We start from the raw sequence: 511,540 nt of genomic DNA on the forward strand, positions 1-511,540 counted from the left end.
GTTTAGTAGGAAAAGCTCTGCCTCTTCCCTCAATCTACAGTTGAAGTGTGTGTGTGTCCTGGTCGGACAATGGACAGAGGGCCAATTGTGATATTCTTTCATGGGACCCAAAATCTCTGCTGGTGCCCCTGCCTATAGGATGACTGACTGAATGTTTGACACAAAATAAACTGCCCTAAGTTAAGGGGTGCATTTCTTACGCAGTCATTCACACATCCAGCCTGCTCCTTCTGTAGTACAGTCAACTTCCACCCCTGTGCTACAGCTGGCTCCAGTGCCTATGATCCATCCCACTCCTGTACTTCTACTGTGGTTTCCCGCTGCTCCTACAGACCAGGCCAATATTCCCCATGTGGTCCAGCCTGCTCCTGTCACTGTTCCAGGTCTATCTTGCCCTTATGATCCTGCCCACATATTTCCATTTTAACTCCGCTATGGAGACCCAGCATGCTCCTGCCTCTGTGTTCTATGGCAATACTGCCCCTGTGATTCAGTCTTCTCCTGCACCCAGTGTTCATTTTCAAGTGGCTTCATATGCTACTGCCGTCAAGGCTGATTCTCCCTGTGATATAAGCCAAACCTCTCCCTGTGGTTCAGGCATATCTTGTCCTTGTGATCCTGTCCTCTCTGCTTTAGTGCTTCTCCTCTGGTTCACACTTCTTCTGCAGTCCAGGCTTATCCTGCCCCTGCAGTCTAACCTGCTACTCCCCTTATGGTCCAGACCTGTCCTACACTGGTGTTCCGGCTTGCGCCTCGCATTTTGCTCCAGGCTTATACTGCCCTTGTTATCAAACCTAAAACTATAAATTTTCCTGTGTTTCACTCTACAGCTACTGCAGTCCAACTGTGTTCCAGGTCAAAATTCCCTGTGATCAGAATAAATGCCACTTTTATCACTGTAATTCAGGTCTATAATGCTCATTTGATCCATCCCAGTCTTGTCCCCGTGATTCAGAATGGTCCTGTGCCTGTGGTCCAACACACTTTTCTCCAAGCATTTCTGCCAGTCCTGTCCTTGAGATCCCACTCATTCCTGTGATGCAGCTGCTCTTGTGGTTCACACTGCCTCTGCAGTCCAGGCCAAGCCTGTATGCCTGCTGCATTTGTATTTCATACCAATATTGTCTCTGTGATCCAGGCCAATCCTGCCCCTGTGATCTCGCCCACCCCTGTCCCTTGTCTTGTTGATTTCCCTGAATCTGCATTCCAGAGCTATCCTGAGCCTGTGATTCTTTCATTCATTGTTTGTAACCACTTATCCAGTTCAGGATCATGGTGGTTCTAGAGCCCACACAGAACCACGGGGGGCAAGGTAGCCTGTGGTTCAGCCCAGGGCTGGGCGATATATCGATATATTAAAATATATCGAGATGTAAAAGAGCGGAGATAAAAATGTGTGTCTGCAGACAAGCTATTTCCCAGAAGTCCACACTGGGAGCACAGCCTTTACGCTGTTTTTTCAATGTATAATTAGAGGGAAAAGTTAAGACACCTTTAAGACCTTTGCCTTTTCATTGGGCCCCATGGACATTTGATTTTCATTTGAATATTGAGAGATGAGCTTGCACTAACACAAAACTGAATGTTCTGTTTATAAAGTGTTCATAGGAGATTTTTTCACATTATTTTTCACAACATAATCATATCTTATATCGCCATTCGGCTACAATATATTGAGATATGATTTTTTTGTCCATATCGTCCAGCCCTAGTTCAGCCTGCCCTATTTCTTGGAATACAAACAACCTGTCTCCTGTTAGAAGTTTATTAGGATGAGTCAGGAGACTAAAGCCTTTATATATGTTGGAAAGTGAGGGAAGGGACTAGGAGGAGTCTGAGGAGGGTTAAGGGGGATGGTGAATATCTAGAAAGATGACAGGAGATGCAGGAGGCAGAGCTAAGGGGGTAATTATCATTTTATATAGTAAACGTGTCTGTTAAATAATGCAGATATGAAAGGAAATCAGCAAAGCAGATGGGAAACAAAATAAGAAAAAATCTTATCTTGTGGGTAAATTCCCTGCAAGCTGATCCTGCCTTGGATACTGTCCTGGGGCTGTTTTTTCAAAACTTTTAATCTTGATCCAAATTGTCTGGATCAGTGGTTCTCAATATGTTCTCATAAATATATAATTGTGCTTAAAGAAAATTAAATAGGTTTAAGCCTAATTAATTTTATACACTCTATAATTTTTTAGAATTTGTTTAGAACAACTTTGTGTAATACATGCAAATTACAATTGATTGGTGGTACTTGGAGGCTTTGATTTGATAATAGGTGGTACTTTGGTCTAAAAAGTTAGAATACCACTGGTCTGGGTAATCAAATCCCTATCCAGGATCAAAATTATCTCAGAGATTTTGTCCCAGTTTTTCAAAACCTTTTCAGATTGGATTAAGATGGTCCAGATATCTCAGGATAAGGATTTCTAGATCTGGATTTTCTGTGATTAAAAACGTCTCGATACTGCCATCTACTGGACAAATAATTTTTTTTTTACCATTTTTGTTAATGAAATATAAAATTGTTCCCAAACTGTTCTTTTTATTCTCAATCTCCACACTATACTTATGATTTCAATTGCTTATTTACATTTTATCCTATCTTCAATTTTATTTTAATTGTCTACATTTTATAGTCACAATTTTGTCAGAAAAACACTTTGAACTACATTTATGCATGAAACATCATCATCATCATAATTTCTTCCGCTTGTCCATTCAGGGTCGTGGCGGCAACAGGGCGAGCAAAGAAGCCCAGATGTCTATGTCCTCCACTACTTCCACCAGCTCCTCCTGGGGGATCCCCAGGCATTCTCAGGCAAGCCGGGAGATATAATCCCTCCATCGTGTCCTGGGTCTGCCTCGGGGCCTCCTTCCAGTTGGATGTGCCTGGTATACCTCCAGTGGGAGGTGTAAGGTGGTAAGGTGCAGGAGGCATCCTTACCAGATGCCCGAACCACCTCAGCTGACTCCTCTCCACATGAAGGAGCAGCGACTCTACGAGTCACAGAGAGTACGCTCAGTAACCCATCGGAGAAAGCTCATTTCGGCAGCTTGTATCCGTAATCTCGTTCTTTCAGTCATTACCCAGAGCTCATGACCATAGGTGAGAGTGGGGACGTAGACTGACTGGTGAATTGAGAGCTTGGCTTTATGGCTCAGGTCTCTCTTCACCACAACGGTCAGGCACAGTGACCGCATCACTGCAGACGCTGCATCTAACCTACAGTCAATCTCACTATCCCTCTTCCCATCACTTGTGAACAAGAACCTGAGATACTTGAACTCCTTCAATTGGGGTAGGTTCTCACTCCCTAGCTGAAGGGAGCATGCCGTCTGTTTCCGGGAGATAACCATGGCCTCAGTCTTGGAGGTGCTGATCAGCATAACGACCGCTTCACAATTGGCTGCAAACTGCTCAAGTGAATGCTGGAGGCCTCCGCATGAAGAAACCAGAAGAACAGCACCGTCCGGAAACAGCAGAGATGCCACCTCCCACTAAAATTTCAATGATCATGAGAGAAATAAAGGTTTGACACAGCATTCCACATTTATAATTGTTTCTTACTCTTGCCAACATATTTTAGTTTTTTTTTTCTGTTCCAGGTGTGTCTTCAACTTTGTTAATCCTGCTTGAATCCACCTCTCAAGGTGGGATAAAGATAATCCTGTTATTTGGTGGACCATCTTAGTGTGTGTGTACCTCCGGGTGCTCCAGTTTCCTCCCACAGTCCAAAACCACACTAGTCCATCACAGGACAATGCACACTCACATAAATGCCAGACCAAACACTGCAGAAGAGCTGAAGGCCACTATCAGAGCAACCTGGGCTCTCATAACACCTGAGCAGTGCCACAGACTAATCGAATCCATGCCACATGGCATTGCTGCAGTAATTCAGGCAAAAGGATACCCAACTAAGTATTGAGTGCTGTACATGCTCATACTTCAGTTAGCCAGCATTTCTAAAAATCATTTTTTTGTTTTGGTTTTAAGTAATAATCTAATTTTCTGAGATACTGATTTTGGGGCTTTCATCTGTTGTCAGTTCATTCATTCATTATCTGTAACCGCTTATCCAGTTCAGGGTCGCGGTGGGTCCAGAGCCTACTTGGAATCATTGGGCGCATACGGGAATACACCCTGGAGAAGGCGCCAGTCCTTCACAGGGCAACACACACACTCGCACGTTCACTCACACACTCACACCTAAGGACACTTTTGAGTCGCCAATCCATCTACCAACGTGTGTTTTTGGACTGTGGGAGGAAACCAGAGCACCCGGAGGAAACCCACGCGGACACGGTGAGAACACACCACACTCCTCACAGTCACCCGGAGGAAACCCACGCGGACACGGGGAGAACACACCACACTCCTCACAGACAGTCACCCGGAGCAAGAATCGAACCCACAGCTAAAGGGGCCGCTAGTTGTCAGTTATAATCATCAAATTCAAAGAAATAAACTCTTTAAATATATCAGTCTGTGTGTAATAAATGAGTATAACATACAAGTTTCACTTTTTGAATGGAATTACTGAAATAAATCAACTTTTTCATGATATTCTAATTTTTGACCAGCACTTGAAGGCACAAGAAGGAGCACAGCGAAGTGTGTCCCATTTCTGCTCTAAGGTCCGTCCCTTTGAGGAGTTGAGGAGTTTAGTTGAGGAGTTGTACATGGGCTTGGATGTTAAAGGGATAGTAACATTGCTGAATAAACGAAGAAAGGTCAGGGGTTTTCAGCGCTTTCCTTACAGATACTGATGTCCTGTAAAATTATCAGGGGTTAGTTTAAAAAAAGATTAAAACATTACAAACTTGAATTCATTTATCATTGTGTAAAACATGTCTTCTGCGTGTAACTCAATTGTAGCAGTGAACACATTAATGCACTAGTGGCGGTGAGCAGTGCTTAATTTGTAAATAATGAGGTAAGGGCACACGGAGACTGGGCTGATCCAGCAGGTGCACATGGAGGTAGTGTAAAGGATCCAGAATGTCGTGTAAAAAAACAAGCAAATTCAAATTATTTATTTATTTATTTATTTAATTATTTTAGGCAACATCAGACCTTACCCAGTAAACAAGGAACGTCCCTGGACGTTCAAAATAGGTCTAAAAGTAGTCTGTCCGTCAAGGACATATTTTAAACGTCAATGGACGTCCAAAATCCATCTTAATAAGTTAGTTAAGTGGTGACCAATCGATAACGTCGGTGGACGTCCAAAACGCGTTTTATACAAGTAATTTATTTCGGGACCAATTAATAACGTCAATGGACGTCCAAAATACGTCTAATAGTCGTATTTTCAATGTCTGTGTTTGGACGTCTTTTCAATTTTCATTTTCAACCTTAAGAGAACGTTGATTAAACGGCAGTCATTACGTTATTTCAACGGTGAATCAACGGCTAATTGTTTACTGGGTAGTGTGGTGGCAGTAAAGAAAAATAACACTGATTGATGTTTGGTAAAGTCCACACTGTGAAACACCTGTATTAGTACTTCTCAGTAAGAGCTTTTAGTGGATTAATGAGCTGCATCCGTTCTCACTGAATCTGAACTCACTGGGAGAAGATCTGATTGGTTCTGCTGAGGAGTTTGACTCTCCAGTTCACACGGTTTAGGGAGAGTGGATTTGTTTTAATCGGAGCCTGCTTTTAACAAGCGGCTGAACTCAATTACACAACTGACGTTGACAACGGTGCCGCATCCAGATAAATAGGTTCTGGAACACATGCACTAATATAAGAGGTGCTGGATCTTGTTCCGGCAGGACCCGCCTCAAATTAAGCACTGGCGGTATACACACACCTGGATTTATAACAATATACAGCATTTACAATCAACGTGAAATGATCATTGGGCAACATTAAATATAGAAACATTGCTAGTTTACAATGAATAATATCTGCATTTTGTAGTTAGTGAACTGTCTCTGCCAATGAGAAGCCTCTTTCTGACATATCTGACAATAAAAGGTGATTTGTCTCCACCAATGAGAAGCCTCTTTCCGACATATCTGCCAATGAAAGATAAGCGCGCGTTCCTGTTATGGGCGTTCTTGATTTTGCGAAGCTTAGGAGTAGGTCGCGACCCGATTGATGATGGGCCAGGGTTTGAGGAAAATAATCGAGTTCAGAATCAAGTCATCTTGATATGTGAAATACTAATATAGGGGGGGGGGGGCTGCTAAATGTTTTTAGTTTGGTGTTGCTGTGATTGTAGTGGGCTAGTTTAGAAAAAAGTCCAGGGCTGGATATCATGACACTAATTTGTTTAAAACGGATACATTTCCCCATATTCATTCTCCTAATTTCAGAGGAAAATATTATTTTAATTCTTGGCTTGTGGAAGCAATCTATGTTTACCTTGGACTATATTTTGTAGAAAAGTTTTGAGTTTTAATAGCAGGGAACTCTTTTTATAACAAACATTTGTCAATTCTTACATCAAAATGTGGTGGCATCACACTGGACATATTTTCAGGTCTTGTGAATCTCTTCACAAGGTTTAGGTTACACACTATGGATTAGGTTTAAATAAATAAATAAATAAAAGCAACATGTATTTCGTATTCTACTGTAACAGCGAGCTGAATGTATTAGGGTTTTCCTGAATGTATACAACATTTACTGAAAAGACTAGAGTATGTAAACATAAATTCCCTTCCATGATATGTCTGGTAAAAAAGAAAGAAAAAAAGACACAATATTCCCATGACTATTTCTATAGATGTTAGGTGTTAAAAATATTAGGCAAACACAAAATATTGTTTTTGTTTTGAATTTACTGTTACTGCACATTTTAGAGCACTGTTAAAGTGGATTGGAAGGCTGAAATATAAACTGCTACACAATTTATATTTGTTACATTTATATAGGACTTTTCTAGACACCCAAGGACGCTTTAACAATCAACAATGCAGAGAAGACCACACAACACACACACACTGGAGAGAAGCCAAACGTGCACAGCGTACTCTCATCCAAGGACAATTGTCAACATGGAGGACTGCATCGGGCACTAGGGGGTTCACCCAGGATACAGTGCCAATCCATATCTGGGCTCACATACCGATATTAATTCACTCACACTAGGACAGTCTGAGTAGCAAATTCACCTAACTTCCATGTTTTTGGACTAAGTTGATGAAACCCTACGCAGACACAGGAAAAACAAAGAAATTCCAGCAAGGTGAGACTTTAACCAAAGATCCTAACGACTAAGTCACCGTGCTGCCCTTTTTGCATTTCTGTATGAAACTTATTTCCATATGTTATTCTCCAAAGCGGCCATCAAGTTGTAAAAAGGCTTTAACCTACACCTTATTTCAGTACTCAAGTAACAGTAGAGTTTTAAGGGGAGATTTTGTTTTAGGACAGCTTTACTATTGTTTGCCCATATGTTAATTTAATGCTATGTTTAACTTATGAAAGTGGCTTGACAAACAATCAGCGGTGTAATTATATTTTCAGTACATATTCATTAATTAATTCATTCATTCATTATCTGTAACCGCTTATTCAATTCAGGATTGCGGTGGGTCCAGAACCTACCTGGAATCACTGGGCGCAAGGCGGGAATACACCCTGGAGGGGGCGCCAGCCCTTCACAGGGCAACACACACACACACACACACACGGACACACGGACACATTTGAGTCGCCAATCCACCTACCAATGTGTGTTTTTGGACTGTGGAAGGAAACCGGAGCACCCGGAGGAAACCCACGCCCTCCATTTCCCTGGAGCTGTGTGACTGCGACACTACCTTCTGCACCACCGTGCCGCCCTTCAGTAAAAATTTTTTATTTAATTTTATTATAAATCCCTTATTTACATTTTCGCCAGAATTGTTCTTTTCATTACTTAGGATTCCTAAATTCTTGAGATTATTCTTGTAAAGCCTAGTTTAAACCAATTTCCTTTCTACTGCCTGCAGTAATTCTCATTTCTTCAATTGTCTTTCTAAACACATTAGACTTGTTATGAGCGCATAAACCCACTTAGGAGCTAGCAAAAGGTGAGGAAATATACTCAGAAATGTATAAAAAGTGTTGTTGAATAAAATACATGATCTTTTTAAAGGGAAAAGTAATTTTTACCACTGACTGTCAAGCTCCTGCTACCTGCTTCAGACCAGCTGCCTAAGCTGTAGCTACTGCCACTTGCCTTGGACTAGCTGCTCCCCATACACTGAAGTTTTCATGGACTCCTAATTATTACTGCTGCTACTACTATTAATATTAACAATAGTATCGTCATCATCACTGCTTACATTACATATACTATGATTATATCAGTACAAATGAGCATAACAGCAGACCTATGTGATGTATAGGTTCCTTGTTTCTTTTTTTGTCAAAATTTTGTAGGTAGATTGACCAGAGGAATATAGGTACCTCCTTGAGTGCCTTGGCTCCTCCCAAAGTTTCATCCTCAGCTCAGAGGGAGCTTTTTCATGCCACGGTTTCCCCTGGCTTGCTCACCTGGGGTTACTGGAATTCTATGAAGCTGCTTTGTGATGACATTGGTTGTAAATATGCTATACAAATAAATTTGATTTGATTTGACCAACAAGACATTGCAAGCATTACTTTTGAAAGTAATTTTCTTATCATTTTTTCCCTTTAGTTATTTTAAAAAGTGCAATTCATGTGAGATATAAAATCAATTACTGTCTACTGTATGAACCATGGTACTGGTCTTCCACATAGGTGCAGCTATGTTTAAAATATTTTTAGTGTAGAAAATCTGATTTGATTTCCATTGATTTCGTCCTGGCGGTATGGGGGCAGGTAGTTTCCCAGTCACACAGCTCCAGGGGCCTGGAGGTTGTGGGTCCAAGACCCACTCCGGGTAACTGTGTGTAAGGAGTTTGGTGTGTTCTCCCCGTGTTCGTGTGGGTTTCTTCCGGGTGTTCCAGTTCCCTTCCACAATCCAAAAATACACATTGGTAGATGGATTGGCAACTCCATTGTGTCCATTGTTATGTGCATGTGAGTGAATGTGTGAGTGCGCCCCCTCCAGGGTGTGGCCCACTCCGGGTAACTGTGTGTAAGGAGTTTGGTGTGTTCTCCCCGTGTTCGTGTGGGTTTCTTCCGGGTGTTCCAGTTCCCTTCCACAATCCAAAAATACACATTGGTAGGTGGATTGGCGACTCCATTGTGTCCATTGTTATGTGCATGTGAGTGAATGTGTGAGTGCGCCCCCTCCAGGGTGTGTTCCTTTTTTGCGCCCAGTGATTGCGGGTAGGTTTCGGACCCTCCACGACCCTAAACCCGACAAGACAATGAATGAATAATTATACTCCCAGTCATTATTCATTGCCAATGGCTTCTCTTAGACACCATTCTTGGCTTGATGAGGCATCACTGGGACTTGACCCTAGTGCCAACGCTTTGACTGCAGCAGCACTTTGGAGATTTACACTGCCACCTTCACTGTGCCAAATCTCAATTAAGATCAACTGAGAGGAAGTGGAAGTGTTCTTTGGTATGACAAATCAAATTTTTTAATTACCACAGCATGTCTTCATTGTAAGAGTCTGCATACGAAACTCCTATCCACTGAAAACATTCTGTGCATGGGAAGAAAAATATGAAAAAAAAAAAAAAAACAGATCTCAAACTGTTCAGTAGTTGAAATCTTGATTAAACAACCATAGGAAATAATTTCACTTTCAAATTTAGAGTTGGTCTCCTCAGTTTCCAAACTTCTACAGAGTTTTGCTAAAAGAAGAAGAAATACAACAAAATAATAAAGCCCATCTAAGCTTTTTTGAAATATATAATATATAATATATTGTAAATTATTTTCACCCTTTTATTTATTTATTTATTTTTTTTTTTTTTTGCACATTTACACATCGGACACACTGGAAAATGTAATTACACATTGGACAGGGTCATATTATGCTACATTAAACTACAAAGCGTGATTTTTATTAATATGTGTGTGTTTTAGGAAACTATTTAAAGGTTGCATAGGAGTATCTTAGAAATGTACAGTACTTTATTGACTCGTTGATTTTCGGTTATGACCATGTGATATGAAAAGCCCTAAAGAAATACAGACAAGGTCACCTTCACTGTTCATGCAGTCTCAAAGGGGCAGCTTTTCTTATCTTCAGAACTTTTGCAAGGGTCTAAACGAGCGCATTCATTTTCCACAAACAGAACTGCAGGGATTTGCTTTCTTGAAGGGGTAAGGGCTACTGATGTAGCACCTGATTGTGGTCAGCTGAAAAAGACAAAGACCATGAGAGGGAAGGGGAAATAAGCACTATAAGAAGGATTTGAAACCACACAAGTAATGTTGAAAGCAATTTTGATTTGGAAGAAAACAAACATGGAGAAGAAGGCCTTTCTGCCTGTTCTGCACCTTGAGTCAAATAGTTTTTTAAAAGTGCAATTCATGTGAGATATATCAAATTACTGTCTAGTCCATGTATGAACCAATGTATGCTCCATGATACAGGTCTTCAACATGGGTGCAGTTATGTTTAAAATAATTTTAGTGTAGAATATCTGATACATTAATTTTCCTCCCAATCATTAGTCAATGATTAGATCACTGATTCAATCTGCAGTGACGCCTCAACAAGCTTCTTTTAAGAGAAAAGAAGATGCCATGTCTCCTAATGTGCTGCCAGAGATGTCCAGCCAAACTTTTCACACAGTGTTGCAGAGTATACAGTGATTGGTGTGGAAGAGGTCACCAGTAATGAATTGTAAAGCAGTGTGATATACAGTCTAAACATTTAAAAAGTAGTTTTGGAAGCAAATTAAACAAAACAGAAGAAAGAATACAGAACAAGGAAGTTGAAAGACAGAAATGAGGGTCCTTCTTGAAAAGAAAGATGTTCCTGTTTCTTTGAACAATCTCTCTATTTTTGGGGGAATTTGCTTGCTATAAGATTTTAAGGAGGACGTTTTAATGTTTACTGATAAATCTAATAAAGAGACAGAAATTTTATCTGAACTAAAAAAAAAAGGGAAGGCACACATTCCATTTCTCTAAGGAACACATCTAAAAAGGAGCATGCCAAATTACATTCTGTGGTTTTTAAGCACTTGTATTTTTCCTCATATAAAGCAGGTCATAGAAGGGGTGTAGCAATTTTGCTTTCAAATACATTATCATATGAACACATATCAGAAGTTAAAGATGAGGATGTGTGATTCATAATGGTTACAGAGAAAATAGAGTGTCAGTAGTCTTCATTCATTCATTCATTTTCTATCCAGTTCATGGTCGCGGTGAGTGTTGAGCATACCCGGAATCATTGGGCGCAAGGCAGGAACACACCCTGGAGTCCCAGTCCCTCACAGGGTAACACACACACAGGTGCGCACGCTCACACCTATGGACACTTGATCACCTACCAACGTGTGTTTTTGGACCGTGGGAGGAAACTGGAGCACCTGGAGGAAACCCACGCAGACACAGGGAGAACACACCAAACTTCTCACAGACAGTCTCCCGGAGCAGGACTTGAAACCAACAATCTCCAGGTCCCTGGAGCTGTGTGACTGCAACACTACCTGCTGCAACATCGTGCTGCCCTATGGGGTCAGTAGTAATACATTTAAATGCATATGCACCCCCAGGAAGTGAATGGAATTATTATAAAAATTATTTAATTTGATGGCCAGTTCCTCAGGGTATGCTGATCTGTTGGGGGAGGGGGGACTTTAATATTCACCTGAATCCAAATTTAGATTACTCTAGAGGGAGTGTCCAGCAAAATTCAGTGCATAAACATTTTTATGACAACAAAAGTTTTAAGGTTTAATAGATGTTTGGAGGGAGATTTTTCCATCTGGTAGGGATTATACACATTATTCTTCACCACATTTAACTTCCTCAAGGATAGACTTTTTTTTTCCTTTTAGTTGAGACAGATTTAAAGGAGTGTAATATTGGTACTATTGGTAATATTGGTAAAATCAACTATTTTGAATAATCCTCAGACTATACAGAAAAATTAAATGAAGGGACATCTTGAAAAAAATGACAATGGTGGTGTCTCGCCCTTATTTTTTGTGGGCTGCTCTGAAGGCTGTTATGAGGTGGAAAGCCATAAAGATAACCAGTTATAATATAAAAAATAAGGTCTCAAATTAGAACAAATGCAAACACAATTAAAAAGATTAGAGGCAATAAATTATAACACACCTCAGGCAAACCTGAAACAAGAAATTAACATTAAAAACTTCTTCACTGGAAACAAAGATATTATGAAATGGGAGGAAGGTCCACAAAATTTTTAGCTTATAGATTGCGGAAATAGCAAGTGATAACACCATTTATATATCCAGTAACTTAAGTGATTGAATCTAAAATGGAGAAAATACAAGAAATGTTTCAGGGCTACTATAAAGATTAATATACCCTAACAAACTAATCAAATGAACTTCAGATTGAAAATTCCTTGAAAACTCTAAAATTACCTAAGGTAACAGACTTTCAAAATGAAGAACAACAGATCACAATTGAAGAGTTAAATTCAGATATTGGCACGTAAAAACCAGAACAATCCCCAGGACCAGAAGGATATACAGCAGAGTGGTATAAATTACTCAAAGATCAATTGGCTCCAGTGTTGTTGTCAGCAAAGAACTGGGTAATAAAAACGGGTGAGATTCCACCTTCGTGGAGGGAAGAAATCATTTCAGTAATACCCAAAGAAGGGAAAGATATTTTAGACTGTGGGAGCTATAGACCAGTTGGTGTCCTTAATCTAGATTATAAACTGTTCACCTCAATTTTGGCACAAACAATAGAGCAGTATTTACCTATCTTATTCACTTAGATCATTAGGTACATAGGTACATTACACAAAATAAACTGGAGGCAATGCTAATGAGTTTAGATGCTCAGAAGGCATTTGATTTAGTGAGATGGCCTTTTCTTTATGAAATTATAGAGAATTTTGGTTTTCATCATCATCATCATCATTTATTAACATAATACTAGCAATATACAATAAGTCAAAAGCAAGAATTAAGATAAATGGGGATCTTTCTATCTCATTTGTGCTAGAATGAGGAGCAAGACATTCATTCATTCATTCATTATATGTAACCGCTTATCCAGTTCAGGGTCGCAGTGGGTCCAGAGCCTACCTGGAATCATTGGGCACAAGGCGGGAATACACCCTGGAGGGGCCAGTCCTTTACAGGGCAACACACACACATTCACTCTCACACTCACACCTATGGACATTTTTGAGTCGCCAGTCCACCTACCAACGTGTGTTTTTGGACTGTGGGAGGAAACCGGAGCATGCGGAGGAAACCCACACCAAACTCCTCTAGAACCAGACAGGGATGCCCAATTTCCCCCTTATTATTTTCTTTATTTATTGAAACTTTAAGTCTAGCAGTAAGATGGAACATAGACATAAAGGGAATTGAGGGATATGGTATTGAAACAAAAGCTGGCATTATTTGCTGATGACGTCATACTGTATCTAGGACGACCTAATCAATCAGTTCCAGTGTTGATGATCACGCTGGAAAAATATGGTTCACTTTTGGTATAAATTAAATATACAAAAAACTCAGGTTATTACATTAAATTATGACACTCCTACAAACCTAAGAAATATATATCATATATGTAGGAGTGGTTTTACGAAAAAAACTATCCGACTTGTTTCAGGCAAATTACAGTCCTTTAATGGTTAAAATAAAGGCAGATATGCAACAATGGGACCTCATTATTTTTCTTACACTAATTCAAAGGATAGAAATGATCAAAATAAATATATCACCCTGACTGCCACACTTTTTTAAGCCCTATCGGTGGAAATATCTGATCAGCAATTTAGAGAATTGAACAAATGGATCTCTCGCTTTATTTGGCAAGGGAGAAAACCTAGAATTTGACATACCACCTTACAGCTGGGAAAAGAAAAAGGAGGAATTGCACTCCCTTGCCTTTGGGATTACTTCTATGCCTCTCAGCTAAAGCCTTTAATATGTTGGTGTAATGAGCACTATATATCAAGATGGAAGGAGATTGAAAATGCTTTGACAGTAACCTTTCCATTGAAAGCAATGATAGCAGACAGATGTATCGAGACAACATTTAGATAAAGAGAATCCCTGGATCAGTTTAACTATGAAAATTTGGAAAAAGTTAATTACCTTAAATGAAATACATGATCCTGTAAGGGTATTGAAGTGGTGTTCATATGATAGTGAGTTCTCGCCAAATAAATTTACTACTTTCCTACACAATAGATTTTTTCAATCATTTGAGTCTTTAAAAGAAACATATGGTCTAAACAGAAAGAGTTTTTTTTTAGATATCTTCAAGTATAACACTATTTCAATCAGACATTTAGACTTGCAAACCCACAATTACTTGAGACAGTAATCCCTAATCTCATTTGCTCAACCATGAAAGAAGGCTCTATGGAGAGTGCATGGCTTCTGAAAAGAACAATACACTTTATATCGCAGAAAAGTAGTATAAAGAAGGGAAAATAACAGTTTCAGATGATTGGGGAAAAATATGCCAACTTCAATGGTCTACAACAAGCTCCACGTGGAGAGAATTTTGCTGTAAAAATATACTAAGATTATTTGTAACAATAGCACAGAAAAAAACATCAAGGTTCAGAATCTATTTGTTGAAGAAAGTGGGGCTCAGATAATGCTAATAATTCCCATATCTTTTGGGAGTGTATTGTGTTGTTTAATTATTGGAAGGATATCCAACAAACTGTCTGTATTGTAATGCAGATGGACATAACGTGTAACTTTTATTCTCCCTACTTGGGTAATCTCCCCTTGTACTTGGAACAAAATGATAGAAAATTACTAAAGGCCTTGCTAGATGTAAGTAAGAAGGCAATCTATAGAAAACTGTTATCTACTGGACCCCTTCAATTACAAGATTGGTATGACATTTTACATGACATTTATATAATGAAAAAGCTAAGATTCAGAGTGATAAATTCTACCAGATTTGGTCAAAATGGTTAACTTTTATAAACCCCTGTGACCTGATTTTGTGTAATAGGGTGTTTTAAATACATTTTTTTGTTTATTTTTCATCTTCTCTCCATATGTTAAGCTTCCCCAGTTTTGTATATAGTTACTGGTTAAAATAGAAAATTTAATAATAAGAGAAATGTCAAAATCTTTTTCATGTTACATATGGAAAATTCATTATAACAGAATGGTTAATGGATGTAATACTACAACAGACTTGAATGTAATATGAATTTTGTATTTAAAAAAAAAATCTCTCAATAAAAAGAAAATTGAAAAAAGGCAGTTAATTAATTAGTTGCATCACAATTACATTAAAATTAAATTTATTGTCATTACCGTGAACAACAACAAAAAAAGATAAAGATAATAGCATGTATTTTTGTTGCTCAATCATCTACAGGAAGGAGGGGGCTCAATATAGATACACTCTTAGACAGGCCCCCATCCCTGCTGAGCTTTGGAAAAAGAGAAACCTTCAACCCAGAGCCATATATGTCTTTAGGTAAAAACACTTGATGAAAGACATGCTGATGGGGGTAAAATACTGCCAGATAGGATGAGAAGAATAAGAGAGAGAAACCATCAAACAAATTTTAAAGACACTGGAAAATGTGTGTGGATTCTTGCCTGTTGTTTTATTTTAAATTTGTTAATAAAAGTAATGCCTGCTGTGAACCTGGTTCCTGTTTCCGGCATCCTCTCTTCACAGGTTCTCTACAGTATTATAATAATAAATGTTAATATTTCTAGAAACTATGATTGTATTACCATGGCTAAAGTAAAGTGGAAATTATGTCAATTTTTGTTTATATATAAAGTATATAAAATTTTAGCTGCTCACCAGTCTGTGGTCACTGTTCTCTGATTCTTCTTGTTTTATGGTGTGCCACTGGATACTGACCTGGTCTGCAGGAAGGCCAGTCAAGAACACACATTCTGTGTCTATGAAACCATCCAGTTTTAGCACATGTAGAATGTGGTCTGTCAATTTAGTGCTGAAATAACTATGGTCTTCCTTGGGAAAAGACCTTGCCTCTATGGCAGCAATTATCTGTCTAAAATCCCATTATACACTTAAACATCAGTTGTACATTACCACATATGTTGAGTAGTTGTAGTATCTTGGTTTGTTATTCAAAAAATAATCAATTACTGGATACTCACTACTTAACTAAGTTTGTAATAGGATTACTTTACTCATTACATCCTGGAAAATGTATTCTCAAATCTACTTTACTTTTAAATTACATTCTAAACCCATACAAACACACTTGAATAAAAACAAATCTGGAAAAAAAATAGAAAAACAATAGTTCTTTCCATAGTTTATTTAGGAACATATAGCAATAGCAGCAACATTAAACACGTATAAAATTACTTTCATTATATTTGATGTTAGTTTTTTCTCAGAAAAAGCCTGTTTCTTTTGTATTTAAGCAATATATAATGTTGAAAAACAAACAAACAAACATTTTAACCATGTATTACAACTGAATTAACAAAAGCAAAGTCTTTATAAATCAAAAGTTACAGAATCTTCAAGAGGTTCTTTTTAAACTTACATGGAGCTGCCTAAATCTATGCTCAGGAAAGATAAACCTCCTCAGAATCCACTTCTGAAAAGAAGCTATTTGCTCACTCACCTCTGTAATAGTGGTTATATTTGTATTTGGTTTTACACATGCACACATTTGTGGCAATATGCTTTCTCCTCCTCCACTGTATATTAAATGCCGCTCGTCACATTCACAGTCAGATGACACGCTGTGCACGTATCTGTGCTGAAATTGTAAAGAAAAGGAAGTGTCTTAAGAAATGTTAAAAATGTTATTAAAATAATATTTTAGAGAAAAGTGTGAGAAACGAAATAACAGTCTTTATTTTAATAGAAACTGTAATGTTATTACAAAATATTTAACAGTAATTTATTACATTACTTTGTTACAGAAAAATGTAACATTAGTGTTACACACTTCTTTGTAACGCGTTCATCCATTTAAAGCCCCTGGGAACCCATTTCAAAATTTTGTGTTTTTTTTTTGTATAATTCTAAACTTGGGTGTTATGTGAAATGGTCAGCAAAGTTTAAATAAAAAACAAAAGAGAAATATGATAAATTCATTCATTATCTGTAACCACTTATCCAGTTCAGGGTCGCGGTGGGTCCAGAGCCTACCTGGAATCATTGGGCACAAGGCAGGAATACACCCTGGAGGGGACACCAGTCCTTCACAGGTCAACACCTACACACACATTCACTCACACCTACGGACACTTTTGAGTCGCCAATCCACCTACCAACGTGCGTTTTTGGACTGTCGGAGGAAACCCACGCGGACACTGGGAGAACACACCAAACTCCTCACAGTCACCCAGAGCAGGAATCGAACCCACAACCTCCAGGCCCCTGGAGCTGTGTGACTGCTGCACCACCATGCCGCCCAATATGATAAATCTCTCATCCAAAATGACCAAAATATGCTCCTCAGAGCTCTGAGAATGGCGTGGGGGCGTGGCCCAATACTAATGAGAGTTTGTGACTGACAGAAAACAGAAAGCTTTTTACATTCCCAAGGCAACACACAGCCTTCTGTTTTGTGTTTTTTTTTTTGTTATATTTGCTGAACGTTTCACATAACACCCAAGTTTACAATTATACAAAAAAACACAAAATTTCAAAATGGGTTCCCAGATATAATAATGATATAAAGATATAATAATGAGTATAAGCCTGATATCAAATGATTATGATAAAAATGTTGACACTGTGGTGGATTAAAATTATTTACTAATCTTATTTATAAAAGATAACATAGAACCTAATGAAGGAAAAAAAATTGTAAATTGGACTGTGAAAAATGTGGCATTTTGTCTAAAATTCTGTTTAATCACCAGTGGTCTGCCCAGTAAACGCTGAGCAAAACACTAATGGATCTCCAACTTTGCCCTCAGTAGGCCAACAGTGGTCCTCCTTCTCCTTGCTATCATGGAACTGCTGTGTCCTAGCACTGCTTCACTGCACTGCCATAGGATGCAGCTTTCTATGTTTCACACGGCAAACTCCATGTTGTAGCAATGCAAGATAGCAGAGCCTTATGGTTTTTTTTCCACTCACTCCTGGTTGATAATTTTATGAACAGTATAATGGACTGCTTCTGTAATACTTTGAGGTCATCAGAGCTCTGCCCAAACATGTTCCACTCTGTTCCTGGAGAGCACCACTGATTTGTCAATAAAGTGTGCAAACTTACATTAAACCAGAGCACCCCGTTTCCAACATTGCTTTTACTTAGGCATCAGCAAAATGGCAGCACTGTTCGTATATCCATCTTTCCATTAAAGCTGTTGGTAAGAACATCAGTGCTGCATCTGATAAGAATGTATATTTGGGAGTCTGTCATTCACATGCATCCAAAATATTGGTGTCAATGGTGTGGGAAGGATAATAATATTAATTAATAATTAATAATATTTTACTTTTCTTGTTTTGTTCATGTTTTTATATGCAGTAACATGAACAGCCAGGTATTAGTGTTTGTATTTGCTTATATACAATTAATCAAAGAATTAATGTACGTTTTGATAAGTGGTGTACGGCAGTGGTGTACCTATTGGGTTCTGTGGATAGCAATGCGGTTCACTCTCTTAATTTTTTGTGAAACATGGCTGTACCAGTGGTACTCTAGATACAAAAAATGAGCCCATACAGTGGTATGGAAAAGTTTGGGCACCCCTGATATTTATCATGATTTTCCTATAAATCATTAGTCGTTCGGATCAGCAATTTTAGTGAAATATATCATATAGCAGACAAACACAGTGATATTTGAGCAGTGAAATGAAGTTTATAGGATTTACAGAAAGTGTGAAATCATTATTTAAACAAAATTAAGCAGGTGCATAAATTTGGGCACCATTGTGGTTTTATTTATTTGAATACCTTTAGCAATAATTATTGGAACACAAAATTTGTTTTGTAAGTTCATTGACCCTTGACCTACATACACAGGTGAATGCAATTATGAGAAAGGGTTAAGGTGGCCAATTGCAAGTTTTTCTCCTCTTTGCATCTTCTCTGAAGTTTGGCAACATGGGAGCCTCAAAACAAATCTCAAATGACCTGAAAACAAAGATTGTTCAACATCATGGTTTAGGAGAACTATACAAAAAGCTATATCAGAGATTTCAGCTGTCAGTTTCCACTGTGAAGGAAAATAGTGAGGAAATGGATCACCACAGGCACAGTGCTAGTTAAGGCCCGAAGTGGCAGGCCAAGAAATATCTCAGACAAACAGAGGCGAAGGATGGTGAGAACAGTCAAAGTCAACCTACAACATCATCTTGCTGCAGATGGTGTCACTGTGCATCGTTCAACTATTCAGCACACTTTGCACAAGGAGAGGCTGTTTGGGAGAATAATGCAGAAGAAGCTTTCTCTGCCCTGTAGACTGCTCAAAATCTACTAAGGCTTTCATGCAGAGGAACAAGTACAATGTTCTGGAATGGCCATCTAAGTCCCCAGTCCTGAATATTATTGAAAATCTGTGGTGTGATTTAAAGTATGCTGTCCATGCTCTGAAACCATCAAACCTGACTGAACTGGAGATGTTTTGTAAAGAAGAATGGTCCAAAATACCTTCAACCAGAATCCAGATTCTCATTGGATACTATAGAAAGCACTTAGAGGCTGTTATTTCTGCGAAAGAAGAATCTACTAAATATTGATATAATTTTCCTGCTGGGGTGCCCAAATTTATGCACCTGCCTAATTTTGTTTAAATAATTAAATTGCAAACTTTCTATAAATCCTATAAACTTCATTTCACTTCTCAAATATCACTGTGTTCGTCTGCTATATGATATATTTAACTGAAATTGCTGATCCGAAAAACCAATGATTTACAAAGGAAAATCCTGAAAATGATCAGGGGTGCTCAAACTTTTTCATACCACTGTATACTAAACTATATCCACACTTTTTAGTTGTTGTTTGTATTTTGACAGGCACACTAATTTTCTAACACAAGCAGTAAAGCAGTGATCACTAATATCACTGCAGAACACAACAGACTGGTACTTATGGAATTTGTAAGGATAATATCAATCAATGAGGCCTTTAGAAAGTTTTTGGAATCATACATAGTAGGAAGAAATACGATTTGACTGAGATTAAAGCATTAAACTGCAGCAGAATTTTGTAAGGCGGTTCATACATGTTCCAATTTAAACCACCTAAAAGAATAAACTCTGACCTAGTAAACAAAGCTAAGACATCGCTTGGGGCTATAAGGGCACAGTATGGAGCAGATGGAGGTCACTAACAACCAGCCATATTCAAAGAGAAGTAATTTGACAACTTAATATAACAATATAACAACTAAAAGATTAAAGTGTTTCTGAATAGATTTTGCTAAAACAACTGAACGCTGAAAATTTTCCTTGTCAAAAATAGCCACATCCCTAATTTTAGAAGATCCATCCATCCATCCATTATCTGTAACCGCTTATCCAATTCAGGGTCACGGTGGGTCCAGAGCCTACCTGGAATCATTGGGTGCAAGGCAGGAATACACCCTGGAGGGGGCGCCAGTCATTCACAGGGCAACACAGACACACACATTCACACTTTTGAATCGCCAATCCACCTACCAACGTGTGTTTTTGGACTGTGGGAGGAAACCGGAGGACAGCCTTCGATACAATAGACCACAATATTCTCATAGAAAGGTTAGAAAACATGGTTGGAATCACAGGGACAGCCCTATTATGGTTCAAATCTTACTTAACGGAACGTTATCAATTCGTAAAAGTAAACAATCTAAATTCAAATTATTCTAAAGTAAGATTTGGAATTCCACAAGGCTCTATTTTAGGACCATTATTATTTACATTATACATGTTACCGCTAGGCACAGTTATAAGAAACCATGACATTAACTTTCACTGTTACGCAGACGACACACAATTGTATATTTCAGCCAAGCCCGATGACAAACACAGATTAAAGAAAATAGAGGACTGTGTAAAAGACGTGAAAGGCTGGATGTTGCGTAACTTCCTCCTTCTAAACAGCAACAAAACAGAGGTCCTGCTTTTGGGTCCAAAAGTGACAAGAAATAAATTATCAGATTTAATTTTAGATCTAGCTAACTTTCCAGTTAAACCTGGTTCAGCAGCAAAAAATCTTGGTGTCATAATTGACCCGGATTTATCATTTGATCAACACATAGGTAGTATCACTAGGACAGCTTTTTTACATCTTCGCAATATTGCTAAGATTAGAAATGCCTTATCCCTCCAGGACGCAGAAACATTAGTACATGCCTTTATTACTTCAAGGCTTGACTACTGTAACGCACTACTGTCAGGATGCACCAGCAGCAATTTAAGAAAACTTCAACTAGTTCAAAATGCTGCAGCTAGGGTCCTCACTAAAACTAGAAAATTTGAACATATCAGCCCAGTTTTATCATCACTTCATTGGCTGCCTGTTAAATTCCGCATTGACTACAAAATTTTGTTATTAACATATAAAGCTCTACATGGGCTTGCTCCTGAATATCTTCAAGATACAATTTCCTATTATGAGCCTCCACGTTCACTCAGATCACAGAATACTGGATTTTTAAATGTTCCCAGAATTCAGAAGGCCTCAGCTGGGGGAAGAGCCTTTTCTTATAAAGCCCCCCAACTCTGGAATGATCTTCCAAAAAATGTTCGGGACTCAGACACAGTCGCAATCTTCAAATGTAGGCTAAAAACTCATTTGTTTAGTTTATTATTTGGTAGCTAATGCTCCCCCATAGATAAAGGCGGCAGATCCGGGGGGTCCATGGACACAGGGAATTATAGTATACTGAGACGCTGGTGCTGTCGTCCCGCCGCTTCTCGCGATCACTCAGGTTTGTTGACGGTGGAGCGGAGGGATGCCAGTGTTTCAGGATGCTCCCGTGTCTGTGTGTCCTTCTGGTTCTCTCCTTTTAGTTAATGCTGTCATAGTCAGATCTGCCGGAGTCATTAGCCACACTCTGGAAATTTTCATATTTTCTACTTTACAAACACAAAACAGTTCAAAACTAATTCCATCCCTTTACATCTTTCCGAGTAAACGACTGCCCACCTGTCTGTCTGGACACTGATGGATGACTGTCGAGATCCTCCTCCACGCTTCAGACCAGCTGCCCACGCTCCAGCAACCACCAAGTGCCTTGAAGCTGTCCCTACACTGAAGTTCTCATGGACCACTAACTATCATCACCAGTAGATTGACCAGAGGAGGATGGGTCACCCCTTGTGAGCCTTGGTTCCTCCCAAGGTTTCTTCCTCAGCTGGGGGAGTTTTTCCTTGCCACTGTCGCCCCTGGCTTGCTCACTTGAGGGTTTTACATTTGTCTTTACATTTCATGTCAAATCTTGTCTTACTGGAATTCTGTGAAGCTGCTTTGTGACAACATCAGTTGTGAAAAGCGCTATATAAATAAATTTGATTTGACACCCACGCGGACAACACACCAACTCCTCACCGACAGTCACCCGGAGCGGGAATCGAACCCACAACATTCAGGCCCCTGGAGCTGTGTGACTGCGACACTACCTGCTGCGCCACCGTGCCGCCCTATGTTTGACATGGTAATATATATTTTTCTCATTTTATTTAGATAAAATCAACTCTCTTTTATCAAAACAGAGATCTTGGCTCATTGATTGTGACTAGGATCCTTGGTTTAAACATGTATTGGTATGTTTATGACTCAATGCTGGTACCATGTTATTTTATGAGGTTGGTTTTTAATATGATTGTGTTGCCATTTAAAAACGTTAAAATTGGCAGGCAGGGAGCGCCCATGCAAATATTTCTCTACTCTGCCGGGCATTGAATGTTCTTTTGTTTCTTATTATTTTTGGGAATGTTCATGTCCACCCTGGCCCTGATTTTAATGCTGAGATCAAATGTGATCTCAGTTTTGATGATTTTTGTAATCAAGGAAATCTAGGTTTTCTACATATTAATGTAAGAAGTCTATTAGCAAAAGTGGGTCAGTTGGAAGTTTGGGTTCACAGTTCCAGCCCTGATGTTTTGGTCATAACGTAGACCTTGTTGAGGAAGTCTATTGATTATCCAGGTTATATTAAATTTTATATTAAATATTATTGCCAGGTTATAATCTTTTTAGAGAAGATCTTCTAAAATTGGAATGTGTGTGTCTGTGTTGCCCTGTGAAGGACTGGCGTCTCCTCCAGGGTGTATTCCCGCCTTGCGCCCGATGATTCCAGGTAGGCTCTGGACCCCCCGCGACCCTAAATTGGATAAGGGTTACAGATAATGAATGAATGTCAAACATAGATAAAAACCTGTAATCAGTGATATATTTAATAAGACAAACAACAGAAATAGATCCATTTTTAGGTGATTTGTGTCCAATTCTGACATGAATCCAGCATTTTATTCTATAAATGGAAATTGACACATTGTTTTTTTCTGGTAAGAGATAAGAGTGATATTAAATCAATATAATGAATATTTGTTTTTCATTATGGCACGTTTTCTGCACGTCAGTGTTTAAAAGTAAACTCATTTAGCATGTCATTTTTAATTAAGGTCAAGTGACATGAAAACAACGTAATAGTGGATTTGCTTTTAATTTTGGCACGTACTCTTCATGTTAATTTGGAAAATCAATGACGTATTTGGATTGCATTTCACATTGTTCTACTCCAAGTGATTGCTTTTCAATTTGGCAAGAATTCCTCTTCATACTCAACACTGTGATTTCCTAAGATAACGAGGGGGGGGGGGGGGGGGCAGCCTACTTCGTACACGAAAAGGCTATTGAAACTCCGCCCCTTTTGACAACTTTCTCTAATAAGCTTATTTATTTATTATTCACTGTGGTTAATTATATTATCCAGCTAGCTACCTGTTGTTTCACTGTTTCACAAATTAAGCACTGCTCACTGCCACTAGTGCATTAAAGTGTGTTCACTGTTTTGCTGAGTTACACGCAGACGAGATATTTTGCACAATAATAAAATAATTCAAGTTTGTAAGGTTTTAATGTTTTTTTAAACTAATCCCTGATAATCGTAGAGGCATCAATATATGTAAGGAAAGTGCTGAAACCCCCAGACCTTTCTTTGTTTATTCAGCAATGTTACTGTCCCTTTAACACCCAAGCCCATGCCCAACTGACATCACACAAGGGGCGTTCCTAGTGGGGCATGCTTGTGTCACAGAAATGCCCACCATTGGTGCTGCAATTAGACCCTCCTTGCTGAGAGAGAGTTGCATGTTTCAGTTTCAAACATAAAATGTGACCTAAAAAATACGTAATAAACACGTCCTGTATCGGTTGAAAATTATCTTATACTCTCTGCAGTTCTCTCTGTGCATACTTATCTCTGTGTATACATTCATGTGCAAATTGGGGGAGTGGGATGGCTGACAGAATGGGGTGGGACTATTTAAGTAGGATTTCTTTCCAATCCCACCCACAAAATCACCTACAAAATCACCTACTCTAGCTTTAAGTGGTGAATGTAACAGACTTCTCCTAGAGTGTCTGGCAATGCGAGACTATGTTTTTCCAAACATTTATTTACAATTTTTGCTGTGAATCAGGGTTCATTATCACGCTGAAAAAGGCCACAATGTTAGGACAGGTGGTACTTATCAAATTAACATCCACATGAATGACATGATACAAGGTTAATCAGTAGAATACTGCCCAGAGCATTGCCTTCTGTTGGCTTGCTTTTTCCCAGTTTTTTTTTTTTTTTTTGGTTTATCAGACCTGGACATCATCTTCTGTTGTTCCATGGTATTAGGTGGTAGACGGAGATCGGCATTTGCACACCAACAATCTGTGGCTATACAGTACAAAAAAGTAACAAGCAGGAATGCACGATGTGTTCTGATACCTCTATAATACCCAATACCCAATAATACCCAAAAGTCACTTTTTTTAATCAATTTATGCTATAGTATCTTGAGTACTTTTGCTGCACTTTTGCATGCTTTAGCTTTGGGAACCCTTGACCCTGTTGGAGGGTTATTGGAAACACACTACAAGACCAGCAGCGTTCTGTCCCAGTATTTTAGCCTTCATTTGACCTCAGTTTTATCAAAGATGCTTACAATTCAGCTGCCAACACATCGAGTTCAAGGACAAATTGTTTTTGGGTTGTGGGAGGAAACCTTAGCACCCAGAGGAAATCCATGCAGACATGGGAAAAAAATACCAAACTCCTCACAGACCCTTCCTCAAGGGCACTGGGTTTACACCCCCAAACCCCAGGACTCTGAAGCTGTGTGACAGAGACACTAGCTGTTGCTCCACTGTGCAAAGTACCTGGAGTTTGTGAGTTTAAGTCCTGCTCCAGGTTCTCCCCTTATCTGCGTGGGTTTCCTCCGGGTGCTCCGGTTTCCTCCCACGATCCGAAAACACACGTTGGTAGGTGGACTGATAACTCCAAAATGTGAATGTGTTAGTGTGTATCACCCTGTGAAGGACTGGCATCCCCTTCAGGGTGTGTTCCTGCCCTGCACCCTGTGATTCCATGTAGGATAAGCGGTTACAGACAATGAATGAATGAATGATTGAATATGCTGTACATGTATCATATGCCATATTTGCAAATGCCAATTTAGATTTTTTAACCTCTAAAAGTGCCGTCCTTATACACCCAAGTCTTACGTTTTTTACATTAGAGTGAACTTAGAGTGTACAAGAGCAGTTACATTTTCAAATTCAGCTTGACAGCCTGAAGCTCCACCCAGTAAAAGCCCATTGTCACGCCTTCGTCCTGTCAGTCTGTTGTCCCGGCCATGTGCTTTATTTGCACATGGCTCTGTTTTGTTTATGTTCAAGTCTCCGCCTTTGTTTCGCCTCCTCGTCCGTGTCATGTGTTACCCGTCCTCGTTATCTGTCCAGGTGTGTCTCATTTGTGTGAGTATTTAAGCCCTATTGTGTCACGTCCTGTTTGTCGTACATTTCCCCTTTATCCTGTGTTTAGTTGGTCACGGTATTTAGTCTGTCCGTCTGTCTCTAGAGTTTCCCCGTTTCTTCTCCTTTTTCGTCGTGTCGCTTTTCGTCCGTCTGTCCTGTTTTCCCTGTCCAGTTTCCTTTGTTTTATTTAGCTTGTTTGGCTCCTTGTTTGTTTATTTCCTGTTTAAGTATCGTTGTTTTGTTTATATTAAATTATCCCGTGTTTTAGCGAATGCGTCCGCCTCCCTCAATACGCCCCTCGCTCCTGACAGAATGTACGACCACCAGGACGCAGCTAGCACGGACTATTACCTTAAGGGGTGTGCCGTTCGCCGGACTCCATTCCGCACAGGCCCCAAAGATCCTGTGGGGGAGGCTTTGAAAGCGGCTTCGGAATGGAGTCGCCGGCTCCAGCTCCTGCCTGGCGCTGTTCCGGATCCTTTAGCGGAGGAGTCGACTCGGGAATCGAGTAGTTGCGCCAGCAGGAGTCGAAAGAGTCGGCGGAAGAACCGTGCTGGAGTTCCCCCCTCGCTGGAGGATTACCCCCTCAGGTCCGGGGAAATTTTTGGGGGGGCGTTAAGGGTAGGGGCTGTTAGCCTCACCTCCGGAGCTATGAGGTCTGAGGCTAACATGGGCGCACCTCGAGGTGATCTAATGGGTGCGCCTGTGAAACCCCCTAAACCCTTTACAGCTCCAGCGCGAGCCCGGCGAGCAGCACAGACTCCTGTCTTAGTTAACGCGGCGCCTTCAGCCGCGCCTGTCCTCGAGAGCGCGGCGCGCGCCTCTCCAGTCTTCGTGGACGACGTCGCAGATTCATCTGCCTCCGTGGACGACGTCGCACGTTCTCCTGTCTTCGTGAGCGCGACGCGCGCCTCTCCTGTCTTCGTGAGCGCGACGCGCGCCTCTCCTGTCTTCGTGAGCGCGACGCGCGCCTCTCCTGTCTTCGTGAGCGCGACGCGCGCCTCTCCTGTCTTCGTGAGCGCGACGCGCGCCTCTCCAGTCTCCGTGGACGTCGTCGCAGGCCCCCCTGCCTCCTTGGACGTCGTCGCAGGCCCCCCTGCCTCCTTGGACGTCGTCGCAGGCCCCCCTGCCTCCTTGGACGTCGTCGCAGGCCCCCCTACCTCCTTGGACGTCGTCGCAGGCCCCCCTGCCTCCTTGGACGTCGTCGCAGGCCCCCCTGCCTCCTTGGACGACGTCGCAGGTTCCCCTGCCTCCGTGGACGACGTCGCAGGGCTTCCTGTCCCGGTGATGGCGGCACCCGCCGCTCCTGTCCCGGTGATGGCGGCACCCGCCGCTCCTGTCCCGGTGATGGCGGCACCCGCCGCTCCTGTCCCGGTGATGGCGGCACCCGCCGCTCCTGTCCCGGTGATGGCGGCACCCGCCGCTCCAGTCCCCGTGATGGCGGCACCCGCCGCTCCAGTCCCCGTGATGGCGGCACCCGCCGCTCCAGTCCCCGTGATGGCGGCACCCGCCGCTCCTGTGTCCGAGACTACGGCGGCACCCGCCGCTCCTGTGTCCGAGACTACGGCGGCACCCGCCGCTCCTGTGTCCGAGACTACGGCGGCACCCGCCGCTCCTGTGTCCGAGACTACGGCTACGGCCTCCCCTGTCCATGTCCGTAGGTCGGCCCGAAGGACTTCAGGGCCGATCCCCAGAACTGTGCCCAGGCTGGTTCCTCAGACTACCCCACAGACATTAGCCAGTCCTGGGCACCCCCCTGTTATTTTGGTTCCCTTGTCTGTCCCTGTCCTGGTTCCCGTCTCTGTCCTTGTCCCTGTACCCGTGTCTGCCTTTGTGTCTGTCCCGGTCCCGGTCACTGTGTTGGTGTCAGTCCCTGTAAATGTTCTTGTACCTGTTCCCCTACCTAGTCCAGTCCAGTTTCCTGTTAGTCCTGTCCAGGCCCCATTTCAACCCTATGTCCCGTCTCCTGTTCAGTCCTCGTTTCAACCCTCAGTCTCGTCACATGTCCAGTCCCCTGTTAGTCCTGTTCAGTCCTCGTTTCAACCCTCAGTCTCGTCACATGTCCAGTCCCCTGTTAGTCCTGTCCAGCCTCCCTTTCAACCCTCTGTTCAGTCTCAAGTCCCGTCTCCTGTTCAGTCCCCGTTCCAACCCTCTGTCCTGTCTCATGTCCAGTCCCCAGTTGGTCATGTCCAGTCTCCGTATCAGTCTAGTGTCATGTCACCTGTCCTGTCTTCTGTCCAGTCTAATGTTCCTATCCTGTCCAGTGTCTTGTCACCAGTCTCTGCTCCCGTTCAGTCTCAGCACTCAGTCCTGTCATCAGTCCCGTCTCCATTCCAGTCCCCTGTCCTGTCACCTGTCCATGTCCAGTCTTCTGTCCCCAAACGTGTCCAGTCTCCGTATCCGTCCCACGTTCAGTCCCCTGTCTTGTCTCCAGTCCAGTCTCCCGTCAATTCCCATGTGTCCACTCCTGTCCTGTCCAGTCCGTTCTCGTCTCTTGTGGCTCCCCTTTGTCAGTCTCCTGTCATGTCCCATGTCCCGTCTCGTATATTCGGTCCTGTCGTGTCCCCAGCTCCTGTGTCGGTTCCCGTCCTGTCCTGAGTCCTGTCACCTGTTGGTTTGTTGTCCTGTCATGTTTTTCGTGCCCTCTCCTGCGCCAGCTCCTGGGGGGTTTAGGAGTACGCGCCCGGGAGTTGCGCGTTCTTGGGGGGGGCATCTGTCACGCCTTCGTCCTGTCAGTCTGTTGTCCCGGCCATGTGCTTTATTTGCACATGGCTCTGTTTTGTTTATGTTCAAGTCTCCGCCTTTGTTTCGCCTCCTCGTCCGTGTCATGTGTTACCCGTCCTCGTTATCTGTCCAGGTGTGTCTCATTTGTGTGAGTATTTAAGCCCTATTGTGTCACGTCCTGTTTGTCGTACATTTCCCCTTTATCCTGTGTTTAGTTGGTCACGGTATTTAGTCTGTCCGTCTGTCTCTAGAGTTTCCCCGTTTCTTCTCCTTTTTCGTCGTGTCGCTTTTCGTCCGTCTGTCCTGTTTTCCCTGTCCAGTTTCCTTTGTTTTATTTAGCTTGTTTGGCTCCTTGTTTGTTTATTTCCTGTTTAAGTATCGTTGTTTTGTTTATATTAAATTATCCCGTGTTTTAGCGAATGCGTCCGCCTCCCTCAATACGCCCCTTGCTCCTGACACCCATATTGGCTGATGACATTAATGAACTTCTGAAAATGAAATAGATTTTATGTATCATCTTGCATTGGTGTATGTTGTCTGTCAACACATTTTTAACTAAAATATATAGCTTGATATAAATTTCTTACAGACATGATAAACGTTGAAGTGAACTTGAGCGTTTAACACACATTGTGTCTATGACCATGATCCAGCACAATAAAGATGTTCTGAAGGGTTGTGCTGACCCAAAATCTTTCTAAGACATTTCATGTTGTTAATTTAAAACCTTTCTGTAGTTAACAACGCCATCTGGAACCATCAGGCTGGTAATGTTTAAGCAGACTCTTTGGTGAAACCTTCAGATAAAGGACCTGAGATAAAGTCACACTGCTGTGAATCCTTCAGGAGAAGACTGACAAGGCTGGCCATCTGTTTGTCAAAAGGAATTTTAAAAAGTTCAGTGCTTTAGCTTCTCCCCAAGCAACAGACGGTACACCTGCTCCAGCTCTGTGGGCTATTTTTGATCACAGTGTTGCTGTCTGTTTACAGACATGCATAAAGTACAAGCATACACAGTTGACTACTCCACATTACTGTGTCATAAGACAGGTTGGAGGCCCAGGAAATGTATCAACACAAATAGCAGCATGTACAATAATACACACAAAAATTTGCATGTAAATTTCTTTGTGCACCAAGGTGGTGCTCCAGGTAATGTTGCTGTCCTGGGATTGTGGATTTGAACCCACCAAATTGCTGTCAGTGAAGTGTTTGCTGAGTCCTCTCTATGTCTGCATGGGTTTCCTCCCACAACATATATTGGTTGGTAGATTGGCCATGAAAATATGTGGTGCCCTGTGATGGACTGGCACCCTGTTCAATGATTCCAAGTGACCCTGAACAGGATAAATTAATTAATTCATTGTCTGTAACCACTTATCCGCTTGTAGTGGGTCTGGAGCCTACCCAGGATCACTGGGCACAAGGCAGGAACACCCTGAAGGGGACGCCAGTCCTTCACAGGATTAACTGGTTACAGAAAATCAATGTGAATAATATTTTTGTCACCAATTATGCCATGGAGCAACATGCATAAAACCTCTACAATACAACAGCAGGTGAGAATTTGCCAAGACTTTGTAGATGCACCTAACTCATTCATTCATTCATTCATTCATGGTGTGTAACCACTTATCCAGTTCTGACTTAAGAAAAATGTTAACTGTTAATCCAGACTTATGTGAAGACATGACAAAATGTGACTGGGCTTAACAGTTGCTCTCTACTTTTCCCTACAACCATTCTCAACCCAGGATGTCGCTGGTGTCAGCTCATGACTTTTCATGTAGAGATGAGAGGAAAATTATCTGAAGTGCTCAGACGCCCGCTTTTTCAAAGCCACACTGACACAGACACTGATAAGTTATATAAAAAAGGAAAAATTGCAGAAGAGTAATTATAGCACTTAGATGGCATTCAAGGAACACTGATCCTTGCATCTACTTGAAAAAAGGTCAGAGGATTTTTCATTCTTAAAATATTTTCCTGTTAAAATTTCCCTGTTTAAAATACTGTTTACTAGGTGTGTAAGTAAATGAATAGAGAGCGAGATGCAATATATATATATAGGTTTTCATACATTAAATACAGTATTTTGCAGTGTTTCTTGGTTATTGTCCATGTTATGATTTGCACAAGCAAAATGTAGGGTTAGATGTGTAAGAACTGGAAAATAAGCTGAGGCTTTTGACAATAAGGAGGAATAAGCCTTAAGAAAGTTGTAAATTACCACCTTAGGCTTATTATGTATATCCAGCTAATTCCAGGTTTAATGGGTCTGTTTACATGTTTGAACATTCAATCTGGCATATTAAAACAAAGTGCAAGTTTTGTGCATGCCTAAACGAGACCACGGTTGATTAAATTGAAACGCTGATCCATGTGCAGTCTGAGGTACACCCTGAGATATTTTAATATTGTTTTTTTCCAGTAATCTGTAAGGGGATGCTGTGATGAGGTCAGTGAATCTGCCTCATAACCAAGACTGGGGCAAACATTAATGAATGTATGCATGCATAATTATTTATCTTGTGTTTCTCTTGTCCTGCTCCTGGGGAAATGGTGGTGAAATTTTTTGTCTCTCTTTGTACAAGCTGAAGGGCCCACAGAGAAGTATAAATGGAAGGGAGTGCCAAATCCAGGAACCGATAAAATAGAAAACGTAAACAAATTACAAAACAATAGTTGGATCCAAAATGGCCGACTTCAAAATGGTCACCACCCATCTTGAAAAGTTTTCCGCCTCCCATATACTAATGTGCCACAAACAGGAAGTTAATATCACCAAACATTCCCATTTTATTAAGGTGTATCCATATAAATGGCCCACCCTGTACAGTATGCCATTTATCGGTTTATGATGTTCTATCACTAAAGTTCAAATAATAGCTTTCAATTTCAATTTCATCTTTGCCATTATATTTTTACACTAAATAATGCAAAATAATATATGCAAAAGGCCTCTTATTATGGAATATATGTATGAACAACAAACAGTTTTTGCACCATTGTTTCATATTCTGCCCATTTCTTTTAAAACACAAAACTATCCAATTCAACAGATTAAACAGTTTGTTAGAAAAGACCATTAATTAAGGTTGCAAATAATGTGTTTTTGGATTAGAAACTACTTTAAGATTACTTTAAGACTGTCATGCAAAAGAGAATACTTGATATGCCATATTATTTATTAGTCATTATTAACAGCAAGTATAGTATTTCTTTTAAAGTCACGGGTCCGGAGCCTACCTGGAATCATTGGGTGTGAGGCGGGATCACAACCTGGAGGGGGTGCCAGTCCTTCACAGGGTGATGCATACACTCAAACCTACAGACACTTTTGATCCACCTACCAACGTGTGTTTTTGGAATGTGGGAGGAAACTGGAGCACCCAGAGGAAACCCAAACAGACACGGGGAGAATACACCAAACTTCTCACAGACAGTCACCCAGAGCAGGACTTGAACCCACAACCTCCAGGTCCCTGGATTTGTGTGACTGTGACACTACCTGCTGCACCACCGTGCCACCCTTTCTTTTCAAATTGATTTAAATAATAAAAATATATTAAATAATATGCAGAGATAGTTGGGCATGGACACACTGCCATACTGCCTTTTCAGTGTTCTTTATTTATGCCCTTACCAGGGTGGTATTAACAACAAAAAGTGAGTAAAACAATGTTTGGGCCTATATATATATATATATATATATATATATATATATATATATATATATATATATATATATATATATATATATATATATGTAAAAAAAAATAATAAAACTAAAAACTACAGAAAGATATTGTGTGTATCTCTTGTACAAAGTGCAGACTGGTAGAACATCATCGCCATCTTGCTGCACACGTGGGATCTGAGCTTCCTTAGAAAATAAAGTCTGCTCATCCCCTTACTGTACACAGCCTCTGTGTTGGCCTTCCAGTCCAGTACAAAGGGAAAACAAGAATGACTTCATGGAATTTGTTTGTTTCCACCCGCTCAACATCCTGACCATTGATGGTAACAGGACTGATAGTTGTTCTCTTCCTCCTGAAGTCCACCACCACGTCCTTGGTTTTGTTCACATTGAGCAGCAGATGGTTCCTATCACCACTCAACAAAGCTGTTCACCATATTCCTGTGCTCACCCTCCTGACCATCCCTGATACATCCAACCACCGCAGAGTCACCAGAAAACTACTGAAGACCTGTACAAACCTGTAATGGTGTTCCGATGTTACTGACTAAGAATTTGGATCAGCATGCTCCCAGCTGCACATACTGGGGTCTGTTTGACAAATGTAATCATAGACTCGTCCACCTGCATTCTCTCCATCTTCTCTTCCAGTCTGAGAGGTTGGATGGTGTTGAATGTGTTAGAGAAATTGAAAAATATGATTCTTAAAGTGGGGGCGGCACGGTGGTGCAGCAGGTAGTGTCGCAGTCACACAGCTCCAGGGGCCTGGAGGTTGTGGGTTCGATTCCCGCTCTGGGTGACTGTCTGTGAGGAGTTGGTGTGTTCTCCCCGTGTCCGCGTGGGTTTCCTCCGGGTGCTCTGGTTTCCTCCCACAGTCCAAAAACACACGTTGCAGGTGGATTGGCGACTCGAAAGTGTCCGTAGGTGTGAGTGAATGTGTCTGTGTTGCCCTGTGAAGGACTGGCGTCCCCTCCAGGGTGTATTCCTGCCTTGCGCCCAATGATTCCAGGTAGGCTCTGGACCCCCCGCGACCCTAAATTGGATAAGCGGTTACAGATAATGGATGGATGGATGGATGGATGGATTCTTAAAGTGGAGTTGTTCTTATCCAGATGTGTGTGTTTGCCTTCTGAAATAAGTGGATAACAGCATCATGCCTACCTGCTGTTGATAAGCAAACTGAAGTGGATCCAGGACTATAGGTCTAAAATGTGACAGCACTAGTCTTTCTAGGACATTCATGACATGGGATGTGAGTGCCACCAGTCTGTGTTCATTGAAGGAGGAGGTAGTAGACTTCTTTGGAACAGGAACCAGACAGGAAGTTTTCCACCGCACCGGCACCTTCTCTTGTTTACGACTTAGGTTAAAGAGCTGCTGAAGGGTCCCACACAGCTGAGTGGCACAAACCTTCAGTACCCTTGGGCTGATACCATCTAGTCCTGCATATTTGTCAACTTTAAACTTTTCCAGTTGTCTTTTCACCTGGCTGGTTGTTACTTCTGGGTTGGGGAGTTGTGAGGTTTGTGAATCAACAGATAATGACTGTAGGACTAAGGGGGTGGGTGCTGATGTGTAAGAGGTGTTGATGTTGTGGTAGTGAGGGAGATGCCTCTGCAGGTTTGGGGGGATGGTGTTGTGCTGAACCTGTTAAAAATCATAATTAACTGTTTGGCATTGTCTTGACCGCCCCCAACAGTCTTTTGATTTGAATTAATTAATTAAAAAAATATATATTAATAATAATATCAATTAATATACAATTGGATTATTTGCTGGGGGGTGGGGAGGTGCAGAAAGGCAAATGAGCTACGCACGTTTGAGCACTGCTAGCAAAAGATGGACAAGTTTGTGCCTAACTGTGCAGAAGATGATGAGTTTTCTCAAGCCACAACTTACAAAGGGTGTTGTTCCCTCCCCGAAGCACGGTCAGACACAAGTGGTTTTCTTTAACGGGTTTACTGAAGTCTTCTTCTTCATATCAAACCGTGAAAACTAATAATACACAGTATTAAACATAAAAAACCACCATGTTAGCATACGTGATGACAAATGATATAAAACAAAAATACAAACTGTACAAATACCTCGTTGGCTGCATGCTAGGAAAAGAAATCTTCTTAAACATTACTTTTCTTAATTCCAAAATATCCTATGACTTATATATTATAACCTTCACGAGAACATCTCTCCCCTGCGCCTAATGGAGCCAGCTGCACCCTTTTTCTTTTTTTTTCCACGCCCAACCAAATCCCAGCGGAAGTGACAAAACAAGGCATTTTTGTTAACCTTAAAGTGGCAACAGTAACACTCCCACCAAATCTCACAATCTTATTGTGGGATTTCTAACACTTGCTGACTGTTGCAGGTAAACTTGAAACCTTTAAACTTCAAACATTGCTTCAATGACTATTACACAGAAACCTTGTATACATAAAAATTAAACCTTGCATAAAATGCAAAAAAAAACATTATGAAACATTCAGGATAGAATGCCAAGAAAATATTAAGCATCTTGATCTGCTTCAAGTAAAGTGACTAACTTGTGTACAGGTCTCTCTAGGAGCACTGTTTTCGTAGTGGATTTACCCTTGGCATCAAATGTGGTGTCATTAACCATCAACCTGACCTTTCTCACCCTGCCATCTGACCCCGGGTATACTTCTGTTATTCGGGCCAGCTTCCAGTCATTGCGTGGGGCTTGGTCATCTTGTAACAGCACAATATCATTCACCTTCAAATTTCTTCTGGTTTTCTGCCATTTTTGTCTTGATTGCAAACTCAATAGATATTCCTTTTTCCATCGAATCCAAAACTCGTTGGCTAAATACTGTACTCGCCGCCACCTCTTATTAAGATAAAGATCCTCTCTGATAAACTGTCCGGGTGGAGGTAAGATTATAGTGGACTTCATTGTAAGGATATGATTCGGAGTCAATGGTTCAGGTGAGGATGGGTCATTCAGAAGTTCTGCGGTAAGTGGTCTGCTATTGATGACCGTCATCACTTCATAAAAGAAAGTTCTTAGGGATGAGCTATCAAGTCTTTGCGCTGACTGGTCGAGAATGGCAGTGAGAACACTCCTAATGGTTCTAATTTGTCTCTCCCAGACGCCACCCATATGACTTGCCGCTGGAGGATTCATTAGAAATTCACATCCTAAAGCCTTCACCTTTTCTTCATCCATTCCTTGCACGAGTTCTGCAAATTCACATCTTGCACCAATGAAATTGGTTCCTTGGTCACTTCTAAGCTGACGAACATTACCTCTTATGGCAATGAATGCTCTTAGGGCATTGATGAATGCATCTGTTGTCATATCATCAAGCATCTCAATGTGTATAGCTCGTGAACACAGACAGGTAAGTAAAAGTCCGTATCTTTTAACATCTTTTCTTCCTTCTTTTACATGTATAGGACCAAAGCAGTCTATACCGATGTATGTGAACGGAGGAGTTGTTTCCATTCTGTCTTTAGGTAAGTTGCCCATTTTCTGGTCTTCAGTACGTCTTCTGTACTTTCTGCACTTGACACATTTGAATATGTGCGATGATACTACACTGCTGCATCCTAGTATCCACCATCCATTAGCTCGCAGTTCACTGACTGTCATTCCACGTCCTTGATGATATACTTGCTCGTGGAAGTGCTTGACAAGTAAGCTGGATATGTGATTACCCTTTGGAATTATTGCTGGATGCTTCACATGTGGATGTAAAGAAGCTTGACGTCCCCCTACTCTCAGGATCCCTTCTTCGTCTAAAAATGGACTTAACTTGTACAGCTTAGTGTTCTTGGATTTGGAAATAACCTTGTTTGCCTTCAAGCTCTTTATCTCATTTGGAAATTCTTCTTCCTGAAATAACTTGACAATAGCAATTATTGCTTCATTCCTTTCTTATAAGCTCGTACTTTCATTGGTTTTTTGTTTTTCACCTTTGTGTTCTTTAACTAGTCGTTTTAATCTGGCCACTGCTTTAACTACTCTAGACCAGTCAGAAAACTTCTTAAGGCGGTCCAATAATGATCTGTTCTCCTTTGATTTGGTGCTGAAGACATGAATTTTGCGGAGTTCAGGGTCATCATCTTTAACTTCTCCCACCTTCCGTTCTCTGTCAGGCAATTCCCCTTGCCAGAGAAACTTTGGTCCAGTAAACCAACTGGAGGTCGTAAGTTGTTCTGCTGTTAATCCACGAGAGGTGTAATCTGCTGGATTTTCCTCAGATGCAACATAAGCCCATTGTTCAGGCTTCGTGCTTGCCTTGATTCTTTGGATTCGATTTGCCACGAACACTTGAAACCTTCTAATGTCATTATTTATGTAGCTGAGAACAACCGTGGAATCCGTCCAACAGTATTCTTGCAAATCTTGAATTTCTAATTCGTTGCGGAGCATGTCACTGGTTCGAACTGCCACTACTGCTGCAGTAAGCTCCAGTCTTTGTTGTCACTTTGGTTGGTGTAACTCTTGATTTCCCCATCACAAGAGAGCAATGGACTTCGTTGGACTCACTAATAACTCGCATGTAACTACATTCACCGTATCCTGAGACGCTTGCATCAGAAAAATGATGAAGCTCATATCGCTTGGCGTCGTGGAAAGTTGAGGGTAAGTAACATCTTTTAATCTCCATTTCAGACAGCTTGGGAAGGTCTCTAATCCAGGACTCCCACTGAGGTCTTAGTCTTTCTGGAAGTTCATTGTCCCAGCCAATTTTTTCTCTACACATTTGTTGGAGAACTTGCTTTCCAAGAAGTACGAAAGGTGCCATGAATCCTAATGGATCATACACAGAGGCAATTGTAGAGAGTACGCCTCTTCTCGTGAGTGGATTGATCTTCACTTGCACTCTGAACTTGAACGAATCGGAGGTGATGCACCACTCTACGCCAAGAGCTCTCTCCCAATGAGGTAGGCTCAAGGTCATATCTTGATCCTTGACAGTGGCACATTCTTCTTCTGGGATGGATGCCATCACATTCTTGCTATTGGAGACGAACTTGTGGAGCCTTAACTTTCCGGTGGAACAAAGTTCCCTTGATTCCCTGACAAGCTGAATGGCTTCCCTCTCAGTGTGAACACTTGCCAGACCATCGTCTACATAGAAATTTCTCTGAATGAAGTGTATGGTGTCTTCGCTGTATTGACCTTGTCCTTTTGCTGCCAAATGTCTCAGGCCAAAGTTGGCGCAGCCAGGTGACAAAGCTGCTCCAAACAGGTGGACTTTCATTCTGTAGGTTGAGTGTGAGGTTTCCAGATTGCCGTATTCCCACCATAGGAATCGTAAGTAATCCTGGTCTTCCCTTTTAACGTGAAACTGGTGAAACATCCTTTCAATGTCACAAGTCACAGCGATAAATCCTTTTCGGAATCTGCACAGGACTCCCACCAATGTGTTTGTCAGATCGGGCCCGGTAAGCAGATGGTCATTGAGAGAAGTTTCTTGAAACTTGGCAGAACAGTCGAATACTACCCGAATTTTCCCTGGTTTCTGCGGATGGTAAACTCCATGGTGTGGAATATACCATACAGGACCGTTATTTATTTCTTGCTTGGGGACTTTCTCTGCATCACCACGTGAGATTATGTCATCCATAAAATTCACATAATCTTTGAAGTATGTTTCGTTCTTCCTTAGTCTCCTTTCAAGACAATTTAGACGGTGTATTGCACACAAGTAATTGTTTGGTAGTTTTGGTCTTTCCTCTTTGAACGGTAATGGCATTTCATAATGACCATCGTCCTTCTGCTTGATGTTTTCTCTTATCTTTGACAGAAACTTGAGATCATCTTGGGACACAGAATCTTTTTCTCCAACTCTTTCTGTGAAGTCTGATTCGAAAACCTTTAAGATGTCTGAAGGAGTAATTTCTATGATTTTGTATCTGTTCACATAGTGCACTTCTGTTTTTAGATTGATACAGGGCGCAGTATGTGGAGCCACTTGCCTTACTACTATACGATGACTGATCCCAATGGCATCTCCATAGTTTACAAAGGGGTTTCTATAGCCAACTATACTCCACCCCAAATCTGTGCGCTGTGCGTAGGGCTCATTTTCTTTGCCAAAGACAACTTCTCGTGGGAGTAAGGCTTGAGAGCAATTGTACCCTATGAGCAGACCCACTTCGCAGTCTTGTAAAGGCGCCACATCTTCTTGGAGGTGTTCTAGATGGGGCCAGGCTTTGGCAGTTTCACCAGTTGGGATGTGAGTTCGGTTGACTGGAATAAAGTCACGTGTGTAGGCTGGTGGTAAAGAGATCTTCTTATTGGAGTAAAAGCCGCGGACTTGTAAGTCTTTCATTCGTTGAGAGCTTATTACTGTAGTTCTTGAGGTCATAGTAGAGAGCTTCAACTTGACTTGTTCTTTATCAGTTTCTAGAGCATTAGCTACTTCTCTCAAAACAAAGGTTGTATCACTTTGAGTGTCCAACAGAGCATATACCAGTACCTCTTGTGCTGGCTGCTTGACTGATGACAGCCAGACAGGAAGTATTGCAGATGTCTGTGTATTGGCTTCTTCGAGGATTACTCTGTTTGAAGTAGCAACTATGGTCGTGTCCTTGAGTTGCATTTCTTGAAGCCTTTCTTTATTCTTTTCTTGACTTGAACTTGATTTTTCTTGACTTGGATTTCGTTTAACTTGTGGTTGTCTTTGTTTTTCCTTGTCTTTGTCTTCATGCAAACAAGTAGGGTGCCGCTTGTTGCAGGTATCACAAACACTCCTACTGCTGCAGCTCTTAGAGATGTGACCTGGCTTGAGGCATCCAAAGCAGAGCCTTTCAGTTTGGACAAACCTTATTCTGTCAGACACTGTCTTTTCTAGGAACCTTCTGCATTTGTGCAAAGTGTGCCCATTCATCTTGCAGAAAGTGCATGTCTTCCCAGTCTCTTCATTAGAACTTGTTGTCAGTGTCTTTGCTTTGATGTTTTGATGTCTATATGTCTTTAGCTTATCAGGTTCACCTTGCTTTAATGACTGCAACGATGTCACTGGGTTACAGGCAATTTTTGCTTCTCTTGTGAGGAATTCAACAAACTGACTAAAGGAGGGGAATTCATTGTTTTTTTCTTCAATTTCAAGGACTTTCCTACTCCATCTTGCAAGAAGCCAATCTGGTAACTTTGACAGAATTTTTCTGTTTTCATTACAGTCATTTAAAATCTCCATTGCCTTAATGTAGACCATGGCAGCCTCACAACTGCGGAGAAAGTCGACAAACTCTCTGAGCTCAAAGCTGTCTTTTGGACCAATCTTCAAGTGCATTCTTAGCTTGACCACATACATATCTACGAAGGTAGTATATCTTCTCTTTGTCTTCAATATTTTTTTGATCAATAAGTGTTTTAAAGGAGAGCTTCCAATCACTGTACTTCAGCGGATCCCCATTAAATACGGATGGTTCAGGAACTGGGATTCTGTTAGCGCTTAAGGCATCTGTCAAGACCTTGACCAGCTCAGGTGTGCTTTGATTTGTGGAGGTTATTACAGCTTGAGGGGCAGGAAACATAGGCAGGGGTAAATGCTTTGTGGGGCCCAACTCATGAGTTAGGATGTCCCTTGGGTTAGGATGTCCTTCATTTCCATCCAATTCTTGATAATACGCTTGCATTCTTGCCCGTGCAGCATTTAGTTCCTTCACTATCTCCAAATGCTGTATCCTTCTCTGTTTTTCCTCCAAAATCCTTTGTAGAGCGTTGTGCTCTTCTTCAAATTTAGCTTTCAGCCCAGCTTCCTCTTCTTCTCTCTTTATTCTCCTCTTCATCTCTTCGGCTTCTTGTTCTAGCCGACACTTCATGGCAGCTGCCTCCTGAGCAGCAAGCCTCCTTTTTGCTTCTGCCTCTAGATGCTGTATTTCCAGTTGTTCTCTTTCTTGTTCTTGTAACACTTTTAGAACAGCTTGGCTTGCAGCAGCATCAGCGGCAGCTTCTTGGCGTTTCACAGAAGACTTGCTTGAATGCTCTGAGGCTTTTGGGATAGAAGTGACGGAAGTGAATTCACTCTTGCTTGAGCTCCAAAGAGAGCTTGAATCTGGCCAGTCTTCTTGTCCTCCTTCTGAAACGTTTCCACTCAGGTGGAAAAATGCTCTGGATACAATGAAGCTTGAAAACTCTACACACCGGTCTACCTTGCGGCGTGTGTCTTGGTCTGGAGCTATGATGCCACGTAGTGCTTCATAAATGCACTGGAGGTCAGCACATAGGCCTTTGACATCACCCATGATATTGATTTTGTTATCTTGCATTTCTTTGCCCTTCTCTGTTAGTTTGCGAATTCGTTCACCACGTTTTGGATGTGGCACTTCATCTTGCAGCTCCTTCTCTTGTGGCACATCAGCATCTTCTTCCATTTGATCTTCTGAAGGGTCTTTATTTTCACTATACCTAACATTGTCCTTTACCTTGGGTGTGGACATGCTTGACTCTGCCATTATCAACAAATTACCTTTAGTGGAATGCCTGAACGTGAAATGAAAATAAATCTGAAGTGTGAATAAATCCCTGTATGATTTACTAGCTCTCAATGTGCAAGTATCTCTTACAACTGTGAATGTCTTATAAGTGAATTTGTTGCTCAGAAAATAATGTCATAAGCTCTAATAACTAATTCTAGCAAAAATAAATATTTCTTCATATATTTGTGTTTCTTAAATGTGTATATCAGTTTAACAGAAATTATCATTAGCAAAAATGATCAATATCTTAAAACTCAGATTTCACCAGAAATGTAAATAAGCATCTGTCCCCTTCATACACATATTCTTAACCAAAATAGCAGATAGCCTTCACTTGTTATCAAAACACACTTTACATTGGAACCTTAAACACAGTGGGAAATTTCACCCTTTGACTTAAATCTTTTAAACTAAGCTTATAGCAACCTTCATGGCAAGATTTAGTTCACCTTAACTTAGCAAATAAGTTGCATTCATCACCCACAGTTTTCAAGCATTCACATAAATCCTTCAAGCAACTCTTATAGAGCCCTCTTCTTAGCCTACTCTCATCAGTGTACAAGTAATTAATGGCCCTTTTTCATGTTGCTTATACAGTTCGTGTGTTTACGCCTTCAACCACGTATATGTGCACGACTTTCACTCATCTTCCTGTCCGGATAAATGCTCGCTGCTCCGTCGCGACCGCGTTGAGGTTAGCTTGCTAGCTATCGTCTTACTGTATCGGCCACTCGAGTCGATGGACAGTCCGAGTTTTCACTGTTGTTCCCTCCCCGAAGCACGGTCAGACACAAGTGGTTTTCTTTAACGGGTTTACTGAAGTCTTCTTCTTCATATCAAACCGTGAAAACTAATAATACACAGTATTAAACATAAAAAACCACCATGTTAGCATACGTGATGACAAATGATATAAAACAAAAATACAAACTGTACAAATACCTCGTTGGCTGCATGCTGGGAAAAGAAATCTTCTTAAACATTACTTTTCTTAATTCCAAAATATCCTATGACTTATATATTTTAACCTTCACGAGAACATCTCTCCCCTGCGCCTAATGGAGCCAGCTGCACCCTTTTTCTTTTTTTTTCCACGCCCAACCAAATCCCAGCGGAAGTGACAAAACAAGGCATTTTTGTTAACCTTAAAGTGGCAACAGTAACAAAGGGTAAACAAGAAAATATGAGCTTTGTGGAACATAAATGTGGTTAATGTTTTCCAGTTGACAGGGAAAATGGTGCTTTGTGAGAAGCTCTGAGACTGGTTGAGAGACAGAGGAAGCAGGGGCATCACTAACAGCTGCTAGAGCTCAAGTTCTTCTCCTCAAGGAACGATTAGAGCAACTCATTGTTTTTTTAACAACAATCTGACAAATGGAGTGTGGCTCCTACAGAAACCAAGAAATCTAGGCATGATCAGTAAATTATTCTGAATTGTATGAAGTGTTATATTTCTATGGTGAGTTTTTTGTCTTTTGCCCTTCCTTTAGTTGAACGGTAATTTTTTAGAAGGAAATTTGTTATCAGTAATAATATCACAGACAGTTAGTGCTTTAGATGCTAGAGATCATATATTTAAAAGCCCAAATTTAATGTTGGAAGTGCTGAAATATTTCGTTCGCTGCGGTGCGTTGGTGTTAATTCTAATTAGGCTGTTGAAAATTATTTTTGGGCGTCTGTGATAACAAGCTTTGCGGGGAACAGACACAGTCTCAATGCTGAAAAATGTATTAGTGTTAATCAGAGTGGGTGATATGGACTTGCTACTCATCATACTAACAGCAGAGAGATGGTCAGGTGGAACATAAGGAACCTTAATATTACTTAATATTGCTCACTATCCAGTCCACCTATATGACTGATGTGACTGGGAAAGACCAGTCTGTTCCGACGCAGAGAGAACTATGGATCCTAGATGGCTAGGATAAAGCCCATCCCAACGATACAGGGCAGGACGCTCACGAAAGCACTCCCAGTTGTTGGCGTAGTCCACGCCGACAGTGCCGCACCAATTCTGGAGCCAGGAGTGGAGCCCGAAGAGCCTGCTAAATGCCTTGCATCCTCGATGGTAGGTGGGCAGGGGGCCAGAGACGATAATCCTAGCGTCCATCTTCTTCCGAGAGGTATCCAGAAGCAAACGGTAGTGCTCCTTCAGGACCTCGTTGCCACGGGTGCAGGTGAAGGCCAGGAGATGAGCACCTCAAACCAGTTGGCAGAAGACTGGCTGTGGTGAAGAGGGGGGCGACCTCGGCTTCCTACGCCCACGTTGGCGCTCCCATCCTGGTACAGACGTGTAGATATGTGTTCTTAATTTTCCATCATTGCCTACTTATTCATTTATTATTAATTTATGTCCAACAATTTCAGCATAAAAGCAGAGGTGATATGTACAAGGATGCACTGCTAAAACCGGTAACATTACTGTCTCCATCAGCCCATCAATTGGTTGAGCACTCAATCAAAATATGTCTACTGCATGGATAAAGAAATGTATTTTTCCTAGTCTCTTCTAAGAATATTAGCTCTGCTAACTGAAATGTTTGAGGAGTACCTCTGCCCCAAGTCCAGGGCTGAATATTCATTCTTGAGTTCAGGCTGTAGATCACAGATGGTGGAAGCAGATGCTCATTATGGCATGTGTCAGTTTTCAGGCATTTGCATCCATGACAAAACCAATTAAAGTGATATTGGGGATTGGAAGATTTGTCTCTACTGGCAGTACTGTCAGCTCATCAGACAGTAGTGTCGAAAAGGTCCACCAGTAGGAACGCAAATTCCAAAACAGTTTGTAAAATGACCAAATCATTTCAGTTTCTTTTTAAAGGAAATTTTAGTTTACATTTAAGTTTACATTAACGAACACTATATAACATTTTGACCTTAAAATTACAGCTTCAAATTTGCGATGCCCCTCTTACCTATAATAGGGAGAACAGAGCCTCTGGTATTGCTACTCTGGGTTCAGCACTGCACAAACTGCGCTATATAACTTTTGGAAGAGGGTAGAAAGACACTGCAGCATAACATACCCATATGTGCTTGAACATCACATTCCAAAACCCAGGATTGAATCCACATTCTAGTATGGCTGTTCACTACATTTTCAGAAACTGCAGACAGGACAAGTCTACAAAACTGCTGCCACAAAGCTGAAGGCACTGTCTGTTCTAGCACTAAGATTTACTTTTGCTAGAACATAGAAGCCCAATCCAAATTATGACTAGATTCCTAATATAACACTAGCATACTGATACTCCACTGATACCCTTTACTGTTTGATACCCTGCTGGATTTCTTGCTGACTCACTCATAGTGCCACTGCTTGTATCTGTATCGAAAACACAAAAGTAGTGCCTTGATGGGTTAGATTACATATATGTATATATATGTATGTGTGTGTGTGTGTGTGTGTATAAACCAGATGCTGAACACCAAGCAGTGTCTTGAATGCAGAAATAGAAGTGGTTAAATGACTGTGGGGGGCCATGATGTAGTGACTGCCAATTATCCAAATGGAGCAGAATAATATACAGTGCCTTAGTTAATTAGAATGGGGTAAGTGGACTTGTCTGAAACACTAGGTCACTGAGAAAGTCTACTCAAAACTCTGACTGAAATGAATTACTGAGGCAGTATTGCAGTTTATACAGTATTTTTCAAATCCTGTCTACTACATCGTTGCAGATTTTTTTGTTAAGATGGCTGTGGCATAGAAATGTGTGTTGTATTAATGCAAATGTTTTAGTTACATCTGATTTGTGAAACACTTATTGTGTTGAACTGGATGCTTTCAATTAACCGGTTGAATCAAAAATAAAAAAATATATATATCTTTTATGAGGGGTGGCACAGTAGCTCAGTAAGTAGTGTCACAGTCACACAGCTCTAGGGAGGCCAAGATCTCATGAGACAGGAAACAAATACAGGAACCAGGCACAAATTACAGTATCCCTCTGAAAGCAGGGCCCAAAACAAAACAAGAAACAAGGGCAAGAAAATTGACAAAACACATTAACAGCAAAATTTACCCAAAATGCAAAACAAAATCAAATAAACGAAAACACATGAAACACATTACATAACAAAGACAAAGGAAACACTGACAAAGACAAGTAACACATGAAAAGGTCCAACTTTTAGGTCTGCCATAAACCAAACAGGTCCAGGGTCCTCACTGGAGACCAGCTGGGGGCCACGCTGGAGACTGGGACTGAGAGTGCACAACAGGGAAACCAACAGAGTTGAACAGAGAAACTAAAACAGAACTACACAGAGGACTACACAGAAAACCCCAGGCGTAAACACAGAATTAGAGAACAAAACACATGACAAAAAATAAACACGGCTAATGGATTAAACACTGAAAATGAGAGCTAAGCACTAAATGAGAGCTAAACAGAAACAACACAGAGAACATGTATAATGTAAATAGTAATGGTCCTGAAATAGAATCTTGTGGAATTCCAAATCTTAATTTATAATAATTGGAATACAAATCATTTACATTTACAAACTGATACCTTTCTGTTAAGTAAGATTTGAACCATGATAGGGCTCTTCCTGTGATAACAACCATGTTTTCTAACTTTTGAAGGAGAAAATTGTTGTCTATTGTATCAAAAGCTGCGCTGAGGTCAAGTAGCACCAACAGGGATATGTAGCCCTGATCAGATGCAAGAAGATCATTTGTTATCTTGACTAGAGCTGTCTCAGTACTATGTTGTGGCATGAATACAGATTGGAATTTTCATATATATATTCTTATGTAGAGATGAAAGTTGTTGGGCCACAGCTTTTTCTAAAACTTCAGACATAAATGGTAGGTTATACGCTAGCATCAAGATTTGGTTTCATAACTGCTAGTTCAAAGGCTTTGGGTACATGGGATAAATTTACAGTAGTTAAAAGAGGATTGATAATAACCAGTAGTACTTTGAGTAATTTTGAGAGAATTGTGCACAATTTGCAGAGGTGATAGTACTTTCTAGTTCTAGCTGGGAGAGTGGGTAAAAAGTTTCCAGACTTTCTTGTGCAACTCCATTATGTTTTATATCAGCCACATCAGATGACTAGGATTATATTTATTATTGTAGATCAGCAAGGCCAGCTATGTTGAGCGAGCTTTAGTGAGGGCTATACTCTATAAGGCTGTCCTTTCATACAGAGTAGAACACTTCCAGCTTTTGGCTGATTGCCATTTTCACTCTAGTTCCCATACTCTCTGTTTTAAAGTACAGGTTTTATCATTGTACCATGGGGTGAGCTTTATCTGTCTTATTCTTTTTTGTGGTGCTACATTTTCTAAAGTAGATCGAAATGTATTTTCTAAATAGTTGGCTAGAACATCTAGCTCCATTGGGTCTGATGGAGTGGAAACTGTGGTTGATAGTTTTGGGAGTTTTTCTATAAAATTTAAATCTCCATAGTAACATCGTCATCTCTGAATGGTGGAACTCATTTTAAGCACTATTGGTAACATATTTATTTACAAGTAATACAGGAATAAAACACAGCTTTAACTAGAGAATATATAACCTTACTATCTTCTACCTGATTCAACGCATGGTGCACATTCACAAATCCCATTGTCCATTTGATTTATTTAATGATCTAATATCTAAAATGCATCTACTGGTCTAAATCAAGGTTTTATATTATAATAAGTAATGTATTTCCTTTGTTTAAGGTTTCATGTTAACTATCTACATTTGTATTTGACCAATAAGAACACATTTCATAGTAGACAAACCCTCTTGAAGTGTTAAGGCTGGCATGTTTGGAGTTTAGTCCCTCCTATTTGGGCCTGGGTATCTAGGTAGACTTCAGGAGCTGAACAGAAATGGAAAAGAGATGGGAGCTCTGTTCATTATTTACTGAAGACTTTGAATTATGTAACTGTGGACTGAGCTGAAGGCCTAGCTCTAACAATCATGATTTGCTAAAAGTTTGGATATATGTTGTACTGACACTTTCTTGCCTGTGATCCTAGAGAAAAATTTTATTGCTTGTTGCATGTTAATGGCTCAAGATTTTTAATGAGAATTCTCCTAAAATTCCTTAAGAGAAATAAACAAGACCAAATGGAGAAACTACTATAAAGCAAATCATACAGAAACTAAATTAAATAATGCTTTTACATATATTTTTCAAAGAGCATAAGGCCAAATAATAATGGAATATGTCTACTTTAAGAATTGTCCTTTTTAAAAATTTTTTTACATTTTTCTCAAACATTAACTTCCAGCACCATAAAACATGTAATATTGATGTGCATTTTATTTTTTTAAAACAGCAGCAGATTTTATTCAATTTGATACTGTATAACAGATAGCCAGACCAAACAAATAAATTCATTCATTCATTATCTGTAACCACTTATCCAGTTCAGGGTCACAGTGGGTCCAGAGCCTACCTGGAATCATTGGGCGCAAGGCGGGAATACACCCTGGAGGTGGCGCCAGTCCTTCACAGGGCAACATACACACTCGCACATTCACACACACACTCACACCTACTAGTGATGGGAATTTCGGCTCTTTTTGTGGAGCCGGCTCTTTTGACTCGGCTCTTCATAAAGAGCCAGTTCTTTCGGCTCCTAAATGACTCTTTGTTTTACCACTTATTTCCACGGGTACAGATCCATATTATCTACATTTTACATGACTGTATGGACAAAACATTATTGTTCAATATTAAAAATAATAAATAGTGTTGCAATGGTTAATTGTTTTTATGGCTTATAACTCACTGATTGCACTCACACATTCAATTGTATAAATAACTGGATTTTTATTTAAACACCTTAATAAAAATCACTTGTAAACTCTGAAGTATAGCCAATGGAACCCAAAATGTAGGTATTACAAAATAACTTATTAAATTAAATAATCATCCATTTCTGGGTAATAAAATAAAAAAATACTCTGCAAAGTGCAAAACAGCAGCATTCAGCGGTAGTGATTAAAACAACCACAACTATCAACAAACATTTAACTGATTTAACATTTTCTTCAACTATTTTTTACAATAATAAGAAACTGTCCCAAACTTGACATTAGTAATTCAGAAAATTAGCTATCGCTACATTACTATTTACTTTATCTTAAAGTATCTTTATCTATTAAAACTAATTTATACATTTTTTAAATATCTGTTTCTGCTGACACTTACACAGATATTCAAAATTACACAATGTAATTTAAATACCCTATTGTTTTCTATTCAGTGTGAATATATTAGGCTGACCAGACGTCCTCTTTTACCCGAACATGTCCTCCTTTTTAGACTTAAAAAAATGTCCGGGCGGAATTTCACAAACGTCCGGGATTTTGTTTTTCTAGAGCTTACATAGAACTTCGAGAAGTTTCGTTCACAAAGTAGTCCCGCCCTCCCCTACTCCATTTGGTTCGCTTGAGTGAGAAGGGGGCATGGTGAAGTAGCCTAAAATCGTCTAATTGGACGGTCTGAGTGTAGAGCTACCGTTATTGGTCGATAACCTTATCTGTAAACATTTAATTGCTCAGTCTGCACGTCAGTAGTCCTTGTTTACGTCAGACAAAGCTCATGTACCTACCCTCATCTTGAGCAGCTATGCCGAAACATAAATGTAAGTTCTCGGGTGAATTAAAAAAGAAATTCCCATGTTTGGTGTAGTAAATAAAGGTGTAAAGGACCTAAAAGCACACATAGGTTCAGCTAAGCACACAACGGCAGCGAGGGGCGTGACCTCATCATTAATAGGCTAACATTAATAGCACTAGCATTAGCATTCGGCTCATTGAACCCTAGGCTACTTATTTAGTATAAATGTCTTCATTTTGTTCAATTAAAATTTGAATTTAGCCATAAGTGCCAGGTTGTTTTTCAGGAGACCTGCTGAATTATGCAGTCATTAGAAATGTTTAATATATTCATAAATGTATCCATGTTTTAGTTAAACTTTGAAACAAGGCCTGTAATTATTAAATACTTTTTTGAAGAATAATAATCTAATTGTTTTCCCATTTGCCATTTTTTTTCCAGAAATTGTTAAGACTAGAAGGTGTTTGGGTAAGCAGTGAGTTGGGTCTTAAAGCAAAAATCGGTGACCTCATATCTGTTTTACAGGTAGTAAACAGAGTGTTTTGCAGCAGGTAGTGTCGCAGTCACAGAGTTCCAGGGACCTGGAGGTTGTGGGTTCGTTTCCCGCTCCGGGTGACTGTCTGTGAGGAATGTGGTGTGTTCTCTCTGTGTCTGTGTGGGCTTCTTCCAGGTGACTGTCTGTGAGGAGTGTGGTGTGTTCTCCCTGTGTCTGTGTGGGTTTCCTCCGGGTGACTGTCTGTGAGGAGTGTTGTGTGTTCTCCCTGTGTTTGTGTGGGCTTCCTCCGGGTGACTGTGAGGAGTGTGGTGTGTTCTCTCTGTGTCTGCGTGGGTTTCCTCCAGGTGCTCCAGTTTCCTCCCACAATCCAAAAACACATGTTGGTAGGTGAATTGGCAACGCAAGTGTCTGTAGGTGTGAATGTGTGAGTGTGTGTTGCCCGGTAGGCTCTGGACCCACCGTGACCCTGAACTGGATAAGGGTTACAGATAATGAATTAATGAAGATGCTCCATGTCCAACAGCTATTATTTACATAGTGTGTTCTCTGTAGTTCCACCAGTTCAGGTACAGCTGTGTGCAAACGGTTTGGACCGTTACTTATTTTGCTGATTGTCAAACTGAGAATAAATCAACATTCTCTGCAAATTTCATATTTTTCAGCAGGTTTCAGTGTGTTTTCTGAGCCCAATTGATGAATGTTTCAAATGTATTTACTTATTACCTACAGGCCTGTTGACAGCGGTGCTCTGTATTTGGTGTGTCTTATATAAATATATACTTTACTCAAGTTAGTATTAAATGCAGATTATCTGAGACAGGCTTTTTACAAACAATGAGTGTGTTGTAAGTTACACAGTTATGTAGACATCCTCATGTATAAACATGAACATGTGCATACACAGTGGAAGGTGTAGGGGTATTTAATATGCAGAGTGTAGCAGCCAGGTAATCAGGGTACCATCAATTGAAATAAAGTTTCATGTAAATCATGTACCCAGATATTCACACACTCCTCCAGTCACTTATACACCTGAGGACGATTTCAGACTCCTATCAACGTGTCTTTGTGGACTGGGGAGGAAACCCACACAGACACATGGAGAACACACCAAACTCCTCACAGGGATTGAACCCACAACCCCAGGACCCTGCAGCTGTGAGACAGCGACTCCACCTGTTGTGCAACACTTATTTTATTTTACTTATTGCATTTGCACTGTATCTGATGCGCTGAATCATGCTGAGGAATATAGCGTTACTCTGTGAGAAGTGGACTCTGCAGGTGCAACAGTGTTATTGCAGGGGTTCTAGGACTGGGGGGTACTGTGTTGGTTAGTGGTCATTTATACCGTAGGACCTTCATTTCAGAGGAAGTGTGAGATAAGGATCAACATCTTCACACAGTAATAACAATAATAAAAAACTGATTTATTAATAATAATTATAATAATAAGTCATACAATTGTCTTAAATGTAAAACAGTAGATACAAGTGGTTAAAATAAAGAAAAAAAATGTGGACATGAGATAAAATAGCAACAGAAATCTGACAAAATAATAGTTTGAGAATTAAACAAGATGTCAATGACTTTTAAAAAAGAAAAATGTAAGTATTAAAAATCATATTAATAATAATAACAACATTAAATTAATGAATATATAACAGTAAATTCCATTGATGACGTGTGTGTCTTAAATCCACAGCAGAACACACCAATGTCCAAATTAATATAAAAAGAAAGAAATGAATATGACACAAAATACTAACAAAACAATATAATAAAACTAATGAAGGTGAAACAAAATAAGACAAAAAAAAACATTGCATCATTAAAAAAAATTAATAAAAACAGAAAACTAAAGAAAATTAATTAAACTACTGCGGCTAATTCTAATAATCTTTATAATAAAACAATTAAAACCAAATGAATTCAATGCAAAATATTTAAAACTAATAAGAAGAGAAAAACAAGATAAAAAAAATAATAAAGTGGCGGCATGGTGTCATAGAAGTTATCGCTGTCACACAGCTCCAAGGTCCTGGGTTCGGTCCGCGCCTCAGGTCACTCTCCATGACGGGTGTGGGGTCTTCCCCCTGTGTCTGCGTGGGTTTCCTTTGGGTGCTCTGGGTTCCTCCTGCAATAAAAACACTTATTCTTAGTGAACTGGTGGTGAGAAATGATCCATAGGTGTAAGTGTGTGTGAGTGACAGGGTGAGTGTGCGAAACTGTCCACAGGTGTGTGTGTGTGAGAGACAGGGTGAGTGTGAGTGACAGGGTGAGTGTGTGTGGGTGACAAGGTGAGTGTGTGAAACTGTCCACTGGTGTGTGTGTGAGTGACAGGGTGAGTGTGTGAAACTGTCCACACGTGTGTGTGTGTGTGAGTGACAGGGTGAATGTGTGAAACTGTGCACAGGTGTGTGTGTGTGTGTGTGTGTGTGTGTGTGAGTGACGGAGTGTGTGTGTGTGTGTGTCGCCCTGTGATGAATGGTGTCCTGTCCAAAGTGTGTTTGCGTCTTGTGTCCAATGATTCCAGGTAAGCTCTGGCCCCACCGTGACCTGAAAAGAGAATAAACTCATTATTATTAATAATAATAATAATAATAATAATAATAATAATGAGGAAAGTTAAACTAGTAACAGTTAAGTATACTATAAAACTATTATGAATAATATAGAAAGAGAAGGGGCCAGTTTAAAGCTCCTTAGTGAAAGGCATTAGAGCTCTGGCCAGATCCAGAACCACAGCGATGCCATTCAGTGCCTGACGGAGAGAATCGGGCACATCTATAACCCCGTCCGCGCGTGGCGTCGGCTCTCCAAACCGCCTCTCCTCATCGGACTCGGTCCGGATCCTTCTTCGAGGAGGTTCCTCCACGTTCTCTTCTTCCTCCACAAACTCGTCCCTCCTCCATCGTCTCCTCATGCTCTGGTGCTGTTGAGCGATGGACTCTACTCCCTCTCTGGGTACGAACAGCAACATCCGCCAGGGGGACAGACTCCTCACTAACAAACTGTCAGTCTCCTCGTCCTCGGACTGTCCGTCGCTGTCTTCATCTTCGTCAACGCTGTCCTCATCTTCATCTTCTCCGTCATAGTGATCATCGCCGTCTTCTTGAACGCTAGACTCCTGGTCTTCATCTTTGTGATCTTCACCCTCATCCTGGTGATGTCCTTCATAGATCAGATAACAGATCAGATCAGAAACAGAGACTACCTTATGTAATGCATAACATGAGATGTGTTGCTACTTGTCTTGGACAATGTTCTAGATCCACAATGGCCCTTTACAGACAAACAGTCTCTGTTTCTGGGAATGTCTGCTCCAGCTTTCTTTAAATGAATCCTGTGGAAACACCAACATTTTGCATACACCTACTGTATGTACACCTCTGGCAAAAGTTATGTCTCTCATGAGTCAGACAACTTAATTTTTACATTGAAAGTAATTTTTTTGGATTATAACTATTGCTGTTGTTTTGTGTGTATATACTTACATTCTGCAAAATATTGACAGTTGGTCAATAAAAATATTTTAAAACCTGTTAAAAAAGCTGCTCAAATTATTGCCTACCCCACCATTACTTCATTCAAACAGCTACATGTTCTTTCTGAGCAACTTCAATAAACATTCAAAAGCTATTGAAATGTATTCTCAAAAATGCATCATCATGGGCCATTAATTGTTAAATTGACCAAAATAAGAGGTGTAGTATGTCATGTGGGTGGCACTTGTTGAAATAAAACTTGTTTAGAAACAATATCATAAAAGGTTAAAAAGCTATTGAAATTTATTTTCAAAAACCCATCACCACTGCCCAGCAATGGTTAAATTGACCAAAAAAAAAGGTGTAGTATGTCATGTGGGTTGCACTTTATCAAATACAACTTGTTTTGAAAAGATACCATCAAAGGTTCAAAATCTATTGAAATATAATGAAAAATGTATCACCACGGGCCAGTAAGGGTTAAATTGACCAAAATAACAGGTGTAGTACGTCATGTGGGTGGCATTTTATCAAATACAACTTGTTTTGAAACAATATCATAAAAGTTTCAAAAGCTATTGAAATGTACAATGAAAAATATATCACCACGGGCCAGTAAGGGTTAAATTTACCAAAATAACAGGTGTAGTACGTCATGTAGGTGGCATTTTATCAAATACAACTTGTTTTGAAACAATATCATCAAAGGTTCAAAAGCTATTGAAATTTATAATGAAAAATGTATCACCACGGGCCAGTAAGGGTTAAATTTACCAAAATAACAGGTGTAGTACGTCATGTAGGTGGCATTTTATCAAATACAACTTGTTTTGAAACAATATCATCAAAGGTTCAAAAGCTATTGAAATTTATAATGAAAAATGTATCACCACGGGCCAGCAAGGGTTAAATTTGCCAAAATAAGAGGTGTAGTATGTCATGTGGGTGGCACTTGATCAAATACAACTTGTTTTGAAAAGATACCATCAAAGGTTCAAAATCTATTGAAATATAATGAAAAATGTATCACCATGAGCCAGTAAGGGTTAAATTGACCAAAATAACAGGTGTAGTATGTCATGTGGGTTGCACTTGATCAAATACAATTTGTTTTGAAACAATATCATCAAAGTTTCAAAAGCTATTGAAATTTATTTTCAAAAACCCATCACCACGGGCCAGAAATAGTTAAATTTGGCAAAATAAGAGGTGTAGTATGTCATGTGGGTGGCACTTGATCAAATAAAATTTGTTTTGAAACCATATCATCAAAGGTTCAAAAGCTATTGAAATTTGTAATGAAAAATGTATCACCACGGGCCAGTAAGGGTTAAATTGACCAAAATAACAGGTGTAGTACGTCATGTGGGTGGCATTTTATCAAATACAACTTGTTTTGAAACAATATCATAAAAGTTTCAAAAGCTATTGAAATGTACAATGAAAAATATATCACCACGGGCCAGTAAGGGTTAAATTTACCAAAATAACAGGTGTAGTATGTCATGTGGGTGGCATTTTATCAAATACAACTTGTTTTGAAACAATATTATAAAAGGTTCAAAAGCAATTGAAATTTGTAATGAAAAATGTATCACCACGGGCCAGTAAGGGTTAAATTTACCAAAATAACAGGTGTAGTACGTCATGTAGGTGGCATTTTATCAAATACAACTTGTTTTGAAACAATATCATCAAAGGTTCAAAAGCTATTGAAATTTATAATGAAAAATGTATCACCACGGGCCAGCAATGGTTAAATTTACCAAAAATAAGAGGTGTAGTACGTCATGTGGGTGGCACTTGATCAAATACAGTTTGTTTTGAAACAATATCATCAAAGGTTCAAAAGCTATTGAAATTTATAATGAAAAATGTATCACCACGGGCCAGTAAGGGTTAAATTTACCAAAATAACAGGTGTAGTACGTCATGTGGGTGGCACTTGATCAAATACAACTTGTTTTGAAAAGATACCATCAAAGGTTCAAAATCTATTGAAATATAATGAAAAATGTATCACCACGGGCCAGTAAGGGTTAAATTGACCAAAATAACAGGTGTAGTACGTCATGTGGGTGGCATTTTATCAAATACAACTTGTTTTGAAACAATATCATAAAAGTTTCAAAAGCTATTGAAATGTACAATGAAAAATATATCACCACGGGCCAGTAAGGGTTAAATTTACCAAAATAACAGGTGTAGTACGTCATGTAGGTTGCACTTTATCAAATACAACTTGTTTTGAAACAATATCATCAAAGGTTCAAAAGCTATTGAAATTTATAATGAAAAATGTATCACCACGGGCCAGCAAGGGTTAAATTTGCCAAAATAAGAGGTGTAGTACGTCATGTAGGTGGCACTTGATCAAATACAACTTGTTTTGAAAAGATACCATCAAAGGTTCAAAATCTATTGAAATATAATGAAAAATGTATCACCACGGGCCAGTAAGGGTTAAATTTACCAAAATAACAGGTGTAGTACGTCATGTGGATGGCACTTGATCACATACAATTTGTTTAAAAACAATATCATCAAAGGTTCAAAATCTATTGAAATTTGTAATGAAAAATGTATCACCACGGGCCAGTAATGGTTACATTTATCAAGGTAGGAGATGTAGCATACATCATGTGTGAGGTTCGTCACCTTCGTTTTTACTGTGTAGTGTAGTTTGTAAACGGTCCCTTAGCTCTCGCGGAGATGGCGGCAGCCCATAGAAAACAATATATTTCGTGTTTTTTAAATGGCAAACATTTCTGACATAAACTGGGTTGTAGTTGCTTGTCTTGCATCCCAAAAACAATACTTTGCAAGTATTAAGTCATTTGCATGCACCGTTTGAGAGCTATTGAAGAAAGAAATCTGAATATGCGAATATGAAACCAACTTTACCGGAGTGTTTTGGACCCTGGTCTGCTGGCTAAACAGAAAGAGTGTCCTCGGTGACCAGCGCATCAAAACAACACCAGCTAAAGCCAGTTCAAAACTTTCATAGGATTCATGCAGAATCAAAAGTATTAGCACATTTTTGTTTAAAAATTGAGATACAGACATAAATATAAATATAACTCACCAAATCCGCGGCTGCTGCCCAGTCCACTCGGGCCGGACAGCTGCTCCCGATCCAACGAGGAATCTTCGTCGCTCCAAACGTAGTTGCTCATGATGAAATTCTCCAAAGTTTATCACTGAGTGAAAAAAGCGCTTTGTTTCGAACTGGTCGAGAAAAAACACCCTCCTCAGCGTTTAAATAACAACAATCTAACTGTCATCAGGCTGATCTGTGATGTCATCATACCTTGCTTATGGACGTCCCTCTGCACTGTACATCACTCTGTAGTCCACTGGCCCCAAGCTCATAGTACTATGATATTAAAAAAACGTTAATATATCTTTTAAAATACTGAAATAAATCTTTCCTAGCTGAGAAATTTGTCATGACTTTTTAAAACATTATTTATTTATTTATTTGTGGTACAGTGAACATTGCTATACACAAATATGTGCTATTTAATAAAAAAAAAACATTTTTTTTAAAGGATATGTTTTACACTTACAATAATAAGAAACTGTCCCAAACTTGACATTAGTTCATTCGTCACCTTCTTACTGGACTTTTTATTCAGTTAAATATGTATGCTAGCCCCAAGAGTAATTTAGAAAATTAGCTATCGCTACGTTACTACTTACTTTATCTTATTAGCTAATTTATACATTTTTTTAAATAAACTCTGTTTACTCTGTCATCGTTTACTTACAAGAGCCAGCTCTTTGAACTGGTTCATTCGCGACCGACACATCACTAACACCTACGTTCACCAATCCGCCTACCAACGTGTGTTTTTGGACTGTGGGAGGAAACCTGAGCACATGGAGGAAACCCACGCAAGAATCGAACCCACAACCTCCACGTCCCTGGAGCTGTGTGACTGTGACACTACCTGCTGCGCCACCGTGCCACCCACACAAATATATTATGTATGAAAATTATCGAAAACTATATATATATATATATATATATACACGTAAATGTGACATTCTTATGATTCCTGTAGATTAAAGCTAAAAAGCTTACAAACCACATAAAAACTCAAATAGTAAATGCAGGTCCCCTCTGTCTGCCTTTTAAATTTAAATTAGACTGAGCAGAAGAGAACAGAGAGCAATATAATGTAATATACAGAAAGATATTGCTCTTCATTTATTGCTAAACCTTGGAAGCAGAGAAAAAAGCCACCTCATTAAGCTTCTACTTTAATAGGCCCATCTATCTAAATCAGATAGGGACAGTAATGGTAGCTTGCTATTTTTTTTTATGTTTGGCAAGCATAGTTTAAAGCAGTTGTTCTCAAATGGTGGGTACTTCTGAATGGGTCACAGGTTTAGATTGTGTGTGTGTGTGTGTGTGTTGTTGTTGTTGTTGTTGCTGTTTTAAACTTCAGTGGGGTATTCCACTCAAGTCAAGTCAAGTCAAGTCTGTCCACAGTGCTGAGGGAGGTTCCTTTTGAACAGTCCTCATTCTGGGTTTAAGTTGCCTTGCTAACTGAGAAATCCTGCTTTGTGGAGTAGCCCCCTGATTATTTTGATAGTTGAGCATAAATGCTGTGCAGTAGACTAACCATTGCCAGGGTATTGCAAACATTTGCTTGAAAGTTGACAGATTGAGATTTAAAAAAAACTAAACAGTTCTATTAGAGTGGGTTGTGACTTAATGACCAATGGAAAACGTGGGTCCCAAGTTAAGGCCAGTTGAGAACCACTGCTTTAAAGTATTCAGTTGTCTTCAGCCCTTCATGCTAGCATTAGGGACATTCAAGCACCATCATGGTGGACATAAGGTTTAATAGACAAATTGGCAAAACTGTAATGCATAACACCAGAAGAAATTGTTATCACAGGTGATAACACAGACATGTAATAATTCAGTATGACATTTGTCACTTACAGAACATGGAAACAAGCAAAAAATACTGCTGGAGAAGCACATCTTCAACATATTTATTAGTAAATTGAAGAAGAGATATTCTTGTGTATAACCCTGTCTAGTGTTTTCCTGCTGTCTGCCTCATTGTTACCTTTGTTTGTCATGAATGTATTAGCACATGGCTCTTTGCTTTGTTCCTGTTTCTTCCTTGTCTCCGCCTTTGCTCCATCCTCTCGTTGTGTCTCCTTTGTGGTCCCCCCTCCCCTTATGAGTTCCCAGGTGTTTCTTGTTTGAGTGGTTGTCTTATAGTCCATGTCAGTTGTTCCTGCTTTTGAGTCATTGTAGATGTATTTGTGTATGTGCTTTTCCAGATTGCTGATTCTTGCTGTGTTCTATTTTGCAGTATTTAGGTTCTATGTTCAGTGTCTAGCTTCTTTGTTTAGTTTCTCTGTTTAGTGTTTAGTTTCTCTGGTCATTGTTTAGCTTCTCTGTTTAGTGTTTTGCTTCTGTTCAGTGTTTAGTTTCTATGTTTAGTGTTTTGCCTTCTTGTTTAGTGTTAGACCTTTTGTTATGTTTAGTATCTTAGCCCTAGTATTTAGCCCCTCTGTCTAGTTCCCTAGCCCCTCTGTCTATTTCCCTTGTTGTAGTCATCAAAGTCTCCTGCAATTACCTCTGTTCCTGTTTCTGTCTCCTTGACCACCACTACACCCACCTTATGACAGATTTGTGATAATTTTTTTTTATAAGTAATTAGAATTAAGGGGATTTATCATGCGATTAGCTTAATACAAGCTTTAAAATATTATTATTATTTTAAAATAATATTATTTGTGTAATTTAATTTAAAAAAGCACAGGGGTAGACTCAAACTTGCAGAATGTACAGTACTTTAAATATAAATGTAATAAATAGGATGACGTAAATTACTACATGCATAAATAACTATTTTAAAGGACATCTGGGGAGCATAGCAAAATAATTGTAATATAATGCCCTGGTGAATATAATGCCAGTGAGAACACTGAATATAGTCCTCCATTAAACATAGGAGGTGAGTAAATGTAAACCCTGCTAGTGGTTGGCCTCAGGCTTCAGCTAAACTCTTGCATGGCCTTACATCACAGGCACGTAAGCAATCCAGGGAATGCATTATTCACACTTTAATATGATTAGCCTTTTTAGGGAGGCAGATTGGCTCACTGAATACCTGAAATGTATATTTTGAATGTGTGCTTTTAAATTGGACACTCTAGAAATATAATCTGTGTCTTTTTCTCTTCTTCATTGTGTTTACAATGTAATACTATATCTTAAACCCACACCACTCCCATATGCTTGTCCTGCTTTAGCATATTATGGTGTCAGCACTCGACCATCATCATCATCATCATCATCATCTTTTCCACTTTTCCATTTCAGGGTCACGGTGGCAACAGAGTGAACAAAGAACCCCAGAATCCCTTGCAACCTCCACCAATTCCTCCTGGGGGATCCCCAGGCATTCCCAGGCCAGCCAGGAGATATAATCCCTCCAACGTGTCCTGGGTCTACCCTGGGGCCTCCTTCCAGTTGGACGTGCATGGTATACCTCCAGTGGGAGGCGTCCAGGAGGCATCCTCATCAGATGCCCGAACCACCTCAACTGACTCCTCTCAATGCGAAGGAGTAGCGACTCTACTCCAGGCTCCTCACTAGTCACTGAGCTCCTCACCCGATCACAGAGAGCACTCCCAGCATCCCACCAGAGAAAGCTCATTTTGGCCGCTTGTATCTGCAATCTCGTTCTTTTGGTCATTAGCCAGAGCTCATGACCTTAGGTAAGAGTGGGTACATAGACTGACAGGTAAATTGAGAGTTTTGCTTTATGGCTCAGCTCTCTCTTCACCACAACAGTCCGGTACAGTAACCACATTACTGTTGACACTGCACCTAATCTACAGTCAATCTCACTATACCTCTTCCCATCACTCATAAACAAGAATCTGAGATACTTGAACTCCTTCACTTGGGGTAGGTTCTCACCCCCGACCTGAAGGGAACATGCTGTCTGTTTCCGGGAGATAACTATGGCCTCAGACTTGGAGGTGCTGATCAGCATACTGACCGCTTCACACTTGGCTGCATATTGCTCAAGTGAACGCCGGAGGCCTCCATGCAAAGAAGCCAGAAGAACAACATCGTCCGCAAAAAGCAGAGATGCCACCTCCCGAGCCCCTCTATGAAAGCCTTCCTGTCCTAGGCTATGCCTCGCCACCCTGTCCATGAATATCAGGAACAGGAGTGGAGATAAGGTACAGCCCTGACGGAGTCCATAGCCTACACTGAACAAGCTTGACTTACTGCCAAGAATGCGAACACAACTCAAACTCTGAAAATACAAGGACCGTATGGCTTGCCAGAGCGACCCTGGCACCCCATACTCCTGGAGCACCTCTTAAAGAATCTCTCAGGGAACACGGTCATATGCCTTCTCCAAATCCTCAAAGCATGTGGAGAGTGGTGTAGCAAATTCCCACTCAGTCATCTGTGAAAAAGTAAAGAGTTTGTCCATAGTTCCAATTGTTCCTCCAAAATCCTATGTTCGACTATCGGATGGATTCACCTTTCCAGCACCTTGGCATAGACTTTCCCAGGGAGGCTGAGAAGTGTAATGCCACAATAATTGGCACACATTCTCCAGTCCCCTTTTTTAAAAATAGGGCCGACCACCCCTGCTTGCCAATCCAAATGCACCATTCCTGATGTCCATGCAATACTGTATAGGCGTGTCATGCAAGACAGCCCCACAGTATCGAATGCCTTCAGTAAATCTGGGCAAATCTCATCCACTCCTGGAGCTTTGCCACTGTGAAGATTTTTCACCACTTCAGTAACTTCAGCCAAGGACATGGAATCCGACATCCCAGAAACTTCTGGCCCTACCTCCTGCACAGGAGGCATGTCTCTCGGGTTAAGGAGTTCCTCAAAGTGCTCCATTTAGACTCCATTCCCACTACCTCATCCGGAACATGTGAGAAGTTCTCTCTGAGAGTTGAAATCCATCCAGACAGAGTCATCTGCCAGCTTTTCTCAGCACACCCTCACTATACGTTTGGGTTTGCCAAGTCTGTCCGGCAGCTTTCCCCACCATCGAATCCAACTCACCACCATCGGTTGACAGCTCAGCCCCTCTCTTTACCCGAGTGTCCAAAACATATGACCTCAGGTCAGAACACACGACCACAACGTCGATTGACCTCTGGCCAAGGTTGCTCTGGTACCAAGTACACATGGTGTTCGTTATGGACAGACCATGACTAGCACAGAAGTCCAACAACATCACACCACTCGGGTTCCTCCCAATCACTCTTCTGCAGGTTTCCCAGACATTGCCAATGTGAACATTGAAATCCCCAAGCAAACAATAGTCGATGCATGGAATTCTCTCTGGCACTCCACTCACTACCTCCAAGAAGGCTGAATACTCTGAGCTGCTGTTCGGTGCATATGTACAAACATTCAAAGTTTTCCTCTATTTGAGCCGGAATTGCATTCTGGTGACCCTCTCGTTTACTGGGACAAACTCCAGTTGTACAGCTGCCAGCCAGGAACTTGTGTTTATTCCCATACCTGCTCTGCCCCGCTCACGCTTTGCCACTCTTCAGTAGAAGAGAGACCAACCCGTATTGAGGAGTTTGGTTCCAGAGCCAACACTGGGTGCACCAACCAGCAGTGAGCCCAACTATATCTCTCCCCCTCCCAGTGAGGTTACATTCCACGTACCAAGAACCAGTTTCCGTTGACAAGTTCCACGACCCCAGCTGCCCCTTCGCCCTAGCTCTGTGCCCAATGGGCATTGCACCGCACCCCTACTCTGGATCTTGTAGGTGGTGAGCCAACATGATTTTTATTTTGCTTCTGGGTAGAATATTCACCAATTGAGATTCAGAAATTCAAATACTCTTGCCACTGTATGATCACTTTCTATCTGAGTGGCCTGTCAGTGTTCGTTACAGAGTGCACAGTGTAGTTATTTGCTCACTTAGATGAGGCTCTCATAGTCCATGTCACTATATTTCTGTCTGAAGCATACAAAAATAGCACATTAGGTCAAATTGTACTGAATCTTCCTTGAATATTAAACAAAAGGTGTGACCTCTGTGGTGTAAATCATTGTGCTACATGTCAAGTGTCATCTTAAGTAACCTGTTTTTACTGCTTTGTTATTCATTATATCAAACATAACTGAAGGAGGGCTCTGGGATGCTGCCATGCTGTATATTTAGTGCCCTCTGCCAAATCGATACCTTGAGTACAATATCGACTTCTTTCTGTGGCCCTAATGGTAGGTGCATTCAATCAATAGCCTCAATCTCTGAAAATCACTGAAGGAAACCCACAGTGCTGTAAAACTAATTTCTGTCTACAGCATAGGAATGGGGCAAGGGAGAATGGTTTCATTTCAGATTCCAGGCTGGTCTATTATATGACAAATGGCCAAATTGGATGCACATCACAAACTCTTTTATGTTTTGACCAATTGAGTCAATTATTTGAGTGCATATTTGTTTTTTTTCTACCAGTAACCAGTACCAGTAATCTGTGGGACATTCCATTAACACATGGCTTCAGTATCGCCATTTGCCACCAAGATGTCATTGATATAATTGAATGTATTATGGGATTATACTGATTGCTGTGTGAGTCATTCTGTCAATTTCGCTTTTTACTGGCCATTCAAATATATCATTTTGATCATGGTACAGGTTACTTGATTATGATAATTGTGCATTAGCACAAACCAACTCTACCTACAACTGCATGAAAAATGTTTAGCTTTTGATGCTTTTGTCCATACCAAGGTATCTGTTATGAACATGCCTGTACTATATTCAAAGACTCAATGTTCAATATTGAATATTCAAATATTCAATGTTTTTTCACTCACCTGTTGTTTTACTGTTGTTTTATAATATACCAATTAATTTCTGTACTGCTAAACAAAACCTTTGGCAACATTTTACATTAACGTTCACTAATTAGTCATTAATTATAGAATGAATAATGGTTACTTTCCCATTATTACTCAGTAGTTAACTATTCATAAGTTGTTACTTAGCATTAACTGTTACTTAGTAGCAGATAAATTTATTTAGTAATCCTTAATAAATTAGTAATCCTGCTATTTATCTGTTAATTAACCTTCTTACTGTAGTTGGAAGTCTCCAGTCTCTCTTTTTAAAAATGGGAACCACCACCCCCATATGCCAGTCCAGAGGCACCACCCCCTATGTCCATGTCAATATCAAGAGCCTTGAGGAATGCAAGGCAAATCTTATACACCCCAAATACCTTGCCACTAAGGAATTTTTTGGCTACCTCTTCCAGAGTGATAGATAAGCCCTCCCCAAAGTCCCCAATCTCTGCTTCCTCTCTAGACAACGTTCTGGTGGGATTGAGAAGACACTCAAAGTATTCCTTCTACCACCTAATGACATCCCCAATCAAGGTCAACAATTTCCCACCCCCACATACAGTGTTGGTAGAAAACTGCTTTCCCCTTCTGAGTGGCCTGACGGTTTGCCAGAGTCTTCTTGGAGCCGACCGAAATGTCCTCACCTAACTCCTCCAACACCCAAGTTTTTGCCTCAGCGACAGCTGAAGCTGCAGTCCTCTTGGCCCTTCAGTACCTATCAGCTGCCTCTGGAGTCCCAAAAAGCCTGACAGACTTGATAGACTCTTTCTTCAGCTTGCTAGCCTCCTTCACCTGGGGTGTCCACCACCGGTTTCTGGGATTGCCACCATGACAAGTAGCGACTACCTTGTGGCCAGAGTTCCATTCAGCCACCTCAACAATGGAGGCGTGGAACATTTGGACAACATGTCACCAGCCTCCCCTGTGATGCAGTTAAAATTCTGCCAGACATGGGAGTTAAAGATCATTCTGACAGGTTCCTCTGCCAAACATTCCCAGCAAACACTCAACAAACTGTCCAGCAACCTCCCCCACCATCTGATCCAACTTACCACTCGTTGGTGATCAGTGGACAGTCCAGCACCTCTCTTCACCTGGGTGTCCAGAACATATGGCCGCAGATCCGACGATGCAACTATGAAATCGATCATTGAAATGCGGCCTAGGGTAACCTGACGCCAGGTGTACTTATGGATACCCTTATGCACGAACATTGTGTTCATTATGGACAAACTGTGACTAGCACAGGAATCCAATAACAACACCATTCAGATTCAGATCAGGGAGGCCATTCCTCCCAATCACGCCTCCCTTGGCCTTACTGTCATTGCCCACGTGAGCGTTGAAGTCCCCCAGTGGAACAATAGAGTCTCCAGAATGAGAACTTTCCAGCACCCCCTCTACAATCTCCAAGAAGGCCGGGTATACTGTGCTCCTGTTTCTTGCATAAGCACAAACAATAGTGAGAGCCCATTCCCCAACACAAAGGCGCAGGGAAACTACCCTCTCGTCCACTGGGGTAAATCCCAATGTACAGGCGCTGAGCAAGGGGGTTATGAAAGAGCCCACTCCTGCCCATTTGACCATTGATTACTTATTAAATTCCTCTTATTTAACCATTAATTACTGCAATATGTGTCCCTCCAAGTGAAATGACAAAACTTTTCATTAATTTATATAAACAAACATTTAAGTAATGACTAATTACTAAAATCTTTATTGATATTTATGTGTTTTGAGCACAATAAACATATATTTATTTAAATAAATTTTACTTAATAAACCATATAGATATTGTAATGGAAATATGCAGATTAACACTAATGAGTAATGATTAATAATAACTATTGACATATTATATGGGGTTTGATTAATCTTGGTTGATTCTTACTAAATTATGTAGGCCTTAGTGCTTGAAGGTGAAGGGACTTATTGCATTGTGTGGTTACGGTGACCTGTGGGAGAAAGGCGCTGAGCAGGAAGGCAGTCAACAACTGAAGGACATTCTCACCATTTCTCCCTGGCAACTATAAAGTTGGAGATAGTGAGGAACCAATAAGGGAAAGTTTGGGTTAAAGGAATGAGACATGTTTATGGTGTATGTGACTGAGGTCCTATATATATGACTTGATTTTGTTCAATAAACTTGAGAGATAAGAGAGAATCTTTGACTGTGTGTCTTATTCCTCTGTGCTCCCCAAAGAATTCTTTGAGCATTGACCTTTCGATCTTCCTTCCTGGTTATACGTAGATTAATTTTAAATTTGCCATAACAGATATCAAGATCAACAGATTTTTTTATTATATAAAAATATTTAAATATTTTCAGAGTAATTTCATGTAAATTTTCCATTATGATAGGGTGACCAGACGTCCTCTTTTTTAGACTTAAAAAAATGTCCCGGCAGAATTTCACAAACGTCCAGGATTTTGTTTTTCTAGAGTTTACATAGAATTTCGAGAAGTGTTTTGTCCACAAACTAGTCCCGCCCTCCCCAACTCCGTTTGGTTTGCTTGAGTGAGAAGGGGAAGTGGTGAAGTAGCCTAAAACCTTCAGATTGCACGGTCTGACTGTAGAGCTACTGTATAGATGTATAGGACCCCGAGACCCTATAGGACCCAGAGACGTGTCCTCTTTTTCACCATCTCAGATCTGGTCACCCAACATTATGAACATGAGGAAATGCACAGCCTACAATAGGAATGTCACAGCTGTAGGGAGGCTGTACAAGAAAGGAATAATTTTATAATAATAATATCATCATCTTCTTTGCTTATATATATATATATATATATATATATATATATATATATATATATATATATATATATATATATATAATGATAGTATCAGTATACATCCCTCAGCTCGGAGGGAGTTTTTCCTTGTCACTGTCACCCCTGGCTCACTCACCTTGGGTTTTACATTTCACTTCGGTCATTACTGGAATTCTGTGAAGCTGCTATGTGACATACAAGGAAACACTGATGAAAAGATGGGACTAAAGCAGAACTAGGGCAGAGACAAAGGTGGAGCCTGGAACAACACAAAAACAGAGCCATGTGCTCCTTAGCACATAGTAGACAAGGGAAACATGAAACATGACAGGAAAACAGGGCAAAAGTGTGACACGGAGCTAGCCATAGCACACTACAACTTTTCACTTCTTTACTTGGGTCTAACTTCAGAAATACACCAAATACTGGTCTAAAATACACCTAGCAATATTACACATCATAATTAGTAACATAAAATGCAGTTTACACAACACTAACCACTTTAAACACTTTGTAAACTGGAGCTCCTTTACTGCAATCCCTTCCACTCAAAACAAACTTAAGATTGGGTTCATATATAGCAAAATACCTTTAAGGTTTGCCAGAACTTGCAAAAAAAAAACAAAAAAACCCCAAAACATATGGACTTTTTGATAATATAATATTAATAAATTAATTAGCGATACAATTGTTAAACAATTGTTAAAAAGGATAAATGATTAAATGTTTTATTTAATAGATTAATTTTGAAACAAAAGCCTTAACAACTTAATATTTTAATAGTTATTTTATTTAATCATGCATTAAATAGAAGGTTTTTGTGACAATACTATATGAATAATTAATTAATTAATTGATTTAATGTTATTTTTAATAAATTAATATGACATAAAAGCTTAAATACATTTTCATAAAAATATTAACAATTAAATTTATATAAAATAATATAATCTGTAATATATCGACTGTACTTAGTCATAAAATGTCCAGGGTGTGTAATCATAGATTAAGGAAACAGTCAACGCTAAAACACTCCTGCCTCTCATAGCTTTGCTAAAGCAGTATATTCTCTTTAAGAAGTTCCCAGTCTGGAGTAGAGCTCCTGTGATCCCACCCTCTGTCCAAACATTTTAGAGTCCAAACCCACTGCTGCCAAGTCTACATATATAGTGTCTTGCAGCCATGAAATTACCAAGTGAACAGATTTAATGTTATATTTTACTGGACCCAAAATGCCCCATTGGCCTTGTGTTTGAAATGTGAAAGCAGTTTAGAATAGAGGTGGGCGATACCGGGACTTTTGGTATCGATCCGATACCAAGTAAATACAGGGCCAGTATTGCCGATATTGATACCGATATCGGAAGTCTTCGCCATATGCAGCTGTAGAAGCAAAAGACGGGAGCTGCTCTGCACTGCCTCGCACATAGATTTAGCGGCAGAGCGGTGGGAGAGAAAAAAGGCTTGAGTATTGATCTTTTTCCACGAGTACTGATCAATACCAATACCAGCGTTGGTGTTGATTATCGAAATTTGGATCGATCTGCCCACCTCTAGTTTAGAAGACTAACACTAGCTACAGAACAGGCTAATTTTCTCCTGAACAGGTAACAGCAAATCTATTCTGAAAAAAAAAAAATATAGAAGTACAGACGCCTATGTATGGATTAAAAGGAGTAAATGTAGCTAGATTTTCTGTTTCATATTAAGAAAGTGAAGCATAGTGACATTTGAAAGGTTTTAGGACTGTGTTTTATGTGTTTTATCCAAAGGAGATGAATAACAACATGATTGAACAGTGTAAATATTATTGTTAGTTTATTTTAAAGAAATTGATGTTTTAGTGACATGATGTACACTTGGTCGTGTGTTTTAAATGGATAAAATGGGAAATAAGATGTGTTACAAAATGAGATTTGTTTATAAAACCTAGTGCTAGTTTAGCTTCTCATAGCTGATTTTAGCTGTCGCAGATAAATGTGTCAAAATAATTCAGAACACCGTTGCAGAGAAATCTATTTACTTTAATAGGTGGTGTTGAGTGATTATATTGTAATAATGTTTTGCAGTTTTGATATTGAATTTTTTATTGTTTTGAATGATAATGCCCTCTGTTGTTTCAACCAGTAACTTAATATCAAAAAGAAAATTTACTGTGGTCATGTGATTAATCTGGTTGGTGGAAGAGAAAATTGGGTATTATGGCTACCGGCAGGAGCTACGCATGGACTGAAGTGTTTGTTCTTGAAGAGCTACAATTCAGTGTTAAATGACTGTAACAACTCCTACATTTCTAGTCAGAATCTAATATATGGATCAACCTTATCAAGTGCTGGACAGAGTAGTCAGCAAGGATGTCATGCATGAGTTTAAAAGGTAGATGCAGCAGTGCGTTTAGCATCCAAACATGCTGAAATTAACAGGGAAAAGGAAATCTTTGTTCAAAAGAAGGAGGTGTTGTTTCAGCAAGAGAGGTTAAAATTATTGGAAGCTCAAAGGGATCTTGAAGCTATTGAAGCAGAGTACAGAGTATATGCTGAGGCAGAGTTAAAATTGAATGCTGAAATAGGACATACTGAAATGATGATCACTTTGCCTTCAGTTTCCTGAGCAGCATAACATCACTCTACATGCCCAAGAACAAAATGTGTCACTCCTACATTTCTTTGAGTGTGGCTGTCCTGTGAAGCCAACCACAGACAAGAAATATTGGTTTACGCTTTACTGGACACTCAAAGCAGCAATACCCTTATTGACCTAGATGTTTGTGAAATAATTCAAACAGGCACCAAACCTGTTAAATTGAAGTTATCGACAATGACTGATAGGAGTACAATAGTGAATTGTTAAAGAGCAGTTGGACTAAGAATGAGGGGTTACAGTTTGCAAGAGTACATTGACCTACCACCAGCAATAACTAACAGAGATGAAAATGTGGATGAAAAAGAACACAAACGGAGACAAACACAAGTGGACTTCAGGATGGCCTTATTCTGACAAAAATAAGAAACAAGCACCCCACTTAACTGACACACAAGACAGCTCTAACTTACCTAAGTGAAAACAAAAAGGAAACAAAAGACAATGTCTTACCTCACTCCCTATGTATATACAAAAACACACACTCCCAAAACTCCCAACTCCCAAAAACAAATGGCAGCCTACCCTACTCTGGTGAAATATTTAGTGTTTAGAATACTTTACAAATAACAGATCTAACACCAGTAACCAAAAGGGGCAAAAACAAACTCGTAGTTTAAGTAGGAATGTCACAAAGTCAAAACCAAGAAACACACAGAATTCAATATACACCACAAAATCACAAAAGCACAGAGCACAAACACGGCTGACTAGCAGCTTACACACAGATGTATTTATGACTTCCGCCGAGGTGACATAGAGGAAATGGTGACAGACAGAACACATGTAATGTTCAGCATCCTGAGTCCGTTACATGAACTGGAATCTGGAACGAACTCTAAACAGATGAACAAGCACAAGGACTGGAACAGATTGCAGAACCTAGAATTTTACAGAGACAGGGAGGGAGAGGGAAAACATTCACATACACAGCGCAGCGTAACAGGCTGTTGTGTTGGACTCCTAATTGGCTGTGAATGTGCAAGAGCTTGAAACCAAAACAAGTGATATAAGGAGGGGATTGTGATCCATATGCAATAAAGACAGATTTAGGCTTGAGTATAGTGGGATCTGTAATACCTCGCACAAGCTCAAGGGATGTGACAGGGTACTACCATCGCACTTCTGTAAGTGAATTTCCATCTTTCACACCTGCCACTGTAATAAAGACCTTGGAAACAAATTTCCTAGACACAAACATCAAAGAGAAGAACATTTCTCAAGAAGATATTCAATTTTTTACAACTCTTGAGTGGGAGGATTCAAACCAACATGGAAAAACATCTGGAAATGCCTTTGCCCTTCAGAGAGCGTCCTCAGCTTCCTAACAATAAGTAACTCGCTACAGTTAGATTAAGGCATTTAAAAGGAAAACTGTCAAAAAATCCCAAGCACAAAGAGTATTACGTGAGCTTCATGAATAGTGTCTTTGAGGTTGGTTATGCAGATTAAGCAGATGTCACAACAAAAAGGCAGTTAAATTCCACACCATGGGTTGTACCATGCCAGAAAGCCAGATTAGAGTTGTATTTGATTGAAATTTGAAGGCACCTCTTTAAATGATCACCTACTCACAGGACCCGATTTAACTAATGCTCTAATTGGAGTGTTATGTAGTGAACACTAAATTACTATTATTTGTGATGTGGAGAAAATGTTCCTACATCTGCTTTCATGTCATTCCAGAAGATCAGGATTTTTTGTGGTTCTTGTGGGTGGAAAACAGCAACACAGAAAGGGAGCCCAAGGAATATCGCATGTGAGTTCATATTTTCTGAGCAGTATCATCTCCAGGATGTGCTAATTATTGCATGCAATATCTCTCCAGTGATCATGAAAAGGACTACTCCTTGGCAGCAAGTTTCATCTGGAGAAATTTCTACATGGATGAAAGGCTCATCAGTGTTGATTCAGTTGAAAAGACCAAGCAACTTGTAAATAAAGCACAAGAACTCTTTGCTAACAGAAAACTGTATTTACACAAGTTTAGGTCTAATAATAGAGATGTATTTTATAGGAAATTTTATTTTGCTTTTTAAACATAATGCACATCTAATACAATACTGAATAATAGAAAAATAGAAAACATAAAAAAATTAATTAAACAATTAAACAGAGGGGAATAATAGAGATAGGGCAGCACGATGGCACAGCAGGCAGTATCGCAGTCACACAGCTCCAGGGATCTGGAGATTGTGGGTTCGAGTCCCGCTCCGGGTGACTGCCTGTGAGGAGTTGGGGTGTTCTCCCCGTGGGTTTCCTCCGGGTGCTCCGATTTCCTCCCACAGTCCAAAAACACATGTTGGAAGGTGGATTGGCGACTCAAAAGTGTCCGTAGGTGTGAGTGTGTGATTGAATATGTGTGTGTTGCCCTGTGAAGGACTGGTGCTCCTTCCAGGGTGTATTCCCGCCTTGCGCCCAGTGATTCCAGGTAGGCTCTGGACCCACCGTGACCCTGAACTAGATAAGTGGTTATAGATAATGGATGGATGGATGGAGTAATAGAGATGTCTTGAATAACATTCCAGAGAGTGAATATGCCAGCATAATGAAGGATGTATACTTGAACTACAGTGAGCTTACATTACAGTGTCCTGGGAGTAAAGTGGAATGTGGAGAGGGATATGTTCTCATTCAGTGTCATCCATAACAAAAGGGTTGCCACACGATGGGGTATCCTATCCATAGTTGTGAGTGTTTACGACCCATTAGGATTTCGTTTGCTCTACATCTTGACTGGAAAACGAAGGCTTCAAGAGGTGTGCAAACGGGGTATTGGATGGGAGGATCCTTTCCCCCCTGATCTAAAGCCAAAGTGGGAAAGATTAAAGGTGGTGCTTTGGCATATCAAGAATGAGGACAGACATTTTCACGTATTTTTTTGCTAATCATGTCCAGAGAATAAGAGTAGGTGAAGCTAAATGCTGGAATATGAAAATTCTGAATAAGAAGCAAGGATTTGCCTCCTAAAATGACATTTATGGTTGAAGGGAAAATAACACCAGCCTTGTCTAGTCTAAATCCTTAATGTGATTTAGACATTAAATTATTTAATTTTAATTTAATCTCTTTTCATTTTTACCTTTCGCTTAGGTAAATGCTTAGTGACATTACATACAATTGATTTGTGTGATTTAAGCTGATAAACTCGAATAACAGTTGCTTCAAAATGTTACAAAAGCTATAGCTCTAGCTTCGGTTCTTAAGGTGGAACAGAGAATTAAATAAGTGTATAATGCCTATAAGACTCGTAAACGGACACATATAAGGTGGAACAAAATGTTTGCCTTCGAAAATTATGAATAAGAAGCAAAAGTTCTGCCTGCTAACTGAAATTGATAAATAATACCACCATTGTCTATTCAAAATATTTAAGGTGGATTTGGACAGTAAATGCTTGTAAATGCAGGGAAATGGTGGCCGCTTATTCACTTTTTTTTTTTTTTTTTGGTAGATGTTTCAGTGAAATTATGAACACTTTTCAATGTAATGTTGATTATGGCACATTCTTCTTAACCATTACAGCCCATAGTTCTTAAACTCGTCTCTTTCAGTTTGTTTAAACTGGCAGCCTGGTCGAGCTCCATGTCTGGGGAAGAGGGGGAGGAGGCAGAGTGCTCTCTCCACTGTCTTGAAGCTTTATATTTCTGAAGTATTATATTTCTGATTTTAAATGCTTGGTGTCGATATTACAAATTGCTCCTTTAAGGGTATTGTGCTCTATCTGACAACCCAGTCTACAGTTTGTTTTGAATGGAAGAGATGGCAGTAAATGGTCTCCAGTTTACAAAGAGTTTAAAGAGGTTAATGTTGTGTAAACTGTGTTAAATGTTAGTAATAGTGATGTTTAATATTGCTAGGTGTATATATCCAGATGTTATACCAGTATTTGGTGTATTTCTGAAGTTAATACCAAATAAAGGAGTGAGAAGTTGTAGTGTGCTATGGCTGTCTCCTGTTGTAGGCTGAACATTTCCTCATGTTCATAATGAAGAATTTACATGTAATTACCCTGAAAATATTTATATATTTTTATTTAATAAAGAATTTTTTAATTTGTTTATCCTGATTTCTGTTTGGTTTATCAACTAAAATTAATTAAAATAAATATATGTTTATTATCCTCCACAAAACATGTAAATAACAATTAAGTAGTTAGTCATTATTTAAATGTTAATTCATATATAATTAATGAGAAATGTTGTCACTTTACTTGGAGGGATATTACATATTGGAGTAATTAATGGTTAACTATGTGAACTTTAATAGGTAATTAATGTGTCACGCCTTCGTCCTGTCATGTCTGTTGTCTGAGCTCTGAGGTCGGAGGCTAACAGGGGCGCACCTCGAGGGGATCTAATGGGTGCGCCTGTGGAACCCCCTAAACCCTTTACAGCTCCAGCGCGAGCCCGGCGAGCAGCACAAACCCCTGTCCTCGAGAGCGCGGCGCACGCCTCTCCTGTCTCCGTGGACGTCGTCGAACGTTCTCCAGTCTCCGTGGACGACGTCGCAGATTCATCTGCCTCCGTGGACGTCGTCGCACATTCTCCTGTCTCCGTGGACGTCGTCGCAGGTCCCCCTGCCTCCTTGGACGTCGTCGCAGGTCCCCCTGCCTCCTTGGACGTCGTTGCAGGTCCCCCTGCCTCCTTGGACGTCGTCGCAGGTCCCCCAGGGCCGATCCCCAGAACTGTGCCCAGGCTGGTTCCTCAGACTGCCCCACAGACATTAGCCAGTCCCTGTTATATTGGTTCCCCTGTCTGTCCCTGTCTTGGTTCCTGTCTCTGTCCTTGTCCCAGTACCCGTGTCAGCTTTTGTCTCTGTCCCAGTCCCTGTTACTGTATTCATGTCTGTCCCCGTAAACGTCTTGGTCCCTGTTCCCCTGTCAAGTCCAGTCCAGTCCCCTGTCAGTCCTGTCCAGTCCCCGTTTCAACCCTCTGTCTTGTCTCATGTCCAGTCCCCTGTTAGTCCTGTCCAGTCCCCGTTTCAACCCTCTGTCTTGTCTCATGTCCAGTCCCCTGTTAGTCCTGTCCAGTCCCCGTTTCAACCCTCTGTCTTGTCCCCGTTCCAACCCTCGGTCCTGTCTCAAGTCCCATCTCCTGTCCAGTCCCCTGTCAGTCCTGTCCAGTCCCTGTTTCAACCCTCTGTCTTGTCTCACATCCAGTTCCCGTATCCGTCCAATGTCCAGTCACCTGTCTTGTCTCCGGTCCAGTTTCCCTTTCAATCCCCTGTCCAGTCTCCAGTCCCGTCTCCGTTTCAGTCTAGTGTCATGTCACCTGTCCTGTCTTCTGTCCAGTCACGTACCCCTGTCCAGTCACATACCCCTGTCCAGTCTAATGTTCCTATCCTGTCCAGTGTCTTGTCACCAGTCTCTGCTCCCGTTCAGTCCCAGCACTTAGTCCCGTCATCTGTCCTGTCTCCGGTCCAGTCCTTGTTCCCTTCCAGTGTCTTGTCTAATGTAAAGCACCCCATCCAGTCTCATGTGTCCAGTCCATTCCAGTCTTTTGTTACCTCCCTTTGTCAGTCACCTGTCATGTCCCATGTCCCGTCTAGTATATTCGGTCCTGTTGTGTCCCCAGCTCCAGTGTCTGTTCCTGTATTGTCCTGAGTCCTGTCACCCGTTGGTTTGTTGTCCTGTCTTGTTTTCCGTGCCCTCTCCTGTGCCAGCTCCTGGGGGGTTTAGGAGTACGCGCCCGGGAGTTGCACGTTCTTGGGGGGGGGGGGGGGGGGCATCTGTCACGCCTTCGTCCTGTCATGTCTGTTGTCCCCGGCCATGTGCTTTTAGCACATGGCTATGTTTTGTTTATGTCCTTGTCTCCGCCCTCGTACCGCCTCTGTTCCGCCGCCTCGTCTGTCATTTGTTAACCCGTCCCCTCGTTATCTGTCCAGGTGTGTCTCGTTTGTGTTAGTATTTAAGCCCTCTTGTCTCGTGTCCTGTTTGTCGTTCATTTCACATTCACATTTCTCCTTTGTCATGTCGGTCATGTTATCTGTCTGTCTCCGTAGTTTTCCTCGTCGTCGTTTCGTTTCCCAGTCTAGTCTGTCTCTGTGATAGTTTCGTTTCATTTCGTGTTTTGTTGTTTCCTTTGTATCTTGTCTTTGTTTTGCTTTATTAAACTGTCCGCGTTTTAGCAAATGCGTCCGCCTCAGTCAGTTCACTCCGTGATTCCTGACATAATGGTTATGTTCCAGTAAGTAAAGAAACAAGTGTTAAGTAAGAGAAATGTATTATTTTGAAGTAATTCATGGTGAAAAATGTAAATAAATGTGGGTCATTATTTATCATAATAAAAAATGGGGATTTTACCAACTTTTTGATATAAAGGTAGGAACTACTCTGCATCTAATTCATAATACTTTTGTACAAGTTGAGTATTATTATTATTATTATTATTATTATTATTGTTGTTGTTGTCTTTGTTGTTAACTGTTAAACAGCATTTCAAATAAACATATTCCTAATGAAATACAGGTGAGGGAGAGATAGAGAGAGAAAGGAATAAAAATTGTTTTTTGTAGTATACAGTACCTGTGATTTATGATAATACAGGGATTACAGTAGCTTTGTTGTTATCGCTGCAGAATGACTTTTTGCTATTAATCTAAACCACTGTAATTATCATGGGAATTCTTAACTACTCATTTGCTTGCAATTCCACTTAATGAGCAGATGCAGCACTTTTTGTACAACACTAATAACGCAAGGTTGCCCTAAACTGATAAATATTCTTTTATGTAACTCAGTTATGTCCCTAAAATGTGACCACTGAATCACTTGACTTGCTTTGTCCTCTAGGGTAGAACAGTGACTTTGTGATTGAAATGTGAATATTTAATACATATAAATAATGCAGTTGATTGTAAATAGTTTTTTTTTGTCCTTTCCCATAGATATTCCGTTTCCTGTGGAGCTCTCAACAAGATATTAACCTTGTTTACACTGCTCCTGCACTTAGATAATGAATGCAGTGTGAACACTGCAGATAGTTTACAATTTTCTCTGCAAATATATCCCAAAATATATCTTGGTATAAATATCTTGGTACAAGTATTCCTGAGGAAAGTTAACATCAACAAGGTCAGAATCACATTTGTTCTGCAAATATGCAAAGCAAATGTTTTGCAGTGTGCAAACACAGTTTCACAAAATGTGTTCATGGCACATGACCATCTGCATTCTGAACAATGTTAGTAGAATCTGCTACAGCAACAGCTAAGTAGAGCTTGAAAGTACTGTTTGAACTCAGGGGATTTGTCAGATTCTGAGAGTAAGAATAAATTATTCAGGAATAAATAGTAAAATCTGAGTACACCAAATAATTATTGGATAAAAATGATAAAAAAAACAGTTTACATGTGCTCAAAAATCTGTAAGTATTAATGTTGGAGATGTCTGTCTACTACCTGCCTAGATAGAAATTTAGAACAAAAGATGCTGCTAACATATTAATACTACTGATCACATGGAGAAACTTCATCACTCAGTTTTATACCTGTATATCTGGGTACATTTTTTTGTTAATTTGCAAGTTTGTTTCCAGAATGTATTGAAAAAAATCTGCACATAAAATTAATTTAGTTATTAAGTGAATTTTTGAGATATTAGATATATAAATTTATTATTTTAAGACATTTGGAGATACTATTATTGTTTTGACATGCTTAGTCAAGATTTTTTTAAATATTATCTCATTATTAATGGATGCTTTTCAAATGTTTGACTTAATTATTCAGAACATACCGTACCATACAATGTACTGTATATTGCTATTTGGGTAAATGAATTCTCACCACACAAAATAAATAAAAAACATTTTAGAGCATTTTGGTGCATTTAAATGAGTCAGTTCTCATTAAGAATATAATGACTGATATAGATACAATACGTGGCAATTGGACAGAAATAACACCTAGCAAAGTAGAATGTACCAGCCTCCTCATGCAATTGTGGACATTAGTGGCAGCATGTCTCTCTAAAATCTTAATATTTTTTTCAAAAAAGATGGAAGTTTTGCACATATTCAAGTCACCCCTGCATGGTAACTGATGAACTCCCACAGATATTAGATTTTGCACCTGATAACAGTTTGGATGGTGTCTTTCATCTTTGGTACAAAGAAACATTAAATGTGGGGAGGCACAGGAGTGCAGCAGGTAAGGACCTGTAGGTTGTGGGTTCAATTCTTGCTCCGGATATCCCGGTTTCCTCCCACAGTCCAGTCTTTTGGAAGTAAAAATGTGTCAATATGGGGGTGGGGGTGGGTGCGAAAATATTTTCATCTACAAAAGGGGGGCACAGCAGAAACCGTTTGGGAACCACTGAATTAACCCATGGTTTCAGGACAGGAAACACTGTTCTAATGTCCTAGTGTGACAATACATTACTTAACACCAGGTGGTGCTGTTGCCACAGTCTTTATTGGTGCTCTCGAGGACGACAGGCAGGCAGCACTCGACATTGAAGGGAGGCATCTTCTGAATTATTGTTGTATAATAAAGAGGAAATGTAAAAAAGGAGATCAAAGTTACATACATTGATAATAGTACTAAATCCACTTATATACCATATATACTTACATATCTGCCATAACATAAACAATGTTTTATTATACCACTTTTCCACAAGTTCTTAATGTAATATGTGTGACATGCTTTGGTCAAAGTACCACAAGGATAAAAAAAAAAAAAACAGCACCTAAACAGCCTTTTTTCAGAATGACCTTTGTTTCAGCACCTGTATCAGCATATTCTGTAATATGAGAATGAGTCAGGGCTATTTTAACATGAGGGCCCTAACCCATGCCAGTAATTTCAATATTAACTTGAAATGAAAAGCTAGCTACTGTTTTCCAAAATGGGGACTATGGAGCAAAGAGAGCCAAAGGAGAGATGTGCTTTAGAAGCTACATTCTAATTTAAAAGGTTGGAGGAACCGCAAGGAGAGAGCAACACTTTATAAACCTTGAGACATTGAATGTTGAATAGTAATCCTAATCCAACTGTAGCTGCTGGTTTGTATTTGTTCAGAAAGTTCCCAATATTGAAAATGGACTGTTTTTAAATGTCACCAAGTACAGATTACCAACTGGGCTTATTGGGCAGATGCTAAGCCCTTAACCAGCAATGATTTGGCAGGACCCCTCACTCCCCACAAAGGGATGCATTTCACAAATACTATGCTCTGTTTCCATTTCCAAATTTATGAGTGAAACATTTAATATTTAGGACATGAAATACAACAGACTGTCACCAGTCCTTCACAGGGTAACACACACACACACACACACTAACATATACGGACACTTGTGAGTTGCCAATTCACCTACTAATGTGTTTTTGGACTGTGTGAAAGAAACTGGAGCACCTGGAGGAAACCCACATGGACACGGGGAGAACACACCAAACTCCTCACAGACACTCACCCAGAGTGGGACTTGAACTGGGTCCCTGGAACTGTGTGACTGTGACACTGCCTGCTGCGCCCCACTTTAATACAGAGCTTCAGTTTTAAAGTTTGGTATGAACAGAAAATAACAGGTTTCAATAATAATAAACTGTCGAGAAATTACAAAAATATTATTTTATTATTTTTCCTTAGGGCCAAATGTCGAATGGAAACGAATCTGTTGTTATTTATCTTGTTAAAGAGTATCTGTTTATGTATTAAATTTCAGCAGCATAGCTGCATGGTTATGGAAGCATTTTTCCTCCCCATGTGTCCTCTTTTTGAAAACTCAAATATGGTCACCCTAGGTGTGCCAAGACTCTCTGGTATTGTAGAGCTGGCCTTATTCATTGAGCCTTATAAGGAAGTTACAGTGCAAAGTAGCTGTTTCAAACCTAGTTTTTATGGTTTTTGTGAGCAGAGGTTTTCTGCACAAATGCTGAGGTCCACCGTAGTGAGAGAGCACAATTACAGTGTATGAGGTATTAAGTCAAGGCAGCCAAAGGCCTAACACCTCTATGAGTTTTTTGATCAATTTGCAAGAAAGCATAAAATCATGCAGTTGATGTAACAGAAATTAAATTAGAAACTTAAAAACACTGAATACATAACAATGTTCAGCAGTGCAAAAGCTTTGAATGGTGATCATTTGTTGATCTGTTTATATGAAACCTGAAATGAGAATGCAGAATACAGAATAGTGAAAATATAACTGAAAACTGCATAAGTTAAATGATGGATTATATCAAACATCAGTTTTTTCCTCTTAAATGCAAAGTCTATCATTGTGGGGAACTGCAGTTCATTTTAGTTTGTTTATATTCAGAAGCTCCACATCTTTTATGATGGAATGCTACATTTGAGGGGGAAAATCAATTCTTAACTTGTCTTTAAATTTTATTCACTTTGAATTACCACAGGGTGGCACGGTAGCGCAGCAGGTAGTGTCGCAGTCACAAAGCTCCAGGGACCTGTAGGTTGTGGGTTCGATTCCCGCTCGGGTGACTGTCTGTGAGGAGTTGGTGTGTTCTACCCGTGTCTGTGTGGGTTTCCTCCGGGTGCTCAGGTTTCCTCCCACAGTCCAAAAACACACGTTGGTAGGTGGATTGGCGACTCAAAAGTGTCCGTGTGTGTGTGTTGCCCTGTGAAGGACTGGCGCCCCCTCCAGGGTGTATTCCCGCCTTGCGCCCAATGGTTCCAGGTAGGCTCTGGACCCACCCCGACCCTGAATTGGATAAGTGGTTACAGATAATGAATGAATGAATTACCACAGAAACTCATTTGTAACTCCAGCTGTTTAATAGCATGTTTACTTTCATGCAATTAGCAGTATTCTTAAGATTGTTACTACATTAATAATTTGAAACAGCAAAAATAATCGATATTACTCACATATGGAGCAGGAATAAAGCAATATCCTCATCTCTTTTCATGATTTTCAACATTTGGAGGTCTATTTGCCATTTTTCTTTGATGTTCTTTGATGAGCAGAGCCACTTATTTTTTTCACTTGTTTACTGGCATTAGAGTGGTTTCCAGCACACAAACAGACTGGAGAGTTAGTCAATGGTGAAACATATTCAGAGTGTTATAAAAAGTTATTTATTAGTGAACATCGCCTTTTAATTCTTGCAAGACACATTTATGTAGAAAGCATTTTGCCCTCAAACATAGCCACTGGCCCCATCCTGGCCCTCCCACTGATGGTGTAGAATAAACACTGCTAGTGTAGCACAGTATACAGATACTAGAAAAGCATCTCAATACTTGCTCATTGAAAATAGTAAGATAACCCATATAATTAGTACTGGTACTTTTAAAATAAGAGCGGTATTTTCAACGAGCGCCACAGGGGGGCGGTGTGCACCCAAAGCACCTTGCCCCCTCTCCCTCCCTTAGTGATTTTGCCACTAGTTTTAGAGAGAGTTCTAAAGAGTTATTTAAAAAAAACAAAAAATCCCAACCAGCACCTGCAACTTTCTGTACAAACCTTAACTATATTACATAGAAGACAATTGCCAGTAGCACAACTTGTTAGAACACCTGGACTGACCGTGAGCGGGAGAGATATCTCTCTTTCACTGCGGTTTCTCTGCTCCCAGAGTCAGAGCTCTGGGAGACACACCTCCCTAGACATGACTCGTCTGCCCACACAGACCAGAATGAGCTGCAAATGTATAAAAAATGCTGCCAAAGACAGGTTTGCTTCCTTTAATGTTCAGATTATTCATTTTTCTAAACTCCTGAACTAAGGTCACATATTTGACATTGAGGCATTCAAGTTTATTCAAACAGTAAACAGGTCTTATGAATGTATGACATGGAACTAAAGGCGCGATTAGCAGATACCTTAGATTTTACCAACCACCCTCAGCTTGTAGAGAAAGTACGTTACTTTTCCTGATGTTTTAGGTTTTTGCCATGGTATCATTTCAGTATCAGCATTGAGATATTTAAGCAGGTATCATATTGAAAGTCATAATTTTGGTATTGCGACAACACTAGCCACTGCAAATAGCTCTGTGTTTTTCTGACACTTCCTGTCACAAAAATGAAGAGAGATTTTTTTCTCCCTCTAATGATTTGAAACTAAAAGCAAACTCAACCAAAACGTGTCTAAGAAATCTCAACCTGCTGTCACTGCTGGACATTGAGTCAGAGTTTGTTTGATTTTGATGATTTTATGGATGAGTTTTGCAATGAGGAATTAAGAAAGAAGCCCCTTGCTTAAGGATAGGCTATGTTCTGTATATTTACTGAGTTCATTCAAATAGATATGTAATGTATTATGTACTTTTTTGCGTAATATATATGCGTGTATGTGTTTATATTTGTTGGCGGGTTGTGTGTGTGTGTGGGGGGGGGTGTTCAGGACTTCTTACATTTGGTAAGGAAATGCAAACAAGATATTGAAATTTAAACATAATTTGGTTGGTTTTATGTTGTAAATGTTTTATATTTTTTGTAAATGGGAAATGGGTTATTTTTTTTCAACAGGTCTATGATTTTTTTTTTATTTCACATGGGTTTGATTCAAATTGTTAGATAGTGTGTTTGCCTCCAAATGGTGCAACTTACCCACTTATTCAGATCAGCGTACCCTTAACCTGGGCTAAATTTAGCCACAGGTATACTTTCCCATAAGAAGCAGAGATGGGTGTTGAGAGACAGCCATACTGCCACCTGAATCATTTCAGTAAGTGCTCTAATAAAGGCACAAGTGAACAGGCAGTGTGTAGTGAGAACAGCAGAGACCCAACAACAGCAATCACTGATGGTGAACTGCACCAACAGAGACAGTACCTCATGTTGTCGCAGCACAATTTGTGTTTGTCGGCCTCCAGTCCTTCATCAGTGACACAGGATGCTGTTGGTTGGATGTTTTTGGCTGGTGGTCTAATCTTAGGCTAGCCGTGACACTGAGAGGTTTAAAAACTCCAGCAGCAGTGTGTGTTATGTGAGTGCATGTGTGTTGTGTCTGTGAGACTCAGTGGCAGTTAGAGATTGACTGTGACATCATTGATGGCAGTTAAGATTTGAATCTGAACATTCAGTTCATTTATTTAAAAGGGGAATTTCTTATATTTAATCACAATGTTTTTAAAAATGACATATCCAATTGACTCCAAAAGTACATAGCACATCTCTCATAGCTGAGGGCTCTGAAACGCAGTTTGAACGGAGTCTGTATGTTAAGGAGTTCTGGCTGTTTTAATCACAGAAAACTGGATAATAATAATAATAATAATAATAATAATAATAATAATAATAATACAAAGAAAAAGAAGATTTGCATTTCCTGAAGGAAATACATAGTGCTTGAAAAGTGTGTTTGTGTGTTATTGTGTATGAGAGAGTTTTTAAACCTTGTGTCCACTCACTGTCCATTCTGTGAGAGACACTTACCTCATTGGTCCACCTTGTAGATGTAAAGTCAGAGAAAGTAGCTTATCTGTTACTGCACAGTATGTGCCGGTCATTCTCTAGTCCTTCATCAGTGGACACAGGATGCTGTTGGCTGGATGCTTTTGGTTGGTGGACTATTCTCAGTCCATCAGTGACACTGAGAGGTTTAAAAACTCCAACACCACTACTGTGTCTGATCCACTTGTCCCAGCCCAACACACACTAACCCACCATCACCACTTCAGTGTTACTGCAGCGCTGAGAATGATGTCTGTGTGTTTGTGGGGGTGTAAAGTGGATGAGGTGAGTATGTGTCAGTGAGAAAGAAAAGGGGCTGTGCATGTGTGCTGTGTCTGTGAGACTCGGAGGCAGTTAGAGATTGACTGTTACATCATCGATGGCAGTTAAGATTTGAATCTGAACATTCCACATTTAAATGGGGGATTTCTTATTTTTAATCGAAAATATTTAATCGCTTCAAAACGCAGTTTGAAAGGAGTCTGTACATTAAACGGTTCAGGCTGTATTAATCGCAGAATACTGGAGAACTTTAATAATAATCATAAGAAGAAGAAGAAAATATAAGAAGAAGAGGAATAACAATATAGAGCTTGAAATGCCCTATAACAAATTGTAAGAAGATGAGGAATAAAAATACAGTGATTTTCAAGCACTCTAAATATAGTATAAAATATCTGTGTGTATTAAAATAAAATATTGTATGAACTGTCATCTTGAAAAACAGGGACAGAAATATAATCTTCTTTAGGAAGATGATAAGTCAGTGTATAACCAGGTTGTCCAGCAGTTAAATTGCATTGCAATTTACTTACACTTCAACCAAAGAACCCATTTCTGAAAATTTGCCAAAACATCACAGAGCCTCCTCCAGGCTGGACCATGAGGTTTTACAATGATCACGATACCTAGCATCATTCAAATAGAGGCAAAACTATATTAATCTTACAAGATCATATAGATATATATGATACAAACTATATCAAGCAACTAATAGAGCTCAAATCACAAGCAAAAATGCAGGCCTTGCAAAACAGGCCCTGTCCTAAACGGTTGCCTGTTACACCGCTGATCTATACTGAGTGGCAAGAACATTAACTTACTGAGTGGCAGACTGACAATATGAAATAATATAATAGTTTCAGTATATATATATATATATATATATATATATATATATATATATATATACTAAATTCTCATGCTCAGTACTCCCTGACCAGAAGCTACGTAATTTAGAGCCCACACAGACTAATACAATATACAGAGTACTAAGCAGTACTTAAACCTTACTTAGCAGTTAGTTACTGGAAAGTAAATGGTACCAAACTATTTAAACCATAATTATCAGGGGGAAAAATACAATACAAGAAAGTAGAGGGTACAAAGATACACTTCAAATTACTGCTTGTACTGCCTATATTACAGGGAACAGAAATACAGGAACTTGTACAGACAAGTACTAACAATGAATGAATGACTCAAATTAATTCAGTGTAATGAGTATGCTAAAACAGATAGGTGCTTCTTCTTAACTCACTCTTTCATTACTTGTTCTTGTATTTACATACCATAATGTAGTGGAGTCAGTGAAAATTAATTATTATTTAATTAATAATTAATTATTTAATTCATTTTGTTAAGTCCTGTCCAGTTTCAGCTTGGACAAGTAGGTCATCATGTTGGATGACTTTACATCTAATAAAGCGGAATTAGCTAGAAATAATAATTATTAATTAATTATCATGCTCATTGACCTGCTGTATGTTCTTGGTTCCAAAATTGAATATGACCCAAAAGTAATAATTCCGTACAAGAAATGTGCACACACAAACTAATAACCAAGGACTGGTTTTATCACACAACTGGTTTATTAAATGTAATATCAAATAATGAATATTGATTATACATTTATATTTATACAAGTATACATTTATATAATGCAATGGACAACAGCGATACATGAGGGAGGAGGGAAAATAATATATGAGCAAATTTCTCTAAGATAATTACCATAAATCCTAAAAAGGCTATGGTTTATCCCAGCAAAGTATTCTCTCCTGAGCTATGAAAAAAATTTAACTATTGACCTTACGTGTTCCTGAAGAGGAGTTGAGATAGCTTGAATGACTTCGCAGACGTGCCAAGGTTTCCGGAACTTCTCGCAGACACAGGCCTTGTAGCATTGCGCTTCTTGTTCCATTTGGCTTTTGGTCAAAGACACAGCCTTGGACACGGTGACCACGATTCTAAAGCTCTCGTCACACCTCTTTGAGGGTTCAGAGGACTGAGGTCTCTTTCAAGCTCTAGGTGTGGCACTGAGCTTTGCTGTATTTAAACTATAGCTTTCTAGTATTACTAGAAACAAAGATAGCACTTCTTTTAGAAATTCTGGGCTCTCTTAGCAGAGCTTCCTGACTGGAAGCAGATTCACCCTTGGTGAAATCTAAATTTCTCCTTCTTTCCACCCCTCCTTCTCTCTCTATATTTTCTTTCTCTGTTCTGGATTTGTTTTGCCTGGGCTGAAATGTTGAAGAGCTGGAGAGCGAGCGAGGGTAAGCCCAAGAAAGAGCCATGAGGGTCTATAAGAGAGATGAGTCTGATCTTGTAAGAGCTCTAGAGATTTTTGTGCCACTGGGTTTTAAACCAGGTTTCAGGAATCCCACCTTGAAGGCCTGATTGGTCCTCAGGGATTGAGGATTGGAGCATCTCGTGCCTCAAGTTGGATGTTCTTTTAGACTAGAACCTCCATTAGTTGTGACATCAAATACAATTTATGACACTTGACAAGACAAAGACTTCAGGAAGATTCCTGTTAAATGGGTATCCAAGAATTCTGAACCACGTTCATGTAATATAAAAGATTATGTTTTACATACTCCTCCTTGGATCACCACCTTAACGTGGTGGAGGGGTTTGCGTGCCTGCGTGAGCCTAGGAGCTATGTTGTCGGGGGCAATAGCCCCTGGTAGGGTCTCCCAAGGCAAATTGGTCCTAGGTGATGGGCCAGACAAAGAGTGATCCATAAAGACACAGATGAAAAAGACAACGAGGACACAGCCTCCCTTGCCCGGAGCAGGGTTACCGGGGCCTCACCCTGGAGCCAGGCCTGGGGGAGGGGCTCCTTGGCGAGCGCCTGGTGGCCGGACTTTCACCTATGGAGTCCGGCCGGGCTTAGCCCGAAGGGGATACATGGGTCCACTCTCCCATGGGCCCACCACCTGTGGGAGAGGTAGTAATCCGGGTCTGGTGCATTGTGGATCGGGTGGTGGTCGGGGTCGGGGGCCCTGGCATTCTGATCCTCGGTTACTGAAACTGGCTTTTGGAACATGGAACGTAACCTCTCTGGTGGGAAAAGAGCCTGAGCTGGTGCGCGAGGTTGAGAGGTACCGACTAGATATAGTTGGGCTCACCTCGACACACAGTATGGGCTCTGGAACCAATCTCCTCGAGAGGGGCTGGATGCTCTTTCACTCTGGAGTTGCCCAGGGTGAGAGGCGTAAGGCAGGTGTGGGCTTACTCATAGCCCCCCGGCTTAGCGCCTGTACGTTGGGGTTTACCCCAGTGGACGAGAGGGTAATTTCCCTGCGCCTTCGGGTTGGGGAAAGGGCTCTGACTGTTGTTTGTGCTTATGCACCGAACAGCAGTTCAGAGTACCATGCCTTCTTGGGGACCCTAGAGGGAGTGCTGGAGAACACTCATTCTGGGGACTCCATTGTTCTGCTGGGGGACTTCAATGCTCACGTGGGTAATGACAGTGAGACCTGGAGGGGCGTGATTGGGAGGAACGGCCCCGCTGATCTGAACCCGAGTGGTGTTCAGTTATTGGATTTCTGTGCTCGTCACAGTTTGTCCATTACGAACACCATGTTCGAACATAAGGGTGTCCACAAGTACACCTGGCATCAGGACACCCTAGGCCGCATTTCGATGATCGATTTTATAGTCGTATCATCTGACCTGCGGCCATATGTTCTGGACACTCGGGTGAAGAGAGGCGCTGAGCTGTCAACTGATCACTACCTTGTGGTGTGTTGGATCAGATGGCGGGGGAGGATGCCGGACAGACCTGGCAGGCCCAAACGTGTGTTGAGGGTTTGCTGGGAACGTTTGGCAGAGGAACCTGTCAGAAAGATCTTCAACTCCCACATCCGGCAGAGCTTCGACTGCATCCCGGGGGAGGCTGGTAACATTGAGTCTGAGTGGGCCATGTTCCGGACCTCCATTGTTGAGGCGGCTGAACGGAGCTGTGGCTGCAAGGTTGTCGGTGCCTGTCGGGGTGGCAATCCCCGCACTCGGTGGTGGACACCCCGGGTGAGGGGGGCTGTCAAGCTGAAGAAAGAGTCCTATCGAGCCTGGTTGGCTCAGGGGACTCCGGAGGCAGCCGACAGATATCGAGGAGCCAAGCGGCTTGCAGCCTCGGCGGTCGCTGAGGCAAAAACTCGGGTGTGGGAGGAGTTCGGTGAGAACATGGAAAAAGACTTTCGGTCGGCTCCGAGAAGTTTCTGGCAAACCGTCAGGCGACTCAGGAGGGGAAAGCAGTTTTCCACCAACACTGTATATGGTGGGGGTGGGGAGCTGTTGACCTCGACTGGGGACGTCACCAGACGGTGGAAGGAATACTTCGAGGATCTTCTCAATCCCACCGGCACGTCTTCCGCAGAGGAAGCAGAGCTTGGGGACCCCGGGGGGGGCTCGTCTATCACTGGGGCTGAAGTGGCCAAGGTGGTAGGGAAACTCCTTGGCGGTAGGGCCCCGGGGGTGGATGAGGTTCACCCCGGGTTCCTCAAGGCTCTGGATGTTGTGGGGCTGTCCTGGTTGACACGTCTTTGCAACATCGCGTGGACATCGGGGGCAGTGCCTCTGGACTGGCAGACTGGGGTGGTGGTTCCCCTTTTTAAAAAGGGGGATCGGAGGGTGTGTTCCAACTATAGGGGGATCACACTCCTCAGCCTCCCCGGTAAGGTCTATGCGGGGGTACTGGAGAAGAGAGTCCGACCGATAGTTGAACCTCGGATCCAGGAGGAACAATGCGGATTCCGCCCCGGTCGTGGAACACAGGACCAGCTCTTTACCCTCGCTAGGATCCTGGAGGGTGCATGGGAGTTTGCTCAACCAGTCTACATGTGTTTTGTGGATCTGGAGAAGGCATTCGACCGTGTCCCTCGGGGTATTCTGTGGGGGGTGCTCAGGGAGTATGGGGTACTGGGCTCTTTGTTACAAGCTATCCAGTCCCTGTACAAACAGAGCAGGAGTCTGGTTCGTATGGCTGGCAGTAAGTCCGACTGGTTTCCAGTCGGAGTTGGACTCCGTCAGGGCTGCCCGTTGTCACCGGTTCTGTTCACAATTTTTATGGACAGAATTTCTCGGCGTAGCCAAGTGGCGGAGGGTGTCCGGTTTGGTGGTCTCAGGATCCCATGTCTGCTTTTTGCAGATGATGTGGTCTTGTTGGCTTCATCGAGCCGGGAACTCCAGCTCTTGCTGGACCAGTTTGCAGCCGAGTGTGAAGCGGTAGGGATGAGGATCAGTACCTCCAAGTCCGAGTCCATGGTACTCAGTCGGAAAAGGGTGGAGTGCTCTCTCCAGGTTGGAAGTGAGATCTTGCCTCAAGTGGAGGAGTTTAAATACCTCGGGGTCTTGTTCACGAGTGAGGGAAAGATGGAGCGTGAGATTGACAGGCGGATCGGTGCAGCGTCAGCAGTAATGCGGGCTTTGTACCGGTCCGTTGTGGTGAAGAAAGAGCTGAGCAGAAAAGCAAAGCTCTCGATTTACCGGTCAATCTACGTCCCAACCCTCACCTATGGTCACGAGCTTTGGGTAGTGACCGAAAGAACGAGATCGCGGGTACAAGCGGCTGAAATGAGTTTTCTCCGCAGGATGTCTGGACTCTTCCTTAGAGACAGGGTTAGGAGCTCGGACATCCGGGAGAGACTCGGAGTGGAGCCGCTGCTCCTCCACGTCGAGAGGAGCCAGTTGAGATGGTTCGGGCATCTGGTTCGGATGCCTCCTGGACGCCTTCCTGGAGAGGTGTTCCGGGCATGTCCAACGGGGAGGAGGCCCCGGGGCAGACCAAGAACACGCTGGAGAGACTATATGTCTCGACTGGCCTGGGAACGCCTCGGTATACCCCCGGAGGAGCTGGCGTCGGTGGCTGGGGAGAGGGAGGTCTGGGTTTCTTTGCTCCGACTGCTTCCCCCGCGACCCGGACCCGGATAAGCGGTGGATAATGGATGGATGGATGGATGTTTTACATAATTCTTAATCAAGTAACACACATATATGTGATGACCTTGGAATTAATTTTACACAGTCATATCCCATATGCAACTTCAAACTTTTTTAAACCAATGGGAATTAAGATTTAATTTGATGGTTTGAAAAGTGCTTGATTAAGCAGTTTTACAGAGAGCATAAATTGATCTTTGGAGTGTCTCTGCCATCACCAAAGACTCCTGTCTTGACCCTCTTAGAAACCTTGGGTCATAAACAGGGCCTGGAGTGGCCTGTAGTTTTGGTTTACGACCCTCTCTGGGTGCTATCTCAGATTCCAATCTGAGTTGGGGGAATTGGAGATGTCTCTCACAGTTACCTGTCTAGATTCTACGTATTAAAGTTAAAATTCATTTATAAGATAAATTAAAACATATTAATCTGCCACTACAATAAGCAAGTCTTGTACCAGCTCCAAGATAAATAACCTTTGTCATGCCAATAGTTCCACTCACCAGCTCCTCTTGATGCATTTCATGAAGGTTGGGGTAGGTTGACAAGGATAGTCTGTAGGAAAGGTTAATTGGTTTTGTTAACCATCTGTGTTATTAAACAGTGGCCTAGACTGCATATCAGCATCATGAAGACTTTCTTGCATAATGAATCACAGTGGTCAGGATTAAGAAAATCAATAGGCAGAGTGAGTGGTAACCTGCCAATTGTATTAATGAGGCAGAAGCTTTTTTCATACAGTCTAGCATAACACAAACACACACAACATATAAACACAGGTACACATACAAAAACATTCTACACTGTGACCCCTGACAGATCTGACACACACCTTTGGCGAACAGAGAAGCAAAACTCACACTCAGAAGCCAAATCAATAAAGCTGAAAAAATGTGTTGGCCAGCAGGAGGGTTGGCTCGCAGTCTACAAACCAAAGCATGTTCTATAGGCAGAAGCCTATAGAACATGATAACCTTTGTTGCACTGCTTAAAGGCTGAAATTGAGATAGCAAACATTTTGCTAGCTAAAGACAAAAGTGTTTACTTCTTGGCATCTGCTATTCAGAGACATGTATATATATATAGATTTATTTTAAACACCAAGCGTTTTGAAAAGGTCTGGGTACATGGACAATTTTAGAAAATGTCTTTGAAGGTTGGGGGTTTTTGTGTCTACAAAACAAACATATGGTTTGTTGTTTTGATTAGCAAAGGTCAGTGTTTTTAAAGCACAGGCTATATGCTACTGTCCATACATAATAATGAGTATGCTAAAACAGACATTCACAACCATCATGAATACTACTGAAGGGTCAATCCATCTACCAGTCCATATGTTTGGACCATGGGAGGAAACCCATGCCAACAAGGGGAGAACACACCAAACACGTCACAGTTTCCCAAAGTTGTCTTGAACCAACAACCCCAGGACCCTCAAATTGTTTGACAGTGACACTACATGTTGCCCCACCATAGTACAACTCAATGATTTGTATAGTTCAAAAGAATAGCAAAAGAGCAAAAGTGTCATTTGCTCACTTTCTGTCACTACAAATTATGTGTATAATGTCACAACAAGTAAAACTACATAATATAATGACTTTTGGAATATTTAGAGCCTCACTATTTTTCAAAGGGTATACAGTAACTACATTACTGGCCTATTATTGGACCAACAGAGTTAAAAAAAATGAGGTCTGGTTTAGTTGTCTTCCAGCAATGTGCTACTCTGGCAAGAATAGAGATTGTGATATATCTTTATGTGAGAATGATTTTGTGCAAAGAACTGTGTGCATGAACATGTTTTGTATAGCCCATAGACTTATTTTAACTTGTTTTAAAAGAGTTATAATATGTCCCCTTTAAAGTTTGAAAATATTAAAATAAAAATAAACCATATATTTGTTATCAACACTAACCCTCACTGACTTGCACAAAGACATCACTGGTACAAATGGTAAAGGAATTTTGAATAATGTTTGGCTGCTTTGACCAGTTGGGTGACTTTGGAAAATGGGGGTCTGTTCATAAATGTCTTGGCACCTTTATATTATTTGATAACATTTTTGTGTACTTTGAGAATGAACCTGGTATTCAGTGTAGCCACGGAAGATACATGCTACAACCAGGCTAGCTTTCTTATGTTCATAGTTTATGAATCTTTGTAAAATCTCATGTTTAGGAAATATGTTGGACAATATATGTATTTAATATACAGGGTCGGCCATTTATACGGATACACCTTAATAAAATTGGAATGGTTGGTATTACTAACTTCCTGTTTGTGGCACATTAGTATATGGGAGGGGGGAAACTTTTCATTGTGGATGGTCAAGGAGTATTCTGTCCAAGATGGCGCCGGTGTGTGTGGCTGGCCGTCTGCTGCTCTCACTTTGCCTTGTGTTGTTGGTGTTGCTAAGCTTTGGCACTTCACATGTGAAGTCTCTACTGGTGTATGATCGCCAGTTTCTCCTTGATCTTAGATATAATACCTGTGATGTAGGTGTTTTTTATCACAGTGGACAGAATCCTGTGCCCCCGCACCTATCGGGTATTCCAAATCACCTGTGCCGGGCCTCGGCCCAAACAATTCAGCGAAAGTGTCGCCGCCGCCGCGGTAAACGTGGCGGTCGGCTAGTGAAACTAAAGGTCTGCCTCTCACAATCGTCATACAGTTCCCGGCCACGACGTGGATTATCCCCCCAATTCGTTGTGTCCTGGCATTTCCTGGAGCCCATCAGCATCTCCCTGGTACCTGTCATCGGCCTGGATGAGGGATCCCGTCCCCGCCGCCCCTGCTTTTCCCGGCTCCGTGAGCGTGGGGTGAATCCCCGCAACCTGAGGACGCCGCTTCGTGCTCCTAATCTGTCTAAAGCACAGGCCTCTGCTCCTGCCAGGATCGGCCTTGTGAACGCCAGATCACTGGCAAATAAAACTTTTATTCTGAGGGACTTCTTCTCTTCTCAAAGCCTGGATTTTCTTTTTGTGACAGAGACTTGGATTGGTGCTGGTGAGTACAGTGCTCTTGTTGAACTTCTGCCGGCTGGCTGTGGTTATTTTAATACCCAGCGGACGTCAGGCCGGGGAGGAGGAACAGCGACTGTTTTTAAAATGTAAACAGCGTGCTGTATCACCCTCATTTTCCAGTTTTGAAGTCACTTTATTTGAGGTGGGCCGCTCTGACCCGGTGCTGTGTGCTGTCATCTATCGACCCCCTAAATACAATAAGGATTTCATAAATGACTTTTCTGATTTTCTGGCGGGACATATGCCGAAATATGATCGCATCCTTATCGTCGGGGACTTTAACATTCACGTCTGCTGTCCAGATAAACCGCTGGTGAAGGACTTTGTTAACATCATTGACTCTTTTAATTTAGTGCAGTATGTGTCCGGGCCCACACATGAACATGGACACACCTTAGACCTTGTTCTTTCTTATGGGTTGTCTGTGTTCAATTTAGAGATCCATGATAGTGGGTTTTCTGATCACATGCCTGTTTTATTTGATGTTGTTTTATCCTGTGCTGCTTTTAAACCTTGCGCTCCTGCTCGGCTTGGTCGGAGTTTTAACTCTTTCACTGCCGGTCAGTTCACCTGCGCTTTCGACCAGCTTTGTTCTCCTCCTGACTCAGCCTCTAATACTAATACGGAGGAGCTCAGCTCCTGGTTTCACTCCTCCTGCCAAACCATACTGGACTCAGTGGCTCCATTAAGAACTGAACAGCCCAAAGTTAAACCTGAGCCCTGGTTCAATGACCGAGCGCGTGCAGCAAAGCAGAAGTGTCGCAGAGCTGAACGCCGATGGAAAAAGGATAAGCTGCAGGTTTCATTTCAAATGTTAAAAGACTGCTGGCGTTCTTACCAGAGCACCATCAAAGAGGTTAAGAGAGAACACTTGTCAAATATTATTATGGCAAATTGTCATAAGCCACGTGTGTTATTTAAAACCATTGACTCTGTTCTTAAGGCCCCTCAGCCTGTCTGTTTGGAAGCATCTCCTGACATGTGTAATGACTTTCTGCACTTTTTTATTGATAAGATTGTTACTGCAAGAGCTCTTATCACAGCTCCTGCTGTTGACCCCTCTGACTCTGCCCCTTGCTTGGCTGTGTTTGATAGGTTTGAGCCGGTGACTCTGTCGCACTTGGAGGATGTGGTGGGCCATTTAAAGCCCTCAGGTTCTCCTTGTGATGTTTTGCCTCCTCACTTTCTAAAAGAGATTTTTCATACTATAGGGCAGCAGGTTCTGGCCATTATTAACAGCAGCCTGTCTTCTGGTGTTGTTCCTGTGAGTTTTAAACATGCTGTAGTACAACCCCTGCTCAAGAAACCTGGCCTCGACCATAATGTATTGGCTAATTATAGGCCTATTTCCAAGCTGCCTTTTATTTCAAAGATCTTGGAGAAAGTTGTTTATGCTCAACTGAAATTATTTTTGGATGAGCATAATATTCTGGAGGTTTTTCAGTCTGGTTTTCAAACCTTGCATAGTACAGAGTCAGCGTTGCTCAGGGTTTTTAATGACATTCTCCTGGCCAATGATTCTGGGGACCATGCAATTCTTGTCCTGCTGGATCTAACTGCTGCTTTTGACACAGTGGATCACAACATTTTAGTTTCCCACTTGCAGCATCTAGTCGGCATTTGTGGTAGTGCTTTGGACTGGTTTAGGTCCTATCTGACGGACTAACTAACTTTGTGTGTTAGTTTTGCTGGCTCAGAATCCTCCTCAGCTCCCCTATCATATGGAGTTCCACAGGGCTCAATCTTAGGACCCCTCCTTTTCTCACTTTATCTGCTCCCATTGGGCTCTATCTTGAGAAAACATGGCATTGCATTTCACTGTTACGCTGACGACAGCCATATATATGTCCCTTTAAAGAAGAAAGATGCTTTCTCGATTAAACAACTGTTGTTATGTCTCAATGACATTAAAGACTGGATGGTTTTAAATTTTTTACATTTTAACGAAAACAAAACAGAAGTGATGGTGTTTGGTCCCAGTGGTCCCTGTGAAGCCCCTACAGTTGATTTGGGCCCCTTGACTTTGTATGTGAAGCCAACTATCTTAAATTTGGGTTTTAAGATGGACAGTGATTTTAAATTGGACCGCCAAATAGGCACAGTAGTTAGGTCCAGCTTTTTCCACCTGAGGCAGCTGGCAAAGGTGAAGCCAATTCTCTCATACGAGCACTTTCAAACAGTAATCCATGCCTTCATCACATCCCGGTTGGATTACTTCAATGCACTGTATTTTGGAGTCAGCCAGTCCTCCCTCAGACGTCTCCAATTGGTGCAAAATGCTGCTGCCCGACTCTTAACGGGAACACGTAAGAGGGAACATATAACTCCCATTCTGGCCTCTCTCCACTGGTTGCCTGTGCATTTTAGAGTACATTTTAAGATTCTCTTATTTGTTTTTAAATCTTTAAATGGACTCGCCCCACCTTACCTCACTGAGCTGCTACACCCCCACGTCTCTGCTCGGTGCCTCAGGTCAGCTGATCAGCTGCTCCTGGAGGTGCCGAGGTCAAAACGTAAGCGGCAGGCTTCTTCACTTTCGGTTTTTAAAACTTATCTTAAAACCCATTTTTATTCCTTGGCTTTCAACTCAGCATGAGACGTTTGTTTTGTTTTATTTATTTTATTAGTGTTTTTATTTAAGTTATTTATTTTTCCTTATTGTTTATTTTATTTTGTTTTATAAACATCTTTTGTACAGCACTTTGTTTTAACTGTTGGTGTTTTTTAAAGTGCTCTATAAATAAAGTTGAGTTGAGTGACTATGTTTTTTCATGTTTTTTTTTTTTTTTTCCAATGGGAAGAGGGTCATGTGACACATCGAACACACTTCACACACTGATAGCAACAACGCAGGAGAAATGCTAGCACAGACTTCCAGTATCCGTAGTTTCAGGTGCTGCACATCTCGTATATTCACAGCATAGACAATTGCTTTCAGATGACCCCAAAGATAAAGGTCTAAGGGGGTCAGATCGCGAGATCTTGGGGGCCATTCAACTGGCCCACATTGACCAATCCACTTTCCAGGAAACTGTTCATCTAGGAATGCTCGGACCTGACACCCATAATGTGGTGGTGTACCATCTTGCTGGAGAAACTCAGGGAACATGCCAGCTTCAGTGCATAAAGAGGAAAACACATCATCATGTAGCAATTTTGTATATCCAGTGGCCTTGAGGTTTCCAATGATGAAGAATGGCCCCACTATCTTTTTACCCCATATACCACACCATACCATCAAGATATGCAGCACCTGAAACTTCGGATACTGGAAGCCTGTGCTAGCATTTCTTCTGCAGTATTGCTATCAGTGTGTGAAGAGTGGGAGAAGAGGGTTGCATTGACAATCCAACACAATGGGCAGCACTTTGAACACATTTTATAAGTGGTCAGAAACTTAAATAAATCATGAAAGAGTAAAGTTACGTTAAAACCATTGTTTCTCTTGTGAAATTCCCAATAATTTGATGTGTCACATGACACTCTTGCCATTGAAAAACAAAAGTTGGATCCAAAATGGCCGTCATGGTCACCACCCATCTTGAAAAGTTTCCCCCCTCCCATATACTAATGTGCCACAAACAGGAAGTTAATATCACCAACCATTCCCATTTTATTAAGGTGTATTCATATAAATGGCCACCCTGTAGTGTTCATGTATGTATGACCTATATGGACAATCTATATTAAATTAATAGATTGTTCATATATGTTGTCCATGTATGCATGAAATATATGTATGAGCTATATTAAATTCATATAGATTGTCCATGTATGACCACGACCCTGAATTGGATAAGTGGTTACAAATAATGAATGAATAATGAATGTCCATGTATTTTGTTCATGTATGCATGACATATGTCTGGAACTACATGAATTTAATATGGATTGTATAGGTATTTTTAGTGTAATACATTAAAATTATATTATTGAGGTACACATACATGAGAATCATATATGTTTTTATATAAATTTTCCATATGGGCATACATGCTGACATGCAGATTCCTGGCTGACCATTCACTATTTAATTAAATATATAAAGATCCACAGAAAAAAATAGAAGAGCCTTTTGTTCACTTCAGTGGGCTAAACTTGGACTGTTCATAACTGGAAACAGGTTATAGTTTTGCCACAATTCTAAAATGTATGCCTGTACTATTTCTCACAATATAGTCTTATAAAATGTGATCAGGGCATGTTTTCTTCTGATAAGCCAATTTCCACGCTTCCTATTCTTATAATATCTGTGAGCCTTGGGTATCTATAATGTCAACAATTACATTTTTTTAAGGGTATGCGCCATCTAACCCATCCCACAGAATGAAGCAGGAAAAGAATATATTTTTTAAGTTTGTATATATGTTTGTATAATATTTTTTGTATAATATGATTTTTGTCTTTTTCTGGTGAGCTAATTAAAGAAAAGAAGCAGATAAAACTTTGGTTGGAGTTATATAGATTGTGTTTATGTGTTCTGGTGGGCTGGATGCAGAGATTTTGTTTACAAATAATCCTGTTGAAAGTATTTTAAAAATCACAAGCAATGTTTGATTTCGCTGGTTGAAAATACCCCAATATTTAGGGGTTACATACAAGAGAGTACAGGGTTCAAAGCTACGCTTAAGATTACAGCCCACACTTCCAATATTACAGGGTATTTAAAAGTAAATTACAGGAAAATACCAGGTATCAAGCTACACTTTAAATTACAGCCCACACTGCCTGTATTACAGACTACTTAAGGGTAAAATACAGGTAAGTGCCAGGAATTAAGCTACACTTTAACTTACAGCCCACACTACCTGTATTACAGGGTACTTAAGGATAAGTTACAGGAAAGTACCGGGTACTGAGCTACGTTTTAATTTACAGCCTGCACTTCCTATTTTACAGGGTAAGTTACAGGTTAGGGCCGGGTACTAAGCTGTACTAACAGAACACGTAACCTTAAGTCTGGAGAGTGCACATTTACCTTATTTGAATTTTTTTTTTTATTTGATAAATGACTTCCTTAATTCTTTGACATGCCAGCTTCAGTGCATATTTGACATGCATCTGTTTTTTGTATTTCTTCTTGTCACGCCTTCGTCCTGTCAAGTCTGTTGTCCCCGCCATGTGCTTTATTTGCACATGGCTATGTTTGTTTATGTTCGAGTCTCCGCCTTTGTTCCGCCTCCTCGTCCGTGTCATGTGTTAACCCGTCCTCCTCGTTATCTGTCCAGGTGTGTCTCGTTTGTGTCAGCATTTAAGCCCTCTTGTCTCACGTCCTGTTGGTCGTACATTTCACATTTCACTTCATTATGTATTGTTCCTTAGTCATGTCTTGTCGTGTGGTTTATCTCCCGTTTTCTAGTCAGGTCATATTTGTTTCATAGTTTTGTTGTTCTGTGTTTTTCGTGTCTTTAGTTTATAGTCATCGTCTTGTTGTTTTCTTTATAGTTTGTCTGTGTTTTGTTCTATCTTTTGTTATTAAAAACCCTCCGTGTTTTAGCAAGTGCGTCCGCCTCCGTCAGTCCGCCCCGTGACCGTGACACTTCTCAACCTTGCTCTTTTAAACTTCCTTGTTCCCCTCAGTTCATACTGACTCTCTCTACAGTCAGGTAGTAACTTTTGTGCATTGTACATTATCTGTGCAATTTTAAGTTAAACTAGATCATGGAATTTTAAAGCCTGTTTATTAATAAACATATTATTGGTTGGTTCGTACTAAACTGGTTGAATTATAATTCCTTTTTAGCTTTCTTTTGTAGCATGAACACTAATATTTAATTAGTGTTGGTTTCATATTTGTTCCCCCTCAACTCTACACAGTAAGTCATGTATGGAATTATGAATGTACAATATACTATATAAGCTCTTGTTCAATATATCTTTAGTTTTATACAGTATTCCAATGTCTTTAGACATTTTTGTTTTTACACTATTAATAGGTTGTTGGGCAGCATGGTGGTGCAGCAGGTAGTGTCGCAGGACCTGGAGGTTATGGGTTCAAGTACCAAGAGTTTGGTGTGTTCTGCCCATGTCTGCATGAGTTTCCTCCGGGTGCTCCGGTTTCCTCCCATGGTCCAAAAATACACGTTGTTCTTAAACATGGTTAAAACCCATTAATATACAGTTGGGCAATCACCTTAAGATGGGTTTATCTGAACACAACCCCATAATCAAGTGAGGAGCATCTATACTCCCCAAGCCACATGGCTGTGTGTATTACAGTTGCATAATAATTTCTTATATGTAGTCTGAGAGTTTGAAAGTCAAACATATTCAACATGTTTTTCCCCCTGGATTCCCTGAATCTTTTCACAGTGTAATAGATGGTAACAGACCTAAATTTACAGTTTACAATTATGTTCATTTTTACAAAAATGAACAAAAAATGTTCTTTTTGAAATTTATTGACAGTTCTTTCACAAGTGGTAAGCCATAACTCATCTTTGCATGCTAATCTTTGGTGGAGTCTCCTTTTATATGCAATCATGATACACTCCCCTGTTACCAGTTCATCTGCGTATTGTGTAATGTTTATTTATTCTGAATTTTTTTTTAATGTACGCAGGCATTAAACTCTATATTTGGTTACATTTTCAAAAAGCTATGGTCAGTAAAAGTGTTAAAAGTAATTTACTTTGTCAGTTAAAAGAGAATTAACAATCACCGATTTCTTTATGTGAAATTGTATGAACCTCTAGAAATGGGATTTGTACATGACAAATGTTCTTTAAGCGGTAAAAAACACCTTGTTTCATTAATGATCTGTCAGGGTGAAGGCTCTTAAATTTTAAAGAGCATTTATATAGCGTAAAGATCCTATACAAATTTATGAATTGCCACATGCTGAGGTTCTTCACACTAATATTTATGAAATAAAAATCTATTAAACAAGGGCAGCACGGTGGCACAGCAGGTAGTGTCACAGTCACACAGTTCCAGGGAGCTGGAGGTTGTGGGTTCAAGTCCCACTCCAGTGACTGTTGGTGTGTTCTCCCTGTGGGTTTCCTCTGGGTGCTCCAGTTTCCTCCCAGAGTCTAAAAATACACACTGGTAGTTGGATTGGTAGATCAAAAAAAGTGTCCATAGGCGTGTATGTGTTGCCCTGTGAAGGACTGGTGCCTGCCCCTCCCACCTCAGGGTGTATTCTGCTTTGCGCCCAATGATTCCTGGTAGGCTCCGGACCCACCGCAACCCTGAACTCTTATATACAGACAATGAATGAATGTAAAGCATTTTTTAAAGGGAAACATAAGGTTTTTGTCTGTGGTGCAATTCAATCATCATTTAAAGACTCCTGTTTCCTGGTGAAGAGAAATTTGAGTAGACCAACACTTAAGCTATACTTCATAATGCATTCTAGGGGCATAGATATTATGTGCTTAGGAATATTATGTAAAGTAATTCTAATACATATACAACCCTTTTTTAATTTTCCAAACTGGATTTTATTTCAAACATACTGCTAAGTATGTGATGCTTATTAATAAAAAAAAAAAAAATCCCATAACCTTTACAAAATAGAAACTTGGATGCATCTTGGTCAATTATAAAATGTAAACCTGCCAGAATGATCGATGTTGGTCAAAAGGTCTTTGTTATTTTTCTGGGATTTTCTCAGTAGGCGGCCTGCACTTTCAGCTTAACACATTCACCTTAGTTTAAGCTCTTTTCCACTGCCTGAGAAATTTTCCCATGCATTGTTTTTATTTTTGATAGCTGTAATAGTCTCATTTGGTAACCCTTCAATGTTTGTTTAAAAATGTAACATTAATGCCTCCAGAAGGCAAAAAAATTGTGTTTAAATACAAATTAGATTATGAAAGAAAGCTCAGAAACATCATTTTAAGGTTACAAAAATATAAGCTATGATCACCTGCCACAAAGGTATAGTTTAAAGGCAGAGCCCTGGGTCCCAATGACAGGGGGTATTGAACAGTGTATTTTTAAAATTTGTTTTATATAAATAATACGAGGTAGACTTAGTATGCTCATATTAAGTCATATTAAGTCATAAAAAAAGACACTACGTTATCTCTCCCCTTCTTGCGCACACACCCAATACATTTCAGCAAATCCTGCATATCTTGATGGTATGGTGTGGTATATGGGGTACAAAGATAGTGGCAATTCTTCATCAATGGAAACCTCAAGGCCACTGTATATGCGAAATTGCTACATGATGATGTGTTTTCCTCTTTATGCACTGAAGCTGGCACGTTCCCTGAGTTTTTCCAGCAAGATGGTGCACCACCACGTTATGGGTTTCAGCTGAATGGCCCCCAAGGTCTCAAGATCTGACCCCCTTAGACTTTTATCTTTGGGGTCATCTGAAGGCAGTTGTCTTTACTGTGAAGATACGAGATGTGCAGCACCTGTAACTACGGATACTGGAAGCCTGTGCTAGCATTTCTCCTGTGGTGTTGCTATCAGTGTGTGAAGAGTGAGAGAAGAGGGTTGCATTGACAATCCAACACAATGGGCAGCACTTTGGACACATTTTATAAGTGGTCAGAAACTTGTAAATAATTCATGAAAGAATAAAGTTACATTAAAACCAAGCACACCATTGTTTTTTTTCTTTTTTATGAAATTCCCAATAAGTTTGATATGTCACATGACCCTTTTCCCATTGGAAAAACAAAAGTTGGATCCAAAATGGCCGACTTCAAAATGGCCACCATGGTCACCATCCATCTTGAAAAGTTTCCCCCCTCCAATATACTAATGTGCCACAAACAGGAAGTTAATATCACTAACCATTCCCATTTATTAAGGTGTATCTTTATAAATGGCCCACCCTGTATATTTAAGTTTCTTTGTGTCACTTCCTGTTTGTTGGACATTCCACATTCATTTGCTCCAGTCTGTCTGTCTCGTCTGTTACTCATTCCTTGAAGTCAGTCTTTGTATCTCTCTTTTCTCATGTCTGTTTGTATCTTTACTCTGTTTAGCCCTCCATGTCCACTCTGTTTAGTTCTGTGTTCTAGTTTAATCTGTTTAGCTTCCTGTGTTCAGGTTAGTCTGCTTAGCTTTCTCTGTCTGTTTAGTTCCCTTTGTCTAGGTTTGTCTCTCTAGCTCTATGTCTAGGTTTAGTCTGTTTCTCTCTGTGTCTGTTTAGCTCCCTCTATCTAGGTTTCTCTGTCCAGTTCCCTGTCTGTCTAGTTCCCTCTCTATCTGTCTAAGCCTCTCTGTCCAGGTCATCCTGTCCAAGTCTCTCTGTCTAGGTATCTCTTTGTTTAAGTATTCTGTCTAGCTATCTTAATCTGTCTCTGTACTGTTATCTTGTGTTGTAAATAAAAAGTCACTGTGTTTTAGCAAGTGGGTCCGCCTGGTCCTGACACTAACAGATAAAGGGAAAATTAACCAATGCAGCAGTTCTGTATGCAGAAACACTCCTTATAATGAGAGATATCAGAAGTGAATGGCAATATTTGTTAAAACTGAAATAGAAAACTTAAATAGCTATTATTAACAACAATCTCTGAATGAATATCTTCCATGAATGAATGTCTTCCAGGCTGAAGAGACAAAAAGGCAAAACAAAACACAGTTCCAAAAACAGAAGCCTAAGGCTACAGTTGGACACAAGCTCACTGAATTTGGACAATTGCCTAGTCTTATGAATCTCAATGTCTGCAAATTTACCTTTGAGTAAACACTTTGAAGCACTGAAGCAAAACTGTAGGCATGTTTAAGCATAAACTATTCTCATAAATTATTCAGATCTGTTATTTAAATTTTGCAAAATTCTTACCTTTCCTGTTTTTGATGCTTGATGCTTTTAATTTTTTTTTTCAAGCTTATTAAGAAGGATGTTTAAATGACTTTGGAAGAAAATGAGAACATGATAATTTTCCCCAACTCAACTCACACCATTACTCACCAGTTACACATAGTAACACACAGAGGAAATAATCCTTTGCTTTCCATGAAAGCCTGCCTGTAATTCAAGCACAAAAAACTAATTTGTTGTCACTGTACAACACTGCAAGAACCGTTTGTGAAGAAAGCACTCTTTCTTCACAAAAGAAAGTGGTCACAAAGGAGTGAAGACACAATGTGGTTTTAATAGGAAGGCAGGGGTCAGTGGTGATGGAGGGAGGATTGACCAGAGATTGGGCCTGTGCTACGAGTATAAAGTCTTTTCCATTACAGTGAGTGTTGGGCGGAACAAAAGCTGAGGTGAAACCAGATCTCTAGAAGGTCTTCTCAAGACCCAGGGGTGATTTAAACCCAGCCCAAATCAGGCCAGCTAGATCAATGGCCACACAAGGGAGAGGCAGACAGGGATTTTCTCCTGCATTCTTTCTCTGAAACAATCGTCCCTCCTCTTTCCACTCTTGGCTCCTCTCTGCCCTCACTTTGTCCCATGACAACTCCCAGGACAGTTACTGTCGCAAGCTTTGTAAGAGTCACTGGGTCTACAGCAGAGGGACACTGAGCCTTCCTCCCATGAAATTAAGCTGCCTGGCAATTTGTGAGAAGGGGCTCTGAAATGGAACCTGAGTTCTGAACTGTAAACTGCCTGTAAACCTTGCTCCGAAGCTTCAAAGAGGAACTTATTTGGTTATGTATACATAGAAAAGTGGAATAATGAAGTAATCAACTGACACACCTTTTTAACCATAGAATATACACAGATAAACAATAACATTATGACCACCTCCTTTTTTTAATACAATCACTGTCCGAGTTCTACTGATCAAACAGGAGCACTTTGTAGTTTTATAATTACAGACTATAGTTCATCTGTTGCCCTTTATACTTTATATTCCCCCTTTCACCCTGTTCTTCAAATGGTCAGGACCACCACAAACAGGTATGGTTTGGGTGGTGGATCATTCTCAACACTGCAGTGACACTGACGTAGTGGTGATGTGTTGTGTTGTGCTTGTATGAGATCAGACACAGCAGCACTACTGCATTTTTGGAATAATGTGTCCACTTACTGTCCACTCCATTAGACACACCTTTATCATTGGTTCACTTTGCACATGAAAAGTCAGTGTGAGTAGCTCATCTGTTGCTGCATATTTTGTGTTGGTTATCCTCTAGTCATTCATCAGTGGACACAAGGTGCTGCCCCCAGGAAGCTGTTGGCTGGATATTTATGGTTGGTGGACTACTCTCAGTCCAGCAGTGGCACCGAGGGCTTTAACAACTCCAGCAGCACTGCTGTGTCTGATCCAGTCTTAGTAGCACAACACACAGTAACAGAACACCACCTGTCACTGCACTGAGAACGATCCACCACCCGCATCATACCTGCTCTGGTGGTCCTGACCATTGAAGAACACTGTGAATGGGGCGAACAATATATATAGAGGGACTCCACTGTGTAATGTCTGACACACTGCAGTGTCAAGGCAAGATTTATTTGTGGTAAATACCTTTAGTTGAGAACAAAATTGGGAACTCACACTTAATTTAAAAGTCAAGTCAATGGTGATTATACTAAAATAACTAATTATATTTAATAATTTAAAGAATGGGGCTGCACAGTGGCACAGCAGGTGTGACTGTGTGAGTGACTGTGTGTGTGTGTGTGTGTTGCCCTGTGAAGGACTGGCACCCCCTCCAGGGCGTATTCCTGCCTTGTGCTCAATGATTCCAGGTAGGCTCTGGACCCACCATGACACTGAACTAGATAAGTGGTTACAGATAATGAATGAATGAATTTAAAGAATGTCTCAGACATTTTTGGCACATGCACATTGTAGCTGTTACTACAACTTGAACCTCTAGATGATGAATGCAGGCTACCTACCATTTAAACAAGACCACTCCAGCTTAAATTTGCTGGACTAGCTTTGGCTGCAAAGCATTCAGTAATGAGGTTGCAGTAATACATGTGGGCCCAAATTATACATCCAACTCCACCTGAGAGAGTAATTCAAACCCATAGGTAATATTCTGTGTTTCAAACAATTGTAGTGACATGCCATGCATTATTACGTCATGCAACATTTCATGTGACCTTGCCTAATAAGGTACTCAAGGTTGTCCTCAAGGCCTAAATGTGTAGAACATAGAAAATACACAACAATTTGAGGAGATTAGTCATGAGAAGTGTGTCATTTTATGGATGAATTAACATACAACAGACATACACTGCTGAAATTGATTCAAGCAGTGTTTTGTTTTTATCAAATCAATTAATTCAATGCATAGAATCATTTATAGGTTGTTATTCTGGACACCTTCTTCCAAAAATTTCCATGCTGCTGTTTCATGACCTTTCAAATATTCTTAAAATTAATTACATACAACATATTTTTATTGATCCTACTTTTTTAAAAAATTATTAAGAACTATATACAGTGAATTTCCACATATCAGTAGAAAAGTATACTGCAAATTGAGTGTGGCATAGTGCTGTTCTGCAGTATGCCTGCTCCCCAAGCTACCATGGGGTGATTAAAACTTGTTAGGCTTGCTTTTTGAGCTACTGCTGGGTTACTAAACCCACGATTACGATTAATGAACGATTATTGTTTTTTGTTTTTGGCTCTCATAGTACAGTGATGAGGCTTGTATTGTAAATATGCTCCAGTATAAAACCTGATATATTTTTTTCTAATGCTGCTAGGAGCTTGTTCCTATTATTCCTATTATATTTAAGCACTGTTTATATTTGGTGTGTGATTATGCTTTGGTCGCTTACTGTTTTTTCACAGTGTTTACATTTGACTCCTTTTTGTTCAGTGTTGTCTTCATAATAGTCAAAACAGAGCACGTCCAAACCACAGACGCTGTGTTTTTCTATGGTACCAACTGCTCGATTCGCTTGGTTGGCCTCGGCTTTTAGGTTGCTTCCATGTGGCAGATTGTCATATGATCCTGCCCCTACAGATTGGTAGCATGGTTTTAAAAGGGACAGTACATGAACACACAGTGGGGACATTCATTCATTATCTGTAACTGCTTATCCAATTCAGGGTCGTGGTGGGTCCAGAGCCTACCTGGAATCATTGGGTGCAAGGCGGGATTACACCCTGGAGGGGGCACCAGTCCTTCACAGGGCAACACAGACACACACACACACTTTTGAGTCACCAATCCACCTACCAACGTGTGTTTTTGGACCGTGGGAGGAAACCGGAGCACCCGGAGGAAACCCACACGGACATGGGGAGAACACACCAAACTCCTCACAGACAGTCACCCAGAGCAGGAATCGAACCCACAACCTCCAGGTCCCTGGAGCTGTGTGACTGCGACACTACCTGCTGCGCCACCGTGCCACCCACAGTGGGGACATAACAGAATAAAAATAATCAATATAGGCAAGATTATGTCAATTAGAAGTTCTGAATGTCGATTTCGATTCATTGTCGATTAATAGCCCAGCCCTACCTGATTCTATTAAACCTCACTTGTTATGCAAACCCATAACTCCTTGACACCCCCACACATCCCACTGTCCACATGCATTCAGCACAGTCAGTCAAGTCAGTCCTTATGGCAAAAGTCCCTTTTTGCTGGCCTGATAGGCTGTCTTCAAAAACCTATAATTAAATTGAACTTTCCCCTGTCTTTGAAATGATGAGGCTAATCAATGGCTCTGGCTTGGTGTGTTTCAATGGTTTATAGATTAGGGAGTAGTTTAAACATTGGTTTTAATTAACACTGGCCAGCAAAGCCCAGGGGCTGGGGTACAGCTGCATGTTGACCAGCCATATGATTGCAGCTAGAGCACAGTGATGAGACCCACAGACAAAGTCACCTTGAGGAACACTTGTCTGGATAAATTGGCTACCTATTTCCAGTTCCAGAAATTGCAAGTCCTTTGTCATATAGAGTTAAAAATAAATAAATAAATAAATAAATAAATAAAATGGCACTCTACAGTTCAGTGCAAATGTTAGATACCACCCTTCATTCATTTCAGATGATACATTATGCACAATATATTTCTGAAATTATTTCATATCTAATCTACTTGATTAAGGACAGGGAAAGTCTGAGGCAAACAAACAAACAGGAGTTTCCCAAACTGGAGTTCATATTTAAAAGATATAAAAAAAGTAATCCTAACAGCTGTGTAAAGCTTGACAGAATTCCAAAACTGTCATCATCAGTGTCAGTAATTTTGGTGGAAATACATGCCCACTATTTAAAAAGAAAGAGCCAACTACAAATAAAAACCATAATGCTGCTACACATTTTATCTGGTAAAGTAAATGTCAGTAGTTGTGATATTGAATACCGATTCTGTAGATCTACAATGTCTAATAGGACAGGTAGGAGTTGACCAAGATTTAATTGGAAGGGAAATCTGACCAAAAGAGCAATAAAATTTCTAATTGTGATTATACTTACAGATGATTAATAATTCTTAACATTACAACATTTTTTCATTGTCAATATTTGAAGAATTTTACTTCTTTGGATTTTAGTTTTTTTTTAGATTTTTTTTCACAAAGATAAACACAGTAAAAATAGATTTAACACACCAGTCATTTATAATGATAAAAACATAAAAAGGTACTGACAAGTAAAAATACTCACTACAGACAGATAAGTGGTATAGTGAAGATCATAATCTTGCCTTCATTGCGTAAAAAGATGCAGCATCCTCACAGCCATTTTGTCAATTAAATAAACTGAGCACATCCTGGAGGGGGTGCCAGTCCTTAACAGGGTGACACACTCATACATTCACTCACACCTATTCTCTTCTAAGTCGCCAGTCCACCTACCAATGTGTGTTTTGGATGTGGGAGGAAACCAGAGCGTCCGGAGGAATTGGGTGAGATTACATAAAAAAAATAAATAATAATAATAATAATAATATATATATATATATATATATATATATATATATATATATATATATATATATATATATATATATTATTATTTTTTTTATCTTGGGGTTTCCGCCCTACCTCAGAAGTTACATAGTGTAGTTTCTACTTTGCTAAGCCCAGAGCAGCAAAAACAGAGGCTTTATTCTCCCTATTACAACTTAGTGAAGCATTACAGTGATTTTGAAGCTGTAATTTGAAGCTACAAATATTGTGTTCCTTTCCAGTAAGTCTTTTTCATTTGCAGAGTGGTCCATGGTCTTTGTATTCTGCACTTAGATTGCAAGGGATTTTGTGTGTGTGTCATTGGTTGACATCAGCCACCTTGCAATACATATTCAAACAGGAACACTGGTTAAAGCTAGCCAGATCATCAGTGTGAAGACCTGACATTGTAAACTTCATATGTATAAAACAGTGGCGATTGCACTAAGACTGCAAGGGAAGCTCAGCTTCCCCTAAAATGTCAAAAAATAAGTGATCAAATATATACTGTTGTGTGTACTTGTCATTGAATAAATATGCACTACAACGCACTCAACTTTTGTTCAGAATCAGCTTCTTATCACTGGTAAAGACGCGGCTTTCCTCTCAATCTGTAAGGGACGATAAGGGATGAGGGGTGCGGACTGAAGGAGGACGGACGCAAACGCTAAGAACACAGACTTTATTTAACAAAACTCAATGAAACAAACACAACAGGACTGGGGCATGAAACGAGCGTGAAACAAGCAAGAGAAACGAGCAAGAGACACGAGGAACACTACAAAGAACACTACGAACAACACGGCTTAAGGAACAAGGAACAACTCGAACGAAACACGTAACAAGGTACAATGAACGACAACAGGAAGTGAGGGAAGGGGACTTAAATAACACAATAAACAAGAAACACCTGAAACGGATAACAAGGGAAAAGATGAGGAGGCGGAACAAAGGCGGGGCATGAAAGTAAACAAAACAAAGCCATGTGCTAAGAAAATGGACCAGACGGGACGTGAGTGTGACACAATCATTCCCGCAGTTTAACAGTGTTTTAAACAGTGAGGACGTTGAGCGTCCACAGAGTTCAATAGCGAAGCAATTGCAATATGCTGGTGCAGTGGGCCCTGGGTTCCTTCTGATGCATGACAATGCTAGGCCTCATGTGGCTGAAGTGTGTCAGCTGTTCCTGCATGATGAAGGCATTGATGCTATGGACTGGCCTGCCTGTTCCCCAGACCTGAATCCAATCGAGCACATCTGGGACATCATGTCTTGTTCCATCCACCAACGCCACTTTGCACCACAGACTGTCCAGGACATCCCTCAGGATCCACAAACCAAATTTTGTAGTTCAGGGGGATTCCTCAGGAGAACATCTGCTGCCTCATCAGGAACATGTCCAGGCATAGTAGGGAGGTCATACAGGTCACACACACTACTGAGCCTCATTTTAACTTGTCTTGAGGAATGTCCACTGAATTATGTTCAGCCTGTAATTTGATTTTCCATTTTTGTTTTGAGTATGATTCCAAATCCAGACCTCCATGGGATAATAATTTGGATTTACATAGATAATTTTTGTTATTTGGTTCTCAACACATTCCACTATGTAATGATTAAAGAATTTCAAAAGGAATATTTCATTCATTGAGATCTAAGATCCATCCATATAATAAAATCCATCTGTTGGTCTGTCTACCCCCACAGGACCACAACATAGCATGTAAGATTTAGGTGGGGGATCATTCCCAGAGCTGCAGTGACACTGATGTAGTGGTGGTATGTCAGTGTGTGTTGTGTTTGTATGATTGGATTGCCAACAGCAAAGCTGCTGGAGTATTAACCCCCTCAGTGTTACTGCTGGACTGAGAATAGTCCACCAACAAAAAATATCCAAAATTGTCCTTTGTCCACTGATGAATGATTACAGAATGACCAACACAACTTTGAGCTACTTCCTTGTGACTTTACATCTGCAAGGTGGACCAACAAGGTAGGTATGTCTAATAGCAAGAGTATACAGTTTAAAAACTTCAGCGGCACTGCTGTGTCTGACGTTGTGGTGGATTAGATGCATCAGTGCTGCTGGAGTTTATCTTTAGGTTGCACTTGCCACCCACTCCCTCCTACTTTCAATATTTTGCTGTGGAGTGCAATAACATGAGGAACGTGCTCATTAATGAACAAAATGGTGTGCTTTTTCAAATCCAAAATTTTTTATGATTATATCTATTGGTTTTGGGCAATGATGCCAACTGGCATGATGTTAAATCAGTATCTACTTTGTAAAAATACAGAATATTCATGATAAATATCTGTGATCCATAACACCTCCAGGAAAACCTGTGTACATTACAGCAATCTGGATACATGCTCATGTCTCCAGTTATTTACTACATGTCCTCCAGTTCCACAAAAAAGAAAGAAAGGAAGAAACAAACAAACAACAAAAAAAACCCCTGCTGTCATAACATACCTTTTCAGACTAATCCAGCTTTCATAAATATACACACTACAGTCCTGAATCTAATAAATAATTTACCATCACCAAATCATTCATAAAGCAATTCCCAGCTGCTAGTCTAAAAAAGACCAAAAACAAACAAACAAAAAAAAGATGAAGAAGCAGAAGACATGACTAATTTTAGGACTAGTTGATTCTATTTCATTGTTACTTCAGAGAAACTCTGTCCTGTAGCTGAGCTAAACCTCTTAACCCGAACCTGAACCTGCAGTTCAGAAAGAAGTGGTGTGTGAGTGTCCTGTGGGAGCACATTTTCAGACCGTGCTTCATCACATGGTGAGGGGCCGCTGGTGTTGACGCTAATCTGAGCAGGCAGATGTCTCAGGCAGCTGCCACTAATGGCTGCTCCATACTGGGAAGGCAACTGACCTGGACTTCACCACTCCCTTCTCCATCTATACCCAGAACCCTTCACAATGACCTCTAAAAAGTAAAGGGCTAGCGATGGGCAACAGAGATTATGGAATTTAGCATTTAGCTGCAGATGTCAATGTTAGTTTAACCATCTGAGATGTATGTGTGTGTGTGTGTGTGTGTGTGTGTATATATATATATATATATATATATATATATATATATATATATATATATATATATATATATAATAATGGCTGATTTTTTAAAAGGTGGAATTATTTAAGGTGGCCTGCAAAATATAATGGGAGTAAATGACTTATTAAAATAAGTATTATGTAGTTTGAAAATGGCATACTTTATAATTTGTCAAGGATAAAACATTGCAAAAGTATGTTCATAGATTTTTTTTCTGTATCCAAAAGTAGGTAACACTTTAAATAACAGCCACTAATTACTGGTTATGTACAGTGTAAGCACCTAGATAAAGTAAGTACTGAGAAGGTAAAGGGTATGATACAAGAAATATGTGGGTATTACTGGGTATCTTGCAAACATTTTACAAATAAGGCACTTAACTATGTTCTGAATCCATTGTACTTCTCAGCATAATTATAGATTATAAAACTGAATTAAATGTATGACAGTTTATGCAAGGTAACATTTCTTTAATTTTTTTATAAATAAGTAATGCAGCAACTATTTTGAATCCAGTGTAGTTCTGAATGTAATTATAGATTATTTAAAAATATTTACAGTGCACATAAAAATAAGGACATGGTCAGCTACTTTCATTACAGGCATGATTTACCACACCAATCAAAATCACATTGTATGTACATAGCTGACTTATGATGAAATGGGTGTTTCTCTTCTGTTCACATGGGTACGGCAGGGACTATTAATCGATGTTGTCTTCCACATTAAATCACAGCCTGCAAATTACAGGGTAAGTATCGAGTAAGTATATGTTAAGTAGGGTGTAACAAAAAATAAGTACAGAGTAAGTAAAGAATATGTATGCAGTTATTACTGGATATATTACTAACATTTTGCAAATGACTTAACAGGGACTTACTTTTTAATTAAGGCATAAGATAAAATAAGTAAAGAGTAATAAAGGGTTTGACAATAGATGTAAGCGGTTCTTACAAACATTTTACATAGACAAATAATAAGTATCTCTTAGGGTTAAGGGTATGACAGTAGATGTATACTTTTATTACCAGTTATATTAAAATATTTTACCAATAAAGCATGTAACAACAACAATTCTGAATCTATTGAAATTCAGAATATAAGTATAGTTTATAAGTGTACTTTCCTGTATTTCTTTTCCTTGTAATATAGGCAGTACAAGCGATCAAATCAAATCAAATCAAATCAAATCAAATTTATTTGTATAGCGCTTTTTACAACTGATGTAGTCACAAAGCAGCTTCACAGAATTCCAGTAAGACAAAGATTTGACATGAAATGTAAAAATCCCCAGGTGAGCAAGCCAGGAGCGACAGTGGCAAGGAAAAACTCCCTCAGCTGAGGAAGAAACCTTGGGACGAACCAAGGCTCACAAGGGGTGACCTATCCTCCTCTGGTCAATCTACTGGTAATAATAGTTAGGAGTCCATGTAGGGGAACTACAGTGTAGGGGCAGCTTCAAGGCACGAAGCATGGATGAGGATCTCGACAGTCATCCATCAGTGTCCAGATGGACAGGTGGGTGGTCGTTTACTCGGAAAAGGTAAAGGGATGGAATTAGTTTTGAACTGTTTTGTGTTTGTAAAGCAGAAAGTGTGAACATTTCCAGAGTGTGACTCTGAGCTCAATATTCTCAGTCTGGGTATTTTCTGCCACTAGTGAGATATTATTATGGTAAACTTATTATTATAGTTTGTTATTATCTCTAAACAATTTGTAACCTTATTTACATCCAGTGACTAACGCTAGACTAAAGAAGTGTTTTAATGATTACACATTGTCAAGCCCTCTTCTCGTCATGTCTGTTTTCCCCGGTCATGTGCTCTTTTAGCACATGGCTATGTTTGTTATTATTCTAGTCCCGCCTTTGTCCCGTCTCCTCGTCTGTCATTTGTTAACCTGTCCCCTCGTTATCTGTCCAGGTGTGTCTCGTTTGTGTCAAGCATTTAAGCCCTCTTTTCTCACGTCCTGTTTGTCGAACATTTCACCTTTGTTATATGTCAAGTCAATCGTGTTATCTGTCTGTCTCCAAATTTTCCCCCGTCGTCGTTTCATTTCCTTGGTCGTTGTTTCGCTTTGTTGTCTGTCTGTCCCGCTTGCTCTGTGTATTTCGTAGTGTCCAGTTTAGCCTGTTTTCCTAATGTTAAAAGTCTCTGTTTTGTTATTTTCCTTTAATAAACCTTTATTATGTTTTAGCGAATGCGTCCGCCCTCAGTCAGTCCGCTCCGTGATCCTGACACACATGCTGGTTAACATACCACATATGTGATATATTTAACAATTTTCATGTTTTAACTTTGTTTTTGACTTAAGGTTTATAGCTGGGTAAATTCAAAGTAAATGGGCCTACGATGGAAATGCTCAAAGTAAATTAAATGAGCTGGGCACTACGGCCAACCATTTAGGACAGGTTGCATGTAAGGCTAGGCCTATTTTGCCTGAATTTTTGGATTTGAGCTCTTTTAGTGGTTTGCTATAGTTTGTATCATGTATATCTAACACCACTAACGTGAAATGGATTATACTTTTCTATAGTCTAAAGTGTAAGCCTTTTACTATTTCTCACAATGTGTTCTTAGAAAATGTGAACAGGGCATATTTTTTCCTTATAAGCCAATGTCCACTCTACCGTTCTAATAATATCTATGGGACTTGGGTATCTATAATGTCAGCAATCTTAGTGTTAAGGTGTAGGATTCAACAGTAAATGTGGTGGCTGCAGGTAGGAAGAGAGTAGTGGTTTGCCCTATGTAAAGCTCTAGTGGATTGGCATAATATATTTTACATCTTATGATTATATTTACTTATCTAGACTACCCAGTAACCGCTGTGAACAGAGCAGCTGACAACGGGAAAGGCCTTGTGGCAGCTTGGAGAGACAGCTGACATAGGGGAATAGACACTTGTGGGGATGCCATGGGCAGCAGCACCCATGGTGTGATTAACCATGTGGACGCAACCAATAAATGCTACGATGAGACATATAGATTTAATACCCCTTGAGTCTGCAAGAGCAGTGGTGGAAGATGACAGGATGATTACTTGGCTACAGACAATAGTGCAGCTTTGAGTAAAAAAAAAAGGTGGCATCAGTAAGAGGACTGAGGATTCATCAAGGAAAGAAAAGGTGCTTGGATAAGGGAGTACAGGGGTCCTGCATTGAACAATATTTGTTACGGGGTTGTTCAAATCAGACGACTGAAGTCCAGCAACAGGTTACTCACCACAGTTCACAGGATATCAACACCTCTGCTACAACTGAGCAGAAGACCAGCACAAATGTAGAGGAGGGTGATTCTAATATTAACCAGAGGGATGGTGGAGAGCAGGAGAGGGTGAAACAGGTGGCAAAAGAGAAAGACATTGGGCTGAAAATAAAGGTAAAATGGCCAGTTGCAATAGATAAAGTAGGATGGAAGAGTATAAATGATGATATGAAAGGTAATTTGGCTGGTGTGAAGGGATCAGCAGAGAAGAAATTGAGTAGTTTATGTAAAGTTATTTACGAATATGGAATGTCAAGATTTGGTATGTTGCAGAAAAAGGGGATTAGACAGAATAAGGCCAAGATGGCAAGTAGAAATAAATAAACTAATTCAGGAGTTAAGGGCTCTTAGAAAGCATTGGAGGCGAATAGGGGGACAGGAAAGAGAGGGCATTAAGGTACTACAGAAAGATCTTAAGGGTAAGCTTTCAGTGTTAAGAAGAGCAGAGAACTTAAGGAAAAGGAAGAAAAAGAAGGAACATGCAAGGACAGCATTCTTCAGGAATCTTCAGTTTTGGCCCATAAGTCTTCTTACTGTGGAGGGAAATATTTTCTGTAGTGTATAGCACAAGACTTGCTGCTTATTTGAAATAAAACAAATGAATTGATAAATCAATACAAATGGCAGGGTTTTCTGTTTTTGCAGGATGTTTGGAACATAGTAGCATGATCTGGCATCAGATTCAGACAGCTAAGAAAGAGGGTAGGAATTTACATGTTGTTTTATAAGATTTAGCTAATGCATTTGGCTCAGTGCCTAATAAACATATGTGGAAAGCTTTTGAATTCTTCCAGGTGTCAGACAAGGCTACTAGGCTGGTTAAAGTGCCCTTTGAAGATATTCAGTTTTGCTTTAGTACAGGGGAATTTAGTTGTAAGTAAACCAATGGAATTAGTGTTGTAAGTATTTGATAAATGTTTATTGCTAAATCCACTACACAACCCATCCCACCGTACTAAGCTACACTTTAACTTAACTAAGTTTAACTAAGCCCACACTGCCTGCATTACAGGGTACTAAAGGGTAAGATACCGTAAAGTACTGAAGACTAAGCTGAATTTCATTTTACAGCCACATTTCCAATATTACAGTAATTAAGAGTAAGTTAAAGGAAAGTACAATTGCTACATGTTTATGCCCAAATCGCACATTTAAAAATTATGGTTCTACAATGGGTTCTTTAGTAAGGAAAATGGTTCTATATAGAACCCTGAACACTTGAAGAACCTTTGCACGATTAAATATTCCTTTGCATCATGAAAGTGTTGTTCAGATTGATGGAGAATTAGCTATAGATGGTTGTATAGAGAAAATGGTTATAGAGAAGATGGTTCCTTGTAGAAAACGCTTTTGTATGGCACCATAACTGATTCCTTTATTGTAACAAGCTAGAAATCATAGTAATAGAAGAACAGTTTTTGTGCCATATAGAACCCTTTTCTAAATGATGCTACACAGCAAATTCACCAGTGTTAAATCAACACTTTTAGCGTTAAATTAACACTGTTAGTGTAATAATTGAACACTCTCAGTGTTAACACTAATAGTGTTGATTTAACACTGGAGAAATTGCTGTGTATATAGAGCCATCTATAGCATATTCTCCATTAATCTGAAGAACACTTTTATGATATAAAGAAACCTTTAAACTTACAATGGTTCTTTAAGTGTTTAGGGTTCTATATTGAACCATTTCTCACCTGGGGCTGTCCTCTGGACCCCCAGAACCCCTCAGTCTGCGAACTCATCTGCCCATCCTGCTGCCTCAACACAGAGGCCCTCACACCAGGACCCACTGGCTTTTAAGAACCTGCTGCCAGTGCAGTGAATAGCTCCTCAGATTCTCAATGTCCCACACCCATCAGAGAGTAATTAATATTGCTCTTTATTTGTATTAATGTACTGGTTGTATAATGAGTAACATTTTCACTTTCACAGACCCTGATTGATCCTTACTGCATCCAATCCCTTCTACCCATTCCCTACTTCAAAAAAAAGGCCTGTAAATCAGGCCTACATGTGGCCCCCCAACTCCTCATCCTAGAGGTGGGGAGTAGGAAGTATTTTGTCCAACAGGGCTCTGCAGAAAAACTGATGTGTGGTAGAGGTGGGTGGATTGATCCAAATATCGATATTATCGATACCAACGCTGGTGTTGGCATTCATCAATACTCGTGTAAAAAGATAAATACTCCGACACCCCCACCCCCCCCCCCTCGTGGGTGCAGTGTAAATATATATTGGAACAGGTTTAATTGCCTTTATAAAAGTATAAACTGACTCGGGTGATGACTCAGATTTGAGAATGCTGATTGGCTAAATTTATATAGTGATTATTGTATTTTCTCCCAGACACGGTTTTTGATTGACTGTACCCTCATACTCAGACCTGCGCCCAGAATCTTGCCCTCTAGCAGACAGCCAAAGGAAACACTGCAATGTAGGAACAGAAAATAAAATAAGCTCCCTTTTCTCAATGTATTTTATTTATTACATATTACCTTACATTTGTAACATAGTAATGTATCAAAAAAAATATTACAAATAAAAGAAAAAAAATGTTTTAGTTTTTTTCTAATGAAGGAGAAAATTAGCATTCGCCTTAGCATTCTCTATTGACCAGCCACCCCTGCACACGCACACACACACACACACACACCCACACACACACACACAAGTACACTAGTGAACACAAGGGCAGTGAACACACCAAGAACAGTGGGAAGCCATTCCAAGACATCTGAGGAGCATATGGGGGTTAAGTGCCTTACTCAAGTGTAGTTCAACCATGGATTGAGGGAGGAAGACAGTTCTGTTCCTTTACACCCACCACCCTAAATATTCCTGCATGTCATAAGAATTGACCCAGTACTCCTTTTTAACCACTAAGCCATGTATTCCTTGATCATTGTATCTAACTCAGTTTTGAGGAGCTCTGTTATTCAAAAATAAGGTGCTGAAAATCTAGTTCACATGTTTTTTACTTCTAGGTTGGACTACTGCAGTTTTTGGTTGGTGGACTATTTTCAGTCAAGCTGTGACTGAGGGCTTTAAAATCTCTAGCAACCCTGCTGTGTTTGGTGCACTCATACCAGCACAACACACCTTAACACATCACCACTGTGAGGTCTTTTGTAAAGACGGGAAGAATTCTGATTTGTGGAAAAATTAAGAGCATAGGAGGACCTGAAAACACTGTGGGTAGGGTCTGTCATGCACTGTGCACATGATCAACTAATGACCAGCTATAGCTGTTGACTGGAATGCAGCAGTGAAAGAAGGAAACTGATCATGTGACACGCTCCTTAACTAGTTTAGAAGAGAGCCAGTAGCTCCTTTCCAAAGCCTAGGCTGCAGCTGAGCTTGGCTGCATTTCTCTGCCACTACGTCACAGCAGGCTGTTCCAATGTGAAGGATCCTTCTTATACAGCCAAGAAATGCAGCCTACGTTTGGAACGATTTGAAGGATGCAACAGATGTGTCCTTTGTGGCCCTCAATTACCCATAATTTTCTGTGTATGTACGGTGCTTTGGAGAAAATAAAAAAGACACAACAAAAACAACTGACCTTCAGAGTTTGTTTACCTTTTAAAGTGTAAAACAACTAATTAAGTAAACTATTTGTCTCTATACCACATTTAATCAAAATTCTTACTGGAATATTTCAGTACCACAGAAAGCATACATTTAGTAGTATGTTATTTTTAGTCCCAGTTGAAATGGTTTAAAGATGAAGTTTGAGTGTTGTAAAATGTGTGATTCTATGCTGTGTTCTGTTTTGGTTCTTGGTTGTTTCCTTGTAATGTGATCTTTCTGCCCTCATGTTTCCTCAGTCATGTGTCTACTCTTCCCTTTCTAGTGTCACGTTTCTTGATTCGTTCCAAGGTGTTTCGTTTATGTGGTGTCTTTTTATGGTCTGTGTCTGCTTCTTAATTATGGGTCATTGTCTGTTGTGAGTTTTTTGTCCAGTCTCAAAGTTTCTATGTTTAGTGTCAGTATTTATCTTTTGTTTTTAGTCTCTTTGGTCTGTGTTTAATTCCCTAGTTGTCCCTGCTCCTCATTCCTTGACCAAACCCCCATCTTGACAAGTGTTTATGTTGAAGTATGAGTTTTAATAATTTTTTTTTTCAGTAGTATTTGCAGGATAATTTTAATAAGCAAATACTAAATATTTTAACTTAGTCATGTTAGTGTTTCAACACAGATAGGACCTATCCCGTGACGTTATGATGCAGCCTCCTTAGACCATTCCATTTTTGTGATTGAGTTACATAAAAGGAATCTTTATAGGACAGTCCTACCGAAGACATGTCCTATCTCGGTCGCAGCCTAGGCTTTGGAATGCAGCTAGTGAGTGCAGGAGACAGAAGCAGAGAGTATACACAGTGAAGATGTGTTTCAACTTGATTGTTTGACTGCAATGTGCCACTGGTAGGATTGTTGAAATGTTCTAAATGTTTGTCTTACAATTTATTGGTACATTGTGTGTAAATGTAAAACTGTTAGTTGAATATATTTTGTTATTCCCTGTAAGTTATCAATCTGTGATATACCCTGAGCTTAACACTGGAATTGCCCCTAAAATCACATACATAGGCTTGTTTCAAGTTAAAGCAGGAGTTGAGAGAAAAGCTTCAGATAACTTGACAACCACCATGTCAATTTTACTCAAGCACTACTGAATTATCGACCACCCAAGATATATCTGCTCTGTGATGGCCCTGTGGAGGTCCTGAACATTGAAGAGCAGGGTAAAATGGAGATAAGAACGTATGCAGAGAAACAAGTGAAAAACAGTCTGTAATTGTAACTACAACATGATCCTATATGGTCAGTGGAGCTCATAAAATGGATGGTGAATGTAAATAAAAGGTAGCTGTTCCTAATCCAGTGATTGTTCAGTGTATTTAAACAATGTATTATGGCAGTGTATTTGGTGTAATTGCTATCAATTTGTAAATATCAAATTTACAAGAACTCGTTTCAGACATGAATTTGATTATAGAGATTTGGCAAATTTAAAATTATTGTACACCTATTTCATTATGTAATTTGACCATATGCTCTTTTGATCAAAAAATGCAGGATTTACAGTATAAAACAAGTCACACAAACACGATTGATCTTGTTTAATAAAGACCCCCTAATCTTGACAAAGCTTTTCATTTTTTATATTTTAACATGAGGATTGAGGGGTCAGAATGACTAACTAATTGCAGACTTTTATTTCCTATCAAAAATCAGTGTTGTTGATATAAAAAAAAATAATGAGGAACATTTTCTAAAACCTGGATGTTCAAAACGGATAAAAATAGTGCTATTAAGTTATCAAGACATCCGGAAGAAAGATAAATATTATCAAAGTACAAATTACTCATGGGTATTTGTGCTTAGATGCATATATATGTTCAGGTAAATGTTTTTATGAAATGTATTGATTTGTCTAAGGAATCCTAATAGCCTAGAACTTGTAATGTAAATGACACAGTTTATATCATAAAGCTAGTTTATGTAACTGATTCAGTGTTATGCTCTTGCCCTGTCTACTGCTGTACTACTGTTTTATTTCTGTTTCTCTACCATGTGCTCTTTAGCACATGGCTATATTTGTTATGGTCCCTTGTTTCTGCCTTAGCTCCACTCTCTCAAGTATTTCCATCAGTGCCTCTTTTGTTACCCTGCCCTCTCTTTATCTTTTCCAGGTGTGCTCCTTTTATATATAGTCCCTTGTTTTCAGTGCTCCCTTGTCTGATCTCGTGTGTGTAGATGTGTTTCTGTTTCTGTGTCTTACCCATCACCACCAGTTCATGCTTGTTTTCTATTTGAATGTGTTTAGTTCTAGTTAATGTTTCAGTCTCGTGTTTATTTTCTGTTTGTGCTTTTGTTTTGTTAATAATGTCTTCCTTGCATGTACGTCCACCTTCTTTTCTCCCTGCAACCGTGACAGAAGATCAGACTGTAAAATGGACGTAGCAGGGTATCCATGGACTAGGTTCGCAATTTGCTGGACTCCTTTGTGTCACCCCAGAGACAAAGGAGCCGGCAAAGGCTACGAGCTCGAGTCCCCCCTCAATGGAGGATTTGCCCCTTCAAGGATGGGGAAAATTTTGGGGGGAGTTAAGGCTTGGTTCCATTGGCATTAAACCTGAAACCTGGGCAGAAGAAGAAAGGCTAACAGGGGCACATTTCATGAGGGTCCTTATTTAAGGACTTCCTCTTGAATGAGCCCATTGGACCTTCAGTTCCCCTAGCAACACCTGGCCCTCAAGCAGTCCCAGCACGTGCCCTTCAGGCCCAGGATGGTTTTTCAGACCATGCCACAGACTCATACTGGACACTCACCTGTGTTGGGTTTTGTTCCTCTGTTTAGTTCTGTTTTGGTTCCCGTCTCTGTTCCTCTGCATTTTTGTCTGTCCCAGTCCCTGTTCGTATCTGTTCCTGTTAATGACTTGGTCTCTGTTCCCCTGCCTAATTCTGTCCAGATTCCTGTCTCTGTTCCTGCCTTGTCTCAGTACTCAGCTCCAGTCCCATCACATGTTCCTGCTCCTGCCCCTGTCTTGTCCCCAGCTCAGTCTCCTTTTTCCGGTCCTGTCCTGTCTCAAGTTCAGTCTCCTTTCCAGTCCAGTGTTTTGTTTCCCTCCCAGTCTCCTGTTTCTACCCATGTCTTGTCCTGAGTCTCGTCTCCTGTTTCTGCCTATGTCTTTTCATGAGTCTGTCTCTGGTTTCTGCCTCTGTCCTGTCTTCTCTTCTGTCCAGTGTTTTATCTTCTGTTTAATCTCTTGTTTTTTTAATTTCCAGGCTCCTCTCCTTGGCCAATATAAATTCTGTATTTTGTAGATATATATTGCTTTATTAATAGTACATTTGCTAGCATAGACCATGCCCAGAGAAGCTTCGGAGAGGGGGGCAAACGCAGAAGGTTTGGACTGGAGTTCAAGGTGGCTTGGAGGCATGCACTTTGAAGTTAAGTTATTTCTTTTTCTAAAACGTTTCTTTTTATTTTTATTTTTTTCTGTAGCATATAAGTAATAAAATAATTGCTAAATGAAAATACCAGTTTTTAGCCATAGACTCATGACACTTTTTCTGCTTCTGCAAATTTATCATTTTCAACCAATGCAGGCCTGCTTTCCAGATGGCCAACTCCAAGTGGTATTTAATACAATTGAAGTCATGGTCAGTGGTTATCACACAATTCATAATAGCTATTAAACTCAGCTTAAAATGAATGGTGGAACAATCCAATTGAGAGCTTCTTAAATGGCTTATTTCCATGGGGGCCTCACATTGATAGTGGGCAATTTCATATTCCATTCAGCTGTGCATGGTTTATTGAATATAAGAGGAAAAATATGGTTGAATTCCTTTACATTTATTCATCACATTCATTCTAATATCTCTGCATGTCTTTCCCCACCCGTCAGACATATTCTACAAAAGTGTTTTTTTGTAAAAGAAAATGTTTCAGAGGCTTCCCTTTATGACAGGCCGACAGCAGAATATTTGGGGGAAATGTCCTTCAGGCTTAATGCCCTAAGAATGTTATATATTTAGAATATTAACAAGTACACAGTAGTTGCATAAAACCCAATCAAGCAAGGAAGAGTTGAATGATGTCTAAGAATATTTTGAGGCTACAAAGCAAAAATAATTTAAATGAGCACATTTAGTAAAATTAGACTTTTTTTCAAGGCTAAAATTAAAATGGTTAAAAATGTATGAAAACAAAAAAAAATATTGATTAAATACATCAATATTAATAAAGGGGAATAAAGAAATAAATTTATGCATTTGCATATTATAACCACATCAACCTGCAAACTCAAGACAATACAGTCAGTTTTTAGTGGTCTCCATAACTCAGAAAACAAAATAAAATATAACAAGCAATGTTGTGCTGCTTCTTATGTAAAGTTTAGAGGCTTTACAATTATCCCACCCTCATATCTGAGTCTCTTCAGTCACAGCGCTGGATTTATGTGAGAGCACAAACATGAGTTAAAATGAACAAAACAAACACAACAAGAACTTGATTCCCTAAAGGATTTAGATGTTCACGTTCTTGTTCCCAGCATTTTTCAAAGCACTGTGTGTGTATATATATACAGGGTGGGCCATTTATATGGATACAATTGGAATGGTTGGTGATATTAACTTCCTGTTTGTGGCACATTAGTATATGGGAGGGGGAAACTTTTCAAGATGGGTGGTGACCATGGTGGCCATTTTAAAGTCGGCCATTTTGGATTCAACTTTTGTTTTTTCAATGGGAAGAGGGTCATGTGCCACATCAGACTTATTGGGAATTTCACAAGAAAAAAAGTTCTTTACAAGTTTCTTTTTGCTTACAGCAATTGACATGTCACAGAGGTTAACACGTGAGGAGTGGATAGAAATTGTTTTGATGTCTGGTGAACGCAGTAACCGGGTCATTTCAGCAGATTTCAATGCAAGACATTCTACGAGACCACCCATCTCCCATGCTACAGTTAGCAAACTGCTTGCCAAGTATCGTGAAACTGGTTCAGTGTTGGATTTGCCAAAATGTGGACGCATGAAAACTGTCACTAATGAAGAAACACCAGTGGCTGTCCTAGCCTCTTGCTTCATTCAGCAAGATCCCACAGCGTAGCACTCACCACATGTCACTGGAGAGTGGCATCAGTCGAACATCCCTTCGGCGGATATTAGCTACTCACAAATGGCACCCTTACAAACTCCAGCTGCTGCAGCATCTCAACGAGGATGACCCAGATTGGTGCACTGAATTAGCAGAATGGGCAAAACAAAAATTGGAACAGGACCCTCAGTTTACACAGAAGATTTTGTTCAGTGATGAGGCAAACATTTATGTGAATGGTGAAGTTAACAAACAAAACCACTGCTATTGGTCTGACACTAACCCACATTGGATAGATCCCTCCAAGACAAAAAAAAAATTATGGTATGGCGTGGTATATGGGATACAAAGCAAGTAGGGCCATTCTTCACCAATGGAAACCTCAAGGCCACTGGATATGCGAAATTGCTACATGATGATGTGTTCCCCCCTTTATGCACTGAAGCTGGCACGTTCCCTGAGTTTTTCCAGCAAGATGGTGCACCACCACTTTATGGGTGTCATGTCCGTGCATTCCTAGATGAACAGTTTCCTGGAAAGTGGATTGGTCGTCGTGGGCCAGTTGAGTGGCCCCCAAGATCTCGCGATCTGACCCCCTTAGACTTTTATCTTTAGGGTCATCTGAAGGCAATTGTCTATGCTGTGAAGATATGAGATGTGCAGCACCTGAAACTACGGATACTGGAAGCCTGTGCTAGCATTTCTCCTGCGGTGTTGCTATCAGTGTGTGAAGAGTGGGAGAAGAGGGTTGCATTGACAATCCAACACAATGGGCAGCAATTGGAACGAACTGCGATCCGCACACCGATCTGGCATAGTTTTTACGCCGGGTGCCCTTCCTGACACAAAACTCCCTATTTTATCTGGACTTTGGGACAGGCACTACAACGCAACACATTACAGTGGCTACGTACACACACTCACACCTATGGACAATTTTCCGAGTCGCCAATCCACGTTTTTTGGCCGTGGGAGGAAACCAGAGCACCTGGAGGAAACCCACGCGGACACGGGGCAAACACATTAATACATTTATTATTTTAAATGTATTAATTTATATTAATCACATTCTACATCATACAGATATTTTGATTTTAAGTCAATAATTAGCCTAACATTGCTATTTTTTGTGAATGAATATCTGAGTGAAGTGTGAAGTTGAATATTATATATATATATATATATATATATATATATATATATATATATATATATATATATATATATATATATATATATATATATATATAAACATAACTATGCCAGACCATTCTCTCTGGCTTCTAACTATCTGTGAATACTAGAGCCTTCATGTTTCATGATGTTGGTTATTTAGTCACCTAGGTACAGGGTATCATTTAAACCCTCTGCCCCTTCATTATTATATTTAGTTCTCTGCTTCTGCAATACATAGAAAGTAAGGAGGTGGGCCAGGTAATAGAGCCATGGAAAAACAAAAAAAATATTGGGTAAGCCTTTGGCAAGGAATTTATGTGGGGGGGGGGGGGGGGGTCATTGTTGTTAGACATTCACACCGTGGGCAAAAGCAAAGTGATGCCAAAACACAAGAAAAAAAAAGCAGTGAAACACAATAAGTTTCAAGAGACACCATAGGCAAGGTGTGACCAAAATAAAAAACAACATTGCCAGAGAAAGAGCATCATTCATTTTCATGAACAGGTTGAAAACAAGGACATCTCTGAAATGGATACTTCTGGCAACTTATTTTGCTGAGGATAGCATGGATAATCTAGGTTTTTGCACACAGGAGAGCCAGTGGGATTGAGTGTAGCATTAATTTTATTGAATGCAAAAAGAATAAACAAATTTGAGCAAACATTGTGTTGCTATCAGAACTCAGCTCTTTAATGTAAGATTTCTAATTTGCTTACTAAAAACTGCATAGAAGTAAACTTCTGAATAACTTTTAAAGAGAGGATTTCCTGTGTAGCGTGACCATCTAAGCACTGGTTTAATCATCCAGATATTACAAGATTGATCTGTGCAATGCCATAGACAGTTGTGGCTGGAAGTTGAAGAAAACACATTTGGATATTATGGCAATTTATGATGAAAGATGGGTTGGCTTTGTGCTTCTTGGTGGAAGAACATTATAACCTTAAAAATAAGAGATGTCATAAACATTAGCATGTCTTATCCTGAGATCAGTCTACACTCTATGTTTGTGTTTCACGTTAGTCTCTGTGTGAGATTAGGAAATAATGCTGCTTACAAATGCAAGTTGGGTGATAGCTACCTCAGAGGTCCAACTCAGTCACGTTCATGTGGTTTGTGTGGCAACTTGTTTGGCCATTCCTGTACCTGAGTTTGTTTGCTTTCCTTGCCCTGGTTTTTCTGTTATTTCTGTTTCTTCTGTTATTTCTGTTCTTACCACTTACTAACCATCCATAGATTTATTCTATAGAAATAATACACAGGATTATTTACCACAGAGGCACTACAACTGCCACCTGCTCCTGCAGCAATGTTTCTAGTGTAAGTTCCTAAATCAACCAAAAGTGGTATGTACCTGCAATACCATGGCTACTGCTGTTTGTATTGCCTGCTCAGAGTGTGGCATGTTTAGTTAAACCCTCTTTTCCACCTTTAGTAATAGTGGCTGTGTTTGTGCTAACGGCCAGCTAGTTAGATCTTTGATGGAAAAAGTGGATGAGCTAGAAGTGCGCATCAGGGTCTTATTATTATTAAGGGATAAACAGCTAGACTCGTTGCTAGCAACTCTGGGTGCCTTAGGGAGAGTCAGCACTCACAGTGAGGTGAATGGGTGAAGTCTCTGCAACATAGCTGATGCAAATGCTGAGGCCAAAGCTAGCCCACCGGAACACAATGCTCCTCTGATTTGTGTGTCAAACAGGTTTTCCCTGCTCAGTGAAGCACCCGCTGAGGAGCCTGTTAAAAGTGCTCTGGTTATAGGAGACTCTATCATTCGACATGTGAAATTAGCTACTCCTTTAGGGGCAACAGCGGTAACAGTTAGCTGCTTACCAGGAGCCAGAGCACCGGACATTATTGGCAAGCTTAGACTGTTAGCTAATAAGAGATATTCGAGGATAGTCATTCATGTAGGGGCCAATGATATTCATCTGTAGCAGTCTGAGGTAACTAAAGATACTATTAGAGTGGTGATTAAACTGGCCCAGACAATGTCCGATGCTGTAATTTGCTCTGGTCCCATCCCAAAGTCTGCCTACAGCAGACTTTCTGCTTTAAACTATAAATAAGCATTTGGAAAATCAAGTTGGCTTTATTGACAATTGGTTACATTTTGAGGGCAAGCCTGGTCTTATAGGTAGGGATGGTATGCTCCCACGTGGGAGGGCTTACTTGCAGCACAGCACATATACTTTTAGTTAGTCAGCAGAGTAGTGTAAACAGCTGCTGACAATCCAGAGTCAGGACCAGGCTGCAGAAAGACAGGCTAAACCGACCGTCTGCGAAATACCCTGAGGTGTCATCAGGTTCAACTGTATCGAGACTGTGTCTTTGCCCCAAATTAAATGTAAACGTAGAAAAACTCAATTAGCCCATTTCAACAACCTAAGCAATATTACATTTTATTCAGATGACAGCAGCAACACCTCTAAAATTTGGATTACTCAATACATGGCTATGTTTGTTTTTGTTCTTGTCTCCGCCTTAGTCCCACCTCTGTCTCATTAGTGTTTCCAGGTGTTCCTCATTTATCTTGTCCATTTATACCCCTTTGTTTGTAGTGCTCTCTTGTCTGTTCTTGTGTGTAGATGTGTGATTCCATATCTCTGTGTTCTGATCTGAATGATCTGAAGCACACAAATGCACCTCTGAATGGCTCAAAATATATAATTAACATTTTACAGTGGCAGATTCAAAGTCCTGAAAGGAATCCTGTTCAGATGCTGTGGCATGAACTTAAAGTGAATGTCTATGAAACGCAGTTCTAAGCTCCACATCTTTTAAGGTGGAACGATAGGAACGTTGTTTGTATGCAGCTGAAGTTTAACTTGTCTGTAAGTTTTTATTCCCTGTTTGAATTACCACAGAATCTCATCTGTAATTCAAGCTGCTTAGTTTTGTAGCAGTTCCCATAATGCAGTTTGTTTGTAGGCATTTTCACATTAAGTGATCCAATTAAAAAAAAAAAAAAAAAAGTAAATAAATAAAATAAAAGTCAATATTACACACATGTGGAGCAGGAATAGAGAAATCATTTCAGATTGTGCTTTTGAACCTTTGGTGCTCTTTGGAGCCATGAGCAGAGAGAGAGAAGCTAGCATACCAGGCCAAGCCAGTTTGTTTTTTCATTCATTTATAGATATTGGGGTTTTGAAAACACATTAGGGCAGTTTCAAGCACACAAACAAATTTTAGAGCTAGCAAATGGTGAGGAAACATTTTCAGAATTTTATAAAAAGTGTTTTTTGTTTACAATCATGAATTATGCCTTTTAATGGACAATTTCATGCTCAAAATCTCTCCTGTTTAGCTGTAATTAAAATAATTATACAAAGTGAGAAGAGTGAGCCAAAATTCTGCAGTAATGTGAAACTCCTCACAAGTTATTTTCGCAATGATGTGTTACTGACATGTTATTCAGAGAGGGCAATTTTCACAGCACTGTATATGCAAATGTTTAAATTTTTTTTTTAATGTTTTCTTTCCAAGTGTGGCACGGTGGAACAGCAAGTAGTGTTGCATTTACACAGGTCCAGAGACCTGGAAGTTGTGGGTTCAATTCCCATTCCGGGATACTGTCTGTGAGGAGTTGGTTTGTTCTTTGGTGCTCGGGTTTCCTCCCATGGTCCAAAAACATACGTTGGTAGGTGGCTACTCAAGTGTCCATAGGTGTGAGTGTGTGAGTGAATGTGTGTAACCCTGCAAAGGACAGGTGCCCCCTCTAGGGTGTGTTCCCGCCTTACGCCCAGTGACTCCGGATAGGCTCCCGACCAACCGCAACTCTGAACTGGATAAGTGGTTTCAAACAATGAATGAATGAATAAGGATATTTCTTTCCATTCAATCAACACATTCTACTGGCATTGTTTTTCTATTGAGTACAAACTGGGCGTGCACCAATGACCCCTTATAACTGCAATATGTACAACTTAAATCATTGGTATTACTCATTAAATGTGATATCTACAATGTAGTTACATACACACACAATACAATTATGCAGTGGGTTTCCAAATTATGTAAATGTCTTACAATAAAAAATAATATTTTCATGATTTAAAAAAAATAATATTTCCAGGGCTCATCAAAGACATTTTAAGACACATGTACTCTTAGACAACCCACCTTTTGCTGTTTAATTGACATCCCAGTGCGGCTTCAAAATGAAAGGGACAGCATAGCATGTTGATCGTGGTTTCTGAGGACACACCTGATAACCGGCTGTTGTTCAGTGTTGCGTTGTTCTTCCATGACCTGTCAGAAGAGTGTATGTGTGTGTGTTCAGAGACCTCTTCAATACCACCTTAATCTGAAACACACAGTCCTTATATTCAACACTCCCTCCATTTACCCAAGACCATTATCAACTAATCAATAGCTTGCCTCTCATTCAATTTGACAAACATCTACAAGAAAGAATGGTAATCGCTTAGCACCAGTGGGTATATGATATTGACTGTTAGAGATAAGGCTTGCCCTGCTCAATCAAACTGAGGTGATTGGGTTTGTACGATTAAGAGCCCAGATCAAATCCAAAATGTCTGTGTGACATATGACGATAATGAAGTGAGGCAAAGAAGAACAACCAATTGTTTGCCTATCCTCTTAGAGTGAGTGAAAGAGAAGAGACAAAGAAAAAAGTAACATCTGCGTTATTTTACCTCAGAAACTACCAAGGTGAAAAAATCAAACAGAGGCTTAACACTGTCAAACACAAAGGTCATTTCATTTGTAACATATATGTGTGATGTTGAACATGCTGAACAGGCCCAGTGTTTCTGGGGGTATATACACAGCCACATATAAACTGGGACTCTGTAATGAAGGGCAAGAGGACATAAAACACATTTACACTCAAGTATAAGAACATTTAAACACACTTCAACTGTAAAAAGTTTTTTATAAAAATATCCAGAGGAGTTATGATCCTATTGGGGTTTGCCAGATTGAGATTAGTATGCCATAAAAATATATCAGGTTAATGGTAGAAACTGTGGGGTAAACAATTTGCTTCACTCAGTTACTGTAAATCTTTTAAGTTTACATCTAGTACTTAAAAACAAATATAGTAACAGGTGCTGGACACGGGTGTGAGGGAGCTCTCAATATTTCCTCCCCACTCTCAGTGAAACATTTCTGTTTCATTTATTTCCTCCTTTTTTTAATCAAATCAGAATTGAACTTGTTGATGTTGTTCCTTTGATCATTGCCTTGCTGCATTTCTTGCTGAAATCACAGATAAAGACCATTGCTACATGATTTTCAGATAGAAATAATGATTCTGCTTTTATGGAAAATCATTCAGCAGCAAAGGGTTGTCACAATAAACACATCAGACAACCACAACAGTGCTTCACAATGCTGTGATAGCTAAATTCCAGCTTTGTCTTCTGAGAATTTTTTTTGGAAGATTTACCACTACAATCCTTCATTCAAAATTTCTTTACTGTGTTTATCAGGAATCCCAATGTCTTAGAAATTTTTCCCTAACCTGCTTGTCTGCTTATTCACCTTGTTGAGACCTTTATTTTACTTTGCATTGCTGAAATATGCTTCATTATAACCCTTATTTAAAAACAAATATTGAGATCATTTTTTTTAATACATTAAATCTGTGCTTGGTTAATACCCTTCTTGCCCATTCTTACATGAAACTAGCCTTAAACTGTTTAGCAGTTTGTGGTCATCATTGTCTGCTTCTACAATTCATTATTCATCTTAGGAGGCATGTGGACTGCAGTCAGCCCAGTGAAGAATACTTTGTCAGCAAAGCTCATTTCTTATGCATTTCCATCAGAGGGCTTGAAGTCCACATTCATTCAACATTGGATCTTTTCACAATTTTATGCACAGTAGAGAGTGAAAGACCTTAATTCTTTGCAATCTTGCAATTCTTGAAGTTGCTGAGCTATGTCCTGTCTTTGCTTACAAATGCTGAGCCTGTGGTTTATGCTCCATTTATACATTTTATATTCACCTGCATTTTGTCGAACATTTCAAAACAGTGTAACTTGTATTTTTCTAAAACAGTTACCATTTTATTTGCTCATTTTTCTGTCTTTCTGAATGTATTGCAGACATCAAACTCAAAACTTATTTACATTAATGAAAAACAATGTAGTTGACTCAGGATGAAATCTCAGATCAACATCTCTTTCATCTTAAAGCAGACTCCTTTTGTTAAACTGCCCATCTGGTTTGTCTAAAGATCAAGGAAGACAGGGGAACGGACACCAACCTTGCAGTAAGCACCTTTTGTAATTAAAATTCATTAAACCAAGGGAACACATGGCCCTCCTTACAGCTGGAGATAATCTAATCAACGAGAGTTGAAACAATCATTCTTTTTGTGTAATCTCTGGGAGCAAACCAAGTCCTATAGGTTTTTCAACATTAAACATCTTTTTTACCCATGTTTAATATGGAATGGATATTACAACCAAACACTGAGACTTCACGTGACCAGGAAATTGACACCAAATATGATTCATAAAGCCAAGAAGTATAAGTTCATGATTAAAGGTTCAGGAGCAACTGCACCCACACCTGGAACAACTGAAATACAATGCCATGTGATTTTAAAGAGTGCCTCATTCCTGTGCCTGCTGAAACTTCTTGTATATTTCTCTTTTGTATAATGCTTAATTCTCTCTTTATCAAGGTTGTATCATCTTACAAACTTGTTTTGTATTAATGAGTCCCTTATGTAATCCAACCTAGATTTGTAAGAATGAATGTGTTGATTTTGTTTTGTGTTTACTGGTGACCTTGGTAATAAAATTCCCCACAGAAAAAAATAATCAAACTACTAATTACTACTATTTAACTTACAATTGTTAATTTTTTTTATAAGATTAATAACTCAGTCAGTAATCTAAAGTATTAGACTGTCATCCTGAAGCCCTGTGAATTGTTAAAGACCTAGATGCTTGGTTTAACACAACCTCAAAGAAACCAGTTTGTTTCTATGCCATATTTTACAAACTGTGGGATAATCCACCAGGAAACAATATATCAAGCAAACATATTTTATTCCAGTATCAGTTTTATAAGTTAATTAATTGATCAGGATGCTATCTGACTGAATCTTTGTCCTGATTCCTGACGGATTCCTGGGCGGGTTCTTAGGACTAAGCTCCACCATGGACCCCCCAGAGCCAATCACCAGCAGCTCTGGCGAACCCTCAGAGTACAATCAGAGCATGGGCTACTCCCCTGGGAGGAAGCCAAAGGGACCATTTGAAAAATCAAAAGTGGAGAATGAATCTACAGTTTAGTTCAACTTCAGGAAGAGTTTGGAGTTCAGGTCAGCTCCAGCACGGAGAATCATATACAAATCAACTTCAGGATTCATCTTCAATGAACAAATGTTCCTCTCAGAAACGTTTGATGCCACAGAACAAAATGTCAGGAAGAATTGACTCTCTTCTGCAGAAATAAATTGTACTTTGGAATTAATTGTTATTCATTTTATTTTCTTTTACTTCATTCATTTGTTTCTTTATTGCTCAACAAAACCATCCATGCTAGAACTGATCAATGGCTTGTGAACTTGATTTGGTCAAGCATGTAGCACATTTTTGTTTAAATAAAACTTCCTTGCATATACGTCTGCCTCGTCATCCTCCCTCAACTGTGACAGAAGGACGACCTTTATAATGGACGTAGCGAGGAATCTGTTTGCTAGATGTGCGATTAGGCACACTCCGTTCAGTTCGGGTCCTGGCACTCCAGCGGGGTATGTTGTGGAGGCTAAGGTGTCTCCACCCCGCAAACAACGGAGTTGGCAGCGTGCTGGAGTCTCCCCCTCACCAGAGAACTGCTCCTTCAAGCCCGGGGAAGATTTTGGTGGGGGTGTGTTGAGGGTTGGTGCTGTTAGCCGTGAGGCTAACAGGGGCGTATTTTATGAGGCCCGCTCCTATTCCTGTGACTGTGGCTTTGGCCGGTCCTGTTCCTCTGACTGTGGCTTCGGCCGCTCCTATTCCTGTGACTGTGACTTCGGCCGCTCCTGTTCCTGTGACTGTGGCTTCAGCTGCTCCTGTTCCTGTGACTGTGGCTTCGGCCGCTTCTGCTCCTGTGACTGTGGCCCTCTGTTCGTGTTCCTTGACCGGCCCCAGGGACTTTGGGGTCGATTCTTGGAGCTGTTGGCTTCTTGGACGTCCCCACAGGCTTTTGCCAGTCCTGGGCCCTCCCCAATTGTTGTTTTTGTCCCTGCTTTAGTCCCTGCTTTTGGCTCTGTCCCAGTCCCTGTCACCATGTTTGTTTCAGTCCAATCTTGTCTCCTGTTTCTAGTTCAGTTCAGTCTCCTGTTTCTGTTCCTGTTTTGTCCCCAGTTCAGTCTTATGTTCACACTCAGGTTTTGTCTCCAGTACACTCCTTGTTTTAGTACAGTGTCTTGTCCCCTGTCTCGTCACCTGTCTCTGATCCTGTTCAGTCCCCAGTCTTGTCTCAGTTCCCGTCCAGTATTCCAAGTCCCGTCTCCTTTCAAGTCTCGTCTTTCCACTCCTATCCTGTTTAGTCCTCTCCAACCCCTGTTCCAGTCCAGAGTCTCGTTTCCTGTTGCTCTCCTTTGTCAGTCTCCTGTTTCCGGTCCTGTCAAGTCCCCAGTTCCATTTCCTGTGTCTGTTTCTGTCTTGTCCTATCTCCTTTTTGTTTCTTGTCTTGTTTTCCTTGTTCCTCTCCTGTGTAGGTTTACGCGCCCTGGGAGTTGTGCATTTAGGAGGGGGCACCTGTCATGCCCTGTCCTGTGTCTGTTGTCCCCACCATGTGCTCATGTAGCACATGGCACTTTGTTGTTGTTGTTCCTGTCTCCACCCTAGTCCTGCCTCAGCTCCGCCCTCTCGTCAGTGTCTCCTTTGTAGTCCCGCTCTCTTGTTATCAGTCCCAGGTGTTCTTTGTCAGTGCTTTGTATACATACCCCTCTGTTTTTGCTGTGTTTCCTGGTTGTTTTTTGTGTGTGTGTGTGTGTGTGTGTATAGATGTGTTTCTTTGTCTGTTGTCTTACACATTACCACCAGTTTACAGTTGTGTTATGTTCCTGTCCTAGTTATGTTCCATTTAAGTTTTTAGTTTTTGATTTAGTTTAAATCAACTAAATCTTTAACCTAGTTTTAGGTTAAAGATTTAGTTTTGTTTTCTTGACTCCCTGCTCGTGTTTTTTCTGTTTGTTGTGTTTGCCTTGGTTTTGTTTAAATAAAGATTCCTTGCGTGTACATCTGCCTCCTCATCCTCCCTAAACTGTGACAGTAGACACATCTGAGATTAGATTATAGATCAGAAGTTATAAGACCTTGGAGGTTGGCATTCATGCAGGAATAAGTTAATCTGCGAAATCTGCCGCCCAGAGCATCGAAAACCCTGCTAGCTCAGATTGAGAACTCATCCTTCATCACCAGGACTCAGAGCGCTACCTGAGTACAGTGTACAAACCCGAAGAGATGCAGTATTTTAGATTTCATGACCATGGATCTGACCGACTGCGTCAACACACCCCATATATTAATCCCTTATTATCACACATTATTAAAGGTCATATGAGGGTTTTGGTTTGCCAATTAACCCAGCCTATGAAGATTTAATAATTAACCCCATGTTATGAATGTTATTGTATATGCAAATAAATAACCTTTCTATATTACACGAGTGTGCTGTAGGTGATGCTGCAGGTAGTGTCACTGTCACAATGCTCCAGGGCCAAGAATCAGTACTGGACTGATTTTTCTAGTATAGAGTTCTGCTGAATGGCTCCAACAGGACTCTGAACTCATGGTTATTCTCCTAGAAATGCTCTCACTGGTCATTGACTCCACTCCACGCTGGTGTGGGGTGATGGAGCATAGGAAAATACTCTAACTCCCTTCATCAGGATAATTCCACATTAAATCCTCCTGTAATTTACACTTCTAAAGTTACTGTCACACTCCATTTCCATTTAGGGCATTTACGTATTTATATTCAGGGTGATTTATTTACTTTTCTCAATGTTAAAACATAGTGTTCATCTGCACCATTTAAGGTTGTGTTGAAAATTCGAACGAGACACTGACTACTGCAAAGAGGGAGAGCTTGATTTCACTGCCACTCGGCTTGCCCCTTGTAACTTAGCCAATTTTTTTCCGTGCTCCGGACCTGTAGGAGCCTGGTTTTTCAACCGACCTGATAAAAGGAGAAAGTCTGTTTTTATCGCCTACATACGGTTGAGGAGCGCTCAGTTGCAATGGTAAGGAGAGCTCCCTCGTGCGGGTGAACTGTGCTCTCTTGTGCCATTGCTGCATTGCATTCACACCAACAGATATTCTAATTTCGACACTTTCAATATATTTTATATATATTTGAGTATGTTGTGAGTGAGTCAGTATGACATTTTCAGCTTTTGCTTTCAGCAATGAGAAGTTAAGAATGGAAGTGGGGTTGTGGCCAGAAAGAGGGTGACATTACATTAGGACCATGCCAACAGGTAATGAGTCAGACTGAGTGAGAGCAGTTATTTGGCCTCAGCAATGCCTCTGTCCTTGCTTGGCTCTGAACCCTACCTCCTGTGTTGAAGATTTTTAGTACAATATATACAATACAGGTGGTTAAGAGTAATATGCTACTGATTTGTTATAATAATATTTCTAATATTTAGAATAAGAAAAAAATGGACGCTTTAGACATGTGCTGACCATTCTAATGATGATAAGTCTACTTAGAATTAATTAATTCATTATCTGTAACTGCTTATCCAGTTCAGGGTCGCGGTGGGTCCGGAGCCTACCCGAAATCACAGGGCACAAGGCAGGAACACACCCTGGAGGGGGTGCCAGTCCTTCAGAGGGCAACAAACACTCACACCTATGGACACTTTTGAGTTGCCAATCCACTTACCAATGTGTGGTTTGGGACCATGGGAGAAAACCAGATCACCCGGGAGAACACACAATACTCCTCACAGACAGTCACCTGGAGCAGGACTTGAACTCACAGCTCACAGGTCCCTGGAGATGTGTGACTGCGACACTACCTGCCACCTGCTTAGAACACATATTAATATTAATAAACTGAACAATATTTTATGTACAATAGGCTAAGTTTACTAATAATTCATTAAAATGGACTGACTCTCTAACAATGGTTCAGCAGAAAGGAAAATAAGTCAATTACTCTGGAAGGGCCATCCGTTTAAATAAGGATAACAATCTGTGCTGGAATTTATAATGTACATTTAAATAATGAATGGTATTTCAACCAGGCTTATCCTGGTGTGAAACTGATTTGATGTGCTCAAGCATAGCACTAGTGAAATGTGTAGATGTCTGTGTGAATTCTGGATGCTCTTAACTAGCAAAGTATTTTACAAACTTCACTCCCAAATTGTATTTTTTATTATAAAGTCTTATATTGTTGTTAATAAATGCAAATCAATGCTGCAGGTAGTTTTGCTTCTCCACAAAATCTCAGGTGGCTTGGTTCTATCCCTTCCTACTCTCAGAAATAAAATTTAATTATTGTTCCTAAAGGTACAAACAGTGTAAATGTACATTTAAAGGTTCAGTGGTATTGAAGTCCTGTTGTGTTCCTTAAAGGTATATTACATTCTCTTCTCCATAAGAAGAGGTGAATATTTGTAATATTTTATTAAAGAAATGTGTAAAATAAAAGAACATAAAAGTCCTGTAGATTAAATGGGGCATATTATGGGGCATATGCTCTTTCTCAGCACATGGCTATGTTTGGTTTATGTTCTTGTCTCCGCCCTTGTCCTGCCTTTGTTCCGCCTCCTCGTCTGTGTCATCTGTTAACCCGTCCTCCTCGTTATCTGTCCAGGTGTGTCTCATTTATGTCTTGTATTTAAGCCCTCTTGTCTCACGTCCTGTTTGTCGAACACTTCTCATTTCTCCGTTGTCTTCAGTCCTGTCGGGCATGTTATCTGTCTATCTCCGTAGTTTTCCCCGTCGTCGTTTCGCTTTGTTTTCCGTCTGTCCCGTTTACCCTGTTTATTTCGTAGTGTCTAGTTTAACCTTTTTTCCTTATGTCAAAAGTCTCTGTTTTGTTATTGTTCCGTGAATAAACGTTTACTGTGTTTTAGCGAATGTGTCCGCCCTCAGTCAGTCCGCTCCGTGATCCTGACAGTCTAAAGACACATATTGGTATGTAGACTGGCCGTATAAACTAATGCCTTCTCAGTAAGCATGGTGCTTGTATAAAGTTATATATAATTAATACAATCAATACAATTATCATATAAAACAAATAAGATATATAAGATTTTTTTTCGGTGATGTAGTAGGTGTTTGAAGAACAATGCTTTGTTCAGATTCTCCTTGACTGCATGCATTTGTTAACTCAACAGCAAACATTATTTAAAATTATTATTTATAAAATAATAATAAACATTTTTTATTAACCAGTAAAACTAGATATTGGAAGATAACCTTAAATAATATAGACTGCCATGAGGAGAGAGATTTGAAAAAAAATAAACCAACACATTCACAGACAGAATAGCACACTTACTGGAATAATGTTATTCAGTGTTATTCTAATGATGGGTGTTATTTGTTGTTTGTTTTTTGGCAAATAAACACTGCTCAGATATATAGCTTTATGTATTATTTGTATATGTTATCTCATAATCTCTGGTATCTAAAACTGTGAGTGTGTGTTACCCTGTGAATGACTGGTGCCCCCTCTAAAGTGTTTTCCCGCCTTTTGCCCAGTGATTCCGGGTGATTCCCACCGCAACCCTGAATTGGATAAGCGGATTCAGATAATGAATGAATGAAATGAGCATACACACCTCAAAATTTAAGAAACTAAGTAGAATCCAAGACAAAACAAGTGGGCTTACTCCCTCAAAACAAATTGTACTGCCCCCTCAATTTCAGGAAAAAAAAAAGATTTTAAGTATGTTAAATATCAAGACTGTCGGTTATAACTTCTAGAGTAACACCAAAGTTACATCTTAGGTTGTAATAACACGGTCCAGTGTGTGTTATGAGCAATATATGGGTTTTATCATGTAATCAACATAATTTTATTTGATTACACACATTCCCCCTCTCATCATCAGCTGAAGCCCCAAGAGCCATTCATAATTGATGTAAATATCATGTTTATGTGTTTTTTTTGTTTTTTTTTTCAAGAAGGGTGGTGACCATGACGGCCATTTTGAAGTCTGCAACTTTGGATCCAACTTTTGTTTTTTCAATGGGAAGAGGGTCATGTGACACATCAAACTTATTGAGAATTTCATAAGAAAAACAATGGTGTGCTTGGTTTTAACATAACTTCATTGCATAAAGAGGGAAACACATCATCATGTAGCAATTTGCATATCCAGTGGCCTTGTGGTTTCCATTGATGAAGAATGGCCCCACTATCTTTGTACCCCATATACCACAACATACCATCAATTTTTTGTTCCAACAGTCTTGGAGGGATCTATCCAATGTGGGTTAGTGTCAAACTAATAGCAGTGGTTTTGTTTGTTAACTTCACCATTCACATAAATGTTTGCCTCATCACTGAACAAAATCTTCTGTGTAAACTGAGGGTCCTGTTCAAGTTTTGTTTTGCCCAATCTGCAAATTTTTTGCACCGATCTGGGTCATCCTCGTTGAGGATGCAGCAGCAGCTGGAGTTTGTAAGGGTGCCATTTGGATGCTTGACTGATGCCACTCTCCAGTGACATGCAGCGAGTGCTACGTTGTGGGCTCTTGCTGAACGAAGCTAGGACAGCCATGGATGTTTCTTCATTAGTGACAGTTTTCATGCGCCCACATGTTGGCAAATCAAACACTGAAATAGTTTCACGATACCTGGCAAGCAGTTTCCTAACTGTAGCATGGGAGATGGGTGGTCTCGTAGGTTGTCCTGCATTGAAATCTGCTGCAATGACCCGGTTATTGTGTTCAACAGACATCAACACAATTTCTATCCGCTCCTCACGTGTTAACCTCTGCGACACGTCAATGGCTGTAAACAAAGAGAAACTTGTAAATAACACTTGAAATAATAAAGTTACGTTAAAACCAAGCACACCATTTTTTCTTGTGAAATTCTCAATAAATTTGATGTGTCACATGACCCTCTTCCCATTGAAAAATCAAAAGTTGGATCCAAAATGGCTGACTTCAAAATGGCCACCATGGTCACCATTTTGAAAAGTTTTCCCCCTCCCGTATACTAATGTGCCACAAACAGGAAGTTAATATCACCAACCATTCCCAATTTATTAAGGTGTATCCATAACTGTTAACTATACTGCCATCACAGGGCAGTCTTAGCTCAGATAAAAAATTCTCTGCTATATGTGCTATATTCGTGACTTTGAATAAGACGCAATTTGATCTGAAGAACAGTTGGATATCACACATAAAAAAAAGCATTAGAAGAAAGTGTACATAAATAAAATAAAAAAATAATTTAAAAAATGCTAAATATTTTGCATAAATCAATATCAATCCCATAAAGGCTTTATTTAAATTTGCCATGTGTTCAATTACTGGACATGCAAAGGTCATAGCTTGCTGTCTTGCATCAGACGTTTGCTAAAGAACAGCCCTATGACTCAGTTAACTCAACGAGTTATCAGGAGACAGTTCGTGTTTCCATTGAGGGCACAAAGGTTGCAACATTGCCCAGGCAGACCCCCAGGTGACCGGAAAAGCTTTGTGGGGTCCCCTGGCCCCCTTTGCTCTTCGCATCTCAAGTCAAGTACTGCCAGAAAGGAGCTTTCTGTGAGTACACAGACCTTTGAATCCAGCTATCAGGCCTGCAACACAGGTGTTTATTTTATTTTTCAGTCGGCTTTTGTATATATATATTACTAAATGCTAAAGGTTATTGTTTACATGAAATCTGCCTCAGACCCGAACTATATTGTCTTTGTGTACAGTGGAAGCTCAGTATTGATAGGTGTTCTAGTGCAGTATGTATATAAATAGTACCAAGTCTGTACCAAGTCGTACTCTCTCTATGGGAGACGAGCTTTATTCTTACACACACATATATATATATATATATATATATATATATATATATATATATATATATATATATATATATATATATATATATATATATATATATATATATATATATATATATATATATATATATATTTTTTGTTTGTTTGTTTTTCCAAATTGTTTATCTTGTATTTTCACATATTTCACAGTCTATTTTGTTTACAGAAAATACTTTCTAAGGCAAAATTATTCAGTTATTTTTCTACATTTCACCACTTAAAGTACAGGGTACATAATTAAAACAGACGCTAAATACATTTACTGGGAAAATGTAGTATAAAGAACTTGGGGCCCTGTCCTAATGTATTAGACATAGAAGGGGTTACAATGATTTAGACACATCATGACATATTATAAAAGTGGAACCCTGATATAAATGATTTTGCAGGAAATAAATCCTGGACAGTAATTGTACTCTGAATTACATCTGTACAGGGTTATTTGCATCCACTCATCCAAGTCTCTGGTCTTTTGCTAACCTCTGTTAAATGTTTTACACAATAAACCTCTGGCAGTTTCAGCAGAGAAACTCTGGCCTCAACTAGCCTCTGTTATTGGTTTACAGGGACAAACCACATATATGCTTTATGCTGTTAAAAGACAATATGCTGTTAAAAAATTTAGATGAATCAGCTGTATTCTATAACAGATTATTTTTCACATTTTATTTTCACAGATTATTATAACACATCAAATATTATAGTTTCATAAATCTTTATGGGCACAGTGGCACAGCAGGTAGTGTCCCAGTCGCAGCTCCAAGGACCTGGAGTTTGTGGGTTCAAGTCCTGCTCAGGGTGACTATGAGGAATTTGGTGTGTTCTCCCCGTGTCCACGTGGGTTTCCTCTGGGTGGTTTCTTCCCACGGTTCAAACACACACTATGGTATGTGGATTAGCTCTTAAGTGTCTGTAGATGTGAGTGTGTGAGTGAATGTGTGTGGTCCTGTGAAGAACTGGTGCCCCCTCTAGGGTGTATTCCTGCCTTGCACCCAATGACCCTGAACTAGATGAGCGGTTTTACAGATAATGTAATCTTAGTTTAGAAGTAAATGTTTAATTAAATATGCTTTATTACAGTATTTATTTCTTAGTACTATTATTTAAGTTCTATTGTGTTCTTTTGCCTCAACCACCACCTGATAATCAGCCATGTTTGTATTAGGACAAAAGAACAGAATTTAATTCCAAAGATGTATGGACAAATCCTACATCTGCCCAAATAGACTTTTAGGTTCACTTCATGCCTTCATGGCCCATCCAAGAGCTTATCTAGTGCACATCACTTGGGCAAATGGCAAGTCATTTTAAAATTCCTTCATAATAAATATAAATATATATTTAGGACCGAATGACCTTTTTAGTGTTGAAGCTACACTGCCTAAGTAAATGTAGTCTTGGTATGTATTGGTTTGATCACTTCACAATTCTCTCAGGAAAGAAAATTATAGTGAACTTAAGATTGAGAGGTGGGAGAAATGAAAAAAAAAAAAAATCACAAAATACTGCAGTAGATGGAATATCAATATTCTTTAATAATTATATTAGTACATGGTGTCTCTCAAGTATTTAGAGACCATTTGTCAAGCCCTCGTCTCGTTTAGTCTGTTTTCCTTTCTCAGCACATGGCTTTTGTTTATGTTCATGCCCCGCCTTTGTTCCGCCTCCTCGTCTTTTCCCTCGTTATCCGTTTCAGGTGTTTCTTGTTTGTTGTGTTATTTAAGTCCCCTTCCCTCACTTCCTGTTGTCGTTCATTGTTCCTTGTTTCGTTCGCGTTGTTCTTTGGATTGTTCCTTGTGTCGTTAGCTCTGTTCTTCTTGTTCTTCGTAGTGTTCTTTGTAGTCGCCTTCGTCTCTCTTGCTCGTCTCTCGTGCTCGTGTCATGCCCACTTCATGCCCCCTAGTCTGTTAATGTTTGTCTCGTTTATCTCTTGTAAATAAAGTCTGTGTTACTAGCGTTCGCGTCCGCCCTCAATCAGTCCGCACCCCGCATCCCTAACAGAATGAACGACCCAAAAAAGGACGCAGCTAGAGCAAAGACTTTGTTTGAAAGGGCGGTGGAGTGGAGTAGCCGGCTCCAGCTCATGCCTGGCGCAGTTCCGTATCCTCTACCAGAGGAGTCGACTCGTGAATTGAGTAACTGCGCCAGTGCGAGTCGAAGGAGTCGGCGAAGAAAGCGTACTGGAGTCTCCCCCTCGCCGGTGGATTACCCCCTCAGATCTGGGGAAATTTTTGGGGGGGCGTTAAGGGTAGGGGCTGTTAGCCTCCGACCCCAGGACAACGGAGGTGAGGCTAACAGGGGCGCACCTCTAGGGGATCTCAAGAGTGCGCCCGTCAAGCCCCCTAAACCCTCTAAAGCTCCAGCACAAGCCCGGCGAGCAGCACAAGCCCCTGCCTCCGTGGACATTGTCGCTGCAGGTTCCCCTGCCTCCGTGGACGGCGTCGCTGCAGGGCCTCCTGCCTCCATGGACGGTGTCGCTGCAGGGCCTCCTGTTACCAGAGACGGCGTCGCTTCAGGGCCTCCTGTTTCTGTGGACGGCATCGCAAGGGTTCCAGCTCCAAAGCACCTCTCTGCACTCCCTCCTGACCTCCAAGAGAAGTTTACAAGCTTCATGGCGCGTCTGGAGGTCTCCGTGAACGCGGCTCCCACGGCCGCTCCTGTCCTCGTGAACGCGGCTCCCACGGCCGCTCCTGTCCTCGTGAACGCGGCTCCCACGGCCGCTCCTGTCCTCGTGAACGTGGCTCCCACGGCCGCTCCAGCCCCAGAGAAGGCGGCTTCCCCGGCCACTCCAGCCCCAGAGAGGGCGGCTTCTACGGCCGTTTCTGCCCCCGAGACTGTGGTTACGGCCGCTCCCGGTCGTACCCGTAGGACAGCCCCAAGGACTTCGGGGCCGATCCCCAGAACTGTGCCCAGGCTGGATCCTCGGACTGCCCCACAGACATTTGCCAGTCCTGGGCACCCCCCTGTCATTTTGATTCCGCTGTCTGTCCCTGTCCTAGTTCCTGTCTCTCTCCTTGTCCTTGTACCTGTGTCTGCTTTCGTTTCGATTCCTGTCCCTGTCACGGTGTTCGTCTCTGTCCCTGTAAATGTTCTGATCCCGGTTCCCCTGCCAAGTCCTGTCCAAGCACATACACCTGTCCAGTCTATGTTCCAGTCCAGTATCTCTCCCCCTGTTTCCAGTATAGTCCAGTCCCTGTTTCAGTCCCCTGTCTCTGCTCCCGTCTTGTCCCAAGTCCAGTCTCATGTCTCTGCTCCTGTTCCGTCTCTGTCCCCGTTTCAACCCTCTGTCCTGCCTCATGTCCAGTCCCAGTTACCTGTCCCGTCTCCTGTCCAGTCGCCTTTGCAACCCTCTGCCCTGTCTCATGTCCAGTCCTTGTTCCCTTCCAATGTTAAGCACCCCATCCTGTCTCATGTGATCACTCCCCTTCGGTCTAAGGCCCAGCACCCTGTCTTGTCACAAGTTCCGTCTCCTGTTTCTAGTCCGGTCCAGTGTATGTTTAGAGTCTAATCTCGTGTCTCCAGCTCCATTTCCTGTGTCGGTTCCCGTCCTGTCCTGAGTCCTGTCTCTTGTTGGTTTCCTCCTGCGCCAGCTTCTGGGGGGGTCTAGGTTACGCGCCCCGGGAGTTGCGCGTTCAGGAGGGGGCATCTGTCACGCCCTCGTCTCGTTTAGTCTGTTTTCCTTTCTCAACACATGGCTTTGTTTTGTTTATGTTCATGCCCCGCCTTTGTTCCGCCTCCTCGTCTTTTCCCTCGTTATCCGTTTCAGGTGTTTCTTGTTTGTTGTGTTAAGTCCCCTTCCCTCACTTCCTGTTGTCGTTCATTGTTCCTTTTTTCGTTCGCGTTGTTCTTTGGATTGTTCCTTGTGTCGTTAGCTCTGTTCTTCGTAGTGTTCTTTGTAGTCGCCTTCGTCTCTCTTGCTCGTCTCTCTTGCTCCTTTCATGCCCCATTCTTGTAGTGTTGTTTCGTATTGTTTAGCTTGCCCTGTTTCCTGTCGTGTTAATTCGTGTTTACCCTCTAGTTCATTTGTGTTTGTTTTGTTAAATAAAGTCTGTGTTATTAGCGTTTGCGTCCGCCCTCCGTCAGTCCGCACCCCTCAACCCTTACACCATTATTGTGCCTCTAGAGAATCCCACCACTAACAAATACATACTTTATATATTTCTGCTTAAGTGCAATCACTTGAAAAATTTTTCTTTTATTTGTAACACTTTTAAGCACTGCTCAATTTTATTGGGTATGAAGATATCGATTTAGGCTAGATAAGGACCTGCATGAATATGAAGTGCATGATCAATAATAATCCTTTATGGAGATAAAGGAATTTTGATCAATATTTGGGTGAACGCTGTAGGGCAGATTGTGTGTGTGTGTGTTAAAGCCCAGGTGTAAAAGGTGAGTGAGTTGAGTGGTGTGTGTAGATATTCCACAAACTTTCAATAACCTTTTAACAGAGCATCTGTTGACTAGCTGTAAGACAGTATCTCTAGAGATTTAATTTATCATTAATAAATACAGAAGACTGTCAGTTTAATTTATTTAATCACTCATTTTGTCTCTTTATTATAAACTACCAAAACACATATATAGGCATTCAGTTTACACTCAGGAAAATGTAAAAGACAAAGTTCAGTCATCTAGTTTTCATCACTAAACTATTGTCACACTATTTGTGTTATTTCTGTAGCTGTGCTACAAATTATCAACAAACTGTCAGTAGGATACCCGATTATATTTCAGTAGAATGCATGTAGAAATTCCCAAGCTGTCAGTGTTATTTCTGTAGGTGTTACAAACTATCTACAGACTGTCTATAGCATACAGGTATACATGGCAAAAGAATTCAAGAGGAAATGTTAGTGGTACGTGTAGAAATTCTCAAGACATCATCGTTATTCCTGTACAAACTACAGATAGACTGTCAGTAACGTATATGTTGGTATTTCAATAGGATACCTATTAATTCTTCAGTAGAATGCATATAGATATTTCAATAGAATTAATGTAGAAATAATGATGCTTACTAATGGAAAGTCACTAGAGGTACACTGCGTCTCAAGTGTCTGTAGATGTGAATTTGGACCATCCAAATAAAGTGAAACACTGTCTGATTAAGTAGATTATATACAACATTTGTGCCATCCTTTGTTCTACAGACAAACTAAAACATTATGGATTTACAGATACGTAGATGACCTTCAGTGTGGTTTCAACTGATGTTTAGAAAATATTTATTTATTGTTGTCAGTTCGCTAAAATCTACTATATCGAACTCTTAATGTAATGACTAATGCAGAAGTCTTTTTAGCCAAGACCTATTTAAATAAATTCGGAACCATTATTTAAGACAACAAAAGGCATAAATTACAGCAAAAAACAACATTTAACTCACATTAAATGATGTTTATGTAAATAAATAAAATTAATTGAGCTGTCAGTAAAATAATTAATCCCTAGATATGTGACTTTGACATTGATAGCAAGAAACAAATGTAGCAGAAAGTACAATGTAGTTTTTTTTTAAATACAGGAACACTGTGTAATATATATATATTTTGTTTTGGTCCTCAGGTTCCCACCCTATCCCAAAAGTACATAGTGCAGTTTTGGCAGTGTTGAGCTCAGAGCAGCAAAAACAGGCTCTATTCTCCCTATTACAGCTAAGTGGAACATCACAATGATTTTGAAATTGTAATTTGAAGCTACAAATATTACATATTGTCCATTTTTCATTTACAAAATGGTCCATGGTTTTTGTACAAACTGGATTCCAAAAAAGTTGGGACACTAAACAAATTGTGAATAAAAACTGAATGCTGTGGAGGTGCCAACATCTAATATTTTATTCAGAATAGAACACAAATCACCGATCAAAAGTTTAAACTGAGAGAATGTATCATTTTAAGGGAAAAATATGTTGTTTCAAAATTTCATGGCATCAACAAATCCCCAAAAAGTTGGGACAAGGCCATTTTTTACCACTGTGTGGCATCCCCCCTTCTTACAACACTCAACAGATACGTCTGGGGACAGAGGAGACCAGTTTCTCAAGTTTAGAAATAGGAATGCTCTCCCATTCATGTCTAATACAGGCCTCTAACTTAAATCGTCTTGGGCCTTCTTTGCCGCACCTTCCTCTTTATGATGTGTTAAATGTTCTCTATAGGTGAAAGATCTGGACTGCAGGCTGGCCATTTCAGTACCCGGATCCTTCTCCTACATAGCCATGATGATGTGATTGCTGCAGAATATGGTCTGGCATTATCTTGTTGAAAAATGCAGGGTCTTACCTGAAAGAGATGACGTCTAGATGGGAGCATATGTTGTTCTAGAACCTGAACATAGTTCTCTGCATTAATGCTGCCTTTCCAGACATGCAAGCTGCCCATGCCACAAGCACTCATGCAAACCCATACCATCAGTGATGCAGGCTTTTGAATGGAGCGTTGATAACAACTTGGGTTATCCTTGTCCTCTCTGGTCCGGATGACATGGCGTCCCAGTATTTCATAAAGAACTTCAAATCATTACTCATCTGACCACAGAACAGTCTTCCATTTTGCCACACTCCATTTTAAAAGACCCCTAGCCCAGTGCAAACGTCTGAGCTTGTGGAGCTTGCTTAGAAATGGCTTCCTCTTTGCACTGTAGAGTTTCAGCTGGCAACGGCAGATGGCACGGTGGATTGTGTTCACTGACAATACTTTCTGGAAGTATTCCTGAGCCCATTCTGTTATTTCCTTGACAGTGGCATTCCTGTTTGAGGTGCAGTGACGTTTAAGGGCCCGGAGATCACGAGCATCCAGTAGAGTTTTACGTCCTTGACCCTTACGCACAGCAATTGTTCCAGCTTCTCTGAATCTTTTGATGATGTTATGCATGGTTGATAATGATAACTTAAAGGTATTTGCTATTTTATGCTGGGTAACACCATTCTGGTAATTCTCCACTATCTTTCTGCACAACAATGGTGGAATTGGTGATCCTCTTACCATCTTGGCTTCAGAGAGACACTGATACTCTGAGAAGCTCTTTTTATACCTAATCATGTTGTCAATTGACCTAATTAGTGTTAATTGGTCTTCCAGCTGTTCGTTATATGCTCAATTTCCTTTTTCCAGCCACTTATTGCTACTTGTCCCAACTTTTTTGGGATTTGTTGACACTGTGAAATTTTGAATCAACATATTTTTCCTTTAAAATGTTACATTTACTCAGATGAAACTTTTGATCTGTCATCTTTGTTCTATTACGAATAAAATATTGACATTTGCCATCTCCACATCATTGCATTCAGTTTTTATTCACAATTTGTTTAGTGTCCCAACTTTTTTGGAATCCGGTTTGTATTCTGCACTCAGATTACAAGGTCTTTTGAATGTAATTGGTTTACATCAGCCACCTTGCAACATATATTCAAACAAGAACTCTGGTTAAAGCAAGCCGAATCAGCAGTCTAAAGTTTTGACATTGTAAACTTTTTTATACTGTAATTTGTGCCTGGTTCCTGCTTTTGTTTCCTGTCTCATGAGATCTTGGCCTCATGTTCCCCTGTCATGTGATCACCCTTTTCACGTATTCCTGTCACGTCTTGATTACATTCCAGGTGTTCATTCATTCATTCATTATTGGTAACCGCTTATCCAGTTCAGGGTCGCAGTGGCTCCAGAGCCTACCTGGAATCATTGGGCGCAAGGCGGGAATACACCCTGGAGGGGGCGCCAGTCCTTCACAGGGCCATTGTAAACTTCATATGTTTAAAACAAGTTACCTGTCTAATTTTAGTTAACTTAACTCCATTAAGTTGTCCATTAAGAATCCATTAATCTGCCACAACAATGTGTTTTATTTTGTTAATGTTTTAAACCCAACCATTCTGTAAACAAAACTAAAGTTTTATATCCACAATGAATCACACCGTGTACTCTACATGGTGCACTACTTAAAAAAATAGTTAATAAATAAATAGCTGTTGAATGGATTTTTTATATGAAGACAAATTATTTACATCAGACAAATCATTTACTATTTAAGTGGATGTCCTGCAATTCACAACCCACAGAGTGCACTACATAGGGAAGAGCCCAGCTAACAAAATAACATCCTTATTACGTCCTTATAATGTCCTTTAAAGTTTAAACGACATCAGAAAATAACATTAGATGTACGTTATTTTCTAAGGTCCCAGAAACCGTCCAAAGGACGTCTTTTCTGACTTCCCAACGTTTCAACAACGTCTCCAGCACTCATAAAACCACGTTTTAAGGACGTCCTCAGAATGGCTTGAAAGTTATAAATGGGTATAAAAATAACATGGATGCAGGGGGGAATCATGTGTGGAAATTGTATTGCCTTGATGAAAAAAAAATATTTTTTTTTTGGGTCTAATTTGGAAAATTTACTATTAGAAAAGATTTTATATGGCAAGATGAATACACTTTTTGTAGGAGAAATAAATTGCATTACTTTTTTAAATACATTATTAAAATGACAGTAATGATTCAATCAATAATGAAAATAATATTACACATGGCTATGTAAATGATGTTGTGTTATGAATGTTATTGGATATCTATAACAGTTTTGACTAGCAATAATTATATTTTTGCTAGTCAGAATGACAATTTAAGATATCTTCATTTACAACCAGAACAATAATTTAAGATGTCTAGAAGTATAATTATAACTTTTTGTCAGCAAATTCATCATCTGATTAGTCATACATCCTGAATGAGTATTAAACATATCTCAAAAATATGAATTTGACAAGTCAAAATGACATTTTCAGATATCTGAATTCTAGTCATTACAACTATTAGTTGCCCCATGTGCCACCATGGTTACCAGGTGTGCCCATATTAAGTTATTTTGGGCTTATATTTCCTTAAAGTCGCTTACGTCGTAATAACACCAGCCAATACTCCATCAATGAGATATGTTCATAAGTTTATTTACATGTTAGGGAGTGGGGAAAAATTCTACAATGCTGAAGTTGGCTACTTATCTGCCAATATTACACATTTGGCTTATTTTCTTGGACATTATCTCAATAGATAAAACAAGCCCAAAAAGGCAACTACACTTTTGAAACAAGCTCAAAAAAGCAACCCATGACTACCAATATTTGTTAGTGACTTTACTGAAAATTTAAATGTAACATGCTTAGTTTTGTATTCTGTTTTGTATTGTTTTTTTTTGTGCTCCCCTTTTCATGTGACTGTTTCCCCCTGTCTTGTGTCTGCTTCCTGCTTGTTCCCTGGTCATGTGATACCCTTCCCTTGTGTTTCTAGTGTCACATGTCTTGATTAGTGTCCAGGTGTTTCTTGTTGGTGTTGTCTTTATATAGTCCTTGTCAGTGGTTCCTGTTTGTGGGTCATTGTAGGTACATTTGCTTTCTCTGAGTGATGGTGCTGTCCTTAGCATTGCTCTGTGTTTAGCACCTTAGTTTTGTATAGTCCTTGTTTAATGTTTAGCCCTTGTGTTTAGTGTCCCTCTGTCTAGTTTCCTTTAAGTTTATTGTAATAAAGCCTCCTGCATATACCTCCATCCCTTACTCCTACTCCCCCATCATTATAACAGTAAAAGCAAAATCCCCTAAAATATGCAGACCTGGCAAATGTTATATGGTGCAAAAATGTGCTATGTAAGTCAGCTATGTTTTGACTAGGCAGAATAATTTATGATATCTACAATTACTTTCTGACTAGTCAGAATTCTTTTAACTTATCAGAACTACAAAAGGTGAAAAAGTTTAAGATATCTGTAATTTATTTGATATCTTTAAAGGAATTCTGACCAGTCAAAAATAAATTGTATCATCTCCACAGGATTATTTACCACAGGCACTACAATTGTCACCTGCAGCAATGTTTGTGGTGTATGTTCCTGTATCAACCAAAAGTGGTAAGTACCTGCAATACAATGGCTACTGATGGATGTTTTTTTTTGTGGCACATCTACAGAAATAACACTCACAGCTCTGGGATGTCTACATTTGAATTGTCTACATGCATTCTACTTAAACATCCATCTAACCTGGAGGGGATGCCAGTCACAGGGTGACACACACACATTCACATTTACTTTTGAGTTGATAATCCACCTACTAATGTGTGTTTTTGGACTGTGGGGGGAAACCCACGCGGACATGGGGAGAACACACAAGTCCTCACAGACATGTCCCATGTCCCTGGAGCTGTGTGACTGTGACACTACCTGCTGTGCCACCCTACTGAAACATTAATAAGTATTCTACTGAAACATAACCAGGTATGCTATGGACAGTTTATTGAAAGTTTCTAGCACATGTACAGAAAACACTTGTGATGATGCCTAGATGACTAAACTGTTTTTACATTTTACCAAGTGTCAGTTGAATGCCTACAAGTATAATAGAGACAAAATGAGTGCTAAATTAAACGGACAGTCTGCTGATGTATTTATTAATGATAAATTAACTGTCTACAGATATTGTACTGTAGAGATACTGTACGGATGCGCTTTTAACAGGTTACTGAAATTATGGTGAATATCTACAAGTGGACCATCAAAATAAAGTGTTAACAAGGCATTAAATGAAATGAGTTGCTTTGAATGAGTTTCAAACACTACACTTAATGCCAAGCCAGAGCTAGGACACAGGTAGTGCAATGTAATTTTGTTCTCTTAGTGATGGAATAACAACAAACTTAGGTGATTTGGTGTGGTGTTTGAGACATAGAACTGACCTTACTACTGTTCTTGAGGCTAAATGCATAAAAATCTTTCAGAATCTAGTGATGTGCAGATTGATACTGATATATTGATACCTCAATACCAGACCTTTATGCTCTACAGTCAATTCTCAAATCAAAATATATATATACTTTTGATACTTCAGTCATTTGAGGTAATGTATTTCACAGGAACACATTGGAAACTAACTAAACTATTGATCTTGTCTAAAGGCTGTTGGTGGGAACTACTTTTCCTTCCGCCTGGGTAAGTGTGTAACACATAAGCGTATTGGCAGTCAGTCAATCAGTCTAAAGACAGACACAATGGCAGAGCATAAACAGAGTCATGTGTAGAGCTATTTCAGCTCTGTCTCTTCAGTCTCTGGCCTTCATTGCTGCAGACAGGCACTATCCAGGCACATAGGGAGAAAATGTGGAGCTTTAAGAGGTGCTAAGCACTGGAGTTGTTCAAATTTATAAATATGGTTATGAAATAACTAAATAAATACATGCTTCCACTAATAGCTGCTTGAGTTCAGCTTCGGGTAATGTTAATCGCTGTGATAATCTCACACAGGCAAAAAGGTTTGATCATTTAAAGTGAAGTATATAGAATAACTTGGCTATATTATAAATGAGCCCACTACTTCAATATACTCCAGAGTTTAAAAAAAGTAAATTACTGTTTTGTATTCTTTATGAAGATATGATTGGAAATGCAGTACGTTTTCCTTTTTGTTTGTTTTATCAGACACCCCTAATAGCAAGGAGGCGGTGGGCCACTGAGGGCAAAGTTCGAGGTGATTTCTGGGCGGACTACCATTGATTAAACAGAATTTCAGACAAAATGACACATTTTAGTACTTTTCCATTCACACTCCAATTTACAAATTTTTCCTTCATTAGGTTCTTTTGTTATTGTTTATGAATTAGATTAGTAAATAATTTTAATCCAGCACAGTGTCAACAATTTCAGCATAATCGTTTTATATCAATCATACTCATTTTTATATCTCTCATAATTGTTGGTAATTGTATTCATTTGTTTTCCAGAATAAAAGTCTATAGAAGTCTGTGAATATGGTCTACAGTCAGTGGTGTGCCAACCTTTTTATGCCAGTGGACCAATATATACTTGCTGTCTGGGACATTAGGTGTATTTGCGCAAAGTATCGGTATTAGATCAGTATCGCAGATACCAGCCTGAATTTTACTCAGTATCAGCTCGAAAAGGAAAGTGGTGGTATTGAACTAACACACTAACATAAACTACTACTGCTTCTGCTGCTATTGCATTACTACAAAATATATTAATAAAATCTCTGACTTCATTAACTGCTTCTCACAGAGAGGCTGATCCTGGTGAGGAGTATTTATGGCAGAAGTCAATCAAAATCCAGAGCAAGCTGCTTTTAGCCCAGGGTCAGAGTATAGCCCAGACAAAGCATTGATGCATGCAGGCCAGCCTGTGCTCTTCTTGCTCTCTTGTACCTCACACAGCCAGTTTGCCTGTCATTAACACACTGCCATCCTGATGACTGATGACAGGCATCTATTTTCCACCACTTGATATGGATCCATCTGACTACTCAGGAGGGAGGGTGGGGGTCCCCCTAATTTGGATGTGTTTCCAGGTCAGTAAGTCAAGGTGAGCACCACACAGATTGCAACACACTCCTCCCTGAGTCCATGGAAATGTCAGAGTGTCCCCTGAGAAGCGAGCTAATGTCGGGACATGTGGCTGGCATGGACCTGGCTACACAGTGCTCCAGTCCAGCTGTGCCTGGCCTAAACCCCTTTCGGAGGGAGACTAATTGTGATTGTTATTGATTGCCAGCTCCTAGCCCTGCTTATCCCAGGGTTAGGATGACTGATGGACTTGTCACCTTGTCATCAGGCTGTAGAGCTTTCTCCTCCTCCATTTTGTTTTTGATAGTGGTCCTTTGCTGCACAATAACATGTGCAACCCTGAATTTTGCTCACTCGAATATACTGAATATACTGCTCCATGGTTGTCTCTTCTGGGGCGTGAAGCAAGGAAAAGAAGATTCGGGTTACAATGGTTAGCTTATCACTCCTTTATTAACCAAGTCGCTTGGACAGAATGCATGCACACACCCTTCTGCCTCTCTCTCTCTCCCTCTATCTCTGTCTATCGCCCCCTAACTTAAAAGTTTTCCTAAGGAACAGAGCCATAAGGACAAAAATATAGGACAGTAGAAACTGTATCGCAATTATAATACTGAACACACTACACATCCTCCCACATTATAAAAACACAAAACAACATAATTACTGAAACAAAATAACAAATATAAAATCTTATCGTATATATTAATTATATCTTACACATGTATAAAGTTCACATGAGTTGGCCTGAAGTCGAGGCAATGGCAAATTCTCAAATCTCAGATTTTTTGAGGAAAATGGCTGGCGGCAAAAACATGCTTTAAATAACATTAAAGGAAATATCATTAGTGTTTTACTTTAAAATTACAGCTTCGAAATCATTGTGATGCTTCGCTGACCTGGACTAGAGAGAACGGAGACTCTGTTTTTGCTATTCTGGGCTTAGTACTGCCAAAACTACACTATGAAACTTTTGGAGGAGGGTAGAACATAACAACCCGCTCCCTCTCCCTTCCCCCTTGATTTCAGGACAGTGCTGTAAAAGTAAATTATACTATACACCTGTAGTGGGAGATCAGGAGCAAAATGTCACTGTCCAAAACACATACATATATATATATATTTGTTACTTTTTAAGAGAAGGAAAAAACCTTTGATTGAAGTCATTGTAAAATGATTTTTTTCCAGACAATTTTGGATTTATCTGAGAATTAACTATATATACCCTGCAAATGTAATATATTTTTTGCATCGGACACCATTGTTCCCATCTACACCCCCCATCTTCACCCTTTTTTTGTACTCATCTATCCAACAAGGGGATAGCAAATCAATCTATCCTTTATATCCCCCATTTACAATATGTGATCCTAAGTCTAAAATGGAGGCACTTTTGAGACATATGTAAAAGTGTGTATGGTGTTATATCATGCTGTTCACTTGTAATTAGGTGTTCACTTCAGACAGATGTTAATATATGACTAGAACTATATATGGATGTAGGCTATGGTGCTTAGGGTTAGGTTTTGTTTGGCATATTTTTCTACAATACTAGAATAAAAATAGATTAAAAACTATATATATATATATATATATATATATATATAAGTATGTGTGTGTGTATACAACAAAGTGCAAAATGTAATTAAGATATTAAGGCTGATTAATGCATTATTTCTATACAGGGCATTTGTATATCTGTCTTTTGTGACTAAATATACATTTAATTTCATTCATAAAATAACAAAGTTGATTTTATTTTGTGCTTGAAGATTTATTATAGCTGCTGCACACACATTGAGTCAGCACAGATAAACCTTTCACTATCTGTTGCATTAAAAGTAATTTGAAAAATTTTCCTTGCATTGGAAGCAAGTTAATTTTGTCTCTGATTATTCGACATCCAAATTTGTAAGACCAGATTTCTGAAAGCAGATATCTGTCTGCTTCATGAATTTTGAATATGTTGTTGACTTATGGTATTCTTGAGTATAATACCTCTGGCAAATTCTCTTCAGCCAATTGAGATAACTTTTTGAGAGCAACATACAATAATATGGGCTGGCTCCAACTGCAATCTTTAACATTAGCTGCTCAAGCTTTTGAAAAGATGTTGGGACAATATGTAAATGTGTGTTGTATAGTGAATTTGCATGTCGTGTCCTGTAGTTCTGCCCAGAACTAGAGGATAAAATTGACTTTTTATTTGCTCCAGTAAATTGGGTGTAATGTTGAACCTGCTATCAGCTAAACTGCAACTCAGTTACAGAATTTCTCATATACATCTTTATAGCAGATGCCACAGTAGACAGAAACATTTCTAAACACCTGAATATGTCAAGAAACCAGTCTTCAGTCCTTCCACTGTAAACAAACCAGTGGCAGTTTCATTTTGTAGCAAGCAGTGCTGTATTTATACAACAAAGAAATGTTGAAAGCTAATAGATTATATTTACCTCCAGAAAACAGCTTATCAAAGCATCATTAGGCCAGCCACAGCTCTGTCTCCTATATCAGAGGGTAATGATCTGTGTAATATCTATCCTTTTCCTTATGGATGTGATCTCACTTCTGCGGAAGGCTGTTTGGCGTCAAGTGCCCAGCCAAACATGGATGACCTCTCTGTAAAGACCTTCCATTAGCCATACACTGCCATGAGAACTTCTTCAAAAAAGCATGTTACAGTAGTGTTTGATTTATTTATTTATTTGCTTACCTACTTTACATATATTTTCTTTTTGTCTTATGGTATCTGGCTTGTTTAGTTTCCTTGACATAAAACACCATTGTGCTTGCTGCATGTTTTTGTTATAGATGGCATAGATGATTATTAAAAAGTTGGATTACACAAAAGGGGGGTACATATGGTAGGGAGACAAAGCAATTAACCTTTTAGAATGAGTGCTCTTCCATTGGGGTGCTGTAATTAGATAAGTTTGTAAGTGTGAGGATAAAGTATTGGGATAACAGCTTTGCAGACTGAACAAGGGAAATGCCAGTGTCCTTTTGCCCACTGTGCATTGCTAACATGACTGTTGTTTACCCTTAATTTAAGCTCCCTCATTCCTCCAAATGCTTTTCCTCATTTTCACTTACAGCTAGGTTGAATGAAGGACAAAAGGTATATTTAAGTTTATTGAAAGTGAAATGGGAAATTCTGTGGATGTTTCAAAATTGAGAGTGTTAACAAAGTCATTTAGAATGTTTTGACGTGAAATTATAAAGTTGTAGTGAAACCTAGTTAATCAAATTTCCATACAAGAACCAGGGATCAAGATTCTGCAAAATAAATATAGCCATTTGATTTACCATGCAAACCTGACCAGTCTTGGGATGTTCCTATGGCATTTTGAATATGATATATTTCTATTGGGATTACAATGCCCTGTGTGTACCTGTTCATGGTTAAAAAAATAATTCAGGCCAAAAACAATTTAGAAATACTTTTTCTCAATTGTTATTATGTGATTTGATGAAGAAAAAGGAAAATCTATCTTTACATGTTTATTATGTTTTGTCAAATCTTGAAAAGTCAGAAGTACAGATTTGAATGTATAATTATATTCACAGGGCGACACACTGACACATTCACTCACACACACACACACATTTTGAGTAGCCAGTACATACCAACATTTGTTTTTGGATCTTCTCACAGGGCTCAAATATCAGAACAACAATATTAAATATATAAATCAAAGGGTACATAATGAAAAAATAGTCCACATTACAAATCAGTTGTAAAAAAAATATATATTTATTTATAGTAATGGCGCAGCAGGTAGTGTCACTGTCACACAGCTCCAGGGACCTGGGGTTATGGGTTTGAGTCCCGTTCTGGGTGACTGTCTGTATTTATTCTGTTGTCCTTGTGTCCGCGTGGGTTTCCTCCGGGTGCTCTGGTTTCCTTCCACAGTCCAAAACTACACATTGGTAGGTGGATTGGTGACTCAAAAAGTGTCCAAAGGTGTAAGTGAATGTGTGAGTGTGTGTCGCCCTGTGAAGGACTAGCGCCCCCTCCAGGGTGTGTTCCCGCCTTGTGCCCAGTGATTCCGGGTAGGCTCTGGACCCACTGCGAACCTGAACTGGATAAGCGGTTACAGACAATGAATAAATAATGCAAATTTAAATTTTTATCCAATTTTCACACTTAAAACAAATCCACCTCAATCTAAGCTTCCGCCAGTCACATGATGCTACCAACTTAGGGGTGAAATTGTGCACGTCTCCTCCATTAAAACACGAAGCCAGTTGCTGCCAATGAACATTTTTAGACTAAATTCCCAGATGTGCATTATCTAACAGATGCCTACACTGGCTAGCATTATGGACTGCTGGCCTTGGAGTCCAAGAGAATATGACTCTTTTTTTTAATATACTCATTTTAAAAATAAAAAAACGATTATGTTTATTATGGGGATTATTTTACTAACAGATAAAAGCGTGCGGCTTGCACTGCTTGTAACTAGAACCGTATTCCTGTTAAGCAGTTATAATGTGTTTATTTAGGCCTGAGACAGGTGTGGAATGCATTAGGGTCAGAGTCGGCAGGGCAGCAGTGGAGAGAGCTTGTCAGGACTTGGGAAATGAAGCGGTACCTCTGTCATTCCAAGGTTATTCCATGCTACGCTGCCTTCCAGAAACACATTTCCATGCTGTGCCTCCCACTGCTAGCAGATATCTCAATTTCTTGCTACAAATTCTGCACAGAGTAATTGCTGATGCAAAGATGAATCCGGTATTTTTGTTTTTGTTTATTTCTTCTTTTTTTTTACACAGTTATTAGTCATAGTCAGTTCCACCCAACAGTGATTATCCTCTGAGTGCCAACAGCCCTGGGGACAGTACAACTGAGCACCTGCCTCCTCTGAGACATGTGAGGCTAATCTACAGGTTTTTTTTAAACTGCATCTAATGTAATGCCATTTGAAAACTTAACATGATGGAGGAGAGCCTAAATTGCCCAGATCTGTCATATTAGCTAACAGATACTCATGCAAGCTAGCACCAGGAGCAGAGAGATGCGGGAAGATAGGAACCAAACCCAGTTGAGCTTTATTTGACTACAAGCTATCACTGGGGATTGAAATTGTATTCTCCTGGTTATAACTTTTGAACAAGATTGCTACACCACTCAGGAGCCCAAATCTATTATTTGATTGTATACATTCACCCCAGATATATGCTTATTTCTTAAGCATTTTCATTGAATGTTGGAAATAATAAGTATGAATATTCTATTGTTAAAAAATTCTCTTAACAAAGTATTATGTATCATGAAGCAAAACAGTTCCAAATAAATATCTAATTTTCAGCTTGACCAGTATTTTATATAAGAAATGCTCAACTGTAAACTGGTAAGTTTCTCTTCAGTAAAATATCTGAAACTAATTTGATTAACTAAATCAAATATCCAGATTTCAAAGAGTTTTGTTAATTTCTGCAATAGAGTTTCGTCACATATTTGGACATAACTGTGCCACATAACATCTGTAATATCCTTGAAAATTGAAAAATCCTATCTTTTGCCCACACACTGATTCACAATTTACAAGTTTCTGAAATAGACAGTTGACCCCACTTTTCAGTGGTTGCACACTAGTATAGCTATAACAAAGAGTAAGGACCAGAGATTTATTTTATCTGGTCTAATCCTACCTAAGTATATTGGTGTCAGAAAAAGTCCTATATGTCCATCCTCATAAAGTCACTATTGATTAATTTCACAACTTATATTTTGTAACTGGGGAAAAAATATTTCAACTCAACCAATGACAAAACATGTACAAATAGCTGCTCAAATGCTTTACTGGAAAATATATATATTAAAATATATATATATATATATATATATATATATATATATTATGGCAAGTATGGCAAGCCAAACAGGAAATATTTAATGAACTTTGATATATATAGAATGAACGCTGATATATATAGAATGAACTTTGATATATATAGAATGAACTTTGATATATATATAGAATGAACGCTGATATATATAGAATGAACGCTGATATATATATATAGAATGAACGCTGATATATATAGAATGAACGCTGATATATATAGAATGAACGCTGATATATATAGAATGAACGCTGATATATATATATAGAATGAACGCTGATATATATATATAGAATGAACGCTGATATATATAGAATGAACTTTGATATATATAGAATGAAAGTTGATATATATAGAATGAACTTTGATATATATAGAATGAACGCTGATATATATATATAGAATGAACGCTGATATATATAGAATGAACTTTGATATATATAGAATGAACTTTGATATATATAGAATGAAAGTTGATATATATAGAATGAACTTTGATATATATAGAATGAACGCTGATATATATATATAGAATGAACGCTGATATATATAGAATGAACTTTGATATATATAGAATGAACGCTGATATATATAGAATGAACGCTGATATATATAGAATGAACGCTGATATATATAGAATGAACTTTGATATATATAGAATGAACTTTGATATATATAGAATGAACGCTGATATATATAGAATGAAAGTTGATATATATAGAATGAAAGTTGATATATATAGAATGAACTTTGATATATATAGAATGAAAGTTGATATATATGATATTGATATATTGATATTCATTCTATATATATCAAAGTTCATTCTATATATATCAACTTTCATTCTATATATATCAGCGTTCATTCTATATATATCAGCGTTCATTCTATATATATCAACGTTCATTCTATATATATCAAAGTTCATTCTATATATATCAACTTTCATTCTATATATATCAACTTTCATTCTATATATATGAAAGTTCATTCTATATATATCAGCGTTCATTCTATATATATGAAAGTTCATTAAATATTTCCTGCTTGGCTTGCCATAATATGTATGTATATATATATATATATATATATATATATATATATATATATATATATAATAAGACAATGTGACAATCATTTAATTGGCTCTATTTCTTACTGCAAAAGGAAAGCAGGACAACTTCAAATATGCATCATGCTACAGCCTATTAACTACTGACTGAGAGTTATTTATTTATTTAATTATTTATAGCCCATTAATTGGATTTATGATGTTGTTATGTTTCTTTTTATAACTGGGTTATTGTGGAGTGATCATATTTATTTCTGCACACAGAGTTCATAGAAAGTTAATAAAAAGCATTTGCAGTAAATATATTGATTATTAGATGTATTGTAATTTATTTAGTCGGTCATAAAAATATATTCTGGGAATATTTTATTTTCACACACTTTTCAGGTTACACTTCTGCACTGCTTATTTACTATGCACTAAGCTTTATTCTTTATATGCTATGTGAAAATAATAATAATTACACTTCATTAAGATATTAGTAGGCAAAAATTTGGTTATCTAGATAATTAATTATTAGATTAGATAAAATTATTAATTAATTCATTCATTCATTATCTGTAACCACTTATCCAGTTCAGTGTCGCAGTAGATCCGATCATTGGGTGCAAGGCATGAGTACACCCCTCCGGGTGTGCCAGTCCTTTTATGCCAGGCATTTTTATGCCAGGCATTTTATGAAATTCATCATCTTCATCATCATCATCTTTGCTGCTTAATCCATTTCAGGGTCGCAGTGGCAACAGGGTAAGTAAAGAAGCTCAGGCGTCTCTGTCCTTTGCCACAGCCACCAGCTCCTTCTGGGGGATCCCCACGCTTTCCCAGGCCAGCTGGGAGATATAATCCCTCCAGCATGTCCTGGGTCTACCCCAGGGCCTCCTTCCAGTTGGACGTGCCTGGTATGCCTCCAGTGGGAGGCGTCCAAGAGGCATACTTATTAGTTGCCGGAAACCACCTCAGCTGACTCCTCTCAACGCAAAGGAACAGCAACTGTACTCTGAGCTCCTCCCTAATCACTGAGCTCCTCACACGATCATGGAGAGTTCGCCCAACAACCCGTCGAAGAAAACTAATTTCAGCCACTTGTATCCGAAATCTCATTCTTTCTGTCATTACCCAGAGCTCATGACCATAGGTGAGAGTAGGGACGTAGACTGACCGGTAAATTGAGAGCTTTGCTTTATGGCTCAGCTCTCTCTTCACCATGACAGTCCGTTAAAGTGACTGCACTGCTGTAGTTGCTGAACCTAACCTACAGTCAACCTCGCGATCCCTCTTCCCATCACTCGTAAACAAGATCCCAAGATACGTGAACTCCTTCACTTGGGGTAGGTTCTCACTCCCTACCTGAAGGGAGCATGCCACCTGTTTGCAGGAGATAACAATGACCTCAGTCTTAGAGGTGCTGATCCGCATACTGACTGCTTCACACTCAGCTGCAAACTGCTCAAGTGAATGCTGGAGACCTCCATGCGAAGAAGCCAGAAGAACAACATTGTCCGCAAATAGCACAGATGCCACCTACTGAGCCCCTCGACAAAAGTCCTCCTGTCCCATGCTACGCCTAGCCACCCTGTCCATGAATATCAGGAACAGGAGTGGAGTCAAGGCACAGCCCTGGCTGAGTCTGATGCCCACACTGGACAACCTTGACTTGTCAGCCAAGACAGCTCCACAGTATCGAGGGCCATCAGTAACTCCGGGCAAATCTCATCCACTCCAGGGGCTTTGGCACTGCGTAGCTTTTTAACCACCTCAGTGACTTCAGCCAAGGAAATGGAATCTGATACTCCTGACACTTCTGGCTCTACCTCCTGTCCAGGAGGCATGTCTCTCGGGTTTAGGAGTTCCTCAAAGTGCTCCTTCCAACGCCCAAAAATACACTCATTGTTTCACCATCATTACTGAGCACAGCTTGGACAGTGCCCCCCTCTCCCTCTCCTCAGCTGTCGCAGTGTTTTCCAGAACCTCTTTCAGGCCACCCAGAATTCAAGACAGCTTCCCTCATCCCCGGTGTCCACCAACGGGTTCTTGGGTTATCACCATAACAGGCACTAACAAGCTATTGACCACAGCTATATGCAGCTGCTTGAACAATGAAAGTCTGGAACAGGGTCCATTCAGACGCCATGCCTCCTTCCTCCTTCGGAACATGTGAGAAGTTCTCTTGGAGGTGAGAGTTGAAATTTTCTCGACAGAGTCTTTTGCCAACCTTTCCCAGCACACCCTCACTATACGTTTGGGCTTACCAGACCTGTCCAGCAGCTTTCCCCACCATCGGATCCAACTCAGTTGGTGATTGGTTGACAGCTCAGCCCCTCTCTTTACCCAAACATGTGTCCCAAACATGTGACCTCAGATTATAGGACATGACCACAAAGTCGATCATTGACGTTTGGCCCAAGGTGCTCTGGTTCCAAGTACACCTATGAACCATCTTGTGTTCGAACATGGTGGTAGTTATGGATAAACCATGACTAAAAACATCACACCACACGGGTTCAGATCAGGCAGGCCGTTCCTCCCAATCACTCCTCTCCAGGTTTCCCAGTCATTGCCAATGTGAGCACGGAAGTCCCCCAGCAAAACAATAGAGTCAGTGCATGGAATCCTCTCAAAGTCCACTCACTACCTTCAAGAAAGCTGAATACTCTGAGCTGCTGTTTGGTGCATATATAAACACAACAATCAATATTTTTCTCTCTGCGATCCGAAGCAGCATTGAGGTGACCCTCTCGTTTACTGGGGCAAACTCCAACTGTACAGCTGCCAGCCTGGGACTTGTGAGTATCCCCACACCCGCCCTGCGCCTCTCACCCTATACAACTCCTGAGTAGGAGAGAGACCAACCCCTATTGAGGAGTTTGGTTCCAGAGCCTTCACTATATAGAGGTGTGCCCAACTATATCTAGCTGGTATCTCTCAACCTCATGCACCAGTGAATGCCCTGTGAAGGACTGGTGCCCCCTCCAGGGTGTGTTCCTGCCTTGGGTCCAGTGATTCTGAGTAGGCTTCGGACCCACTGCCACCCTGAACTGGATAAGCGGTTACAGATATGAATGAATGAATTAATTACAGCTTCAGAAACTTTGTGATGTTCGACTGAGTTATAATAGGGAGAATGGGCCTTTGTTTTTTCTACTTTGGGCTCAGCACTGCAGAAAGTGCACTATGGAATTTTAGGAGGAGGGTAGTACATCACCCCATGCCCCTAACCACTGTTTTCAGTGCAGTACTGTTTAATAATATTTATTACACTAAAAAAAAAAGAAAAGAAAATCTTACCTAGTGTACCTTTAAAATTTGGTATTACCAAAAAATATTCCTGAACATGATGACATTTTTTAGCCTGATTTTTGTTAATAAATATGGCATGTTCATTTTTAAACTTCATTCACTGATTTAAATTTGGATTAATTTGAATGTTGTCCCACTTATGCACAAAGGACAGTGTTCTCTAAGCTGGACCTGCACATCTGCCAAGGGATGCCCTCAGCAGGTCAGTGATACTATATTTTGTCTATAAAAAATAAATGCAAATTAGCTTGAGACTGTTATCAGCCCTTTTTCTGAGGCCAGGGTCCATCCTCCCATCAAAGTGAATCGCACTCCTCTGACTTTATGCTATACACTCCTCTTTAGAAGGGAAATGTTTTTAAATCGTTTGTATTTTATATTTAAATATGTCTGGCAGAATGTGGCTGTCATGGGGCACAGTTGTTAATAAGCAAGAAGCCTAGTGTAAAAATTTTATTCTCAGCATACAGTGGATAGTGAATGGATTTTTTCCTCCATTTCTTTTATTGACATTTATACTGCCAGATTATGAAGGGATGTTTATGCCTCTGCTGAGAGCCTGGCTTAGCATGTACCCACACAATACTAATTCGACCTATAGTGCCACAGGTTTGGTTTCAATTTTGTTTGTATTTTCTGTTATAAACCAGAGGATTGCCTTCCACATAGCACTAGCTCAGAATGGACATCACACTAAAGACTCTTTGTTTTGGCATTAGGGGAGAAAAAAAAAAAAAGCAGATTACTTTCCATGGAGCTTGTAGGCTTTCTGGGTTAATAGTCGCTATGGGGGATCTACAGGAACTGCAGTGGCTGACAGATGTTGCATGGTGACACAAAGCTCAAAGATATAAGCAAAACTTGGCCACAGATATTAAATGGCAGTGTTCTTCTGAGGTGTTTATATGTGCAGGTCAGGCTCAGGGAGAAGGACAGCTTCCACATAAGAGTGACGTATGGTACATGGGAGTGAGCCGCAGGAGCTAGATTGTGTTTGCCCAGTCCACACGTTCATCTGTCTTCACTGACTCATTGTCATCTGGAATGGAAGTGCTGGCGAGTCAGAAAAAAAAAAAAAACAGGAAGGACAGGGAAAAAAAATGCAGCCGTGAAACAAATCAGAGGTATGTGTTAGGGCCTGGAGATTGGTGCCCTGGAGGAAGAGGGGGACAGCAATATTGTATAACTACACTTCCTGTGAGAAAGTGGCTGGGGCTGGGGTGGGGGGGGGGGTATACTGCCATGCTGCAAATTATACGTTCTATGTGGCTCCCATTGCAATGTACACAGACTTGATATTATACTGGTTTAAAAACAACCCCCCCCCCCCACACACACACACACACACAGATGAAAAGACATAAATGTATAGGGTCTTGAGGATTTCTTCTGAAATAAAGGATTTTAATAGAATTTGTCCCACTTTACTGCATCTTATAATGTGTAAAGTCACATTTGACTTTCCAACTCATCTCAGAGGTATTGGTTGGAGTTCTGTCACTCCAGAGACAGCTGTACAATACTGGGAGGGGATTTATTCCCATCAAGGCAATGCTTGGCACTAAGCTCAAGCTGATGTACAGCTGCTCTAGAGCATCATATTTATTATCATGGCTTTCTGGAGATTGTTTAAGCTTGGTGCATGCAAATAAATATCTATGTACATGAGAGTTGAATACTTGATCAAATAAATGAATTCTATAATTAAATTATAAGGGGGGTCATCACCTGTGTTCTGTGTATCAAGTTTGTGTATATATATATATATATATATATATATATATATATATATATATATATATATATATATATATATATATATATATATATGACATGTGATGACAATAGGTGACAATATAAATAGGTTAAACAACAGAGGGGAGTATGTGTATATCTTTGCCCAGGTATTTATCTGCCCTCTTTAAAAGTATTTCAACATTTAAAATGATATTAGGGGCTTGTGGTTTAATGCCAGTTCATATTTGATATACTGATACACCTATATTATCGAATTATGCAGAATTCATCTTCAGTGAGCATGTGTATGTGTTTTTGTGGAAGAATGCTGAACAATGGGAGTTATACCACCAAGCCCAAGGAATCAATGGATATACTTGGCCCTTTTATGTGATTGATGGGCTCTTGTAAGCCTGTTTGAGTGTAGGTGTTTGTCAGCAGATTTGGAGGGAAGGATTGTGTTGAACAGAGCAAGGTATAAAACCAACAGATGTTGATGTGAACAGCATTCATTCATTCATTCATTCATTTACTTGGGAGGACTGCCTGAGAGCTGTGCATGTTGTTTTCAACAATATTTCATTTAAAAAAATACACACACACAAGTGGCATAGCAGGAAACCTGGTTTAAAGAAACAGAAGGAAGTATTTTTACCATAAATGTACAGCTACAAAATCATTGTGATCATTCACTGACCTGTAATAAACAGAACAGAGCCTCTGTCAATACTACTCTGGCACTAACTTCTTGATGAGGGTAGGAAACAAATACAAGGCAAGTGAACATTTTACAGTACCTTTGTTCTACAGTGCGGTCCATTGGAGTGAAATCACAGTGCTGGAGAGCACAAAAATCCTTATAGATCTAATTGCACGGTGATAACTAGAGCATTTTGATATGAATCATTATATAAATATGTATATGTAATGGCAATATCATGGTGGTGCTGCAGATAGGGTCTCTTCCACACACCTAAGATTTTGGGGTCCTGGTTTCAATCCCAGCTTCGGGTCACTGTCTATGAGATGTTTGGTGTGTTTGTATGGGTTACTTCCAGGTGCTTTGGTTTCCTCCAACAGTCCAAGCATGGACTCCACATGACATTAATGAAAGTGTGAGTCACCAGACTGAGGCCACCTTCTTCCAATGTGCCAAGGTCCAGTTTTAATGTTTAAGTGCCCAACAGGATTAAGCATGGGCACTCTTGGGCAGTCTTTGACTACATATCAAGCCACAGTGCGTTTTGACACCTCCTTAACATACCCAATGTTGCTTTATTTCATCAGTTTCTACTATTTCTACTACAGTGGCATATCCCTGGATCCATTCTTTTTTTTTTCTTACTTTGTATGGTATGGTCTCATAGCAGAGTTTCTATTGTATGACTATTTTTAATTGAATTAATCTAATAATAAATTCTCTAAGTAGCTCTTATTTAAATTCTCTTGTAGCCTTATTTAATATCATTAAGATACTTAGGAAATGCATTTAGAGAACTTCATAATTACACTTAAGGCACAGATATTCCTTAATGACTATCCGGCATGGTGGCACAACAGGTAGTGTCACTGTCACACAGCTCCAGGGTTCTGGGGTTGTGGGTTTGGTTCCGGGTGACTGTCTGTGAGGAGTTTGGTGTGTTCTCCCTGTGTGTGCATGGGTTTCCTCCGGATGATCCAGAGACTCACACATTGGTATGTGGATTGGCAACTTAGAAGTGTCCATAGGGGTGATTGAGTACTGGCGGGATTCCTGATAAGTTTCCGGACCCTCCACCATCCTGAACTGGATAAGCACTTACAGATAATGAATGAGTGAATGAATAATATGACTACGTATTTCAATCACACCACTGCTGCTCATGGAGTCGTAATAGATTTTCATTATTGTTGTATCTGGGTGAAAATGTTTTATATATTGCTTCATTTATACAATGATAATTAAAGTTTTAACAAATGCTTGTTTTAGACAATAAAACAAAATGATTTATGGTCCTAATGACAGAATCCCTCCGGTTTCCTCCCACAGTCCAAAAACACACGTTGCAGGTGGATTGGCGACTCGAAAGTGTCCGTAGGTGTGAATGTGTGTGTGTCTGTGTTGCCCTGTGAAGGACTGGCGTCCCCTCCAGGGTGTGTTCCCGCCTTGCGCCCGATGATTCCAAGTAGGCTCTGGACCCCCCGCGACCCTAAAATTGGATAAGCGGTAACAGATAATGGATGGATGGATGACAGAATCCAAAAATATTCCTGCTTATGCCACATGATTCTAAGATAATAAATGCAGAAAAACACTATGCTTAATCAAATGGTACAGAAATCTAGGGAGCCTCTGAATGGATGTAATGTAAATATATATATATTTTTCAAATATCTTGTGTTCACAATTTAGTACTTGCTTTAGACAATTTAGACATGCTGTGCTTTAACTCATGGATGAAGACCTGTTTAACATTTTAGAGCCATAAATATTTGCACAAACTGATATTCAATCATTTGATTAGGACAAGTAGGGATATTTCTGCAAACAGTTCTAAAAAACAATGATATTTAAAAAATGAATATACTGTCTCTCAGTTAAAAAAGTAAGATGTATTTAACGTGTACTCTGTGTTGTTCCCTGTCTTGTTTTGGATAATGGTTGTTCCCTTTGTCATGTGATTTCCCTGCCCTTGTTTTCCCCTGGTCATGTGATCATCTGTTCCTTGTCTTCCATGTATCACTTGTCTTGATTAGGTTCTAGGTGTTTCTTGTTATTTGATTCTTTTATAGCTTGTGCCCAGGTTTTCTGTTCATTTGTTGTTTAATCTTATCTTTTTCCAGTCTGGTTCGCCTCTCAAAAACATTTTTTTAGTCTTTCTTTTAGGTATTTTCTGTTTCTCTTGAGTTTTAGTGATTGTACATATCTTTGTTTAGCTTAGTCCTGTGTTTCTTTGTTTATAGAGTTCTAGTAGTGTAAATAGAGTTTTTTAGTGTTTATAGAGTTCTAGTAGTAGTAAATGCTTCTGCATTTTAGTTCTTAATTCTTGTCTTGTATAGGCCTTTCTGTATGTAGAGCCCTTCGTTTTTTAGTAAAGTCCCCTCAAGTGTATGATACCTCTAGTCCTATGTCACATTAATGTCCCATTAATGCTTGTCAGTGTATCTCTTTATCATTTTACTTTTGTCTCTTATTTAGGATTTATGTATATTTACTCGATTTGTTTCCTGTTGTGTACGTTTTTTAAGTTTCTTTAGCTTTGTGAGGTTTAGTACTTTAATTTATCCCGTGTCTGTTCTAGGTTAGTCTTGTCTGCTCTTGTTGTTGGTTTGTCTATGCATTTAGCAATTGTTTGGAAATTGTTTTGGTGTTTGACATCAGTCTTTGGTTTATATTGTTTGTATTTCGTGGTCTGTGTATTTCTGTAATATTAATCCCTGCATCTCTGCAATTACTTTATCCTTTGTTCCTTGCACCACACCCCTATTGTGACAGTCTGTGCTAATGATATACTGTTTCCCCATACAAGATTTATTGCAGTGATTATAGTAGCTGCAACATAAAACTAGTAGGAATTCTGAAAACCAGAAAATAAGTGGTGCTTTCAACATACTAAGTGATGCTCATGACATGCTAAGTGGTGCTCAATATACTTGGTGTTACTCATAACATAATAATTGATACTCACAACTCACTAAATTCATATTTCTACCTGCCCTTGCCCACTTTAAAAGACTACTCAGAAGTGTGTGACACCTATATCACAAATGTGGTCTCACACATTGCAAAGTGGAAAGTGGGTAAGGAGGAGCACATAGTACATATTCCCCCTTGAAAAAAAGACACATGCATGCATCATGATAAATACATTATTTTTTACACACACCCAGACTTTTATTTATATATATAATATTTTAGTCCCAGCACTGGCTTCTCTACAGTGAAAGAGCTTGTCTAAGTGTTTCTTAAAGGGAACAAGAATTTGATGGTCATTTGAATTGAAGGCAGCATGTGGTCTGCATTCTTGTCCCCAGGTAATTTCAAAGCGAATTTACAACCATGCCATGAAAATCTGTATACTTATCTGTATACTATAGATAAAAAGCTGATATCTGCAACAAGATCTCATTCTCTTATCAGAAGTGTAACCCTACCCACACCGCCTCAGACCTGAAAATATCAGATTCATAACAAATCCCTGATTGAAAAGCGCTCCTAAACACTTTGGAAACTTGTTGCAGAAAGTTTTGAAGTAGACAGCGCAGAAGGTTGAAGGTAAAGGGGTTTTAGGAGGGGGGAAAGCACCTTGTCAAGGGATTTACAGCACAGGTTGCCAGCACAGGCAGGTGTTGCAAAAGAGAAAGCCTTCCTCTTGCGTTCAGAGGAATTGTTTGACTTGAATGGCATTTCAAAGCACATTCTGTATAGTGCAGATGGCAAATAAAGACAACATGTACTTGATCCTGGAAGGACTCGCTGTTGGGGATATGATAAAGATTTCCCAGCCTTTGAGAAATCCCACCCCAACAGGATTTTCCGTCTGGCTATCATTCATTCTTTCATTTAGCATATTCAAAATTGATCTTGCAAGAACGTATTGATTTCATTTCAGGTATATATATGAAAAAAACCCTAAATCAGTTGGCAGTGCTTGCTAACCCAATACACTTCTGGGACTGGCATGAACTTGATTTGCATGAAATTGATTTGGAAAAACTTTCGGTCATTCAACAGCTGATTAAAAAAAAGAGTCTGATCCAGAAAATAGCATTTTCCTTATGGTCTCCAGGACTCTGTAAAAGACATTTACTACTATTTATAAATTTCAGATTGTATGACAATGTTGGAATACAATCAACTTAAAGCAACACCTGGTTGTATTGCTACATTAAAATTACAGCTTCAAAAATAATTGTGTTGCTTCACTGACCTGTAATAGCTGGAATAGAAAAGAGGCTCTGTCATCAATAATTTGGGTTCAGAACTAGAGGAACCTGCAACTTTTGGAGGAAAGTAGGAATTATTTAAACATATGCACGTAAAATTTTAATTAAGCATGGTTTAGGGCAATCAGTGTTACAAATGTTTTTGTTTGAGTTTGAGTTTAATGTTTTACTTGTTCACCAGAATATACTTTGTCAGGCTGGTCATGTTTCCTACCTTCTGCCAACATTTACATACTGAAGTTTTCTTTATTGCTGAATCCAGTATATCAATGACAGTATCTGTAATCTTCACATTACAGGTTAATGAAGCTGTAATTTTAAGGCAAATACTACTTAGCGCTCATTTAACCAGCTTAAATTACATGAAGTTTTCACTCAATGTCCATATTGTGCGTTGAGTTGAGTCAGCACGCAATTCAATTTTACTGAAAATGGAGTCGTCATCTCTATTGGAAGGCACCCATATTTAAAACATTGATTCATTTTAGATTATCTACAGTCCTTAACAGTCTTGAATATACAGTTAACCCTTTATACAACCTTGAATATACAGTTAACCAAAAATACCTTTTTGTCCCTAAGATCTTCTTTTTTTTAAATAAATAGATATATTTAAATAATTCCAATTTCACATGACATGTCAGTGACCAATACTATGGTGTGCTGAAGTGCACGTCATTGTCTGTCTGAGAGTGGAGCAATTCTTTCAGTAAGCAGTGCTGCATGGGACACAGTGCCAGCAAATGTTAAGAAAAAGCATTAGTTTTTCATGGTTTTAAATGGACATAAATTCACAAGAAAAATATCTATATGTACATAAATCTTTATTGAACTACATATTATTGTTTGCATACATAATTTGTTTATATTTATATACTAAAACGGCATGTTTTTATTTGTTGCCTCAAGGCAACATTGTGCAAATAGACTACTTTCTAGGGCCATATGCAAAAAGGTTGTGCTAGGGTGCAAAACAATGATCATATTCAAAGTTTTTGCTGTTCTATCTACCAGTTCTAACAGAAAATGGACACAAAGACATTTTATGGTCGACAGGAACATGATCAAGCAGTTAGGGTCATTCCTAAGGATGAATGGACCCCAGAATCAGGTTTGGGGAGAAGTTAGTAAGTCAGTTAGTAGAGTGTAACATGTGTAAAATGTTTTAATGTAAAATAATATATATCCATGAGCTTTTTGTGAGGCATTATGCTTCCATTATGGGAATTTTATATTATTTTTTATATTATTTATAATATTATACAAATGAGACATGTATAAAATACGTAAGATCTAATTTATCCTTGCCTGCTTTTTCTGAAGCTGATTGTTTGCCTGCTGATAATGATCCTGAGCCTGTTGTTGAAGATGAAGAAACAACACAGTGCAAACTTTACTGATTACTCAGAATGGCAGGGCAACCTTCTAATATCAGATGAGATCTGGTACACCACCCCACCCCACACACCCCCGGAGTACTTCACGCAACGTTTTTCTGAAGACATTTTGCAAGTCATTGTAAAACAGTAAAATCTATATTCCATGCAATGCAATGTCAGCAAGCACCTAAATCTCACTGTCAAAGACCTGGAACAGTTTCTGGGTTTTGTGATGTATATGTCATCATTTGGTTGCCAGGCACTCGCAAGTGCCGGAAATGTGATGCACACCTGTGTTTCACAACCACCAAAAACTTCCTGAAGTTCCACACAGAATAGGAATTCACAGTTAGCTATAACAGAAACATTTCATCAAACAATACCCAGCATAAAACACACATTCCAACACACACACAAGCGCACAATGCACATGCACACACACAATACCTACAGTAAAGAGAAAGTTCCAGTGATTATCAAGTTCTGGTTGAAGCTTGTTGTAATACAATATTTTAATGCATATAGTGCATGTTTTTATTTTATTTCACATATCATTTGTGTTTTAGTACAACTGTTGCACACTGTTGCCCTGGGGCAACAAAGTAACACTGGGTTGTGGTGGTGGTGTGGGGGTGGTGTGGGGGACAAATTCTATGACTGATTATCAAGGACCACCAATCTTCCAAAAAATAGGCTGCAATTTTTTTTCCTAAAAAAATAAAATTCATGCCTTAGAGGGTTAATTTGGCAGAAGCAACCTTCTTCATTATGTATTTGAGAAGCGTTTTGCTTTTCTTTTTCTTATTGCATAATTTATTACATACAAATTACACAAGTGCATGCCCTTCTTTTGTTCCATTTCTTATTTTGTTCCATCAAGCTTTACTCATGCCTTTGGTAAAAGACTCAAACACAACAGAGAAATACTTTGCCAGAAGGCAGATTATAGAAGAAAGACTTACTGGAAAAATGCTTTAAAGGACCAAACTAGTGTGTTGAAAACATGCTTTTAAGGGACAAGTGCCTGGGACAGTATTCATCACAACAACAATTTGAGGTTTTTGTGTCAAAACTGCCACGGTGTGCAAGTCTGTCAAAACACCAGGTTATCTCTCCAGTAAAATCAAGTGACTACACCCTTAAATTTCTTTTCTTTTACATGCTAAATTTTATCTTCCTGATGATTATTTCATTTGTGCATTCAACTTTGATTATGAGCCAAGATTACTATCTCTTTTAAGAGTCAGTAACTTTGTCAAGCCTCCTTCGTTTGTGTGCATGTGTATGCATGTGAAACTGAGCTGGATCCACCAGCTTTTGCTGTTAGTTCACAAGAAGGCTAATACTAAAATTTACTGTTGAAAATGACTTTAACATTTAGCATGAAGTGCACTGTAAAAAAATAAAAATCCATAAAATGTACAGAAAAAAAAACAGCAGCTGTGGTTGCCAAAATTTCATCAGAAAATATATGGTCAAAATGTATGACATTACATTATAATATTTTTGACAATGGTAAATTATACATAATAACTCAATAACTCTTTTGTTACATTACATAAAAAACATATACATTGTAAAAACCCCACAGTACTCAAGCTAAGCTCGTATTTACACTAAATTCTACTGTTTCAGCACTCATCAGAAGCTAAAAGTGATTATGTGTTAGATCATATTTTATACAAAATTTTCTTTTATTTATTTATTGATTTTATTTTTGGCTGATTGCTTGTTCAGGTTTTTTATACACAGTAAATTCACCAGTGTTAAATCAACATTACTAGTGTTAACATATCGCTGAGAGTGTTAAATTTTATATATATAATTATTTTCTGTATCAATTTTATCCTATTCAGTGTCACAGTGAGTCCCTGAACACACACAGCTTTTGGGCAGGGTGCCCTGTGCCCCTGTGCTGCCAGACTCTGAAGCTTTGACTGTCCCACTATTGAGACTATGGTCAGAAAGGTGGTCCTAATGATAGCTCTGGGTCCTGTCGAGTGAAGGGTGTGAAGCTCGCGGCTTTGCGCTTTGAGCGCGTGCAGCACGGGTTTATAAGGAGCGCGTGACGTCAGCAGGGGGCTGTTGAAATAGGCTGGAGCTGGCGGGGCTGAACTCACTGCGCTCCCTCGCCGCGGAAAGATGGAGCGCTCGAGCTAAATAGCGGCCAGCGCAGCCTCAGCTGCTCCTCGAAGCCTGACTCGCTGCATGTGGACAGGAACGCGCATAAAGTCTGTGGTGTTCTGGAGCATCTCCCACTGCGAGATTCGCTTGGGCGAGATTGGGCTTTTCTTTTCCCTTTCTTTTTTTTCGCTCTTCTTTTTTCACTCACCGTTTCTATCTGAGGGAGCATTAGGACAGGTAAGCGTGCGGCTGTACGCTCCAGCTTCTTCAGCTTGCATGTGCATATTAGGCTACTTCTCTGTCTTCTTTGCCTCTGAATGCGGCAATAGAGGAGAATGCCCGACGTGCTCTGGACAGGATTGAGACCAGTATATTATGGAAATGAGTACTTGTGGTCTGACGCATCAATTATGCAGCTAGTATTATGACCCATGGCATTGTTGTCTTCGCATTAACTTCTCCACCCTGACCGTGAAAACGCGCTTCTTTACTTAAAACTAAAGCTCCAGCAGTTTTAGTTGAGGTACTTGACAGCTGCCGTGAAGCTCCTTGAACAGTAAACGCTGCGTGTGCTGTTCATGTATAACACCACTCCATCTGTGCGTTCTGTGCTATACACTATACGCATTGTACAGGATGGGGGTGGATGGTTGATTAATCAACAAAAGCATTTAACTCAGATTATCATACTACAAGGCAAAGATGGATCATAATGTGGTCAAACAGTTTAATACTTCATATCTGCCTTTTGGAACCTACCAGAACTTTATGATATGAATGCAATTGCAGGAGCGTGGGCTTCCATTACTCAAACCCGTCTACGTAATTGGCTTAGCCGACTGGATCCAAACTAATGGAGCTGTCCGTGGTGCTGAAAGTGTCCAATGACTCGCAAAGGTACTACTTGTAGATGCAAAGCCAAATGATTTTGCAGGGACTTTTCAGTCTTTTGCACTCTTTTTTGTCATTCTTGTCGATATTCACAGCTAATGACTTCACTAATCAACACTGAATGGATACCTAAATCAAGTCACGCTAACTGCATTCAACTGCATTTGTTTGCATTGCACCTGCAAAGGCCACATGCCATCTTGAATGACTCACCTCTTTCCACTTATCTCAGATAGAGGCGCGTGTCTACTGCTTCTTTTATAGTTTAGTACTCATTTCTGACAAGTAGCAGACAACCTAACTGATATAGAATAACACATTGAAAATATATTGCAAATGCTCCAACAGCTGACTGGGTAAGTTGAGTAGGTGTTTAAATTAGTTTTTTTGTACTTTGAAAGTCACATGTGATGTTTCCCAGATATTTCTGAGGAAGTGACCTTTGTAGCAAAGCCTATCATTGTCACACTATGCGTTATGCGTAACCTTACTGTAAATGAGCTTGTAAATGTGCTGTTTATATATATATAATTACACATAATTGTTTCATCATATTCAAATTTGTCAAAGCATGCCACTATAAATGTGTAAATTATGTCAATGAATTCAACAGAAACAGACAATAATTATATCCTTTAGAAAATGGATTGTTTTGAGACGGTATATAATCAAATCCGCAGACAGCATGATTGGAGCTGCACTCGGCTAATTCATGTTTTGATCACTGAGATGTATTCTGCAAATTATACAAGCACTGAAACAGAGAATGGAAACCACTAATGTGGATAAATTACATTCAGAGATTCAGTTGGTAGCTGGCATATGAACTGATTGCAGTTTTGTCACTCTATTTAGCATTCTTGTAAAAACTGATTCATGTATTTGCAGCTGTTTGTTTTGGTAATATGCTTTTCATCTATTGCCTCTCTTTTAATTTGATTACATGTAATTGATTGGGGCATTTGTTTAAATGATGATATCTCTTGCTGGCTGTAGTCACTTTCAAAAAGTCTTGGTAATTGAAAATTACGTCTGATGCTCTCTACTCAATTACTATAGACATTCAAAAGGAGAGAAAAGGAATGAATAATGTCCTGTGCTGATGGGTTTCTATTGTTTATGTATGCTCTGAAATGTGCATGAGGTGCGGAAAAAGTGGTGCTTGCACGTATGTTGTAAAACAGAGGAGGAAACCTGCTCCATTCTTTATTTTCTCTGAGGCTGACTGAGATGCATGGAATTAACAGTGGACTAGCCTGTAAGTTATTGAAAATGTCAGATATTAAAATGACTCTAGTTTGATAGGGAGCTACTATAACAATGAGCCTAATTCTAGAATCAGGAGCTGGATAGACTGACTTTTATTTATTTATTTATATAATCAATCCTGCCTTCATTAAAACCTTTTTGGCTAATGAAATCTTGCAATTTTTAAGAAATAGTAATGACCTTAGGACTTAATTGTGACTTCTAGGAGCAGATTTTTTTCCTCCACATACGTAATCCATTATCTTGATTTGGGTTGCTAAGTTTTGCAATTAAATGTAAATAACGTGAGTCAGATAAGTGCACTCATACTGTATTTGAATGCTGCTGCAGCACCAACAATAAAATACAATAGCATATTTATGCATGACTCATGCTAAATAGCCTCTTTTTACTTTCAGTGTGGCACTTTATTTGATTCATGTTATCACAGGTTTTCAATTTAGAATTTAAATGGTCTGTTTGGGTCATTAAAGAGTAAATAATGTTATTTGTATGGCATCTTTGATCAACAGGGATTACTGGGAACGTGCTTGTGTTGTTCAAGTAAACATTTAGCCTGGACAATCTGATCTTTAGTGTTAATAAATGAAAAAAGTGCTTAGGATATGAGCAGAAAAAAACAATAACATTTGTGCACGTATAGTTAAAAACATACGCACTCAAAAAATTACCTTTAAAAGTACAAACACAGTCATTGGTGCGGTATCTTCAAGAGAATTTCTTCAGAAGATTTATGTGGCAATCTTAATTTTATCATGTTCCATTTTTCTACAGTTATCATTGTAACGTTAAGCTGAAAAGGTATATATATATATGGCCCTTTAATTTAGGAATGTGAATGTTGTTTCACTTATAAATGAACATAATGTGCTCAAATGAACCTTAAGCCCCTGCTGAGAGTAAATTTACATTGTTTTTGTCTTAGGGGAATAAAACATTTACATCAGTAACAGCAAATAATTTGCTGTAAATACCATTAATCCTCGTCTGTAATCTGCATTAATCAGGAATATAATAAGAAGCATATTAATAAAACCCACTCACTCACCTTACACAAATTCAAAGATGATTTTATGTTAATTTCCAAAAGTGCTTGAACATAAGCTGTGATTCTGTCTTAGTATGTCTCATGCAGTGTAACGAGAATCCTGACATTTGATGCCTCTTGAAGAATTGCCATGAAACACATGCAGAAACTCACCGTGGCATAAGCTGGGTCATGACAACTCTTCAATGCCTGCTTAGTTAGAAATATTTCCATTTATTAAAATAAGTCAATCTGACCTGTACAGTATATGTAGCATGTGTCTGCAGCAAGCTTTTAAAAATTCTCCATTAATGAAATGCAGCTTTAAATACATTACTGATGTAATTTTAATATTTATAAGATTGAGTTACTTTATACAATGCAGAAACATGTTTTTGCTAATTTGAGTGCTATCCTCTGGCGCTGTGGATGGTAATTTACACATTCAGTGTCTATTGTTTTTTCTCTTAAAGTAGTATGAACTACTTGTTTTTATTTGTAAACCTGGAATATATGCTTAAATTATTTACCGCAAAGCTTTAACAAGCCCCTGATGTGATACCAGTGCATCCTTATTTTTGCAGTCAGCTGGTAATGTGAATGTAACCTTTATTATTCAAAGACTGAAACTGAGCGCATTGTGGATGCTCTCATTTAGGCTAGTAAACAATCCACTATGACACTCTATTCAGCTTCAGCTCCTGATTCAGGTTTAAACAGTGGAGGCTGCTCTCAGTAATGCTGATATTAGTAAGCACATCCTAAATGTACAGATTTAGAGATGTCTAGTTTTCTGTTACAGCATTTATCATCATCATCATTATTGTCATCTGTGTTTATCAGTGAGGGTCTAATGTCTGAGAAAAGATTTACATTTTAATCAACAGCATATTACTATGTATCAGTCAAAGGGCGGCATGGTGGCACAGCAGGTAGCGTCACAGTCACACAGCTCCAGGGACCTGGAGGTTCTGGGATCAAGACCTGCTCCAGGTGGAGGTCTGTGAGGAGTTTGGTGTGTTCTCCCTGTGTCCGCGTGGGTTTCCTCTGGGTGCTCCAGTTTCCTCCCACGGTCCAAAAATACACCTTGGTAGGTGGATTGGTGACTTAAAAGTGTCCATAGGTGTGAGTGTTTGTCACTCTGTGTAGGACTGGGTGTGTTCCCGCCTTGCGCCCAATGATTCCAGGTAAGCACCGGACCTGCCACAACCCTGGATTGAATAAGCAATGAAAGAATAATTTAATGTAATTTAAACACCTCATATAATTGGTTCCATCTATTTATACACCCATATAACTTCCGGCAATGCTTCTTAACTTGTGTAAACTTCAGTGTTAAGAATAGAACTGCAGTTCAATATATTACCTCTCAGATATGCTTAAGTACGGCAAAGTTAGCCTGCCATTGTATCATATAAAAAGAACTGCTTGGCAAGCCTATTAACAGAGAAGGGGGTGGGGTATATCACACTTTATCTGTTATAACCATGTAGGCAATAAATGCGAATGACACAGCCAGCCATAAAACAAAACAAACAATGCCAAACAACTAGTCATAACAATGAATGTGTTATGTACATATGGAGAGACAATATAGAGAACTTCAAAATACGTTCCTATGAAATGTTTATCGAATCTTAAGGAAAGGTGTACCCTTTTTATCAACACCCTGTTTCTTTTAAATATTGTTGCTGGACAGCGATGATATGCAAGAACTTCAGCTACAAATTTTCCAGTCAAGCCCACTGTCTAAAGACGAGTTGAAATTGTAATGCATACACTGTGTAGTATGCAGTATATAATATTTATAAGATTGAGTTACTTTATACAATGCAGAAACATGTTTTTGCTAATTTGAGTGCTATCCTCTGGCGCTGTGGATGGTAATTTACACATTCAGTGTCTATTGTTTTTTCTCTTAAAGTAGTATGAACTACTTGTTTTTATTTGTAAACCTGGAATATATGCTTAAATTATTTACCGCAAAGCTTTAACAAGCCCCTGATGTGATACCAGTGCATCCTTATTTTTGCAGTCAGCTGGTAATGTGAATGTAACCTTTATTATTCAAAGACTGAAACTGAGCGCATTGTGGATGCTCTCATTTAGGCTAGTAAACAATCCACTATGACACTCTATTCAGCTTCAGCTCCTGATTCAGGTTTAAACAGTGGAGGCTGCTCTCAGTAATGCTGATATTAGTAAGCACATCCTAAATGTACAGATTTAGAGATGTCTAGTTTTCTGTTACAGCATTTATCATCATCATCATTATTGTCATCTGTGTTTATCAGTGAGGGTCTAATGTCTGAGAAAAGATTTACATTTTAATCAACAGCATATTACTATGTATCAGTCAAGTTTATACAATCATGGGAATAACTTTGATTAAAAAAAATGCAGACCTAGTGTTGGATTCAAAGCCCTGGGCACACATATTCACTGAAAACTTGTCAAAATTGCTCAGCTCGAACAGTATTCCTGCTCTCACTAAACGCCAATGTGAGGGGCAGTCACTGAACTTGCCCCAGGGAAGACAGTAATAGTAACCCTGAGACTGAAAGGAGTTTCACAAAAGATTTTATGGAGGTATTTGTCATGTCTATCAGCACTGGAGGCATATAGGAATTATCAGCCCTATGGTTTAGAACATATTTGTGAAACAACTGCTTTCTATTTATTTTAATTTGTTTAGTGTGAAACAACAAAGTTAATTACAAGGAAAGAAATTAGTAAGCAAAATTCATTGAGACCAATTTCATAGCTGGTCTCTTGCTGAGGATTTTCTATCATGCGTCAACATTGCATGACTGAAAATACAGATTATCTCATTCAGATGTTTGATTAGAATGGAAAAGTCTGCCAAAATATAGCTGCTCTGTGATGGATTTAGTTGAAGCTGTTCATTTGCTGGTTAGTTCTCGCAGCATCCAGGCCAGAACTAACTAAATAATGAACAGCTTCTATCCACATGCCATCAGACTTCTGAACAAGCTAACTCCCTCCCTCCCCAACACTATTTCATGTTGCTACTTTATATATTTGATATATAATTTCAGTGCAATGGACAATATCACTAAGTCACACTTCTACAAATCACCTATCTAATCTTAATTTTATTCTTTTTTTTCTAGTATATTAGTACATAGTAAATGAGCCTACACCCCACCGTGTCTCTATATTTTGTGTATATTCTGTGCATTACTAGTGTATATTTTGTGTATATTTAATATGTTTCTTGTTATTTAGCATATTTAGTATGTATATTTGTGCTACCCTACCGTAAAGTGATTACCTGTGCCTCACCACAAGCATTTCAGTGCATAAATGTCCTGACATCTTGTGCAAAAGACAAACTTGAAACTTGGTTGGCAATAAGGGGGGTACGGTGGTGCAGCAGGTAGTGTTGCAGTCACACAGCTCTAGGGACTTGAGCAAGAAGCAGAAAATGGGATTTTATCACACCATGTTAATCAAACCTGCAACAAAGTCCACGAACAAGAAGGTTTTAGATGGCTTCTCTGTAGATATACCTAATAATTTACAGTGCTGAAGCTGATTGCTGGAAATGAAGATACTGATTAGAGCTGCTATCATTGCCATTAACTTTTAGACTGAGGAGTCTTAGTCAAGATTTGGTTGAGATTTCATCCATTTTGTACATTTCATATTTAGTTTTTACTCGTGTGTGCGTGTGTGTATATATATATATATATATATATATATATATATATATATATATACATACATATATATATACTGTGCCCATATGTTGACCATTTATTAGTTAACACACAATTAATGTTCAGACCCCGGCAAGCCAAACTGGTCAGCAGGCACCTAAAGATAACAATATGCAAATCCACCAAAGCTAAGTAGGTTTGAGCCAGGCACGAACCTGGAAAATAAACCAAAGAAATCTTGGGTGGCTGCCAGAAGTGGTGTTAGTGGGGCCAACAGGGGGCATTCTCTCTGTGGTCTGTTTGGATCCCAATGCCTAAGTGCATTTACAGGGACACTGTACTGAACAACCAGCGCCATCCTTTGTATGAGTAATAAAAAAGATGTCCTGACTTAAAAGGTCATAAAAGATTCTGGGGCGCCAAAATGAGTAAAGAATAGGGGTGTCACACTGACGTCTGGCAAAATGTGAGGCCATTGTGGCCACTTCTGGCCTCCTAACCATGCTTATATTTAAAATAACCTGGCTTAATCAATCCCTAGGCTCCTGTCTACTTAATAGCATCATATCATCCACATACTGGAGATGGTTAAGGGGAATCCCTTAAAGCTTTTAGGGTGTCTATAAAAGTGCTATATACATCATTATAATTCATTCATTCAGGAAAAAAAGAGAAATAAGAAATTTGCTGATTTTCAACTCACATTTCAACACTGAAAGCAATTTGGTAACTTCTAACTGGGATATTAGGGGGCTTTTGCTTGTTGGCCACTATGTCCCCCCATGATCATATGGTCAATAAGCAAGCTAAGGGTTGCTGGCATATTGTACACAATCTCACAAGCCTAGCTTGTGAGTATAAAAACATGCTGTTAGCCCTGGCCAAGACCATTGTGGGCCTGCTCTGGGCTGCTGGCTGGTCTGCTGCTTCTCTTGGCTGGTGGCCCTGGCCTCCACAGCACATAAGACAACCAATCCCAGGCTTAAACACAGGAAAGTGGTGATGACAGGCACATTTTGAAGGAAAAGGCTTCATGGGTTGTCTGCAAATATAAAACATACAGGCACACTGAGCCATTGCTAGCTGGTCAGGTTGTTCTATTATTGCTGTCATTTATGAAGGGAAGCAGCGAAATCAATGATTACGTGTCTGCGCTCTCACTAATAACATAAACAGCAATGAAAGTCCAGTAGGTTTCCGTTCTAATCAAATCACATTGATTTTGTGTCAGTAGCAGAAGCTGATGGAGACAGGTTGTGCTTCTGCAAGTAAGCATTTCTGTTTCTTCTTTGTGCAAGCAGATATGTAATTACAATGTGTGCAAAGTGCAAATTGTGAGTAAATCATTTATGAAAATGGGACCATCTGAAGAAATTCCAGTGTTATTTTGCATTAGAAACCCTGTATGCCCCTCCTATAAATTGACTTTTTCCCCAAACAACCATAAAAAGGTAAAACATGGTCTCAGACATCAGACTGTATATTTTTTACCACTTCATGCAATAACATTCTGTGATTGTTGCTTTTAGAGACATTAAACTTCTTACATCTTCTCACATCACCAGCAGCACATACAGTTCTCTTTCTGTAGATCGGAACATTTCCCTTTTTATTGAATGGCTTTGTTGATATCTCAGTGATATGTTTCCGCAGAAATCTGACAATGTTTACACCATTACAAACATTCCAAATGCAAAATTAAGCCACAAAGGTTATACAGGATTTCTGACATACTTTTGCCATCATAAAAATGGGGTTGCATTATAACAATTGAATGTTAAATGTACCACTGGTCTGTGGTAAATAAAAATCCATCATGCACAAAAGAGTTTTTAGAATTGCTTGTCTAAATAGAAGTGGATAATAATTGTAAAGCAACCTCTGGGTAAATTTCTGTAATTAAGCAAGAGGCTTTGGTACCAAGCTTTGGGAAGATGCCATTGCTTGCTTAAATTCCTAATGACAGCATTTCAACTTGTTGTCATTTCTCCAGTCTGTGTTCTCCAAGGTTTGCAGAACCTGTTCATTTTAGTTTCCTAAGCATCAGATGTGAGGTTAAATTTTTGGGTTCAAGGTAAGAGTTCTATTAGTTGATCAGCCTTCAGTTTGAACAACATCAGTAGGCTCTTTGATATTTTGGCCTAGCTTTCAACTTTAACTAAAACATGAAAAAAAATTAAACACATTTAAACCTTTTCAAAGTTCTTGACAACTGTGACTTGTTTCACAGAGGACTGCTGCAAATAGCAATAATTGCCAAATAAGAGCCATCTCGATAATGTTATTGAAGTGCCTGGTGCCCAGATTAATTAGTTGAGTGGTGATAAGTGTTGACAGCACTTGTCTGCCGTGTTTGCCTGTGGCTCTGAGTGGCAGGGGCCTGCCTGTACAGCTATGTGACGGTTTGTTCCGTGTGTTTTCTCTCTTTGTGACAGGCTGACACTGATGGGCGGGCTGGGCATTTGGGCACTCCCCATCCTGTTCGGAGCCTCTTTCTGGCAGGCTTACGAAGGGCGAGGCAGCATTGAAACAGCAAACAGCGTGAAGGGGACCCAAGAGGGACTCCAGGACATGGTAAATATTCCCTTCCTGTCTTAATTTCAATGTCTTATTTGGTCATTTCTCTTATTTTGTAATTCAGCCTTCATCAACATTCTCCCCAGTGATGTGTAGCTTCCCATTTCTGAAATAATATAATTCTTGGTAGGGATGGGTGGTATCCAAATTTTTCATACTGTCATACAATCTCAAATAATGTAACACGGTATATGGTATTACTGTGGGGTGGGGGGTGCACTGTCAGGCTGCATGAGCCTCATATCTGTCAGTGTGGTTCAAATGAACCTGTGGTTTTGGGCACTGGGCAGTTCAGTAATGGGCACAGGTGGTGAGGCTCAAAAGACACAAATTTAGAGGATAAAGCCTCATACCTGTGAGCATAAAGTCGGGTGAAGGGTCCTCTGGGTGTATTGTCATTTTTCACACCACACATACATGATAAATACCGCCCTCATTTTGAAATACCATGTTATTATCATTATACTGCCCAACCCTTATTGTCGGTTTCTCTGCTTAGAAGTTATTGTACTGTATCTCCACTTATGCCAACTGCATATGATTACAAGGACACATCAAAGATTCAATTGTATTTTATTTATTTATTTAGTTCAAAGCCACCAGTTAAACCATGTGTGTCTTCTTAGGGTGTTTTATGTAATCCTCAGCTGTTAATATGGCACATCTCATATCACAGTATAAATGGCTGCTTACACTTTAATGATATATTTTGCTGAATTTAGGGCAAAAGCAGTGGAATAAATTATTTAACATATTGGTTCCTAATTTGAAAGAACATGGGAATATCAAATTTGGCACAGTGGCACAGCAGGTAGACACTTAAAAATGTCCATAGGTATGAGTGTGTGAGTAAATGTGTGAGTGTGTGTGGTGCCCCGTGCAGGATGTGTTCCCACCATGCGCCGAGTGATTCTGGGTAGGCTCCAGACCCACCACGACCCTGAACAGGATAAGTCTTTCTGGACAAAGAATGAATGAATATTTTGACATTATAGTAGGCTAGAATTATGAACATTTTTAAAATTGAATCTTCAATTGCCAATTTGAGTTTTTTTGGATACCTGAACAATATGAAGTCCCAAAAATGAAGTAATAGAATAAAAAAATAAATAAAATTAAAATTGAGATTTTCCTTATATTCTCACAAGAATTTGTGTTCCCTCACAGCTGTTTTGCATTTATCTGCTATTTTTTTGTTTTCCCTTTTTAAAAATTCAGAGTGATATATAACCAAATAAAAATTTCACAAGTATGCCATCATGCAGGTAATAATAACTGATAATTGGAGTTAACCCTTAAATGTCTTTTAAAAACTGGTATATTTTGTGATTTTACCTTGCTATTTCTCCAACTTTCCACAGTAAAAATACTGTTACCCCACTTATCTGATAATGTGTTCAAGACTAGTGTGGAAAAATAATTTTCACCTAAGAAGAAATTTTCAAAATTGAGAATTGAGTATTCCCTTCATACTATGGATTCTCATCATTTTTAAACCACTATGTGGACACGCAAATGTAAACCTTTATGTAGACTTTTAAATACATCAAACAATGAACAAGTGAGAGAGAGCAAATCTTATGCCAGAGAACTGTATATATATAAACTTCAATATAAACTTCTTCATTATTTTCACTCATGTCATCTTGAGGGCTCGATATAATAAGCACTTTAGCAGTGCTTGTGGTGAAAGCTGCAGTCATGTGTCAAGTTTAAGTACAAGTTTCCAGAAAAATGTGTAGTAGATCACATCTGGAATCATAAAGAAAATTGATGTATATTTTTGTATGTGTGGCATGACTGCTGTGGGGATTTAACATATAATAATAATAATAATAATAATAATAATAATAATAATAATAATAAAACCTACAGTCTTTGTTTTTTTATTGGTCAAAATGTGAAATGGATCCTATGACTGCAAGACAGAGGCACTTCTGATGTGCTGATATTGTGGCATGTGTCTTAAATAAAACCCTTCCTGAACACATTTTTCAGAGATTATGTGGAGATAAGGCATTATGTTTATTAACAGACACAAAAGAACAAGATTAAATACCAGATATAATGTTTATTACTTAGTGGTGCTGCTCTTCAAATTGTGAAAGACCTTTACATTGAGATTCATTATGCCATAAGGTGGTTTTAACAACCTGTAATGAAAGGTTATTAAATCAAATGGCTATGGTTCCTTTTGGTACTTATAATTTTAATACTGTATGACAGGTCCTGATGTTTTTGATTAAATGGTATGTATTTAATTATGTTATTCTATTAGTTTATTCTTTATTGTCATTTGAGAGTACATTAAGGGAAATTTTTAGTGGAGGCTGTGTCTGAGATTGAGCTCTGTGAAGGTATCAATATGCAAAATATTTAAATGTTTTATGAACATTTGCGGTACATAAACATAAACATTGGAAGTAGAGCTTGGGAGGAAGATTGTATAAAAATGACTATGACCCCCTTCATACACTTCTTCAATAAAGTGCAGAAAGGTTCTGCAAGGCCACGGCCAACAAATTAAATCTATCAAGAAGACACATTGTCACTATGCCATTTTTCTTTGCTCTGAAATGAGTCCCTTTAAAATTCCATTTGCTCCCATTTGCATGAAAACACCCTCAGGATCCTTTGCAGGCTCAAGATGTCCTGCCATATAAGTCATCACTTTCTCTCCAGTGAGGTTTTCTTTTTATACTTTTCTCTGATTCAGGCAGTCCAGTACATAGAAGGAAGCTTTAGCATTAGTGAACCTTGCAGCGAGGAAAGAATTTGATTTTATGCTGCATCCAAGCAATCCTCACAAGCCTCCGTCACTCTAAATCAATTGTCCTACAGACCTGTGAAGAAAACGGAGGATTGCATCCCTTGCCAGAGCCCCTAGCCTCACAGTTGTTTTACCTCTCAATTCTTTGTGCAATTAAGCATGAACCCCTCTGGACTGTTTTTGGTCTGTCTTGCCCACGGGATGCCAAGTTTTCAGTGAGTGAGGGAATGTCAGTGCCTTCCAGACTCGCTTCTGCAACCTTAATCCCACAGCGCAAACAGATTCCTGGGCATCCCCGCCAGTGAGGCCCATTCTGGAGAAGGCAGGGTGGTAAAGCTGTCGACTGGCTTGAGGGTCTCAAACCCCATGGTGAATTGGAACAAATGAAGGTGGATGCCTTCACAGACACAAATTGACTGTGCCAGCACTAAAAAAAAGGTGGAACAGACAGCATAATCAAACAATATTTACTTGAGTCGGTTTGTAGTGAGGATCAAAGAGACATTTTCTGAAAATAATAAGTTCTGTAATAAGTTCTTCCTCACATGCACAGCTTTTAAATGGATCTTTAATTGAAAAAAAGCTTTGGGAGCCACAGTTCACCAATAAACCAACAATGTACCTATGTGATTGAAAGATATTACCCCGGTTTTAATATGCAATTGTATTATGTAAACCAAAATGAAATGAAATTCTGTGCTGTTCAACTAAGGCTTAGAACATTGTCAGTCATCAATATAAAAGATGCTATCTTTGCTTTTCCCATAAAAAATAGGCATATACTTTTAGAACACAGGGTTTAGGGTTCAGGTCAAAACTATACCCTCTTTATTGTTGTTCACAACTGGGAAATGTATGACATTATGAATAGGTTTGTATATGGGTGTGAAAGGGGAAAAGTGTAAAAATATATTTAAATTTATATACAATTTTACATAAGAATAAAGCAGACTTTAAGAATTTTATGAGGCAAATTCAGTGCCCCTGCAAAATTAAGGGAACGAATTACTAAATTGAGAGAATGAATTACTAAATTGAGGGAACAAATTACTAGATTGAGGGAACGGATTACTAAATTGAGCGAATTAATTACTAATTTGAGGGAACGGATTACTAAATTGAGGGAACGGATTACTAAATTGAGATAATTAATTACTAATTTGAGGGAATGGATTACTAAATTGAGCAAATTAATTACTAAATTGAGGGAACGGATTACTAAATTGAGGGAATGGATTACTAAATTGAGCAATTGAATTACTAAACTGAGGGAACGGATTACTAAATTAAGGGAATGGATTACTAAATTGAGCGAATGAATTACTAAATTGAGGGAACTGATTACTAAATTGAGCGAATTAATTACTAAATTGAGCGAATTAATTACTAAATTGAGGGAAAGGATTACTAAATTGAGGGAACGGATTACTAAATTGGGCAATTGAATTACTAAATTGAGGGAACGGATTACTAAATTGAGCGAATTAATTACTAAATTGAGGGAATGGATTACTAAATTGAGGGAACGGATTACTAAATTGAGCAATTGAATTACTAAATTGAGGGAACGGATTACTAAATTGAGCAATTGAATTACTAAATTGAGGGAACGGATTACTAAATTGAGCAAATTAAATACTAAATTGAGGGAACAGATTACTAAATTGAGCGAATGAAATTCTAAATTGAGGGAACAGATTACTAAATTGAGCGAATTAATTACTAAATTGAAGGAACCAATTAAGCCTCTAAATAATATTTTTCCACCTTTGTGACTTTAGGGGCTCCGTAGAAATGAGTTGATGTTTTTGAGGTAATATTTATCATAGATTCTTCTTTATGTTTGGAGAATGTTTCTGTGACCCAGCCTTTTGTTTTCTACTATAATCTTGTCTGTCCCTATAATGACACTGACTTCTGATGAGTAAATTACATCTGCACATCTTTTTGTTTAACTTTATACAAAAATGGACAAATTCTCAGGATTATTAAAGTCAGAACACCAGAGCGAGGTGTTACTCAAAAGGCTGTGAATTTTTTACAGCATCGTTTTATCAGTCAGACCATTATAGAAATGTAAGTCAGTAATAAATAACTAGTACCAGAGATGGTCTGTTCGTTTATCAATTATAGATTACTTGACAAAGTTGACAAAATGTTAAGGCGCTTGGTTTTAGAAACGTTCAAGAAACAAATGATAAATTAATTTTATAGTTTTATAGTTATTATTGTAAACAAAAACACAGACCTTCCAGTGACAGTGTTTATTTTGGGCTTTCCTGTTTTTGAAATGCTAGAAAAACCTCTGTGACAATGGCTATATGGCTAATGGCGGTCCGGCTAAACTAGGCTTGCCTAGTTTCTCTTTGATCTTGTTTAATAATCCTTCTGCTCATTATTCTTGTTTGCTTGCTTTTCCTTGTTTCCTCCTTTTTCCCCTGCTTTGTCTTTGTCTGCTTTTTCCTCTTTTTCATCTTCTGTTTTTATCTTTTTCTTCTTCTACTACTTTGCCTTATTTCCAAGTGCTATTAATCTGATAGTGACAGCTTTAATTGGCTACCATGGTTTTTCATGTTTAAAAGTGGGGTATTGTGTCATTGTCATAAGTTATACAATTCTAATGTACATACATAAAAGAGTAACAACTTAGCCTGTTGATTTTGTTTGCTGGCTCTTTTTTGTATTGTACGCACAATTTGTTTTGTTTACAGAATTACTTTAATGAGCTGTTGTGTTAATGGTGTAATGGATAATTAGTGTATCATTGCAAGTTCAAGGAGAATATGAAATTAAGCCTTGTTATATTCCTGGATTAGATGTTATACATGTAGTAAATTTAATGAGTTCACACTGCACCAGCTTAAGGATAGCAATTAAATTAGACTTACAGTTGCCATTGCATTCACAATGGAGTTTAATGTAAAAATTATTATAATAAACAATGGGCTGGCCTAGAAGAGGCATTTGGGCTTACTGACAGACTGACTGACACCTAATGTTGAAAAGTGCATGCGTAGGAACTGTTTTTTCAGCCATATTTCACAGAGAGAACTTAAGGTGGCGCCCCTACACCATCTGTTGTTAGTTCAGCCATATTTCACATTTCAGCTCGTTAACTCAATTTGAAACCGTTCAGTGGTGACCAGAGGTTCTCTTTTCCCTGGACAACTACTCTTTTTGTGACATAAAAAATGCATATTCAAGGAGTCAGAGATTATTTGGGACACACTCGCGCTGCATCAGCGCTGTAGGTCCACCATCCACTGTGGAGAGCAGCAGTGTTTTACTGGATCCTTGAACAGAAATGTGTTGAACGTTGTTGAGGTACAAACCGGATTCCAAAGAATTTGGGACACTGAACAAATTGTGAATTAAAACTGAATACAATGATGTGGAGATGGCAAATGTCAATATTTTATTCGTAATAGAACATAGATGACAGATCAAATGTTTAATCTGAGTAAATGTAACATTTTAAAGGAAAAATACGTTGATTCAAAATTTCATGGCGTCAACAAATACCCAAAAAGTTGGGGCAAGGCCATTTTTTACCACTGTGTGGCATCCCCCCTTCTTACAACACTCTGGGGACAGAGGAGACCAGTTTCTCAAGTTTAGAAATAGGAATGCTCTCCCATTCATGTCTAAAACAGGCCCCTATCTGTTCAATCATCTTGGGCCTTCTTTGTCGCACCTTCCTCTTTATGACGTGCCAAAAGTTCTCTATGGGTGAAAGATCTGGACTGCAGGCTGGCCAATTCAGTACCTGGATCCTTCACCTACGTAGCCATGATGTTGTGATTGCTGCAGAATGTGGTCTGGCATCTTGTTGAAAAATGCAGGGTCTTCCCTGAAAGAGATGACGTCTAGATGGGAGCATATGTTGTTCTAGAACCTGAACATAGTTCTCTGCATTAATGGTGCCTTTCCAGACATGCAAGCTGCCCATGCCACAAGCACTCGTGCAACCCCATACCATCAGTGATGCAGGCTTCTGAATGGAGCGTTGATAACAACTTGGGTTATCCTTGTCCTCTCTGGTCCGGATGACATGGCGTCCCAGTGTTCCATATAGAATTTCAAATTGTGACTCATCTGACCACAGAACAGTCTTCCATTTTGCCACACTCCATTTTAAAAGACCCCTGGCCCAGTGCAAACATCTGAGCTTGTGGAGCTTGCTTAGAAATGGCTTCCTCTTTGCACTGTAGAGTTTCAGCTGGCGACGGCAGATGGCACGGTGGATTGTGTTCACTGACAATGCTTTCTGGAAGTATTCCTGAGACCATTCTGTTATTTCCTTGACAGTGGCATTCCTGTTTGAGGTGCAGTGACATTTAAGGGCCCGGAGATCACAAGCATCCAGTAGAGTTTTACAGGCTTGACCCTTACGCACAGCAATTGATGATTGATCAGCTTTTGATGATGTTATGCACGGTTGATGATGATAACTTACAAGTCTTTGCTAGTTTACGCTGGGTAACACTATTCTGGTATTGGTGCACTATCTTTCTGCGCAACAATGGTGGAATTGGTGATCCTCTTACCATCTTGGCTTCAGAGAGACACTGACACTCTGAGAAGCTCTTTTTATACCCAATCATGTTGTCAGTTGACCTAATTAGTGCTAATTGGTCTTACAGCTGTTTACCAAATTACTTGGTTGATAAATTGTTAAGGTGCTTGGTTTTAGAAATGTTCAAAAACTTAAATGTTATCTTGTTGCTTTCTGGTTAACACGTTGTTTTAATTTCGTCTCAACATGGTAGCTTTGTATGACCAGAAAATAATCATTTGTTATTATATGTTATTATTGTAAACAAAGACATTTATAGGAAGCACCAAAGCATCTCCAGACCTTCCAATGACAAGGGTATGCATTTTGGGCTTTCCTGTTTCTGAAATGTCAGAAAAACCTCTTCTGTCAATGGCTATATGGCTAATGGCAGTCCGGCTCTTTGCTCTTGTTTTAAAATATATGCTATATACGCAGAATGTGTCTATATAAGACAGAGTCAATTAACCTCATTTACAGAATGTGAAAAATTTAGTAAAAAGTCATGTAACAACAGAGCAACATTTTAAATCTATCCATATTTAATACCTTATTAGCTTAAAAGGATTAAGAGTGTGTATGTCCCAGCCTAGTGTACTATGAAGTCAACGAGATGGAGAGTTGAAGGGTTTTTTTTTTTTGAGAATACACTCCACTGAGCAGATGCTATTAAACTGAACAGCAGGCAGTCACAGATGACTGGGTCTAGATAGATATGCTATAAGTCTCCAATTGAAAAAGGAACATTAGAAAGAAACATATTGTCATCTCAACATCATTGGATGTAGCTGTAGCAATGAGTCAGGCAAAAAGGGTTTGAGTTTATTGGACCACCATCAAGCAATCTACCTTGTTTTTCAAGCCTCAAGTACAGGGTAGGGGAGACTATTTCCCAAGTAAACTTAAAATATAAAGGTTCTTGATGGTCCCTGGCTTGGACATACACCTAGCAAAATCATTGAAATGACAGGGAACCTTAACATTATTCAGTGTGTTTGAAAACCCAGAAAATACAGTGTAAAATGCACCATATGTCTAAAAATATGGTGAGAAGAGTTCACTAATGGTTTATTCTACTCAACTTTGTACACTTACTGGTATTTAAGCAGGTCTTACTGATATTTGAAAATTGCTTTGGGGATGCATGCTGGAACTGCCACACAGCTCCAGGATCTCTGTGTCCCAGTTTAATTTCCCACCTTGGGGGACTGTCCATCAGGAGTTTGTAGTGTTCTCCCAGTGTCTGCCTGGGTTTCTTCCCATAGGTCAAAAGCACATGTTGGCAGGTGGATTGTCTGTGTGAAGTTGCCCATGGGTCTGAGCGTGTGTGAGCGAATGGGTACATATTTGATGCTCTGTGATGTACTGGCTTGTATTTCTGCGATTACAGAAAATGAATCGCAAAGCGGAGAGCAGCTCAGTTTTTTCTGGAGCCTTGAACAGAAATATTGTGAAAGTTTTTGAGGTAAAATTTATCATAATGCATTCAGAAAATGATTCAAAGATTTGATTGCACATAATTCAAGCCAGGTCTTTGTCTTGGATGATTAGTTCTTGTTCACAAACACCACTTCATTCATTCATTCATTATCTGTAACCCTTATCCAGTTCAGGGTCGCAGTGGGTCCAGAGCCTACCTGGAATTATTGGGCGCAAGGCAGGAAAACACCCTGAAGGAGGCACAAGTCCTTTACAGGGCAACACACACACTCACTCACACAGTCACACTTATGGACACTTTTGAGTCGCCAATCCACCTACCATTGTGTGTTTTTGGACTGTGGGAAGAAACACGGGGAGAACACACCAAACCCTTCACAGACAGTCACCCAGAGCGGGACTCAAACTGACAACCTCCAGGTCCCTTGAGCTGTGTGACAGCAACACTACCTGCTGTGCCACCGTGCCACCCAACACCACTTCAGTTAATCCCAAATATAATGAATGGTGACCCATCACTCCATAAAACTTCTAACTGCTTGATGGCACAATGCTGGAAGTTTGATATACTGATCATATATGACCACCTAGTTATTTCTACACACCGCGACCCTGAAATGGAGAAGCGTAAAAGAAAATGATGATGATAAGTTGTTTCTACACTCACTGGGCCTCATTCATGGAACGCAAGCAGAACGCTTTTGTAAACCGTTTGTAAATCACTTTTTTCCCCATAAATATCCAGATTCATGAAAATGTTCCTAGTCTCAAAATGTTCGTAGGTATGAACTAAATTTACACATGCTCCTGAAACTGTGTAAAGTGTGCGTAATGTCCGAAGATGCTGAAAGCATCATCCTACATGACTGAACTTTAAATAAATGTTATTAAAAAATAATGAAAATGCACAAACTAAATAAATAAACCATAAATTTATTCATAATCAAACAAAACCAAAATAGTCCTCTTCCTAATACAGCCATAGTCAGAGCAACTTCCATTAGCTAAAAAGCAATTGTTTGCTAAATAATTTTGTTACTCGTGTAGAGACTGAAACCTAACTGAATACAAGCATAGTACTATAATAAGATGTCACCTTTGAAATAAGTAGTTTATGAAATATCTCCCTTCCTAGATATTCCACGACTCCACTCATACAATTGAGTAATACTATTGAAATTTGGAAGTGTGTAGGTGTCTCAGTACTTTGGTCCATACTCTGCAGTTTAGGAACACATAAATTAAAAGGTTTAATAGAGGTTTTTTAGAGCATTCCTCCAAAAATCTTTTTTTTTTCTAGCCTTTTTAAAGAGTGCAACATTAACTAAGAGAAATCAGCAGTAAATCAACATAGTAGAGAAATGAAGTGCTGAGATTTTAGCCATTCAGCGTAATATGCTCAGTGTTGGGCAAGAATATATGAAAATGAGTGAAAAATATATAGCATAAAGAAGCAAGAAATGTGGGTATTAGCAGGAAACATCTTCAGCTCCTGACCTCTTGTGCCCTTCCACTGCGGGGGCGATTAGCACTTTAATTAGACAAATATCTGTGCACCGAAAAGGGTCTTCAACTCTGCAGAAATTCTTTGCCTCACTTCATCTCCAGAGCAGACATGTCCAAAATTACAGTTAATCAAAAATTACGTATGGGATGAATCATAACCATAAATAGCCCTGTAGCAAGTAGAGACCAGTTTGGCTAATGACATGCATTAATTCCTTAGATGTAATATATCATGTGCATTTCTGTGCCATTAATCATCACTCAAGTCTCTTAGTTTGAGTCGCAGTATTTTGGAACTGTTAAATCTCTTTGCCAGTTGTTCAAAATGAAAGGATACCAATTGAGCTTATTCACTGTTGTGGTTCTCTATTTGCTTAGTGAATAAATGCTTGACTCTGGATGTTTGATTTGATTTAAGTCAGTATTATAAGATATGGATACCTGATTAAATCTAAAACACGTATTTACTATCATACATTAATAATAGTTTTTCTTTAAATAACGTTATAAATAAGTAAATAAGTAAATAAGTGGTACTTTGAAACATCGCCCACATTTTAGAAATTCAGTGGCTGTAGATTTTGTTCCATGTACATTTTTCCATTTGAATATCACTGTGTCAATGTGTTAAACATTTAAAGTAGTCAGAATGTTGCATAAATTCTGTATAAAAGTAATAAATTATCTACAAAATTAAATCTGAAATGGGTGAGTTTGTAGAAGATTTTACAAAAATCCAGCTGAAAAATCCCACATTTCAGCCCTTCTCCCAAAGCTACTGGACGGCACAACTTGATAATTGACACAGAGGGGTACACATCTTGACATAAAACACTATCCACCTACCTTATGTCTCATTCACATGTAAGAATGTTCACTCTGGCTTTTTGTTGGAAGCCTTCTCTACCTCCATTCTTCTTGTCTTTGTTTAGCAGTGCCCCACACGTGTCCATCCACTCCTGTATTGAGTGATATGATTTGACAGGGTTTTTACAGTCCTGTAGTCTATATTGAAAATGACTGTTCTTAACTCTCATCAGATCATTTGATTTACTGATTGTTATCAGTATTTAAAGAGCATTTCAAAAACAGTTGTTCTTCAGAACACTTTGCTTGTGTTAGGTATTCACTTCCTGCAAGCCTCTTTGTAGCTATTTGCTATGAAAAATGAACCAGATTTTACTATACCAGATAAAATAGACACTTTAGACACTTTGTAAAATGTTGTGGCTTTTTGTTGAGCTGCTAGCGAGGAATGGGAGTGAAAGGTGTAAACATAGCAGAGGAAATCATACTACATTAGAACAATTTTAGGGAGGCACTGTGGTGCAGCAGGTAGTGTCGCAGTCACACAGCTACAGGGATCTGAAAGTTGTGGTTTCAAGTCCTGGTCAAGGTGACTGTCTGTGAGGAGTTTAGTGTGTTCTCCCTATATCCAGGTGGGTTTCCTCCAGATGCTCCAGTTTCCTCCCACAGTCCAAAAACACACATTGGTAGGTGGATTGGCAACTGAAAAGTGTCCTTGTGTGTGAGTGAATGTGTGAGTGTGTGTGTGTTACCCTGTGAAGTATTGGCGCCCCCTCCAGGGTGTATTCCCACCTTGCTTCCAATGATTCCAGGTAGGCTCTGGACCCACTGCGACCCTGAACTGGATAAGCGGTTACAGATAATGAATGAATGAATGAATGAATGAACGAATGAATAGAACAGCTTTCTTGGAACCTAAAAATGTGGCCAACCGCTCTAACAAACATACATATATTTGCTGTGTCCCATATTATATAATAGTCTCCTAATATTTAATGATGAGTGACAATGACTGGCTGTCAGCAGCGCACAATAAAATGGTCTTTTCGATAGATCCCATAGGCAAAGTGCACAAGTAATTATGTCTGCAGTATACTAGCTGTCTTTGTTCAGTAAGCTGCAATAAGCACATAATGTTTTTTTCAGTTAAGGACTATTTTCTCTTACTCATTTCATTTAGTTGCCCAGTGACTTGGATAACTGATAGCTTTGTAGCAGTTGGTCAGGAGTGTAGCATTACAAAGGGAGAGGTACTGCTGCTCCTGGCTGTGGCAGTATTTTAGGCCCTGTCATTATTCCCCTGGTCAAGACAAAGTACAAGTTAAGGCATGCCTAAGAATATCAGCTTAAAAGCTCTAAACTACATAAAGCTGGAAATTAGTTTCTATGCAGTTGGAGGCACGTATATTGGGCTCACTATTCTATATTTAGTATATTGTACGTTTTAGTCTAGCAGTATATACTAAATATTGGCTGTATGTATATATGTGTGTATATACCCACACACGTTCACCCATATACAGTAATATCTTGACTTCCAATTTGAATTTGTTCTGTGACCGAACTCATAACTCAGTTTGCTTTTATATCAAGTTAAATTTCTCCGATAAAATGAATTGAAATGCCATTAATGTGTTCCAGACCCCCAGAAAACACACCAGTTTTTTATGATTTTAAATAAGAAAAATGTACTTTATAAAAAACATATAATGTGTAAATAAATAATAGATAATAGAACCAGTTTATTACTTAACATTCTCTTTTATTAAGTGTATTTACCTTGAAGATCAGACAAAGGACACCTGCTGGCAGAGGTGGAGGAGGTTGGGGGACTTTTTTCGTGTTCTATCACTTAACTTACCCACTACTCCCTTAATGCTACAATGCTACAAAAAAAAAAAAAAAAAAAAATGGTTGCATTGCAAAATAACCAAATAAACTGGTTATTTTGGCTTGCATCATAAAGAAAAAAAACAAGCGAGCAATGGCTCGTATCAGAAAATTCATAGGTTGATTCACTCGTAAGTCAAGGTTTCACTATATATATATATATATATATATATATATATATATATATATATATATATATGTGTGTGTGTGTGTGTGTGGGTGGGTACAAACTGATAATTGATATCACCACTGCAACCATGCCATGTGGCATAAGTTGCTATGGCGACATAAGCAAAACATTTGAGTTAGATCAAATTAAACTATCTGGCTAAACAGGGTTTGAACAGATGTCCAACCTCATGGTTAATGTAGCCCACAAAGACTAACTGGCAATGTTTGAAGAGTAACAAATTAAATGTTGCAGAGAACATACCAATGCTATTCTCGATACAAGACTCTTACTATAATGCCACGTCTATTATACCTATTTTAATGAGATCCATTTTGTGAATCCACCATTTTATCTGTTCTGTCCTACTTTGGCGCTCATGTAGACATAATATCGGACAAATAACCATGCACCCTGCTCTCATTCGTTTGTTAACGGTTGAGTGCAACAGACCTCTCCTTTATCTCAGCCAAAAATCATGCACGTCTATCCTTTCAACATTGCTCCTTGGTGGTGATGGGACACACATCTGCTATTAAGATAGCCAGATGGCAGGAGAATGGAAGATTTGACTTGGCCCATGGCTCTGTAATCACAGAAATCCTTAACTGTGCTCTTAAGATGCTCTTTGTTCCTCACAATTCCTCCTGAGTATTAAAAAGCTTTCTCTACTGACTGCTGGAAAGAACAAAGCCTAAACTGTCTGACATATGCTTTCACTTTATGGCCTTTCACAAGTGGGTCTCACAAGATGGGTACATTTCCTCGGGCTGGGCAATTATATATACTGCTTAGTAACAAGTAGTTCATACAACATTTTTGCCATTTTTGCTATGTATTGTGAACAATTATTTTTTTTGTCTGTTCTTTGTGTACATTGTTCACAAATGTCATCAGGGTTGTATACTTTTCCACATCTATCCATTACATGCTGTTGGGTTACTAGAATCTACAGTATATTTGGTACAACTTTAGCCTTTCTGTTTGAAGTAAACCACCACCGAACCAATTCCCTGTATAGCAAATTTTGAAAAGACTGGTACTTAAACTATTAAAAGAAATTGATGCAAAATCTTATCTAGCTGCCTCCAGTTTGATACAGTTTCATTCAGTTTAATGACCAAAGGGTAACCAGGGTGCAACCAATTAACCATTTACAGCAATTTTACATACTACACCTCAAACTAATTTGAATAAATCTTAGTTTTATTTTTAAATTCACATGAGTATTCATCACTAATTTTGACTTTTGATGGAGCTGTAAGCTTGGTTTATAATCGTGTTAGTTACAGCTATTTAACGCAACTGCTTTATTATACATCACCTTGACAACTTTTGCTTCTGTCTTTTGCAGCAATATGCAGCATCTGAGAAGAAAGCCAACCAACGTAAGTGGAGTTACAATAAATGAGTGATTTGATTTTCAATGTCATTTCCTTGCTAAAGGTTGCTAAACACCTTTCAAAGCAGGTTTATTACTATTTTCATCCTATATGTTATTTTTCCACTTGTGATTTGACTATGATGACTTTGACTTATAATTAAAAATATACCAGTTCCTCCAATGCTCTACATTTCTAAAGCTTTACACTTTTAGAATCTGCTAGTTTGTTTCTTTACTGTTAAATTGTAGTGTAACAATGGAACAGATTTTGAAAATGTCTCATGGTGCACGTGTAAGATTTTAAGCACATGGTTGTTCATGTCAAGCTTCTATTTGTACTCTGAGCATTATGAATTCCTTGCGACTGACAACAGCTACATATTGCAGTTGCTAACGCAGCTTGTTTTGACACAGTGCAGCCTAAAAATACTGCAGCATATGGCTGAGGCGTTTGTGTAGGCTTAGCTTGTGTCGAAAGATGCTCAGTGTTGGTTTGCTAATTTAGCAAGTGTCTACAGTGTGTAAGAAATGATTGTCAAAAAGCTGACAAAAAGACTTCATATCATAGGCCTATCATGGGCTAGCAGGTGTTAGTGTGTCATAATCATTATGGTGCTGAGTGGAGGTTTGCTCTAGAAAGCTCTGTTCTCCTATATGCGTTTAGAGTTAGGAATGCATTAGCTTTTGCAGAGACTGTGCAACACAGTGCATATATTGTGTCAGCAGGTCTATTGGTTTCAGAGGCACTAGCCCTGCCATCTACACTGCAGATAATGCTGTGGATAGAGTAATAATATATAATAATCTATAGAGGAGAAAGAATGTAATCTATTTTGTTTTTGATTAGACTGTGCTGGTAAGTTTGTGATTATGCAACTTAGTTCATATTCATTTTTCTAAGTAACATTGCCATTTTTGAATTGCTAGATTTCTCTTTCATCTCTCAAAAAGTGTATCCAGAAGTTGGATATGTAAGCTTAGGAATATGTAAGCATCTATATGTAAGCTTAGGAAACTCAGCAAATAAGGCACAGCTGCAAACTGTCTGAAAGAGGCCATATAGCCAAGATCAGCAGTTGGAAGTGGAGCTTGGGTTCAAGTTTGTCACCTGTCCTATTATTTGTTTCATTGCATAAGTGCAAAATTGGTCCCAAAAGCATCAACAAGCCAGTCAATTTGAAAAAGCAAGTTCTGAGCCACTGCGAGTTTGACTCAGTTCACAAGAAGTAGTGGCAGCATCTTGTGTACCTTGCACATCAGCTCCAAATCAGAACAGCCAAAAAGTAGTGTCTGTGCACGTGAATTCACACATGGCAAATAGCTATGACTGAGTGGAAGGGCCAAGTGGCCAACTGGCTATTCCCACACTCTCAGCAAACAATGATTGAAGAAATGAAAACTGAGGAGTTCTGAAAAGCTCCACCTATATGAAGGGAAAAGCTCTACAGGAAGACAAATATAATTCTTGCAGCAGTACTTTTTTTGTTAGATGTTATATTAAAATGTGTGTTGGCACATATATTTACATATATTTAATAATTAGTTTAGCTCAAAGTAAACATTGTTATATTTCTTAAGAATTTTTGTATTGTGCTGTGTCAAATTAAAATAACTATTTCTTAATTACTTGTTTGAATGACCTTTTTGCTATGTTTATACATTTTATTTGTTGTCTTTTAAGTTGTCTGTCCTCACTGCAGGTTTGTTCTGGAGAGGTTTGTCAAAGCTTTTTCTTTGCTTGATGCACATATTAGAATAACTCTGTCTGGGAAAGAGTTGTGTTCTTATGATATTCTTCTATGTGTACAGTCCCATCATTTAGATATTACACTGCTTAAATTTAACCAAGATGATTTTTTTGGCTGTGTAACTTTGGTGATGTTATGTGACTTGTTTAAATTCTCAGCGGTCTGCAGATACTCTCTGTAGTGTTGATTTCATTTCCTTCAGTCCCTGAGCTTTTCATTGTGTAAAAACAAAGCGCTCAGTTTCGACCGCCAGTCAAATATAGTGGAGCTAAAGGCTAAACTGCCCTAGGAAAGGGAAATTACTTTCCCGAAGCTGGAAAAGGGAGCGTTTTCTTTCTTCAGGGGTATAGAAGAGAGGGTGTTTTCCTGAATATGCCCTGAAATATTTAAATGGTCTTCTAATTCCTCTCATGGGGCTAATTATTCACTGTCTGTGCATAGCTTTACAACCATCACAAAGCAAGCAGCTGTAATCCCCCTCCTCCTTTTCATTTTCAGATGAGAATCGTAGCATTTCTCTCTCTCTCTGTGTGTGTGTGTGTGTGTGTGTGTTTGCATGCCTGTGCATGTCACCCCGTAGCGAAATGCTAGCTCTGTCTCTCTCTTGCACAGAGGGGCCTTTTTGCTGTCATGTCTATGCCTCACGCATCTAGATGCTGGCATTAATCAGTGTCCCACCTCCACTCCATCCCTCTACCACCTCCTTTTTTTCACAAATTGTTGCTTCCCCACAGGAAGATGCTCATCATGCCAACCTAAATGGCACCACGGCAAAACATGGCAAAGCCAGCACATCATAAATAAAAGCCTTGTGCAAGCGGCACACAACATGTCGCCTTAAAGGTCAGCCGAAAGAACTAAAACAGAGAAAAGCCAGATCATGGAAGCTTTCCTTTGTAGTCCAACACAAAGCACAATTAAATCTTTGCCATTCATCTGTCGAAATGTTGTGATTAATTTGGCCCTTGGTTCATATAAGTTTAATAAGGGGCTTCGTTACCATCGCAAATGAAACAATAGCATGAGGCAAACCCAGTTAAGCAGTCCCGCGGTTCATTTAGGCAGTAATTGGGAGGGAGTTAGATAGGCCACAGCTGCCAGTAGAGTTTCGTAACAAGCTCTAAGTGACTGAGCCAGGGGGCAGAGGAGAAAGTAAGAAGACTACAGAAGACAAGATTACCTTGAGAGATAAAGAAGTATATATGAAATCACTGCTGTGTCTGATCCACTTGTACCTGCACAACATGTATATATTAAAGCTTAATAATAAGAGCTTGGTGAAATTTCACAAAATTTTTTGGTGCATTTCTGCTAGAAAAAAGTTTGAAGTCACTTCTCCTATTGATAATTGCTTTCAACAGTAAGGTTTACAGTGTAGATTGAAATGTAATAATGAAATAGCTGTGCAGTATCAACATAATAAGTGAAAACAGACCACAATTTTCCACAGGCTGTTTAAAATCTATAGAATATTTAATTTATAATGAATTCATTTTTTATACAGTGATCAACAATATGTAACCAATATGATGACCTCCTTTTTCTGCACTCACTGTCCATGTCACGCCTTCATCCTGTCAGTCTGTTGTCCCGGCCATGTGCTTTATTTGCACATGGCTCTGTTTTGTTTATGTTCAAGTCTCCGCCTTTGTTCCGCCTCCTCGTCCGTGTCATGTGTTAACCCGTCCTCCTTGTTATCTGTCCAGGTGTGTCTCGTTTGTGTCTGTATTTAAGCCCTCTTGTTTCACGTCATGGTTGTCGTACATTTCTCCTTTCTCATTTCTCATGTCTCATGTCTAGTCGGTCGTGTTTTCGAGTCTGTCCGTTTGTCTCCAGTTTCTCCGTGTTTGTTTTCTTAGTCGTTGTTTCGTGTCGTAGTTTCTTTTCCTCTCTCGTTCCTTCGTTTACTCTTTAGTCTGTCAGTCCGGTTTACCCTGTTTAGTTTCCCTTGTTTAATTTAGCCTGCCTTGTTTCCCTGTATGTTTTCGTGCTTTGTTTGGTTACCTCCCTTTATTAAAGAACTGTGTTTTAGCGAGTGCGTCCGCCCTCCTTCTATCCGCCCCTCGTTCCTGACAGAATGTACGACCACCAGGACGCAGCTAGCACAGGCAGTTACTCTCGGAGACTAGGAGAAGTCCAAGCGTCCATAATTCGTGCAATGGTAGCCTCTAGGACTTCAGAGGAGCCGAATTATGGACAGAAGGACTGCTACAGCGGGAGTTGCCGGCTCCAGCTCCTGCCTGGTGCTATTCCGATTCCTAAACCTGAGGAGTCGACTCGTGAATCGAGTAGTTGCGCCAGCGGGAGTCGAAGGAGCCGGCGGAAGAAGCGTGCTGGAGTTCCCCCCTCGCTGGAGGATTACCCCCTCAGGTCCGGGGAAATTTTTGGGGGGGCGTTAAGGGTAGGGGCTGTTAGCCTCACCTCCGTACCTCTGAGGTCTGAGGCTAACAGGGGCGCACCTCGAGGTGATCTAATGGGTGCGCCTGTGAAACCCCCTAAACCCTTTACAGCTCCAGCGCGAGCCCGGCGAGCAGCACAAACCCCTGTCCTCGAGAGCGCGGCGCGCGCCTCTCCTGTCTTCGTGAGCGCGACGCGCGCCTCTCCTGTCTTCAAGGACGACGTCGCTGCAGGTTCCCCTGCCTCCGTGGACGACGTCGCTGCAGGTTCCCCTGCCTCCGTGGACGACGTCGCTGCAGGTTCCCCTGCCTCCGTGGACGTCGTCGCAGGGGCTCCAGTGTCCGTGATGGCTGCACCCGCCGCTCCAGTGTCCGTGATGGCGGCACCCGCCGCTCCAGTGTCCGTGATGGCGGCACCCGCCGCTCCAGTGTCCGTGATGGCGGCACCCGCCGCTCCAGTGTCCGTGATGGCGGCACCCGCCGCTCCAGTGTCCGTGATGGCGGCACCCGCCGCTCCAGTGTCCGTGATGGCGGCACCCGCCGCTCCAGTCTCCGTGATGGCGGCACCCGCCGCTCCAGTCTCCGTGATGGCGGCACCGCCCGCCGCTCCTGTGTCCGCGGCGGCGCCCGCCGCTCCTGTGTCCGTGATGGCGGCGGCGCCCGCCGCTCCTGTGTCCGAGACGGCGGCGGCGCCCGCCGCTCCTGTGTCCGAGACGGCGGCGGCGCCCGCCGCTCCTGTGTCCGAGACGGAGGCGGCGCCCGCCGCTCCTGTGTCCGAGACGGCGGCGGCGCCCGCCGCTCCTGTGTCCGAGACGGCGGCGGCGCCCGCCGCTCCTGTGTCCGAGACGGCGGCGGCGCCCGCCGCTCCTGTGTCCGAGACGGCGGCGGCGCCCGCCGCTCCTGTGTCCGAGACGGCGGCGGCGCCCGCCGCTCCTGTGTCCGAGACGGCGGCGGCGCCCGCCGCTCCTGTGTCCGAGACGGCGGCGGCGCCCGCCGCTCCTGTGTCCGAGACGGCGGCGGCGCCCGCCGCTCCTGTGTCCGAGACGGCGGCGGCGCCCGCCGCTCCTGTGTCCGAGACGGCGGCGGCGCCCGCCGCTCCTGTGTCCGAGACGGCGGCGGCGCCCGCCGCTCCTGTGTCCGAGACTGCGGCGGCGCCCGCCGCTCCTGTGTCCGTGACGGCGGCGGCGCCCGCCGCTCCTGTGTCCGAGACTGCGGCGGCGCCCGCCGCTCCTGTGTCCGTGACTGCGGCGGCGCCCGCCGCTACTGTGTCCGTGGCTACGGCCTCTCCTGTCCCCGTGACTGTGGCTACGGCCTCTCCTGTCCCCGTGACTGTGGCTACGGCCTCTCCTGTCCATGTCCGTAGGTCGGCCCGAAGGACTTCAGGGCCGATCCCCAGAACTGTGCCCAGGCTGGTTCCTCAGACTGCCACACAGACATTAGCCAGTCCTGGGCACCGCCCTGTTATATTGGTTCCCTTGTCTGTCCCTGTCTTGGTTCCTGTCTCTGTCCTTATCCCTGTACCCGTGTCTGCCTTTGTGTCTGTCCCGGTCCCGGTCACTGTGTTGGTGTCAGTCCCTGTAAATGTTCTTGTACCTGTTCCCCTACCTAGTCCAGTCCAGTTTCCTGTTAGTCCTGTCCAGGCCCCATTTCAACCCTATGTCCCGTCTCCTGTCCAGTCCTTGTTTCAACCCCCTGTCCAGTCTCAAGTCTCGTCTCCTCTCCAGTCACCGTTTCAACCATCGGTCCTGTCTCAAGTCCCGTCTCCTGTCAAGTCCCCTGTTAGTCCTGTTCAGTCCTCGTTTCAACCCTCAGTCTCGTCACATGTCCAGTCCCCTGTTAGTCCTGTCCAGCCTCCCTTTCAACTCTCTGTTCAGTCTCAAGTCCCGTCTCCTGTTCAGTCCCCGTTCCAACCCTCTGTCCTGTCTCATGTCCAGTCCCCAGTTGATCATGTCCAGTCTCCGTATCAGTCTAGTGTCATGTCACCTGTCCTGTCTTCTGTCCAGTCTAATGTTCCTATCCTGTCCAGTGTCTTGTCACCAGTCTCTGCTCCCGTTCAGTCTCAGCACTCAGTCCTGTCTCCAGTCCAGTCTCCCGTCAATTCCCATGTGTCCACTCCTGTCCTGTCCAGTCCGTTCTCGTCTCTTGTGGCTCCCCTTTGTCAGTCTCCTGTCATGTCCCATGTCCCGTCTCGTATATTCGGTCCTGTCGTGTCCCCAGCTCCTGTGTCGGTTCCCGTCCTGTCCTGAGTCCTGTCACCTGTTGGTTTGTTGTCCTGTCATGTTTTTCGTGCCCTCTCCTGCGCCAGCTCCTGGGGGGTTTAGGAGTACGCGCCCGGGAGTTGCGCGTTCTTGGGGGGGGCATCTGTCACGCCTTCGTCCTGTCAGTCTGTTGTCCCGGCCATGTGCTTTATTTGCACATGGCTCTGTTTTGTTTATGTTCAAGTCTCCGCCTTTGTTCCGCCTCCTCGTCCGTGTCATGTGTTAACCCGTCCTCCTTGTTATCTGTCCAGGTGTGTCTCGTTTGTGTCTGTATTTAAGCCCTCTTGTTTCACGTCATGGTTGTCGTACATTTCTCATTTCTCATTTCTCATGTCTAGTCGGTCGTGTTTTCGAGTCTGTCCGTTTGTCTCCAGTTTCTCCGTGTTTGTTTTCTTAGTCGTTGTTTCGTGTCGTAGTTTCTTTTCCTCTCTCGTTCCTTCGTTTACTCTTTAGTCTGTCAGTCCGGTTTACCCTGTTTAGTTTCCCTTGTTTAATTTAGCCTGCCTTGTTTCCCTGTATGTTTTCGTGCTTTGTTTGGTTACCTCCCTTTATTAAAGAACTGTGTTTTAGCGAGTGCGTCCGCCCTCCTTCTATCCGCCCCTCGTTCCTGACAGTCCATTTTCTCTTCTCCACTGATCATATAAGCGCACTTAGTAGTTAAACAATTATCATAGATTGTAGTCCATTTTTTGATCTGTATTATTTGTTGGCCCATTTCACCCTGTTCTTCAATGGTCTTCAAAGGAGTTTTTTAAAACCCTGTGTCCACCCACTATCCACTCTATTAGACATACCTACCTCATTGGTCCACTTTCTAGATGTAAAGTCAGGCACAGTAGCTCGTCTGTTGATGCACGGTTTGTGTTAGTCATCCTCAATGTCAGAAGACGCTGCCCAAAAGATGCGGCCCACATGATGTTAGCTGGATATTTTTGGTTGTTGGACAATTCTCAGTCCAGCAATGACACTGAGGTGTTTAAAAACTCCAATACCATTGCTGTGTCTGACCCAGTTGTACCTGCACAACACACACTAACACACTACCACCATGTTAGGATAACAGCAGAACTGTGAATGATCTACAACTCAAATCATATCTCTTCTGTAGGGGTCCTTACAATTTGAAGAATAGGTTGAGGGCAAAAACATGTGGAGAGGCAGATGAACTACAGTCTGTAATTGTAGATGTATAACATGCTCTGGTGTTGTCAGTGGAGTAGAGAGAATGGATAGTGATTGTAGAAAGAAAGAGGAGGTCATAAACCTCTGGATGTTTGGTGTATGTAGCTGCGCAAAACAGACTTACATCTGTAAATAATGCAGAGTGCAAGTAAGAAATTACAGATTCTTGTCTTAAAGACATAGCAGTCAAAGTAGGCTTAGTCTTGCTTAAGGCTAAGAGATTTTAGAGAGCAGTGCTGTTACTTCATCTCCAAGAACAACAAGAGGAATGATGAAATAGCTGTGCAGTATCAAAGTAATAAGTGAAAATTTTAGAATGAGCTTAACAGCTAGAAAGTCATCAGATTTTCACAAAGGACAAATTATTACAATTCTTGTTATATTGCTTTATTAACATATGGGCAAATGACAAATTTTTCCATCTGTGTCACACTTCTTAAACACAAACAAGAAAACCTGTATCCCTGGGGGTATATCTTCTTAGAATTTTTTTGCACTTTTTTTCAGTATCAAAGGCAAAGTGGCAAAGTGTTGGAAAACTTACCAAAACTTGGCAAAAGTTGATGATAAGCCTGTGTAAAGAATGCCATACAAGTAAAAGCGTTGAGTTCATATCTTTGAGTGTTCAAATATTTCAGCCAACTGCTACATAGGTCAGACTCTAAGCCTGATTACACAAAACATTTGTAGCAACTCTAATTTGAATTCTTTTTAATCAGAATGCTCAAAAACAAAAGGTTAAAAACCACTGTGATTAGATAAAACTTGCACATTTGCAGATTTGCAGATTTTTACAGGATCAGTTTTGCAAACCCCAGTGGCAATAATGATTAACTGATTATCAGATTAACAGTCCTGAAAGTTAAGTTCAGGTAATTCATATTGCTGATAAATACTACAAACTGCATAGGTGATTCTAAAGAGAACCCTTAAGAAGTGGAGTTTTCCTTCAAGGAGGAAGCCCTTGCCTGAACTGAAGGCTATCATCAGACATTGTCAGCAATGTCACTTATAAGTCACTATCATCCCACTCAACCATAAATCCCCAGAGATGTATAATTTCATTATGCCAAGGCCCAATAAAGTGTGCACCATGTACAGTCCATAAAATATACCACCTGAAATCAGTGAGCCATCAGAAAGTTAATCAAAATGTTAAATTACGACTGCCGAGAGGGACCTCCACCTGCCTCAAGGGGGTTGTTAGAACAATTGTAACACTCACAAGTCTCCTTCGCAAAGCAGCAATTTACATTCATAGCATTAAATGTTCATCAAGGAAAAATGACTTTTGGAAAGTGGTACTGTGAGAGAGTTCACATTATCCCAGCACCTTTAACATTTCTTAAAGGTATAATATTTTTTAAATGTGCTTGCCTTTGTGTGTCCTGGGAGGATACTTTTGAAATGGGGTCATTTATATATGCTGTCCAAGTTGTCCACATTGCTCGATGTGCAGTAAGGTGCAAAAGACAGAGGCCAGTCTATTAATTAAAGGTGTTGATGGTATTATGTCAAGGAAAGAAGTCATAAACCAAATATCTGGAGCAGAGGGTACGTTTTGTCCCACAGTGTGATAATATGTTAATTTTTTTATCCTTGGGTTGCAGTCACATGGTGTTTTTGGGCATGGTACTGATTCTCTGGTTTCATAGGACAGCACTAATGTAAACAGATGGGAAAAGTGGATGTATGTATCTCATACCCAACTCCTTTCAATATGCTGGAGAGAGCTTCAAAACACTTAGAAGCACAACAACCTACTGCCTCTAAAGGTTAGGGTGGTAAAAGGGCCTACCGTCTTGCATGATGAGGAGAAAAAGACCTTTATTCTTATATCTGTTATGTGGTGCTATTTGAGATGTAGACCAAATTCTTTACTGACTAATACAGAAGAACAGAGCTCTGTTTACAAACATGACGCAGATAAATCTTAATGTCCTAAAGAGGAAATGTGTGTTATAAGAAACAATAAACCATCACATTTTATGTGAGCTGTGTGTTTGATTAGAGTAGGAACCCAATATGTCAGCTAATATACACAGTGATGTCACCTGCAACCCATGGATTTTCCTCTTCCTTTGTCTGGCAATCACTGTAGTCCTTACATTACAACAGACTCAAAAATTTGGGACTGAATCATTTTTACCACTGTGTTAGATCATCTTTCCTTTTAAATACACTGCTTCATCCTTTGGGAATTATGGATGACAAAATTTTTATATGTTGCAAGTGGAATTTTTATTTTTGATCATTCTTTCCTGACACATGACAGAGTGCTCAACAGTTTGTGGTCACTGTTATCTGGTTCTCCTTTTCACAATGCACTATAGGAAACAGATCAGGTCCACAGGCCAGGCAGGCCAACAACAGGCTCTGTATCTATGAATAGATATTGTCTTCCTGAAATAATTAGTTGCTTGATAATAAAAGACTTTTACATCTGTTTTTTTTCCTCAAAGCAAGCTGGATGTGGACGTATCTGACCACAGCACTGTTTTCTGTAAAACAGCGTCAGGCCTAGATTACTTTGCATCTCTGCTCAAAACTGAAGTATGGCTTTTTCCTTGTATAATAGCATTTCACACTGCATTTCTTGATGCAGCAGCAGGCTGTGTTAAGTGACTACAATTCTCCATGTTTCTACATTAATCAGTTTTTCTATGTATGTGTGCAGTGATCTCTGAGGGCTTCAAGGTCATGCTCGTTCGCCAGTGGTGTGTGGCCTTGCCCTACATGGACTGGATTTGTTGGATATCCTTATTCTTTTTTTATATTATATAGTGCAAAATGTTACTATATAACAATTAGACTATATAAACTAGCAGAAATAAAAAAATATATATTTATTGTTGCTGAAATGTAAATATGTTCAAGGTCCTCAAGACAAAAAAAAAACAATTTTCAAAATCTCCTCACGTCATGCTTATTTAGAATTTTTTTTTTGAGATTGGGAGCTAAGTGAACACACACTGTACAGACAGAGAGAGAAAAGATGAAGCAGTTACCTGTGATTAGATATGCACTGAACACTGCTCCCTTTAAACATTAGCTCTTAATACATATATCACTAAACCACAACCCTGACTGGGAGACAAGAAGCCAAGAAGTTCTGTTTTATATATGTATATATATGTATAAACATGCATAAAACACTTAAACAATCACATCACATTTATATGATATTTCCCATCATTTCTTTCTAGCTCTCTGTCTCATTTTCTATCTTCTGGACAGGGTCTGAGAATACGTCTTGGGGAACCTCATCAGGAAGCACTTTGTCACAGAGTAGAGGACAAAGTGTATTTGCATATCTCAGGGGAAGTGGAAATATTAATCAGCTGCTGTCGCAACAGAATCCATGACTCAGTAAACAGCCTGAGTATGACTGCCAACAACATGCCTGATGGGTCAATGATGGCCGGCGGTAATAAGACACTCAGATGGGGTTAAGGATGGTAGCAGCAATGAGGTTGAGTTATCAGTAAAGGTCTTATTTTGGCATAAAATGCAGCTTAGTGGAATAAGCTGTCCTAAAATATTAATATTACCAAGCAATTCAAATTGGAAACCAATATTTAACATTTATTCTGAGTATTACGTTTTGTAGATAACTTTGCAGTATGTTAGCATTCATACATTATAAGCAGTATTTTGATAAAGCCCCCTTTAAAGGTAACGTTTATGATTGTAATCAAAAAACGCTTTTTGTAAAATTTAGATGTTTCCTCACCATTTGCTAGCTCTCCAGTCTGTTTGTGTGCTAGAAATGATTCTGATGTGTTTACCAAGCCCCAGTGTCTGTAAATGAGTGAAAAGACAAACTAGCTCCATCCGGTAGCCTCTGTCCCACTCTCCGCTCATGGATGATGCATCTAGAGTATTTTTAGACAATGGAGAGAAAACCAAATGTTGAAAAGCATGAACATAAATGAGGATATTGATTTTGACTGCTCCACATGTGGGAAATATAGACTTTTTTTTTTCCGATAATTTAAGGTGATTTCCACTTAAGGTAGAAATGTCTCAAAACTCAGGAGCTTGCTAACTGCAGAAAAGGCTACAAAACTAAACAACTCGAGTTACAAATGAGTTTCTGTGGTAATTCAAACAGTGAATAAAAATTTACAGACATCATCCTTGTACAAACAACAATGTTTTTTCCCCTCAACCACACCATTCCCCCTTAAAAGACGCTTAGCTTCTGAATGTAAACAACCAGAGATAACTGTGATTACCCACGATCCCTTTAACCCTGACTAGTTGGCATATGAATGCCAGTGACATCCTGGTGAGTTAATGAGTCTTATTAAGATTGATGAAGACATTGATGATGATGATGATGTGTTAATTCAGAAAGCATTCTGACAATGATATAGTAACATTTTCAGATGAATGCAAGCATGTTAGGTTTCAGTAAACGGTGCATACTACATTAACTGTATCTTGAACTTGCCATTTAATTCCAGCATGATAATGTTAAGTTTAGATTCTTTTAGCGTACATTAGCATCATGCAATATAAGCAAGATTTTGGCATTGATTTAAAAACAGTCTGAGGATGAATGCTGATAAAATTGTCAAAAAAATCTATGGAGAGGTAAGGTTGAGGGTTGAGGGTTGACTGCAGTTGACATTTCTGCCTTATTAGCAGTGCTAGCATTTAATCATGGTGCTCATTTAGAAGTTCTAAAATGAAGCACAAATTTGGCTAACAATGAGGAATTATCAGTGAAATTGGTCTCATATATGCATCAAGAGCGGCTTAAAGGATTAGGTTGTCCCAAAAGGTTTCTAAAATGTATGAAGACTAGGAGAGTAATTATTGCCAGAGTGACAATGCTACTTACATATAGTAGATAGCTTAGGTGGATACTAGCTTTGGCTAGGACAAGTGTGAATTGAGTTGTAGTCCTTATCTGCACTGATGAAGTGATACAGCACAAGGAATAGTTTCTCCATCTGCCTGGCTTCTAGAACTGGCAATAAGCCCAGAAGCGAGGAGGCAGAACTCCACACACAGTGGGCTGGAGTATCGCTAATAATTAGCACTACTATGCATGCACCAATTGTTCAAATGAGGCAGTGGGTGAGAGGCACGGTAATTTGGAATGCCAGCTGCTTAGGCGGACAGTACCATGATCAGTACAAACTGTGGTAAGCCTTGTGGATCAGCACCTCTTAGGTACTTTAAAAATATTGACTAAGGCTTCTATTCTAATTACTTAGATATAGCCAGGGATGATCCATAATTATGAAAAATGGCACACTTTTCTAAAATTCTAATTAAAGTTTTTTTTTCCTTGTATTCTCTCCCAGAAACCAAAATAATGAAGTACACGTATGTTCACTTCAATATTCCCTGAGGATTCTACAGTAATGTATTACATTTAGCCTCAAGGTTAAAACACATACTTACTTGCATTTTTCCTCTTTAACCATGGTCTGAGACAAATTATTCAGTGTGCAGTGCTCATAAAGTTTCATCTTCCAGTGCTTATGCGGCTAACCCACATTTTTGGAAGTGTGAACAACACTGTCACTCACTAGATCTGTTGATTAGCCGTAAGCATTTAATAAAGCCATCAACACATTGACAAGTGTAAGAATAAAACGTTTTCTCAACGTTTCCTAAAATAAGGTATGAAACAATTATATATATATATATATATATATATATATATATATATATATATATATATATATTTGTTGTAATATTATCTTTGTTGTGTATTGCTATTCTACAACAATTTCACTGCTTAGTAGGATAGTTGAAAGCTCCACATTTAATATTCTTTTTTAAAGTCTGTCTCAGCTCATGTTTCTCATTAAGCTAACAAGCACAAGTTGTCAGTTTGGTCACTTTTACCTGTCTAATGGTTTCAGTCTGATATTTTGATTAATGAGCTGTTTCAAAAAGAGCTGTAAAGAGCTCTTGTCTTGTCCTCTTTGGGGAGAACAGAATACATAATCATGGTTCCACACAAGAAAAACAAAACATTTACAGAAATATTCAAAGTCATGTTGAGGTTGATGTTCAGCCTAATTTTTTCTCTCTGTGTTTGAAAGAAATTTGACAGGCTTGGGCCTTATTAGACACAGTGGAAATACCCAGTGTATCATCCCTATATCTATGCTTGAGGGAAGAGTTTTTGTGGATTTGCTGGATTGTGTGGTTCTGACTCCCTCCAGTACTGACCTCCGGCTATGAACATAGCCCTTGAGCTTCTTAGAAGTAGAAAGTACTTACAAATATAGATGAAATAGACCACATTTTATATCACTTTAAAATAGTTTTCTTTCCTTTTTCTGACAGCTAATTACAAGCATCTTCACTTTAACATCTCAGAAGTGAACAATCTTGCTAACACTGACACTCTGCCTGTGGCCTTTTTAAAATTCATTGTGCATATATTTAATGAGACACACTACAGTTTCCAAGGTCTGTTTACTTCCTTTCCATAGTTATAGAAGTATTACTTTCAAGAGCTTACCCACATAATCCCCATGAACATTATCACAACATGTAGACAGGATTCACTGTTCTCCAGTAATATTGCTTTTAGTAAAATATCAAACCAAAGCCTAAATTTGTCAGACCTTGTTGCCTGTTGTAATCACGAGTTTGGGATTTTGACTTAAGTATGAAATTCATTCATTCATTCATTATCTGTAAGCGCTTATCCAGTTCAGGGTCGTGGTGGGTCCAGAGCCACTCATTGGGCACAAGGCAGGAATACACCCTGGAGGGGGTGCCAGTCCTTCACAGGGCAACACACACACTCGCATATTCACACCTACGGACACTTTAGACTCGCCAATACACCTACCAACCAACGTGTGTTTTTGGACCATGGGAGTAAACCGGAGGACCCCGAGGGACATTTTTAGATTAGGTAATAGACAGGTCCCAAACAAGCCAAGTTCACTAAAAGAAAAAAATAAAATGCCAGTGTAGTGTTTAAGTGTTGGGTTAAAAAACTAAAATGTTTGTAAGAAAATTTACCATGTTGTATGGCAGAACAAACCTATACTCTTACCCTAACATGAAACTGTAGGAGAATTCATGGCTTTATATCTCTGTTAATTAAATCCATAAGTCATTAGACATAATGGAACTGCAAGCTGTAAATTTACAAGTACAGTAGGCATAGCATGTGTCATAAAAAAAGTGTCAAAAAAAAAAAAATATATATATATATATATATATATATATATATATTTTTTTTTTTTTTTCTTTTATTCTGTGACCGCTTCACGTCAGTGTGGCACTGGGTCTGGAGCCTACCTGAAACCACTGAGCACAAGGAAGGACCTAATCCTGGACCTTTTAGTTTTTCACTATTCCAAATAGCCCTTTTCTAGCAAATAAATGCTGTGTGGTTATAAAATAAATAAATAAACAAATAATAATAATAATAATAATAATAATAATAATAATAATAATAATAATAATAATAGGCGGCACGGTGGCGCAGCAGGTAGTGTCGCAGTCACACAGCTCCAGGGGCCTGGAGGTTGTGGGTTCGTTTCCCGCTCCGGGTGACTGTTTGTGAGGAGTTGGTGTGTTCTCCCCGTGTCCGCGTGGGTTTCCTCCGGGTGCTCCGGTTTCCTCCCACAGTCCAAAAACACACGTTGCAGGTGGATTGGCGACTCGAAAGTGTCCGTAGGTGTGAATGTGTGTGTGTCTGTGTTGCCCTGTGAAGGACTGGCGTCCCCTCCAGGGTGTATTCCCGCCTTGCGCCCACTGATTCCAGGTAGGCTCTGGACCCCCCGCGACCCTAATTTGGATAAGCGGTTACAGATAATGGATGGATGAATGGAATAATAATAATAATAATAATAATGTGCATGTACTGTAATTCTGTGGCTCCAATAACTGTCTCTGGAATTATTTATGAGGCACAACAACCTCTCTCTCGCTCTCTATCTCTCTCTCTCTCTCTCTTTCTTCTTTCTCTTGGGTAACACAGACTAAAAGCAGGTGTAATTTGTATGCTGCATATAATGGAAAGTGATAGCAAGAAAGAAACAATAAATATTAAATATTCTATAGATGCTGTATTTCATTTTTTTTATCATTATTTAGCTATTTTTTTATTTAGCAGACCAGTGGCATAATACAGGGGGTTTCCAAGTTCAACCGATTGTAACTGGGCTAAATGAAAATAAGATTTATGTTTGATTGAGGAAAGGATGTCATCAGATGTAGTGAAATTTTATAAGCCGGTTCCTGAATACTTGGCTGGGACATAACTTGCCAAATGTATTATCTTGGTTAACAACTAATAAAGCTGAACTTGAACTCCATTACTGAAATTTTCTTCGGCTGGGTTCGGTATTACCCTAGCTAGCTTGTATATTTGCTATAACCTATAATGCTTTAATAAAAATACAACAAGAATCATACACCACATTCACACATTCTTGCTGGTTTCAGTGTCTGTTGCTTTAAAATATATTGAGCAACGCACAGCTCATTACTGTTGCATGTGAGCAGCAGTAACAAGCGAGCCATAAAGAAGTTCTTGTCCTCTTCAAGCTCTGCTCTCATTTTTGCTGATTTTGCTCAGTTCTCTTGTTTCCTATTTGTGTTTTTGCTTGTTTCTGTCATTTCCCTTTCCTTGTGTCTATTTCACATGATATAACCTAATGTTTGCATGCTATATTACTCACTATATAGCACACTGTTATAGGCGACTGATTTCAGGGTGAATGATTTCCGACTCTAGCCCATGCAGGTTTGCTCATTTCTGTGTAACAGAAACATCATGCCCCCATACCACTAAAATCACTGAGTCTAATTGCACACAAGAGAAGAGACTGAACATGTTGTTTCACAAAGTACCAAGTAAATATACTGCATTAAAAATACCCTTCTACAGACAGCTGTGGGTAAATGTGTGTTCTGAATGTTACCAACCTGCAAATTCCCTTTATTAGATCCATTATATCATAGGTATGCACTAATGCACATTAGTTGTACACTACTAAGTGTGGTGCTTTGTGAGATTGTTTGAGGTCACTGAAATTTGAGCAATATGTATTCAAACATTGCTACAAAATGGCAGAAAAAAGCACTGTTCATCCTGTATATCAGGTAAATTTCTCGTCCTAATTTTTTGTCCACAGTGTGCTTGAAGTAAACTGTCTAACTTGTTGCTATAATATATAATGTATGTTAAAGGATAATGTAAAATGTCCTAGGCTGAAATTTAAACCAAGCAAGTCTAGGAGTCCATAGAGTACTAGAGAGACCAGTGAAGAGTTTATGTATATGGTATAGTGCAGCATAAAACAATGACTAACACGTTGTGGGACTAAATGCTGAACTGGTGAAGGCTGTTAATAGCACTGTTAGAACTGTTTGCCAAGGAAGTTGAAATTGCCACGTATCAGGTGGCCATTGACAGTTCATGATGTTTCAATCACAGAAGTAGAGAGGATGGAAAGGGTTATGAGTAAGGCCATAAGGAAGTGACTAGGCGTGTCGCAGTGTCTAAGTAGTGTGGCATGGTATGGGAGAGGGAGTTACCACTCACAAGTTTACTTGAGGGATTTAAATGTACAAAGGTGAGCTGTGAGATGATTTTGTCAGGATCAAAAGATGCAGTGGTAAGGATCTCCTGGCAAGAGTTGTGGGCAATGGAGGCAAGTTATATTGGGTTTTTGCTGGGAGCAACTTATGACGTTCTTCCAACAGCTTAAAATCTTGGACAGTGGGTAGGTGAAGACCCTAGTTGTGGATTATGTACATGGATTGGCATGCTGAAGCATATTCTTTCAGCTTGCAAGGATAGTTTGTCACAGGGTCAGTATACAGGGAGACATAATTTACATTTTGCATTTACAAGTGGCTGTTGTAATAAAATAGGTTTGTACATGAGGGGGAATGTTTTAGAGAACCTGAGCAGGTTACAAGTATTGGTAGATGGGGTGAAGTACAAGATTGGAAATTGCTGGTGAACGTAGGAAAAAAGCTGCAGGTCCCAGAGTGCATTGTGAGGCCAGACATGGTACTCTGCTCTAAAAGTATAGTTTATTTCATAGAGTTTCATTTGAGGATACAATAGATGAAGCATTCAAAAGGAAGAAGCTGAAGTACATGGACTTAGCGGCTGAGGTGAGGCCTCAAATTACTTGGGGAAATGCACTGTTGAGATGCTATTGTGATTGTTGGTGATATAGCACGTAAAGTTCATGTGGAATTGATGGTACTGAGCATGCAAATAACAGTGCCAGTGGGGCTAGATACAACCTTAGTCACCAGGGAGGCCAATGTGGATTTATGGTTGTTGATGGTAAAGGGTAAGGTAGGACTGCAAAGCTGGCTTGGAGGGGATTGTGTCTGGGACGCCAGAATTCACTGTTGAGCCTTCTGGAGGTGTTGTGGGCTTAATTCAGTGAAACACCAACGAGAGAAGGTGCCTACTTAACTCCTGTGAAGATCTAGTGAAACAGTGGGTGTTTTGGGTACTCATGGGCTGGGCTCAATGAGTAACAATAGTTGTTAAGGATAGCTGTTTGCTGATTGGATAATAAACAGCCGTGGGGGCTGCCGTGGCCTTGAGGTTAGAGAAGCAAGCTTGAGGCTGGAGGGTCGCTGGTGCAATTCCGTGACCAGCAAGGAAAATTCATTTATGGCTTGAGCAAGGCACCTAACCCCCAAACTGCTCCCTGGGAGCCAAGGTGGTTGGCAGCCCTCTGCTCCGGTTGTGTGTGTGTTCACTGCCCATAGTGTTTGTGAAGAATTGCTCACTAGTGTGCGTTTGTGTGTTCACTACGATGGATGGGTCAAATGCAGAGAAGTAATTTCCCTAAGGGGATCAATAAAATAGTGTTTCGTTCATTTCTAAACGGCCACAGCAACCCTAGTGGGTAAATGTTGCTAGATGTGTGTAGTTTCTGATCGGATCATAAATGGCCACAGCAACCTTAGTGTTGAGGTAAAGGATTTAACAGGAATTTTGTGGATGCAAGTAGGAAGAGAGTATTGTGGGCCCTATGAGAAGCTCTAATAGATTGGTATAGGATATTTTACATCTTATGTTGTGTATGATTATAATAATTATAATAGTTTATTTGTTTCATCAGGCACAGCCAATAAAATCCTGCCATAGATTCTGATCTGCCATTTGATGACATTATTAGTAATGTTACTAAAACAGCAATTCTTCATTTTTTTTATTATTATTAATTTAAGAAATGCATTATCAATACAAGAAGCTGAAATATTAACTTGTGCATGTATCACTTCAAGGTTGATTACTGCAGTGTCCAGACTTCTGGATGTTTTAGTAACATCTACAAGCTTCAGCTGATCCAGAATATTGCAGCTAGAAAAAAAGACCCCAAAACAACAACAACAACAACAAAAAAACACCTGTCACTTACTTAGATCACAAGGTGCTGAGAGGCTGTTTGTGCCTAGAATGATTAAATCTACCTCAGTGGGTAGAGCCTTTTCATATAAAGCCCCCAAGCTTTGGAATAATCTTTAAGTCAATGGTTGAGTCTCAGACAGAGCCAGATTTTAAGTTTAGGCTGCAAAACTATTTGGTTATTAGATTCATGTTAGTTAAAAAGCACAGATCTAGGGAGTCATGTACATAAATAATTTTGGTAATCAGCAATGTTTGTGCTGTTGTCCTGCTGCTTCCGTTTTCTCAGGTTTGGTGGTGGTAACGTGGAGGGGTCCCCACTTATCGTGCAAAATATTCAGTGTTGAATTAACATCCACAGTATTGCATTAACTTTTGCACTGTCCATACTAAATCCAATCAAATCAAATTTATTTGTGATATATATAACAATATATAACTGATGTTGTCACAAAGCAGCTTCACAGAATTCCAGTAAGACAAAGATTTGACATGAAATGTAAAAAAAATGTAAAAAAAAAACAAAAAAAAAACAACCCAAGTGAGCAAGCCAGGGGCGACAGTGTCAAGGAAAAACTCCCTCAGAGCTGAGGAAGAAACCTTGGGAGGAACCAAGGCTCACAAGGGGTGACCTATCTTCCTCTGGTCAATCTACTGGTAATAATAGCTAGGAGTTCATGAGAACAGGGCGGCACGGTGGCACAGCAGGTAGTGTCGCAGTCACACAGCTCCAGGGACCTGGTGGTTGTGGGTTCGATTCCCGCTCCGGGTGACTGTCTGTGAGGAGTTGGTGTGGTCTCCCTGTGTCCGCGTGGGTTTCCTCCGGGTGCTCTGGTTTCGTCCCACAGTCCAAAAACACACATTGGTCACCTACGGCCGCTTGGCGACTCAAAAGTGTTTGTAGGTGTGAATGTGTGTGTGTGTCTGTGTTGCCCTGTGAAGGACTGGCGCCCCCTCCAGGGTTCCCGCCTTGCGCTCAATGACTCCAGGTGGGCTCTGGACCCACCGCGACCCTGAATTAGATAAGCGGTTACAGATAATGAATGAATGAATGAATGAATGAGTTCATGAGAACTTCAGTGTAGGGGCAGCTTTAAGGCACTTGGTGGAGGCTGGAGCATGAGGGGCAGCTGGTCTGAAGTGTGGAGGAGGATCTCGACAGCCATCCATCAGTGTCCAGACGGACAGGTGGGCAGTCGTTTACTTGGAAAAAGGTAAAGGGATGGAATTAGTTTTGAACTGTTTGGTGTTTGTAACTAGACTAGTGTCCAGACTAGGTGGGCGATATGGCCTTAAAATAATATCACAATATTTCAGGGTATTATGGAGGTAACATTATTCTTGGCAATTTAAAAAAACACTGAAAAATACTTTTATTAATTAAGAACACACTATTTAAACAAAATCAATGTTATACTTATATAGATTGTAGTCAATTAAAAATATATCTATAAAAGTAAGGAAAAAATCCTAGCATCAGCCAGCTATCAATTGGACAATTATTTACGTTTTAATTTCAATTTTTAATTATTAAATTAAACAGTTAATTAATTAATTATTTTAATTAATTATTTCTTTATTAATTTAACTATATAATATTGTCACAAAAAATCCTCCATATATTTCCTATTGATCTTTGCAAGTAAGTTGAAGCCATATAATTCAATATCTTGCTGTAGTGAGCAATAAAGAAATCATTTAATTTTGACATGGCATACTGCTCTCAAATGCTTCCCTCATGTCTGCACCTGTCTTCATCCATCCCTCGACTTCATCTTCTCCCATACGAAGCGGAAAATGCAGCGAGTTAGTTTCACCTATGAGCAGTTTTTGCTAGACTGCTTCATGACATTGGGTATCAACGTATTTTAATGAGCAATGCTAGTTATCATTTAAAGGACAGGTGTACTGTTTTTCAATCTTTATTGTCCTGGCTGCCTCTTATAATTTTAAGCATTGGTAATCTCGAGTTTCAAAGCACACCTGCAATGCATATTAAAACAAGAGAGCTAGAGCTCATGAGCTCACTGGGTTCAAACTCAGACAGCTTTGAAAGAAGTATATATATTTTCCTTTTATGTTATATGTAGAGATGTGTAGTGCAATCAAAATGGAGAATTCAAAATGTTAAAATGTTAAAATTCTACACTTAAGTATACATTGTAATTGTAAAAAAAGACATCTAGTAAAAATCCTAAGTCAGTAGACCAAAACAACTTTGTGTGTGTTTGTTGGGTTGTTTGTTTGTCATTAATGTTGTAGCATTTTTCCTATATTTTTGTCTTTAGTTTGCTTGCTTTTGTGTTTTGGTCCTCTGGGATCGACAATCAGAGATTTGCTTACATTTTAAGAGATTTTCTTAAATTGTAGTACGGGAAACTTGAAACAAATGTGGAATTTGAAGCCAACATAATACTCATGTGCAATGCAGGTGACCAGTTATCCCACAGTCTACTACAGCATTATGAGTAAATGTTCATCCATCCATCCATCCATTATCTGTAACCGCTTATCCAGTTCAAGGTCACGGTGGGTCCAAAGCCTACCTTGAATCATTGGGCACAAGGCGAGAATACACCCTGGAGGGGGCGACAGTCCTTCACAGGGTAACACGCACACTCCCACATTCAGACACTCTTTGAGTCGCCAATCCACCTAACAATGTGTGTTTTTGGACCGTGGGAGTCACCCGGAGGAAACCCACGCAGACACAGTGAGAACACACCACACTCCTCACAGACAGTCACCCGGAGGAAACCCACGCAGACACAAAGAGAACACACCACACTTCTCACAGACAGTCACCCGGAGGAAACCCACGCAGACACAGAGAGAACACACCACACTCCTCACAGACAGTCACCCGGAGGAAACCCGCCCAGACACAGGTTCCTGGAGCTGTGTGACTGCGACACTACCTGCTGCGCCATCGTGCCCCCCATGAGTAAATATAGTTTAGAGCAAATAGTCTGTAGTATTCTTTTTTATTTATTCATTTATGTGTAATATTTTTTTAAACATATTTCATCTTCATCTACTGCTACTCATGATTTCTGAAACAAAATCTGTAAACAGCGGCAGTAGCCATTAAGATACTCATTAAATCAATCATTAGCCATTCCTGCATAATCTAATGGTGTCATGTATCATGCCCGTTTTGCTTCTGTTGGTTTTTGTCACAGGTCTGGTTTAGTTTGGCTAAACATGTGCTTATTGTCTTGTCCAGTTCCCTAGACAAGCCCTGTACTCTTGTGCTTTGAGTGTACCCTTTATAAGTTCTCTCTCTTCCCTCTGAGCTTTGTTTCTGTAGTTGATGTTTCATGTGCTGTAGTGCCTCCCATTCCTAAGTTTTCTACATGCTTTGTGTTGTACAAATTTGAACAATTTTGAACTTTTGTGGATACTTCTGGAATGAAGGGTATTAATAAGCTATTTGCCTCCCATTCTTGCAATGACAGCTTCTGCTCTAATAGGAAGGATCTGTTGTTGATGTCAAAACATTTCTTCAAGGATTTGATGCCATTCAGTCACAACAATGTTGTGAAATCACGCACTGGTGTTGGTTTCTAAGTTCTGGATCCATTCCATTCCATTCACAAATCCATATAGAGTGCATCACTCCAGAGAATTCAGTTTTAGTGTTCCACACTCACTTGGAATTTGACAGAGTGACCCTAGGCTGCAACTGCTCCTGTGTGTCCTAGGTCATATTGGAAATTACATATTATAATTCATATTATAGTGTATACAACCAAACGACTGTTTCCACAGTGGATGCAACTTTAGGTCTTAATACAAAGAAACATGTATGAAACGAATGCTACAAAATTTGAACATCCTTCGATGATGCACCAAAGTATTCAGTGTATTCACTTCATGGCCATATAATAAAATGTATATATTGTAAAGAGTCTTTCCATTTATACAACAATACAAAATTAGGCTCAGTCTTATGAGAAATGTAAAACTGACAAGTCTTTATAATATTTTTTGTGCAAGCCATAATGAGGTGTTTACATTTTTGGAAAGGGCTAAATCTTACATACAACAAGTTGCTCCAAATTACATTGGTTTAACAAATCACACACTTGCACCTGCAATAAGGGAAAAGATTATATAGAAATCATTGTCAAGTCTGATCTGTGATTTATTTGAAAGGAGAACTATAGAAATAAAATAGTCATCTGTCATTCAGGACCCAAGGGGGTACCTTTATGGTGGGGTGTGATGTACTGCACATTCAAACACAAATGGGGCAATTTGTGCAAATAGCATGCGTAACTCAGGTGTGGATGTGCATGTGGACTCCTGAGAGTGGTTCCTCACCTCCACCACATCAGTTAATGCTGCAGAAGTGGGTCAGAGAAATGAATTAGGAGTGTCATTGGATAAGGACACTGATGATAGGGGAAAATGCATTAGTCAAAATGAAATAAAGCATGCCGGCCCCACTTCAGTTTAGGCATTTAGGTCTCTACTGCTCTTTAATTAGATTGGTTTGAATAGTAATAGATTTTAAATTAACTTTTAAAGTAACTTTTTTCCCTAAAAGACTATAATAACCATTTTTTGTCCTTCTAAATAAGTAAGAAAAAAAGAATTTATTTATAACGCACTCTAAAAACAACCTTTTAGGGGTTTAGGGGTGTGTGATATGACAATATCACATCGGGAATGATAAGAATTTGTCCCTGATACACCATCTCAGGGAGATCTTTGGATCATGCTAATGCACATACAGTCCGCTTGTCATGGACTTGCGGAGGGCGGACTGACGGATGCGGACTCACTCGCTAAAACACAGTACTTTACTAACGATAAATAACAAAACAAAGAGACTTGTACAGAAGGAAAACAAACAGGGAACCAAGCAGGCTAAACTGGACATGGGGAGCTAAACAGGGCAAACGGGAAAGACAGGCTAACGAACAAAACAACGACAGAGGAAATGAAACGACAACATGGAAAACAATAACGGAGAAACTTGCAGAGACAGACAGACTTGATAACATATACCGAAACAGTACAAAGGAGAAATGTCCGACCAACAGGAGAGACACAAGGGAACTTAAATACAAGACACAGACAAGATACACCTGGAACAGATAATGAGAGGGCAGGGTAACAAATGAGACACAGACGAGGAGGTGGAACAAAGGCGATACTAGGGCAACAACAAAAAGAGCCATGTCCTTAAAGAGCACATGGCCGGGAAAACAGACATGACAGGATGAGGGCGTGGCACCGCTGCAGTTCTTTTGAGTTGTTTACATACTGTGTACATATTACACATCAGTCAAATGGGCAGACTCTCAAAGAGGACTTGCAAAAATAAAAATAAAAACAATTCAAAATAAAGTACAACAAATAAAAAAATATGTGGATCTCCGCTATGGCCGTATAGCTAGGACTCTCAACTTTAACAACACATCCATCAAGTCTGTAGACCAATCAGGGGCGATGCTCAAACAAAGGTGCAGGGAAGCAACCATACTTCGGTGCCTAACAGATGCGTCTGGCTTTAAAGGGGAAGAGGTGTTAGAAACAAGACTAAATATCAGAATAAATCTAGGTGAGTCAGAAAATTTATAGTGAGGGTAAAAAGCCATTTGAAGAGGTGCATGAGATTAGTCAAGGAAAGTAAAATTTAAAATGTTGCCATTAAGCTTTTTTTTCTGCAGTAAAATTACTCATTTTCCTTATGGAGAGGTTGGGGTCTTTGAAGATTCCAAAGGAAGATTTCAAGGAAGATTCCAAAAAAATTTAGAAAAGTGCCTAAAATGTTTTGTTGTTTTGATCATATTTTGACCACTAAAGATTCATTTCAATATCTTTAAAAATTCTGAAAGCTTTTCATAAAATTGCCTCTAGTTTATTCACTGCCTCAGAATTTGAGTATGTAATTTTCCAGAAAATGGAAAAAATACCTGGAGTGTTAAGAGGTTAAAAACCAGCATGAAAAAAAAATAAAATCAAGATTGTGATCCTGACAAAAAAAAGGTCAACAGAGACTGATTAATCCCTATATATATAACAAATTACATTGATCAAGTCTGGAAGAAATAAAAGCATGAATGATTTTCTCCAGGTCAGAAAAACACAGAAAAGTCTTAAACTTTGCAATTTTTCTGAGCTGGAAGAAACTATTTCTTACCACGGAGTTGAGTTGAATTGAATTGTGAAACTGACAGACACCCACTTTGAAGTTGTCAATGTCATCTTGAGGAATTTAAGGAAGACAATAATAATTAGCACATTCTGACATGTGACTGGGGTTTTCCCCTGACTTTGACAGACACTCAACTGTATTTAGTCATTAGTTATATAACTTTTATGGTTGAAATGACTCCCTGTGCTCCAGTAACTAATTTGTTCTGGTAAAGCACCTGTTGCTAATTTGGATCAGATTTACTGAAGATTTTGTCAAATTACAAAACACATTTTCAGAAATGTGAATACTGTCAGTCGACAGTCATGAACCAGTTTATCAACTGATTATCAACAACGTGTGAATAGATCTTTATTGGTCTTTCAATAAAGATGTCATAAACCAAATCAACAGACTACTTAAGAATGCTGGAAACATTAATAAGACTGCCAACAAAGTATCTACATGGACTGTACAGACTACAGGGTATGTATCAAAAACTGTTTAATTAATTTTTATTCATTCAGGTTAGGGCTGTGTTATATCTTTTAGTTCACAATAAAATAATAATAATAATATATATATATATATATATATATATATATATATATATATATATATATATATATATATATATATATATATAGTCATGATTTTTAAAATGATTGAAAAAAATCAATATTGTGATATTCAGACTTGTTTACGCAATGACATCATGCAGTTATCCATAATACAACATATGTTCTTTACACAAGTGAAGTACGGTGGAAAGTGGCTCTGAGGCGGAGGAATTTGCTAAAAAAAAAAGTGGCTTGTGGAGGTTACAATAAATCAGATGTACAATAAATCATGGTATTACATTAGAAATCAAAGAAGCCTGTAATATTGTTAATACATGTTATATACATATTTAGACACATTATAATTCATATTAAACTAACATTGATTTTGTTGCAATAGTCTATTTTTGAAATTAATACAAGTATTTTTCTGTGTTTTGTTCATATCGCCAAGAATATCTTTATATATATTTCGCTGACAGTTGTATTAAACATTATTATATTCTTAATTCATGGACAACATTAATTGCCTTTGGGTTTCTGAAAAGCACTATATAAGTACAAATTCTTATTATTTTTTATTATGTAGTCCATTGACTCAAGTCATAAGTCACAAGTTTGTTGAAAGACAGATAAGATGCAGTTACATGTTTTTAAAAACCTGTTGTTGAAAAGCTGAAGCTGGTTCATGACTGTAGACTGACTGGTAGATTGTTTGTCTAAATGCAGATGGTCCAAATAAAGTGTTACCAAAAAGCATAGAGTGTTTTTGCTGACAAACTTGATTGACCCGGAAGGTGGATTGGTGACCTGAATGGTCACACAGAGCGAGAGCAAACCAAATTCTTCAGAGACAGTCACTGTGAAGCAGGGCTTAAAACCATAACTCCAGGACCCTGAAGTTGTGTAAATGCAACAATACCTATTGTGCCAATGTGCCGCATTGACAGTATTTTGTAAATATATAAAAATATATATATATTTTGCCTGTAATACACTCAAATACATTGGAATACTAGCAAAATAAGAGGGGAATATTTATGGAATATTGTTTACACCTTTTGAAACAGTCTTCAGTAAGCAGGTAAAATGGTAACAGGTAACATATGTTTAGGGTATAAAACGAGTCTGAAACAAAGGCTTAGTCTTTGCAAAATGTGCAACTATGTAACCTTAAATAAGAATTGCCAAACATTTCAAGCTGAATTTTAATAATGCAAGATTATAAAGAATTGGGCTGCTCTGTCCAGTGTGTATTCCTCATGCTCAAGACTCAATGAAGTCTCCAAGCCCTGACAAGGTGAAGCAATTAGAGAAAATGGATTAATGGTGGCATTTTCCTTTCACCCTGAATGTTTTTTTCTTGTATAGGTCAAACTGTTAGAGCTTTTAAAATTCAGTAAAATTTTTCAAAGCTTATTCAAGGTCATTTTCCAATTTATACTTTTTTTTCAAGTAAGCAAGACACAACTGTCACTGTTATATAACCTAATAGATTTTAAATAACTTTTATTTACCACACTTATTCACAACAGCCATCTAATTTCTGTTGTGGCTCCCCATTAACACATACATATTTAGCTTTGTGAAACTGTCAGGCACCCAGTTTGAAGCTTGTCAGTGTCATCCTGAGAAATTTAAAGAAGACACTAATAATTTGCATCATCTGACATTCACTGCATGTGACTGGCTTTTTTCTGACTTTGACAGACACTCAACTGTATTTCTCAGCATGACATAGCACTTAAAAAATGAGTATGGGAATAGGAAGTGTTTATATGAATCCATTTACAATGTTCTTGAAATGATTTCACAGTGGAAGGTAATGTTCGTTCTTTATAATTTCCCTTGAATGAAATGTAGAATAAAGTTAGGACATTCTTAACTACCTTTATTGAGCCATTTAATTACACAGACTATTAATTAACACACTTTGCATAATCTAGCGCTGACTACTTTTTGAGTGCTACGATACATACAGCATAATATCCCTTGGCTCTCAGCTGAACATTTAATTTAAAGAACCTTTTAAACTCTAAAGTTTGGGAGTTATTACTCCTGGTTCGCTATTCCATTTACAAGTATTTCTAGCTTCTGAACTAACAGTTAACATTCAGTTTACATTCCATATCAACATAATATGATCTGCTTTTCTAAACTTTCCATTTTCTCTGAGGTCACAGGATAAGAAAGATGTGGGAAAAGTGTTCACATTAAACAACATTGCATAATAAAACAGCACACGAACTTTTTCATTTCATTTTGTTAAATGTCAAGATATATGTGTAAAAAAAAAGACAGCTACAATTATAAAGCAGTTCAAATGTGTATATGCTTGTGGAGATGGCATGGTTTTTCAAAAGATTCCATATTTTTTAGTTATAGATTTAGCTTGTCCTTTTGACCTTAATGTTATTTAAAATTCTGTGTCTGCTGCTAGAGTCAGAGAACATTTCTGTTTCTACTTTGTTGTATTCTGTGTAATAAGCAGAATTACATGCATTAAGGAAGTCTCAGACATATTCTGTAAACATTCTAGTGTTCCTAATAGAAATTTAATTTAAGCAGTTGTGGTGTCCTTGCCAGTGAATGGAATAAAGTGGTTAGAGAAAATGAACTAATGATTGAAAGTTTTGAATAGCAGACATATTTTAGGTTCAAATTGTTAATAGTTAAAACAGAACTGTGCTGACCTGTAAAGTAAACATAGCTTTTTTAGTTAGTCAGTTTTTTTTTCCATTTAACACATTTTCAGGTCTCCAAACCATGCCCTATTATTGAATTATACCAGTTACCATTTATGCAATGTCACAATTATGATAAATTATTAAATCATTAAATCACAATTATTAAATCTTGTTCAGTAACTTTTATTTTATAATTATTTTGTATAGTTTTTATAGATAAAAGATTTTGTTCTGAAAACAATACAACTTAAATAATAAAATGGTCAAAACACCTTAAAATGGTGTATACAATTTTATGGAGGGAAAAACATTCATTCATTCATTCATTATCTGTAAGCGCTTATCCAGTTCAGAGTCACGGTGGGTCCAGAGCCTACCTGGTATCATTGGGCGTAAGGCGGGAATACACCCTGGAGGGGGCGCCAGTCCTTGAGGGAAAAACAAACAAATTAAAAAAGAAAAAAAAAAAAACTGTTTCTGTTTAATTTTGTAGCTCAACAGACATATATCGACTGAAGGGCCATAATGGTCTAGTAAGTGCCTTTGGATATATAATACTCATTTAAGTTCTGCAATTACAACCACATGTCTGCTGAACAGCAACAGAATGAAAACATTATGATTCTGTGAGGGTGTGTGAAAGAGCCTCTCACTAACAGCAATTTATGAACATGACACTGATGATGGCCTCAGCATTCACCACCACGCGCTTGCGTGGAGCCTGTCCCTGTCATAGCTGACTTGCAGCTTAAGAACAATAAAGCAGATTTAGTGTGGTATCAAATATTAATCATTGTGCCTGTGAATATTTTAATGGTAGATGAAGTGCACTAGCACATACTCCCTCACACATGCATACTGGAAAAAGGAGTGCCAACATGCACACACACACACACAGTCTCTTGTGATGTGATATGCTGTGGGTGGGCTTGAATTGATGAAAAATGCACAAGCTTAACCATATTTCACATCCTCCCATAGTGTACATGCTTAACTAAAGGAGAGTAATTAGATGATGTGAGCGAGCAGGCAGATGCTGATTGGCTGGAGAAGTAGGTCTCTGTCACAAAGGATCTACCTATTCAAACTAAGTCGTCTTCTTGCACTTTTGACCTCAACACTCATTTGGAATACTGCAATATATATCTCATTGTTATAGTTTATAAATAAATGAAAATAAATCAAATAATGATATAAGCGGTCTGGTCTGTTTAGGAGTTGGCTCCTCACTGATTGGACATAGGAGTGTGATATATCATGTTATTCATGATAATATAATTCATTCATTCACTCATTCATTATCTGTAACTGCTTATTCAGTTCAGGGTCGCGGTGGGCCTGGATAAAATCAGTATAATTAAAATAAAATAATACATTTACATTTACATTTACATTTATGCATTTGGCAGATGCTTTTATCCAAAGCAACTTACAAAAGAGGATCTAACATTCGAACTACAGCACAAATTATACAAAATACCTTACATTAAGTGCAATATGCCAGGAAGTAATAAGTGCATTAAAGAAAGACATTCAGTGCAAAAGATACTCTCGGAAGAGCTGGGTTTTCAATGATTTCTTGAATGAAGAGAGGGTTTCTGTTGCTCTGATAGTGCTTGGAAGCTCGTTCCACCAGCGTGGTACCAGAGATGAGAATAGCCTCAACTGACCTGTACGGGGGGTTGGTCGTGTTAGTAGGCGCTCCTTTGAGGAACGGAGAGGGCGGGCGCTAACGTATGGTTTTAAGAGTCTATTGAGGTAGATGGGAGCAGAACCAGTGAATACTCTGAAGGCCATCATTAGTGATTTGAATTTGATGCGAGCAGCTAAGGGTAGCCAATGCACCTCAACTAATAGGGGCGTGACATGTGCTCTTTTTGGTTGGTTGAAGACCAGGCGTGCTGCCGCATTCTGGATCATCTGTAGTGGTCTCACAGCACAGGCCGGAAGACCTGTCAGGAGGGCGTTGCAATAGTCTAGACGGGAGATTACTAACGTCTGAACGAGGAGCTGTGTTGTATGTTGAGTTAGGTATGGCCTAATCTTCCTTATGTTGAATAGGGAGAAGCGGCACGATCGAGCTACAGCGGTAACGTGATCTGCGAAGGTCAGCTGGTCATCAACCATGACACCTAGGTTTCTTACAACCTTGGTGGAAATTTTCTGCATTTTGGTATTGTGGTAGATTTATTGTTACATTATTTGTAAATCAAATAAATAAAAATCTTGGTAAGTTATTTTTGTTTACAAAATATCCTGATGTTTACAGATTTTTTGTTTCTACTGTGTTGGAAACTTACATTTTTACTACACTAAGTTATTTATTCATGTTGTTGCAATAGTAAGTTGAAATGAACAAAATGTTTTAAGCTTTTGTCATATCACCAAGAATCTGGCTATTGTGAAAATATCCAGAAAAATTGTGATATCATTTTAGGGCCTCTGTCTTTCCCCTGTGTAGTAGTATGTTGCTCCTCCCTCTTCAGAATAGCTATTATTTCTTTAGTCTTGTTACCATTAATGAAATATTGACATATGAATATCTCTTTACCTCTATTGATCAGTCCCAAGACTGTAGTATCATCAGCAAATTATACTAGTGTTGGTCTTTGAGGCAAACAGTCATATGTTAATAGAATGTAGAATATGGGTCTCAACACATAGCCCTGGGGGTGATTTGTGTGCTAGATGTGCTGTTGATGATTTTGACTGAAGTCTTTCTGTTTGAAATGAATAAAACCTGGTTACAGAAGAGAGTTGACAGTCCAAGAGTTTGGAACTTGGTGGTTTGTTTTGATAGGATGACAATGTTCAATGCCAGGCTGTAGTCGTTGTCTCCTAATGACAGTTATCTGGAAATGCTTTTCATCAAATACAGACCATAAATTATACCATAACACTGTCATACCATATTGATTGTTAGGTAGAGGGATATAGAGAGAGACACTAAAAGAGACAGAGATAACACATAGTGTGAAAAAAAGAAATGAGACCATATGAGCAGGATAAACATCTGCCAAATGTTAGCATTTCAGATAGAGACTTGTCTCTATATAAATGATGCAGCCTTTTTAAGCAGACATCAGAAACAAAGAACTGAATACTTCTTTGAACTTTACTCCCAGAAATATGCATGCTATGCCACAGTGTGACTTTTTTCCAATAGAAGCCACACACTTGTCAAAGATTGTCATCTACTTCTTTATAGCAGCACAAAGCAGTGCCATGAGATTCAGGCTAACACAGAATAATGGAGTGTGACAAAGTTAAATGTGTTAATAAAAAAAAAGTCTGTCTCTCTCTCTCCCTTTTCTCAGAACACTGACTCTTGGCAGAGGGACTAGCCTCTGTTAGAAACAAACGACACTTAATCCATTGAGTTATCTGTAACGCCACTGTGATAGGGCAGCTCACATAATGCGCTCAGTTGAATAAGATGGACACACTGTGTAGTCCATTAAAGTAGATTCCATTCAACCTATTACAAAAGCCAGTGTGCAGTGTATCATATCTCAATATTATTTAGTCAGCGACAGAGTGATGTGGAGATTTCTAGCCACATGAACTTCTTGTATAATTTTTTCATGGTGGCATAAATATTTAAAATTCTTGGGATCAAGTCCAGATTGAGTGAAATAATAGTATGACATTTCTTATATTGGCTCTTTTGCATGAAAGTGTCTGTAAGATTCTCCAGCCATATCATATTACTGGTGGTGGGAGGTGTTGTTAAAAATGTCTTTTGGAACTGTTTAAATGTAGTCAATTGAAAAAAGTCACAGGCTGATATATAGGAGACTAATAGAAATGGGGCAGCACATTGGTGCAACGGGAAGGGTCACTGTCACACAATTCCAGGGTCCTGAGGTTAATTTAAAAGTGGCCAGAGGTGTGAGTGTTTTAATGTGTGATGTTTTGTGATTGACTGGCACACCGTCCGGGCGGTGTTCCAGCCTTGTGCCCAGTGATTCTGTGTAGGCTCTGGACACACCTCAACAATGAATAAGATAAAGCAGTTACAGACAGTGAATGAATGAATAAAAGAGATGGCACTGATCTGATACTAGATATAAGTATTGGACAGATACCAGCACATAATGCTGGTTTAATAACAGTGTAGTAGTGCTGGGCGATGTGAGCGCAAATCAATATCATGATTAATTATACATTTTACCACAATTACAATTAATGAACGATTATTTTGTTTTTATATGTTTGATTCTTATAGCTCAGCGATGAGGCTTGCACTGTAAATATACTCCAGTATTAAATATGGGATATTTTTTGTAATGTTTCTAATGTTTGTTTTTTTCAGCATTTACATTTGTTCAGTGCTGTATTAATTATAGTCAAAACACAGCATGTCCAAAACACAGCGGCTGTTTTTTTCTTTGGAACTAGCTGCTTGAGTTGCTTGGTCTGCTTCGGCATTTAGGTTGCTTCCATGTGGCAGATAGGGGCAGAATCATGTGACTACAGCTTGGTAGTGTGGTTTTAAAGGTTCAGTACATGAACACACAGAGGGGACATTACAGAATAATAATAATTTAAAAAAAACACAATTCAAAAGAATTGATATAATCAATATAGACAAGACTATGTCGATTAGACGTTCTGAATGTTGATTTAGATTATTTTTGATTAATTGCCCAGCCCTACAATGTAGGTACAGAAAGATCGAAACATGCAATAAATGTAGCCTAAAATAACATGCACTCTTACTTACCCTGTTGTTAGCTTTGCATTTTTTCATTAAGTAGAAGTGTCTGAGTTAATCTGAGCATGGCAGCCTCCTTTAAGATGATAATTTTCAATTTAACATAGACCATTTTTTAAGATTTGTACATTTTAAAGAAGAAAAATGTGATTTGTATCAGGAGAATTGGATGCACTGTTATGGAAAACAAAAAAGGGTGACTGTACCTCTTCTATACATTACACCTTATATAATTCTGGGGCCAAGTGTGCTCATTTGATCAATGACTAAGCTGTCTGATCAATAGAAAGTGGTTGAAATTTAGCTGATGTAAGTAAGTGCAAGCCCTGGCCTTGAGGTTAGAGAAGCTAGCTGGAGGGTCACCGGTTCAGTTCCCAGGACCAGCAAGAGAAAAAATCATTCACGTCTGATGTGCCCTTAAGCAAGTCAACTAACCACCAAACTGCTCCCTGGGTGCTGAGGGGGTTGGCATCCCTCTGCTCCGGTTGTGTGTGTGTTCACTGCCCCTATTGTTTGTGAAGGACTGCTCACTAGTGTGCATTTGTGTGTTCACTGCCACAGATGGGTCAAATGCAGAGAAGCAATTTACTTAAGGAGATCAATAAAGGTGTTTCTTCTTCTTCTTTTCCTCCTCCCTTTAAACATTTGGCCTTATAGCTCAGAAGGGACAAAGGAGCACTCTGTTTGACAACTGTTGCATATTTTAACACTGCTGTTGCATTAAGTTCATTGCCTCTAAGTTTTTACCTACAGAAGAGGCTCCTAACAATTTGTCATTACACTGCAATAGGATTCCAAATACACATTGTGCTTTTTCACTCTCAGACAAAGCACCATGCTGTGACCGACATGTCTCTGGGATGCAGGCCCAGGGCTCGCATTAACTGTGAATTAACATGTCACTTGTGTTGTTGCACACTGTGGCTGTAGTGTGCCATAATTTATTGCGATAACAGCAAAATAGAACAACCCCCACAAAACATATGCTACATTAAACCCCCCAAACTCCAGCACCCATATTGCCTGTCTAGTCCACAGTCATAAAATATTTGGGCAAAACCCTGACATACATCATGAAGTTCAGATATTTTGTGGTTCCCTCAGACAAATGCTTAAAAGTACACAAAGCCGTTTGCAGTGTCCACTCACCTATTGACTCTTTGGCTATGCTGGTATTGATTTTATTGCGTGGAGTGCATGCACTGTGCACTCACTTAAAGGTTAAGCCATCAACTCATGAAGCTCATGAACTCTATAGACTCCCATCACCTCAGAGCCAGACTACAAAATGCTGAATGAATGTTGATTATTTGTACTTCAATAACAGCCGAGGTCAAATATTATACATGGATTATGGTGTAGGAAAATGTAGTACTGCAATATATATTTTTTAAATTGGAAAAAAAACAGGCAACAAGATTCTATGTAGAATATAAATTTTTGAGACCAATGTATTTTTTTAATATTCCACAAAAAAGAGACATAATCATATATTAAACTCAATACAAGTATTCTGTTCTGAGTTTTGGAATTGTGTGAACCAAATCTTTCCAGATTGAAGTTTTTTTTAGCAGCTGTCTCTTTTCCATCTCTAAACAGACACTTTTCATTGCAAAATGATAAGTAGCATCATACGGGAATTGTTTGTCTAGTTACTGTTGTAAAATGTAATGTAATAAAATAAAATTAGGACCCTGGAGCTGTGTGACTACAACACTACCTGCTGCGCCACTGTGCTTCCCAATATCCATATAAAAGCATGAAATTAAATATGACGCTTTGCAGCACTGGAGCTCCTGCACATGAGCTTAAGGTGACAATATCAGCTAGAGACGGATTGGACATTAGGCTGTTTGATAATTGAACTACGTACAGTACCTTGGGATGAGAAAGAAAATAGTACTTAATAATGTTCTAATGGCTGAATGCTATCAAATCACATGTTCCCATGTTGAGTGGCTATTGGCTGTTTAAAGCCTTAGATTTGTAAGTTGTAACTCAAACAAAAACTAGCCTTTAAGGTTATTATCACTTAATTTCAAAACAAATGTAGAATAAATAGAGTGTTTCACAAACCTTTGGCCAAAATGTGTTACTTCCAATAAATTCAAACCTTATTAGTGACCTTTTGAAGCTGTTCAAGAATTATGTAGGTGTTTACATTACTATTCACATACAGGCATTAGATTAGATATGAATTTTAAGTGCAGTATGACAAAGTGATTGGCGAGAAACGTCTTTGGTAGGTGCAGTGTGGCTAAGTTGAGGTTTTGTTCCAGTAAGTAAGTAAATTAAAATGCATGGTGCAAAGTGAGTTTACATGGTGAGGTGAGATTGTGACGGACGGTGGAATGGTGCACTGTGCTATTGGCTGTTTAGCATCCTGATGTCCTGGGGGAAGAAGCTGTCTTGGAGCCAACTGGTTCTGGATTTTATGCTTCTGTATCTCCTGCTGCCGGACAGCTGTAAGAACAGACACTTGCGCATGTGGGTGTCCTTTATGCATTTTACTCACTAATTTAATGACCAAGCGTGTAATCCACCTGGTATGTCAAGAAAGATCAAAAGTCAGATGCTATTAGCTAGTACATTTTCCCATTTGTAGATTCATTTCTGCTAACAATGAGACCCACAACTGAAGAGGTATTACTTGTTAAAGAACACTATTCAGAAAACTTCAGAACTTTCAACTTGGCAAGTCTGCACTTTCTGTAATGACCTTTTACTCTCACACTCTTCATGAGGTTATGAAATAAATTCTGTGCTCGAAATGCTATGCCATATATGGCCTAAACTTTCCCCCATATTAATTCTTTTTACTCTCCCTCTCTCTCTTATATAGATTGGTAAAATAGCAGGGTGCCTTAAACCTCAAAGGAGAGTGTAGCATGCTGTAGGTGTGCGCATGGGGTGCAGGGAGGTTCAAAGATGACTACAGTTCAGCTGGAGATGTTTTCACTCGCCACCTCCTGCAGTAGAGTAAGCCAAGGGCAGATTTACTAGAGGGTTTACACAGCCTCGTGCTGCGGCGCACCTTACTTCCAGCTCTGGCGGATGCAGCTTTTTTTTTCCTTTGGTTCTGCAACTATGTGAATCTGTGCAGCATAACATATTCTCAGTTTTGAGTAGGAATGTCCTGATCCATATTTTTTTCCCATGATCTAATCCAAGCCATTTACAGTTATATTAAATACCAGCAGATGCCAAAGCAATCAGATATCAGAATCTGAACTTGATAAAACTGTTACTTTAATAAAACAGTAAAATATTTGTCATTTAGTTAACAGACACTTGCATAGGCTACCATCATGCCCAGTGATGGGGCGGATGCCTCTTATCTGCTTAGAGAGATAAGGCCAGTTTCACTCTGTAATAGTTACGTCAAAGAAATTTGCTGCTATGAGGCAATTACCCCTAGGCCCCCACCCCAGTTGAAGCGTAGCCCCCCTAATCATTCATCTCTAGTGACGACTCTGTTTCCATAGACAATATTTCATTTAATGACGACTTTAATGACGGTGTTCAGTATTTCAATCCAGTGCAATTTACTTATTTGATGATCTGGCTACCCTTTAAAATGCTGAGGTAAATGGCCATTAAATATGTATTAATAAACATTTAATCACGAGTAAGCTACAATTTCAAAATGCATTTACCTTTTTCTGTGGGAAAAACTTCAAAAATTTTCTGTATCTGCTTACCAATACAGAGCTAGAGCCCTACAAGTTAAATAAAATGTTTGTCAGATGCTTTATAATTCTAAAGATTGATCACCAACTTATTTTCAGTTTATAAATGACTTGTTTAAGGCAAACAGGAGATATACAATTGCATATTTATGCATTTATTGTTCACCTGATGGTGACAATATTGGTGATCTGCTACATCTTGCATCGTTGTTAGGAGTAACATTTTTAACAGTTCATAAGATCCTTTTAGGCGGCACGGTGGCGCAGCAGGTAGTGTCACAGTCACACAGCTCCAGGGACCTGGAGGTTGTGGGTTCGATTCCTGCTCCGGGTGACTGTCTGTGAGGAGTTGGTGTGTTCTCCCCGTGTCCGCATGGGTTTCCTCTGGGTGCTCCGGTTTCCTCCCACAGTCCAAATACACACGTTGGTAGGTGGATTGGCGACGCAAAAGTGTGTGTCTGTATCGGTTACAGATAATGAATGAATGAATGAAAGATCCTTTTATACTTACATGTCTTTGACTTTCCCCATTCTTATTAAGCAGAACATAAATGTATAAACAAAGTAAGGGAATTTGTGTTTGGTAGATTATTTCTTTGTTGTAACAATGCTTTTTGGCAATGCGTCTTATACTGTTTGAAAAGCCTGTTAATTTCCCTTTTAAATGGTGCCACATTTGTAAGGAAGATGCATTTGTGGGATGAGCAGTAGAGCGTGAGCATGTGGGTTGCACCTCCATCAAACTCACTCATATACCTTTGCATCTACCTTATAAAACATTAAGCACTATTTTTCTTAAAGACTATTTTTATTGGGAATTCAAACGATGAACTGCTGTCTTTTGCAGAGTACTGTTCTGACAGGGTCTGTTGAGGCTAAATTGCCCAATCCTTTCTTGAAGCTTTTGAATTTACTAACACAGCGAAAGATGATAAACCTCTTATAGTATGACACAGCTTTGCTTTACTTCTTATGGAGAGCTTACAATCCTTGTGAAATGTTTGTTCAGTCATTGTAAATAACAGTTGAAAAGTGTCTTCGGTGCTTTGCCATGCAGGCAGATGTGCGGGGAGCGTAAAGCAGAGTAAAGCTGATGCAAGCCATTTGTCGGGGGAAAAACCATGGTACCTGAGCACAAGACTGCGTTGCGTTTTTTTCTGAGAAAGTTAATTAGTGTGATAAGTGTTATTTATAGCAATGATGCTGTGGTGATTCAGCATGTGCGGAGAGTGGTTCTGCCCTAATGCTAGCAGGGGACAAAATGAAAGGTCTAGTGTGCTTTGTTTTTCAGCGTTAGCAGTAATTGCTAATGGCTGTGGCTCTAACAAAGCGCTGGCCAGTCCATGTAAGTACGTATATAAGAACAGGAGAGAGAGAAAAGGAGAAACAGATTTGGAGTTACAGAAAAAGATGTCTTATTTGAGTTGTTTTTCACTGCTAATCTATTCAAATGCTTTATAGCTGAGAACTAGTCAATCCAAATACATCACTCTATGTATTATATACATTGTATAAGGTCGTTAATGTTGCCAAGTACATTAATATTGCACAATAAAATAACTTTCTGATTTATATATTTTAAAAAATTAATTTATAATATAAAATTGGAGATCACATAAATGCTTACATTTGTATTAGTTACTGACAGTAGTAACTAACAGCTATGTTTCATAATAAATGCAAAATGTGAAGTGAGCTCATAAGTGTGAGACTAAAAATATATGTGACTTAAAAAGAGAACCTTTTGTTTGTGTTAGGGCCTAATCCAAAAAAAAAAAAAAAAAGCTAACACAAAAAAAAAAACTAAGACTTTGGTTTGCTGTGGAGAATAAACACAGGATTCTGGAGCTCATGAAGTCTAGTGAATCCAAATTTACCCTATTCCAGAGTGATTGGTGTGTCAAGGTACAAAGAGAAGTGCATAAAGCGATGCTCCCTTCATGTACAGTGCCCAAGCCTCTAAACACCGTGTTATAATCTGGGGTTGCTCCAGTTGGTCACATTTATATATATATATATCAGCGGCGATTGCTTATAGACTGCAAGGGAAGCCCAGCTTCCCCTAAAATGTCAAAAATAAGTGATCAAATATATACTGTTGTGTGTACATGTCATTGAATAAATATGCACTACAACGCGCTCAACCTTTGTTCAGAATCAGCTTCTTATCACTGGTAAAGACGTAGCTTTCCTCTCAATCATTCCCGCAGCTTCACAGTGATTTAAAAAGTGTGGACGCGCCACAGAGTTCAATAGCGAAGCAGTGAAGTGCAGCGACACGAGACGAGTCATTGGATAAATGCTGGGCTTTGTCCCGCCCATTGGACACTCAGCGTCTCTGGGGGTCTATGGGGCAATGGGCTGGCCTCGGTTGGCCCGGACGCTCAGCTTCTGCATGATGATTGGCTGATCTGTCTGAGGCTGAATCCCTTTTTGATTGACAGCGAAATGAGCGAATCAGCGATCCTTTGGTGTAAAGATCTGTGGGAGCACAGGCGGACACACTTCACATGGACCAAGGCGGTTTAAGCAGCCTAGCTCTGCTGGCCATTGAGAGGACACTAGTCAAGTCCCTGGAAAACACGCCTTGTTGGTACGACAGGGTCACAGATCATTTTCTTGAAAAGGAACGGGGGGTAGAATTTACGTACAAATAAACCGACACATTTTATGATGTAGGCCGAAATTGAGCTTCCGCTCCTTGAAAGCATCCGCCACTGATATATATATATATATATATATATATATTGTATTGCTGTTCCGAATACCATTTTTTGGGCTTCTGAGCTTCGGCCGGGATTTTTGGCATATATTCAAATAATCGGAGGGTGGTTGTGTATATTGTTGTCATTAACAAATTCCGCTTGCGACCTCCCTCTCTCAAGGCTGCACCGTGGCTCAAAGAGCTAGCTACCTATGCTTGCTAACCTGCTAACTAGCTTGCTAACTAAGGACACAGAGTGTACAGTTTGAGCGAAGGTGCTCTAATTTCATGCACAAATCTGACTAAATGAACTGCGGCGTCACCTTGCTTCATTGTAAGTGTGTTGTTTTAGCACGTTAGACTGTTTTATATGACTGTGTTTCAGGCTTCACTTGCACAAAGACTTATGTTGATGAGCCTGAATACGAGTGGAGTAGGGAGAGCACTGTTTTTACTGCTGGAGCCTGAATGTAGTTAGCATTAACTAGCCAGCCCTAATAATAATCTTAAATGGTTTTGCACAGTGCTGTAAACAAACAAAACAAACATTATTCCTTGGTAAAAAGAGCTTAGATGAAAGAGTCCTTGAAAGTGAAAAATCCTTAAATATAATACATAAGTATAGTGCAAAAATAAGTAAGATTTGTAGTGGAGCTCCAAACTTTTTTGTAAATTTTTCATGGTTAGTGTGTAAAGGTCTGGGGACAGGGAAAACTCCGTTACTGATTACACATGGTTTGCAGCCATCAGAAACAATCTTAAACCCAATGACAATCATTATATGCAGGCATATGTAAACAAAACATTCAAGACAAATATTCACTCTTAGATTTTTGTCAGGATGTGTGCATTTAATATAAGAAAATCTTTAGAGCATTTTCTGTAAAAGGAAAAAAAAACACTCATAAAAATCTAATGCTGTTTGCAGTGTAACATTTGGCAGATGCCAGCAGAAAATGACACTGAACACACTGCTTTTTGTTTTCATAATAAAACTGCCTTTGTATGTTTTTATGAGAGTATTGCTAGCAATAGCTGGCTTCCCTGCTTGAGTGCTTTCTCCTCCTTCATAATCAATTTGAGCTTTAATCATATTTACTCTTCCTTCTCGCTGCTTACCCAGCTCTTTTATTTGAGGCTTTAATATTGAGTATAAGAGTGAGAGAAGGGGGGGGGGGAGAAAGGAGACATAGGGATGCTTGAACCTTACTCAAACCCCTTCAGTGCTGTACATCAGAAGACACAATAGTGCATTGTTTTTTTTTTTTCCATGAAAAAGTACATAAATAAATAAAACAATGGAGCATCCATTGCTCATTTTCAGTTTAACTGACCTCTTCTTCTGTGAAGCAAAGTTATTTACTAGAACTGAATAATATTGCGAAAAGGTCACATTGCAACAATTTTTGTTTTTTGCAGTGAGTATTAAAAATATATATGTGATATGTATGCAAATGAAGCAAAATTAACTTTAGAAATTGAAAGATATGTTGTAATAACAGGACTCCAGCTATAAGCAATAATATTGTCATAATTTTTAAAACAATTATGATATAATCAATTTCATGATATTGTGATATTTTAACATATTTACCTAACAACATCATGAAATTAGCCATAATATGTAATTTACATGAGTCGTTTAGGCACAGTGACTTATGATGGAAAGTGGCTCTGAATGATTGAAATTACATTTGTAGTAAAATAAACCTTTTTAATAAATAATAATAATAAAAAATGTAATACTTTTAATATTCATTAATTCATTCATTATCTGTAACCGCCCATCCTTTCCAGGGCCATGGTGTGTCCGGAGCCCACCCGGAATCACTGGGCGCAAGGCGGGAACACACCCTGGAGCGGGCTCCAGTCCCCACAGGGCAACACACCCTGTGTGTTTTTGGACTGTGGGAGGAAACCGGAGCACCCGGAGGAAACCCACAGGGAGAACACACTAAACTCCTCACAGGACACTACCTGCGACACTTGCGACACTACCTGCTGCGCCACTGCGCCACCCCTACCTTTAATATATATTACATATATTTAATATAATTAATATGAATATAATTTGTTTTCTGTTTTTGCAATAGTGTGTTCGTGAAATTAATAAAAGTATTTTTCATTGTTTTATCATAACGCTAAGAATATTGTTAACATGAAAATACCTTAAAATATTGTGATATTATTTTAGGGCCATATTGCCCACCTCTATCAGCCATTGCCTAATGGTTAGAGAAGTGGGCCCGGGACAAGAAAGTCACCTAGTCACCTTTTTAATCCCTGCAAGAAACAAAAGGGGAGCGGGGTGGTGTGGGGTTGAGGAAAAAGCTCTGTTTCCTCGCTCAGCATCCGTGATGGAAGTGTCATTGAGCATGGTACCTAAACCCCACATGCTCCACTGGCGCTGGGGATGGCCACCCACCAATCTGTGTGCTGTTTGTGTGTGTGTGTGTGTGTGTGTGTGAACACTGATGGGTTTAACATGGAAGACAAATTTTGTTATAGAAATAAATAGAAAAAAGTATGAACAATGAAATATAATATCGACATTTTCAGGATTCAGGGTGTCCACACTTTTCTTCATCACAGCTTCCTTCTTTTTATATACAGTACATCATCTTGTATTTAGTTTTTCATTTAAATTTTTCCATACTTACAGACTTCTGTCTTAGAAGTTATTTTAGAGGCTGCAATTTCTAATTCTCTTTAGCTATGTAATTCAGCATAGAGAATAGATTCATTAGTCCATAAAACTGTATTCTAATTTTCAGCTCTCGAGTTTGGGTACACATTTACTTCTTTGTCAATTTTCTTTTCTCAGTAATGGCTTTTGGATGGCTACTCTTCATTTTAGATGCATAGTGTTTTCTTCAAATTAAAGGACGGACAAAATAACAGTGGATTCTTTTTTCACTTCTGAATCAAGAATGGAGCTTGATTTTCTCCTTTTTCAGTGTGATAGCTGTTTCTCTTCCTTCTGCAAAGTGATCTCCTGAGAAATGTATTATATGTATTCGGAAATTAAACAAAACAAAGGTGGTCTATGACTATTGCACATTATGACACGATTTGTGTATATGTATACCCAACTAATCATGATGATGTCTTCTTAGCAGACATTCACACAAAATGGAAGAATGCAAAATGGAGTGGATGATATAATAGAAATAGTGATGAAATAAATGCACTCTAATTTCACCTCTGTGGATGATACCTTGATCTGGATTAGCAAATTCTTGGCAGCACATGTTCCACAGTCACAACAGCTGCCCTCTGTCTGATGCACAGATGTGGATGGAGGTGACTCGGACTCAGGGTCAGAGCCTGCTAGTGCTACTGCAAAGCCCAAAATGACAGTGTGCCACAGCAGAGTCTGCTGAGATTAGAGAACAAGACACTGATGTTGTTTTAAAGGACAGCTCTGCTATTTCCACCAAAAAAGAAAAAATAATACATAAATTATTCATTCATTCATTATCTGTAACCGCTTATCCAGTTCAGGGTCGCGGTGGGTCCAGAGCCTACCTGGAATCATTGGGCGCAAGGCGGGAATACACCCTGGAGGGGGCACCAGTCTCTCACAGGGCAACACAGACACACACACACAATTTTGAGTCGCCAATCCACCTATCAACGTGTGTTTTTGGACTGTGGGAGGAAACCGGAGCACCCGGAGGAAACCCACGTGGACATGGGGAGAACACACCAACTCCTCACAGACAGTCACCCGGAGCGGGAATCGAACCCACAACCTCCAGGCCCCTGGAGCTGTGTGACTGCGACACTATCTGCTGCGCCACAGTGTCGCCCATACATAAATTAATTAACAAATAAATATATACAATTTAAATAAATACATACATCTAATGTGTTCTTGACTGCTTCTGCTTTGGCTTGGAGGCAGCTGAACCTCTTGGGACTGGCTCATGAATGTGTTCAGTGGGTATTCCAATAACAATACTAAAAGGAACATTCCAGCAGTTGTTATATTCATGTAATACCGTTATGGTGCTTTTCCACTGCATGTTAAATGAACTAGTCACATGTATTTTCTTTTTGCTAGCTGGTACCTGGTTCTTTTTCCACTACAGCTGCTCCCCCATGAAAAGTAGTTGGTGACACCATAAAGCACTGTCATTAATGAGAAAATATGGCTTTGGAAACCACAAAAACAGAAGAGGTCTGCATTGTTTACTCGTCGTGTATTTGCATGTGGTTGATGTTTATTGAGACAGAATACAGATCCATGCTTCAGTTTAGACAGACTACACTTAAATGTATGTTTATAAATGGTTTACAGTTTGTTTATTATCTAATGTCTATTGATTAGGTTGTAAATGTTATTAATAAGCATTTACAACACATGGAAAAACTGACAGTGCAGCAGTGACCTGTTGTCACTATAGTGTATAATAGTGTCAAATAGTCTACCCACATTCATCTACAGTAAAATCTGATCTCTGGATAGTGACCTTACTTTGTCTTCTCCTTCAATTGACATTAGCTCTCTCAACTTCAGAATATATATGTTAAATAAGTTTAACCATTAACCAGTTTTAGAGACTGGTAATAATTTTTTCCACCTTCAAATGTGAAATGATTAAATTCACATTCTCCGGTCTTAGTTTTTTCTTTACCTCAACATTTCCAGTAAATTCGGACACTTTTACTATTAGACGAAAAAGATGTCTCTCCCTTTTCCCTTTTTATCGCCATGTTACAAATGATTATTAATGACTTTTAATGGGTTTCCAACCTAATTAACCATGTATTTAACAGGTTCATTAACTATTTATAAGTGTAGTGTACCACTTATTTTAAAATGGTACATTTTGTTTTGTTCCTTGTTGCACTGTCCAGCTCTTGCTGGATTCTTTCATCAGCCATCAATCAAAGGAATAGTTGTACCTATTCAAAAGACTACAATATAATTTTATGATCTTCCATTGAGGGTTGAATAAAAACAAACATGATCACTATTCTATCTTGGAGATTTTACAAATGTCTAGTTTGTGCTGGACGTCTGCATTTCATTACATAGAGTGCCGATTCTCTCTGGCCGGCCATGTCATGTTTGAGTCTCTACTTAGCTTGCTTGGAACCACCAAACATTTTTTTGGTATGATGCAGTGGAAAGCACCATTAGACCTTTCACTTGACATTTTTCTTTAAAGACATTTAAAGAAAAGAAAGAATTTACACCAACATAATTAGGCTACATCTGGCTGCTGTCTCTTTTTATTTTCTCTTTCCATCATGGTATGGATAAAAACAAGAAGAGCTTGTGACACTGGATCCAAGATGTTAAGCATGTTTTTTCACTCAGAATAGTCACTCATCAGCAGTTTATCTTTGTATTTGTGTTTTCACAGCACAAACAGTTCTAGGAACCATTTAAACTTCTATATATTTCTCCTTGATCTGGATCCCCAAGTCTAAACTTTGACAGAATTACAAAGCCAGTGGTGAATCATTCATTCATTCATTCATTCATTATCTGTAACCACTTTTCCAGTTCAGGGTCGCAGTGGGTCCACAGCCTACCTTGAATCATTGGCACAAGGCAAGAATACACCCCGGAGTCCTTCACAGGGCAACACACACACACAAAAAAACACACACACACACACAGTCACACCTACGGACACTTTTGAGTTACCAATCCACCTACCAACGTGTGTTTTTGGACGGTGAGAGGAAACCTCACCTGGAGTAAACCCACGCGGACACAGGGAGAACACAGACACCCGGAGCAGGACCCGAACCCATAACCTCCAGGTCCCTGGAGCTGTGTGACTGCAACGCTACCTGCTGCGCCACCATGCCGCCCCAGTGGTGAATCATCATTAGAAATTCTTTTTAGCCAATATACAGTTGTGTTTAAAATAATAGCAGTGTGTTTAAAAACATTAGTTAAGCACAAAATCTTAATAGTAGTTTTTATTTCCATGCATTGGGAACATTGCATACTGTTTTCCAAATCAAAACATGAAGAGAAATGTATATAATTTTAACTACTTTACAGAAAATACCAAAAAATTAACACTGGGCTGTTCAAAAAAATACCACTATCTGCATTTGTCTTTACTAACTCAAAATTTGTACTCTTTTTTTAGGATTTAGCATTCCTGTGAATCACTAACCTAATATTTAGTTGAATAACCACAGTTTTTTAGAACTGCTTCACATCTGTGTTACATAGAGTCAACCAACTTCTGGCACCTGTCAACTGGTATTCCAGCCCAGGATGCTTTGACTACATCCCACAATTAATAGGCATTTCTTGGTTTTGCCTCAGAAACTGCATCTTTGATGTCACCCCACAAGTTTTCTATCGAATTAAGGTCCGGGGATTGGGCTGACCACTCCATAATCTCAATTTTGTTGGACTGGAACCAAGATTTTGCTTGTTTACTAGTGTGTTTAGGGTCGTTGTCTTGTTAAAACACCCATTTCAAGGGCATTTCCTCTTCAGCGTAAGGCAATATGACCTGTTCAAGTATTCTGATATATGCAAAATGGTCCATGATCCCTGGTATGCGGTAAATAGGCCCCGCACAATAGTAAGAGGGAACATGCCCATATCATGATGCTTGCACCACCATGCTTCACTTCTTCAGAGTGTATTGTGGCTTGAATTCAGAGTTTGGGGGTCGTCTGACGAACTGTCTGTGGCCCTTGGACCCAAAAAGAACAATTTTACTTTTATCAGTCCACAATATGTTTCTCCATTTCTCTTTAGGCCAGTTGATGTGTTCTTTGGCAAATTGTATCCGCTTCAGTACATGTCTTTTTTTTAACAGTGGGACTTTGCAGGGACTTCTTGCTAATAGATTAGCTTCACACAGGTGTCTTCTAACTGTCACAGTACTCACAGGTAACTTGAGACTGTCTTTGATCAACCTGTAGCTGTTCATTGGTTGAGCCTTTGCCATTTTGGCTATTCTTCGATCCATTCAAATGGTAGTCTTCCGTTTTCTTCCTCGTCTCTCTAGTTTTCCTCTCCATTTTAAAGCATTGGAGATCATTTTGGCTGAACAGCCTATTATTGTCTGCACTTCTTTATAAGTTTTACCCTCTCCAATCAACTTTTTAATCAAAGCTCGCTGTTCTTCTGAACAATGTCTCGATCAGCCCATTTTTCTCAGGCTTTCAAGGACAAATGCATGTAGAGCATGTGCTGGCTTCACCCTTAAATAAGGGACACCTGTTTCCTCACAGTATGATTGACCTCACTAATTGAACTCCACGCTGCTATTATTTTGAACACACCCCTTTCAATTAATTATGCACATACACAGACTCAAGAGCATGCATATCATGTATGCTGAGTCTGTTTGGCTTTCTAAGAATCTACTGCACCAACTGTTACATTGTTTGTCATGTGGTAATATAATTTATACCAAAAACAGTGATTATCTGGTTAGTCATATTGGACTTCTATTATTTTGAACACAACTGTACAGTTTTAATCTGAATTTGGATTAGATTGAAAGACTGTAAACACCTGTTTTGCATAATGATAATTATATCTAATATATAAAAAATTTGACAATGCTTATATTAGAATTTAATATGATGTGCATAATCACAATTTAGACAGCCATTAACTTGTCTGGATTTTGGCACAAGCATGCTTATTGGCTTAATTGGTCCTGGTACCCTTGCAGCTAAGTTTTGCACATACTGGAGCCTGTTCAACAACCGAGCCGGAAGTCCAATACGGTATTGCAGTAGTCAATTCTAGAAGTTACAAAGGCATGAACAATGATCTCAGCAGTAGTAAAGGAGAGAAAGGGCCGGATCTTAGCAAGGTTCTTTAATGGAAGAAAGCTGTCTTACAGATGTTCTTCGTGTGTGGTTCAAAAGAAAGAGTGGAGTTAAAAGTGACTCCCAAATTTCTGATTCGGGTTGAAGATAAGGGAGATATGGGATCTTCTTAACTGTAACTGTAGAGGCAATTAGTATAGCTTCTGACTCGAATATAATAAACTGTTATTATATTCCATGCACTGTGTGCTACATAGTGCCGTGGGAGACATTTGGGATTCAGCCAATCTCTTTTTGTCTCAGCTTTTTGAACCATCAAAAACAGCCAAATCTAAATTTAACAAAACAATCGGATTTGATGAATGAGATTTGTATTTTGAACATAGCCTATCACCCCTTTTCAATGTGGATGGATAATTTGAGGCAAAACTAGCTATTGTGTGGTAGAAAGAAACATCTCACTGTGGTATTTTTCTTGTTATAGTAGAATAATATATAGTAGAATAGTAGTGTGTGTGTGGATGCGTGTGGTTGTGGGTGTGTGTGTGTGTAAAACAAAACTTGGGAGAGTTCATAGAAGTGCACAGTTTCCTAGCCCATTTAGTGCTTTTACACTGACAGCACTAAACACTGGTACAATGCAACCTTTCCTCCAGTGTGCATGAAGGCCTGGCTCTTTCTATGTGAAGGTCAGGTCTAGCTGCAGCAGTATTTCTGTAAAGAGGCTTGAGATTGAGAAATGGAAAAGAGAGAGAGAGAGAGAGAGAGAGAGAGAGAGAGAGAGAGAGAGAGAAAGAGAGAGAGAGAGTGTGTGTGGAGGGGGAGCTTGGTGAAGGGCTTTCCTAAGAAAGCTGGCTGGCTGTTGATAACATTTACTTTTATCACTTGTTACATGGTCCACTACAACTCATTTTTCAAAGCCAGGAATGCCTATCAGTCTTCATTGGCTTCCAAAACAAGAGATATAGATCATCTGCAAAGGAATCCATGCTAAAAATGTCCACTTGAAGCATTGTCTGTAAGATAAATTACATTATACATGTACATTTCTCCCTTATCAACTGTTTAGGGTCAAAATCGTAGTTAATATACTAAAGTATATAACTGGGAAGAAAAATGTATTTTTGTGGGATCTGTGATAATTTTGTGCTTTTTTCTATGCAGCATGTTGCCTAATTACCAAAGAAAAATAATTAAATGCTTAGATGAATTTGAATTATCTGTAATTTCAATTAACTATAACCATCCCTAAATATTGTTTCAAGTAAACAGTCTAGTAAAGATGCAAGATAAGCTTTCAAATGAAATGTCTTTTTTTTCCTTCTCCCAAATGCCTTAACCTTGAGTTTTAACATGCCAGTAACAGGTAGCCAACACAGAAAAACAATTTAATCTACCGCTGAGATCATTCGGTTGCAGAAATCTCTGCATTTATTAATGCAGATACCTTGACAGGAGAACAGTGGCACCTTTCTATAAATCACAGTACAAACATAAGAACATAGCGAACAACACAAGTCAAGCATTCACTGTTACTAATGAGTTTTAAATTGGCTGTTATGAGGAGGCACAGAAGCAAGGAGGCACTTCATTCCTATTCCCCACACTGAGCACTGTAAAAGTCATCATGGGAAAAAAGAGGGAGAAAAATTCGTATTGGCGCAATATGTTATGAGCCAGATCTGTCATAGTGTTAAATATGTCTGTCTGCATGGCCCTTTGATAAATCTCACATTACCACAGGGAGAGAACTTGGAATAGATTCAAGGTTATTCTAAGACCCATCCATTTTGCCTGTCTTAACTTTTAATCAGCATTTTTAGTTGAAAAAAGAAATCATATGTTATCACATGGCTTGGTGAATATTAATAGGACTGAGACTTTATCTGTCATTTCAATGTATGGAGTCATCTCTCTTTTTAGGGAATGCAACTTTTGCTTTTTAACAGTGTTTTCAACTGATGTGTACAGTGGTGTGATGATTCCATTCTCACAGTTCATATGTTCAGACAAAATATATGTGTTGCTTTGTTTCACATTTATCCCTTAGTACTACAAATAGCAATACAGTAATTTTATGAAAGGGAAAATAAGCCAGGTGATTTGTAATGTAGTAGGTTAGAAGATCAAACTTGTGTGATGTCTTAAATTTCATAGCTTATGTTTTATAGTTAACGTCCATAATGTCAAACACGGTATAGACTTAAAGGCGCCCGAAATGTTTCAAAACACCTAACCAAAATTATTCCACAGTTAGTTCAGACCCTGTATTATGATTGACTGAGAGATGTTCCAGGAGTGCCAAAATGGCACTCTGGCCAAATTTCTTCAGGTATTACTCTGTAATATACATGTAACCTTGTAACAACTCCAGCATTTACAAGGGGAGTGCCCGACAGCCTTTTTCTACCAAAGTGGAATTGGTTCGGTTTTCGTTCACACACCCAGTGTTAAAAGTTTTGTGTATTTATAATAATATAAATAGTTTCCGGCAACTGAAAAGAATAATAGATACTCCTGCACACACTACGATGATGTCTGAGGATGTGTCAAGCTAAAGAAGTGCAAGTAAGAGTAAAGAAATGCTGTGGAGCTGTTCTCCACTGATATGAAAACAAGTACAAAGAGAAAATAGGCAAGCCTAGTTTTGCTGGACCACCATTAACCATATAAGCATTGTCACAGAGGTGTTTGGAGAAAGGTCTGGAGAAGCTTTGGTGCTTCGTATCATATCTTTGTTTACATGTGGTTTTTATTATGTGAGTGTGTTGTACAGAAAATATAGAGGGCAGGACTAATGAATGCAGAAATGAAAAAAGAAACACAAAGTTTTGTTCATAATATATATCACCTGCAGCAGTGCTTTTCTTCTTCATTTTATTTAAAAATAAATACTAGATGATCTACCACCAAAGAACAAAGAAGACTAAGAACATTTTGTTGATTTTAAGAATTACAATTAGTTATTTATTCAATGTAACTGGTTAGAGTACTACATGTGAAGTTTAATGTGGCTGTGCGCAGCTATATGGAGTTTTATAAATGCACTAACACCACATAATGTCTTCCCACCACAAAGACATACACTCACGTGAAATAAGACAAATTCAGCAGTCCTCCTCTCTCTGGGAGGTTTAATATGTGTGTGAATGTTGCCAAGTTCTGAGCCGTCCTGTTGAGCTTGTGAACTAACCAACACTGAGCCGAGGCTCTGGCCAACTCACATAGTGTCGCGCCAAACACAGCCCCAGAAACACACACAAACTGAGCATGTACCTGTTTTATTTCCTATTATTCAGCCATGGTTCATGCTGAAAACCTACTGTTCTTTGGTTCCAGCTGGGAACAAATTTGTCTGGTTCACAAACCAGTATATGTCAGTGAAAATGGTTCCAAATTTAGTTCACAAACTGGAATGTGAAATATGGCTGAGCTAACAACAAACGGTGTAGTAGCACCTCCTTAAGTTCTCTTTGAGAAATGTGGCTGAACTAACAGTTCTTACACACACAGCCAGTCAGTCAATAAATGAAAATGCCTCTTCTAGGAAAAACTGCAAGGAAATAAAACATACACCAAAATACTCACTTGCACTTTGTATATTATTATGATCAGAACCCACTGTAAACATAAGCAATTCAGCAGCAGACTTTGTTAAAAAGCTAGAAAGAATGTGTGAAGGAATGGAACTATTTTACTTTACAGAATGCTGATAAACAAATCACAAGGGGTGTAATGGTACACAAAAACATGGCTTGGTACAGACCATGGTAGAGACACCAAGATTCAGTAAAATTCCGGTACAGTAAAGGAAAAGAAACAAAACAACAGAAAAAAATATATAGTCCTTATTTCCTCAGTTTACTCTTGGTTAAACAACAATAAACTATTTGTTGATGTTTCTTTATATATTCAACTCTCAACATGGAGTTCAGTAATAGTTATACGTGTTTAAATTGGTTCTGTGTTGTTCAGCTATATGATTGGGCCTCCCTCTCAGCTCCTATTAAATACTGTTGTATGTTACTAACAGGAGCGCATCGGAAAGGCAGTGATGTGGTTTTTGGTTGGGAATATTTAGACTCCTTTATATATATATATATATATATATATATATAAAAGAATACATGTACTGTTACACTCCTACAAATCACATACACATACACATACATATTTTTGTCTTGTTTGTATTACAATGTAATAAATTATAAAAATTGTAAACTCAATAATAGGGCTGTGCCATATCGTATTGTTCATAATTATATCGTCATAATTTTTAAAACGTTAATATTGTGATATCATGATATTCTAACATGTTTACCTAACGATGTCATGCAATTAGCCATTAGCCACGTTCTTTACATGAGTCATTTAGGCACAGTGAAGTATGGTGGAAAGTGGCTCTCAATGATTGAAATTACATTTGTAGTATAATAAATGTTTTTAATAAATAAAAACATTTAATGCGGCACGGTGGCTCAGCAGGTAGTGTCGCAGTCACACAGCTCCAGGGGCCTGGAGGTTGTGGGTTCGATTCCCGCTCCGGGTGACTGTCTGTGAGGACTGTCCGCGTGGGTTTCCTCCGGGTGCTCCGGTTTCCTCCCACAGTCCAAAAACACATGTTGGTAGGTGGATTGGCGACTTAAAAGTGTCCGTAGGTGTGAGTGAATGTGTGTGTGTGTCTGTGTTGCCCTGTGAAGGACTGGTGTCCCCTCCAGGGTGTATTCCTGCCTTGTGCCTAATTATTCCAGGTAGGCTCTGGACCCACCGTGACCCTGAACTGGATAAGTGGTTACAGATAATGAATGAATATATATATATATATATATATATATATATATATATATATATATATATATATATATATATATATATATATATCTCACTTATGGAATGTGTATTATTTATCTTTTAAAAATCTTTGAAAGATAATGACATTTGTTCTTTGCTCTTAATATTTAATCAGACTTGCTGTTTGCACCCATCCACCTATCAAAGTTTAGGACATTGTGAACAAGAATTGCCAACATTGTTGGGTCTGGTGTCTCTCATCTTCCTCTTGACAGGGGAAACCTTTGGGGTTTAGGTGAGGCACGTTTGCTGGCCAATCAAGCACAGTGATACTGTGCTCATTAAACCAGGTTTTGGTACTTTTGGCAGTGTGGATAGGTGTTAAGTCCTGCTGGAAAATGAAATCCGCATCTCCATAAAGCTTGTCAGCAGAGGGAAGCGTGAAGTGACGTTGCACTGACTTTGGACTTGACATAACACAGTGGACCAACACCGGCATATGACATGGCTCCCCAAACCATCACTGATTGTGGAAACTTCACACTAGACTCAAGCAGCTTGTATTGTGTGCCTCTCCAGTCTTCCTCCAGACTCTGGGACCTTGATTTCCAAATGAAATGCAAAATTTACTTTCATCTGAAAACAAGTCTTTGGACACTGAAAATCAGTCCGGTTATTTTTCTCCTTGGCCCAGGTAAGATGCTTCTGGTGTTGTCTCTGGGTCATGAACGGCTTGAAGCACTGGCTCCAGCAGCAGTCCAGTCCTTGTGAATCTCCCCCAAATTTTTGAATGGCCTTTTTTTCAATACTTACTTTTTCTTTGACAATACTTTCCTTCCACTCAACTTTCCATTAATATGCTTGAAAACAGCAGGAGTGTGTCAGTGACTGCCTTCTGGACATCTGTGAAGTCAGCAGACATCCCCATGATTGTGTAGCCTGCTGAACCAGACTAAGGGACCATTTTAAACAAAAGGCTTAGGAAACCTTTGCAGGTGTTTTGTGTTGATTTTTCTAATTTTCTGAGATAATGAGTTTTGGATACCGCGACCCTGAAATGGAGAAGCGGAGAAGAAAATGATGATGATGATGATGAGTTTTGGGTTTTCATTGGTTGTAAGCCACGATCATCAACATTAAAATAAATAAATGCTTAGAAATAAATGCTCACTCTGTTTTGTAATGCATCTATATAATATATGAGTTTCACTTTTTGAATTGATTTAATAAAATACTGATTTACTGAACATTTTTGATGATATTCTAATTTACTGAGATGCACTTTTATATGCTCTGCTGTTATGCACAAAGCTGACAGAGGTTTCACTCCTCTAAGTCATCTTTTGTATTTGAGTGTGGTGTGTTATTCAGCACAGAGTGTAGCCTTGTTCTTGAACCATATATTATATCACTAAATATATTGTCCAGCTCCTCCATTCTTAATAAACACTGCAAAAAACACAGGATATGGCAGACTATTTTAACATGTCTATTCGTATGGGTTTAGAATAATCTGGGGTTATTTTACTGCTCATTTTACTGTAGGTATATCTCTGAAATCTTTCCAGAAATGGCAGTATGCAGGTTGGGCGGTATAATGATAATACCATATACCACGGTATTTAAAAATGTCGATGATATTTTAAAATGAGTATGGTATTTTGTCAAATTTCATTTCTGTGTCTTTAAAACTTGGCTAAAATGTTCATGTGCATTTAAGAGAGCCACAGGGAAGGGACGCTGTGGGAGCTCAATGACTGCTGATGTCACGATCTGAAAACAGGTCGAGAAAAGCACAAGCCCAGTAGCCCACCGCAGTTGTAAATTTAGCGCTGAGTTTGGGTTAAAAGAGAAAGGAATTACAGATATAATTCTCAGAAAATCCTTCACTCAACTTTGTGCTCACAGGTATATGGCTTTATATTCTAAATATGTGTGTTTTGAGCCTCAATTCGATGAAAAATCTGCTGTGATGTGCTAAACTACAAATGCCCATTAGCGCCAGCTGTGCTTCTAAACAGCATACACTGTCCTATTACGCTTATTTTCGAACTTTTCCGCTTCCTCAGCACCAGTTGTTGGAATTTGCTATCCCAGAAATGGGATTTTACCATCAACATGTGTGCTAAATTCGCTTGACTTTGTGCTCACAGATATAAGGCTCAGCGCAGCCTGACAGAGCTCTCCCTCCCCATGGTAATACCATACACCGAGATAATATTTGAGACTGTATTACGGTCTAAAAAATGTGGATACCGCCCATCCCTAGTGTGCATCGAGAAATGGTCTATTCAGAAATAATTAAAACTAATGAGATACTTTGGTTATAATTACATTAACCCATGTCCAAACTTATCCCATCCAATTAGGGCTTTAGTGAATATTCTCACATCCTGTGCAAATACTCTTTCTTTCAATGAATCACTTATTTCATTGGCCTAGTCTTTATGTATTGTTTTATCTCAAGAGAATTTCACTTGGCATTCATTCATTCATTTCCTGGTTCAGTGTCTGGAGCCTGTTTGGATTCACTAGGCGTAAAGCATGAACACGCCTTGGACAGAGCAGCAATCCGCCTCACAGGGCATCACTCACTCATCCAGTCACTCATACATTCACATATATGGACAGTTTCACATAATCATCAAGTCACTTATACATTCACACCTACAGTGTGTGTGTTGCTCTGTGTGAGTGTGAGTGTGTGTTGCTCTGATTGTCCTCACAATGATTCTGTGTAGGCTCCGGACCCACCATGACCCTGAACTGGATAAGCAGTTACAGATAGTGAATAAACGAATGAGTGAATAAATTGTTTCTTTTGGTCAATTGTCCATTTTCTTACCAACCTAGTGATACATTGCATGTCATTTGGAATACTAGGTACGTAAAGTAGTATGAAGTAAGATAAAGTTTTTTGATTAAATAAAATAACTACGACAGACCTACTTTGAACAAAACTGTATCCAACTTTTCTATTTAAATTTTACTAACTATTATTATATAACTATTATTATTATTATTATTATTATTATTATTATTATTATACTTTCCCAGTATACTATTAAAATAGCTGGATTTACTTTTTTTCTCATGGCATGTGAGGTTAAGCTGCTAACATCCATCAGAATTTGAATACAACACTGTATTCTGTTATTTACTGAGGAAATAACAGCATAGTGACCTATTTCGGAGTCTTTTTCTTTTCTTGCACCTAATACGGACTGCTTCAAAGATAACTAATGCACACACTAAGCAGTTGTTTACTCCTGAACCTAATAGAACTATTTGGGTGCAAGGAAAAAATGTCATTTTATTCTCATATGAGAAATGACATATTCGCTAGCACTATTGCACATTCTTCAAAGCCTTCATTGATTTATTCACATCTGTATTAAGCACTATGTAAAATCCCTATCCTCTTTCCAAGCAGGCTGTGTAGAGTATGTCACTGATCAATTCTCAGCTATTTTTTGTGCACTACAGGGGCTATAAAAACATATTAAAGGGATTTTTGAGAAATACAAGCTACGTAAAATTTGATAGCACTTACTAAATGCAAATGAGCCATAGACACATAAAACACTCCTCTGAGTCATGTGCATGAAGTCTTTAGATGGTGTCACCTGAAAATCTAATGGAAAAAAGACTAGAAAAATCAGACAATGGAAGAGAGAGAAAAGAAAAGAAAGAGAGAAAGGTTCTTTTCTTACATAGTCAAAGCACTGTTAACATCAAATATATGGTAATGAATATTAATGTGGGCCATTTATTAAATCTGTCAGCACTGTAGCAATTTAAGTGACTCAGAATTTCCCTTAGAGATAGACCAGTTTATTCTGTTGATGTTGGCTGTAAATGTGCTATTACGTTAATCAGATTATTTGTTAATTGTATGTGTTTCTCAGGTTTTGTTTTCTCTAGCTGTGTTGTACATTAGGTAAGTGTCAACATCTGGAGACAGTAAACACATACATCCACTGCCTCCAGACTGTATGAACGCACTATCCATTGAACATTTAAATCATCTAACATTAACATTTAAAATGATTAGCAAGAGCAATTTTATTTTTGTTCAAATTTTTTATACAGATTTAGAAATGTTGAGAAATGTTTAGAATTTTTTAAATCATATTTCATATTTAAACAGCTTCTTTCTCTCTCTCTCTCTCTCTCTCTCTCTCTCTCTCTCTCTCTCTCTCTCTCTCTCTCTCTCTTACACCCGCACACGCACACACACACACACACACACACACACATAAATTTATACACACCAATCAACTGTTACATTATGATCACTTTCTTGTTTCTACACTCACTGTCCATTCTCTGAGCTCCACTGACCATACAGGAGTATTGTGTAGACAATCTGCTGCTCTGCATTGTTTGCCTCCTTTCTTGCTGGCCATGAAATGGATGTGGTGATGTTTTGTGTTGCGTTGGTACAATTGGATCAGGCACAGTATTGCTGCTGGGGTTTTTAAATTGTTAAAGGCTTGTTTGCACATCAACCAGGACAAATACCTAGATATATAAAAGATTTTAATTTAAAGAACTCAATTCCAACTGCTAGGGAGGTGGATGGCCAGAAAAATAATAGCATCATGAAGGAGTATAGTTTAAAAATACTGAAGCAACTTCTCAAGGCATCAGCCCGAAAGCTGAAACTGGCATAATAAAAAAATATATATATAATAAACTGTATTGCAGTGGCCCTTGGTTGTTTTATTAAGGAGCCCTACACATTTGGTTGTGGGCTACAGGGTGGGCCAGTGCAGTTTTCAGCTGGTTATTTAAACAAGAGCAAAGAGAAACTAGGCAATCCTAGTTTTGCCAGACCACCATCAGCCATATAGCCATTATCATTGCTTCTGGAAATTCAAAAACAGGAAAGCCCAAAATACATACCCTTGTCATTGGAAGGACTGGAGAATCTTTGGTGCTTCATATCAATGTCTTTGTTTACAAGTGGTTTTTATTATGTGAGTGTGTTGTACAGAAAATATGGAGGGCAGGACTAATGAATGCAGAAATGAAAAAAGGAGCACAAATATTTGTTCATTAAAATATTTCAGGCAAAGACACACACTCATGTGAAATACGACAAATGCAGCAGTCCTCCTCTCTTGTGAACCAACACTGAGCCAAGCCTCTGGCTAATGCATATGGTGTCATGCCAAACACAGCCCTAGAAACACCCACAAACAGAGCATGTCTTATTTCCTATTATTCAGCCATGGTTCATGCTGAAGTACCTACTGTTGTTTGGTTCCTGCTGGGAACAAATTTGTCTGGTTCGCGAACCAGTTCCTACTGGAGTCAGTCAGTCAATCCGTCAATAAGTGAAAATGCCTCTTTTAGGCTGGCCTGATAGGCGGTCTGGCAAATATTGCCTTTATGAAAATGTCAAACTGTGGATGGTCTGTATTTTCTTGGACAGATGCAAACACAAGAAAGGACTAACAAAATGTACACTATTTTTGCAGTATTATAGTGAGATAAACTATAGTGGACCCAACCTCAGAAACTGCAGCATGTACAAAACACTGGCGGTCAGAGGAGTTTTTACACCCTTCTACCTTATGTTGGCATTAAGCATGTAGACTTTTGCTTATGTGCAGCTGCTCCAGGGCATCAAGTTCTATTGGTAATTTATGACTGAGCATCTGTACCCACAATTGGGTGCATTTTAAAGTATCTGAAGTCAATTATAATAAGAGATGTCTAAGTAGTGCATTAAGGTACTTTTTCTTCCTTTGGTCTGTATCAGGCTGGTAATTAATTTGAGAATATGCAAAGGCTACAAATTATTTTGGCAAACTAATGTTATGATTTGACCTCAAGTTATGAGAACTCAGGAAAATTATTTTGTGTATGCTCTCTCTCTCTCGCTCTGTCTCTACCAGCTGCACCATTCCCCCCTCCCAGGTGGTATGGCTGTAATGGAGTTAATGGTGTTAACACGGGCGGACAGCTAACACGGCGTCTCTCCGCGCCTTATTCAAACTTTATGGCGACGGCAAGCTTCTCTATGAATTATGCGTTTGCTCGACAGTGCACTTCTTTTAACCCTGATTTATGCTGAATTATTGATGATCAACAGGGTCAGAATTTGCTTTTAGTGCTCCCCAGTGGCAGGCTCCCCCCCGGCTAAAGCGCCGCATCTGCACTCATAATATCATGGCTGGGAGAAAATATGCTTCATGTGTTGCACATGCCAAAGTTTTCCCACCCAAAGTAATGCATTTGTATCGTGTGCATGACCGCACATATGGCTGTTATAGAGGTAGAGAGCATTTGCCATTAGATCTTTGTCTGGTGGTTTCCTCTTGAGACCTTTAGAGCAATGACAATGGTGTCAGGGTGCTATCATATAGAGTCATGTAGAGCCTATAGAGGTGTCATGATTTATTTGTTTGTTGCATAGAGAACGTAATTAGTCCATGTAATCTAGTTTAAGAGCAGCACAGTATGTGAAATATCGGGGAAATATATGGTAGTTTTTAAATATGGCATTACTATCAATAGTACATATATGGCAATATTGTGATAAATATTGTAGTGCATGGTGTAATGGTCTTTAAATATCATGAGTAGGTGATTTTGTAGATAACAGCAAGTGTAAGCCAATTAAAATATATATATTTTATTGCACAACATCTGGCCTTCAAACCACCTATCTCATGTCTCATTTACATGTAAGAAACCCCCAACAGCTACATTGATGTTCACTCTTATTTGCCCTCTAGCTTCATCCAGCCTCTTTTTGTTGGAAGCCTTCTCTACCTCTGTCCTTCTTTTCTTTGTATAGCAGTGCTGCACCCCTCTCCTCCATTGCTCCATATTTCAGAGGCGCAAGTCTCCAAGTATGCCCAGAGGAAAGAACAAAACAAAAAGGAGATTTCTTTATGTCTCTGTAGTTTCTCATAGACAACAATGACATCTGATGGAAATACAATTCAGCATAAACCTCCTGCTGCTCAAATGTGTCTCCTGAGATGAAGACCTCTGTAATCGCACGTGTCTCCTCTTGCATTTTAGTGGAGCTCAGTAAAGTCACAAAGTGTGCTCAGATTTGCCAGAAAAACTAAACCCTACTCCTTGATCTATTCTTTACCTTCTCTGTTGTCTTGTGTCTCCATCTTTTTCTCCTAAGGAATTTTTGGCAGTGGGTTCAGATTGATGCAGTACACATGCAAATAAGACATCCACTCATTTTGTTCAGTCCAAGTGAAATGATTGGATGGGTTTTTTACAGTCCTGTGTCCTATAAAAAAAGGAATCTCTTTCTTTTTGTTGTCAAGGTTTGCATACCTTTCGTTATTTGGTTTTCTGTTTCTAATCCTGTAGTAGAAAAAGGGAAATGATTAATTTCCCAATTTTGTACCTTTCTCTATCTGGTTGTCTGTTTCTAATCCTGCAATCAAAAAATGAAGAATGACCCATTTTACCATTTTGAATGATATAACAAAATGTACACAGACCTCTGGGTGACTGAAGCGATGTTCGGTTTTCTTTCACTGCGACCTAGAGGTCTATGTACCTTTCATTATATCATTGAAAAGTTAAAGGGGTCATTCCACATTTCTTATTTTTAATTCAATTTATATTTAGAAACATACAACCAAATAAAAAATCGTTCAATTTTCAGGAAACATAACAAATCTGTTTTAATCACCAAAGCACCTATTCTAGAACAGCACACAGTATGGGGTTTCCCTATAATAGAGAAGGCAAAACACTCCACTCCAACTTGTGTTCCATATATTGTTGTTAATGTAGAGATAATGGTGAACTATTGAGGCCAGAGATACCATGAAGAGCCAAATCTTTTTATTTTGATAATGCACAGCACAGAGGCTGTACAATGACCAACAAAAACTCCCTACACCATATTATCCATATTCAAAGAAGCAGAGGAGATATATATATATATAGTCCTCAGATTTTTTACTTCGGGATTAGCATTTTTCCACACCATGAATTTCAGCTAGTCAACTTAATTTTAATCAAATTAGCTTTAGCTTTGATGCAAACAGGACCAAGACTGCGTAGCCCCTTGGCACTGAACGCAAACACATATATGCGCCAAAGCAGTTCATAACAGTTCTTGGCTGAAAGGCAGACGCTTGATTAAGACAGCTGTGTTTTAATTGGCAGTAGGGAGCATTCTTTGAGTAATGGCCAGACAAAATTATTATGCTTTTTTCATAAGCCCTTTTTTCCTGCTCAATGAAATAATTATGCAGGCCAAGGAGAGCTAAATCATCAGGCTGTTCCTTATTAGTCATGTTAGTGACTGACAAGGAGAGAGAAAATCCTGAGCCTTCAGGAGGTTCTTTCAGCATTGTTGGAAAACAGTGTCTGTGATAACTGCTTATGAGCAAACAGACTGGCCACAGCAGCTAAAAGCAAATCTGTGCGTTTTATGCATGCACACAAAATGCCCAGGTATTAATTATTCATTCTGAGTCATTAAAAACAACAGGGAATGTCTGGCCAATGTGTGTTCATTTCCATGATATTGATATTATTATGCTGCGGAGAATGTGGGAAGGATGAGAGTGAAAAAGTTATTAATGTTGTTAAACTAGCCTCGTCGCACTTCACAGGTTTAAAAAGTGGCATGTGTACAGTACAGTACAGTCTCAAAATAAGAGTATGGTTACCCTGCTTCACATTCCAGCAGTTCTACTTAAAATGATAGAAATATTTTTTTTTTTACTTTTGTGTGCTTTATAATTAGGTTGACCATGCGTCCTCCTTTTCCTGAATGTCTCTTTTGGGACCTAAAAATGTGCCTAGGAGTTCTAAATTGCCAAAAATATCCAGGATTTAGTTTTTGCTGGCTGTGATTTTTTTTTACCCATTCCCAATACTTGCCCTAAGCTTCATGGTATGACGTTTGAAGATATTGTTAAAGGATGAGCAAAAGGAGTGCAAAAGTCCAGGTGTTCAAAGTTGTGTCCATCTCTGCTGATTAAACACCATTTACCATGATTTGCAGCCAAAACAGACTTCACTTTACAGTGTTTTACTAAATGCTTGCACAGAAATGCATTGAAAAATGTTCAGATCATTTATTATAATCTATGGATACGTTCACATGGCAGGTAAAAGTGGCCCAAATCTGATCTGTTTCATCATATGTGACACGGATGTTTCGTTTTCGTAGCAGTGTGAACAGCACAAATCGTATTGAATGTGACTAATTAAAATCAGATGTGGGCCACTTTCATATGTGGTATTGAGATCCAATCCAAATCGGATATGTGGCAAAGCGACTCTGTCTGAACGGTCAGATCAGATTTCATGTGACATGTACGTCACTCTGGCCATTGAGAATGATCTCCTGACTACAGTCCAAAGCACTTTTGTCTTAATATGATGTGTTTAGGATGTGGAAATGGACTGGTCAAAGCATTTTTTTTTAAAGTATTGTTTTGTAAAAAATAAGCGTTTTGTAAAAAATACTGGGAAATATACGCTGAGATGACGTGTTCGTGAGAGACACAGGAAATTGAAAATCATCTCATCTGTCCACATAAAGATGCAAATGCACTGGACACATCCAAGCTTTGCTTAATTTCTGACAAATTTTTCTGTGCAGCTTTTCATTTAAGATTACATGAAAACAATACTCACAGACGGTCACCCAAATCGGGGATCAAACCCACAACTGAGGACATTGGAGCTGTGTGACAGCAACACTACCTTTTGCACCACAGTGCAAAAATGCAATTTTCTCAGTTCCTGTCATCATCATCACAAGTTTTCTGGTGTAAACAAGTTGCTTCAACATAGTGATTCATTTTTGTCTTTTGGTATAAACAAAAAGTAACAGGCTTTCCTTGATAATAAATGGTCTAATGGTCTAACTATTTTTTATAGATTATTTGTTTTTATTTGCTGTAGTTGTTAATCTGCCGCAGGTGTGATCTTTTTAAAAAACAAAACATGATCATCTTATTACAAAACTTTGCACTTAATATTAAGATTTTGCAGAATTAAGAATAGCTGTGGTTGTTGTAGTTGTAATACATTTTTATAAAACTATAATGCCATGCAATGCCACCCTACAGTAAATTGTAGAAATAAAAGAATGAAATGTGGCTAAAATTATTGTTTTTTGTTATGTGTTTTTTCAAAATGCTAGTCTTAAGAAAAAACTGTAGACTAAGTACGAAAATCTCCATTTCATGTAATATGACCAGGATGTTTCAAAATTTTGAACTGAAAAACTGTTTGTTGATTAAGGGATTTGTAGCATTTCTTTATCTCCATTTATATCTTGACTTCTAGCCCTTCTAAGTGCGAAGGGTGCATTCATTCCTGCAGTGTGTTGCAGTCTTTTTAACGGTAGAGAACCAACACCAAAAGATATGCTCCATTGTTTAAGTCCTTTAAACAAGCTAAGCAGCTAAGCTTATAGGGTGTGGAAAACAGTGAGGGAGAATGGCAGTGGCTTCTTTTAGTGTTCCATCACAGCCATAATGTTCTCATGGTGATCTCTCATCACTAATTCACCAGCTTATCTATTATGCATAGTGAGTCGATTGAGGGAGGCAGAGTATGCACTGTTCTAGCCTTGCTGTGAACCCACATTTGTGCACTTTCCGGAAAAGCAGAGAGCACTGTGTCTCCTTGGAGAACAAATCCTAGGTGCAGTGTGGGTTTTTGAGAATATGATCTCATAGATGGGCGGTTTCCACAACTCCCTGGCTTCTTCCTTGCACAGAAACTCATTTTTCTTGACTCATATTCCACTCATATTTTACCTCACCAAAATAAATGAAGTCACACGGATACATACAGACACACACACACACACACACACACACACACACACACACACACACACACACACACAAACATTCTATACCCATTTACAATTTTATCATCTCCACTTTCAGTAACAGGTGCATTTTCTAAGTTTTACAAAGGCAGAATGTAGTCCACTTGTTGGTCTGCATACTTTCACCCTGTTCATCAGTGGCCAGGACCCCCAGAGGACCAATGCAAAGCAAGAATTATTTGAGTGATGAATCATTCTCAGGGTTGCAGTGACACTGACATGCTGGTGGCATGGCGGTTTATGTTCTTACATGAAACGTTAAAAATTTGGTGGACTTTTATATAAATAAACTTTATACATTTTTAGCATAGTCTTTTTTTGCCCTGTTGCTTTTTATGAAGTTTAAAAATCATTCAGTATGATTTGATGTGAAATATTCGTTGTAGACCAGTGTTATGGATGTGTTTACAGTTGTGTTGATAGGAACCAGTGGTCAGGATGTCTACAAGCCAAAGATGGTGTTGTAAAAATGCTTTTTACATGCCTTTTGTTTTTACGTATCATAAAATTTGGAATTTGATACTGTTCTGCCTTGTTGCTTCATATATTTTAAATCAGTTTATGCCAAAACTTTTCTCATAAACAACGGATCAGACATCAGGCAACATATTGTAAATTTGAGACATATGTTTATTGCACCACTGCTGTGAGCATTTGTATATTTATCGGTAATATGATTTCTTTTGGAATGTGCCATTGCTTTTTAATTCACTGGCATGGAACCTTGCCACTGGATTTTCTGCCAGTGCATGCGCTAGCAGCCTAATCCAAGCAGCATAGGTAGGCATTCTGGCTGGAACAAAGCTCCAAAACCAATAGCCCACCTCCACCTCCAGCTTCCAGAAAAGGCTGATGAACTCGGTCTGATAGTCCCTCTGATGCTCCACTTCTGCTGCTAGCTCTGTCTCACTCGCCCCAGGCCTCAACCCCCCAACCCACTCCACCCCCCTCCACCGTCACAGTCTCGGCAGTGACAAAATGCTCTCCACAGTGCCCTGGGTCAGTAAGCAACAAAGCAGACCTAAGTGGACCCGACTGATGGTCAGTCTCCATGCACTTTGAGCTCCACCCTGCATTGTAACAAGTCAGTATTAATTAATAAGGCCACAGCTGTATACAAAAATTGGAAACACCTTGCCAAATGACATGAAATGAAAATAAAATTGCTTTAACACATTTGTTTTGAAATGGTGGCTATTTTTAGTGAGTTTTTTCCTTACTATGCTGCAGCTGTGTCCTATAGTCTTGTAGGAGTTCTCTATATTAGGTTACTGTGATTGTGTTCATCCAGAAACACCATTACAATTCAGACCAGTATTGCTGGATGCTGCATCATGCCATCGAATACTCTTGAACTGCTCTACAGCCCAAAGTTGGAGGGAATTATGCCTATCTAGTGATGGTTCCTATTAGGCTTGGTGACCTTAGGCTGATGTCTTTATCTGTATTGAATGGATCTTAAATTGCAGATATCATTTATTTTAAATGGTGTCAAAGACTTTGGGCATGTAATGTGGTTAACAGTTGAAAACTAGTGAGCAGTTTGACCTATTTAACCGTGTAATGCTTTGCCTTGATAGTATTTTTGTTTATAACTCACAGTACAGCTGTTGGATATTACAGAGTCGTTACTACAGAGAGCTACTAATATTTCAGGTAGTTTTGGTGAAAATTATATTATTGGAGATAGTAACAAAAAAACTTTTACTAATTTCAAGAACACACTAATGTAACAAATGTTATTTTAATATTAATCATATTAAATATATTTTAATAGCGTTAAATGCTTTCTTTTATTACAAAGTTTTAATTTACTACACAGTAAATTCACCAGTGTTAAATCAACACTATTAGTTGATTTAATTATTACATTAACCATGTTAATCTAACACTAATTGATTTAACACTGGTGAATTTACTGTGTACAAATGTTTCAAATGTAAAGAAGAGACTAAATAAATCAGTAAATATTTGCTTACTTTGTAAACAACAGTGATTAACCAAGATATTTTGTATAAAATTTATAATGTAGCATAAAAATGTACCACAAAAACAGTGCAGAAAATGTAGTGTGCGTATAAACAGCAAAAGGAAACAATTATACAAAAAGCAACCTTATGTCACAAAGTGGGTGTAGTGGTGGTCAAGGAGATAGAAACAGGAATGGAGGTAGTTACAGGAGACTTTAATGACAAAAACAACAGAACTAGACAGAGAGGCTAGGGAACTAGACAGAGGGGTTAGGGAACTAGACGCTAAACAAGAACTAAACAGAACAAAGGGGCTAACACTAAACAAGAAGGCTGAAGGCTAAACAAGAAAGCTAGACACTAAACAGAGAAACTAAACACTGAAAAGAAGCAAAACACTAAACAGAGAGCAACACAGAACACAGCAAGAATCAGAAATCAGGACAAGGACATATACATCTACAATGACCCACAAACAGGAACCACAGACATGGGCTATAAGACAACCCCTCAAACAAGAAACACCTGGGAACTTATAACGAGGGGCAAGGGGACCACAAAGGAGACACAACAAGAGGGTGGAGCAAAGACGGAGACAAGGAAGAAACAGGAACAAAACAAAACAAAGGAGCCATGTGCTAATACATACATGATAAACAAAGGAAACAATGGGACACAGACAGCAGGAAAACACTAGACAGGGCTATACATGACACCTTAAAGCTTCACAGTAAAGCCAGAATATCACATTCATCACGATATTGATTTTTTAAAATTGTTTTAAAAAACATGACGATAATATCGTGAATGATACATTATGGCACAACCCTAGTTGATATATTCTGCTTTGTGCGAGACTTGTTTCAAAGTTCTCCATTCCCACTAGACCAGAACTTCCATTTATTTGTATATGGTGCAAAGTGCTTCCAAGTTAGCAAAATGTTCACTGCATTATGAGAGATTTCATGGCTCGTTTGATTTTGTTGGTGTTATTTTTTTAATCCACAGCAAACACCTGCCCAAGAATATTGGAGAGAGGATGAGAAAATAGGCAGAATATCTGAATAAATGAAGGGTTTGAAAGATATTGAAAGCTCAGGGTAATATTTCAGATTTATTGGAAGTGGTTTGGGTAAACAGTAACTTCATGCTCTGCATCTTTGCTCTTTGCCAGCTCTCGGAGGCAAAGCTTAAGCTTGCATTCCTTTCCACAACTTGTGTTTTATTCAGTATTTCTAATGTTTGTGTCACGCCTTCGTCCTGTCAGTCTGTTGTCCCGGCCATGTGCTTTATTTGCACATGGCTCTGTTTTGTTTATGTTCAAGTCTCCGCCTTTGTTCCGCCTCCTCGTCCGTGTCATGTGTTAACCCGTCCTCCTTGTTATCTGTCCAGGTGTGTCTCGTTTGTGTCTGTATTTAAGCCCTCTTGTTTCACGTCATGTTTGTCGTACATTTCTCATTTCTCATGTCTAGTCGGTCGTGTTTTCGAGTCTGTCCGTTTGTCTCCAGTTTCTCCGTGTTTGTTTTCTTAGTCGTTGTTTCGTGTCGTAGTTTCTTTTCCTCTCTCGTTCCTTCGTTTACTCTTTAGTCTGTCAGTCCGGTTTACCCTGTTTAGTTTCCCTTGTTTAATTTAGCCTGCCTTGTTTCCCTGTATGTTTTCGTGCTTTGTTTGGTTACCTCCCTTTATTAAAGAACTGTGTTTTAGCGAGTGCGTCCGCCCTCCTTCTATCCGCCCCTCGTTCCTGACAGAATGTACGACCACCAGGACGCAGCTAGCACAGAAAATACGTTTAATAGGGCTGTGGAATGGAGTAGCCGGCTCCGACAGATACATGCCACAGTGGCTCAGCGCCTTCGGGAGGAGTCGATTCATGAGTCGATTCATGAGTCGAGTGATTGCTCCAGCGCGAGTCGTAGGAGTCGGCGAAAGAACCGTGCTGGAGTTCCCCCCTCGCTGGAGGATTACCCCCTCAGGTCCGGGGAAATTTTTGGGGGGGCGTTAAGGGTAGGGGCTGTTAGCCTCACCTCCGTACCTCTGAGGTCTGAGGCTAACAGGGGCGCACCTCGAGGTGATCTAATGGGTGCGCCTGTGAAACCCCCTAAACCCTTTACAGCTCCAGCGCGAGCCAGGCGAGCAGCACAAACCCCTGTCTTCGTGAGCGCGAAGCGCGCCTCTCCTGTCTTCAGGGACGACGTCGCAGATTCCTCTGCCTCCGTGGACGTCGTCGCACTGTCTCTAGTCCCCGTGATGGCGGCACCCGCCGCTCCAGTCCCCGTGATGGCGGCACCCGCCGCTCCAGTCCCCGTGATGGCGGCACCCGCCGCTCCAGTCCCCGTGATGGCGGCACCCGCCGCTCCAGTCCCCGTGATGGCGGCACCCGCCGCTCCAGTCCCCGTGATGGCGGCACCCGCCGCTCCAGTCCCCGTGATGGCGGCACCCGCCGCTCCAGTCCCCGTGATGGCGGCACCCGCCGCTCCAGTCCCCGTGATGGCGGCACCCGCCGCTCCAGTGTCCGAGACTACGGCGGCACCCGCCGCTCCTGTGTCCGAGACTACGGCGGCACCCGCCGCTCCTGTGTCCGAGACTACGGCGGCACCCGCCGCTCCTGTGTCCGAGACTACGGCGGCACCCGCCGCTCCTGTGTCCGAGACTACGGCGGCACCCGCCGCTCCTGTGTCCGAGACTACGGCGGCACCCGCCGCTCCTGTGTCCGAGACTGTGGCTACGGCCTCCCCTGTCCATGTCCGTAGGTCGGCCCGAAGGACTTCAGGACCGATTCCCAGAACTGTGCCCAGGCTGGTTCCTCAGACTACCCCACAGACATTAGCCAGTCCTGGGCACCCCCCTGTTATTTTGGTTCCCTTGTCTGTCCCTGTCCTGGTTCCCGTCTCTGTCCTTGTCCCTGTACCCGTGTCTGCCTTTGTGTCTGTCCCGGTCCCGGTCACTGTGTTGGTGTCAGTCCCTGTAAATGTTCTTGTACCTGTTCCCCTACCTAGTCCAGTCCAGTTTCCTGTTAGTCCTGTTCAGTCCTCGTTTCAACCCTCAGTCTCGTCACATGTCCAGTCCCCTGTTAGTCCTGTTCAGTCCTCGTTTCAACCCTTAGTCTCATCACATGTCCAGTCCCCTGTTAGTCCTGTCCAGCCTCCCTTTCAACCCTCTGTTCAGTCTCAAGTCCCGTCTCCTGTTCAGTCCCCGTTCCAACCCTCTGTCCTGTCTCATGTCCAGTCCCCAGTTGGTCATGTCCAGTCTCCGTATCAGTCTAGTGTCATGTCACCTGTCCTGTCTTCTGTCCAGTCTAATGTTCCTATCCTGTCCAGTGTCTTGTCACCAGTCTCTGCTCCTGTTCAGTCTCAGCACTCAGTCCTGTCATCAGTCCCGTCTCCATTCCAGTCCCCTGTCCTGTCACCTGTCCATGTCCAGTCTTCTGTCCCCAAACGTGTCCAGTCTTCTGTCCCCAAACGTGTCCAGTCTCCGTATCCGTCCCACGTTCAGTCCCCTGTCTTGTCTCCAGTCCAGTCTCCCGTCAATTCCCATGTGTCCACTCCTGTCCTGTCCAGTCCGTTCTCGTCTCTTGTGGCTCCCCTTTGTCAGTCTCCTGTCATGTCCCATGTCCCGTCTTGTATATTCGGTCCTGTCGTGTCCCCAGCTCCTGTGTCGGTTCCCGTCCTGTCCTGAGTCCTGTCACCTGTTGGTTTGTTGTCCTGTCATGTTTTTCGTGCCCTCTCCTGCGCCAGCTCCTGGGGGGTTTAGGAGTACGCGCCCGGGAGTTGCGCGTTCTTGGGGGGGGCATCTGTCACGCCTTCGTCCTGTCAGTCTGTTGTCCCGGCCATGTGCTTTATTTGCACATGGCTCTGTTTTGTTTATGTTCAAGTCTCCGCCTTTGTTCCGCCTCCTCGTCCGTGTCATGTGTTAACCCGTCCTCCTTGTTATCTGTCCAGGTGTGTCTCGTTTGTGTCTGTATTTAAGCCCTCTTGTTTCACGTCATGTTTGTCGTACATTTCTCATTTCTCATGTCTAGTCGGTCGTGTTTTCGAGTCTGTCCGTTTGTCTCCAGTTTCTCCGTGTTTGTTTTCTTAGTCGTTGTTTCGTGTCGTAGTTTCTTTTCCTCTCTCGTTCCTTCGTTTACTCTTTAGTCTGTCAGTCCGGTTTACCCTGTTTAGTTTCCCTTGTTTAATTTAGCCTGCCTTGTTTCCCTGTATGTTTTCGTGCTTTGTTTGGTTACCTCCCTTTATTAAAGAACTGTGTTTTAGCGAGTGCGTCCGCCCTCCTTCTATCCGCCCCTCGTTCCTGACAGTTTGTCTTTTGCAGAGCTTCTTACCGGTATATTGTATGTGCCAAAATATAGTTAAATTACAGCTAGCAAACCTACAAACACGAGAAAGAAATAATCTGTAATAGGTGCACAAAAAAATTCCAAATCACTTTTGAGTAAGTTATAATTGAAAATTCAAACATTCTCCCACTCTTTTGTTGTTCATGAAATGTAGATAGGTGCTTCATATGATATGATTTTCAAAATGATAAATACAAATATTTCATGGAGGACTAATATATATTCTTAATGAAATTCATACATTTCTTATGAAATTTATCATAATTTTATGTCTATGTGATCATCTTAAAGTTTATACATTTGTTAGATCATTTTCAGATAGCTGGGAGAAAATAAATTACTTGAAAAGGACAATTTGTTGTTATTTTAGAAACCCAATTTCCACAGGCACATTTCTTCAAATTTGGAAACAGGATCAAAGAGGAAGAGTTTTGACATATACTATCAAGTTTCATCTCCATTGGTGCCATACCCCTCCACAAAGTCAGCTAACTCAGAGGGCCTCCCCAAATTTACAATAGGTAAAATGTAACACATTCTTAATATGTAAGATAATGTCATTTTCAGGTGCTGACTGTAATAGTTATTAATGCATATATTTCTTTTTTGTGTTGAATAGAATGGATAAAATGAAAAGGACCAAATCGGAACTATATAAATCTTTTGTATTATGCAAATCTCATCAGAGACTAAAATGTGCTTTTTGCATAAATGTAATTTGCTGATGTGTGGGGAAAAAGAATTTGCAAAGTGCAGTGCTGGTAACTTTGGTCCGAAGCAATGTGTTTCAGGAATACAGCTGCTACTGCTGCTGCTGCTACTGCTGTGGCCGGTGGGGGTGGACACTGGGAAATTGCATTGGACTGGGCCAAGCAGGTCTAAAAAAATAACCCCTTTCTGGCAATCCACATTTAGAGAGCAATCTGACTGGACTTTTGTGCTTTTAAAATCCTCTTTAGGTTCCCTGAGGAGCTGCTTCAGTTAGTCCTGCTACTCTCTCTCTTTCTTTCTCTCTCTCTCTCTCTCTCTCTCTCTCTCTCACAAACACACCCACACACATTTGTGAAATATTCTGGAATGTATGTATGTCTCTACTGATGTGATTTCATTATATAATTAACATCCTGGGAATTCAGCCAACCCAATGTGTATTTTTTTGCCACTAATTGTCCTCCAAAGTTGCAAACTTGAGAAGCAAAATGCGTAGAAATATTCTGCTTATTCAGGAAGCGTCTTCTAATTGTATCTAACACCATAAAATGAGGTGGAAAAAATGTCAGTGACTAATGTGCTCATATGTAATAATACATGAAATAATAAAATCAATTCAAATTCAATCCAGTAACCACAATATATTGCAGTCATATTAAATTCCTATTTCTGTTTTTTATATGCAATTATATACACTATTTGAAAACACCAGCTGGTATGACAAAATAAAGACCAATAGGAATAATCTGAAATCAATTATTCTGGCAGATAATTTCTTTGCTGGTGGACAGATATTTAGATTTGACAAGTATTTCAAACCAAGCTTTCATTATTCCAAAAAGCTTAACGTTAGGGTGACACTGAATACTGAGTTTATTTAATGTTATATGTCTCCGTAATGCTAATTCAGGCATTAGCACTACCATTTAGATGTTTGGATTCACTTTTCAAACATTTCAAGTGCTTTCACTAATATAAATGGTGATGACAAAATTTCAAGGCTGATAACTTGACTAAGGAAATCATGAATATGTATAATAACAGTATCATAATGTAACTGTATACTGTTATCATTTTTTATTGTATTAAATATTCAAAAACTCTTGCCATGCTTAAATGCTTCCAAACTTTATATGAACATTATTAGATATCAGCACAGAATTAACTTTTACTACTAGGTTTTTCCTAGAGTTACCAATTGAACCAATGATACAAAAGACAATCAGTTTCTCTGAGTAAAGCCAATGTAACAATCAAGTTGTCTCAGATCCAAATAAATAAATAAATGTAACAATAAAATGAACAGGAAGAACAAAATGTGCAGAGAACTGCAGTAAATATGGCCCTTTGTGTTGAAAAGACTATTCATTATGTGAAGCTTTCTCTTTAACAATGCATGAAAGGTCACAAGGACTGCACAATGAACCACAGGTACTGGCTGGATATGGCAATGGACATAGATTGTTCAGTGTATAATGAACATAAAAGATGGAGATGGTGGTCATTAACAGGCATTGGACACACTCTCTATAATTGAAGTTATGTAATAACATAATTTTGGGAGTAGGACCACGCCCAAACACCTCCTCTCAGCCCTATATATACCTTGCAAATTCACGTCATTTCCGTGTCAGACAAACTCGCTTCATTTAGTTCAGGAGACGGATCTTGACTCGACTGCTTCACTACGTCAGCTCCCTCTTCCGCGCTGGGTCATTCCTGCTCATCGGGCGGCACGGTGGCTTGGTGGTTAGCACGTTCGCCTCCCAGCGCTGGGATCTTGGGTTCAAGTCCCATCTGGGTGGAGTTTCCATGTTCTCCCCGTGTCTGCGTGGGTTTCCTCCGGGGGCTCCGGTTTCCTCCCACAGTCCAAAAACATGGAGGGTAGGTGAATTGGCCTGGTGTGTGAATGAATGTCTGTATGTGTGAGCCCAGATATGGATTGGCGCTCTGTCCTGGGTTAAACCCTAGTGCCCGATGCAGTCCTCCAGGTGGACGGTCGTTTCTGGTTGAGAGTACGCTGTGCGCGTTTGGCTGCCGCTTCTCGCCAGTGTGTGTGAATTGAGCGTTCTGAGCAGTGTAGATTGTAAAGCGTCCTTGGGTGTCTAGAAAGGCGCTATATAAGTGTAACGATAATAATAATAATCCCCATATTCGGAGCCGTGTTCGGCCATTATCAAACCCACCAAGCATCCTGCTCACATCTCCATCATTTTCTCATATTAATTTATCCAATGGGGGTCCGGCTTCATGTGCATTCATAAGCCACCCTGAACTTCTCCCCAAAGACTTTTGAGTTTACCTCCCCGTTTCAGCCTCTACGGGCGTGGTCCGTACTAGCAAACTGATCATTCACGTGTCCTTGATGTGTAAAATATAACATCTTTAACCTAAAGAAGCATGCAAAAATCTGAACACCTCTCATCAAATTACAGGTATTCTCAGTACAATATAGATAAAAGTATGTCTAGACAACTTTAATTTGAATTAAATTTATGTATCAAGATTTACTGAAATGTAATTATGAATCATACCTATTGGTCTATTAATGACAAAATGTTCAGTAAGACACTGACATATATGTTTGGTTTTCCTGTGTGTTTTTAACTATTACACCATGGCTTCTCTTTCTGAGCTTAGACTGGCTTTTTTTTTCAAAGTTACTGAATGGAAGTTTGCATTTTTTTAAAGCAAGATTAATCCTATTAGTTCTCCTGAGTGGTAAAGCTGTCTTATATGCAGCCAGTTTTTTTTTTTTTTTTAATGTTTAAGCACCAACATGACGTTCAAATCATTTTTCAGTCTCAGAAGGCTGTACGGTTGTCTATGGCTTTCATGTTATAAAGTGATGTCTGGCAACTTTTAGAGTCATATTATGTAAGATTAATCTCTGGCCAATTGGGATTAACTGTAGAGTGGTACTTTTTATGGAAGCATAATCCAGGGTGCTTTTGGTTGACTGCTAGTGATTTGTTGTAAGAAATATTGCTGCCTTTTAAAGTTGTCTGTCATGAGCTAGCTTCATTTCTCTCAGAAGGTCTTGTGCAGTAGCCATCAAGAGTCATGAAATCTTAAAAATGGCTTAAGACTCTTAGGTGTGGTTTGGCAATATGGCAAAAATAATTAAAATGTATACTTTTATGACAATATTTAGATTCCCAGATGTTCACACAACAAACTAGAATGGACAAGATGCACCAGCGGTGTCACATTTAAAAAAAAAAGCCTGTGAGTTAGATTGACATGGACTGTCAGACAATCAGTAACTTGTTAATGCTTTTTATGCATTTAGGATGCTCTTTTTGTTTGCAGGCTTTTTATAATTGATCTAGTGCATATACTGATGATATGCATGATGCACTCAGAAAAAACACATTGCGATTATACAAATCCAAGAGATTTAAGAACTCACACATTCATCTTTATAAAATAACTTAATTTCCTGGAAATACAGTTTGCAATTTAACACAATAGAAGAATAGTCTAACAATTAAATTTTATTTTGACTTGATAGACCTACTCATTGTACAGCACTCCCTGTTTGTTCTGAGGTAGGGTAGGGCAGTATAACCATAATACCACATACTGTAGTATTTAAAAATATGGAGATTATCTCAAAATGAGGGTTGTAATTCAGAATTATGATGTGTGGTGAGTCAAATGATGATTCTGCTCTGTGTCTGTTTGGGAAGTACAAGCTAAAATGAGGTCATTCATGTACACCGTGATTAGTTGGTACAAGCCAAATGAAGTTGTTCATGTCATTGACGTACAGAAAGCCGCAGGGAGGAGGTGCTAGGGGAGCTCAGTGACTGTTGACGTCACAGAAAAAAACACCGTCAAGCCAGTGGCTCACTGCAGCTGTGAGTTTAGAGATTAGTTTTACTTAAAAGACAGGGGAAGGAAGCTAAAAATAGACAAAACACTCTGAAGACACTTCACTCAACTTTGTGCTGACAGACATTAGTGGTTTTTCTCTAAATGTGTGTGATTTGAGCCTCAGTTAGCTGGAACACGGTCTGTGCTAAACCACAAGTGCCAGTTAGTTCAAACCTATGCTTTTAAATGGTGCAAAAACATGTCGTATTTTGCTTATTTTGAAATTTCCTGTTCCTCCAGCACCTGTTGCTGAAATTTCTACTCTCAGACATAAAAACTCCAAAAACATTTAACATTGTGCTGACAGATATGAGGCCCCACAGTGCAACCCCCACTCTCCCTTAATATTTTGAGACAGTACCTATGTATGAACAAAGTGGATACCGCCCATCCTATGGGCCGATACTAAGGTGTTTGTCAGAAAATTAAACCTTTCCCAAAATCAGATATAGATATGTTATCCTACAGTACTTATTTGTGTTAAATTTAAACTAAAAATAGTACAAATAATCTAATGCAAACAATATAAATGTAAATCATTTTAAACAGGATTCTAAACAAGGGGTGGCACGGTGGTGCAGCAGGTAGTGTCGCAGTCACACAGCTCCAGGGGCCTGGAGGTTGTGGGTTCGATTCCCGCTCCGGGTGACTGTCTGTGAGGAGTTGGTGTGTTCTCCCCGTGTCCGCGTGGGTTTCCTCCGGGTGCTCCGGTTTCCTCCCACAGTCCAAAAACACACGTTGCAGGTGGATTGGCGACTCAAAAGTGTCCGTAGGTGTGAGTGAATGTGTGTGTGTCTGTGTTGCCCTGTGAAGGACTGGCGTCCCCTCCAGGGTGTATTCCCGCCTTGCGCCCGATGATTCCAGGTAGGCTCCGGACCCTAAATTGGATAAGCGGTTACAGATAATGGATGGATTCTAAACAGAGTCTTTGGTTTTTGTGGCTTGGTTGGATTCTTTCGTTTTTCTGCAGTATCTAGAACAGAACACAAAATCAGAATCGAATAATCATAGTTTATTTAAAAAGACAAACCAAAAAATATGCAGACCTGTTTACACAAATTCTGACACAGATGAAACAAAAAACCCCTAAAAAGATATAGAGATTAATAATGGCCACTGCATGTTAGTCGGCTTCTTGACGTCCATGTCCAGGACACTGGCAGTTAGGGATATACTTTAAAAATATGAGCTGAGTACTATATTGTGAAATAATAATCATGAAGACTATTTGTTGCATAGAAAGAAAAAAATAAAAATAGGGCATTATATTTTTCTAACTGTTTCGGCACAAAACGTGGGCCAGAACTTATTGTAGGCGATGAGATGGTGGTTTAGGTCAATTGTAATGTTTCTACTTACCAGAATTGCATTGGTTGTTGTGTGTATAATAATACATGTTGAATTTCTCTAGACATTATCTGCCACTGCTTCTTCAGCTATTGCTTTTGCCATTAATGCTCTGATGATTTAAGTATTGACCTGATCCATTAAATCCAATAATATCCAAATGGCTTATACAATAATATCTGAATTACTTCTCTGTCCAATTACACCACATTGATTGTCTCCTTGTCTAGCCACAGCTTAATGAAGGGGCCCTTAATGCCGTGAGGACTCAGATTTGGAGTGCATTATCTAATGCCTGGGTCAAAGGACGAAAGACTGGGCATTGTAAAGTTCTGAATCTGACCTGTGTTTCATCTTGTAGTCTTGAATATGGTATAATGTCATTGAGGGAGGTGGTGGGCTTGATAAAGTCATGGGCTGAAGGGAGCTGCTGTGTCAGCATGGCTGCAGTTAGCTCCTGAGCACAGTAGGCCTGCAGACTGATCGATACGGTCAAGACGAGCAGCATACTCACACAGGCACGTAAACACCCATGCTCAGAATATTCCAAGAGAAACACAAAAACACTTTCAAACACTTTTTTTTTCTTTATTAAATCAATAATTGCAACAGCAAAATATGAACAGCAGCGAGTGTCTAATTTTTTGCTAGATAGTGTAATCATGATTCACATCCAAGTAATTTTAATCAAATTTTGTATTAAAATATCTCCTTCTCTACTTAGAACATAAATATGGTACTGATTGAATGTATGCACTCTATATATTTCACAGAATTGCTGTGTTTATTTCAATGAATTACTAATCACAAATAATTGATATCAGATTACACCATTCTTGCTCAAGATACTAACATTTAAATAAGTATGGGTGCATATTCATATGCTGAAAAATGTTTAGGACACAGTCTAATGATTCCTTTGACCTTTGTTTTAAATTCCGAAATCCTTGAAGCTGCTTTGTGATTTGATTTGCTTATGTAATATCTATTAATTTCTATACATTTGTTATATCTAGCAATTAGCTTTTCAGTTTATTAATAAATAAAGTACATTTTGTCTTTACTTGAATAATTGTCATTTATTACTATTGTCAGAAAATCACTTTCCACAGAGATATTTCTTCAATTTTGGGGACAGGTAAAAATTAAAAACTAAAAACTAAAATAGTACTTAAACTCCTTCGTAAATATAAGAGTAGCCTGACCCACTCTTAACTCAATAAGTTCTTCTTAATTTGAAGTTCTCGTGCAGTTCTCTCTTTGAAAGGAAAGTGGCCTCTTATCATTCTTTTAAACAAGCTTTAAACTGATGCAGTTTTGTGCACAGCAGCAGCCCACACGCATATATACAAACATGAATTCATGAAGATTTCAAATTTACATTTGAAAACATTAATGCATCACAGGAATTGCATCCAACATCACCAAAATTCAAATCCAACAGCTTGAATTATGTAGTCAGTATACTTCTAGTATAAACAGTTATAGGCTTGTATCCTGGTGTAGTGGAAAGAGTTACCACCTACCACTCTGAAGGCTCTCAACAAGAGGCACAAGGAGAAATTATGCACAAATTTTGAAATTTTGCACGGTCCCACCATTCAGCTACTGACCTATCTTGGTTTTTATACCACTGGTGAATTGCAGATTCTTGGTGGCGCCTATGGCCTAAGCAAAGCTGCTTTAGGTAAATGTGTGCATGTTGTCACTAAAGCTCTCCTGCACCATGCACCAACATAAATGATATTTCCACATACAAGGGATGCATTGCAAGAAACCAAAATATGTTTTCATGCAATTGGAAACATTCCTAGAACTGTTGGTGTGGTGGATGGTACACTTATCCCCATACACACTCCCAGCCTCTAGATCCTACACTGTCGTAAAAGGCTTCTCTGCACTGAATGTTCAAGCATTGTGGCCAAGTGGCCTGGATGTACCCATGACTCCTTCATTTGGGCCAATTCTGGAGTTTGTCAGATGGCAAGGGAGGGTGCATTTGCTGGTGGACATGTCCTGGGTGAGGGCAGTTATCCACTATGAAGCTATTTACATAGTCCTGTCCCAAATCCCCAGACAGAGGCTGACAAGAGATATAACAGGGCACACTCATAGAACACGGAGCTGTGGAGAGAGCTTTGGGTATTTTGAAAATGAATTTTCTGTGCCTTCACAAGTCAGCAGGTGGGCTGTGGTGTTCACCAGAATGCAGCTGTGCCATAATCGGTGTATGTGCTATGCTTCAGAATATTGCAGTGTAGGTTGGCATACACCTTCCTGATGAGGAGAGTGAGGAAGATGAGGAGGATGAAGAGGAGAGAGTGGAAGGACACATTCCTGCAATATTACCAGGAATGATGAGAGAAGGACTATACCAGGCTGGCTTTTTGCCTCTGCTAAACACTGTGAGAAGAAATCGGGTCTGGAAGAAAAATCTTGAAGTTAATGAAACTGTTACAAACATATAAAAAATTTAATTGTGTGCCTAATTATTGTGTTGACATGCATTCATTCATTATCTGTAACTGCTTATCCAGTTCAGGGTCATGGTGGGTCCAGATCCTACCCGGAATCACTGGGGGCAAAGCAGGAACACATATTGGATGGGGCACCTGTCCTTCACAGGGCGACACACACACTCACATTTGTCTTGACATTAAATAGACAGCAATTGCAAGTGAATTTTTTTTCTTTTTTACTTAAATAATTCAAATATTCATTTATTTGTTTTTATTTATTATTATTTACATAATGATACTTTTGTGGTATAATAGTGAAGAAATGTATGTAAATCAGTGGTTCAGTTTTCAACTGGCTGTGCATATTCATCACAGACGCGAGGGCGGAGTCAACAAAAAGCTACTTAATAGTCCTTTGTAAGTTTGGACACTAAGAAGGCTTTTGGGAAACAGTCTCAAAAACGGCGTTCTTAAGGTTAGGTCATTAAGTTGTTCTTAAATCACTAAGCTCAGTCGTTATCGGGAAACACACCCCAGTTTAATTGTGAGTGATTATAAATGATAGCAACACTTACACAGCGCTTTTATAGACACTCAATGCTCTTTGCATTTTTTTGGAACATTAAAGGGTCACCTCAACCAGCACCAATATGCACCATCCACTGTGATGACGTGACAACAGCCAGTCCACGCAAGTATGAGCAACTACCATCAGCAGTTTGCACAAAAATTGCACTTAAGATTCTATGTAAACACACTCTTTAACCGGAACATAGACTCTGCAGTCATGTAAAACAGTATGTGCAGCAAGTCCTCTGAGAATCTTTCTGGAGGAAAAGCTTTTCTGTGAAAGCTCTCAATAGCTCTGGCATGCAGTAAGAATACACAAATAATAGTTATTAGAATGGCTACATTTCAGCAAGACACAGTAAATGAGTCATTTCCATTTATTGTGGCTACTGCTGTGTGAGGTACTGAGAATGCACCATGTCATTACTTTCCTCAGATTCATTACATTGTTGCACCTATCCATGAGGCAGTTTGGTGTAAAATGTGGCAGGTGTAAGAGAGTTTTTCCCCGCCCTAAAGTACCGGTCTCTGCCCCCCAGAGCTGACAAATGAAGGTGGGATGCAAAGATCAATAAAGCTTTATCAGGCAGACCAGTGAGACGAACAGAATGGTGTTTGCTCGGCAGCCCCAGCTTAGTCTTGTGCTGTTTACCTGCCTGCAACAGCAGTAAGGCTTCTCTCTCTCTCTCTCTCTCTCTCTCTCTCTCTCTCTCTCTCTCTCACTCAATATAATTCATTCACTATCTGTCCCTCCTTAACATCTCTGTTTGTCTCACTATCATCTGAACTCCTGCCTTTTCTGTGAGCGTTAGTTTGTCCCGCACACTGAACAGAACTAAATGAGTGTGAGATATCTGTTGGAACTGAACACCTTCCTTTTTTTCAAATATACCCAATAAATACATCATATTAGAGCCATATTTTTTCTAGTACTGACCTATCCATCCTCTGCCCACAAATTTACTCCTTATAACTCAGGCAGGGTTAGACAAGCTGTTGAGGATATTGCCAGTAACCTTTATATATCATATCCTAATGAATATTTCGTTTAGTTGAGTACTGCATAATAATACACTATATTGCCAAAAGTATTTCCTTGTCTGCCATTATTCTTCCCAGAGCACATTTGTGAGGTCAGACACTAATGTTGGATGAGGCCTGGCTTGCAGTCTCCACTCTAATTCATCCCAAATGTGTTGTATCAGGTTGAGGTCAGGACTGTTAAGTTCTTCCACACCGATCTTGCTCATCTATGTCTTTATGGACCTTGCTTTGTGCACTGGTGCACAGTCATGTTGGAACAGGAAGGAGCTATCCCCAAAGAGTTCCCAAAAAGTTGGGAGCATGAAATTGTTGATTCCCTTCCTAATCGCTTCCACTTTGTTATAATACCACTGACAGTGGAGTGTAGAATATTTAGTAATGAGGAAATTTCATGACTGGAGCTCCTGACAGAGACCTATTATTACAAATATTTGTAGAAGCAGTCTGCATGCTTGTTTTTATACATCCGTGGCCATAGAAATGACACCTGACACCTGAATTCAATTATTTGGATGGGTGAGCAAATTTATTTGGCAGTATAATGTATCAGTTCTATACTGGTATAGGGATATGTCTGTTTCATAATATAGATGTATAGATCTAACTGTTCTTCGTGTGTCTACCTGGGTTTCGTCCAGGTGCTCTGATTGCTACCCACAGTCCAGTAACACATGTTGGTTGGTGGATTAGCTGTGTGAAATTGTCTACAGGTGTGAGTGTGTAAGTGACTGGGTAGGTGTGTGATGCCCGGTCCAGGGTGTGTTCCTGCTTTGTGCTCAGATGCAGAATTTATTGTCTTGCAGAGGAGATTTTAATGCATTTTACTTTGCTTCTCACAGTTGTTGCCACCGTCCAAAAATACCTAGAAGCATCATTGTGCAGCAAAAAAGCTACAATCCTAAATTCGTTTAACTATATCAGTCTATTACCAGCTGTTATAAATGACACATAAACAACACATGTAATTTTCAACATATTTGGTATTGATGTATTAATTTTAAAAGAGCAATGAATAATTCTACCCGCAGATGTTTATTTTAATAAAATGCAGCTTACATGAGATGAAAAACAAAATTGCTCTGTAAGCCTGAATGATTCCTATATGTGTTCAACGACTGATCCTTTAAATTTAATACAATATAGAGTTTAGTCACTGTCTGTCCCCCATTTGGTTTCCCCATCACATAATGCTACACATTTTAAGGAGTGAAAGTTGGCATGTACTTTCTCTTAGACAGCTGAAGCTACATATTTTCTATAGTTTCTAATACAGTTTCAATACATTTCGACTAACTATCAACTCGTCAGACCACCAGCCACAGATGACTGTCGCATTGTCTGGGGCTAATCTTGCAGTCTCCTGGCATCAGACAACACTTAGATAGCTTGGGGACTACCATTTGGAAGCCCCCAAGTTTCAGACAGAATTGTTTAAGAAACTTTAACTATGCTGTCATATGCTGATCACGATATATATTTCTTACTGCTTGGCAGAGAGGCACTAATGTAAACAGTGATAGTGAGCACAGGTCTAACAAGGCACAAGATGGAGTGGACTCATTCAACCCTCAATAAAAATGAAAAATTCACATCTCACATGCCTTGGAAGACAAGAAATACAGGATTGCAGGAATATATGTATGGTTGCATGTCACAAATTATAGATGTGGTATAGCTGAGATAGTAAATGCAAACACCATTGTTTATTTGATGTTAACTATAAATGCTAGAAGAAATTAACATTATTAGCACTAAAAACAAAACAACATTTTTTTCAGCTGAGTTCTATCTATATATAAATGCCCATGTCTTAAGTCTGTCATATATAAATATAAAATAAAATATAAATCAGTTGACAGCTGACAGCATTATAGAGTTAGAAATAACTCAACATCTGTTAATGCCAGGTTTTCTGTGCTGACTGTGGCAGCATACAAAAAGGCATCCAGGCAGTTTGTTCCCTTTTCTTTTAAATGTTTGTTCACATAGTTAAAACAAAATGATGTTCCCTTGAGTTTTCCTCTCAACTGTGTGCTTGTTTTTACCTACTGTGTACATTTTGACACTTACAATCATCCACCATTGTCAGCTGCTTTGCTAATTCACTGCGTATTACCCTCTTAAAAATAAGGTTCTTAAAGGTTTCTATGGTAATGCGAATGATTAAACTGAACCAGTGCAGTGGAGATACTTTTAATAACGTAAATGTCTGGTAATACTGTGTGTGAATAACATGCAAATAAGTAGCTATGAGCACATTCATGACAGCCATTATATATGAATGTATGATATGTATTTGGCTTCATAAAGATCACTTAATAATAACAGCAAATTTGCTTTTTATTTTTATTTATTTTTTGTTTTTGTTACCATTATATAGTATAACATTGTATATAATATAACAGTGGTGGTTGGTATGAGCTTTCTCCGTTTTATAATCTTTTGTTGTATTTTTAAAGGGTGTGGGTGGATGTACCAGTTTCCTTAAAAGCTATTTCTTTCATTGCGATTTCTTGCAGGATAGCTGAGCAGTCACCAGCATGAATATAAAGCATATTCTTTTTCACTTTATAATCAGAAGGATTAACTCTGAATGGCAGATTCAACTGTGGTCTCTCACACACAGTAGTGGCTGCTGGTCTTTCAAAGAGGGGAAGCGCATTGTCGGCTTACATCATAAAATTTGTCAATTTATTTATACATAAATTCCACCCTGTGATCCTTTCGTACCAAGTACGCATTTTTTCCAGGGACTTGACCAGTGTCCTCACAATGGCCAGCAGAGCTAGTCTGCTTAGATGGCCAAACACCAAGAAATGGGTTGCAGTTCGTCTTTCGACTTCTCTCCCAAAATCCGCAGTGGGACTGAAGCTCCCAGTGATTAAGTGATGGTTTAGAGCTCAAAATAATTGTCAAAATGTGATTCAGACTTTCGACTTATCCTCCAATCATCTTGCAGAAGCTCCATGCTCAGACCCACCCACAGCTCCATTTGACCCCAGAGACGCTTAGCATCCGGGGCGGGACAAAATCGTGGCATTTATCCAATGACCAGCATGTTTTGAAGCAATCAATTAAAAACAATCTGTGCAGTCCCATTGAAGTGAATACATGCTCAGCTTCTACGGGCAAATGCATTTATGTTACGAGAATGCATGAGAAGTTAACAAAATCGAGTCAGTCGATTTGTGATAAGTAGCTGATTCTGAACGAGCTTGTCTTTGAGATGAACATGTTCTAACACATTTGTAGTCAATGATATGTTAGCACATCTATACATATTTGGCCATTTAATTTTTGACATTTTAGGGGAAGCTGAGCTTCCCTTGCAGTCTTAGAACAATCGCCAAGGCTCACACAGTATATTAATATCAAGTGCATTGATATTCACATAGAGACCCTCTGCCAAAGGCCATTTGCAAGCCACTGGACATGGAGAGAATGAATCAGCCAAGGCAATGTCATCTTTGAATGTAATTGCATCCATCTGGTTTAGAATGAATAAAATAATGGAGGAAGATTAGCTGACATGAGAAAGCAGCTCTCCTTATTTATTTGTCAAAGACACCTTCTGAGGCAGAGATTATGAGTGCCTCCAAAGTCTGTGTCATGTCTGAAATGTCAGATACTGTCTCCCTCTGAGCCTGGCTTTAGTACTATATATATATATATATATATATATATATATATATATATATATATATATATATATTAGCTAGAGACTCTCTAGTTTAGTTTTGGGATGACAGGCTGCGTAATGCCATTATTATAAATGCATATTTTTATTAGTGAATATTTTTGGTAGACTGCATTGTACTAACTTTTTCAGGTGGACAGAAAAAAATGTTACTGCAAGGTGGGTGGTGTGGTGCAACTCAGGGGTGTGACATTTAAAATCTACTAGCACAGTCTTATTGAAAATGAAAGTGGAACATAGCATTTTTCTCACTTTAGGTAGCAGCATAAAGACATGGCCTGTTTCTCCCAAGGGAGTTGTGATCAAACAATACCCCACTTAAAATATGATTTGTTTTAATATTTATTTCATAAAAAGATCACATTTCACATTAAGATTTTTAATCATAATAATTATACAAAGAATAATACCTAATAACACCACTACTTCTGCTACAACTATATAAGTAGTAGTAGTAGAATTAGTTGTAGGAGTATTAGTACCACTAGTAGTGGTAGTAGTAAGGCATAAACTGATGTAAACTTTTATAAACTGATTTACATTCCTTTATGACTAGACATCAAATAATGTAGTGTATCTCAGATCACATTTTGACTAGTAAGGATGATGCCACTAATCAGTTCATTGTATGGATGTTAATTAAAATATCTGTAATTAATTATTGACTAGGTGAGATTTAATTTTAGATATTCTGACTTCAATTACAGCTAAATATAAAGGTCAATTTAAGATATCTTAAATGTCTCCACAAATAATATATTTTCAGTACACCTTTATAAATGTGAAACTAAAATATCAGTGTTGAATATTGAATTATTTATATCTTTAATGTGAATATTGAGTATAGGTTGTGTTCCTGCTTTGCACCAAATGATTCAGCAGTTACACATGAATTATTTAATTATTAATTAATTAATTAGATCCCTTTATCCTTTATAGCTTTCCCCTCTTTTATCCACTCTTTTCTTCAAGTAGCCTTTGCTGCTTGCCAGGTTCTATTGTAAATACGAATATTCTTTCAATGACTTGCCTAGATAAAAAAAAATTAAATTAAATTAAATATTATTCTACCTGAAATCGTTAGGTGAAAGTCCAGTACTCTCTCAGATCCTGGACAAGACTCTTTTGTATAATTAGGCCTTACACTCACACCTATGGACAGCTTTGAATAGCGAATCCACCTATCAATGTTTGCTTGGGTCCTGTGGGAGGAAACCAGAACACCTGGAAGGAACTCCCACAGACACATAGAAAACAGACCAATCTCTTTACAGATAGTGACATGAGGCACAGTTTGAGCACTCAACTCCAGAACCCTGCAGCTGTGTGACAGAGACCCTTGTTGCACCACTGTACCTTCCCATCTGTATTTAGCACCCAGTGCTGGAAATTGCATATAAACCATAAAGCAAGCATTATAATCCAGACTGTATAGACATCCTGGTTTGGATCAACGTACAAACCATGGCAATAATGAAACCAGTGCTAAACCAAATTATGTCAGGCTCTGTGTTTCCATGCATATATCTCACTGGTTTAAGGTAAGAGCCATGGAAATCTGAATGACAGGGTATGTATCGCTTTACTCTGCATTTAATTTACTTCCCTTCTGTACTTTATTTAACAATTTAGCAAGAGCTTCTGTCAGCAAAATGTCCATAGTGCCTTGCCCAGTTTTGTGTCACAAACTACATACAATTTAGAGCTATCTCTAATTCTCATGTGGGATACGCAACACTTTATATGACTGTTCTGATGATGCGATTTCAGATATCTTAAAGCAGTGACTCTCAGTCCTAGTCCTGGTGGGCCTCTGCCATAATTACCTTAACCACTGCCTTCCAGTTCTATCTCTGTAGGCTCATATTTCTTAGAAACCCTTTATTGGTACTCAATGTTGAGAGTTGTATTGTCTTAAATGGATTTTTTTTTAAGTCCACTTACATGCTCTGTATATTCTGCCAGTAATCAAAATTACTGCTGCATGAATAGTTAAGAGGCAATGCTCTGACTGGATGTTTGCCTTGCTGAATAATTGAGAAGGCAAATGACATTTCATCTGACATTTTGGAAACTTTGTCCAACTAATGTAACTTGTGGCTCATATTCATAAATCTCCCAAAGGAAACATCTGTTCTTAAAATCAAAGTGGGAGATGTTCGTATTATAAAAGCTTTTCGGGATTACAATCCCATTTCCCCTTTCTAAGGCATTTTACAAAGAAAGGAATTGTTTAATCATATTTACGTGCAAACAACCAGATGATGTCAAGAACAATCCACTACTTAGAAAAACTATCCCAGAATGTCTCTCTGACTAATTATTTTAAAGGACTTGGGATTATCCGATGGCCAGGCTTTGGATGTAATGGATGAGTAACAGAGCTGGGCAACCAGTGGATTAATCAGGAAAACAAATACACTCCATGAATAAAAGACATTAGACCCTCTATTGGCTTTCTTGGCAGGGCTAGAAGGTGCTTGGCCATGTAGTACCATTGTTGGTGAGTTTAGGCTGCATGGATTACCAGAGGGCTTTAAAAGACCCTAAGAAAGCAGCAATTGTTCTTAGCAACGTGGACAAGAATTTAGAGTCAAGACTTTGTTTTACATGTGTCTTCACAGCATTTAGCAATATAATGGCCAGAACAGGGAATATGGGTATATACAAGATTATTCAGCATGAGAGAGAGAGCCTTGGGAAAAGTAAGAGACAGCAATTGGAGGGTGAAATAAATAAACAAACAAACACAGAGAACGTCTCGCATATAAGCCGACGCAGGCTAAGAGCTTAATCTTCAATGCTCAGAAAACGAACGATCCACTAATCGTCTTTGACCTTGACATGGAGCAACAAGGTCACTGGGGAGCTTGGAAGCTCACAAACTACTGGTGGATATATTGTGAATAATTAGAAAACTGGAAGGTGCTGGGCGTATTCTTGCTCCTTGCCCTTCCCCTGAGGGGCTATACCTGCTTTTTCAACTTTCTGTTGAGCGATATTTATGGTGATGAGCTGGGTTCAGCCGTCTGGGCATGCTTTGGACGTGTGTGTGTGTCGCAGCGGGCTCCATGCCGTAATTAAAACACGTTTATCTCTGGACACTGCAGAAGCCTGGCTATTATTCAGCCCGCCTTGAGGCTGAATACAGTCAAGAGCTCGGGAGACCCATTCAGTTTATGTTTTGTGAGGTTTCAGGAAAATAAAATGAAACCTCCTCCTGAGGGTACTTATGTGTATATTATCAGAAGGACTTTTTGCAGTGTGGCTTATATTTGATCTATCCAGTCTGAAACATTTCAGGTGACCTCACCAAAAACAACAAAATAAAAAAAATCGCCATTTTCACAACATGCTTGGGATTTTAGATCATAAGATTGTTGGGTGATTTACCACAGCAAGACTAGGAATTAAAATTTAAAAATGTATGAGACCACTCTGTATGAGCCTTAATGAATGCATGTAAAAATCCCCAGAAGGAGCAAAGGATGACAAGGAGTGAAAGTTTAATTTATAAGAGTGTAAATAGAGTAAAATTACTTTACAAATGTTTTATCATTGTCCTCTTTTCATTTTGTTCATACCTTGTATGAGTTCTGGGTCTTGTCTAGGATTTGTTACATGCTTTGTTTGTTTACTATAGCCTGCATCTGTGAGAGGTAGTTGGTCATGTGATCAAGCTCACAAGTGTCTTCTATTGCCTTTGTTTTTATTTGTCGTTCGTTTAGTTATGTATGGATAGATTGATTGTAGTTGTAGTTCTTCAATATTTATCCTGTTTCCCATTTCAAAAACTGTTCCCAGGCACGTGTGCAAAATCACTACTCAAAGTGGTTCTAGAGGCAGGTCAGCTTTGGAGGCAGAAGGAATGTAATTGGTAATCAGCCAACAGGTGAGGATGAATTTTCAAATCCTGTGCCATAAACTGGTAAAGCTCCGACTGCTAGAAATGACTTTGGAAAAATAAATACTGTAGACTTTGTTTTGTTTCATAATTTGTTGGAAGGGGTGGCACGGTGGCGCAGCAGGTAGTGTCGCAGTCACACAGCTCCAGGGGCCTGGAGCTTGTGGGTTCGATTCCGGGTGACTGTCTGTGAGGAGTTGGTGTGTTGTCCACGTGGGTTTCCTCCGGGTACTCCGGTTTCCTCCCACAGTCCAAAAACACACGTTGGTAGGTGGATTGGAGACTCAAAAAGTGTCCGTAGGTATGTGTGTGTGAGTCTGTATCCACTGGGTTCTTCTGTTTCCTCCAGTGTTTCAAAACACATGCTGATAGGTTCATTGGTGATGTATAGTTGCTATATTTGTTTGAGTGTGATGAGTGTTGTCCATGGTGTGTTCCTGCCTTGGGCCCAGCCAACCCTGATCAGAATGAAGTTGTTACAGATAACAATCTCAGCACCTCCCCATTCCCCACACTAAATATGTGAAAACCTCCAAATTCTGTTCTAATAGACAAATAGTTGTCTTAGTTTGGTCATTGTTTTCAAATAAAAAGGTGCACCCTTGGGAACCTCTCAGAAACACCAGTTACATAGAGAATTATTACATGGTTACTTTGTGCCTTAAGATCAATTTTCATTGTCTATTTTGGTGCTGAAACTTCTCACTCTACCCACTCTGTACAGTAAAGTTTCAGTGCTTGTTTACGTGTAATTATGAATGTTTTCTCACATGGGTGAACTTCTGCTAAACCTCAGCTTTCTCACACATTTTTGGAGTCTGTCTAGTGGGGCGTAAAATGGAAACCAAGTATTTCACACTGCGATATGAGTCTAGATTTCCATCTACTGACAGTTGGTATTAGTTGGGAAGTGTACATATATATTTGTGGTGATACATATATACAGAGTATGGTTTCTCCAGGGTTCAGCCAGTTATATACACGGCAATAGATCACCTGCTGTCTATCCAATGATCGTAAACTATTTTTTTTCTCAGTGGGACCATCTCTTAGACTCGAATGAATTATTGTCTTTAAGCAGAGTATTTACATTAAAATGGTAATCCTCTGTGTTCAGCACTATTGTGCCCCTCCCTTTTCTTGCTGGCAGGAATTTGATGTATCTATTAATTCTAAATCACACTGAAGCTATTCTCTTCTTTTCACTAATGTTAGGGGCTCTTGGCTTATATGTTCTGCACATCTGTCCAAGAGGCCTCCTAACTTAGCAGTGCTTCCTGATAACAGCTTTCATTAGAACATCTTAGTGTCCTGAACAACAATCACTAATCTTCAGAACAATCTACAAAGACTGATCAACAGACAAAGACAAATTAACAGAGAAAAACAGAGTACACTATTTTACCTCTATGATGATTAAGATGATTAAGATTAAAGAATAATTAAAGAATATTTCTTTTTTGGGGATCACTCAAGATATTTGTAGGTGATGGTGGTGGTGGTGGACGGAGGTCACAGAGTGGAAGGAAATAAGTCCATTACAGAGTACAGAGAATGATTTTTCTTAAATCTTCCTAGCTAAACATGGCAATCAACTGACACCACCTGCTGCTCTGTAAATGAAGAGAAAAAATGCTGGACAAAACCCAAGCTGTGTTTCATTTTCATTTATTTATTTTGTTCCTGTTGTTGGTACAACATCCGGCATATGTATCAAGATATAGCTTAAAAGTTTCTAATCAATACACTTTAGATGCAGTACTTAGCGGCTAACTTCACTGTTCATGTGCATCTGCATTATGTGATTATTATCTAATAACTATACACTGCATCCACATATTGGTTTGTCAAAGTCTGATAAAATGGATTCAGCTGTTGTTTGTGCATGTGCAGTGGTTGGCAAATCATTCTATTTTATTTCATCTTTTGGCTTTTGAATACTGCCTGAACACCACTTGTGCTGTGATGCATGGAAACACATGAAAAATTACTCTTCACATAGACTGCTAGGAATAATGAAAGATATGTAAACATATCCACAGTATAATGATTTTCTTTTAGATTTGAATACAATTTCTGACACAATACAAATAGTTAAGAATTACATAAATGCTTAAGGATTTTATATGTGTGCAGAATATGACCAAAACATAATTTTCAAGTCCTACAATTAGATAAAGAGAACACAGTTTCAAAAAATGAACGAAAAATATTACACTTGGGCATTAGATTTGGGCATATTCAACTCTTGAATATTGTTGGTGGGATTTTCTATATTAAACACTCACATTTGTTCCTTTCACAATATTGATGCTAGATATTCCAAAATATCAGATTTGTTATTCTTTAACCATTCCATTGTGTGCTTAGGGTCATTTCTTTACTGCATATTCTGTTGAGATACAATTAATTCACACATATCCTGATAATTCCCTTTAGAAATTATCATTATAATTCATAATGCACTCTTCCATCTATAATAGCATGCTGTTTCAAATATTGGATATATATTTTTTGTGAGGAAATACACTATTCTATTTTCTCTACACATAACTCTACCAATTTCAACCAAAATATTTTGGTCACAGCAGAAGGTAGTGTCGCTGTCACATAGCTCCAGGTTCCTGGGGTTGTGGGTTTGAGCCCTGCTCCGGGTGACTGTCTGTTCCAAAACCACAGTTTAAAACAATCCATAGGTGTGAGTGAGTGTATTGCCCTGTGAAGGACTGGCGCCCCCTCCAGGGTGTTTTTCCAACTTGCGCCCAGTGATTCCAGGTAGGACCCACCACGACCTATAACTGGACAAGTGGTTACAGACAATGAATGAATGTTTTGGTCACTAAATATTTTTTTCTAATAGCCTTCTGCCTCTTTTTGGAGAACAGTAGCTTCATCCTTGCAACAATGCCATGAAAACAATTATTCAGTGTTGATGAATGTATGGATATTAACATTAGCCAAAAAAAGAGAAGCCGTGTACATGCTCAGAAATTAGCCACAGACTTCTGGATTCGCTTTTCTAAAAATGCACTAAATTACACCCATCGCCCTAATCATAACTCTTGTGCTCAAGTTTGTATGGGAAAATTTAACAACTGCAATTGTGAACTTCCATTGGTTTTGAAGAGGTCTGGCAAATAATGGCCTCAGGAGAGATGCAATCTCTTTGCCTAGAAAAGGCTGGCGTGTTATTTTCTGCTTTCTTTGGACTTGCTGCAGCTGAGTAGCTGCACCTGCAGCCTCGGAAGGCGGTCAGGGCTTGAGAGCCTTTTGCTCTCCTGATGCCGGCTGGAGATTCTAAAGCCAGTGTTTTGGTTAGACCTCGTCCCATAAATCCAGGCTGGGATCCCAGCAGGCACTGCCCCTCACAGGCCCCTGAGGCACAACAAGATCAATCCAAGGTGAAGTGACTGCAAGTCTCAGCATCTTTTGTGTGCAAATGGAGGAAATCAGCATGGAACATAAGGGTCTCCATGGTGAGTGTTGGTGGATAGGTTACTGTCAGATATTGCCAGACTGTCCATGAACAGGGGCTCAGTTTGTTAATGTCTATGAAATACAAAGTTAACTATGCCATATCTAAACTGCTCAAAACGGGATTCGAATTATCCGTCTGATAAACAGAACTACACTGTGTGCATCTGGGGTATTTACAATTCACCTGAAGAAATTGTTTTCTTTTACTCATACAATTAGACTAGGGCTGCAAAATATGATGCTCATTTACTGGTATTGTGATATCATTATACAAACATGTGCCAGCAAATTCATGTTATAATTAAGCCAAATAAAATTCCCTTTGCTCTAAGCACACCACAAAACAAGCCCCTGTAGGAGGGACCGTCACTCAATTGGCTGCAACACTAAATGATGGACAGCTAACTCTGACTTCTGATTGGTTAATTAAAAGTGATGACCAATGAGAAGCGTGCTCACTGTTTAGGAGCTGTCAAAGCCATGTAAGAGAGTCTGGGAGTATCTGCCTCTCCCACCGATGCAGTCTAACCTCAAAAATACGGAATAAAACGTGTTCCGTATACGCCTTTAGTGTCCAAATACGGGACAGTTGGCAACATTCTGAATCCGACCTGCGGGAATGTGCATTCTGTGTCAGAAAGGAGAATGTGTGACTATGCCCCTGGACAGTACAGTATATGTTTAAAATTATAAAAATTAGTAATGCATTGTGTTCAAGACTTTACTTGGACCTTCCCTTTAAAGATTTGAGACTTCACTTGGATTCATGCTCACAGACTTGGGAATTAATGAAGCAATCTGTAATACTGACACCAGTCATTTGAAAATGAGAACTACAATGCATATTCAAAACAGTGGAGAGATCTGCCTCCTCCCTCTCCTCCTCATACACACAGCTAAACCATGTTGCCAGTTTGAGGAAAAACAAGCAAGAGATGAGATTAAAAACTCTAAAAAGAATGTGCCATAATCAACTTATTTATACATAAAAGTGTTCATAATTTCTGTATAACATTTACCTATGCTAGAGAACATCGAGCAGCCACCATTTCCCTAGCATTTACAAAACCTTTACTGTTCAAATTCACCTTAAATTTGACTAGATGAGCTCACATACATATTTTCCTTTCCAGCATAAATGGAATTTTAGGTGATCTTGGCTGATTCACAATTTTCAAAATCAAACATTTTGTTCCACCTTATATGTATCCATTTACAAGCATTATAACCCAGCTTTTTGAATTCTTGGTTCCACCTTAAGAGCTGAAGCAACTGTTATTCCTCTTTATCTGTTTAAAACACACAAGCAGTTGTACACCAAGTCATTAAATATTGACCTAATTAAGTAAAAGGCTAAATTAAACCCGTGGAGTCTTTCAGCCACATCTGAGGTGATCTGACATGCCTTGATATTTTGACTAATTAAACCTACCTAAAAAGTTTGTTCCCAAAAAAAGCTATGTATGTATGTCATTCATCTGTTTTTGTTTAAACTAACTCTAAACAAAAATCTATTTTCAAAGGTACTGATATATAATGAAATAACACGTTGTGAACATTTATGAAGTTTTCTTTTGAGCTGTGTAGACATGGGCGTTGGCTGCACACTGGTGTTTACAGCTTTCTGTTATTTTTTAAATTAGTTTTTCTTCTATTTTGATATAAATCTAATGTGACTCTGTTTTTCTCAATACCTGTGGCTCACACAATGACTATTCATGAGATAGGTGTGAAACACAGGTGAGAAATCCCCTCCCCACTGTCAAAGATAATGGGACATTAGATCCCACAACACCCCATCAGTGAGACCAACTGAATAATTTGTTTGTAAACTGTGCTATTTATTTATTTAGCAAAGACACAGACTACATAAACATGTATGAATACATATGAGCTTCAGACGACTGCTTGAAAACAACGGATAGCACCCAAACTTTACTACGAGCCATTCTTTGCATCTTCTACGATGCAATTCCCTCAAAATTACTTAAGTACAACCAGTTATTATCAATCCACATTTAACTATAGTAAAATCATCCATTAGGCTGGGCCATGTACTCAAAGCCTTTAAACTAGCATATATTAAACCTCTGATCAAGAAACCAACTATTAATTCTAGTGTATTGTCTAACGATTTATATCTAAGATCCTAGATAAAGCTGTGGCCCAACAATTTAGTTCATATCTACACAAGAACCAAATATATAAACAAATCCAATATGGATTCAGGCCATATCATACCACTGAGACAGCTCTAGTCAAGATAACAAATGAGCATCTTCTTGTCTCTGATCAAGGCTATGTATCCCTATTGGTCCTACTTGACCTCAGTGCAGCTTTCGATACGATAGACCACCTTTCTCATAGAAAGGTTAAAAACCTGGTTGGAATCACAGGGACAGCTTTATCGTGGTTCAAATCTTATTAATTGGAACGTTATGAGTTTGTAAATGTAAATGATTTATCTTCATATTATTCTAAAGTAAGACGTGGAATTCCGTAAAGCTCTATTTTAGGACTATAATTATTTACATTATACTTGTTACCATTATAAGTAACCATGACATTAACATTCACTGTTACGCAGATGATACAAAATTGTACATATCAGCCAAGCCTGATGACAAGCACAGATTAAAGGAAATATAGGACTGTGTAAAAGACGTGAAAGGCTGGATGTTGCATAAATTCTTCCTTCTAAACAGTAACAAAACAGGCTCAGCTCCAGACTCAAAAAGTGGCAAGAAATAAATTATTAGATTTAATTTTAAATCTCACTGGATTGCCAGTTGTACCTGTTTCACCAGCAAAAAATCTTGGCATCATAATTGATTCAGATTTATCATTCAATCAAAACATATTTTGTATCATTAGGACAGCTTTTTACATCTTTAAAACATTGAAATTCCTTATCCATGCATGACACAGAAACACTATATGCATTTATTACTTCAAGGATAGACTATTGTAACACATTACAATACACATTCTTTGTTTTACATACACCCAAACAAAACAAAACTAATTTAATCTCCCTACCTTTTTCCAAGTAAACGACTGCCCACCTGTCCGGCTGGACACTGATGGATGACTGACTGTTAAGCTCTCTTTCTACTTTGTCTTCACTCTAATTCAGTGAAGCTGCTTTGTGACAGCATCAGTTATAAAAAGTGCTATACGAATGCATTTTATTTTATTTGAATTGACAGAGGAGGGATCTCAGGCTGAAATTTGAGTGGAGGTTCGCTCCAGACTCTGCAATTCTCAAAGACAGTCAGGGATGTCAGTGCTTCGACTTAGCTTGTTTCGTTAATCTATAATCACACAACCTGGACATTTTATAACTATAACGTTATTGATTGCTGCTTTAATTTGGTGCAGTGGTTTGTGGTGCAGTAGCATTACTTTATTACTTTTATAATCTGTGAAGTGCACTATTTAGGGAGAAGGGAATTATACTGAACAGGGCATAGTTTATATATGGTGCTAGGTTTTTTTGTGTTTTAGTTTTTTCTGGAGGTGTCAATATTTTTTTCTCCTTATTCCACAATTCTATTTGTACTGTGATGTCAAACCAATGTGTGAGTAAATCTATTGCCTTGACTTGCTGCTGTCTTCAGTCTCAGTAGTGTGGAGAAAAGGAGTTCATTTTCTGGATTTTTTGTCAGATTGAACAGTGTTCATTCCTCTTCTGTGGAGGTGCATGTCAGGCTACATTGTAGGGTACGGCATAGGTTTCACGTCTACATGGGACCTACACATTGCTTACAGCGTAGGTTCGAGGCTAAAGCATAAATTGGCCTTAATGATATTAGCTTCTATCAGGGCTTTTCCTTTCTGCTTTTCTTGTTTTGCTGTATTATACATATTGAGAATGTCAGGTTAAAATAGTATCAAAACTGTCAAGTTCCTGGGTGTTGTTTCTTGTATCTGTGCTGTTCAGTATGATTTCTATTTAAAAAAAAATGTTATGGGCCTATTTAATCAGAGTATTGTTCAAATGTTCTCTTTCGAGTAAAAAATAAAAGTGCCATGTTGGACCATTTAAATTAAGTCTTTAAAATTAGCTACTCATTTTGTTCATTTATAATTGGCCCAAAAAATTACACACATTAATGTTCCTCATTTGTTTAGCTATTTGGCACTGAATGTGAATATAGCGCTGCACTGGTTTGTGATTTGATTAACTTAACCCCACGTTCCCTGTTCCAGATGGGGGCCCATGTCGGACAACCTACTGTGGTAGGGGCCGACAGTGTGTGGTCAGGCAGCTGACAGGTCAGGCAGAATGTGTGTGCCAGGAGAAGTGCCACAGCTCATTTGTACCCGTCTGCGGCTCTGACGGCCATTTCTATGAGAACCACTGTGAGGTGTACCGCGCAGCATGCATGCAGAAGAGGAGGATATATGTTGTACACAGCAAAGATTGTTTCTTCAAAGGTAAGGAAATAACGTTAGCTCTATTATTGCATCACTGACGTCATTTCATAATAACAAAGCAATGTTCTTCTTTCATCTTTTCCCCATGTTTTTGTTTGTTGGCTGTGTTCATATTAGCACATGCTTGTAACTTAAGAAGGGTAATATTGACTGCTTTCTTGCTAGTGCTCGTTTGTGAGGTTAAACAGCTACTTTGTTGGTCCATCTTGTAGATGTAAAGTCAAAGAAAGTAACCCACAATTGCCAATGGTTGCTGTATAGTTTGTGTTGGCCATTCTCTAGTCCATTAGTGGTAACTGGGCACTGCATACCAGATGCTGTTGGCTGGATATTTTTGGTTGGTGGACTATTCTCAGTCCAGCAGTGACACTGAAGGGTTAAAAAGTTTAGCAGCCCTGCTATGTCTGATTCCCTTGTACCAGCACAACACACACTAACACACCGCCACCACATCAATCACTGTAGTGCTGAGACTTAGACACTATGAATATCATACCTGCTCTGTGGTGGTCCTCTGGGGTTCCTGAGCATTAAAGAACAGGCTACAGTTTGTAATTGTAGAACTACAAAGTGCTCCTGTGTGGTCAATGGAGCTAAGAGGATGGGCAGCGAGTGCAGAAACAAGGAGATGATCATAAAGTTATAGCTGATCAATATGCAATTATATTTAAAGAATATTCTGCAAATATTAGGGCACAGTGTATTTATTTGTTGAATACAATGAATAATACATTGGAGACAAAACCCAGCATCTGAACAGGGAAGCCCAATACTTCACATATGTCTATATATTATGTGCCCAAAATATCTTAGTGTATTGCATAAGTGTATTTAGACATGATATGCTTGTATTACACAATACAAGAAATAACAATATTATAAATTAGTACACATTTATTGGTTTATTAATCAGTCTGTTTTCCTTACTGTAAGACAGCAAGCTGAATTTGCGAATGTAACGTATGCCTTGCCATCATGAAATTATGGCTGATGTATGTGAAAGTATGGTTTAATAGGTTTTATCAATTGAGAAATCAAGCATAGTCAGGTAGGTTAATAGTGACAGTCTAATATCATTGCACATCAAGACTCCATCACCCACTATATCCATGATTTCCCACCGTAAATCATACCCTATCACTGCCCTCTAGGTGTTGACTCAAAGTCAGATTTGACAAGTATCTATAAGCTGTTGTTTTTGTGGCCTGCCATTGGCCCCAGCAGGAATAATGCCTGTGCTCATTTAGGGGGCTGGGGGGAGGAGCCTTCGTCTAACTAGCCCAAGGTCATTCTCAGCTGTGCTGATAGAAGCTCAGTACAGTGCTCTTCCCCATAAATAACAATGAACCGCCTGCATTTGCAGTGCCACCAAGCAGAACTGTGTCACAAGGTCTTGGGAGGTTCATATGCATGAGCACTGTGCAAAAATGAGCTTTCAAATTAAAGAGCGGTGTAGAAAAGGGGAAAGAGAAAAAATCCCTGCCGATTTCTAGTGCAATTCGTGCATGCTTAATCCAAATTAGGCAGGTGTTCAATCGCTGTATTACGCATCACTGCTTTCCCAGAGGGCCCTGAAAGAGAGAGGCACTCAGAAAAAGAGCCATCGTTTTAAATGTCATGAGGGAATATTTTATTTATTTATTGCCAGAATTTATCAGCTGGAATGGAAAGAGAAGCAGCAGATGGAACTCAGAGTGTAAAGGATTTATTGGTTAAACATTGATTTTAATACTGTCTATACTTCTCTAATGTTAGATATTACTGTTGTTATTATTTACTTTGGAAAACAAATTTCTTTTAAAATGTAAGTTTATTGATACCTTCAAGTGATGTAAGTAAATATCCCAATTTTTACTATAAGTTTGCATATTTTCTGCAACACTTGGCTTTATTTCCATTACATTCTATTTCTTGGTTATGACTTATTATACAGCAGTTAGTTCCGACCCTGCAATGTAATTGGCAGAAGCATGTCTGTGACAATGGCTATATGGCTAATGGCGATCCGGCAAAACTAGGCTTGCCTATTAAACCAAAGATGGATTCATTTATATGTTAGTCACAACATATAGTACTTTAAGGCAGCGCATTTTTAGCTAGTGATATTCCAAGACTGTTTAGAAATATTTTCTTGTATATCTTTGAGCACAAGGACTCTTTAAATGGATGCCAGGAATCGATGTTCAGCTAAAAATATTAACAGGGTTTTGGGGGAAACCACTCAGGAAAAGTCTGCAAAAGCACTTAAGTCCACAAACAACAACAGCCACATTTCACATTCATGCATTCTTTTTCTGTAACTGCTTCATCCTGTTCAGGGTTGCAGTAGGTCCAGAGCCAGAAATGGGTGCTGGTGAATTGCAGGGCAACACACTCACACTTTCACTCACACACGTATGGACAATTTACTCTACTCTACCAACCAACTTGTGCATTTGGACTGTGGGATGAAACAGGAGCAACCCCACACAGACACAGAGAGAAGACTCTAAAATTCTCACAGATGTTTTTTTTTTCCCAGGACCCTGGATCTGTATATATATACCAGTCCTAATAGTTGTTAGGTGGATTGACTACTCAAAAAGCTGTCACAAGATGTGAGTGTGTAAGTGAATGTGTGTTGCCCTGTGAAGGACTAGCACCCTCTCCAGAGTGGATTCCAGCCTTGCGCGCAGTGATGCTGGCTAGATTCCGAACCCACAACGACCCTGAACTGGATTAGCGTTCACAGACAGTGAATGAATTAATGTTTTTATTGTATACTATTAGCATGTCTAAAAAGAAGAAGATGCTCCATGCAATAGCAGTGCTTTTTGCCTTTTGCTTTTCAATTAAAATTAAGTACTTTCCTGTAAATTCTGGTGGTCAATGGCCACAATGATTTTCAGAATTGCAGATGACACTCAGTTACTTATTATCTTAAGACTACAAAATTGGTACATAATAGTCTTTCAATTTTTACAGTTCTAATAATTGATGTGGTTGATTGTAAACTAGTGTCGCAGTGCCAGGCTCTCTAGGGAGTGTCTAGCTTTTCATAGCTTTTTGGCCGTAACATGTTAAAGAACCCCTTACTACTGTAGGAAAATAATTTTGACCGACAACAAAAAGGACCAATCACAAGTCTGTTGTTTTGGCATGACATGTACAAGGAGGCAGATAACCAATTAGAAAGCAACTGGCAGAATCCTGTCAATAAGGGTCAGATTAATGTACTGAAAGTATCAGACTTCCTGTCTAATTGTGGGCGAAGCATCTGTGGAAGATACTAATAAAAACCTTAAAACAACAAACATATATAATGTAAAATTATTCATTCATTCATTCATTATCTGTAACCGCTTATCCAGTTCAGGGTCGCGGTGGGTCCAGAGCCTACCTGGAATCATTGGGCGCAAGGCGGGAATACACCCTGGAGGGGGCACCAGTCACTCACATTCACTCACACACTCACACACTCACACCTACGGACACTTTTGAGTCGCCAATCCACCTACCAACGTGTGTTTTTGGACTGTGGGAGGAAACCGGAGCACCCGGAGGAAACCCACGCGGACACGGGGAGACACACCAAACTCCTCACAGACAGTAAACATGGCACATTTGAACTATTGCATGGACAATGTTCTGTTTGTTTTGTTTTGAAGAAGATCTGTTGCAACTCATTCTGAGCCTGACTGAGTGAGTGTGTGAGGTTCAGTTCAGATTTTAAACTCCAGGGTGTAGAGTCGACTCATTGAGTGAATCAGTTCATGAATTGAGTGCAAATTTAAATCAATGATTCAAAACATTGTTTACAAGTATGGGATACACATGCTCTGACCTCATGTACACACAGCCGTGGGGAAACACAGAGACAACACACAGCTTGCCTTAAATACTGAATCATACTTCAGAAGGCGTGTTTGTGACTGAAAACTGAGGAATAATGCATCAAACAAGTCACAGAATGTACTTTGGAACTTTGAAGGATCTCTTATTGTTGAGTGTTTTCTACAATGGATTGATTAATCACGGATCACTGGACATGGCAGAAAGCCACGTGCAAACACATCAGAAGCCATGATAAGAAAATGAACGAAATTGCACAAAACTAATTGTGGGGGGTGGACGACATTTATTAACTGTAAAGCACTGCAGGAAACCCTGAAATCTAAATGTGAAAAATTAGTTTATTAAAGTTCTAAATGCTTTGAACATTAGATGCCAACAGTTAAACATAAATTTATTTTCTATAAACCGAGTATGTTTTAAGTTTCATGTAATCGCAATTATAATTTAGTCTCATAAATCTATATTTCTGTTTTTAAATTTTAGCTTCCTGACAACTACACTTCATTTCAGGTTCATAGAATTTAATTGTCTTCTCTGATTCAAACAGTGGAACACCCACAGATTAGAATTTTTGATATGGATTATTCTCTGAAGTGATAAAATGTATAAGTGCTGTTAATGTGATGGTAACACCCACTCTCATAAAGTTTCTTCCAAGTTCAGTGATACCAACTGTTTCCCTTTTTTCTGCAGTAACAACCTCTAAAAATTGGAACCACTTATATTGGAATAAGATTCCACTGCTATTGGTCACAAGAGTACACACAGAAGTATACTACATGATTAGTTTAAATTATGAAGCCCTATCTAGCTCATCCCACTGTGGATTGATTGGGGATTGATTTTTTGAAATGTTAAATTCAATTAAGCACTAAAAAAAGAAAATAATTGTTTATATTTGCAAGATACAATCAAGTTGGCCAGTGGGCATAATATGAATTGTTTCTTAATACTTTTTGCAGTTTATTAAAGTTTCAGATGGATGAACAAATCACATATTAATGTTTTAACTACATTTTACATAGAGTCCCAACTTTTCCAGAAATGGGTTTTGGGAATGCATTCTCTGTAGAGGACATGCATATAATTTCAGTCAAACGATCAACAAAGCATGTAATTTCACACTGAAATTTTTGCACACAACATACATGCCAACATATCAGAGTGAAAGGAATGAAAAGCACTGAGGCAAATCTCCCACAAGATTAAAATTTGTTAAGACCTTGTATGTTTAGCAGGCCTTAAACTGTAGGAACTGTTAAAAACACATGTAGGTTCTTCTCCTATTTATGTAGCAATTAAACGTCTGTGTCTCTAAATGCTGCTGTGCTAATTTTTCTTTCTGTTTTCCTTGGAAATGGAAGAAGATTGTTCTCTATGTATCAACTCTTAATTAAAAAATAGACCTGGATCAGGCCTTCCTCTTGACTCAACATTGATTAAATCTTGCTTGCTCAGAAGCATCATATAGTCATGGTAACATGCACACATTCAGGCTTTTATCTCTGAAATGGAGCAGTGAATGGAACTGTTTCGCTGAGGAGTCTAGTTCTCAGCTGGAGGCCTGTGAAGTCATTAGCAGCTTGACCGCTCCGTGCAATTCCGCCTGCATCGAATCTGCCCTTGAGAACTGCACAAATTAATCATCGCTGGTGTGAACGAAGTTTTGGAGGGGTTACGATAGGGGCCACCTCGCTGTGACACATCTTCTAATGATCAGACTCAGGGTCTTGGTGGGTTTATTTGTCAGAGAGCAGCGAATTGCTCACCCTCAACAGGGGCTAGAGGGGAGGACACAGTTTGATTTGTTCTTATCCAGACTTTTGGTTTGATGTTTGGAGTATGGGCCATCAAAGCTTGCCTGCTTCTTTTTTTTCCCTAAAGCTATATATGTCAGTTCACCACAAATTCCTCTCAAAGCCATTAGTGAAGAAATTCTCTTTTACCCTCAAGGGTCAAACTGCTGATAATTCCTATAAAGATTAGGCCCAAACCATGTTGGATTTATGCCTGAAAAGCATTTTTGCAATTAACCCTATGCAGTGATTAGTCTGCAGTCCATCGTGGTCAGTACAGCACTTCATAACAGTCATACTTGATTGAAGCCAAATATTCTTTGCAAATTTTAGCAAAAGTTTTAAAATAAAATGGTATTAAAATCTAGCTGTAGTTCAGAACATGCTGAAGGTTATCAAGGTCCACACACACACACACACACACACACACACACACACACATGCCTACAAAGCTATTGTATGAAACAGTGAACAAAGCAAAGCAAAATTGCATTAATTGAGTAAGCGAATACTGTTTTGCACTGGTTACTGTGGATAAATCAGTTAAAATCCATATTTCCATTAAGTACAAGTGATATATTTTTTATTAAATAATTGCATATAAGATATAAAGTAAGGATTATAGTTTATCTATTATCTATTTATATTTTATTTTACTTATTTGAAATAAATAAATCATAAAACTAGATTTTACAAACCAGATGTTCCAACTGTTATTAAAAGATATATAGAGAAGGAAACTATTTATAATACTGCTAGTTCTACATTCTCAAAAAAATGTACGGTAGAGGTATATTATATAGAGGTATACCTTTAAAGGTACAACAATGGTTTTAAAGTCCAATTATGTTCTCTAATGGTACATTACATTCTCTTCTCCAGAAAGAGAGGTGAATACTTGTTCATATTAGAAGTTTTCATATTAGAACTGTGTACAATAAAAGAACAAAAATGTTCTGGAGATGAAATGGGGGATTATGAAATCAACACAAATTTAAAATCTAAAATTATAATAGGTATAATATAATAAGGTACTATTATGTTCCCTAATTAAAGGTACTGAATATGAACCCTATGAAACCACAGTGGTACCTAGCTCAGAAGCACCATCTTCAGAGATCATTAAGCTCCACTAGTATTTTTCCACTAAGAAGACACTATAGGTCTGAAAGGATGTGCAGCTGTCACGACCAATGGATATGCAGGATAAGAATATGCTGAATTTGACTGCTGACCAAAAAAGAACAAAGTAGAAATGCAAAACCAAGCAAAACTGGCTACAAAACAAGATGTTCTGCTCACTCATTTCAAAAGGCTGTGCATAATTCATAGTACCTCAAGTGAAATCTAAGTTTCTCTTGGGAAGATTTTTTACCTGAAAAGTAAAGTTTAATTACATCAAAATCAAAATCATAGCAAAAATCTAAATTGAATTATAGAGTGGATGGTGCAACGTACCAAAGTCTCTCACAACTTTTTCAGGGCCATCGTCTGAAGACAGGTGTGGCTGTGCCTTTTGTAACCTCCCTTAGTTTTTTTTTCTTTTTTCTTTACTTTTCAGTTATTAACGAGCGTCCCAATGCATCTCATCTTTCTTTCAGCATTCCAAATACAAAGGGTCCCCAAGTCCCCTTGGTCACATGGTCACCTCATTAACTTGATTGGTCCCCGGAGCTTCATTATATTAACGAATTTGCTGTTTGAAATGGAAGCAGCGTCACAGTTATAAATGTCCCTTGTTCCTTCATTAGTCCCTCACCTCATAAACATCGGTCTGGGTCACTAGAGAGAGTGCATAAAGTTCTTCTGGACACTGTGCAGTGAATACTCAAGGATATTGCACTGCAGCTGACCCGCTAGAGCAATATTTTTCCCACTATTGTGTTTCGTAACATGCTGAGATTTGTGCCACGTTTGGCTACGAAATGGCAGAACAACATTGCATTGTGTGACTCAACAGGGGGCAAATTGGAGCCGTTTCCTCTGAAGACTTATTAAGGCTATTAGAGACAGCTTTAGGCATTGTGTAGGCTTGTTGTGCCACACAAAGTTGCTTTTGTCAAGTGGCTTAAGCAAGTTGTGGGCTTTAGGACTCTCTGGAGCGTCTTTAAAAACAGAGTGTTATCATACACTTTCACGGCATGGAGCCTGCAGCCCTCAAACAAGGGGATGAGTGCAACACAAACTGTCACTTTCAACACATGCCCAATCAGCTCAAAAACAAAATAATCTCTTTTGAAAGCGCATCCTTACATCCGCCTAAAAGTCTCTGACATTCCTTTTATAATGCCGTTATCACTCTCCATGCCTTTTCACTTGAAATGACAGCCTGTCTGGGTCTTGGTTTCAATGCATGGCTTTTGCCCAGCTAAGCTCTATGCTGCCTTCAAGCAATTAGATTTGAATGAGTCAATTGGAGAGCCCAGTTTGAAAGGTTTCTTTGTCTGAAAACTGTATTTTTAAAATTAAGTTCAGTCAGTAATGCACATTTCATAACTTGGAGTGCAAAGGGTCTAATTCAATAATGTTGATATAATAAATTAATTTGTTTTTAACATGTTAATTTTCATATTAGCAAGAAGGTCAACATCTAAGCAGTTTGCTTATTTCGTTTTGCTGTCAGGTTTCAAATGATATCCAAATTATTCAAATTCATCTATTTATTTAATTTAACAATTTTATCATATGTCTTTAGAAAACTGATTTTTGTGTATCTTGGAAACAATCTGCTATTTGAGCACAATGGATGAATCATGTTCAAATGAGTGAAATATAGAACAGTCTACCAGGCACCATTTAAATATAATTTACCTGTGGCATTCTTGAATTCAGGCAGTTGTTGTGGAGTTTGAAGTCAAACACGGAGTGCATTTAATGTCTTGTAGTTATTATGAGAAAATATGTTGTAATGGAAATAAGATAATTTTTACATGAGACCATGTTGTAAAATACACAGGGCATCACGTCACTATAGCTAATATCTCATTAGAAGTGTATGCTAAAAAGGCGTGATAATATTTGGAGTAGGGATATTAAACAATTATTTTATGAGAAAGATATTTAGCATAATGCAAAAAAAAAAAAAAACCCACACACATTTTTTAGCTTAGCTTATCGGTGTCTTTATCCACTCCCTGAAAAACGTTTTTGCTTTGCTTAATGTGATTTATTGTATTTAAAGCACTATTATGTAGTATTTTTACCTTAAAATGGCAACATCAAAATCATTGTCAGTGACCTGTAATAGGGAGAATAGAGACTCTTTTGTTGCTAAACCAGGCTCTGCACTGCAGAAACTACACTATGTAACATTTGGAGGAGTGTACGAAACCATTCTCTCCCTTGATTTCTGTACAGTGCTGTAAAAGTGACTTACACTCTGAAACTGTATGGGGAGCCCAGGAGCAAAAAATACCTGTTTCTTTAAGCTGCAAACCCTCTTAACACTTAATTGTTGATCATGATAAATACTGTAACTATTAATATATACAACATAGACTTTAAAACAAATAGTAATGGTGGGAAATATGTAATGATGATGAATGACGGCCAATCTGCCTTGATTTCCAGGTGAAACTGCAATGAATTTAGTGTGAATGAGTCAAGGCAAATTATAGCTCTTTTATGCCTGGTGTCACAAAGGAGCTTTTTAAATTAAAACACAAACAAAATAAATAACCCCATGCGAGCGAGCCAAAAGTGACTGGCAAGAAAAACTCTTCGAAGATAGAGCAACCTTTACAAGGGGGACCAAGATTCACAATGGGGACCAATCTCCTCTGGTCAAACTAATTATAAACAATAGGGATTAATTTGAGGTAGGGCTGCAAAGATTTTATTTGAAAAAAAGTAAAAAAAACTACATTATCAAATACAAAATACATTATCTCACTGTTAAATGCACAAACCATTATGAGTGGTAAAAGTGTCCAATGACTGGGAGGAGCTGAGACCCATTAGGAAGCTCCCAGCATGTCTCGCTGCTCCATATTTTCTGGGATTTTGTTTTTCTCTGTCTTTGAGATTTTGGGATGCATTGGGGCGCTTATTTTGTTTATTTGTGTGTGTTTTTGTGTTTCTGGGCATGTTGTTACGAGATGTGTGTTGGTCAGGAAAGTTCACCATCAGCCTGTGTTCCGAGTGCTTGAATGTAAAATTTACGATTGCCAAAAACAATACTGTAATGTCATATACATTTTGACTATATATTTTATAGTAAAACTTTGGCAACCACAGCTGCCGTTTTTTGTTTTTACCATACATTTAACAGATTTTGTTTTACAGTGTCAAGAGTAAACTGCAGAAGGCAGAATGGTTCAGTTAGCTGCAATTAATGTTCACCTTGTCACAAGACAAAAATAGAAATAGTAGTTCAAGCCCTACTATGAGCAGAAGGGAATCTTTGGATCAGAGTAGTAATTCCAGGCTTGTTTTGCCTATGACATGTTTTTAATGATGCTTTAAAATGATTGACGTGCTAAATACATGCTCTCCCTGCCAAACATGACAGGGCCTATTTCAGCTAAGCAGAGAGTCCTGAATTTAAGACAAGACTAGTCAGACATTCAGTACAGTTCCCATTTGGGGACTCACTGGGGAGGCTTTCTTTGTAAACAGAATCCCCTTACTGATGTTCTTACACAAATTGGCTAAGGGAATAATAATGTTGCTTCCCATTTTGAATGACAATTTACAGGACTTTTTACCAGATTTCTCTGTTTTGGTCTGTGTTAGACTGGCAGATTTAACAACTATTCATAAAAGATGGTCCTGACAGCTGAATACAAGTAATAAGTAACCAACCTTCACTTTATCACTTCATTCATCAAGTTATATAGGTTTGTGTGTGTGTGTGTGTGTGTGTGTGTGTGTGTGTGTGTGTGTGTGTGTGTGTGTGTGTGTGCGCGCGCGTGTATGTGTGTGTGTGTGTGTGTGTGTGTGTGTGTGTGTGTGTGTGTGTGTAAGGAAGAGATGAATTGGTTACAGCAAGCTAGAATTTTTGAGCTAATTAAGCATTGAATATTTTCATATTCTTTATTCTTCTCAGGCTTCCAATTGAATTTCACATGGAGGTGGAATTAATTAACATCCCAGAACCTGGTTGTGTTTTTAAGCTACAATCTTTTCATGCAGACTACACATCAAACCTTTCTACTTATATAGTACCTATTCTTTCTCTCTCATATATATATAATTTCTCTCTCTCCCTTCCCTCACCCTGTCTTTTTAGTCCTCTTCTTTTTACATTCACTTCGTTTTGTTAGTTCATTTTTATCTCAGTCCTTTCATTCTGTTCACTCCTTCTTCCCTCTCGATCTCTCTCTCTTTCTGCCTGTCTGTCTCTATCTATGTTTTTTTGCTCTGTGTCTCTCGTCATGAACTCACAGGGATTTCAGCATTGCTGTCAAGCTTCGTTCTTATTTTCTGGCCTGCTTAAATAGGTTCGGTGGGTGGGGTTTGGGGGTGGTGGCATTGCATTACCTACCTAGGCAAATGGACCAGAGGTAAAATTGTGCATGTTGGCAATGAGCGAGATATGGTGAGAAGGAACAGAGAGAGAGACAGGGAGGGAGGGTGAATTTATGCAGTCCCTGAAATGAGTTCTTTAGAAAGACCCTAAGGCTGTAACCCAACTCCGAGCTGAGTGTGTCATAAGAAAGCCTGAGCTAAAGGAAGCTAAATGCTATCACCTTCTTTTATTTTAACAACATGACTTTAGTTATAGTAGCTAGGCTGATATTAAAATCCACGACATGATAACACTCCACCTTCTGTAAAGCTTAACACTCAGAGATATAAAGACACACAGAGTGCACTGCATACGTAACTGGATTGTGACAATCCCCCACTCAGGTTTTTGTTTTCATGATATAGGTCTAATCCAGGACAAAGTTCAGACTAGGTAACTAAAATGGATATTTAATTTATTATGCACAGTTTATATACATAATCATTGTGTATTTGGTGTGGTGTCTGGAGGAGCAAAACATAATATCATATTGCTATTTAAACCACATTACATAAAATCTATCAGGTGTCTTACGAGTATCAAGATGCAAATGCAGAATACTGCATTGACAAACTAATATTATAAATAAATTACACGTTAACATGAAATGACACAAACCCTATCTATACTGAATTAGCCAGTTTAGTTTCAAGCATTCAAGGCAGACTTGCACTTGTGGGAAATGTGGAGAAGAACACCATTTATCCATCAAAACAATGTCAACGTTTGTTAGACCTTCTGTTAGCATTTAACAGAGGTAAGTAAGTTTTCACTTCAGTTTTGTTTGGGTTTTGTACTTTTCTATTTTCCTTATGTTCAGGTGATTTATGTTGAATCCCATTTCACCCCTTGCCCCTACAACTTAGCCCTACCCCTCTGTTTTCTCCAAGAGTAGGGTGTCTAAATTTTTTTTGGGATAGATGGATAGGGTGAAGGGTTAGGGCTACATGGACCTTCAAATAGAGATTTGTGAGTTGCACCCAATGATAATCATTGTATTATATTTGTTTAATTTTAATGTTTTATGATCATTTACTTCACAAAAAGTACAAAACATGAAGTCAAAGAAATAGCTGGATTCAGCTTAATATCGCAGTCGACGTAGATATGGGTGATAAGTTAGATGAATGCTTTGGTTAATGCTTTTGCCACCCCACCTTGTAACTCAGATCAAAGGGGCAAGGTGACACTTAAAAATGAGGGGTAGAGGTGAAAAATAAGAAACGGTCTGAGACTTACGTTTGCTTTGTCTGTTTTCCTCATGGTTCCCTTAGCCACACCCCACACTTGTGAACTGGGGTTGGTCATGTGACCAATCTCAGAGGAGCTTCTAGCTGTATTTCCCGTTATAAGCTCTGTCCTTGTAGTCTAGTGTCATGGTTTAGGACTAGTATTTTGTACTACATGACAGTAACATAACGTCTTGTTTACTTTGATGTTTTCACAGGGTTCTGCGCTTTTTCTTTAATAAAACTTAGATTATTCTCCTCAGCACATGCTTCTGTTTTCTCAATCTTTACGCACCCCTCATGACACAGTAGTAAAGAAGCCTAATTTCAAGGTAATTACTCCAATGTATCATCCTTATTCATTTCCTGAGATGTAAGTATTTTGATTCAGAAAACTGACCACAAAACTGGCTAATGCTGCCTCTAATCCCAATCCAGGTCAACTCCACTAGACAGAAATCTGAAACCCAAGGTTTTCACAGTTACTGGTGCTCGTTGAACTGAAGTGGCCTTAACGCCTTCCAGATTCTTCAGTTGAACACTATGCACTATGTTGTGCATACTTATCCGTGGACGATAAGCACCGCTACAGCTAGTGAACATTCTGACGCACTCACACAGCCCTATACTACTTCATTGTTGCTGTACGCACAGCTCAACTGAACCCCTTACACAAACCTTTGGTTGTGCTATATTTCAGCAAACTACACTTCGTATATGGCTAGCAAGCCTGTAAGTGCATAATGATTCTAATGTTCCCACTTATGCTTCAGACTCTGGGAGCCTCAGGGGCTCTTTCCAACTTTGTGGATTAGATAGTATTATGGTTAGATCAGGGGAGGAGCCTGGTCCTGGCTGTTAGTGGCAAATGTATGGTTGAGGTCTCCCTAGTGGGCAGCTGTTAGGGGCTGAGAAGGATAGCAAGGTTTTGCAGGTCCAAGTTTTCTCAATCTTTGCGGAAAATCTTGCAAACATACTGAAAAAGCCCACATGCTGGCCTTGACTAGAGACAGTATCCATGTGCTGGCATCCATACCACCTGTCGACATATGGGTCATATCTGAAGTGGTTTCAATAGACAAAGCACTTCACCCAGAACCTCACAGCCAAGCAGCACAAGCATTCACTCCAATTTTGCTGACAGTGAGGCAAATGTGAGGATGAGGTCTCCCTGGTGGGGCAGCTGGTGTTTGGCTCAATTTTGGAACTCATGTCTAAAGAAGTCTTGGGGTGCTGTTTCTCCTGTACAGATATGTGAAAATTACAACAGCCATTTCAATGACCAGGGCATTGTGATCGACCACGGTGCCACTTTGCTTTACCCGCCCCAAGTTTCCTGGCAGATTCGCAACACTTATCACAGGTTCCTCAGCAGGGAGGTTGACCCTCTGCAGGAGGAGATGTAGATGATGTAAACCCATGTATGTTGCTAACAGACTTTTATTCAGTCTACACAAGAGTACCAAAATATCTTCAAAATGTTGCGGTTCTGAAAGCTTCCCATCACACAGGTACCCTCCTCATTCCACAAGGGAGATTGCTTCACCATGATGGAGCCAAAGAACACTTTTTTTCTCACTGTTTTGGAACACCAGGGGTTTCCTTTATTTCTCCTATTGGACATTTGTGTTGCGTCTTGGGCCTCAACCACTGGAGACTAGACTAGAGGTCCTTTCAGTATAGATGTTGGACATCCATGTTGCCTACAGATTTGCTCTCCCAATCTATTGGGCAGCTGTGGCACTTGCTGAAACTACACCTTTGACTGTAACACTTAGACCCCCAGCTAATAGGCCTATAGAACTGTCCCCATCCATGTAGACCACCTGAAATAGCCAATCGAAGTGTTTTTGAAGACTTGTGTGCGGTCGATTGTGAAGACCTGTTCTCCTGTATTTTGTAGGCATATTGTTCTTCTGCCATTCACTGCTTAACTGTAGAAAGTCCTCACCTGCACTCAAAGTATACAAGGCAGCACTGGCGTGTCTCTACTGGCTGATGAGATGTCAGTTAGCTCCCATAGGGTAGTTCTGTCAGCTCTTCTAAAATCAGTGGGACTTGGATGGCTTGTGTCATAGTGAGACCAAACACAACTTTACTGCATAAAATTCTGGGCCCTAAAAGATCTTCCCATTTATATGCATAATTCTGACCCAGATGGCTCCATTGTGCCCTATTTCTGCCCTGAGTTTCTTTATATCTGCCACACCTGCTGTCTGTACGACTGACCAGCTGTTTCTCTCTGTCTGTGCTGCTAAGTTGGGCTTGCTGCTGTCAAAGCAGTGCCTGACACCCTGGCTGCTTGAGGTTATCCAGCTTACGAAGCTGCTGGTCACTCTCTGCCCATTCCTATGACTGGGAAGTCCATCTGAATTTGGCAAACATTTCGTACAGCAGTAAGGGTTATTCTTCTGGGGAATGTGTCTGTTCCATTTTCCTGAAACTCCACCATGGCCCAAAACTTTTTTGTAGCAAAATGTAAATGAAAATATAACATGGCAAAGTAATCCTAAGTTTGCATTTAAATTTCCTCACTCATACAGTGAAAAGTTTGTGCTCAAAATGAAAATTACATTCAGTAATTCCATGTACATTTGCAGTTTTATAGACATCTAGTTATATTTCATTTACACTGAGATTTTAATTCTTTGTGTATCTATATTTAAATGAAAACGTATTGCCCAAATGAAATGAACATGTTTCATGTGACACTGCAACAACTGTGTCAAATTTATAATTAACATGTTTACCTAAAATGCATTTGCATTCAGTGACTGTGCATTTGACATGTAATTTTCAAGCCCTCCACCACACTAGAAAGTTTGCAAAATTCAAATGTAAAAGCAGCCTTTCTGTTTTGCAATAACAATATCAGTCCTTGTGTGCTCAGGCTGTGTCAAAATGATTGTGCAAATTCTAACTTAGCAGACTGAATTTTTATTTCCATAGACTTCCACACCTGTCAGTCAATTCCGTCAGGGCTGCATCCTTAATTTTTTTTAAATATTTAAAAATCCCATCATAGAATTATTGTAAAACAGTGTCTCACACACTGCAAAATAGTCAGCAAATCAATAACAGTTTAAATCACCCTTTGATGTATAGCAATTAAAAACTTCTGGTCAAATGTTTTTTTTTTTTTTTTTTCACAATTCATACGCAGTACTATTACTTTGAAGGAAATTTCACATCAAACCATTTTGAAAAGTTTTGTTTATATCTTAACCAGTTGTATACACATATAGCAAATTGAAATATTGCAGGTAGCACCAATTCATTATCAGAAACCAGTATCATTAGTAAGGAATGGATTTCTTTGGGAAGGAAACAAAATATTGGATGGTTTGGATTGTTTTTATTATGAAAGCCTACTTTTAGACACTTGTTGACAATTGAGAGCCTCGTTTAAGATTCGAACCATTTAAAGCTTAGACATTTTTACAGAAGAAATATAAGATCATTGTTGGTGGTTAGTGAATATTTCAGTATTGGTATCGGTATGGTATCTGTATTTTAAAATATCCAGCTACTGTATTAGTAAGTGAAATGATTAGTAAGTGTTTTCCTAACGGTCACCTTTATAATGCATAGATAATGCTGAAAATGAACTGCATCATGAGAAAATTAATATACCCAATCCTGATCAAATACATTAGGTCACCAAATATATATATAAAAAAAGTAAATTGATACTGGATAGAGTGGCAGACCTGTTTGACCTTGTGTTTGTGTGTGTGCGTGTGAAAGAGAGAGAGAGAGAGAGTATGTGTGTGTGTGTGTGTGTTGTGCAGTGTATGTATGTGTGTGTCCTGACCTTGTGCTGGAGTGACTGTCATCTCGGACGTTTAAATTGTGAGCTGTCAGGTTATATACAACTGCTCTACCACTCTATATCTGTTGTCCACGGAGCAGGGGGTCAGCCGGGGTGCAAGTAGCTGTTTTAAGTTACAGATCCATAGTACAAGCTCATTTTTAAAATAACCTGCTCACTCTCTTAAAGGTCAGCTTTGCAGCTACTGTAGATATGCACAGATAAAATGTTTAAGTTTTTTAAATCATTTATTAGTATATCTTACATTTTTGTGCAAAACCATCATTTATTTCTACTCAAACTTGGCCATTATTTCTTAAAAGATTTAATGTGAAATAATCTACTTGCGTAAGGAAGCAGAATGGCAAAAGCAAATAATTAACCAAAACTGGAGTTCAAAAATGATTAGAGTATACTGTAAGAGAGGAAATGGTTCTCCTAACAGCCATGCAAGACTCGTTAGACCACCCAAACAACCACTAATAAAAAGTATTAAAATGAACTGACAGCATAGCTCCACTCATGCTTCAAATCAGAAATCAATCTTATACCAATTCTGTTATTATCATGCATCCTCAATATTAGGTGTCCAAAGTTTGCTTATTATTGTAGCTACAAAGTCAATGCACTTGGAGAGTAATGCAGACTCCTGTTAGAATTGTGCAAACATGTTTAAAATTATTGCACTTTCTATAAAACCAATTGAGAAAGCAATCTGAAATAGTAACTTCAAGCTCTTGGATGGCACTGCATGAGAAAACTGTTCTAATGTTATAAATATAGCCAGATGAGCTCAAGAGTATTACAAAAATACACAGTAAGAACACAGCCAAGTTTTCTGGTCCTAAGGTCATGTCAGATGGTTTGAAATGCCACAGAAACTTGTGCTGTAGTCAGATGAGTCCATATTTCATCTTAGAAACAATGGACATCGAGGGACAATCCACACTGTTATCAACGAAAGGTGCAAAAGCCTACATCTGTCATAGTAGGGGGTGCATCACTGCCAAATGCAAGGCTGACTTGCATATGTATGAAAGTATCGTTTATGTTAAGGCATATACTGAGATTTTTGGAAACATATGCTGCCATCAAGGCAATGTGTTTTTCTTAAAAATGTCAATGGGGATTTCAGAAAAACAAATCCAGGCTCTATTCTGCACAGGCTACAAGCAGGACTTCATAGACACAGAGAGTGTGTGTTTGACTGGCCTGCCTACAGTCCAGAGTCTCTTATTCAAAATATATCAGACTATCAAAATGTAATCAGCCAACTGGGACCACAGACTGCTAAACATATTGTATCAAGCCAAAAATTCTTCTTGAAAATTGCAGTTAAATAAGTACCCAATGTAATGTTAAATAAAGGTCTAAGATCATTTAAATTAATCTCAAATAATTGTTTTCATGTCCCAAAATTTCAAGAAATTAGTTTGAAATAATCAGAAGTAATTCTGAAAGTGTAAATAGATCAGAAGTGTCTCAACTGTGAATGATTTAATAGCGATTCGGTTCTGAATGTCTGTGTTTAAAGTGAAGCATCTGAATTATACATACATTTAGGAAAATTACCTCTGACAACTGAACACAGTTTGTGATTAGTATGTGACGATTTTGACATTCAGTTATCCTTGCACAACATTAAGTGCTCCTGGGCAAAATTTAAAATTGCAAATTTTAGACATATGTTCAGATATTTTTGGCGAAAGTTGCAAATTGTGTAAACTGCATGTTTTATTTTTTTTGCCAAGCCACATTTGTATTGGCAGCTCTGGCAGAGAGAGTTAGTGAATGCATTTCAATGGACTTCTTGGGGAAGATACAGACTGTTTTGGGTCTCCTTAGGGCCTCAGCAGGAAAAACTGGCACTAATACGTGGTGACGCTGTGCCCTTTGCTCTCATTAGGAGAGGGTTAGCATCTCAATCATGCAGGAGGCTACATGCTGCATAGCAGTGTGTGTTGTAGAATACCAAGAAGCGCTGTCCTGCATTCTCACTTTCTCCCGAGGTAAGCAGCGCTGCCTTGGGGAGTTAATGGTGCATGTTATTGTTTTTTTGTGGGGCTTTCGTGATTTCCTCAGAGACGGACATGGGACGAGGAACGTCAACGACCTTTTTATGTGGCACATGTTCTGTTTGACAGTCCCCTGGTACTGTAGGCCTACTTCTCGTAAAAGAACTTGTGTGTGTGTGTGTTTGTACATGTGTGCACGTGTGTGTGTTTTCCCGTGTTCGTTTGGGGTCTGTAGGAATGCTTGTATTATTGAGTATTATGTATGTTTAAATAACTAATTATGCTCAACAAATAGGACTGAGTGATATGACCAAAAAAATCAGATCTCTGTATGCCTAAAACAATGGCGATATACGATACGATACAAAATATAATGTCAAAGTATTAGTGTTTATTTTTAACACCAAAAAGAACATGCTGCATTATCCAACTCTAATTATCAAACTTTATGTCTAAGAAATAGTGATGTCCTGATCAAGTTCTTTTTGCCCATCCCGAGACTTTGAATATTGAGTATTACCCGATACTGTCCTGATCTGATATTTAGATTTTCCTAGATAGTACTGTTAAACAGTGCACACTTCAAGTAAACTTGCATTAAGAAACAAATTGCTTGCATCCAAGCTACTGCTTAATTTATTTTTTGAAACAAAGTAAACAAATGGTGTCTTCACAGTCCATATAAATAATTTAATATTATTTTTAATTTTATTATCTAATGTGATTTTTATGTATAATGAAATATTTTGATTCTAAAAAACAAGTCAGTTTTATTAACAACACAGATGTGTTGAGGGAAAAGTTACATGGAGTTTCTTTGAGACACGGTGCTAAAATAAGATTTATTTATTTTTTATCATTTATTTAAGGACTGACCTGTTTGTCTCAGTGTCACTACAAACCAACAAACCAATGTAGGCAGGACTGGTACTCCATTGGCTGCAGCACTAAATGATGGACAGCTAAGTAAGCTGCTGATTGGCTAAATAAAAGTGACGACCAATGAGAAGCGCATTCTCCGTTCCGGAGCCATGGAGTATCTGCCTCGCCCTCCGGCCGAGGGAGAACAGCGTGTCTCAAACAAGTCATGGTTTTAACAGCGCTCTTTTTTGGAATTAAAGCTTACCCACTGGTTTCATTTTTGTATTTTGTTCACTTACTCACAGTTATCACAGAGGTTGACCTGAGTGCGTGCGATTAATGTGCTGAAAACTGCTCCAGTGGCATAAACGAACAATGGCAGGACATGGTGGTGTTTGTGTCTGTTTGTGTGTGTGCACACGCATGCGTTTGAATGGATCGATACATCCCCCAGCTTTTATCATGAGCTGAAGTCACATTCACGCGCCTACGTCAGAAGCTCGCGCTTGCATTACAATATCGCAATATGGCAAAATCTTAGCAAATTAAAAACATATTATTATAGTATTATAGTGAACGATATTATATTGCCAAACCTCTATCAACAACTCACATTTAATGTTGCTCCAACACAGTCTGGTGAGATAGTATATATAATGCTGCTGTATATTAAAATGTGGAAGCTGTTTATGATTGTATTTTCTCACAGATGTAAGTCCCAGAAATTTCCCAGATGAAGTGGCAAAAAAAACCCAAAACCTCACATTAACACACATGTACATTTTAAAATTGTGTGTTGCTAGGTATATGATTTTCTTGTATATGATCTTTGGTTTTTAAACAAGGCTTTTTTTCTCTCCCTACTCCCTTAGTCTTCTATTATTGTATAATGTTTTTTTTTTTTTTTTGCAAATCATATTGACATCACTGAATATTACTATCCAAACCTTGCATTTTGCATAAATATATTTTACACAATTTATATGTACAGGAGTACTTGAAAATTACAGCTAGTACCAGGATTACTGTTGCATATTAGACTTTAACTACTGTAATTTGCCACTTTCATATAAGTGGTATGAATGTAGAGCACAAATATTATCAAGCCACATATCCCAAATATTTGGCACAACCGTGGCACATTTACAGTTCTATTATGGCCCACATTTGGTCTTGAATGAGAACATTGACTCAGGATAAGTATGGTTTCATCAAATCAACTCAGTCACAGGTCCACTTTAGTCGTGCTATGGAACAAATTATCCACATCTGGACCACACAAAACATGGCATCACCCAAGTCAAGCCTGGTTCATGAAAGATGACACACACAACACTTGCCAGTGCCCCAACTGAGCTGTAATATCTATCTGTGATAATACCTAATCGTGCCTGCTGTCTGGGTAATAAATAAACATTTACAATAATAGTTTGTTATCAGTGTGATCAATATGGATACTTACTTGTTGCAGCCTGAGTTCATGTTAAAATGCTAAGCAGTTTTCATGATCAAAGACAAGAGGAAGAACCACTTTTGATTGCATATAAATCATAGGAATTATATTTTTTTGTTTTCTAGAATCATATATCCAAGCAAAGGTCCTTTCAGAAACATTATTAAGAATGAAGTCTATGAAAGAATGAAAGAATGATCTTTTTACAAAACAAAATAGTATACATGGATCAGAAATTTGCCTGTTTCTGCTACAGAATGAAATCAATTATAGGGGTGGAAAATAGTTAGGATATTAAAAAAAAATCTATAATTAAATGCGCAGTTCATGAGTGTAATCTACGCACGTGTAAAATGTTATTTATAAAATTCAGAAGACGTTTCCTCACCATTTGCTAGCTCTCCAGTCTCCAGTGTTTGCATGCTTGAAACCAGTCTAATGTGTTTACAAAGCCCCAGGGTGTGTAAATGAGTAGAAAAATAAAGCTTGGTCCAGTATGCTAGTCTTTCTTTCTCTCTCTGTCTGTTCATGACAGCAGCATCTGGAGTGCTAGAAAAAGTTTGACAAAACAACTCTAGTTGAAAATGCATTTTTGTGGATGAGTTCAGCTTCATCCACATATAAACAACTTTCATTTTTTCCCTTCAAACACACTGTTCCACATTAAAAAACACAGAGCTTAGAACTGCATTTCCCCACAGCCGTAGACTTTCCCTTTAACAGATTAAACTTTTATTGCTAAAAAAATAATATTGTAAAAAATATATTTTTTGCTTTCTCAAAATTTGCCTGTAAATTTGATTCACATGATGTAAAGTTTATCAAGGAAGAAATCACTGTGCAATAGATGAAAATGTCATTTTCTAATTTAAATCTAATTCTCACTGAAATGTCAATTCAGCAGTGAGGAAATTCTGGTCAGCAAACATTAGGGTGAGACTGTAAAGGCCAGTAATAACTTTAGTTGCTACCTAAGATATTTTATTGATCATAATGAACCTTTAAATTTACTTAATATTTAAGACATGTAACATGACAAAGCCCCCAGGCAGTATATATTCCTGCTGTGTACACATTAATACCATAACGACCGGCAAAGTGTAGAATTGAACACAGCCATACTAGTTTTTATGCTCTTTATTAAATATGCCCTAACAAGTGTGTTGGGTACAGAACATTTGCATTTGATGCACACAAGTCACCCAGACAGTTGATACTGCTCTGCCCATATCAGTCATCACACACCAGGCACAGACACATACACACACACCCCTTAACAAAAACAAAAGCCTACCCTGACTTTAACATCCCCAAGAAACAACACAAAATAATCCCAAAATCATTCATGGAGAGTGTTGCAGCAGTGGTGGACAATAATTAAATAAATGTAATTCATTACTCCACTTAAGTAGTTTATTTACCGTACAGGTGCTGGTCATAAAATTAGAATATCATGAAAAACTTGATTTATTTCAGTAATTCTATTAAAAAAGTGAAACATATATTATACTCATTCATTACACACAGACTGATATAAGTCAAGTGTTTCTTTTTTTCTTTTTTTTTCTCAAGTGTCCTTTTTGTCTTTAGCCCAGGCAAGACACTAGTGATGCTGTCTCTTGTTCAAGAGTGGCTTGACACAAGGAATGCGACAGCTAAAATCCATGTCTTGCATACATCTGTGTGTGGTGGTTCTTGAAGCACTGACTCCAGCTGCAGTCCACCACATTTTTTAATGGGTTATGTTTCACAATCCTCTCCAGGGTGCGGTTATTACTATTGCTTGTCAACCCAGTCTCACACTTCCTCGTGATATAGTTACATTTATAGAAGACTGCAATTAATTGCATAGTCACATGATTTTCACATTTTATGCAACAATGTCACGATCATAAGTGAATGGGTAATTACCATACAAACTGTCGTATCAGTGCCCGTGTTATGCAACAGTTTCACGCCCTCGTCTTGTCATGTCTGTTTTTCCGGCCGTGTGCTCGCTCTCAGCACATGGCTATGTTTGTTGTTTCCCTAGTCCCCGCCTTTGTTCCGCCTCCTTGTCCGTCCTCCTCGTTATCTGTCCAGGTGTGTCTTGTTTGTGTCATGTATTTAAGTTCCCTTGTCTAGTTCCTGTTTGTCGGTCATTCGTTTCACTCCCAGGTCATGTTGTTTCCTTTGTTCATTTCCTTAGTCATGTTTGTCTCTGAGTTTCCACTTTAGTTTGTACTCTCCAGTCTGTCTGTCTGTCTTGTCTGTCGCTCGTTCCCTTGCTTTGTTCCTATCGCTTCCCTTGTCTCAGGTCTGTTTGTATTTTAATTCAGTCTAGCTTTCTTTGTATCTGTTTATTTCTGTTTAGTTCTCCTTGCTCAGTTCTCTGTTCAAGTCTCTGTCTAGGTATCCTTCTGTCTTGATATTCTGTCTAATCATTCGAGTCTGTCTATCTCTGTGTTTCAATAAAGTCCCTGTGTTTTAGCAAGTGCGTCCGCCTCAGTCAGTCCGCCCCCTCGTGCCTGACAGACAGTAACATGAAAACTCTTCCTCATTAAGGCGTCATTACCATCCGTTAATACCATGGTCTTGTTTTTATTTACAGAAAATATAACATTGCTAATTCATTATTTGCTAGAATATCAAAGCAAATAATGGCTAGAGAAATTTCCTTTTCAGTATTAACCTTTTGAAAATTTGTCAAAATAATGTTAAGTGAAAGAAATGTTCTTCTTAGAATTAAATCTAAAGTAGGACACAAATAATAAGCATTGCTTAGGAGAAATATTATAATAAAATACTTTATGCTTTTGTTGGAATAACAACCTATGTTATGTAATTTGTATTATGCCTTTTTCTATGTTAAATGAGTAATGACGCCTGTAATGAGGAAGAGTTTTCGTGTTACTATCGCGTAGTGTTTGTTTGGTAATTACCCATACATTTTGATCGTGATATTGTCGCGTAAAATGTCAATTTTTCAAATTTCAGTCTCCTATATATGTGATTATATCACGAGTAAGTGTGAGACTGGGTTGTGCTTGTACACTTTTTTCTACCACCTCTTTTCCTTCCCTTCACCTCTCTTATTAATGTGCTTGGACACAGAGCTCTATAAACAGCCAGCCTCTTTAGCAATGACCTTTTGTCAAATATTAATTTCAAAGTCAAATATCTTACTTTTTACTCCACTACATTAGGAAAATCTGCCGTTGCTTTTGGCTTACGTGTGGGTAAAATCATAACATGTCTGAACAAATCAGCTGTCTGTGCGGCACCATTGCCAGGAAACAAACAGATACAATTGGAGAGATAAAACAAGCGAACCTCAAGTTTCTCAATTTTTTTTTTTCCTGATACGACCATATATATTTTTTAATCTTTTTTTCATTCCGAGATGTCCAAACAAATGTCTGATGAAATTTCCTGCAGTGAATTTGTTGCTGTCTGCAGTCTCTGTAGTGTGGAGTTCAACTTGATTCAGGTTCATCTGACTTTGGCCCAATCACAGTCATTGCGGTTTGTGTTGATGCACGGCATAGTTAGTTATATTTCTGGAGAGGTGTGAGTCAAGCTATGGTGTAGGGTTCGGTTCGATATGTGCCCTACATAGCAGGTCTTATGCAGAATCATAAATTGGGCTTAATACTCCGGAGACCTCTGTTGGTTTGGAGGGGAAACACCTTGGGTGTATGTGAAATAGCATTTGTTGTAGTCAGTGAACCAAGAGTGACATTAGAGTCTTTTCACAGACAATGCATTGATTAAAAATTAGTCATGTTACAAAAATGATAATAGGACATTAGAACCATGAAAAAAAATTGTTTTACTTTTACTTTCCGTATTTAAGTACATTTGAAGGTAAATATTTTTACTCAACTGGAGATCTACAATGAGAACTTCTACTTTTAAAGGAGTATTTGTACATTATCTCAAGTAGATGGTACTTTGTCCACCACTGAGCTGCAGTACATGCTGAAATATTTCCCTGTGAAATCCCAACCCCATCCAAGACTACCATTACTTTAATGAACTGCAGCATATGGGGAATAGAATAACTTATTGGAATTAATTTTATTCTCTTTCTCTAAATGAATGCAATGCAGGTTGTAGTATTTTTCCTGCTTACCACGCGTCATATAGGAAGGGCTCAAAGGAACACCAAGCAAGGTTTGGTATTTCTGATATTAAATGGGAGGAGGAGGTTTCCTACCCTCCTCCAAAAGCTACATAGTGGAGTTTCTACAATACCGAAACTGAATTAAAAACAACAGAGGCTCAGTTTTTATTATTACAGGTCAATGAAGCATCACAATAATTTTAAAGCTGTAATTTTAAAGTAAAAATACTACCATGTGTTCCTTTAATAACATTAAAATGTGCTAATTAGAGATAACACAAGGACCAAATTTGAAACCTATGATGTATTATTATATTATATTTGTGTTGACATGAAAAACACTCCTTAGCTATGGATAGCTTCTCCTGGATTATTGTTTCAGTATCATTATAAGTAGTAACACCAAATGTGCCACAATGATGAACACGGAAGAAGGTCTTATCGGTGATAAGCCTAACTAGCCAAGCAAGGATGCCAAAATGTTCAGACTGTGGATTTAAAGCCTTTTCCTTGACGAGAGTGAAAAGGAGAAGCTCATCTGCAGCAGCCAGAACATTTGTTACAGTCCACTGCACTGGCAATTCAAAAACCACAGCCAATGATAGAAGCTGCACCCTTTCCCTATTAGACCCCTAAAGAGGATGGCACCGACTCCATTTTTATAGCACACTGCAAGAAATGGACCGGAGATCCCCCAAGCTACATTCTGAGCCACTTCTCTCACTCTCCCCTGAGCTTGTATTTGCTCTACTCTTCTGTAACCTCCAGGTCTCCTCCCACTCAACACACACACACACACACACACAAATCTAGCCCATACAACACCTCCAACCACTGCATTACTGTCCCATCAGATCCCCCTGAGCCAAGCCTCCAATGGACCTGCAATAATCACTGTAAAACAGAGACTTCTTCCACTGACATTGGAGATTTGAGTCACTGAGCTGATGTGTGTGAGGAGTGTTTGTTTTCATACAATTTCAGGACAAATATATCCTGTGCTGAGAAAAACATCCCTTTAGCACAATAGCCTACTTCAACTCTCTCTCACTAGACAACCTTCATTTAGTAAATTATTGAATAACATAAAATGGCCATTAAAGACAATTCTGAGATATTTCTGAAATTTCTATGTACGATTCCTAAACTAAATGTATATATATAAAAAGAAATTAATTAATTTAAAAAAGTAAAATATAACTAATAATAGCCATGGGGTGGCACAGTGTGTCACAGTCACACAGCTCCAGGAACCTGAATGTTGTGGGTTTCAAGTCCTGCTACGGGTGACTGTCTGTGAGGAGTGGGTGTGTTCTCCCCGCATCTGTGTGGGTTTCCTCCGGGTGCTCCTGTTTCCTCTCACGGTCCAAAAACACACATTGGTAGGTGGATTGGCTATGAAAAAGTGTCTCTAAGTATGAGTGCGTGAGTGAATGTGTGTGTGTGGCCCTGCGAAGAACTGGCACCCTCTCCAGGGTGTGTTCTGGCCTTGCGCCCAGTAATTCTGGTTAGGATCTGGACCCACTGTGAGTGGTTACAGACAATGAATGAATGAATGAATATTAGTAGCCATGCAACAACCATGAAACCCCAAATATGATACCATTAAATAAACAATACCTATAGTTTTCCATTTTTCCACAGTGAGAAAACATGGATACAAACAAAGATAATTGAAAATCAAACAAAGAAGATGCATGTTTATCCTGAACACTAGATTGGCCCAGACCTCCACATCTTTGCATCTGTATGGGAATACACAGAAAAGAAGATTTTGCACTCAAATACTAAGAGTTACCCCTGCATTTAGCCTATGAGTAATGTTTCACAGGTCTTGTTGGGATGCAGTGTTAAGGTAACATGTCCCTTTAAACAGAGATTATTGCAGAAGCACACTTCAAACATAGTGTTATAGATGCCACGTGGATCATAGGCAGGAAGAAACCCATAAATATCTGTATTATTTGTTCTTAAATGTATGATAAACAGTGTATAATTTTAGTTTATTGTAATTTCAGTATTAATAACAAACAAAGTGTTGCAAATATTATACTGATGTAGTATACTTTCTAGCACCTGAGGCTACTGCAGCATTTAAGGAGAAACTCTAAGCTTCATATCACAGACAAGTTAGTAGTGGGTGATAATATAGGATTGCCATACGCTTCTGAAGGCATATGATACCCTAAATTTAATTCAAAACCTTCAGCAAGGTTGCAGCACTATTCCACACTGATATCTGATATCACTGCAGACTGGCCGAGCTTATGAAGGAACAGGAACATTGTACCCACTACACTTTGTATCCCAGGTCCAAGGGGCAAGCTGACTGTTACAAGGTGTAGGGATAAAAAGCTAATCAGGTTCAGGACATGGGAAACAATTTTAATCAAGGAAAAACCAATAACAAGTTCACAGACAGGCCGAGGGTCATACATGAGAGGAAAAATCTGGGCAAAAGTACACAAGGGGAAAGAGTAATCTGAACAACAAAGGTAAAAAAAAAAACATTAGGATAATAATGCTTAGAGTTGAGACTGACCACGAAACAATACTACGCAAAAAGTCACAGAAAGCACACTAATTAAATTGGTCGTGGCAATGTAGGCAACTCCGTACTCATGTGACAGAGAGCGATCCTGAGTTGCTGCTCCTACCGACGTGTGCTTGTTGTAAGCATGAGGAGGACGATGTGACAGTGACATTCAGAAATGAGCAGCAATGGTAAACATATGAAATGGGATTGAGCCTAAAACTGAAATTTTGACGTTTTGGAAAATATTAATATTTGCACTTTTTTTTCTTTGAAAACAGAAATGAGGTTTCCCAAAAAGAATAGACGTATTTATTTAAATTAATTTAATTTAAATTAAATTAATATAGAATTATTTATTGTCAATGAAAATAATGATGAATAATCACTGGAGTTACATCAAAGGCTGTAGAAATAACATGGCCTTTTGAATCACTGTGTTTATTCTGATTCACTTTAGCAGTGACACACCAGCTATTGTAGCTCAGAGGCTGATCACTCCCATGTTAAACAGAAATAACAGAGAGATTCTCCTGAATTAAAACACACAAAGCTTGTTAAACCTTGATCCCTATGATCAGACAATAAAGCTTCTACTTCCACAGTTCTTGAATACTTAATCACTGTAGCAGGTGCCTTGCACTAAGGCAAGATTGATGTTGCCAGAGTGCACAATTTATTGAGAGCTATTATCAATAACAGCACAAAGTCATCCAGCAGATCTTTGGGTGATTTAATTAAGGAACGCACAAAGATCAACAATGTTAATTACAGATTTACAAGCAGGTAGAAACATCAGAAATAAATGTCAACAGCTGGCAAACTTAATGCATTACTCATTCTGAGTCAGCTGCAACCACATTATGTCATTAGTGCTGTAAGTATAAATGATTACCTTTGAGAAATCCCCACAGTTGTGTCTCCTAAAAGATTACAGGGTCAAACTGAAGAAACTTCAGAATAAATATCTAAAGCTTATACACCTCTGAGGCGTATAAGCCTCAGAGGTGTTATTAGCCTCATTAGCCATTAGAATTGTTTGTTCAAATGTTGGTCATTTGCGTTTGGGGGAAAAAAGTCACCTGCAGGATTTTCCACCAACATTTTATGAAGATAATTCAACATGTCTTTGCACAGCTGCAAGTGTGGCTGGAGTTTTGTTGTCATTTTGCACCTCCATGTAGGAACTTGATGAGATGTCACAAATGTTTACATCCACATTTAATCAAACAGCAGGAGTGACATACCATAACCACCTTATAGTAGCCTTCCTGTCTAATTAAACCCCCTATCTGGGCAAACTCATTTTCAAAGGCCAATTACTTTCATAGGGGATAAGGCAGTAACCTATTCCCCTGTTCAGACTGCATTATAATCTGCCATATAATTCTATATAAATCTTGTGTAAGATCCTTGCTCAGATTGGCTTACGTTTAAGAGCTGTCTATGTAGGAAAGAATTAAAGGTCTGCCCATTGAGCTTTTTAGTGGCAAATATATGTAGATATATGTACATATACTTTTTTTTGCCTGTGATATATCATTACTACCTTACATTATACTACTGTATGGCACAGCAGAAAATATATCCTTAGACTCTACCAACCCACAAACTGTTGTGTTTTTTTTTCTGGGATATTTGTAAATAAATAAATAGATATTGATGCCTTTACATAGACAGTATTGGGACACCTACATGAGATTTTACGACATCACATTCTAAAGCTATAGGTTCTAAAGCCATAGGTTTTTATATACATTCCTCCAGAAGAGCATTTGTGAGGTCAGAGACAGATGCTGATTGAGAGGACAGGTTTGAAATCTCTGCTCTATCATCAAAAAGATTTTCAATGGGGTTGATGTCAGGTCTTTGTGTGGGCCAATTAATTTCGTCCATACCAAACTTGCCCAATCTTGCCTTCATGAATCTTGCTTTCTGCACTGGGGCACAGTTATTGTCAATGACAACAGGGCCTTCCTCAAACTAATCTTAAAATTTGGAAGCATTCAATTGTCCAATATGACTTGGTATGCTGAAACATTAACATTTCCCTTCATTAGAACTAAGGGGTCTAAGCAAACTACTGAAGCATTATCCCTCTCAACCAAACTTTACAGTTGGCACAATGTCGTTAGGTAGGTAATGTTTTCCTGGAGCTCTCCAAACCGATTCTCCTCCATCAGACTGCTAGATAGAAAAATGTTATTCATTGCGTATTTTCACTGTTCCAGAATCCAGTTGACATGCTTTACCCCATGCCATCTGATGCTTGCCTTTGTGCTTGGTGATGTGAAGGCTTGGAAGCAGCTACCTAGCGAGGAAAGCACATGCCCTGGAGCACAGTTTTTGAGCTGATGCTAAAGCCAGAGGTGGTTTGTAACTGCAGTTATTAAGACATGAGAGCATTGGCAGCTTTTGCAAACTGTGCACCTCAGCACTGTGTAACTTTTACATGGTATGCCACTTCATGGCTGAGTTGCTGTGGTTCCTAAATGCTTCCATGTTTTAAAAATGCAATTCACAGTTATCTAGGAAGAAATTTAAAAATCTGATTGTGAAATCTCTTGTTGCAAATGTGATATTCTATTACAGTACCCCACTCGAGTTCAGTGGGCTCAGAACATCAAATTCATTCACAAAAGTTTATTGATTTTTTAAACCTGTGGCTTTGAGACTGAATGTAATTCAATATAGTTTATATTATAATCAAGCCTGAAGCGTGCCGTGAGATGCACTTTTTAAAGTGAGTTATTTTTTTACATTTAGTGCAGTAGATGAAGTGGGGTAGTCTCTCCTCTAGCCTGCTATGTTCCTCTGGGTAATTAGCAGGTCAGGGTATAAAAGATACACGGGATCCCTGTAGCTCCTCCTGCACAGGTTGAGTCGCTGGTTTTGACTCCTGCTGGTGAGAGCCTCGGATTCCGTGATGAGAAAGGGGTTCTTTTCAGCAGCTTGAGCCATGTGTTTTATGTGTTCTTTTCCGGAACATGATCAGCATTTCAAGGGCATCTTCCCATACATTTTCGTGCCTTCTCTGTCAGTAGATAAGCATGATGTTGAGTCGTGATGCATTAGAATGAATTGTTTATTTTGGTACCACTACCCTTATATATGTTGACAATAATGGCAACAATATTTAAAGGCATGCCTGAAGGCATTTTCACAATGGATATTATTGCTGAAATGAATGGAAAGAGAACATGAGTAATATACTCTTGTTGTATCCACCTATGGAAATGGTTATTTTGAGGTAAATTTTGTTAAACTTCATATTATGAACTGGCCTAAAGTAGCCTCTAATGTTCGTGATTTTTTTTCCTGTATTTGATGTTTACACCTACCCCCATTAGCAAAAAAAATTAGGATTTTGTTTTGCAAAATAAATAAACAAAACTAGAAACAGGTGAATATAAATTCCTTAAAAGGAGAATGGTGACACTTCAGCTTTTGCTAAATTTCATTAGAGAATTTAAAAACAGTTCAAACATGACATTTCTTAATGTAGCAATTTGTAAGATATTTACTGTATTTAGTCATAAAATGTCCAGGGTGTGTGATCACAGCTAAGTTGAAGCATTGGCATCCCTTATAAATTCTCATTGAGATGTTCTTAGTCCAGAGCAGAGTTCTACTGAAGCTTGTTTTCAGGAAACCAGACGTCTAGTTCTGCATGCCAAAGACGAAAGGGACCATTCACACTGTTTTCAGCCTGAGATCTTGCCCTCTGTCTAATCACATTACAGTCCCAATCCACCGGGTTGCCAGGTCCACAAACATGAGCAAAAAAAAAACATGTTAGTCTTTTAATGGACCCAAAAAGCCTCAGTACCCTCCTAGCACTCGCCATGACCAGAAATGGAGTAAAGTGTGAGGAAATATTGGCCATGAGTTTGAAAGATAGAGGCAGCTTAGAAGCAGCAAAACTACAAAGACAGATCCAGATTTGGCTATAATTTTCCCCTGAACTGGTAACAACAAGTGAAATATATATATATATATATATATTCACCTATCACCACAAATTTCATTTGACTACTAGGACAATCTTCAGAGTCGCCAATCCAACTACTGTGTGTTATTGGACTGAAGTTTAATGTGGCTGTGTGCAGCTACATGTAGTTTTCTAAATATACTAGCACAACAAAATGTCTCCCCAACACAAAGACGCACACTCACGCAAAATAAGACAAATTCAGCAGCCATCCTCTTTCTGTGAGATAAGTTGCCGAGTCCCACACCGTCCTGCTGAGCTTGTGAACAGTGGAGAAACATAACTAATGCAGAGCCAAACACAGCCACAGAAACAAACGACGTGTGTTCCTCTCTTATTCCATATAATTCAGCCACAGTTCACGCTGAAGAACATACTGCTCTTTTGTTCCAGCTGGGAATAATTTTTTTCTGGTTCACAATCCAGTTTATGCCAGTGGAAATGCGCTGAACGGTTCCAAATTTAGTTCACAAAGTGGAATATGAAATATAGCTGGACAGACATTGTAGTAGCGCCACCTTTAGTTCTCCCTGTGAAATATGGCTGAACTAACAGTTCCTACTCGCACATGCATGTTTCAACATTAGAAGTCAGTCAGTCAGTCAGTAAGTAAGCGAAAAGGCCTCTTCTAGGGCGGCCCAGCAATAAACAGGGAAAATGTGTGCCGTGTTCAGATATGTCCAAGTTTCAGCTTGTTTTCAGGAAACCAGACATCTAGTTCTGCATGCCAAAGACGAAAGAGACCATTCACACCGTTATCGTTGAAAGGTGCAAAACATCTGTCTTGGTATGGCCGTGCATCACTGCCAACGGCATGATGGATTTGAGTGTGTTTGAAGTACCATTGATATGGAGGCGTTCACTGGGATTTTAGAGAGACATACACTTCCATCAAGGCGATGTCTTTTCCTGTAAAATCCATGTTTAGACAAATCCAGACCTCATTCAGCACTTGCTACAACAGTCTGGCTTCATAGACACTCATCATGTGTATCACTGAGTGGCCTATGTGCATCCATGCCTTTCTCCCATGACACTTAATGAATTGAAGAATCAAACATCAAATACAGTCTGTTGAGCAGATGTCTTGTTTCAAGCAACAATGGGCACTTGAAAAAAACAGCTACATTTATTATAGTCAATTCCCAAATGTTTGAAATACACACCTAAAAATGATAGAAATATAATTTTTAAGTGTTTATTTTAAACATTTAGGAACAGAGGTTACTAATTGTGGGTTATTTGGTAAACAAAAAAAACATATTATATAGAACCCTGAACTCTTAAAATATATTTTGCATAATGAAAGGGTTCTTTAAGAGTTCTTCTCATTGATGGAGAATCTGCTATCAATGGTTCTTTATAGCACCTTTTAGAAAAAGGTTCTATATGGCACCAAAAATGGTTCTTCTATTGTTATGATGTCAAGCTTGTTACAATACAAGATTCATTTTTGGTGCCATATAGAACCCTTTTCTAAATGCACACTTAAACAGTGCTATAAAACACTTAATCATTATGATGACAACAATATGATTAGAATTGAGTTGAAACCAGCTAGAGCCCCTGAACACAAGAACACACCAATCCACTGAAGCGAAGCCAGCCAGCACTGTGCAGAAGTCTTAGGCAGCTAAGATAATTATATATATTTAAACTAATGACTTTTCAGTAAGTGTGGTGCTTGTATAAAATTATATGTAATCACAGTAAATACAAATAAGAAATATAAGATACATTTTTTCTATAAAGTATTAGGTGTGAGTGAGTTTGAAGTACAATGTTTTGTTCAGATTCTCCTTGATTGCATGAATTTGTTAAATCAACAGCACACATTATTTAAAATAATTATTTATTAACCGCTAAAACTATGTATTAGATGATAACCTCAAATAATACTTGTTACAATACAAGGTCCATTTTTGGTGCCATATAGAACCCTTTTCTAAACACACGCTTATACAGTGCTATAAAACACTTAAAAGGTGCTATAAAGAACCATCTATAGCACATTCTCCATCAATCTGAAGAAGCCTTTCATGAAGCAAAGAACTCTTTTTATTTGTATTTATTTATTATGTAGTGTTTCAAGAGAATGAATTAAATAACAGATTGTTTTTTTTTTATTCCATTTTACAAAAACTTTTCCAACTTTTTTTTTTTTGTTTGTTTGTTAAAGGTAAACTTGTTTTTAACTTCTGCAGTTGTGACAGCAGTGGTATCCTTCAAGATCTCAGAGGATCCCAGGGACAAATACCAAAAAGGTTCAGAGATGCCGCATTCATACAAACATGACAGCATTGCACCATCTCCACAGAACTACCTGATACAGCAAGTGAGATATCAGTAAACAGACCTGAATCTTTTACATTCTTAGCTCTGGGCCCTGGGTGGTCCCTACTGTTAAGTTCTGGAGATGTGGGTGACAAAATTACAAGATCAGTTACCAGCATAAACTTCAAACAAATGTTAACCAGCCTCAAAGTGCTGACTGTTGATGCATAAAATTAAGGCTCATAGCTGCACTCATCTTCTTAGCTCTTAGTCCAATTATAAACTCATCTGATGCTCTGTAGGATGTGGAGGGTAATGGATTGAGTATCCATGTTGTGATTACAGCACAAAGTCTTAATGGGGTGATTAGCCTGCAGTCTAAGGGCATGTTAGTGTTGTTCCTCAGGTCTCTAATGGCCACATGAGTTGCTGGGATAAAGCCAACAGATGTAGTGGTGCAATTTTTCACAACCTAATATCACTGCCCTGCAGTAATGTCACTAATCGCTATAATAAAAAACAATTATGACAGGTGGTAGTTAAACCTTACAAAGGAGGTCGGACAAGCACTATCCACCTACTGAAAAAAATATTAGGCTTTTATAGTAGATATGGCAGAAAAGACTCAATCATCTAACAGTATGAAATGAAAATATGTGGACTCTCCTATGCAAAAGTTTTCCTATTCACAAATATATATATATATATATATATATATATATATATATATATATATATATATATATTCTGCACTGACTATTCCAACTTTGTGCTAACACTCAGAAGCTATGGGATCCTCTAAACAACTGTCTGGACATCTAAAAAAGCAATCAATCAGTGACCACAAGCAGATAAATACTATAAAAAGATAGGCGAGTGTTTTAAACTTGCAGTTTCTACAGTGCAGATTATGTTTCAGTTATAGAAATAGCAATTCCGGGGAACTGTGGAGGTCAAGATGAAATCCGAAAGACCAAGAAAACATCTGGAGAGAACATCTTGTATGCTGATAATAAAGGCATATTTAAAATCCTCATAAGAAAGAAACCTGCAATCTCATCACAACACTCATTTGGGCTTGATGAAAGCTATAGAACCTTTAGACAGATATGGAAATTAACATTTTGGTCTGAAAAAATAAAACTCAGCAAAGGCGGCTGGATTTCATGAAACAAAAATGATGCATGGAGTGGATCTATCCTGTTTTGGGTCTGTGTTGCCAGTAGTATTGGCACCATTGTGTGGATGGAGCCAAGAATGGATTTCACAAAATACCAGCAAATCCTCAAAACAAATGTCATACCACCTGTTAAAGGACTGAAGCTTGCATGAGGATCCAATACATACCTCAATGGATTGAATTCAACATGGACTGATCAAAAGAGATGCAATCTGAAACATTTGGAAAGACACTCACAGTTTCCCTGACCCAATCCTCACAGTCCCCTACCCAAAGATGTGCCAACAAGCTAAGCATGCAAGATAACCCAAAAATATCCCGGAACAAGATACCTGCAGAAAGAGACATTTATCTGGCTAAAAATAGTATATATGTAAGTATTCAAAATTATGCACAAGCAATAGTGATTATTTATTTTATGTTAATTTATGTATTAATTTATGTATTTATATTTTATATTTGATAAATACAAAGGCTGTTCTCAAAATTTTCAAATAATAATAATAAAAATATATATGTAAATAATATAAATAAATGAAAAATTTGCCCCAATTTTCTTATACGATAATATACTTTTCAATCAACAAACAATTCAATCACAATCAACGACAGAGCTGGACACATATATGAATAACAAAAACAGAAGTGAACTTATTGTTTTTAGATATCCCATTGTTCTAAAAATGTTGCTAGCATTAGCCATTCTTAACTACCATTTAAATCTCCACCTTCTGGAGTTAGGAAAATATTTCCGGCTGAAAAGAGCATTAGTGACTTCTGGAAATTCTGCCGGGAATCTTAATACCAATATTACACTCCCTGGAGTCTCAATTATTGTGAAAGGCCAACACTGTCATTATATTAATTTCCCCTTTGAAACCACAAACTATTGTATGAAATGTTGCATTTAAAATTGCTGATTTATCAAGTTTACCAGCGGGACCATAAGCAAACACATGAAAGAGATGCAGGCCCATGTACTTAATCATTGCAAATCAGCACACCACATTAAATCTTAAAAATGGATTTGAAATTAAATGTGGCAAAAACATGGATGATGTAGTAAATAAACAAATTAACATTATCACAGTCTGTACAGAATATTTTAATCGTAGGCAAAGTTGGAGTACATTCGTAGGTTTAGCTTCCACAGGGGATGAAGATCCACTTCCTAATTCCCACTTCTTATTTCACTTAGGTCCACACTTCCATTGGTTCTAGGAAGACCACTAAATAGGACAGATCTACACTTGCTGTCCAACTCTAATCTATCTGTTAGTATTATGGGCTGCGTAAAGTACAGCACAAATAAATTTTGGACTGGGACACACTATCATTTTTATAGTTAGGCTACTAATAATGAGATCAAAGTAAACTCTGATATAGCACTACTGGACAAGTACTGTATTTAATTTGCATTATGATGACAACAATATGATTAGAATTAGTTGAAACCAGCTAGAGCCCCTGAATACAAAAAACACAACAATCCACTTAAGCGAAGCCAGCCAGCACTGTGCAGAAGTCTTAGGCAGCTAAGATAATTATATATATTTAAACTAATGACTTCTCAGTGAGTGTGGGGCTTGTATAAAGTTATATATAATCACAGTAAATACTCAAAAAAATAATAATATAAATACAAGTAAGAAATATAGCATACATTTTTTCTATAAAGTATTAGGTGTGAGTTTTTTTTTTTTAAATGTTTTGTTCAGATTCTGATTGCATGAATTTGTTAAATCAACAGCACACATTATTTAAAATAATTATTTATTAACCGCTAAAACTAGGTATTGGATGATAACCTCAAATAATATGGACTGCCACAAGGAGAGATTTGGAAAAGGTTAAACCAACATGTTCACACACAGAGTATCACACTGGAATAATGTTATTTGGTTTTATTCTAATGCTGGCCGTTATTTGTTTGTTTTTTATTTTTAGCAAATAAAAAATTAATTATAAATAGCTTTTTAAATCTCATAATCTCTGGTGCCTAAGACTTTTGGACAGTACTGTATATATATATATATATATATATATATATATATATATATATATATATATATATATATATATATATACAGTATATATATTCACATATTAGAGGTTTGCAAATAAAGCAAAATCTTATACGCTTCCATACCATAAAAGTATTTAATAACACTATTACTTTTAGTACTTAATAATATAAAAATAATAACACATCGTAATTTATATAGCATTTTTAATCAAAAGTCCACAGAACATGAGACATAATTAATCAAACAAGAAAGAACACTAATAACATGTACCAGCATAGATATTGAACATGTCCAGGGAGAACAGTGCATCCAAGAAAAAGAAGGAGCACCAAAACACAATGCACTCCCCACAGGTATGAAGGACATAGAAATCGCTCTATATTCTCCACTGGCATTCAAGGGAGAGAAGCAGTTGTGACAGCACACAGAATACAGGGCTAAACAGCTGCAGCAGAAGCAGGCTCTTTTAGTCAGAATGCTTGAAAAATAGTCGTGAGATCAGGTAGATAGCCAGCTAACAGGGCCAAGTAATGGTGGTGAAAGCAAGCTCTCCCAGTTGGCATGCAAAGCAGATAGCAGCGGCAAGATCAGCCAATTAGTTGGCAAGCAGGGCCAAGCAGAAGCAGTAGATGCAGGCACTATAAGTCAGTGTGCACGGCAGATACCAGTAAAAGCAGGCGGTTAGCTGGCAGGCAGAGCCAAGAAGTGGAGCTGAAAGCAGGCACCTTCAGTCAGTGTGAATGCTGAGTAGACATGGTAGATGCGAACAAGCAACTCTTGAGAATTTTGGTAGAACATTTCAAACGGAACATAATAATAAAATAACGGTATACAAACAGTTATACAAACAAAAATAATAAGAATTCTGAGATTTGTGAAAACATGTTTTCACTGACAAACATGATTGCATTTTGTAAATATAAACAAATTTAGTATTTGATGCCTGCAAGAAAATAAAGAACTTTTCTATATGCATAATTTCTATCATTTTTATATAACAAGCACCACTGATGTGGAGATATGTACTGAGAATTTAGCATGATATATGCTGACATCATGACATTTTTTCTTGAACGTCCATGGTAATTTCAGCAAGGCCTCTTCTCCTCATACTGTATTAGTGTGGCTTTTGAGACACATAGTGCAGGTGCTTAATTGGTCTGTTTTCAGTCCAGATCACTCCCCTGTGGTGCAGCATGAAATAAAGTATCAGACAACAGTCAACATATAATTGTGTAGCTAAAGCCCAGTATCATGAAATGAGAAAAAATTAGTACCCTCAGTTCCCGAATGATTACAAAGTGAAATATTAGGCAAAGGGGATATAACACAGCAGTAACTGTGCCTCTGTCCTATTGCGGGCATCAAATATAAAATTTGTTTATATACATAAAATACCATCAAGTTTGTCAATGATTTCTTTTTTTCCTCAGTAAACACCACAAATGTTAGCAAAGTCTTGTTTTCATAGTATTTTAAAGCAATCCTATACTTTCTGGAAACCGAATTTATATAACGAAGAGACCTTTTGAACAGGGTGTCCCTGGATTCACACCATTTGTGCCAGTTGTGTAAATTATTCATAACAATGAATGGTGCTGAATGGTCTGCAAGTATTTTTTCCTACCTACTTTGTGAACAAAATAAACAAACAAACAAACAAACAAATAAATAAATAAATAAATACATAAAAGAGAGAAAAAGGGCAGGTAGCTCTTTTGCCCAAAGCACTTTGCCCTCTTCTTCAAAACCTACATTTGAAATGAAGGTGGACACACAGAAAGAGGGAGCTTGTGGTCAGAGGTTCAGAAAAAAACTTAGCACCATCCCAGTCTGAGGTGGGGCAGATACACTGCATTATGCCTGAATCAGACAAAATGATATTTTCGTCTTTCACGACATTCACTATGTCAGATTAACGCTATAAATTCGTGCAGTGTCTTGATCCGGACACTGGCAACACTACATGTTTGACACGGACCATTTTGGTGAGTTTAGAGTTTCTTGGGGAGCTGGGTCAAGAAACTGTCAATCATGGCTGCAGAAGCACTGTGTGTTGCTGGTGGTTTTGTGTTCCAAAAAGAAGAAGAAAAAAACACAACTGTGGACCCGTTCTTGTGTGTTTCGAGAAGGAGAGAATAGACAGTCTGCCCTGCAAAGAGTACTTGAGGTAATGTGTTCAGATGTCAAGAACATTTCCTCAGTTTTGTTTTTCTATCTGACAGCTGCAGCAACAGCCGCCCTCCTTCTCTTCTCTGTGTTTACATATGTGCACCAGACAGTGCTCTGTCCTCTTATTGGTCACCGTCAAGGAACATGCCATATGATATGTCAGACTAGGTGAAACGATCCAAAAAATTCTTATCGCCGTGGTGTCGTGGGGCATTCCAGATGCCACATTGCTGATCTTTGATTATGTCACACTACACGACCGTTATTCTCCCCAACACCCAAACTCAGTTCCGACACTGGAAATTTGTTGGATACGACAAAATTGTGCCAAAATCAGGCTAATATTTTGTAGTCTAATCCTGGCATTTGCAATCAATCAACAATAAACCCTAAGGACAAGTGTTGAACTGTAATGGAAACAGTAAGATTATTATTGTACTCACTGCAAAAAGTTGGCTCAGAATATAGTTCTGGATTATTTATTTTTTTATTAAGCCACCAATATGAATTCATTTTTACAGTCCTTTGCCTGTTTCTGAGAGAATAAATTCATTTCAATGTCTGCACTAACCAGGATGAACTTTGTTGTTGGCTAATATTTTTGCATTTCAGAAATGTCCTGAAATCTTAAAATATTTTGCTGGCAATGTACAAATAATTACCAAAATAAATAAATAAATAAATGGGGGCGGCACGGTGGGGCAGCAGGTAGTGCCGCAGTCACACAGCTCCAGGGACCTGGAGGTTGTGGGTTCGATTTCCGCTCCGGGTGACTGTCTGTAAGTGTGTTCTCCCTGTGTCTGCGTGGGTTTCCTCCGGGTGCTCCGGTTTCCTCCCACAGTCCAAAGACACACATTGGTAGGAGGATTGGTGACTCAAAAGTGTCCATAGGTGTGAGTGTATGAGTGAATGTGTGACTGTGTGTGTTGCCTTGTGAAGGACTGGCACCCCCTCCAGGGTGTATTCCCTGCGCCCAATGATTACAGGTAGGCTCTGGACCTACCGCAACCCTGAACTGGATAAGCGGTTACAGACAATGAATAAATAAATAAATACACCCCCACACCAGAATGGTTGAACTATTTCATTTTTAGGTATTTCTAGGAAAAATAAAAATAAAAAAATAAAAAATATATATATATATACATATATCAGCTGCGATTGCTCTAAGACTGCAAGGGAAGTTCAACTTCCCCTAAAATGTAAAAAAAAAGGGATCAATTATATACTGTTGTGTGTACATGTCATTGAATAAATATGCACTACAACATGCTCAACTTTTGTTCAGAATCAGCTTCTTATCACTGGTAAAGACGTGGCTTTCCTTTAATCATTCCAGCAGTTTCACAGTTTCGCTGAGCATCCACAGAGTTCAATAGTGAAGCAGCGAAGTGCAGCGAAACGAGACGAGTCATTGGATAAATGCTGGGCTTTGTCCCGCCCATCGGACGCTCAGCGTCTCTGGGGGTCCATGGGGCAATGGGCTGGCCTTGGCTGGCCAGGACGCTCAGCTTCTGCATGATGATTGGATGATCTGTCTGAGGCTGAATCCCTTTTTGATTGACAGCGAAATGAGCGAATCAGCGATCCTTTGGTGTAAAGATCCGTGGGAGCACAGGCGGATCATTTTCTTAAAAAGGAATGGAGGGTAGAAATTACGTATAAATAAACCGACACATTTTAAAATGTAGGCCGAAATTGAGCTTCCCCTCCTTGAAAGACCAGCATCCGCCACTGATCTGAACAAATCATTGTTCTTCAAATTCACTACTTCAAAGAAAAAAAAAAATTCTTATGTTTTATATTATTATTATTTTTAGTATTTAATGTGATTATATATAACTTTATACAAGCACCACACGTACTGAGAAGCCATTAGTTTAAATATATATAATTAAGCCTAAGACTTCTACACAGTAATGTATATATAATAAATAAATAAAACATAATAAAATATAATAAAACTTGCAGATATCCACCATACATAAATTACACTACTTATAATTAATTATTCATTCATTCATTCATTGTCTGTAACCACTTATCCAATTCAGGGTCGTGGTGTGTCCGGAATCTCTGGGCGCAAAGCAGGAACACACCCGGGAGGGGGCGTCAGTCATTCACTGAGCCACACATAAACTCACAGATTCACACCTACGGACACTTTTTAGTCGCCAATCCACCTACAAACGTGTGTTTTTGGACTGCGGGAGGAAACCGGAGCACCCGCACGGACACTGGGAGAACACACCAAACTCACAGACAGTCACCCGGAGTGGGACTTGAACCCACAACCTCCATGTTTATAATGGCAATCCGTTCTGCACCATTGGGCTTAGCTGAAGTAGCTTTTGTGCTCTGTGCCTTGATAAATTGCTCCACCACTCCAAATAGAGTGCCTTGTCTCAAATGATACAAAATGATACTCTGTACATCCACATTCTTACTACTATATTTTCTCTCCATTACTGGAGCTTAATACAGTACTAGACCCTTGGAAGTTCATGAAGGAGGTTTCCTTAGTTCCTTTCTCAGAAATATACATAATTATATTGTTAATTACTTGTCCCTGGAGCCTTTTGGCCCGAGTGGCTTGCTCTAGGGCTCAGTGAAAGCACACCATGTGCTAACACCCTTCTGTGAACATTGGGAAGCTAGCTAGCCTTGCTAGCCATTTGACACAGGCAAAGCACATTCAAGTGTTACTTATGCCTGCTTTTGTTTTTATCACTGTGTTAAATATTCTTCATAGCAGGATGTTTATTGTTGCGTTTTTAGCTAGCTATCTTCTTAACACTGATGCTTCCTTTTGGATATATTGCTTAGTAGTTGGCAATAATCTCAGACTTGTTGTATTCCTGAGTGCCAGCACATCAGATAATGGAAGAAAATCCAGCTTTGCAATTGAACTCTCCTCAGTCTTCAATGAGCCTTTTGTGTAATTCTGATAAACTGCGGTTAGCTTGGTCTCGAGACGAAAATGAACTGCTTCACCCCTGTAAGTGTCTCTCTCTCTCCCTTTTATGCCCCATAATCCTTTGATCAGCCACGTGCCCTGTCTCGATAACCACAAACTGTCATTGCCACATCTCAGGAAAGAACGTTTGGCGAGTAAAGTCAACATGACAGTTTTATATTCACTTTCAGACCATCTTCTGCCAGGTAGGTAATTGGGATCACATGGTGTCTTGTCACTGGATTTAAGGGATTATCTTCAAATCCATTAGCTGGCTGTGGAGAGGGTGTGAGAGAGAGAGGGGGAGAGAAAGTGTGTGTGCTTGTGTTTGAAGGAGAGAAAATGGGCGTGGATGTGTGTGTGTGCATGTGAGAGAGAGTGAGAAGAGAGCTCATTAATGGTGCTGATGAATAGGATTCTGCTCTGTTGAAGGTGCCTGAGGACATTATGGCAATGGATATGTGACTGTCTCTCCACAGAATAAGACAAGCTTCTGGAAAAAGGGAAAGAACTTTGCCACTACGATTGAAAAAATTTGCAATGCAGCATAGGTATAAAAAAAAAAAAAAAAGAATTACAATACAGATAGAAAATTCATCCATCATGTCATGACAGCTTGCCATGACTGCTTTGCTTATCCCTTGAAAATTGTTTTAGTCATGATTCAGATGGTATTAAGCCTGTGGAATTGGATTACCTTTGCTGTGAATCATGGTATATTGAACAAATATGTCAGAAGAACTTGCTGTATATGTATGTATTTATGGCTTTTGTATTTTTTTTCTTCTTCTTCTTCTGTATGATATTTTTCCCCTGGTGTCAGTGCTAAACTTTTTGTTCTCTTGTGTGCAAGGGTGGAAGCAAATGTTGATGTAACAAATGCTTTTGTGTCAGAGTTTGGCACACCAAATTGCCTCTCACACACAAAAAATCCATCACCCTCCCCAGCTCAGCCCCTGACTACTCTACAGTTGAAGGTCTGACAAGGGCCAGCTCATTCATCACCCTCTGCCCTCTAAAGAACAGCTGGAGAGTATTATACACACACATGCACACAGCTTCACAGTATCAGACATGTGTCTAGCTCTGGGTCATGGAGAGAGTTGATGATGAGCTCTCTTCCTCCTCTGCTCTGTAACAAACTGACAAAATGGAAGACTTTGAAATGCAATTCTAGGGCTGGATGCATGCGTGTAGCATCAATTTAACTTTGGTTAGCTATGGTTAGGCAATTTAAATTGCACTCCTGCTTATCCCAAATCTAGTGGATCCTATAAGACATGTTTCTGAACATTGCTTCTGAAGCTACACTGAAGGCTAATGTAGCTAATAAGTAAGTGAAGCTTATGGCTGTCAGATTAGCATTATGCAAACTATATGCCAGGATAATTCCTTGCCTCAAATGACCTAAAGTTGGTAAAAGACCCATAACAGACTGAACATTTCTCACTTTTTCCAAAATGTGTGTGTTGTAGTATACAGCCTGTTTGAAACTTGATAATATTTGTTAACTCTACTGCAGTGTGGTGTAATAATGCAGAAAACAATAATTCATTCATTTGGACATACACGGAAATTGTAGAAATCAGTGGTTGTTAACAACCAACATCGTAAAAGTTAAAAATGAGGTGACAAGTGATCAGCTGGTCTCCTATTTTCAATATGAATGGGAGCACTAGGGACACTCAAAGCTTGCTGATGTGCCACTAGAATATCGGCAGGTAGAAGATTTTGTGGCACTAGTGGGGAAAGTCCCCAATGATGTGGTCTGTGCAAGCACAGTAGCAAGAACAAGCCAAAAATCATGTTCTTTTTGCGATATTGTGCCTAACACTACAAGCCTCATGGTTAGAGGAGAGGGCTTAGGACGGAAAGGTCATTGGTTCAATTCCCATGACCAGCAGGAAAATTGGGAGCCGTGGAAGTGAAGGAACAGTACTGTCCTCCTCCCTTAATCCAAATCCATGGCTGAGGTGCCCTTGAGCAAAGTGCCGATCACACAACCACTCCCCGGGCGCTGGGGATGGCTGGTCCCTGCTCTGGGTGTGTGTTCACAACTCCAAGTGCACTTGCGTGTGTGTGTGTGTGTGTTCACTACCACAGAGGGTTAAATGTGAAAAAAAAAAACCTTTTTGTTGTACATTGAACAATGATTGAACAAATAATTGCACATTAATAAATCATGAAGATTTTGTCAGATTGTATCAGCAACTTAAAAAATGTATTTGGCAGTAAGTTTCAAGTATTTTGGTCTCCTTCCAGTCACAGATATTGGCGCCTGGTCTTGTATAACTCAAAATAACGCCCAGAAGTGTGGCTAAGATGGCCACCAAGTGGACAGACTTACAATGGAGCAGGAAGTAAATATGAACAACTCTAGGGTAGCTAGCTACAGAAAGAACCAAGAGAGCTATAAAACAGCAATAAACTCACACAGAACAAGGCTAAAGCAGGGAAATGCCACATGGAACAAGGCTACAGTGTTTGAGCAAGAGGACATGGATAGGTGCAACACTGAGAAAAGAGCATAGGAATGTCCAGGAATTATATATGGAGCAGGAGAGGAGGAGAGCTGGTCATGATCAGTGTGGTGGAGCACAGGATTTGCTTTGCTGAATGTGGGAGGATATCTGGCGGTAGTCTGGTACAAAAGTAAGTTTAGTTTTGATTTCAGGTATGTATGTAAAAACATATTTTTAGCTGGAGTTTTCTTGGAGGCTTCTACTGCAGTTTATACCTTGCTGTTAGGTTTCATCATTTTAGCTACACAAAACATCTTGGCTGAACAACTACATTTGGAGGGAAAAGCTGGGGCGCTACAAGAAAAAATACAGTTTATTGTAGTGGTTTGTACAGTTTAATGTTTCCTCTGTATATTTACATATCATTGCTATCAAAAAAAAAAAATCTGAAATAGTAACTTTATAGGACAAGGATTTTATTCCAGGTAATTTTGGTGCATTTCTATTGGTCCATTCATCATGGCATTTCCACACAATGTGAAGGATAGCTGCTGGATTCAATTGTTATATTGAACAAACAAACAAAAAAAATCTTTACTCATTTATGTTTTTCTTTGGACAGCTACAATATATTTCTTAAAGTGTTCTTACAGTGTTCTGTTATGTTTATTTTGCTTTTTTTATGTTAAGAGAGTGATAGAAATGTGAATTAAATTCTGCAACTCTAGGGGAGCATGAGCAGAAACACCAGTTCTTACATAGTGTTGCTTTAATTATAACAGGATAATATTCCTATTATGATACTGATTGTAGTTATAACAGTGTTTGTAAAATAGTTGCTTTATTGTCCTGAAAGATATTTGTCCATGGATTGAAATAATCCTTTGGTCTGAATTTTGTTTGGTGCATTTGTTCAGTGTTACAGTAAATATAGTTAGAATTTTTACCTTAAAATCTCAATATCATTTTGATGCTACACTGAGCAGCAAAAGAAAGAATAGAGCCTCTGTCATTGCTACTGTCGTTTCACCACTGCTGAAACTTTACTATGTATATTTTGGAAGTATCACATTATATTACAATGCAGCATTACAAAAATGGATCATTAGTAAACTGGACCAAGTAAAATGACAATGTATTTAGAATATAGTCAAGTTTTCAGATGTTATGAACTCGGGTCTGTCATGTGTGAAGCTATGAACCTCTAGATGCAGTTATAGCTTGAATATTGCATACAATTTCTGAAAATCCTTCAGAATACTATGAGAAAGAAAAGTCATATCAGAATAGCCATGTTCAGGACGGATCAATGCATCAGTCAATAAAGATACGAAGGTTGGCAAAGGACTCTGCAATAATAAACAAGCATTAAATTAAGATCGATTTTAAATGTCGCATCAAAGTGCAATCTTAAACCTGTTTACTTGCGATCGTAAATGAAAGCAAACAAGCGTGACAACTGGCTGTATTGAAAATGTATTACCAGGTGCAGAAGCATCTGGGAAAATTCCCCCAGGGTCCCCGGACGAGACTTGGTGAGATGTGCATTATTCAGAGACAGAGGGGTTTTGTGTGTGAGTCTTTCTGAGGGTATATGTGTCTGTTTGTGTGGGCCTGTAAGGGATATGGGTCTGTGCCAATGCTGTCAGCCTGGCATAGGGCTAAAATTCATTGCGTGTGTGTATGGGTGTGTGTGTGTGAGTAAGTAGGTGTGGACCAGGTTTCAAGCAAAACAACGAGCAAAGTTAAAGTGTCACTGACTTATTAAATCATGAGGTGACTGGCTTCTGGCAGCAGCTTCAACCTGAGCAAAGCGATGGCCTTTGAAAGCTACAGCTGTTGGAGCATAAGGGAATATGGCAGGCTTTCAGGGTGTGAGACAGAGGGGAAATAGTGCTGGAAGTTTGTGGAGATCAGAGCCTTCATGGTGTTCTCACCTCACACCCACACTGTTGCACCACATCTTCTGTCGACTGGCTGATGAAATTTGATGCAGCTTATGTCCTTTCTCTTCCCTCTACTTTCATCACGTCATGTATGTTTAAGTCATATATGTACGCTAGGCCTGTCAAAGTCAATATAAGTGTATTTCACATAGAGCATATGTGAATAAAATGTGAGGGTCAATGACATGATGGGGCTTTTTTGTGGCATTCAGTAATTTCTGGGTGTGGATATAATATGCTAATCCTGCAGGTAATTTTATAATGGTAATTGCAATTGCTACTACTAACCCACTAACACAAATATTTTGGGAAAATTTGAGCATAGCATTGTGCATGACTGTGGATTTCTAGACATTAGTCCTTCACACTATATTAGTCCTATAAAGTTACTATTTATTTTTATTTATTTTGAGTAATTCAGTATATTATATTGGAAAATTTGGCCTAGGACATTTCCTATAATACACTTATTTGTTTAATTATGTATCTATGTCATTTATTCACTGCAAACAAATCATCCTTATCAGAATCACGGTGGGTGCAGAGGCAACTGAAAACATTGATAATTATGTCATTGACAGCCACAGTAGTTAAAATAAAGCAGTAGATATTTACGTGCACGCTTAAAAATAAAGGTGCTACAAATGGTTCTTTGAGTGATGCCATAGATGAACCACGGTTCCATAAAGAACCATCCATTTTTGTTTAAGAAATGCATGTGTGAAAAACCTTTTAAAGGTTTGAAAATCCATCACTCAGTCTTAAGGTTCATTACCCATTACATATTAGCAAAAATTGTTCTTTTTGGAATCAAAAGTGGTTCTTCTATGACAACACTCAAAGACCCTTTTGTAACTCCTTTATTTTCAAGAGTGTAAGTGGAAATGTGCAGGTGTGTTATTTTTTCTGGAGGTCAGTGGCTAGATTTTTTCACAGCTAAACCTCTGTGTCCATTGTCATACATGAAACAATGACAGGAATTCTGTTTCTGTAAAACCAGACACAATTCTTTTCCACCATTACTGATGTCTTTTTCATGTTAAAAAATTCCTTTGGACAGTCAAGGCGCTAACCACTGCAGAAATCGCAGCGGCTGCAGACATAGTTTTCCTTGGATTCCCTGCTTGTTTTAAATGTTTGTCCCTGAGGTTTGAGAGCATATTTTTAAGCAGGAAAGTACAATTTGGATTTCATCTGGTCAGGCTAGAGACACATTTTAATAATAAGTGTAAACAGGAACTGGTCGAAGTATGCCAGGTACTATCCAGATGCAAAGCCCATATTAATGCCAGGTGTAGACATACCTTTAGACAATGGTAGCATCACTCAGGCGGGGGACACAGTTTGTTAATTTACAATAGCATTTTGCTGGTTTTCAGTGTTATTTGCTTATTGCTTTTTCTTTTTGGAAATGAAAAGAGTAAATTAATCTGAGTGTGTTTAAAAGTGTGAGTTATTTTTAGCATCACATTTTGCAAAAATGCAACAAAAATGTATCAAATTGTTTCTAAGACTTACTGTAACTGTGCTAGCACCTTGTTTTTTCAGTCATTGGCCACTTTTTGAGCCCCATTTTTTGCTCAAATTGTCAGACTCATACTGTCAGACCACCTTCTATCATTGCTCCATAGTCTAGTTCTGTGGTTCACATGACAAGTGTAGGCACTTTCCTTAAAGACAAATGTACATATACACAGATCAGCTATAACTACTTACAGGTCAAGTGAATAGCATTGATTATCTAACAGTGAGGCCTTGAAGATTATATGTTGGAATCAGGAAAGATTGACAAGAATAAAGATTCCAAGATCTTAGAAAAAGGCCAAACTGTCATGGCTAGATGATGATAGGTTACATATATGTGTGCTTCACTTAATTTTCACTTCACTTCATTTAAGAATGATGGCACTAGCATACACTATTGGAAAAAGGCAAGCTAGCAGATATAATGTGATTCACCTACCCTCCTCCAACTGTTACATACTGCAGTTTCTGCTGTGTTGAGGCCCAGTGAAGAAATGACAGAGGCTCTATTCTCCCTATTACATGTGAGCTAAGCACCCCAAATTGTTTAGAAGCTGTACTTTTAAGATAAAAATTCTACACAGAGTTGCTTTAAAAGATATGCTGTTAACGCCTTGGTGAAAGGCATGACAGGGCACCTTCAGGGGTCTTGTGGAGTCATTTGCATTTAGAGATCAGAGTTAGTTTTGTGGTAGTATTTGGGGTGCCTACACAACACTAAGCAAGTGGTGTTGAAGTAATGTACGTTTATTTGCATCTGTTTGCTCCTTTTTTCAGGCTTTTGTGTTAAGAACACAGATGGAATTTGGACAAGGCAGCATGCTCTTGCCAGATTCAGTATTGCCTTCCTGTTTGTGTGTGTCTGTCTGCCACCTTTGGTAAAGTTAGTCTATGTTGAAACTTCAATTATGTTCACTTTCGGTTTAATTTCAGTCTCCGGTGTTACAGAGCAGCTCGCTTGTACCTGAGGCAAACTCAAAGCCAGACTGCACATCTGTCAGAATGCCTGCAATTTTTTTTGCTTACAGCCTGCCTATTATATTTTAGCAGAGCTGGCAGAATTAGAGGGGATCCAGCCATGATCTCTTGCCAAGTTTGTCAAAATGTACTTGTATCGTTAGCAAAAGGCTTCCAAATATAAAACCGAACTCCTGGTTTACTACCCAAACACCAGCCTGGCTTCACTGCAACATTGTACAGTGCTGTGAGGGTACAAACTAGGCCATTGATTCCCAGTCCTGGAATATCACTGCATCACATATTTCACTGTGTTTGTTTTACTACCACAGCCATTTGAAACTCATAAAAGAATTGCTAATTAGCTGATGAGTTGGGTTATATGTGTTGAGAGCTAGGAAAACAAGAAAAGACAAATAACATGCATGAATTATTTGTTAATAATTTATATGAAAAATAAATCACATTTGGTGTTACTGTTAGGAATGCATCAGTTTTTACAGCAAATTAGACTGTATTTTTTTTTAACACAAAGTTCACTGCTTTAGTAGCCAACATTGGGCATGTTGCTCTGTGTTTCTCCACAGCAAAGTGCAGTTTGGACTCAGATTAGCATTTGCGTCATTTCAAATATCGCAGTACTTTGTAAAAAACACTAAAATGTGTTTCTTTACCCACTATGGTTAAACCCGAATAGATAGATAGATAGATAAGTAAATTAGATTCATACAAATCTTCATGTCAATATGGCTGCTAAGATCTCATTTGCTTTAATGAATATTTAATATGACTCTTATTAAGACCATTATTAATTTGTACTGATATCCATTGCTCAAGATATGTGTAGTTCTAATTCTCTGTTTGGTGTGGTAATTAGATGTGTGTGTGTGTGTGTGTGAAATCAACTTTTTTTTTTTTTTGCATATTATATATGCATACATGCATTATTTTCCCTAGTGACTAATTATATGAAAACTCCAAAAAGCCCAGGAGACAGTGTGTATGGAATACATTGACAAGCTCTGATGTAAAATATATCTATTTAATATCTCACTTAGCATTGCACCATATTGTTCAGAGTGATTGTCATAAAGTTTATGCATTAAATTAACCACCATAACACTGGTCTAAACCTACTCTTTAGCTTTTGTTATAACCTCTGGCAGTGTGTAACACAGAGCGCTAATAACATCCTTCATTCCCTCATCACATCCCGAGGGCGTCTGTCTGTGTTTTTACTCTTTCCTTAATCTCAGTGTAGGAGCCTAGACAGAATGAAGACAGCTTTTGCCAGGATTTTTAATTAAGGGCCCTTTGTCAATAGATTCCAACTTCCCTCCATTGTCATCAAATTAGCCACCTGAATGATGAGGACTGGAGAAAATCACACTTCCTCCAGGGAAAAAGGTGGTTGTTAATTTTATCGGCCTGGCACACATTTCTCTTGAAATTATACTAATTTTTTTTGCACAGTTAACCCTGTCTTGCTTACAGTATTAGCAATGATCCATTCAGAGACTTTAACTAGGGCTATAGTCAGGATGCCTTTGGCAAGTTTGAGACAAATTCAAAACCACGGCTTGGTTGAGATTGATTCAATGGTTAAGTCTTAAGTGGACTGAGATTAAGTCAAGACTTAGCCCAATACAGAGTGAGAATTAGTCAAGTCAGATTAAAAGAGTATTTAATGAAAACAAACCTTAATACGTATTGCTTTGCAGTGCATATATATTATTTTATTTTTGCATAATTCATTATATGTTTAATTAAAATTTAATATGACAAATAACACTTCTAAACTAGAGTGAAAGTTCGTGAACAAACTTTGAATTTGGCTTGTCGCATGTTGCTAGCATTGTTGCAACATTACCTTTTGTGCTGCTTAATAGCTATAATGTTCAATTTATAGAACATTCTATCCAATACTCCCTTTGAAATTCCACCAACTTAAAAAGCCAATATACCTTGATTGACACCTTAATAAAGCGGCCATTTAAATTAGATTCTTAAAACCTTAAAAAGACTGCCAAGATATATTTAACAACACGTTAGAAAAATCTGCAATTTTATTTAGACTTCTACCTTAAGTAAACAACCACTTCATTGAAACTGTCACATTAAAAAAAATTCCACCTTAAGAAAGTCTCCCAATATATTTTGCAGGCCACCTTTTAAAAAACATCCACTTTTAAAAAAATCAGCCATTTAATTTAGGCTTCCACCTTAAGTAAATGACCACTTCACCACATCACCTGTCCACACTGCCAAAAGTACCAGTGCCTGGTTTAATAAACACAGTATCACTGTGCTTGATTGGCCAGCAAACTCAAACAAACCTGATCTAAACCCCATAGAGAAACATTGGGGTATTGTGCAATGAGAGTCACCAGACCCAACAATGCAGACGAGCCGATGGCCACTATCAAAGCAACCTAAGCTTCCATAACACCTCAGCAGTGCCACAGGCTGATTGCCTCCATGTAATGCCACATTGTTGCAGTAATTCATACAAAAGGAGCCCCAACCAAATATTGAGTGCATATACTGTACATACTTTTCCGTAGGTCAGCATTTCTGTATTAAAAATCCTTTACATTGGTCTTATATAATATTCAAATTTTCTGCGATATTGACTGTGATACTGAGTTTTCATTGTCTTACAGCCAATATTGATCAACATTAAAAGAAATTTCTAAGTCTCTAATGAATCTATATAACTGAATTACTGAAATACTCAAAACTTTTTCATGATATTCTAATTTATTGAGATGCACCTATATTTCTGATATGTGTTGAGGAAAAAGAAAAAAGAAATGAATGCTCATATAGCATGCACTGGGGTAAGTCCATTTTAGGTATGGTGAAGAGCATCCTCATCTCGAATGCAGGGTTGGTGAGTGACAAGCCTGAAGGGTAGAAACTCAGGTCGCAGTCTGGAGGAGACGAAGTACCAATGGGTATTTTAATGGCTTTAGACCTCAGCTTTGAAATATGTCATTTCATTTGACACAGAACTGCTAAAGAGAGAGGCACAAGGTTGTTGTGTTTGTCCCTGAGCACAGGGAAATCAAGTAGCCCCTTTTGAGTCTTTTTTTAGAAAAAAGGAAGGTTTGATGCCACATAACTGCATTGCTTTATTAAATCCAATTCATGCAATTCAAGTGGAAAATAATTACCACCATGAAAATAATTATATTTGACTGCATATTCAGTCTATATCAGTTTAGCCATTTATTCATGTAAAAGTGAGGAGGCGGCTCAGTACAAGGCAGTCCAGATATGTCAGAAAATGTAGTTTTGTATATTTTTTCAGATTTTTTTTCTCACAGAATATTTAGAAATTGCATTCCAGGGTGTAGCTTTTTAACAATTCCAGTTTAAGTGTTTTCATGTGCAGAGGCTTATGGCAGCTTTTTGGTCACATCAATATTTTGCCTTTTTATTATAATTATTTTACTTTATTTATGTAATGTAATGTTACACTTTAATGTAGGACACTTAAAAACCAACATTCAACATTCAATCCACACACATATTGGCAAGATGCAGCAGTCATATATCAGTAGTCATGTATCTACACTCATTATCCATTTTATCAGCTCCACTGACAATACAGGGGCAAGTTGTAGTGGATTATTCTCAGCGCTGAAGTGACATTGATGTTGTGGTGATGTGTTAGTGTATGTTGTGCAGGTACAAGTGGATCAGACACAGCAAGGATGCGTTATACTTAAATCTATGGTCATTTTTGCACAGCCAATCCACCTAACCAGAGGAAACCCATGCAGACACAGGGAGAACACACCAAACCAGACTGAACTCATGTGTGAACTGGGCACATGCAAAAATGCAACCCTTAATAATACCTTTATTATTGTAATGATATGTGCATTTGTAATTTTTCAAATACAATATAACCTTGAAAAATTCAACTTTTATGCCTGATCAGTACTGGGTGGTCACATCAGAAGTGATAGGCCCTTGTAACTGTTTGAAACTTTAATGTTCAGAATGTGAACTTTGAATCTGTTGAATTATGGAGGTATGAGTGCCTACAAGCCACTACAGATCGCCATCTGTGCCTCAGTTTACACTCTATATTTTGAGCAGTATGCATATTCAGAGTTTTCATGGTGGTATGAACACATTTTTGAAAATGCAGAAAAACAGCTAGGTTTTTGACTATATCCAGAGAGGACTGGAAAAGCCTTCAGTCTTAAAACCATGGGGGGGAAAAAGTCCCTGTAAAGGTTGGTAAATATTGTTAAAGAATCAGTGTAAAATAAATTAGGACTATTTAGTGAACTCGGGTAAATATATATATATTTTAAAAGATGTATGATATTGGTCCTTTGTTGAATGAGCGAATAGAGCAGTTAGGTTCATTGCTTTAGATTTCAGTGTTGCAAGTAGTGTTTTTTTATAAATGGTTTTATCAATTGTGTTTGTTTGTATGATTGCCAGGCAAATGCTGGTGTATGGACACCGTGGCAGACAAAGGCTTTTTATTATTATTTAATTTTTTTTCTCTGTGTTTAAGTGCTTGTATTTACATATCTGCAGGGATTTGTTAACACTGAGAGACATGTTTGACCCATATAGGATAATGAATGGGGTTTGTGTGTTTGTGTGTGTCTTGGGGTTGGGGGGGTTGCTGGTTGTGTGTGTGAGAGTCAGATGGTGTGAGTCTCTGCTATGTGTGTTTGTTGATTTATTAATTTGCCCCTTCATTAGTTCTGTTCCCTGGTTAATGACTTCTGTTCATTCTATTTACCTGCTTGCAGAAGGAGAAGGCTGAGGGTGGAGGGATGGGGGTACATGGGGGCAGTGCTTGTTAATCACTAATGGCTTTGACATCAAACTTTCAGTCTTGAGACCCCTCCAGGGTATCGGGGTCAGGCACCCAACCAAGCTATTCCTGTAACTTCTGTTTGTTTCAGCTAAATGGAAGTGTAAGTGTCAACAGTGGAAATGGCACATGCTGTTTTAACATGCCTGCATTGAAATTAAAAGGCAGACTCCTTTCAGTTAGAAATGTCCTCTCCTTGAAATCATATTCTGCTGAGCCATATCCCTGTGATGTTTTGCTGCGACTCTTTTTTTTGTAAACTATGGCTAATTCTGAAATGTCTGACCATGTGTGGGAGAATAATGGCCTTGTGGGTCAGCCTCAGAAAATAATACTGCAATTGAGCAAACAACAACAAACACTGACCACTAAGTTACCTTTGCCAGCTTTAAAGCACATATGAGTTCAGAGAAAGGTCAAAGGATGTGATGGGAGCATATATATTTGCATTTTTGCCATTTATGTTGTGCTTTGAGGTCGTACAAACAACACAAACAAGAAGAACTCTCGAGCCATCTGCTGCATCATTGGCTAGATTTCTGTCATATCTCGAATGAAAGGACTTGTTTGGTTGTTCTTAGCTAATAAAAGAATATTCCTTTATAGATGTTTTAATACAATTCTAAGAGCAAAAATTATCATCCAGTGCATCAGAAACCTGAAAGCAGTGCTAAATAAAGTAAAATTAGTATGTTGCATAAAGAGTGGTACAGTGTTCTCAGAGAACAGCTGTGTGTATTGACTGGCAAGCTTCCATTTGAGGCTGAAAAAACTGTCATCTCTGTTCTTTAAAGTAATAAAAGAGAAAGAGAGAGGGAGAGAGAGAGAGAGGGAGGGAGAGAGAGAGAGAGAGAGAGAGAGAGAGAGAGAGAGAGAGAGAGAGAGAGAGAGAGAGATCAAGACAGTGCACTTTAAAGCAAACATTCAAAGGCGAAATGTAGATGAAAGCACAAAATCTAACATGAAAGTTAGAAATTGCATCTCCCTCTATCTTTGTCTTGGTCTCTTGGAACCAAAAAGAAATGAAAGCACTGTCTCTCACTTTTTCTAACCCATATTTTTACTGTAGTACATCAGAGAGCAGTTATGGAGGCAGTATCTTCTACAGGTGTGTGAACACCATATAACCAACCAGATATATAGTAACACAGTGACTGAGCTAGGAATATAATGGAATATAATAGGAATATAATTTACCATGTTCTGGTCAAAATGTTTCCTTCAGTTCAGTCATAATAAATGATAATAAAACCTGCACGTTTGTGGGAGGGTAGCCTCAAAAGCTGGAAATTTCATTAATTTAGTCATCCATTTTTTGTCTGTCCAGTTCAGGGTTGCAATGTGTCCAGTGAATTGCAGGGTACCACGTACTAATGTATTCCTTCACACACTCACTCCAAAAAAAAAAAAAAAAAAAAAAAATATATATATATATATATATATATATATATATATATATATATATATATATATATATATATATATATATATATATATATATATATATATATATATTTAAGGTGATAAATCATTTAAGGTGGAATAGAAAAAAAAACATCTTAAGCTCAAATCAAAACCAGCCATAGAAATATAGAAATCATCACCATCAAGAGCATCACAGAATCTTCTGGCCACAGTGTTCTTTATAAATCTTTAGCCTTAGCTTGGCTTTGGGCTTGATAAAGTTGGTCTCATGTGCAGGTGCCCCATAGTTCCACCATTCTATTTGCAGTGGTATGGTATGTTCAAGCTACAGTATGTATACACAGCTGAGCACCTGTTTCAGCATCTGGTGCACCTTTCGATCCCATGAAAGCCACAAAATCTCTTTTTGTGTTTCTAAAAAGAAGCATACCATTGTTATCTGAAAAAAGAAGCATACCATTGTTATCTGATAACAATACTGTCATTGTCACAAAAATGTATGCCTTAATGTGAAAAACAAAGAAATAAATAAATTATACTCAAGCCTTGAAAAAGTTTTGCCCTCAAAATGAATAAGTTGTTTTTATTTCTCTTAAATAACCAGCGGAGCAACACCTCTCTCTCATAGGGTGGTGCTGTAGTTGAATTGCTCAGTTAATCTTGGTCCAGTTTGCTCTTCTGGAGAAAACAGACACAATGTTTCTCAGTCTGAGCTGCTTTAGCTCCCCTCCAAGAGGAAGATGGCACAGTCTTTAAATTGTGATTTACTGTTAACAAAAATACAGCATATGCCTCTGGGATTGTGTGTCTTATGTGTGATGCTGAGGTGGTCGCATGGATTTGGTCTGAAGCTTGAATAGCATATATGTGTAAGACTTACCTTATCTAGTTATGTTATTCATAGAGCATGCAGTAGGGATCTAAATTGTTCATTTATATTTTGTAATAGATAAAAGATTTAAGTGGTCCCCCAATAGTAGAACACAGGGTTCTTAATAACAAGAGGGTATTTTGCAACCTGTTGCACCTGAAAATATTAAGGTATCTACTCAAATGGCCCAAACCGTAGTGGGTTCACTAAATACTGCTAAAATTATTATTATTATATTAATAATAATAATAATAATAATAATAGTATTATGGGGTGGCATGGTTGCACAACAGGTAGTGTCACTGACATACAGGGTCCTGGGGTTGTTGGTTTGAGCCCACCCTCTGCTGACTATCTGTGTGGGGTTTGATGTGTTCTCCCCGTGTCTGCATGGGTTTCCTTTGGCTGCTTCGGTTACCTCTCACAGTCCAAAAGCTCAAGTTGGGAGGCTGATTGGCCATGCTAAATTATCAATAGCTGAGACTGTGAGTTCCATGAGGTGCTTCATTACCAAACATTTATATCATGTGATGTGTGTGTTTTATGGTGAGTGAGATTGGGTCAGCCTCAGTTTTCAAATTTGTTGTGTCAGGTCTCCATAATGGGTTAAATTGGGAATTAAATTTCATGCTTGTGCAGACCTATTTTTATGAGGAAAATAAATGGACTAGTGGAATCTAATTGTATTGCTCTGGCTTGACTAATTATAAGAAAAATCATTGCTTTGCGAGCGCTGATTTGATATGCATGCCTGATGAGAAAACAGTAATTGATTAATATGGGGTGACAATAGTGAACTGCATAAAAGTTGTGCTAATATAGAGTTTTCCACACGCAAGATCTTAGACTCTCCTCCACATGCATGATCTTAGACTTTCCCTTGTCTATAGCATGAAACTCATGTTTAAATCCTTTACTAATCCCATTTTACAGAGTAACATAAAATACAGATTCAGTTTCATTATTCTGCAATTATGGTGCATCTCCAACCTTTATACAAAAATTATATAACTACTAATTGAATGGGAATGCATATGTGACGGAATCCTTTGTAAAATTACTTATAGCACTGTAAATACACTTGAGCGCCTCCATGTACTTCATGCATTTAGAGGATTATGGACTTGGGTGACTCTTCAAGCACTACTTAAAATGATTGGTACTTTCCACACTCCGCATGGTGTTAAACTACTGAGTGAAGTTCCTTTTCTTGTTAGCTATATTACTGAGAGAAGGTGAAAGGCTGTTACTTTATATTATGTGTGCCTATCAGAGGTGGGTAGAGTAGCCAAAAATTTTACTCAAGTAAGATCACTGTTAGTTTCTAATAATAATAATATGACTCAAGTAAAAGTAAATGTACAAAGGACAAGTACTGAGTAACTGCTGAGTAACCTCTTTGTTTAATAATCAGGACATCAAATAATACACCTGAATGCACAAAAGTATAAAACAGCAAATGACAAATTCAGAACTGGAGAATATCCCTTAAACAACTAAAACAATAATAAATAAAATTTTTACAAAGTAACCTAAATTAAATTCAGCCACAATAACGTAATAACAAAACAATGGGCTCTTTTATTGGTCTTTTATTGGTAAAACAGAGTCAAAGTTTTACTACATTTGATTGGTGAAATGGAGTCATGTAACAGAGCCTCTATTGGAAGTCTCGACAAAACAAAAGTGTGTATTTCACGTGCATTGGACGGATTAATAAAATAAGTAGCGAGCAGATTGTATTGCTTCTTCTTCGTATTGATATATAAAAGTATGCTGCATTAAAACTACTCTTCTAAGGACAATTTATCCAAAATGTTACTCAAGTTAATGTAACACAATAAATATAGTGCATTACTCACCCACCTCTGGTGCTTATAATGATGTGCTGTGAAATCTAGAAAACCTGTTCACTGTGGTGGAGAAAAAAGGTATGCCTGAATGTTTCAAAAATATAACTGTATTATATGAAAAGACATATTTTTATCATTGTTTCAAAATAAATATTCAAAATATTGGATAACAATGTCTTTATCCAAAGAGAACCTAGTTTTAGGATGTAATTGTGTTTAATTGGCTATTCAGTCATTTATGTAGTTTTAGAAGTGGCAATGCTCTAGCCCTAGTTCAGTTTTTAGCACCGAATGAGTGGTTAGGGCTGGATATATATATATATATATATATATATATATATATATATATATATATATATATTGTAAAAGTGTTTCTGAAAGTGTTTCTTCATGATTTTTTTGTCACTCTTAAATGTTTTAGATCACAAAACTAATTTAAATATTACAACACAAGTAAACACAAAATGCTGTTTTTAAATGAAGGCCTTTATTAATAAGGGAGAAAAAAAAAATCCAAACCTACATGGCCCTGTGTGAAAAAGTGTTTGCCCCCCAAACACTTAACTGTGGTTTATCACACCTGAGTTTTTCTCTAGCCACACCCAGGTCTGATTACTGCCACACCTGTTCTCAATCAAGACATCACTTAAATAGGACCTGCCTGACAAAGCAAAGTAGACCAGAAGATCCTCAAAAGCTAGACATCATGCCAAAAAAAAAAAAAAAAAAAAAATAATCAAGAGATGTTCAGAAACAAATGAGAAAGAAAGTAATTGAGATCTATCTGTCTGGAAAAGGCTATAAAGCAAGTTTTGGGACTCCAGCGAACCACAGTGAGAGCCTTTATCCACAAATGGCAAAAATGGCAGTGAACTTCTGTGTTCAATTTATAAGTCACATATGTGAGTAGTATTTGTAATAACCACTCCTTCACCCATGTAAACTCTGGTAGCTAACATGAAAAGTTAAACACTGAATGAAACACCCACTTAATGATTAAGACTGCTGTTAATATTAATCTGATATTTAATTAATATTATAGAACCTGGACAATCATCCACTGTTAACCCATCCATTATATCAAAAGTTTCCATTTTTTATATGCTGCAAACTAGCTCACTACCAAGGTTTAAAACAGTGGTGCATTAACATGGAATTCAGATGTTATGAGGCAGTCATACATGCATATATCCTGTATTTTACAATGGCTTGGAACGTGGCTCATCCAATCAGGTTTTAGGACTGGAACTATCTGTTTTATAAAATCACAATTAACTATACATTTCTTAGATTTTTTAGCATTCAAATTCTTGAAAAAAGAATCTAAACATAGCAAAAAAATTAAGGAAATTTGATTTGATTATTTTTGATATATTTCTTTGTTGTAACAGTGCTTCTTGGCAATAAATCTTATACTGTTGGAAAGACTGTTCATTTCACTTTTAAATGATGCAGCATTTGTAAGGAACATCATTTGTGGGATGAGCTGTTGAGCTGATATATGGGTTGTGCCCATGAAAAATTTGCCAAATCCTCTCTGCCAAAGCCAAACAGCTTATTCTGCCATTGACTCATTTGGTGGACTGAATGATTAATGTTTGAAGAAAAAAGTCATATTGGCAATTTAACAAACAGGAGCCTCAGTAACATGTGGAATCGCCATACACAGCCACAACAGCCTCGTACCTCCTTCTCATGCTGGTCACCATCCTGGTCACACACTGCTGTGGGATGGCATCCCATTCTTCAGCCAGCATTTGTCACAAGTCAGCAAACATGGTTATGTTGGTCACTCTGGCATATACAGCACGCCCAAGCTGATCCCACAAGTGTTCAATGGGGTTGAGGTCAGGACACTGGCAGGCCATTCTATCCTCTCCACTTCCAAATTCTGGGGGTAGTCTCTGATAAACCCTGCTCTGTGGGGGCAAGCGTTGTAATCTTGGAGGACAGAGTTTGGTCCCAGACTGAGGAGATATGGGATTGCCACTGGTTGCAGAATTTCATCTTGTTATCTCTCTGCATTGAGACTGCCTCCAATGATGACAAGCCTCGTTTTTCCAGTGAGGGAGATGCCTCCCCACCCCATCACACAAAATAAGCCATTTAGTATTGGGAAATGAACAGGCTTTGCAACGGTAAAAAATTGTTGCCAAGAAGCATTGTTACAACAAAGAAATAATCGACCAAACACAAATTTCCTTACTTTTTGTGCTACATTTAATTTAATCTTTACTCAAAAAATGAGATATTTTTTCAAAATTGAGAATAGGTAAAAATCCCTCTTTGCCGGGTCTGAACTTTGGGAGTTTATTACTCCAAATGGTTTAGTTTTTGTAGTGATTGCAAAAAAAAACAACAACAACAACAAAAAAAAAGTCTTAAATCTATCATTGAATTGTACTGATGTTTTCTTTATATAACCTCAGAAAATAACACTTCCTAGAACCATTATAAAATTACCTGCATGTTTAGTAGAATATATCCATAGTAAGAACTAACTGAATGCCCCCTCATAAAGCTAAATCTACATCACACCACTCTGATTTCATTTACATCTTGGTCAGGTTCACTTCAGGAACACAGGTATGTAGTTCACCATGTTTTACTGACCTCTTTGTCACCTTTCTTGTGGCCTGCTAACTCCACCATAGGAAAAGTTGGTTGATATCATCATCAGTTTAATTACCATGTTGGACACAGAGAAGAAAAGAACCCTTCCCAGCACAATGAAAGGGCAATGAAGCTTAAAAGGGCTCAGGCCCCAGGATAGCCCGAAAATGTCAGTCAGTACAGCACTACTCAACCCAGCCACAAAGGTCATGTCCTAACAAATGTGACAACCATATTAGCTAAGAACCAAAGTAGAGAAAAAAAAATATATACAAAATATTTTAAAGGAACCGGACTAGATTTATGTGGGATATTAGATATTATCACAAAATATCTGTGAATTTAATTACTGATGACTATATATATATATATATAAGACTGCAAGGGAAGCTCAGCTTCCCCTAAAATGTAAAAAATAAGTGATCAAATATATACTGTTGTGTGTACGTGTCATACAATAAATATGCACTACAACGCGCTCAACCTTTGTTCAGAATCAGCTTCTTATCACTGGTAAAGACGTAGCTTTCCTCTCAATCCTTCCCGAAGTTTAACAGTGTTTTAAACAGTGAGGACGCTGAGCGTCCACAGAGTTCAATAGTGAAGCAGCAAAGTGCAGTGAAACGAGACGAGTCGTTGGATAAATGCTGGGCTTTGTCCCGCCCATCGGACGCTCATCGTCTCTGGGGGTCTATGAGGCAGTGGGCTGGCCTCGGCTGGCCCGGACGCTCAGCTTCTGCATGATGATTGGATGATCTGTCTGAGGCTTAATCCCTTTTTGATTGACAGCGAAATGAGCGAATCAGCGATCCTTTGGTGTAAAGATCCGTGGGAGCACAGGCGGACACACTTCACATGGGCCAAGGCCGTTTAAGCAGCCTAGCTCTGCTGGCCATTGAGAGGACACTAGTCAAGTCCCTGGAAAAGACGCCTTGTTGGTACGACAGGGTCACAGATCATTTTCTTAAAAAGGAAAGGAGGGTAAATAAACAGACACATTTTATGATGTAGGTCGAAATTGAGCTTCCCCTCCTTGAAAGACCAGCATCCGCCATTGATATATACAGGATAAGTTTTCTTAGTATAAAATACTTTCACTTACGTTTTTTACGTTTTAAAATCTCTTACGTTTTTGCTTAAAAAAATGTAATATGTGATGTGTGGAACATATAACGATCAGCTGTATCATTATGACTACTTCGTTTCTACACACTGTGCATTTCCTCAGTTCCACTGGCCATACAGGGGTACTTTGTACTTCTACAGTTACAGATTGTAGCCCACCTTTTGCTCTGCATGCTTTTGGTCACAAACACCACCAGGCCACCACAGAGCAAGTATAATTAGGGTGATGTGTTATTGTTAGTGTTGCTGTGACACTGGTGTGGTTCTTTTTGGGTTAGTGTGAGTTGTGCTGGCAAGAGTGGATTAGATTGTTTAATGAATTATTAAGTGATGACCAAACTACGTTAATCTTAGTAATTTCATACTGTTAAGTAGAGGAGTCATTTAATATGAGGTGTCATCCTTTGGTTTTAGCAGTAGAGCTTTAATACTGCTGTTAATTTAACACTGATAAGCCAATATGTGCTACCCATATCAGTTAAAGTGACATTAGCCTTGAGTGACAGTTTTATTACACAGACTTAATTTAGAAACACTGTTCATCACTTCCATTTCCAGTCATGTACCTAACCTTTTCGATTCAGAACATCAAGGAAATTGTGCATATATTACACCATGTGCATGTATTCTGCTTCCAATTTTACATTAAAGCAACACTGAGTAGTATTGCTACATTAAAATAACAGCTTCAAAATAATTGGTAATCACCACAGTGTTATAATAGGGAGAATAGAGCTTCTGTCATCGCTACTCCAATTTCAGCACTGCAGAAACTGCACTATGTTTCTTTTAGAAAAGGGCAGGAAACTAACCCCTGTTTTCCACTCCCTCTTGATTTCCAAACAGTGCTGTAAAAGTGAATAACACTCTGCAAATATAGAGGGAGCACATGAGCAAAAATACCAAACATACTTAAATATGTGTGTTTTTTTTTAGACTGGACCATTGGTGGTTGCATTTAATGGCATCAGAACAGCAGGTAACCTCTATTGTCACCTCAATCATAGTTAAAAAACAAAAACAAAAAACGGAAAAAGCTATTTTCTTGCTGAGAGACCACCACAGGCCTTCACTTCTCATCACAGAGTAACTATTCCTGTTACATAATAATGTTTTGTGCAACTTCATCATGCTGGAACAGGAAAAAAAATCTACTTACAGTACATTTAATTCAAAACCATTTCTCTCTTTGCCTTCTGCATTAGGCGAGCTGTGTGCAAGGTCATGCCTCTCACTGTAGAGGACTTATGATGGGCAGCTTCTTATGGAGAAATAAGCAGCCAGTGCTAAAGCAGCTCACCAAGCAATTTAACGCCCTCTCCTCCCCTGAGACCACAAGCCCCCTGGTTTGAGATCAGCTTCTTGAAGCCCACAGATTACTGTATTGTACAGTAGCCTCAAGGTGTGGGGGAGAAAATTGATGCTTAGAATGTAATCAAGGCAGGGCTTGTAGTCTTAATCTGTTTACTTTGCAACGGCTTGGCGATTGTTTTCCAATGAACTATGGGGTCAGGATATATATAGTGTGTGTGTGTGTGTGTGTGTGTGTGTGTGGGCGTTTAAAAGTCTATGCATTATCTTAAAGGGGATTTATATGTAGCCTTGATTGGGGTTATTCCTCAGTAGGTGACATTGATAAGGCACAATTTGGCAGTGGTTCCTGGTAATGACAGTTGAGGTGACAGTAATTACACATAGTGTGCAAATAAATAGAACTGTTAATGTAATGAAGGAACTTGAATTTAGTAGAGTTTAGTTTGTGAAACCAATGTTTATATAATACTAAAAATGAGTGTCATATTAAACCACAATGTATGAATGGGGATAAAACTATATTATACTGTTTAGGAGACAGCACATTGATGCAACAGGTAGATTCGCTTTCATGCAACTGCAGGGTTCTTGGGTTTTGGGTTCGAGCCCTTTCTTGGGTCACTGTCTATGAGGAGTGTCATATGTTTTCCCAGTATCTGCCTGGGTTTCCTCCCCCTTTGTAGTTCTACAATTATAAAGTGTAGTCCATCTGTTGTTGTGCATACTTTGTTTGCCCACTTTTTACTGCAATCTTCAATGGTCAGGACCCTCAGAGGACCACCACAAAGCAGGTTTGATTTTCAAGGTGGATCATTCTCTGCTCTGCAGTTATTGATGTGGTGGCAGTGTGTTAGTGTGGGTTGTGCTGGTACAAGTGGATTAGACACAACAAGGCTTCTGGAATTTTTTTTAACCCCACAGTGTTACTGCTAGACTGAGAATAGTCCACCAATCCAAAATTTCCAGCCAACAGCATCCTGTGGGCAGTGTCCAGTGACCACTAAAAAGTACTAGAGGATAACCAACACAAACTGTACAGCAAGTGATGGGCTACTGCTTCTGACTACATTTACAAGGTGGGTCAACAAGGTAGGTGTGTCTACTAGAGTGGACAATGTTTAAAATCTCCAGCAGCACTGCTGTGTCTGATCCATTCACAAAAGGCACAATACACATTAACACATCCTCACCACATCAGTGTCACTGCAGTGCTGAGGATGATTCAACACCCAAATCATAGCTTCTCTGTGGTGGTCCTGTGAGGTTCCTGACCATTGAAGACCAGAATGAAAGCAGGCAAGGAAAAGTATGCAGAGCAAAGTTTGTAATTGTAGAACAACAGAGTCCTCCTGTAGGGTCAATGGAGCTGAGAGAATGGACAATGAGTGTTGAAACAAGGAGGTGGCCATGATGTTATGATTGATCAGCAAACAAATGAATGTCCAGGTGATCAGCAGACAAACAAGCTTGATAGGTGAGGTATGTTAGGTTAGCTCTCAATTTTTTTCTGACTATATGGATCACAGTTTACTGGACTTGGAAATTGTATTCCATGGACATAATTTGTAAATTCATAGTGTGCAAACAAGAGCAAGATTAACATAATATGAAAGAAAATATGAACTTACGTTTCCTGGGGCTTCAGCATTTTACAGCATATGTAATATTAAATTCTGTTTCTTCTGTCTTCAATCAAAACATGTCCAATACACACTATTCTGGCTATATGTTGTATTTCCCACAGGCTTTAAAGTTGTGAGAACTCTTTAATGGTGGTGTCATGTGCCCGAGGTGCCTGAATGTCCACATCACATTCATTCCCTGAATTTTGAATTTATATTTCAGCACTGTCCTCTTTTCTACAGTGATGAGAGAAAGCTCCATATTCAATATCCGTTTTGCATGGTACGTACACAGCGGAATACAACACTGAATCAACGCGTAAACTGAGGTGCAGCAAGATATTACATGATAATAAAATCTTGCAAATCTTTTGCAAAAAGGTTTTGCAACATTGTCAGTTGGGTTTATCTCAATAACCAGTCAACAAAGACTGGTGTATAAAATTGGCTTTTACAGTTTTGCACTGAGACACAGAGCTTCTCAACATAAATAAAGAAGAGAACAGTGTTTCCCCACAATGATAGGACGTTTTACTGATTTTGTCACAAAGCAGCTTCACAGGATTCCAGTAAAGACAACCTTGAGAGGAAACAAGGCTCACAAGGGGGGAACATATTCTACAAATTACTGACACCCTATGCATCACATAGGTCTGCGTTTACGCTCATGTGTACTGATATATTCATAATATATATAATGTAAGCAATGATGTTGACATTATTATTATTATTATTATTATTATAAATACCTAGAAGAGGCATTTTCACTTACTGACTGACTGACTGACTTCTAATCAAGAAAAGCGCATGCATAAGTAGGAACTGTAGGTTTAGCCATATTTCACATTTCAGTTTGTGAGCTAAATTTGGAACTTTTCAGTGCGTTTCCACAAACATAAACTAGTTTGCGAACCAGAAAAATTAGTTCCCAGCTGGAAACAAAGAACAGTAGGTCCTTCAGTGAGAACCATGGCTAAATAATAGGAAATAAGACAGGAACAGGCATTGCTGGTGCTGTGTTTGGCACCATGTGAGTTGTCCACAGCCTCAGCTTGCGTTGGTTAGTTCACAAACTCAGTAGGATGGCTCAGAACATTTACACATGTATTAAACCTTACAGAGAGATAAAATAAACAAGAAAAACACTGATGTTGATGTATGATATATTATGAATAAAACGTTGTACTCCTTTTTTCATTTCTGTATATACTAGTCCTGCCCTCTATATATTTTTCTGGACAACAAAATCACATAATAAAAACCACATGTAAACAAAGTCATTGATATGACGCACCAAAGCTTTTCCAGACCTTCAAATGACAAGGGTATGTATTTTAGGCTTTCCTGTTTTTGAAATGCCAGAAACACCTCTGTGACAATGGCTATATGGCTAATGGTGGTCGGCAAAACTAGCCTTGCCTAGTTTCTCTTTGCTTTTGTTATAATCAATATTATTATTATTATTAATAGTAGTAGTAGTTAGAAGTCCAAAAAAAAATATCCATGTAGAGTGGGCAGCAAGTTCAAAGCAAGTGGCAGTAGCTGGAGCATTGGAAGCTGGTCTGAAGCAGGTAGCAAGAAAACTTGACAGTCTGTCATCCCTCAGTGTCCAGCTGAACAGGTTCATGCTACAATGCGATATTGGCACTGGTGTACTGATCTTGTAGTGGTTTTAAGGCTGCAGCACACCAGTACAAATATCTCACTTTATAGCACACCATCTCGTGTATTATTGCTTAATTAGCTAATGGTCTAAGGTGCGCTCTGGCTCCCCATAAACAGCTAAGTGTTACTGCTTGCACCCCTAAAAGAGTATCTAATTTCAAGTGTTGAATGATATCTCCTATAACCAGAACACTTTTAAAGGCTTTAGCCTTTTACCTTTGCTTTCCAGCTATGTCACCGAGACCTCACCCATTCACCCTCCCTGTGAGGACTCGAACACCTGAGTCAAGGGGGTACTGACTCTCCCTAAGGCACCCGGAATTGCTAGCAGTGAATCTCGCCATTTATCCCTTAATAAACCTCAGATGCACACTTCTAGCTAGTCCACATTATCCACCAGAGAGCTTACTAGCTTGCTCTAAGCACAAACACAACCACATATCTAGTCAGTATACTAGAGGTGGAAAAGGGGATTAAACTAAACATGCCACACACTGAGCAGGCAAAAAAAAACAAAACGGTTGATTTAGGAACTTTCCTTTGTTGTAGTGCCTCTGTAACAAATAATCCCATGAAGGTAATCTGTAGAAGAAATGTGTGGACAGTTAATATGTGGTACAAACAGAAACAACAATCACAAATAACAAACAGAAATAAGTCACACAATAAGTAAAATGATTTTAAATTTTAAACACAATACATGTATTTTTTACTGCAACACATAATTATTTTTACTTTCTCTGTTTGTGTGCTGTAAAGGAAAGGACAGATAGGGCAGAACAAGGCTACAGTTCTTATTAGCAGGTCATGTAGAGCAGCTGATTCTGGGGCCAGCTACGCTAGCTGATATGAGATAGGTTGGGAAAATGTATGTTGACATATCTTTGAAGAGAGAGAACATCATGGAGAAAATTACTAGAAAAATGTCCTCATTAGTTTATCTGAAGAGGCAGCCTCTGTTAAGGAAGACAACCAACTTCCTTTTCTCTTGGCTGTTTTTGAATAATAAAAGATGTTTTCAAATGTATTCCTTTGCATGCTATGAATTCTTTGTGTTACTGTTTTTTAGCTGCTTTCCACTAGTGGTATTATCTAATCCATTAAATCTGTAGTATTTTCAACTAAAATTCTGCTTTTTCCTTCCCTGCAGTTAGCCAGATATTTTTTCATTAACTCTAATGGACACTCCAATATTAGAAGTCTGAATGCATATCCCTGGAACATTCATCTGGCAATGATTGAGCACATATGGCTTATTGAGGGTTGAGGATTGCTTATCAGTCTTGGAGATCCTAAGGGTAGTTAAAGCCTGCAATTCTGCCAGAGGCTCTGTGATGATTGGCTTACAGTTTCATGGTTCTTGCAATTGTGCTCACACATCCAGGTGTATGGCGACCTCCTAATAGATGAGATATACCTTACACATCCATGACACTGTTTATATGGCACAGTTTGTGTAATAAGTGATAAGTGAAAGCACTGTGTCATTGCTTTTCCAGCATGTAGGCTTCACTCATTATTGTTTCAGAGAATATCAGTTTTTTTTTGTTTTTTAATTATCTTGTCTGTCAGAGAATTATGTTACCCATCATATGTTTTTTTTTTAAAGAAGCACTTTATTAGACAATGCAAAATGGAAATTTAGTTTCTTATTTATTGTTTTCTGTTAGCATTTATTGTTTGTATTGGCTGTCCTGTCCCTTTGAGGACTCAGGGGGCAAAAAAGATTGAAGCAGATTTAATAGAGCATCTAATCCCCATGCTGTGAGCTGGGTCGCATTGAAGCTGCCAGTGTTTACCTGAGCATCACCCCTATTCTCATGTGTGCTTTCCTTCATCCTCTTTCCCCTATACAGCATCTTTTTTCATACTCAGGATGTACATGTGGTTAACAGTAAGATTTGTGTTTCCTCATGTTAGGAAGCAAAGCCGGTTGGCTTTTGATTCTGTGAATTTTTAATGGACATTAGAACACCTGAACAGGCATGATGGACATAATGTAAACTTAGACTGAGTTAGTAAAGTAGCATCACTTGAGCCACATTCACAAGAAAAAACTGTCATTGTTTCATTTAAAGCAGCAATAGGTAATATTTTTGTCTTAAAACTACTGCTTCAAAATCATTGTGATGCTTCACTGACCTGTAATATGGAGAAATCTGGGGATCATCACTTAAGAAACTGAACTATGTAACTTTTATAGGTGGTTAGGAAACCCCCTCCCTCTTAATTTCAGGACAGTAATCCTGAATAATTTATTATACAGACAGACAGACAGATAGATACATACATACAGGCATAGACGAGCAAAGTAAAGTAACATAATTCAAGAGGTATGAATTACGTAAAGGATACATGAATAAAATGGCTACAATAAAACGAACTGCAATAAAACATTATAATAACAATGTATAATAATAATATGCATTGTTATTATAGAATATAAAAATAACAATTAGAATGACACCTGTCATTTTAGTGTTGGAGGGTTCAGGGCTAAATTGGACCAGCCTGGTGGCCAATTTTCATTAATTGCACATTGCACCAGTAAGAGCAGAGTGTGAAGGTTCAGTTAGCAGAGGGTAAGAGCACAGGTTTGCCCAAATATTGCAATGCACACAACATTATGTGACATACCAGATTTCAAAAGAGGACAAATTGTTGGTGCATGTCTTGCTGGAGCATCTGTGACCAAGACAAGTCTTTGTGATGTATCAAGAGCCACAGGTAATGTCAGCATACCACCAAGAAGGACAAAACACATCCAACAGGATTAACTGTGGACGCAAGAGGAAGCTGTCTGAAAGGGCTGTTCGGGTGCTGACCCGGATTGTATCCAAAAAACATAAAACCACGGCTTCCCAAATTACGGCAGAATTAAATGTGCACCTCAACTCTCCTGTTTCCACCAGAACTGTTCGTAGGGAGCTCCACAGGGTCAATATACATGGCCGGGCTACTATAGCCAAACCTTTGCCAATGCCAAATGTTGGTTTCAATGGTGCAAGGAGCGCAAATCTTGGGCTGTGGACAATGTGAAACATGTATTGTTCTCTGAGTCCACCTTTACTGTTTTCCCCACATCCGGGAGAGTTACGGTGTGGAGAAGCCCCAAAGAAGCGTACCACCCAGACTGTTGCATGCCCAGAGTGACGCATGGGGGTGGATCAGTGATGGTTTGGGCTGCCATATCATGGCATTCCCTTGGCGCAATACTTGTGCTAGATGGGCTCGTCACTGCGTCACTGCCAAGGACTACCGAACCATTCTGGAGGATCATGTGCATCCATTGGTTCAAACATTGTGTCTTGAAGGCGGTGCCCTGTATCAGGACGACAATGCACCAATACACACAGCAAGACTGGTGAAAGATTGGTTTGATGAACATGAAAGTGAAGTTGAACATCTTGTGGCCTGCACAGTCACCAGATCTGAATATTATTGAGCCACTTTGGGGGGTTTTGGAAGAGCAAGTCAGGAAACATTTTCCTCTACCAGCATCATGTAGTGACCTGGCCACTAGCCTGCAAGAAGAATGGTTTAAAATCCCTCTGACCACTGTACAGGACTTATATGTCATTCCCAAGATATGTCATAGGTATGTAACAAATGGCACCCTTACAAACTCCAGCTTTATTCATGAAAGAATAAAGTTACGTTAAAACCAAGCACAACATTGTTTTTCTTGTGAAATTCCCAATAAGTTTGATGTGTCACATTACCCTCTTCCCATTGAAAAGGCAAAAGTTGGATCCAAAATGGCCAATTTCAAAATGGTCACCACCCATCTTGAAAAGATTTCCCCCTCCCATATACTCATATGCCACACCAGGAAGGTAATATTACCAACCATTCCCATTTTATTAAGGTTTATCCATATAAATGGCCCACCCTGTATATAAGGATATGTAATATCCTCTTATATTTTCACTTGACTTCTGCATCTAGTACTCAGTATCCTCAGTATGTCTGATGTATATTTTAGTATTGATTCATGGTATTAGTAATAAATAAATCTCCAGACCCTGCCAGGCATGCACAGCATTAAGCATAATGAGATCATGTAAGGAAAACAGGTGACGGTTTCTCAGGTTTAAACTGCTCTTCCACACTTTAACAGTATATCAAGAACTCCTGCCAGCATTTAATAAAAAAGCTGAGCATCCCCTCATGACAGCCTGCAATTCTCTGCATGGGGTTTCCCATCACACCCAGTGGAATCTGGTTGTTTGATTTAATATCCAACCTTTTCTGTCACTTGTGTGATTCTCCTAAGATTACATAAGTGAAAAACAGCAAAAATAAAATAAATAAATAATAAAACTTGTAAGTGTTCTGGTGACAAGAGAGATTTCAAGCAGTTGGGGAGTGAGAAACAAACAACAGATATGTGAGTACAAATAGAGAGTCCTCAGTGGAAACTGTTTGTGGAGATTTGACTGCAGGGCTTTTGAGTGGGAAAAAATAATAAATAAATAAAAACTAGTCTACACTCACATCCACGCCTGAGAGAACCTGACCCAACTTCTGTTGATTTCTTCACTGTGAACAATTTCAGAGCCAACAGGGCAGCAACAAGAGAGGGATGAAAGATTTTAGTTTTTTTTTTTCTCAGAGCCGAAATGAATCCAACCTGGGCTATTGGAAAACAGCATCAATCAGCTGGTGAAAAATCGAGCACTTGGGCATTATATGACACAAATTACTCTAGTAGGTGGAGAGGGAGCTGTAGTGCTTTACCTCACAACGCAGTTCTGCCCCAAACACTCCACCGAAATGAACACTGACATGGGTTAAAGGGCTTAGAACATTGAACATCTACAGGAGCAGTTTTCCTTGGCAAGGTTGGTGTATTCAAACTGTGAATGGTATATTTCTAAGTTGACCAGATTCATGAAAATAAATGTTAGTCATATTAATTATATTAATCATGGCAACGATTTCTGGGCACTACCTGTTTCAAAGCTGGACTGAATGGAGCAGAACATCAAATGCTACTCTCTACTGGAACATATTTCCTCTGAACAGATGTTGATGGATAAGTGTAGAATTAAAAATGGCACTGAAAACACTTACCAATTAATCTGTGACTGAGGGCAGTGGCTTGTCTAGAGCAGTTATATTAAGATGGGATGGGGTGCATAGTGGGGCACAAAACCTGCCCAGGAGTTAGGTAATATATTTTTAAGGTCAAATTAGTAAAGCAAAATCTTTGTAGCTTTTAAGGAAAAGAAGATCCAATTATGAAAATGCTTTTGGAATTCATAGTAAATAGTATTTCTGATTAACTTCTAACTTTAAACAGTACAGTTCTGTGCAAACGTTTTAGGCACTTGAAAAAAGTGATGTTTAAAAAGTTATTTATCTGAGCAGTAAGAGTTTATTTGCTCAAAAAACTCTAGTATTAGAATAAACACAAACAAAAGTATAATATACAGTAAGTAGTGGTATTCTGTAGGAGAAAGTGTTGGTTTAATCACTTTCAAATCTCTCCTTGTAACTAATATTATTTGATATAGTCATCTCATTGGAGGCTCAATAAATACACATTATATAAATACAAGGAAAATATCTGTAAACAAATTTTGTTCTTCATGCTAATGCCGGCTTTACACCAAAAGATGTTTAAATCGATTTCACTATCACAGACCAATTTCTAAATTTGAAATAAAATCATTTTAGTCCTACTCGAGTCACAGTGGGCTCCAGTCATCTCGATCATTTGGTGTGAGGTGATCAGAATAACTGTTTTAACTCAGTCTTTTTCTCGTCTTGACGTTCTGATAAAATCAACCGTGTTTAAAATTATCACAAATTTTCAGTTTTTGCTCATGCAAATAGTGATGTGGATGTTGTAAATAACCAATAAACCTTACAAAGTACTGTATTTAATGCACAGAAACCGCTTATTTTGGACTTAATTATGTTTATGTGAGGCTGATTATTCTGCCTACCAACGTGCATGTCGTGCTCAGCAACCTTGCATGTCCAAATAGAATGCAGCCCTATTCCTGATGCAGGGTGCTCTTGACCAAGCAGCTATATTTGACAAGTTGGCAATGAGAATGTGGATGTAGCAGTCACTAATAAAACTCACAGTGAAGCAGCGGTCATTTATAAGTGGCAGTGTGTTGGTTGAAGTGGTTCCATCCATCGCTCGGGGCGCAGAGATCTAAACCTTAAACTGTCAAAAAAAAAAGGTGCTGTACAGGTATGTTATTGTCACAAAAGCTACAAACAGTGTAAATGTTAAATGTACACCAGTGGCCTTAAATTTTAACTTGTTAAACTTATTGTTAATGTTATGACAAAAGTGGCACAATGGTACTGAAAATAGTGTCACTCAATAAAGCTCCAGTACCAACCTTTGTTCACAGTCTGTGAGACATTTGGTGTGTTCTCCATGTCTGTTTGGGTTTCCTCTGGGCACTCTAGTTTCTTTTCGTAGTCCAAAGTCACATGTTGGTAGGGGGATTGACTAAGCAAAAGTGTCGAAAAGTGAGTTTGTGAGTGACAGGCTGAGAGTGTGGGGCCCTGTGATAGACTAGTGCCCTCTCTATGGTGTGTACTTGCATTGAGCTCAATGATTCTGTGTAAGCTCCTGACACACTGTGACCCTGACCAGAATGAAGTGGTTATAGAAGGTGAATGTAAAGTACAAATTTAATAAAACAGTTTGCAATACGAGCAGAAAACTGACAAATGTGGACAGTTACATTTTCCCTCAAAGTGCACTATATTTTTAAACAGAACATTTAGAAAAGTTGCTATCTTCATGAATGTTGCTAAATGTTCTACATGAACCAAAAGGTAGCTATTATTGCATCACACCGTAGGTCATCATGTCAATTTGGTAACAAGTGTAAAATACCTGTGCATGTTTTATTGTGCTTCTGTGTGTGTGCTCTTATAAGAGGTTCAAATAAAAAGGTTATGATGCCTTCCAGGGAAAAAAGGAGATAATTGAGAACTTGGATTAATGGCATGTCAAAACAACTTGTGCCGTATCACCATTGACCTTTCCTGTAACACACTGAGTTGATAAATGCACTTCATTACCGGATCTGAAAAGTGTAAAATGGAATTCTTTCCTGTTTTGCTGCCAGACTCATCAATGATTGATCAGTGAGGGGAAAATAAATAAATAAATAAATCAACCAACTGATGTGTTGAGATGACCCCAATGCCAGTGTCATGTTAACAGAGGACAGATGCATGGAAATTGTATGTAAGTAAATCAGAGAAGTCAATGAGTAAAATTTTCATTTGAAAAGTTCCATATTTTAGTTATAATGATTCAAATTTTGGCAAAAACTTTTTAGACATATGCTCATCCAAAACTTCTCCCAAAGCCAATGGTATTAATAGATAGTTTGTCCTTCCTTTGCAGGAGTAACAGCTTACAAAGCTTACTTCACACATTTAGTTTTAAAATATTAATATTTACAAAGCCAATAGGTCTGTTTGTCTGTGATGTCATGTTTCAAGTTTACTACACTTACTATGCACTCAAGAAATAAAATGGGCTATATACATGGGTTGCACACCCGTGATTTATTTCTGAAATGTGCACCATACTTGGGCGGCATGGTGGCGCAGTAGGTAGTCTCACACTCACACAGCTTGTGGGTTTTAGTCCTGCTCTGGGTGACTGACTGTGAGACGTTTGGTGTGTTCTTCCTGTGTCCACATAGTTTTTCACTGATTGCTCCAATTCAAACATTGGTAGGTGGATTGGCTACTCAAAAGTGTCAATAGATGTGATTGTGTCGCCTTGCGCCTAGTGAATCCGGATAAGCTCTGAACCCACCGTGACCCTGTACTGGATAAGCAGATACAGACAATGAATGAATGGATGAATGAATGAATGGGCACTGTACTGGGTACAGATTGTCTGTACCCAGTGTCAGAGTGCAGTACCAAAGTAAACAGATGTGAAAGATAGATATCTATATCTCATACACTGCTCATCTTCCTATGCTAGATAGAGTCTCACAAAACACAGAATCACAAAAGCTTAATCACTCTTTGTGTCAGGTGTGGATCTCACAGTGTTTCATAATGAGAAGAAAAAGACAATTAAACTGTTACGCCATCGTCATCAGAGGGTCTAATGGCAAACAGTTATCATGTTAGTCTCCAATGCCTTTCTCTGCTCTTGTGACACAATCAGAGTGAGTTATTCATACACAAATATCATACAAGCTTCACTAATAGAGTTATGAAATACCTAAAGTTTGGAAGAAAGACCATGCCCAGAATCCTCCTCTTCATCATTACACACCAAGTAAAATCCTTTCCCCTCACCACCTCGTGATGAAAATCACACCCAACCACCAACCCAACTGTGCCTTTTTGATCAATAATTGTTCTTTGTTCAAGTGGGGGTGGAGGTTGTCCAGCTTCAGTCTTTACTAGGTATAGTCCTTCTGAGTTACCCTTTCGTGTCCTACCTTCTTCAGGTATGTTCTGCACTCTGCAAAATGGTTTTATTTCATTCATATTTTGTTCTGTCTGAATCTTTTCACACTGTTTTGTTATCTGCAATGGATACAGTGTTATCAATCACTACCTAATCAGCTGTTTTAACTATACAATATTTCTGTTTCAGTAAGAATTTAATGTTGTTTATTTTATGATACTTGCAATTGTTCAATGTGTTACACTCAGAAAATGGCACTGCACAATAATTGTCATATTGCCTGGGCACTGTATATGGCATGACATACTACTGCTATTCACAAAACCTACTGTTTGTGCACTACTGCAAAATGTTGCTTATAAGAATAAATAGTATTCACAAGTGCCAGTGAGGCTAGGCTTTTAAAGAGCATTTAAGCAAGCAGTTGCCTCATAATGTGGTTATTTTTCTAAAATTTACCTCAAGTCACACATCATTATCTCATTGTTATTATCAATGTTCTCCTGAGAAGCAATCGAAATAGATGTCGATTATGAAGATGATGGGAATTGATGTATGCCAAACTGCAAGCTGTCAGCTTGAGGTTCTGCAGGCCAGAATCTGAATGCATGGTTGTCCTTTTTGTATTCATCTGCTGTGGTTATGATTCCAGTTTGGGCTTCTCAGCGGGGAGAGTGTGGCGCCTCTGAACAATAGGGGGACATCTCTTAATGACTTATTCATGTGTGTGAAGCTTTTAATATTTCCTTGTGCTCATCACTTCAGTGGGGGACTGGCAAACACTCCCATCGCCTGTCATCACAGTCTCCACCCCAGTGTTGCCTACAAAAAGTGCTTTTCCTCTCTGCTGTTGGATGCTGAAGCAAGCTTCTCAGCGGGTGGCCCTTGTTGGCATAATTTTATTGCGCATAAGGGATAAACAGCCACCCGCCGCACTTGATTAATCACGGTACTCTCCCCTTCTCCGCATGAACCGCCGATACAGGTGTTGCTGGGCTGCACGGGATTAAATGAAAAACTGTTTGAAACCCTATTGCTAATCCTCCAACTCTTTAAAAAAAGATAGAAGAGGAAGTGCCCAAATGAGTGTTTACCTTTTGTCTTTTTCACGCAAATCACAAGACTACACTGAATTAATTGGGACCCCCACTGTGCCGAGTGCATGTCCGCAAAATGCAAATTGTCAGCCTATTCCACTTTCATGAAAGCTAAACAGCTAGCTCATGGAGACAGCTTCAGCTTCACCACCCCCAGCCACTTGCAGCTTACTGCTTCTGGACAAGGCCCAGTTACATGAACACTAATTACCTTCATCTGCTGTGTTTTGCGTTCACAGCCGATACCTGTACCATGGCTGAGTACAACAAGCTGAAGAGCATGCTGTTGGATATGCAGGACAGAATGTCAACGAAGGTCGAGGACACGCTGGCAAATGCAATGGAGCAAAGGAGGGCCCTGGTGGACACCATGTTTAAATATCTGGACGTGAATCATGATGGACACCTAGGCAGTGAAGAGCTATCAGAGGTAACATTTTAAATTATTTTTATTCGCTTTGGAACTTTGTTGTTGTAGATTTTGTTGTTGTTATTAACCCAAGAATGAATTCCAATTGTTCCATTTTTTTCTGATGTTTTTGTAATGAGGTACATGTGAGGCAGCATCATTTCTGAAACATGAAAAAAGGCAGAAGAATATAAAAAACTCACTTCAAAGGGAATACTTCAAATTCTCTTTAATTTTAATAAAAAGAATCTTTCTCAAATCTCTTGCTGTGCTTGCCTTAATATAAACTTGCTGTTTCTCTTCATTTTGCCTGCTCCTTGCTGCCAATTGCATAGTGCACTGAACTCAGACCAAAAGTGATGTAATTGACTTTGCCTCAGTGCTCTCAATGATAGATTGCATTTCATGATTAATGGCTTTTATTCATTAATTAGCAGACACCAACAGTAGGTATATTCTGTAGTCTCTCTAGGAAAGCTAAATAACTATTTAAGGGTGGATTTCAGCTAGGCTTTTTTTTATCTCTAATTGAATTTGGCTCCATACTCTTTTCTAGCTCTCCATGAAGGAACATTTGGAGGACAACTTATTAGAGTGCACCATGCAAGACCTGCTGCGCTATGATGACTACAACAACGATGGCATCCTCACACTGCAAGAGTTCTATACAGCTTTCCGTGAGTTACACTGACTCCATCATTTAACGATATTATACCCAGGCTGGATCGGACCAAATTATCAACATTCACAACAGCAAGAGTTGTCAAGTTCTTTATAGTAGTAGGGTATAAACTGAGAGATGCAGAAGGATACAATAAGTGTAAGAGATACAAATTGCCTCTCTGTGAATAAATTATTTAATGAGTGAGTGAATGAATGGTTTAAAAGAGGATAATTCAATTGTGCATCACAATCTCAGTAGTGGCTCTAGGATTTATTTCATTGGATATTCGCAAGCAAAATCTGACCCTTTTTCTCATCTTGTTTTTATTTTCCACTTGCTTTAACAAAATCTGCACCCATTACAGTAAACGTTTTTACTTTACAGATTTGCAGAACTCCTTTGTCATTTTATCCTACTTTAAATCAGCTAATTTCATTAATTAGCTTCCCTGCTTGCTAACTAGCTTAACTTGGTTGCCAGGTATCAAGGGGATTTGCATTTTTCTAACATACATAAATGTTAATTTATTACACAGAATTATATGCACTAATTTAATGTGTATTTAATATGGAATTAATTAAACATTTATATTTTTCTCTGGTGAGACTAAAAATATTCTGTAGAGACTCACAATAATGCTAATAATATTAGCTTCCTAACTATTATAACTAAGTTATAATCTAAACATAGCCTAATCTACACCTCAGCAGTGATTTCTAAATTTCCAAATATGTTCAAGATTTTGCTGTCTGTATTTTTACCCCATCCCAATTCTTTCCAAAAATTCTAAGGCCTTTCTTGAAGTATTTCATGACATTATTGGGGGCAAAGTGTTGAGAGATGCATTGGGACACACTTGTATTGCTTCAGCGCTGTAGGTCAATCATCCACTGTGGTGTTTTACTAGAGTTGCGAACAGAAATGTGTTGAAAGTTGTTAGAATAACTTATCATTATCACTTCATGTGTGGAGAGGTTTCTGTGACCCATGTGCCTTTCATTTTCAGCTCTATATTTGACAAAAATGAAAATCATCTCGTGTCCCTAAAAAAAACACGAATACATGGACACATCTGACCGTTACTGTTATTCCGATTAGTAAATTACATCATAAAAAACATGCAAAATCTCCCAATTGTTAAAGCCAGAAAACCAGAGTGAGGGGTCACAAGGCTGTGAATTAGTTATCACTGAGCCCTCATATATACAAATGTATGTAGGTACATAATTATCTGGTTCCCAGCAATGCCCTGTTACTTTCTCAAGTATAGATTACTTCTGGTTGATAAATTGTAGCTTTTAAAAACATTAAAAAAGTTCTTATATCTTGTTGGCTTCTGTAATGTTGACTTTTCTGGTGTAAATGAGTTGATTTAATGTCATTTCAACCCAGTGCTTCAGTTTTGTATGAAATGAAAATAACAGGCTTTCCATGATCGTGATGATATAGAGTATCTGTTTATGTCTGTTTATGTAATAAAGTTTAATGACATAGTTACATTTGTCAGCGAATTACACCTCAATATCATACAAAGTGTCCTCTTATTTGGAAGCCAGAATATGGTCACCATAATTCTAACATTTGTTCAAAACAGATGTTTTTTGTTAATCTACTGTTGCTTTCAGCCTCACCATTCACATTCACTTGGCTAAAGTTGGGTGACAGCTATAAGAGCTCAAAAAGCAGGAAAACTGCACAGGACTTTTACACAGCAATTACTGCTGTAGGTTGGCTCTGGCCAGATTATCCTCGATCAGACTATGCAGCAATCCTAGAGAATTTCAGTGCAGTTAGGCATCATTATCTGTCTGAACAGCTTGCTCTATTTGTGTGAGCACCTGGTTATTTGGACTAATAACATCTAATCATGGCTCCTATGATGATATTTGAGTGGTTCTGGCTGGAAACCATGTGCTGTATGGCAAACCAAGGTTGTGTCTCCTTTGGTCCCCAACCATATAAAGCAAATACCATTCTTCATTTTTAACAGGGATCTCAAATATTATATGCCACACAAGTACTTTGAACAGACTGCTAGCATCAAATTACACACCCATTGAGCAAAGGGATAAATCAAGCTATTAATGTTAACATGTGACTCTTATTTTCAAGATTTAGCTAGTGGGGCAAAAAACACAGGGCCATTTAACATCACCAGTCGTTAACCATGGTAATGGGTGTGTTTGTGGAGGTTGCTAGTTGCCATTATAGGCTTTTTTTGTTTGTTTCAAGTGCCAGATGTGTAATAGCATCACCCGTAATGCTTCCACATTCTCATTGTTTAACCAGAAAGTGAAGGACTGGACAGGGACCGATAAAAATGATGATGGTCAGGTTCTGCTCAAGGTTAAGTGTTGTGATACAAGAGGGGAAAAAGCTTGAACAGGGGGTTTTGAAGGATGTCGTGGAACAGTGGTGAGTAAATCATCTCCCGAGAGTGGTTCGTTGGCAAAAGTGGAAGGACCCAGGTGTTAGACACATGGGAAATGTCCCAAAGGAGAGTGCATTCTGTAGGTCATTTAAGCTCAATAGACACATTTAAAATCTGGAGCAGAGGAAGTAGTATGTATTTCTCAGCAGAGGAGAATGATAAAACTGTCAAGTATCAGTGCTTTTCCATGGATCATTATTTAGTGGAGGGGCTACTATAGCGCAGATCCTTCTTTCACAGATCCATTTCCTTTCAGCTTTTCTTTTTTCATTTCAGCTGTAAGTGTTCTGTGATGAAATGCTATTGCGTGAACGTTCAGCAACATTATTTCAATTTTGTCACCATTCCACATTGTACCCTACGATCACCATAACAAAAAGTGATAGGCATGCCATCATCAGTGTAGACGAATGCAATTATGGCAGTTAAAATTCTCTCTGCCTCCACATGTCAAAATATAGTGATATGCATATCTAATGTGGTGTCACAGAATTCACAGACAGGAAAATGTCTGAATATCGCTGGGAAAACATCGATAGAATTACTGTAAATGTTTTAGTGCTAAGAGATTCAAGGTTGTAATGCTTAAAATCCTCTTCTCCATTTCACTTGGGACCTCCCTGCACATTTACAGTTGGATCTGACTTTCAGGGTGAAAAAGAAGGGAAAAAATAAAAAAATGTTAAAAATGGCAGCAATATCCTAGTACCTTGTAATTGCATGTATGGTCAGGTCTCCAGCTTTTCTAAGGGCATGTTTGTTCTTATCATAGGGCCCTTCTCGAATCACCATCCAGGACACACACTGACTTATCAGCAGTGCCAAGGAAGTGGTGGGGCAGCCCTTTGAGGAATGAAGAGCCTATTACAGATATAGTACAGATAGAGTAGTCTTCCAAATATATGGGTCCTTGTTTCATTGTGGGGGATACAGAGTAGGCCAGGGAGAGTTAGTAAGGTGCAGAGAAAACACAGAGAGACAGATTGAGAGAATTCAATTGGTTGTATGCCTGGGGCTTCACTCATCCTGACTCTGTTTGTCATGGCTCTTGTTGATGGCAGGGATAGATGGTGATCTGCACAAGCAGCCACAGTCAGCAGGTCTGCCTAATTAATCAAGAGCCTGAGACAGAATGCCAGAGTAGCAAGAGGTGTCAGGGGTCTGGAGGAGGGAAAGAGTGAGTGAGAGTAACCGAGTGAATGAATGACTGAAATAGAGAATTGTCAGTGTGAAGGCTGAACAATTGGGCATCTCAAAGCCAGTGACTGGTCCAGGACATTTTGGACAAATGATAAAAACAAACAGAAATATTTATAAAGGTTTATATTGTGAATCATAAAAAGCTGCTTTTTTGGTCAACTTTGAGTGATGAAATCAGTGTCACCTTACAGATATTATTTGCGACTGACATAAACACAAAGTAGGGCTTCAACTTACAAATATTTTGGCTGTCATAATATATATGACCAGGGAAGCTAGTTGTAATTCTGGCTAGAATGTCTTCTTTTTGCAACTTGTTTGTCATTAAAAAGCACATCATCTGCATTCTGAAGATACATCATCTTTTTTGTGCCCAGGATGTTTAAAATAGTCTGTCACAAAACATATACATTTTTATTTTATTCATTTTTTTCTTTGCTAAAACAAGTAAATGAAATTTTTGAATATTGCTGTACATTAAATTAGCAGCAGCATTTAAATTCAGACTAAATTAATATAAAGCTTGTAGGCAAAGCTACATTTAGTACTATAAAATGTGATAACTATGGCAAACATGTTTTCATTTACATTATATAATGTACAACAATATGTGTTTTCCGCACTCACTAGGGGAAGTGAGTGCACACACGTGGCATAGCGGGAAGTCATCCCCAGTGCTCAGTAAGGAATTGGGATTTATATGGCACTCCAGCCATAGATGTTGAGGGAGGAGACGGCACTGTTCCTTCACTACACATGACCCCAATTTTCCTTCAAGTTGTGGGGATCAAACCAGCCCCAATTCTACTTCTCAAACCATCGGGCCATGGCTGCTCATGCAGTCCATGTAGCTCAGCAAAGTTTACTAGCATACATTCAGATATTTATATGGGCTACAGTGCTGCATAGGATTATTATTCGTTCAGAAAGTCATAATAAAAAAATGCTACTGAACATTAAAAGGATGTCTTGCCAAATAAAAATGAAAATGGCTACATCTGCAGTGATAGGAGAGATGAGTTGTCAGATGTCTGCAGGTTCAAATGCTAGGACTAGGATACACCTAAATGCATATACACAGTTTACATATCTGTAAGTGTCACGTATCACTCACAGAGAGTGAGAGTCAGTTGGAGATTTTTTAAACAATACGTAAAGTGAGATCAAAACTCAAATATCAGTACAGAGAGATAAACAGGTTCAAAAGACAAAAACGAGTATCTGACAAGAAGAAAAGCAGAAGAAGTCAGAAAATCAAAATTGCAGCCTGTTTAAAAAACAGGTGTTTCAGAATGGCAGAAATCACTCAAACTATGCTCTGCAACTATGCAGAAAAAACAGACAGCTTAAAGCAACACTCTGTAATATTTCTACCTTAAAATTACAGCTTCAAAATCACTGTTATCCTCCACTGACCTATAATAGGGAGATTAGAGCCTCTGTCATTGCTACTCTGGGCTCAGCACTGCAGAAATTGCACTATATAGCATTTGGAGAAGGGTAGGAAACCACCCCTTTCCTTCCCCTCCCTACCAATTTCAGTACAGTGCTGTAAAAGTTAGCTGCACAAGGGAAAGCCTCAGGATCAGAAAAAAACATCTTGCCTAGTCTTCCTAAATGTTATGCACAAGTGTCCTATGTCATTATGAAAGTTTATACTTCACTGGCGTCTGCATCACTCTGCAGTTATGCCACCAAACCACTAGGGCTGAATTTCCAACATCTTCTTCAATTCTATGTAGCAAACATTGTGGTGGTATAGTGGTATTTGTTTATGAATCTTTAAAATTCACTATTTAGGGAGTACAGTGTGGAGAAGTTAATATTTCTGGACTTTTTGATTTGAGCAACGTCAATCACATTGGTCAATTTGAGCAACTTGAACCACCTCATTGTGGTCAGCAGTGTGTTAAACATGAGTCTTGTTACAAATTATAATAGGACATTAGAGCCACAATACGTCATGGTACTTTTACTTTAAATACATTTGAAGGTAAATACTTATGTACTTTTACTCATATGGAGATCTACAATGAGGACTTCTACTTTTACTGGAATAATATTTTACCTTGAGTATCTGTACTTTTACTTAAGTACATTGTTTGTGTACTTTGTCCACTACTGCCTACGGCATAGATTCGACGCAGAAGTGTAAATTGTGCTTTAGCCTCAGTGTATTTCTTTTTTTTTCTGTGGGGGATTTCCCAATGGTTATATGACACAAGGCATACTATTAGAGTAAGAGAACACAGATGAATGATAATACAAAAAGGATGAAGCTGATGATTCTGAGGGATAAATTGCTACATATCCAAATACTGCATAACATGACATAAAAATAGCTTACATTTAGTGTTAAATGTCCCAGTTTCTCATCAACAGATGACAACAAAAAATCATCCAAGCGCATCTACCAAATTGCCATGCATGGAATTTGTGGAATTCTATAATAGCTGAAAATTACATTCTGATGGAGAGAATGGTCTTTGGAATTGAGTACAAAACAGCAAAAATTGAATATTACCTAGAGATAGCCTGAATAGTCGGGGTGAAGGGAGGGGGTAAATCGTATGAAAGAGAGAGATGTGTGCAATTGGCTGCTAAAGTGGTCCTGCTGAGCAGAAGGCTGCTGAGGAGAGCAGAGGGCTTGAAGAAGGCAGAAACTGTAAACTGGCCACAGTTCTGAAGGTCAGCATGTTTTGGCGCACTGCGATCTCTTTCCCTGCGTGATGGATCTTCTTCTCATGCCCAGGGTAGTAGAGGTCCATACTTATCACAGCATGATCATGAGAGCCCTCCAGAGTGCAAATGAGTACATTAGTTATGGCAGAGTCCATTAAACTCAGCAGAAGACAATGACCTTGCCTGTTGCTCACTCTCATTAGGTGAATTCTCTTTTGTTATCCAGAGAAAAATGGTTCTTTTCATTCATTCATTGTCTGTAACCGCTTATCCAGTTCAGGGTCGCAGTGGGTCCGGAGCCTACCCGGAATCTTTGGGTGCAAGGTGGAAACACACCCTGGAGGGGGCACCAGTCCTTCATAGGATGACACACACTCATTCACTCACTTACACCTATGGACAATTTGAGTCACCAATCCACCTATCAACGTTGTTTTTTGGAACGTAGGAGGAAACCGAAACACCCGGAAGAAACCCAAGCAGACACAGTGATAACACACCATACTCCTCACAAACAGTCACCTGGATAAGGGCTCGAACCCACAACCCCAGGTCCCTGGAGCTGTGTGACAGCGACAGTACCTGCTGCACCACCATGCTGCCCAACAGAAACTGAGGAATCATCTAAATTTTGCAATTTTTAACCCAAGACAAGAAGTAACAATAGTGAAAGTTGTTTAAAGGAAAACTATAGACATGTACGCATCTTCCTCTTAAGGCTATTCCTCTTTGTAGCCCCCACTTGAAAGACTCAGTTCTCTGTGACAAATTGCCGGCATCTGTGGTTTGTGCATGGTTAATTACGACACGTCAAAGGGTTGCTTAAAGCTTTTAAAGGTTTCCTTCTTCATCATGGCTAGACAAGAGACATGTTCCCGTTCTTTCAAGTCGCCACCTGTCCCCATCCTGTGTCTGCTGTGGCCTGTGCGGACAAACAGCTGTCATGCGGAATAAAGCTTGTTATTCCTTTGGTTCTGCATGCTGGCGTGTTGGGAAATGTTGTCATAGCAACAGAGGGAGCCAGTGTAATCTTTGTATAATCTCCACACAATGCAGCAGACTGGCTCTTCCCCCATAGAGGATGAGAGGAGAGTACCGTGATGTGTGCCTGAGAACATTTGTATACATTTCTGAATGCCCACTTTTACAAGGATGATCTAGCTTGGAAACATACCCCATGGCTACCGCTTTTTAGACAACGACAACAGCCTTGATGATACATAGGCCCAGTTTTTCATGGTTGTTTCTGGCTTTTCCAATATAACAATATGGCTAGGAAATTCACTAATAGCAAATCTTTGTGAACCAATGAGCACATTATGTTTTGTTAAACTTAACGTTTCTAAAATGTTTCTAAAATGGAATTATATAGTTTTCAAACTGCCTGTATAATACGAGAGTTGGATTAAAAATTCAACACAAACATTAACTGAGGATGTGTTTTGCTGTTTATATAGTACTGTCTCTTGCCATTTTAATATGATACATTTTGAACAGTTTTTTTTTATAAATTGTGCAATAAAATTAGCCTAAAATGCTATATTTCATGTACTTCCCTTTAGACAATAACTGAATCTCACCTAGAAAATTAACAAACCATTAATTAAAACCATGAAAGTGTCCCATATTGGGTGGAAATTGGTGAGTTTTTTTTTTTATTCATTTATTTTTTGTCTGTGATCCTGTTCAGGGTCATGGTGGGGTCAAGAGCCTGCCCAAATTCATTCACACTGACAGCTATGGACCCTTTTGAATAGGTAATCCATGTACCAACCCGTGAGAACACACCAAATTTCTCACAGGAATAATCCACGGTGGGTTTTTATTCCACAACCCCAGGACCCTGGCTTTGTGTGACGGAGACATCATACCACCATACAGCCCCCAGTGTTTTGTATGCTGAGTGAAATTTATAACTTGTAGCCTCAAAAAAAGCCACGGCGCACCCATTTTTTATATGTGCACATTTCTGACTTGAGACATTTTACACTGTTACATTGTCTTTATTTACCCAGTAAGAAATTCCAATATATTATTTATCACGAATCATGAATGAAAGAATTTTGATTTTCTATGACCTCTATTCTGCATTTTCGTAGAAAAGCAGACTCTGCCAAAAGCTTTGTGTGCACCCAGTTCCACACCCTTGGTACTTATCCACGCCCTAAAGCTGCTGCATCAAACCTGGGGCTTCCTCTACATGCTGAGCCTTGGTCAGAGACTCCCGGCTGTTACCATCACAGCATGTGGGCTTCTTTTATCTTGGGCTTCCAGCTCGAGGCCCACAAGTAGGAAATAATTCATTACCATGCCTCCATCAGCTCACTCTTTTTGTGGGCCCCAGCGCCTCTTCTAACTTCAAACAGGCGCACAAGAAGAGCTGAGGGTTGGGTTCATCTCTTGGATCGAGCACTCCAAAGACCAGCAAGGCATTGATCTGCTTGAGGCACCCCAGCATTGTGCTTATCATTTAGAGGGAGTAGGTGTGTGGACAGATGAGTAGGAGGATGATGGTTTCAGCATTTTGCACCTTGAAAGTGCCCATTTCCACTGTCTGAGAGACAGCGGTGTACTTTGAAAAGGGACATAGTAGTAAAGGCTTGAGCTCACAAAGATTTGTAGTGCGTGGTTTACACTACAGGCAAACTACTTTTCTCACAGATGTGTTGACATTAATCTTCTTGTAAGCACTATTACGGGCATAATGATCATCTTTGCATTGCTTTTGCATTGTCCCGAGGCTAACATTACACTAAAAGTTTGCTGAATGTAAATCTTGCTGTATGTGGTGGTGTTTAAGCTGAAATGACAGTATCAATGCACCCATCTAGAAATCTACAAATCTACAAGTACTCATGCTAAGCTGCTGGTTCCCTTTTGACAGCAGACCATTCATTACTTCAGTATTATTTTCCCTTTTATGAGCTGGTTAAATCCATGTCTTTACATAAGTGTATAGGAAAATAAGGGAATGCTCAGACTTATGGTTCATAAGGGAATGCTCAGACTTATGGTTCAGTTCCCCTGGTAAAAACCGAAAAAGAAAATGAAACATAGTTACATTTTAGTCCTGGTTTGGATCAAGTTCACACTGACACATTTCAAATCGAACCAAAGCAGTAAAAAAGTGACATATTAAGCTTGGGTTACCTTTATTATTATTATTACCTTTAATAATCAATAAATTAAAAATTTATCAGCCCAGGAGACAGTGGCAAAGAAAAACTCCCTCAAAGCTTTAGAAATGAATTTTGGAAGGAACCAAGATTCAGAAACCCATCTTCCTTCAACTTTGGTCAAACAAATAATTATTAATAAAGATTTAGTGGAGTCTGTATAGGTAATGGAGGTCTTTAGTTAATAAATATCCAGGACCTGCTGCATGGTGATGACAGGGGCCACAGACATAGCAGATACTGGGAATAGAGGGCATAAAACTGGTATCATGGAAGTGAACAGGGGCCTCCTGTCTTCAATCAGTGTCCCACTGGACAGGAGGATAGTCATTAACTCGAATGGAGTAGAAAGGTGGCATTAGTTCAGTTTGTATTTATGGATTATAGAGAATATGAATATTGTCAGAGTGTGGGGAATGACTACAGCAGATCTAACTACAATAGCCAAAGTAAAAGGATAGAACCTGCATGTAATGCAAACACAAGGACATCCTGGCATCCTCCCACTCCATCATCAGCTGGATTTAATGCACTTACTGGGGTTGCATGTGTTTACCTGGAGATAGTTTTACAAACTGGAATTCTAACAATACATGATAGGATAGATAAGTACCAGAAATTCCTCCACTGCACAAATGAAAGAGTCTGCTACCCTGTCTGTTCCCTCGAGGCATGATTATTGTTACCTTATTGTTAACTTGGAACAATGTGCGATGTCCTGTGTTTGGTTCATTAAGATACCTTTGGTTTGTATTGTGTACACACTTGAAACAAACCGCACTAGAGTTTGTTTACAAATAGGCCGACACACACCTGCTCAGATGGTCTAAGTCTGTTTGTTTGGTGCACACCAGAGTTCAAAGGCAAGTGTTAGCACCTACTCTAACCAAATGCACTAATAGAGCAATCAGGGTTCATTTTAGTGGAACCAAATCTGACAAGACTTGAACACACCCTAAGAGTATTTCGCTGAGGAAAACAGCATTCACTGATGTTGTGTTTAAATATTTAAAAAGCTGTAAGTGGTAACAACTGTAGGCTGTAAACCTATTGTTATCCCTGTTTAGTACAGCTAGACCTCCAGACAATTCTTTAATAGTATATTGATTAGCCTACACTGTCCCAACCTTGCTAATATGCCAGAATAAAATAACAACAATAACAAGAGGGGAGACCCACAATTGAGAGGGGAAATGAGAGAAAAGTCCCTTGTATCCAGAGATGTAGCTTTCTGAGGTGTTCCAATTCTGCAACCACAGGTCCCATACACAACAATACAGCAGTAAAACAAGGTAGTGTTGAGGTAGTATCTCATCCCTGAATCAAAACAGCATCTCTCAGCAAGATGCACTGTCAGTGTCTTTCCTGCCCAGTAAGTGCCTTTTTCTTATTCATTATGTTTGCACAGCAATTCCATGTGCTTAAGCGAGAAAACACTTGAATTCACTGATGCTGCATATCAAACATGTCTCCAATGCAGTGTCTTTGCTTATACCTAGAGGTTTTGGGCCACAGCAATAATTCACTGAGAAAATGTGATGCATCAGTTTTTGTGGTTATTACCAAAGCAGTTTAGATTCTAATACAAGAGCTGTTTCCATCTGAAAGACAAAAAAAATATTTTGAGAATCTTATGGTAATATAGCGCTCACAAGGCATATAAAATATTGCTATAGAGGTATGATACTTTAAAGGAGTCCATGCCTTTAATGATATGATATAATTTCCAGTCAAAATTGGAATTAAATATAGTATATATATTCAGTATATAATCAAATATGTCTACTTGTGCTTTTATGCATTGTATTACCACTTTAATTGCACTGACATTGTTTCCCTTCAAAGAAACGTCTAACATAGCTATGCACATACACTTAACAACACATCATCCTAGCAACTACCCCCACACACCTTGGCTGTCTTGCACAAATTTCTTGCAAATGGCAATGAGAAACTTTTTCCTTTAATATAAATTCTTATTGCAGATATTTTGCCTTTAGTTAGGGTTACAATATTTGTTTTTTAAAAGGAGGACACTTGGGGCAGGATGGTGGTGTGGGGCAGAAAACACATGCTCTGTGGGTGGAAGGTTGGGTTTGTGGTGGGGTGGATTAGGGGGCAAGGTTAAGTGATGTTACCCTGTCAATGTATATAGGGAATGCATACTTGACCATGCAACTATGTTGTTGAACTTTAATACATAAACAGATGGTCTTTAACAAGACAACTAATAAATACCTTTATGAACAGAACCTTATTCCTAACATCCATTATAACACTGATTTGCTAGTACAGGTCATGCCCGTAGAGGCTAAAATGTGAAGGTGAACTCAGAAGTTTAGGAATTCTAGTTATTAAGTGCTACAGAATGGTCAGGTAGTCTGGTCGAGGGTTTGGTTAATGACCTGGATCCTGAGCAGGTGAGTGAAAAAGTGTAAGTGAGTCCACAAATTAATTGCCTTTAATAAACTGGTGCATGAGTGAAGACCACGCAAGATTGTAGAGGAATAGCATTGAGTTAATTGAACATCCTTTATTGATTATGATGACAAAGGTATAGAGTGAAGGATGGTGCAACTGGTAATTACTGAGTCCTAAAAATTGTTGCAGCAACAAAAGGATAGCAGTTACGAAACACAATAGAGTTGTCAGAGTTAATCACAAGATCGCTAAGATAATCAGGCTGGCGAGAAGTGTATTGGTAGCTGCCATGAAGTCATCAAATATTAGAAAGAGCCAGCATTAATACACTGAGATGTTGGCAGGTATGCTGTGATTGTGCCATTCCAGTGGCAAAGAGGGAAACTAAAAAAGGAAGTGAGAAATGGAAGGGTGATCTAGAGGGATGATAGGTGAGACAGAAGGGGAGCTGTTGGTAAGCACAGCAGGAACTGCATTCCCTGTAAGAGCAAGAATCCAAATGGTGCAGAGGAGCTTAAGTATGTTGGCAGGGTAGGAAGTGACATTGCATGAGGAAAGAATGCGAGCTGGTTATTAGGGGCTGGGAGCAGTGTGGCCGCAAAGGTGAAGAGGTCAGTTTGAAGGCCCACAGCAAAGGAGAGGGGTTGGGCCATAGGTCTGTGGTAGGAGAAAGCAAAGGCTGCAAAGCTAGGGCTAGGAGCAGCATAGTTACAAAGCAGAGAGGCAGGAACAAAGATCTGCACCCGGATAAAGCACAAGCCGTACAGTAGATGTAGGGTTTTGCGTGGTTGAGGAGGGGCCTGCATTAGGATGAAGGTTCACAACATCTGATGTGAGAGCACAAGCTGCAAATTTGGAGGCAGAGGGTGCGCAGCCACAAAGTGAGGGGTTGAGACAAAGGCCTGCAGCACAAGAGAGGGTGGGCTGTAAAGGAAGAATCATGGTGCGTTGAGACTGCAAAGGGGAGGAGATTAGGATGAAGGTCCACATCATCACCTGAAGAGAGAGAGAGAGAGAGAGAGAGAGAGAGAGAGAGAGCACAATCTGGAAAGCTGGAGAGTGGGAGCAGCACAGCAACAGAGGGGAGGGTTGGGATGGGGTTCTGCAGCAGCACCTGAAAAGAACGTGAGAGCTGTAAACAGTTAGAGTCTGTTTATGGCATGGCTGTAAAGTGGAGGGGTTGGGCTGCAGGTCCACAAGAGCACATAAGCTGTTAAGTCAGAAGCTGAGAGTGGTGCAACTGCAAATAGAGGGGTTGGGATGATCAGGGGAGGGGTAGGGATGATGAGTGGAGCAGTTGGGATGATATGAAGCAAATCTGCAATGAGGAAGTCATGCAGTGAAGCGACTGCATTGATTGCCCAGAGTGCTGGACAGGTCCACAGCAGCACCTGTGGAGGTGGTGCGAGCTGGAAAGCTTGAGGCAGGGAGCGGTAGGTGGATGATAAAGGGAGGAGGTGGGGTAATCAGTAGAGAAAGAAGGAGCAAGGATGAACAAGGGAGAGGAGAGAGAACAGGAGGAGAAGAGTGTGGCTGCTGGAGGCAAGGAGAATTTTCCCTTTGTTAGCTGAATGAGTGAAGGGGATGCCATTGTTCAGGAGCACATCACTGTAGCACCGTGGCTGTTCTGCTGGAGAAGGAGTAAATGGACGCTCAAGACCACACGCCAGCAGCAAAGTTAGAGACAGGGTTTAATGCCGGTCACAGTGAGAGGAGAAGCAAGTCTGTGCAGTCTGTGTGGGAGCAGGTGTGCTGCAAAGATTGTAGCAGGAATGAATTACGTAATTTCACAGGTTAATATATTGGGCTGAGAGAAGTGTTCGGGTGTGGTTCTACTCCCAAAATTGGGTCATTACATAACTTCTGTTACTTTTCTGGACTAGCTGCTGCTGTTTTTTGGCTGTTGTTATGGTGCTGATGGTAATGACTGAAAGGCTGTTTGACCAATGTTGCATGAAGTGTGTGTACATGACCTAACAATGTTGGCATGCGAGTAGGTGGGACCTAAAGCGAAGTTAATGCAAAAACACACACAAAAAAATGTCAAGTGCTGACAGCAAAAGCTGAATCATGAACATTTTTGACAGTTTAGAAATCCAAGCCAAGAAACGAGGACGTGCTCTGAACAAAAGAGGATATAGAATTACCCTACTTTAGCCATTTTAGACTGTTTAACAATCCTCTCAAAGACCAATTCTCTTTTACTCTGATAAATGTTTAGCTAATAATAATTAAATAAATAACCAGAAAGAAGTTTGCTCAGCAGCACCTTTTTCAAAAATACTGATTGAATGTTGAAAGCAGCATTCAAAAACTATTACTACTTATGTTCTTTGCTGAAATCTGTTATTTATCTGTATGTGCTCTCATCGCTATTAATAAAAAAAAAAAGAAAAAAAATTGACTGTGCCCCTCTTACTTGAATCTTGTAACCAGTTATATTAAAACATATTAAATACATTTTTAATTCCAGTAACTTGAAAACAGCTCTTCATTTTCCATTTGCTTGAATCAGATGCTTGGTATTCCATCTGATTATGTGTGCTAGGTATGAGAAAAAATATGGAGGCAGCTTTATTGTCATCCCTGATATAAATTAATAACATTCATTCATTATCTGTAACCACTTATCCAATTCAAGGTCGCGGTAGGTCCAGAGCCTACCTGGAATCATTAGGCGCAAGGCGGGAATACACCCTGGAGGGGGCGCCAGTCCCTCACAGGGCAACACAGACACACTCACACATTCACACCTACGGACACTTTTGAGTCACCAATCCACCTGCAACGTGTGTTTTTGGACTGTGGGAGGAAACCGGAGCACCCGGAAGAAACCCACGCAGACACGGGGAGAACACACCAACTCCTCACAGACAGTCACCCGGAGCGGGAATTGAACCCACAACCTCTAGGTCCCTGGAGCTGTGTGACTGCGACACTACCTGCTGCACCACAGTGCCGCCCTAAATTAATAACATACATCTATAAAATAATACCATACACCAGTACCCTCTAACCACTAGACTCAATCTATCAATTCTCCAGGAGAACCTTGATGGCCTTTGGAACACTCAGCACTGCAGACTTTTAAAAGTTAGTTGGCAGCATGACAGTTTCAAACGGGCATATTTTTATTTATAAATCACTCTTGCACTGTATGCCAGCCTTTATATCATGTATGATATCTAAAACATAATGGCAATTATCACACCTGCTGTAGTGACTGAATCACCTGTCAGGTACCTCAAGATTTTACTAAACTGGGAAAAATCTATTTTTAGTTACAGTCCAGCTGGAATTCATTACAGAAACCTTTCAAACTCAGCTTAGCAGTGTCACTCAATCATTTTAAAATTCTTACAACTTAATCACATCCAGACAGCATGTAACTGCTTCTTTTTTTTTTTTAATGCAGTTGGTTCCATTTGGTTGATACTTTTATATATTTTTGTTTTATTTGAGCTTTTTTGTATTATATTTATGATTTATCCAATACATTTTTGTTAACATTTTTATACATTTTTTAAATGTTTCAAACCATTTTTGTTGATTCTGTAGAGTCTGTTTATCATTGTAATTAAAATTATTTACATTTAATTTAAATAAATTTTCTTTTCAACCTATTTGCACTGTCATGTAGACACTTAGCAAGGTTTCGTCTTTCAGGGAAAAAAAGAAAATCAAAATCTACTCTTGCTTACCACCTACTGTTTATTATTATAAGGTCGCTACACACTACCTGAAACACAACAGTGAAGTTGAGCTCTGGTTAACAACAATAACATATTCAGACTAAATATATTAGTATGTACTGTATGTAACCATTACATGCTGAAGAAACAAACAACATGTGCTTAATTTTGAGGAATTTTGAGGTATTTTGAGGGATAATACAACAAACAAAACAGTGAAATGCTGTTTTGTACATTGTGTAAAGTGTGATTAAAAAGATGCATTTTTGTAAGATTTAACTCTTATGATTTACTCAATTGTGTGTTTTGTTCTACAGGAATGATTTTTTGATTCAGTTTTTTTTTTCCTTTTTTTACAATCTGATTTCTGACCATTCTGTTCCAAAACGTGAGTTCATGACAAAGGGCAGGGTGTAACATGAGCTGCTCTGTCCATCTCCTCACTAATCAACACAAAAAAATGTAATGTCCTCTCATACTGATGTTTCAACTTGTTACCATGGCAACAGAGTGACACAGAGATGACTTGAGTGTTCACGCTAAGACTAAGTTGGGCCAAAACGGTGACTGTGATTGTGAACATGAATACTTGGCTGAAAAGATGACTTAATATCATAAGGCAGTGGTGCAAATTATATTGCCTTTAACAAGAAAGGTATCCTTTGACACAAAGTAGCATAATAAGAATAATAAGCATAATAATAGCTGTAATAATAAGGCTCATTGCACTAATGCCACATAAGCAGATTTTTCATTGACTGTATTGAAAGCTATGGCAACTGTGGAGATAAACAAGATTAAGACTTTGCTCTATACGAATACAAGCTGGTGGCCCTCACAGTTTCAATGTATGAACAGATTTTGTTCCCCACGGTGTGATTTTTTCCTGGAACACCTACATACACACATGCACACACACACAGGCTCCATGCTACATAAACATTCCTCTGGCACATTAAGCGGAAAACCCATTGCAAATTCAACAACTGTGAAGTGCCCAGACGTTTTTGTGGACATTTACCAAACTTTCCTCAATTTTCTCCATCAATGAAATCTATAATGGGTATGTGTGATGTAACTAAATGCTGAACTGTAGAGCAAATATTACCTCCGAAACCTAAAACATGATTGATGTGCAATTTTTATTACTTTTAGATTTAGAGAAACTACCGGAATATTGCAAAGTTTTTAGCTCCCTGGATAAATTCCATGTTTCTAAATCTCAAATAAAATGTTTACAAATTGGGAGATATACGTGTAAAGCTCAAATAACATATTAGAGAACAAAAAGTATTTATTATAATATATTATTTTAACTAATATAATTATTTAAAATTATTAAGTAGTAAAATTCAAATGCATTAAATAAAAAAAAAATGCCATACTCAATTTTTCACATTGGGAAAATTAAAACATGCAAACATTCTGTTTAAAAAATACTGTGTGTATAACAAACAAAGGATATGGCATAATATCAGGTATGTTTTATTTATATGGCTGTATAATTAATAATAAGTATTGAAAGAGCATATGGTTATTGTGATTATTATTACAAAATGTTGGCATTTTTAATAAAATGCAATAGATACAAAAATCGGTGATGTGTTAATTCCCTTGAATATTTATTTAACTGACAAATTTACAAAGAAAATGTTTCTTGTTATGAATGTAGAACCCCTCAATGTTGTTCATGATGCCACAATTGTTGAAATGGTCAAGATAGAGTCAGAAGACACTGGATTGTAAGCAGAAAAGATGGTCCATGTTGAGCTGTCTGGGTTTATCCCAAATAACTCTAACCCCGCAATGAGCGGGGTAGAACACACCTTATATAACCAGCTTTGTAAGTCTTGAATGTCTGAATGCGTCTGTGAGCTCCGTATACCGTTAGAAAGCGCAGATCCTACCGTTTCTAAAAATATCGCGGTGCTGTGAAGCCTCTGGGAGTAATCCATTGTGAAAAAACACCTAAAAACCAAGGTGCTCCTTCAAAATTTGTGTGTCATATTCGTCATGAAATGGTGTAATTATACTCGCTATTATCAAAATTAAAGACGCTGCATTGGAAAATGCAGACGGCGTTTACTTTCAGTTTCGTTTTGACTCAAATGACGTCATCTCACGCTGTCTCTGGGCAGAAAACTGAGTCATCAGCAAAAACATATTCCTATTATTGATTTATAGGTTTTCAAGGGTTTTTTTTTGGTTTCACATCAAATAATAATGCATTAGATTAACAAATATAAACTAAAAAGCTTAAATAAATCTTCATTGTGTATTTTTATCTTTAATAGATATATGCATAGGGTTCATAGGGTTATACAGTTTGTGCAGTCTGCTAAATACAGGATACAGTTCATCAAAATTAGAAACACCTAAAGGTAATAGGTAAACAGGAAACTCTGATTTCCAAAAGCTTCATCTAAAATAGTGGACATAAAATGCAGATAAGTGTTGTGATTATCACCTTAAGGACAGGAAGTGAAAGGTCATTTAAATGCAAATGTCTCTACATTTCAATGGAGATGTGGTGTGGATAAACCAGTATGCAATGATGTAAGAGAATGGAAAATGATAAAAGTATACAGAATTAACAGAAATAAAATAAATCCCACACCACCAGTTTTCAAAATCAAACTTGATTACATTATGTAAGTATAAACAAATATATAATATGGTGCATGTAAAAATAATTAAATAAATAAATAAATAAATAAATAAATAAAGGCATGTTTACCACTGTGTTGCATCACATGTCCTTTTAATTTTACTGGCTGATGCCAACATGTTTCTTTATAATCCCATTTGCTAGTATGGACCAAACCCATGAAGGCTGAAACAGTGAGGTGAACTTAGATATATTTTGGGCAGGACTTCAGAGTGGTTACAGAATATGTGTACATTTAATGCAAGAGAATGGGTGAAGAGGGGTGGAGGTAGGAGCAATTTTTTTCTGACACAGCAATGATGTGAGTTTGCACATGTGCATCATACCATAAAAATGGTTGGCTTTTACTCTTTTCTATGTTAACAGTCTGGATTGTCATTTTTTTCTTTGTCACAAGAATACTTATATAAATATATACTTATATAAATATTCATTTATTTGTCAAAAGAATTTTAAACATGTTTTCATCTTACAACTGCACACAGTTTGACTGTCTTTTGGACCATCCAAGATGAGCAGGACTGAGATTTCTCCGGATTACCTAAAATGCAAATGTGACAGATCTAAAGACTTTGCGGTCTTGCAAAGAGAAATGTTCTTTTGAACTATTTGAGAATCCTCTCCTGAAGCTTAGAACAAAGTTATGAGCCCCACCCCTCTTTACTCACAAAGACTGAGCCTTTGTTGGTGCATCTTTATTCTTTTAAAAAAAATTATAATGGAATGTTTCAGAACTCTGTAATTTGAATATTCAGTACATTTTTTCTTTTCTTTTCTCCCAGTCCCTTCTTGCAGCATGTTACATGCTTTAGTTTCTGTATTTGTTTATATTTACCAAATAAAATGAAAATCAATTTGACCAGAGAAAACAATGCAGACCTTTTCTTTGTTCATTTATTAGCTGAATAGAAGCTGAAAAGAATGAACCATGCATATATTCTTTCTTTACTTTACTTGTACTTTACTGTACAAGAAAATTCTAAAATTTTCTGAAATGGGGTTTGTATAATTGTTGTCTATAAAATTTAATTTATTTTGTTAAGCCCCTCGGCTGGGAGCCATTAAATAATATGTAGTGTCTTTACCTGTCCAATTTCAGCTTGGACAAGGGACATTACATATAATATAGCAGAATTAGCTGGAATTAAACATTATTAATTAATTATTGTACTTATTGATCTGCTGAAGTGTTCTTGGTTCCTAAATTGCAGCTAACCCCAGCAAAGCATTCAGGATCAATCTCCTGAGCTATGAAAAAAAATGAACCATGTGACGGTACATGTCCCTGGAGAGGAGTGTAGATGATTCGAGCCGAGGACTTCAAGACGCCCGGCTTTTGGGAGCTTCTCATAGACGTGGGTCCTGTTACATTGCAGCAATGGCTGTCTGCCATTCCTCTCCCTTCCCTGGGTTTTGCTCAGAGACACAGCCTCAGCAGGTGATAATTCTGAGGGTGTATGTGGCCTTCTCCATCACTGGATCTGCTTACTTGGGTGAGCCAAGGGCATGTCTCCCTGCGCGACAGGATGGGTCCTGAGGCTCTTGTTTGACCGCTTTCAGGGTTCTGAGGTCTTTTTCATGCTCTGGGCATGGCGTCAAGCTTTGTTAGATTAAACTTCAAATTTCTTCTAATGCCTTCTAATTTTGCTAATAGAAATAAAATAAAATTTCTGTGGCTTTTAGCTGGACTCCCTTCGGCCCTTAGGTGAATCTCCATTCTCCCTTTCACTACTTTACCACCCCCATCTTTTCTTCTCTTTTTCTCTATATGTCAAGAGCTAAAACTGACTAAAAACTGGTTATTTTATTCATGACTAATTCCTTGGACTCTTAAGACAGATTGAGACAGACTTTGAGTTCATGACTCTTTTTCTTGCAAATGACTGCATGATTAACTTGACTTCATGACTGACTGCAACTGACTTTTGTCTGCCAAAGTCTCTGAAAGTTTCAGTGCCACTAGTTTAAGTCCTCAGGACCCATGCCTCGAAGGCCTGATTAGTCCTCAGGGAGTAAAGAGGTAAATTTTTTCCCTGATTCTAATTCTGATTGGATGTCCTTTTAGACTAGAACCCCCTAAGTAGTGACATCACATATAAATTATGACATTTGACAAGACAGAGACTTTTTTGAGAATTTTTGTTGAATGAGTATCCAAGATTTCTGAATCATGCTTTTGCAATTATTATCAAACAATATTCCTAATGCAATAGGGATTTTTCATGTCTCTCACATGAGCATATTGTTTCAGGATAGCCTAGAGTGAGTTGATTACATTTGAGAGAGTTTAGTTAGAATGCTATATAAAAGATTGTATGTTAGCACAAAGTAATATCATTCAGACAAAACCATGTTTTACATACTTCTTAACCAAATAACACAAATATGGTATGTGAAGATCTTGGTGATTTCTGAGTGACAGGTCATACAAAGAGGTCATTTTAAACACATGGTTATAATTCCATTTTTGATCTAACTGGAATTAAATTTTACAACATTGAAACTTGTGAAACAGAGATCAAATTAACTAATCTGTGGGAATTAAGGAAAGTTTGATTCTGTAGTTTTAAGAATCTTTGAATGTGTGAAAAGAAATAGGGAATTAAGGTTGAGACATTAAGTGAGTCTCTGTGTCGCCTCCATTCCACTGGGGAAACAGATCCCATTGTAAATAAGCATAAAATGTTATTTTACAATTCCTGATACAGACTTCCATGCAACAAGGTAGTGGTTGAAACTGAGGCTGTGCACACTGGAAGTCTTATCTGAGACACAGCCTCAGCAGGTGATAATTCTGAGGGTGTATGTGGCCTTCTCCATCACTGGATCTGCTTACTTGGGTGAGCCAAGGGCATGTCTCCCTGCGCGACAGGATGGGTCCTGAGGCTCTTGTTTGACCGCTTTCAGGGTTCTGAGGTCTTTTTCATGCTCTGGGCATGGCGTCAAGCTTTGTTAGATTAAACTTCAAATTTCTTCTAATGCCTTCTAATTTTGCTAATAGAAATAAAATAAAATTTCTGTGGCTTTTAGCTGGACTCCCTTCGGCCCTTAGGTGAATCTCCATTCTCCCTTTCACTACTTTACCACCCCCATCTTTTCTTCTCTTTTTCTCTATATGTCAAGAGCTAAAACTGACTAAAAACTGGTTATTTTATTCATGACTAATTCCTTGGACTCTTAAGACAGATTGAGACAGACTTTGAGTTCATGACTCTTTTTCTTGCAAATGACTGCATGATTAACTTGACTTCATGACTGACTGCAACTGACTTTTGTCTGCCAAAGTCTCTGAAAGTTTCAGTGCCACTAGTTTAAGTCCTCAGGACCCATGCCTCGAAGGCCTGATTAGTCCTCAGGGAGTAAAGAGGTAAATTTTTTCCCTGATTCTAATTCTGATTGGATGTCCTTTTAGACTAGAACCCCCTAAGTAGTGACATCACATATAAATTATGACATTTGACAAGACAGAGACTTTTTTGAGAATTTTTGTTGAATGAGTATCCAAGATTTCTGAATCATGCTTTTGCAATTATTATCAAACAATATTCCTAATGCAATAGGGATTTTTCATGTCTCTCACATGAGCATATTGTTTCAGGATAGCCTAGAGTGAGTTGATTACATTTGAGAGAGTTTAGTTAGAATGCTATATAAAAGATTGTATGTTAGCACAAAGTAATATCATTCAGACAAAACCATGTTTTACATACTTCTTAACCAAATAACACAAATATGGTATGTGAAGATCTTGGTGATTTCTGAGTGACAGGTCATACAAAGAGGTCATTTTAAACACATGGTTATAATTCCATTTTTGATCTAACTGGAATTAAATTTTACAACATTGAAACTTGTGAAACAGAGATCAAATTAACTAATCTGTGGGAATTAAGGAAAGTTTGATTCTGTAGTTTTAAGAATCTTTGAATGTGTGAAAAGAAATAGGGAATTAAGGTTGAGACATTAAGTGAGTCTCTGTGTCGCCTCCATTCCACTGGGGAAACAGATCCCATTGTAAATAAGCATAAAATGTTATTTTACAATTCCTGATACAGACTTCCATGCAACAAGGTAGTGGTTGAAACTGAGGCTGTGCACACTGGAAGTCTTATCTGAAATTCCAATCTGGGCTTGGGGGAAGTGGAGATGTCTCTGAAAGTGATCAGTCTACATTCTAATATTAAAGTCCCAAAAGTCCCAAATTTCAAGCAGATTAATGTCATTACACTACAATGCATCACTAATTGTAGTTGTCACTGCCAATTGTACATATCAACAGCATTGCCATCATGCTCACATTGCCTGCCATAATGTTCTAATTAATGACACATTTGTGTTGACATAACTATGCTGAGTTACATATATGCCTGCAAAAGTAATTATTGAGCTTCACCTCCTTATATCAATTATTATAGCTATTATTAATTAGTGACACTTTTCAGTGAGATACACTGCCTATTATAATGCTTCAGTAATGTTCATATGCTAAATCAACATGTTTACAGATATGGGCAGAAGTCTGAGATTACATCTTCAATTATTTAACTTACAATTAAAACTATCATTAAGATTTTCTGTTGTCAACTTCAAAATACACACACACACACACACAGACACTAAGTAACACTGAAATCAAGTAGCCTACTAAACACTAACCCAGGGGTGTCCAAACACCCCTATCAATCTATACAAACACTCTATCTATCTATATACACATTGCTAGTTTAAGTCAAACATAAATGAATAAATAAATAAATAAATAAATAAATAAATAAATAAATAGCTGGTGTTATCTACTGATCTGAATTTAACAAAACAATATAAACAACACAATCACAATTCTTGATGAAAATACTACATTGTTTAATATATTCAAAACTGATTGTAAAACTCAGTATGATTTTAGATTATACATTTTCAGATTGCAGGTAAGCTGAGGAAAGGGAAAGGATTTCTGCTCTTTCTCAGTTTATTGCACCGTTGATGTTTTGCATGCCATTTTTTTAATGGAAGAAAAGAAAATACTAAACCTCCTGAAGCGATGTTAGAAAGGAAATTTCTCTTGTTATTGCTGTTTCTAAAAACTGCTTTAGTATTGCTGTATTTTTTTGCTCTCTCGGGCAGGCGGGCAGTATGATAACCTCCATCTCTATCATAGTTATCAGATTTACATCAGTATGGCTTTGATTATTCTTTTTCAAAGAAACTCTCTTTGTAATTTTAATGACTCAGATTAAAATATCATTTATTAGAAGTTGCATCTTGAAACACTTGCATAAACTTACAGTTGCACACACAACTATCTGTGATTGGTTAACTCTCTTGATCCTATATTTAATTGAAAACAATTTCCACCGAGTAGCTTGATTGTATTTTGTAAATATAAGCATATTGAATGTTGCATTTTTATTATTTGATCTTGGCGGCCTGGTGGCGCAACAGGTAGTGCCACAGTCACACAGCTCCAGGGACATGGATGTTGTGGGTTCAAGACCCACTCCAGGTGACTGTCTGTGAGGAGTTCGATGTGTTCTTTCCTCCAGGTGCTCCGGTTTCCTCCCATGGTCCAAAAACACATTGGTAGGTGGATTGGTGACTCAAAAGTGTCCACAAATGCGAGTGTGTGTGTTGCCCTGTGAAGGACTGACACCCCCTCCAGGGTTTGTTCCTGTCTTGCACCCAGTGATTCCGTGTAGGACCCACCACAACCCACAGGATTCCACAGGATTAAAACAGCTCCCAAAATGTGGCAGTTTAAGCTGGCCACTAGTTGGAAATTGCATATGAAAGTCTAGGACCTTTTAATTGTAATTGCAAATAGTGAGTGTTGTGTGGATGCCATGAGCAGTGACCCCTGACTTGCAGTCATGCTGTTCTCCCTCTAGTCCTTGTACTGCCAGACAGTTTGCAAGATGACAAGAATCACGTAGCTCACCCACCTCCTACAGCTCTTGCCTTACACTTGGGGATAGTGACTGTGAAAAATGTTTTTGTTATCCAGCGACAACAACCATCTCCAGTGAAAATCAAGTATTTTTTCATGTTATGACCATGTCATGTTTATGCATGCCTGAAGATGTTTCATGAGCTAAATGAGTGGTAGTGTGCTTTAAATCCATCAATGGATGGATTTAAAATTTAATTGCAAATTTTGAGAAGGGGGTTGAGGTCCGGAAGGAAAACCCCCAAAAATCTTGCAAAAATATTCATTCATTCATTATCTGTAATGGCTTATCCAGTCCAGGGTCATGGTGGATCCGGAGCCAACTCAGAATCATGAGGTGCAAGGCAAGAACACACCCTGGAGGGGGTGCCAGTCCTTCACAGAGCAACACAGCCACACACACATACACCTAAAGACACTTTTGATTCGCCAATCCACCTAGTAAAGTGTTTTTGGACTGTGGGAGAAAACTGGAGCACCCGGAGGAAACCCACGTGGACAGGGGAGAACACACCAAACTCCTCATTGACAGTCACCCAGAGTGGGACTTGAACCAACAATCTGCAAGTCCCTGGAGCAGTGTGATTGCGACACTACCTGCTGCAACACCATGCCGCTCTTCTTGCAAAAATATATCCAAGTTATATTTAAGCTAGGACAAAATGCAACAGTTAGAATATGGTTAAACCAAAACCAGGATGGACAATAGTTTTACAAATAAAAGTATTTCAAGCCATTGGTAGTGAGAATGTGTAAGAGAGAAAATGAGAGAAGGGTGTTTTCATTATTTTGATAGTACAGACCATGAAATGAAATGGTAAGGTGGACTATAAATAAATTAAAAAAAAAATAAGAAATGAATATGTGTTATCATGTTTTCAGAAAAATGGGGGTCTGGAAATTTAATTTCACTATGGGTTTGTGTTGACAATGTATTGTTGGGGCAGTTTGCCATTAAAACAATGTACAACATTTATCAATGTGAATGAGTTACACCTCAGTGTGTGTCACGCCCATAGGGTGAGAGAACAGTGATGCTTGTTTGATTCAAAATTATGAAATGCTTTAGAACATAAGTTAAATAATTCCATAGATATTTACAGATTTTAAGGCTTTAAACACCGAAACCTGTTATTGTTAAAAATAAACTTTCGATTGCTGTGGTGATCAGCTCACTAGTGTCTTCACACTGCTCACGTAGAACTCAACGTAGCCATAGGTCAGTGTTACTTAGTGTCTGTGTGTGTGTGTGTGTGTGTGTGTGTGTGTGTATATATCCACCTTCAGTTAAATCTGATATCATAGTTAAATTAGTCTTTAAGTTTAGGTCCATATAGGATTACTATGATGTGTTAGAAAGCTAATCCTAACTGATTTATGAACGTCTCTTCACCTTTCTCTAACTTATCAGAAACTATAGGCTATATTTCATACTGACTACTGTACAGGTTTACACTCTACAATCAACAACAAGAATATGCCTGTAACTGACATAATTCATTCATTCATTATCTGCAACCGCTTATCGAGTTCAGGGTTGTGATGGGTCCAGAGCCCACCTGGAATCATTGGGCGCAGGGCAGGAATACATCCTGGAGGGGGCACCAGTCCTTCACAGGGCAACTAACATAATATAGTCTAAATATACATACAAGGCAAGTAACATAAGATTTTCACACTAATCCTGAAATATACACAGGTCAATGTGCTTTAGAAATATTGTAAATCAATGCATTTATTGAAGACTAGTGACCAAAAATGCACAATTTCCCTGACTCTATGCTTTTAAATTGACCACCTAGAGCTTCCTGGAACTATTTGGAGCCTGCTTGAGTCATATGACCACCAAGCATTTTGGACTAGCTCATGATCATGTGACAATGCAATATATTTCAGGAACTGGAAACTCAGACAAAGCATGAAACATTTTTATTACAAATATCTTTCTGAAAAAATAATCCAGTATAAATGGGGCTTATGACAAGGACCCTATAAGAATTCAAATAATCAAAAAGTGTGTTAAAGCTGATATTAAGCTATAACAGAATACATTTATTTGTGCATTTTCCCCCTTTTTTCCCTCCATACAGGGAAACATATTTATGTCTGTGTGATTAACCATATGACACAGTTATGAAAGGGAATAAAGCTGGAGAATTGCTATATACAGGCTACTAAAAGAAAGTCAGCTCATAGTCATACATGTCTTTACAAAGACATCAAGCTTATTTGTCTTCACTCCAGTGCTTATTAAAATTTCACATCTTTTTCTCCAATGTGCAATTATTCTTACGTGAGGAAAAGTAAAACATGAGGAGTGAGCACACATTTCATACAAAAGGTAATAATTCAGCAAGCCAGCGTATAAATATTCACACTTTGAAAAGAACATGTTTGCTTTCTTTCTGTATGCAAGCTTTAAGCAAACCCATTAGCTGTTGTAGAGAAAAGAGGGGACATAACACATTGATTCCAACTATACAGGTCTATTACAAGGAGTATAACCTCCAGAAATGTTCTAATGGCTCCTTAACTCTTCTTTTTTGCAGCTTGTACTTATTTACCTTTTAACTTAGGATATAGCCAAGGCCATGTGTGAGGAAGTAATCAATAATAACACTCTGGTTCTTTATTGGACCTTTTAAAGCAATAATGTAGCCTCTTCAGTAAAGTAGAGGTTAAGTCAGTCTGCTCTTTATTGCTCTCATGTAAAACAAGGCAGGTGGTAGTGGTATTTAGATCAGCATTATTTGATATCTAGAGTAGAGTTGTTTTCTATTATTTCTACAACCTTGTAGCATTAGTCTGGAAATATATATATATGGTTATACACCCATATATATAGTCATAGCATTTCAACCGTAGAACACAATTTCTTTTTTGCCTTTTTGCAAAATTTACTTTCCGTTTTATCTGCTCTACCTACCATATAGTTTGACTTAGTAGTTTTAAAATTACAGAGTGTAGTCCCTCTGTTGGATACTTCTTTTAGCCCCCTATACCCTGTCCTTCAATTCTCAGGACTCAGGTAGTCCTATAATGTTTGGTCCATTGATACCGGAGCAGTACACTTTAACACAACGCGGTCACAATGGTGTCACTGCTGTAAAGTGAACCATACACCAAACAAATAAAATTTCTGTGAGGGTCCTGACCATTGAAGAGTGTTTATGCAGGGCAACATGTGGACTACATTGTGTAATTGTAGAAAAACACACACAAAAAAATTAAAAATATCAAATAAGAAATATCAAACACCATGCATGCCTTGGCTCGGCATTGGTTAGTTCACAAGTTCAACAGGACGAATTGAAACTGCATTTACACGCGTATTATATTTCACAGAGAGAGGAGGACTGCTGAATTTGTCTTATTTTACATGAGTGTGTCTTTGTAGTGGGGAGACATTTTGTGGTGTTAGTGCATTTATAAAACTCAATGTAGCTACACACAACCACATTAAACTTCACATGTTTTATTTTAACCTGTTACATTGAATAAATAACTAATTGAAATACTTAAAATCAACAAAATGCACTTAATCTTCTTTGTTCTTTGGTGGTAGATCATTTAGCTTTTGTGTTTTAAATAAAATGAACAAGAAAAACACTGATGCCGGTGTTATATATTATGAACAAATCTTTGTGCTCCTTTTTCATTTCTGCATTTATTAGTCACGCCCTCCATTTTTTCTGTACAACACAATCACATTATAAAACCCACATGTAAACGAAGACATTGATATGAAGCACCAAAGCTTCTCAAGACCTTAGGGTATTTAATTTCACTGCTTTTTAAATTCCAGAAACACCTTTGTTACAATCGCTAATGGCAGTTCGGTAAAACTAGATTTTCTTTGCTCTTGTAATAACATTGTTTTTCAATATATGTGAACAAATATTGGAACAAAGTTAACAAATATGACAGTAAAATATTCTGAGAGCTTAGCAGTCTACACAGTGATTTCATATCTAACATGTTACAATCATCACAAGCAAACTCCCCAAAAATATCTATATATTACAGTATATTAGTTTTCATGAACTTCAATCATTTTTGTAGTTACAAATATACTTAAAATATTAAAAATATAACCTTATTTTGCACATTTATATTTATTTTTTTTTTTAAATATTTGGGTCTTTGGCTCTTAGGGCATACAATATTACTTATCTTGAAAATATCATTTTGTATAACAGAATATTGATCTTCTTATGGATCTAAGACCTGGCAATATGATGATATTAACCTTGATGATAATTTAATACATATTAGAAGATAATACTGTATATGATGTAACAAAATATAAGCATAAGCGGTTTCAAATGGTCAGAATTTTCTATCATTTTTTTTTTCCTATTATCTGCATGACCTAGATAAGAAATCATTGCACTGTAGAATATGAGTGAATAACTATGAAAAGTATTGTGCAAATGAGACATGACCACTTTTTATTATGCACTGGACAACTTTTAATAATGCTGTTCAAGAAGAGCTCCCTCCAGGGTGTGTTTCCACCTTGCCCACCGTGACCCTGGACTGGATGAGCAGTTACAGGCAATGAATGAATGAATGAATGGATGTTTGAGCTGAGAAAGAAATGTCGTTCATGTTTCATTTCTTTAAATATGGTTACTTGCACCTTTTTAGAGGGACACAGGTGTATCTTGCTGTCAGACTGGATTGCTGGAGAGTACAATTTATGTCAGCTGTACATAGAAAACATGCACAGACACTGTGTCTCTATCCCTGATAAGGAATTGTACAGGATTAACCTGAACAATTTCTTTATGATCCTCTTGTAAGCTACTGTATTTCAGACAAGTTGGGTGATATTACATCACAGAGGCAGCTAGAACATGTACATAATTTAATTAAACCTGGTAAATCTATCAATTAGGACAGACATACAAGACAGTGAACAACACCGTTATTATTAGTGAACATTAATGCATCAACTCCAAAGCTTTGCCAGCTTCATGGCCCGCAGGGCCTCCCTGCACTTCATTGCAGTGGAGATTGTTATTCACAGCAGCTAATGCTATATTCAGCTAAAAGTCAATAACTTCACAGTCCATTGCTTTCTTTACTTGTATATTATAATGATCCATTCCTCTTTTAAAAATTCCAAATGGACTCCTGCATAAGGGTTGAAAATTGTCTGAATATGAATATTTTTAATGAATATGAATTCTTTTAAAGGGAGAAAAAGAAAAAAGAGCACATCTATAAATGTCTAGAGTAGGTCTTCTAAATATGCTGACCTTTTTGGTTAAGTAATGCTTTCTATAACAGTCCCTTAGGTTCTTGGTATTAACCAGATATGTGTGTGGGACAAATGCCAAAGTACTGGTAATTCACATTTCACACTTAATTTATTTTGGAAAAAGTTATAGTTAACTCCAAAGCAGTCTAGAAAAATTATGGTAGAGCTTCCATAGTACTGAAAATTATTAAACCACAAGGAAGGTTTACATAATATATAACTATCTCTATAATGGAATCTCAATCTGGGTGGGTTGTAAGAGAAACCGCTGATGATGATTATTTTTTTTTATTTTTCTCACCATTTCTATGGACATGTCTTTGCGGGCAGCCATGGCCTAATGGCTAGAGAAGAGGGCTTAGGACTGATAGGCTGTAGGTTCAATTCCCACGCCTGGCAGGAAAATGGGGGCGGTGGGAGTGAAGGAGCAGCACTGTCCCCCTCCCTCAAACCATGGCTGAGGTGCCCTTGAGCAAGGCACCACACCCACAACTGCTCCCCAGGTGATGGGAATGTGTGTGTTCAGTGCCACAGATTTAAGGTTAAATGCAGAAGACATATTTTGTTGTACAATAACAAATAATCACACATTTCATTTTTCTTTTCATTTCCTATTGTGTACTGTCATGTTCTACCCTATTCATTTTTGGTGCTCTGAAGGATTTACAATTTATTTTCCTGCTCAAATCTGATAATTAGAGATTTTTTAGTATTGACTCTCTTTGTGCTCCATATATTTTGGGTTGGATTCCCAGAAAGGGATTAAGTCTCCTATTGTACTATATCCTCCTTTCAATGGAAAATCCCAATAAAAAAATCTCGTCGAGAACTAGGCTTAACTCTTGTCTGGGAAAACAACCCATTAAATTTTAAACTACTTTTCCTTCTATCAGTTTATTATCTATAAACATAAAAGTAATTTCAGTTTAGTTCAGTTAGATTGTCTCATTATTTATTACCACATTAATATCTAGTACCTTATTTGGCATTTTGGTGCAAATTAATTTAATTCTGGGGACCCCCCCCCCCCTTGCCCAATGCCTACACATTGGTCAGTATCTGGCTACACCCCTGGTACAGGAAAATTACATAGAATAGATCACGGCTGTAATTTCTGCTGTACACAAGTTTTTATTATTATTATTATTATTATTTTCACGTAGAATTAGGGGGACTGTAAAAGAAAATGTTATCTTGTGTTGTATTGGATTACTGACAAGGAGTGCTTCTGCAAATTTGCTGACATTTATGTCACATATTAATCATTAACAGGTTAAAACAAGGGGCTGCAAAATTCACTTGTTTCAGTAAACATTTCTTTAACCCTTGGGCCAGCAATTAATCAGGTAATTTGCCCTTGATCTCCCCGCTGGTTAATATGGTCTGTTGAGACCCCTGTGGCAAGTGATGCTTAGCACTATTTTCTCATTACAAAGTGAGGGTGAAACCATTATTGGTCTACTTTGAGCATTTAGCCTCTGGCTTTTGGATATGTTAGTGATAGACTTTGTCGATGGGTCTTGAATTGTTTATAAAGTACTTTAAAGTGACTTGCCTACACCTATATTGGCTAGACAGGGATGTTTGAACATGTGTATGTATTTTAAAGGGCAATTGCTACTGACATGAACCGTGCCCTGTCATTACTCACATATATGGCGAAGCAGGCTGTTTGATAACCTATCAATTTTAAGGTCAGGTTGCAGCATTTAGCTGAGGACATCTGTCTTTTTCTAAGGTGTTGTAATGTAATAAGAGGAAATGGTAGAGACATTTTGGTTTTGCTGCTACCAATCCCTGTTGAATTCATGTGCACCTGGATAGAGTAGGGCAGAACTGGGGCATAGCGCATTTTGAGCAAGATTCATGATTTTTTTTATACAAGCAATCTACACAACCCTGCTTCAAATGAAGAATGCAAATGTTTCTGGCTTTCATGGTTTGTTACCTATCCAGCTGAAAGGTGAGTGATCATTTACCTCATAACTAACTTCATATGCAAGGTTACTTGAATAAAATATTGTACTGGGTAAGTCATCATAGGCAAATAATTCAAGGTTGGGAAATTAATGCAAAAGGAAAATGATTCAGTACAATTCTACAGTGTGCAAACCTGATGAGCTTTCCAGTGTTCATTTTAGATAATAGATAAGATAAGGCTTTATTGATCACAGTACTATACACTATAGTGCATGAGACAGGGTTACAGAGGTCTGAACCTTTAATTTTACATATATATATATATACATATATATATATATATATATATATATATATATATATATATATATATATATATATTAATTCATTCATTGATTCATTGTCTGTAACTGCTTTTCCAGTTCTGGGTCTGGAGCCCACCCAGAGTCATTGAGCACAAGGCGGGAACACACAACCCCAGAGCTGTGAGACAGCGACACTACCTGTTACACCACTGTGTCACCCCTATATATATAAAAAAATTACGATATAATTAAAACCCATGTGGCAATGAATTTTAGGCCCAAATGTGACACATCTGCAGTTTTCTCATTCCTTGAATTAGGGCAGTGATATTGAGTTTGGTTGCCTCAGTTCAGGCACAGGTCCACCTTATATGGGCCATATGTCATGTGTGTTGTGGAACAAATCACACAACACGTGCAACCCAAGTCAAACCTGACTCATGACCGTTCGTCCACATCAGCCCCCCATAACAATTTCCAGTGCTGTAACTGAGCTTTAACTGCCAAAAGCAGCACAGATTAGGCATAAATGTGTGCTATCAAAATATGTGATTTGTTCATACTCTTGAACCATTATTTAACTAAAATACTACAAAGAAAATATTTCCAACTTGATTGTTTTGTGTATTCTATAAACAACTTTTGAATTGGTTGCCAACAACACCCTCAGACATCCTTACAAGTCTGTAACGGCTTATCCAGTTTTGGGTTGCGGGAATACACCCTGGAAGGGGGCGCCAGTCCTTCACTGACACTTTTGAGTCACCTATCCACCTACCAACGTGTGTTTTTGGATTGTGGGAGGAAACCAGAGCACCCGGAGGATAGTGGAAAGTTAAACATGGAATCAATGTGATATGAAAACGATAATGATCTGTTAAAACCAAATAAAAAGTGTCTTCACTCTGAAATAAAAAACAACACATTCTCCTCACTTTCCGTATTTGTTATTTTTTGTCTTCTTTTGTCCTACAGCAGTCTTACTTTTTTTCTTTGTTTAACTGGAATTCTGTGAAGCTGCTTTGTGACAACATCAGTTGTGAAAAGCGCTATATAAATAAATTTGATTTGATTTGATTTGTAGGATGCATACCACAATATATAGTTCAAAAAGAAAATATAGTGCACCATTATGTGCATTCATTAGTATAGTATGTGATATAATTTAATGTGTTATATGATGCTTCATTTTGAAGTGGATATGCACTGCAGATGTATTATTATTGTATTTCAGCATAGTTATTACACTGTGTGCAGCTGGCTGTCGAGCTGGTTTAAACTCTTATGAAGTAGCATGTTACTTCCCAGAAAAGCTACCATCTACAGTAACTGCACTCCAAAGCCTAGACTGTGGCGGAGGTAGGACATGTTCTCTGTAGGAATGTGCAATGGAGACTCCTTCTTAGTAACCTAGGTCAAACAAAAATAACAGTTTAAGGAGGCTGGATTGTGGCATCACCGGAAAGTTATCTGCCTCAAAGCACTAACATGACTGTGAGTTAAAATAGACTGTATTTGCTTATTAATATTATCCTGCTATATAAGACTATTTAAAAAAAAATTATTTAAACTCATACTTCAACCCTAAACACTCAGACATACTTTAAACATTTACATTTCAACAGGGTTTTAAAATAAAATAAAATATATGCTTTCTATGGTACTGTAATATGCCAATAAGCTTATTTATTAAATATGGTATAGAGACAAATCTTTGAATGAATCATTATTTTAAACACTGCCTTGAATTAACTGAAGCTCCATTTTTATACTTGTTTATTTTCTCCAACACGCCACACATGCGCAGAGAATTGTGGGTATCCAAGTTCCATGAAGGATATGTCACATAATCGAAATCACTCCGAATGTAGGCTGCATTTCTAGGCTGTATGGGATCATTCACATTAGAACAGCCTTCTATGATGTAGCAGCTGCGAATTGCAGCCAAGCCTGGCCACAGCCTAGGATTTGGAACGCAGCTAGTTCTTCCTGAATTCTGTTATTGTTACTTTTTTCTTCTTCTTCCGACTATTCCTATACAGCTGTAGTGGATGGGTAGTCAGTGAGTCTAGGACAGAGGTATATTTGCCACTATGTTACACCACTTTTACTTTTAAATACACATTTTTATCATTTGGTAACTGAGGAAGCAAACTGTTGATTTTTTGCAAGTGGGGGTTCGTACGGTACATAAGGCGTCAGTTGTTCAGCAGTCTGTGATCACCTTTTTCTGATTCTTCTTTTCATGATGCGCAATAGGAAACAGATCTGAAAGCAGATAGGAAACAGATTTGTTAAGAACAAACACTGTGTCCACTGTGTGCAGAATAAAGCCTAGCATATTATTGCTGACATTACCATGACTTCCTGGAAAAAGGGGTTGTCGTAATCTAAAATTTTAATATACACCTTGACATACAAGTCCAGAAGTGTACCAGAATTCTGTCAAAGAGTCTGAGCTGTTTCAGATTAAAAATTACTGTGACTGATTCGACAGTTATTAAATAGCAGTACAGAGCATGTACTGTTTACAGACCAACTGAGGAACAAGCACTGAGAGATTGAAAGTTGTGCCTAGACTTGGAAACAATTGCCAGACTATGGTTTTTGACTGAGGGAATGGTGGGTAATGAATTCCTCACCATTTGGACTTAGTTAATATGAGAATACACATGGAGAAACAATTAGATTTGGTAATCTTGTCTTTCTGAAACAGGTCACAATTCGCACCACAGCTGGTAAACTGAGCATATCAGTAGACTAGGTTTTCAATCTCATTCAGTCATCAACATTTCAAGTCATGCGCACAAGATGTAATGCGTTTTGATGATGTAAGGAAATTAAATTTCTGAAACCTACTGAAAACACGAGTAGTTGACATATGTTGAGAAAAAAAAAAGTTGGGCTTCAATAGTTTAAACTGGCCGTAATGGAAATAAGATTCGTTCCTTGTGCCAGAACCTTGATAAACCATTTTTATTTATTTATTTATTTAATTAATGTATGATTCCATTGGTGCAGAATGGCATAGATAAGGATAACATTATTTCAGTAATGGACAATGACTATATTCCCAGTTCATATTAATTAAATTCATTTCTTCATTTTGTGAGCTCCTTCTTTTCTTCTAACCTCTGAATAAATGTCAAGAACAGACATTTCCTTGCATTAAGCCCTGCACATAGGCTATTCACACATTCATCACCTCAGTACAATGACTTATGTTGGCTATTGCGCCTTTTGTAGATATCAGCATGGATAATCACTTTCATCTTTGTCAAAGAAAGAATCATGTCTGTTTTTGCTTGTCTGAGATGAGATCTGACTCAAAGAACTCAGCAGCACTCCTGACTAGGACTGATGTATGTGTTTCAGTCTTCAGTCCTTCATGAGGTGGCAGATTGTGATGGTCTTCCAAATTACTCCCATGCCCATGTAGCTATATCTATCATTTGAACTTGTCCATTTGTCTTGCATTTCCTGAGGTACAGAAGACCACACACATTCAGCAGTGTTGTTTCCGATCTTGACCTAATTGAACTGAGATTTCTGCAGTTTTCAGAAATTCCATTTGTCAGTTAAATAAAAATGGAAGAGTATGAACAAACCACAGGGCCTTGATTTATAGCTTTTAACAGAATATTACACTTTGTTGGAATAAATAAATACATGTTAACATTAACAATGTGTGTAAAGGCTTGTACTCAAAAGTTTCAATCCACCTTAGCAGGTTCTCATTACTATCAAAGCAGCAAATGTAATTCCTCCTCTATATACTTAAAGAAAAATAATAATAATCCCTACATCTATTCCATGAGTCCTCCAGAGGAAGGACTCAGCCGTGGTTTCTGTTGGAATAGAAGCATGAGCAGCTCAATGCTTGAGGGAGTTCATGTTTCAGCCTATACCTGTGGAGAAGATTAGGAGGCTGAATGAACATGATTAATGAGTGTGCCACTGATTGCTTATCTAGTGTCCAGTCCACTTGGTTACCACTATTCTTCAGTTCACTACTAAAGCCCAGCCAGAAAATGTATCCAATTACAGTTACACCTCTGTAATACAATCCAGGACTTTTTTCTGTTCACTCTAATTGATTGCCTTTCAATAAATGTTGAGATCACAATTCTTCTTATGTCCACGACTTTAAGAGCTACAGAGCCTGTGGTTTATGATGGTGTATTTTTTTTTTCTTTTCCCCAATATGATCCCTAGATACTAACTGATGAACATCAGATGATATCAGGGGAGAATTTGATACTAATCACATAACAACTTTTTTATTATGGTTATATATATATATATATATATATATATATATATATATATATATATATATATATATATATATATAATAAAATATGTTATTAATTAAGCACAAGATATTAGTGTATCTGTTGGCCAAGCAATAATATCTGATGTTCACACAACAGTATCTGTTACTTGATAATATTTAGTGTGCACACAATAATGAACTAACATCAGCGTATCTAATATACACAAGATTTTTATATAAGGGAATTCACTTTTATCACATTGTACATAACATATGTTCTTCTGTGACAGAAAAGTCATTGAGAATTTCAGCAAAGGTGGGAAAACAAATTCTAAAATTGTTTCCTTTTCTTAGAGAGTCACAGCTGAGAACTACAAATATAAAAGCCAAAGTGACCTTTCAGGTCTTGAATGAAAGTATCAAATTATAGTGCCCAAGAGTTGTCAGCACTCGCCAAAAGAATGAGATAAAAAGGCTAAGAAAATGCTTGTGTTTCAGTTGAATCTCATTCTCATACTACAGGAGAAATTCAAATGCATTGCTCAAAAAAAATTTTTTCATGGATTATTTATTTATTGCTTGTGTTAGAGTTCTCCTTGTTCTGTGTTTTGGTTTTGTTTATTTTTCCTCATGTCACCTTTAGTCACGCCCCAAACCTCACATTTGATCCAACCTATGTTGCCTACTTAAGGTCTGCCTTTATTTCACAGTGTTGTGGTTCATTGTTGTAGTTTTGTCTCAGCTGTGTACTGTTGGTTTCCTGTTTCACTTACGTGAAACTACTCATCTCCTAATCTAAGTGTTTGCCTCCGCCTTTCTTATCTCAGGTCTCAGCGTAACACTTGTCTGCTCCATCATTACAGTTTGTTTGATTGTTATAACTAGCACTCAATTTAGTGTAAGTCTGTCTTTTTAATTTTTCCACAACTTAGGAAAAATGAGAGGGTAATTTGTAAGTTGTGCATAATTTAAAGAAAACGAGAGAATGAAAAAAAAGCCCATTCCCTACTTTCAGCACTCTTTCTAAAGCCACTCCTCTAGAACAGGAATGGCATGGCTTGATTAGTCATACGAAGAAAGGCACGAGGCATGCCAGTTGTTCAATGCTCTCAAATACTATCCACCTAGGTCATGTCTCATTCATATGTAAGAAAACAAAATAGCAAATCCTAGCAAATCCATACACAAAATATTTACCTTTCCAATAGATAAACAGCAACATCTGCCTCAATTTCCAGGCTTTTCTGTGCTCTCAGATTCATTGGAAAGCTACATAAATGTTTACTCTGATTTGCCCTCTGGATTCTTCTTTTTGTTAGGAATCCTTCTATACTGCAGTTTTTATTTGCTTAGCAGTGCAAGTGGTTTTACCTTTCTCTGCCATTTTTCAGCCTTCAGTACTTTGTGTTCATCTATGTCTGCGCTGAGTTTATGTGTAAGTACAAATTAATCATTCACGGTGCGTTTTGTTCGGTCCGAGTGAATTAATTGGACAGAGCTTTTACAATCCTGTGGCCTATATAAAAAAGGACTGTTTTTATGTTGTCAAAATGTTTAATTTACTGTTTCCCAATAAGATGTAAAGATTATTGCAATATACATGACAAAAGCAGTTTTTTTAAGACTGATCACCTACTCTGTCTTTAATAAAACAAATTGAAACATGTTCCTTTAATTTTTTTACACATCACTTGTCTTCGATCTTTCAAAAATACATTAAAGGATTTTTAAAATTGCAGTCACAGAAGAGTCATTGCAGACACATTTATGACAGAAATCCCTGTGTAGCACTCTTAGGCTCTAAGTTGGGTGCAGTGTTTCTGTATTTCAGAATGTAGTTTCATAACTGTTCATAATTGGTTGAGACAAGCCAAAAGGCTGTGGTTCGTTTCAAAGGGAAGTGCTTGGCGTCTGTGTGTGTGTATGTGTGTGTTTCTTATATTTTCATTATTATTACCTAGACTCAAATGTCACATACCATTACAAGTACTGACGGCTGAAGCGAGGGTAGTCATTTGCGCTCAGTATATTGCTTTTCAAAATGCACTTATTTGTGTGAAAGACACTTGTGTGAATTTTTTCTTTGCCGTTGTGTCTTTCCGTTGCTCATTAAAGGCTTTCACCTGTTCTTCTGTAAAGCTGCTTTGTGTCAGTATCTACAGTAAAATAAAAATGTGTGGAAAAACACAGTAGAAATGAGACAGAATTTAATCTGTGTGAAATTGTGTGTTGGGGGACCTAAGCAGATCCTTTGGAAAATGTATTAGGGTGGACATTGCCAAAACTAGTGTTCTCAAGTAGAGATCTTTGAAGTCAAAATTTCATGTTACAATTTTGGCAATTTATGTTGGTTTCTATATATATATATATATATATATATATATATATATATATATATATATATATATATATATTATGGCAAGCCAAACAGGAAATATTTAATGAACTTTGATATATATAGAATGAACGCTGATATATATAGAATGAACTTTGATATATATAGAATGAACGCTGATATATATAGAATGAACTTTGATATATATAGAATGAAAGTTGATATGTATAGAATGAACTTTGATATATATAGAATGAACGCTGATATATATAGAACGAAAGCTGACATACAGGGGTTGGACAATGAAACTAAAACACCTGGTTTTAGACAACAATAATGTATTAGTGTGGTGTAGGGCCTCCTTTTGTGGCCAATACAGCAGCAATTTGTCTTGAGAAAGTCCTGTACAGTGGTCAGAGGGATTTTAAGCCATTCTTCTTGCAGGATAGTGGCCAGGTCACTACGTGATGCTGGTGGAGGAAAACGTTTCCTGATTCGCTCCTCCAAAACACCCCAAAGTGGCTCAATAATATTTATATCTGGTCACTGTGCAGGCTATGGGAGATGTTCAACTTCACTTTCGTGTTCAACAAACCAATCTTTCACCAGTCTTGCTGTGTGTATTCGTGCATTGTTATCCTGATACACGGAATCGCCTTCAGGATACAATGTTTGAACCATTGAATGCACATGATCCTCCAGAATGGTTCGGAAGTCCTTGGCCATGATCATTCTATATATATCAGCGTTCATTCTATATCCCCCATACTCAAATAGCGGCCTCCATTGGGCATCTATTTCTGGCACGAGAGCTGTTTTGAAATTTCTGTCCGCTCTTATTTTGAAATCGCGCACCGCGAGGCTGGTGATTGCCTCCATGGCAACAATAAACAGATAGCAGTAAAGCCTTCGGAAACGAGACAGTCAATGTTCATTCTATATATATCAGCGTTCATTCTATATATATATCAAAGTTCATTCTATATATATCAACTTTCATTCTATATATATCAGCGTTCATTCTATATATATATCAAAGTTCATTCTATATATATCAACTTTCATTCTATATATATCAAAGTTCATTCTATATATATCAACTTTCATTCTATATATATCAAAGTTCATTCTATATATATCAAAGTTCATTCTATATATATCAACTTTCATTCTATATATATCAAAGTTCATTCTATATATATCAAAGTTCATTCTATATATATCAAAGTTCATTCTATATATATCAACTTTCATTCTATATATATCAACTTTCATTCTATATATATATCAGCGTTCATTCTATATATATATCAAAGTTCATTCTATATATATCAAAGTTCATTCTATATATATATCAACTTTCATTCTATATATATCAAAGTTCATTAAATATTTCCTGTTTGGCTTGCCATAATATATATATATATATATATATATATATATATATATATATATAGTGAAACCAACATAAATAAAAAACACATATATATATATATATATATATATATATACTTACGTAAATAACAAGAAAAGAAACAATAATTCAAACGAACAACAAAATATTTAACCTCAAGACATGTAAACAAATGATGGAAAATGTATAGGCTGAAGCTTTTAATTATTTTGCCTACCCTTTTTTTTCTAACCTAGATTTCTACAGCATCCATTTTCTTCCTTGTCAAAATAATACAGTATAATAAAATATAATAAAATTATACATACTGATAGTGGGGGCGGCACGGTGGTGCATCAGGTAGTGTCGCAGTCACACCGCTCCAGGGACCTGGAAGTTGTGGGTTCGATTCCCGCTTTGGGTGACTGTCTGTGAGGACTTAGTGTGTTCTCCCCGTGTCCACGTGGGTTTCCTCCGGGTGCTCCGGTTTCCTCCCACAGTCCAAAAACACACGTTGGTAGGTGGATTAGCGACTCAAAAAGTGTCCGTAGGTGTGAGTGTGTGAGTGAATGTGTGTGTGTGTGTCTGTGTTGCCCTGTGAAGGACTGGCGCCCCCTCCAGGGTGTAATCCCGCCTTGCGCCCAATGATTCCAGGTAGGCTCTGGACCCACCGTGACCCTGAACTGGATAAGCAGTTACAGATAATGAATGAATGAATACTGATAGTGATCATTCCTCTGTTTCATATGTGTTTACCACCTTATTTTTAAATATATTTTTGAATTTGATAAGTGACTTACACATTCTTAATTGTTCCACAGTTTTACCCCTTTCACAGATATGCATCTGTTTTTTGTATTTGTTCTCACTTTTGCTCTTTTAAACTTCCCTGTCCCCCTCAATTCATACTGACTCAGGAAGTAACTTGTTTTGTGCCGTGTATATCTGTGCAATTTAAAGGTAAATTAGATACAGTATTTCAATGTTTATAGACCTTTTTGTTTTTACATTATTATTAATATGTTGTTTCCAACTTAATTTATGATCAATTATCACTCCCAAAAATGTATTTTCATATAGTCTTTCTATTTCCACCTTATTTATCATCATTTTAACTTGATTTTTAATTTGTCGATTACCAAATATTATAAACTTTGTTTTATTCCAATTCAGAGATAACTTATTTATATCAAACCTTTTTATAATTTTCAGTTCCCTTTCCACTGTATTCAGATGACTTTTCAAACCTTTCCCAGAACAATATAAATTAGTATCATTTAGTCATTTTAAAAATATAATTTATATACAGTTTAACAATTTTGGTCCAAGAAGTGATTCAAAAGAAATATCTATAGATATACACTACCCTGCGAAGGAATGGCACCCCTCCAGGATGTGTTCCCACCTTGCGCACAGTGATTCAGTTCGACCCTGGATCCACCGTGACCCTGAACTGGATAAGCGGTTATAGACATTCAATGAATGAATAAATAAATATACACTAGTTAGACAGCCAAAAAATATGCTTGGATGTAATACTATTCACTTTTGTTGTTGCTGGTGCTGTTCTACACTCTCCCACCCATTTCTTAAGGTTATAATAATAATCAATTGTTTATATTTGATGTGGGCACCACAATTACACTATTGGTGCTCTTTTCCGCTGCATGAAACCTACACGACTCTATTCGACTTGGCACGGCTCTTTTGCTTTTCCACTGGCCAAATCAGGTCCCTGGGATCGGGTAAGTTTTCAGTCCCAGCTTCCTCTGGGTTCCAACCGTGCAGAGCAAGTAATAAATGGTGATGTGTAAACCCTGCGGAGTACTGATTGGCCAGAGAGAGAAATGCAGAGGTCATTCAAATCCAGCACAAACTCGCCGCTTGTAAAATCTCTTAAGTTACAGCAGCTTTCAAATTTATTTTTATCAGACTCAATGGCAGCTCATAACTTTACCTCGAGGTGTTTTGAAGAGTTTTATATGCTCCTTGGGCTGTTGTCAGACAAAAATATCCAGTGAACTGCAACAAGTAAAACTGATCTGTGAGATCTGGCGTGTGGAGCCGTGTTCAGTCCAAAAAAACAAAAACAACACGCAAATACATGATGGGTAAACATCGCCTAAATGTACTGCCGCCATTGTTGTTTTCAAAGCCAGCAATTCCTGCTATTAGAGACAGGGTTTTGCAATGTCACCGGCTCCATTTCATGGAGGGGGGCAGTACCAGTGGAAAAGCGACAAGCTTTAAGCGTGGAGAGTCGAGTTGTGTAGAGCCGGACTCATCACAAACAACACTCTGAAACAACTAATCCCAAAGGTACTGGATGCAGCATCTTCAGTCCATTTCACTGCTCCACAGTCCAATATTTGGGGGATTTGTGCCCTTCTAGCACTGAGCATGGCAACATTAAATGCAGCTACTATTTAGCATCCCATTAAAATGTTTTTTTTGTTTTTTTTTCTGTTAAGAATATACAAGCTGTCATTGTTTATAGTGGGTACACCTTACAATAGCTGATTTTGCCTTAGAGTACCAGAGGAATGTCTATACACATTTTGTCATGTATTGTACATTCTCATGAATGTGTGCTGTCAAGACACATGGCTATGCACAATCCTCTGACATTTCTTTAATGGAAAAAAAGTCTCCTTTTATGGTCCTCTTTGAGCAATAATACAAATCTGATTAAAACAGATTAACTTTATCTATTGACAGCTACACTGTGACTTATTCTGAGGGGTATGCCATTGTATTTCAGTACAAATGCCCAACAAAAGAGCTTACATTTTCTTAGCTTAAATAAGACTTATAATAGAAGGTAACTGGCACTTGGAGCACTGGCTATGCCAAAGCTAGTCGAGGATGGGTGCCCTAGAGAACACAATTGGCTTCACTCTCTGGGTAGGTAGGGTGCACCCCGCCCCCATCTTCCACATTATAATGTGCACAGTGCCAGCAGACACAAGTGTCTGTTAGTTGATGCATCACATCTCGGCAGCTGGCACTCTCCTCTAGTACACTGAACTGTCTAGTGGCATTAAATTACTGCTCACAAAAGTTCGGGTTTACATGTCTCTGAGGAAGCATCACTCTCTCAGTTTCTTGCCAATGTTTGCAAGAATAAATTCTGAAAAATGCCTTTTGTTTTGTGTTCTAGATAGTAGTTGATGAAATACTATAAACTCAGCAGAGGGTGGTTACTTTAAATACAGGAGTTATATATTATATGAAATTACAACATTAGCATCTGACACTTCCAGGCCTAGAGTGAGCACCAGCAGGGCACCTCTGGTATTCATGTAGAGCAAGCACTATAAATGCAGATCTGATTAAATCACCACAGAGAATCTAACAGATTAGCATACATGTTTATTCCTCTCTAACTTATCGGCTTATTGTTGTTCATGCTAGCTGTAAATACCACGTTTTCACTATTTGCTGCATGACTGATCTTATGACAATATGCAGTGGTAATTGAAACATGTCTTTACATATTTTGCAGTTCTAGCCTTTGCTTAGAAGCACGTTTTATTGTAAGAGTTTTGTGATGCTGATTTGCAGTAATGCTGTGTTTATAAATAACATTGAATAAAAACTCTGAAGATCAGGGCCAAGAATTTCTTTAAATGTAGTCAAGCTAGCTAAGCACCTTCATTAGTGTCAACTTTCTTAAAATATTTGGATACCCAGCAGGTGTATTGCGTGGTGTTAATGTTAGCAGGCATTTTATTAATCTAGTTCTTTGTCACCTTGCTGATATTTTTGCCAAGCACCTTTGTTTGCTCAGAAAATTTGGCATTATTAATTTATCCATAAATGTAACATGAAAAATTTGACAGGCCATGTATCTTGTGCTCCAAGCCTGAGGTTAAGTGTATACTTGTCTTGAAGAGACCTCTCATGATCTTGACACTACAGAATTCAAAGTCACAGAGTGGCTGCCTTTAATCTTGGTTTATATGAGATTAACCGAGAGAGGTGTGTGTGTGTGTGTGTGTGTGTGTGTGAGAGAGAGAGAGAGAGAGAGAGAGAGAGAGAGAGAGAGAGAGAGAGAGAGAGAGAGAGAGAGAGAGAGAGAGGGAGGGAGGGAGGGAGGGAGAAAAAGTGAGAGGAATTTGTCAGACGCTCCTCCTTCCAGTCACCGGCTGAGTGAGGTTGAGTCCCTGGTCCTAATGCAGGGTGTCACTGCATCAGAACCACATCACCAAGGTCTTTATCCCTTCACCATTAGCATGAAGCTTAGAGAAAGAGACATTTTAAGAACATTTCAAGGCCAGATTTCCAAGAGCATTTTGCCTTTTACTCCTCTGCCACGTTTAGTATCCTCATTCGGAATATATGCAGCCTGGGGCATTGCCAGTATTTTAGCTTCTTGTCCTTTTTCTCAATAGCCAGGTATATGTATATGGCCTCTTTCCATACACTTCACTGTAAAATACTCAGAGAACATTTTTCATAAATATAATTTCCAGACATTAAATATAGTTTCAGCACAAGAAAAAACAAGAGATAATGTGGATTTAATAGCTGTACACAGGACTTCAATAACTACATGTGATACTATGTGATTCATTCTTTGTGTGCAGTTCTGCCTGTAATAAAACTTAAATTCATTTTTGTAGACTAACTGTTTTCAAAGATTTTTGCATGTACATTCTTCCAAACCTCCAATGTTCAGTCATAGATCTTAAAGTTATACAATGCACTGCTATTCAAAAGGAAATAAAATATTTGTAGGGTCAAATTTGAGATCTCGTGCCCAGGACCACCAGGCAATACGCAACATCAAGCTATACGTGCTTATATTATGTTGGTGTCTGAGTACAGATAGATGAGAATGGCCCACCAAGAATATATATGGTCTGCATTGGTTTTGTGGTGTTTCATTTTGCTAATGTAACAAGTAAAAAAAAAAATGTAGCAATGATTGGGCTTCTTTTGGAGGCTTGCCAGCATATTCTGTCCACTTGCATCCCCCTGAGTGAACCTGATAAACTAGCAGTCAATGCATTTGTAATAGTCTGATTTTTCCTCATGGAGGTAAACACTACTGTGGACCTTTTACTTTGCCTCTCCCATGTAAGTGGAAATAGACTACTTTGCATTTGTTCGCTCACTTTTTCAGGTCACACGTAAGCGTTTTCTTGTTGGCCTGTGCCACTCACCTCAGATGGATCAATAATTTGCAAATCCTGGGAAAGTTAATTACTTCTGCGAAATGGATATATTTGGGCAAAAAGAGAACATAGGCGTCATTACAGAGATAATGTCTCAGCCTTCTCCGGTGAGTAGACCTGATGGGTAATTTGTCTGCAGTTCTGCAGCAGAGGCCATTGTTTATTTGGGCTGCGATTGTAAACAATCTAAAAAATGGGGACTTTCTTCATGAAATTGGACAGGTTAAGTGAAAGTGGCATTGAGAGATTTCATTACTTTGTATGGCTCGAGGCTGTGTGGTAACTGTGTTGAAGCACTAGTAAGTGAATCATAAAATTGATATTCATTTATTTATTTACTTGTTTTTTTAGTTTGTGTTTTGAGATAATCTGTGTTTGAATAAAATGATATTCCCATAAAATTACTTGAATTCATGTACAAAAGTGACAGCTCACAAAACTACTTAAATACTGTTCAACGATTAGAACTTTACATTCACAAACACAAATACACACTGTCACTAGTGATTAAGATACACACCAGCAAGCTTGGCACCCGAGGAGTAGTTGGGGGTAGCCCCAGCCTTCACTCCCCCACCCCTATTTTGCCCTGGGTATCGTATTGGTGACCTTTTGGTCTCAAGCCTACTTCACAATTATCAAGATGACTGCCATGATCTAAACCCACCTTATGATTCTGCTCTTTGAAACAAAATGAGAAACAAAGTACAGTTTTCATGCCAGTTCATAACATTGTATACCTGTTCCTACTGTGGTGAAATGTGAAATGTTTTTAAGTCTGCTAGCACCGTCAACAGATGAGTTATCTCACCACAGTACACTCACTGCAGTCTCAAATACGCTCCTAATTTGACAGGGGGATCAGGTGTAGTGCGATGGTTTCTCCCTCTCACTGTGACAAATCAATGCGTGCAGGTGGGCACTGGCCTGCTCCATGGAGGCCCTAACTGTCACCTCAATTACAGTTCTTTATTTGAAGGAATCTATGGTCCCTGGAAGCACCAGGCTGCCATAATGGGACAAGCCAGCATCCGTGAGCTGCTTTGGTTTTTGGGTTTGCTTTTGCCATGACTTGCATCCTGATTCTCTCACAGAATGGTAGTAATCAGCTCACAAGGCACTGTGGATTTTGAAGTAGGAAGCATTCTCATTTGTTGGATTAAATCGGTGCTAGCTGTAGGGGGTCATATATGTGACAGGGGTTGTCTTACTGTCAGAAAGGCATGTTTTAAGTTATATGACATAAAGTTTACTAGAGTTAATATATCATCGCTGTCCACATGTCAAACATGTATCTCCATTTTTGTTGATTTTTAGTTTAAAGTTTTGAACACAGCATCTCTCCTTCACATTGTGTGAAAATTGAATGATGCACCAATATAAAGGCCCCAAAATTACTTGTAAAGTAGGTTTTTCCCCTCTCCTATAACATGACAATATGATTGATACAAAATAAAATGACAGACGATATAAAAGACACGTTACACATTCTCTTAAAGGACGTTAAATTTGCCAATTTTCATGTTCTTTTTATTTGTTTAAGATAGCAAATTCTAATACAGAATAACTTTACACAGATCCCACATGCTGTGCTGTATTGTATTATATTTATTTTTGTATTTGTTTAGCACACAACATTGTGTGGTTGTTTAGAACAACTTTTCAAACCAGCCTTCAGATGCTGTGGAATCATCTGCTGGGCCCTTAGGGTCAGTTTGGTAACCAAATGATTAGACTACCCTCATTTATTAATTAATTTCCTGTCAAAACAATTATTATGTATGAATTATTGATTTTTCAGGAGATATTTCTGATGAAGTTCAATATCACATAATCCATCTTAATAAGGAATGGTCCTCTTATGAACTGGATTAAGTGTGTTAAGATCAGGAATTTATTAAAACTGCAGAGCAGTGAGTGCACAGGAGCAAGATTAAGAAACAATAGCCACTAGGTGCCGAATGTGGATAAATGTGTTTCTCCTTGTTGCCTTATTTCTTGTTCAGTTATTTTTAGTCACAATTACTGTTAAAAATGTTGACCTTGGCAAGGCTGTGTAATGTTTCACATTCTGACAATTCTTTTCCAACAAAGAGAAACCTGCTGCTTTGATGATACTGTAACATATGCCCAACAATAGACAGAATCTAGTTTAAATTTGTATTTGGGAAAAGACAAAAATATCCCTCTCTAAAACACTAGGACCTATTCTGAAAACAAGGGTAGAGCTGGGCAATATGGCCAAATATTTTATCACAATAAGGTATATTGATTTCAAAATTTATCACAATATTTAAATTTTGTCGCACTATGACAAAGGACATCCTTCTAAAGATTTAGATAGAATACACCAAATGTTCACTACTATAAATTATTAATATTTTTATTAAAATATTACATTACTTAAATTCACGAGGAAAGATTTCACTGTTACAATAACAATTTTCTTACTACAAAAAAAGTAATGATATCTACAGTATGTCTTGTGTCATGAAAAAATTATCTGGTTTATTGACTTCTATTACCCAAAAATCATCGTAATCAAGCAAAAAGTGTGAAATATTACAAGCGCTATGGATTCTCACAGAGCATTCACCCAACAGTTGATGTTGATGAACAGCTCTGAAGTGAAAATTCAAAGGCTTGTATAGAAAGATATTTAAGACTGGCTTACTCCTGCTGCATTTTCAGGCAGAGAACCTTTAAATTGTTATGCCAGAGTCAACTCAAAATATTTTCCCTAAGGAAATATTCCCTAAACAACCTAAAATATTTATGTGAACATAAAATTACTGTCAAACATGTGCATGTACAGATGTTTCTGGTTCACAATGTAAAGCATCAACAGAGAAATTCAACGTGCCAAAATATTTTGAGGTTTCGTTTTTCAAAATTACATTCACATCTGTATTTCTGGCACTAAGGTGTAAAAGCATCAACATATTTAAATTCCACACATATGACACAGTATAACCTTGTTCACACTGAATAAATGTATTGGTCTTTTTTTAACATAATATGCTAATACATTTAATGCTGGTGTAAATGCAGGAGGATATGGTGTAAGATGAATTATCAAGTAAAATGGAGCATGTGAGAGGGGTTGATGCAGAATCAATCATTATATATAAACAACATTGATCTCATCCAAGTGATTTTTTTAGTTGTACACTCTCTGTGTAATTTGAAGAATACCAAAATGATTCCTTGTCATATTCTGTATACTGAACTAGCCCAATCAGCTTTCTGTATTATCAACAAATGAAAGACAAAACAAATTACAAATACCATTTAATATATTTAAACAATTTATAATAGTTTTAATGCTTTTATTTTTTTTAGAGCACACCATCTGAATTAGCCTTTCTCTAACTCGCTTTATTCTCCAACTGCTGTTTCTCGATTCGTACCTAAACTCTGTGTGCACTGCACTCCCTAATCTGCACAGATTGGATTGTTGATGATCATACAACACATGTGATTGGTCTGTGAGTTTACTGAACCGCAAAGCCTGTACCGTAAAGAAAAGAAAAGTTCTGTCGCATAAATTAAACGCTGTTAAAATTAAATTGTTCTCAGTATTTTATCAATTTAGGCCCATATTGGACAACATCTGGGCCTGGACCCAGACCACAATCTGTCTATTTGTGACCTCTGGGCTAAGCTAATGTTTAAGCTAACACAAAAGAAAACTTGAATATACAATGCAATACACAGGCTGAAAATGTGAAGTAGTTCTTGATGAGGGTGGAACAAACCTGTTTGCACACTGCTGAGGGCAAAATTGACTCCATTTATGCAATCCAAATCTTGGTATTCTTTTGCAATCAATCAATAATATACAACAGTTTTAGGGCCACTGCATTGAACAAAAAAATAAAAATAATAAATAAGGAAGTTGCAGGAATACAGTCAGAATATTCAGAGAATAAAATCAGAAAACTCCAAGATTAAAGTCTGAATATTTTGGAGAAAAAATCAGAATAATTCAGAGAAATTTTGGAATTATTCTAAGAATAAACCTGCTGCATGTATAATGAAGCAGACCCAACCATTTTTATACACATTGAGGAATGCTAAAGTTATACTATTCTTTATGGCTAAAGTTATACTATTTTATAAGCTTCATGAATAAATAAGTGTTCAGTCCTGTGGCACATCAGAACGAGACTTATAGTAGTAATTGAATAATGGTTGTACAAGAACCTGTGTTTATTCAGAAGGGTACATATACAGGGTGGGCCATTTATACAGATACACATTAATAAAATGGGAATGGTTGGTAATATTAACTTCCTGTTTGTGGCACATTAGTATATGGGAGGAGTGAAGTCGGCCATTTTGGATCCAAATTTTGTTTTTTTTAATTGGAAGAGGGTCATGTGACACATCAAACATATTGGGAATTTCACAAGAAAAACAATGGTGTGCTTGGTTTTAACCAATAGCTTTATTCTGTCATGAGTTATTTACAAGTTTCTGACCACTTGTAAAATGTATTCAAAGTGCTGCCCATTGTGTTAGATTGTCAATGCAAACCTCTTCTCCCACTCTTCACCCACTGATAGCAACACAGCAGGTGAAATGCTAGCACAGGCTTCCAGTATCCGTAGTTACAGGTGCTGCACATCTCATATCTTCACAGCATAGACAATTGCCTTCAGATGACCCCAAAGATAAAAGTCTAAGGGGGTCCGTTCGGGAGACCTTGGGGGCAATTCAACTGGCCCAAGACGACCAATCCACTTTCCAGGAAACTGTTTATCTAGGAATGCTCGGACCTGACACCCATAATGTGGTGGTGCACCATCTTGCTGGAAAAACTCAGGGAACGTGCCAGCTTCAGTGCATAAAGAGGAAAACACATCATCATGTAGCAAGTTCGTGTATACAATGGCCTTGAGGTTTCCATTGATGAAGAATGGCCCCACTATCTTTGTACCCCATATAAATCAAATCAAATCAAATTTATTTATATAGCGCTTTTCACAACTGATGTTGTCACAAAGCAGCTTCACAGAATTCCAGTAAGACAAAGATTTGACATGAAATGTAAAAACAAATGTAAAACCCTCAAGTGAGCAAGCCAGGGGCGACAGTGGCAAGGAAAAACTCCCCCAGCTGAGGAAGAAACCTTGGGAGGAACCAAGGCTCACAAGGGGTGACCCATCCTCCTCTGGTCAATCTACTGGTGATGATAGTTAGTAGTCCATGAGAACTTCAGAGTAGGGACAGCTTCAAGGCACTTGGTGGTTGCTGGAGCGTGGGCAGCTGGTCTGAAGCGTGGAGGAGGGTCTCGACAGTCATCCATCAGTGTCCAGACAGACAGGTGGGCAGTTGTTTACTCGGAAAGATGTAAAGGGATGGAATTAGTTTTGAACTGTTTTGTGTTTGTAAAGTAGAAAATATGAAAATTTCCAGAGTGTGGCTAATGACTCCGGCAGACCTGACTATGACAGCTTTAACTAAAAGGAGAGAACCAGGAGGACACACAGACACGGGAGCATCCTGAAACACTGGCATCCCTCCGCTCCACCGTCAACAAACCTGAGTGATCGCGAGAAGCGGCGGGACGACAGCACCAGCGTCTCAGTTTACTATAATTCCCTGTGTCCATGGACCCCCCGGATCTGCCACCTTTATCTATGGGGGAGTATTAGCTACCAAAAGATAAACTAAACAAATGTGTTTTTAGTCTAGATTTGAAGATTGCGACTGTGTCTGAGTCCCGAACATTTTCTGGAAGATCATTCCAGAGTCTGGGGGCTTTATAAGAAAAGGCTCTTCCCCCAGCTGAGGCCTTCTGAATTCTGGGAACAATTAAAAATCCAGTATTCTGTGATCTGAGTGAACGTGGAGGCTCATAATAGGAAATTGTATCTTGAAGATATTCAGAAGCAAGCCCATGTAGAGCTTTATATGTTAATAACAAAATTTTGTAGTCAATGCGGAATTTAACAGGCAGCCAATGAAGTGATGATAAAACTGGGCTGATATGTTCAAATTTTCTAGTTTTAGTGAGGACCCTAGCTGCAGCATTTTGAACTAGTTGAAGTTTTCGTAAATTGCTGCTGGTGCATCCTGACAGTAGTGCGTTACAGTAGTCAAGCCTTGAAATAATAAAGGCATGTACTAATGTTTCTGCGTCCTGAAGGGATAAGGCATTTCTAATCTTAGCAATATTGTGAAGATGTAAAAAAGCTGTCCTAGTGATACTACCTATGTGTTGATCAAATGATAAATCTGGGTCAATTATGACACCAAGATTTTTTGCTGCTGAACCAGGTTTAATTGGAGAGTCAGCGAGATTTAAAATTAAATCTGATAATTTATTTCTTGCCACTTTTGGACCCAAAAGCAGGACCTCTATTTTTTTGCTGTTTAGAAGGAGGAAGTTACGCAACATCCAGCCTTTCACGTCTTTTACACAGTCCTCTATTTTCTTTTATCTGTGTTTGTCATCGGGCTTGGCTGAAATATACAATTGTGTGTCGTCTGCGTAACAGTGAAAGTTAATGTCATGGTTTCTTATAACTGTGCCTAGCGGTAACATGTATAATGTAAATAATAATGGTCCTAAAATAGAGCCTTGTGGAATTCCAAATCTTACTTTAGAATAATTTGAATTTAGATTGTTTACTTTTACGAATTGATAACGTTCCGTTAAGTAAGATTTGAACCATAATAGGGCTGTCCCTGTGATTCCAACCATGTTTTCTAACCTTTCTATGAGAATATTGTGGTCTATTGTATCGAAGGCTGCGCTTAGGTCAAGAAGCACCAACAGGGATACATGGCCTTGATCAGAGGCAAGAAGAAGATCATTTGTTATCTTGACTAGAGCTGTCTCTGTACTATGATGTTGCCTGAATCCAGATTGGAATTTTTCATATATATGATTCTTATGTAGATATGAACTAAGTTGTTGGGCCACAGCTCTTTCTAAGATCTTGGACAGAAATGGCAAATTAGAAATAGGCCTGTAATTAGACAGTGTAATAGCATCAAGATTTGGTTTCTTGATCATAGGTTTAATAACTGCTAGTTTAAAAGCTTTGGGTACATGGCCCAGACTAAGGGATGAGTTTACTATAGTTAAAAGAGGATCAATAATAGCTGGTAGTACTTCTTTGAGCAACTTTGTGGGAATTGCATCAAGTGTGCAAGTTGTACAGTTTGCGGAGGTGATAATCTTCTCTAGTTCTAATTGTGGGAGTGGGTAAAAGGTTTCAAGTCTTTCTTTTACAGTTATATTATGTTTTATATCATTCACATCGGGTGGCAGCCAGGATGGATTTGATGCTGTGGCTTGAGTTTGTTGTCTAATATTCTCAATTTTATTATTAAAAAAAAAAAAAAGTCCATAAAATCTTTACTGGTGAGAGTTGCTGGAATTAGTTGTTCAGAACCTGCTTGATTTTTTGTAATTCTAGAAAACACAGTAAAACAGTGCTCTCGGATTATTTTTATTATTGGAGATATACCACACCATACCATCAAGGTGTGCAGCACCTGAAACTATGGATACTGGAAGCCTGTGCTAGCATTTCTCCTGCGGTGTTGCTATCAGTGTGTGAAGAGTGGGAGAAGAGGGTTGCATTGACAATCCAACACAATGGGCAGCACTTTGAACACATTTTATAAGTGGTCAGAAATTTGTAAATAACTCATGAAAGAAACTTTAAAACCAAGCACACCATTGTTTTCTTGTGAAATTCCCAATAGGTTTGATGTGTCACATGACTCTCTTTCCATTGAAAAAACAAAACTTGGATCAAAAATGGCCGACTTCAAAATAGCCACCATGGTCATCATCCCATATACTAATGTTCCACAAACAGGAAGTTAATATCACCAACCATTCCCATTTTATTAAGGTGTATCCATATAAAAGGCCCACCCTGTAGTTTCATAGTATACAATAAGAATGATCTTGAAAATGATCAATCCAAGGGAGTGGAACTCCGGCATGCTAAGTGAGACTCCAATGGCTTATGGACACATAAACTAAAGCCATATGTATTGCAGTGAGTAGTCAGTGGTTGCATTGGCTAGTTTTGTCATCATCTCATGTAGATTGAAACGTCTAATAAATAATAAGGCTCTTCACTTTCCTGCTTCCATCACAACTTACTCTAAACTGCTGCACACACTAGGAATGTCCCTTTCTAAATATTTGGATTTCATAATTCTCAAAATATTCCGATTTTCTCATAGTTATTCACATTTTATTCTAAGAATATTCTGACTTTATTCTTGGAATTTTTTTTTTTTTTTTTTTTCAGTGCAGTGTCAGCTATAGTAATGTAAGATTAAAATTAGCCTCTTCAGGTAACATTAATAAAAAAATATTTCACCAACTACATTTCTGATATTGACAGATTCTCACAAGACCTACAATTTAAATATGGTAAAGAGGCAGGGCAATGGTTTGGATAGGTAGTTATCCGGATTTTGCCTAAGGAGTCTTAATCCTGGCCAACACCACAGGATAATTGGGCTGACAATTGCAAAATTTCTCCCAATTTTAGGGAGACAGTAAATTATTGTCTTTTCAGAATATCCTGTAGTTTGGGGAGTCCATGATCTAATCTTTGCTCCTCTGATGTCTTCTCCGGTCGGGGTTGCCCCGATTGTGAAGTGTAAATATGAAACATGTTCAATATTTACGACTTCGAATGCTGTAGTGTGGGGTGGACGCCGACTTTCAAGTGTAAAATGGAAGATTAACGTCATTCCTGAAAGATCATAAACCAATGAGAGCCGAGCAGGCGTTATGGTGTGATTTGTGACTTACTTACAAACACCTTCATTGCAAAATACTGTCTTCGAAGGCACTGACTGCCTTCTGTTTCAGACACAGCCTTACTGTGAGTGAAACAACCCGCATGCTCTTGCGATGTAGCAACTTGAGATAAACTCCCAAGAGGTTTCGAGGACTGGAGCTGTCTGTCGGGCGTGAGCAGTCTGAAAGTGTGGGGTGTTTCATTCAGGGCTGTTTGTGTAGTGTGGGGACTTTGAGGAATAACAATGATCATGCAACAGAAAAATTGTGGAAAAATGTGAAGTTGTCTTCGGTTTGAACATCAGTTAGGACTTTTGAAACCCTGCAGTGTGGGACAGGCATTAAAAATATAGTATGCCCTGGTGTTCTTGCCCAGGAAGGGAGCTGCTACATGGAGGACAACTTAATTAGCTCTATAAATGCCTGATCAGATTTTCCCCAAATATTTGCTAATTGTGCAAAAGTGGTCACAATTTTTGCCCAGTATTATTATTATTATTTTCAATATTGAAAGTGGTCATTAATCTACTTTTAGGAACAAAACCACATGTTATTCTCCCCAGCAGTATACACTTGACTGCAGTAGACGTAAGCTCACGTTTGTCTTTATTATGTAGTCCTTTGAAAAATCACATATATTAAATTAACCTGCTTGGCAGCTAGATTCCATTAGTTTCCAACACTAGAGCAGAATAACACCAGTCAAGGCTCAGATGACATATGTTATTTAAATAATTTATGGCAAACTGTAGGATCTTCAAAATTCCAGTAAAGGGATAAGTAGCTCAAGCACTTATGCCAGTGCCCCAGTTGGACCTCTGTCAGATCTGGAAAATTATTATATATTGCACCATCACAGGTATTTCTGCTGTAACAATATAGACAATTACTGACCTAGGGTCATGCGCACATATAGTATTTATAGCATTTTATTCCAATCATTTAGACAGGATGGGCCAAGGGTCCTCTAAACCCCATGGTTTTAAGTTGTTTGAATTTGAGGAATAAAAACCTATTGCAGGTGCAGAAAGGACTCTCTTCCCTGACTAAAACAAATCAAGGGACGGTCATACCTAGATATTTGTATGCATAATTAACATGAAATGATAGAAATTTCAGTTATTCACATAGAAACATTCACTCATTTATTTATCTTCTGTAACTGCCTCTTCCTGATCAGGGTTGCAGTGTGTCTGTAGCCCACACAGAATCACTGAGCGCAAAGTAGGATCACACACTCGAGAGGAGGCCAGAACATCACAGGGCTTCATTCACTCACCCAAACAGAAAAAGGATGATAAAAAAATAGAAAGAAATGAATAAAGAGTTTTTTTTATTTAATTTTATCTTAGCCAAGAAGAAAACAATGTCTCTGTCTCTGTAACCGCTTATCCAATTTAGGGTCGCGGGGGGTCCAGAGCCTACCTGGAATCATTGGGCGCAAGGCGGGAATACACCCTGGAGGGGACACCAGTCCTTCACAGGGCAACACAGACACACACACATACGGACACTTTCGAGTCGCCAATCCACCTGCAACATGTGTTTTTGGACTGTGGGAGGAAACCGGAGCACCCGGAGGAAACCCACGCGGACACGGGGAGAACACACCAACTCACAGACAGTCACCCGGAGCTGGGATCGAACCCACAACCTCCAGGCCCCTGGAGCTGTGTGACTGCGACACTACCTGCTGCGCCACCGTGCCGCCAGAAAACAATGTAATAAAGGGAAAAAATATGTGTGTATTATATGTCCCATTAGACGTCATATTTCTCACAGGCATTTTTCTGAGTCTGACATGCAGTGTTGAATTCTCTTATATGGAGCTAATTTGCCTAATTTGCATCATTTTTTGTGTTGTTTCATTTATTTTGCTTGTATCAAATTTAGCAGCTGGATAGTTAGGTCATTCTGATTCCAAATGCTGTTGGTATATGTTGTTCATGCACTTAAACATTTGGCTAAATCCTGATCTCTGTTCTGATCTCTTTTCAGAGGTTGTTCAGCTTAGTCTCCCAGAAGATAAGAGGGTAAGCATTACCACAGTGACTGTGGGCCTGAGCACCGTCCTGTCCTGCACCATCCAAGGGACGCTGAGGCCACCGATCATTTGGAAAAGGAATGGCATTGTCCTCAACTTTCTGGATCTGGAAGACATTAACGTAAGACAGTCTATGTAGTGGAAGTAGTATGCACACGTTGCGGTGGCATTTGCACTACAATTTGCACAGTCAATGATAATTCATTATTATTTTATTAATAATTAATTATTTATTTCATTTTGCTAAACTCCATGTTTGGGAGCCATTAACTAATATGTAGTGTCTTTACCTGTCTTAATTTTAGCTTAGACAAGTAGGTCATCTTCACATATTATACAGCAGAATTAGCTAGAATGAACTATTATTAATGAATTATGCTCATTGATCTGCCGTGGGTTCTTGACTCTGAAATTGAATCTGAACTAGAAGTTATAATTTCATACAAGAAAGGTGCACACACAAACAAATAACCAAGGATTGGTTTTATCACACAACTGGTTTATTAATAATAATATCAAATAATGAATATTGATTAGACATTCATATAATAAAATGGATTACAGCGATATATGAGGGAACAGGGAGATTAATATATGAGGGAATTTCTCTATGATAATTATTGTCCTAAGTTCTAAGAAAGGCTATAGTTTATCCCAGCAAACTTTCAGTACCAACCCATGAGCCATGAGAGACATGAGACCATGTGACCTTACGTATCCGGAGATCGACAGGGAGCATGCCGCTGCTGGTGCCTTCCGGCACGACTTCCTGGAGAATTGCAGACGCGGGCCTTGTAGGTTGCAACCGCGGGCGTTCATTTTCTCCCGAGGCTTTCAGACGCAGCCGTCGGAGCTGGCGGTGTTCTGAAGGTCTCTGTGGGGATTCTTCGTCGTCGCTGATCTGCTGCCTTGTGAGAGAGAGACATGTCCATGCAGGTCTCTCCTGGGCAGGTTTCCGCATCTCAGAAGATAATTCTGAGGGTGCGTGCAGCAGTCCTCTTCGTGGCGTTGTCGTCGTTTGGAGGGTCAGAGGTCTAAGGTTTCCTTCATGCTCTGGGTGTGGCACTGAAATTTTGCTAGGTAGCTTTTCTTAATCTGTAGTTTCTATCTGGACCACGCTTTAAAGGTCCAAGACTGTTTAAGAAAGCCATGAGTCTGATGCCTGCAGAGTCATTTCCAAAACTCAGGTCATTTTACTCTTTTAGCCTTTTTCATCTTTTAGCCTTTTTCAGCCCCAAGTATCTGGAGCCGTGAAGTGAAGAGTCGGAGAAAAAGGGGCAGAAGCCCAAAAAGCTTGAAAAACCTTACAAAGCTCAAAAGTTGGAAAAACCTTGTGTCATTTGGCGCCACAGGTTTTTAACTAGAGTTTAGAAAACCCGCCCCGAATACCTGATTCGTCCTCAATGAGGGAGAATTGGAGCTTTTCTTACTCCTGATTGGCTGTTTCCTGTACCTCGGGAGTGGCATCACATAGAATTTATGACACTTGACAAGATAAAGACTTGACCATCCCTGAGTGAATACTTTGCAATATAAAAGATTATTATATGTTAACACAAAGTAATATAATTAAGGAAAAGATAACCATGTTCTATATAATTATTAACCAACTAAACACACAGTATGTGGCTACCTTTGTTCTACATAAATTCATATAAACAAAAATGACTTTAAACACATGTAAATTAATTCCACCTATTTTGATTGTCAAAACGGGATTCATTTCAAACAGTTGTGCCCATATACAACTTGTTTTCCATGTAAGAACTTTGGGATGTTTGAGTCTTTTAGAGTTAACAGTCTTTAAAAAGGTGTCCTTTAAAGAGGGCATTGTGGGTTTCAATCAAGATTGAGTCTCTGTGTCTCTCTGCATTCTTTTCTTGACCCTGGGGGTCCTTAAGTCATAAAAAAGGGTCTTTGGAGGGGGTTTTATGGGCCTGCTCTGGAGGTTTATCTCACCTTACGCTCTTGGTTAGAGATGTATCTGAAAACTAGCAAAATTTCTTATTAGAAATTAATACACATTCATCATATCCACTACATCTAATATGCTTATTTTCGGAGTGCGCTCTATAAAAAACAGTGTATAGTCATACAGTTATACACATAGTACTTATGGTTTGAGTAATTATTGCCACATGTAGGCCATGAATATGATGTGAGAAGTTTTTGGAGTTTGTCCCTTTTCAATGTCAGAGGCTTGTTCAGACAGCAGTGTTTTCTTGTGAAATGTGCAATGCAAATATACCTTGCCTTTTGAGAGCCTAATGAAAGAGCCAGCTTGAGGTGAAAACAGCATCAAACATTCCAGCTTTGCTTAGAAATATTTGTAGAAATAAGCACAGCAGTGTAATTTAATTGGATGGCTGCTAAATATCTGATAGTCTGCCAGTGCGCAGTTGGAGTCCAATCACATTTATTTTTTTCACCAATTAATCAATGTTAGAAGTAAAAGAAAGCTCTCTTAGCAAAACAATTTATGAATTACAATATTCATTAACAGGATCTCATATTATTAAGAGGATTTATTCCAAATAATCCTTGCACTACCATTATCCTGTTACAATCCTGTAACAATCATTTGGATCTCAGGAGCTGATTTCAAAGACCTCAACTGTATTTAAAATGGAAAAAAGAATAAGAAATGTTAGAAATGAACAGAACAGATATGCAGTTGGAAATGGTTGTTGGCTTAATGAAGCACTGTATTTAGTTCACCTGCATTCCTGACAGCATGGGGTTGTGTTTATCCACCGGCTGATTAGAATTTTCTAATTATGTTGTTAATGAACGGCTCCCCACATCGACAGTAGTACACAGGGCAACAGGAACATGAACTAGAACACTTGCACTTGAACCGCCAAAGTGACATAGCCAGTTGTACTAGTAATTGCTGCAGAGACATTGAAGTCTCTTTTGAGCTCTTAGCAAGACTGGGTCACGTGTAATAAATATTTATGTTTACAGATGCATGCAATGTTTTTAAACATTTTACTAACAAGGGCATTGTGAACAAAAACAAGTGTTAAGCTGTATTGGGCTTGATATGTGACAGAACCAGCAGAGCCCTTATCTATTGACACCCAAACACTGGACAATGCTCTGCCAAACAACAAACACCACACACCACGTCAACAACACACGCAAACAAACAACAATAGCATAAAACACCTCAACAATTCCCAAATGATGAATAGGGGGTTGCAGTGAACGCTTGGATATTCCCAGTGAGTACCTTCCATATCCAGTTACCAGCAGCTGCCAGAATGTTTAAGCAATTATACATAAGAGGGCCTTCTATAACGTGAGATATTGGCACTATTTGTTTATCAACATTCTGCAAGGTAAAATAGTTCCATCCCTTCATAAATTTCTTCTAGATTTTTCCACCAATCTCTGGTCTTGAACTGCACTCAGGATTTTTAATCCTTGGTGCTGTCCATATTTGCACAAGTTCTGATGGAAACCAAGGCTGTGTCACTGTTGTGTATTTTAACCAGGGCAGCACCAGAGCATAGGTAAACGGACAGAGTCAGGATATTGTCACGGTCAATTCACTGTTTACAGTAGGTTCATATTGATATAAGATACACATGTGCAAGTACTACCCATGTTTGTCTGTTTAATTTCAAAGTGAGTTTTTTTAGAGTGTGGCTCCAGAGTCATCCTGCTGCCTGCTGAGCTTGTGAAAGGTAGCAGCAGATAAACATACAAAAATAAATAAATTAATAAATAAAATAATAAGAATTGTTTATTTTCATAGTTATAAAAAAGGGCCTTGACTCACGTTGACCACAACTCCTGCAAACATTGAGAATGAGCATTTTACTGTTTTATTTCCCAGTGATTTTTTGTTTTTGTGTCATTTCTTAAGCTACTTTAGCTTTACACATCCAGAAACGTTATCATGGTTCCTGCTGAAAAACCTACTACACCTTAGTTCCCGGTAGGAATAAACTTTTTGGGTTCCAGAACCCATTTCAAATTTAACCTTTTACAATTAGGTGTGTGAAGGGGAACAGCACCAGTTTCAAGTTGGTAGAAAAGGACTACCAGGAACACACTCACCCAAACACTTGTCTTGTTAGCAATGGCTTTGTTGCTAGATTAAGTGTATTTTGCAGAGTAATACTTGAAGACTTTTGGTCAGAGTGCTTTTATTGTGCAATATTGGCACTCATGGAGTGTCATTCAGAACTAACTGTGGTATAATACACCATAAAATGTAGCATTTTGGATGGTTTTATTCCATTAATTCATATTAATTTACACATTTGTTCATTTAAATGTACAGACAGTACCAAATCAATGGGCTGATCACACATTATTGCCATTGCACATGCGCAAACTTTTCTGAATGCATCGCTATGGTATTGCAAGCAGCCTTGAGGCAGAGAAGTGTGGGCAGGGTGAGCCATGTCAGGAATAGTTATAGAATGCTCATGTAAGTGTTTTACATGGAAAGAGGAGAAATGGTGAAATCCAGTGGATACATCGAATTTTGGTGAAAGAATTAATTAGATGTACTTTGTTAAAGTATTTGTGGGTGCAAAGGAAAAAGATACACATAAATACAAATTAAAGCTTTAAGTTGCCAGGTGATTTAAATGTTATGAAATATGCATGTTTGTTCTATTGCAGGGACATTATTTAGAGACAAAGTATGGGACTACAAAGTAAAGCATACCAAACTTTGAAGCAAACTAACCAAACCTGTCATTTTCACTGTTACATATTTGTCTGCTGTAAACTTGATTAAAAATCAATTTAGAATAAATTTGCATAAGGTCTTACATAATTTCCATTTCCAGCGAGCCCTGAAAGGGGTGAACGTTGAAGAAAACAAGGTGTCGGCCAAATTTAACTAAAGTAGGAGTCTGCGCTCAAATTTAAATTCTTGGGTTTTAAAATAATACACTCTTGCAAATGAATATTTTAAAATGGTAAACAGAATTTATTTGGGATTTAGAATATCAATAATGTTTTCATTTTAGTGTCTTACCCCAATCAAATTCACTCAGTGCTCACATTCAACATTCAATGTTAATTGGAAAGTAAATCAGAACTACACATTTTTGTCTCTAAAGAATGTATATATTATCCACCTGAAGAAGTGGTCAAGTGGTTTCGTTTCTGCCACTCTATGTAAAAAAAAAAAAAAAAAGAAATCACAGCACAATTACTTAGGGTGAGTGAAGCTACTCAATATGTAAAGTGCCCTTCATCAAGACATAATAATGTGTCACCTTTTCGTACAGAGGACAAAGAGGTATTATTCAGTCCAGGGAAGTAGCCATGGAGGAAGTTAATGTAAACAGAAAATGGGCCACAATGCCTGAAGGGTGAGACATCCAATCATATCCTAATGTGTAGAGTACTTATTAATTGTGAAATGCATGCATTGTTCTTACAACAAAGACAAGCTGCAAAGTAAATAAATACAAATCAGTAAACCAAGGCATAATGGCAAGACTTTTAAAATTAATTGCAAGAGTGAAGTGCTTTGTTGAGGTGTAATAGTGCAGATGTGCTTCAGAAGTTTTGCAGCTATGCGCAAAATAACTTAAGCCTATGCTGCTCCATCGTTATTGACTATTATGCAAGCCACTCAAATCCATGATTAGGCAGTAACACTAAGCAGTATTTGTGTAGAGTGCCATATTATATATTCTTCTTAACTGTAATCACAGGATCAGCCTTCATTCCAGATTGGAATAATGCAGATTTAATCTTTTTTTATTTATTTATTTATTTATTTATTTTTTTGATATTTGGATGTATCAAATTGTGCCATCACCTGAAATAAATGTGGGCAGGTGTGCACGGATCATGAATTTTTATGGTTAATGACTATATTATAGCCTACTGCACAGACCATCATTTTTTTAGCCTGTGTAGTTTTCATAAATATTCTCGGTACTTTATATTAGCCAAGGTCACAATATACTTATTTTTTTTTTTTTTAAATCTAACATTCATATGCCTCAGCAATATACATAAACATGAAGGGGAGTGGACTTTGTGGGAAGTGGTGGAACATGAATCAAAATTGCCATCTAAAATGGCTATGTGCTGTGTTTAGCTTCAATTTCTCTGCACTTTTGTAGTTGAAAATAAGCCTTTTTTGCCCTCATGGGATTTAAGCATTTAGCATAATTATGCTACATTTTAGTACACCATTTATCTGCCTCATGTCACTGAAATCATAACGTAAAACAGGTAAGTAAGTATTATAAAATGTGTTTGGAGCAATTTTTTTTTGTTTGTTTTTGAATATGTATACTGAATATGTAAGTTTTCATTATCGAACTGTGTCAAATATAAAAACATAAGTCTTAGAAATTAAATGGGGCATATGAAATCAACACAATTTTTAAATCTAAAATTATAACAGAATAAGGTACAATTATATTCCCTAATTAAAGGTACAAACAGAGACAAATTTCCTGAGTGTTCAAATATTAAAATCATGCCCAGAACTTTTTCAGACAGGTCTGATGAGTGAATTTGACGTGATGAGTTTTTTTGATTGTGTTTGTTTTTTTTTCGTGTGACTGGTGATTTAATTTTTTTTTTTTTTACCTCATTTAAACTTTGCTGGATGTGTACCATGACATCCACGTTTAATGTTGCCAAGGGATTTAAACAAACAAGTATCTACCTGAAAATTTGAATATGCAGTCAAATTTGGAAGTGTACAACACTGAATAAGCTCCAGTCCCATAATTCCAACAATACTGACAAAGGCAAGGCTCTCATGGTGATCAGCCCATTTTTCCCAGGAAGAGAGTCCATCAAGGACTCGTCTTAGTGGCAGCATACATCTCTTTAAAATCCCGATAATTGCCTTCACATAAATGGGGGCTTCACACATATGCAAGTCAATCTCTGGTCACTGCTGCACTCCCACAAAATGACAGATGTTGGCTTATGCACCTTTGGCTGTTAACAGCCTTGATGGTCCCTTTGTCTTTGGCACAGAAAATTAGGATTCCCAAAAACAAACAGAACATTGGACAAACAGAATCTTGGACAGAATCTTACCACATATTTACACTGTCTTCTAAACAATCTGAGATGAGCTGGGCCCAGAGAACTCAGCACTGTTTGATGCAGCACTGGACTGCGTTAGGTAACATAATTTTTCCAAAGTACTGCTATATGGCTATTTTTATCACATTCATCTTGTTTGGTGAGTCGTGTCGCATTAATTTCATACATTTATTCATCCGCTTAAACGGGAAGAATGGTGTGTGACTTGTATCTTTTGCCCCATCCTTAATCTTTGTGTGTGTGCTGTAGGCATCACAATTTCTTTTCTTCTTCTTATTTTTTACAAAAGATTCGTGAAAACTGAGCCCTTGCAACAAAGGAAACCTTTTAAGATTGAAATAATGTTATTTAATGCACTGTTTAACATATAGCAGTCACCAAGCATTCCATCTGTTTATTAGGGAATACTTTTCCATTTAAATATATGCTCATGCAGAAAATCTTAATCTCCATTGCTAAGACTGGTTAAGCAAAGCAGTGTTAGCAAAACATAAAAATGGCTGATCTTGGTCATTGAAACTTATTTTTGTAGGTTTTTTTTTTTTTATCAAAATCCCATCTGTTCTGGACTTGTAGACTTTATTAAAAACTTCAAGTTACTTCAAAAACCTATTGCTTTTAGGGAAAAATTTCACAAAATTAAACAGATGGGAGACCCTGGGCTCTAATTTTGTGTCTGCACTGTGGTGTTAAATATGCCTAACCGTGGAAAACTAATTTTGTGTGCCCCAAGAGCAGGTTTACCATGTGTTCGTTTTGTGGACAGAAATATATGTGCCTGCAAGAAGGTGGGTGGTGTGACACCACAGCAGAGGTGACAGTTTTGAAAAAAGTTTAGACCTTCTCAAACCCAGTCTTATTGCAAAAGCAAGCACAACACATTCTTTTCAAGGAAGCATGTGAAGTTGCGTCCAATTTTGTTGATCATGAACATTACCCCATATATCTTCCATTAACTAACAAAATAAAACTTTAATTTCTTTATTTTTTCATTTATTTATTGGAAAAGAAATCTGTTATGATTACTGAAGGTAAATCAGAGAGTTGGTATGTTATCACCGGCAGGAATAATGTAATAATTAAAAGGATTTGTAAAAAGAACACAAAAGGCCAAAAATCCAATAATACACATTTCAAAAATATGCAAATACTCAATAATAATCTATTAGTAGTTGTTTGGCTTCTACAAAAATTATTCACAGTATTAAGAACAATAAAAGGATAATAACTTTTTATACCAACTTTAACATATTATTATAATTACTGTAATTACTGTTCATTCTGATGATTATAGAATATTATGATTATAATATGATGATTTATATAGTGGTCTGTTCTTTTATTTATTTATTTATTTTATTTTTTTGTGCAGTTACAGACAATTAATGAATTATTGAATGGACAGGATGTCTGGGATTGTCTACAGGTGTGTGTGTGTTTGTGTGTGTGTGTTTGTGTGTGTGTGTGTGTGTGTGTGTGTGTGTGTGTGTGTGTGTATCTGAGTCTGTGCAATTGCCTTTGAGTGACTGAGTTAATAGAGGAGTGTATGAGATGGTGCCATGAGATGGATTGGCTCCCCGTTCAGGATGTGTTCCTGCATTGGGTCCAATGATTCTGGGTAGAATGGAAATCTAATTACTGTCTAATTACTGCAGATATAGTACACAGTGTGGGCTTATATCAGCTTACATGCCTTTGCTCCTGCAAATAAAAAAAACAATAGTATAACCTGATGGTGTCACAAAGTAGCTTCACAGAAATTGATAATTAAAACAAAAATCTAAAGGGCAGCTAGTGCTGTAACAAAGGAATTATTGCTTCCCATCCTTGTGATTTTGTGAAATGCAGAGTTTGGGGCCTGTGCATCCAGAAAATTAATAAGAGCAGCTGAATCCTTCAAGCTGAGGAAGTTGTGGAGGATGACTGACTGATGCCTTCACCAGTTGATCCTTATTGTTTGATGAAGAAACACTGCAATGACTCTGTTGTACAATCTCCAGTGTGTTACCAAGGTCTGAAAAGCACATTCCACTATTCATCTTGCTCGTGACAGCTGGTAGTTAAAGACAAGCTGTTTTCTTGACAGCTGAAAAAGCCTTGTCCCTCACAAACACATGGTTCTTCCCCAAGGTGTGAAATGTTCAATATGTGTTCTCGTATTCTGTTTCTGTCTCTTCAGTTTATCTACTTCACTTTAAAATTAGGTAAACTTTGTATTTCTACAGTAGCTGACTGTTGCCATTCTGTTGTAAGGCATACATGATTAGCCCACTTTAACTGTGTTCTTCAATGATCAGGACCATCTCAGGATCAACACAGAACAAGTCTGATTTAGTGGAGTGGATCATTCTCAGTGGTGCAGTGACACTGATGTGGTGGTGTGTGTTGTGCTGAAGTGGATCAGACACAGCAATGCTGCTGGAGGTTTTAAACACAGAGCCCACTCACTGTCCACACTATTAGGGTGTTTTCACACCTGCACTTTTTAGTCCAGTTACAAACTCTGGTTTGTTTTCACACTTGGTGCAGTTCGCTTGGGCAGGTGTGAAAGAAGTAATCACACTTGGATTCAAACCAAAACAACTGCACTGAGACCCTTGAGAGGAGGTGGTCTCTGGCCGGTCCCTGACAAACTCTGGTGTGATTCGTTTCTTGTGAGAACGTGATCCGACCTCGATCCGACCCAACAATAAGGTGTACGCTGCAGGCCGCTAATCGGAGTAATGGATCAGAAACACACTAATGCAGAACACAGGACCTTCTTCCTGTGTTTACATTCTTGCTCTCATCTCAGTCAGGTCTGACCAAACAGCAGCGAGAACATTGTCATGTGGTTTGTGGTGACGCGTTATGGTGTGCTTGGATTTTTCACTGTGTGAAAATAAAACAAAACCAAGGCAAAAACGCTTCAATATTACGAGCTTCTTAACTGATTCGGACCAGAACAAATGAACTACAGGTGTGAAAACGCCCTTAGATACACCTATCTTGTTGGTCCACCTTGTAGAAACAGTAGCTCATTTATTGCATCAAATTTTGTATTGGTCAATCTCTAGTGCTTCATCAGTGGTCTTCATCTCTTTACATATGTTCCATAAATCCTCTTCTTATACTTCTCCATCTTCTTCTTCACCACCACCCCCACTTCCTCCTCCTCCTCCTCCTCCTGTAAAGCAGCAATGTGCACCCAACTTCATGGTGGACCAACAGTAAAATCTTCTGGAGGCCTTTTTTTTTTCCAGGAGTTCTATATCAACACTGACAGTATGTGCTCAAGATACTATTGTCCTATGATTCCCATGTTTGCACATCCCAACCATTAAGTCGTTTTTCATTTTAGACGCAGCTGCAGACACTCATGACCTATAACTCTATAACTCTATATCACTGTCTTACTCTACTTCAGAGTTTAAACACATGAACCTACACAGCCGAGGGGCTACTGGAGTTACTGCCTGAGTTTCAAAGCAGGCCATTAGTTTCTAGGAATCGCTTATCCTCTGCACCTCATCCAAATACGAAACTCTTTAATGCTTTAATCCCCTCTAAGCTGCACTAAAACCCCAGGTGAGTTGTAGCATCCCTGAAAAACAACAACTGCTGCCATTAATCATGCTAATGTTGGCTATATTTTTAACCCTTGCCATTTATCAGCGCGAGCGAGCGTGACAGGGTGGCATGCACCCTGGTGCCCGCTCACATTCAGGCGACTGTTGATTCATAGTCTCTCTGTTCGCTGACTCCCTGCTGTTTTGTCCCTTTCTCTTCTTCCTCCCTCTTCTTCAATTAGGACTTTGGCGATGACGGCTCCCTCTACATTACCAAGGTGACAACCATTCACATTGGAAACTATAGCTGTCACGCATATGGCTACGAGGAGTTGTCCCAGACCCACGTGCTGCAGGTGAATGGTTAGTAATATAGCATATATTTCACATTTAATGTTGTTGTTTTTTTTTCCTTTGGACTAGTTAAAGGAGGGATTTCTGCTTTCAGATTGTGGAAATGTTTTTACATGGGTTACAAAATGTTGGGTTGTGCATTTCAGATTCAGTTATACAGTAATATCAGTATTTACATGTAAATTAAAATTCCATAAAGGAACAGAAATCCTACCCAACCTGAGCAGATTTACAATAAAATGCACTGTCAAGCTGGTTAGACAGGAATGAGAGAACTTTCTAACAAAGCCTCTTCATAATCATATTTCAAACAGCCCAGTAATTCAGCAAAGTAAATGTAATGCTGGCTTTACTCTAAAGCATGCTTTAGATATCTTTTCCCATAGACCTTAAAGATTATGTAACTAAATGCAGTCAGTAACTTAATTCAAATACTACTATATAAAATTAATTCAATCTGATTTCTGGACAGCACGGTGGAACAGCAGGTAGTGCCATAGTTGCACAGCTTCAGGGACCTGGAGTTTGGTGTGTTCTCCCTGTGTCCATGTAGGTTTCCTCTGGGGGTTCCGGTTTTCTCCCATAGTCCAAAAACACATATTGGTAGGTGGATTGGTGACTTAAATATGTCTGTAGGTGTGAGTGAATATGTGAGTGTGTGTCACCCCCTCCAGGGTGTGTTCCCGCCTTCCGCCCAGTGATTCTGGATAGGCTCCGTAACCACCACGGCCCTGAATTGAATAAGTGGTTATGGACAATGAATGGACGAATTAATGATTTTGATAAGCGGTAGTAAGATATTGTGTTGCTCAGGAAAACACTAAACCTTTAATAAATTGAAATAATATTCATAAAATAATTAGCGGTAATAAATATGTTAATTGGTTTGCTGTTTCAACCATCATATCATTGCAGACGAACATTAATTGTAATTCACCTCCAGTTCTAAGTAGTACATTATTATGTTAAATTAGGTGTGCTGCTGATGAACATTCTAGATGAACACTGCCTAGAGACATTCCTGCCTTGTGCCCAGTCATTCCGGGTAGACCACTGCGACCCTGAACTGTATAAGCAGTTACAAACAATGAATGAATGAATCTGATATGAATCTGATTACTTTAGATATTTACTTATCTTATTATTCATATTTAATTAATTTAAATAAATAAATAAAAGAAAGTAAAACTTCCTCATTTCTAACCCTAGTTTGGGTGACAAGTAACTGGGAAAGCAACTTCACTGTTAACATTAAACCACTAAATATATGGTCTCCCTTCTGGGAAAAGTAGGCTCATCTCTGAAAAGCACACATTTTAGCGATTTACAGCATTACAGAACCTTTGGACTGAAGAATTCATTAAGTAAGTTCATGGCTCCCAAATGGTGCAGCACTCTAAGGGTTGTGTATATATAACTCCAATAAATAAATCATGATAAAAAAATGACATGTTTGTGAGATAAAGGAATTACCGAATAGAACCCAGTGCTCAAGATTCCAGACCTGTTTCAGCTGTTGTAAATCTTGTGTTTTATTATTTTGTATTCTACTATATGTATTGAAGGGATTGTTAGTGAGTGCAAACATAGTTTATCTTTGAGAGATAATAATAAATTGAACTAAACTGTGTAAATGTAGTGTTCTCCCCGTGTCCGCGTGGGTTTCCTCCGGGTGCTCCGGTTTCCTCCCACAGTCCAAAATAACACACGTTGCAGGTGGATTGGCGGCTCGAAAGTGTCCGTAGGTGTGAGTGTGTGAGTGAATGTGTGTGTGTCTGTGTTGCCCTGTGAAGGACTGGCGTCCCCTCCAGGGTGTATTCCCGCCTTGCACCCAATGATTCCAGGTAGGCTCTGGACCCCCCCGCGACCCTAAATTGGATAAGCGGTTACAGATAATGGATGGATGGATGGATGGATGTGTAAATGTATAAACCCAGCCACTAAAATCACCTATGCTTCCTCATTCACTGCTGGCGAAGTTTTCTGTTGCATCTTGTACAAAAGATCTGATTAGCGGTACATTGTAGGGGTACAGAGAAAACTTGCTGACCATTTAGTTGAGCACATTAGGGCCATCAGAAGGACTTATGATTTCCAGTGGCAAGACATGTTTTTGTTAATGGACTTTCCATTACTATACTTTTATATGTATTTTCAGTTGTTGCTATGGGACAGAAAGTATCAGTTTCACATTCAGAACATTGAAACTCTTAATGATATGTTATCGTTTAAGTGAATATGATTTTGAAATAATCTGAGCTGTTCTGACCTTTTAGAACTTCAGAAGCATTTTACTGTACTTTGAAGGACCTATGTCCATAATCCATTTTAATACTACAGTTTTATATGTCTATGTCAGTAAAGTTACTGATATGTTTTAAGAATATTACAGAACACATATTTTGCTGCTGATTTCTCCATATAGCAACACTAAAGGTTACAGCTTTAAAATTATTGTGATGCTTCACTGACTTGTTATTGCTACTCTGGATTCAACACTGCAGAAGCTGTGCCATGTAACTTTTGGAGTATGGTAGGAAAACCTTGCCCCTTGATTACAGGACAGTGCTGTAAAAGTGAATTACAGTCCACAACTGCAGGGGAACCTAGGAATAAAAATACTAAATCTTATCTTGTCTTCCTTTAATGTCTCTAGGCACAGCATTTCATCAGCAGCACACCTAATTTAACATAATAATGTACTCCTTAATACTGGAGGTGAATTACAATTAATGTTGGTCTGCAATGATATGATGGTTGAAACAGCAAACCAATTAACATATTTATTAACACTTCAATTTATTAAAGTTTTAGTGTTTACCTGAGCAACAAAATATCTTACTACCGCTTATCCAAAACAGGGTCGCGGTGGGTTCGGAGCCTACCCGTAATCACTGGGTGCAAGGCGAGAACACACCCGGGACGGGGCGACACACACTCACACATTCACTGTCACACTATGGACACCTTTGAGTCACCAATCCACCTACCAACGTGTGTTTTTGTCCGTGGGAGGCACCCGGAGGAAACCCATGCGGACACCTCACAGACAGTCACCCAGAGCGTGTCACATCCTGGCACTTTCTTGTTTGTTTTCCCTTTCTATGTGGCTCTCTCTTTGTTGTTTTCCTATCCCTGCACATGGCTTTGTTTATGTTCATTCCTAGCTCCGCCTTCGTTCCGCCTCTTTGTCATTTTCTCTCGTTATCCGTGTCAGGTGTGTCTAGTTTGTTCTGTTATTTAAGCCCTCTTCCCTCACTTCCTGGTATCGGTCATTTTGTTTTCGTGGTTTTGTTTGTTTGTTTGCGTTGTCGGTTGTTTCCTGTTTTTCTCGTTTCTCGCCTCGCTCTTACCCGTCTCTCTTGCTTGTTTCATTGCCCTAGTCCTATAGTGTTGTTTCGTGCTCTTTTCTATGTTATTTCATGTTTATCAAGTTCGTGTTTTGTTATCTCCCTTCATTAAACTGTCTGTGTTATAGCGAGTGTGTCCGCCCTCCGTAATTCCACTCCGCACGTCCCTAGCGTGACAGAGCGGGACTTGAACCCACAACCTCCAGGTCCCTGGAGCTGTGTGACTGCGATACTATCTGTTGCGCCAGATCAAAAACATATTAAATATAATTTTCCCAGGTACTTAAACTTTGCACAGGACTGTAAATAAACATTTGCTGCTCATTTGATAATTACATATTTTCAGTCTATGAGTATTTTCTGATCCTAAAGATTTCAATCCTTCCATATTGATCAATGCAAACTTGTACTGTGGACTGCTATTGTATTTATTAATCTCTGTAATAGCAGTATAGAAATCTCACTGGTGTGTTGTTAGCTGTTGTCAAAAATGGTGCTATTATAACATCAGTTGCAATGGTCTTTTTAGCACTCTTGCTTGATAATCAGCCCCCCTCCTTTCAAAAACAGCTCCAGGAAAATCCACTCAAACTGTATGAAGTCAAAGATAACAAGCCATGTTTCAGGGCTTTGATTAATTGCTGTGTGATATGTGCAAAGAAATAGATGCAGGAAAACGTTTTCAATTAACAAGGGACAATACGCGTGATTATGTTTGTTGAGGGGGTTTGGGCTAATTAAAAAAACTGATACAGCTGCATCAGAGACTTTGAACAGGGTGCAAGAGTTTTTATGTGCCAGCACATCATTCCTGTCTCTCCAGTGATAAATACCAAACAACATTGTATTTTCTTTTTAGAGTTATGATTGTAAGATACACTCTCTCTCTCTCTCTCCCCAGTCCCTCCAGTAATCCTGGTCTATCCAGAGACACAGGCCCAGGAGCCTGGTGTAGGTGCCAGTTTGCATTGCCATGCCGACGGCATCCCCAACCCTAAACTCACGTGGCTGAAGAATGGCCTGGATCTGCTCCCCCATGCCTCCAAGCAGCTGTCCCTCATTGGTCAGTGCTATTTCCTCATCCAACATTTTTACTTTGCTTACTATGAAAGAAATCTGGTAGAGACTGCTCAGTGCTAAGTCTCCCACAGTTCAATTTCTCATAAATATGTGGGTTTATGTACAAGTACAGCCAGTTCCTGGACCTGATAAAAATATACGTGTGATAATTGCAAGGGAAATCTCTCTCTCTCTCTCTCTCTCTCTCTCTCTCTCAATAGATAATCTGCATTGATGATCTTTAGGATGGTGTCCAATTTACACTACATCGTTTAAAATAAATATGACTTTTTTGTCACGTATTTTCTTTGATTTTTAATTTTCTTTGTTCAAACTGCCTTTTTTATTAATTCCATTCAATTAATTTTTGTTTATGGAAATTTTGAGTAATCTGGAATTAAAATGAGTGTACTCTAGTCTATAGTTCCATTCTCTAAGTATATTATGAGTTATATTAATAACTAAGTTATTGTAAGAGGCAGGTGAACAATAAGTAGTTTGAGCTAGAGTTAAGGCCCTGTCTCATCAGGCTCTCTCTTTAGGCTTTTACTGGAACACCCAGAAAGCAGGACACTGCAGTAGACAGCTTTGCAGTGATGAAGGGATGAACAAATTTTCAGCATCTTTTATTGATAGTGCATTACTTATTTTAACCATTTTTTCATGAAGAAAATTAAATCCTAGTAATGTTACTTCTAAACACTTATAGATTCAAATGATTTTCAAATAATTGACTTGAATAAATTGGGAAGCCAATATTTTTCCTGTTTCCTGCTTCACAGAGACACAGAAATATTAAAATCTTATTATACCTAGTTGCCATTTTGCAGGAAATTAATTTAATGCAAAGGTGGTCTCTGAATTGCACACAGTTATGAAAGTATAACAGTCAATTCTTACCAACCAGCTCTCTCTCTCTCTCTCTCCCCCTCTCTCTCTCTCTATATATATATATATATATATACAGTACAGTAACAATACTGAATACTGAGCAGCAGTAAATGACAGTTGCTTTCTTAAAATCTGTTTTTGTTTTGAGTTTTGAAAACACCTCCAGAGGCCCTCCCTACCTATCTTTTTAATCATGGATGCATATTGCCTGGAAATGAAATATTTTCTTCAAAGAAAGTGTGTCCTGTTTACATCCCACACCCCTCTGATTGCACAGATCGTTTAATGAAGCGTTGAGGCACAGTTAAAGCATCCAAAAACCCACACAGCTCTCTCAAGCACCCAGAGATTACACTTACAATTTCCATTGTTATTCAAGCACTTGATTGCCAGTCAACAACACCCTCCCCACCAGACCCATCCACCCCTCTGCTCTGTGGGAGCGTGTCTGCAAGGATGGTGATAATATAAACAGCCATCTATACATAAAAAAAAAACGATTGTTCTGTGGTCAGTCATGTGGGCCCTTTTTTAAAGGGGCTTTCCATTTCAGCAAGACCACATTGAAGCATCGTTTATGGAGCGCCACCCTCATTAGAAGCCACTTTATTGACTGTTTGTGGGTCATTACTTCGTGTAATAGGCAGTTATTGACGTCAGATGCTTGAGACTGCGTGAGTTTCTCAGAAATCAGGATGAAAATGAGTGCCTTTCAATTCAGGTCTGGCTGGGGAAATTTGGGTGAACAGCCTTTTTCAGGTAGCACCACAGGGCACAAACATAGATGGGTGTTTAAATTATTTCTCACATCCACCCAGTGCTGATGTGTGAGTTAATTCAATTTGGAGCTGATTTCTTAGATAGAGATTAATGGTGAATCCCATTTCACCCTTCCCCCTACCACTAAGCCGTACCCCTAGTTTTTTCCTAAGGGTAGGATGTGTCTGTTCTTATTGGGATAGAGGTGTAGATTTAAGGCTACATGGCCCTTCAAATTGATATTTTTCCATAGTACACTTCAAACAGTGTTGTGAATTACCTGTGGGATGGCTATGCAAGCAACAAAATAAACCAAAAATGTCAGTAGTTTCGCATTCAAAATGTATTTAAATCAGTTGTGTTATGTTAGTTTAATGTAGACAAGCCTAAAACATCACTAGTAATTCCACAGTATATACTGAAGCCATGATATTCTGCCTACAGATGCTACTGCCGTATGCTAGGAGTTAGGAGTGGGTGATAATATATGATTGTGGAACACTTCTGAAGGCATATGATGCATTAACTTCAACTAAAGTCCTTGCAGCCCTGTACCGCTCCTCTGATATCACTGCAGACTTACAGAGCTACTGATGACATATCAGGCTTATGAAGGGTTGTACAAGATCATAAGGAAAGTATAACCACTACACCTTATAACCAAGGGGCAAGAAGACACTTGAAAATAAGGAGTAGGGGTAAAAATAAGAAATGAGTTTGTGCCTAAAGCTAGTTCTTAATGTTGTGAAATCTATTTGCTAAAACTTGTTGAAGGTCGATATGAATGCTGTATTCAGAGCATTGCTACTTCTTAGATCTTTTAAGATTTACATCTTGAGCTTACTCCTGTATCATCAATGCCATAGGACTGAAAATCTATTCAGACTCATCATACTCTTTGACACAAGGTGAAAGCATGCCTGAACAGTGTCTGAACAGTAATGAGACATTTAAAGTTTTTATATTTTTTTCCACAAAAAATACAATAGTTTGTATGAAGCTGCAGTTTCTCCATAGAACAAAGCATTTTTCTACAAATCAGGAGGTTTTCAAATCACTAAACTGTACTAGCTCCACTGGACTGAAATCAAGGTTTACACTTCAAAGACAGAAAAGGAAATGGCATGAGTGTGAAAAGAAGGCAGAGGTAAAAGGAGGGAGAGAGAGAGAGAGAGAGAGAGAGAGAGAGAGAGAGAGAGAGAGAGAGAGAGAGAGAGAGAAAGAGAACTTCTTGATGCCCATGATGTCTGACATGGCACTTGAAAGCGGTATCAGACACGGGGGGGTTCTTACAGCAGGAAGCGTTTTAAAGATTGCGGTGTCGTGATCAAGGCAGTATCAGCGGCAAGTGATAGATCTGAGGATGCAGCCATAGATCACAAAAGTCCAACGCACAAAACAGATGTCCTAGGACATCACCCAATTCCATAGCACTGCCCGGGGGAAGACAGGATAAAATAATTTTTTTTTTATTTTTAATTTGCATTCTCTACCATTTTACCCTCAGCCAATGGCAGTGAGCTGCATATAGGCAGTGTACGTTATGAGGACACAGGAGCCTATACCTGCATCGCCAAAAACGAAGTAGGAGTGGATGAAGATATCTCCTCTCTCTTTGTAGAGGACTCAGCACGAAAGACGCGTAAGTAGAAGCAAAAGATTTCCTGCGTTGTGCTTGAGTAGTTTCTGAACGAAGTATTAACTCAGTTATAGTTGTTTAATTATATTATATTATATTATATTATATTATATTATATTATATTATTATTTCATTATATTATATTATATCATTGACTCAGTTATATGCAATCACAATTATTCAATTATATATTTATTCAATTATTCTGTTAAAGTTGGGAAATAAGAATTAAACAAGTGCAAAATAAGCATACATTTTAATCAATAGATTTATTGTAGTAATACAAGTAACACTCATCAAGTAATATTTTGAAATTAAATATTCTGGATAGCATTAGCAGTTTCCATGCTGGACCTCAGTAGGATAAACCCTACCAGGTGCAAAGTTTTGAGAGTCAGTAGTACTGTACATATTTCAAAGGCCCATTGGATTGTGTCAGTTAATTAATTTAATTCATTCGAGGACTGAAGTTTCCTTGAAACGTGCCAAAATGCTTCTAGGACAAAATGCTTAATGTCTTTCTGGCAAGGGGAGTAGCGTAAGACGTATGACAAGACGTATAGTTTATGGGACCACTCAACCCTACGCAGCTAACTGGAAATAAGAAACAGGTTTACCAAAAGTAGCAGCAGAAACTCTTTAGCATACTTCAATATATAAATTTTGACAGTCATTGATGGGCAAATGAAATACTGCTGGCTGTGCTATTTATAATCAGAGCTGGTCAGTGGAAGCAAGGAAGTTCAATTTCCATATTCCCTTAGGCGTGTTGCCTTTCTAATCACTGTGATGTCTTTCATAGCACTCTCAGGGTTTTGCTATCAAGAAATATTTATGAAGTAATTTCTGTGATGTCTAATGGCAACAGCAGACATGAGGGATCTAAGAACAAAGAATTGAGGGACATATTTTGAAGGACTAAAATACTATACTGTTTTAGGATAAAACAGCCTGGAATAGCAATTCATATATACAGGACAATGGGACCAATTAAAGACTGTTCATGAAAATACTATATATAATAATAACTAGTGAGATAATTAATAGTATTGGCAGGTCGAGAAGACACTTTTAATCGCAATCTCAAAGCTGTTGATATAAAGGACCAGGCTAAATAGCTAGAGTGTTCTACCTTAAAACTCTTTCATTCTGGCCCTCTAATATAACTAGAGCACATGAAAGCATAGTGATAAATATCCTGTAAATCTCCATGCTGGAGTTTCTACAGTGCAGTCTTAACTCTCACTAATGGGAAGTGTCCCCTTGAAATGTAGTCAAAACGAGGAAAAAAGGGGTCTGCATGGGGTACATCTTTGGTAGTTACATAGTTATTCTCAGAAGGAGTTTGTAAGGCCTGTAACATATTTTTAAAAACGCATTTATCATATACCCTTCTTTCTTTCTTTACACTTTTGGGCACTCGGGACACCTCAGTGGCGAATATTCTGTGGCGGGAAGAAGGTAGTGTGATCACTATATATATTTTTTATATTTCATGTAGTAATTGTTTGTTACCATGTATATTTAAGAGTTGGGTCAATACTGGAAGAAATAACTCCGTATACTAACAAACAGATCCCTATCAGTCTATTCTCCAAAAACTCAAGACACCTACACATATACGTTATGAGTATCTCCTTTTAATACACTCACTGTCCATTCTCTCAGCTCCACCGACCATACAGGAGCACTTTAAAAATTCTAAGACTACAGACTTTTGTATACCTGATGCTGCTACTACTTTGTTTGCCCTCTTTTACCCTGTTAGTTAGTGGTCAGGACTACCTGAGGCAGGGATGATTTGGGTGGTGGAGTTTTAGCGTGTGTTGTGTTGGCATGAGTGGATCAGACACAGCAGTGCTGCTGGAGTTTTCAAACCCCTCTGTGTCACTGCTGGACTGAGAATAGTCAACCAACCACAAATAGCCAGCCAACAGAGTCCTGTTGGCAGCATCCAGTGTCCACTGATAAAGGACTAGAGGAAAATGATCCGCCCACTGAAGAACAGGGTGAAAGGGGAAAAAGTATGCAGAGTAACAAAATGATTACTGTCTGTATTTGTAGAACTACAAAGTGCTCCCGTATGATCAGATGAGCTGAGAGAATGGACAGTGAGAGTAGCAACAATATGTATGTTGCCTAGGCTGAAAAACAAATGCTAATTGCTATTGATTATCGTAAATAAAATGGACATGAACCTGACACAACTTATTTGCAAGCTAATTATTACTAACACAGGAACTGGCAAGTTAATTTCACCATTGCTGGAGTCCCTTATTAGCCTCAGTATGTTTTGTAAAATTAAATCCTGTCTAGCAGATACTAAACAAATGTATCACCACATTCTGCCATTTAACACTCTTCACTTCAGCATTTGTGAAGCCACATTAATGATGGCTTTTAGTAATATTTTTTTCTGTATTTGTTGTTTCATCTTTGTGTGCTTGGGTTATACATTTGTGTGATGTGTCTATGGCATTGGTGGGATTTGATATTGGTTTTCTTGCATTGTTCCTCATATCTGTGGTTTTATTCATAAGTCTTATTCTTCTATATGGCTAGGAAAAACTGTCCCTGTAAGTGCTATGCATGGACATATTTTTCCTTCAGTTTACAGCCTCATAGATCAATGAAAATTATAGTTTTTTTATGAAATAAGACTATATATGATATAATAAGAATATGAATGTTCTTGAATATTTCACAAACAAAACGAAAATTAATGAAATATTTCCAATATTTTAAATGTTACATATAAAATATTGATAATTGCAGCACATACATAATAATACTAATAATAATACTAATAATAAGCAGGAACAGTTGAATGTTTACTATGACTGAGTTTTAAGTCGAAAAATTACTGAGGAAAAAAAAGGCAGAATATTTCAGAGAATAAATGCTGAATATTTCGCTGCAGGTATAATGGGGCAGACACAACAGCAGTGTAATTGAGGAATTCAGTGTATTACTTAAGTCATGCTATGGTATAGATTTCAGGAATAAATTCTCGCTCCTCTGGCACATCAGGACCAGATTGTTGTTAGTATTTGAACTCTGAACCGGTTTATTAAGAAGAGGGCATCTAGTTTCACAGGATGCAGTTAATGATCACAAAAATGATCAATCCAGAGGGAGTGGAACTCCTGCATGCACACTAGCTCCATCGCATTATGGCTTATGGACTTGTACAATAAACTAAAGCTCTATCAAGAGTCAGTGGCTGAACTAACTGGGTTAGTTGTCATGTCGAGTGGATGGAAGCATTTAATAAATAATTCGCAGATAAACCAATGCCCATTTTGTAGATTAAAAGCGTAAATGTGGACTCACCTTGCAACAGCACATATTCCCACTCTCTAGCATGCCATCTGAAATTAGCTTGAGCATAGAGAACTTGGCTGCGTGTCAGAATAAAATTGATGCTTTGAAGGCTCAAAGGTCACACACATTCAACAGCCTTGCAATGCACAAACAGATTCCTCCAGATCTTCTGAAACATTCAGTATTCTTTCAAATCTTCTTTGAAACACTTCAAACATTCTTTCAAATCTTTCAATGAGTGCTTAAAAATGTTTTAACTTGAATATTCGATTAGGGGTGCCGAAGATTGTGAAGAAACACTGTTTTCTCTGGTTTGTTTATATTCAGAATCTCCACGTCTTTTAATGTGGTACAGTATGTTTGAGGGAAAAAATGACTGTTGTTTGTACATGTTTAGTTTTGTAGCACTTTGCAGTTATCCGTCTCTCAAATTAGGACATTTTTCCACCTTAAGTAATCCGAAACAGCAAAAATAAGTAAATATTACTCACCTATAGAGCAGGAATAGAGCAATATCCTCATCTTTGTGATTTTCAACATTTAGAATTCTCTCTTTTGTCTAAAAACTCCTGATGTATTTTCTTTGCCATGAGCAGAGATAGAGAAAGCCTAGGGTACCGAAACTGTGTCTTACCCATTTACTGACTTCAGGCCTTTGTAAACACATTAGACAGGTTTTGAACATGAAAACAGGTTGGATAGCTAGCAAATGGTGCAATTATGCCTTTAATACTCTTATTTTTCCCTCTCCCTATTTTCTTTAAGTGTGTTGCAGGCATCAAATTTTAACCTTGTTTATATTATACAAAACACTTGAAGTCTTTTCTTTGTACTTTTGTACTTTAGGTACACAAATGATCTATAGAATGAACAAATTATTTTATTGCATTTATATAAATAAATAAATAAATAAATAAAAATACAGAAACATATTTTCTATTCTACTATCCTATTCTGTTATATTATAATCAGTGTCTCAGCAGTGACCTCGGTCAGAGACCTATTTAACCCTAGCTACATTGACCCAACTTCACTTTTAGCCTCCTTTAACTTCACTCTTCTGTGGTCACAACCACCAAAGTGACACTGAAGTGGCATACGTGTTAAACTGCAGCAGCGATGCTGTGTCTGATATATATAAATATATATTAGTGCAAATTCTGTAAATCTCTGTAGGGAGGATGGCACACCTTATTCCCCATCACTTAGCAGTCAACAGAGATGTTGTAAAAGTGATTAGAGATCTTCCCCAAGCTTGTTCAACAGACCAGTGACACTGTGTTAGTGATAGTCCTATTGCTATTGTCGCGTCAACTCCATCTGTCTCTTATAATGTAATATCCTTTCCACTTCTGAGTTGGTAGCATAGCCCGTAACGTGAACATATCTAGCAAGTAACTAAATTGGGGTATTAAAAAAAACCCATTACATTCAAATATACATTTAAGCCCAGTTATATTCTGTATGGCAAGTAGCCAACAAAAGCTTCATGACAGCCATTTAGGTTTTTTTTCCGTTCATTTGAAACAAAAGAATGAATTGTGTTCAAGGTTTGATGAAATTCTCCAACTTTTGTATGTGATTTCTGCCTGTCGCACTGTAGCTGACAGCATCAGCAGCAATGGTATACGCACCTATCTGAGAATTTCTCTTTTACACCTTGTCTTTTTTGACAACATGACAACTTTGCTGTCAGAGTAAGCAATACTCTGCTAGCGTGCATCTGCTAATTAGCAGCTGTTGTTTGCCGTCAGGCGACAGACCTGCAACTGCACTCTTTGGAGCCTATTTTGGATCCATTATCCATGAGAGATTTTAATGGGTTGAATAGCCGTGTGACAACTACAGTTTTATACAGTTTCCCTCAGTGAAGCATCCAAAATTTTTGTGCTTGTGAATGTAGAATTAGGTAAATATGTCTTTGCTGATTATGATATATACCTGCATGTTTGTTTTTGTTTCAGGGCTGAGTGTGGGAAATATGTTCTATGTTTTCTCAAATGAAGGGATCACAATACTGCAGCCGAGTGACTGTGAAATTCGCCGACATATTAAGCGGAGCGAGAGGATCGTGGCCAGCTATGTAAGCTTTGTGAGGTTCTAAAATGCTTCTTAAATGTACTCGTGCAGTATAATTAAAATTATCATTACACAGAATAATAATAAGTATAATGTATTTTTTTAATAATATTCTATTAGTAGAGATCTATCTAAACCTATCACATTTATCTCATTTAATTAAAATAAAATAAAAACAATTAAAGCACAATTGATCCAAATATAAAAGAGTAATAAGAAGTTTGTTGATCAAGCCTACTTCTCATAGACTTTATTTTTTACTAACTGATGAACTTTTAATTTAACATTGTTAATTAACTTTATTACTTTAATTGAATAATTTTATTAAAATAATTAATCCCAAAACACACTTTCTGAATGTTCATGAATATTATTGTTCTATTATTTATTTTTTCTTTAGGAGGAAATGTGTCCTAAAAGTGAGGGTATTGCCCCTCAGCATTGCGTCTGGGCCTCAGCGGTCAGCGTGAGAGACAAATATATCTTTGTGTCCCAGCCTCTGCAGAACAGATTGCTGGTCATCGACACTCAGGCACAGAAAGTGGTACAGGTAAGCACTAATCATCTATTTGGTGTTTCTTTTAGAATGTAAGATATACATTCATTGCATTTTAAAATTAATCTGATTAAACAAATTTTAATTCTGTGAACTATGTTCACTCAGAAAGGAAAATCAGTGTGCATTTATTTGGGGAGTAGGGGTATAACGGCAGACTGAGCCCATGGTTTAATTTGATCCATAACAAGGTATTTTGAATGCAGTCCCAATAAATGTAAAAGACTCTTTTGCAGTTATTAAGCACACTAGAGGCAGGAGGAGGGCTAGAATAGGGGGTTAATAGTTATGAAATAATCGTTGGCTTTACTGCTATTGTTCCCCACCATGATCCGTGGCTATACCAGCTTTTGGGACACAGCAATGAGTACTATATTATTATTAGTCCATTGATAATTATGAAAGTCCTAAGCATCTTAACCACAGAAATTCATCCAATACGTGTCAGATTAAATGTCATATTACAAGTCTATGCATATATATGATCAGTAACAGAGCCTCAGAGAATATAATGTGTTCATTTTAAGGCAAAGTTAATATTTATTTTTAGAACCGCTTATATATATATATATATATATATATATATATATATATATATATATATATATATATATATATATATATATATATATAAAGTTTGATTCACTTTGATTTCCCAAACATACATATGTATATGTATACATATATACATATATATATATATATATATATATATGATATATTATGTGATATGCGAGGCCAAGAATCTAGTAAGCTTCCGACAGAGAGACACGCTGTGAGAAAGTGTTCAAAACTGCAGTGAGGTGGGGCAAAGTAGGCAGTGTGAGATGGATGGATATGGAAGGCAAGAGTGAAAGACTGCAGCAGTGCACTAAGACATTGAGAGAGAAGGTGACAGATTTAAAAGTAGAACAGAGAGGTTTTTTCAACGAGCACAAGAGATACCGCTGAGATACTGTGCGGGATGCTCACACGCTCACACAACACCAAACTCTATGTGTGTGTGTTTGTGTGTGTGTGTATGCATGCACGTTTGTGTGTGTGTGTGTGCACGCACGTTTGTGTGTGTGTAATGGGGTTGCAGGTTAATGCATGCCTCCGGGTCTGAACAGGCCCCTCGACTCTAGTGCTCAGAATAACTATTTTAGGCTGGAGACTCCCACCAGCCAGCAAATAACACCTGCACTGCACTGCAATCATGTCTGGACAATCATCTGACAAATGATTTCACTCCCACTGCTATACCCACCACGATGAATCTTTCCTACATAACTTAGGATCAAAGGATCCACTGTTCATTATACAAATTTGAAAATGCTGAACTCCGTTTGAATAAACACATTTAATGTTTTACGCAAGGAAACTGAGTGGGTGATGCTGACTTATATATTAATGTGTCAAAAAAGAGTGTTTAATGTTAGTATTTAGAATTTTATGCTAAAGGTTTCCGTCAGAGGTTTCTCCTATATTATATTTGTGTACTGTCAGTAATTAAAATAGACACCTGTGCCATTTCAGTGTACAATGATTTAGCTGTGTACATGGAGATAAGCTGATATCAATAAATGTTTACAATTCATAGTATAGTTAGTTGACTTGAATTTGTAGGTAAAATGTATGTCTCAAACTCAAGGGTTTAACATTTCAGGATAAGTGAAGTATGAAAATGACCCACTAAAGCCTATGGGAAATGTAATTGAAATATGCAGTTTCGTGAATAATCTCTCATAGCCTCGTCCTGTCTCAATGGAAATACATATTCTTCAAATGTCATGCCTGCTAGCTTTATGTGTATTTCTTCTACCAAATGAATGAAGACATAGAGCAAACAGAGCCCTGAATCGAACAAAGACCACACACAAGTGTTTCTTAACTGTTACCAAATTTCACTCACTTTTCTGACTGCTCTCCATGATTACTGAAATGTAATATATATATAACTGTCTGTGAGGAGTGTGGTGTAACACACGTTGGTAGGTGGATTGGCGACTCAGAAGTGTCCTTAAGTGTGAGTGTGTCACCCTGCTAAGGACTGGTGCCCCCTCCAGGGTGTGTTCCAGCTAGGCTCCGGAGGTAGTGTCGTAGTTACACAGCTCCAGGGACCTGGAGGTTGTGGGTTCGATTCCCGCTCCGGGTGACTGTCTGTGAGGAGTTGGTGTGTTCTCCCCGTGTCCATGTGGGTTTCCTCCGGGTGCTCCGGTTTCCTCCCACAGTCCAAAAACACACGTTGGTAAGTGGATTGGCGACTCAAAAGTGTCCGTAGGTGTGAGTGAATGTGTGTGTGTCTGTGTTGCCCTGTGAAGGACTGGCACCCCCTCCAGGGTGTAATCCTGCCTTGCGCCCAATGATTCCAGGTAGGCTCTGGACCCACCGCGACCCTGAATTGGATAAGCGGTTACAGATAATGAATGAATATATATATATAAGAACATTAGATCACATCTTCTAAAGGGACCAGTGTCTGCTAGTTTTGATCCAGAACTCCTGCTTCCTGACTCCTCGATCAAAGTTGAGTGTGGGATGCTGATTTTAGTCTCTGTGTCTTCTGTTGCTCTTTATTATTTGATTTGATTTGATATTAACAACACAACAGCCTAAAAGCAGCAACTACCAAAACAACAACAACAATAAAAAACAGAATAAAGAGTCTCATTGCTTGGGTGCCAGGCATAATTGGAGCTACTTTGTATGTGGCATGTGTTCTCTGTTATTTTCAACAACACACTAGACGCTTTTGAATATAGTTGCACGTTACACAGGGCAATTCCCACAGCGTCTTATACAGATTTCTCTTTCATATGCATCACAGGCAGTGGAAACTGACCCAGTGCCAGTGAAGCTGTTTTACGACAAGTCTCATGACCAGGTGTGGGTGCTGAGCTGGGGAGATGAACAGAAGACCCACCCTACCTTACAGGTGAGAAAGTGGATAATGAGTCATATTTTGTTACCTTAGCCTAAAATCTATATTGTGTTATATACCAAAAATATCTAATAATTTGTAATCACAGTTGTTTTACTGTGTACAGTACAGTGCAAAGGCTAGAGACTACCTCATAATCTAAATCTAAATTTCCAATGTAAAATTGAAGTTAGTAATTTTTTCAGAAATAAAAAAACATATTTGTAGCTAAAAATTATGTTTAAACCTCTAACACTGTGTATAATTTTATGTAAAACACTTAAATATGTCAAATATGTCAGTGTCCATGCTGTACTTTTGTGAAACATCACTCAGTCTGTTACAAAAAAAAAAATAGATGAAAAGTCTAGCTTCTGATCTGAAAAGAAGCCAAGTTTCTGTCTGTCCTTGCATCGTGAGACAACAGAGTGCTATGTGTCAAAAAAACATGTAGCTGTCAAGAAGCTGTTATATGAGAAAAGAAAATAGATAAATCAATTTTAACACATCTGATATGTAGAGTGAGATTTTATGGACTGATTGGTCTACATTTAAGATTTTGAAAGTAACAGAACTCAAACTCAAACTCATGTACCTCACTCAAACACTCATACACCCTTAAATTCTGCAACTATCAGTCAAGTATTGGTGCTGGTGGTGAATGCATAACAATCTCCTGTGGAAAACTATTAATAGGGTAAAAGAAATCTACAGCAAAATTAAGATCCCCAAGCATAATGCTGAGAAAATCAAGACGTGTTATCAAAGAGGCTGCTGATGTTCTCTGAACAATAGAGGCCTGCCTACCGGCCTAGGGTTTAGCATCATTGATTGTGTTTAGGATTACTTCAGGGGTGTGTTTGCCCACCCAGAAGGATCTTCTGCTCACCCAACACCTGCGTTGTAAATATATTCTTCAGACTGAAGTTACACTACTTACACTACTTCAGACAGAAATTATACTATAAATAATTCCATATCAACTCTTTTTAAATGGTCTTCTGCTATTACAAGCTTGGCATCCTAACAATAGCAGAATGCATGTTTCTACTTAAGAGAAACTATTTCTAAAAGTACTATATAGAACCATATACATTGAACTTCGGAGGGGTGGATACTCAATTTCAAATAAATTGTAAGTAAATCTTAATATGAATTAAAGTTTAAAAACGTTTTTTTAACATTTTGTTTAAGTGTCTGTTCTGAGCCACAAATTTAAAGCAAAATTGTACTTGTTCTGTTGCATACATATTTATTTACTTATATATATATATTTTGTATATTTACTTATTTATTTTTAAGTTTCAAATTCCTGAACATGAAGTGGACCCCTGTGTAAGACAGTGATGTTAGCCTTTCTGCATATTTAAGAAAAGGGGCTGTGAATAATACTGTATTTGTGTTTTGGGAGATTTAGCTGTAGGGCAGCTTCTGTGCTGTCTTACTTTTGGGACAGCCATTGCCGTCATGCTGTTTATGACTTGCCTGGATTGTGAAAAGTCCAACATAGACAGGGGACCACTGTAGGATTCAGCACCTATTATTCTGTCTTTCACCAAGACAGAATCCCATTAAAACGTTGTGAGTCCCACTGTCTCTGCACTGTGTTCAGGAACACCTTATTAACAAGGGAGTCTATTTCCAACCTTCTCAGGTTTTCCTGCTTATTATCATGTCCTGACTTTGTTCGTGCTTTCTTCTTCATTCACACAAAAATTGCATGGCCTCACATGAAGAATACATTTTTATTATTGTTTTTTAATCACCCCTCTGGCTTATTTAATTCATATATTTAGGGGTAAATAATATTTGTCCATATTTGCTTGCTCAGGCTGCCCACATAGAAAGCAAGCCTCAGTACTAAATAGTAATGAATAATTACCAAAGGGGTATGAATCATTCTAAAATGCTAAAGAGCAAATTTTGCAGGGAAGCTGTCTAATGGCCTGTGAGGCATATGGATCCTCACCACAAATAAATGGCTTGATAATATCATGATCGTTCGGAACACAGGAAATTGACCTGGGCACTGACAATTTGCGGAGGCTAGAGGCAATGCTCCCGCTCTAGTGGTGCAATTTCAACCCAGCCATGATTTTTTTTTTAAATAAATGACTCAATATCCTTAGTCAAACATCTGAATTTGATTGTCAATTCATTAGATTAAACAAACAAGCCAACCACCAGCGTTAAGGGAGATGGAACAGAATCTCATTAGTTTGGCTCAGGTCCCACAGTCATCACAGAGAGTGTGTTGTTTTTTTTTTGTCACGGGGAGAACGAGAGCTGCCTAGTTTGCATTCATAATCAGCCGCACCAGTTACCTTATAAACACTGAATCCCCAACATCTGTTGTGTACCCTGAAAGAGGCGTGTTGTATAAACATGATTTGTCTATGATGGAGTTTTCACAGTATTACAGTCAGAGCTATACTTGTGTTTATAATTCAGCCTATGGAATAACATCAAAATGGAAATTGGAGAGAAAGGAAAACTAAAGAGGTCTTAAAGCACTGTATTCTTTAAAAAAATATTTACACACCACCTACACAAGAATTTCATGGCAGTTAACATAAAGCAAAATAAAATCACAAGCATCAATTTAGACAGAAAATTGCATTCTTTGATATCCAACTAAATGGAAAAATAATTTGGATTTTTTTTTTTGATACAATGGTAACGTTTAGCATTAGCGTAGGGTCAGTCAAATCTCCACACTGTATTTAAACCCCTTACTCATTAACTATGTGATTACCTTCATATTCATTCATTCATTGTCTATAACTGCTTATCTAATTCAGGGTCGCGGTGGGGCCAGAGCCCACCCGGAATCACACCCTAGAAGGGGTGCCAGTCCTTCACAGGGTGACACTAACATTCACTCACACACTCACACCCATGGACACTTGGAGTCGCCAATCCACCTACCAACGTGTGTTTTAGAACTGTGGGAGGAATCCGGGGCACCCGGAGGAAACCCACGCAGACACAGGGAGAACACACCAAACGACACATATCTGCTGAGCCACTGTGCCGGCCCAGAGTGCATAATATGACACCTAAAAATGTATTAGGTTTGTATGCTGGCCTCTAAACACCATTTCAGTATTAGATTTTATTCGCTGTAGTCTTAGACATCATATACTGCAGTGGTTCTCAAACTTTGCTGAGTCAAAGCCCACCCCATACCCAAAATAATAGCTAGCTATAAGCTGATTCCTATGTAGATAAGGCAGTAAAATACAGCATTTGATTAACATTAACTTTAGAATGTGAGGTTGTATCCCAAACAGCACATTATGGAACATACTACACATACTACACTACAGAAAGCACTGCTATGAGTGGTATATATTTTTTCATAGTATTCAATGCAGCAGTGTGCAGTTTGGGACAAGGCCAGAGTCTAATGTTAACTTGCTGCATGTCACAACCTGAACACAGCTAATATTAACGATAACTAACTCTCAGATCCTCCTTTGTTACCCTAAAAATTATATACAAGTTGCTTTCATAACTGTAATCAGCCGTCACTGTTATCTGTTGTGCTCTCATTACTGACCACAAGCCCAGAGCTGGTAAAAAATCTAACGTTATAAACCAGACTCTGACAGTGAATCGAAGGCCAGTGAAGCTGATGATTAGAGCAGCTTTATATTTGAAAAGTCGCCTTAACGAAGGCTGAAAGAAAATCTACCTTATCTGACTCTCTGCCAAAACACGCATTTTCAAAATAAAAGTTTACAAAAAAAAACATATTTTGGTTCCAGGCAAGCTACATTTTTCTGGTCTCTGATCTAATGTTCTTTTAGGATGTTTAAGGGCTATTAATGAATCCATTGTGAGTGGGTGCTTTTAACTGAGTAAGCTTTATTGGCAAAACAGAAAGGCATTAATAAAGACGGGCATAAAATACTCATTTTTTCCGATTCCTTGTGTCCCATTTGCAATACCGGGCATGCCCCACACTTTGAGAAACGCTGATATAGTATATCACAAGCTGCCTTATATTGCATATTCATGAATTCATGAATGTTGCACCTAAAACAGCAACTAGACAAAGCACACACAGTGAGAAAACATCCAGATGTTTGCAAGTCTACACCCCTTAAGCCAACTGTAAAATCCACCTCTTCCCAAAGCCATGGCAAGCATTACAACAACATCATCTTAATTTATGAGCCTTCGAATGAGCAATGACAAATGCGATTAGGCTTACAGATCTCCAAGCCCCAGATAATGATGTATAGTAATGCTACTGAAAGTGTTTTCCCTAATCAACCAGCTTGTTATTAAAAAAAAATATAGACAAACATAAACAAAGAAGAAAAGGCCCCCACAATCTGAAGCAGAATTAGGTTTGTGTGAACATAAACATGTTTTTGTAATCTGAATCTTCCCTATAGCACTTTGAAAAGTCAGATTTTTTTTCCAACATTGAGGGAAATGGGGGAAAAAAGACATTTCACTGAAACCTCAACAACATTATAGATTTTTTTTTTCTATAGGTATGGATTAGCTTATATTCACAGAAAATCAATAACTTGGACTGTACATTAAAAAATGAAAGGGGCTCTGTAATATCTTTTTTCTTGCAACAACATAAGCTTAATTTTCTAGTTGGGTTTTCAAGAAATATGGTATTTCAGTATGCACTGAGCACATTAATAGCACAGTGGTCTCTGGCAGAGTCAAAATACAGTGCTGGACTTGATTAAGCATTTGTCATGAAAGCTGCAGGGTGGCCCAACACTGGAGACTGCAAACATACTCAATTTCCATGGCAATAAGATAAGATAAACCTTGAAAGCAGCGGCTCTGTAGCTATTTTTATCCACAAGTCGCTGTGAACCTCTTTTATGTTCCATAGGGTGGATTCTGCTCCTGTATTTTGTCCTGTCCACCCGTGACGGTTTTAAGATTTGCTGTGTTCTGTGGAGCAGTTAGAACCATGCTATGTTACTTGTTGTTTTATTCTTTCCTTACCGTAGTATTGCACTGTTTCAGGTCATTCCACAGGCCAGTGTGGGGGAGCTGCACCAGAAAATCCACACACATTTCCAGCGAGTGGAGGACTTCTACATCCCGCCAACCAACCTCATTATCACCCACATTAGGTAAAAGACCTCTAAAACTCATCAAGATCATAATTCCTTCAAGAAGAAATGGGCAAATTATAATCATAATTAAAAATAAAGTGCTTAGCAAAAACTGAAAAAAAAAGACTATTAACCTTTCTTTGACCATTGTCGTCTCAGGTTTGGCTTCGTCTTTTTGAAAGCGGAAGCTGCGGTGCATAAAATTGACCTGGAGACTCTCCACCGAGTCAAGACCGTCAGTCTGAAGAACTACAGCTGTGTGCCGGCCAGCATGGCTTATACTCACTTGAGTGGCTACTACATCATCCAGTGTCAGGAGAAGAGCAATTCCAGCCTACAGCTTTTGGTTGATGGGGTCACTGATGCTGTCATTGGGCCTAACAATGGTATCACTGGACATTCTTACGTGTCACCAGATGGTCGATATGTCGTCACACCGGATGATCAGGGCGGCAAGCTTCAAGTCCAGACCATCTCATTTCAGGGCGAGCTTCTGTTAGGCCCAAAGCTGGACATTCCAGCTCCTGTGTCAGACTTGGTCTTCCAGCCATCATTCGTTCAATCCAACCAGTATGTCACGGTCTCCTCATCGGCTCAGGGCTCCGACTTGCTGTTCTCCGACCTGTCAATGGGGACGAGCAAAGTCATCACAGGCCTCAAAGAGCCACTCGCAGCCAAGCACTGGCCTTGGGGCAGTGCCAACAGGGTAGTGGTTTCCAGTGGTCTGTTTGGACAGTACTTGGTCACGCCTTCAGCTGAGTCACTGTTTGTTCTGGACGGCAGAATGAGCAGCCTTCACTGTGAGGTGTCAAACATCAAGAGAGGGAATACAGTGGTGTGGGTCGGCGAGGTATGAGAGATGGCCCGCTGGCCGGTTCCCCATCCAACAGCGTTGGCCAGTCAGGCCAATGCCATGGAAAACTTTCCAACAGACGTGAGAGGACTCAACCCTGGGACTGAGTGAGAGAAACACACACGGGTTACTGTAATAAACAAACACACAAAAAAAAAAAAAAATAGAGTAAGAGACATTTACAGTCATATGCAAAAATTTGGGTGACCTTGGTAAAATAAAATGTTTTGTTGATTTAGATAATTGAATAGATACTTTCTGCAAATTTAATTGTGCAATTACTAGGTATTTAGGAGTTTAACAAATGAGAAATATTCAAGTATAAAATGTGCCAAATCTTTTGCACAGGCCAAATGTTTTATATTCCTTCCAAAGTGCATCGAACAAACAGTAATTGTGCTTTCAATTGTGCAGAAGTGTGTTCTTTGTAGAGAATGTTATTTGATCAGGGCCACCCAAACCTTTGCTTACGACTGTATTAAGGAAACCTATTATGTTATAAGGAATTGGGTGACGATGCCCTTCAGTGCAGTGATCTATGAGCACTCACCCTACCAAGAAATGTAAATTTTTTTGCACTTCCTTTTAACACTAAAGATATAGTAAGTTAAGCAAAAGAAGAACTGATAAATGACAAAATGTTTGAAAATGAACTATGCACAAAGCTAATAATTTCTTTAGACTTCAGATTTTTGATTTTTTTTCCAGGATGTCTGTCCTTCACCAATGCTGCATATAGTCACTATAAGGAATATGTCTGTCAAAGGAAAAATGTGTCTTTCTTGAAACTATGTTCCTCGGTCTCTTGCTAGTGAACACGATAGTGTCTGTCTGCCTTGTTCAGATGTTTTCTTACAGTTTGTTACACACCAGTCTCTATTCAGTATGTTCACCATATGTGTCAACCGAGTTCTGTTGATTATACATTCATTAAATGTTTTACTGAAGCAAAAATATAAGAGAACATGTCTTGACCTAGAACAAGTGAAGTTGTGAAAACCCTTCTTCCTAGCTACAACCTGTAAGTTGTTGCCCTCAAGCCTGTCTGGTGTAAACATTTTTGTTTATATATTTTCTATTAAAAATATACACCAGTGATATCACTAAAATTCTGACTGGATTATATATATTTTTCTTTTCTTTAATGCTAATTTTGTTTTTGTTACTCTTAATCCCCACTGATATTTGTATACCTGATATGAACAAAAAGCTCATAAACAACTAATACCCTTTGATTTATTACAAATACCACATGTAGCATACATAGATCAGTAAGAATGAAGTAACAAAATGAGACAGGATGAAATATGAGGCCCAAAACTGATTAAGGTCTTGTAAACAGATTCACTACCATTCAAAACGTTGGACTCTCTCTCTCTCAAATATATAAAGTCAATTTAATTGTATGTATCAGTGGAGTAGCTACAGCTACTTGACACACAGGCACCTATAAATGTCTAATATAATACAACTGAAAATATTATAAAATGCATTCTCAAATGTTTCATCAAAAAGTTCCACCTGATGCTGTCACCATCGGAACATATACAGAGATACAGAGCTGCATGCCGCCCACAGACACGGATACAAGTTGTAAATTTTGTCAGTAGATGTAGACATTCTTCAAACCACTTTAGTGAGTTTTTCTTTTTTTTTAGTAGCAGCTAGCGACAGGTTTGGACAAAACATAGCTATTTAAATAGAGGAATCGCCGGTACTCGCAAGGAGAGGAACTCACCCCTTTGCTCTTTTCAGTGAGAGGCAGAGCAAAACAATTAAGTCCACACAGCAGCAGACATATATTTGAATGTGCTTTGCATGTGCAAGCAATGTTGCCAAGGACGAATCACAAATCCATATTACTTGCTTTCTTTGTTTCAATTTAATTACTTTCACTATTGTCAGAGTCTCAAAGTCACAAGGGAGTTTACTCCATTCCTGTTTGAATCACATCAGATCTACACATTGCAATTTCTTCAAACATATAATAAATGTATAAAACTTACTGCAAACACACACAGCCTTAGAAATTACAAACATATATTTTTAAAAATGTGTCAGAAAAATAAGTTTATTCTGTCGCCAATGATAATTTTACATGTAAGTACAGCTGAAGTCCCAGCACAGCCATTGTCTAAAATATGAGTATGGTGATTTTGTCAGATTATATCACAGTTAAACCTTTTGAATTTTAGCTGTGCCTTAGCTGGGCAGGGCAGAAGCTTGAAAATGCAGAATACCAACATGTAGTCATATTGGGCCACATTTCATCCACTATTTCATACTCATCCCATTGTCTGATGATAGCAACAGAAAAGTCTGAAGAAGATAAAGGCTTTTTGGTAATCTGACTTAACGTCTTATATACCAACACAGTGAGCAGGAGAGGAGCAACCAAATGTAAAGAGCTCACACCATCTCACTATGCAGCATTCAACATGATGAATGCACATGATGCTAGGACCTCTTTTTTAGCAATGTTCAATAATGGGACAAACTGTAAAGACAATGACAGTTTTTAACGACTCTACACCTTGTGTTGTTAAAAGAAGGGCCAATTAGCCTTTACCAGCCCTACTGAGCTATAGTTATAGTTAATAAACAATTATCAATGGAGTGTTGTGTTTAATATCCTAAAGTGTTTTTTGTGTGTGTATGATCATAGATGGGTTTCTGACAATTTTATATAATAATGAAATTGTCTGTTTGGTGGCTGTAATGCTCAGCATAGGGATGTCTGTCAACTCTCTTTAGTCCTGTGACCAGTTACCCTTACTCACTATACATATTTCAAGAAGCACTGTTAACTTAACACTTCTTAATCTGATACTATAGCAAAGTGTGGTGTATGTGAACTCAAAACCAGAATTATGCTCAAATATGAGTTTTTCAAAGTTGAATAGGTATTATATGCACTACGTAGCAAGATCTATGCTTCAAGTCTTTCCTTGAAACATGCTTTACAGAAGATATTGGAATATTTTTGTGAATATTTGTGTAGTTCTGCCCTATAAACATCAGGTAGTAATAATGGATAATTATGTGCGGATCACAAAAGTCCCTCCAGCTCATCCTAAAGTGTTGGATTAAGATCTATCACTTTAAAAAGTAGTGAAAAACACTCATATATATATATATATATATATTTATATTTATATATATATATATATATATATATATATATATATAAAGCAAGTTCAGAAACTGTGTTGGAGTTAACGCAAGATTAAAGCATTAAAGGCCTCCAATTTATAAAATTCAAGCTCCATAACTCTCAGTTGTTGTGCAAGTTGTTAGCCTGAATTTGAAGCCTAGGCAATGGCATCATTTAGGATCAGGGTAGTCTTGCAGTGCCAGACTCTTCACTTAACGAGGTCAAGAACAGCCTACAACTTTAGAAAAATTAATTTGATTGACACGCAATAGGACCAATCACAAGTTTGGTACTTTGGCCTGACCTGTAGAAGGAGGCCTGTAGAAGGAAAAATGCAACAGGCAGAATCCTGACAATGAGACCAACTTAACACACCGAAGGTTTCAAACTATGTGTCAGCTTGTGGGCAGAGCGTCTGTGGCTGAGACTAGATTAAGGGTGGTTAGCATCCAAACCAGCCAGATGGACAAGCCTGAGGTGGATGTCATAAGGCACATGCACACAGTATATGTCAGCTCCAGTGTTCTTTAAGGGTAGCATAACAGGCATTCTTACATTCTGTGGGGAATCATAAAGTTTTAACACCATGCTTAGTTTATCAATTTGAGTCAGGTAACAATAGGTTCCTTTCATTCCACATTCCATATGGCTCTTACATCATTTAAATGTATTTACTCACATGTTCCTGTCAAAAAAGCATTAAATTAACCTGAACCAGAGCCTAAACCATGTCAGTGTGCTAGACATTAGAATCATTGTTGTAATTCTATTGTTCTTGTTAGAACATGATACATTAAAAATTGTACAGATTTGAGTTGTGTGTTTTGCTTTATGACAAAAATGGTTTGTAAAAAAACATGGATTAATAAAAAATAAAAAAATGTAAAAATAGTGCAACTGTGTTGAAAAATTATTTTCAACATTAAATGTCAGGTCGATCATTTCTGAAAGAATGGTCAAAAATTCCCATGAATGCACTCCAGAACTTTGTGGAAAGCCTTCCCAGAAGAGCTGAAACTGTTATAGCTGCAAAGGGTGGGCCCACATCATCTTAAACCTTATGGATTAAGAATGCTATGTCACTGAAGTTCATACGCATGCATGTACAGGGAATACTTCCGAAACCTCTCTCCCTTAACATATTCTGCCAAGCATTAAAAAGTGCATTCTGAATCTCTATTATACAAAGAGATAAGGGTTTTTTAAATTCTGTGCAGAAACACTGCCAGTTCTTTGGGCCTGAGTTCATCTTAAATGGCCTAAAAGACAGTGGAAATTTGTACTGTGGTCAGATGCATTCATGTTTCAGCTCATTTTCAGGAAAAACAAATGCTGAATTCTTTCTGTCAAAGACAAAAGGGGCTGTCCAGACTGTCATCAGTGACAGATGCAAAAACCAATGTCCCTCTGCATTTGTGCCCACAGCATGGGGATTAGCATTTGTTTGGCTACAACATAGACACAGAGTCTTATCAGAGGTGAATCAGACAAGTGACCACCGACTGTTGAGCAGCTGAGCAAAAGATCAACCATATGTATCCTCAGTTCCCAAATGATCACGATACATAACGATGATCACATACAATTTATTTGGTCAAAGAAGTATTTTATTTGTACGTTTGTCAGTTAAATAAAGCATTAAGAGGATTTATAAATAATAGATTCATGTTGCCATTACTGTACTTTACTAAAGGTCCCAAAATTTCCAGAAATTTACAGGGTGAGTCAAAAGTTGCAGGACATGATGTAGAGGATCAGAAGTAACTGAGAAAAAAAAAAAAACATACACATCAAAATATTGTTTTGTTATTTACCTATCTTCCTTTCAGTATAAATATTCAATTGGTTTCAGTGAACTCGAAAGGAGTAAAAGCTATTACATATGTCTGCCAAAGGGGGGCGTATGATACGCAATTGATAGAGAATAGAACTGCGTACCACGGAGGAAGAATAAATCCTCTTGCAGGTGGTGAAAGGTGAAAAGGTTTTGTGATAAATATCGTGTATGTAGTAAGTAAGTGTGAGCTAACCTGCTAATGCTAGCGGCAGTGCATAGGAATACATGGTGAGACAAGTTAGTCTAAACCAGTGAACGGATAAGGGACCTTTTGAGTGTTAAATAATTAATCTATGAAACGTTTTAATCGAAAATGACATTTACTGGTTATTGTTACTAGATGTACATATTTTGGGTTATTCCTCATGACCAGAAAATGTTATTGGAGTCCAGTATATCCAATATTGTAAATGGCAGCTAAATTGAGGTCAATTGGTAGGAGATGCCATTTGGAGAACACTTGTAATGCATGCGTTGATAAATATTGTTTCATGGTTCATGATATGCATGTGTATATATATATACATGTTGGAAACAAAGAAATCTTCTAAGACAGGTTAAAGTCAGAATGACAAAGAAACACCACAACAGTTTATGTATAGACTAATGGGGCTAAAACAGCGTGTATTATTTGCATCAAAACAAACTAGTGGGTTCCATTATGAAAAAAAAAACTAGTGCAGGGTGTGTTCCTACATTCATTATATCAAGGTATGAATGAAAAATACACATATGTTAGACGAGATCTTAAACCTCACATGTCAGACCCTAGCATTACAAATGACTCTATTCTGGAGTTGATAACAAAGTCTGTGAGTGAAGACTTAGAAAGACAAGTAAGGTTGGGCCAAACTCACAAACAGAGAACTGTTAGTGTTAATGCTGCTCAACAGGGAAAAGATGAACATATAGGTAAAATGCAAACTGAAGTCCAAGCTAATCGTGCTGCGATACAAGAGCTAACAGCACAAGTGTCAATTTTGACCAAGAGTTTGGAGAAAGCACTTTCACCTACTGTGAACACAGTGGCTGAAACCCCTCATCGAACCTTACCCCCTCCAAAACAAGATGTGAAAAATTTGGTTAAAGGGAAGTGCCAACAGTGTGTATCCCAAGGAACTGAGCATTGCCCACACTGTTTCCGGTGTGGGAAAGAGGGACACAGAGCTATAGGTTGCCTGCAGAGAGACAAATTGTCGGGAAACAGGAGGAGGTCACTGGGGAGGGACCACCAGTGACCAGGCTGCCTGCAGGGTCCCACACATCTGGAAGACTTGATCAGGAGAAGACTGCTTCTACTACCAAAGATCCCAAGCTGCACAAGTTATCCAACAAAAAGTGGGTAGCACAGTTAATTGGTGGTAGATGTATGATCACTTGTCACTTAAATGGGGTAAAACTACAAACGCTACTGGACAGTGGAGCACAAGTTAGCATTTTGGAAAAGTCATGGGTACAAACAGCTTTGCCAAATGTGAAAATACAGCCATTTGAAAGCTTACTTCCAGGTTATCCGCTTCATATCACTGCAGCTAATGGGACAGATGTTCCTTTTGAGGGTTGGATTGAAGTTTTGCTAGAGATTACAAGTCCACAACATGGTTCTGTCTCTTTGTATGTCCCAATGCTTGTCAGTCAACAGAGAGTAAGCAGTCCACTGTTGGGCTTTAATGTTATCCAGGAGATTATCATGGGGAACAGGGACTACACAGACAACTTGAACCTGGCAGAGTTACTTGCTGAAACCTTAAAGGTCCAAAAACGCAATGTTGAAACACTAATCTCTGTTGTTAATACACAGTTACCTGCCGACGAACCAGAGAATCTGATAGTGAGAGTTGAAAAAAACGGGACTGATGGTACATTGTGACAAAATATGCATGGTGAGATGTCGCATCAGAGCATTCACTGGTGGAGGTGTAAGGTTATTTGAGCCAGCTGTGAAATGTAATTTGCCCGAAGGATTGGAGATATTTCCAGCACTTGTTGACGTGCCTCCTGGCGCTTCAAAAGTTGTCAGAATCCCGATACAAAACGTAACTAGACACGACATATATCTCCCTCCAAAGACAATACTTGGACATATAGAGGAGACAATTGAGTTCAAACCTGTAAACATCTGTCCTGAAACCGCAACCACACAAACAGGCCAATCTTACTGTTGCTCTGCTCATGTGACATTATGTGAGGGGGAAGAACCCCAAAGTGCATCCCCCGCAGATATGAGGTGGCACCCCAACGTGAATCTAGATCACTTACCAGAACATGAACAGGAAGTAGTTCGACAGTTGCTCTATGAAGAGTCTGATGTGTTTGCTCGTGAGGAAGGAGATATTGGATGTACCCCAGGGTTGCAGCTAAAAATAAACATGACTGATAACATACCTGTGCAGAAAAATTACAACTCCATCCCAAGACCGTTGTACAAAGAGGTTAAGGAGTATGTTCAAAATCTCTTAGATAGAGGCTGGATTAGAAAGTCAGCATCAGACTATTCATCCCCAGTAGTGTGTGTGCGCAAAAAGGACAATGGGTTGGTTACGCCTGTGTATTGACTTCCACAAACTTAACCAAAAGACTGTACCTGACCGACATCCGTTACCGCGGATACAAGATCTGTTGAATAGCCTGGGTGGAAATCGGTGGTTTTCCATTCTGGACCAGGGCAGTGCATATCATCAAGGATTTGTAAGTGAGGAGTCTAGACACTTGACAGCTTTTAGTACATCTTGGGGACTTTACGAGTGGGTGCCGATACCATTCGGTTTAACAAATGCACCGGCTGCATTCCAAAGATGTGTGAAGGGGGTGTTAGAGGGCATTAGAGATGAATATTGCGTACCTTACTTAGATTACGTACTCTGTTATTCCAAATCTTTTGATGAACACGTAGAACACCTTAGACAAGTCCTCTGTAGAATGTGACAACATGGTATCAAACTCCGTCCAGCCAAATGTGAGCTATTCAAAAAAGAAATACGTTACTTGGGGAGATTAGTTTCAGGAGAAGGTGTCCGGATGGATCCAAAAGATTTGGAAGCAGTAATGTCACTGAAAGACAAGAAACCCCGCACAGTCGGAGAGCTCAGAACATTACTGGGATTTCTCAGTTACTACCGCTCATTCATTCAAGATTTCTCTCGACTTGCAAGACCCTTGTTTGAACTCCTTCAGACCCCTACTGAGACAAACAGTGCCACTACAACAGGCACAAAACCGAGCAAAGTAAGACAAACCAAAACAAGGGACAAAAACAAACTCTCTTCTCGTACACCCATAACATGGACCAGTGAACATCAGGATGTTGTGTCAATGTTTGTGAACATTCTGACAAACCCTCCCATTCTAGCCTACCCAGATATTGACCTTCCATTTGTACTGCATACAGATGCATCAAACAAAGGTTTGGGAGCTGCTCTTTATCAAAGACAAAACAACAAACTACGAGTGATTGGTTATGGGTCCAGGCAACAGTGGCAAGGCAACAGTGGCAAGGAAAAACTCCCTTAAAGCTACAGGAAGAAACCTTGGGAGGAACCAAGACTCACAATGGGGACCCATCCTCCTCTGGTCAGAGCACTTACAGGAACACTAGAGAACATTTGGTTTTGAAGCTGTAATGTCTAGTGTTCCTTCAAGGTTTTTAGGGCTGGACCTGAAATTTTGGCTTGTTGGATATTCATGTGTTGGGTAGGTATTCAGTTTTTTTTCTCTTTTTTTTTTTTGGAGACCCTAAACTGCCTCCCTGGAGCTCTGCTTAACCCATGCACACACCATACCCTCTTCATGGCACAGCGTATCCACAGATTAGCGAGCTAGGCTAGCGAGCGAAGCCGCTCTGAGAGGAAACCAGCCTGGACACAGGGATTTAAAAGCACTCATATTATAAAAAAATTCAGGACCTCCTTCTGAACATGGCAGTTAATCTCTTCCAGAAACTTTTCTTCTTTTTCTCCAAGACCTTTTCTTCCCTTGCTTCCCTGTGCTCTGCCTGTGGAATCGCCTGTTTTACCTCTTCTATCAGGTTATCCTTTTTAAGCATCTCCTTTCTGGGCTCATCTTGGTTCATCTTTGTAATCAGTTCCATCTGTTCATCCATAGTTCCAATTTCTGCCAATAATATCTCCAACACTCTTTCCAGTCCTTCAATCCTCGCATACATCTGAGAATTCTGCCTCTGCAGTAAATCTATCTGCCTTCGTTCTTTTTCTCTTTCACTGAGACTCTTCATCAATAACATCTTCATACTAATACTGTTCGCCAGAATCCTCCTCCAAGCCCCTCTGACTTCCTCCTCATCAGTACTAATCTGGTTGATCTTTCCTTGCAAGTAAGCAAGGTCTTTCGAATGATCCATTTTAAGTCCAAGAAAAGGACTTAAAAGTTGGTGTTTTTTAAAAGCAACTTAAAACAGAAGCTGATTTGCTGAATGCTCACCGTTCTTCTGTCAAAGTCTGAATGACTGAACAGGTCCTCTGTGGCTTTATATACACGTTCAGCGATGACATCACAAAGGAATATTTGGGCCCTGTCACGGAGTTCTAGAATAATCACGATTGTAGAGCATGTTCGGGAAAGGTCACAGAAGCAGAGTGAAGGCTCATTCATACTGCCTTTAAGTACATTTACTGATCGCGATAGTTTTTAACGTTGTTGATACAGAGTATATTCAGCTCTGAAAACAGCCCTAGAAAATGAGCGCTTCTGCAGAGGGCACGTGTAATAATACTGCTGTTATTTCTCACTTCATTCGTTCAAAACACACAGAATGCGCTGTAGACTTAAGCAGGGACTTGCTGTCAGCAACTGCCTGAACGTGGCGTCGTTTCCAAGACAACAAACACAACATTTTTTATTTCTATTACAAACAACAATACATTTGCTCATTTTTTCACTGCTATACTTTACTCCCATTCTTTGTAAAATAGTTTATATGCTTTTAAAATCCTATATTATTTGATTATTTTATCAAGTATTAGTTTGGAGCGGACAGCGCTCAAAATGAAACTTAGAATTTCGCTATTTCTGGAATCGGCTCCGAATCTCAAATCCTTGCATTGGAATCAACCGAACTGACTCCTAGCACTAAAATTGTGACAAAGAGTCGACACACTGCTGGGCATCTCGGAGTCAAGGAATTGATTTTTTAGGAGTCGACTCCCTCGGTGTGCTGTTGCTGGACAAAGCGCTTTTTTTAATGTTTATTTGTGATTACATCCATCCATCCATCATCTGTAACCCTTATCCAATTCAGGGTCGCGGGGGGTCCAGAGCCTACCTGGAATCATCGGGCGCAAGGCGGGAATACACCCTGGAGGGGACACCAGTCCTTCACAGGGCAACACAGACACACACACACACACACACACACACTTTTGAGTCGCCAATCCACCTACCAACGTGTGTTTTTGGACTGTGGGAGGAAACCGGAGCACCCGGAGGAAACCCACGCGGACACGGGGAGAACACACCAACTCCTCACAGACAGCGAGGTTGCGGGAATCGAACCCACAACCTCCAGGTCCCTGGAGCTGTGTTTGTGATTACATATTTTATGTAATTTATTTGTAAAGTATTTTGGAACTTACCGTTTTTAAATACTTTACATCGTGTTTTGTTTTTGCTTGTTTATTTTAAACCTCGTTTATCACAGAGCAGTATAGAAAGAGAGCTCCTTTAACACCGTTGACTCCAATGAACCAGTATTATTTATTTATTTATTTGTATTTTTTATTTATTTATTTTTTTTTTGACGGCGATGGTGGATCATGGAGCCTCTCATTAGTTCCCGGAAGTTAGCGGCAGACACCAGCAGCGCTGTAAAGTTACAGCAGAACAGACGCGAGTGTGATGAGCGTTTAAAGTTTAAGACGTTTAAATAATTATATTTTATATTATCAGCACATCTATATCCAATTAACAAGTGTGTTAAAGAGTGAGCGGACTGCCCACTAAATGAGTAGATTTGGGGAACGTTAACAGTTAATTAGGCTACAGGACTGAGTAAAGTATAAACATAACAACGAACAGCTTGGAAATACCTCCTCATAATTTAATTTTATGATTTATTTTGCTGGGATATAAAAAAAATGATTCTAGCGTGGTGTTTGTCTTGGGGAGTATTTGTTAAATGTAGCTGGGCGAGTGATTGTAGAGTTGTGAGTGGAGAAGGTGAAATGAGGATTTATTTTGCAGTAGAATCTAAGCTAAAGTTACAAACAGGATCGTTTTTGTGATTAGTGAGTAGAATAGAGTAGAATATAATGCATATTTGAGACTTTAAACAGTAAAGAAAGAACATTTACTTCACAGATTTTATTTGTTGTTGTAATCTTTAGCAATGTAACGGAGCTTCACTCTACTGAACCGAACCAGCCCATAAATAAAAAAAGACATTTCTGTTAGTGATTTTTTTTTATTTTTATTTTATTTATTAACTGTGGTAAAAAGTGCATGGTATAATATTTTTTATGTTTGTAAACATGATGTAATGTCCTGGCTGGATGTGATATTTTAATATACCATTTTTCAAATAGGAGATTTCTACACAAAGGCTCCACCTGATGTCATTGGTTTTACATTAGTCTTTAAGATTTGGTCCAAATAAGATTACTGAAAACACCATCTTAACTGATTTATGAACAGCTCTTCACCTCACTCTAACTTATCAGAAACCATAGAGTATATTTCATACTGACTACCTAAAAGTTTAAAAAGCAGTAGTTATAATACATTTTTTTAACGCAGTCAACAAGAGGAATATGTCTGTAACTGAGATATCAGATGTTCACACTAATGCAGGTCTGGGTTACGGTGGGTCTGGAGCCTATCCCGAATCATTGAACGCAAGGCAGGAAGACACCCTGGAGGAGGCGCCATTCACTCACTCACTCACTCACACCTACAGACACTTTTGAGTCTCCAATCCACCTACCAACGTGTGTTTTTGGAGCGTGGGAGGAAACTGGAGCACCCGGAGGAAACCCACACTGACACGGGGAGAACACACCAAACTCACGAACCAATCCGGATCCTGGAGCTGTGTGACTGCAACACTACCTGCTGCGCCCCCATGTTTCCCTTTATGGTTACATATACACAGGACATTGATTCTGAATAGATTCACATTGAATCTGAATCTGAATCATTTAACTTGACTGATACCTTGGAACTGGATTCCACACAAGAAGCTGCACACACTCCTCTGCTTGTTTCCACATTGTATGAAAAAAAAATCATGCGTCAGAAAATAAAATCTGTACTACTATTTGTTTATTTAATTATCAGAGACATTGATGAATAAGGGCCACTGAGAGTTTGATCACAACCATATTTCCTTAATTTGTCATTATATAACAAGTGAACAGGCCAAAACTGGTCATGGAACTGCTCATCACTAAATTGTCTAATTTCTTTTAAACTGCTGAACATGGAGGGAATATGTCCAAATGCTCTTAATTCCTAAATGTTAAATGCAACATTTATGTTGGCAACCTGAATTGCATTTTGATCCTTGTACAGAAGCTAAATTATTAACTGGTATTGTACAAATACCTTTGGACCTGGCTTTATTATCTCGGCATGGGTGAGACGTTATTTTAAGGCTGGCAAATGTACATCATTGTGCTGCAATCAATAATTTTAACAGCTTTATAAATGGTATATTAATGTCACTATAGCTAGTGAAGTGCTTTAATATCAGTGGTTAAAGTACACACATTAACTGTTACACTGATTTATATTCTATCAGTTCAAGGTTAATTCATCCCTTGGTCATAAGGTTTTGATTTATTTGAGCAGATTAAACCACAATACGGCTTCTGTCTTTTACATCATAAATTCTATATTTGGCTTCTGATAAGTCACTTTGCATAAGATCATTTGAAAAGATGGGAATATACAACTACAGCATGATGTCACATAAATAACTCTAGGATACACTGACTGGTCAGTTTAAATAACAAAAAGAAAAGAAATAAAACATCTTCTAATTTATTTTGACAGACAAGCATGAAATATTCACCACAGGCAGAAATGAGACATTACATGAAGTATTAAATTTAATCAGGGTTTAGGATTCTGACTCAAGCCCGTTCCAGAGTAGCGATTTAAGCAGGAGCGCCTCATTTGACCGCAGCTATCTGATCATCTTGACTGATGCCTGCATTCTGTGCAGAGGTCAATAGTATGATAACCCCTATACAGCTTGTTCATGTACTCCCTCAGGTTATCTGTAGTCAGAGATAATGGCTTGTGGTGAGGGCAGCAGTTTTCGTTCTTTAACAGCAATTCACATCTATAATCTGTGTCCGGTCATTGGCAAAATTTGGATGGCTGTGGACCAATTACACTGTATGTCCATGATGTGGTCTTATGAAATGAAAGGTAACAGTAAGTAGCATGTCCTACTTTTTAACGCTTTACTTTTATAAAAAAACAAAAAAAAAGAAAAAGAAAAATACTAGAAGTTGGACCATTTCTGTGAGTATTAAATGGCATTCAGTCAATAAATTTTAGTGGTATTGGACAATTGGTTTTGGACCAAACACATCACTACAACAATGCCAAAGTTATTGGACTGAGTTCAATATATCCGGTTAACACAGTAAAATTCTGGGGGCCTTTGTATTTATATAGTGACTATATACTCATATGCAGCTGCTCCAATTCTCCTTTCATTTTAATTTGGAAATTGCTCAGGTGTATACTTTCATGTACACCTGTAGTTAAGTGTCCTACACAGCCTTCATCAGCTTCATTGACAGCATTTTGCCAGTCTAGAAAGCTGTCAATACACTCTCCATCACGGTCACATTGCAACAAAAGAAAGGTCGATTCCTGTGGAGGCCGGATTCACAGAAAACAAAGGATCTGGTCATTGAATATATTTTCAGGTGGTTTTTTCCACCATGTGATTTCTAATCAATCTTCATGAAGCAGTTTTTTTTTATTTTCAACCTTGATGTGACATCCTGTACTGAGTAATTGTTTTTCTAAGGCACAGGAGATACTTAATGAACAATTTTGCTGTAAATAACAGAAGCACTTTTCAGTGAGATGGCAAAAGGCATAGTATTTAAGCCATGTGCTCCGCAGATATATTGTTGTGGTAAAGCATGAAAAGAAGTAGTTTTTTATTGCTTGTTGCTCTTCAACTGTGTTTCTCATATGTTTAGACCAAGTACCACCCATTATAAAAGCAAGTCCTCCAAGTCCCGTCACAATATCATGCGACATGGGACTAAATTTAAATGTCATTCACAGGAATGGGTGGTTAACTGGTGCCGCGACCAAGGGAGCATAAAGGTGTAGAAGAAATAAAAACACCGTTATTTTCTAAAAATATATAATAATCAGGCGACAATTGCGATGCCCAATCAACATTTAAAAAATACAAAATAATCAATAATGAATTAAACTCATTCTAAATATTTGTGAACCAACCAATCACACAGACACATCATGAATTGTGCATTACTGAGCTGGAGAAATGACAGAGACAGCTTGTGTGTGTGTGTGTGTGAGAGAGTGTCACTTTGCGCAGTTTGCCATGTGCTCCCATCAAATCTATGTTATGAGACAATTGTTAATCATATGAAATGATCTAATGTGATTTTTATTGATAAAGAATTAGTTTGAGTCTAAAATTCAGTCAGTTTTATTGTCACCACAGATATGATGACGTAGAAACCAATTTGAAGTTTCGTCACTTCTATCTAAAAGACAGAGCTGTGTTACAGCACACATATGGAGGACCAAACCTGCCCAAATGAAAAAGAAATAAATAAATACATAAAAGTGGAATTAAAGAAAGAAAAAATAAACTATATAAAATAATTTATAATTTGCATATTTTTGTATATTGTTTACATTTTGTGCATTTTTATTACTCAAAATATTGAGCCAAACACACTAGCCATGGGAACATGGATGACATTCTGCATGGATTTCTTACATTTTATGAGGGAAAAATATATTTTTAATTAGTATGCTTATATTTTCAAAACTGAATTTAACAAAATTCATTCATTCATTCATTATCTGTAACGGCTTATCCAGTTCAGGGTCGCGGTATTAAACAAAATGACTTTTTTTTTTTTGTATATTTATTTCTTTACTTGTCTTGGCGTTCCCTCGTGACTGAATGCTTAATGCCATTTCAAAATAACAGTTTATGCATAACGGCAAAAGTAACGGCAGCACTTACAATGTGATCAAAAAAATCATCACGGCCTTAAAGGTATATCTTAATGAATAATAAATTAGTTTGTTATATTATCAGAGTTATTACTTAGACAAATAGGTGTTAGAATTGTGATATCAGCGCAACAGGGTTAAATATAGGGTTGGGCACAAAAAAAATAAATAAATAAAACAAATAAAACCAGTAATTTTCTTATTATATATATATATATTTTGTATGCCAGGTTGTCTGCCATAGTATTATGCCTTTTGGGTGATACAGATATCTACATCATCATAGTTATCTAAAGTATGTAGGCACATTGCCCTGTGAAGGACTGGCGCCCCCTCCAGGGTGTATTCCTGCTATGCGCCCAATGATTCCAGGTAGGCCGCGACCCTGAACTGGATACACGGTTACAGATAATGAATGAATGAATGAAAAAAATGAAGGCATATTTTGCTAGCTGTTGTTTACATAACAGCTTACACCTGCTTAGTGGTAGGAGTAAATATTTTGTAGTTACAAGACCCTACGTACATACTAGTTTGGGTGGTGCAACCCGCTTATTTAGTATTGCATTAACCTGAATTTAGTAAAGACTTAACTTACAACTAACCTACATTTGAAATTAAGCACAGCTGGAGCAACCAGCCACAGGGATGTAGCTACGGGACACATTGCTCTCCCTCTACTCCCAAAGACAGGGCAGCAGGAGACACAGCTCCCTCAGCGCAGCACCTTTGCTCTGAGATACAGGGCAGCACACACACATCAGAATGAGCTGTCAATGTGCAAAAAGTGCTCGTTTGCTTGCTTTCACGTTGAATTTATTCATTTTTTCTGAACTCCTGAACTGATATCACATAATTGATTGAGAAATTCAGCTTTATTCAATCAATAGATATGTCTATGAATGTATGACATGGGACTGAAGGTGTGATTGAACCCATGAAATGGCGTGGCATCACACTTAACAAGAGGATACATACATTGCTTTATTTCATTTGAGGCAAGCAGCTGCGTCTCTGAGCAGATCCGACACAAACCTTCACCCTGACATTTGTGCCCTCTGACTCTGACAATTAGAATCAACTGCACTGTTCTGGACTTGACTGCTAAGGCTGAAGGTGAAAAACGCCCCCATTCAGAAATAAACCAATGAATAAGTAAATCAGGCAAAAGTTAAAAATATCAATACAGAAAAAAATTATTAAAAAAATAAATGTAAAAAATGTATATAGATTAATAAATAATAAATTAATTAAATAAATAAAAATAGTAAAAAATACAAAAATAAACATGACTAATAAAAAATGTACAAAATGTAAAAATATCATAATTAAAAATCATAATTTATATATAAACATAATTAATTAGGATTCAAGGATTTTTATTGTCAATTCCATTTTATATCTAGGACACACAGGAGAATCGAAATGCCATTTCTCTCTCACCTTATATACAGGTTTACAGACAGATATGTAGGTCAATAATACAATACAATATTGTATTAGTGGGGGGCTTGCAGAGAGAGAGAGTAGACTATAATATCAAATATGCAAATATTAAAGTGCAAATACATTATGGAAAGGATAACATCGGAGGTGCATAGAATAGCAGCTTATGTAAGGAATAGTGCACTTTATTGATAACAGCAAATGTTTTTGTGCAAGAAGCTGAGGTAGTTCTGGTGTAATCATGATGTAAAATGCAAATACTGACTTAAAAAATGTCATCGTCAATCAATGAGTTCCAGATCCTTTCCTTGCACACGGTGTAGTTGTGTAGCTGATTTTGAAAGTGTTGATATATTGAGTGTGTTACGGTCCAGAAGAATGGGGAAGGTATTAATGTATTTATGTAAATTAATGTATTTATTTATTTATTGTTTTTATATTCCTCATTTATTTTTTCTTTCTTTACTTCCATTTTTTTGTATTTTGTCAGGTTTGGTCATCCATATATATACTTTTTGGCATTGGACATCAACTCTGGTTGGGCCTTTCTGTTGGTTGCTCTCATTATAACGGCTAGAGTACCACCAAAGTTACACTTTATAGTTTTAATAACACGGTCCAGTGTATATTATGAGCGATATATGGGTTTAATCATGTAGTCAACATCATTTTATTCGATTACACACATTCCTCCTGCTCAACATCAGCTGAAACTCAGAGAGCCGTACACAACATATGTAAACATCACTCTGTGTGTGTGTGTGTGTGTGTGTGTGTGAGAGAGAGAGAGAGAGAGAGGTGTGCAGGTGTGTTTGTCTGTGAAAGAGACACAGGGAGTTAGCAGTGTGTTAGCAGAAGCCCCAAGAGCCAGTTGTGTTTATGTGAGTGAGCAAGCGAATGAGAGAGAGAGATGTGTGAGACTTGAGTTCACAACAGTACTGTAAACGTGAATTACAGGAGACAAAAAAAAAATCTATTCTTAGATCTTATTCCTTTAATACAAGTTATGTGCTTCAATAGGCTATAGGTGAACACAACAATAGTGTCTGGCTGCAGACATGCACTCACTGCCAGATGCACTCTCAGCCAAGGTGACATCACTTGCACATGCACACTCTGCCACAATGACATAAAAAGCACAGCAGAATGATTATGTTTGGTTGTTTCTGTTTAACAAGTTGAGAGATATCTTAAAAAGGTGTTATCTTTATTGACCATATCTTTAATGTAGTGATTGTTGGTGGTATATATGATGTGACAGCTACAGAAATACATTCCATCACAGGGTAACACACACACATCCACTCAGACACACACCTATAGGCACTTTTGAGTAGCCAATCCACCTACCAACATTTGTTTTTTGGATTGTGGGAGGAAACAGGAGCACCCGGAGGAAACCCACGGAGAAACAGGGAGAACACACCAAACTCCTCGCTGACAGTCACCCCGAGCGACGATCAAATCCCAGGACCCTGGACAAACCCATGTCACCCTATTTTGGCTTCACGTATACAGAATTCTTGCTTTATCTCTACTGTTTTTGCCTCTGGATTTTGTCGTGCTGGGTTCTAGAGACATTGTCAGGCTTGGCCTTGGCTTGTTTTTATTGATTTTCACTTTGCCCTTTTGGTAATAAGTCCAAATATTACACTTCTGTCTCTAGCATTTGCTTATGTCTGGTAAGCAGCTGAAACTTGGCTTTCCTTGGATTGTGCAAAATACTGGGGCCAAAAAAAAAAAAAAAAAAGCCAAGGGAATGACTCTCCCTTCCTTTACAGATGTAATGAACTACAGTTTATGCAATTAAGATTAAGAGAGTCTTTAATGTCATTATACATGATTATAATGAAATTTCGTTAACAGTCTTCCCAAGCAGCAGGACATATATTTATAAATTTTAAAATGTGCATGGGCAGCAGAATAGTCAGCAATATGGAACATAATCTTGAAGTAGATATTGCAGTAGAAATTAGTTATAATCAGATGTGCAAGCCAAAATCTGGGTAGTGATCCCAAGATTATGATAAATAAAGTGCAATATACAGCGTGAGCCAAAAGTCATAGGACAGCCTTTTATTTTTTGATATGCTACGTGACCACATTCCCATTGGAAAAACTTGATCCAATATAGCAGCTTTCAAGATGGTGGCCGTGTTCCAGACATAGCCTAAAAGATAGGGCCCTTCACCGATTACTTGCTGGGGTATTTAGATAAAATGGTGTCCTGGGATGTTTGACCTACCCAGTATGTGTACAACAGAAACTGGAATACAAATCAAGTCATAATAAATAATGCTGGTTTTAAAGTGTACTTACTGTGCAATTGTATGGTACCCAATTTGTCCATTGGAAATGCAAAAATACCAAGCAGAGTCAAGTAGGTGCCACGCAGTGGAAAGGCATCACGAATGAAAATGCCATGCCTGAAACTGTGATTGGCCAGACAGACTTGTCAATGACAGCAAAATGCAGACATCCACCACAAACTAGTCGTTTGTAAAATCTCCAAGCTACAGTACAAAACATATTTGGTTTCATCCAACTCACAACAGCAGCTCTTAAAATTGCACCATGGTCTTTTGAAGAGTTTCAAATGCAGGGAGTGTTCAGTCCCAAAAAACCCCCAACAAAAACACACTAATACATGATGAGTAAACAATGCTTAACTGCTGCTGTTGTGGTTTCCAAAGCGTAGGGTTCCATTAGAGATGGTGGTTTGTCGACATAATGGCTTTGTAGCCTTGTAGCTGACCGCAGTTGTGAGTTTAGCACTGAGTTTGGATTAAAAGAGCAAGGAATGAAGACAAAATATTCAGAAGACCCTTCACTCGATTTTATGCTCACATATATGAGGCTTTATCCTCTAAATATGTAAGTTTTGACTACATCTACTGTGATGTGCTAAACCACAAGTGCCCGTTATCTGGCTAATTATGCTTCTAAACAGTGTAGAGCCTGTTTTATTTCACTTCTTTTCAAACTATTCTGTTCTTCCAGCACCAGTCACTGAAATTTGCTCTCTCAATGAACAAGGTAAATAAGGTCAATGTGATTTCATGTTGACTTTGATATTCTAAATGCTGCTAATCTCCAATTACATCAGGCCCAAAATTTAAATGAAAAGCCTTTTTTGTTGTTGTTGTTGGTACAGTTCCTCTGTGTTTGGACAGAAGCTGCTCATAAGTGTTTAATTTATGAGAGCAGTAGACAATATATCATGCCACTAAGTACTGTGCTAATTTTAGGATGAGTTTCTATTGCCTTTGTGAGCCATAATGTTCTTCATCAGCAGGAATAATTGGTTCTCGTTACTCACAGCACTGATGAATGCTACACTTGACAGTACACATCTGCCACCTTTTCTAGTGCTGTGTGCTTGAAACAAACCTGATAACAATGTCTTTGGAGTAGAACCCATCACTGCATCATGAGCTGCAACTGGTGCTTAATGATACGTGAGCCACAATGGTAAACTCAGTCATGTGTACAATCTTAACAAACAGAAATTAGTGGGCACCTCCACTGTGCTGTTAACAAGTTATTTGCACTGAATTGCAAAAGGATGCTGACACTTGTTCATCTAACAACTGTAGCTGAATTCAATCAGCATTTGGACGTACAGTGTAACAGGTCTGTAAAATTGGCCATTTGTCAAAATATGCAAATACCTGTAAACATGTTTTCATTGCACTAAATATGCTAAAACACTGTGGAAAACCCTGAGGGACTTCTATGCTTTTAGTAAGGACCCAATGATTGTGGACCATAGAAAATTTTCCATTCAGAAAGTAAACAGATATAGCTAAGCTTTCCCTTGTTTTAAGAGGCTGGACAGAAGGCATGAATAGCCATCTGAATAGCCATAGGAGTGAAGTGAACCAAGAACAAACAAAAAAATCATCCCTTGAACAACTGGAAGTCCTAAATACACCACACACGAATACCCATGGAAGCCCATTTATGCCACATAAAATAAAAATGAAAACAGCATTTTTAAGGAAACTAGGTTATATGTTTACCTTAATATTAGAGCTTAATTAATGTGACATGTAACAAACCTGTAAAAGGCGGAATAGGGTCTCTGTTGTTGTTACTCTGGACTCAGCACTTCAGAAATTGCACTATGTAATTTTTGGAGGAGGGTATCAATTCACCATTGCAAGGTTCTGCTGTGCACATACATCTCCATTAAAAAAAGGAAAAGAAAGAAAAAGAAAACTGGATGCTGAGCAGCAGCTGCACATGAGTCTAATGTCACAAACCCCAGTGCCACATTTGCACTAGAAAGTTATAAAGACCCCAGCGCTGGTGGTGGAACTGTGTTCTCGATACTGATGGAGCTACCTCCAACATTTTGTAAAGAGTTACAAGGTTGTTGTAGGAATGCAATTCAATCCTCACAGCAATGTTCTGACATCTAGTGTAAGCCTTGCCAGAAAGAGTGGGGGAACTACATATTTATTTATGTCATGTTGGCCAGAGACCTGTTAAAAAAAATGTGCATTCTGTCTGGTGTTCAAATTTTGGTTAGAAGGCCTATGCCTATCCTGCATCCTCGTGGTTCTCACCGAAAGCCAAAGTAGGGGCACACAGAGGACCCTTGTGAGCATCGCTTTATTCTGCAACATGAAAACTGGGACACCTTACAGCCTCACATGTGTGAATAAATATGGACTGCAGGGTGTGCCATTTGGGACTGGGCATTTGTATGATGAAGTGTGTTCAAATATTTGTAATTGGGTGCACACTAGTTGTGGATATTGAGCAAGGAGTTTTTATTAGGAATGCAAAAGCCTTGCTGTTTCTAACTTGCTCACATTTCTAAAAGGGCTTTAACTGCTAAGGTGTTTATATTTTTTATGATCATCTCTTTGGCGGTGAAGTGTTTTTGTAGTCAGTGTGCCACAGTGGAATTGGCAATTACTAAAATTGCATAGAAATATATAAAAATAATCATTTAGAAACCAATCAAGATAAAATAGCCTTCAAACCCTCAAAGCTGTTGAACCTTCTTGGATCCCTTTCACAGGAAATGCTACAGTGACGTGATTATTGACTGTAAGGTTCTCTTTTATGCAGTTCTGAGGAGAGATGAAGTTTCATCAGGGTTCATTCTGCTTTAATGATGCAGTCTCCTGCAGTTGCATCATCCCCAGCTTTAAACTCTGTTTGGAAGCTCAGAATAGGAGAGCCGTACATCAGGAAAGCACATCATCCATTCATCATGAAGCACTTGCTCACAGTTTAAAGTGTACCTGATCTATTTGTTGTTGTTTTTTTAATGAGAAGAAATACAAGGTTTTGATTTGACTGTATTGATTAATAATACTATCACGGTCAGAACAAAACTAAATGTTCTCCAAATATTGTAAAGGCACAGACAATGAAAAAATGTATTTAATACTTAATGTGCCTAACATTCTTAAATGCCAGTGTCAATGTATTAAACTTATACACAGATCAAACATAATTTAACCACCTCCTTGTTTCTACACTCACTCTCCATTCTCCTAGCTCCACTGTTAGCAGGAGCAATTGGTTTCACCCTGTTCTTCAGGACCACCAGAGGACCACCACGGAGAAGGGATGTCACTGCTGGGCTGAGAATAATACCCCAACCAAATATATCCAGCCAACAGCATCCTGTGTCCACTGATGAAGGACGAGAGGACGACCAACACAAATTCTGCAGCAATCTACTCTCTGACTTTCGTCTACAAGGTGGACCAACAAGGTACCTGTGTCTAAAAACCCTAGCAACATTGCTGATCCACTCGTACCATCACAACACATGTTAACACATCACCACCACATCTGTATCACTCTAGCACTGAGAATGAACCCAATACTTACCTTGGTGGTCCGGTTGGGGTCTGGACCACTGAAGAACAGGTTGAAAAGGGGAAAATAAAGTACACAGACCAACAAATGGAATGTGGTCTGTAATTATAAAATTACAACATGTTCCTGTATGGTCAGTGTATCACGGATAATTCATTCATTCATTGTCTGTAACCACTTATACTGTTCAGGATCACGGTGAGTCCAGAGCCTACCCAGAATCACTGGGCGCAAAGCAAGAACACACTCTGGAGGGGCGACACACACACATACACTCACACATTTACTCACTTACTCACCCCTATGGACACTTTTGAGTCACCAATCCACCAATCAATATGTGTTTTTGGACCATGGGAGGAAACCAGAGCACCCAGAGGAAACATATGCTGACACAGGGAGAACACACCCAACTCCTCACAAATAGTCACCCAGAGCAGGACTTTACAGAGTAAACTACTGCTTAACCAAACTAGGTGCTGGATGACAACCTCAAGTATTGGGACTGTGAAAACAGTCTAGTCAGCTGATAAAATGAGATTTAAAAATGACATTTATCTGGGCAGTAAACACTTATTACAAAATGTATTACAATAAAACAAAATTAATACAGTACATGGTGATTTTCTGTATGTGAAAGTATTTGTGTAGCTCTTTCCAAATGTCTCCCTGTGGCAGTCCAGTACAATCTGAGGTTTACATCCAATACATACTTTGATAAATCAATATTTTTACAGCAAATTATGTAAAATCAAATGTGTTGGTGTTTCCAGAGGATGACGAACACAAACTTATGAGCTTGCAATTGACATCAGATGTTACAACTTGCCCTCCATCTCCTGCTGCTTATGATCTCCACCATCTCCACTTCCTTCCACTCCTACAGTCAGTAACTGTTTTGCCTCACTGCTCAAAGCCAATCCAGTGTTAATTACAGCACAGTGCTTTATTCCAATGACTAGTTACAATGCTGGATGCCTAGGTACTGTTTCATATATAGAGGAATAACTATATACAGGTTTACGTTTTACATATTTAAGCTTCATTCTATATTCTTGGGTTGTTTTGGCACCTGAGATTTGAAATGAAACTGAAGAAGCTATGTATCTGAGCAGTAAGTCTGTATTTGCTAACAAATAAATAAATAAACCCCCTCCCAATATTAGAATTATTAATATTTATAATATTAATAAGCAAAATAACATTACAGTAATCATGATATTCTGTAGGTGACTTAATAAATGATAGGTTTGTGTTTGTCATATGTAAGTCATATATTTATCTACAAATATATGTTAATATCTGCAAGGTGTGCAAACAATGGTTGGTGTTCAGTACAGAAGAGTCATGCATAGCTTGCAATTTCACTTCTGATCTCATATTTGTTGAGAATGTTTCTGCTGTTATTTGGCCTCAGAGCAGTCAGCAAACTGTTATTCACTGGATGGCTGCAAGAGAAAAAAGCTCTGCTCAGCTAGGTGAAATTTTTAGCTCTTAGCAGTGTCACAGCATGTCGGTGTGTCAGACTGCTGAGAGTCATTTTGAAAACTGTTCTGAGCCTGTCGGATACCAGTGTTTCTGTGATCTTTTCTTAAAACACACTGACATTTTCAGCAATGTGCAAAAAAAAAAACAAAACAAAAAAAAAAAAAAACGTGTTGCTCTATTCAGTCATTGAAATTAAAAGCAGAGTACTGTGCCCACATCACAGTCTACACTGAATTTATAAATGTTTTTGGTTTTATTATTGATTTCTAAGGAGATTTTTGTGAGGTGATTAGGTATTAGTGGCTTACAAAAACCCCAGTGGACTGCCCCACAGAGAGATTTGAGAAGGGTTAAGAGAAAATGAAATACAACCAAAATATATACTTTTAGATACTTTGCACTGAGTAATCTTCTCATAGTGGAAAATCAAATCTGTGAATTTTTCTGATCTGTAGTATACAGCTGGATTTCTTCCAGATTTTTATAAATTAAATATATCCTGAATGTCTTACAAAATGGTTCCCTTGTATTTTCAGTTATATTCCTTTGACATTTTATGCTTTAAATTACTACTCAATATCTGAGTATGTCCTGAAAAATCAGCATCTTGTGCATAATGGCAATTTAAACTGAACACTAAATAAATTAAAGGTTATATGATTTTTGCTGTCATAGCTTGGCTTGATGCAATATCTGCCTTTTCACATTCTATAAATATTAAATGGGCATTAATGGCATATTTTGAATTGACTGATGCTTACTTTTCTTATAAACCATTTTCCCATGTTCACAGCCTGGGCACACTAACTACAAGCGCATGCTAAGTTGGATGATTAGTTTTGGATTACAATTTCTTTCCCACTTATCCAACTGGTATAGGAGTGAGCTCCATTATTCCACACAATGCAGTTCTTCTGCTCCACAGGGGAGGGGTACCAAGAGTAGTCCATCTGTTGCTTTGCATACTTTGTTGACCCTCTTTCTTCCAGTTCATTGGTGACGACTCCCACATAGCCAGCACAGAGCAGGTATGATCAGAGCACTGATGCTGTGGTGGCGTTAGTGTCTGTCACCCTGGTACAAATGGATCAGACAGGGCAGTGATGCTGGAGATGTCAGATTGGACTGAGAATAATCCATCAACCAAAAATACCCAGTCCTGTGACCAGTGATGAGGACACAGCTTGTTCAGCAACATATGAGCTATTATCTCTGACTTTGCATCACCAAAGTGGACAGTTAAGGCAGGTGTGTCAGAGTCGACAAAGTGTTTAAAAACTCCAGCAGCATTGCTGTGTCTGATCCACTCTAACTAGCGCAACACACACTAACTCACCACCAAAATGTTCGTTTCACAGCAGCACTGAAAATGATGCAATACCCAAATAATGCTGTGGCCCTGTGAGATCAACCAAAGTTATATAAACAATAAAGTTATTTTAATGTTATCGCTGATTTGAGTGTCTTGTTGATTTATTAACTGTATCACTCCAAAAAGCCCTTTTATCATCTTTAGTTTAAAGCTTGGCAGACTGCATGGCCAATAATGACAGCCTAAGTATCAGTAAAAGCCTACATCTAATTTGTGAATCAAAACACTGTTCACTGAAATGAGAATCACATTGAAAAATGAGCACAAAGAGAAATTAGAGAATCACATGTTAACAAGAGCAGCTGTGGTGGTCTAATGGACTCTAATGAGGATGGTGTTTATGCGCCTGGGCTGCTTTGACAGCTTGGCATTTACCCACATCTCGCTGGCCTTCTGAATATTGAGGGATGATAGAGAAAGGTGCAGAGGAAGGTTGCTGATGGATTGACTAAACAGAAAACCATTGTGGAGCTGACTGGTGTTAGTATTGCGGAACATCCCAGCACGAGTGACCGCAGATGGAAAAAAATCCTTGACCTTTCCTTCCACGATAGTGGCAGGCGTGCATGACTTGATGCGTGATTGCACACCCATGCATTACTCAACCCCCCAACCCCCACAAATAGGAAAAGAACAAGGAAAGCACACAGGACAGGTGCTGTCAGGCACTTACAGCAAATTTGTCAGATTCAATTAATTAGTGAAGGGAAATTATGATGGCGTGAGAACGTAATAAAGGGGTGTAAGAGAGAAGCATTACAGAACATCTGCACTGCTGAGAATGTACGCTAAAGAGGGGGAGGGCCAAGGAGTGACTGGTTCACCATTATTGCATTTCCCTTCAATACTAACAAAAATAAACTTTAAATTCTAAAAAGACAATAGAAAAGAAATAAAAAGATCAAATAAATAAATAAGCTGTTGTTATGGGACATGAATACTTCAGTTATTTGTCAGTTCTGTTTTCACCACTGCTCCTATGAATACCAAGTGAGCATGCATTCATCACCCCTATTTGGCACTACGCAGTAGCACCAAGCTATTTGAGCTATTACTGCTGCTGTCTGCTGTGGCTATCGACTGAAGGAGCCAGTTTTCACTGCCGTTACTCAGCTACAACTGTCTGTGCTGTTCTGTCCCCACTGTCTGTTGGTGTTGGTACATTTCAAACCAGCAAATCTTCAAAAACTTTAAAATGTTTGCACATGAAATCTCATTCAGAGATTTTCTGTATCAAACTCAGAAGAGTATCCAGTCAAACAAACATTTGTTTTCAAATTTTGCTGCTGTACCAGGAACAGGCTCACCACCAATATTGTCACATTGTCAGTAAAGTTTCTTTTTGTAAAGATTTATTTTCTGAATATTTTGGGATTTTATTTTAATTTTTTATACTACAACAGTGGTATATTTGTTACTGGAAAAAAGAAAGTGTTAATTGTTATGACTGAATTATGTAAAGGGGTTGGCTCGTGTTTATTAGATATATAGAAATGCTCAGGAAAAAATCATTATTTCAAGATACTAAGGCTAAAAAAACAAAAGAGAGAACAAAAGCCTGTAGAACAGTAGCCTGTAGCTACTGTTTTATCCTCTACCTTAATAGGACGTATGGGCTCCTGTAGTTAAGCCATGGATTCTGAGGCTTTCTGAGTAATATGTCAAAGTCAAACTCTCTTGCCTCACATACAACTTTCTGAATTTGCCACTAATGAAATAGAAGAAAAGTCTTTATTTTATTTATTTATATATTTTTTTGCATATGCAAATAGCATTTATGCTTAAAAATAAATAAATAAATAGGCAAACCCTCACCTTGCTAAGATTGATGCCTGCATTATGACTGCCGCCTGTTAACATGCATGACATGACCCTATTAAATTCACAACATTAATGGGCTCTTTCGGTCATTAATTCCACTCTTTACTTCCTCTTTCTCACACTCCCTTGGCGCAAAGCATAGGTGATTGCAGGGCAGGACAGATTCCATTACGTTTCTTTACCCTGTCATGCAAAAAGGAGGGTGATGAACTGCAATAAAAGGAGCTGTCACATTTTTCCAGATGTGCTTTTCACACTTCATTTTCGATTTTCTAAATGGAAGGTAGGTGAATCACGTGAAAGCAGCTAATAGTTCTGTGAATATAATTCCTGGAATTTTTCTAAAACATAAAATTTAACATTACCACACTGACAGACAGCAAATCTGATAAAATAATATTTTATTCTACTGTCAGCAACTGCACTGTGATTTATTATCTATTAGAAAGTGAAGTAAGACCAGTAGGAGCCTGTCTTTTCTAGCCTCCCGGCCGAGGGATGGAGTTTGCTATTATCACCTACACGCCAGTAAGGAGAGCTCTCTCATGACAATGAACTGTTCTCACCATTTTGCTGTGTTTCCTTCACACCAACAGAGAATGACAAACACTCTGCATCCAAACAGCGAGTAACCTGAGCACATTAACTACAACCCCAATTCCAATGAAGTTGGGACATTGTGTAAAACGTAAATAAAAACAGAATTTGATGATTTGCAAATCCTTTTCAAACTATATTCAATTGAATACACTACAAAGACAAGATATTTAATTTTCAAGCGGATAAACTTTATTTTTTTTTTGCAAATATTCACTCATTTTGATTTTGAGGCCTGCAACATATTCCAAAAGAGTTGGGACAGGGGCAACAAAAGACTGGGAAAGTTGAGGAATGCTCAAAAAACACCTGTTTAGACCATTCCACAGGTGAACAGGTTAATTGGAAACAGGTGAGCATCATGATTGGGTATAAAGGGAGCATCCCCGAAGGGCTCAGTCATTCACAAGCAATGATGGGATGGACCACTTTGTGAACAACTGTGTTTCAAAAGAACAACAAAGTTTATCTATTTGAACATTTAATATCTTGTCTTTGTAGCATATTAAATTGAATATAGTTGAAAAGGATTTGCAAATCATCGTATTCTTGGTTTTATTTATGTTTTACACAATGTCCCAACTTTGGAATCGGGGTTGTACTTCTGTATTCCATGCTGGGATGTATCTTTTTGTTGGTGTTTGTGGACCTCTGCAAGCACTTTTGGTAATGGAAAAGTATCAAGTAAATATGATTTTCTATTGCTTTAATGTAATGATCCATGTCTGTTTTCATTAGTGACTGATAGGGATGTACTGAAATGAAAATTTCTGGATAAAATCAAACAAAATGAAACATTTGGCCAAAAGTTAAATGCTGAACATGGTTTTTTGCAGTGTTTCATTCATTTTTGCCACTTTTTCACCACTGCATTAATTATGTGGAGCAGTTGCAACAAGCCCTGCAACTGGGGTTACACTACACGACTCTCAGCATGATTTTAAGCCCAATTTCCAGTTGAGCCAGGTCTGTGCTAGTTGGCTCTAGTCTGCATATTCTGGTGCCGTCAGAGGTGTGACTAGATAACTAGATAAAGGTAATAGCATCATTAAAAAACGTCATTATTCTGTATGAATTATTCAATCTGTCAATTATTTGGCCAAACACAAAAGTGTTTTTTTTTGTTTTGTTTTTTGCCATTTTTGATCAAATCATTTTTGTTCCTGAATATTCTGTGCATCCCTGGTGACTGACATGATAATGCTAGCTGTTACAAATCTTATGAATTTGTTGTGAATGTTATGAGCTTGTTAAGAGCAAGTCAGAGTGACTGTTGAGAAGCGAATGAGAATTAAGCATAATCGAACATGGGATTGAGGTGGAGAGAAGGCTAGGCTGAATGGAAGGGCATTGCTGAATAATGTTTGGCACTGAGACGCTAGTACAATCTCTGGTGGCCAAATCTCAGATAAGGATAAGTAATAAGGGTAAGTAATAAGCTGTTTATTTTATTATTGTTTGTTCAGAAAAAAAAACACTGTTATTCACGGTCATGCTTGTGATGCATTAAAAAAATTGCCTCTTATTTTCTTTCAGATATATATTATTTAAATCATTCAATTAAATGTAATATTACATAAAGACAGCCTTATTACACAAAAACATTTTAATGTTAAATTTTTAGTTAGTTAATGAGAAAAGTTATTCAAAGTGGGAAACAGTTATGAAAAATAATATATGTTCCCTAAATATTAAATTAATCATAGCATCAGTAATATGATTTAAGCATTTCACTCTCTTTTTTCTTCTTTTTTTAAAATATTTTCTTGCTTCATGAGCCAGTTATGTTTACTCTTCAGGTCAGACACTGATCTTATGAATTCTCTGATGCACAACGGAGTCATGACTCCTTCATAACAGCATGTCCCATTTCTGAAGCACCAAAACATTGTGCTATCTTTAGACTAGCATTGTTTTCTGCCTTACTGCTCTTACATGAGTGCCACTTTGTTCCTCTCTTACTGCAAAACAGAGGTGTCAACTTCAGGTCCAGAAAGTAAAAATCGTTCCCAGAATGTGGTGTGCCCTGACACCTCTGAGGCACCTTTTGAGGTGGTTAGAGAAGCCAAGCAGTTGGAATGAAATCCTGGAAAGAATTCTCACTTTCTCTTTTTAATTACGCCACCTTTGCTGTGAAGCCATAGCCACTGACCTCAGCTAAAGCAGGAGAGACCTGCAGTTATTTGGATGTTCTGTGGTGACTTTCTGCATGACTTGCCACTGTGCCCTTGGGAAAATTTTGGCAGGCCCACCACTCCTGAGAAAATTCACCTATGCTTCTAGGGCTCTCCATTTGTAGATAATGATCCTCACTGGGGTTCTGTGATATCCTAGAAACTGCAACTATTTCTATGTCAATATCTTTCAACATCTTTTCCCCCCTGTTCTATTTTGGATTTTTTTTCAGTATGAGTGAGGTTTAGATTCAGCAAGGCTACATTCAAGCCAAGGGCAACAAAGGTTATGTCTGGTCAGAACTGAAAGAAGGACTACTGTGGCAGTTTTTAATTAATTAAATTTTTAATAATCCAGCAGTTTAACGCCCAAAGTCTGCTGTAAGCTTCGTCGCCACGCCGCATTGGTATGGGACCAGAGCAGATTACGGCATCGGACATCGTCTGGGCCAGTTTAATCACCTCTCTAATATTACCCTTAGTTACCTCAGACTGCCGCAGACGAATATCATTGGCCCCTACATGAATGACTACCCTCGAATATCTCCTATTAGCTAACAGTCTAAGGTTGCCACTAATATCCGGCGCTCTGGCTCCCGATAAACAGCTAACTGTTACTGCCGGCGCCCCTAAAGGAGTAGCTAATTTCACGTGCCGAACAATAGAGTCTCCTATAACCAGAGCACTCTTAACAGGCTCCTCAGCGGGTGCTTCGCTGAGCGGGGCAAACCTGTTTGACACGCGAATCGGAGGAGCGTGGTGTCCCGGTGGGCTAGCTTTGGCCTCAGCGTTAGCATCAGCCTTAGCTCTCCGGCTATGACGCCGAGACGTCACCCATTCACCCCGCTGTGAGGGCTCTAACGCCGGAGTCGTGGGGGTGCTAACTCTCCCTAAGGCACCCGGAGTTGCTAACACTGAATCTCGCTGTTTATCCCTCAACAATAATAAGCTCCGGATGCGCACTTCTAGCTGGTCCACTTTATCCACCAGAGAGCTAACTAGCTGACACTTACTACAAATACAACCACTATATTTATCGCTAGAGGTGGAAAAGGGCGTTAAACTAAACATGCCACACTCTGAACAGGCAAAACAGCCAGTAGTAGCCATGGAATTGCAGGTACTTACCGCTTTTAGTGAATTTTAGTAACTTACACCAAGAACGTTACTCCAGGGTCCGGTGGCAGTTTTAGTGCCTCTGTAATGAATATTCCTGCGGAGACAATCTAAAAGATAGATCTATGGATGGTTAGTAGGTTATAAAAACAGATATAAATATAGAAATAACAATGGAAACGATTAAACAGGAAAACCCGAGCGATCAAAACAGCTTCCAAACGGGTACAGAAACAGCCAAACGGGTTGAAACAGCCAAACGGGTTGGCTAATAATGAGAGATACTAGAGGAAAGTCCCACAAAACCATACACTGGACCATGGTGTTTATTGGGCTTTGTAGCACACATGCTGACCACTGTCAACCATCAAAATCATCTGAAACTGGACCTTGGGGTAATGGAAGAGTGTAATCTGGTCTGTTCCTTTTACATTGATAAGCTGGGTGTAGTGCACTGTACCTGAGAAAGTGATGGCAATTTGACACATGCTACCTACCTATACAGCTTTTTACTCAGATGTTCTTAATTCTTTGGTTCATCAGTGTACTACTGATAAACACATCTAAGCAAGTATTAATCTGAATCATAGTTAGTTTCAATATCTCTGCAAAATATACAGAGGAAACAAACTGTTATATTAAATGTTTTAATGTTTTACATGTTTTTTTTTTTCAATTTAATATCAGATATAAATTTATACTTCTGGTGAATCTGTGGCCATGGCCAAATTCATGACAAAACAGTGTGAATTATCCTTTCTATTACATAAAAAGAAGCTGGTGCTATTTTGATTGTAGCTGCCCCTACAAGCCCAAAATTTAAACACTGCATATTATTGGGGTTTTTTGATAGCCTACCTCTTCAGATTCAGGAAGAGAGAGAGGTGTAGTGTTGGTTCTTGTGTCTCTCCCTGATGGGAAAGCACTCCAGCCAACTGCAGGCTGCCCCATCCCAGTGGCTGGTTTTGTAGCTCGGTGGGCCTAAGCACAGTGAAGGCCAGGCAACATCCTGCTGGACCTTCCGTGGTAGAGATTTGTATGTGTAGAGTCATTTGGACCATCGATGCTGACTTCTGCTAGGGACAAGAAGAGAAACCAATGGAGCAGACAGCAGAGAGTGCAAGACTCTTTCTGTTAAATATTCTAGCCAATAAATATAAAGCCATTTTATTGATTACACTTTATTTATCATATTTTTAACTAGAAAAAGGCAGATTTACACACAACTTTAACAAAATTAGCCTCTGAATGTTGGTTATCTTTCAATAACCTGTAGTTTAGGGCTTATTTTCTGCATTAAATGGTTGACTCCCATCCTCCAGGCAAAACAGGGTCAGAGCTCAAAAGCCAGAAGCTTTTCAAACTGAAAGCAAGATCATGGAACTCAAAAGCTAGTAGGTTTTGGAATTGATAATGAGAGATTTGCAACTGAGAATAAACGCAATGAAAAGCCCAAATAATAAATAACCAGGAAAAATACTAAAATATTCTGTTTACCAACCTGTTTCTAAAATAATATAAAATTTAAAAAATATTTAAACCTCCTCTCTTTTTCTAAATGTAATTTCTCTGGCTATGGATTCTGCTTTTTGTTCTCAACACCTAATTTCTCAGTTCTCAAAACCTTTGGCCCCATTTTGACGCCATAAGTTTATTTGTTAAGACAGGTATAATTAATGAAAACAACAAGCAAATGTGATCTGAAACTAGAGATTGTTATAGCAACATTAGGTAAGATTGGTTAATTTTTGCTCCTGGGCTCCCCTTATATTTTCAGAGTTCAATTCACTTTTACAGCACTGCCCTGAAATCAAGGGGAGGGTGAAGACAACCAGGCATAGCAACAACAGTAACTCTGTTCTCCATATTACGTGTCAGTGAAGCATCAGAATGATTTTGTAGCTGAAATTTTAAGGTAAAGCTGAACCTTGAGTTGCTTTAAACCCTACTGAATCATCAGACAGTAGTCACAATACATCCCAAATCATACAATTCAGCCTATGGGTTAATTGCATGGCTTTAAGTGTAAGATTACTCATCCTGTTATGAGAGGCTTCCAGTTATGAGAGTGAGGATCATAAAGAGGAACTGGAGTGCAGAGCTGGATGATGTTCTACTATTCCCTCTCTGCCCAGATGCTGCTTATCCACTTGTACGTGGCTGGGCAGGCAGGGCATGCAACAGATGGAGTCTCAGACACCCAGATGAAGCCTGATGTGCTTGCCGGTACATTAAAATGAGGCATTTGCAGTTGATCACAGACAAATCAGTCTAAAGCAGTGATGCTATAATTATACTGGTTTGGTTAAGGTATCATGTTGGGATTGGAAATACTCATCATCTTATCTTCCACATGAAAACACTCCAATATTACAGTATATGGTCCCTGCTCATTCTGCATTTCTTCTGAAATATTAATAACTTTCCACCTTTGATGCAGTCACAGCTTCCACTTACTGGATGGCTTTAGAGTAGATTTTGAAACATTTTCCTGAGGATTTGATGCCATTTAACCATGAGAACTATTGTAAGATCAAAAACTGTTGTTGGATGATTAGCTCTGCATCACAAAATCAGTTCCACCTCATCGTAAAGGTACTGAATGGAACTCCATTGCTCCAGACAAAACAGTTTTACTGCTACACAGGCCAATGCTGTGAGGCTTTGTAATAATAATAATAATAATAATAAGTTAGATTTTTATAGCGCCTTTCTAATACCCAAGGTCGCTTTACACAAAGAGGAGGGGGAGAGAAGGGGGAGGAAATAAATAAAATAAAAAAATGATAATAATAATTATAATAATAAAAATATAGAGGAATACACTTATGCCTGCAGAGTGCAGAAGTACTGAGAGAAGAGATAAGTCTTTAGCTGGGTTTTAAAGGCAGAAAATTAAGAGAAGACTTTGTGGTAATGAATTCCAGAGCTTGGGTGCCATCACGCTGAATGATCTACCACCAGCGGTAACCAATTTAAATTTTGGTACTGACAAAAGACCACTCTCAGAGGACCTCAGTGATCTAGTAGGACAGTAGTGTAAAAGTTCAGAAAGGTAGGCTGGTGCCAGACCATGCAGAGCTTTGTATTTGAGCAGGAGAACTTTAAACTGAATACGGAGTGAGACACGTAACCAGTGGAGCTGATGAAGAACAGGGGTGATATGAGCTGATTTTTTAGAATAAGAGAGGACCCGAGCAGCAGAGTTCTGAACACACTGAAGGGACTGTATGGTCGTAGAAGAAAGGCCAATGAAGAGAGAATTACAATAGTCTAAAAGGGAGGAAATGAAAGCATGGACCAGAATTTCAGCGTCCTTAACAGAAAGCAGGGGACGAAGGCGAGCAATATTACGTAGATGGAAGAAGGATGTTTTGGTTAGGGCCTTAATATGAGGTTTGAAAGACAGGGAGAAGTCAAGAAGTACACCTAAATTTTGAACAACTGGAGAGGTTTTTACAGCCACACCATCAAATTTAAGTGTGATATCAGAGCTTTTTGAAAGAGTGGACTCTTGGCCACAATTGGCAATGAGCAGGGTGGATGTGCAGCTGCTCCAGAGCATTCTAATTTATTGGTAGTATGTTTCTAAACAGAGCTGGACATTTGCATCCAAAATACTGCAAATATAGCTGTATTAAATTAGAAGAGATATCTTTTGAACAGATTTTTGTTTAAAAGTATGATTTAATCAATTATTAGTTAATCATTTTGAGTCCAGTCATTAACTTGGACTCGATATCAAGACGCTAAGAAAACGCTACTTAAATTCTATATGCATTTTTTATAAATGCTTTGAAGGCAGTCGTTGACTGATTTAGTTTATAACAAATAATTAGAAAATCTTTAGAGTCACCCTTACCTTCCACCTGAAATGGGCAAGTAATGACCTCTGGCATCAGCAGCACTTTTCTCTCGATTTTAAACATTGCAACAGTTACAATGTGGCGCCTACAGAATTTTCCATTTCACCTTAAATGGAGCCTAAATTAGTGCAGCCACGGTTAAATACTGAATTCCACTGCAGAACTTTTAGTTCCACTTTTATGGCGCAGAGATAAAAGGTCTCCCTGGTAGAATGATCTATTTTACCCTAAATGCTGGATTGTTTATGGTGGATCCAATCTATTTTATGTGGATTGGAAAGCTCTATAAGCGTCAGAATGCAATTTGTTGAATGTCATTGCTGCCCCGTTTAACTAGGAAGGTAAAGATGGTAAACGCCTGTAAATGCTGCATCTTTGAAGCAGAGGAGTTCTAAAAAACACAGTTGATGCGGTTTAAGGAACGGAAAACGGGAAAACAATGTATTCTATCTGGTCCGAGATAGTGGTCGTGCGGGATGGTGCTATTTAAGAGGGAGTGTGCAGCAAGGCAAATTAATGAGGTATATAATGTATAGGGTGACTAGCAATCCTCTTTTACCCGGACATGTCCTCTTTTTTAGACTTAAATAAATGTCCGGCCAGAATTTCACAAACGACATTTTGTTTTTCTAGAGCTTCCATTGAATTTGGAGAAGTTTACAAACTAGTCTCGCCCTCACCTACTCCGATTGGTTCGCTTGAGTGAGAAGGGGGCGTGGTGAAGTAGCCTAAAATCTTCGGATTGGACGGTCTGACTGTAGAGCTACCGTTATTGGTCGATAACCTTCTCTGTAAACATTTAATTGGTCAGTCTGTACGTCAGTAGTCCTTGTTTACGTCAGGCAAAGCTCATGTACCTACCCTCATCTCGAGCAGCTATGCCGAAACGTAAATGTAAGTTCTCGGATGAATCAAAAAAGAAATTCCCATGTTTTCCCATCATGTGTAGCAAATAAAGGTGTAAAGGACCTAAAAGCACACATAGGTTCAGCCCCCCCCCCCTTTACCTTTTAGTAAAGGTTATTTGTCACCTCGTGTTTTTGTTGAATAAGAAGTTTTAAATAAGAAGCAGCTTTGCATAAATTTACATGAGTCTGAATGCAAAAGACATGTACATGTGTCATACAGGGTGTCTCAAATATATCAAATGGGGACACTTATTTATGGTAAAATCACAAAAGTTTGCTTGATTTTGTTGATGTTTCATTATGCATAAGAAAAAATAAATAAACACCAAAACTGAGCAATATGGTCAGATATGGCAATGATAGAATTAGACTTTAGCCTGAAGAATTAAGTTAATGCCTTCAGATTTTTTTAACCTTACCTTTAAGAGTTATGTTGAGATCTAGAAGGTTCTAAGAAAAATCTGAAATATCAGTATTACATTATGTCAGGTTCATTCTGAAGCAGCAGCTTTTCAGTGTATATGGGCAGCACTGTGGCACAGAAGGGAGTGCCACTGTCACCCAGTGATTTAAGGACCCACCGTGACCCTGAAGTAGTTATAGATAATAAAAAAATTATCATTTTATTTTATTTATAATTAATTTAAATATTCATGCTGTTTACACTCTGCATGAAATTGATACACTTGTCAGAGAATGAAAAATGGAAATATCAGCAGGTAGAAAGTGGCAGGTATCTTCAAGTATAAATGACAAGTGAAATTGTAACCAAGTCTCAGAAAAAAAACCTGATTTGACAGCTCACTGTTTAAATGGTGCATTATTCAGGACTGTTAGGAATCTGCTCACAGTCTGTTGTTGACCAAGATGATCTTGTGGTGCCCTTTTAAACAGGAAATGTCAGATCAAATGTCACAGTGGGTTTGGGTTGGCAACAGAAGGGCATGCATGTATGCTAACAAACAATTAAGAGTCTCCTTAAGTGCCTGCATCACACAATGCATACATCGGGCCAAACAGCCTCTGCTCTTTGAGTAATGTATACCCACAGAAAGGAACAGCAAGAAACAAAAACTCCTCAGCTGTGAGAAAGGAGGCAGTATGTAGAGCATCAGATAGATTACAAACTGTGATTGTATATCTACAAGGTGCTGTATGGTCAGTGGAGCTGAGAGAATGGACAGTGAATGCAGAAGCAAAGAGGTGGTCATAATGTTATATAAATGTTATCATAAGTTCTTATTCAAAGATCTACTGAAGGTTTGATATTGTCGTATCCCCCACAAGCTCCACCTTTAGAAGAATCCTTGGGGCTGAGGCTATGCAGAACAGCTCCCATGTTTCGGGCACCCCTGGTAAAAGAGAAGCTGTTGTGTTGTTGTTTACTGTTGTGGAAATTTTAAGATTTCACCATTATTTGAAAAAACAAATTTTGCATAATAAAGTCTTTCTCTGAGTATGATTAGCAATGATGATACATGGAATGGAATCAAGGCAAGTGATGTGGTGAAACAACATATTCAGTGTTTTTGGGCCAAATGTGAGTGTAAACTGCACCACTGTGCAATTATCAGTATGCTAATGTAGGATGTTTTGGCAGCACACAGGTAGCTGTGAGAAAAAAGAGGTAAAATGTGAAAAGTGTCAAACAGTATGCTAACGGCGATTGACAATTACTTAATGACAACTAATCACATCAAATAGAATACAAGGAAATCTTGAAGATTAGCATAGGGTGATACATGTCCTTGGAATATTAGAAAGCATATATTTAAGGTTAAGTAACAGATTGTACAAAGAGTATACAAACTTTTTTCATGTGCTTATATAATTTTGTTAGTAATATATTAATATGGGGTGGCACGGTGGCGAAGCAGGTAGTGTCACACAGCTCCAGGGACGTGGAGGTTGTGGGTTCGTTTCCCGCTCCGGGTGACTGTCTGTGAGGAGTTGGTGTGTTCTCCCCGTGTCCGCGTGGGTTTCCTCCGGGTGCTCCGGTTTCCTCCCACAGTCCAAAAACACACGTTGGTAGGTGGATTGGCGACTCAAAAGTGTCCGTAGGTGTGAATGTGTGAGTGAATGTGTGTGTGTCTCTGTGTTGCCCTGTGAAGGACTGGCGCCCCCTCCAGGGTGTATTCCTGCCTTGCGCCCAATGATTCCAGGTGGGCTCTGGACCCACGGCGACCCTGAACTGGATAAGCGGTTACAGATAATGAATGAATGAATGAATATATTAATATGACTATTTAAATGTGAATTTGTATGTCGGTTTCAAAATAGAGATTATCATTAATCCTCTATTGCATGATATATGAAATAATGAAGTAAAGATATATTTGCACATATTTTGTTACCTTCCATAGAGCACAATGAACAATAATAACAGTAATGTAAAAAAAAAATAATAATGATATAGGGGATTGACTTAAGTATGTTACTTTTTTACTAAAGAAATATGTTATTTTATAGCAAATCACATTTTATGAAAGAATTGTTTAAACAACTACATTTAAAAGACTTTTTTTACTGACAAAATAATACAGTTAGTATCAGCTGTCATGTTAGTGGAAGGTTGTCACCTACAAGCAACAATGTGCAAAAAAAGAATATCAGATTTATTCATTCATTCTCAGTCCAGTCTTTAGGCTAAGAAATCCAACAATACATAAAACTCCTTTCTCTGACTTCTTTCTCTACTTCTGCCATAAGATTTTGCTGCATGATAATGAACCATTTGAGGAGGTGTTCTGCATGGGTTTATTTGAGGAGGTGTTCTGCATGGGTTTGCTTGGGTTACCTCCAGGTGCTCCGGTTTCCTCCCATGGTCCAAAAACACCTATTGGTAGGTGGATTGGCGACTCAAAATGTGTCCCTAGGTGTGAGTGTGTGTCTGCCCTGTGAAGAACTGATGCCCCCTCCAGGGTGGGTTCCTGCCTTGCGCCCCATTGATTCCAGGCAGGCTCCAGACCCACCGTGACCCTGAACTGGATAAGGGCTACAGACATCCATCCATCCATCCATTATCTGTAACCGCTTATCCAATTTAGGGTCGCGGGGTGTCCAGAGCCTACCTGGAATCATCGGGCGCAAGGCGGGAATACACCCTGGAGGGGACGCCAGTCCTTCACAGGGCAACACAGACACACACACATTCACTCACACCTACGGACACTTTCGAGTCGCCAATCCACCTGCAACGTGTGTTTTTGGACTGTGGGAGGAAACCGGAGCACCCGGAGGAAACCCACGCGGACACGGGGAGAACACACCAACTCCTCACAGAAAGTCACCCGGAGTGGGAAACGAACCCACAACCTCCAGGTTCCTGGAGCTGTGTGACTGCTACACTACCTGCTGCGCCACCGTGCCGCCGACGGGCTACAGACAATGAATGAATTTATCAATGTGTGTGGAGGCACACACATGTAGCTCACAAAGCTATAACATCAAAATTTACTGGTGTATGTTTTTTTTTATTGTGATACTGAGGGAAGATGAGTATGTTACCCTGAAGCAATGCCATGCAATAGAGGGTTAAAATAACATCTACCGGCAAAATGTATTTCTGCTCCTAATTTGTGCACATGTTAAGATTTTGGCACATTAGCCCATTATCAGGAGGACCTGAAGCAGAACCACAAAGAATAAAAGTGTGAGGCTGGTTCTGTTGTGAAATAATGGCATTTTTGGGTTAATACAGTGATTCCAAAACTTTTTTCTATGCCAACTTTTTTTACAGGACAATATTTTCCACTCCCCTGACTCCAACATACAGTACATAGAAATCTTCTGCTTCCAGACTCCACAGGAATTTATTTTAAAAAATGTAATTCATATAAAACTTGAACAACACAAAAGAAAGCAACAAATCAGATTTATACTGGCAGCTACAGATTTGTAGGCACCAGAGATTATGAGATTTAAAAAGCTATTTATCTGAGCAGAAAGATTAGAATAAAACCAAATAACACCAATCCAGTAAGTGTGGTATTCTCTGTGTGAATGTGTTGGTTTAACGTCTTCCAAATCTCTCCTTGTGGCAGTCCATATTATTTGAGGTTATCAACCAATAACTAGTTTTACCGGTTAATAAATAATGAGTGCTGTTGATTTAACAAATTCATGCAATCAAGGAGAATCTGAACAAAACATTGTTCTTCAAACTCACTCACACTTACTACTTTATAGAAAAAAATACATATACACGTCTTGTATTTCTTATTTATATTAAATTGCTTATTTATTTATTTATTTATTTTGTATTTTTTGTGATTATATATAACTTTATACAAGCACCACACTTACTGAGAAGGCATTAGTTTAAATATATATAATTATCTAAGACTAAGACTTCTGCACAGTACTGTGAATCTCATTCATTTGCCTTACAGCATTTGTGCCTTACATTGAAGCTCACTGCAACCTAGCAGTTTTTCTCTTAGCTGTTTTTAGCTCTAATACAGAAAGATGGGCCTTGGCGGTACCCATCAAATCTGGGCCTGGACCACATGCATGAATCACTGGTGGGTCTGTGCACTGATTGCACAGGCCTGGAAGCACAATGTAATGATGCACTCCTCATTCCTGTGAAGAGCACCTTGCTAACCTGATTCTTTCAGGCTCTGTGGAGGACCCACAGAAGAAGCAAGCCCTCAGGGCTCTTACCAGCAATGTGAACATGACTGTGTCTGAATTCAGCCAGTTGAGGGACCTCAGCCTCCCTATGAGTGGTCAGAATTGTGAACGTGTGGTTGAGGCAACCCCAAGGGAGCTGCTGGGAACATCACTGCAGGCTGATAAAGACTTTGATATTCTCTTTACCACTGCATAGAACATAGGATTTCTGTCTGCTGTCTCTCTTTGACCATGAGAAGATTTGTAGACCTCACTGCCAGAGTACGATGGTAGTTCAGTGCAGCTTGGTAAGCTGCTCGACTCCATGTGCATCCTGCTTATACCACTCCAGTACCTTCCCGTCTCAGTGGAGAACTCAAATGCCTCAGGGGAATTGTTGATGCAGGCCTGCTGACTGTGTATTACTCTGTGTTATGCCTTCACAACCATAGCCATGTAAGACTAGCGGTTCTCTGTGACAGGGCAGTGCCACACCATGCAACAAGCTGTGCCTCTCTGCATCTTCATAGCCCTTTCAATGCTGCCTCTCAACTGTTAACTGGCAGTTACCACAGTGCAGAGCCCTGTGCAAATTTCGACACTCCCTAGTGGTCTACCCTCTGGGTGGCGGTGCCAATGAAGGAACAGTCACTCTAATGTGCCCATCTGGTTTTTAATCTGTCTTTCTATAAAACCAAATATATCCTGGCTAATATCTGATTTTGGACTTTTGACAACAGAACAAATTCCCAAACATTCTGCCATTCCAGATGCTATACACCACAAAGGGACTCCACTTGATCCATGAGGTTGTGCGGTTGACCATGATGGATTTAATGACTTGCATTTCCACTTTCTCATTGCAGTGTAATACAGGCCTTTTGCTGGATGGTATAACAGTTCTGGGTTGTGCATTTTAACCGTTCTCCAGCTGGAGGATCTATATGAGGTGCATGCATTTGTACCTGCCTATTTGTTTTATGTCTTTTCAGAGCACTAATCACTCATGATCAAAAACTGCACTACTACAGTGCACACAGGTTCTGAGCTTTTATGGTGGATGTTCCTCCTGAGGTCATCAATTCTTAGGTATGGTCCAAATCACATGAAATCTGCAGGCTTTGTGTTTACATGACAGAAATCATGTTCTGCTCTCAGAGATGCTTCCTGTATGACCTTCTCAGATTATCAGATGTCTTCTGTCTGTTTAGGTGTTGTTCACCATGGATATATACTTGCCTGCAGTTCCAGCTCTGGATGTTTGGAACTCTAAAGTCTTTCTCCTTTAAGGAGTTTTGATGAGTTTAATTCCCTCGTGCTGGGAGGACACCTCAAACACTAGTCTTAGAGTGTATCAGCATTCTTGAGCTCTTCGTAAGTCATTGGGCCTTTCATCATTTCTTGTCCTGATACACTTAGACAATTTGTCAGTAGTACTTTGGCATCTAGTACTTCACTCACGGGACATGGGCTCACTCCAGGTTTTAACCCTAATCTCCTCCTTTGTACAGTGCCTCAAATAGCAGATGATTTTTGGTGTCAGACCTTGCAACCAAGCCAGTGGACACTCTACAAATGAAGTGATTCAGTCAATACTGACACTATACAAGAAGGTGGAGGTGGACCACTTTGCCTCTATGTAAACAACACACTGCCCCATGTCGGTCTCGATATATGCCAGTGAAAACATGCTGTTTCAGGATGGTTTCCCTCACAACCTGCTGAGGACACTGCTTTATGCCTTTACACTTCTGCTGTTCATTCCACACTTCAGGCAGAGTGCATCAGAGTGGCATTGGTTACTCGTGGTGACCAGGAGCTTGCCTAGGCCCTGGTTACAGGGCTATGGCCCTGGGTCTTTTTACTTTAGCCCCGGGTCTTTTCTAAAACCAAATTTGTATTATGAAGCTGGATCTGGCCCAATTATCCACAGTTCTCTCTCAGCCAGAGGGAGAGGCTAATATTACACAGCACGCGAAAACGTGCTTCTCATTGGTTGTCACTTATTTAGCAAATTAGCAGCCAGAATTAGCTGTCCATCATTTAGTGCTGCAGCAAATGGAGTCAAAATCCCTCCTAGATAAACTGCACTGAAATCTTTTTTTAATAACCGATGTTCTTTCAGAGATATTCCATCCATCCATCCATCCATTATCTGTAACCGCTTATCCAATTTAGGGTCGCGGGGGGTCCAGGGCCTACCTGGAATCATTGGGCGCAAGGCGGGAATACACCCTGGAGGGGACGCCAGTCCTTCACAGGGCAACACAGACACACACACATTCACTCACACACTCACACCTACGGACACTTTCGAGTCGCCAATCCACCTGCAACGTGTGTTTTTGGACTGTGGGAGGAAACCGGAGCACCCGGAGGAAACCCACGCGGACACGGGGAGAACACACCAACTCCTCACAGACAGTCACTCGGAGCGAGAATCGAACCCACAACCTCCAGGCCCCTGGAGCTGTGTGACTGCGACACTACCTGCTGCGCCACCGTGCTGCCCTCAGAGATATTCCATTTATTAAATATTAAACCATATCTATTATAATGAATTTCATGTTAATCTTTTTTTTATGTTGTGATTGTGAATTCAGTTTGCACCCCATGGATAAATTGAAACATTTAAGAGGAGTTGCCGATATGATATTTTGTTAAAGTTTTTGAGTGTAATGTGGCCTACTACCTACTGAGTTTGACACCCCTGGTTTAGTGTATTTAGCACAAATGCATGGTACTGCATTTTTTTTCTGAAAAGAATGCCCTGTGTTTTTTAATGTTTTTGTTGACATCATACTATTTTGAGTGTATTAGTTAAGTACTCACATATTAAAACATTCATGTGCAACCAACGTATTAATTTATGTAGTTTTAGAAGGATTGTACTATTAAACCAAAGCCTCTCATAGTAAGATCTGAATGTTGCTGGGTTTGACCTTACAAACATTTGGAAAAGATTTCACAGGTCTCCTCACAATCTAGGCACGCCCCTGTTGGTGACTTTATGGTTGTTGAAGGACCTCTTTCCAAAAAATGTCCTGTTTCTTTTTGTAAAATTTGTTTACTTCTTGACAATTTGTACATATATATATATATATATATAAATTTGCCTAATGGAAATGCAAAAAGCAGAGTAGAGCCAAGCTGAATCAAGTAGATGCTTTGCCTTGGGAATGAGCTTAATACACGCAATCATATTTTCTCTAAAGTTTAATAAAAATAATAATAATTATAATAATTTCCATGATTCAAAACACCTGTAATTATATATAATTGACTTTGTATATTCTTATGCAAGTGGAATATCTTATAACTAAGCTCTTCAGAATTCATTGCTCCTGAAAATGTATAACATACTTAATGTTGCTTGGAATGGAAATTGAATAAATGATGGGTGGTCCTTGAATTTTGCACTGTATATGAGCTGCATGTTTTCTACAACAACAACCATTAGGCTTAAAAGCAGCAGAATTTTACCCAGCAATCTAATTATGACATGAGGCGAATGAATTACAAACCTGGCCAAAGTTTGGCTTTCAGCTGATGGCAAAACAACAAGTTTCAGGACCCTAAATTGCAGAGAAAAACATGAGGAAGGTGGGTGCGACTTGTAGGACCAACAGCCATGAGTTGTAGGGCTCGCTCCTGAATTATGCCATTTGTTTTGCCATTCTAATGGCTTTGGAGGTCTTTGGATGTCCCCAGAGAGGGAGAGAAGAAAGAGGGCGAGTGAGCAAGTGTGAAAAGGGGTGGGAAGAAAAAGTGCTTTGGGGGGCATCATGTATTCCTAATGGAGTCGGCTTCACAGGGCCAGCCCTTCTCCTGTGGAGACATCATGAAAGTCTCCTAAGGAATCTCTGAAGTTTCTCTCTCTCTCTCTCTCTCTCTCTCTCTCTCTCTCTCTCTCTCTCTCTCTCTCTCTCTCTCTCTTTCTCTCTCTCTTTCTCTCTCTCTCTCTCTCTCTCTCTCTCTCTCTCTTTCACACACACACACACACACTCCAATCAATCCCTGATTCTCTCTCTCCTTCTCTATATTCCTCTTTCTGTTCCCTTTTCATGTGTACAAATGACCCCACACAGAGATGGGCAGCATTTGAATCATTTGAAATTTTCTCTGATCTCCATTTGATTATTTCCTAAAGATTGCAGCTACAATTTCAGAAAAAATCTTTTATCAGAAAATTATATTACTTTAGAAAAATATAATGTAAATATAATCCAGAAAAATACCATTAGTTACAGTGTAAAAAGTATCTTAAAATACTTTTCTAATGAGCCACTTTGGTGACATTTTCTATGAAGCCTATATTTATAAGTCTTTATTAATGTGTTTATAACTCTTTGTAATTTGTAATAATGCCTGAAAAGACACTGAAGACACAATGAGCTATAACTAAATATTTTTTAACTTACATACGTGTCACTATTCATTATAAAGCCTTTCAAACTGATAATGTCTTGTGCATAGATGAATGTATCATCAAAGGTGCTGAAGGGCAACCATAGTGCGATGGCTCTTCTGAATTAACCACAATATCCACGGATAGTCCGGCAAGAACTACACTCTGTTGAACAGCTTCTCTTTTACAGACTGTACATCACGTCACAGATTGTGACCCAAAGGTATGTGGGTCTGTGAATCTCTGTGTATGTGTTTATATTAACACAGAGCTTGAAATTTGCAGTAATATACCATTACGTTAGTATACATACAAATGATAACATCTGTTGAGTGAGCTGAGAATAAATGTAAAGCCAGCTATAGTTATCTTCATCTAAAATAAGCTGACTTACAAATAAACAGCCTAAGCATTACTACTACACAACTCTAAAGCAGAGCAGTGTAGGAACAAGCCTAACTTACATTCTTAGGAATGCACACAATATACAAATCTCAGTGTATTAAAAAGAAGTCCAGCCAGTATGAGCTAACTGCTTCAACTCCTAGCTGCTAAAACTAGAGAAAACTGGTTGAAACTGCCTGATTAGGTAATTAACTTCTATATGAGCTACTATTCATTCGTTCATTCATTCCTTTATTGTCTGTAACTGCTTATTCATTTCAGGGTCGCAGTGGGTCCGGAGCCTACCCGGAATCACTGGGCGCAAGGAGGGGGTGCCAGTCCTTCACAGGGCAACATACACACATGTTCACTCACAACTATGGACACTTTTGAGTTGCCAATCCACCTACCAAAGTGTGTTTTTGGAGCACAAATGGTGTTTTTGGGAGGAAACTGGAGCACTCGGAGGAAACCCTGTCTGTAAAATATGTCTAAATTTTACAGGGAAAAACTGTAAAACCATAACAGTAAATTTTTACACCTCTTTACTGTAAAATATACTATTTTACTGTTAAATGCACAAACCATTAGGGGCTGTACAAGTGTCCAAGAACTGAGAGGAGCTGAGACTCATTAGGGAGCTCCCATCATGCCTTGTTGCTCCAGAGTGTCTTTGTTGTTCTGTCTTTGAGACTTTTTGATTTTGGGTTGCATTGGGGTGATTAATTTGTGTATGTGCGTATGTGTGTGTTTCTGGGCACATTGTGACATGATGTGTGTTGGTCAGGAAAGTTCACCATCAGCCTGTATTCTGAGTGCTGGAGGGTGGCACCCAGATGCTGCACATTTCTTTGCTCCTTTCAGCAATACCTTCTTTTAAGAGCTGAATATAGGATGTGGTTTAGTCTCTATTCTCTCATTTGTCACACTATTTACATGTTAATTTTATGGCAAAACAATGTTTTTTTTTTTAATGTAAATACTATGGGGTTTTTACAGTGATTATCTGGGTTTTGTTTTTTTAACAGAAAAGTTCTTGAAAGGAAAATTCATGATTGCCAAAAATATGACAATGTTTTACAGTGAAATTTTGGCAACCACAGTTGCTGATTTTATACTGTAAATTTTACAGATTTTCAGGTGGACAACGCAACCGGAGAGGTGATCAAACCCACAACCCCAGGAGCATTGAGCTGTGTGACTGCGAAACTACCTGCTGCGCCACTGTGCTGCCTTGATTAGGTAATAGGAATTGTGTTACTATTGGTTAGGTAATAGTAATTACTCATTTTAGCAAACAGATAATTGCACTATACAAACATCTCAAACATTTTAGCTACTCTTGGCAGGTGGGTAGGTGTAATCCTTTTTACATATTTTAGCACATTGGACTGTTATAGTTTTAAGATTATTCCAGATGTACCACACGGCTACTTAATGAAACAATAATCACTTTTTTCCAGATATAAAGAGATCAGAGATCATCTCTCAAAAAGAAATATAATTTTTAACATCCAGGGGATATTTTTACTTGTATAAACTGTGAATATTTAAAGTGTTTTCAAATTTACAAACAAGATGCTTTGAAAAAGAGACCTTTTATGATTAAATAAGAAACCTTTAGATTTTCACCCTTGCATGATCACACAGACTAGTCACACAAGCTGTCTTCCTCCTCTACTCTGTGTGCAGTCGTCACCCCGCACAGACATTACTCTCATTCGCTGCTTGTGTGTATGTGTGAGCACCACTCTCACGCTCAGATTTCATGGCTTGATGGCTTCTCTGTGTGATACCATGGCTTGATAGCTTATCTGTGCGGTGCTCCTGTGCTCTGAGTAAAGGCCAGTAATCGAGGAGAAAAGCAGCTGGTGACAGACGCCCAGGCCCTTGGCGGTCAGATATGGGAGAGCGATACTCTGCTGGAGCAGCAGGAGGGGGGACAGCAGGGTCCTGGCTATTGCAGAGGACCAAGTGCCAACCTCCAGACAAGGACACTATCCAGTAGTGCATATTGACAGTCCTCCACATCTCAAAAAGTTGGAAAATAGGAACACTTTGTAGTTCTACAATCATAGACTGTATAGTGCACCTGTTTCTAGATATATGTTCTTATCCCCATTTCACCCTGCTCCTCAATGACCAGGACCCCCAGAGGACCATCACAGAGCGAGTATGATTTGAGTGGTGGAACTGATGTGGTTGTGGTGTGTTAGTGGTGCATATTAACACGCATATTGCCAAAGTAATGACACTCCTGCAAAAGATACATAATGCAGTTTCTGCAGTTCTAAGTAAGGCTCTGTTCTCCCTATTACGTTTGCAGTGAAATATCACAGATTGTTAAGCTTAGTTTTCATTTAAGTTGGACTGTAAACAAGCATGTGCTCCGATATCTCCCCTTGACAACGTGTGTATATCAGCTTTGCCCTGCTCCTCCATTTTACCTGTCATTTGTACAAGCTCATTGGCTGACACAATGGAGTTGTTTGTTAGTTTTGTCAGTCTATTCCACTTTGTTTATTTCCCATTTACAGAGCCAGGGATGCCTACAAACACTGGACTTTTTTTTCTTTCCCAAACAGACCAAAGACCCAGCAAAAAGTGAGGGAAACATTCTCTGAACTTCATTTGATTGAAATCATATACAGCACTTATGAGCACCTATATTTTTTATTAAAACATCGCTGTATTCAAAGTTTAAGGACCATCCCAACTAATCGCAAGGCCTTAAAATGGAAGGTGGTCTTGTGCTGGGAATGAGGGCATAACTTCTCGCTCCTTTTTCCCCATCATCCCCCATAACGGAGGAGCGGCCATCCCAGTAGACTCTGGAATGGATTGCACAGCCACGCTTATCTCGTCCGACACATGGTTGGGTCTCAGGAATCAATTCTGCTGCCGATCAGCAATAAAACTATTGCTGTCTTATTACACCACCCACCCACCCCCTCTCAGTGACCCCCCGACTCTCCGGGCGGAAGGAGGCACTTCAGACACGGCTGTTCAAACACCGCGACCGTGATTAAGACATTACAAGAGAGCGGAAGAGATAGAGACGAATGAGGCTGGGGGATCGCACTGCTCCCTAGTGGCCATGGACCATATCGACTATATATATCACTGCGCAGGCCCTCGGCCTTTGTCTGCTACACTACATCAAGCAAATTGTCGAGCAGCAGGCTCACATTAGAGTGCTGGGATATATAGGCTCAAGATGACAGACTAAGAAATGGTGCCGGTTCTTATACTCAATGGACTTTATTTAAAAGAAATTTATCTTTAGACAATTAAGAGGCCCAAGAAACTCACGGAAGAGACAATGTGTAAAAATTAAGGATGCGAGAGAATGAACAATGCCTTGACAGAGCATGTGGCCTTGTTCTCAGCACAGATGTGTAGTGTCAGACAAGCTGTTTGCAATTCTCACTGTGGAAAAGCAAACAGAATGCTTTGAAAGGTGTTCTTACAAGATAGCTGAAAATAGGAGATGTTTAAAGATTTAATGTGAATAAAATAAAGAGACATTTTTTGTATATTATGTTAATCTTAAATCTTTTGTTGCTGCTGTCCAATTCAAAACATGTAACATGTATTTTTGTCTATTTTTGTTTTTTACATTTCTACATAACACAGTAGCTCCAAAATTACTTGGAATTAATTCATTTGTATATTGACTTCCTTTCCCAGTAAACATTTAGCCGTTGATTCAATGTTGAAATAACGTAATGACTGCCGTCTAATCAACGTTCTCTTAAGGTTGAAAAAGAAAGTTGAAAAGACGTCCAAACACAGATATTGAAATGACGACTATTAGACGTATTTTGGACGTCCATTGACGTTATTAATAGGTCCAGAAATAAATTACTTGTATAAAACGCATTTTGGACGTCCACTGACGTTATCGATTGGTCACCACTTAACTAACTTATTAAGATGGATTTTGGACGTCCATTGACGTTTAAAATATGTCCTTGACGGACAGACTACTTTTAGACCTATTTTGAACGTCCAGGGACGTTCCTTGTTAACTGGGTTATAAGTTAAGAAGGTTTTTTTCTTCTCCTTTAAAGTTACTATTTTGGGAGATACATGTTTTTAATTGGACAGTGACGAAACTCTACAATCAAATCACTGGGCACAATTCTTTTTATATATTAATTTGCTTTAAATATTTGTGGATTTTTTTTGTTATAATTAACATAATTTTAACATTATAAAAAATGTATTACAATTGTCCAGATATTCTCCTTGATTGTATGGATTTGTTAAATCAACATTACACATTATTTAACATACCATATTTATTAACCTGGGGATTGGATCATGACCTGGAATATAGTGGGTTTTTTTAAAGAATATGCATTTATTACATTATACTGTATATACAACCAGGCCAGACCCTTTGTTTTTTAACCCTTAACAAACACTGGGGCTCCATAAAAACATTAAACCAGTTTCGAGCACACAGACACAATGGAGAGCTAACAAATGGTTTCAAAACCTCAGAATTGCACAAAAATGTTTTTTGATTATAATCGTGAATGCCACCTTTAAACTTGGCACCTCAAGTTTTGTTAATTTCAATGTCATTTTTTCCTTTGGATCCATGCAAAAAGGAACATTCAGGTGCATAACAGCACAAAGCATGACCATCCACACTGTTGCACTTTCATACAAATGATTTTATACTAATGCTTTTTGAGGTGAGGTTTCACAGACGTCATGGAATGTATTGATGGCAACCATTTCAAGATTAACATTCCCAGCACCTGCATGATTGCTTTCATGGACAGGAAAGAGTAATTTGACACACGAAATGTCAGTGACCATGAGCTAAAAATCACCAAGTGCAATCAAAAGGCCTGGTTCAAAAGACAATAATTTCATTCTTCACCACTCAGACTTCGAAGAGGGAACAATATGTGAGAGAGATCCTCCTAGTAGACTCTGGCTACCACTAAAAAAGTGGATCATGACTTAACTCAGCAAACAGTGTGGAAAATCACTACAACAATGTCACTTAAAAATAGGGGCGCTCTCATTACTGACCTGTTCCACGGTGGTGCAGCAGGTAGTGTCGCAGTCTCAGCTCCAGGGACCTGGAGGTTGTGAATTCAAGTCCCGCTCTGGGTGACTGTCTGTGAGGAGTTTGGTGTGTTCTCCCCGTGTCCGTGTGGGTTTCCTCCCATTGTCCAAAAACACACGTTGGTAGGTGGATTGGTGACTCAAAATTGTCCGTAGGTGTTAGTGTGTGAGTGAATGTGTGAAGGTGTACCTGTGAAGGTCTGGCGCCTGCTCCAGGGTGTGTTCCTGCCTTGCGCCCAGTGATTCTGGGTAAGCTCTGGACCCACCGCGACACTGAACTGGATAAGCAGTTACAGACAATGGATGAATGTATCACTGATCTGATGTACAGTATACATTCAAAAGTAGATGCCCTGAAAATGAGTGTGAATCTATCTCAAGTCTATTCAAACTCACCAAGTTCACACTGTTCAGAAAATGAAAGCACTTTTAGGCTAGCAAACTTTGGACACTTGATCCTTTTACATTTTGACATTTGCATTTAATATACTTTTCTTAGTATATTTGTCAGTGAGTATTAGAGTGTGCTAAACATTTTAGGCCTTTTATATGTGCCTCAGTAACTCATTGATTTCTAGCCATTATGCAATTGCATAAACTGAGTTTATTAGTTTATTCATTCTTTCATTGTCTGTAACCGCTTGTCCAGTTCAGGGTCATGGTGGGTCCGCAGTCTACCCGGAATCACTTGCCACAAAGTGGGAACACACACTGGAAGGGGTGCCAGTCCTTCACAGGGCAACACAGACTCACCCATTCACACCTACGGACACTTTTGAGTCCCCAGTCCACCTACCAACGTGTGTTTTGGGACCATGGGAGGAAACCCACACGGACAAAGAGAGAACACATCAAACTCCTCACAGACAGTCACCCAGAGCGGGACTTGAATTCACAACCTCCAGGTCCCTGGAGCTGAGACTGCGACACTACCTGCTGCACCACCGTGCTGCCCAACTGAGTTTATTACAGGCCATAAATTTAGCACCATACAAAGGTGAAAAAGTTTGTTTCTATCATGGCACTGTCACAGTGAAGAAATGCATTAAATCAGAATCTCAGCCATCATATCTAACATGTGCCCCTATGTTCGATTCTGCAGAATATAATCAGCATATATCTAAATAGTTATACAAACAGACTCTGGTGCTCCATCTTAGTCTCGTTGTATTCTGGTGTTCAGCGGGAGCTGGGTGAAAGAGGGAGCGCTGGAGAGTGAAATTATGAAATATTGATCTGTGGCCTTTATATTCCCGATGTACATTTTCTCAAGGTGACAGAGATTACGACATGATGGGTGTTTGCTGGAAATAAACACGTTTTCAAATCAATAAACTTAAGGAGGGAGAGGAGTAAACAAAAACACCTACGAAGGTCATGACAGTAAGGCTGAGTAGGATACACTTGTCTGATTACTGACTTTCATTACATATGCAGTTCTGATATAAATATTTCATTTGTTAAACATCGCTACATATTATCTGTTTGTCCACTGCATATTTACCATTTATATTTGAGAGTGTAAGAATGGTTGTTTGTGCAAGCAAATGTGTGACTCTCAGTTGATATAAGGTAAACCACAGGTTACAAATAAGTTCTGTAGGAAAAGTAAAGAAGAAATTGTCAGGCAAAGGCTCACTATAGGACGAGCTAATGTTATGGCCCGAAAGCAACTCATATTGTTTTATTACATTGCACTACTGGAAGATTTTCCAGACTGGTCAAATTCACCTCCTGCAGGTACAGAGCATCATAATACTGGAGTCTGTCTATATATCTCCTACTCTCCATTATTACATTATTCTGTTTTCTTTCCTCCCATATACTGCATGTACAACATATCTGAGGTGTTTTATGCTAGACCATGTGTTGCTATGGATGAATGCATAGCATAAAGTGTCAGCACAAAAAATAGTCTAATAAAGCAAGAGGTCACTTGAGACCATACTTTTCAGTGATTTCACCACTAGTGAACTGTGAATATTAGAGGCAAGCAGGCCATAAATGTCAAAACTTGAACAAAAAAGCATGAAGAAACCACATCTACTATCATTCTAAGTCCTGCTAGCACCCTTATTAGATTTCCAGTTTTTTTATTAAAGTGCCACCCCAGCTCTGGAGTCCCTAAAACTGGACACAATGTTGTATCAGGCACAATATGGCTATACGTTCAATTTTGTATTGAATAATATTTAAATGCTATTAATTTACAAAATAAACCAGCTAGCCAAAAAAATGGAAAATTAAAGTCGGCACAAGGCAGGGCTGTATGCGGGTCCTTTGTAATCAGCGCCATAAATTGCCAACGGGTTCAAATTCGCAACACCCACAGTCACAGCAGGCAAACAACCAATAAGCTGCAGGCTTAAGCGAGTGGGTAGTTTTGTTGCTTGCTAGTGGCTGAGTAAATTAGAGCATCAGCTACCTGCGAGGAGCACGTGGGAAGAAAATACCTGCAGGTGAACTGCAGAGAAAACATGTAAATTTAGCTTATTAAAATAACAGATGCACATAATTAATCCACATTATATAGTTATATGCTTCTTCTGAAGGGCATACCAAACCATGAACTTGATAGGAGGAGAGCATTCTCTCCAGGGGTATATTATTTTTGTTTTCATGCTTTTCAATTCACTGAAACGACACCAAAAAGTGTTCATGAAAATAATATTTTCTAGAATTGGCATATGGGCATTAATGGTATCTACATTAAAATCAACCTATTGATGGCACAAATTTAAAATATTTTTATTGAAATTTATGTGGCTTTCATCAAACAAGGGATTGTGTCCAACTATACTCCACTTGACAAGTCAACCAACTATGGCTTACTTTTTGTGGCTAATGACTCCGGCAGATCTTACTGTGACAGCTTTAACTAAAAGGAGAGAACCAGAAGGACACACAGACACGGGAGCATCCTGAAACACTGGCATCCCTCCGCTCCACCGTCAACCAACCTGAGTGATCGCGAGAAGCGGCGGGACGACAGCACCAGCGTCTCAGTTTACTATAATTCCCTGTTTCCATGGACTCCCCGGATCTGCCGCCTTTATCTATGAGGGAGCATTAGCTACCAAAAGATAAACTAAACAAATGAGTTTTTAGCCTAGATTTGAAGATTGCGACTGTGTCTGAGTCCCGAACATTTTCTGGAAGATCATTCCAGAGTTTGGGGGCTTTATCAGAAAAGGCTCTTCCCCCAGCTGAGGCCTTCTGAATTCTGGGAACAATTAAAAATCCAGTATTCTGTGATCTGAGTAAACGTGGAGGCTCATAATAGGAAATAGTATCTTGAAGGTATTGAGGAGTGAGCCCATGTAGAGCTTTATATGTTAGTAACAGAATTTTGTAATCGATGCGGAATTTTACAGGCAGCCAATGAAGTGATGATAGAACTGGGCTGATATGTTCAAATTTTCTAGTTTTAATGAGGACCCTGGCTGCAGCATTTTGAACTAGTTAAAGTTTTCTTAAATTGCTGCTGGTGCATTCTGACAGTAGTGCGTTACAGTAGTCAAGCCTTGAAGTAATAAAAGCATGTACTAATGTTTCTGCATCCTGAAGGGATAAGGCATTTCTAATCTTAGCAATATTGCGAAGATGTAAAAAATATGTCCTAGTGATACTACCTATGTGTTGATCAAATGATAAATCCGGGTCAATTATGACACCAAGATTTTTTGCTGCTGAACCAGGTTTAACTGGAAAGTCAGCAATATTTAAAATTAAATCTGATAATTTATTTCTTGCCACTTTTGGACCCAAAAGCAGGACCTCTATTTTGTTGCTGTTTAGAAGGAGGAAGTTACGCAACATCCAGCCTTTCACGTCTTTTACACAGTCCTCTATTTTCTTTTATCTGTGTTTGTCATCGGGCTTGGCTGAAATATACAATTGTGTGTCGTCTGCGTAACAGTGAAAGTTAATGTCATGGTTTCTTATAACTGTGCCTAGCGGTAACATGTATAATGTAAATAATAATGGTCCTAAAATAGAGCCTTGTGGAATTCCAAATCTTACTTTAGAATAATTTGAATTTAGATTGTTTACTTTTACGAATTGATAACGTTCCGTTAAGTAAGATTTGAACCATAATAGGGCTGTCCCTGTGATTCCAACCATGTTTTCTAACCTTTCTATGAGAATATTGTGGTCTATTGTATCGAAGGCTGCGCTTAGGTCAAGAAGCACCAACAGGGATATGTGGCCTTGATCAGAGGCAAGAAGATCATTTGTTATCTTGGCCCTTCACTGAACTTTGTGCTCACAGGTATAACTTCTAATAAAAATATGTGTGATTTGAGCCAAAATGTATTGGAAAACCATCTGTATCGTGGTGTGCTAAACCAAAAGTGCCTGTTAGCTGGCCAACTATGCTTTTAAACAATGTAGAGCCTGTCTCGATTAACTTATTTTCAAACTTTTTTGTTCCTTCAGCATGAGATAAAATTTGCTTTCTCAAAAACAGGTTTTTATCGCCAACACATATGTCTATGTGCACTGCACAGGTCCACTGCACACTCCAAAAACCCTTACCACAACTTTGTGCTGACATATATGAGGCTCAGAGCAGACCGACAGTGCAACCCCTTCACCCACTCCCACGGTAAAACTATGTTAATATTTTGAGAAGGCAATGACAGTATGAAATTGTGGATACTGCTCATCCCTACTATATACAAAATTACTGTGAGTTTGCAAAATTTTAACATACTACAATGTTTCTTACTAATGGGATGTGATGAACAATGACAATGCATGTCATACCAAGTCTGCCATTTATTTCAAAGGCTGAAACTCCAAAACCTCTTTCCACACAGTGTAGTGCACAGTGTAGATAATACAATGAGAGTGTATGCTCTAAAACAGCACATTGTACGTCACACTGTAAAACAATTTATGTTCAATATAAACGTCATGTCCCTCTGTTTTAGTGCGATGGCTGAGTGAAGTAGAATTGGTTTTCTAATCTGTGAAGTACACTACTGTGAAGAGCCAAATTGCCAGACATGGGAAGCTACCCCTTTTGCGTTTCCCAGTGGACTGTGGTACAATAGCACCCATTAATATTCATTCATTCATTTATTTATTCATTATCTGTAACCCTTATCAAGTTCAGGGTCACGGTGGGTCCAGGGCCTACCTGGAATCATTGGGCGCAAGACGGGGATACACCCTGGAGGGGGCGCCAGTCCTTCACAGGGAAACACAGACACACACACATTCACTCACACACTCACACCTACGGACACTTTGGAGTCACCAATCCACCTACCAACGTGTGTTTTTGGACCGTGGGAGGAAACCGGAGCACCCGGAGGAAACACACGCGGACAAGGGGAGAACACGCCAACTCCTCACAGACAGTCACCTGGAGCGGGAATCGAACCCACAACCCTGGAGCTCCCTGGAGCTGTGTGACTGCAACACGTACCTGCTGCACCACGGTGCCGCCATCCATCAGTATTATACTTAAAAATGTACTTTCTCTAAATATGCACTGTGGATTTTTCTATTATACTCATCTTTGACATTTTACATTTGTGAAACTATACTACATACACAAATATGAGTTCGAATTAGTATTAAGGGTGCAAGCTACAGCTTGCCACATCTAATGTGAGCCCATCAGTAATAAGGCTTTTCCAAGGCTGTTAAACTGATGGAGCCCCTTTAGGCTTTGATATATGCTGACAATCTAGACAGCTTTTTACTCACCTTTGCAACATGTATATCTATTGATTCTTCCTCTTATGGCATTTAGCCATAGCTGTGATCTATCTCCTCTACTGACGTACATAGCTGTAGATAATACCTTAATATATTTTCTGGCCACACACCAAAAAAAAACAATTTTCACTCAGAATGCAACTAATATTCTTCAGCTCATTTTTTTCACTGATTGAATGCCCTGCTAGCTGTTATCAGCAGATTAGTAATTATAGGAGATGCCGCTTTTGTTGGTAAATATCATTTAAATATCAATTAAAACACAAGCATTAATAAGCATTAATTACCCCTGCTGTTAATAAATATTCATAACTGCATATGTGTATCATGTAATTGGGACAATTAAGCTTAATTTCTCTGGTGTATTAACTTCTATTTAGAAATAAAATGCATTCAACATGGCCATGTCCTACATGTCTGACCTTCTGGTATGTTTTATCGTTTCTTGACATTTATGCACCAAACAACAACCATAATTCATATACCAATTTCCAACCTGTTTGAATTCTATGCCTTTATAATTGATATGTAAATGCTTTGGCTGTGAGGGCTATGAAATTTTGCTAATCATTGTGTCTCATAAACAAATGTAGGCACTTCCAAAATCAACCTAATAAAACATGAGGAAAAGCTAATAATTAGAAAACCAAAATAAATTAATATAAGACGTGTGTTTGTGTGTATATATGGGTCCAAAGACTGACAGTTAACAGACTGACTACAATATCATTGTAGATATTAACAGATTTAGCAGGCTGATAGCTGGAAATGGACAACTGGGTTGACACAGGTCGGTAGTCACAGTCAGTAGCTATTAAGGGATGTGGTCCCCCAGAATCTCCATGAGCAGTGTCAGAAAATCATCCTACCGCAGAGTTCAGGCACAAGAACTTGCTATTTGGCCAAATCAGCAGCAACTAGCACCAATGTTAGCAAACTGCTACCAGCAAATCAGCACTAATTAGGAGAAGTAATAAGCACTCCCCCTGTCAACATCAGTCACAGCAAGCGACTGTCATGCTAATATAATAAATATAGCCACATCAGTATTTCAGAAAATTAGTTTTCGTTATCCAATGACAAAAAACAAACAAACATGTATTTCCCCCAAAATAATAACTATGGGAGAAGGAAAAAACCTTCTTAATTTTCAATGGAAGTCAGTGTAAAAAGATTTTATTCCAAATAATTTTGGAACATTTATTTTGGTCAAACCTCCACACAGTGTGAAGAACAGCTGTTTTCTTTTTCTTTTTTTTTTGTGAGTACAAAATGGAAATATGTACAAAATGGGAAATTGTTTTGACAGTGGGTCTCTTAACTTTAATATGCTTTAAGGTCAGATCATTTTGGCCAAATTGGTGAATTCATAATGATTTGTTGACACAATATAAAGGGCAACTGGTATTTCCAAATGGAGTAAAAGCTTGCCCTTAAACCCGTAACTCCTGAAATTTCATTCAAAAATAACGCACAAGCAAGTCTGATTCAAATAGGACCACAAAAGTAATTAGTGAATGAACTTTTCTTTTGTAAAGTATGGGACTGTATTACTTTTAATATGTCAAGTGACATCAATGCCATTGTCCTGCAGCTCCCAATGGCATCAGGTTTGATATGACTTCAATAATGAGTCTTTCATTATGGAAAATTAACTGAAGGAGAAAAACGGCACTTCACACATCAAACACAGCGCTTTAATGGAAACCTTGAAAGATTTGGTAATTTTCTTCTGGTTTCTATCTAGAGATTTTTACAGCATTGTCCCAAAATCAAGGGGCAATGGGAGGGGTTCTACCCCTCTTCAAATTTTACACAGTGCAGTGCTTAGCCTGGAGCAGCAACAATAGAGACATGATTTTCCCCATTACAGGTCAGAGAAGAATCACAATGCTTTTGAAGCTGTAATTTTAAACTAAAAATATTATCTGATGTTACTTTAAGAAGCAGGCAAAGGATCTAGAAACTGGCGGTTATTATGTAATTTTAATAGCTAGTGCAGATTCTAATACAAAAAGAAAATCAGAACTGTGGTTGATGTAAATAACAGATA

The 511,540-nt window shown here is 38.8% G+C and overlaps 2 protein-coding genes across 2 annotated transcripts; both read left to right on the plus strand.

The window, feature by feature from the left end:
• The first annotated feature begins 138,737 nt into the window (after positions 1 to 138,737).
• On the plus strand, positions 138,738 to 139,781 carry LOC136668064 (uncharacterized). The gene has a single exon (XM_066645309.1). It carries the CDS (start codon positions 138,738 to 138,740, stop codon positions 139,779 to 139,781), a length of 1,044 nt encoding a protein of 347 aa, XP_066501406.1.
• A 29,267-nt stretch (positions 139,782 to 169,048) lies between these two features.
• On the plus strand, positions 169,049 to 454,538 carry fstl4 (follistatin-like 4). Its single transcript, XM_066646169.1, has 16 exons — positions 169,049 to 169,242; positions 178,311 to 178,449; positions 192,944 to 192,977; positions 287,465 to 287,692; positions 363,423 to 363,613; positions 364,149 to 364,269; positions 419,929 to 420,095; positions 430,818 to 430,938; positions 435,181 to 435,342; positions 438,496 to 438,630; positions 440,062 to 440,088; positions 443,916 to 444,034; positions 444,431 to 444,580; positions 447,396 to 447,503; positions 452,496 to 452,605; positions 452,747 to 454,538. Exons 2-16 carry the CDS (start codon positions 178,321 to 178,323, stop codon positions 453,441 to 453,443), a joined length of 2,499 nt encoding a protein of 832 aa, XP_066502266.1. The 5' UTR covers positions 169,049 to 169,242; positions 178,311 to 178,320; the 3' UTR covers positions 453,444 to 454,538.
• The last annotated feature ends 57,002 nt before the right edge of the window (positions 454,539 to 511,540 follow it).

Source organism: Hoplias malabaricus, chromosome 15 (genome assembly GCF_029633855.1).
Source record: "Hoplias malabaricus isolate fHopMal1 chromosome 15, fHopMal1.hap1, whole genome shotgun sequence".
Classification (NCBI taxonomy): domain Eukaryota; kingdom Metazoa; phylum Chordata; class Actinopteri; order Characiformes; family Erythrinidae; genus Hoplias; species Hoplias malabaricus.

Coding starts and splice junctions, on each gene's coding strand:
- LOC136668064 (XM_066645309.1), top strand. CDS start 138,738: ATGGACGGTGTCGCTGCAGGGCCTCCTGTTACCAGAGACGGCGTCGCT.
- fstl4 (XM_066646169.1), top strand. CDS start 178,321: ATGGGCGGGCTGGGCATTTGGGCACTCCCCATCCTGTTCGGAGCCTCT. Junction 178,450..192,943: donor AAGAGGGACTCCAGGACATG/GTAAATATTCCC, acceptor TGTCTTTTGCAG/CAATATGCAGCATCTGAGAA. Junction 287,693..363,422: donor CAAAGATTGTTTCTTCAAAG/GTAAGGAAATAA, acceptor TTGCGTTCACAG/CCGATACCTGTACCATGGCT.